At 40.6% G+C, this 576,716-nt stretch overlaps 1 protein-coding gene and 1 pseudogene across 1 annotated transcript; both read left to right on the forward strand.

Moving 5' to 3' along the window:
- The first annotated feature begins 105,754 nt into the window (after positions 1-105,754).
- Gpr158 (G protein-coupled receptor 158) lies at positions 105,755-461,821 on the forward strand. The gene is made up of 11 exons (XM_036187671.1): positions 105,755-107,602; positions 141,963-142,068; positions 286,825-286,927; positions 305,519-305,742; positions 335,574-335,642; positions 405,271-405,380; positions 433,788-434,026; positions 447,068-447,206; positions 452,748-452,853; positions 456,492-456,638; positions 457,424-461,821. The coding sequence occupies exons 1-11, from the start codon at positions 106,701-106,703 to the stop codon at positions 458,900-458,902; spliced, it is 3,624 nt and encodes a 1,207-aa protein (XP_036043564.1). The 5' UTR covers positions 105,755-106,700; the 3' UTR covers positions 458,903-461,821.
- On the forward strand, positions 377,387-377,613 carry LOC118583912 (annotated as a pseudogene).
- Positions 461,822-576,716: the final 114,895 nt, after the last annotated feature.

Consider the following 576,716-nt stretch of genomic DNA (forward strand, 5'->3'; position numbering starts at 1 on the left):
AGAAATAACTACCCCAAATTTTATGTTTGAAGTCAGTTCCTTTTTTTATACAGTTTTGCTTTGTTTATTTTTGAACTTCTTCAACTTTTATGTAAATGAAATCATACTGCATAATCTATTTATTTTGCTTGGACACTTAAAAATTATCACAGCCAGATGAATGAAGCTATGGCTCATTGACTTTTCTTAGTGTAAAATAAATTATTGTATCCAATGAATATATCATTTTGTAGAATTCTAATACTGTATAATATCTTGACATTACAGTAAGAATGTGTATATGAAATTATTTTACAATATCATGGCTACAGTGAATTTATAAGACTTTGAGAAGCAAATAAGATTTTTGTTTTGTTTTGTTTTTCAAGACAGGGTTTCTCTTTGTAGTCCTGGCTGTTCTGGAACTCACTCTATAGACTAGGCTGGCCTTTAATGCAGAGATCCACCTACCTCTGCCTCCCCAGTGCTGGGATTAAAGGCATGTGCCACCACCAATGGGCTGCAAGTAAGATTTGTGATTGTACATTTTAGAAATTATAAAATGATTCCATCAAAATAAATAGTATTGTATGATGTTTTACAGTTTAATAGTTACCCACTGAAAAATCATGGATGGTGTAGTGTTGCCCTACATCCTCTGACACAGTTATTTTATAATTCAGACTGCTTGTTGTCACCATAGCAAAAATAGCTTTTTATGTTGACATCAAACCCATGTAAAGTAATACTATTTTTGTTTCCATCTAGTGACATGAATAAAATCTACATATGCACTAATCATTTTGGGGGTCCCATATATACTCTAACTATTAAAATCATTAGCTTTATCTCTTTGATATTTTTATTTTAAAAACAGATTCCTTCAAAACAAACTTCTCACTTTAAAAAAAAAAAAGCAAAAAAGTAGCAAATGTAACAGAGACCCACCAAAGAGGGTTGCTTCCTGCAGAAGGTTGCTTTTGGTTGTTAGCTGCCTTTAATTTGTGAGTCTGGGGGCTGGAGAGATGGCTCAGCAGTCAAGAGCACTGGCTGCTCTTCCAGAGGACCCAGGCTTGATTGCCAGCACCCACATGGCATCTGTATGTCCAGTTCCAGGGGATGCAGTCCTCTCTTCCTGCTATTGCAGGTACCAGGCAGATGCATGAGGCACAGACATACATACAGGCAAAACACATAAAAATTATAAAATGAATGTTCTAGAGCACATGTTGACATACATGGAATCCAAAGTTTAAAGTTTAAGTGGAAGTTATATAAGCAAACAGGGCTGGCGGGAAAATGACCCAGAATGGGGTATGGAGTATTCAGTTTGAAGCAAAGGGTGTCTGAAGCTTTGAAGATAAAGCTAAAAAGCCAGGCAAGATCCATGGGTTTAAACATTTCTGAAAGCTATGTGATGTAACCGAAGGAGTTTAAGTTGAATACTGTAGTCCTTTTTCAAAAGTTATGTTAAAAGTTATTTTATGAGCACAAGTGTTTTTAGTGGGGAAAGACTGTGTAATTAAGTACTCCAGTACCTTCTTTTGACTAAAGATTCCTTCCCTGTCAAACCTTTGTGCAGTGGTAACAAGTGGGATAGTGGGCCTAACAGCCTTCCAACCACATTCATTCCTCTGTCCTTTCAAAGAAGTATTGGCAATGAATGAGACATCTCCCCATCCCCATTCCTCTGCCATTAATAGAGGCACCAACAGTGAGAAGAAAAGCAAGGGTCCGAGTAATAAGTCCCTTAATTCGGAGATGGACTTGCCTGTTATTGGTGAAATTATTAAGGCCACTCCACGTAGTTAAAAGGGAGGTTTATTTTGTGGGGTAACTTACAAATGAAGGGGTAGGTTGCAGGCAAAGGTATAGGGTAGTCCGGCGGTGTTCTCTGGAGAACTCTGCTCGGTCCACCTCTAGTGTCCCGCGTCCCGGAACCAAGAGACCACCTCCTCCTGCTCCTCGGTCTTCCGCTCCTTCCTCTGCCCCGCCTTGTGGGCGTGATCATTACTGAAGCCTCAATGGGGGTTGGAACTTCCAGGCCAATGCTGGGATGGCTACCCACTACAGCCTGTTCTAGAATTTTCTGGTTATAAAAGGGAAGAAAGATCTTGAACTCCAGGTTTGGATTTTAACTGTTCCTTTTCTTGAACACTTTCTAGCAATCTCTTTTTTTAAGTAGTTTTTTAAATTTGTACACAAATGTGTGTGTGTGTGTGTGTGTGTGTGTGTGTATGCCTGTGGACCCCCTGGAACTGAAGTATAGACAGTTGTAAGTCACCATGTGGGTGTTGGGAATTGACCCTGGATCCTTTGCAAAAGCAGTAAGTGCTTTCAACCACTGAGCCATCTCTCCGGTCCCACATTTTGGCAATCTTAAGGACTGCTTTCTTCTTTCATTTTATGGTAGTTGTTGGTTGGTTGGTTGGTTGGTTGATTTTGGCACCTAAAAAGTAGCAGTGAGAGCAAGTATTTATGGTTTCTGCAGCTTCCCTAACAAGTATACAAAGCCCAGAGGAAAGCACACATGATGGGGTTGGTTAGGCCGTATTTAAGTGCTTCATACCCCATAGAATATTCTCCTGGCCACAGAATTTGTTATAGTTTCTGCCTTTTATCTCTGGATTGCCTTACATATAATTTCTGAAGTATTCTTCAAGGTCAAGACCTTGCACCTCCCTCACCCCAACTCCACACAACAAAATTTGTATAATACTGTTAGTACAAATAGCATCCCCACAATTCCCCTGCAAATCTTCTGTGGGAGCAATTAGGGAAGTCCCACAGCTACATCTGGCTCTCCCATGAAACCACAGGTCATAGGGTGGAAGTCAGTCAAGAAATATTAGCAAGGAAAGAGTTGAGAGCATATACTGAAAACTTTTAATTGGAAAGTGAGAAAATAAACACAGATAAAAATGGCTGTGGTTTTAGAGGCAGCCAGAGGAGGACTGTTAGAGCCCATCTCCATCCTGCCTGCAGATGCCCCATCATGTCAAGGGCACATAAGCTTACAGAAAGTGAATGGGAGTGAGTTCTCAGACTAAGCATTTCATGAGAAAGGCGAGGCACAATACCACTAGGCCTGGGCCCACGTAAGGAAGAACACGCCGAGAAGCTGAAATCCCCATCAGGGTCCTGACACCAAGCAGCAGTTGGTGATGAGAAGCAGAGCCCCACACAGGCAGAGGCCCAAACCGAAGCCAAACCAGATTAGATTGTTTGGGAGCCAGAGGGCTGTTCGTAGCCCTGAAGACATTTCAAGTGGTGTGATTAGGCTAAGATTTCATGGCAGGCTGGGAATCTGGGAGACACAGGGGGCTCTTTCCAAAACATTCTTAGATGTTGGTCTCCAATGGTAAAGGAATTTTCATATGGCTTTGTCTCAATGGCTTTAAAAAAATTGTTTTGTTTTGTTTTGTTTTTTTGATACAGGTTTTCTTTGTATAGCCCTGGCTGTCCTAGAGCTCACTATGTAGACCAGGCTGGCCTCCTAAGTGCTGGGATTAAAGGTGTGTGCCACCACACCCAGCTAAACACCTCCATGATTTTTGAGTAAAGATCAAACTACATTTTTTCTGTTTTTGTTTTAGATTTTTTGTTTGTTTGTTCATGTGTGTACATATGTCTCCATGTGTGTATGCACATATGTGTGTGAGGACCTCAGGAGGCCAGAAGAGGGCATCTGATCCCCTACAGCTAGAGTTGTAGGCAGTTGGGAGCCATCCAATGTAAGTAGTGGTAATCAAACTTTCTTGGCAAATCTTTTTTTTTTTTTGAGACAGGGTTTCTCTGTGTAGCTTTGCATCTTTCCTGGAACTCACTCTGTAGACCAGGCTGGCCTCGAACTCACAGAGATCTGCCTGCCTGTCTCCCGAGTGCTGGGATTAAAGGCGTGTGCCACCACTGCCTGGCTTTGACAAATCATTTTTAACTGACTGGATTTAGAATCCCTTAAGAGATGGATGAAGCAAAGCTCTGGATGTGTGTGAAGGACTGAGTGAGAGCGGAATACTCACTCTGAAGACAGGAGGCACCATCTCATGGGCAGCCCCCCCCCCCAAACAGAATAAAAGGGGAAGCAGAGAGCCAGCATCCCTTTTTATCCTGCTTCCTGAAGTGCCATGGTGTGACCTGTTCTGCCACACTCTTCCCCACTGTGGTAGACTAAAGCCTCTGAAAAGGGGAGCCAAATAAGTAAATCCTCATTCAACTTTGTTTTCCTCAGGTACTTGGTTATAGCCATAAGAAAAGCAATGAATATATACTAACTAACAGGATAAATTATGAAATGTCTTCATGTCTCATCTCTAAGATGAGGATCATAAAGTCAAAAGGTTGCTGGGAGGGTTTAGTGTAAATCATTCGGAAAGTGCCCTGCAGAGAAAGCAGGTACTTTGTAGCTGAGCTGTTAGCTTGTTCTCCAAGGGATTCTCCAAGGTAGTTATTAGTCACTAGCAAGGAACTTAGCACTTTGTTAGGTGCTGGAAAAACTTGATAAAGTATATGTGGTTTCAGGAGATAACAATGGAACTGGATTTGGAAATCTGGGTAAGGATCCATAGGTCAAAACCAAATGACCAAAACAAATGGGAAAGAGAGAAAAGGCCATTCAAACACTGTATCAGAGAACAATAATTCTCTCAGCTAAGGGGTGGAAATAGGGAGTGAAGAGTACCTTGGAAAGATCAAGGAGGGAAACCATGGTACCCCAAGAACAATGTGATGGTAGTGACAGGAGCCAGCAGAGCTGTGCCAGATGAGCTGTGCCAAGGAGACAGTGAAACCCAGGATCAGATACCCGGAGTTGTGGGGAATGTCTTAAAATGACATAATGGTGTCAAAAATAACAAAAGGATTTCTATTAAAGCCAACCCTCCCTATGACATCCTGTAAAGTGTTACAATCTGTGTGGGGGCAGAACTACCCCATCAGTGAGGATTTGCTGGAGCAAAGCCCAAGAGGAGCCCTGAAAAGAATCAATCACCGTATCATAGCTGCCCCCTCAATGCATTCTGATTTGGGAAGCTAAGCTGGAGACCAAGCAGAGATTTTTCAGACTCACAGTAAAGGGAGAGAAAATGAAAGAAAAGAAAGCTTTGAAGTCTAGGGCCCCGAGGAAGAGAGTGCCCGGAAAGCTCCCAGCTTTCAGTTGAAGCCTCAAAGTAGGTTGAACTAATCACAGCCCTTAAAACGTTCATAGAAATTTCAGAGTCAATTTTAGTTACTTTGTATTTTTAAAAAAGCCAGTAATTTTTTTTAATTGTGTGTAACAAACTAATTTGAGGAAAATTGATGTCTTGTCGTGATTGCCGTTGCCAATAACACAGGAGGCAGTTCCACTTGGACAGATAATCCCAGAAGGTAGTTCTACAGTGTCATAATTTTTCTCTTGACACTGTAACTGCAGGCTCTCTGCTACTTCTATAAAATGCCTGAGGTCATCGACTTCAGCAAGAGGAACGGTCTCTTGGCTTTTGGTTTTGGCCTGTTCATACTATGATCAGTTGGTCCCATCTCTTGTATTACACTGTGGTGAGAGGGTGGTGGGAGAGACAGCTCACCTCATGGCTAAAAGCAAAGCAGCAGGAATGGACTGGAGTTCTGCAGCTCCCTCTGAGAGGATGACCCCAAAGACCTGAAACTGACTATTCTCTCCATCGAAAAATGTTGCTGTCCAGCCACACTGTGGGCTGGGGATGAAGCCTTTCACACATTGTTGGTTAGGCTAATCTCTAGATGTTTCGTGGTTTCCAGTGCTGCTGTAAGTGGTCTTTTGGCTACAAGTAGTTATGTAATTGAGTATAAGTGGCGAAGACAAAGGCATAGTTTATTATAATTTGATATCAAACACCGTTGTTAAGCTTTCGTACCTTTCGTTTTTGTTTTTTAGATAGATAGATAAGCATGTCAGCTTCAAATCTCTTCTCTTTTTTTCCTCCAAACTGTTGGCTAGAACCTCGGCACTATGTGAAACGCTGGTATTGGGTGCCCTTGTTTGTGATCTGAGTTGGATCCCTGAGAACCACTGGAACACACACACACACACACACACACACACACACAAGTGAAATAAACATTTTTAAAAATGAAAGCTATAGGTTTCTAGGCTCCTTTTTCTGAGTTTCATATTCCTTTACAAACCATCTTTAAAAAAAAAAAAAACCAACAACTACTACCTATATGTAATCAGTATCAGCTAAATAGCTAGCCTCTTCCCATATCTGTAAGTGTAGGAGAAATGCCGTAAAACTTACAATTAGGGTTTAAAAAGTAAGAAGAGGGCTGGGACTGTAGCTCAGTTAGGAGAGCTCTTGCCTAGCAAGTATGAGGCCCTGGGTTCAATCCCCAGTATCATGTAAACTGGGTGTGGTGGTACACACCTGTAATCCTCCCACTCCAGAGGCAGAGGCGGGAAGTTCAGAAGCATAAGGCCATCTTTGGCCACAGAGAGAGTTCAGTGGTAACCTGGGTGGGCTACATGAGACCCTATCTCAACAAAAACAGAATAAAATCACAAGAGATTAAACATTTAAAAATTTTAAATTTATTAAATGGAAATAGTGATAAACATGTCTTTGAAATTAGACTGATGGGCTGTTCTGTTAGCTTATTGATGCGCTGACTTCCTGTGAGCCACAGGGTCAGCATGGTCAGGCTCCTGCCATGTGCTACAGAATAAGAAAGAGGTGGCAAAGATTCTTGAACTCTCTCATTTTTACTCTCTTCTCAAGTAAAACAGGAAATACAACAGTCATTTAGTGTAGAACTGAACTGGTAAAAATTTCAAATTACCAGAAGATATAAATGTAGCCTACGTTTGAGAAAGGTTGAAATGCATTTTACAGTGTGTGTGGTGGCATCATTAAAGTTAACATCTTTGTTGAAGTATCATCTTTGTACTGGTCAACTATGGCAAAAAAAAAAAAAATTAATTCAGTTCAAATTTCTTACTATTTACTGATAACATATTCTTACTCATATCTAATATAGACAGACTCAGAAAATGAGATATTTTATTTATGCATGGAATGTACAAGCTTCTATACTAACAATGCTGAAAAGTAAACAGAAGTATAAAACTGAACGTACCAGTAAGTCTTGAACAAAGGACAAATGATTTCAGGGACTCATTGGTTTTCTGATTTCGGAAGTAACTCTCCTCCCTTTTCCTTTACTAAGAGAAAATGGATGTTTCAGTATTTGAGATCAAACTCAAAGTGAAAGTTTATATTCCCACAAAACTGTGCTGGGTCCTTTCTTGAATGTGGGGGAGAGAGATCGCCATGCCCCTGAAGCAAGCAAGGCTAGAAGGTATTGGTGAAATTATTAAGGCCACTCCACATAGTTAAGAGGGAGGTTTATTTAGTGGTGTAACTTACAAATGAAGGGATAGGTAGGTTGCAGGGTCTGGGAAAGGTATGGAGCAGTCCAGCAGTGTTCTCTGGAGAACTCTGCTCCGTCTACCTTCAATGTCCAGGATCCAGGCACCAAGAGATCCCTCTCCTTTGGATCCTGGGTCTTCAGGTCCTCTCTCAGCCCCGCCTTGTAGGCGTGACCATTACCGAAACCTCAATGGGGGTTGGAACTTCCAGGCCAAGGCTGGGATGGCGGCTACCCACTACAAGAAGGGTTGGAGGAAAGCTTGTTTTCCTTAGCTCGCCATGAACCTGTGTCTCCCCCTGATCTTTGAAATGATTTTGCAGTCCACTGTTAGGATATTCAATGGTGTAGACAGACACATCTGCACCTGCAACATGCATAATCTACATATTAGAAAATAATAGTATGTTTTACTTTAAAAATGTAAAAAAAAAAAAAATATATGTTGTGTGGCAGAATTCTAATATAAGCCCCAAAGGAACAGAACAGAAAGCGAGTTGGCCATTAATTTGAAAGCAGTGTTCTGTAGAATGCCCAGGTGGGGTGTGCGGGGGCATGGACTAGAAATCCGTCTTACTGGGTAACATCCTGGTCAGTGAGAAAGGACTGCCCAAGTCTAACAGCTTGATAAGGAAAAGCAAATCTAACTCAAGACACGGAAGGTGACCAGTCTCATTTGGGCTTGGCCAAAGTTTCCTTCTTCACGTCTTCTTTTATACTTTTCATCTGTATTTTAAATGTATGATTATTTTGCCTGTACATGTCTGTGTACCACATACAATTAGTGCCCACAGGGGCCAGAAGAAGGCATCAGAACCTCTGGAACTGGACTTATAGACTCTTGTTAGCCATCATGTGAGTGCTAGGACCTGAACTCTGGTCCTTGGGAAGATCAGCAGTGCTCTTAACCATTGAGCCATCTCTCTAGCCCGCTTTATGTTTTCTTGTACAAGCATTAAATATCTTTGTCTAGTATGGTAAGACACAGTGTTGATTGAACATATTCTGAATCCACAGAAATTCTCACTTGGTGAGTGCATATATACCAGTCATGGTGTTATACAAAAGAATGGAAAAGATAGAAGCTAATTTTCAGTGAGACACCAACTTCCTTTTAAAAATTCTTACCGTAAATTGACAAATTAAAATTGTGTATAATTACATATATTGACAGATTATAAATATAATTGTCTTTAAAAGGTACAAAGTGATAACATAATATATGTGTATAATTTAGGATTAATTAAATCGACATGATTAATGCATACATCACTTCAAACACTTAACTTGTGTGTGTGTAGTAAAAACATTTAAAATGTATTCTTTTAGTTATTTGAAACATGTCATGCATAATTACTAACTGTAGTCACTGTGCCATGTAATAGACACACAAACAAATCCTTATTTCTCCCATCTAACTGAATCTTAGTTTCTTTGACCAATGCCCCCACCCATCCTCAGTCCAGCCTCTCTGAACCTAAACCTGGATCTTGACTTTTTCCCCCCACTTCGCCTGGGTTGGGTAGCCAGCAAGTCCCAGTGATTCCCCTGTCTTTACTTCCCCCATAGGACTGGAGTTGAAGGCACATCCCAGCTTTTTTACATGGGTCCTGGAGATTTGAACTTAGTGCCCTTATGCACTGAATCGTTTCCCAGCCCAGGACTATTTTTCCGATTGCAGATGTAAGGCATGTTCTTTCTTCAGAGGCTGAGGATAAACAACTGCTGTAGACTGAATGTTGCTTTCCCATTTGCAAGGATCTAATTTCCTTGCTTCCCCATGAGGTAGCTGATTCTTTATCTACACTTTAGGCATTCAGAAGAGAGGTTCTGAGGATGTGGAGATGCCTTGGCTATTGAGTCAAGGACCAGAACTCACACCTGAATCTTTCCATTTCAAACTCATTGGGTTTTCTAAAATAGTTTGCCACAGTGCTTTGGTTCTCTGCTTTTTCAAATCCCCAGAGTGGCAACCCTCACAAGTCATTCTGTTCACGTCTTCTTGTGACCTTTCTATTTAAATATGAATGTTCATGGATATTTTAACTCCATTTTTTCTTGGCTGCTAAAGTTAGATAGGGCACAGAAATGCATTCTATTTACCTTAGATGCCAGTCTCCAAAAACCATAATGCTGACTTTGAGCCCACTTGCCATAGTCCATCTCCCTTCCAGGCCAAGGCATGCACCTCCAGGGCCAGCAGGCTCTCCTTAGACATGTGCTGGCAAGTGTGTTTATACTGCTCCCATGTGGTATAAGCCTCTCCACAGGTGTGAAGCTTCACACTAAACTCAGGGAGCCATCTGCAAACAAATAAACCATGGCAACCACAAAACAAATGGAGAGAGCGTGAAGCGGCTGTGTTGGGGGTGGAAGGGCAGGATGTCCTGAATGATGACCAGAGACTCTGTAGCAACACTGGTGATCAGAAACAGCTGACGGAAAAAGACACCAGGCTAGCTTGTTCATGCCTCTTCACTGCTCTAATGGCCTCCTTTCACTTTCCTTTAACAGGCTGTTCCTGGAGCGCCACCAACCGTTTACCTTAGAGGAACTTAAGCTGAGCAGGAAGCCAGCTCCTGAGCAGTGGCTGCTTCTCACTCACACAGAGGCTGCAGGGAGGATGTGTGCTATTCCTACCTTCATCCCCATCATCATCGCTGTATATTCCTGGCACCATCTTTAGTCTCCTTCAAGATGTACATGTACTGTCCTCTCTTCACAAACGAGGAGTCTAAGGCTCACCGGGTAAGCGAGCTGGTTTACGTCACCCATGAGTGAGAAAAAGAGTCAGAATTTGAATCCAGGTCTGCTGGAAATCAGAGCCTGTGCTCTGCCCCAGGGGTTCCCAGGTCAATGGGAAGGTGAAGACGCGCACAGGGACAGTTCCCCTGAAGGCTCAGCTGTACAGATTGCTAAAATCAGGGGCTGGTGGCAAGTTTTGGGTTGGGTGTACTGGTGAATTCATATTTGGGGGCTAACTAGGGATTTCAGAGGGGTTCTAGGAGATGGACATCACCAGGTTTAGTGAAGAGGATATGAAGTGTGAGTCTCCATCTGGGAAAAGGAAGCTGGTGTCAGAGCCCTGCAAACAGGTGAGAAGATAAGGAGGTTTGTTTAGGGTTGTGGTTTAGAGGGAGAGAAGTCTGGAAGGCCAGAGATTACTTTAGGGGAAGGACTGGAATGCTGGGAATTCTAATAAAAGCAAGAGTTAAGAACTGTCCGATTTGCTGAAATGTTAGTGTCATGGAATTTGGGGCCGTGGTGGCAGTAGGGTGAAGGTATGGAAGTATTTAATTTTGTGTGCACTAACGGCATGGCACTGACCTCTATGATCTTAAAACTCACCTCTAGGATGGACTTTCAGTGAGCAGGCACCTGAAGCTGTGGCAGTTGCCACAAAAGGCCCAGTTATGGGAGGAATCCAGGAGGAATCAAAACACCACACCGCTCAGCTGAAGATAGGCAGCCCCATCTGGGCAGGGCTAGTATCACATGCTCCAGAGCAAATTCACTACCAAGGCCAGCCAAGGGCGGGAAGGTATACTTTACTTGGAAATGAATTCTACCTAAAGACACAGATACTATAACTAATAGCATTTGACTAAAACAGAAACCAAAAGCAGATGAGTGGCCGGGTTAAAGCTCAGTTGGTAGAATTCTTGCCTATCACCCACAAGGTCCTAGGTTCGATCCCCAGTACTCCATCAAATTGGGCATGGTGGGGCATGCTTCTAATTCCAGCATTTGGGAAGTGGAATTAGGAAGATCAGAAATTCAAGGTCATCTTCAGATACATAGGGAAGTTTTAGTCCAACCTGAGCTACATGAGACCCTGTCTCAAAAGTAAGAAAAATTTACAAAGATGAAAAAAAGAAGTTAAAACAAAAATGACAGGTATGATACAATATGTAAATCTTAGATTTATTCATCAAGAGCAAATGAACATTTTGTGCAGTCATACACATCCACAAAATACACACCAAACTCAGAATGGATGCCTGGAGAGAGGTAGAGCAGAAGTTAGAGAAAGCAAGAGAAAACAGAGAGTCAAGGCTTGCACAGCTCAGAGCTGTGTTCTGTCAGGAACTAAGAAGATAATCAGATTCCCCCAGCAACACACACACAGATCCTAAGTTTTTAATTATTTTTCATGAGCTTGGAAAGATTAAGAATACCAAGTTTAACCTAGAAGTTTAACTATGGAAACACAATACAGTGAGTAAATAAATGAGTTGCATGATGGTTCTGGACTCCTAGACTCTGGAAGAGTCAGATCAGGGTGCTAATGTGCTTCTCAAACCGATGATTCCCTGTGTGAGCTAGCAACATGGCATTAACTGGTACCAGTCAAACACACACGGGAGAGGACTGCCCCAGAGACGCTGGCAGAAGCCAGACCTGTGCCCCTTCCTTCTTCCCTCTTGGTATGGAATACCACCTACACCTTCACGTGGCCCTACTCCTTGGTGATGGACACGAGCATTTATTTCAGACCATTGGAAACCCCACAGTGCAAACCTTACATGTGTGCACGAACATATTGCACACATATACATCACAGACATGTGAAGCTGGGGTGTAGCTTGGTGATAAACTGCTCTCCTCAGTTTAACTCATATCACCTCAAAGTAAACAGACAGACACATACTTACCCTGCTGGGGAAGTGTCTGTCTCTTTTCCTGTCCTACGTCAGAGCAGAAGTCTCTCTTCCATTATCTTTGCCTCAGTAATGTCAGGTCCAAGGAATGGAGTCAAGGGCTTGAGAGGAAGGATTTTTTTTGTTTGTTTGGTTTGGTTTTTGGTTTTTTCGAGACAGAGTTTCTCTATGTAACAATCCTGGCTGTGCTGGAACTCAGCACAGTAGAACAGGCTGTCCTCGAACTCACAGAGATCCTCTTGCCTCTGCCTTCTGAGTGCTGGGATTAAAGGCATGCACCACCATGCCTAGCTGGAAGCTTTTCTTGGTGCCATTCCAGGCGGGAGCAGTTTGCACCCAGGACCAATTGGTCATCTATTTCCTTTCCGGTTTGAGAAAGTCTAGTGGCTCTTGCTGCCTTTCGAACCTGTCTGTATCATATAATTTAAAATAGGTCACCTTTCACCTAATCCCGTTGATTTATGGTACAGAAGGCAGCCAGCAGGAAAGGCAGCCATGGAAGGCAGAGTGGCGCCGTCCTAGTGACAGCTTGAGACTCACAGGCAAAGCAACTGTTTGGAGAAGCCATGGCCACGCCCCTCTCCACAGGCCCATGCTTCCGATTCTGTTTTCCTCTGCATAACTTAACTTTTCGACAGCTGACTGATGTCACTTTTGTCGCTGATTTTCTTAGTAGAGTTTTGTACTAGTCATGAGAGACCTGTATATACAGTACAAAGAAGGTTTTCACAGTGAAAATAGTCAAAGTGCTCACACCTTTTGACCCCTTCATGAGGGAGGAGAGGTGTCTATTTCCTTCATTACTGTATCTGCAAGTATCTGCTTGTGCCTAGACCTGGCAAGGTGATTGTGCTAAGAAGCACATGCTACATGACACTGTATTTTAGTGGGAATGAGAGGATATACTAGCTAATGTTAACCTAAGGACAGACAAAAAAAAAAAAAAAAAAAAATCAATCCCAGATGGGACCTGTTACACCATTTTGCCTAAGCAGCTTTCTGTGAATTTGGTAAGGCGGGGCATGATAAAACCCCTCTTATCAATACCTGGTATTCCCAGACAAGTGGGTGTGGAACAGAGGCAAGCCTTTGATCTGCCTTGGCTGCTCCACTTGTGGAGGTGGGGCTCCTGGGAAGCCTTTGGAGCAGACCTGCCTCTACAAGGAAGCCAAGGTAACAGGATGCTGGGAGGTTCAATCCAACCTGATACCAGAAAGAACTCCTGGGTGACTCAGAGTCTAAAAATGTGTTGTGCAAACAGACTGGGTGCCAGGCTCCAGGGTAATTTGGCTGGGCGGGAACGGGCTCCAGATGAGGGAATCAAGTCTCCAGTCTCATAATACAGGCTCCAACAAAGAGCCAAAGAATACCTCGACTGTTGCACATTCTCAAACAGATCATGGGCAGAAAGACAATTCCCATTTTCAGCAAGGAAAGTCCAGAGAGAGAACATAATTCATGGAAGCCTCATACTTACCCCCAACTGGAAATGTACCTTAGCTACGTCCTCAGTCTCCAGGACCAATGTACTCTTGGTGCATCAATGCAGAGCCATTTTCCAGAAGGAACGGTCCCAGTGTCGGTCACCTTACATCATAAAGCTTCAACCACGGTTGGATTAGAACAGAATAGTAGACAGCTCACTCTGGGCATAGGACAGGTAGACCCCACCACAGCCATGCACCTGGAAAGGTAAGGGCCATCCCTCCTATTTCTTTAGATAGTGAGGATCCTTCCTGTTTCTTTTTTCTCTTTTCTGTCTTGTTTTGTATTTCTCTCTCTCCCTCTCCTCCCCTCCCTCTCCCCTCTCCCTCCCTCTCCCCCTTTTCCTCCTATACTTCACTATGAAGCACAGACTTGAACTCAAACCCTCCTACCTCAGCCTCCGGAGTGCTGAGATTACAAGTTTTATCCCCTCCCTCATCCCTCAGGAGTCTTTCGATGAGATGAGAAAACCTAGAAGTCCCCAGTGTAGCTGGCTGTCAGGTGTTAACTCTTTGATCACAACAGCGTCAGCGCCATGGCAATGGGTCTCCATGAGAAGAACCCGGGCATCAGACGCGCGTGGCAAGGTCTCAGTCTCTGAGATGGGTGCTTGCTTCACGTACAAGGTAGGTTACCAGACACATCCAGGTGAGAGAGAAAGAACTTATTTCAGGGTCAGTACTTAGCTCAGCTTTGAGACTCCTCAAGCCGTGCTCAGTGCTGTCACCCTCCTAGTGATGGTGTTGAGGCAGTGGTCCTCCCTTTACTTCCTCCCTATGTAGGCTCTAGAAGGAGGTGGAGCGGGATACCCGCTGGCAAGGAAGAACCTTCCTCTGTGCCCCCGTCCCACCCTCCATTTTCAATATCTGGCCTAGTCTGCCTCTCTCACTTGCAGCCTCACAGAGGGGAGAAGGAGAGGAAAGAAGGGGAGAGTTTTCCTTTGGTTAGGGTGACCAGAACAACTAGGACCTACATCATCACACCCTGCTGCCCGACAGACAGACAGACAGACAGACACACACACACACACACAGACACAGACACATACACTCACACACATACATTACATACACTATAGACACACACACATACACTCACACACATACATTGCATACACTATAGACATACACACACACATACATTACATACACTATAGACATACACACACACATACATTACATACACTATAGACACACACACACACACACACATACATTACATACACTATAGACACACACACACACACACACACACACACACACACACACACACGGCAAAAGCAGTAATAATCAGTAAGTTTATTGTCAGAATTCCAACAACCAGCTGCTTCTCTTCTGGCCCACAGTTTCTCTTTTCCATCTGATGTACCAATATAGACCTTATAATCTAACCTCTGTCCCCAGGCAAAGTGAGATTGTTGAGATGCATACAATCACTGAGTTATAAGCTCCACCTACTCACGGCTATGGTCTTAGTTCCTGATGCACAGTGGGTAATACTTACTAATAAATACTTACTGGGATGACAGATGCAAAACTGTGGATTTACCAAGAACCCCACCGCCTGACCATCTCTCTGAGAGCGTTTGTGCAAAGGAAAACCAACAATACCCACTTCAAGCAACAAGTAGTAACAGTAAAGTGTCCACAAAGTCACTGCTAGTTAGCTGTTGCCTATGAGTCATTTCACACAGTTAAGAAAAGAGTTTTGGCATTTCCATCAGCTTGATGGCCTTGTGTTTCCTGTGTATAGAGACCTCCCTGGTTCCCACCGGTCGACATCATTCTGAGAGCCTGTTCACAAATAACCACAATCCTACCCACAGAATCAGTCTTCCTTGAGCAAACGGATCTCCTTGTTCTTCCTCACATTTGCACTAATGTGCCCTCTAAAAAGTTGTATACACACATATGACATACATGTATGTCAAGGGGTAAGAGAGGAGCAGACAGACTGAGAGAGAATGATTCAGGGAGAATGTAGGTCCCGGACAGCCACTCCCCATCTGGGAAGTTTCTACCTAGCCTCTAGCATTTCCCTTTTGCTTCTGAGTGACGGTCTGCCTTCCTGAGGCAGGAGCCTGTCTGTGGGCCCAGCGTGAGGGAAACTTTGGCCAAGCTCTGGGCCAATTGCCCATCTGGAGCTGGCTGTCTGGCAGCCGGCGACACGGCAGGTCTGGCCTTATGCATTAATAACCACTGACATTGTGTGAGGAGGGCCATGTTTAGACAGCACACACCTTGTCAAGCCAAGCTCAGGGCTAGACAGGGAATACAGGCAGGTAGTGACTCACTTGTAGGGAGAGAGCCTGGCCATCCAGGCTGCCAGAGAGTGACGCACGGAGGAAGTCCCCCTGTCTCTCCCCAGTCACCCGCTTTCTACGTCATCTATCCTGTCTGCCCTTCAGTTCCCTCTCCCTTATTCCCACTGCACCATGTGTTCCAGGTACATGGGATGACCTACCTCTCTCCAGATGTCACTTGCTTTTTGCTCTGGCCTTTCACATGTTGTCCCCTATGCTTATCTTGATGTCCCCTCTGTTCTATTTTCATGCTCCCAACTCCAGAGTTTCCTCCTCTGTGAAACTTTCCCTGCTCTCCTTTGCCCCCTGGGAAGCCCTTCATGAGAACTGCACTCAAAAGGCAGCTTTGCATCACAGTGGCTCTCAAGAGTCCCCAGTAGATTTGGAGCCCTCAAATGAGGGAAGGGCAGTTTGCTCATCTTTCTATCCCCTTTGCCCACTGAGGGACTGACATGTAACTGACACAGGATGGGAGAAGAAGCAGAGCTATGGGACTATGGGCAGCGCTGGGTGAGCAGAACAGGCTCAGACCACTTTTTAGACCCTCAGAGTCTGAAAGGACCTATGCTGGGCATGTGCTCAGGAATGGTCCTGTTGGCTTCTGTGCACTGCAATTGTTGTTTGGAGGAGTCTCAGCCTTGGGAGAGTGGTGGATCCCCTTGTTCATAGCACTTGGGCATGTCAGCTAGAATGTCCCTAGATATCTGGATTAAAAAGCTGTTTGTGTTAGAAACACTTTGAAAACAAAACAAAACAAACCCACAACAAAACCAATCTAGTACTTGTTTGCAGCTAACCTTGTATTTCAGCTTGTATGCTGGATACTGAGGAGGGTGAAAGTTCAGGATGGCCACGTGGTTTGGGCAGGTGGGGAGGGTGAAGAGGAGGTGGAGGATGGCTAGCAGATTCTTGTCTTTCATGCAGGAGGTGGTGGGCAGGGTGGGGGCTGTAGAGGAGGCTGCCATTTGAGAGAAATGGAAAATGACTGTCTGAACAGCTCATCCCCACCACATTTCCAGCACTTACCACTATTAGAGGAAGAGAAGGCTGGAATAGAGCGAGCATGGGGCTGGAATGAGGAGTGGGCTACCCAACAACTTCAAGCTCAGAGGAACTTTTCTCTCATGGAGGTCTATCATGGGTTTTGAAAGTATGATGTACTTGGATTGTACATTAGGTTCTCCATGGCAAAAATTCCACTTCTTTAATAAGTTTAATTGATGTGTTGCTCATGTTTTGTGCAACTGAAAGTCATGCAATGGCAGTAGGAGCCCCTGCATCTCAGAATTAACCTGGCCTTGGGTTATCCTATCAGGTCTGCATCTAAAAACGACCGCGCGCGCGCGCACACACACACATACACACACACACACACACACACACATTAAAAAAAACCTATCATTTATATTTTCTAATAAGAGTATTGATGGTTGTGGTGATATTTTGTGTGTGCTCTAACAAATAAAGTTTGCCTGAAGATCAGAAGGCAAAGCCAGTCACTAGTCAGTCATAGAAGCCAGGCAGTGATGGCACACAACTTTAATCCCAGCATTTGGGATCTCATGCCTTTGCTCCCAGTACTTGGAAGGCACATGCCTTTAATTCCAGCACTAGGGAGGTTGAGACAGGAAGTGATATGGCTGGGTGGAGAAAGGAACCTAAGCCAGGAGAAGAAAGGAGCTCAATCCTTTTGGCTGAGGAGCTGGTGAAGTGAGAGGTGGCTGTGGCTTGTTCCTTTGTCTCTCTGATCTTAGTCATGGAAAGGGGGTTGATAGCTAGGCCTGCCCCTTATCCCAACAGTCATCATTTGAAGTTGGCATCATAAATGTTCAGTGATGGTCTAGCCTATGGAACTGTTGGTGTGGAGCACCGTTAGAAGATGGGGCCTAGTGACAGGAAGTGAGATTATTTGCTGTGGGAAGTTCTGTATGTTACATGTGGTGTGTTTCTCTGATTGGGTAATAAATAAAACATTGATTGGCTAGTAGCCAGGCAGGAAGTATAGGCGGGACAAAGAGAAGAGAATTGGGGCAAGTGGAAGGCAGAGGTGGAGAGACCTGCCAGCCGCTGCCATGACAAGCGAGATGTAAGGTACCCATAAGCCACAAGCCATGTGGCAAAGTATAGATTAATAGAAATGGGCTGAATATAAGAGTAAGAGCTAGACAATGGTAGGCCTGAGCTAATGGCCAAGCAGTTTAAATAATATAAGCGTCTGTCTGTTTATTTTGTAAGTGGACTGTCAGACTAACAGGACTTGGCGGGGACTGGAGAGAAGGTCTCCAGCTACAGCTATTGGTAAAGAGACTGAAAGGAATGGTAGGAGCCCACTTCTTCTCTTTGCTTCTCAGCAACCACAATGAGCATCATCCTCCACCACTCACATGCTAAGGAACCCCCTCACCACAGGCCCTAAAGCAAAGAGCCAGCTGACCATGCACACAAACCTCCAAAGCTATGAGTCAAAATAACCCTTGTTTCTTTGAAAGTGATTATCTCAAGTGCTTTATTACAGTAATGGGAAAACTAGGAGCATAATATGTGCCCCACATCACTCCCCTGTGACTCAGAGGGAGTTTGAGTCCATGGGAAAGGACTATTGAACTTATCCACGTCAAACTTGATCCTCCATAGTGACCTACAGACAACGTGTGACCCATCTACATGGGGATGAATTCATATTCTCCTTGACTCCCCTTCCCCGAAGTCATAAATGGAGGTTCACAGACCCTTGAGAATTCAAACATCACTGTGTCCAGTACAGTACAGGAATGCCTCTGAGATATTACCAGGAATAAAGACATCACTGTTGGACACTCCAAACACCAAAAAGTCCTTTAAAACTATAATCGAACTCGAAATAAGATGATATTGTGAAGATTTTTTTTGCATTATTTTTCTGCTTCAGATGCATATATATATATACATATATACATATTATATACATACACATTTATATATATATATATATATATATATATATATATATATATGTATGTGTGTGTGATACTTTAGGGAAGGGGATTCATGATCTTTCTGAGATTACTTACAAAATCCTGTTTGTAAGATGGGGAGACAGCTTAATTAATAGAGTCTGCTGTGTAAATATCTGAGTTCTGATTTCTAGAACTTCATGTTAAAAGCTGGGCATGATGGTACATGGTAAATGCATATAACCCTAGCACCTAGCACTGGGTGCAGGGAGACCTGTTGACACTGAAACCAGATTTGACCAGGCAGCCTAGTAAAACTGATAAAGTTCCAGAAAAGAGAGAGAGAGAGAGAGAGAGAGAGAGAGAGAGAGAGAGAGAGAGAGAGATGGAAAGTGATGGAATAAAGATATCTAACATCTACCTCTGGCCTCCACACACATACATTCATGTGTGCCTATATACACATGTGAACATACCTACACTAACTAGTACCCCACACAGTCTACAGTCCCTATTATCATGTATGTGCAGTGAGTGGTTGTTTGTGCCATGCCCTGAAGCATCGCCCCTAGTGAGGCATGGCCACCAGGGACCCTTAAGACCTGGGATGCCTGTATGCGGTCCCTTTCTTTGCTACCTCGTGGTCTTGGATGCTAGCATGGATCAAGGCAGAGCTCTCCAGAGAACTGCATTGGACTGTGCCTCACCCCTCCAGGATTCTGTGACCAACTCCTTTATTCTGGTTGTGAGTTAACCCAGAATTAATTCCTTTGACCATCAAATAGACTCCGTGGATTTATACCATTATGTATGTGTGCATAGGCACCCCTCCCCGATTTGTTGTTGTTTGTTTGTTTCTGAGACTTAAGGGTGGGGGTCCTCCAAGAATTCCAACCTGTGGTGCCTTGACTTCTCTGAAGAGCTGTGCTGAGCTGAGGGTGTCTGGTTTCAATAGAACAGACCAGCAGAATCCTATTGAAAAGGAGGCAAACTTGCCTCTCTGTCCTCAGCTTGTCCAGAAGTCTCTGTTCCCAAGCTCAGTCAGTGCATAATGCGTCTCCTGTGCAACCACATAGAAACATGTCACTGTCCCTTTGTCTGGGCTATTGCTTTTCTTTCCCGGATGCGTCAGCCTATGTCTGTCTCAACTTCTCTATGATGCCCCCGCCCCACTGTGGCAAAAGCTTGAGGGATAATGGTGGAATTTGGAGAGCAGAGTGTGTCACTCTGGTTTGCAGACAAAGGGTCACAGAGCTCATGCATGACTAAAATATCATCTGCATGTCCGCTCAGGAAGAGGAAATGACTGGACCCATCACTCAAAGATGTCTTCTCTCCCTTGCAGTGAGTGCTTTGGAACGTACTGACAAAGGGACACTTTCCCCTTTTGTTTTGGGTAACAAGCAGTGACATCATCTCTGTGCTGGTTTACCTGGAGATACCGAAGTATAATTGCCACCTGGGAGTGAGGAGGCATTTGAAGTATCCTAATCAGGCATCCACATTCCAAGAGTGGCTAGTTAGCAATTGAAATGCCCTAATTAGGGAGCAACTCTATAGAGAGTGTTGCTTAGCACCTCAAATATTATTACTAAAATGTACACCACAAAGGGTTTATTCATCAGCATAAGGCATGCCAGAAGTGAAACTTTCCTTCTGGCCATGGGTGATATTCAGGGGGTGCAGTTAGCTGGAAGGATTTGTTTCCCTGCTGTCCTTGCTTGACCGGAGGTTTTATGATTAAGACAATGGATGCCTCCCTCCATGGATAGATCAGAGGTCCAGAGCACATGTCTCAGGGGATCCTGCACCCCCACTCATATTTTCCAAAGACTCTGCAGTCATGGCTTTAGATACAGTGATTTCTTTTTTCCACTGCAGCTTAAGTTTTTAATGCAAGGTGCTTATCAAGTGTCCCAGAACAAAGCTGGACTAAACCCCAACCAGAGAAAGGACAGTTCCTGGTCTGTCTCTAAAGCTTGCTCAGCTGGCTACTGAGATGCAGAGGGAAAAGTGGTGGGAAGGAGAGACCCTCACTTATTACTAATTGCCAAATGTACTTCCGTCATCCATTCAAATGGGCAGCATTGGGCGTAAAGAAATTCAGGATGAGGGTTGGGGATTTAGCTCAGTGGTAGAGCGCTTTCCTAGTAAGTGCAAGGCCCTGGGTTCGGTCCTCAGCTCTGAAAAAAAAAAAAAAAAAGAAATTTAAAAGAAAGAAAGAAAGAGAGAAATTTAGGATGAACTAATACCTTTGCATGTAAATACTCAATGTCCTATTCTATTTAGAATCCATCAGGAGTTTTCATAGCTATGGAGTGGAAGTTTTAATTTGGAAGATTTACATCCCATGGCCAGAGCCACCTGAGCCCATCAGTGGCTTCTCTCTAACAATCTGTGTTTGGTTATGCTGCACATGCACAGTCCCACATGAAATAAGAAATCATTCTTATTTCTTCCTTTAAGTCTTCACATATACTGGTTTGGTTTTGTTGTTGTTTGTTTGTTTTTTGTTTTTGTTGTTGTTTTGTTTTTTGGCTAGAGGCATTCTCCCAAACAGTTCTGCTACTTGATATCATTTCCAAACCTTCTTACCTCCATTTTTCTCATCTATAAAATAGGAGAAAATTAATGCATACAGAATTCCCTTTAAATTAATGATACCTTTTTCTGTTCTTATTTATTTATCTATTATCTATCTATCTATCTATCTATCTATCTATCTATCTATTATTTATTGACAGGGTCTTATGTAGCCCAGGCTGGCCTTGAGCTCATCTGTAACCCAGATGACCTTGTACTTCTCTGAGCTTCCAGCCTCTTATCTCTTCAGTGTTGGCCTGCTAAGATTACAGTCCTGTAGCACCAATTCCTGTTTATGTGGTGATGGGGATCAAACCCATAGCTTTGTCTCTGCTAGGCAAGTACTCTCCCAATCAAGCTACATCCATAACCTTGGATTACTAAGATTCTATGTAAGGACATGCACCTGCACATGAAAAATTCAATAATTGTTTTCAAGGTTTTTACTCTTGTTAAATCCAATTTGACCATGAAAACTCATCTTATAAACCTTCCTTTTACCCTCTCACCTCCCAAATCAAAGTAAGTCTCTTATCCTTGCTGTATATTCTCAGAAAGCTGGGACAACTTATATGGAAACACCATCCTTTATTGTCAATTACTTTATATGTGTTAACCTCTACCTAACCCATTGGCTCTTTAAGGGCAGAATTATGCCTTGTCTCCAGTTCCTAATACTCATTACATATTAGATATTTAGTAAGTATTTAATGTGTGAGTAAACAAGTACGTGAACAAATTTGGGGGTCATGAGGGTTGCCATGCAATAGTCAGATGATAGTGAAAGGCAAGAGGAGAGAACTGATGTGATCTGGGAATTAAAGCTAGTTCAGCAGATGTTAATATTATAGCGAACAGCCTCATTCACTGATGAAAAGGTACCCATCTCCAACACTCCTCGACAATTCTACAGGAGAAATAACATCCTATGAAATACCCTCTCAAGTGAACATTTGGATTCTGTTGCATATTGATTCTATATTTTAATATCTGTACCCTCTTCTTCTAAGCACACATTTTAGTTTTTTAGTTGTTTTATGTTTCTCCTGATCAGTTTTGTAGAAACTCTTATCTTCCATGTAGCTAATATCCAACACAGTTTTATTGATAAGATGATGTATTCAGTGAGACTTCTGCTTGACTATTGGGAAAGCAGATAGAGTGGTGGTAAATTATTCATACCAAATTGTCGGATTTTAGGTCTACTTGCTAAAAGCACATGGATGCCTGGGGTGGATGATTTGGCTTAAAATCAGAATATCTTTAAGTCCCAAATGGCTTTAAGACTAAAAATGAGGTAAGTGCTGAATTAAGTTTGAAGTTCTCAGTATCATTAAATGATGAACAGTTCAAAAGTTCTCAAGAGAATAGCCAAACTCAAAATAAGTCCATGCCCAAACTGCTTTTTCCCCCCAAATGCAGTGGTCAATTAACCATTGGTAAGAGGTGATTCTCAAGCTACAACTGGGTACAAGCTATTTAACCAGGAAGTGACCATGCTGCTTCTGAGGTCAGTCTCTTTACTCAGTGAGGGGCACAGCAGGGGCATTGCATGACACAGAAAGGCTTAGAAATTTTTAAGACATTTTTTCATACGATGTATTTTGTTCATACTCTTTCTCCTCTTCCAATCCCTCTCTGCTCCTCCCTAGCTCTTTATTCACCCAACTTTGTGTTCTCTTTCTCTCAAAACAAAAACAGAAACCATGAAAATCAAAACAAAAAACCAGTAAGAAAAAAATACCAAACCAAACCAAAAAGGTCCCCCATCCCACCCCAGCACACAATTCCAGGAGATCCAGCACCCTCTATTGGCTTGCCCTGGAGTGTGGTTGATATACCTACAGACACACTCCACTGGAGAACACTGATGTTCTGTTTCCCAGCAGGTAAGTATCAATTGCAAATAACTTCTTGGTTAAGGGTGGGACTTTGTGTCCACTTTCTCTTCTCTGGTTTGAACCTGTGTGGGTCTTGTGCATGCTGACACAGTCTCTGTGAGTTCAGTGTGCATGAGTCCTGTTGTATTTGGAAAACGATGTTTACTTGGAGTCACCCACCATTGTTGACCCCTACAATCTTTGTACTTCCTCTTCTGCATAGCTCCCTGACCCTTGGGGAGCAGGTGGCATCCCATTTAGGATTGAGTGCTCCAAGATCTCTCACTCTCTGCACATTGTCCAGTTATGGGTCTCTGTGTTAACTCCCATTTTTTTTTTCCCCCGCAAGACGCTCTCAGAGACTTTGGTTCTATAACTATATAATAAGTAGATTTAACTCATTCATCAAGAGCATTTTTCTTATTTTTGTGACCAAAATCAGATAATGGTCTCCTGGGATTAGGCATGTAGCAACTTTGGTCCTAAGCTTCTTTGGAAAGGCAAGAAGGCTCTTATCACACAAGGAGAGAACTGGGTTCTTCTCATATTTATTTCTCAGATACTTTTTCTTTATGTACGGGTTTTCTTCTCCATCAACTGGAGCAAGAGAGAATAAGTGTCCAAGACAGGGTAGAAAGCGTTCCTTCAGATCACTGAAGCTTCTTTTTGGCACAAGTAGAATGTATAACAAGATAGGTTGCCAAATTGTGACACGTGAGGAAAGTAGATACCCACTGCCTCCCTGTCTCGTTTACAGGAGGAAAGCATTTGCTCTATCTCAGCTCCACTGGAAGCCTTGGAGACAAAGTCTACTGACATTCAGCCCTAAGAATTTTCTTGGCTTTTTACAAAAGTTTAGTGTGCTGTTGCTCTTCAGGATAAATGTGAAAGAGAGTCACACTAAGATCATATTAAGAAATTAATGAGTAACCAAGAAGCAGTATAGACATTGTATCAGTGGTTCTCAACCTCTGGGTCAAGACCCCACAGGGGTCCCGTATCAGCCATCCTGCATATCAGATATTCACACTATGATTCATAACAGTAGCAGAATTACAATTATGAAGTAGCAATGAAATAGTTTTGTGGTTGGGGGTCACCACAGCATGAGGAACCATATTAAAGGGTGGCAGCATTAGGAAGGTTGAGAACCACTGCATAATATGGTATTTTGTGATCTGAAACTGCTATCATACAGTAGCAGTGCTTAAGACAGGCTCATGATAACCTCCATTAGTGTTTTTAAATTATTTCATGCTGTACAAAGTTGGTAAGACAATATTCACAGTCTTGCTCTACTGAGATTCCTTTTTTTTCCCTCTTCTACAGTGCCATGTCAACAACAGAGGAAATAAAATAATGCAAAACATCTCAACAGCTGGAGGGTGGCTTCGACCTGACAAAGATCCTCCACCCACAGCTACACATCATCATAATTTCTTCACGACAAAATTCCAAAGAGCCACAAGGAAATGTCAGAGAGACAAAGTTTTGAACCTTGGTTTTTAAGAATTGCACAAACAAACAAATAAACTATTGTCTAACTTTTTCTTTTTTGATATTGGATAGATTTAGAATTTCACTTCCTGCTTAAAAGGTATGTATGTAACATTGATTTAAAAAAAAAAAAAAAGAGGCCATGAATTTGAGAGAGAAAGGGGGAGCAGTGTGCACGGGAATGGGGGAAGGGAAGGGAGAGAATGGTATATTTAAATTTCAAAGAAAATTAAAAAAAAAAAAAATCTTCCCAGCTGGAGCAATAACTCAGCAGGTAAACACCAAGAGCTGAGCAAGCCTGATGGCCTGAGTCTGATCCACAGAACCCACTGGAGAAAGTTTTAGGTAGTACACACCTAAAACTTCTTATGCAGAAGTGGGAGGCAGAGAGGAGATTCAGCAGATGCTGGAGATGCAGCTAGCCTGGAGTCTGGAGTTTAGCAGAAACCTGAGGGAGACCTTCCCACAACGAAGTGGGGAGGGAGAAAGAACTCCAGAAAGACCTCTGACTTCCACCAATGTTGCATTGACAATGTACACACTTTCATCTACTGTGAACTAATTTTTTTTTTCTTTTAAAGAAGTTTATTTATAAAAAAAAAAAAATGAGGGTTACAGGAGGAGGAAAAAGAAGTCAACAGTCAAAATAGGACTGAAAGTTTGCCTAAAAATCCTATAATGCTTTTTGATGGATAAATATTATTCTTTGTACATATAACAAATTCCCTGAAATTAATGGTCAAGACTCTACCAATTTCTTAGATTATGTAATCCCAAATGATAAAATACTGGGAACTATGAGAAAGTCAAATATCTGAATTACTTATAGCATATCCTAAATATTGAAATTAAAATATCCTTGAGTTTTAAGTCATATTGTTAATAGTGAAATGTCTTTAGGAAGAAATACATCAGATTGCCTTTAAGCAGAGACACATCCAAACAAGCCAGCACTGTCTGGCTATTGTTCTATTGGGCATGGGCCATCTGCTCTGCCCATTTAGGAGCAAGGACAAGTGGCCACACAGGCCATCATCTTCCTCCCAGTTTGCATTTTGGTTTTCAAAGAGATCTTCAGTTAAACACAACACAAGAACCTCACGCCACTACTGAGAAACAGTGGTGATTTTCTGGCCCCTCCCACCAACTCCCACAATGGCTCTAGTAGAACTCTCTGTGTTTTACATTTTTTTCTTAACTATGTTTATCTATATTGATGTGGTGTCTTAATGTCTAAAGTAGATACCTAATCATTTCTTCCCATGGAATAACTTCACTCCTAAAACCAGTAACATTTGTGAAGCTAAGGAGAGCAGACAGCCAAAATACCTCTCTGTAATTATAGAAACCATAATGGCCTACTGAGTTACTTATGTGGTTACATGTTTAAACAGGGTTTGGGAGGGATGGGAAAGAGAAAGCTGGCATGAAGAAGAAAACTGAATCTTTGACAATGGTCTGAAGACTTCCACCAGACATATAACTCCTATGAAATTACCTACCAGGGCAACAGTAGTTTGTATATTCACATTTATTTTCTGTCCTTAAACATCAGAGTTCTCTTTCAGTAAGGGAGTTGCTGGTAAGAAAGCAGGTAGGTTCCTAGCACATATGCCACTTGGCATTTAACCCTGGCTCCAGAGTATGGAGCACCCCTTTCTGGCCTTCTTGTGCACCTGCACCCACATTTGCGTGCTCTCACATGAAATAAATACAAAAGGAAAACCTAGTGAATATGAGAGGAAAACATGAGACACTGTCAGCTACGAGGTGGTGATGGTGGATGGGTTCAAAAAGCATGTGAGATGGCTTGGTGGTTAAAAGCATCTCTGTTCTGGCAGAGGACCCAAGTTCAGATCCCAGTGCCTGTGCCAGGTAGCTCACAATGGCCTTTAACTCCATCTCCAGGGGGACCCAATGCCTCTGGCTTGGGTATTCACATTCATATAGCCTCCCCCCCCCACATGCACATACAGGTAATTAAAAAAAATAATACAGCCAGGTGGTGGTGATGGTTCATGCCTTTAATCCCAGCACTCAGGAGGCAGAGCTAGGTGGATCACTGTGAGTTCAAGGCCACCCTGGTCTACAGAATGAGATGCAGGACAGGGACCAAAACTACATAGAGAAACCCAGTCTTGAAAAAAGCAAAAAACAAAAAACCAAACCAAAACAACACCCCCAACCCCCAAATACAAGTAAATATATTTTTGTAAGATGAATTGCTAAACTGTCTTATTAATAAGAAGCCCAGAGCCAGATATTGGGGTGAAAACCGAGAGATCAGAGGAATAGGACAAGCCACAGACACCTCAGTCTCCAAAGAGACCTACTTCCTGTATATCTATGCCTATATATCTTTCTGTCCCTGCCATCACACTTCACTTCCTCTTTCTTCCCAGCTCTATCACTTCCTGTCTGTCTGTACAGACCTTCAGACCTCTATGGTTAACTAGTGCTGGGATTAAACGTGTCAGCCAACATGCCTGGCTCTGTTCCCCACTCTGGCCTTGAACTCACAGAGATCTGGATGGATCTCTGCTTTCTGAATGCTAGGATTAAAGGCGTGTGCTACCACTGCCTGACATCTATGTTTACTACAGTGGCTGACTTTTTCCTCTGATCTTTAGATAAGCTTTATTGGAGGTACACAGATATACTATCACCACATATTTTTTAAAAAGATTTTTACTATAAACAAAAGTTTAGTCTTATTTATGCAATCCTGAGAAGGTATCTGGGAAAGTAGTAAAGCTATGCATAAAGACATGATTCACTGCTGTTAAAAAGTGTGTGTGTGTGTGTGTGTGTGTGTGTGTGTTTAAATAATCATGTATAGATGATTATACATGATTATTTAATGTAACAGGAATCTTAAAGGTTCTTATTAATAAGATCAAACCTGAGGCCAGTTATTGGGGTGAATGCTGGAAGATCAGAGAAGCAGAACAAGCCACAGCTATCTCACCTTGCTAGTTCCTCAGGTGATCCTGTTTCCTCAGGCTGGAAGCTTCTAAGTCCTCCTCCACATGAATCTCAGCTGAACTGTGCTGCTCCAAAGCCTGAATGCTAAACCAGCCAAATGCTTAACTAATTTAGTTCCTGGTCCTCAGGCCTTATATACCTTTCTCTTTCTGCTATCTCCCTGGGATTAAAGGCTGGATTTCTGGGATTAAAGGCGTGGGTCACCATGACTAGCTGTTTCTAAAGTGGCCTTGAACTCAGAGATCCGGCTAGCTCTGCCTCCCAAGTGCTGGGATTAAAGGCGTGTACCACCACCGCCCAACTTCTGCTATGGCTTACTCTTCCCATTTTCTAGCCACCATTTGTGGCTCTGTATCTAGTGGCTATCTGTTCTCTGCCCCTCGATATGTTTATTTCGGGGAACACACAATATTTTGGGGAACACAATACCACCACAATTTAAAGTCATATATCTAACTTTATGATTATATATTGATCAGATTTAAAATAAAAATTATTTAAAAAAACCATTCTCACTATATAGGCCAAGATGGTCTTAAACTCATCGCCCTCTTACCGTAAGCACATGAGTGTTGGGAACAGAGGTACAAGTCACTGCGCCTAACTCAAAATTAGATTTGTAGTGACTCTTTGTCTGGTAACAAAAGCACTGGAAGTGACGACTTTAAGTTCAAGGTATCTTCTTCCCCCACCCCCATTTTAATGAATGAATGAAGGGATTGAAAGTGTAAGGACACCGAGGTGCTGAGGAGGGGCAGGGGAGACCAGAAGAATGTTTTCAATGTCCAATATTTCTCCCACAGCCCAGAGGTGAGATTCTGAGAGGACACACAGCAGATCTAAGATGTGAAGACAAGAATGAGTACACATCACAGTAAAGAATACTTTCAAGAGTAGAACTTTCTTACACAAACCTACCAGAAATAAGCTCACCTGAAAGATGATTTTTCCAGGACATTGTGTAGAGAATTTGTATATCAGGCAGGCAGATGGACTCTAAGATTTCCTCTACCCAAAATGTTGGGTCATTCTATTATTTTAAACATAAGCAATATATATGCTATGTTGAATTTACCTCTGATTTCTTCATTCCTTTAAACACTTGGGCCAGAGAGTAATGACAGGGTCCCAAGGGCACTGATCTCACCTTCTTGGAAAGATGTTCCAGTCTGGGGTGAGTTCCATAGGCTGCCGTTAGATGTTAAAGCTATTCGGTTCCCTGCTACACGGTGCCACTTTACAATTCTCACCCTTATTTCATTTCTCTGCCTTTCCTTCCTTTCTTTGTTTTTATTTTTGAAGACAGAATATGCATTGTATGAAGCCCAGGCTAGCCTCAAACTCATAATCCTTTTGTTTCAACCTCTTCTGGTTTACAATTCTGATCATGTCTGATATCATTACAAATATTGCTTTTCTACTTAATTATGATAAATCCCCCATTACAAAGCCTTACTATGTTCCAGGAACTGAGCTATGCTCATTAAAATATAAATTCTTTGATGTGCCACACCAGGGCAATTTTTATTATCTCTAATAATAGTCTATAACCATGCTATCCTGAACAAGCCTGACCTCATCTAATAATAACACTGTGTATTAATTTGTAAACAAGAAAACTGAGATTTTATAGAAAGTAAATATTGTTGGTCTTCTCTATCTGTGGATTCTGTATTTGTAGACTTAACCAGCTGCATATCAAAAAGTGACTGTACTGAATGTGCATAGATCTCTTGTTTTTTGTCAACAACTATTTCCATAGCATTTATATTGTAAGGGTGTTACAACTAATCAAGAGATGATGTATGTATATGCAAATATTATATCATTTTATGTCAGGAATTTGAGCATCTGGGGATTTCAGTATCTGAAGAAGAGAGCATGGAGAAACCAGTCCCTATGGATACCGAGGGATAGTCTGCGTTATAAAGCCTGCAGAAACTGCTCTGGCATATGTCCCACATCTGTCTGACTCATCCATCTAAGATTCCTTCTGTTGCTTTAACTTCATCTTCTGCTCTTCTGAAAAAGAAGGCCTTTCATCCTGTTGAGAGGGAATAGCTATTAATAAATGTCCGTGGTAGCTCCCTTCCATTTTCTGCTGCAGATGTGGCTAGCCATGGTCCTACTTTGGGACTCAGACATGGCCTGGTGCTTTTCTTGTGGTTGTTTTGCATGGTAGAGACCATCAGTATTCTGCCCAGTATCCTCCTAAGGCAGCACTGTACCCATCTTGTATTGGTAGCAATTCACAGTGCAACCTTTGTGGAATATCCTCCTTTGCTCTGCCACAGCCAAGATCCTTGAGTAGCTTAGCTATCTGCCAGCCCACTCTCCACTACTGTGGCTAAAGCCACATGGAACCAAGTCACAAGACAAGACTTAATCCTGGTGTAGATTGTGAGTGATGAGAATGTCCACTGGGCTCTGGATCAAAGCTAGTCTGTAGTGGACTTTGTATTCTTTTTGTTGTTTTTGAGACAGAGTCTCATCATGCAGCCCTGGTGGTCTGGAACTCACTATATAGGCCATGGTTATATAGACATCATAGACTATTCTCATAGACATCCACCTGCCTCTGCTTCCTGAGCTGGGATTAAAAATGTGTGTTATCATGGCCAATAGCTTCCTCCAGCTCCAGATTTCTCTTTCCTCTTGTTTTCCTATCCCAAGAGCACAGGCTAATAAGTCATTTGTAGAAGAATGACCACTTTTGGCTCCTTTCTCAGAAAATCTGAGTTAAGCCAGTTGGGTTCAATTGAGAGTTGTTTGTACAGAGCAATACTTAACTCTAGGCTCACCATTTCTGTGTCCCTAACTCTGAAATTCTGGACAGAAACAACAGAAGAGAGGAAATGTTCCTTTTGGTTCATGGCTTCATACAGATGTGGTAGCAGGAAGGGCTGTGTCTGTGGAGATGGGAGCCAGGGGTAGCCATTCACATGATGATGAGTCAGTAAACTGAGAATCCATCATAGTCTGGAACCAGGAACAGGTACCACCTTCAGAGGCAGACCTGCTCCTCATGCTCCTTCTGCTAGGCAGGTCCCAGAGCTTTCAAAATCACACAAGTTGACCATGCCTTCAAAACATGAGCCCAGGGGACCAAGAGATGTCTCAGCAGTTAAAAGTGTGTGTAGCTCTTTCAGAGGACTTGAAGTCAAGTTCCTATATCACCCATGTTCAGTAGCTCACAAACCCCTTAATTCCAACTCCAGAGAATCCAACGCTTCTGGCCTCTATAGGTGCCTATACACACACACACAAACACATACACACACACACACACACACACACACACACACACACACACACACATACACACAGCCCATTAAATAAGCCCTTAAAAACATGAGCTTGGGGATGGCGTATTTCAGATTTAAGCCATAACCTTCACACTCAAAGAATGCGTTAAATTTTTTCTACTTAATTTTATATGTATGAGTGCTTGTATGTTTGAATAAAACTTTATTTTATAGTATGATGTATATGCATTCGTGTGTGTGCCTAGTAAGAACAATCAATCAGACACCCTGGAAATGGGGTTACCAATGGTTGCCAGCCACCATGTGATTACTGGGAATATCTTGAAACCCTGGTCCTCTGCAAGAGCAACAAGCACTCTAAACTGTCCCGAATTCAATGCTTTTTAAAAGCTTTGTACAGTTTTCTTGTGGAGCTTACTTATAGCAGTTTTATTTGTCTGGCTTTTGTTGTTTTATCCCTGGGATTAGAGGAAGAGGTGATTTTAAATACTTGTTACAGTCCAGCAGTGTATTCTAAAAGGCCACCCATCTTTAACTACTAACATAGCAGTAGTGCTTCCTATCGGGTCTGCGTTTCTGGTCAGACACTCACAGACCCTCAGGTGTCCTCACAGAGAACCTGCTTGTAGTGGGTAGCCATCCCAGCATTGGCCTGGAAGTTCCAACCCCCACTGAGGCTTCGGTTCTTCCACTCTCTTGGTTCTTCCCGATCCTTCGTCTTCCGCATCCTCCTCTGCCCCGCCTTGTGGGCGTGACCATTACCGAAGCCTCAGTGGGGGTTGGAACTTCCAGGCCAATGCTGGGATGGCTATCCACTACACCTGCTATAGGACCTCCTATGTGCCATGCAGTGGTCACTATAGCCGTGGCCCAGTGGCCAGCTGTGTCTCTCCCTCTCACGCTATCGGAAATGTCCTCTTTCTTCCCTAAGGGACAAGCAGAATCACATATTCATTCTTCTCTTTGCCTGGGCTACATGCTGGTCCCTAAATCAGGCTGCAAAGGAGACTGGTGATAGCCTGGAGTCCCCTGACTGTACCATTCTGTTCTACCAGAAGCAACAACACAGCCAGTCTCTGAGAGCTAAAGAAATAAAGAATAACAGGAAAAGCTTGTTCCAGATGGACCAGCCTTACAGTTGGCAAGAAAAGTTCCTCCAAAATGCCAATGGTTAAGGGAAAGTATCTGTTTGAGAGAAATGATCAAAAGCCTTAGGAGTTTCATTTCTACCAGTTAATTATTTTCGGTCTAGGCAGGCTGACAAGAAGCACAGAAGGTGAGGTTGGAGAGCCTCACAGCAACAGTTACCAGGTCAAAGAGTGGAGATTCTTCCTGTGGCTTCTGTGGTCTGATTCATGGTCCCCATGCCCCTCCCAGCACTGGCTAAAGCTGGAAAGCAAGGGAAGGCCTTTGGAGAAGGGCTTCAACATTCATCCAAGGGGGGAGACCTTGGTGAGCTTCCAAGCCTCTTGACACTTAGTGAAGATGGAAATCTTGCTTCTGTGCCTGCTTTTTCCTGGGCTCAGGTGTTTTTAATTTTGTTTTTTATACTGTGGTCACTTTATTTCTTCAGGTTTACAAGCCTGTTGATGGAGAATGTCTGCCTCTATTCTCCACATTATTTCAGACCCTGACAATCCACTTCCTCCCTTCCATTAGAGCCTCTCTGTAGGTGACTTAGGAATGACTGATAAGGCATTGACTCAATGTGGAGGCTCCTGGCACCCCTATCAAAATTCTAGATGCTCATTTGCATGTCTGCAGGAAGTCTCGACCATTCTACTTAAATTGTAAGAAAGCCTTCTAAGGCACCATGTCCTCAGACATCACATCCTACCTAGATCCCAGTCTACTGGTTAGTGTAGGACTTAGAAAGAACAGACCAAAGAAGAAAGGCTCCTCCGTGTTTTCTTTCAAACACTCACACATGCTTGCCACGGGCCTTCATCTGGGTAGCGATTCCTTACAAATACCACTTTGCATGCACCTCCCTGTATATATATATAAAACACACCCATTCGCTGACTCAAGAAAATGCCCAAATGAATTTTATGCAGTAAAGAACAGTGTTTAGGACTTAATTAAGATTATTTGGGTCATTTATAATCACTGTGAATTGAACTGAGCAGAATAAAAATAAAACTTGCCAAAATGCTAACTCTTTCTCTCTGCCTGGCCAAGCCATCCAAGCAAAGGTTTCAATGTTCATTCCCGAATCATCCTGTCATCCAAAGGGCTTGTATTCAGTAGGCAGTGTACTCAGGGATGCTGACACCTGCTTCCCCATGCCCAGCCACCCTGAGTTTGTAGAGTGGAACATGGTGCCTGGCTGGGCACTGTGCAGAGAAGCAGGTGGACTGAGGGCTCATTAGCCTCCCCCCACACCATGTCCCGGCAGAGAGCTTCTTACTAAGCATCCTTTCTTCTCAGTGGTTACAATCTCTTTGTGAGTCATTCACAAAAAGGAAAAAAACCTCTTTTTTTTTTTTTCCAGGAATAATGGTTTATTCCACTTTTTGATTACAAAATGAGTATCTATTTTTAACACAAAATAATTAAGGAAGGTGAGGTAAGTTCAGCATTTAGGGATATAGGGGCATTTCTCTCAGGTTTTGGGCCTTTACTTTTTTATTTTTTAAAGATTATTTTATTTTACATGTATGGGAGTTTTGCCTACAAGCATGTGTGTGGACTCCCTGTGTGCCTGGTCTCCAAGGAGGCCAGAAGGCTGGCTCAGTGATCTACCATGTGGGTGCTAGGAATTGAACCTGGGTCCTTTGGAAGAACAGCCAGTGCTCCTTTTCATGGGTGAGCCATATCTCCAATCCCATGGAGCTTTACATTGCTGTTATTATTATTATTATAATTATTAAAATAATGAAAGGCAGCCAGCTATAGTGGTGTAGAGGCAGGAGGATGTTGAGTTTGAGGTCAGGTTGGACTACACAGTGAGATCCTGTTTCAAAAAACAAAAAGGGTTGAGTTCACTTTGTTCATTTTTCTTTTAGCATTAATTTAAAAAATTAATTATTATTGTGTGTATGTGTGTGTGTAGATGCACAGTGTCATGGTATGCATCTGGAGAAAAGAGGACAATTTTTGGGAGGCGGTTCTCGCCTCCTGTTGGATTTGGGGATTGATCTCAGATCATTAGGTTTGTGTGGCAAATGCTTTCCCTTGCTGAACCATCTCCCTGGCTCAGCGAGTCATTCAAATCATGATTAAAGAGTGATGATAAAGGATTCATCATAGCACATTCTGTAGCATCATCATAGCTTATTTACGGTTTCCTTGGTACAGAGCATCTGGTCTCCCTTCAGTAGTTAATAGTACCAAGCGAACTCTTTTACATATACCTCCAGGGCATTTTAATAGGCGATAGCCCAAGAAATGTCTCCTTTACACTAATTGAGGGGACAGGCTACGTATAGCAGATACAGTTTTGAAAGGCAGAGGAGTGTTTGCTTCATTAGCTTGCTTAACCGCTGAGGGTGTCCAGAGCCAGACAGCAGATGAAGCAGATGGTGCTGGCCCATCCTCCTCAAGTTGTCAATCAGGTGAGCTAAGAGTGTGGGGAAAGCTGACATGTTTCCAGATACTTTGATTTGCCAGCTTCCTGACTTCCCTTTATGCTGTCCCAAATGCAAGACTGGCCTTACTGTGTGGACAGCCTCGGTGTTCCTCACTGTCTAATGTGAACATACAGAGCAGCGGCCTTCAATGACTGTTGAAGAGAAGAATCAGTCTAGGAATTAAGCGGTCTCCAAGGACAGACGAAGCAAAAACTGTCCCAAGGAATTTCCACCACTCTGCAGGCAATCCCTACTGCCGTGTTTTTTGGAAGTTCAGGTCCCTGCCTCCCTCTAGCGGTTGACCTGCACACTGGACAAGCAGAATGATTTTGCCCTACACAGACCAGAAGCCAAGATTGGTGTCCTTAAATGCCCTTTGGAGATAATGGGAGCTGTGTTTCTGAAAGAGCCCTCCTCACTCCACAGAAGTTTCTGTCTTTAGCAGGCCATCTGTGTCCACGGCTGCCACAAGGCATCAGGCAGTATTTTCTCCTTCAGGGCAGCACCCCAACCTCTTTCTTTTAATGAATTTAATAACCCACAGTAGGTGTGTAGGTGTGTGTGTGTGTGTGTCTGTCTGTCTGTCTGTCTGTGTGTTTTACATTTTCTTTTCACTAGGCTTTGAAACTAGTTATGTTCAGATTGACTATGGGCAACATGTGTTGCTAATATGGGCCAAACACAGAATAAACCAGCCATGGAGTTAACAATGTTCACATAAACTATTAGGAAGCATGCACAACACACACACACACACACACACACACACACACACACACACACACACCAAATTGCTTTTGCTTTTCACGAATTTAAAAACACCAGGAACACAGTGAAAACCCAAAGAGATTATCGGCACAACCAGCAAACCACTTACTTGGGGCTATGTCTAAAGTCTCTGTGAGATTTTCTCCTCACAGTTTAGCCAATTGTCTCAGTTAGCCATACCCCCATTTTATAATATATTGCATAAATCTTTCATTGATTTCTTTATGTGCTTGACGCGTCTATAGCTAGGTGAAACAATTTGGTTCTTGGTGGAGTACCTATCTATCTCTTTCCTCCTTCCCTCCCTCCTTCCCTCCCTTCCTTCTTTCTCCCCTCCTGACTATTCCTTCCTAGCTCCCTCCTTCCTATCTTTCACAAACAGCTGGAAACATTGGTGCAGATTTTCCTATCTCTACCCTTAGAGGACTCAATCCACTGACAGGTAAAGTGTGATTCACACATGTAAAGCAGCTGCTTCTCAGGGGCATGACCCCAGGAAGACTGTCACCTGCCACCTGCCACCACCGTGTTTGGCTCCATGTTTCGAGAAAGTGCCACCTATAAAGCAGGGAACATTTCCGTGTGTGACTCCTGGCTCAGCTGTCCAGTGAATGCTCCATTGCTCTTCCTTCCCTCCAGGCCATCCCTGCCTCAGTCTGTACTTGGCTGAGAACCAGCCACCTTCCAGGACTTCTGTGCAGCTGCAATGTGTGGGGGACACATGTCTCCATCTCACCAGAATCTCACCAATGAGGCTGTGCATTTGAGCTCTGCCCTGTATTTCAACTGACATCACAGTGTACATGGAAGACTGACCTGTGTGAATGGAGTTAGTGCTTCAGCCCGGAAACCATTTTCCATTTTGTGTGTGTGTGTGTGTGTGTGTGTGTGTGTATGTGTGTGTGTGTGTGAGCTTTAGCTCTCAATACTTGTTTGAAGGAGACAGCTATTTATGGACTTGTGAACAAAGTGCCAGAGGAAAGGAATTTCAAGGCTGTTCTTAGCAAAGCCAGTGGGTTTTATTTCTAGAGCAAAACTGTGCATTAACTGGTCACCTCCTCACACACAGCAGCGGTTCCTCCTGAGGCCGTGGAAAGATGGGTAGTTAGGGGCCTGAGGGCTCTGCTTGGGAGGCAGTGAGGAAGTCATTTCCTCAGTGTGCCAGCTCCTGCTCTGGTTCATGGTGAGCACCACAGGAGAGGAGAAGGGAAGGAGACCTTGAGACAGACCTTCAGGGCAGAGTGTGGCCCACTCATCCACACTAGGTGATCTGCATCTCATTTAAAGTAGTTTTCAGTCCTGGGGGAAGAATGTGTGGCTATTATAATTATTGAAATACAACAGGTAACCACTATGTTGGCATGCTCTATGCAAAATAAAACTATAGTCCATTTTGAAATAACAATAAATTGATGGGTAGAAGTTCAGTCAGAGTTCAGAACTTCCCCTTTCCTCTTGAGGTGCAGACATTGAACACCGAGGCCATCAGGCCACAGGGTGTTTAATCCTACTACTGTTCCCATCTTAGTCTTTGGACATTCCTTAAGCCTGGGTTAGGGAAAGGAAAAAAGCCTGTCTCTGCTTTAAGCCCCAGGTTACCTTTTGAAAGTTTGAAGGCCTAACCTGCTCTTAGGCCAGGGTGGTACCCCAGTTCCCCAATACTTACATGAGATGTTAATAAATGATGCTCTCGAAGGTTTTGTTCTCAGATGAATGAGCTCAGCATTTTAGGTGAGAACAAAGCAAGGCCTGTTCTCCCAGCAGCCTCGGCTGACCCTGCTGCTGTCTTGCCCCATCACTGGTGATGGAAGGATCCAGAGCATCCTTCTGCCCCCTGGCACTTGGCCTTGTTGGCAGTAAAGATGCTGGTCTGTTGCTGGGGAGTATGATTCTTCTCACTGAATGACTGGATGACAGGGTTAAACAAGGACAGCATTAATTCTGGACTGCCCACCCGCCACCTCCTGTAGCAAATGGTCTTATTAATAAAATTAAACCTGAGTCCAGTTATTGGGGTAAATGCTGGAAGATCAGAGAAGCAGAACAAGCCACAGCTACCTCACCTTGCTAGTTCCTCAGCTGATCCTGTTACCTCAGAGTGGAAGCCTCTGAGTCCTTATCCAAAATGAATCTCAGCTGAACTGCTGCTCCAAAGCCTGAAAGCTTAACCAGCTAAAAGCTTCTAGTTTCTGGTCTTCACGCCTTATATACCTTTCTGTTTTCTACCATCACTCCCTGGGATTAAAGGCTGGATTTCTGGGATTAAAGGTGTGAGTCACCAGGCTTGGCTATATCCTTGAACAGATGGATTTCTGCCTCTGGAATGCTAGGATTAAAGGTGTGTGCTACCACTGCCTATCTTCTATGTTTAATATTGTGGCTGTTCTGTTTCTGACCCCAGATAAGTTTATTAGGGTGCACAATATTTTGGGGAACACTATATCACCACAACCTCTCATCTCCCAGGCTGCCCGGCTTGTGCTCTGCTCCTGGTATGGCAGAGTGGGCAGGAGGGCTCTGTCTTGGATGCTGCATTTCAGAAGGCCTTGCCTTTGCTTACCTCCAGTGGGTAACCTTTTCAAGAGAGCAATGCCTCACTGCTCATCTCCTGCCCATGCCAGTGGTTCCTAGAATGTGGTTTCCTAAGCACCATCACGTGACCCAGGAATCTGTTAGAAATGCAAATCCTTGGATTCCAATCCAGAAACCCAAAACTCTGAGGTAGGGGCCCAGCCACCGAGTGTCTGCAGCTGCTGGGGATTCTGACCTTTGACCAAGTGTAAGAGGGTTGTTCCAATTGGACCACATCTCTGCGGAGCCTATGAAGTGCTATCTCCTACCTCCCAGGCTTACACAGTTCTCTCTATCCTGCGGCTGAGACAGACACACCTTCAGCAGGAAGACTGATGGCTACAGGAGAGTTTGAGTGGTGATTCACAATCATATCTTGGTTACTTACCCTCTTTCTTCTTCTTTTTTTTCAGTGCTGGATATTGAACTCAATGCCTGGTGTATATTGGTAAGGACTCTACCACTAGGCTGTACTCCCTCCTTCAAAACATTCATTTCTAAGTAGGAGGACTGTCATTTTTAAATAGTTTGTTAACTTGACTTAACTTTTATATATTTATGGTATGGCACGCATGCCTCCATGTTTACTCCTACCCTAGTGTCTGCTTCTGGAAGTTTGTAATATTTCATTTACTGGTTCCATATTTGCATATTAATATTATCATTACATATTAATTTATTTCTGCCTATCAATAAAATTGATGCACCGAAGTACAAATCTATTTAGTCTTAACAATAAAAACAATAAAAACCTGGAGTCAGATGAAAGCTGAAAGATCAGAGAAGCAGAGCAGCAGCTATTAGAGACTTCTTACCTCTGAATCCTCAGACCAAAAAGGGGGATCCTGTCTCTATGATCCTCAGACTGAATGGGCCAGACTCTGTCTCCACACGCTTTATATTCCTGTCTCCACCTCCCTAGTGCTGGGATTAAAGGTGTGTGCCACCACCAACTGGCTGTTTCTCTTTTAGACTGGTTCAATCTTATGTAGCTCAGGGTGATCTTAAACTCCTGATCTTCCTGCTTCCTCCTCCCAAGTGCGGGGATTAGAGGTATGTGCCACCACTGCCTGGCCTCTAGGGTTAACTAGTGGCTAGCTCTTCCCTCTGATCTCCAGGCAAGCTTTATTTGTCAGAACACAAACAAATATCACACAACAATGCACTGTTATTATTCTACCCTTCTTCACTTCTTTTAAAATTATTTTCCATTTCTCTCTCTCTCTCTCTCTCTCTCTCTCTCTCTCTCTCTCTCTGTGTGTGTGTGTGTGTGTGTGTGTGTGTGTGACAGTGTGCATGTAGCGGTCTGAGGACAACTCACAGGTCTGTCTGTCTGTCTTTCCATCATGCAGGTCCCAGGGATTAAACATTAAACTCGGGTGGTCAGCCTTAGCAGCAAGCACCTTTATCTGATGAGCCAACTTTCTACTGGCAGGTGAAGTCTGTTTAGGTGTTTTTGAGATAAGGCCCTGCTACTTAACTTCTGCACTGGCTGGCTTGATGCTCACTACATAGCCCAGTCTGCCCTACAGACTTAATCCTGCTGCTCCAGCCTCCCAAGTGCTGGGGCCATAGTCTTGTGCTACTACCTCTGGCTTTCCTGTCTGGATCATGGTTGCTTTTACTTCCTTTGACAGATTCAGAGTGGTTAGTTAGTTAGGTTCAGAGAGGTTAGTTAGGTCTTTTTCTTCTTCATTCTTGTTTTCTTTCTCAGGATAATAGAGAAACGCTGGTGCTGAACTATAATAAGAAGGAAAGTGAGTTGTCTAGCCCCAGCTTTTTTTTTTTTTTTTTTTTGGCTTTCTTTTTAAAAATTTAATTCATTAGTTACATCTATTCCTGTTAATATGATATTTAAATATACATAGTTAATATTAACCCAGCTGCTTTTTAAAAACATATTCTATATTTTGTCATTAGACACATATACTAATATCCTTGATGATGACGCTTGCTTATTGGTAACTAACATTTATCTCCGTTTCAAGCTCTTTCTCCCCCTGGAGGAGGGTGGGGCGCTTCAAGCCTCATTCTCTGGCCTCCCCCACCAGAGCTCATGGGGACCAAGGCAGTTATCACATGCCCCCCATCAGATATGTGTCACATCTCTGCATCCAATCTCCCGAATCTCCTCTGGAGCCAAGAACAAAATGATGTTCCATTAATTCATTCTGCACAGCCATGGCAGTTACACACTGACCTCTGCCCAAATCTGAAAAGTCTGTCCACACTTAGCAGGAGAGTTCTATTCTTGCCAAGTCAGTGCATTTCTCTAGCCGCCATTTTTTTTTTTTTTTTCTCATTAAACAACAGCCTCCCTGTCATCCCTTCACTGTTGATTGAAGAATTGTATTTAGGGGGTTTCCTGCAGCTGGAGAAATGTTGGAAGTCAGAGGGCAAGGGGAGCATTCTTCCTGAAGCAGAGGTGGTCTCTGGTGCACCTGAACTGTTGAACAAGAACGTCTGCAGGGTCAGCTGCTTGTTATGCCCCCTTCAGGGCCTGCTCTGGGGCTGGCAGGATGCCTAGTGACTTCTGTGATGATTTCCAAGTTGCAATACCTTTGCTGCCATCGCTCTGACCTTTTCTTGGTCCAGAGACTGTCTGGTCAGCTGTCCAGGTGGATTGCACTCGGTCCTGTGGGGCTGAGGACATACTGCTCAGCTGTGAGATGGTATCAAAACACATGTTCTAGGGCCCCATCTGAGACCGAAGTGGTGTAGCTGTGAGCAAGGGAGTACTTCACAGGACTGAAGGAGAGCATGGGATGGGTGGGAGCCAATCAGCTTTCCCTGAAAACACAGATGTAACTTTCAGAACACATTAGGCATGCTCAGGAACTTGCAGATTGAGAACGGCTTCATTGCTAAGATGAGCATGTCTTATCTCCAGCTCACTCTGCGGTTTCTGTTCAGAAGCGAGGTACAGCTAGACCTAAGGAAAAGCAGGCTATCTTAGAGCCTGTGAGGTATGCTAAGTAAGTAAGTAGCATCGGGAAAGAATAGTCTCTATGCCCAAGAGAACTCAATGTTCCTCTTTCTAGGACTTGAAACAGCCAGGCAAGCAGGGATGGGGCTGGTTGCTGAGCATGCCTTTCCCAGGATGGCAAAGGTGACCTCATTTTCCCATGATTTTGTTTTTATAAAAAAGCAGTTCATCAAATACCTCATTAAATGCAATTTTACTTTGAGATTTTCCCAGGAAATTGCATATGCTTAAATAAAAAAAAAAAATCCTACCTCTTTTAACATTCATGTATTCATTCATCCAGTTCATTCAAAAAGAAGTTAAATGTTAGTGACTCTTAGTTCCAGATACTGTTCTAGGCAATAAAGTTTCAAAAGCTAGGTGAGGTGGTACACATGCCTAAGCATAGGTAGTGAGGGTGGGGATGCTGAGGCAGGACAGGCATGAACTTAAGGTCAGCCCTAGCTACAGCATGAGACATTGTCTTAGAAAAACAAAAAAAGAGCTGATAGATAGATAGCCTTGGACCTTAGGAAGTCCATGGTCTAGTCAGGTCAGCCAATCCATATACTCCTAATTAGAATTGGATGACATTCATAGACTGCTAGAAGGGTTTTCAGGAATATATATATATATATATATATATATATATATATATATATATATATATATATGTATCAGAATTAGGATTATATATAATTATATATATCTCCTAATTCTGATTGATAAAATAGTATTTCAGAGGACACTTATTCTAGAAAATCCCAGTCCCAAAGTCTGAGACCAACTCAAAGATGCCAAAGAGACCAAAGAAATGGGCAGATCTATGATTATACAGTATGCAACACTCCAGACTTAGTCACAGAAGCATGGTTTTGGGAAAACGAAGACAAGCTGGTTTGGATTAAGGGGGCCAGATAGAGTGATTAGTATATAAATGGCGTTAGGCAATCTAGAATATATCCAGTTTATCTCAAGCTCTTGTAAGACTCCAGGCACATTCCAGGCACCCTGATGGTGCCAGGGTCCAGGCAGAAGTTTAGCAGTTTCATTTGTTTACAATGTGGTGGGAAATGACTCTGGGGAAAGCTGATCAGGTTTACTCAAAGGCAGTCATGACAGTGACCACTTCAGAAGCCTATAGGCAGGTTCGGTGGAATCCTTCCAAAGCTTAAATTGATTCCTCAAAGGTGGATAGGGATAGTCAGCCAGAGACTGTAAGCAAGGACAGTGTATGAGTTAAGGTTTGCTGCTGTGATAGAATGCCCAACAAAAACAATTTAAAGAGAGGAACCATTTATATTGCCTCTGGTTCCAGTCTATTGTGATGAGGAAGGTACAGAACAAAGTGCGCACGTGCACCTCCCCCCCCCCCCCACACAGAGAGAGATTGGTGTGCTTTTCTAGTCTTATAGCACTCATACTGACCATCAAGATTGACATAGCAGGCATTATGGGGAGGAAGGTCAGTTTATAAGTAATACAGAGGTTAGAGACTGAGAAGGTTCATTTATTTCATAAGACAAGATCATCCAGCACAAGAGAATGGGTAAAAAACAGCGGCCTGGGGGGTTGGGGATTTAGCTCAGTGGTAGAGTGCTTGCTTAGCAAGCACAAGGCCCTGGGTTCGATCCTCAGCTCCACAAAACAAAACAAACTCATGGAAAGCCTGCTCTCTATTCTGAGAAGCAACTGTCACCGAGGTACTTTACACTGTTAGGGGCAAGGCCAGGGTGTCAGCTTTGGGAGAAGTGGGTGGGGGTGAGTCACTGGAGACAGTATTAAAGGCAGGGAAACCAGACGCTGTAGATTAGCAGGAAATGGACAGACAAGGAAGGTCACATCTGACAAATGCTTCAGTTATCACCTATTAGAAGTGGGCATCGATTGAATGTCAGGACAAGGGATCATGTACCCCATGGCCGGTCACACCTCAACAGTAAGTATGTAACATGTGCATTAGAATCAGCTATCTGCAGAAGGTCTCACTGCTCCGAATCCCTCTGCATGCCTGGACCATGTGCGTGGACTTCTGTATATTTCTTCATCTCTCCCCCACTCCAGAGCTCCAACATAAAAAGAAAAAATGACTAAGAAGCAAAGACCTTTAAAATCTGCTCTTTTAGCTGAAAATATTGTTTAGCTTGTTGACCTGAGATCTGTTCCGATGTGATTGGATTATGTCAGTGTATGGAGAACATTTTTCACCTTCTGGGGCTTTTTCCACAGATAGCCCTGTTTAATGTCTTTTTAAGGATAACAGATGGGAATGGAGAGGTGTGCTGTCCTTAGCAAGTTGACTAGAGCTATCATAACACCACTGAGCAAAAATAGCAACCACATAAAAGGACTCTGCTGTGTCCTCCCTAGCAGCAAGGATCTCAGCACACTCTGGCTCCAGGTGCCCCTCGGAGGGTCAACACACTCAGAAAGGAGTGGAGAACTGCATTAGCTGTGGATTGGCTAATTAATCCACCAGATGTTACTTGAGCACCACTTTCTATGAGTAATTCAAGACAGTCTGCATTCTCTGGAAGCTCATATTTTAATTGGGAGAGGAAGGGGGGAAGGGGGAGGGGGGGGGGGAGGGGGAGGGAGACCAAGAGGCAAAAGGAGAGAAGAGGAGGGAGAGGGAGGGAGAGAGGAAGAAGGGGAGGGGGAGAGGGAGGAAGAGGGGAAGGAAGAAGGGAATGGGGGAGAGAGAGGGAGGGAGGAAAAAAGGGGAGGGGAGAGAGGGGGAGGGGAAGGGGCAGGGATTGGGGAGGGGTGAAAAGGAGCAGAAGGAGGTAGGAGGGAATTTCAGACAGAAGGAAGAAACTAGCAGAAGAGGGAGCAGCTGTCAGGTTGCCTGGAGGGGATATGGCCACAGCAGGATTTTCTTGCCTGTTGTATTTAGTACCCTGGGCTGTCCTGTGGTGTGTGAAATGCGGAGTGGGTTGTATTTCAGTCTCTGCTTGTTGTATTCAACAATACTATTTTCTGTAACAATAGCAAAATTCAAAGAACAAGAATAATGACCAGGAAAATGAAACAGTGGAGTTTTAAAAGAATTTTGTTTACATTTTCAGGTGCTTCAAGTGTTTTGAATAAGCCTAAAATAGATACTGTAGTCATAAAGGGGGAAAAGGGGAGCTACTCCATAGATTTCCTATCTGCTTAGCAAGGTAGACTTCAATGCACTGGCTACAGCCTATATAATAATATCTTGGAGAAATAACTCAAGTAATTATTATTAAACTAGTATTTATGAAATGAAGACATCTAAAAGTGTATAATTTAGCCAGGTGTGGTGGCACACACCTTTAATCCCAGCATAAGGGAGGCAGAGGAGGGCAGATCTCTGAGTTCGAGGCCAGCCTGGTCTACAGAGAGAGTTCCAGCATAGCCAGTGATACATAGAGAAAACCTACCTCAAAAAACCAAACCAAATGAAACCAACCAACCAAACAAACAAACAAAAGATAAAAACATAAAAGTTAAATAAAATGAAATCATACTACTAATATTTTTCTGAATTCTTTTTAAGAATTAGTTTTTTATTTATGTATATGAGTATTTTGCCTGCATATATGCCTGTGAAACACATGTGTGCTAAGTGCCCTCAGAGGTCAGAAAAAGGCATCAGATTCCCTGAAACTGAAACTGAAGTTTTTTCCAGATGATTGTGATCTGCCATGTGGGTGCTAGGATTGAACATGAGTCCTTGGGGAGAGTAGCAAGTTTTCTTAACCATGGAGTCATCTCTCTAGGCCTTGAACTAAATCTTTAGTATCAAAACAACTAGTAATTAAAATGAATAAGCTTAAGTTAAAATATATTAAAGTGCAGTAAAACACTCCATGTATAAACTGGTTTATATCTAACAAAAAACTATATCTCACCTTGTAATTACCCCCTTTCTGCTATAGATTCTAAATATCAATAAGAAAACAAAAACATCAAGCAGTCACAGCAAATGGCAGTACCAACACTCAAGTTTGTAGGACAATCCTCAGGCTATTGTTTATTCAAAACTTTCTGTTTAAATGCAAGACACCAGGAGTTGCAGGCATGGGTCTCACTTAAATCCAGCTCCAAAGATGATGGACTGGGATAACTGACTTCAGCAACCACATCTGAATCTGAGTGGTCTGTGTATGTGGCCAATGAGCATCTCTCCAAATTAAATTCCATGCAGAATCTAATGTGTATCCAAGGAGAAGTAACAAAATTATAATAATTTAATATGTGTCATTAATAGCCCACTGGGGCAGTGGTTCTAGCCTTAAGCTTGGCTGAACACTTTTCAGTGTGGCGACTGTTTCTCATATCATGACAGTAAAGTGTAAATTTGTGTTGGTCAGATTTCTGTTTAAAAGATTTTAATTTTTTTTTACACCTATGTCATGTGTCTGTGTGAGTGTATGACACATGTGTGGATGCCTTTGGAGGCCATAGGAGGGCATCAGACTCCCTGGAGCTGGAGACTCAGGGGGGTTTGAGTTGCCCAACAGTGGGTGCTGTGAAGTAGACTTGGGTCCTCTGAAAGAGCATGTGCTATCAACCCCGGAGTCTCCAGTGCTGCTCAGATTCCTCACTGCTTTGAAATTCTTCAAAGACAGCATTCTCATTGTCACCCACACTCTGGCTCTTAGGGCTCCTTCCATCCTTAATGACACTGGATTTTTCCCTAAGCTTCTCCTTGTCCTGTACCAGGTGCTTGGGATTCTCAGCTCTCTCTCGGATGGTAGGGAAAGGTTTGGGAGAGTGTCTCTGTGTTTTGTCTCAGTTTGTTTTTTGAGACAGGTTTTCTCTGTGTAGTTTTGGAGCCTGTCCTGGATCTCACTCTGTAGGTCAGGCTGACCTTGAACTCACAGAGATCCGACTGGCTCTGCCTCGGGATGGCTGGGATTAAAGGTGTGTGCCACCGCGGCCCGGCCATCTCTCATGGTAATTTTTACTTCAGTCTGAACTAGCATCTCAGAGTCTAACCTAGGAGTGGAGTCATCCACTCACTCATTCAACTTGTGGCGCAATCCCATAATACGGGAGAATGAAACACGGCAGGATTGTATCCGAAGTTACCACACAGTCTTGTGGGAGAAACCGACGTGAGAGGTAATTGACACACAGGAGATGACAGCTGTTCTCGGAGACCGGTAGATGAGCTGATCAGGAGATAGACTCGGGGGAAACCAGGGTTCCTTACTGATGGCTGGACTCAGAGTCTGTGCGTTGTAACCACACACACAGTCAGCACTGCTGCGGCAGTGGGCTCTGCCAGAGTCATTCTAAACATACTCATCTCCGCTGGGGTGGGAGACAATAAAGAGGAAAGTGGCGGGGGGGGGGGGTGGTGGGGGTGAGTCTCCCTGTGGCTCTCGAGAGGAAAGGCAGAGTCATTTTTTCCTTAAGAAACGCCCGACCTGCCTGGTGCGCTGACTCTTCTTCCCAGCTGCCCTATTTACCGACAGGGGCTTTGATAGGAAATGCTCCATGTAGCGCTTTTGACTGACTTCCTGTTAATTAACACACTACTTCCTCTCTGCCTAGACATTGGCAAGAATTTCCATGCTGAGTTGTACCTGAATTCCTGCCAATCTGTCTATCTTGCGCTGTTGTGCATAATGCGCCTTGTCTGAGAAGGTGCATGGTCAGAGCAACTGGCTTTGGGACAGGCTTAGAGTTGATTTTCTAAGCTGTGGCTTGTGAATGGTGGCTGTTAGGCAGCCAACACACACTGCAGTAGAGTCAGGCTGGGAGCTAGGTGGAGTGAGCACCCATGTTTTATGCATCTGGGAGCTGTTTTCTCTGGGGGAGGGGGAGGAAAGACGAACAGAAAAGGGATTTGAATTAGACGAGTCTGAAGAAGCTGGGTGCCCAGTCATTTCAGGTCAGTGTGAACAGACTCAGAGGAGCAGGGCCAAGACTGGACAGGTCCCACTAATTAGCATCTGAAAACCGGGGCAGGGAATGGAACTGAAGGCGGCTGCCCATGGCTTCAGCAGAGGGAAAAGAGAAGGGGAACTAGCAGACACACACACATTTCCTTCTGCACTCGCTGTCATGAACTCAAGGGAGCCATCTCCTGAATGGTGCAGTGGGTCATGTCACTGGCTAGCTATGTGATGTGGAGAAAATCCACCCTTCCCGGATTGGTCTCCTCATGTGAAGACTGGCTTTTACAGTCTTCGAATTTTATTTTAAATGCATTATTTGTGTGTATGTGTGCAAATGTGCAGCTGTATGAGCAGGTCATAGGATAACTTTTCAGGAGTCTAAGCCACTGTGGGTTCTAAGGGTCAAACTCAGGGTCTCAGGCTTGCACAGTAAGTGCTTTAACTCATGGAGCCAACTCGAAGGTCCGAGGTTGACCTTTTAAATTTGTAAGAGGTCCTTTTCTCGTGCTGAAGATCTAGCATTCAAGTTCAGTCCTGGCCAGGGGTGGAGGTGAGGAGAGGATATACAAAAGGCTAGCTAGCTGGCGTATCGACGAAGTCTGTCGCTTGTATGCATTCAAAGGAGCTGGAGAGCCTGGGGTCTAAACATGCCACACCTTTCTTTCATGAAAGACCCATTTTCACATTAAAATAACAACATATTGAAGGTTTAAAGAGAATAAGATATAGCCCTTGCTCTCAATGATAAATTGAGATAAATGGAAAATAACCTAAAATGTAAAAGCAGCCTGGGTACCTTCCCAGGAAATCATGACTCACATGTTTTAGTCAGCTGAGTTTGGGAGAACAGTTCTTAGAATCTAGAGGGGTCTGATTATGGTGTGTTGATCCTTTGGTCTAGAAGCATCCACCACCAACTCACTCAGAGATCTTCTGGGGGGAAGCAGAAGAGGATATTCTTTGAGAGCTGGAGCTAATGAGGTCAAGGACATAGGGCTGTGTCTAGGCACAAAGATCAAGAACCTGTTGTCAGATGTCTACTGTGTTCTCTCTGCTGGGATCATCTGTGGGATGAAAGGAACTAGAGTGTCAGATAAGTGCCCTCCCCACTGTGGCCCACAGCCTCTCAGGAGCAGCTTTCCTATCCCATCCCCTCAGCCTAGCTCAGGAAGGACCCTAACAGAAACTAGGAAGTGCAGCCTGGTCTCATGTCAGCCCACAAGTCAGAGCCTGGATGGCTTCTCATCTCTGCAGAGACTGAAGTAGGATAGTGTAATCACGTCCCTTGGGGACAACTTGCTTTTGCCCTCCCCCCACAGTCCTTCTAGGTCTGCTTATCATGACTGATTGGGTATTCCAAACCTGTTTCCCATCTTCAGCATGTGGGTCAGTCTTTCCTGGACTGTGATTCTAATGCTGAAAACAATGACTCTCTCAGCCCAGCTGGTAACATTGGGTATCATCAGCTGGAGCTAGGATGGCCCTCCATCCTGGGATATGGGGGAATCGACAGTTCTCAGAGAAGGGAGTGTGGACCAAGAGCTTTCTCTCAGGAGTGGGTTTTGTTCCTTTCATTACCAGAGCACTTCTCATTCTATGAATGATTTGCAGATGGTCTGTCTTGCTACATTATGATAGTATCTCCCTAAAGACAAGAACTGGGCTCCAGAGTCATTTCTGCATCCCCAAGGCCTAATGAGATATGAGTGCCCCTAGGCAGCAAGGGTGGGACCCACAGTGGATCATGTGCTAGCCATGTAGCACTTTTGGCCACTCCCCTGAAAGGATGAGTGACATTCCGGTTGGGCAGAGGGAATATGCATAAGGCGTGTGGACTCTTTATTGACTGGTTCCATGATGCACTAAAAAATGACCTATATCAAAAAAGATTATGTCAGCTTCCATCCAGTTCTCACCATGAAATCCGTAAACGCCTACTGGACAGGGCAACACATGGGTATTCCTCCCTCGGAGTCCCTCCGACTTCAGGACTCACTTCCCCACAGTATGTCTATGTTTACTCTGTTCATGCCTTGTCCATGGTTTCTTGTTCTTCTTGAGCATGAGATAACAAACTCAATGACCTTGGAAGTCATTGGCTTGGGGTGACTCTGGTGGCCAATGATTTTTTGAGTACCCCAAGCCTCTAGTTAGGTTCATCAAGAGTCAAGAAAGTCTCCATTGCCCTTAAAGAATGTATATCACTAGGGCTGGGCCAGGAATGTGTGTTTGATATTCAGTGAATGTTTGTAGATGGAGGTAGTGAAAGAAGGATCCTGTCTGGGTTATCTGCAATGCAGAGAAAGTAGAGGATGAGGAAGACAGTGGGACACAGAACACAATTTCATTTGTAACACATTGTCTTTCTTACGCCCTACAGAAGACTCAACCCTGCTGGTTTCACAGCCAAATGTTGCATTTATTATATATTAATTTTCTTCACACACATTTCCTGCTAATTAACACAGTTCTTTCTCAGCAGATGAGCTGGCTGGACCTGCTGAATCAGTGTATCTGCCAAACTGTCCATCTTGTGCCTGCTTTGCATAACGTCTTCTGTGTGACTGTTTCCTAAGAAATGACACTTGGCTTCTGCTTTGACAGGAACATCTCTACCTTTGCTGATCTTTCCACGTCATAGAGTTTATTCTGTGCCCATGGCAAAATTGTTTCCCAGCCAGTTGGCACTCTGTGAGGAGAGTTATCTGTCTCATTCAGGGATGGCAGCCGCTAACCATTTCACAGCCATTCTCCACCGAGTTTATTGGGGTCTGTTTACAGAAAGCCAACTTGTCTTCCTAATAGTTTATAAACTGACCATAGGCTGAGGTTGCGAGTCCACTTCCTCTCTCACATCTTGGAGAACTAGTCTTTCAGTTTCTCTTCCTTAAAAGCCACCTATTAGCTAAATACTTAAGCATGATGCTCCAACTAACATGCATAAGCGTAACATTTTCTCCTTCTCTCTCTCCTCTTCTCCCTCTCCCTGTCTCTGTTTCTCTCCTCTCGTCTGGAAGAGGCAAGTGACTTAGCAGATTATAATCCCCAAATTCCTCTTCTTAAAACAACAACAACAACAACAACAACAACAACAATATTAGGGCTGGAGAGATGGCTCAGCTGTTAAGAGTACTGACTGCTCTTCCAGAGGACCTAGGCTAGATCCCTTGCCCCCACATGGTGGCTTACAGCAATCTATAAATCCAGTACTAGAGGATCTGATGTCCTTTTATGGCCTTCTCAGGCACTACCTACACATAGTACACAGACATACAAGAGGATGAGGCAGGAAGACTTGTGTAGGCACTTTTCTATCCTGAAGCCACTCTCAAATAAACACAGTAAGGCTTATATTAATTATTAACACTAGGCTAATAGCTCAGGCATGTTACTAGCTAGCTCTTATATTTCAATTAACCAATATTTCTTATCTATGCTTTGCCATGTGGCTTGATACCTTTTATCAGTATGGCATGCCCATCTTGTTTTTCCCTATGTCTGCTGGTGACTCCAGACTCTGCCCTTCTTCCTCCCAGCATTCCCCTAGTCTGGCTCTCTTGATTAATCTTATTCTGTTCAGCTATTGGCCAGCCAGCTTCTCTATTAAAACAATCACAGTGATATATTCACACAGTGTAAAAGAATATTCCACAGTAGACCTGACTTTGAGGCCAGCCAAGTCTACCCTGTAAGAACCTGTCTTAGGGAAAAAAAATCAAATAATACTTAAGTTATATCTCTTCTCATTTATTTTGAAGCAAAGTATTAATATTTGACATGCTCTTCATCTTCCTGGAGTGTGTCCTGCTGCTTTGGGCACTTAAGGAAGATGATGTCATTGTTGGTACTGAAGGTTACCCTGGATTATGGGGGACTCAGCCTGTGGCTCCTCTACATGTATTTGGCTCCAATTATAAATGCATTTGTTAAATTTCATTTTGATAAACAGAGCTTTTCAAATTTATAACCGAACTCTGGGAATTATAAAACACTAGTGTATTTTTATAGGTGTGTTGCAGATGGAGAAATTATCAGTTTTCATAATGGTTAGCTGTAAAGATCTGTGTGAACATGTGTTTTCAATAAGACAAAAAAATTTAAATCATCCATTCATAACATATTGCTAAGTTTCCTGCCCCTATTAACTACAAGAAAAAAAAATAGATAAAGTTGGATTGAAAATGACTTTGTGTGTTCATTTACCTCTGTTGGCTACTGAAACAACGTCAACACTTGGAGATGCACTTGATGGTTCAGGCTAAAGCCCCAGATGAACCCAGGGGACAGCTTGGAAAAAGGCACCTGGCTTATGATGTATGTCAAAAACATGACAGAAAAAAGAAGGTTAGAATGTCCTATCTGCCAACAAACTAGATATTGCCAAGCCTGGAGGCAGTTGACTGACAGCCTGTTTAAACTGAAGCTGCTTATATAATAATAGTATAATTTCTTGATAATGCTAATACATGCAAATTCATGGACAATATATTCCTATAGATGCTGTGGACTTGAATATGAAGAGAGCAGGGTGAGATGGCATCTGAAGCTTGACTGTGCATGATGCTTGTGTATAATTTTTGTTTTGTGGTGTGGATGTGGAATTTTCCCTGTTGTGTTTTCAGTTGTATTAACTGCTGATGTGTGTACATTTATGGGTGTGTGGGAGGTGGGGTGATGATGGGTGTCTTCTTCATTTGCTCTCCACTTTATTGAGGCAGAGTCTTTCACTGAACTTGGACTTGGCCAATTCCAGCTTACATATACATATGTATACACACACACGTGTACAATAACAATTGGTGAAAAAAGAGACTATGAATTTAAAGAAGAGCAGGGAGGGGTGTATGGAAAAGTTTGGAGGAAGGAAGGAGAAGGAAGAAATGGCATTAGATTATAACCCCAAAAGAAAAAAAGAAAGAAAGAAATGAGCCCAGTCTCAAGCAATCAAGCAAGCAAACAGACTAACTAACAAGTAAACAAACAGACTGAGCAAGCCATGAAGAGCAAGACAGTAAGCAGTATTCCTTCATGGCCTCTGTATCTGTTCTTGTCCCCAGGTTCCCACCTTGATTTCTTGTCTGGATTCCCTGATGATAGACTATAACCTGCAACCAGATGTAGCCAGAAGTTTTCCAGGTCCCACCTGGCTCATAGCTGCTCAGACCCAAATAAACACACAGACGCTTATATTAATTAAAACTGTTTGGCCTAATGGCTCAGGCTTTGGTACCTTTTCCCAGTTCTGCCTTCACATCTTGCTTCTCATCTTGCTGCTAGTAGAAGGGCCTGGGGGAGCTGGGACCTGGATCTTATTCTTTATTTGGTTTCTATTTTCATCTCTAACCAGACTACAGCCTACATGAAGCCATGTAAAGAATCAAGGTAGAGCAGAGAGACCTGTCACTCCACTACCAAGTCTCATGGCAAATGAGTATATTTTCTCTTGTGTATTCTCTCTCCCTGTCCCAGAGCTGAGGATCGAATTCATAGCATTGTGCATGCTCAGCTCATCCTCAGGACTATACCCTGACTCACAGGGGAATTCCAAACCCCCTTTGCACACCAGAATCTTTATCAGTTCCTTGTGTGAAAGAAGGCAAATTCTCTTGTGTGGCTTCCCTGTTAGCCTCCTGTGACAGTTCTTTGCTGACCATGGTCCAGTAGCCCAGTAGGGCATCCTGGTGTGGCATCCTGGTGTGGCATCCCAGTATGGTGCAAGGCCCTCCGCAGTCTGACTCTCCCTGCCCCACCAGTTCCTTGTTTGATCCTCACTACAAGCAACCAACATTCACCAGGTAAACAAAAACCTGACTGAAACAAATTAATAGAGGAAACATCTATCTTGCTAATGGTCTCCAAGCCGAGTCGTGCCAAAGAAGCAGATTACAGGGGAATAGAGGGAGAGGCCAAGGGAAGATGCACACCTCTAGGAACTTCCTTCAACTAGGCCTGTCATATTAAGAATCCACCAAAGGATTCATCTCACTAGCAGGTCAGAACTTTTAAGGTCCAATCACCAAGCTGGGGTCCGGTCCAAGCCCCCAGTGCATGATCCTGTTCCTGAGCACTTGGGTCCACACAACCGCCACCTTAGTGTTCCTATATTTCCAAAGAAATCAGGAATCAGAAACTGGTGAAGAAAACGGATTTGTTTACGGCTTGACTGGGGAGAGAATGACTCCTGGTTTTCCTCCGCCCTCCGTCATGCTGTTACAGTTTTCTAGGACAGATGGAACAAAGGGAATCTGTGGATGAGATACTTTCAGAACTGCGATGGATTCTCCTGCAGGGCAGGATGCAGCCTTTCCCTCCTCTAGCCCGGGGTTGTGAGGAAATGTTAATTCTTAGGGACTACTGTTTTAGGGTCTTTGATTCACCTGTGAGGGACATTCAGATCCAAACCTGAAAACTATGGCACTTAAACATGCCATGCTGCTCACATGCCTCCGTCTTCGCTCAAGCTTCAGCCATGTGCTCTTTCTGCTGTCCGTCTGCTATGGCCTGGATCAAGCCTTTCCTACTTGATCTCCCTTTCTCCCACTCAATCTCCTATTCACAGTGCTGTGTAAGGACAGCTAACATTTTCTCACACATACTTTTATAGATGGCAGATTCACCCTGGATCAATTGCACAGATAGGGCCCTAATACTGGACTCCATTTTGGCCATTTACAGGGTGACTTTTGTGAGCTGTTTGCTACCAGTCTTTCTTAGTTTTTATGTGGGATGAATTTAATAATAGGCTTATATAGAAGATACAGGAAGTAATATATGTAGTAACAGACAATAAAATGCACAATAATGATAACTGATATGCTTGATTCATAGCAGCTTCCACTTTAACTAACACAATGCTCATGGCACTCTTGGCAGGGTCTGTTCCAAGGACTTTACATATTTAATTCATTTAATCCTCCATATGACCCCAACAGGTAGTAACTGTTATTATTCCTTTTATAGGTTAACAGTCTGAGGGAGAGAGGTTAAGTGATTCCCCACCCCTCCCCAACATTATAGTTCAGAAGATGAAGATGAGATTGGAATCTTGGCACTTTGGCATCAGCCCATGTCTTTCAAATGATAATGTTCCCTAATTATGACTCAACATCAATATGGGTAAAACCCACGACTCAGTCCCAGCCAAGGGTCCTGGGGCCAATCCAGAGTACTGTGCTAGGTGAACCTCAAAAGGTTCAAGCTGGCTTTGGGTTTGCTTCTAATCCCCTCAGCCCACATGTGGGACAGGACAAAAAGAAAGGAAGCCTCTTGCCATCTCCACAAAGATTCCAGTTTGGCTTTTCTCCAAAAGCCAGATGTCAAAACCGCCCATGGAGAGGTAGCTCCTATTACCCTGACCCAAACTGCTGAAGGTGTATCTTTGCCAAGAGGTAGAGTTAACTGTGAAAACAAACAGGGCATGCTTCTCAGCCTCTATGCCTAACAAGCTTCTCAGGAGTCCAGGTGGGCTGCAAGGACAACAGGTTTCCTGTGTAGGGGTGAGTAGAGGTGAATTGCAAAACATCTCACTCATGTTTCTGGACCTTGGAGGCAGGTGACATCCAGCACAGCAGGAAATTAGACCACTAGGGGGTGCCTGGACACTTCAGTTTCCAGGCAGGAGCTCTCAGGACCTGAGCCTCACCACTGTCCTGTGCTCTGTGTCTTTCCCAGAGACTAGCAAGCTAAGAGCCCTAAGAACTTGCTGCTCCCTCTTCTAGCAGCTCACCTTGTAGTGCCTCCTACACAGCTTTGAGTAGGGGACAGGTGTGTGGAGGAAGGTCATCCTTCTTAGGAGCCCATGTGGTTGGAGTTACTTGTATGTATGTGTGCATGCCTGCATGCGTGCGTGCTTATTGCTGTACTAGGGATTGAACCCAGGGCCTCAGGCATGCTAGACAAGCACTCTACCATGGAGCTACATCCCCAGTCTTCTTTTTCTTTTCTTTCTTAATTAAAAAAAACCAAAAAACAAAAAACAAAACAGAAAATTTTTTTTTTAACTTTTTATATTTTGAGACAAGGCTGCATAGTTTGGCCTTGAACTCTCTTTGTGACTTATGCTGGCTTTGAACTTGTAATCCTCCTGCTTCAGCCTCCTGAGTAGCTGGATTGAGGCATCTTAAACTTTTCTCATGCAACCCCCTTACCATCTAAAAAAATCTTTATGTGACCTCAGGCCTCTAGGTATACAAAACACACATTAAAAACAAAACATTTACTGATAAAGAATAATCATAAGGAATTCTTTGCTGAGCAGATAATTCTAGCATTGATTAGAGATGAAAGCAAATTTGCATACTAATGACATGGATGTGCTTGTTTACTTTTACAGAGAGAATTAAACTGGGTAACTCTTTGGTGCCGCTGAACAGAGATCATCTTAACATGATTGACAGGAAGGCTGTAAAATCACTGGCTTGAGAACCACTTGGAGTAGGTTTGCAGTACAGGGTGGCAGAATCTGTCTGGGGATATTTTCAAAATTGTTGGAAATTCTTCCCTAACCCTAATACAAAGTTTACTTAAAGATTTAAATAAATAAAGAGAAAGAGAGAGAGAGAGAGAGAGAGAGAGAGAGAAGGAAGGAAAGAAGAAAGAAAGATAGAGAGAAAGGAACTGAAACCAGCAATTCAAACTGTAGTTTTTAAAATCAGAGATACTCCTATGCTACTTCCATGCAGAAGAACAATGGGAGGAAAACATGAAGAGTCTTTGCTTCCTCTAATGAAAGCATTATGTTTCTATAGCAGCACAAAACCTCTGTACGGTGAAATCATTGCAGTCCATCATAAACAGGGTCTGGAACCAGAGCCAGGGTGTTTTAGCAGCATTTGCTGGTGTTGCATGGGGTAACGTCATGCACAAGGTGAACAAGTGTGCTGAGAACCAAGGCTGCATGCAATAAAGTCCCAGGATGCAGCTTGGGTGAGCACTTTGAGAAACACATGGAAATCATTACACTTTTGATTTTCAACTAATTTTACATCGTGGTGTGTTCAGAAACATTTTCCTGTGGCCAAGTTCTTCTCAACCCTGACAGTGTAAGAGGCTGGGCCTGGGATTGCAGGCCTACACCACCTAGCCCCGGGTATAATGTCATTGCAGACTAGACCTCTTGTTGGCTAACTTTTCCTTATTTCTGTCATCTATTAGCCCATATGCTCTGCTTTTCTATCAAACAGGATATAAAACAAACAAACAAACAAACAAACAAACAAACAAACAAAAAAACTTGAAAAGCAGCCCCAAGAGGACATTGGGGGAAGAGAGAGCCCAGAATTAGGGTGAGGCAGAGGCAGCCCTGTCTGTGCCAGCCTGACTGTGAAAGCCTACATTCAGGTACTCTGCCTCCTACCATTCCCTGGTCTGAACTGCCATCAGGCAGTACCCTGTAGTGATGAAAAATGGCTTCTTGCTGCTGCTGAATTTCAACTCCTTACTCATTCCCCTCCATTTCATTCTCCTAATCGTGTATCTTCTTGCTCATTCTGATTAAGACACTGATTGCTATGTAATAATAAGACTTCCTCATTAGGAGCCTTCAGAATCAAAGCAGCTAACATTCATTCAGAACTTTCTGTGTATCCAGGGCTCTTTCAAATGCTCTGCCAGTGTTGGCTCATTCAATCCCCTTGACTGTGTAATGAAGAAAGTACCTCTTTGCAAAATAGATATGGTAACTAAGGCTCAGAGGGGTTCAATATGTGATTTCATGTGATGTGCACTCAGCACACTGGCCACAGGAGACTCTGCTCTTGCAAGTGTCTGTTTATATTTAAATATAAATAGACAATTGCCTTTTTGACCAGAGGTTTGTATTACTGGCTTGTGATAATCTGAAAGATGAGATTCACTCATGTCTTATTCTGATCTGGTTCTGGCTAGGTGACTATGAATTTTGGGGAGAGAAACAGCATCTTGCTCACTCTGTATTTCTACAGCTCTAGGTTCAGGCTGAGTATGTACTCACTAGATATTAGTTCATTGTGTTAGACTCCTGGCATCTCCGCCAGCCATCCTTCACCATAGGGTATGGGAAAGTTCCTGTTCTAGAACAGGCAGATAGCCATGACCTGTCCATCAATAGCCCGCAGGTGGCCATGACTTGTTCATCATTGGCCTGGAGATGGCCATGACCTATATCCATCACTGGCCTGCAAGTGGTCATGACCTGTCTATTACTGACTTCCAGGTGGCCACAACCTGTCCATTGTTGGCCTACACATGGCCATAACTTGTCTATCGCTGGCCTGCAGATGGCCATGACTTGTTCATTATTGGCCTTCAGATAGCCATGACCTGTCCATCACTGGTTTGCAGGTCATCGTGTCCTGTCCATCACTGGCCTGCTTTCCTCCAAGCCTCCTCATTCTTTGATTCAGCTTCTGGGGGTTGGTTCTGCCAGTCATGACAGACATATGTGTTTTAAAGTTATACCTTTTAGATTCATGTGAACAGGAAGGACTAGAGAAAGAGACCTTTTATTTCTAATTACTTGCCTTCAAGAATAAACAGAACACTATTAGTCTATATTAATTCATTTAACATATCATTTTACATGTTTTTCTCCACCACATGCTTTCCCTGCCCTCAATATCCTTTTTAAAAAGCACAATTAGTTAATTTGTAGTGAATATATGTACACATATATGATTGGCTATGTACATGTGTAAAGATTAGAAGGTTGAGTGCTTTTCTTTACCACTCTTTGCCGATTCCTTTGAGGCAGGGTCTCTCCATGAACCTTGGGAGTGTTTTCTCAGTTAAGCTGGAAGTTGGCCAGTCTTAGAGACCATGTGTTTCTGTTCTTTGCTAAGCTGTTGTCACAGGTGTGTACAGGATGCCTGGATGGCTACATGGGTGCTGGGATATGAATTGTAGTCTTTAGTCTTTATGATTGCACAGAAATCTCTCTTAACTACTGAGCCAGCTGTCCAGCACCTACCTCTACTCCCCTGTCTAATATCCTCTACAGGTATTGCAAATAGATTATTTCATACAATAAATCTAATTGTGGTTTCCCCTCCCCCAACTCTTCACAGATCCTCCTCTCCTCTCCACTCATCCAAATCTACAATCCTTTCTTGTTCTTTCTCAGCAGAAAACAAATAGACATCTTAAAACAACATCAACAAAAACAAAAACCCAAGCAAACATGAATAAGATAAAACAAACAAATGAACAGAAAAACAAAGAGCTAAAAGGGAAAAAATTTCACAAGAAACACATATAGACACAGAGACATGCATTGGCATATACAGAAATACTCTAAAAACACAAAATTGGAAACCATAATATATAAACAAAAGACTTGTAGGGTAAGAAAAGAAAATAGAAAAAGAAATGCCCAGACAAAGCATTATGTGACAAAAAAACCCAAACAAACCCTTCCAAAAACAACATTGAGTTTATTTTGTGCTTTGCATGGGGCCTGGCCTTAAGAGTAGTTTGTCTACCTAGTGAGACTCCATTAGAGGAAATGAATTTTTCATTTGCTAGTGGTTATCATTTGGAGATAGTTTCTGGTCATCCACTGATTTTTAACTCTGATAGACACAATTCTTATCTGAATAGGAACTTAAAGATTGAGAACCACCCACCAAATTCTGGAGTGACAGGAACCTGAAAGATGCAGTGACCTTTTTGGGACAAGTGGACATCGTGGAGAACCTAGATTCCTCGTGTAGGATAGACTGTGCTTGAGAAACAAAGTCTAACTGTACCTGGAACAATCAGGAACAAGATTGACAGCAAGAAATGACCCCAACAGTCAGGCTGAACCAGAGCCAGACTTGCTTTGTCAGTGAGGTGAGCTTACCCGCTGTGTGCAGGAATTCTGTCTATGCCTGTTATAGATTCATGAGATCGTCCATCTCCTTCTACCAGTATGTTTCAGTACATTGAAAATAAAAGGCCCCACAGATGCAGAGACCCATAGCCAAACTTTAAGCAGAGCTCAGGAAACCTTGTGGAAGAGGGAGAGAAGGATTGTAGGAGCCAGAGGGCTGGAGGACACTGGGAGAACACAGCCCACAGAATCAACTAAGCAGTGCTCATAGGGGTTCACAGAGACTGAAAAGCAGTCACAGAGCCTGCATGGGTCTGCACCAGGTACTCTGCAAATATGTTGTGGTTGTTTAGCTTAGTGTTCTTGTGGGACTCCTAACAGTGGGAGTTGGGGTGTCTTAGACTCCTTTGCCTGTTCATGGGACCCCTTTCCTCCTGGGTTGCCTTGTTCAACCTAGATATGAGGGTTTGTGCCTAGTCTTATTGCACCTTTTATGCCATGTACTGTTCACTTCCCTGAGAGGCCTGCTCTTTTCTGGAGGGAAATGGAGGAACAGTGGATCTGGAGGAGAGGGGAGGGCATAGTGGTGGTGGGGACATGGAGTAGGAGGAGTGGAGGAGAGGAGGCTGTGTTGGGATGTATTGTATGAGAGAAGAATTAATAAAATAAATATGTACTTTAAAAAGCTTAAAAAAAAAAGAAAGAAAAAAGCTTCCACATCACTGTCTGTGACCATAGCTGATTAATCCCAAGAATCTCTGAGTCTTTATTTTGTGATCTGATATCATTCAAACTCCCAAACTTAAATAATGACTTTGCCAGATCTCTTCTGTAGAAACAATGGGTTTAGAGTCTTTTCTGTGATAAGTGGATTTGGGACGATCTGGGTATTATGGGTAAAGTTGCTTATATATTTTAAATGAGCCTTATTTTTTCTACTTGTGTAGCTGTTGCTTTAAAAAGGTCCTCCAGACTTTGTGTGATGCTTTCCTTGCCAAATAAACAAGTCCTCCCTCTCTGTATAAGCCTCTGTTCAAGTCACCCAGGATAGCTGCTGTTAGCACAGAATCTCTCCCAGAGTACGCCAGGAGTTCAATTCTTTCTTAATAAGCCCAGTCAGTATCTAGAAATAGTTGATGCCACTTCGTTATGCAGGAATTTTCTACTCAGCAAAGATACTTTCCTTCTATGGGGGAAACAGGCACTGACCAGCTTTCTTTACCATACTTACATAACCATTCTTAGTGTGCCTCTGCTCTGGGGCCTCAGGATGAGGGAATTTTCCGCTCTCTCTACTATGGGCTTTCCTCAGGCAGGCTTGGAAAACCTGTCTCTGGCCATGCACTCCCTCTCTGTGTCTTTCAAGCTTCATCTGTGTTGCTTCTCAAACTCCACTGGCTGAATTGGATGTGGAGCACATGAATGCTGAGAGATGGCTCAATGCACGGAAGCGTTTAATAAATATTGCTCCAGAAAGGATTGCTTCTCTGAGCACATGACAGTGATGGACTTCTCGGAAGGCTTCTTGATGTCCATGAATAATCAAAATGCGTTGAGCATATTTTTATCTCAGCTCCTAGTAATATTGACAAAAGAGCTATTTTTAGTTTGTTAAAAACTTTCCATCAGGAAAGGTAGCTTTTGAGGAGGAAGAGAACTAATCAAAATAAAGGATTTTGATAAATTCTTTTATTTTCTCTTTGAGAGACTTGGAAAATGATGGAAAGGGAGTGGAGAGGACCACTCATCCAGAATTGGTTTAAGAAATTTGCTGGCTTCTATTTCAGGAAGGTTTGCATTGACACTACTAACAGAGACAAATGAAGGAAGAGGAAATACAGCTTGTTAGCTGCATTTCTTCTGAAGTCTGATGGATAATGTCTGCATGTATTTGGGATGGTCAAGGGCAGAAAACAGTGTCACAGGATGGAGAGACTCTCACATCAGTGGGGAGTGCAGCTGATAATGGAAGCCATTTTCTATTATTGTATTATGTATCTTTGAGATACTTCTGACATAGATGTCTAGAATGTTCTTCCTCTGACCCTCTCACACAGCCAACTCTTCATTGGCATGGTTTTACCCCAGGACCAGGTTCCCGTAGGCCATCATGCTCTGTTTATGACCAAGAATGTGCTAGAAACAGGCACCACAGGTAATGGCAGAACTTTCCTCTTCCTTTGAGGGATGATGATTTACTTTATTCTGGATAGCTCATATTACACTTAAATGTTTCCACTCAATTTGTCAAAAGCCAAATTCTCCTCTTTTTTCAGAATAAGCTATGTAGACCAGCCTTGATCCTCAGCCTTGATCTCAAAGAGATTTGCCTGACTCTTTTCCTCTAGAGTGCTGGGATTAAATGTGCAAGTCACCATACTGGGCTCCCTTTTCCAGATTCTAAAGGTAAAAATCTCTGTCTCATCAGCCAGATGGGGAAGGTCATCTCCTCTCTCAGAGGGCCACACCCAGTCTGCACTGTTCCTCCAAGCCTCAGTCAGTCCCATTTATTGAGAATGAAGTGAGACAGGAAAGTCTCAAAATGAATTCTAAGCTGGCTCATTTATTATTTTGCTTTGCACTTTTGAAAACTAGTATTGCCGGGCGGTGGTGGCAGCAGCACACGACTTTAACCCCAGCACTTGGGAGGCAGAGGCAGGTGGATCTCTGTGAGTTCGAGGCCAGCCTGGTCTACAAAGTGAGCTACAGGATAGACACCAAAACTACACAGAGAAACCCTGCTTTGAAAAAACAAAACAAAACAACAACAACTGTTATTTATTTTTCTGACTGTAGAAGTGCTAGTTCTGATGCTAAAATTTCAGGAAAAACATATTTAAAAAATTAAAATCCCACAAAATAAAAATGCTATCGGAGTTTGGTGTCTTTCCTTCCATATTGTATTTTCTGGAGAAAAATGTAAGTATTTGGCAAATACGTATGTGTGCAGTAGCTAGTTTATTGCTGCAATGAACCAAAGGGCTGGGGGGGGACAATGAGAAAGGGGGCGCTGTCTATTTTAGCTTACTGTCCCAGAGATTTCAGACAATGCCTGGCCCGGTGCACTCAGGGAGTGTTATGGTAGCAGAGTAAGTGTGTGTGTGTGTGTGTGTGTGTGTGTGTGTGTGTGTGTGTGTGTTTATGTGTTTCTTTTCCTCACTGCAGAGAGGAAGCAGAGTAGAAAAGACAGAGCTACACCAAGGACATCTCCAGTGACCCACATTCCTTCAGTACCCCAATAATACCACCAGGATATGAATCCCCAGGATTTTTTTAATTAAAAAAATTTGCTTATTATGTATACAGTATATATATATATACATATATATATATATATATATATATATATATATATATGACAAATACTATAGAATTGTATTACATGAAATATGTAGAATACACAAATTCATAGAGACAGAAAGATTAGATGATATCTCAAGATGGAGAAGAAAGGAATATAGAGCAATGATTTCCTACGAATCTCTGTTTTGTGTGATGAAAAAAAACCCCACAAATGGACAGTAGTATCAGGACATAATATCATGAATATAAGAAATCAATACAATTAATGAATATCATAAATATAGTTATTGAATGAATACTGTATAATATAATAAAAAATTCTTAGTTAAATCAGATTACTCACTATAGAAATATGCTGAATTTTTAAATAAACATTCAGTACAAAAAATTTGTTTATTATGTATACAGTATTCTGCATATATGTGTCCCTGCAGGCCAGAAGAGGGCACCAGATCTCATTACAGATGGTTATGAGTCACCATGTGGTTGCTGGGAATTAAACTCAGAACCTTTGTAAGCCTCTGAGCCATCTCTCCAGCCCCTGCCCCCACTACCCTTTTTAAAAAACACAATTTATCCAAAAAAGTAGTTTCTGGGCCTGGTGAAGCCATGCCCTATCTCCCTGTACTCTCCACTACATGAATCCCCAGGCTTTAACCCACTCACTAGGTCAGAGCCCTCCTGATCTAAGTGTCCAGAAATGCCATCATAGACACAGCTCTTGTTAAGTCTTCTGTGAATTTCTCAGTGTAAGCAAAGTGGCAAAATTCAGAATTAACTGTCATCTCCCCTCTCATAGACACACACATATATAAATTCTCTCACAAGATCAGAATCATACTCTACATTCAATTTTGCATTCTGTTTATTTCCTCTTAGCATGTGAGGGTGGCCATTTCCTAATGTCTGCAGATTCTGTTCATTCAATCATTTTAGTAGTTGCTGCCACTATAAAACAATGGTCCCTGGCATCTACATAAATCTTGTATCCTGTTTCATTTTTCAGAATAAATTTGCAGGCAGCTAAGTCAATGGCCTGAGTGGCAGGAGACATTCTGAGTGCATGCATGTGTGTATATGTGTCTGTGAATATATATGAATATATGCAAGAATACACACACACACACACACACACACACACACACACACACACACCATCCTCAGTAGATGTGAGACTCAGTCCCAACACAACTTCAACTTTTGTTGAAGGATGTATTTGCATGTAAACATATCTATTCATATGGCTAAGATAAGATAGATGTAAGGGATGGTATCTGATTTTAACTTGTGTATTTTGTAGGTGGTGGAGTTCTTTTGCACAGATAAATGGAGAGCCCAAATAATTAGCTGTGGGTCTGTATTGGATTCAGGTCCCCTGTGGATTTGCGAGGCTGTTAGAGGTTTGAATTTGTTTCCCCCTTCACATTCCTTCTTATCACTTTAACAGAAACAAAACCAGGTTTGTGCATTTAGTACCAGGTGTCCTGTGTGCACTGAAATGAAATGTAAATCAGAGGATGACAGTGACAGGGCTGAGATAATCAGACCACCTAGACAGAGCACAATAGCAGCAGCAGAGGAGGCAGGGGAGGGACTGAAGCTGGCATAGCAAACATTGGTATTGTTGGAGAATCTGAGACTAAATAAAAGTGTGAGAAGGAAATTAATCACACTTCTATTCATTGTATCTCTATTGCCCCATTCCAACCAACCCAGACCAGTTGCAGGGTGGAAGCTTCTGTGATACATAATCACCTGGGAAGTTAGCACTTAGCAGCAAAGATCTTGGCTTTGTACCAGCTCTGGGCTTGAGCCTGGAATTTATACTTACTTCAAGTGATCTTAGCAAAACTCATGTTTCTTAGCTTCAGTGCAGAGATAATACTGACTTCTCTGATTAGCACAAGGAAGCAGGAACAGTGTCTGGAACACAATGACAGTTGTAACTGTGGTCTTCCAGGAGCAGGGTATCCTCAGCAGTCTCCTGTGGTCACCAGCACTGAGTCTCATCTCAGTGTCAGTCATAGACAGTAAAGGGATGGTAAAAACAAATCCAAATCCTTCTTATTAATACAAATTCAGCTCTATGGCCTGTGAACTGGCTAACACATTACCTGCCCGCATCATAGATCAAGTAATAATTTTCTGAACCCAGATAGGAATGGAAATGACCTAATTAGAGAGAATATAATAAAAAAGACCAGTCAGATTTTTATCAGTGTTTTACTCATCTCTCGCTCACGTCGCTCTCCAGATGTATCTCAGAGAAGGCAGTAATGATTAGGAGTGTGTATCAAGAGGGGAGACATTTCCAAAGGCTGTATTTCTTGTCAGCAACACTGTGACTCTCCTGACTTTGGTTTCTAGAATAATTCTATTTTTATGCATTTTGCGTTGGTTTAATAGTCTAGAGCACATTTTAATAATATGGGTCATGCACACATATATATGACTTAGAGATGCCAATTTGAACCTATTTGAAGGATGAGATGTTTCCTCTTATAGCTGTTCTCAGGTCTCCTTCTTCTTGCTGCTAATAGACAAAAGTGATCTGAGTATTTGACATATTATTATTAGTTAAGGGATTAATCCAAAACAATTTAAGAATAGAGAGGGGAAAAAAGGGACATTTTGGACACATGCAGTCCAAATGCTTTGCATTGGCAAAGTCACTGTTGACATTAAAAGCAGCCATCTCCACATCTTTTGCAGCTATTCTTTGTTTTGAAGACTAGTTCTCACTACATAGTCCAGGGCTCCTTGAACTTGCAACCCTCCTGCCTCAGCCTCCTGTATGCTGGGATTCCCGATGTGCACCACTAAGCCTAGTTTAACTATTCCTCCTCACCTCCTTCCTTAATTAGTACTGTCCTTTCATGAGAGGTTGCTCCTAGTCCGAGACACCTGAGATGGGTTTCCGGGATGCTCCAGGATAAGGTGGACCTCCCCTTTCTAGTCTGCCAGCTGAAGTGGGAACTTAGAGCTGCACTGGCACAGGCTGGCTCCCAGGCAGCCCTTCGGCGCTCCCTCCCCTTCATGGTTTGGTGGGCAAAGGATCTGGTTGCCATGACAACCTCAGCAGCCATTTCAGGCTAGAGGGAGCATTCCCTAAGGCTCCTCTCCATCTGTGTGTCCTTGGCGATCTCTCCTGCTTTGGTGAAGGAGGTGGGGAACCACTTCCTCCAGGGATCTCCCCCAGCTCAGCGATGGTAGAAATGGGCAGGGGAACGGCGTTACCATGGCAGCATCTCCTCTAGTTCTTCCATTCAAAGAAAGCCCGGCTCAAGGGATCTGCCTGGTGCTCCCAAAGGCAAGTCAGCAAGGAACTGCATTATCATAATGGTTTCCACAGGATCCTTCCAGGAGAGGAGTTGTTGGCATTGTGGGGTGGCAGCTGGAGGCTGGGCAGGAAGGTTGGCTAGAGAGGTTCGAGTGTCCAGGGATCTTATTTCCATGGTCAATCCCCAATGGAAGGGACCAGGAAGGTTTCTCTCAGCAGCTCAAATGCCACGGTTTAGGCCTGCTCTTGCTCCCCTATGCTCCCTTTGTCCTTTGCTGCTACTGCCACATCCCCCTGTTGCCAGGATCACAACAATGAAGCCTTTCCTCCTCTCAAGACTTGATATAGGCTAGGATGCTGTCTTCCTGGGCTTGGAGCCTTTCATGGATTGAATCTTGTTCCAATCTATTCTTACCAGCTGAGAGACCATGAGTGAGTCATGTACTCTTTCTCTTACCCATTTTCTTATCTACAGGAGAAAAAAGAAATGTCCCCATTGCCAAATTGTGCTAAGATCATGAGATAGTGTATAAAAAAGTACTTTGTCAGGACTCAGACATTTAGGGGAACCTTGGTTATTTTGGCAACTTTCATTCCCAAGGACACTCTTAATTGAGTGACTCAGTTGGTTAGTCATTCACTGGATGAATATGCAGCTCATTATAATAATTTCTCCTTTATGGTAGCTTCTCCATCTAGGTGCATTCCTTGCCCCATCTGGGCAGTGGAATACTAATCCTTCCAAGTATGATTCTGAGGATTAAATAAAGTACTGAATATAAGTGTTCTTTGCATGCCCAGACAGAAAATCCTTGTGCATTTAATGGTCATTATTGTGATTGATTGTCTACTGTGTATTCTTGTAGAGTTTTCCTCTCAAGGCTTGAGTATGTTGACAGCTTTGGTTCTAGTCTATCAACTCATGTTTTCAGTACTTTTTTCCCCTCCAGTGCTGGTGATTGAACCTAGGATCTCATGCAATCTAGGCAAACAGTCTGTCATTGAGCTGTATTCCTGTGATAACTCATCTCAGCTGTCAACCTGATGAGATCCAGAATCACCCAGGAGGCCTGACTGGGCATGCGTACGATTCACTCATGGTGAGTGACACCATTCCCTAGTTGAGATACTGGGGAAAATGGAGAGAGCAAGCTGAACACAAGCACTCCTGCTTCCTGACTGCAGATGCCACATGGTAGCTGCATTAAGCTTCTGTGGCTGTGACTCCCCTGCTACGATGGACTGTGATCTTAACTGTGAGCCAGCATAAACCACTTCCTTCCTTCTATTCTTTGCTTCCATTGTATTTTATCCCAGCAACAAGAAGTAATAAGACAACACTGAGCCTTCTTTTTACTATTATTTTGAGCCAAGATCTCCCAAAGTTGCCCAGTCTGGCCTTAGCCTGCGCTCCTTCTGACTCAGCCTTCTGAGTAGCTAGGATCACAGACCTGCATCACCATGCCTGACTCTTTCATACATTTGTTTGTTTTTGAGACAGAGTCTCTCTATTATGAAGGCCTGGCTATCCTGGAACTCACTATATAAACCAGGCTGACTTTGAACTCACTGAGATCCCCTTGTCTCTGCCTCCCAAGTGCTGGGACTAAAGGTGTGCACTATTATGCCTGGCCTCTTTCATACTTTTAAAGGCTGAAAATTTACAAAAATATGGGCAGGATCATAAAATCTCTGCAGCTAGTGGCTATGACCTATAGCAAGAGCTTGACTTGGGTAGAAATACCCAAACCTTCCTCAACCTTCTTTACTCAGTGGTGGGCTGGCAAATTTGGCCTGGGGTTTTGGAGCAGGGCCAAACAGTTTGAAGAAAACCTCTCTTCCCACCCTCATCTTTCCTTCTTTATGTCTTTCCATCTATTCCTACCAAGGGTCACTATCCCTTTGCTGGCATCCTGGGGACTCTCATCCAAGCCTGCCCTGCCTCTGGTGATGCCACCAGCTCTCAGACCTTTGCCATGTCCTCTCTTCCTCCAAGTTCACCTGACCCGTCAGATGCGAGTTCTTTCAAGTCCAACTCAGCGTTCAGCAGCCTAATCAATAATTTATAGATAAGACATTAAAAAGTAATGAACACTTAAAACACCGCCCCACCCAGAAAATATTTTTGCAGTTCAACCAAGGCTTTCAAAGGCTTCACTCCCAATCCCTGGTGAACGCTTTTATAACTACATCAGCCTGCGGTGACTGACTCCTCTCCCTGAACTACTGCTAAACTTACAGCATTTCAGATTTAATAGTACTTTAATTATTTCATGTGCTAGTCTGTTCTCCCCAGTGAGAGTGTACATTTTTTGAGGGCAGGAAATTTTTTTGAATAGCAGTAGAATTCAGCATAAATGGAACACTCAGTAAATTTTTTTTTTTACAATTGATTAATTATGGGCAGAAGTTTATCAACCAAGAAAATGTCTTTTTAATGTATGGAGTTAGATTTGCAAAGCGGATTCCACTCGCTTCTGACCACAAAGACCCTTGTGATTCTGTGTTTATACACTTCTCCTGAGCAACCCATGTAAACCTGAGTAGGGTGACTATTCCATTTATTACCTTGGCATTTTGAGTGAGAGAGCTTGAAGAGAATTCTTAGGCTAGCTCTGTATAAATATACACCCAAAGAGGCAGTCATGGACTTGTAAATATACTGTATTCAAAATGTCTAATTATTTCTGATAAACCATTGGATAGCTTAGTTCCAGGAAGTTCAAGCTTAAAATAGATCCTATGAAAGGAAGCGATGCGTAATGGAATTGCATTTTCCCTATTGATTAGATATTTTTAAGATGTGCCTTTTGCTCAAAACCAAAGGACAGAAAATATGAAATACATCCTCCAAAATAGTTAAGTCAGAAAGAAAGGGAAAAAAAACCCTCACCAGAAGATAAAGAAAAATAAATAAATGCTTGACTTAGCTAGGCTACCTCAGTCTGTAAGGAATTTCGTTTTCACTGTTGGCAATGGAGAAGATAAACTTCAGACACAGAGTCTCTCTAGTAAAAGGCTACAGGTCTCCAGCTTCTTCAGGTATAAATGAAGGAAATGTTAATTTCTCACAGCTTGCAATCATCAGAACGTGTAAGGGAGAGCTATTCTTAGCAGTGACATTCAATGCATCAAATTACATTTTGTGAAAATTAAGTTAACATGCCTTTTAGAAGGCAGGATATTGGACTGGGGATGTAGCTCAGGGCTAGAGTGCTCACCTTGCACAAGGCCCTAGGTTCAAATTGTACCAGAAGAAAGGACAGGGGCAGACCATTAGCTCACAAGATCCAGATGAACGTACTCTGCAATGCCAAGAAGCTGAGCTTTCCCCATGGGACTGTTTGAGGAGTTGGAATGTGCTCAGTCCCACCTTAAGGCAGGCAGACAGACTCCAGTGCAATTTTCCCTTCAGGAATTCAGTATAGAGAACACAGGCCATCAGATGAGAAGGTGGGAGACAAGAGACATGGTCCCATTGCCTTGGTCCTGCTATGTAGGAGGTGTGGGAATAGGACATATCACAGGCACTCTCATACTTACCCCACATCCCCGTTTAAGACTGAAGCATCTGAGTTCCAGTTTCTGGGATTGTGGGCACTGACTGTTGAAGGTTCACTGTGAGGTCCTTTCTAGACCACTCCCAGCAGCCAGAACTAACTGACCTAAGCTGCTCTGATCAGAGTAACCTTCACTAATTTAAAAGTAGAGTGTGGAGTTGCCCCAGTTGGTACTCTGAAGGACCATCCTGGCTCTAGAGGTCCTGTGTGATGAAGGTTGATGCTACCATTCAGGTGACGACACTGCAGCTTGATGCTTCCCTTCTCCTCCGTCTCCTCTCCCCATGATCTTTAGTCCCGGTAGTACCCTCCTGTGGTAGTTTGAATGTAATCTACCCCCATAAGCTTATGGGGAGTGGCTCTATTAGGAGGTGTGGCCTTGTTGGAGGAAGTGTGTTACTGTGGGGGTGGGCTTTGAGGGCTCCTATGTTCAAAATACGCCCAGTGTCATACCACTTCCTGTTGCCTGCTGGTCTAGATAGAGCTCAGTCTCCACTCTCAGCTCCTTCTCCAGCACCATGTCTGCCTGCATGTTGCCATGTCCTGCTATGATGATAATGGACTAAACTTCTGAAACTGTAAGCTGCCGCCACAATGAAATGTTTTCTTTATAAGAGTTGCCATGGTCATGGTGCCTCTTCACAGCAATAGAAACCTTAAGACAGCTCCTCACCTCAGACTCCCTCATACAAGTCTCATATCAAAGTCTTTTTCTTTTTTTTTTCTCCCTGGGACAACTAAACTACAACAGCATCTTTTAAATTTTGAGTTAAGACTGAGATTCTTCTACCTGGGAAGTTTACCTTAGATTGTAGAGAACTGGAGTCACACAATGGAACAGGGCAATACTAACTGACTTTATAGAAAAGGAACTGAGACCACCAGAGATTAGAGGGCTAAAGGCAGGTGGAGATGCTTCAGCATGGGCAGGGCAGATGCCAGGAAGGTGAAGCCCAAAGCATGTACTCCTGGACACTTCCATGAGGAGAGGCAGGTATCAAGGGAACATGTGCCAAGGGACTTGCCTGCTTCCGTGAGTCAAGGGATGGGAAGGAGCAACTAGTCCCTCCTGAGCTGTTGTGTGTCCTGGTTCCATGGCTGGTGATCTTCCTCCAGCATTTTCCCTTTCACATGAACTATGTTACAAAATAGATACTGTCTTGGGGATGAATGAGGAGCTAAAGAACCCTCCAGGCTTCTATAGCTCAGGCTGTTTTGTAACAGCAATCTTACAGGAAGGGCCACTGCTAGGGTTAACAGCAGTGAAGTCCTCCCAAACACAGGCAGTCCTTCGTTAGTGAGTATCCAGAACTTCAATGACCCCACCGTTATTATACAGCAGTCTCAACCTCTGGTCATGACTGTTCTGGGGGCTCAAATAACCCTTTTATGGGGGTTGTCTAAGACCATTGGAAAATGTAGATATTTACGATTCATAACAGTAGCAAAATTACAGTGATGAAGTGGAAACAAAGGTGATTTGATGGTTGGAGGTCACCACACATGAAGAACTGTATTAAAGGGCCACAGCCTTATGAAGGTTGAGAATCACTGGTTTAATAGGTCATACTTATAAAATGCTTTACAGACAGTGAATTGTTTTCCCCAGACATCAATCACCATATCATTGCTTTCTTTTACTGAAAGAGTCCGAATCTATCAATTTCAGAGTCTGTGATGCACATTGCAGCCTTCCATATATCACAGAAGCTCCCCACCCAGGCTCCATAACACAACATTCAAGGGCAATATTAGCTCCTAACATCCTCGACCTCCAGCTAAAAGGGAATGTATATGTCTCAGTACCCTAAACTGGTCAGCTAACCCCACCCATGTCACCATAGTGACTGTCTTGAAGATTACTTTATTTTTAAACATGTGATAGTCAGCTCCAAGTATCACCTTCCTCTTAGACTAGTTCCAGGAGGGTCAAGTAGAGGGAAAGTCTTCATGGTTGCAGGGAGGAAAGTTTTCTCTTCTCTTAAATGGAATCACGAAGAGATAGAAGGTGCACATTTACTCATCTTGTCTGAAAGGATCCCCTTCCCCCTGAGGTGTGTGTGTGTGTGTGTGTGTGTGTGTATGTGATGTTTGTGTGCATGTGGCTGTTCATGTATTTGTACGCATGTGCATGTGGAAGCCAGAGGTTGACATTGGCTGTCTTCCTCTGTTGCTCTCCACTGTGTTTTTTGAGACAGGGTCTCCTGCTGAACCTGGAACTCATCAACTTGGTTAGACTGGCTACACAATGAGAGACAAGATCCACCTTACTCTGATGCTCCATTACTGGGGCCACAGATGTGTGTCCATGCACTTGGCTTTTACACAGGTACTGGGGATCTGAACTCAGGTCCTCATGCCTGCAGAGCAGCCATGTTACCATCTTAGAGTCATCTCCCTAGTTGTAGTCTTAAAGGGGCCTAGCAGAGGATGACTTTATTTTTTCTTGCTGTGTTAGGGATGAAACCCAGACCCCATTTATATGGTGTGTAAGAGGTCTACTCTTCAGCTATACAGGAGCTCCTCACGGCCTGAGGCTGAAGCTAACACATAGCCTGTGATGGCTACTATAGATCGATGACCTGCCAGGATCTAGAGTCACCCAGGAGCCAAGCCTCCAGTGGGTAAGGTATTGTTTAAATTAGAACATGCTGTGAGGAGTCTTCTTGATTAGGTTAATTGAGGTGGAAAGACTCAGTCTAAATGTGGCTTGGACTCTTCCTTGGGCTGGGATCCTGGACTGTAAAAATGGAGAAAATGAGCTGAACTCAGGAATTCATCTCTTTGACTCTACCCCATTCTTCTGTACACAGTGTGAAAAGCTTCCTCAAGCCCTGCTGCCAGGCTGTGCCCATCATGATGGACTATAGTCTTGAACTGTGGGCACCAAAGACCCTTCCTTTCTTCCTCAAGTTGCTTTGGTCAGAGTACTTATCAAGCAAAAGGAAAATTAATTACTACCTAGAGCAGTATGTAGTTTTTTGTTTTTGTTTTTGTTTTTAATTCTTTGTGGGCCCACCACCTAGCTCCCAAATAAATACATGGAGACCTTTTCTTCCTTATCAATGTGCAGCCTTAACTTGGTTTGTTTCTAGCCAGTTTTTCTAACTTAAATTATTATTTCTCTTTAACTATCTTTTGCCTCTGAGCTTTTTGCCTTTATTTATTCTCTCTCTATTTCTTCCCTTCTTACTGTGTCTGGCTGTGTGGCTGCATGGCCGGCCCCTGGCCTCCTTTCCTCTCTTCCCTCCTCCCCCTCTTTTCTTGAGCCTAGATTTCTCCTCCCATTTACTCCCTCTGCTTGGCAGCCCCACCTATTCTTTCTCTTGCCTGGTCATTCAGCTCTTTATTAGACCAATCAGGTATTTTAGGCAGACAAAATAATACAGCTTTACAGAAGTAAACAAATGCAACATAAAAGAATGTAACACATCTTATCATCACTAAACAAATATCCCACAGCATTAACGAATGTAACACATCTTCAACTGATATTCCACAACAGCAGAGGTTCTCCACCTTCCTAATGCTGCAACCCTTTAATACCGTTCTTCATATTGTGGTGACACCCAATCATATGTTGTTGCTACTTCATAACTGTAGTTTTGCTACTGTTATGAATTGTAATGTAGACATCTGATATACAGGATATCTTGTATGTGACCCCTGTGGGGTTGTAACCCATGGGTTGAGAACCACCGACCTAGAAGAAGGCAGAGCAGAGGTGATTTCTGCAAGGCCGATTAGACAGCATTTGATTTACACCCTCTAGGGACACTTTTCACTGACACACACTATGCATTCTCTTTGTTTCGTGGCAGGGCTTGAACATGCTTCTCATGACAGTTGTTTCCTGCATGTGGGTTCCTTTCCTGTGTAGTCCTAGTTACAATCTAGGAAGAGAAGTTTCCAAGTAGAAAATAAAACTTGTGAGAATGAAACCCAAAAGCCCAGCTCAAAGAACAGCCACAGGAGGGTTTGATGCAGCACTTCTGGCTTGTGTTGCAGGACACGTGTGTTGGCCTTTGTGCGCACTAAGCTTCTCTGTGTGGGTTCATAGTATTTGTGAGCTGGAAGGGCAAAGGCAATACAGCAAATATGTGACATGCATGGCACCTGATGAAACGTTTGCATCCCAGTGATGCTTAGAAACTAGAGGGGATCCACGTAAATTCAGCTCCCATTGCTGTCTGAAGCACATCCTCCCCATCGGACAATATGACACTGTTAATTTTAGGACGAGAAAGCAAACTCTCGTGGCTAGATTTTTTTCCTTGTTAAATCTCTAGCAATGGGCACAGTTTCCAGCTCAGAAAGAAAGCACCAAAATATTCGTTGAACAGACTTTAGGTTTGCAACTACAAAATGCTGGTGGTGACTAGAATCTCACAATTCTGTTTTTTTTTTCAGAGCTGTATTTTATACTCCATCCTTTCTCTCTCCTGCTAGATCTCTTCTACCACCTACTTTTTAGCCTGTCTCTCTCTGGGCTTTATGATTCTATCTCCAAAATCTCAAATCTGCTCCCTTTATGACACCTCTGCCATCTGACTCTTTCTCTGATTTTTCTGTTTCTATCTTGTTCCTCTAGAACTGTGAAAATCTGTCTTCATTAACAAATGGAATGGTTTCTAAAAGCAAATAAATAATACAGCATGAGTGCTTGGATCCTGCTGTATTTCTTGTTTCTAAACATTACCTAACATTAGCAAGTCCTCAAAACAGTTTTGGTGAATGAATGATTACGTGCAAGAATGAGTCACTATGTATGCTTGGGAAGTGACCTCATCCTTAGGACCTTTCCTCTCCTTTCTTCTCCCCTTCTCCCCTCTCCACCCCTCTTTTCTCCCTTTCCCCCTCTCCCTTCCTCTCCCTTTCCTTTCCTCTCTCCCTTTATAAGCATGTGCACGGGTGCGCGCGCTTGTGCGCGCGCACACACACACACACACACACACACACACACACACACACACGCATGCACCCCTCTATTTCTTTATCTCTCCTCATGTGATATACTTAGCCTGAGAAGTATGGAAACTTATCCTTTGAGGTGGTCCATATTTCTGTCTGTAAGGATGGTTTTGTAGCTGTAAAGTTGTTTATTTGCTTTTATGCTATTTGAGAGACTGTGGATTATGTTCATTTATATCTTACATTATATGCATTTACATTAGGCTCACTTTTTATTCTATCTACAAGTTGTTTCTTTCTAAAAGCTGAAGTGTGGTAAACTTTTGGAGAGCTTGGTAAAGCAGGCTTTTCTAGAATGATGGAGGGATGTGAGTGGGATGAGGCGATGGTGATGGGATCCTGGAGGGTGTTCTGAATAGGGTTGCTGGGACTTGGGTGACTGCCAATAGTCGCTGTGCCAAAAGAAAAAAGGAAATGACACTTCTCTAAGCTACTCATAAAGTTAGTCATAATAAATGTACAGTTAGGCAATAATCATCTCTTCTGGTATGACCTTATCTTGGCAAATAATTGCCACTTCTAAGCAAGATGATAAAGGGTCTTTCATTTCTATCAGACTAAACAGCAGAATAACAAGGTTACAGGCAATGTTCCTTGCTCAAGACATTTTGAATGGAGAATGTGTATTTCCTTAAGAGAGTAAACAATGATTGGATGGCTGGCAACGTGTTCTGAGTCTGGTCTTTTTGTCCACTGGCCAGCCGACATTCAGGAGAACTTTCATGGAGAATCCCTATTTTGTGAGAATCTTCTTCAAGTCTATGGCTACCTCCTATTGGGCTGACATCCCTGAGTAACCTGATTGGTTAAGACTTTCTCCAATTTGACCAACAGCATCTATTTGACTTCGTTAAAATGTAAACTGGATTTGTCTGATGGTTTGAACAATGTTGGAGTTTGTCTTTGATCTGATGTCCACCAAAGAATTTATGCTGGGTGCCTGGGTAGAATCATCTGCATCCTGACAGCACTATTTTATATGTATCTGTTGTTCCATTCTGTATCTTATGATATTAACTAGGGCTTTCCATAGAACTAGACCCAACTGGGGATTTACTTATTTATTGAGAGGAATTGTTTCCAGTACTTAAAGAGGGTGAGAAAGCCCATTGTACAGCCATCTGCAAGCTGAGGATTCAGGAAGACTCTCTGTACAACCCAATCTAAGCCCAAGGTCTGAGAACTAGGAAGGATTGACGGTGGGAAGGATCCAGTCTGAGGTCAAAAGGAGATGAAATTTGATGTATCAGGGCAACTGGTTGGAGCTGAAGGAAAGAGGACTGTACTCTTCCTTTCTCTACTCTTCCTTTGTTTATGCTCTGAGCAGATTAGGTGGTGGCCACCTACATGGGATGGGGGGGGTAGGGGGAAGAAGACCTGCTCAGTCTACTAGATTCAAATGGTAGTCTCTTCTGGAAACACTCCGTAGACATGTCTGGGAATAACATTTCATCTGTGTCTAGTTAAGCTGGCACAGAAAATAAACCATCATACTTAACTAATTGATTATAGACTTTTAAAGGGCAATACTTGTCTGATTTATCACTGTGTCCTCTACAGAATATTGTTCCAGGGTTTTTATATACCAAAACTGGGAGTAATGACAACAATAGTTATGAATCATTATCTCATGTACTGTCACCATGTGTCAGGCCTTGATTTATTTGCCTTGACTTAATTCCTTCAATCTTTTGAAATACTTACCTATCTAACAGGTGAATAGAGCTGTTCATTAGCTTACCAATAGTTATACAGAAAATATTTGAGCGAGCTGCTAACTCAAGAACCTCCTATGATCTCAACCTCTGTAATTACAAGTGATGAAATATATTATTGTGAAATATTATTTTAACCAGGCAAAGATGTGTTATATTTGTTTATGCTATGGAATATTACTTTAACTGTGTAAAGGTATGTTACATTTGTTTATGCTGCATTTGTTTAATTATGAAAAGATGTGTTGTTTTTTCACCTTGCCTGCCTAAGGTACCTGATTAGTCTAATAAAAAACTGAATGGCCAATAGCTAGGCAGGAGAGGGATAGGCTGGGCTGGCAGGCAGAGAGAATAAATAGGAGGAATCTAGGCTTTAGAGGAATGAGAGAAGGAGAGAAGAGAATGAGGGAGAGAGAGAAGGAGACACCCTGGGCCGGCCAGCTAGGTAGCTGCCAGCAAGCTAGACAGAGTTGGATATACAGAGGAAAGAAAGGTAAAAAGTCCCAAGGCAAAACATAGATAAAGAGAAACAGATTAAAATAAGAGCTAAACTAAGGCTGAGCATTCATAACTAATATTAAGTCTCCATGTCATGATTTGGGAGCTGGTTGGAGGCTCAAAAGAAAAAGCCTACTGTGATATATGTTGCAGGCTCCTGGGTTATAAAGGTTGTTTACCTCCAAGGTACCTTAATCTAGAGAACCCATATTGTTTTTCACCAATTGCAACCATCACTTACACTAGAAAATTTCCAGGATCTCTTATTAGAATGACTTTTGCATTCATTTAAATGTGAGTATTGTGGTGGTTTGAATAAAAATGGTCTCCATAGGCCCATGGATAGTGGCACTATTAGGAAATGTGGCTTTGTTGGAGTGGGTGCAGCCTTGCTGGAGAAAGTGGTCACTGGGGGTGGGCTTTGAGGTTTCAGATGCTCAAGCCATTCCCAGTGTGGTAGTCTTCCTTCCTGTTGCCTGCTGATCAGGATATAGAACACTCAGATCCTTCTCCAGCACCATATCTGCCTACAAGCCACCATGCTCCCTGCCATGATGACAATGGACTAACCCTATGAAACTGTAAGCCAGCCCGAGCTAAATATTTTTCATTAAAAGAGTTGCCATGGTCATTGTATCTCTTCACAGTAGTAGAAACGCAAACTAAGACAAATATTAAAATGGCCATTCATTCATTTAACAAATATTGAAGGCAAAGTATGTGCCAGGTACTGGGTTATATGAGGATATGAAAATAAATACAAGAAATAGGATCTGAACTCTGATGTAGCTTATCTTTAGGTGGGTATGTCAGACATTGATAAAATAAATGTATTAATGAGCATGTGAATTACAGCAAACTGTGTTGTTTCCAAGGAAGGGAAAACTAGTGGCAGAGAACATGCACTAGACGAGTCAGTTTAGGGGAGGTATTATTTAGATGTCTTCTGAGGAGAATTTAGTGCTGCCTCAGGGAAGGAGGTAGGCTTGGAGGGGAGAATTGTTTAGGTATAAGGAAGAACATGTGCCATATCTTGGGCCATGAGGCACAGTAAACCTACACTAATGATTTTGGTTAACAACGTGAGTGAGCTCATTATAAAGCAAAAGCCAAACTTACTCATGCATAGACATGCATACCTATAATCCTACTAGTCAGCAGACCCAAGGAAGGAATACTGTAATTTCAAGGTCAGCGTAGACTACATAGGGAAACTTCCATTTTAAAAAAAAGAAACCAAATTAAACAAAATATCTGCCATCTATACAAATATGTAATTCATACAAAAGTTATGTTTTCTATGTATGTATGAGAACTAAAATCATATGTCATATTATTCTATGGTGATTTGAATGAGAATGGTCCACATAGGTTCATATATTTGAATACTTGGTTTCCAGTTAATGGAACTATTTGGGAAGGATTAAGATGTATGGCCTTATTGGAGGAGGTGTATCACTGGGGGGCTGGATTTGAATTTTCAAAAGACTTGAGCTTTTCCCAGTGATCTCTCTGCCTTGTAACTTGTGCACCAAGACATTATCTGTCAGTTGTTCTTGCCACCATGCATTTCTCAGCCCTCATAGACTCTAACTCTTTGAAACCATAAGCTCAATTAAATAACCTTTTTATAAGTTGCTTTGGTCATGGTGCTCTGTCTCAGCAACAGAAAAGTAGCTATGACACTTCCTTTTTTGATAATGTTGGGGATGGAACCCAGGGCCTTGTACAAGCACTCAGCCATTGAGTTACAACACCAGTCCTTATGGAAATATTTAAAAAATTTTAATATAACATGAGTGCTCTACATATACATATTTTTGACTTTTAATAGTATATTTTATTGCATACATACATTTATATAATAATATCTTTAATATTTCATGTTAGATAATTTTCTATTTTTAACTATTTTAGGTAATACTAAAATAAGTATCTTTGTAGAAAATTATTTTTTACATATTCTTTCTTTATATTTAATTTTGTAAGCTTTTGCTACACACTGTCCTGTCTTACCTTTCACATCTCTGACCCCTCATGTAGTATCTGCTTGTGTTCCACCCCACCCCCTTTTTACAGGTTTTTACTATGTAGCCCAAGATGAACTTGAATTATGGATCTTTCTGCCTTGCTTCATGAGTGCCCGGATTATAGATGTATAATCTTTTGATTTTTGTCTTTATTAATACAAAACATAGATGTATTTATTCTTGTTTGATTTTGCACTCTCAGTAACAGCTCTGATTTTCTGTTAATCCTTTCCTAGACATAGTCCCAGAGCTCTCTTTAGCCTAGTCTCTGAGATACCTTGCTTTTGTTGTTCTTGGTCTGTGAGGACAGGATCTACCGCGTCTGGTGATCTGGGAGCCCTTTAAGGAATGACAAATGTCAGCCCTTCATGGTTCCATTTTAGAAGTTTACTTTCTATTTTCCTGTCCAGCACTGCCCAGGATGCTGGAAGACCGGCACTGGTTCAGGGGACAACCCCTCAGTCCTGAGCAGAGACAGGAGGACCTTGGAGTCGAGGAGAACAAATCCATATTCTATCTCAGTATACAGCCCAGGTCCTGCCTGGCTTGGCTGGAGTTCTGTTGTGAGTTGCCCCCCCCCCCCCCCAATAACCTGTGGTCTAGCTCTTCTAGTGATTTTCTTCTTGTATTAGCTTTCAAATGCATGCACAGAGACTCTTTAGTTGTAATTCCCCAGATTCATTCTTTTCTTAATTTTCACATTGTGCTTTGCTTCCAAGGTCATCCATTACCAATGCACTCCCTCCTACCCTCCACCTCCCCTATCCCTTTCACCCTCATTCTGTTGCTGTTGGTCAGAGGCATGAGCGAGCAACAACTCACATCATCCCTGGTCCCTCATGCCATCCCTGGCCTCTGATGCATCACTTTAATGACACTGTTGACACCTACGCAGCTCCCCTGAAATTCCTCCATTAGTCATTCCTTCGGTCAGGGCTCCTAAGGTCCTTTTAAAATTCATAAACGCTCTGTGGGAAGGTGGTGCATCCAGCCACTTTTTAGCTATTAGTTTGCTTAATCAACTAGGTTCAGAGAACAGGGCTGTGAAGCAATTAATAAAGTGGTTAGAGAAATAGAAAGCCATGCACTGGAAGATGTTTCAGCAAGGACTGAGCAGCCTCAGAATGGGAGAGGCTATCCAGTGATGAGAGGCTGGAAGTCAGCTCCCTGAGGAGATGGGAGGAAGCATGGACTGACACCATTGGGCTGCCCTGCCTTTTCCCTTTACAGATTTAAATTGAAGGGGATCGTCAACTGTGTGACTTTTGAGGAGTAAATGAGAAAATCCTTAACTTTTCAGTGACTGGGCTAGGGAGATGGCTTAGTGGGTGCTTGCTGTTCCAATATGAGTTCAGATCCCCAGCATATGCATACCAGGTATAGTGGTATGTGTATGGAGACAGTGAGCAGCTCTCTGACTAGCGAGTCTAGCTGAAATGGCAAGCCCAAGCCCCAAGTTCAGTGATAGAGACTTTGTTCAAAAATAAGGTGGAGAGTGATAGATGAAAATACCTGATGTCAATCTTTGTCTGGCTTTTGCACATGCCTGGCAAGATACATCCATAGCACAGACACAGATGCAGAAACACACACATGCAGATGCACATCCATCCATGCACGTGGCTCATGAATGCAGGTGTGTATACCTACACACACACACACACACACACACACACACACACACACACACACTTTACATTATCAACAACATAAATAGAAATTGTTAAGGAAAAAAAAAAAAGAATTGCTATGGACCCTTGAGGGAGGCACCAATGAAGATTCTTTTCAAGGTTGAATACCAAAATTTGCGTTTTCACTTAGGAGCCAAAAGGGGAAAAATCTTCTTGTGTTTATGTTTTAGGGCTTCTACTGCTGTGATAAAACACCATAAACACAAGCAACTTGGTGGGGAGAGGGTTTAGTCCAGCTTATATCCCTCAGGTCTCAGTCTGTCATTCAAGGAAATCAGGGCAGTAACTCAAGGCAGGAACCTGGAGGCAGGAAGTGAAGCAGGAGCCATGGAGGAGTGCCACTGCTGGCCTTGTCTTCTAGTCTGCTCTGTTTGTTTTCTTATACATCCCAGGACTACCTAAACAGGGGTGGTACTGCCCACAAAGGGCTGGGCCTGACCACATCAATCATCAGTCAAGAAAATGCCCTATGGACTTGCCTACAGGCCCATCCTCAGGAGGTATTTTCTCTTTTAAGATTTGTTCTTTCCAGGTGACCCTTACCCCCCTACCTACTTGGGTCAAGTTGACATAAAACTAGTCAGCACAGTCCATCACTGAGGGAAGTCAGGGCAGGGCAGGAACAAAAGGCAGGAACCTGGAAGCAGGAAATGATGCAGAGGTCCCGGAGGAGTACTGTGTTACTGCCCTGCTCCTCATGCCCTGATAAGTCTGCTTTTTTATAGTACCCAGGACCACTACCACAGGGATGACACTGCTTACACAGAGCTGAACCCCCCCAATATCAACCCAGAAAATGTACCGCAGGCTTGCCCACAGGCCAATCTAGTGGGAACATTTTCTTACACGAGGTTCCCCTTTCCAAAATGACTCTAGCTGTGTCAACCCAACATAAAACTAGCCAGTACAGTCTGTGAAGTTCATATACAGTCATATGACAAAATGTCAGGTGAGAAAATTATATTTATCCATTCTTAGTTTAAAATAAAACAATGAAATGTGAAAATTTAGAGTTAGGTGTGATGGGAGCCAGGTCAGGAGTATTGACTTAATCCTGTCTACAGAAAGGAATTTCTGGAGAAATGATACAAAATGGTCTTCAGTTTACAAGTGTGGCAGTCCCTAATCTCTCCTTAATTGGAGTTTAAGTAGCTTTCCATAAGTGTGTTATTCACAGTCAACTGTGGTCAAGAATATCCTGTGGAAAATTCCAGAAGGAAACAATACACAGAGTAAAAGGCCTGCCACTCTTGAGACCTATTTGAACACAAATGTTCAATTCACCCTGGTAGTCAGTCTGATGGCTTTGATGGCTAAGTGACTTACTGGGTACAAAGTGTGGGTGAGTCGTATCCTGAGTGGGATGGAGCCAGGAGGTTGGAGACCTCATTGTTCTCTTCTGACTGCTTCCTGGACTTCAGTGGAGACGGCTGATGCTAACCCAGTGTGATGACACATGCCTGTGTTATTCACTCTCCTCCTCACATCAGTGAGCTATTGTATTGCCCCTCATCATCACAGGAAGAGGACGAGTACAGTCAGACTCTAATCAAGGCTGACAACAGTGGCGCACATCTGTAAGCTCTGAACGCTGGGGGTTGACATAGGAGGATTGCCACTGGCTCAGTGTCAGCCTGGGCGGCGTGGTGAAACTGTGCCTAAAACAACAAAAAACAAAACAACAAACAAGCAATGACACCTTAATAGGGCACAGTGCTGTAATTGTTAGATTTTATTATGGTGTTATCATTACCTACTGTGCCTAATTTATAACAAACTTTGTAACTGGGTTGAACGTATAGGAAAAATCACAGTGCAGGGTTGAGTATGAACTGTGGCTCAGGCATCCATTGTGGGTCTCCATGAATAAGGGAGACTGCTGTATTGCTTAGAGAATGAATAGGCACAGCAAACACACTGGGAGTGGACAAAGTTTTGTCCGAGAGCCCAGCTGACCATGTTCCCCCAGCCTGTACGGGGGAACTCAGTGAGGGCAGCAGTGGAGGGCACTGTGCTGTGTGCTACATGGGAATGCGTTTGAGTTCTGCTGTTCTTGTGACTTGGTAGGTGGGACTGTTAGGAAGTGGAGCCTAGGGGGAGGTCTTTATAACACAGGGAATGCACTTGAAGGAGGTTATGGGACCTCAGGCCCACCCTACTCCATTGCATACCCCTGTCACAATGTGCTACCACAGTCCTACAGCATTGGGGCCAACCAGTCATCTGTCAAAACCTCCAAAACTGAGGGCCAAATAAATGCCATTTCTTAGGAAGTTGATTACATCAAGTATTTGTTATATTGACGGGACACTGACTAACAAACAAGAGGTGGCTGAGTGTGAAAGACACTGTGTGGCTAGAGTGAATAACACTCGGTGAACAACTTACTGGATGCTGGGAGGTACAAAGAAAGAATCAAAATGACTCATGGTGCTCGGAAGCTTTTTAATAAAGGATAAAGCTGTTTAGCTGTTTGCCTGAATTGGAAACAGGGACAGAAGGTTGAAAATGGAAGGATAGTGAATTTTGTTTCTCTTCTTTTTTTCTTTTTTTGGAGCTGAGGATCGAACCTAGGGCCTTGCACTTGCTAGGCAAGCACTCTACTACTGAACTAAATCCCCAACCCCGAATTTTGTTTCTTAAGTAAAGGTTGAAGTGTGTTTATTTTATGCCATATCATCCAACATAATCTTCACAGCTCCTGAAGTAGGCCTTGCCAGAATCCCTATGCTACAAAGGAGGACAGAAGATGAGGCACAGAGAGATGAAGTCCTTGCTCACTTTCTGCTTTCCTCATCTTTCTGCTTTCCTCGCTGACATAATTCAACCTGCTGAGATCCTGCTAACTGGGACTGTCTCCTTGCGGCCATGGGTCTGGCAGACGCAAATCCAACTTCATTTCATGTTTACATTTTATTTTCCTTCTGTCTTGGTCGGAGCGCTTTCCCTCTGCTTGAATTCCTGGCCTCTTTCTGAATGATATCATATTCATGGCTGCACCTATCACATCCATTTGTCTTAGCTAGGGTTTCTATTGCTGTGAAGAGACACCATGATCATGGAAACTCATAAAGGAAAAACATTCAATTGGGTGGTTTACATTTTCAGAGGTTTGGTCCTTTATCATTATGGTGGGACATGGTGGCATGCAGGCAGACATGGTGCTGGAAAGGTAGCTTAGAGTTCTACATCTTAATCTGAAGGCAACAGGAAGAGAACTGAGACACTGGGTGTGACTTGAGCATATATGAGACCTTAAAGCCTTCCCTCACAGTGACACATTTCCTCCAATAAGGCCATACTTACATCATCAACACCACACCTCCTAATGGCATCACTCCCCATGAGCTTATGGGGGCCATTATATTCAAGATACCACCCTGTCCATTGTTGAGTCTAAAGCAGTGATGGTGGTCCTTGAGAGTCAGTTTCTTGAACCTTTGACAGGACCTCTTCAGCTGCCTGCCCAACATGCCCAATTATGTAGTCACTGCTGCCCAAGCACTCAGGCCCTTCTTGAGGATTTGTAATGAGCCAGTGGTATCAGTGTGAGGTGGACATATGTTTTCTTTATGCAGAAAAAGGTAGTTTGGTGTAGAATATCCACAATACAAATTTTTCAGGTTGAGGCAGCCTCTGTTGTCTAGTGACTGACAGAATCTGTCTGCCTGAGGATCTGACTGTCTTATAACTTGCTTTGTCTAATAGATTCTAAACTGAATTAGCCTTGTGTGTGTGTGTGCATGTGTGTGCATGTGTGTTTGTGTGTGTGTATGTATGTGTGCATGTGTGTTTGTGTGTGTGTGAGTATGTGTAGAGTGTGTGTGTTTGTGTGTGTGTGAGTATGTGTATGTGTGTGTTTGTGAGTGTGTGTGTGTGTGTGTGTGTGTGTGTGTGTGTGTGTGTGTGTTTGGGGCTCAAACCTAGGGTGTTGTTCACGTCAGGGAGGTGCTCCACCACCAAGCTGAAGTAGTCCCAGCCTTTACTAGCCACATTTCATGCTCACATTGCCATGCTTGACTAGTGGCCATCCTAATGGATAATTCTGGTACAGAGCATTTTGATCATTGCAGAATGTTTTTACCTGTAGGATAACCCAGCTGCACACCTGAAACTAAATGTCTAAGTGAAACTTCACATTTCCCGGATTTCACAGTAGCATATAACATCACTGTTATGGATTGAATTCTGTCCTCTGAAAATTCCTGTATTGAAGCCCTAATTTTTAGTGTGATTACATTTAGAGATAGGTACTTGAAGCTAAAAATATTTAAACTATAACTTAAAAGAGATCCTTGAGGTGGGGCCCTCATCTAATAGGACTGGTTTCCTCTGATGGAGAGAAAGGGTACCATACATTTCTCTGCTTGCTTTCCTTCCCTTCCACATCCAGAGTACAGGCCACAGAGAACAGGACAAGGCCTGCCAGTCACCATCATCAGTAGTCACTCAAAGTGATCCATTGGTCTTGGAACTTTGGCCTCCAAAACCATGAGAAAATGCACTTCTGATGTTTAATCTCATCTGTGGGATTTGGTTAAGGCAATCCAAGATGACTAATATGACTGTCTCTAGGAAGCCCAGCCCTAAGACTCAAGTGTAATCTAGGGTGGCTCACTCCCACCCACGCTTTCCTACCCAAACCTAATGTTTCTTCTTTTAAAAACTATAGTCTGGTGATCAGATGGCCAAACACCCTAACAGTTGTGGTGGAACTCTCATCCAATAACTGATGGAAGTGGATGCAGAGATCCTTAGCCGGACCCCAGGTGGAGTACCAGGAATTCAATTGTCGAGAAAGAGGAGGGACTGTAAGAGTGTGAATTGTTGAGACCAAGATTGGAAAAGCACAGGGACAAATAGCCAAACTAATGGAAACACGTGAATTATGAACCAAAAGCTGTGGAGCCCCCAACTGGATCAGGCCCTCTGGATGAATGAGACAATTGAATAGCTTGAACTGTTTGGGAGGCACCCAGGCAGTAGGACCCGGACCTTTCCTTAGTGCATGAGCTGGCTGTTTGGAACCTTGGGCTTACACAGGGACACTTTGCTCAGCCTGGAAGAAGGGGACTGGACCTGCCTGTGCTGAATCCACCAGGTTTAAATGAATCCCCAGGGGAGTCTTGGCCCTGGAGGAGATGGGAATGGAGGGGAGGGGCTGGGGGAAGGTAGGGGTGGGGGCGGGAGGGGGAGGACTGGGGAACCCATGGCTGATGTGTAAAATTAAAACACAAATATAATAAATAAAAAAAGGAGAAAAAAACCCAAAAAAACTATAGTTTGAACTTGGATTTCTTTGGTTTGCTGGAATCCACTCGTATCTGAGATACTGAGATACCTGGTGCATTTCCTCTACTGCTTACTACTCCCAGTTTGTAAATTAGCTGCACTTTCAGATTGCCCTCATTTATGTTGCTGTATTAATTACACTTCTGTTGTTGGGATACGATACCAAGACCAAAGGCAATTTAAGGAAGAAAGGGTCGGCTTTGGCTCAAGTTTCCAGAGGGACAGAGTCTGTAGCGGCAGGGGAGGCGCATCATGTGACAGGAGCAGGCAGCTAGCTGGTTAAGTTTTCATCCACACGGAGAAAGCAGAGGAAGAGCAAACAAGGAGTGAGGTGAGGCTCAACCCCCAGTGACATAAGGTTCCACCTCCTGATGGTCCAGAACCTCTCTGAACACTAGGGCCACCAACTGGGACCAAGTGTTCACACATGAGCCTGTGAGGACATTTGCCATTCAAACCACAACGGTAATCTTGTTCAAGACTTCTGGATTAACTCCTGCACCAAGCCTGTACTTCCTAGGCCTGAATATCCGGCCTGGCCGCCATGAACACTTGCAACTCAAACCACTCCCTCCAAACAAACTGATGCCCTGACTTTTCCAGTACTTGGTTGTGGAACTTGCTCTTTGTGCAGTTATCTTGTCCCAGAACATCATGCAGTCTCCCGTGCACTGTGGTCCATTCCCCGTCACCCATCAGGTCCACACAGCCTCACCCAGCTCCCTCTCTTTTCTACACTTTACTCAGCAATGGCAATACCATAACAGTGGAAATTAGAATAGAAACAACGCTGTGCTGGGTCTGTTACTATGATACAGAAACTGAACTAAGCACTTTAATTATCTGACCCCCCCCCAACCCCCACCAAAATCCCATGTGATCAATAGCACTGCCAACATCCACCTTTTAATGGGGAAATGGACGCTCCGGTTGTTCAGGTCAAGGCAAATCCTGACTTACTCACTGCTTGCCATATTCTGTCCTCAGCCCTCACTTGGAGTTTGGTGCCCGAATGTTTCAAGTGTGGGTTCTGTTTCACCCAGTGGTCTGGAAGCTTCTTGAAGCTAACTCTCACGCTTTCCTTCATTTGGGTGTCTGAAACCATGCCGGTTCTTCCCAAAGACCTGCTTCTCTCCCTCACCCTTAAACGGCATCAGTTCCCAAATCTTAATCTCAGTCCCTCTGCTCTTATTGCTTTTCCACTTCGTGTTGGCATCTCACGGCACCCCGGGTCCATTACCTAGTGTCTGAGTGCCAAGGACATCAGCTCTCAAAGCACTTCCAACCTTCCAAGCAAGCAGGCCAAACAGCTTCTGGTAGCAGAAAACACCAGCATGTAGGGAAATGTTGCCAGTGTTCAAGGATGATGAACTTTCCCTGGTGATCTCTGACAGAATTTGTGTAGCTCAAACATTAAAAGGTCTTATTATTAAAAGAAAAACCTGGAGCCTGATATTGTGGTAAATGCTGAAAGATCAGAGAGACAAAGGAACAAGCCACAGCCACTACCTCTTACCTCCTCAACTTGAAAACGCCTCTATTTCATGTCTCCTCATGCCTTATATACCTTTCTCTGCCCAGCCATCACTTCCTGGGATTAAAGGCATGTGTGCTTCCCAAGTCCTGGGATTAAAGGTGTGTGCCACCACTGCCTGGCTCTGTTTCTTTCCTAGACTGAGTCAATCTCATGTAGTCCAAGGTGGCTTTGAACTCACAGAGATCCAGATGAATCTCTGCCTCCCAAGTGCTAGGATTAAAGGTGTGTGTCACCACTGCCTAGCCTCTATGTTTAATCTAGTGGCTTGTTCTGTTCTCTGATCTTCAGGCAAAGTTTATTAGGGTACACAATGTATCACCACAAATTAGGGTTCCAAAGAGGTGGGTGAAGTACATGGGATATGAAATTGGGAGAGGTGCTCACATGCATGGTGGGTGTGTTAGGCACTTTGCTTGCTTGTGTAACAGAATGCCCGACAGAAGCTTCTTGAGAAGGAAGGATTCCTTTTAGTTCACGGTTTCAGGGGCTTCCAGTCCACTGTGGTGGGGAAGGCATGGCTATCCATCTGTGTAGGAACCTGGGATGGATAGCCACATTATGAGAGCTGACTACGAAGCAGAGAGCAGGCTAGAACTGAAGTAGACATAACCGTCGAGGCCTGATCCCAGAGACACACTGTGTACAGCTAGGACCCTCATATCAAAGGTACCACAGCCTCCCAAAATGCCACCACCGGCTGAGTACCGTGTGTGCAAACATACCAATCTGTGGGGGCCCTTCACATTCAAACCATTGGATCTGCATTTGCATTACTCTGAGAGCCAGTTCAGGCCATGATCTATGAAGTGGCCTCAGGGATAATTTAGAGATCCATCAATAATGCCAGAGCCCTTGACGTTGGCTGCCGTACATTGTGCCTTCATGCTGTACAGGCCTTTTATTAAATAGTATGTTTCTAACTCTTCCTCCCCAGCGCCTATACGACACTGATCACCCCAAGAAATGGGGGGGAGGTTTGGGTGTGGATTCTCTCTATTCTTGATGGATGTCCAGCAGCAGACGGTAAGAAGGCTCGCATTCCATCTGTTCCCTCTGTGCTCCACCCTTCAGAAGAAGAGACACTGTTCATAAAAGATGTAGGGACAGAAGAGTCAGACTCAGGAGGCAGAACCTGGGGACCAAAGCATTGGAAGGGTCTCCACGTGTGGCCTTGGGCGCACCGCCTAGGCCTCTCTTGGGAACTTGATAGCGCTTACCTAGATCTCTTGCTCTAAACCTCTGGGAGCCAGTTAATTTCTCTAAGCCTTTTGGATGACTCTACACTAGATGCTGATCAGGCGGGGAATCAGGCGGTGCTAGGAAGGACTTCTAAAGGCTGGTTAGACTCAAAAGCTGGAAGTGTAGGTCACTAGTCTTGTTCAGGTGCACAACAGATCTTGGAGAGTTTGTTTCTCTTAAAACCATTAAACGCAGGAAACTTTGTTAGTCAGGAGGTTACCTTTAGAAGTTACTAAGCAACAGGTTCCCAAATGTAGGACTTAAAGAACAATGTGTAGGGCTAGCTCAAGACTCTGCACATAGTGTCAAGACAACAGCCATGGTCCACTCTAGATGGGCCAGCTCATAGTCCTCCAAAAGATGGAAGAGACTGTCAGTCAGATTAAAGCAACTTTAAGGCTTCTTCTGCATGAGAATGCTTGGTAAAAGTTATCCTTTCCTCTAGTAAACTTCTCAAAGTTAGGGCTTCCCATGCCCTTCTCCATACCCTTACATCCTATACATCGATTTATAACAGACTGAATTCGGGATAAAATAGGCTTCCGAGAAAAGCATGCTCCTTTCCTAGAAGTGCCTGTCGTGGAGGAGACACAAAGGAGGGGACAGCATAAAGAAGAAAGGCATAAACCCCATGCCTTCGAGACTCAAGGACAGTCACTGCTTTGCTGGGGGCACTTTTTCTAAAGAGCAGACTCTTGCTTCCATGCATCCTCTAATTAAACTCTTGGTTACTTGTTTGACTGTCTGGTTCCACCTGGACTCTTCTCAGGAGTGCAAGACCAGAGACCTGTATTGGGGTCAAGACCAGAGCAAACTGGAGACCAAGAGTTGTTTTCCAATATTTATTTATTTAGAGATATGTTCTCACTATGTAGCCTGAGATGGCCTTGAACTCCCTTTTTTCCTGTTTATGTATGAAGCTTTCACTGTATTAGGTTTCCACACCACCCATCAAATGGTCCTTAATTTTCGCTGTCTCTCTCCATATTCCCCCCCTCCCCAATTGATCCTTCCATTCCAGTCCCCCACCATCCATCCATAGCTATCTATTCTATTGCCATTTTCCAGGGAGATCTATCTGTCCACCCTTAGTACCATACTCTATATCTAGCCTCTGTGGTTCTATGGATTATATCTTTTTGTTGTTGTTGTTTTGAGAGAGGGTTTCTCTGTGTAGCTTTGTGCCTTTCCTGGTACTCGCTTTGTAGAACAGGCTGGCCTCAACTCACAGAGATCCGCCTTCCTCAGCCTCCCAAGTGCTGGGATTAAAGGCATGCGCCGCCACCACCTGGCTCTATGGATTATATCTTGATTAACAGCTAATATCCACATTAAGTGAATATATACCATAGTTGTCTTTCTGTATCTGTGTTACCTCACACAGGATGATTTTTGTTTCCTAGTGGAACCTCTCTTTTAATAGTACTAACACTGTTCATGATGGTTCTTCCTTCATGACATATCCCTGCTCCAAAGATCTATCTCCTATAAGAGAATGTGAATTTCACATGGGGATTCTGTAGCATCCCAGACATTCAAAGTGTACCAAAGCAGGTGCTCAGCTTTAGCTGACTCCGTCAAGGAGAATGTCTGTTTTGGAACTGGGTCTGAACTACACAGAGGTATACCCCAAGCCTGTGTCAAACAATTTCCAGGAATGTGATGCTGACATTGTTCTATGTCCTCAACCTCACTTGATCTTGTCAGTCTTCCCACAGCTTTGGGCTAGCACTAGGCATTTTGCTGTGGTTTGAATTTGTATTCCTTTGAGTGCTAACATAGCCTAATTCCCTCTTATTATGAGATTTTTTTTGGGGGGGGAGGAGGATGCATGTTCAAAACTTTTGCCCCTTTTTCTTGTTGGATTGTCTGCTTTATTATTTAATATTTTTCCTTTATGTACTCAGGTGCAAGTATTGTATATGACTTGCTTGGTCACAATCAGTGGTAAACAAAGTCCTTGATAAACAATGTTGAATTTATCCATATTTTCTCTCATGGTTAGTGTTCTTGTGTCCCGCTTCAAATTTGTTTTCTAGTCCATAGTCTTGAAGATTTCAGAAGATTTTTACTGTTTTTATTTAGACAAATGATCTGGAGTTGATGGTATGAGCTGCTGTCCAGACCAATTTTTTTTCTAAAGCCTTCCAAGTTCAGTTCCTATGAAATACAAGCTGAGACAGCGAGATTCTTTGTAGGAAAATGCTCTGGCAGGGACTTAGAACTGGAGATGCAGGATTGAATGGGGGAGACCACTTATTTATTTATATCAGTATAAATATACACCGAATTTTGTGTTCTTCCTTATGTCTGATGATGAACTTATATATATATATATATATATAAACTTAAGTAAGTGGCTTATAGATTACTTTGGATTTTATGCAAGCATAATTATGTTGTCATTAAATAGTGGCAGCATTATGGCTTCTTCTCAATTGCTGATATATTATAACGTTTTCTTTACTTTAGGAACTCTGATACAATGATGGATAAATTACCAAGCTGAGTTGCTTTGTTAGGTAATTATAGTATAGTTTATCTAGCCACCATCTGAGTTAAGGACAACTAAATTGGTCTAGTCTCTTTCTCATAAACAACACTGCAAAGAATATCTCTTTTCATGACTGCTTTTGTGCACCTTGGCCATGCATTCTTTTGAATGTGAACTTGGAGATTTTTGGGGAATAATCCAGTCACTTACATACATGTAAAGTAAATAAAGCACTTAAGAACAAGCATAGATAGCTGTCAGACCGAAATACGTTTTCTTTGTAAGTCTCTTTAGAGTTATGATGGAGCCAAACTCTATAGTGTTGAAATGTAAATCTAGGAAAAGGGGCTCCAGGGGTCTTACTGTGTTTTGAAATCCGCTCTGCAGCCTCAGAAGGCCCTGGTCTGCTGGAACTCTGTTCCACCTGTTTTCTTTTGAAATTGAAAGCAGAGAAGGGGAGGATGGAGGATTTTGAGAGGAATAAATGGAAAAGAGAGTGCAGATGAAGGCTAAGGGACCTATTTCCTCCACTTGGCTACTTCCAGGTTGTAATTTTTGGTCTCAGGGCAGGTGCATGGCAGCTGGGAACCATCCGTAGAGCCTTCTGGGCTCCTTTTCATAAATCTACTCCTAGGCAGACTGATAATTCCCCTAGAAAAGAGTTCCTATGGTCTGGTAAGTAACAGTCCTGCTTATTTGTGCTCTCCTAGGAGGAAGCACGGTCTCAGAGAGGAATATGTAGGCAGGTAAGGTCTTTGCGGAATTGTCAGTTAAAAATCACAGGGTGTTCAATTAGATTTGAATTGGAATCATCTATATAAGCAATACGTTTTTTTAGTACTATTTCATGATAAGTATTGCATTTAAAAGTTAGCTTTTTTTGGTCTTTGGCTAAATCTCAAAAGCTTAAAAGCTTAAATTGCAGACACATCGCAGTTTAGCTTTGTAAGGACTATGGTTCCCATGGAGTATCCCACTGGGTGTGAATCTGCACCAGGGACAGTGCTTGCTTTATGATAAATCATGGAGACAGGTCCTGAAGACTATGTTCCCAAGCCTTATCACTATGTGAGGCTCCAGCACCTGAGATCAATTATGCGCTTTCCAGAACAGTTGAGACTTAATCTCTTATTCGATTGAGATGAACTAGTAAAATAAATTTAATTTGGCTTCTAGAGCATTTTCACATTCTTTGTTGAGTGTAGCCAGAAGGTTTCTCTAGTCCCTCCAGGCCCCTGCAGTCCCACAGTCCACTTATAAAATTATCACTCAGAGGCTTAATATTACTTATCACTGCTTGGCCATTTGCTCAGGCTTATTACTGACTAGCTCTCGTATATCTTAAATTAACCCATTTCTATTAATCTATGTTTTGCCACACCGGTTGTGGTGGCAGCTGGTGTCTCCCTGCCCTGCCTTTCTTTTTCCTGTCTCATTCTTTAAATTTCCTGCCTAGCTATAACCTGACTTGCCATAGGCCAGAGCAGCTTCTTTATTAACCAACCATGGCAACACATATTCACAGCATACAGAAAAACATCCCACAGAAGTTGAGGTTCTTATTCATGACAATTCAAAACCAAAACCCAAACCTATAATCCAGCATTTGGGAGTTTCACCAATATGAGTCTAGGTTGGGCTATGTAGTGAGGCCTTGACTTACAAACAAAAAAATAAGTGGGGGTTTAGAATTTCAAATTTTGGGTCGCTAGGGGCACAGCTCTCCCTTCCTAGGAGTCAGATCATTAAAAAAAAAGTTTTGTTTTGATGGCAGGAGGCAAGCTCACAATGTATGATGGTCACATGGTACTAGCTGTATCTGAGTACGTCCTGTGGGCCTCTGCTGGCCCCAAGAGGCCTCTGAGATTCCCAGTGCTTGGCATGAGAGATAATGCAGCTCAGATGCACAAGGTGTGCTCTTGGCTGGCTCACCCTAATGAGTCACATGCTGCCCTCTGGCAGGTCACCTCAGAGCTGTGACAGAAATGGGAAGAACCAGTCAGTCTGGATGATGAGGAGTGGGGCCACAACTAACACCTGTTCATTCAGCCCCATTTGAATATGTGTGAAAACAGCTCCCAAGTCACATCGAGAGTCTATTACTTTAGAGCTTACGTTACAGCTTGCATGTAGCTTTCCAGAGCCTGATGAGTCTAGCTGGACCACAGGTAGGCAGTAGCACATAATGTGCAGTGGCTGAGTCCTTTTCCTAGCTGTTTCCTCCAGGCTTGAGTGCTAGGGCTGTCCTTTAATGCCCCATCACTCCTATAAGCAAGAAACTGCCCCACCAAGCCAAGCCAAACCAAACCAGACAGACAACGGAAAGCTGTCAGGAAGAAGATCTTGACAGTTGAGGCTAGATCACCTCCCCAGGGCTGCCTCCCTACCTATCTCTTTGCGTTTTCCTTTGAGTTTTGTCTGGCAGTTGTTTATATTTGTGCCAGGGAGGAAAGAGCATGAGAGGTCCTTCTCTCAGGAAGAAAGGAATCCATGACCCACAGTTTCATTTCAGTTGCTTAGATGAAGAGTTTAAAGAATGGAAAAAAAAAAATTCTAAAAGAGGCACGCAGGAGGTGTAGCACTTAGTAGGTGTACTACATACAGATATGTGTGTGCATTTTCAGTAGGTATATGACACAGGCAAGTATATACATTTGTCAGTGGGTATACTACACACAGGCAGGCATGTGCACTTTTATTCATTTATTCATTTCTATTTTTATATATGTCTTCTTCACTTTTAATATCCAAAGTCCTCCTTTTTAGCACTGTGGCCCAGTGGTCTGCCTGATTGTGGTTCTAAGTCCACCTTCACACAAGGAGGAAGTAGATGCAAAGACTGGGAAACTCACCTTCGTCCCTAAACACTGTAATACAGACTAACAGACTGGACATGAAAACAACTTAATCAGAATTTGCAGGGAGCTCCATGGTGACTTTCGGTTTTTCAGAAATTCAGAAGTCACCTGGTGATGTCTCTAAGGATTTCTTGGCTCTAAAAAAAACCATTTTAATTTACATATAATTGCCTCACATAATAACCTCTTTTTTCTTTATTATTATCACACACATATATGTATTCACAAGTATGTAAATATAACCATCAGAGTCCATTTTTGTTGTTTACACATATGTAAGTGGTTCCGGGGTGACCACTTTGCATTGGATAATCAGTCAGGGGCTCTTCCTCTCTCTCCTAGCAGCCATTAGTTACCTGTAGTCCTTCCTCTAGGGCTGGGACCCTGTGAAGTTCCCCCTTTTCACTTATCATGTGCACCAATATTTCTATTGCTCAGATCTTGTTTTTTTGTTTTCCCCCAAGAATGACTCTTTCTGTGACTTCCAGCTCTATTTTAGAGACTAACTTATTGGCGATCGAGGAATTGCTGTATGAAGTCTATCTTCCTATGTTTAAGGAATCATCTACTTCTGACTTTTAAACTTTTAGTCTGTATGCAATAATCAGGGTAGAAAAAGCTTCATAATGAGGCAATGATCTGGAATCATCTTTATTTTCATGGTTTGCTTTCTAGCCTGCCTGAGTGTCTAACTGTGCATCCTTTCCTGAGACAACTGCTGACTTGCACAGTTTCTTTCTTCTTATTTTGAAGCACTGGGGGGTCAAACCTGGGGCCTGGCCTGTGCTGAGGCACACCTCCAGCTCCATAGTGCCTGGGTGTTTCAGAGAAGAGTCCTGCTGGGTGGGTTTCTCTTATTATTAGGAGGAGGGCTGACCAGATAACTTCCACTTCCAAGAGATCACTGAAGCCAGCATCCCAGGGACGTCTATCCTCTTTCAGGAGCTTTGAAACTAGTGACTGTGGGAAGTGAGCCTTTCTGAGTTCACACCTTAAGTCCTTGTTAGCAAAGCACAGATCAGTGGCTGTGACCAAAGCGGGGAGCAAGCTTAGAAACTTCATTATTTCCTAGGTCCACACCCTCCTTAGGGAAACTATAAATACCTATTGTCAAATAGGTGAACCCTTACTCTTTCACTGTTTTTACCCAGTTGTCAGATGCTGTAACCATTTTGGTATATTTTGCTGTATAAATCGGATTACATTTGTGGTCTTCTCTCATTTCCCATCACTATTTATTCGTGCTGAAAAACCGAGGACCATTTCTTCAGGGACCACGCTGCTCTGTCATTGATCAGAACTGGCTTTCTGGAGAATTCTGCAGGGCCTCTGTGATCTCACTGTGTGCCCCATGCCGGGAGCTTAGCCGTCCTCAGTGGGGACACAGCCTCTCATTTCCTCGGCCTTCTGTTCACCACTTGAGCATCAGATAGAGGACGGTATTGCTCCACTGGGAAAGTGGGTCAGCCAGACGGTCCAGAGGGAGCCATGTGGAAGCCCAGAAATAGTGCTTTGGAGATAGACTACCCAAGATTAGACAGACGCAGGCCAGAGAGAGAAGAAGGACCGCAGTGTGGGAAAGCAAATTCAAGCTTTGAACAACTATTGGAGGCTCAGCAAAGTTTTAGGCACATTGAGGTCGATTGATAGCTGTTATTGATGAAAAGATCTAGTTTAAAGAGGACACAGAAGCAAAATCTTTCATGATCTCAAGACTTCCCCAGAGCCTTGGGAGAGCACAGAACCTCCACATATATATTGCTGGGCTGCTAGGCCAAGCTCTGTGGAAAGACTGATTTAGGAAGAGAAAAAGACCCTGGTATCTGCTGGGACATTTGCAAAGCTAGTCCATCAGTCAGATCTGGAAACCTCGTGAAATGCAAGAGATGAAGACTTGTCACATAGCCTATGCAGATTATTTGTCAGGGGTCAAGAACATCAAGAAAACAAAACTGGCAGACATTTCTTCCCTTCTCAATTCATGATCTGATTTGTCTATTTATTTGTTTTAAATGGACACCCGTAAGCCCACCACCAGGCACTGGATATTTTTATCCAGCTACATGTTCATTTCCTCACCTTACCAAGGGGTTCAGCACCTTCCTGATCCCAAGGGCATGACTCCCCTGCTTCTGTTTTGTCTGCCTAGGTCACAGTTTAACAGTTCCTTGCCGATAAGCGGTTGTGTTGCTTCGAGTTTTTGTTACTAGGGTTGATGCCAATGACACTCCCGCACGCCTCAAAAGGAATGCGTGAGTTGCTTGTGTATACATGTCAAGAATGGAAGTGGCCAGCAATGGTGGAGGCTTGATGTTATATGATAATGCTAAATTGCTTTCCAAAGTAACCATGCCAACGTGAGGGAAACTTTGGGGATACACATCTTTTCCATTCTGTCCACAGCTGGTGCTGGTAACTTGGCAATACTCAAGCTTTCAGACTTGCCAATCCCATAGAGTTAACTTGTACCTCACTGTGTTTATAACTTGTGTTTCCATTCAGTAATGAGGCTGAACATTCTGTCACTTGCTTATTGCTTACTGTTATGCTTCTGCTTAAAATCTATGTTTTCTGTTCATTTTTTCAATTGATATAGGAATACTTTTATATAAATATTTGAAAAACCATTCAATTAGGACTCTCTTTCAAGATAGAACTGCAGAAATTGTTTCTCATATTAATATAATTCCTGTATTAAGACAACCTTATTTGTCTCTGATATACAGAGGGTATTGATGAGTAACATTCATGACCAGAAAATTACAGTCCTGATGTGCAATTTGTAACCATATTGCCTTCTTCAATCCATCATGCTGCCTCCTGAAAAAAAAAAATCCTGCCTTACTGAGCCCTAGCCTTCTTCTCCATTTTCAGTTTAGTAGCAGCCCTCGATGACTGCCAGTCCTCTCTAAATCCTCTGGTGACTTCTGCAAGTCATCAAAACACTGGGTCCTCGACACCTTTTTCCATGCCTCATTACCTGGTCTCCATTCACACAGTCATTCGACTGTTCCTGGACAGACTAAGCCTCATCTCTTTTTATGGCCTGGATGGTAGTGTTTTCTTCTATGATATTTTTTTCCTTCTGCATCTTCCTTATGTACCGCTCTTCCACATCTGGGTCATATGGTCGTTTTCATCTCACATTCTGAGCTATGGCTGTTTTTTAGATAAGTTGTGTCTCTTTACATTCATCCATCTGATATATATTCTCCACTTCTCTAGCAGCCTTTGTTATCACCTGCCTTCTTTATTGCAAGTGTAAAATGAAATCTCCCTGTGGTTTTTATTTCCATTTCCCTGGTGGCTAATGAGGCAGAGTATCTTTTCATGTACATGGTCATTCACTCACCTCTCACACATGGAGAAGTGTTTGAGAGCTGATGATGTTAAAATGTTTCAATGGAGAGGAAGCATGTGTTACAGATGTTTTCTCAGTAGACAGGATTACCTACTGAGAATGAAGACAGGTCAGTTTTGTTAGTGTAAACCTAGTTAGATCTGGAGACTCCCTGAGATGTAATGGAGACGTGGTAGGGTGAAAAAAAAATCTCTCAAAAGGACTGCTAGACAAGGGAGACTGGGCTTGGGAGACAAGTTTTTGGTGTGTTAGACAAGTTTTCTGTTGCTATAACTGAATACTGAAGACAGGGGTAATTTATCAAGGATAAAGGTTTATTCTACTGGTGGTGGTGAAGACTGGGAGTTCAAGACTGGGTGGCCATGTCAAGCGAGGTCCACATCACAGGTAGGATTCCGAAGTCCTACGACGTTGCAGGATGTTAACTGAAGACACAGCGAGGATGTCAACACGAGTCTCTCCTCCGTGTCTTACAAAGACATCGATTGTCTAAGAAGGCCTCACTCCCCATGACCCCATCTGATTCTATCGACCTCCAAAAGCTAAGTTCTGCAAACACCATTTATTTGAGACCATAGAACCATCTCTCTTCACCCACAAATTCTCCATTTACAAATTGTTTATTGATTTTGTAAATTGTATTTTAATTTTCTGGAGCCATTCTTCTTTCATGGTGAGAAAAGGGTCAGTCGTTGGCTTGGATTTTTACAAGCTTTTCTTCTTTTCTTTCCTTTCCCTCCTTCCTTCCTTCCTTCCTTCCTTCCTTCCTCCTTCCTTCCTTCCTTCTTCCTTCCTTCCTTCCTTCTTCCTTCCTTCCTTCCTTCTTCCTTCCTTCTTCCTTCCTTCCTTCTTCCTTCCTTCCCTTCCTTCCTCCTTCCCTTCCTTCCCTTCCTTCCTTCCTTCTTCCTTCCCTTCCTTCCTTCTTCCTTCCTTCCTTCCTTCCTCCTTCCTTCCTTCCTTCCCTTCCTTCCTCCTTCCTTCCTTCCTTCCTTCCTTCCTTCTTCCTTCCTTCCTTCTTCCTTCCTTCCTTCCTTCCTCCTTCCTTCCTTCCTTCCTTCCCTTCCTTCCTTCCTTCCTTCCTCCTTCCTTCCTTCCTTCCTTCCTTCCTTCCTTCCTTCCTTCTTCCTTCCTTCCTCCCTCCCTCCCTCCCTCCCTCCCTCCCTCCTCCTTCCTTCCTTCCTCCTTCCTTCCTTCCTTCCTCCTTCCTCCCTCCTCCCTCCCTCCCTCCCTCCCTCCCTCCTTCCTTCCTTCCTTCCTTCCTTCCTTCCTTCCTTCCTTCCTTTCTTTTTGGACTATGGTACTTGCCATGTCCTACACTGTTTAGTGTCAGGTCATTGTCTTTCTGTGTCCCCGAAAGATGTCCCCCAGATTTACCCATGTTACCTCCTAAGCGTCTGCTCTTCATGAATGAAGAATTGTCATTGTATTAACATGATACACATTTATCATGTAGGCAGTTCTTAACCATTATTATTTAAAAAATGAAATATTACCCCACAAGCTCACATATTGATTCCAGCTGATAGGTTTGGGTGGAAGTGATGGAGTCTTAAGTGTTCTGACCCAATCAGTAGATTAATACCCTTAATGAAATTATAAAATGTGATGACATTGTTGGAACAAGGTGAAAAGTTAGAAGTAGGGGTTAGCTGGAGGAAATTGGATACCTCAGGGCATGAAGGATGTAATTGTCTCCTGCTTCTTAGTGTCTGTCCCCGCCTCCTGGTATGGGGTCAGTAATGTCTCTCACATGCCTCTCTTACTGTGGTGATACTACAGGCTCAGAAACATGGAGTCAAATCACCACAAATTGAAATCTCTCAAGCCATGGGTCAAGTTGAATTTTTCCTACATTATTTCTATCATGTATGTTGTCCCAGCATCAGAAAAGATAATGAACACATCAACTTTTCTGTGTTTAAAACAGAATACCAAGTTCCACCTGCCCATGATGTAACTGATCATGCTCCTGCTCAAGGTAATACGCTGATGGAAACAACACTGAGATCTGATTGCAGATGGAAACCTTTGGACGAGCTGTTTCCCTCAAGAGCTGAGGTAAACAAAATTGAGCAAAGAAAAAAATAATTTACTTTCATATCTCCTTATCCACAAACTCCTCCCACCATTTACAGATGATTTGTTTTGTGAATTTTATTTTAATTTCTTTTAATTTCGATGTCTTTGTAAGACACGGAGGAGAGACTCGTGTTAACATCCTCACTGTGTTTTCAGTTAACATCCTGCAACATCGTAGGACTTCGGAATCCTACCTGTGATCTGGATCTCACAAGACACCCAGTCTTGAACTCCCAGTCTTCACCACCACCAGTAGAATAAACCTTTATCCTTGATAAATTACCCCATCTTCAGTATTGAGTTATTTCCTAATGAGAAAAGGAGTCAGTAATTGGCTTGGATTTTTACAAGTTGGCTTTTTGTTTTTGACCATGGTACTTGCCCTTTCCTGTGCTGTTGAGTATGGGTCCATGTCATGGATCATGCAGGTAAAAACTGGGTAAATACTTTGCTTTAGTATGTTCAAGATTCTCCTACCCAAATACACCTATCCCATGGTGGTTTCTTCCCCAGTGTTTGGGAAGGTCTTTAGGGACCTTCAGGGTTACAGACCTGTTAAAGGCAGTATAGGGGGTAAGAGGAATGGTTGGTTTGGATGGAAGGACTGGAGTGTCTCTGCAGTTAGCACTATACTTGGGAGTGTTTGTTCTTTTTAATTTTTCTTTCTTTCTTTTTTTTTTTTTTTAATAACACACTTCAGTGGGAATGTGAGAGGATCCCAAGGCTTGCCCTTCACAGAGAAAAACAGAGGAGACAACACAGGGAAGAGGTGTTAGGAGGGAGGCTGACCGGGAGGCAGAGATTTAAGGGTAAACTGGAGGCAGCCGAGAACAAACTGCTAAGTGGCAAACATAAGCATCTCCAGTAGGCTTTCTAACTTGGAAATAGACAGACGAGATGATTTTCCTGGACTCCCAGCATCTTTTGAGCTACTTTGGCTTTCTCCTCTTCCCATGTGAAAATGCACAGAAGGCTGTAGCCTACCTACCAGTTACTCTTCCCTGTCAGCTTGAGCACATTAAGAAATGCCTAAGGGATCTGTTAAGTACACTTCTGGACTTCTCTGAGGGTATTTCCAGGGGGCAGTAGATCATTAGGAGTATGATCTATTGCCTGTTGTAAGCCCTTCATAATATCCTATCATTCTTGAGAAGGTGTAAAAGGCTAGAGATGAGGCCCAATTAGGGAAAGTAACCATGTCATGGGGGCGACATCTTGCCCTGGCTCTCTTCTATATGCCCATCTCTCTGCTTCCTGGCGGCCATGACGTGGACTGTTCTGTCCCACCATGCCTTCCCTGTTGTGATGGACTGACCCTTTTGAAACTGTGAGCTAAAATAGAGCCCTCCTCCTTTAAGTCGTTTACATTGAGCATTTTGTCAGAGTGTCCAGCAAAGTAAGCAACATAGAACACAAAGGTTATAATGGTGACAGGTGTGGTGGTTCCCAGAATGTGGCCCCTGGACCAGCAGTACCAGAACAACTTACTGAAGTGTTTGGAGTATTGGTTCTCAGGCTCCATTCCAGCCCCATCCTAAACAGACATCTGGGGAGTGAGATCACTGGTCTGTGCTTTTAGAAGCGATTCAGGTGAGCCCAGGGCTTATTAACAATTGAGGACTACTGGTCTAGTGATTAAAAGCCTGACATTTGGAGCCAGATGGCTATATTACTTAGGGCAATTCATTTTGCTGTTGTTGTTATTATTTTCTGCTTGTAGGATGTAACAGCACCGAATTCATATTTTTGTAATGAAGATTAAATGGGCTAAATTATGTAAAATCCTTAGAACAATGCTTGGCCACTGTAAACACCCCACAATGACTACAATGATGGCAATCATGGTTCTCAGTTCATCACGAGGCTTTGTGTTTCCCAGATCTTTCCTCCTGTATTTTACAATGTTTTTCCATGGCTCAAGGCAGTATCAGCAGGCACTCAATGGTGCATTTGCATTAGAACCACTTACATTATTAAAATACAGGTTCTCAAGTCCTGCCCAGACCCACAAGATAAGAATTCTCTAGTGACACTTTTCATGTGGAACTTTCAAAACCACAAGTCTTAAATGACAAAGACTGTAATCATCATTTTGCAAATGAGCAAATGAGACCCAAGTATAGCATGTGATTAAGGAAATAGGGACTCTCAGCAAGATGGGCAGAGGCAGCCCATCTCTCAGTTTGGGTTATATTGAGAGACTGCTGTGTCTTCTATAGTTTTATCTGAAAATTTTATTGGGGTCATGCTACTTGATTTACCAAGACTCGTAAATCTAGGATTATTAAAAACAATGAATTCCTGGAAAATATATCTCGCCAGATTATTTGTCACTCAGCTGCAACTGTTCAGCTGTGGAGATGCATCTTCTACATCACTCCTTCTTTAGATGAGGAAACGCTCTCAGGTTGAGGACATTGTGAGTCACATGATTAGCTAAAGGAAAGGCCTTTAGAACTGGGTCTCCCAGCTGTCAACCTAATGTCCTTTCATTATATCTGACTTCCTAATTCTTGCTTTTAGGGGTGACTTAGCCCAATATTCAAACATTAAAAGTACATCCACCTCAACTGCTCCCATAAAATGGGATGTCAGTCCATTTTAGCTTCCTTCCATTCCTTTTACCAAAAGATACACCAAGTTTACTCCGCCTTTTACGGATTTCCATTTTAGTATTTTTATTGCTCTCTCTCTCTGTGTGAGTGTGTGCACGTGTGCACATACACATGTGTACACATCACATGTCTGCAGGAGCTCAGGAATGTCAGAAGCAGGTGTTGGATCCTATGGAGCTGGAGTTAAAGGTGGTGGTGAGCTGCTTGTCATGGGTGCTGGGAACCAAACTCTGGTCCTCTGGAAAGTGGCAAGGGTTCTTAATCTTTAGGTTCTTCTTGCTTTTAAAACTAGTGATGAATTATGAACTGACAATGAATAACTTGTAACTCCATTACATATTGCTGTGTTCTGAATGAAAACTTGTTCTCAATTTGACTGGCTTTTCAGGTTGTGATGAAAATGACTTGGGCCTTTTTACTCTGTGCCTCCAAGTTTGGTATCCATTGTTCAATAACAGTCAAACTTCCACACAGTGTTAATGAGCATTTAGACAACTTAATTCTTAATTTTGAGGCATGCACAGGGATGTTTCCCTACAAATCTATACCTGCAAGTAATATTTATGTAACTGGGGAGGGGAGACATCCCTATCACACTCAATTATTTTCTTCATTATCCTAGAAAGTGATTTTCCTTTTGTCTCTATTGTTGAGAGTTTTTGCATTATGCATGAACTTCAGCCAATTGCAGGGCTCGTCTTCCATCCCTCAGCCTTGTTAAGGAGAGAATATTTGTAGTTATAGTGCCTTCATACCCTACACTCTAGTGAGGTAAGGTTTTCCTCCTCTTATTTTCTTTACTACTGTAACGATATATATATAGTTTATATATATAACTATATATATGTATATATATAGTTTTATATGGTTTACTACTATTACTATATATATGTATATATGTATTGTTTTATATAGTTTACTACTGTAACTATATATGTATATATAGTTTTGTATAGTTTACTACTATTACTATATATGTATATGTATATATTGTTTTATATAGTTTACTACTGTAACTATTTATATATGTATTTATATATAGTTATATATATATATATACATACACACACATATATCTATATCTATATCTATATCTATATCTATATCTATATATATATATATATATATATATATATATAGAGAGAGAGAGAGAGAGAGAGAGAAAGTCCCTCCTTATTCTTTCAGTGTCACCTCAATTGTCTCCTCTTGCTCCTTATTTCTGTTTACCTCTTCCTACAAGAAGCTACCCATCTCTAGGCCGTCTGCTCCTTATGACTTCACAGTGTGTATTTCTTCACGGTCCTCATCACAGTATGTAATTGCCTTGTTTATTTGCCTCTTTGCACCCACTTGAGCATGACAGCCAGGAAAGCAGATGTTGCACCTGTTTTCATTCAGTACCAGGCTTGGTAGTTAGTAGAGGTTCACTAAACATTCACTGGACTAAACTCATTTTGTACCTTTTGTGAGTTTGTAGGGGTTTTGTCTTCTGCTTTGAGTGTTGTTATAAATCTTGGTTCCTAATGAGAGCTTTAGGAGGATTATTGACTCCACTACTGGGTACTAAAACACAGGATTGTCCTTCTGTTCAGTCACCTTGACCAGATATACTGATCATGAGAGCATGTGGGTCTGGGTGTCTTATCTTGTGGGGATACAGTGTTCTGAACCACAACGTACTGTTTTCTAGATCTGTGGTTTATGGTAGTTTCTAGTGATAGGCGACTTATTGAGGCTAATATGAAACACCAGGTTCTATGAATATAAAATACACATGATATTAGAAGACTTACTGAAAATGTTAGAGGGATTGTTAGTAATTTTATATTGTTTACTTATTGAAATGATTAAAATAATAATTTCACTATACTGGACAAAATCAAATATACTGTTGACAATAATTTTACATTTTCTCCTAAGCTTTGTTTTCTTGCAACGCTGGTATCAAATATAGAGTCTTGGGCATGTGAGGCAAGGACTCAACCACTCAGCTACATCCCCAGGCATTGGGTTTTTGAGATAAGGATTTTGTTATAGCACAGACTGGTCTGAAACATGTGATACTCCTGCTTGATGTCACACATGCTAGGATTATTTACAGGCATGTCCCTCCATGCATAGCTAAATGGTTTTATTATTATTTATAAATTTCTTTTAGATTTATTTATTTTATGTTCGTAAGTGTTTTGCCTGCATGTATGAATGTGAAGCATGTATATGCCTGGTGCTGGCAGAGCCCAGAAGAGGCTGCCAGATCCCCTAGAAGTAGAGTTACAGATGATTGTGAGCCACCATGTAGGTGCTGGGAAATGGACTTGCAGCACCCAGTGCTCCTAACTGCAGAGCCATCTCTTCAGCCCCACATACATTTTTTAAAAATAGTGCCAGGGACAGAACTTAGGTCTTTTGATTATTCTGGGCCATTGAATTAATTGTGTAAAGGAACAACTAATGAAAAGATAGCTTCCTTTTAAATTATATACAGGAGAAATATAAAGAATTTTAAACACATTTTACAGGTTTTTTAAAATACTCAATGAGGAAATTACACTTTAGTTTTTAGTTGAATAGATGCAAAATCAGAGTATACCATGATAAATTCAACAGAAACTCCATCTGTAATTATTGCCACATGTGCTGTAACAGACTATTAAATTGGAATTACTTATACTTAGCATAGGAGCATATGTTGCAAAGCAAAATTTAAGCAAAAATTAGATATTATGCTGGCTAGTTTTATGTCTACTTGACACAAGCTAGAGTCATTGGAGAAGAGAGCGCGTCAAATGAGAAAATACTTCCTTAAGACTGGGCTGTAGGCAGGCCTGTAGGGCATATTCTTAATTAGTGATCAATGGGGGAGGGCCCAGACCATTGTGTTTGGGGCCACACCTGCGCTGATGGTCCAAGATTCCATAAGGAAAGCACATTGAGCAAGCTACAGAAAACAAGCCAGTAAGCATCACCCTTCCATGGCCTCCACATTCCTGCTTTGTTTGAGTTCCTGTCCTGGCTACCTTTGATGATGGACTATGATGTGGAAGTGTAAGCCAAATAAACCGACTTGCTTTTGGTCATGGTGCTTCATCAAAGCAATAGTACTCTTAAGTAGGACAGATATGAACACAGAAACTACATATAAGTAAATACAAGTTGAATAACTATTCTTTTCATAGCTACAAAAATTCACTTGGAAACCATGTACAACAATTGATAAAACTGGCTGCTAAATCCTATTCCCAAAGCCTTCATCCCTAGCTCACTGAGCAGAGCTCTTCTCCTGAGAAAGGAATGATTAGATTCATCACCCTCTTGTTCACTCATTAATTACCAAGTATATACTGAGAACTTACCATGTTCTAGCTTAGATTTTCAAAGTCCCACCATGATTGTGGTGGAGAAGATTTCTGGTGCTTTGTCTCTCACATCCCAGTACTTAGCTATTGCTATTACTCAATGTGGATGGTGCTCTGAAGATTCCTTCATTGGAAGCCTTGTCTGCACTGTGAAGGTATTGATTGATATGGTAAAACATTAAGAGGCAGGATCTAGTAGAAGGCCATTGGTTTATGGGAGACTTTGCTGTCACTAATGGATTAATGCTGCATACTGAGGGTTGGCAGAGTTTGGGGGGGCAAGATTGTCATAAAAAAGCAAGTTTGATCCTTCCCATGATGCTTGCTTCTTGTGTCAAATGAGTTCTTTCTCCCTCTTCAATGTGCTCCTGAGCATCATATTATCTTCCATGTTCTGATGTATCTAGAAGGCCAAATCAGGGACTACCTGATCTTGGACACCCAGTGTGCAAAACCAGGATCCAAATGAACATTTTTCTTTATATATCAGTATATTATGATAGAAACAGAACAGACTAAGGTATTTTCTCATTAGAACAAAATGACATAGCACAGTACATCTAAGCAGTACTATCTTGGACTGCCATGAGTGACATTTTTTTTTTTTTTCTGAGTTGGGGGACTAAAATGAACCTGGGATTTTTTTTATGTGTGTCTTGAGGAATTTGAAAGTGTGGACATAAATAAAACAGGTCTCTGCACCATTTGTCTATTGTCAGAGTGTAGGAGACAAGCTCAAATGCCCTGGGAAGCTTCAAGTAATACAGTCATGTGGCTTAGGGGCCCTCCTAATTACTTAAGGAGCTGGCACACCTATTCAGCTCTTCTATGAAGTCTGAGTTGTTATTCATCAACTCCAGCAACTCACTACAGTGACTTTGTATCCCACACAACACAGATTCACTCACTCTTTCTTGTCCTCATTCTCTCAGTTACAACACGCACTTCTTGATCATGGCCCTTCTCTACACATCTTTATTTTCACAGGATCCCTTCTGTTCTGGCCCCGAAGAAGAGGTTTCTTAAACATGACATTTATTTTTCCTTGAAGCTCAGCCAGTAGATGTCTCCGTTACTCTCTCACAGCCAAGACCTTCCTCAGCAAGCCAGGTTTAATCATTTCCTTAACCGACAACAAGGAAGGGAATTTGATAATTTGTCTTAAAAAAAAAATGAGCAGATGCTGAGAAGGACCCGTTTCCATCCTACATTCCGTCGTCTTCCCCCCCCCCCCCCCCCCACCCCGAGTTTCAGTCAGAAATGAAAACTACTCCCTTCTCCCTCTTTTCCAGGCAAAAGAAAGGGCTGGTTTAACTAAGCAAGCAAGATGCCAACAGCCTCCTCCTTCTCAGTACGTCCAAGTTTCCTTCGCTCTCAGCCGCCAAAAGCGCCGCTTCTCCCCTCCTTCCCGCCCACTCCTCGCCACCCCTGCAGGTTTCCGAGTCATCAGGGAACACGAGTGGGAGAAAGCACCCGCGCCGCCGCCTCCTCCTCCGCCTCCTCAGTGCGCCTCGGGTTCAGCACTGGACAGCTCCCGCCCCAGCCAACAAATGGCAGTCACCTGATTGACAGAGGCGCCGACCAAACAGGGCACAAGACGACTTGAAGCCGCCCTCCAAGGGTTTGGTTGCGGCCAAGCTGTCTCTTTAAACTGGTTTCAGCGGAGAGCAGGGAGAGGCAGCGGTGTGGTTTGTGGCCAAACCAAAAGGCTCCAGTTAACCAGCTGCCTGGCTGTCTGGACTCCAGAGACACGAACGTCTTCAAAGGAAACCCTGGCTCCTTGGGACTCGCCGCAGCGCTCGCGGCGTGGGTCTGTGTGCGCGCTTCCATCTCGGGGCGAAGGGGTCCAGGAGGGGCCAGAGCCGGGAGGCGGGAACGACCTGCCAAGGGTGAGATGATGGAGCAGCGTCTTCGGCGGCCGCGGTGGCAGCATCAGCATCAGCAGCATCAGCAGCAGCTCTTGAACACACCTCAATGAGAGCGGCGGTGGAAGCGGCTGAACAGAAAGACGTAAGCGGGCTAACTATAGCTGCCGGGGATGTAACCTGTTTGGCTGAAGGCTGCGAGGTGCGTAATCCCGACCCGACTCATTGTGGAGCGGGCGCAGCCAGCATTGCCACAGGTGATTCGGTCTGTTACGGCAGCTGAGCCAGCTGGGCCAATTTCAAAACATTCTTATTTTAAAGTCCATCTGGACTGAGCGCCACCTGGAGAAGGAGGAAGACACCCCCACCCCAGTAAAAGTCTTACTGGTGATAAATTGAGGACCACAATTTACAAAGTGACTCCTCCGGTTACCTCCTCTCTTCTGTGCTAGACAGATGGGAGCCATGGCTTACTCTTTACTTCTTTGCCTCCTGCTCGCTCATCTGGGATTGGGAGCGGTTGGCTCCAGCCTAGATCCTCTGGGACGGCCAGATTCCCCTAGAGAGAGGACCCTGAGGGGGAAGCAGCATGGCCAGCAGCTGGCGCGAGCCTCTGCCCCGGACCCCTCTACTCCCTGGAGCCGCTCCACCGATGGCACCATCTTGGCACAGAAACTAGCCGAGGAGGTGCCCATGGACGTGGCCTCTTACCTCTACACCGGGGACTTCCACCAGCTGAAGCGAGCCAACTGCTCCGGCCGCTATGAGTTGGCGGGCCTGCCGGGGAAGTCACCGGCCCTAGCCAGCTCCCATCCCTCCTTGCATGGGGCGCTGGACACTCTGACACATGCCACGAACTTCCTCAACATGATGCTGCAAAGCAATAAGTCTCGGGAGCAGTCCGTGCAGGACGACCTGCAGTGGTACCAGGCTCTGGTGCGGAGTCTCTTGGAAGGTGAGCCCAGCATCTCCCGGGCGGCCATCACCTTCAGCACCGAGTCACTGTCCACGCCTGCCCAGCAGGTCTTCCTCCAGGCCACCCGCGAGGAGAGTCGCATCCTGCTCCAGGACCTGTCCTCCTCCGCCCACCACCTGGCTAACGCCACCGTGGAGACCGAGTGGTTCCACGGGCTTCGGCGAAAGTGGAGGCCCCACTTGCACCGCCGTGGCTCCAGTCAGGGACCACGGGGCCTGGGCCACAGCTGGAGGCGTAGGGATGGGCTCAGTGGGGACAGGAGCCACGTCAAATGGTCTCCACCTTATCTGGAGTGTGAGAACGGGAGTTACAAGCCTGGGTGGCTGGTCACTCTCTCTGCTGCCTTCTATGGGCTTCAGCCTAACCTGGTCCCGGAATTCAGGTAGGGAGAGGGGGAAAGGGCACAAGCAGAGTCTTCCTTTGGATTTGCAGGTGGGCACTCTGGGAAAGCACACTTGTCCGTGATACTTAACTCTCCAGCCTTGGAACATAGCCTCGGGCTAAAGGATGCCCAGGCAGGCTCATGTGGGGAGGGGGTGGAAAGTGCCCGGGTCTGTCTGCTTCAGGCACTCATGGGAAGCTTTTCCCTGGTGTGCAGGAAAGGTAACACTTGGCCTCAATCCTCCCATAGCACAAGGGTGGTGTCCCTGAACTTTGGGGGTGCTTGGGATGCGCCTGTCAGGCAGAGTGGAGAACATCAGATGAGAGGGATTTGAAAAAAAAAAAAAAAGGCGAGCCGCAGGGAGTGAGAATTCCTTGAATCCGCCACTTCGGGGTAGCCTCAGCCCACTTCCTGTGAGTGTAGTCTGGAGCGCAAGCCTGCTGTTAGTCAGCTACCAGAGCGTGTAATTAAACCTGTGCCATCCCCTGGGCAGTTCTGGCCACTCAGCACTGAGTCACTCCGGCAGCAGAGCCATCTCTCCAGGATCCAGACTTGGCAGTTTGGTCGGAGTGCTCCCATTGGCTTCCTCCTCTCCTAGTCATAGGCTTTCCTTCCCTGGTGTCTTCCTCCTCCTGTTCCCTGCTAGGCACATCTGAAGGTTTTCTGCTGGAGTTGGGGAGAGGGGAATCTGTTCTACCCAAACAGAAAACTAGGAAGAAACTTCAGCATCTCTCCCTGTGGCATTGGAGGAAAGCTAGCATTTGCAAATTAACACCGCTGTCCCTCAGCCTCGGTAGTGAGGAACTTCTAGAAGCAGCTTTTTAGGAATGAATGCAAGGAAGGAACAGAAAGGAGAGAGGAGAAACTCCCTCCATAATGGTCCTGGAGAGAACTGCAGGTGGATGGCATCTGCCACAGGGCCTCTGATGGGAAACTCTGGCAAGAAGGGAGGGGTTGGAGTTGCTTTTATTTATTTTTCATTTAACCTTCTGGGGACTTGGAAAAATTGAGAAAACGTGTGTGTGTGTGTGTGTGTGTGTGTGTGTGTGTGTGTGTGTTTTATTTACTTTTGCTCTAGTACTTCAAGGACAGGATGCTGACATGCTAAAACACACCAGGCAAAGCAAGGCATGGGCAATCAGTGAGTGCCAGAAGCTTGCCTTACTGCCCTTGCCCTTTACTGTAGAACTGCCTCAGATGTGTTGTTTAACCTCTTTGGGCCTCAGGTACTTATCTACCAAGTGAGAGAATTGAAATGGATTGCCTCGAGGGAATTATACAGCAGTGAACTTCTATAGCCTCTACTGCCAGCAACACTTGAGAGGGCGTAAAAGAAGAACTCCCTTTCTTCTTTGACGCTACACAACTCCCCCTCTCCCCACCTCCCGTCCCCCCCATGTGTGTCTATGGTTTTTTAAAAGGTCTTATCTTTAACTGCAGAAACTTTCCTACTTTCAGGATAACCTCATTTCCTCCTGATTCTCTCAGGATCCTCTTAGTAAGAGCTCAGACCAGCTTTGAATCCTTGCCACACCAATTTCCCAGAAGAAGAGAGCTTAGCAGATGCCACTTACAGCCAACAAAGCACCTTTGGATGATCCTTTTCAGAGAGTCTCAGGACCAGCCTCTCTGTCCCTTCTTTTCCCTCTCTCTTCTCCCCCATCCCCTCTCCCCCCTCCCCTTCTGCTATTCTCTCTCTCCTCTCCCCCATTCCCTCTCTCCTCTCCCCTTCCCCTATTCCCTCTCTCTCACTTTTTTTCTTGATGTTAGGGTCTGTGTTAATGGCTGGCTGTGCCTATCTCGGTAACTTTTCATAGCAGTCTTCTGCTATGTGTTATTATTGTTTTGTCTACTTTTTAGTAAAGGAATCTGAAACACAGAGGGGTTAAATTTCATGGCTGATTGCATAGATATTAAACAGAAGAGTCAGGTTGAAAGCCCACTTTTGCTTTTAACCAGTATGCTAAGCCCTATTTCATGAAGATGGCTTAAACCAGGCAGCTAATGCATATGAATGAGAATATTTCCAGGTGTGGGACCAGGAGGAAGACCATTTGGTTTTAGAACTGTTTCTCTCTTTCCCCCTTTCTTTTTCTCTTCCTCTCCTCCTCTCTGTCTCCCTTTGTCTGTCTGTCTGTCTGTGTCTTTTTATTTATCTCTCTCTCTGTTTCTCTCTCTCTCTCTCTCTCTCTCTCTCTCTCTCTCACACACACACACACACACACACACACACACACACACACACACACACACGTTGCGGATGTAACCTGGGGCATAGCAATGCTAGCCAAGGGTTCTACTACTGACTCACACCACCAGCCCCTAGAATCTTCCCCCCCTATGATCAGAAAAATCTATGTTGTCTCAATGTATCCAGTGCCTTCAGCCAGCCAAGGGGAAAGGCTGAAGATGCAAAAGGGTCCAAGCTTGGGAGAACTACACATTCCTTAAATGCTTTCATAGCTGCCAGTGGTGTTCTTCAGCAAAGGTACAGAGACAGTCCTTGTGTGTCTGGCTGCCTACAGAAGCTGGCCTGTCCCAGTAGATCCATAAAGAGCAGAATCTGCTCTTGTGAGCCCCATTTACTCCATAGGTGTACTACTCCACCCTCCACCTGTATTGACGATGTAAGGAAATGTTCTCTCCAGGAACTAGAAGAACTATTCCAAGGATCAGGTGGTTCTACCTGTTGTTTTCCAAGGATGCAGAACTAGACAAGAGAAGCTACTTATTCAAAAGTCATACACACAGTTTGTAACAACTATAGAACTGGGCCATAGGCTTTCTTTACACAGTTTAGAAATATGCATTAGATATACCTACAGCATGTTTCTGCAGCTCCATGCATTGAAGATGAAGTAGAATAGGAACCCGTTTTGCTAAATAAATGCATAAACATCTTTATGTTGTTGGCTGGAACTGTTGAGTACTCAGGACTGGTACAAGATATTTAAATCATTGTCATATCACAAGTGCAAGTGAGTTCCTTTGAGATCTGTATTTGTTGTAGTTGTTTTGTACTGAATGTTAAACCCAGGGACTTTCATGGACCAAGTAAAGTGCTCTACCACCGAGGTACATCTCTATCCAGGGAATTTCCCTTCTTGATGAGATGGAAGGAATTCAGGACTAATTTGTTTTTTTTTCCTATTTTTTCAGTTGTGGAAATTGAGACACAAAGAACTAAAGAAATTTCTTAGAAGTGACATAACTCTTCTGTGGCAGTTCAGAATCGATGGGACCCTTATTTGTTGAGCACTTACTATAGGTTGGTTGCTATATCTGAACAACTGCACTTGCTTCTTACAACTCTTCAGTACTTACAATGTTAAAAACCTTGAGTAACTTATTCAAGCTATGAGCTTCTCATTAAGGAGCTCAAATCTGATTTCTACCACCCACCCACGATGCCTGTTCAGTCTCTGAGTTAACATACCATGCTTTCAACCTTTTCATTCTCCATTGTTGATTATTTTACTGTTTGTTTAAAAGATAGTATTTACTGGAGTTAATATATTTGCCACGAATAAGTGATATACATTTATTCTTGTTAGCTAGTAATGCAATGAAGTATATTGTGTTATATAATAATAAATATAATAAAGTTAGCACTTGGCTTCAGTTCCCACTTTTGTCTCTAGTCAGGCTACATTACGTGTCTAGGAACTAGTTTCTTCATAATTAAAATGTAAAATGGACCCTAATGATCTTCGCGATGATCTACTTCTCTATATCTGTGATAGTAGTTCCTAAGTGGCTTATGCAAACAATGGACAAGTAACTTTGGAAGCTGGATAATATAGACAAATTCAGAACTTGGGAAAGTGATATTGCCATATCATGGTTGTTTACTCACATTAACACACATAGAAAATCCAATCCATGTGTGTGTACAATGTTAAGAGTTTAAACTAATGGAAAAGAATAAGACCAAGTGTGATTTGAGTTTCCTGGTCTTGAAGGAACTCTGAAATATATTGGAACCCAGTTTCAAGTTGTTCCACAGCTTTCTAACCCTAAAGTCTCCCTCTGTCTCACATGGACATTCTGAGGATTACCAATGTTTTCCTGTTTTGGGGCTCCACACCTCCTCTCTAAAGAGCTATAGTTTCCATTTACCACTGTAGTTGTCTGTAAACTATTTAGGGGAAGCAGTTCTCGTGGTCCCAGAGAATCTTGCTATCTTCTGGAAAATGGGTTTGGATGCAGAAGTGGGACACACGGCTAAATAAATGGCAAGAAGTGAAGGCTCTGAAAATTGCCTGCACTCTAGAAAGGGAGCTAAGGTCCTTCAGAATGGGTTTTTACAGCCTTAACTTCCGCATGAGCCAAGTGTTATTTTTACCTTCAGAAAGGTTCTGAGGGCTAGACAGTGTCTAGGTTGAAAGGCTCTCCTTTTCGGTCTTGAGTGTGATCAAATGTGACACGCACTACATCTTATGATTATATTTTAATGTCCCAGCATGCCATGAGGTATGCTGTTGATGGGATTTTGTGCTTAGCTGGTCAGCAGCAGCAGGGCCCGATCTGTTTTCTCTCTTTAGTTCTAGCTTGGGGTGTGAAGGATATTCAAGCTGATATACAGCACACTGGAATGCTGGAACCTCTGGCAGATGGAGGGTTGCTAGGCACAAATAGGAAGCTTACTGGAGTCATGCTTCGGAGAGTCCGAAGCCAGTAGTTCTTCAGCTTTCCCTCAGCATGGGAATGGTACATGCAGCAGGGAAGCTTGTTGTGTGGGTCTTTTAGCCTTATCTGCCCTTTAGATTTTAGTAATAGTTCTTTTCTATGTGCAATTGCTGCTTCAGCGGGGCACTTGTTCATTTAACTGGAGTTTATTCCTATAGGAAAAACTTTGATCTATAGAAGCATTTAGGTGGATGGCTGTTCCATGAACTATATGTTCAAGTTAGAAGAAGATTAATGACTTAGGCTAGAAGTCTTTAACAGCTCTTCTCACCTCACTTCCTAAAATGTCAAGTCCAGTGCAGGGATGCTGATAGGATTGCTTATTTATACCTTGGACTATTACAGTGCCTGAAAGTCATCACAGAATTTCTCTAGTTTATTACGTAGAGTTTATGGAAAATGCACACTGGCTGATATAGAATCTAACCCCAATATTAGAAAATTTAACCTATCTTCTTTTGTTCAAGAGGGGCAGTCTCTCTCTCTCTCTCTCTCTCTCTCTCTCTCTCTCTCTCTTCCTTCTCAACATACATTATCATTAAATGATATGCCTATTTCAAAATAAACTAAGCCAGTTGATTCTTTTTTTTTTTTTTTTTTTTTTGAGCTGAGAATCGAACCCAGGGCCTTGTGCTTGCTAGGCAAGTGCTCTACCACTGAGCTAAATCCCCAACCCCACCAGTTGATTCTTACTCATTGCAGTGCCTGTTATAATTTGCCCCACCTAAAAATATAACTAAAGCAAGGCAGTGTATTTTTAATGTTTTTCCAATTATCAAAACATACAGTACCCAAAACTTAAAAAAGACTGTAGTTTCATAAGTTTAACCTTCTTTTTTCCCACCATTTATACTTCATGTGCATGTTGCATCATTATGGAAAGACTTACATACAGTAACATGACACATGACTCTTGGAGAGGAAAAGATGTATCAATAAATGTATTCTATAATTTCTAAGAGGTTTCATTCTGACTTTAATGTTTCTCAAACCAAAATGAATTTTACAATTAGGGGCCTATCATTTTCAATTGATATTCATTTTTGTTTGTCTGTACAAAGTAAAAGAAACTTCATCTTAGAATCAATGGCATCTTACCTTTGATGAACTTGGATACTGTAAAAGGGGAAAATACATTCTAAGTTCTCTCAAAAGACAAAGTTATGTCATCATTGGTAGAAAACTATGCATGTATGCAACATGAAATGCCTATCTTCCTCAGCACTGTATGCAGACTAGAATGCCATACATCTTCATCATAATTTTGTTTAAAATGATGAGCCAGGGGATAGAGAGATGGCTCAGAATTAGAGCATATACTGCTCTTGCAGAGGAACTGGATCTGCTTTCTCAGCACAATGTCTGGTAATTCCAGCTGCAGGGGATCCAACACCCTCTTCTGACCTCTGTGGGCACTGCACTCCTGTCAACATATATACACAATTAAAAACCAACAATGATGAACTGCACTAAAATGCGTAACCACATTTTCTTTCTCACATATATGAAGTGTGTTACAGACTGGTCCAGAAACCACAGAAGCTTTCAGAAGAGAAAAAAAAAATGACCACTAGGAGACTAAGTGGGAGAGAACAGGAATATCTCATTTTTTCTAAAGAGCTTCTTCTTCTTCTTCTTCTTCTTCTTCTTCTTCTTCTTCTTCTTCTTCTTCTTCTTCTTCTTTTTGGTGTGTGTGTGTGTGTGTGTGTGTGTGTGTGTGTGTGTGTGTGTGTGAGAGAGAGAGAGAGAGAGAGAGAGAGAGAGAGAGAGAGAGAGTGTTTTGGTCAATGGGAGTAAAACAGAATTCCTGTAGAAATGATATTTTCCCTTTATTTTTGCTTCTCAGTTGCCTGGGATAAAATGAAGAGTTTAGCTTTTCAAATGTTTGATGCCTCAGCCTGCAGTGTAGATTAGGATTTCTTATTCCTGGCACCACTGAAGTTTGGGGCCATATAATTCTTTGCTATATGGCTTGTTTTTAAGGATTTTTAAGTCTTTAGCATTACTTCTGGTCTCTATGCATTAGACTGAGGGGCAGACATGCTAGGTTGAGAAAGCACCTGTTTTAAAGCCACTGGTATAGAGAAATGAGTATGACATATGACATCCCACATTATCCTGAGGCTATACTTTTTTTTAAAAAAGGAGTCTTCTTATATGTATACACACACAAACACAGGAATACAAGTATGTGCGCATGGTTATATATGTGCAGAGATAAGTAGATTTCTTTACTTACTCAATTAAAATATAAGATTATAGGAGAACATGACTTGAAATTTGATGATCAGTTAAGTAGCAATTTAGACTTCTATAACTCCAGGGCTCAGACAATCTCAAAGATTTCTGGCAGATTCTGTTGATAAGCATTGCTTTTCTACTTAGATGTTTTATATTCAGCATTTCCCATTGAAAGATGTGTTTTGAAAGGGTAGTATGTGTGTGTAAGAGTATGTGGGTGAATAGAGAACTGGGGCATGGGGGGAGAAGATGAGGGAGACGAAACCACTGGAGATGAATAAGCAGATGAAAAATGATCAGCATGAACCATGCTGGGGTATTGTTTGAGAAGTTTCATATGTGGATGAAACTGAGCTATTCTTCCCTAGAAGGCAGTGGAGGAACCAAGTTCCTGGAGATTTCATCATTATAAAGATAAGTTGCCCATGCTTTCATTTCAGAACTTCATTTCAGGAAGTTAGAGCTATTATTAGGCTAACTCAGAGCTTATCTCATTAAAGGAACATTAATATCTTAAAATAGTTAAAAAATATTCTAGGCAAGAGCTACCACTCAGTGGTAGAGCTACTGCCTTGTATGTTCAAGGACCTGAGTTTGACCTCCAGCACTGTAATGTATATACTCCTGTAATTGTTTGTCTCCTAAGGGAACTGCTCAGACAGCCTGCATCCTAGAAGTATGAGGATGCTTTGTAGCTCTGTATCCAGTGCTTCCTGCAGATGCTTTGCATATTTCAGAGACACAGCATGCAATAGTGTCTAGGTAGAAGGATTGGGAATAATAAACCTAGGTTTGAATCCAAGAGTTTTCAGTGTACTTCTTTGTGACCTTGGGCAGGTTATACAATTCCTCTGTGGTTCAGTTCCCTTATGTAAAAGGTTTAAGAGGTAGGATAACCCTGTTGTTGCAAAGAATGAATAATCTCTCTCTCTCTCTCTCTCTCTCTCTCTCATCTAGGAGTTTCTGTTTGTATTACTATTCATTTTTAAGATAATATTTTAGATAGTATTTCATGCCCTTGCTAGAGCTGTAGGGAATATATAATGGCAAACAAAATCCTTATCTCACTGACTTTTTGGGGGAATGAGGGTACATAGTTAGCAAACTAACAAAATAATAACTGGATAAAAACAAGTGCCAGAAGGAAACAGTCCTCTGATGCAGAGTCTCAGGTACATTATACACTATACCACTGGCTCCCTGATCCAAAGGAAATGAATAGGGGAATGTGGTTAAGAATGTCTGGAAGGTGGAGTGGGATCCATGAAAAAAAGGCTGGGAAAAATTCTTTTTAAGAGATGAGCTTACTTGAGAAAGGGAGGATGGGAAGGAGAAGTGACCATGCTGCCCAAGAGAAGGAACACCAACACTTAGTGTTGTTTGCCCAAGACTGACTCTGATTATCTAGAGAGTTTTGATATCTTCTGTCCTAATATAAGAGAGTCCAGTCTAAGAAGCAGTCCTGAATAAAGGCCACCCTCTTTATACGTGAACAGCACAGCTAATATGATAACAACAAGGAATGAAGAACTTTTGTCTTAATCAACCTTTTATAGGAATCTCATAAGGAAGAAAATTATTTTTCCTGCCTTATTACCTCAGAATAACATACAAAGCCACAGTGAGATCTTATTACTCTATGCTCATATGTTGCTTCCAAAATATTGCATGTGTATAGGAGGGTGGGGATCAGGGGGCCTTGCTTTTAATGCCTCACTGCTTCTAGAGTGTGGTCTTAGATCTGGTCACCACTTCTCTCTCTCTGTCTCTCTGTCTCTCTGTCTCTGTCTCTCTCTCTCTCTCTCTCTCTCTCTCTCTCTCTCTCTCTCTCTCTCTCTCTCTCTCTCATCTTGCATTGTTTTGAGTCAGAGACATTGATGGACCACAAAGGAAAAAATAGGGAACATAGTAAAATCAAAGCTGGGCCTTCAGCTAGCTGAGCTTGTAGTCCAAAGCATAGTGAGATTGATTACAATGTTTTTTCCTAGAAGTCCATTAAATCTGAACAGCTTGAATATACAGTATATAAGCAGAATGAGTACATAGTTATACATGATTTCAAAGCACATTATTAACTTGGTTGTAATTGGGTGAAAGTTTGATTTGTAAAGACGAGTTTTTAATAGCCTTTCTCAGAAAAACATTCACACAAGGAGCCAGTCTTGGAACATGCAGTTCCAGAGGGAAGAGAATCAACAGCAAAGGCCTTCAGATAGGTCAAAGCAGAAAGCACTCAGAGATTTGGAGGAACACGGTGTTGCTGGAATGTAGACAAGTGGATAATGTAGCACAAGATGGTGGTTAGATACATAGAAGTTGTTTCATGAAGGAGCACAGTTGTAGCAGTGATACACAGATACATAAAGTTTTGTAGAAGTCATGGCTCATAGAAAGCAGTAGAAAAATCCTGAATTGTTAAGCATGCAGGCCTTTTCTCTTCAAGGGAAGAAAACAACTGATTCCTAGTTACTTGAAGGCTGGAGTGAATATGACCTAACAAGCTGGTGATCTTTTGCTATTCTATGGAGCCAGTTTCCACCCAAATCTCCCCAAATGCTGAGCACTGCTTAGGCCCTAATCCTGAGCTTTGTCTTTCAGTGACTAGAACCCATCCTTATGAAAGAGGCCCCATGTACTTTGCATCCCACACCAATAGCATCCAGCCTTATGCTTATAACAAATCCTTCCTCTCTACCACTTATCCTGAGCCCTGTGTATTGGACAACAGAACTCATTCTTATTGTAAAGGTCACAGGTGCTTTGCTTTAGAGATGCACTTTGCAAGGGACTTTTGATGTAGCCACTGAAGCTTTGTCACGATAATTGTCACATGGAGACTTTCCCCCAAATTTTTACTGTATCTAAACATGTAAGAAACATAAATGGTGAGGTCAGACTCTGGAAGTTTTTGACCCAGTGCCTGCTAAAGTGGTACTGACCCAAGTTTCATTCTTCACCTTACAGGGATCATTTCCCTGCTGACCGTGACACTTGTAGGGATCCCAACAATGAAAGACATAAGGTGTTTCTGTTTTCTCTATTTTTGAACGTGGGAATTAGACAATTTGAGATGTAGAGAAAGTAGGAGTTAAAAAGCCAGAATCACTTTTAAAACCTTGGTACCTTTGTTGCTTACAGGCTCAAGCCTATAAGATACAACACTTCTTTTCAGATACAGAACCAGAGGATACAAGAAGGGGTCCAGTAAGGTGTGATAATGTCATACAGGCCCCTGACTGCCTTCCAGCTGACCCATCTAGTCAGTGGTTTGACTTTTGAGGGGGCATCTAAGATGCTGATGTCAGAGGCTGCTTGAAGAACAGCTGATGAGAGGCAGAGAGCCCTGAAGCAAGACCAGGAGCCTTTGAAACATGGATTGGGAGGTAGAGTTAGAAAAAGATGTAGAGGTGGACATATTTATTGTGATTGATACCAGTGAAATCGGGCTTCCTTCCTGGGGCTCTTAGTTTCATGAATAATAGAATTTAATTTAGATGGACTCAAATGGAAGCTCAAGAACAATTTTATTTGAGCTTAAAAGAAAACCCCCAGATCAGGCAAGGTGTAAATCTCAGCATCTGCCTGGAGAAAGAGAATAGAAGAGAATAGAAGGGAATGAAAAACAGCAACAGTAGCCTACTGTTGGAATTGCCACATGGCAACAGGCAGCCACATGGTGGGGAGGAGGCCTTAGAGAAAAAATAGGGAAGCCCAAAGTATCATATTAAAGTGTCTGGACGGTATGTGAAACAAAAAGACATGGCAAAGAAAAGACAATGGTTGTAACTTTTTGAGTTAGAACTCAGAAACATGGGCACACCCAACAAACATCATGGCAACCTCATGGTGACTTGTAGAGATTGTATTGGAGACTGGTAGTTTGGGGAAGGAAAAGTATAGTTTAAAGGAATAAATATTCCACCCATCTCTTTAATGTGGCCTCAAGTGAACACATCTTCCCAGGGATGTTCCTTCCTGAGGGGTGGTTTTTAGACAGGTCGCTGGCTGTTCAATTGGAATGTTAGGCCTCCATCCAGGCCAGAAATTCTATTCTTTTGACCAGGAGTTTTCCCTTAATGGGATTTAATTGCTATTTGAACATGACTATTAATAATAGGAAATTGAAATGATAGGTTTTAGGAGTAAACCCTCATTATTATTATTTTTTCATTGTGACAAATTGGGTTAGCTTCTCTGTACTTCCTCCTTTCTTTCTCCATTGTTTTATTAACTATATTTTTAAAATATTTTCAGCAGTTTACTTTGGATTTTGAATCTATACATTTTAGTATCTTCTGCTGTTTTTTTCTTTCTTTGGCCTCCTACTCTTATTTATTCGGATATACTTAACATGGTTCTTTTATAAACATTTTCCAACTTTAATTTTGACAATCTTATCCATATATACAATGTATTGTGATTATATTGGCACCCATTACATTTCCTCCCCCACTTACTGACCTCCTCCTTCTTCTTCCCAGGAAGATTTGTCCTGCTTTCATGTCTTTGTGTGTGTGTGTGTGTGTGTGTGTGTGTGTGTGTGTGTGTGTGTGTGTGTGTATAGATCTTGTGCAGATAACTAGCCAAAGCTGTTGTGTGTTCAAGACAGTAATGACCATGTCATATCCAGAGGGTAGCACATTGCATCCTCTGCTCATCTTCCAGCTCTTACAGTCTCTCTGCCCCATATTCCACCATGCTTCCTGCGCCTTGGGGAAAGGGCATAGATGTCCTGTTTAGGGCTGAGTTCTGAACAGTCACTTATCAACAACACTTCAACCAGTTGTGAATGTCTGCACTAACCATTATCTACCACAAAAATACCTTCAGTGATCAAGGCTGAGAACACTCACCAGCATTGTATTTTACAGTAAAAAATTGTGTGCTTCATTTTATGACCTCTAAGAACTGAAACTTGAGCCATTTAAAGAATATCCTAAAGTTCTAGTGGGTCATCATTTTCTGAGATATCCACTAAAAACTATGCTACATTTATTTTGTATAAATTTGCACTTTGAAACAAACCATGTAGCCAAGGCTAGCCTTCACCCTAGGATCTTTTCCTGCCTCAGCCTCCAGAGGGCTGGGGTTATTGGCCCATGCCACTAAACCCAGGGATTGCTTCAGTTGCCTTCTTTTTTCACAGTAAAGATACAAAAATATATTATGTGATGCTAACTGAATCTAGCCTCTTAAATCCTTGTTTCGTTATAGGAAACTCATATTTGTATTGATGACAGTCTTGCTTTAGGACTCCTGCAGAGTGAATTATGAGAATCCGCTCAAAACATTGACCTTTTGGTTTCCCACCAATAACTATCTTACAGAAATATCTGTATTTCTTCCCCTACCATGAAAGCACCTTTTCCAATACTGCCCTCCAAGGAAACATGTGTAGAAGGCAAATTTCTGATCTTTCTATGTCTGAAACCATCTTTGTCTTCACGAATGTTTGATTAACAGAATACAGAAATAAAGGTTCAAAGTCACTTTGCTTTCCAAATTTTAAAGGCATTGTTATGAAACTTTTGGTATTCACTGGTCCCACTGAAGGCTTTGGCACTAAGCCAACAGATAATACTTTATATAACTAGTAAGTGTGTATAAACACACACACACACACACACACATAAACACACACACACACACACAGACATCTCTTCCTTTCCTCACGGAAACTTCTAAGATCTCCTCCTTTCCTTGGGGTCATAATTTGAGTGCTGATGCCCTCAGATGGGTTTTTCTCATGCCTTGGCTTCACCACTTAGTGGCCCCTTTAGATTTGGATGTAGAAGCACAGCTTACAGTGTTGTCTGTCACCAGTTTTCTCTTTCTGTAACTCCTGTCCCTTGTGCATTTGGCCTCCTGGGCACATTTCTGTATTTCCTTTATTATTTTCATTCACTTATTTTTAAAACTAGCTTATAAGTGACACGTTTCCTCAGTAGTTTCATAACAATTGGGTTATTGGTTCCTCCCACCCGCCCCTCTTGCTTCACTCCCCATTTTCCCCCCATCCTTCCTTCTTCCACTTTCGAACCTCACGTGTCCTGTTGTTTCCTGGCCTTGCTTTTGTCTCTTGTACACTTTCTAGTTTTCTGATGTCGACCCCTTCTCTACCTTTCTGTCTGCACATACTGCACAATGAGAAGTCCGGGTTATTACAGTTAATATAACAAGAGCTAGCCATAGAGCAGTAGCCTACAAAATCGGAGAAAATGATTTTTCAGGCAAAGGGTTACTGTCTAGAATATACAAAGAAGTGCAAGAATTAAGCATCACTCCCCAACTCCCAATCAACAAATGGGTCAACGTACTAAACAGATCATTCTCAAAGGAAGAAATACCAAAGGCCAATAAGTATTTTAAAAACTATTCCATATCCCTAGTCAGCTGAGGAATGTGAATTAAAACTATGTTGAGAGTCCCTGTCACCCCAGTCAGAATGGTTCTTATCAAGAAAGCAAAAGACAGGGGAGGAGGAAATGGGGAAGGAAGAAGCTCATACTCTGTTGATAAGAGGCAAACTTGGGCAAGCACGGTAGAAATCAGCATGTGAGCTTCTCAGCAAACTTAAATTCCATCTACTGTCTGAGCGCTGTGCTTTAAAACACATTTGTTTACATCGTGTGTGTGTGTGTGTGTGTGTGTGTGTGTGTGTGTGTGTGTGTGTGTGTATGCACACGTAGAGGTCAGAGGATAGTTTGCAGGAATCCAGTCTCTCCTTCCACCACGTGGGACCTGGGCTTTGATCTCAGATCATCACGTTTGGCAGTCGGTAGTTTTGCCAGCTGAGCCATTTCTCCAGCCCAATATCTGTATTTCTTAATTATGCTCTCAATTCTATTTCATTTTCTTCACCTTTTGTGAGATTTCATTTTTGTTGAATTACGCTATCTTCATTTTCATATCATTTTTAGTGGTCATGAATACTTTCTTCTGCCTGAATATTTCTTTTTCCCCACTGCATATTCATGCTCATCAGCCCCCTTGAAGCTGGTAATTAAGATGTCTATAAATTCTTCATTCCCCAAATGATCATTGTTCCTCCCAGCTTCACATGTTTGGCTTGTTATGGTCCAGTCTTCCTCTTCGTGTTTCTGGTTTTCCTGGAAGAGAGTCCTTTGCTGGTCATTAAGTGCTTGACTGATCTTGATCAACTTGGATGGCATGGATTCTTGTGGCAGATGGGTAACTGAGTTTCTTGGTGTGCTGCCCTTGAATGTCAGACTTCATTCACTTTAGGGATTTTGAAGAGGAAGTTGGCAATTTCTCCCTGTTTAGACCTTTATCCCGGGAGAACTAAAAGTTACTGTGGGGCTTCAGCTCCTTGAAAGCATTTCTTTCAAATCTGTATGGAAATTCTTTGCTTTTAATTTGGAAGTAAATATATTGGTGCACAGACACAGAGAGGATTGTCTGTCATTGTTCAAATGCCTTTTAATTTATGATCTTATTTGTGCCTTACTTCCACTCCCCTTTTGACACTTGGTGATTTTTGAGCTTACACTCCTTCTGCAAGGTTGTTTGGATTAGGAGTTCCCACCTGTGTTCTGGCCATCCTGAACTTAACTGCCTCCATTTTTGATGCATCATTAGCATAGTCCTGGAGAAACCTGTCAGTTCTGGGCTCTAATGTTTTCACCCACTGTGTTTATTCCATCTTGTACTTAATTATTGTCATTGCAGTTAGATGGAGGAGTAGAGAAACACATGCTCAACTCATCATTTCTAACAAGAACTCAAGCTTGGGTCTTTTGACCAGCATGCTACCAGTATGAAATCACATTCTGCCCTTTCATATATAGTGTTGAGAAAGCCCTTCTTTGTGTCCTAAATTTCTTAACTGCTGTTTAGGAAGAAAAATGTCCATCACTCTTTTTACAATACAAGTCGGGAAGGATAGTAGCAAATGCAGTTTCAGTGACGATGTCCTTAACGATGTCTTGCATAGTAGAGTGTAACACATACTAAGCACATTCAAATAATAACTGAACATTCAGGGCTTGAAAACAAACAACAGACATTGAGTTTACATTTGGGCATCTAACCAAAACTTCTCATTTTAAAATCTAGTGGGAAATAATTGTTGTTGGCCTTACTTTCTGTTACTACTTATGGACTCAGAAGAGTTTATTCACACAAGCTACCTCTCTTACTGTGAAAAGTTACCCTGTAAAACTGACTACATATATAATATGGATATGTAAAGAAATGCTACTTGGAATTTAAAATCTGTACATGTTATCAGCTGTGTAATTTGACTTTAAGACCTATATGACTAAATGAGAGAAAGAATAAATAAGAAAGCAAAATACCTAAATATGTCTTCACTTAGATATTGCTAATATTCACAAAAATGGCAAGTTTAACTAAATCACTATGGCATTTCAAGTTGTGAGATAGATGTTATGTATTTTAAGATAGATTACTGTGTTTGCATTTGTTTTTGCTGACAGACTATGTCTTGGTCCTTGTTTTTTCCTCTTCCTAACTAAAAAAGTAACTTTGGAATATTATGTAACTTTTCTGGACCTTATTTTCTTCATCCATGAAATGAAAAGTGTCTTCTCTCACAGGACTGCTTGAATGGAACAAGTTAGTAGGAGTGAATTCTCCACACCCAGTAATAAGTGGCCACAGCCATAGAGATGCTATAAAGAATACTGGAGGTGTGTTTGTTAAACCATAGCTCAGAGTTATTTCAGTGAAAATAACCACAAAATGAAGCATTAGTCAGCTCCCTCTGGAAAGGCAGCAGACTCAAAATATCTTTTCAGCAGACAATCATCTATTATCAGACAGTAAAGCAGAGCAATTTTAAAAGATGCACCACGTTTAGCTTTGAGAGTGTCACCCACAGACATCCCCCAATGCAGACTATATTTGTGGATGTAGGCTTGATGTCTGCTTATACCTGAGCTGACTTCATCTTATATTTATTGGCTCTCATTAAAATTAAACAAGTTATCTTTCTTTTCTATGTAAAATGGACAGAGCTTCCCAAGGAAGCCTTGACCTGATTGTCAAATAGACTTTCCAGAACACTAAGCTAGGCAGATGGGGGATGCGTGTGCTATGGGAAATGTTGGCAAGATGCTCCGGACATGGCTGCTGCAAAAGTGATGTGGGGGAGGAGAACATTTTCTTGCTTCAAGAAGGAGTGCTGTGTAATTCTTCTAAAGATTGAGGAGGAAACAGAGTCTTTCACATTGTGTCACCACAACAGTATCAAGTCATGATTGAAACTATGGGCAGATTTAAGCTAACTTCTGACTTGGGGAAGATATTGTAATTATTATTATATAATGTCCTAGAGAAAATGACTTTAAAATAGCTCTTAAATTTGGTCTCTTAAATAAACAGATGTGATATGCTTAGGTAATTATTTGTTCACTGTTGTAGAGATGGAGGAGGCAGAGATGAACTTATGGTCTTATTGATGCACAATGGACAAGAAGACAATGACCATTTACCTTGGCATTGCATTCAGCTATCACTGGACCCAACTGTGCATAGTTGTCAGAAGGTCCACAGTCATATTAATGTTTTTATTAACAGAGCATTGTTTGTTCACACAGGTCCAGTTGAGAACTTAGATGAGGCTTAGCATCACAGTGACAAAGTGATTTCTACTGTGTCACTGTTTCCTTCAGTCTCCATTGTTTTATGAGAGCATACTGAGAGTACTTCTACTCAGGTTGCTGAGTCCAGTCCCTTGCTCCCTTGTCATGACATTCACCAAATAGGCTTGGTGAATAGATGGAGGAGATTCACTCTGGGACCCAAACAGATTCTTACAAATTCAAGGTCTTAAGAGATGATAAGGATGACAACAAATGATGTGATGACTAAAAGAAAGAGTTTGGAACATCATAAATCTTCTACTCTAGAGAGCATATAATGAGTGAAATAAGTATTGTCTAGTGTAAGTTGAAACCAATTTTTGCTGTAAAAATATGTGGTTACTTAGAAATTGTAGAAAAGAATGTTCTACCAAAGGAACAAATATTCTAATCACCCTCAGTCTTAATGGTAAGAGATAATCACTGATACATTTGGCATGCATCTTTTACTGCAAAATATATAGACTATAATATTCTAGTTTTCTGGAAATGCATATCAAATGTCCTGTACAGTGCTTGGAATTGTGTTTCTAACTCTTCAGATCTCATGCAGCACTATTGGTTTTTTTGTTTGTTTGTTTGCTTTGTTTTTTGTTTTTAAAGACAGGGTCTCTCTGTGTAGCTTTGCACCTTTTCCTAGAACTCATTTGGTAGCCCAGGCTGGCCTCAAACTCACAGAGATCCACCTGGCTCTGCCTCCCAGTGCTGGGATTAAAGGCGTGCACCACCACTGCCCGGCTGCAGCACTATTGTTAATGGCTGCATATTTGAAAATGGATCCTAAGTTTACTAAGAACACAGACTTGATTTCTTGTGGTTACACAACTTATTTGCCAGAAGTCCAAACAATTAACAGACAATTTGTAAAGGTCCTATGCAAATCCTATCCAGACTTTACTTGCAGGGGAATAAGTCAGTTTGTTACTGTTTTATTAGTGCTGAAGATAACAGGAGGCTCCTGCAACAGAAAGAGGACTGGTCAAGCCAAGCTTCCCAGTTCTCATTCCTGAAGAGGTTTCGGGATAATGTGGAAGGGCCCGTGATTAACACCTCCCCATGTAGCGGGTTGCATTGTATGAGGTAATTCTGAACCTAGGGATTTTTATAAGAAGCAGAAGAGAGCTTACTCTTTGACTGGCAGGAGTTGTTATCTTATCTCGCAAGGTTGCTTACTGTAGAGCACACCCTAGAAACGGCCTAAGTGGAGAAGTCAGGATTTTGCATTCGGGGCATGTCCAGCAAGATCCTGGCTTCTCCCAGCACATCCCTTTTGCTATATAAATATTTGATTGGTACATCCAGACAGATTTTTTTATTGATGCTCTACTATTATCTTTGGGACATTTCGTTTTATGATGCTGAATTGCATGATAGAGGTTGTATTGCTACTAGCTTGACTTTATATAATTCTGTTTAAAGAATCAGAGGAACAGGGATGGAGTGGGAAAGCAGTGAAAGAGATACCATGATAGAGGGAGACACCCTGGGGATAGAGAGAAACCCAGTGCTAGGGAAGTTGCCAAGAATCCCCAAGGATAACTCCAGCTTGGACTATTAGAAATAGTGGAGAGGGTGCCTGAACTGAACTGGCTTACCCCAGTGATCAGATCAGTGAATACCCTAACTGTCATCACAGAGCTTTTCTTCAGTGACTGATGGAAGCAGATGCAAAGATCCACAGCCAAACACCAGGCAGAGCTCTTGGAGTCCAGTCAAAGAGAGAGAAGAGGGATTCTATGAGCAAGTACATGAAGACCATGATGGGGAAACCTGCAGAGATGACCAAACCAAATCATGAAAGTTGGATCAATGGCTGTGGAGCCTTCATGGGACTGGGCTAGGCCCTCTGCAATGGGAGACAGCTGTGTAGCTTGATCTGCTTGGGGGGCCCCCTGGCGGTAGGATCAGAACCCATCCCTGTTACATGAGAGGGCTTTTTGGAGTCAATTTCTATGATGGGACACCTAGTGCAGTCTTGAGGCAGGGGGAAAGGCTTGGACTTGCCTCTACTGGATGAGCCTTCCCATGGGAGGCTTGCCTTCTTGTGGGTGGGGGGAGTGGTGGGTGGGTTAGGAGCGGGAGGCTTTGGGAGCAGGAGGAGGGAAAGGGGGAATATTTGATCTGAGTGTAAAATGAATAAAAAATATTCTTAATAAAAGAGAGTATCTCAAAAAAAAAAAGAATCAAAGGTGCAGCTGGCAGAAAACGCAGGTTTTGGTTCTGAGAGAAGCAGTATTTCCATCTGCAGGACTTTGGCAGACTCAAATGGTTGTATAAGAACACACTTTTCTGGTCCTGGTGTCTGAAAATTGTTAGCTGCCCCGTGTGTGCGCAAGCGGGCGTGTGTGTATTTGCATGTCGGGGCCAGAGTCTAAGTTGGATGTCTTCCTCTGTCACTCTCCACCTTAGCCTTTTGAAACAAGGGTTCTCAATGAACTTGGAGCTCTTGGCCAGGGAGCGCCAGGGAGCCTCTCATCTTCACCTCTCCAGCACTGGCATTAAAGTGGGGTGCATTACCGCACCTGGCTCTTTACACAAGGCCTGGAAATCCAAAGGCAGGTTCTCATGCTTGCATGGCCAACACTTTGCTAACTGAATTATCTTCCCAGACTCCAAGTTAGCTACACTTGACGTTATCTTACTTAGCACTTTTAAGCTATGACTAAGACAAATATGTATTGCTGGTGTTATTAAATATGGAATTGGTAATAAAACTTTGAAAACTAGAAAGGACTCTGTAATTAGGAGAATTAATTCTATTTTGTGCATGTGACAGGGCTTTGCCATGTAGCTTTGGTTTGTCTGTAATTCACAGTGTGATCCAGGCTGGCATGACTTTGTGGTATGCTTCTGTATTAGGTCCCAGGTGTTAGGATTACAGGCAGGCATTACCAACCCTAGCTAGAAATTTAAAATATAAGCTATAGTTCCTAGTGTAGCCAGTTCAACAGAGCACTGTTTACAGACCATATTTACTTTATTAGCTACAGAGTCTGTTTTTTTTTTTTTTTTTTTTTGGCCAGGCCTTAGTAACCATTATTGCTTTAATTGATTTTTCATTTTCTTGTATGCTAAGTTAGTAATGACATTCAATTGTGCGTCTCTGGTGATTGTTCTGAAGTTATTTTTTCCTAATTTTGTTTTAATATTAGCAGATACTTTTACTAGAAATGGAAAATCTTGAAAAAGAAAAATTCTGACTCTTAATGACTGCATTAAGAGTCATTAAGAGGAGGGAAGGCAGGGAAGAGGACCTTCTGAAGTCAGTTGGCAGCTGGAGAAGGAACAACTATATCAGGGATGCTTCTATGAAAGAATGAGCAAATTGCTTTCTGTGTACCCTGCGCTTTCTGCATGAACACAGGATGGTTTTTACCATCTACCTCATCAGCAACACCAGTATCTTCAGGAGCGGCTTATTTGTTCTGCATGAAACACTCTCACCCCCTCTGTCCTCTACCTACCTATGTATGTATGTATATCATCTGTCTATCTATCTATCTATCTATCTATCTATCTATCTATCTATCTATCTATCTATCTATCCTCTACAATCTATCCTCTCTCTGTGTATGAGCTAGTGAGCTAGAAGCAAAAACTAAAAGACAGTGGCACTTTAGAGCTGTATAGAATGTTCCTGGCAGTAAGAGCACTCAGCACGGGGTGGCCTCTACAAGCTGGATCATTAGGTAGACCCCAAACCTACTTTCACCTTCAATCCCACCAAAGCCTGTCAATTTTGTACTGCTTGGTGAATGTAGCATAAGAGGACAGGTCACTTATTATTTTCTTTGGGCATCTCTTTCCTTCATTGGTAATGTATAAATTCTGTAGAATATCATTTTCTAATCATCTTTAATCTTCCTTTGGCTTACTTTATTACTCTTAGGTCTACACATGATTCTTTCCTCTTATAGACAAGCCCTTAAAAATGGCCCTCTGCTTCCTGCATGGGCCACACCTATATACTCCAGCCCTGGGACAACGCCTCATCTGAGGACTGAAGGAGAGCACAAAGAGGCAGTGCTGCTCAGCAGTGGCTGTCAGAATGCCATACTCCTCCAGCGATATACCAATTACCTGCCCCTACTGTGCAGATAACACTACTGCTAGAGTAGTGAGTGCTCAGTGAATTTTGCCTGGTTAAAATTTATTTTGACTTTTGGTTCTTTCTTCCTACTGTACTGTGTGATCTGGTAAAGAACAGTTCCCCATTCTGTGCCTCTATACCACCATCTAGTATACCCCAAGTCATCCCTACCATGAGCCTAGAAAGTCAGGTAATTGAATGAATATTCTGGCAGGCTTACAACGATGTGATCTCTCTTGAGCTAAAGTGGAGTAGCCAGGATACAAGGTTAAGTTAGATGTACAGGTTTTTATTTTGTTTTGTTTTGTTTTTTGGTTTCTTTTGAGACAGAGTTTCTGTGTATAGTTTTGGTGCCTGTCCTGAATCTCACTCTGTAGACCAGGCTGGCCTTGAACTCACGGAGATCAGCCTGATTAAAGGCATTGCCACTACCACCTGGCCAGATGTGCAGTTTTGAGTACCTTATCTAACAATTTCAGAAGTCACTAACTTCAAGGACTCTACTTTTTTTTTTTAATCTGAAAATGGAGTATATAGTGCCTCTCAGGTTGATTCTGTAAGGTTTTCTATACTGAAAACTATTATAGATGTGTTGCTTTATTGCTAACACTACTTTCGTTTTTTAACCTTTTGTTTTCAAGCCATGTTTGGTGTCTCAGCCCCTGGCTTTGTCCACACCATAGCTTATTCCCAAATGACCCAGATACCCAGATCCCTGATGTCATCAGCTCTGCGGTCACACTTGGTAGAAACATGCTAGATGTTTTCTCTGGCACTACAACCTCATGGTTTTGCCCTTTTCCCAATTACAGGCTTGAGCTCTATGATGGTAGAGCCACTGAGTGTTTTTGTGAGCAACTTCTACTTTGGATCAGAGGCTCTGGGCAAGGAATGTGTCCAAAGATGAATTTAGGTAAAATTTAAAGTAACTGAAACATGAATCTAGACTCTCCTATAGTTACATGGTAGGAAAAAAAGGACATTTCCCTTCCATTTCAAACAAATCCTTTCTGTGTCTCTCTTATCATTTGCAACCAACCTGGGAATTATATTATTCACATGCTATTTGCTCATTTTTCCAACTAAATGGGATAAATATCATTATTTCTTAATTTTTATTGACATAGTTTGCCAAATAGTTATCTTTAGATTAATTAGTTGAGGTAGGGTCATTTTACATAGTCAGGCTGGCCTCAAACTTATGGTCTCCTTCCTCAGCCTTCAAAATGCTTGGATTACATGCCTGTGTTACCATGCCTAGCCTCAGGTTCTCCAAAGCATTCATTTCTCTGCTGCTGTACAGAGGTATGTATTATATGTCCCTGCATGCATTTGAAAGAAAAAGTCAAGAGCAGGGTTTTGGGCTCATGCAAATTGTACCAACTATCATAAGAATGGTCTCTAGAAGGCTGTATTATGTCTACAGATACACACTAGGATTCTGTAGCTTCATAGTACTGCCAACTCTTGGCATTGCATAGCTTTCTACTCTTTCCCAGTCCAGTGGATGTGAAATCATGTCTTGTGATTTTAATGAGCATGTCTCTGATTGGTAATGCTGTTGGAATTGCTTTAGATGCTCACAAGTCGGTTGGGCTTGCTTCTATATAATCTTCTGCCATTTTCTCTATTTTGGATCTTCTGTTTTTGTGGTGCTGCAGCAGTTCTTGCTGCCTTCAAGATATCATTTCCCTGTTGCTTTTAGAAATTGCAAGAGCATCCAATCTGACACATTTTAGTTAGCTTTACCCATAATATCATCCCATGAACATGATTACAAAGATACTCTGGTGGTATATAATATAATTTTCACCTGTAGTTTTATAATTGGGGGGCTTTGTTTATGAAGCCTTTCAATATATCATCACAAATTATTCTCCTATGTATCACCCACTAATTTTATAGTTTTACATTTCATAGCCAAATCTTTAACAGCTTAAGTTTACTTCTGCACAATAGTATTGGGTGGGAGACAATATGCACCATTATTTTCCCCACTTAGAGGACCATGTTCTCAATATTGTTATCTCTCATCACATACATGTGTGTAATATTCATGTTTGTCTCTAAGCTCACTTCTGTTCTCAGCAGCTTCACATATCTACCATGGTTTTGTGGGTAATCTTAATATTTGTTTGGACACATTATCCTCTTTTTCATAGATTTTATTATTCCATTTGAACTTAAGTAAGCTATTAAGTCTTTTAAAAATCCATCTAGGACTTTGATGGTTGTACATTAAATTTATAGCTCAATTCAATGAGAATTGCCTTTTTTTTCCTTCTGAGACAGTGTTTCTCTGTGTAGCCTTCGCTGTCCTGGAACTCATTTTGTAGAACAGGTTGGCCTTGAATTCAGAGATCTGCCTTCCTCTGCCTCCTGAGTGCTGGATTAAAGGCGTGTACTAGCACACCCAGCTGAGAATTGATGCCCCACCCCCTTTTCACAATACGCTTTCATCTTTCAGAGCATGGGATATCTATTTGTTTGGGTTATCTATTTTGTCCTTTGTCGAAATTTCAGAATTTTTCCTTGGGGTTTTGTGTGTTCTTGACTAAACTATTTATGAATTATATTCCTATTTTAAATGTCATCTTTTTACTTACATTTTTCAATGGGAGCTTTTTGGTATAGAGAAGTGCTAGTGATTTTCACTCTTTTATCTGGTACCTGCAAACTTGGCTGGGCATTCTTCTTCTCCTTCTCCTCCTCCTCCTTCTCCTCCTCCTCCTCCTCCTTCTTCTAGTTATTAATTTACTTGCTAGGCACATGATGGCATATACAGAAATGAGAACTTAGTCCCCTCTGTTCTTTCTCCCCCATTTCTTTCTGCTTTTGTGCTTATAGAATTAGCCGGGACTCATTCCTAGGCTACATAAGCATCATAGATACAGTAAGCCTCCTGTTTGAGAGGAAGCATATTAAAGAACGTTTCTCCTTCAAGTTCAATTTTACCAGGGGCAAGGATTATCAAGCTTAGTTTTTTTCTATTTTCTACTTTCCCAATTAAAAAGTTTGGGTGTTGAACTTTGTAAATGCCCCCCCCCCTCACACACACACAGATTGAACATTTTTCCTAAAGTTGGGGTGGTAGCAAGGCTTTTCAAGGGAACTTTGTCACTCCAAATAGCATGACTGCTTTAACATGCACACTTACATACATGTGTCATTGTAAATAAACACAAAACAATATGATACCCTTTGGATTTTCCAAACATCCTTAGGGTTCTTAAGGGGAGCATCTTTTCAGGTTGTTGGTCAAGGGAGTCCAAGAGACTCCCCAAACAATATAGGCTATACTGCCATTGTCCTTGTTTGCCTCAGTTGAATTTGAAGACCCTACTGCTGAAGACGCCACACACTTTGGACAGAGGATTTGGAGGAATTGCTCTGGGTCTGACCTAGGGCCTTCCTATTTGAGGACTAACTTTCATAGTACGAGAAAGTATTATGCAAGCTGCCAAGGAAAAAAAAAGCAATCAATAACCCTGTTCAGCTCTAATGCCCCCAAATCACAACAATGACCAGGACAGTGAGATAATCTGAAAGGTGTGATAGTGACATTTATATCTTGAGGACAATCAACAACTAATTAGACTTAATACCTGCTCAATGGTAGGGAACTCATGCCTGGTACTGTAAACCCAGCCAACTCTGAGGCTCAGGACCACAGAGAACCTACTGTGGCTGCTTCCCTAACAGTAAGTTTCTAACCGCATTCTAAGTATTTATCCTTATATTCACAGGTAAATGTAGCTCTCACTTCCTCAGCAGAAGCTCAGAGAAACTTCTTTTTGCAGCAGGGACCATCATAGAAGGCTACAACTCCTTAAAAGGCAGAGGAAAACTGACCATGAGGTACCCAGCCACAGTTGATACATCATAGCATTCCTCCTCCACCTGAGGCTTAGGGAACATCACAGAAGACAGAATAGAAAAGCTGAAGAGCCAAAGGGCCAGAATGTCTTCTGTGAGACTGTATCCTCTGTAGTGACAGAGAAGTTTCGCCCATGAAACCTCAAGAATGTGGTTGACCAGAAAAATGACAGCACCAATTGTCATACCAACATGGATGGCAGAATCTCACAAGGCCCCACCCCTAGATGAAACCACATGCATCAATGACTGCTGAGAGAGGGAGAATCAGTTTTCTACAGGGATAAGACCCCAAGAGGTTATCCAATCCCAAGCAGTTAGCCCTGTGCACAAATACATATGAACAACTCTAAATGAACTCAATAGTTATATCTATAAATTTATATGCATGTTTATATGTGTGTAATTATAATTCAAGAAAAAAACAAACCATATTAAAAACTTAGGTTTGATGTTAAATTTTCTACACATAATTCTTACTTGGAAAACAAAATTTAGTCACTTGGACAAAGAGATATAGTATGACAGTGGTATTAGATATGGTATGATAATTCAGTGGATTCCATTTCGTTATTGTAATTTTAGGATTAATTTCTCAGCCCCCATTTTTCTTAAATAGAGAATCTAATTACTAGAATCAAGACTTGAGAATAATTTCTTTTCTTTAGAATGGCATAGTGCAGTGATTTTCATCCTGTGGGTTGCGACCCCTTTGGGTCACATATCAGATGTTCTGCATATTGGATTTTATAAACAGTAGAAAAAATTACAGTTATGAAGTAGCAAAAAAGTAATTTTATGATTGTGGTCACCACAACATGAGGAACTGTCCTAAAGGGTCACAACACTAGGAAGGCTGAGACACACTAGTGTCGTGTTTGAGGCATGCCAGGAGCTCTTCATTCTCTTAAACAGTTTGGTCAAGATGGGACCATGAAACAGAACAAGAGAAGGACAATACCAGAGGCCTCAGTGAAGATGGTAATAGCTTGGTTACTTTTTCTTGTTTTAAATTACTGTTTGATTCTTGTGACACCCACAATATATTTATAGTGTAAACATCTATTCAATATTGAACTAGAATATCCAAATATTTCTCACAAATTGGAACTTCTAACCACAAAATTTGCAATACTTACCTTGCACAAAACTATTACATGGGGTTTATACAGTGAGTTTATAACAGGTAGTGATTTTCTCATTTTGATGCACATTCATATTCATATTGTTCAATGAGCTGCTCCATGTTATGCCTGCTCTCTGCTCAGTTCCTCTTTTCCCGTTTTCTGTCTAAATGATGGAGACATTGTCCTTCTTCACATGTGTCTAAGTTCATGATGTTTTGCTCTAGGATGGACCCAAGAGAGCATGAATGGAACCCTCTGAAACCATGAACTAAATAAAAGTTACATCCTTTAAAAATAAAGTCAAATAGAATCTTTGTGCTCAATTCTCCTAGTCAATTTTCCTATTCTCTTGGGGAAAAATTTGGTATTTCATATTTTCTATCAGTTTATCTATGTCCTACACATTTTTAAGTTTGTTAGATTATAATCAATCATATTACATTTTTACATATACCTTTGTATCTTTTCACTTTATGTATTATTTATTTCTAATTTTTTTGACTTCTTAATAATTTCTCTTTCATCTTTTCAACAAATGGTTTTTACAATTAACTAAAAATTATTTTGAAATAATTTTAAAGATCAGAGGTTTAGCCAAGATAGTACTCCCAATTTCCATGCATTTTATTCTGTTTCACAGAATAACACATTTTGTGTAATCACTAGGCAATGACCAGTGTAAGGAGCTAGTAAGTAGCTAAAGTACAGATTTCATTCAGATTTTTTAGTTTTTCATTACTGAGGCCATTTATCATTTATCACATGTCACAGACTGCACTGTCTCCCCAAATATGTATGTTAATGTTCTAACTCCCAGCATCTAAGGATTGCGAATGCCAGTGTGAAATTGCATGCAGCATCTTTAAAGAGGATATTAAGTCAAAATGAAGTCATTAGAGTAGGCTAGCTAATTCAATAGATTTGGTGTTCCTATGAGACAGAAGCACAGAGGGAAGTCCTCAAAAGTCCCACAATGATCACCTAAAAGCCAAGGAGGGAGGCCTCAGAAGAAACCAACACTGGCTGACACCTTTTTGTTACATTTCTACTCTAGAGAATTATGAAAAAATCAAGCTCTTTTAAAAGTTGCCTAGCCTGAGGTACTTAGTAAAACAGCCTTAGAAGGTGAACACACCATATTGCATTTGTTTAGCACATTCCTCTGTCTTTAATGTGTAGCAGGCTTTCTTTTGGGCTACCAACAAACTCCCAAATAAATACACAGAGACTAAATATTAGTTATGAATGCTCAGCCTTAGCTTATGCTCATTTCTGGATAGTTTTTTTTCCTTTAACTTAAATTAATCTGTTTCTCTTCATCTTTGTTTTGCCTGAGGGCTTTTTGCCTTCTGTATGTCCTACTCTGTCTAGCTGGCTGGCAGCTGCCTGGTTGCCTGGTGCTGGAGGTCTCCCTCTCTTTCCCCCTTGCTGTCTCTCTTCTCAAACCTAGATTGTTCCTCCTACTTATTCTCTTTATTTGCCAGCCCTGCCTGTCCCTCTACTGCCTAGCTATTGGCTATTTAGCTTTTTATTAGACCAACCAGGTGCCTTAGTCAGGCAAAGCAACACATGTTTACATAATTAAGCAAAGGCAGCATAAACAAATATAACACATCTTTGTCTAATGAAAGTAATAGCCCACAACATGAGTGTCTCAGTTTTTCCTTGTCTTTCAAATATACTCTAGTGATGCAATGCATTAGAACTCAATTTAAAGGGAGATGAAGTTCATTCCTCTTCCTGGAAGAACAAATGTATACCAAAGCATTCTAGATATTATGTTAAATCCACTACAGTAATGAATGTCTTAGGCAAGATATTTTGAGGTTATTTGAATATCCTGTTTTTCCTTGATGATTTTTTCCACTAATGTTCAACAGGTCTTAGTTGCAATAATTTTGCAATAATTACTATTATGTTGTTTTTTCTCTTTTTTCCTTCCTTCCTTCCTTCCTTCCTTCCTCCTTTCTTCCTTCCTTCCTTCCTTCCTTTCTTTCTTTTCTTTCTTTCTTTCTTTCTTTCTTTCTTTCTTTCTTTCTCTTTCTTTCTTTCTCCTGTCCTGGGCATCTCACCCAGGTGTGCATTCTAAGCAACCACACTGTACCACTCAGCTATTTTCTCACCCTCAATATAATGTTCTAATGGTGAATTTTCTATTTTCCCTCATTTCTTGTATATTTGTCAACTGAAATTCTTCTTTAAGAAAGCATACTTTGTGCCTTATTTATTTTATCTTGTATTTAGGAGTATGGACCTATAAATATTTATCCTTTTGTGTTAGAATCCAGTATGACCATTGTTTAGCTTCAGCCTTTTATTTACTTACTAATTTTTAGATAAGGTTTCACTGTATAGTCCAGGCTGGTCTGGAACTCAAGATTCCCCCACCTCAGCCTCCTAAATGTTGAAACAATGAACACGCACTGAAACTTCCTGCTGGTTGCTCATCTCCTTAATGAAAAATATGCTCACTCCTTCTCAGGAAGACATCTGTCCACTCCAGGCTCTTAGGTCCAGGTGAGGGTGGGGTTCCATGTGTGTGGTTCCTTGAAACATAGTCTAGAGACCTATAAGGAAGTTTGTATTCCTTCCCCAGCTGCCTACCAACAAACCCTGAGGTAAAAGGCTAGGAGTTCAGAGGCCACATGACAAGATAGGAGCAGGGGTCCCTTATCTGTGGCAATTTTGAAATCCACTTGAGCACATGCTACCAGGTCATTCCTTAGGACCCAGTTTTTCTCCCTCATAATACCTCCTCAAAGGTTTTAGCTTTCCCCTCTGGGCTCTTGTTCACATCCTCTGAATTATCCTTCCTTCCCCAAGGAAGTAAATCTGTGTAGCTGTCTTAGCCTGCTTGCTGACCTCAAGAGACTGGGAGCTATACTCTAAAATGTTATGTGTTTCCCTGTCAATCAAGATGCTGAGGCTCCTATTTATGTCAAAACCTGACAGCTGTGTGTGTTTTTAAAACTGATAATAGGTTTTTAAAATTTTTCTAAGTTATTTTATTTTTTGACATTAAAATTACATCATTTTCCCCTTCTTTCTTCCCCACAAACCTCTTATGCATTCCCTTGCTCTTTCTCAAATTCATGACCTCTTTGAAAATTGTTGTTACACATATACATATATAAATCTATTAAATATATTCTTAAATATATAATACCACCTGCTCCATCTGTACAGTGTTTCCTATACATATATGATCTCAGGACTGACCATTTGATATTGGATAGCCAATAGCAGGACTCTTCCCCGGGGAAGACCATTTCTCCTGCTCTTAGCGTTCCCATTTGCTGATAGTTCTCTATCAAGGGTTTAGACCCACTGAGATTTCCCCTTCTCTGTTAGCTTGTCCATTGGCACCATTGTTCAGGTATGGTTTCAGCAGCCATGTTGGTAGACCTCATGGGTATAGTCTTGATGACATTTCTAGAAGCTATCATTCCCTCTGGCTCTTACAGTCTTAACAATCCCTCTTCCTCAATGATCCCTGAGCCTTGGATGTTGGAGTTGTGTTGTGGATGTATCAGTTTGGACTTGGAATCACACAATTTCTTGTTCTTTGCATTTTAATCAGTTGTGGTTTTCTGTGATGGTCTTTGTAGCAAAGAGAAATTTCTTTGTTGAGGGCTCCTGTGGTTATTCTATGAATCTTACTGCATTGCATTCTACCAGAAAGAAACTATACTTACAGATTTCATTGACATAGCATTTTACTTTTGTTTTAGAAACCCTGGGTCTTGGGGCTGAGACTAGAGCTCAGTGGGTAGAGTGTTTGCCTAGTATACATAAAGTCCTGGTTTTGACCCTTAGCATCTTACAAAACTGGATATACTGGCCATGCTGCTAATCTTAACACTTAAAGGTAGAGACAAAAACCAACCAAACAAACAAAAAACTAGAACTCCAAGGTCATCCTCAGCTACATAGGGAGTTTGAGACCAGTCTCAGCAATAGAAGACTCAGTCTCAAAAAGAAGTGGACAAATAAACAGCCTGACAACAATAATAAACATAATGAAATAACCCTGGGCCCCATTGGCACTATGCAATAAACCTTAAGACTGCTGGGATTCCTTTTGTTCAGTTGCTGCCCAGAAGCACATCATTTGACCAGTGGAAGCCCTTTGGACAGAAATGTTCAAGAAGCATTGTCTTAGATCTATTGTTAGGCCTTGAAGATTGTCATTGCTCCATTCTGTGGTGGTTTTTTGGTTCTGACCCTAATGTATATTATGAGAATCTTTTGCTAGGAGACACTAAGGATAGGAAACAGTTTTATTTATAAACACCACAGATCAGGCTTTTAATATTTCTTTTAAATGTTGCTAAAATTATGAAGCTATTCCATAACAGCATTATTTACATGCCTAATGCCTACTTGTAGATGAATAAATAAAAGGAGGAATATCAACTTTCAGGAAAGGAAATCCTGATACATGGGATAACATAGATGAATTGAAGCATTACACTAAGCAGCATGAGCCACCACTAAAAATACAGATGCCATTTGAAATGCAAGAGGAAAGAGACAAAAATTAGGAAGGTGATTCTGCTCTAGGAGCTGGGCAGGAAGGGGCATGGTGAATTGCAGTGAGTGTAGTCATCATTCTGCAAAAGCAAGAGGCCTGTAGTTTGGTTGTACAACATAGCAGTGTGAAAATGCTTAATATAACTGAATTGGATATTTAGAAGTTGTTAAGTTGATAAATTTTGTGACATGTATGCTTTAACAACACAACCATAAAGAGATTAAAAAACGAGCAAAAAGTAGCTCTTTGGCATCTAGAAGGAATCAGACAGTTTTTCCTCCACATTTGCCTTAGAGTAATGATCAGAATATATTGGATGAAAAAAAATCTATTTTCAATAACAAAAAATTATATACTATTAAAACAAAGTGTGCTGAAATACAGAGTTGATGAAAGCAGGGGCTGGTAGATCAAATGATCAGTTGCATCAGGTCATCCCCTTCCACCAACAGTTAACCAGGACAGACTCTGAGTCTGTGGGCTCCTGCCATAACAAAATAGGGGGCACTAGTTTTGGACCCAGAAATAATCACAGTGATAGTTAAAGCTGGAACCTGTTGGCAACTCTTGAAAGACAATAATGGTTGTTTATTCCTTTAATCCCAGTACTTCGGAGACAAAAACAGGTGAATCTCTGAGTTCGAGGCCAGCCTGATCTACAGAGTGAGTTCCAGGACAGTCAGGGCTACACAGAGAAACCCTGTCTGAAAACAAAACAAAACAAAAGGACAATGAGGGAGAGGGAAGTACTATTGCTGGTAGAACAAAAGGGACATTGTCACACAATAGGTAGGAAGTGTGACAACGTTGGCCTATTAATGACCTGTGAAAATATGAACGGATCTTTCAGCGGGCCCCACCAAGGTATGCCGCTAAGCAAACACGCTATGCACAAGAGTTTGTGCAGGAGGTTTATTAGGGGAAGGGGAGGAGAAAGCGAGAGAGTGAAAGACTGTGTCAGAGTGGAGGCATGAGAAACAGAGGTAGGCGGACAGAGAGACAAGAGGAAGAAGAGAAAACAAGAGAGGAAAGAGGCAAGAGAGGCAAGAGAGCGGGCTGTGCTCTGGCAGGCACTTTCAAAGGGTGCGCATGTCACAGCGGATGGTGGAAGGCACCTGGAGACAGGTAATGACGTAACTGTTTCGGTGGCAGAGTCAGGCTGCACTAACAGTGCTGGTTAATTTTGGTCAGCTTGAAGCAAAGTAGAGTCACCTGGGAAAAGGGGACCTCAGCTGAGGGAAGGCCTCCTCCAGCTGCCTGCAGGCAAGTCTGCAGGGCACTTTCTTGATTGATGATTGATGTGGGAAAGCCCAGCTCATGGCACTAGGTGTCACCCCTGGGCAGGTGGTCCTGGGTTATAAAAGAAAGCAGGCTGAGCAAGTTAAAGGGAACAAGCCAGTAAGTAGTCTTCCTCCATTGTCTCCACTTCAGTTTCTGCCTCAGCTTCCCTTGGTGATGGATGTAAAGTATAAGATAAATGAACCTTTCCTTCCCCCAACTTGCTTTTTGGTCATGCTGTTTATCACAGCACCAGGAAAACAAATTCAAACGCTAAGTTATTGCTGTAGCCAGTTGGGAGACAGAATTAGCCTCTGGTAATACTCTGCGTGTCCGTGGTGTGCATCTATCAAAAAAATTATAATACATCTGTCAGGACAAAGGTCAAACTGTTATGAATGTGTAAGCTCTGAACTTTATAAACTTCACGCTGGGACCACTACCTGGAACAAGGCCAGACAGAACCAAACAGCTATTATTAAAACAGCTGTTTCTTGGGTTAAAGATGAAGATCTGAAACCAGTTAGTGATGAAACCAGTTAGTGGCAATGGGACAGAAATGTCAAAATACAAAAAATTAAAAAAAAAAAAAAAAAAGTGTGAAGCCAACTTAGAGCCCTTGTCAGTGGCAAAAAATTAGAACTGTCAAGGATGAAAGGAATTTGGGGCTTGTTCTACCCCAACAAGTAGGGGAACACACATTGGTCTGTGGAGCACTAAGGGGCTTAGGAGTATAGCATTTGTTGTTTTCCAATCTCTGGAGCTCACCAATAGGCTTTGTCTGGCCCTCATTTTCCAGCCCTGAGACGTTTAAACCACAGACATTTCCTGGCGGCCTGTGGAGCTTCCTGGATGTGGAAGGAAAGGAACAGCACTTCTGCCCCAGAGACGTTGCCCCAGGGACTCAGGGTGTGGGCGTCCAGGGGATGCGAGCTGGCCTCTGAATGGGGGATCTTACACTTTTGGGTCTCTGCTTTCTTTCAAACTGTCTGCTATTCCCCAGTAAAAGAGCTGTTCCCCTAACCGAGTCCCCTTAAACGCCACCTCCCTCTCCGGAAGTCTGCAGCACCTTTCCCCAGGGCTCAGTGGGTCTCCAGGCACCAAGGAGGCCCTAATGAAGATGAGTCAGCGCTGATCTCCCATCTGGTGAACGCATGGCTCATTTACCTCTGGTGGTTTGGAGCAAACATTAAGTGCTTTGTGGCTGGGTTGAAAGTCCGGCGGCGACTTTTTGATTTCTATATACGAACTTGAAATTATGGGAGAGCGTTCTCAACCAGTAAGCTACTTATTTCTGAAGCCAATTTTCTTCGAGGAAAAGCTGCAAAATAATGGCAGCCTCCTGCAGTTCCCGCTGGTGACCACAGTGCTGAGGGAGCAAGACATTTGACCTGTCTTGCCACTAAGCCCTTGTTGGTGTTGCCAATAGCTGGAAAACAACAACAACAACAAAACAAAACAAAAATCAAAGAAACCCTGAACTCATTATTTCTAGCAGTTTTGACTCAAGTAAAAATAGGCTTTTGGTTAATTTATGCTTTATAATGAGGCATTCAAGGGAGAATACTAAAATGTAGTAGTCAATAATAATAGTCCAGTGGGAAACTTCATGATGCTGGTGATGAAAGGTGTGGATATGAGGGGCTGTAATTATTCCAGTGATAAATTTTATCCTGGTCTCCTCTCATCCCTTTGGCCTGTTCCCCTCCACCATAACATTTCTTCCTTTGTAATGTTTCCTGTCATAGTTTGCCTTCTATTGCCATGGTAAACACCACGAACAAAAACAATTTGGGGAGGGACGAGTTAATCTGGCTTCTATGTCCCAGGTCACAGTCCATCATTGAGGGAAGCCAAGGCAAGAACCTGTAGGCAGCAACTGAAACAGGGACCATGGAGGAATACTACTTACTGGCTTGCTTGTCATGGTTTACTCAGCTTGCTTTCTTGTACAGCTGAGGACCATCTGCTCAGGAATGGTACCACTACATTGGGCTTGGCCTTCCCCCATCAATCATCAATCAAGAAAATGCCCCACAGTCTAGCCAACCACACAATCTGAGTCAATCTGATAGAAGCGTTTTCTCAGTTGAGGTTCCCTCTTCCCAGATGACCCTGGCCTCTGTCAAGTTGACAAAACAAAACAAAAACCAAAAAACAAACCAGCACATATTGTAGAATTTATTATAACTATCATCCATTATCTGTCATGTGTACTATGTCAGAAAATAGATGGATATGTTTGTGTCTACCCACGATGTCAGAATTTATTGAATAATACATTTATAACGTTGGCGATGTTGGCAGTAGTTTGCCAGCTCTTGATAGCTGGTCAAAGCAAGCACAGGTTCTTTTATCCTAATCTTAGCTACTAATACTAACTGATATCATATATTTTACATTACATTGTAAATACCCACCTATCTACCATCTGTGCATTTATGTAACTTACAGAAGATCAGTGGCAAAAGAAGCTTTTTCTTCTCTGACCTCCCTATGTCCCCCACCTCTCTGACCTCCCACCACAGTATGAGAATTACAGCTGTGAAAGAAATGAGATTAATATTTGACCACACTCACTTTTAAAGAAGATATTTTTGGGTGGGTGTCATTTTAGAGTCAAATTTTCTGCTATTTTCACAACCATATTGTCTGGTACTACACTAAGTGTCCCAAGATGGTGAAAGTACCAAATCCTTACCTTTGCAAGCTGAACAAAATAAGTATATGCTGGTTTGTCCTCCTATGTTTCTTCACTGAGTAAGCCTGAGTTAAATCTTAGTGGGTAGCATGAACAACTTAGGACATTCTTTCCATCTGTCTGATTTCCAGGGCAGAACACGCTTTGAAAATTTAAAGACGAAAGATTAATTTTTTCTTTTTATCTTTTTCATTTTAGGGGTGTGATGAAAGTTGATATAAATCTTCAGAAAGTGGACATTGACCAATGTTCAAGTGATGGCTGGTTTTCAGGAACTCACAAATGCCATCTTAACAACTCAGAGGTAAGAATACCAGGATTAGAACCTCTGAAATTGGAAGTAAAGGCTTGGATGGTTCTGACACATGTTTTATTTGTGTGGGGGGAATGACCATGTGAATCCTAATGAGAAAATAGAATCTGTACAGATTTCAGTTCTGTCAAATGAACAGAAAGAGGGGAGAAAAGAACATTTTTGCAGAGTAAGTAACTATTTGGGGGAAATCTCTAGACAAGGAGAAAAGCAAGGTGTGGCTGAAATTTGACTTTAATTAAAGGTTGATTTCATTCTTCAAAATGAGCTAGAAATGTGCAACAATCATGAAATGAGAAAACAGTCGGGGGCGGGGGGACAGAGCAAGTGTCTTTTAATGCACTGTGATGCTGACAGTCACATTTGTGGGATCCCTTCAGACATGTTGCCATCTGCTAAAATGTAGTAGAGTAGGTATGGCAAGGACATTTGGAAAACAAGGAGAGAATTCTATGTAGGGACCTGGAAAGGGATTGGTTACAGCTGTGCGTATTTTCCTCCTTCCCACTCCCACCCATGCTTACTTGATTGATTTATCTGCTGATAAAGAATCAAGATCATACTTCTGTAAAAGACTCGTCTTTTTTGTTCAGGAAACATTGACAATAGCAATGACCCTTGTCACTTGCCTTTTGCAGTTTCAAAGGAGAAATGTGATGACATACTAATGAATATCTTCTCACTAAGCTGTCTCTAAGGCCCAGAAATGCTGTGGAAAAAAATGCACAGAATCCCAGTTTTCTGATTGTTAACACTTGGAATAGCCCAATGTTGACTCCAAAAATTTGTTAGGAAAGTTGACTCAGTTTATTTTAAATAGCAGTGTGTTTTACAAAGTCATAACCAACATCTTTAATTTGAACTCTTTCCAGTTGTGAATGGCAGTTGTGCACAGTGTGTATATATGGTTTCAAAGCAAGGCCATTTAAGCCAGGAGGATGTTTGCCATTAACTTCTTTATGACAATGAGTGTATATGTGGTATATGTATGAACATATATGGGTATAATCCCCTGGCATGTGCATCATGTGCACACCCAACAAACCATGCTACTACACATCACTCAGATACCACCAAGATCATCATACTCCCAGTAATCTGCCAAAGTCCCACACTCCCCTACACATCACACATAGCTTTATCCACGCCCATTCTCTTTATCACAGTATCCCTCAATTCTCCCTCCCCCAGTACCCAGCACCTCAGTACTCTTCCATGTCCCTCTAAATCCAGTGGATCTCAACATTCCTAATGCTGCAACCCTTTAATACAGTTCCTTATGCTGTGGTGACCCCCAACCATCAACTTACTTTCATTGCTACTTCATAAATGTAATTTTGCTACTGTTATGAATCATAACATAAATATCTGATACACAGGGTGGCCTTAGGCGACCTCCATGAAAGAGTTGTTTGACCCCCAAAAAGGTCACAACCCACAGGTTGAGAACTGCTGCTCTAAGTCTGTTCTACCTCCATCATGTTCCTCTAATGCCATTTTGCCTCTTTGGTTCCTCACACGTTTTCAAATCTCTTTCATGTCTATATACCCCCACATAGCCAAGCCACTATAGCTTATCTTTTTACCTCCACTTCTACCTGACTGGGTCTTCATATGTACCATTCCTTTTCCTTCTGCCTCTATTTGGTCTTCCTATGGTTTTGAATGTTTCTGAGGCTTTACTTCCCTCTGGATGATGCTGGCAATTTCAAACATTTCACTTTCAATTGATGATTGGTGATTGTCCTTAACTTGGTTATTATGTTCATGGCAATTGTGTATGGCCATTTTGCATTGTCTTTAGCTAGCATGGATCCCCCCTCCCCTCTGGATGTCCCACTGTGGTTACTGGTCTAGGAAAATTTCTAGGCAGCCTTGCTTTGGAGCGGGTACTGGATTCAATGCACAGTCTATCTAGAACAGAAAGACGGACCGTTTTTAGCTTGTAATAATCTTTGAGCCACTTTTCTTTCCTCATGGAATTCATTTTTTAACTAGATGATTATATTACCAATAACTACTTTTAGAAGACTGATTTATTTTCATTGCATCAGCAATATCAATTTTCTGAGACTTGCATATTTTTAGAGCTTTCAGATAAATTATTTCAAGAAACAATACTGTTTTCTATTCCAATGAACAAAGATTAAGTTGAAATATGTGACTTTTAGGATTATGTATATTTATCATGTATTTATATATTTATTAGTACAAATATTTTTCTTATGGAAAAATTTGAAAAGTATATTCTTTAGAACAATTGACAGTTCAATGACTTATTTGAAAATGTTGTAGCAAGAAGCTCAATGCTCCAAAAGTAATATCAAGAAGATGAATTGAGGGACCGAAGAGAGGGCTTGGTGGTTAAAGTCTGGCTGCTGAGCAGAGGACCTGGGTTCAGTTTCCAGCCTTCACATGGCCATTCACAACCACCTCTACTCAAGTTACAGGAGATCTAGGGCCCTCTTCTGGTCTCTGCCAGTTCCAGGTACATATGTGGTGCACATACATACATGCAGACAAAACACTCAAACCCATAACATAAGCTTTTTTTCTGAAAAGAAAGGAAAAAGTAAAACAATGCATATTTAGCTCCCTTCCAGTTCTGTGGCTTTAAAAAAAAATATTTATTTAAAAAATTTTTTTCATTTTACATACCAACCATAGATCCCCTCCCACCCCTTATCCCACTCCCCCCTCACCTTCCTCCCTCCAACCCACCTCCCATCAACTCCTCCAGAAGGGTAAGGCCTCCTATGGGGAGTCAGCAAAGCCTGGTCCATTCAGTTGAGGCGGGACCAAGCTCCTCCCCCACTGCATCAGGTATGAGCAAGTTGTCCTACCATAGGGAATGGGCTCCAAAAAGCCAGCTCATGCACCAGGGATGGATCCTGATCCCACTGCCAGGGGCCCCTCAAATAGACTGAGCTACACAACTTTCTCCCACATGCAGAGGGCCTAGTTTGGTCCCATGTAGGGTCCACAGCTGTCAGTCTAGAGTTCATGTGTACCCATGAGCTTGGTTCAGTTATCTCTGTAGATCTCCCCACCGGACATTCCCCCCCCCCCCCCCCCTACCCCCCCCCCGTGCTTATATAATTCTTCCTCCCTCTCTTTTACTGGACTCCTGGAGCTCAGCTTGGTGCTTGGCTATGGATCTCTGACACCCAATTTCTCAATGGAGACTGTGAAAGCAAAAAGGTCCTAGACAGACATTAATGCAGACACTAAAAGCCCAGACTACTATACCCAGCAAAATTTTCAGTCAACATAGATAGTGTAGCCAAGATATTCCATGACAAAACCAAATTTAAACAATACTTATCCACAAATCCAGCCTTACAGAAAACACTAGAAGGAAAACTCCAATGCAAGAAAGCTAGATGCACCCACAAAAACATAGGCAATAGATAATTCCACAACAGCAAATCCCAAAGAGGGGAAATACACACATACTACTACCCCCTAAAAATAACAGGAATTAATATTCACTAGTCAATATTATCTCTTAATATCAATGGACTCAATTCACCTATAAAAAGACACAGGCTAATAGAATGGATATAAAAACAGGATCCATCCTTCTGCTGCATATAAGAAACATACCTCAACTTCAAAGACAGACACTACCTTTGAGTAAAGGGTTGAGAAAAGACTTTCCAATCAAATGGACTTGAGAAGCAAGCTGGTAGCTATCCTAATATCTAACAAAATAGACTTTAAACTAAAATCAATAGAAAGAGATGGAGAAGTTCTGTGGCTTTTACAGGTATTAAAGCTGAAAGTAAGGGCTTTTGGTTCTGAGCGGGGATTAGGAGGTTCTTGGTGGTGTAGTATATGTTATACGAGGGCTATTGTGGAACTGTTCACACTTCTCAAATCTCTCTGGTGGTGTTAGGCTCTTCAAGAAGCTGTAGTCAGTGTACATCATACCTGAAGCCTAAGCACCAGGAACCCCTTTTCCATCCTTCTCTGTGCTGGTGGGAATTGGAGAGTCTAAGCACCAAGAACCCCTGTTCTGTCTTTTTCTGTGATGGTGTGAATTAGAGAATCTAAACAGTAGGAACTCCCTTTTAGTCCTTCTCTGTGAAGATTTGAATTGGAGATTACAACCTAGGTTTTCTTGAAGAGTTCACTATTTGGGAAAACAAAGAAAAATCTCCTGCTTGGAGTGGTTTTCATCCGCTCCATTTTTATTTTGTCCTGATCTTGTGGTTCTAACTGCAAGGCTCTCTGTGTGAACTTGTATATTTTAGAAAAAACTTAATATGATTCACATTTTTGGATATAGGGTTTTATCTTTATGAATATCAATATCATTAGAAACCAAGACACTGCAGCTTGGAGTAGGTTCTGTATTTTGCAAATGTTTAATATTCTCCTCTTGTCAATAGTAGAGGGACGTCTATATGTCCAAGTGTTAAGCAAGACCAACTTCACTTTGTAATTTTTCTGGAGTGTTGACTTTTCTATCAGTCAAGTTCTGTCAGTCGAGTGGGGCTGATGTTGGAAGTGGAAAACTGATGTGGGTCAATGACAAAAGCCCCAGAAACACCACGAGGGGAAAGAATTTCCCACTGAGTTCATGTAGCTAGGTCTAGGAAGCTATGGCACCCCCTCCAGGAACAGTGAAGCGTGATCTGAGGCCACCTCTCTGAATGGGCTGCAGGCTGATTATTCTTAACTGAGCTGTATCATTGCAGAGTTTAATTGACCGTGTTTTCAGTACACATTTCTTAGCTTGTTTTCCTACTAATGTTTTGAGTAAACACAGAATTCTTTCTTACAGTTTATTAGAAATACAAAATGAATTGATTTTTATCTTAAAAGTCTACTTTTGCTTATTTCTACTATAAGAATAATTTAAAAAAATTGAAATAGGAAACACCAAGACAGTAGCTTTAAGCTATTTGTTTATAGGCCACTAGTAAACATTAAGTGCCTCCTTTTAAATATACAGTGTATACAAATCTTTTATTGTATTTATATACCTTCTTGTAAATCAGAAAACGTAATCAGGTTAGCATGAGGATGAAATAACTTAATGAAAATGATATTTTGTAAAAGTAAGTAATCATATCTTTAATGAGAGCATTGCAGTTAACACACACTTTAGTAAATTTTTTCATTGACAATGTTACAACCAATTCTTTGTCATCATTGTTAAAATAATTTATTCCTTAGAAATGCAGCGATCCAATGCAGCTGTAGGTGCAGCTGGTTTTATACTTAGTTTTAACATCTATCACAGGTGATAAACATACTTTGTAAGGATCTATCAATCCAAACAGAATGAATCCACTGTTGACTCTTTTTGCTAAATCATGATGTCCATTTTTTCAGTTCTATGTAGTAGGAATCTTAAAAGTTCTTATTAATGAAACCAAACCCGAGGCCAGTTATTGGGGTGATTGCTGGAAGATCAGAGAAGCAGAACAAGCCACAACTATCTCACCTCACCGGTTCCTCAGCTGGTCTTGTTTCCTCAGACTGCAAGCTTCTGAGTCCTCCTCCACATGAATCTCAGCTGAACTGTGTTGCTCCAAAGCCTGAATGCTTAACCAACCAAATGCTTAACTAACTACATGCTTTTTTTTCTTTAGTTCCTGGTCCTCACGCCTTATATACCTTTTTCTTTCTGCCCCCACTCCCTAGGATTAAAGGCGTGGGTCACCATGCTTAGCTGTTTCTAAAGTGGCCTTGAACTCAGAGATCTGGCTAGCTCTGCCTCCCAAGTGCTGGGATTAAAGGTGTATACCACCACCACCCAACTTCTGTTATGGCTTAGTCTTCCCATTTTCTAGCCACCATTTCTGGTTCTGTTCTAGTGGCTGTCTGTTCTCTGACCCCAGATATGTTTATTTCGGGGAACACACAATATTTCAGGGAACACAATACCCACCACATTCTATCTACCAGTTTTTTAAAGGTTATGTGAAAATATAGCTAGCAAGTTTTCATCTTAGCTGGTATTAGTTGGTCCCTATAAGTTAATCGGAAACTGGTCATTTTAGTATTTTAAAGGAATATATATATTTAAAATCAGCTTATTCTCTTCTTGTGAGATTGATTGGGAACTTTTATCTTCAAGTTTAAATTGCAGGGCTCTCTGAATATTTGTGGATTTTGGCAACAAAACTCACACACACTGGAAACATTTTCAAATATTCATTTTCTGTATTCTCACTTTGAGATACTTTCTCAGGATTGCTAAAATATCACTTTGGGAGATGGAAAGATATCTTAGCAGTTACAGCGTTTGGAGTTTGACTGGAGTTTGGTTCCCAGAACCCATATTGTGAGTCTTGTAGCTGCCTGTAAGCCCAGCTACAGGGGATTTTGTACCTTCTTGTGTATTCAGTAGAAACCTACAGTCATGTGTGCCCATACTCTTACACAGAATACACACACACACACACACACACACACACACACACACACACACACACACAGATCAGCACCTCTTCGTCTCTCCTTAATGGAATGTCTTAGATAGGAGTCTGTCTGTAACTCCACATAATTTTAGTTAGAAAATATGCTTTAAGAGGTAAGAATGGGTATCACTTAGTATATGAAAAGAGGAGTTCAGTGCAAAACTGTAAAGAAAGCCGTGCTTGCCTCTTCTCTTTGGAAAATGCTTGCATTCAGAACATAGCTTCATCCTCTGAGCATTTAACAGCGTCTACAGTGCTTTTGAGAGATCTTTAGTTTAATTTCCGACTCAGTGAAGAAGTTGGAAGCAGCTACTTATTGGTTCTCATCTTGTGTACCCTGTTGTATCAGGGCACTATTTTCATTGGAATTTTTAGAAAAAATTGTTGTATTTCTACAATTGTGATGTCTGTTGTGAGAAGCACTAGCCATATATGGCTACTAGTTTTAATTTATAATAAATAAAATTAAGTAAAAATGAAAATTTCAGGTTAAATGGCCTCCATAACCCGATCCAAGCATTTCATAGCTGCTTGTAACCAATGGCTACCATAGAGGACAGGGAGGTGGCCAGACAGTTCTAGAAGATGATCTAGCTCTTAGTACAGATGGGACACATAAGTTTTGAAGGCTTTCAAATCTCTGAGTTTCTATGAACAGCCCAATCAGTAACATTACCTTCAAATTCAGTGAGGGACATTGAGGACATTGGAGTAGGTTCTGTATTTTGCTAATGTTTAATATTCTCCTCTTGTAAATAGTAGAGGGACTTCTGTATGTCCAATTCTTAAGCAAGACCAACTTCACTTCATAATTTTTCTGGAGTGTTGACCTGTGGCTCCTGGAACAAGTTCTATCAGTTGAGCAGGGCTGATGTTGGCTTCTGAAATCTTCTCCTGACCTACTGTATTAACTCAGTGGAGTGAGGGCAGAATCAGCCATGGTATCTTGTGCTGTGATCTTGGAAGTCAGAAATTTAGGGCAAAACCTTGTCCCAGAGAAAAAGAAATGAAGCAAGACCCTTGCACACTGGTTTTTTATTTTTATTTTTTTTTTAAGATTTATTGGTTTATGTTATAAATATGAGTGCTCTATCTGCATGTATGCCTGAATGCCAGAAGAAGGCATTAGATCCAACTGTAGATGGTTGTGAGCCACCACCATGTGGTTGGTGGGCATTGAACTCAGGACCTCTGGAAGAGCAGCCAGTGCTCTTAATCTCTGAGCCGTCTCTCCAGCTCTGCACACTGCTTTTTACATGCCATTATATCATGTTAGAAATGAAAAAAAAAATCTTCCAGCAAATGGAGAGCAGCAGACTGGCCATCACCCAGACATTTAAATGCCCGTCACACTGCACCATGGCTTTTCACTCCTTACCAGCATAAACTGTGGCTGTTTAAAGGGAAGCAACACCTCCTTATCAGAATGAACAGCAGTGAAGTGGTGTGTCAAGGTACCTCATAGGGTGCCAGGTGCAGACAGAAATCTACAGCCAGCCCTCTGTCGATGTTCCTCCTTCATCTGCAGGCATTGCTTTTGCTTTCTTCCATGGGAACTGTCCAAATTAAAAATGGAAACCTTTCCCTCAGCTATTTGGAGACTATTTTCAGCTACTGTTAAGTTGTCTTTCCATTAGGCTGAATATCCTGTGGTTCAGTAAAACAGCCTTGCTTTACCAAGCCCAACTAAGTGGGTTTCCTGACTTGTTCTCAGAGTTGTGAATAATTAACTTGTTTGAATTTCTTATATAATTTTTTTTTCTCTAAAATTTGTAGATGCTGATTGATTTTTTTGGGGGGTGGTGGTGTTTATCATGTTCTTGAGAGTTCCTAAACTAATTTTGATTCGTACAAATTGGATGAGATAAAACTTTGCTCTCAAATCCATGCTCCTAGCGACTGATGCAAGGGTACTCAATGCCCTTTGCCATCTTGTGGTTGGGAGAGTGTGAATCTTTTGTGGGAAGCTAAGAGATACTGAGGCTTTGTGGTTGTCTAGACATCTCCTCTACAGAACACTACATATTTTTCTTTCTGGAAAGTTGCAAGTTGTGGGTTGTGCTCTATCTAAGTGGTAGAGTACTGTTTCTAATACTACCGCACACAAGCCACTTCTGACTTGAATTCTCCCCCTATTTAATTAGCTATACTAGTCTTTTCTGTTTGAGGTTTGCTGAACACAGTCTCACTAATTGTAAATTTAATAATTAACAATATATACATTTGATTGTTACTTTTTCTGATAGACAAATTCAAATGCATCTTGCAAGATGTGTGTGTGTGTGTGTGTGTGTGTGTGTGTGTGTGTGTGTGTGTGTGTGTTTGAGACAGATTTGCTATGTAGCCCTAGCTAGCTTAGTACTCGGGCTGGTTCCAGGGTCGCAACAGTTACTCCACCTCATTTTCTAAGTGCTAGTATTACAGGTATGTGTTCCAAGTGTATTCCTACTCTTTAAAATAATGTGAATAATAAAGGAAATCATAATTTAAACAAGTCATTACATTCTCCAGAGATCCAGAAAATTTGAAAATGTAATCAACCATGACATTTTTAGGTGCTAAGTGACTAACATACAAAATATTAAATAATCATCTCTATCATAAAAGATAAATCTTCACACAGTTCCTAAAGGTGAAAGAATTTTGCCTACTAGATTAGCAAACAGTAGTTTCTTCACTCAAGAAGCTAAGGTTGGGGGACTGTGAATTGAAGACCAATCTGGACACACCTTGTCTCACCAAACCAAACCAAACCAAATCAAATTACTATACTGTGTGCAGAGTATTCTACCATGAAGAGTTGGTAGAAATGCAGTTGCTATTGAACTTTCTGGTAAGATGGTAAAATCACTATAATTAAAAACACACACTTGTTGGTTAAACAGTTTTTTTCTTTTGTTTGCCAAAGAAAATCTTCCGAATCTGCTCCACACATCTGTGTGCCACAGCTTTCATTACGGTAGCGTGCCCTGAAAATTTAGAAACAAATGAACAATACAGAATTGGCTAAATAAATTATGATGTATTAGAATAGTTCAGTGATAATGAAAGCTAGTTTTCCAATATGATTCAGCAATTCACGAGGATTCAGTGATACAGAGAACTACTGTATGAGGAAGTCTTTCTGAAACGAATTTAGTAGCTGAGGAGGGGCTTGGTAAGATGCCAGCTGCCAACCCTTTTTTTAAAACCCTGAATAGTGAAGCCTGTAACTTTGGAAATGAGTGTAGGGTGATTTGTACAAGCCAACTCCCAGTGTCTTAAAATGTAGGCAACAGCCTCCATATGTGAAAAAAAAAATGGCAACAGCAAGTTTCTGAACGTGTAAAGACCAAAGATTAATTGAAAACCAAACATGTCATGAATCCCATGTGTTTCAGACAATGCTTTCCCTGCTATATCCATGGCTTCACTGCAGCCTTGCTTCTGAACACACAGTGTGCACACTTCGCACCACACGTTATACCACCCCCGTCCTCTCCAAGAGTAACAAGTGCTCTCAACTTCCAAGCCCCCCTCTATCCCCAAGGTTTACACTCTTATAGACACTTTATAATTATGGAAAACATATTTTTATTGTCTTCTCACTGTCATTCTTCAACATGTAAGTATCAAATATGTATATCTTTGAATTATATTGTATTAGAATGTTTGGTTTTAAAAATTGTTGAGTTGCTGATTTGAATTTCATAAAAAATGATGAAATGAATTTTTGCTTTGGATTAGGACAAGAACTTCTTGATTCCTACCATTTGTAAAATGGCTCTATCATGTAGGCTACTGTTTTATCCTATTGACAGTGTCCTTTGCCTTACAGAAGCTTTTCAGTTTCAGAAGGTCCCATTTGTTAGTTGTCGATCTCAGTGTCTGTGCTCCTGGTGTTATATTCAGGAAGTCATCTCCTGTGCCAATGCATTCAAAGATGCTTCCTTCTTTCTCTTCTATCAGGTTCGGTGTAACTGGGTTTATGTTGAGGTCTTTGATCCACTTGGACTTGAGTTTCTGCAGGGTAATAGATATGGATCTGTTTGTATTCTTCTACATGCCAACATCCAGTTATGCCAGCACCATTTGTTGAAGATGCTTTCTTTTTTCCATTGTATAATTTTGGTTGTGGTTTTGTGCTACATATTTATTTAGTCAGAGGCATTCTTAGCATTGATAATTACGAAATAAAAATATCAATTTTTAATAACTTGAAGATGCTGTATCAAATATCTAGCAATATTTAATTCTTTATGTAAAAGCAAATAAGCACACATATCTTATTAACATGGAAATTACCTACATCTTTAGAAATGGTAAAATTATCTCTAAACCCAAGAATTTTTTTAAAAGTAAAGTTAAATAACTTATTACTAACAATTACTTTCAGAGTTATTGTTCATTGCTTTTTATTTCTGGACTCTCTGAAATGTTACAAAAATAAAACTTTCACAAAACCTTATTCATGAGTGGTACGCATAAAGGTACATGTGCCCCAATGCTGGGAATCAACCCTGGATCCTTGTCAGGTAGCCATGTATTCTGCCATTGAGCTATTAGTCTCTAGCCTCCCATTCCCATTTTTTAAAGGCAAAGACTCATGTAGCCTAGGCTGGTCTTGAACTTGTGATCATTCTGAGTCAGCTTCCAAGTATGGGATTATAGATATGTGCCACCACTTTCTCCTGGGCATCCTGACTATTGGTTTAGTACTTAGGTTTTCTTTGCTTAAGCACAGTCTATGAGATCTCAAAAGCAATTTGTCCCAGTCATATAAAGTTTGTTTCTGAATTTCCATGTAAGAAAACATTTAACAATAATAAAGTCATAGTCAGGAAATATATAGTCACCTTCAGTGATGGCTACAACAGTTATTTCTATTTAACACAAAAGGAAACCAAGAACTACAGCTTGACAAAGATAAAAATACCTGGTGTGGTGGTTTGGGAATCTAATCTATAAGAAGGTGGTAGAAATGATGGATGGTTACTTAAAGACTCTCTGACCAGTAGGGGGCCATAGGAGGTCATCTCTATGATCCTCTTACTGGGAGTGCAGCCAAGACACATGATGGAGTCACTCCTGTGGGAAATTAGGCAGAGACCAGTCCAGATGTACTGATGTAACTCATGGGTAGCCAGGACAAGTTTCCAAGAGGTATGGTGAGCTTATGTTCAGAGTTTTCCTAGGACCAGTGAGTGATCCTATTTTGTAGGCAGGTAAGTTGTGGCAGCAAGAGTTATTTCTTTCCCCCAGAGACTTATTTTTTGTAATTCTTTGAGAATTTCATACATGTATACAATGAAATATGATCTTGTCTACTCTCCATCTCTCCCCTCCCAATCCCCCCTTTGCTTTTCCCAACTTCATATCATTGTCATCATTGTCCCCCTCCTGCCCTGTTTCTTCATCATATTTCTTCTCTTCTTCCTTCTCTTCATTTTTGATAACCTAAGTCCAATAAGTGCTGCTCATGTGTGTGTAGGTGTGGGGCCACCCAATGGAGCATGGTAACCTTACCAGTGCCACACCCTGGTAATGGTAGAAAAGAATGATTTTCTCACCTTCAGTGACTATCAATTGCCAATAGATCCTCAGTAAGGGATGGGGCCTGGAGAATATCTCCTAATATTTGCTGGAAGTTTGATTGGCTTTGTCTTGTGCAGGTAACCACAACTACTCTGAGTTTTTTGAGTGCAACAGCTATGTCATGTCTAATGACAGCATTTTACTGCAACTCTTCCCATCCTTCAGCTTTATATTTTTCTGCTTCCTCTTATGTTAATGATCTCTGAGCCTTGGTGGTAGTAGTGGGGATGATAAAAATGTCTCATTTAGGGCTAAGTGCTCATAGTTCCTTATCAGCGTCTAAATTGACTGGCAGCAGGAGTTTCTCTTGGTTTAATGTATGATTGTGACTTTGAACAGTGGTAATGTCCAATTTGAAACAGAACCCAAGGGGCATGATTTGTGTTCTTGGATAGGGATTGGTGAAAGCTTTGAATACTTGTCTGAGCATCACCTAAGAGATTGGTATTGAGGGAAGGAACTCATTCTGCTCCAAGAATTAGAATAAAGGAATAGAATATAAGTACATATGAGAGGTTCAGCTCATCATGAGCACTGAAGCCAAGGTGAATATTTATGAAAATATATAAGTAAATGTTGGACTCTATTGTTGAAAATAAAATACTAAGATGCGGCTAAGCATCTCTGTGGCTTAGAAATCTGGATGAAGATCTACAGTTTATGCAGCAAGGCAAGTATAGGCTGGGTGAGAGTATTAAATTACACACATCAATGGACATGGATTTAAAGTACCAGACTCTCTCAGTCTTTTCCATTTGTTGAGAAAGCATCTGAGGAAATTGGAAGTTAGTGAACAGATTCAGAATATGTAACTAAATTTATAGTGGAGCCAATTGGGAGGGGTAAACCTACCTATTAAACCTTGGCTTTTGTCATTTTCTGTAGCATAAAAATTGCTAGTTGTCGAAATCTAGATATGAGAAGCAATCAGAGTGTACAGCAAGTGCCTGAGGGTGACTTCTGGGGTTAAATATAACTCTGCATCATTAGCTTATGTGGGAAAAAATCCCATTATGACAGCAAATCAGATCTAATGGGGCACTCCCTCCACTACAGTTATATAAAACACGGTGGAAACTTGTCAAAGCTTTCAGTGAGGAACCAGGCTACTGAAGTTCAGCAGCCCCCTTTGGAGCACAGGGGAAAACCATGTTGCTTAGCTACTGCCTTTGGCTGATTCAGACAGCTTTAACTGTCTGTATTATATAAGAGTTAGACTTCATTCCTTGACCTGCCTCCTTTCCCTAATACCAAGACATACTTACTACCCTCTTCATCTCATTACAATGGTTACTGTTATTTCTGATGTCTTACCAGGTGGTCCATATGTGTGCATCCAGTACAGGTTGAGATTTCTCATTGTTTTTCCCTCCCCACAGATTAGTAGTGGGTGGTAGATGATAGCAATGGAACCTAGCATGTTGACATATGCCTTTGTCCTCAAAGCAATGTGTGCAAGTACCTACCCTTTTTTGTCATGTGAAGTCATTGCACTTTCCCACTTTTGTTTAGAGTATTCATAGTTTGGGTGGCTACTGTCTACAAACTTTACAAGACTACAGTAAACTGTATTACACTCATTATGTATGTAGTTTGGTACTTCACAAGATAAACCCTTATGTAGGTGTGTAGTGAGTTTGACAAGTCAGTAAATTTAAATGATGAGGCTGGACTGAAAGGTCTTTGAAAATAGAAGGATCAGGAGAGAAAAAAAAGCAACTGTTAGTAGAGGAAATTTACAGCTATTGCTCATGCAGCAGGAAATTAGGTGAGGAAAGAAATATTGTACATTCAGAGTCTCTTTCAGCAGGATAAACGTGGTCAGAGACTCCTCGGTCTGAGTGAGACTCTGCAAAGGGCTTTTGATTCATGCTTTGCCTCCTGGATGGAACACTCTGCACTGTTCTAAACACATGGCTAGCCACTTCATTTCTGTAGTTCTTTGGGAAAGAGAGCTGTCCTCAGCCACGTTCTTATCTCATCGTCATTATTGAAATGAGCTGAAGCCATGGCCTGATCTTGATTATGTAATTATTTTAAGAGATCCCTCTGCTGGCTTGCTGCTACAATCTCTGCTTTATGCATAAGAAAGCCGTTTTTCTCAGCTGGTACTTACCCAGTGGAAGGCCAAGGAGTCAGTTTCATATTTATTCATGTTTGTAATGGTTATTTATGTCGCAGGCTTAACTTTCTAGTTCTATTGAAGCCCGGTTCTGAGACTTAATGTAAACTGACTTACTTATAGGACTCCTGGAAGACCTTAGACCTAGTCAAGGGGATCCATGAAGTTAAAAACATTTTCAGGATAATTCAAAGCTATTGGTTGACTTTTGAACTGTCCTCTGGGTACACAGAGATTCAGGAAGGTGTGGTGCAGAGGCAGGTTGAACAGATAAAAGGAGATGAGAATCCTGTTGTTTTGGAATAAGGCAGATAACAAAGAGATTTTCAAGAATGTAAAATAATATTTTTCTAGATATTTTTGAAAATATAATTGTTTTTATAATTACATTACTTAACACACAATGAATGTATTCATTGTTTTTAAATAAATTAATACATATTTTGTAAATTTCTCAGTGCTACTATTTAAGATGTTAAATATCTGTACTGATTAATTTCTTGTCAACTTGATATAAATTAAGGTCATCTGGGAAGAGGGAACCTCAATTGAGAAAAGGCCTCCATCAGATTGGCCTGAAGGCAATTCTATTGGGGTATTTTCTTGATTAATGATTGATGAGGAAGAGCTCAGCCCATTGTGGGTGGTGCCACCCCTGGTCTGGTGGTTCTGGGTTGTATAAGAAAGCAGATTGAAGCCAGATGGTGGTTCATGCCTTTAATCCCATACCTCAGGAGGTAGAGGCAGGTGGAAGTCTGTGAGTTCAAGACCAGCCTGGTCTACAAAGCAAGTTCCAGGATAGCCAAGGCTGTTACACACAGAAACTCTGTCTCAACAAACAAACAAACAAACAAACAAAAAACCCAAACAAAACAACAGCAACAGCAACAGCAACAAAGCAAGCAGACTGAGCAAACCACAGGGAGCAAGCCAGTAAGCAGCACTTCTCCATGGTTTCTACTGAAGTTCTTGCCTCTAAGTTCCTGCTTTGGTTTCCCTGGATAATGGACTGTCTCATAAGATGAGAAAAATCCTTTCCTCCTCAAGTTACCATTGGTCTTGGTTTTTCATGACAACAGATAGCAAACACAGGCTGCTATGTTCTTGCCACATTGGTGCATGTGTTGAACCTAAGGGTGGGCCAGGGAGTAGGGCAGCTGGCGATAAAGTAGTCCATTTTTTTTCCTTGTGCAGAGATGGTTAGATTTTGAGTTATGAAAGTGTTTGTAATGTGACCTCTGCTCACTGCAGTAGCCTTTCCCCTTTCTTCGATACTATATTGACTTTACCTCTGCCATCTCATGAATCTTTTCTTCCTTTACTACAAATGGACTTTATCAACCTGTTTCCCCCCTCATACATGTGATGACTTTTAAGTATTATGTTTATTAGAGCAGTGGTTCTGAACCTTCCAAACATTTTGACCTCTAACCATAATACTATTTTTTGTTGCTATTTCATAGCTGTAGTTCTGCTATTGTTATGAACTGTAATGTAAATACATGATATGTGGGATGGTTTTAGGTGGTCCCTGTGAAAGCGTTGTTTGACTGCAAAAGGGATCACGACTCACAGGTTGAGAACTGCTGATTTAGAGTGACACAATGTGCTTTTTAAAAGAAATATTTCTTCTATTTTTTGAGGTTATAATACAACTGCATCATTCTCCCTTCCCTTTCCTCCATCTAAGCCTTCCCATATGGGAAAGAAAATCCCTTGTTTTCTTTCAAATTCATGGCCTCTTTTTTCATAAATTGTTACATACATATGTACATACACATATATATTCCTAAGTACACAAATATAACCTGCTCAGTCTGTACAATGTTACTGGAATGTATGTTTTTAGGGTTGACCATTTGGTATTGGACTAATTGGTGTGCTTTCTGTGAAAGACTACTTTTTCCTGCTTTCAACATGCCTTCATTGTTTGTAGTTCTCTGTGTAGGGTTGAGGCCTCCTGTTGTGAGATATTTGATTACACTGTGTAAAGATATGTCACTTTGATTGATTTAATAAAGAAATGAATGACCAATAGCTAGGCAGGATTTCCAGGCACAGAGGATGCTGGGAAGAAGGGCAGAGTTGCAAGGAGACACCATGAGATGCAGAGCAAGCAGGATGGGTAGTATATAGATGAGGTAAATGAGCCTCAGGGCAGCACATAGATGAATAGAATAGAAATGTGAATAGAATAGAAATGGCTTAATTGAAGTTATAAGAGCTAGTTAAAAAACAAGCCTAAGCTATGGGCTGAGCTTTCATAATTAATAAGAAGTCTCTGTGTGGTTATTTGGGAATGGGCAGGTGGGATGGAAAAGTCTGTCTACAGTCTCCTGCTCCTTCCCCCACCCCCATTAGCATATTTATTGTTGTTGTACTTCTTTAGCTCATGTGTTTGGCAATCATCTTGGTGTGACTTTGTGGGTGAAGCTTCTGATATTCCTAGAATACACAGCCTCACAGCAAACTCTCTGATCCTCTAGCTCATACAATCTTTCAGTCCCCTTTTCTACAATGATCCCTGAGCCTGGGGTGCAGGAGTTGTTTTGGGATTGGAGTCTACAACTCTGCCTTTTGACTGGTTATGGGTTTCTGCAATGGTCTCTGTCTATTGCAAAGAGAAATTTCCTTGATGAGAAATAAGAACTACACTTATTTGTTGGCATAAGAGAAGGTGTTTAGACTGTAGTTAGGATTTATGGTAGTTTAATAAAGTGGTGGTTGTAGGTTCTCCTCCAAGATCCACAACTTCACTAAGCCATGGGTATTTGGCTAGGTTTCCAAAGCATAACTTTCCCCTTGTTAAATGACCTTAAATCCAATCAGAGAGCTGTTGATTACCACTAAGGTATGTGTGTCTCTACTGCACTCTTAGGGTTATTTGCCATGCTGCTCATTGATGTGGTTGTAAAGGACTGTTGGTTGCTTTCCTCCTTTGGAACCTTATGTGGCACCTATTGGTACCATGAAAGCTAGTCTTCAGGGAGAAGGCTTTCAGGTCAGTCCCAGCTCAGGGGGCTCTGGGCTCTATATCTGAAGCAATAGGGACTTACTTTCCACCTCCGGGAGGGGTTGCAGCCAAGGGCAGTAGCAATAGTCTGCGATGTTTTGTCTTGGAAAACCCTGACCAACAATTCAAATAAGGCCTCTCATGCCTGGTGTTGGGATTTTTGTTAGATGGTCTTTGGCTCTTGGGAGGAAGCATTGTCAAACCAGATGGGAAAATTTCATTTAAACCATATATGTGTGTTTATACACCAACATAATGTGCAGTATAGGTATTTTTAGGTAGATACTAGATGCTTCCTTATGACTTTTTCAGACATTATTACTTTTATTTTACTCCTTATCTATTTATCTCTCAACTCCCTAATGGAGTTTCTGTATTTTTCTGTTTCCTCCTCAGACCACCCACACCTTGCTATTCTCCTCTCCATTGCTCCTCCACTCCTGCCACAGTCCCTTTTTACTTTTCTGTTTTCCGTAGTTACTCTAGGATATGTACTCACATATGAAGATTTGGGCTAGAAGCCTCAGATGAGAGAGAACATATGACATTTGTCTCTCTTATAGTTCTTCATGAAGCAATGTGGGAGGCCATCTCCCATCTTTTAAAAGGGTTCCTATGAGAAGGAGAGAGGGATAAGAAACTTTTAGATAGAAAGACAGCAAAGAAGAGAAAGACAGAAACACAAGATAGTTTCAGGAGGACCTGGATCAAAACCCAATGGCCCATTCTGTCTCTTCAAACGGGCTTTTATAACAATGCCAAGGGGCGGGGCAAAAGACCTCCCCCTTGCTAGATCAAAGCACACCACACAGCCAAGTGTAGAAACTTCCAAACACCTGGTAACCATGCCCATGTTCAAATCATTCCCTTATGCAGCCTTGCTGGTTAGGGCAAGCTCAGATTCTTGGACCCTGAGTAAGTTCTCACTAGGACACCTCTGTGGGTTTCTACAAAGCAGTTACTACAGTCAAGAAAGGAATTTGTCTATCATGTAACATGTCTATTCCTTTTTTTTTTCTTTTGAGCAGAGCACCTGAAGTCTATGCTCTCAGCCTGCCTGGGCTCTGGTAGTTTTTTTTTTTTTTTCATTTACTCTCATTCTTCTCTAATTCCTCATCACCTGCACTGCCGAGTTTAGGAAATTTTTGTATAAAGATTATATCATTAAAAAAAAGAAGTTTGGGGATTTAGCTCAGTGGTAGAGTGCTTGCCTAGCAAGTGCAAGGCCCTGGGTTTGGTCCTCAGCTCTGGCAAAAAATAAAAAAAAAAAAGATTATATCATATTGATTTTTTCCTTGCAACCATATGGCTTATTACAGTTTAAAGTGCTTGCTTATATTCAGACAGCCCATATTTCTTAACCTCTCTGAAGTTCACTTTCCTGTAAGTGTGGATAATTCTGTTATCCATGCTTTGCATTGAATGTTTCCTACACATGTTAGTTCTTTTCCATAGTGCATAGTAAGCTTGAAAATACCCTTTACTTGTAATTGTTGATATGTGTTGGTCTTCTGTGATGGACTTTAAGTTTCACAAGGTCCTACTACATTGGTATTTTCCATAGCTGTATTTCAAGTACCCTAACAATGTATATAATTAGGATGCACAACATGCTTTTCTAAATTTATACTTTATCCCATTCTGTAATAAATGGCCACTTGTTTCCCACAACTCTCCCATATGATTTCATGGTTCTGTGCATTTATTTGCTCCATGCACACTGCTTCCCACTTTAACTACCTGATGGATTCCAGTTTAGTCTTTGAGTTCTAGGATGATGCCTGTTGGATTTCATAGAATGTTTTCCCTACTTTGGTGTGGCACTAGCTTATGTTATTAACAAATATGTTTATTTAATTGTTATTAATTATAGTAACTATGTTTATTATAGTCTTTTTCATTTTTTCATCAAGATGTGTATAGGCATACATAGAGATGTACAGACACATGTCCTGCATTATAATGCATAGAAAACATATCATTATTTCAGGAATTGATTACATTATGTTTCAGTTTAGAATTTTGTTCAGTTGTAGGTGTAAGCAAACCTTTAGCCCAGGCTGTGACCTAGTCATAGTGCTCATGAGTAAGACTGACCTTATGGTTTAAATTTATGTATAATATCAGGGCTGGAGAGATGGATCAAAGATTAAGAGTTCTTGGTTTCATTAAGAGGATCAGAGTTTGGTTCCCAGCACCATTGTCGGGCGGGTCACAGTCACCTGTAACTCCAGCCACAGGGGATCTGACTCCATTTCCTGACCTTCATGGTTGCCCACATGCATGTGCACATACACTCAAAAATAAAAATTTATGTGCAAGACCAGAATCATATAATCAAACATCTTTTCTTCCTGCTGGTTTCATCATTATCTCACACTCATAAGAAAGATTTAGATGAGTTAAATTTTAGTTTGTAAGGTGCTCTCATCCTTGTTCAAGACTGGAAAATTCCATCTGGAGCCTGGTTCCTTACAAGATTCTTCCTACTATCTGGATATTTAGTTTCTAGAACTACTTTATTTTGCTTTATGTTTTACTTTATTTAAGATACAAAGCAGTTGTAATTAAAAAATGAATAGTTTAATTAAAATTAATGACTATAATCCTTTTAGTGAGCATCTATTGTCATACCTGCTATAATCAACTGCTATTATTTGTATCATCAAATGAAACATTTGTATATACCATGAAGACTTAGTTATGCACTTCAGTTTCTCTTTTTTTTTTTTGTTAGTGAGAGATGTGTTTTTTAAAGACTACAAAGACTTTAGAGTAGGTGGCTTTACAAATTGAGTAGTGATTATTCTCAGTTCTCCATTGTTGAATGTTTCTGTCACTTTTGTAGATTTGAAAGAATGAACCAACACATGATAATTTTAAAAATGACATCTTGTTCTTTGGCATATAAATAGTGAGCTTTACAAAAACTGTTCAGCTAAATCCACATAAATCTTCCTCCACAATCAAACAACCAAATTAAAAATTAGGTTACATTCTTTTTTTTTTTTTTGTAGTTCACATAAAGTGTAATTGGATAAACGCTATCTTTAATTTCCAGTGCTCACCATTCCTTTCCCTCCTCCTGACTTACTTCATTTCTCACTTACTATTTTGACTTTTTCTCCTTTTTTTTTGTCTTTCATTTTTTTCTACCCTGTCTCCCAGAAAGAGACAACTAGACATTCTATGTTCCAGTAAATAGCACAATTTGAACACAATTTTAGGACTTTCAAGCATTCTTAACGCATGTGCATGTGTGCTAAGTGTGTGTGTGTGTGTGTGTGTGTGTGTGTGTGTGTGTGTGTGTGTGTATGCCTGTGGAGTTTTGGATGCTGTCTTTCTCTATTGCTTTCTACGTATTGAGACAGAGTCTGTCACTGAACCTGGATCTTCCTGATTTCTCTGGACTGATTAGTTAGGGAGCCCCTAAGATTTACCTGTCTCTGTTCCTGTAGTATTGGGCTTAAAAATGTGTTCATGTTTCATGGCATTGTAGAAAACACTTTACCCATCATATATCTTTTTAGCATGGTTACAGACTTCTAAGAGCAAACTATATTTTTCATATGTCAATGTTTTAAAAGCAACACTTAATGAAGAAATTAATATATTTCATGTATCACCAGTCACAATAATTCTATATATATGTTTGAAGAGACATGGGTGGTCAAGGAACATTAATAGTGTAGCTTTAATTATTTCTTGGTGTAGTTTCTTGAAATTTTTGAGTTATTTATGATAGTTAAGTAACTACTCAGATTCATGAGCTTTCAAAAAGCTGGGGATTTTACTTTCTAGCTCATCTAATTCTGCTTTTAAGAAAGCACACACAGGGCTGGAGAGAAGACTCCGTGGTTAAGAACACATGCTGCTCTTGCAGAGGACCAGAATTTAGATCTCAGTAAGATCAGGCAGCTCACAACTACCTATAATTTCAGCTTAAGGGGACCCAGCTTCAGGTCTCTGTAGGTACTACATATACACTCACACAATAACACATGCATACAAATAATTAAAAGTAAAAGTAAGTCTTAAAAAAGCAAGCATGTAAGATCTCAGTCAGTTAAATCAATCCAAGCTGGTTTAGAAAAGAGGGTTTCTTTTCATGGAAGTCACAGCATGGCCATTGCAGAGACTCATCCTTAGTCCTAGAAATGTGCCTGAGAACATAGTCATGTTCATGTTTCTTCTTCTGAAATCTTGAGACTAAAATCTATCCTGTTCAGTTGCCTGACACATTGACTGGAAAGCATATTATAAGCACTGGGAATAGATTTTGGACATGTTTTTCTAGTACAACTAAATGTTTAAAATACACTTTTTAACCATGGATTCATTTGTCACTCTACCCCCACTTTTAGAAAAACCATTTATCAATAATAATATTCACAAGCATGTATTGAGGTCTGTTTATTTTTAACTAGTATTGTGTTGACTAGCTGTGATTATACCCTTTATTTTTTATAGTAGTTTGTGACTATTTCCTCTTCAATTTCCCTCTACAGTTTCTATATGCGCTTAGGAGCTAAAACAATGTCTGTTGTTTCCTCTTGTTGTTGGTCATAGTCATGGCCTTCCCTTAGGATGTGGTTATGTTGGTGCACTTTAGACCATAATTGATGGAAGTTCCCTGGGCCTCATAGGAGAGGGATTGTGGAGAGTTAGCTTCCACTGATTTTTGTGCATAAGAACACTACTGACCTGGAATGCAAGCAGCCACCATTGAGCATCTCTGATCAACTCAATTCTTGGGATCTTCTGTCTCCATGAGGATGGTGAGTCTTCATTTCATGACCACTCGAAAATATAACCTTGGGAAACTTTGACTTTTAGGCTGTCCATTGCTGTGTGTCTGGGTTGGTTTTGTATGTATAATTTCTCAGGCCCTATTTCCTTCTTGACTTTTAAAAAAATAACTATTTTTTAAAGAAATGTTTTTAACACACCTGAATCCAATTAGTGCTACCCATATGTGCATAGATGTGGGATCATATACTGGGAGACTCTACCAGTGTCCTCACATCTAAAGAAAAGCAACTCTTCCTCATACAGCAACCATCAACTGCCAGTGACAATTTAGCTAAAGGTGGTGCCTTTGTAGGCTCCTTCTGCTCTATCCTGGAATGCTTAACTGGCTTGATCTTGTATAAGTTTTATGCAGGCTACCATAGCTGTTATGAGTTCATGTGTACACCAGTCATGTCAGGTCCAAGGACAGCATTTTAGAGCATTTCCCCTATCATCTGGCTCCTACATTATTCCTTCCCCTCTTTCCAGTATTGCCTGAGCCTTGCAGGACAGCTGGGCAATAATAATGTAGATGTCTCTGCTGTGGCTGAGCATTCATAGTTGCTTATTCTGAGCACTTTGGACAGTAATGAGTCTGCATTAACCATTGCCTACCACAATACGAAGCATCCCTGACCTCCTCCTTTTCTTATTAAAAATGGATGTTGAGGATCTTTTGTAGACTAGACACATCCCAGGGATTGCATACATGCTAGTGTCCACTTCTGGCATGGGGGTATCCTTGAGCTTAGACTATTAAGTAAATAAGTAGTAGCATATTCTATTCACTTTTATTCACTATAAAATACCTATGACAATGAATTTGCGAGAAGAAAAGGTTTATCTGTGCATTGCTTGGAGGTTCCAGTCACAGCTGAATGCACTCACTGGTTTTTGCCTCTGGTAAGTGGCAGGGGGGGGGGGAGAGCACACAGAAAACAAACCATTCACATCATAGTTAGGAAGCAAAAAGGAGGTGGAGAAGAGGTCAGCCCCACTGTCCCCTAGAAGAATGCATCCCAGTGAGATAATGACTTCTCCTGGAGGAGCCACCATCTTCCAGAGCTGTCCTGGTGACCAAACCAATGACACATGTGCCTTTGGAGGCCACTCAAGGTCCAAACAGTCACACTAAGATTATTATTAATTTTATGGATCAGACAATTTAGAAGCACGAGAGATCATCCTTGTTTTTTTTTCCTGTTTTTGTTTGTTTGTTTGTTGTTTGTTTTTTTTTTTAAGTGAGAAAAACCTCCTGGAGTGGAAAGGCCTCTGAGAGAGGACCACCATCGCACACTATTTTTTTTTAAAGATTTATTTATTCATTATGTATACAGAAGAGGGCACCAGATCTTATACAGATGGTTGTGAGCCACCATGTGGTTGCTGGGAATTGAACTCAGGATCTCTGGAAGAGCAGTTGGTACCCTTAACCTCTGAGCCACCTCTCCAGCCCCTCATCCTTGCTTTTTAGATAGACTGGGAAACTAACACTTGTATATGCTAGGCAAACATTCTGCCTCTGAGCCATACCACGGGTCTTACTCACTGATCTCATACCATCAGTATTTTCCTTTGATTTAATAAATCCTTAGGTGAAACTCACTACAAGGAAGTACCTTTTCAGATACTAATTATTAGAATTAGATGCACAATCTGTTGCTTATGTGTTACATAATATAAATTTCTTCTGAAGGGTTGAAAAGCAGAAGGGCAAATTGAAATCATTTGAGAAGACAGGTCTTAGTATGATAACTATGATCATGTGGTCTGTAGGCAGGTACCTGGATTCAAAGCCTGCTTTTACCATTCATTCATTTCATGTCTCAGTCACTGTTCTTATGCTGTGAGGAGATGTCATGACCAAGGCAACTCTTAGAAAGCATTTAAATAGAAGCTTGCTTACAGTTTCAGAGGATTAGTCCATTATCACCATGGTGGAGAGCAGACAGTCATGGTGCTAATGCAATAGCTCAGAGCTTTATATTCTAATCCATAGGTATCAGATAGAGAGAGGGCCTGGTGCGGGCTTCTGAAACCTCGGAGCCCATTCCCAGTCATGTATCTCTCCAACAAGGCCATGCCTCCTAATCCTTCCCAAATAGATCCGCCAACTGGGGACTAAGCATTCAAACATATGAGCCCATAGGGGCCATTCCCATTCAAACCACTATACTGTGTAACTACAGGAAAGCCATTTAATATTTCTTGTTTGGTCCATTCTCTCTTGTTAATAAAAGGCAACAGTGTTTGTTTCTACTTTCTACTTTCTCTTCTATCAGGTTCAGAGTAACTGGATTTGTCTTTGATCCACTTGGACTTAAGTTTTGTGCATGGTGACAGGTATGGATCTATTTGCAGCCTTCTGCACGTTGACATCCATTTATGCCAGCACCATTTGTTGAAGATGCTTTCTTTTTTCCACAGTACAGTTTTGGTTTCTTTGTCAAAACTTATATGTTTATCATTGTGGGGGTTAATGTCCGGGTCTTCAATTCAATTTCATTGGTCCACATGTTGGTTTTTATGCCAGTACCAAGCTGTTTTTAGTATGGTAGCTCTATAGTAGAGCTTAAGGTTGGGGATTGTGATACCTCCAGAGGTTGTTTTATTGTACAGGATTCTTTTGGCTATCCTGTTTTTTTTTTTTCCATATGAAGTTGAGTATTATTCATTCCAGGTCTGTGAAGAATTGTGTTGGTTATTTGATGGGGATTGCATTGAATCTGTAGATTGCTTTTGGTAAAATTGCCGTTTTTACTATGTTAATCCTGCCTATCCATGAGCATGGGAGATCTTTCCATTTTCTGACATCTTCAATTTCTTTTTTCAGGGACTTAAAGTTCTTGTCATATAGGTCCTTCACATGCTTAGTTAGAGTAACCACAAGGTATTTTATATCATTTGTGGCTATTGTAAAGGGTGATGTATGTCTGATTTCCTTCTCAGCCTGTTTGTCTATTGTATATAGGAGGGCTGCTGATATTTTTGAGTTGATCTTGTATCCTGCTATGTTGCTGGTTTTTATTAGCTGTATCAGTTCCTTGGTTGAATTTTTGGGGTCACTCATGTATACTATCATGTCATCTGCAAATAGGGAAAGCTTGACTTCTTCTTTTCCAATTTGTATCCCCTTAATCTCCTTTTGTTGTCTTATAGCTCTGGCTAGGACTTCAAGTACTATATTGAATAAGTATGGGGAGAGGGGACACCCTTGCCTTGTTCCTGATTTTAGTGGTATTGCTTTGAGTTTCTCTCCATTTAATTTGATGTTGGCTGTTGGCTTGCTGTAAATTGCCTTTATTATGTTTAGATATGTTCCCTGTATTCCTGATCGCTCAAGACCTTTATCATGAAGGGGTGTTGGGTTTTGTCAAATGACTTTTCTGCATCTAGTGAGATGATCATGTGGGTTTTTTCTTTGAGTTTGTTTATATGGTGTATTACATTGTCGGACTTTTGTATGTTGAACCACCCTTGCATCCCTGTGATGAAGCCTACTTGATCATGGTGGATAATTGTTTTGATGTGTTCTTGGAGTCTGTTTGCCAGTATTTTATTGAGTATTTTTGCATCAATGTTCATGAGGGAGATCGGTCTGTAGTTCTCTTTCTTTGTTGCATCTTTGTTTGGTTTAGCCTCATAGAAGAAGTTTGGTAATATTCCTACTGCTTCTATTGTGTGGAACAATTTAAAGAGTATTGGTAATAAGTCTTCTTTGAAGATCTGGTAGAATTCTGCAGTGAAACCATCAGGTCCAGGGCTTTTTTTGGTTGGGAAACTTTTAATGACTGATTCTATTTCCTTAGGGGTTATTGGACTATCTAAATGGTTTATCTGGTCTTGATTTAACTTAGGTATATGGTAGCTATCCAGAAAATTATCCATTTCTTTTAGATTTTCCAGTTTTGTGGAGTGGAAGTTTTTGAAGTATGACCTGATGACTCTCTGGATTTCCTCATTGTCTGTTGTTATGTCCCCCCTTTCATTTCTGATTTTGTTAATTTGGATGCCCTCTCTGTCTTTTGGTTAGTTTGGATAAGGACTTGTCTATCTTGTTGGTTTTCTCAAAGAATCAACTCTTTGTTTCATTAATTTTTTGTATTGTTCTCTTTATTTCTATTTTATTGATTTCAGCTCTCAATATGATAATTTCCTGGCATCTGTTCTTCCTGGAAGACTTAGCTTCTTCCTGTTCAAGAGCTTTCAGGTGTGCTGTTAAGTCACTAGTGTGAGATTTCTCCAACTTCTTTATGTGGGCATTTAGTGCTATGAATTTTCCTCTTAGTACTGCTTTCATAGTTTCCCATAAGTTTGGGTATGTGGTGTATTCATTTTCATTGATCTCTAGGAAGTCTTTAATTTCTGTCTTTATTTCTTCCTTAACCCATTGGTGATTCAGTTGAGCATTATTCAGTTTCCATGAGATTGTAGGTTTTTTTGTAGTTTTTGTTGTTGTTGAAATCTAACTTTAAACCATGGTGGTCTGATAGAACATAGGAGGTTATTCCAATTGTTTTGTATCTGTTGAGATTTGCTTTGTGGCCAAGTATGTGGTTGATTTTAGAGAATGTTCCATGGGGTGCTGAGAAGAAGGTATATTCTTTTCTGTTCAGGTAGAATGTTCTGTAGATATTGATTAATTCCATTTGAGTCATAACATCACTTAAGTCCATTATTTCTCTGTTAAGTTTCAATTTGGCAGATCTGTCCAGAGGTGAAATTGGGGTGTTGAAGTCTCCCACTGTTAATGTGTTGGGTTTTATATGTGATTTAAGCTTTAGTAATATTTCTTTTACATATGTGGGTGCCCTTGTGTTTGGGGCATGTATGTTCAGAATTGAAACTTCATCTTGGTGGATCTTTCCTGTGATGAGTATGTAATGTCCTTCATGATCTCTTTTGATTGATTTTAGTTTGAAGTCTATTTTGCTAGATATTAGGATGGCTACACCAGGTTGCTTCTTAAGACAATTTGATTGGAAAGTCTTTTCCCAGCCTTTTATTCTTAGGTAGTGTCTATCTTTGAATTTGAGGTGTGTTTCTTGTATGCAGCAGAAAGATGGGTCCTGTTTTCATATCCATTCTGTTAGTCTGTGTCTTTTTATGGGTGAATTAAGTCCATTGATATTAAGGGATATTAATGACCAGTGATTGTTCATTCCTGTTATTATTTTTATTTTTTGGTGGTAGTGTGTGTGTACTTCTCTTCTTTGGGGTTTACTGCTGTGGTGTTATCTACTGCCTGTGTTTTCGAGGGTGTATCTGACTTCCTTAGGTTGGAATTTTCCTTCTAGTGCTTTCTGTAGGGCTGGGTTTGTGGATAAGTATTGTTTAAATCTGGCTTTGTCTTGGAATGACTTGTTCATTCCATCTATGATGATTGAAAGTTTTGCTGGGTATATTAGTCTAGGCTGGCATCCATGGTCTCTTAGTGTCTGCATTATATCTGTTCAGCTCCTTCTGGCTTTCAAAGTCTCCATTGAGAAATTGGGTGTTATTCTCATGGTTTTGCCTTTATTCTCATGGGTTTGGCCTTTTTCCTTTGCTGCTCTTAATATTCTTTCTTTATTCTGTACATTTAGTTGTTTAATTATTATGTGGCTAGGGGATTTTTTGGGGGGTCTAGTCTGTTTGGTGTTCTATAGGCTTCTTGTATCTTCACAGGCATTTCCTTCTTTAAGTTGGGAAAGTTTTCTTCTATGATCTTGTTAAATACATTTTCTGTGCCTTTGAGTTGGTATTCTTCTCCTTCCTCTATCTCTATTATTCGTAGGTTTGGTCTTTTCATAGTGTCCCAAATTTCTCGGACATTTTGGGTCATGTCTTTGTTGGCTTTAGTGTTTTCTTTGATTAATGAATCTATTTCTTCTACCGTATCTTCAACACCAGAGATGCTCTCTTCCATCTCTTGCATTCTGTTGATTATACTTGCATCTGAAGTTCTTGTTTATTTACTCAGATTTTCTATTTCTAGCATTCCCTCTGCTTGTATCTTCTTCATTTTTTCTGTTTCCCTTTTCAGGTCTTGGACTATTTCCTTCATCTGTTTCATTGCTTTTTCATGATTTTCTTTCAGGGACTTATTGTTTTCTTCTGCTTTATTTGTCCTTTCCTCTAGTTTTTTTTTATAGTGTTCTTCCCATTTTTTGTTTGTCTGTTCCTCCACTTTATTTTTGATTTCATCTTTATAAGGCTCTAGCCTCTTCATGATGCTATTTATAATGTTGTTTTCTTCTGTTTCTTCCATTCTTTGATATTCAGGTCTAGCTGTTGGAGGAGGGCTAGGTTCTGGTTATGCTATATTGCTCTTTATTTTGTTGTATGTACTTCTGCCTTGACGTCTGCCTATCTCCTCATGGATTCATTCTTGGTCTTATCAGCGTACTTGGTCCAGACAGAGCTGACAGATTTAGGGAGCCTCTCTCTGGCCCAGATGGGAGTTCTGTTCCAGATGGGAGTGCTGGCCGGATGGGAGCTGGGGGCTGGTCTCTGAGTCTCAGGAAGTTGTTGGGGTTTCCATATTTTGTCCAGATGGGAGTACCTCTTGTCCAGATGGGAGTTCTGGGGCAGGATGGAAGCTGGGGGCTGGTCTTTGAGTCTTAGGAAGTGTCTGGGATCTCCTTATCTTGTCCAGATGGGAGTTCAAGCAGGATTGGAGCTGGGGGCTGGTCTCTGAGTCTCAAGAAGTGGCTGGGGTCTTAGGCAGATGGATGTGGGGGCAGGGTGTGGAGATTGCAGGGCCTGCCTGCAGTCTTGGTAAAGGGGGACCTTCCTACAAGGCCTGCTGAATGGCCAGAAACTGGGGCCAAGTTGGACAGGTCTTCCTGGGATGGCTGGTGTCCAGGGATGGGACCTAGAGGCAGGGAGCCTCTCTGACTATCACCCCAGGCACTCTCCTCTGGTCCAGATGGGAGTTCCAGGGCAGGATGGAAGCTGGTGGCTGGTTTCTAAGTCCTGGAAGTGGCTAGGGTCTCTGGCAGATGGGTGTGGAGGTTGTAGGGTCCACCGGGGAGGGTCTTGGAGAGGGGGAACCTTCTCAGTGGGGTTGGGGGGGTCCTGCCCTATGGCCAGAACCTGGAGCCAAGTTGGGCAGGTTTTCCCCAGAATGGTTGGTGCCCAGGGCTGGGACCTAGGTGCGGGCCTCTCTGGGTGTGACCCCAGGCACTCAGCATATACTTTCTAATGGATTCTTTGTGATATGTGAGTTTTAATTTCAAATACATTTCTCAGAATTTAGCAACATGAATTAATCAGTCATTAACTATCTACTAATTGGTAGTAGAATTACCATTCAGAAGACATTTCTTAAAATTCTTTACCTCTTAGCCAAGATTTACTTACAAGGAGATACTGTCAGATTTGGGTGAGCTTTCTAAATGTTTAATTCACCTGTCATTGCTTGATGAGAGTTTGAATCATTAGGCATCTTTCTTTATGATGGATTCCTTTTGTTAGTTGGAGGGTGGGCAAAATAAAACTTCTGAAAAAATTGAGTTCTGACACTTATGGTGTTGAGGGCGTGTCTGGAGTTTCTGTTTCTCTTTTGCTCCGTATCAATTTCTGCTTTTTATACTGCAAAAAGTAACAACCCTTTTGAGATTTTTAGTATCTTGTTATGAGGTTTGCTAGAGTTCAGTAAACTTTGGATATGGCACAAATGAAATAGTAGATATTAAGTTAGTTGCTAGATGATTCACATATGATCTCCTCCTATACCTAGAACCATGGGGCCAGGCATTCCAATGGCATTGTGTTTATGCATCTTATACCTAAATAAATAGTTGACCATCTCTTTTAGCATGTACTTAACAAATAGTGTTTGAGAGGTAAATGTATGACTAGAATGGATGAAATGTTTATCTAAATAAAACATGGCAAGTTTATGAGAAAAAATGAAAACTTTAAGGACTTTTCAATCACCAGATGGATGTGTGGAACTGGAGAGAATTTCTCCCCAAAGGAGGCAGCAGCTGTTAATAGCATAAAACAGCCTACATTATACTTAGGGTGGTTAACCCACAGATGCATGAATATTGGCAGCAGACCTGAGAATTCTCATTTCATTAAATAGCATCAGAGACTAGATAGAAGGCACCAGATGCTGACCAAAATAAAATGTCAAAACCTGGACAGTAGGAAAGCTGTCCTAAAATTTCCCCCAAATATATGACCACTAATGAGAACAATAGATGTATAAGATAGGTGTCTGAAACAGAAATGTAGGAATGAATTTAAGTAAACAGTGAGTGCATCTGTCCTGCAGAGGTTGTAAGTGAGATCTGTCTGTGGATCCTTGCCTCTCTTTAGTGCATGGACAGTGAATGAAACGTGGGGAGATTAGTGCTAAGGAGGGAATCAGCTTTCATCAGAGCTGTCAGGGAGACCCTGAGACTGACCTGTAGGTACATCTTTGCCCAAACCTCCTTTATCAGATCATGTTTTTCTTTATTTGACTCAACAACATTTTAGACTTATTGTGGATTTTCTCATACTTAAAACCAGGAAATTCATGCAGGAAAATATTCTGTTTTCTTTTAACCCAATAGTTCTTTGCATGAACTTTATCTTTCTCTCTTTTAAACATCCTTGTTGGTGACATTTGAATTAGGGGGTCTTAGTACTCTATACAGAGAATCTCATGGAAGATATGCTGTGTGCTTATTCTGAAGGCCCCACCTAGTAGATTAATTGAGTTGGTCTGCATGTTTTCCTTATCCTATTTCCCACAGATTAGGTTTCTATCTAACTTCTTGATTACTGGATGCCCAGTTTCTTGTTGCATCCAAGAGTATGACTGGAATTCACAGGCCTGGAACATGGCTGGTCCCAGTCTGTAGTTTGCAAAGTGGAGGTTAAGATGGAAGAAAGACAAGAAACACTGGGTTTTTGCTGATGCTGGCTCTTCCTTGTGAGTCTTGTCATCATGGTCCTTCATGCTGTCTGTACCAAGTTGATCCAGTTTAGCTAATGCCCCTCCTCAGTCTTCTCAAGCTCTTTCCACGGTTAACTTTTCATGAAATCCACGTCTTTTCCCTTAGTTTTGTTAGTACTTATTGTGTTTACCCTGCCTAGAGTGTTACTTCACACTTATTAAATCCCAATTCACAACTTGTCACCTCAGTAATCAATAAGAACAAGCAATATTCTCCTCTAAAATGGTGGACATGGGCTCTATAAGAAAGGTAGCTGAACATGAGCCTGGAAGCAACTTGATTTCCTCTTTTAGGTGTATCCTGCTTCCAAATTATTGTGTATTTCAAAGAAGATCTCAAGTGACTCTTTTGACGACTTCCAAATTGCCTATGGCTCATGTGAAGCTCATAGCAAAGAGACAAAGTTAGTTGAATTCTGTGACCCCATGTCCCTCTCTACTTGTCTTCTATTAATTCCTCCAAATTAGCTCATATGTTGCCTGATCAGGGAAAACCCTCTTTGATTTTAAAGAGTGGTCCTGTTCTTATAAATTACTATTATAGTAAGTGAATTTCCATAGCATAATTGTATTTAATTTGACAATCCCTCTTTTATATCACGTTCTTCTACCTGGACTCTGCTGCTTTTCATGAATAGGTTTCTGGAGCCAGCTACAGACATAGTGTATGATACAAGATGGGCAGTCGGTAAACTGGTTGTTTAGTGGAAGTCTGAAATTATATATCCTTCACCTTCAGTAAGATTACGTTGCTTAAGGGTTTACCTTGTATGTTCTTCCTTCCAGTAGCAGAGAGGATTTTATTTATCAAGTATAACAGTCATATTTCCTTTTTCTATGTTGCTCTCTCCAAGTAGGGTTGGAAGAAATGTCATAAGACATTAGAGAACATTTGATGGTCAGAAAAAATGTATATACTTTGGGGGAAACTAATTTTTCTGTCCCAACTCCCAACGACATTAGCCTTGCTCTATCAGCACTTAGAAGAGAAATCATCCTTTCTGTATTCATAGTCAGAGCTACTCCATAGTTTCATTACCTGGGTTTGACAAATGGAAGTAAATAGCACCCTTGTCTGGCTCCTAATTCAAAGGTTCTGGTGGATTCTCTGTTGTTTGTACTTTATCCCTCACACATGTGGTAGTTATTTCTTCCTCATGTAGATTCCTCAGTGATTTTCTGGGAATCTGAACCAGTTTCCAACTAACACTAGAGTCCTGCCATGGCAGGAAGTATTGAGTGTCCTAGGTGTGTGGAACTTACTAGCTGAGTGAAATTCATGTTCCAGAAGGTGCTAGCCAGCAAGATTGGCAGATCATATGACGTCCGGAGGAGCTGAGGAGCATCCACTGTTGAGTATTCCTGTATGTTCTGTCTTCATCATCTCCTAGAGTCCAAAGTGAAGAACTGAGAGCTCCGAGTCCCTATTCAGCATCTCATGTTCAGCCTAGTTCTCAACTCTGAGACAGTGAGACATGCTTAAGGACTGGGATGCCATAGAAAAATGTTGGAGAGTCATGGATAAAAATGACCACAGTAGAAGAGTCAGCACCATTGGTTTCCTACCGCTTCATACTCTGGATGTCTTTTATTCTTGAAGTGAATTTCTTGCCATTTCTTCTTCTATAATTCCTGGTTTATTTAACCAGAGAAACATGGTTCTTTTGGGGCTTTCTCTGGGAACTTGATGGTGTAAAGTTCCATTAATGGTGTAAAGCTATAAAACAGCAGTATATATTTATAGCTCAGCAAAGCTATAAAACAACATTCTATTTAATAGTGCCCTGACACTGTCATAGTCACTATTGCAGAGTTCTTCTTAGTCCCAAGTTAGACTTTTAGGTTTGTCAATTACACATAGAGAATATAGTAATGTCCTTAAAAGCTCCTTTGTGTACTGAAGTACTTAAAAGGAACCCCAGTTGAATTATATTAAGTGAAGGAGGAGCCTCAAGGGGGAAATCAGTGTACTGAAAGAGGGGTCAGTGCACTGGAAGAGAGAGTCAGTACAGTGAAAGAGGGGTCAGTGCACTGGAAGAGGGAGTCAGTACAGTGAAAGAGAGAGGGTCAGAGCACTGGGAGAGGCAGTCAGTGTACTAGAAGAACAAAGTCAGTGCACTAGAAGAGGAAGTCAGTACAGTGAGAGAGGGTGTCTGTGCACTGGAAGAGGGAGTCAGTGCACTGGAAGAGAGAGTCAGTACAGTGAAAGAGGGGTCAGTGCACTGGAAGAGGGAGTCAGTACAGTGAAAGAGAGGGTCAGAGCACTGGGAGAGGCAGTCAGTGTACTAGAAGAACAAAGTCAGTGCACTAGAAGAGGAAGTCAGTACAGTGAAAGAGGGTGTCTGTGCACTGGAAGAGAGAGTCAGTGCATTGATTAACAAATAACAGTCCCCCACATTAAAGGGATTATCATAGGTCAGGTCTTTGAGGGGGGCCCTGAGTCAGGCTATGTCTTCTGATGAGTGAACCTTAAGAGTTAGTCATAGAATCACAGGATATGACTATTTCTTTCTATTAGCATCTAAAGTGCAGTGTTCACTGAAGAGGCAGATTAATTAAAACCCCTCATAAATAGCAACTTAGGAACATTGATGTATTTTTGGACTACAGCCCACTCTTGAAAGTATATTCTGGCTTCTTCTTTGTACATGTGTGTTGGAGGTATAAGACTGATTCTCAACCTCTGTTTGTGACTTTGAAAATATCCAAAGTTGTGGGATATTTCTTTTCTTTTGCTTTATTAAATTTTAAAAATGTGCTTACTAACCCCCTTCCATCAGCATTTTATGGAATAGAATAGGTGTAGTTTGATAATAGTCAATGCAGAGTTCTCTCTCTGACTATCTCTCTGAAATATTGTAATATTTCCAACATAATCAGCAGGCATTACTTTTATAATTTTGTGGAGAACACTGTCCTTCAAGATCATGACACTTTTAAGAAAGAAAGATAATGATTATTTTTCATTTCATAAGAGCCCAACAAAAATAATCCATTATTGTCTCGGCTTATGCTTTTATTCTTACTTTTTACCTCATTTAATTTTGAAAATTATTTTTATAAATAGCCAATTAGAACTTCAGACAGAGGCATTACCAACTAAAGAAATAACCATTAAAGTTTTCATATTTACTGTTAGTTCATTTCAACAAACATGTTAAATACTATAAGTGAATGTTATGGGGTCCAAAAAGCCAAAAGCAAGGAACCTGCCTTTAGGTTTGGCATTTTCTTATGGGTGAAGCTAAAGAGTGTGTGTAAACAATGCTTGGGCAATCATTAGTCAATAAAGAAACTCCTAAATTTTGGGAGACCAGGCTTTCACAACAACTAATATTGACTCCTCAAGAAATGTAAGATTGTTTTCATAAGCTAATTGTCTGCTCTATGCTATGAATTGATGAATGGGTATTTTTGGATGTGGCACTTTAAGAAATATATAACTTTTTTTTTTTGCTTTTCATTACACTTGAATTGCAGATGCTTGGTACTAAGCATTAAGGAGTGGTCTCTGAGGTCTTTTTAATAACTTGTAATGAATTTTATTCTTAGATAAAATTTGATTTCTTCTTTAGGATGGAGGATTATTCTTTGAGCCAGTCACTTATTAGTGCTAATACTGAATGGTTTTGTGTTGCTGCTTTAGAAATCTATGAGATCACACACAAGTTTATAGAAGCTTTAAATGGAATTCTGCAGCTGAGATTCATCTTCAAATTGAAGGAGAATGGAAAGAAGCTGAGTGTTGGAGCAATGCTACCTAGAATCTTCTGTACAGGTGGAATATAACATAGAAACTATGTTTGTTTTCAGAAGCATACTGTGGATAAGATATTGGTAAAACATGAGAAAGCATCTCAGTGAATGATGTTTTATAAACACCTGAGCCACAAGGAACCATACAGTTATCTGATAGTTTTTTGGAATGTTCCTGCAATTAATGACATAGAAGGTAGCTCTGACTTGTTGATGGTATAACTATTTGAAAAAGGTTTCCCTTTGAAAAAAATTATGAAATTTGCTGATTTTTTTCCAGCAGCAAGTAAATACTTTTTGTCAATTTAGTAGCTATGAAACTTATATATCAGAGTGATAAATTATAGGAGCCATAGAAAAGGCTAGGTATTTATAAACTGGATTGTTTAACTTCTCCCATTTGAAAGGATAATGTGTATATGAATTGAAGAGGTTTGACTACTGTGGTGGTTTGAAAGAAAATGGCCCCCATAGGTAGTGGCACTATTAGGAGGTGTGGCTTTGTTGAGTAGGTATAGTCTTGTTGGAGGAATTATGTTACTGTAGAGGTGGATTTTGAGGTCTCATATATGCTCACTCATGCACAGCGAGACAGTTCACTTTCTGTTGCCTTTGGATCAAGATATAAGGACCCTCAACTCCAGCACCATGTCTGCCTACATGCTGCCTTACTTCCCTCCATGATGATAATGGACTAATCTCTGAACTGTAAGTGAACCACCACAACTAAATGCTTTCCTCTATCACAGTTGCTCCAGTCATGGTTTCTCTTAACAGCACTAGAAACCCTAACTAAGACAGAATTTGGTACCAAGAGTGGGGTATTGCTGTGATAGTTTTTTTTTTTTTTTGAAGGAATATGGACTGTGGGACTGTGTATTAAGAAAGCAGTAGAATGATTTAAGTGCTGCTTAATGGGCAATACAAGTAGGAACATGGAAGACAGTGGGGCTAAGAGTGATTTGAACTATGGAGGGCTAGATCAAGAGGTTTCGGAGGAGAAGAATGTTAGCATGTGGCCTAGAGACTGGTCTTGTGATGTTTTGGTGAAGAATGCGACTGCTTTTTGTTCTTATCTGAAGAGTCCGCCTGAGGCTAAAGTGAAGAGTTTCAGATTAATTCCATTGGCAGAAGAAATCTCATAACAGCCTAGTATAAACTCTGTCATGTGGTTATTAGTGGTAACTCTAATGAAGATTTATAACGAAAAGGAGCAAGCTGAGCAAGGAGATAAACGGATTAAGGTATGGAATAAAGGGAATGGTGACCTCAGCAAGATCCCAACCAGCTAAATTTCCAACTTGTGGAAATAAAGAAAAGCTTAGAGCTGGGTGTGGTGGTACATGCCTTTAGCCCAAGCACTTGGAAGACAGAGGCTGGTGGGTCTCTGAGTTTGAGACCAGCCTGGTCTACAGAGCAACTTCCAGAACAGCCAAGCTTAGGCAGTGAAGGTAACTATCAAAATCAGAAAGCTGGTGAAGATATAATTGAAAGATCTCTGAGTTCAAGGCCAGCCTGGTATACAGATCCAGTTTCAGAACAGCCAGGCTCAGGCAGTGAAGGAAACCATCAAAATCAGAAAGCTGGCGAAGACGTAATTGAATAGGAGGCCATGTTCCAGTCCTAGTAAGCAGAAGAACTTGGCAGCTTCGGCCATGTGGTTCTGGAGTTAAGGATAGAGGAAAGAGGCTATTCAGTTTGCCTCCACAACTAAGGAAAGCTGCTGACCTGGACATGTATCAGGGGTGTCCCTGAAAGGAAACCTAGAGAGGCCATTGAATAAAGCCTGGATTGCTTTGGAGACCTCAATATGTTGGAGATGCCAGAGCCATGGGATACCTGCTGAGGAAAGCTGCTAACAGAGAGTGGAACTATTCCAAGAGAAAGGACTGTGTTGCAGTAAACAAAGCTGAGAGGAGTTGTAGGTCTGGAGAGTGTTTTGACATCAGATGTGGAGATGCAGAGTTTGATGTTTGCCCACTGGTTTTCAGTCTTGCTTTGGTCTAGTATTTCCTTGCTATGGTTTGGAATGGTAATGTATATCCTGTGCCATTATATGTTAGAAGTATGTGATCTGCTTTTTGATTTTGATTGTATAGGTGATTACAGTTAACAGATTACATGAATCTCAGAATAGATTTTAGACTTTTAAATAATGTTGAGACTGTTATAGACTATGGGGACTTTTGAAGTTGGACTGAATTAATTTTTGCATTATGATATGGCTACAAGCCTTTGGGGGCTAGAGAGTGGAATGTGATGGTTTGCAAAAAGTGGTCCCCAAAGGAAATGGTACTTTTAGGAGGTATGGCCTTGTTGGAGTAGGTGTGGTCTTGTTGGAGGAATTGTGTCACTGTGGAGGTGGCCTTTGAGGTCCCATATATGCTCAAGCCATGCTTATTTTTATTGCCTTTGGATCAAGATGTAAGGACTCTCAGCTCCAGCACCATGTCTGCCTACATGCTGCCTTGTTTCCCTCTGAACTATAATGGACTAAACCTCTGAACTATAAGCAAACTGCCATAATTAAATGCTTTCCTTTATAAGAGTTGCCATGGTCATGGTGTCTCTTATAGTCTCTTATAAGCAATTCTAATGAAGACAACTACTATTTGGTACTCACTTGTCATTGAGGAGAACTCTTGTGGGCTAGGATCTAAGAACAACATGGGGAGATTTTATACAAGTTTATTCAGTTACCTGCATTTGGAATTTTGGCACTTTGTTTTGGTATTTATATAAAATACTAGCCATGAATTTCAGGGCTGTCCATGTAAGTTGGGTTTTTGAACTAGTTAGTTTTTTGAATAGTTAGTTCCTATTGAAACATCTATTAACTCTATGGACTGCTATATGACCCAGCTCTCAGTAGACAGCTGAAGATCTCTAACTCCACCTACCACAAAGACTCATACACTTCCATGTTTACTGTTGCACCATTCACAATGATTAAGAGATGTCCATCAACAGATGAATGGATATAGAAAATGTGGTAAATATGCACAATGGCATTTTAATAAAGAATCATGACATATGGAGGAAAACTGGTGATCATATCTTAATCAAGAAAGACAAATGTTGAATGTTGTCTTTCATATGTGGAATCTAGATTTAATTTTTATTTATTTATTTTTTTTTTGGTGTGTGATGAAAATAGAAAGGAGCCTGTGGGAAAGGAAGAGTATACCTTAAGTGAGTGTGGAGGAGTGGGTCCTAGAACACATGTGACTTAAAAGCAGAAGGGAGAACTACCTGAGGAGAAAATAGGGACCAGCAACAGGGAAATGGAGGGTGGAGGAGGAGGTAGGGTTAGGAAGGAACAAGAATAAAGTTTAATGACATGAATGAATGACAATGACTTCTGATTTTGAATGCTAACTTAAAATTAGTAAAGATATATAGATAGATGGATGGATGGATAGATGGATGGATGGATGGATGGATGGATGGATGGATGGATGGATGGATGGATGGATAGTTCAACTGACTGACAAAGAAAATGTTCTACCTATTCTGGGCTGTGCAGGGAGACTATTTCAGAAAGCAATTGAACAACAACAAAAATCCAATGTTTTTTTTTTCCTTAGGATAAGATAGGGGAAAGTAATTTACAAACCTTGTAAATACTCTAAAATGGGCTTCTAAATAAATATGAAGTCTAACATAGACTGTCCTCAAGGCAAAGCCTCTTGCTGCCCATGAGAAGCATCAGTTCTGTTAGTTCAGGGCATGAAAAATTGTGGTTTAACTATTTTAAAGAATGATAAAGATTTAAATGTTTCCAGAGTCATCATTCCAGAAAGTCCCCAAAAGTTCATGAATGAGGGAATCATTAAGTTTTGAGGTAATTAACTTAGAAGTGAAACAAATTCTTGCAACAATGTTTTTACAGCAATCAATTTGGTATGAGCAAATGAGGAAAAGTTAGACCTAGATCAAGCATCCATTGCTATTTTTGTTGGAGAGTAGGGACTGTATGTTTGATTGGAGCCTGAACTTGTGTTTTGGAAAAGAATCTTAGACTAATGTGTTTACTTACTGATCATTTCGAGAAATGTTAGCAAATTAATTTGCCCCACTGAAATTAAAGTAGAAAATCTTTGGTGTAGTCCTTTTGGATCTGATAACTTCCTAGAAATTCTTGCTGCAGGTTTTTAATGACATTAGATATTCTACGACTCTGGACTCCCTGCTATTTCTGGATGCTATTTTCCCCATTCATTTCAGTTATGTTAATGATTCACATCTCCTTTCTGCTCCTTTCTTTCCCTTCCCCACTGTCTCTCTATGCAAAGAGCTCTTTTACCGAGACAACAACACTGACCTCTCCAAAGCCTTCAGTGGGCAGTGGCATCTGAGTTTTTATTTTTCCCTTACATTCTCTTCAGCTTTCAGTAACTATTCAACTTTGTCCATCAAATCATGAGGCACTTTGCTGGATAACAGGGTCAGAATGGGTTTTCTTGGTTTTTAAAGGCAATATATTATTAGTTTTCTTATGTTGTACCATGAAATATCACAGTTAACTGTCAAAACAATAATAATTTATTACATTATAGTTCCTTAAATCAGAAGCCCAGGGAGAGGTGGCCCAACTGGTCATTTGTCTCAGGAAATCTTAAGGTTTCAGCAAGGGCTGTTGGCTGTATCAAGGTTGGGTCCCTTTCCAAGGCTGTACAGGTCAGAGCAGAAATCACTGTCATGAGGTTGAGGAATAAAACTCCTGGTTTGCTGCCTGTCAGCCAGGCCCTGCTGTTTATTTCTCTCACAACCTAGAGCCTTGTCTCTCTAATGCTAGCAGGAGATCCCTTTTCTCATTTGAATGACTTTTCAGTACCATCTTAAAACACATCCAGAGTAATCTCCCGTGTCACTTAAACTCAACCCATTAGAGATTACAGTTATAAATTTCCTTCATCTTTACTGTGTGTGGTAGTTTGAAAGAAAATGGCCCCCAAGCCGGGTGGTGGTGGCTCATGCCTTTAATCCCAGCACTGGGGAGGCAGAGGCAGGTGGATCTCTGTGATCTTCTATTCACAGCAATAGAAACTCTAACTAAGATAATGTTACACGAGAGTAAAATCTATCACAGCCACTGTCCTGTCATGTTTAAGGGAACCCCTGAAAAGAGATAGAGAGAAATCTTGAGGAGAAACTTAGAGTTCTGCCCTTTACATGCAATGTCTTTATGGGTACGTTTCTCTATTGGCTCAGAGTTGAGATGCAGGTGCATCAGTGGGCAGTGACTCAGTTTTGTGGCTCCGTAGATGCGGTAGAACTGTGGCTGCCATCTGCCTTCATTACCCTGTACTGCTCACCATACCTTAGTAATTACTTTATGCTTAAAAGAAAGAAGTCTCTTTTTGACAGTAAAATAAACACTCAGAGGTTTCTTTAATTACTATCAAAACCTGAAAATATTTAGACAAAGAAGCATACATTGATTTAAAGGTAACTTCCAAGAATCTGGGATTCTGTATAACTTAACATGTTTCCCTATGGGAGAATCTGATCTTTAGAAACAGTGCGCCTCAGCTGTTGGTCCTCCTTGGTTGTTCTGTCTCATGTCCCCATTAAACATGGAGATACTCTCGGCAAGCCCAGGGATACAACCAAGCTCGAGCAAAGTGACTGTATCAGTAACTTCAAAATTGAAATCCAAAATAGCCTTCTATCACAAGAAACAGAGCAGTCGGAAGTTGGCAAGGCAAGTTTGGATAGAGAGAGCTAACCCTGCTTGCTGCCCCCCCCCCCCCCATGGAAGAAGCATCGTATAAGGCACCACTTGGTGTCTTGGTGGCCCAGCCTACCTGCTAGGACTGCTGAAAAGCATTCATTATACGTGTTGAATAGCACTGAGTCCTGTGTGAGTCAATGGTGGGATGGAGCTGCCAGCTGAAGCTCTTGGGCTGCTTTGAAGTGAGGGTGGCGGTAACTCTGTTCCATCTCATAGTCACCCAAATAAGCCAACGTCATCTGGTGCCTTTTCCCTCCGAACTTAACCCAAAACAATTTCTCACAGTTTGCAGACATTTTGGACAGCTGCTGATGCTCCTATTTTGCCTGTTTTGCTTATTAAATATAAATGATTCCATATGTATGTCATTAATTTGTGCCGGCATGTATTTTGAATGGCTACGGTTTACAAGTTGCATCTGTCCATTTTTGCAAGGGCATAGCTGCTTTTGTGACAGATCTTTAAAAGTGATTATGCTTTCACTCATTGATATTTGATGTGTGCATGTGCATGTGCCACGGTGTATACATGGGGGTCACAGCAACTCGTGGGAATTTGTTCTCTCCTTCCATCATGTGGAACCTCAGGATCAAACTCTGATGTCAGAATTGGTAGGTTCCTTTCTTTGATGAGTCATAACTCTGGCCTCTACATGACTAGTCTTACTTTTCAGTTTCTTGGCTTTAGTTGAAGCTTCTGAATTCTTTCATGAGAGTTAAAGAATGCAAAGATGAAAAATTACCCCACACCCTTGCCCTGTCCCTCTCCCCCACACCCTTGCACTGTCCCTCTCCCCCCCCCCCCCCCCCACACCCTTGCACCTGTCCCTCTCCTCCACACCCTTGCACCTGTCCCTCTCCTCCCCCCACACCCTTGCCCTGTCCCTCTCCCCCCACACCCTTGCCCTGTCCCTCTCCTCCCCCCACACCCTTGCCCTGTCCCTCTCCTCCCCCCACACCCTTGCACTGTCCCTCTCCTCCCCCCACACCCTTGCACCTGTCCCTCTCCTCCCCCCACACCCTTGCACCTGTCCCTCTCCTCCCCCACACCCTTGCCCTGTCCCTCTCCTCCCCCACACCCTTGCCCTGTCCCTCTCCTCCCCCCACACCCTTGCACTGTCCCTCTCCTCCCCCCACACCCTTGCACCTGTCCCTCTCCTCCCCCCACACCCTTGCACCTGTCCCTCTCCCCCACACCCTTGCACCTGTCCCTCTCCTCCCCCCACACCCTTGCCCTGTCCCTCTCCCCCCACACCCTTGCACTTGTCCCTCTCCTCCCCCCACACCCTTGCCCTGTCCCTCTTCCCCCACACCCTTGCATCTGTCCCTCTCCCCCCATACCCTTGCCCTGTCCCTCTCCCCCCACACCCTTGCCCTGGACCCCCATTTCTATAGCCTTCAATCTGTCTCTCCCATCTCGATACCTTTCCACCTATCCATCTCTTGATTCTTCAGGATCAGAAAGTCCCATTGAAGTAGCAATCTAATCTTCCCAGCTGATTCCAAGGGTGTACACTGAAGAAATAAAAATTGTATACAAGTCTAAAACTAAACTTCTGAGGTAGTTTAGTTACCAGAGTATGTTATGCCCAGAGCCCAATGGAAGGGCTTAGGCTATTTAAGATAAAAGATGTTAAGCAGAGGAACAAGCATCAGATGCTGCTGGTTGAGGGTGCTGCACCATCCATACAATGAAGCATGTAGTCACTTGTTCATGCATTTGACATGCACTCAATATAGACCTCAGCTGCATCATCTGCACTGCAGCAATTCCTGTGGCTACTCGAGGTTAACTGCAAGAATGCTACAGTGCAGCCAATGCCAGTGAGCCAGAGCCCTCATAGCCTGCAAGTCTGTCTGCTGAAAGGTCTCCTTTCTTTCTCTCCAAACACACACACACACACACACACACACACACACACACACACACACACACACACACAGTCTCATAATGTACCTAACAGTGGAAATAAGAAACACACATAATAGTAAAATGAAAACTTGTATAAATACCATTTAGCTTCTAACAGATGTCTCCAGACTCTGGTAGAGTTCTCTGCAACACTGTGGTCCTGCTCCTCCCCCACAACAGAACTGAACTTTGTGAAAGAGCTCTTTTGCATTTAAATACTATTTTTTTTTTTGCCTTTCATTATAGTTTCATTATACAAAATACTGAGGTTTTGTTTTGATTAAAAAAAGATTTTATTTTATGCTTGTATTTTGCCTATAGTTGTGAGCTATCATTTGGATGCTGAGAACTGAATTGGGTCCTCTGAAAGAGCAGTAAGTTGTCTCAATCACTGAACAATCTTTATAGTCTCAGAAAAATATTTTTAAAAATATTATAATACTTGTTTTCAGTCATACTATATAAGAGGAGATTATGCCAACCCTTATTGTGCCAAAGTGCTCAAAGCACGATTTCCTGTTTGACTTTATAGAGTCCCAGTTTTGTCCTGAGTTAGCCAACCTAACCACAGCTAGTGCTTAAATGGTTTCAAAGCCTGCTGTAACCCAGCCTCCTGGAAACTAGACATCCTAGTGTGCAGGCCATACACAGGATGCATTAGATGGGAACATCAGAGCCTTATAACCTTCTCAGCTCCCACAGCATCCTTGGACAGCCAGGGTTAGGACCGACTGTTGCTTAAGTTCTAGCTGCCCACTTTGACTCAAGTCTTTTCTGCCCACTTGCTTTTTCTTTTTCCTCAAAGAGTTCACTTGTGAGACTGTGTGTCTACACTCACAGAAAACACCGAGTTGCTTCTACTCTGGACCTCTTCTTCCAACTAAGGAGCTTTCTGTGAGGCAGGCTGCTACAACTGTAACAAACAGAATGGGACATACTCAGCCCTGTTGTGTTTTCCTTTACAGCATTCTATTTTGAAAACTGTTTTCACACTCTGTAGATACAATTTCATTTCCTCTACCGAGAAAATTTTAGTGCAAATCTCTTAATTTGCTAATTAATTCTGATAGACTACTTTCATAGTCTCAGGAAATCAGTATGTGATATGCTTAGATTAGGAATAGCTTAGCATGGAAAATGATCTAATTTCAGTGGAATAAATTCAAGCCGATTAACATGGCAGAATCAGTTGTCTTTTTGAATAATGCAGACTTGTTCATAAAAGCACTCTTTTATTTGTGAAATGATCCATGCTTTTAGCCACTGTTATTTCAGCAGCCCTTCCCTTTTTGGAGCTAATTGAAAAGGAAAACAGAAATGATAGCATGGCCAGGCCAGATGTACTGAGACAGAAAGGCCCCACCACACACTTTGTTCCGGGTCTAAGTATGTTAATTGGTCATAACATGCTATTTAAACGCTGCTTTATAACTGCCTTTAATGTATGCTCAGAGCATCTAAAATATGTAACATAATTATAGGTTTGTATTTTTTCTCTCCTGAGTGAAATAGTGACTTATTCCTTGTAAATAGAACAACTTAATTTCAATTTGCAGAGCTTTCTTGTGTGTCTTTTAGGGAGTGGGGCTAACAGGGATCTTCCTATAATATTAGCAAATGATTAGTTCAACATGCTAATTTTAGTGTTTCGAAGATAAATGATATTTCAAAAAGTAGACAAATGACTTGTCTGAGGATGTGCAGACATATGCTAAAATAGGGAAAGTTGAGCCTGGAATGCTCTGGAGAGCAGCCACAGTCCTTGGGCAACAATTGGACAAGTTGGTCTTTAGGAGCTCATTATTGCCCTCCATAATAATGGATAATTATCATTATTTTCCTCAAGAGAACATTGTGTAGAATAAGTAATTAATGACTTCAATGCACTTTCGAAGACATTCTAAGTAACTTCTTAGTTTTTTTCAGCTTTTGTTTCAGAAGCGAAGAAATATGGATTAAATAAATAAGAAAGCTCTTATTCCAAAATTTTGTGATATAAATTTTCTGACATTTTTTATTAAAAGGATTAGTTTCTTTGTAAGACAGTACTATAATTTTATTTCACATTCAGGGATATTGATTCTCATGATTTAAAAAATTCTGTTTTTTGGTAAGTATGGATAATTAGAAGTGGCCATAGATCCAATATATAGCTCAGTCAATTTTATGTAAGTTTAGCCTTTTGATTAATGCCATTTATTGTCTGTGAAGATCTTTTTACCTCATTGGACACACTGTGGGCTTGTTGTCAAGAAAGTCATTTCAAATGGATGTTTGTCACCTGTCAACATTTCTGCCTCTTATAAAGTGTGTGAACTAATTTTCAAAGACATCTCTGTCCCAGTGAATCATATTTGCTGTTTATGACCTTGTCTTCTCTTTTCTCCATTGAGTCTTGGCTGCCTCTTTCCAACCAATAAAGTATAACTAGACTGGTCTGGCACATCTTCCATAGCTTGGATCTAAGAAACCCCACAATTTCCTCTCTAATTTCTTAGAATGCTTCCTTTTAGGGAAGACAGTTTTTCTGTAAGAACTTCACTCAACCTGTGGTTCCTGGGTTGCACGGGTGCTCAAACAAGACATTTGGAGAAGGTATGTGGTAAGGGGGAGGGGTCTTCTACACCATTGGTTCTGGTTATTCTAGGTGAAATGCCAGGCACATAAGTATCATTCTGAGTGTCCAGAAGAGTCACACCCTCAATAGTCTAGGCCCGGTTGTCATCTGTCTGTATGAATTAACCCCGGAGAGCTGCCCAGCTGGATCCAGTCCACATGGAGCTAGCTATAGGAGCAAGAGTGAGGGGCAGTGAAGACTGACACTGTTTGCTGTTCTGTTATCACAGTGTTCATTAGCTTTCATGACCTTTGTATCTAGTAAGATGTGGATTCTGCACATGCTGAGATGATGCTCTAGACCTTAGCACAGTGGTACCTGGAAGGAGCCTTTTCAGTCTGTGGTGCTCTCTGTGCTCATGTTTGCTTGATGGTAAAATCAAGATGGTGAACTGATTTTAATGTTTCATGAAGATTGGTCAAAATGGTATGTTGATGTGAGATAAGTCTGTACAGCTGGCATGTTTCTTTGCTTTTGGGGTAGGGAGCACTTAGCTTTGGCTAATCATAGGAATCACACAGCCAGACACTGGGTAAGGAGACTTTCAGTTGGCTATTAGGAAGAAGGAATAGGTTGTAGAACTGGATTCCAATGAGTGCAATCCCAAAGACAAGTTTTGATGGAAGAACTAGTAATGTGGAGACCTAAAAAGGAAACTTCCTACTTTGGTCATACTCGGAAATGTTCTGAATTTTTCCTTATTGTCATTCAACAACATCATTTCCATTTTAGTGTCTGAGCAGTATTTTCAAAATGAAAATCTGTTTGTACCCCCTACTCAAACATCTCGGTGGCCCCACACCACTGATGGAATTCAGATCCTGAGTGGATTTTGATTAATCCAGTGGATCAGGTTACTTACCGGGCAGCCTTCAGCCTTGATCCTGCTCCATCTACAGCTCCCTCTCCTTAAGCAGGAATCTTGTTCATTAAGTTTATTTGTGAGAGAATTTCATAATTGGGTTTCTTTCTTCCAGAATTATCATCTATAATTTGCATGTTAAGTGAAAATATTTAGTTGAGAGTCATCTTTTATTTCATTATAATAAAATCTTGTTAGTAGTTTTTAGCTTTTTTTTTTTTATGTCTAGTGTCTTGGTAACCACCATTATATAGAAGATGGAATGAATGTCCTTCTGGGGCCTTTACTGCAAAGGACCCAGATGAGATTCTTTTTGATGGAATTAAAATAAATGAAGAGAGGCTATTTCACACAAGTAGATTGTTGTTTTGATTGCTATTTTATATTCTAACCTTCTTGAGCACCACATTTCTTTTTCATTTCTACACAGAAGTAAAAGACAAGCATAGTGCATAACCTGGCAGATAGACTATACATGTAGTAACTGTTTCCAATGAATATGTATTGAGTGAGTGGATGATGATACTTTGCTAGTGCTATGAGCTGTTCCTAACCTTGTAAATAGTTGGTTATAATGACCATGGGAATGATTCTTGAAAGGGTTCTAACTGATGAATTCCTACCCTTTGAAAATGTTAGTGAAACAGAAAATTATACCAAGAGTTGACAAATGGAATTGCAGGAATTGAAAATCTTCAGCTAAATAAAGGAGATAATGAGTAGAATGAAGAGATAGACCATTGAATGAGAGAAAATCCTGGCTAACTTCTCATCTCACAAGGACTAATATCTAAAATTTATAAAGGCATCAAAAGTTCAACATCCAGAAAATCATTCAGGGCGGGGGAGATGGCTCAGTGGGTAAGAACACTTGCTGCACAAGAGTGAGGACCTGAGTTTGGATTGCTGTCACTCTGAAAAAACTGGAGGTGAGCATGCTTGCCCGTAATCCCACCACTGGGGTAGCGGAGGCAGTTGTGGAGACAGAAGGGTTTCTGGGGATTACTGGCTGCTAGTTGAGCAGAAAACTATGGTAAAAGACCCTGTCTCAAGAGATTCAAATAGAGAGTGTTAGAAGAGGACACTTAACATTCTCCTTTGGCCTCTGCACACATGCATAGGTGAATACACTTGTACAAACACATGTACACACACATACACACACACACATACACACACACGATCCAATCAGTTGGTGAACAAATAAATTAACTACAATTTCCAAAAGCAATACTAATGGTGAGAGATAGAGATAGGTGTATAAAGAGCATGGTATGCATGTAGAGATGAGAGGGCCGTTTTCAGGAGTCAATTCTCTCCTTCCACCATGTGAGGCAAAATAGAACTCAGGTTGTTGGGCATGTGTGGCCCCACAAAGAGCTTTATCTGCTGACCCACCTCCCTGTGTCAGCCCAATGTTTTGACCACTTTTGATGTGGAAGAGAGTTCTGCTAGTTCAAGGGCAAAGGCTTTTACAGAAATCTAGGCACCTGATGTTTGCTGTTGGCCTTGAAGAGCCACAGACTCTTTATGGAGAGTAAAATAATGCACCACAGGTGTGCTCCACTGTAGCTCCCAAAAGACAAAAATCACCTGCCTGTTACTGCTCTTCAGAGAGTAGGGTAGAATTCTATTTGAAGTATGAGCCTTTTGTGCAAGTTTATTCTGCTTAAGAACCCAGAAGCCCCCTTGTGTTACTGAAGACTAGATGGTCGTGTGTCTTTTCTAAGTGGCTCGATTCCTATTTGCAGAGGGAAGCTTAGAGTTGGGTTTGAAAGCAGGACTGGCACAACTGATATGTTTTGTAGAACAGGGTAAAAGGCATTTGGAATTCCTGGAAAGCATGCTTGAAATACCTGAGAAGAGGAAGTCGGACAAAAGGAAAGGAGTTGGGACCTATAGACATCTGCTCTGAATGCATCATGTCTGGATGCCCCAAAGACACTCCAAAGCCAGCCCACTCTGAATGCCTCACACACACTGCCAGTCAGCTCAGTCTGTCCCTCCACACTCTGTGTCTTAGAGCGCATGACACGATTTACCCACTCACATAAGCCAGAAACGTACAAGTCCTCTTGGCTAGCTCCTTCTTTGCCACTGCTTTATCCAAGTCCTATTGTTTTAGGTCATAAATATTTATGTCTGCTCCTCTTAATATCTGTGGAGCAGCACTTTTGCCCAAACAAATCCAAATTTAGCATTACCAATCGAGCTCTTCACACGCACCCTTAGCTTTCCTCTTTTCATTGTGGTTGAGAGAAGTGAGAAGATCCTGACTGTCCCTGCACTTTCACCCCCGTTGTCTCCCACACTTACCCTCTGCACACTAGCGTGGCTGTCTTTTAGTTCCTTTGCTACACTGTACCCTCCTTTTCAGGACAGCAGTGTGCCCAGTTAACCGTCTAGATGTGTCTATTGCTATGCAGTTCAGCGAGCTGCTCCCACAGCACTTTTGTAGAGACGTGTGTGGGGCCTTTCACTAGGTTTGGCTTTGCTGCTACCTGTTTGCATGGTGTCCTATTCAGTTTTGTCATGTTGGTTGTAATAATCTCTAACCATGCCTTTGTATGGTAATGTTACATTGTGTCAATCTTTTCTGTTAGACTTCATGGGACACATGTCTGTTTGAACCCCAATGTTATCTTTAGCTCTCACTACAATGCTTACCATGATAGCTACTTAAATATTGAATAGATGCAGCCCTGAACATTACAGGAAGTAATTCTCTTTAGATATTGCCTCCTTTTCAGAGCCTGCTCTGCTTCAAGTTGTGTTCCTGGTGTGGTAATGGATACACTTGATTCCACCACGTTGATCATGTATTCCGTAAGAGGTGATGATGGTAAGGGTTTTGGCTTTAATATTTTTTACTGTTGGGGAATGTCACACAAGCATATAATGTGTTTTAATCAAATCTACCCCCATTCCCTCCCCTCCATCTTCCCCTTTACTTCCCCATCACTATTACCTCCTAATTTCACCTATACTATATAAAAACCCCACTGAGTGCTGCTTACATACATGGGTATAGGACATCTACTGGAGCATCCATAGCCTTTCTGGAGCTATATCCCTGAATAATATATCCCCTTTGCCCAAATGCATCAGTTTTCAAGAGCTCTTCAGTTAGGAGTAGGACTTTATGATCTCTTCCCACATCCATGCTCAGGTTTTGTCTGGCTTGATTTTGAGCAGTTCTTGTGCATGTTAATAAGAAACATGATATTAGAGTAGCATCATGCATTTCTTTGTGGTTAGACATGCCCAGGGATGGCACTGATTGGTTCTTTGGTGCTGGTGCATGCCTCCTGCATCATTATTAACTACCTCACATTCTCCTCACTATCCGACTGTTTAGGACATTCTGTTGCAAGTGGGAAGCTGATGCTCAGAGGTCTTAGCTATACTATATAAAGTAAACAAGCCCATTGGTATAATTTAGTAATGCCATTTAAAAATCATTTAAGCTTTGGGTTATTTAATTCTTACAGATTTCTTAAGTAAACATTTTTAGGCGCATACTGTTCGTTATTTGCTGTTTAATGAGAAGAATCTCCTATTATTTGGATAATAGAGATTGCACACAGCACTCAGCTGTTCAGCAGGTGATCTATGTACTTCTCATATTTTTCATCTCTTGTTATCCACCCTTTAGCCTTCTTTACTCTCTCCCTATCCCTTTTCTTCTTTACCCTAACTCAAGACCATGTCTCTTATTTACATGCTTTCATGCTAAAGTCAACCCATAAATACAGGCATAAAGACAAAAATGTCAGCTTTCTATTTTGAGCAGGAAATTACCTTCTCGGAATATTTATAAAAATGGATGACTTCCCTCAGGAGATTCATTCATCAGGACAGCAGTTAGTCCTCCTGTGCAAAATGAAATGGAAATAGAAGCAGTCAAAATACAGCATGATAAACACAGCAATCAGAGACCGAGGAGGGAGGGGAAGCCTAATTTGAAGAGAAAATGTTGGCTGCTTGTGAGGCAAAGAAATAGAAACAGCAAATGTTCCTTCAAATTACAGCACGAGAGAAATGTTCTCCAGGGATGTGCTGGCCTTGAACAGTTGATCCAGGACTTCTCTGAACCAAGGCTTACTACCTAGAATTGTATGTGAGGCCTGTGCCTGAGTCAGTGTCTCAATTTCATGGGATTTTGGATCATAAGAGCTGGAGGGTACCCCAAGGCAAGAAAAGTTATTTCTCATCCCAAATCACATAATGGGCTCATGCCATAACTGAGACTGTAACAGACATTTTTATCACAAACCACATTTGTAGCTTTCAGTAAGGACATTGGTTCTTATGAATAGGCACCCATGTAACACCCACACCTAAACCCAAGCCTCTTGGGTTTGCTCCATGAGATGTAGTCAGTTCCAAACACCCTTTTAGTCACACCCCTGTTCTGGCAACCTCACCATCAACACCAACACGTGTTAAAGCATAGCACAGTAGATTAGACATCCTGACTAGGGCAGTGTTATGCTCTGAACATGAAATGTCTCTGGTAGGCTCCTAGGTTTAATGCTTGGTCACTATCTGTTGGCATTATTTTGTGAGATTCTAGAAACTTTAGAATAGGACTGGAAAGAACATATCTCAATATAATAAAGGCTTACTTGAAATAATCCAGTTATAATCAGGAAGGAGACAGGGCTGGCTACCATTGCCACTCCTTAAAGTGCTAACTAGAACAATGAGACCAAAGAAGGAAATTAAAATATACAAATAGGAAAAGGAAAAGTCAAATTGCCCTTGTTTGCAGATAACATAATATTATACATAAGAGACCTCACCAGAAAGCTTCTGGAAATGATTAACCCTTTTAGCAACGTGACAAGATACAAAATCAATTTATAAAAATCAGCAGTCTACCTATATGTCGATAACAAGCATGCTAAGGAAGAGATCACAGAAATATCCCCATTCACATTTGCCTCAAAAAGAAAACTATCTGATAATAAACTTAAACATGTTTTTGAGGTGAAAGACATATGAGGTAATTTATATCCACCATAAATATGTGAACAAGTATTGACAGACAGGGCTGCTATAGATTATAATTTATGAAGGAAAAAAAATGTTTCTTAATTCATTCCTCTCTTCGGCACCTTAATTATTCTTTGAAGAAAGTGCTGTTTGCTCAATAGAGTTTCTCTCTGCAGTATGGTTTGGGAAAGACTGTTTGTCAGTGTTTATAGTTATGGCTGTAATTGCCCTTTGCCATTGAGGTTTTTTACTTTCTACCTGGCCCATTTATTTTGACATCGAAGTCAATGTTTTTATTAAAGTTATTTACACATTACTCACAGTTGTTTGGATTCTATTGAACGCTGCAAATACATTTTCTTTGGAAATAGTAATTCTCCCTCTTACCTACAGAAAACACATAAAGCATCTATTTGATTAAAATCATTTATTACTTCAAGTGATCAAATCACATTCTATGTAACATATAGAGGATGAAGTAGGCTTTATTGTAAAGCAACCTAGTCATCATCTTTTATGATAGTTATGAAGCCAGGTGGCGGTGGTACAGGCCTTTAATCCCAGCACTTGGGAAGCAGAGCCAGGAGGATCTCTGTGAGTTCGAGGCCAGCCTGGTCTACAGAGTGAGATCCAGGACAGGTTCCAAAAGTACACAGAGAAACCCTGTCTTGAAAAACAAAACAAAAACAAGCAAAAACAAAAACTGGAAGAGATAGTTGTTAGATGAAAAGAACACAAAAAAGCTATAGAGAAAAGATGCTTAAGCAGATTATCATGTCTCCCCTCCCCCAACCCTCCTTCATGGGTTCACTGGGTAGTTGATGCTGCCTTTGCCAAACAGCACACTCTTCAGCATTAAGACATGCAGGCTCTCGGGAAAATTGGTGACAGCCGGAAAAAAAAAAAAAAAAAGAGCAGATTGAAAGGGAGAGATGAATGGGATTTTGAGCTCAGGAAGTGATGTGACATTTGAGACAACTAAAAATTCATTAATGCAATGTATGAAAAACTAACTTTGTTTAACTGCTACTGGCCATCCAGGTTGCATAACTATTAAGTAGGTGTGAAGTACTTTATCATACCAGATTGCTATATTATCATGAGTTAACTAAACCCCAAGTTGTGGATATAAAATCTTCTTCATTTTCCATATTTTAATCTCTGCCTGTTTTTTGTTTTTATTTGTTTTTGTTTTTGTACTTGTAGCTATGTTGTCCAGAAATAAGAATGAACTGTTGGGCAAGACTACTTCTAGAATGACAAAAAATTATCCTTGTCTGAAAAAGTGACTGGGGCCATTTGAATTCCATAGACAGCATTCTTTAGCACTATAGGAAACTGCACAAATCATTTAGAGTTGCCTTTCCAGAGCACAGTTCAGGTCTCCCTTCATCAAGATCATCTGGGATGCTCATAAAAATAAAGATTTTTAAAGTGCCTCCTAAATGTTCTGAATTTTGACAATAAAATCTCAGGTAATTCTAACACATCCTAAATATTGGGAACATTGTTTTAGTAAGTAGTTATCATTTTTCTTCTATAAACTTCGTTCACTGAATGCTTGGACCCTTTGTTTGCTATTTAGCTCTTCATCAATAGCTACAATCACAGAAGAGACAAATGACTTTCATATTAACAACTGTTTCAACATCCTTTTCTACAGACTGCCAGGAAGAGATATTGGGAAGGCATTGAGAGGGGAAATTGACAAGTGGACACTTAAATTTGCGTGTTTCTGTGCCTGGTTCTATTGCCCCAACTCAGATGCAACACCAAAGAGCCATTCTTATGGCGGATCTCCTTTGTCCTCTCTGCCACAGACAAAGCACTTATCATAGATTTATTTTATTTAATTTTTCTTTATGTGTGCATGATCAGATAGGTGCAGGTATCCATGCACACTTGTTCACATGGGTGTGGAGGACAGAAGTCAGTCTTGTTCTCCAGGAACTACCCATCCTGTTTTAAGAGGCAGTCTCTCTCACTGGGCCTAGATTTTATGGAGTAGTCAAGGCTGGCTGACCACCATCCAGCTCCAGGCTGGATCTACCTGGCTGTGCCTTTCCAGTGTTGTGATTACAAGTGAATGCCACAAACTCAGGTCCTCATGTTCTCAATATAAGTAGTTGGCCAACTAAGCTCACTCTCCAGTCTTCATATAGACTTTTTAAAAGTACATGCAACTTGTACCCAGAAGGAAATTCAAAGGGTTTTGCCCCGTTATCTTATTTCACATGTCAAGAAAGTGATGCAGAGACAGGTTTTGTGATTTGTTCAAGATCACACCTCTAATTGTTGGCAGAGCTGGGGTGGTGACACCCTATTTGATCCCCACATCATTTACTGGGATAGAACACACTTTCCTGAAAATCCATGTAACCATTTACTTGAAGCACAGTGTTTTATAGCTGTGATATCACCTCTGTTGTTTTTCTTAAGAGTCTCACTGCTTCCCAGGTCTGTTTCTACTAATTGTTCTGTTGTAGGAAAACAGCTGAAGAACACATTTCCTCTAGAGTGAGCATTTGTGCAAATTTTGCTTTGCAGAGGGATTGATCCCTGCTGCTTGGGGTTGGATCTGGTGACACTTCACTTTAGGAATCAGGGCATGGTGCATTTAATTAGCATTCACTGTAATAGCACTGATCCATGTGAATTCTGTTGATTAAATGTGGATGGTAGTGTCACTGTACCCTGAGCAGCATCTTCCCACACTGTTACAGTGCCTAGGCTTCTTTTTTTCTCTCATGCTCAGCTTTGATATAGAGAAACAAAACCTGCTTTCTGTTTCTTCCTTTGGAGTGTTTACACTCATGGCTACAGATGTGCTCATGGCATCCTGTAGAATGGGTACGAGAGTGAAATCTTTTGCCTCCCTTCTTTCCCCTAGTCTTCAATTGAGGAGCTACTGAGATCTGAATTTAGGATTTGTGCAGTCTAATGTGGTGAAAAAGATCACACTGCTCCAGGACAAAAGCCAGACTGAGCTAAGAAATAGCAACTCAGACAGCTCAGTTGAAATCCTTACCTTTGGAGCTTATCAGAATGAAGGAGCTGCCATGTTCTATGTGTAAAAACAATAATCCTAGAAAACAAACTGCTGAGTCAAGGGATTATTCTTCAATCAGGAAAAACTTGTTGCCTATGTTGTTGGTTGTTTTACTCTTTTTATTCCTTTAAGGGGGCCCACCACCCAGCTCCCAACTAAATACACATAGTGACTTATTAGTACTTATGAATGCATGGCCTTAGCTTGGCTTATTTTTAGCCAGCTTTTCGTAAGTTATCTTGTCTACTTTTTGTCTCTGGGCTTTTACCTTTCTCTTATTTCCATATGTCTGACTTTCACTCTTACTCTGGGGCTGGCTGTGTGGCTGGGTGGCTGGGTGGATGTGTGGCTGGGTGGCTGGCCTCTAGTATCCTTTTCCTTCCTCTCATTCCTTGATCTTTCTTCCAGGTTTCTCCTATTTATTCTCTTTGCCTGCTAGCCTCACCTATCCTTTTCCTGCCTCACTCTTGGTGGTTCAGCTCTTTATCAGACCAATCAGGTGTCTTAGACAGGCAAAGTATTACAGCTTCACAGAGTTAAACAAATGCAACATAAAAGAATGCAGCACATCTTTGCATAATTAAACAAATATTCCACAGCATAAACAAATGCAACACATTTTAAATTAATATTCCATGACATGCCTATAACCAACTTAAGCAAGAAACTCACCTGAATCAATTCCAGAAGTTTTGAATTGAGAGAAGGCAGGCAGAATGAACAGGGAACAGATGTGTCATGAACAGCAAGGAGCAACAAAACAGTGGAAATTTAGCCAGAGAACTTTTTCATGATTAGAGAATCTTAAAAGCATTTACTTTTAAATTTAATCTTATTTGAGCCACAACAACAACAAAATGTACAAAGCAAAGGAGTTGTTTAGGTGGAGTTGCAATAGCACTGTTAGCTCCTCCAAGGGAAACTATCAGTACACAGATGTGTGATCCTGTAGAATGATAGATATAATATCTTGAGTACAATTAAACACAATTTTCATTGAATACTGAGTATGAAATAAAAACAAATATAAAAAAATGTAGACTCCCCTCTATAGAAAGAAAAACCTAAAGAAAATCTGACCCCAGAACAAGTAGTTGAAATTAAGTTTAAGGGTGAGCCTGGAAGGTTGGTTCAGTGAATAAAAGCTCTTGCTGGGTAAGGATGATGACCTGAGTTTGCCTCCCACCATCCATGGCAAATCCTGGGTATGGGAGCACATGAGCCTACATCCTCCGTGTTGTGGAGAGGTTCCATGAAAGATTCTCAAAGACAGACAGTGATAGAGAACACCCAATGTCCTCCTCTATCTCTATATGAGCACTGCACACATGGATATACACCCCCCCCAAACATATGTGCACCCCCACACAGCGGGGAGGAAGAAATCATGCTTGTGTGTTTGGGCTGTTGTAGAAGGATAGCAGGATGCTTCTCTTGGGTATTAATAGATTTCTAGTGCAAAGCTATATGAAGACCAGACCTAAGGCTATCCAAAATGGCTAAACTTAAGCTTTTAAAGAGACAGTACTCTTCAGAGAAAATGGAATAGAAAAAGTTCATTAGGGTTTATGGGTCCAGAGAGATAAGAGCCTGCCATGGCAGGAGGTGGTAGCCCTGTAAGCTGAAGCAGAAGCTGAAGGCTCACATCTGAACTGCAGACATTAAGCAGAGAGGGTGACACAAAATGTCACTGAGTCTTTAAACTTTGCAAGCTTGCCTCCTGTGATTTACATCCTCCATCAAGGCCATGCCTCCTGAATCTTCCAAACAGACCATCCATTGGGGACCAAGTGTTGAAATGCCTCAGATTATGGAATACATTTCTCCTTCAAACCACCATAGTGCCTTTGGTTGGGGGGAGCCAGTCAAGTGTTTCCATAGAATTTGCAATTGTAAGCCTCAGGCCTGTGGTACCCACATCTAGAGTGTGAATTTAAATGGAATGACTAGAAGAAGAAATCTAAACTGAGACATGATTTCAAAGTAAATCTTGTTTAGAGACTCTTTTGTGGTACCCAACCAAGACAACAGCTCATTTTCTCTGAAAATCCACCTACAACTCAAGATGTTAGATCCCCAGAAACTGGCTTCAGTCAAACAGTATCTGATAAAATATAAGAAGCATGTTAGGTAATTGCAAAGCTAGTTAATGAGAATAAAATTAACTGTTTTAGATGTTCAGATACCAGTTGACACAATCATCCGCCAAACTCTATATGATGCTTAATAGATAATATATAAAACTGAGAAGGGAAAAGGTAGCAATAAGTGAGGGACCACCAAATGTGCATACAGGCTTAATGCAAATTTGTATCAAGAAATACAAGAATAACAAATTTAAAAAATCAGATATAGCTGTAGATTTAGATAATGAATTTGATGATTGTCTCAAGGAAATCATGTGGAGTACAAAGCAGGAAAGCAAAAGGGAAATCTGACAGTCTGAGGAACAAGTATAATTAAACCAAGTATTAACATACAGTTAGTATGTCCAGAACAGAACAAAGATGACATAGTTGAAGGAATAATGCTCCATGGGGCTGGGAGTACTATAGTTAATGAAATCCCTGCTGTTTAAGCATGAGGATCTGAGTTCAATCCCTAGAACCCATACAAAAAGTCAAGCAAAGTATTGTGCCCTTGTAAACCCAGCATTGGTGAGGCAGAGACAGGAGGATCTCTGAAGCTTACTAGTCAGCCACTTGGTATACTCAGGGAGCTTTGGGCAAAGTAAGAGACCCTGCCTCAAACACCAAGGCAGACATCACTGAGTAATAACACCTCAAGGTGACTTTATACTACATGTATAAACACACACACACACACACACACACACACACACACACACACACACACACCCCAAACACAAGGACACCAAGTTCATAAAAGAAACACTACTACAGCTAAAAATCACCCATTGGCCCTTACACAGTGATAGCTGGTGACGTTAGTATCCCAACTCTTGCCAATTGACAAGTCATCCAGCCAAAAACTAAACAGAGAAATACTGGAGTTAAATAACACTATAAAGCAAATGGACCTAACAGAGATCTACAGAATATTTAGCTCAAACACAAAAGAGAATACTCTCTTCTCAGCAGCTCATGTAATTTCCTCCAAAATTGACCACAGACTTATAAAAAAAGCAAATCTCAACAGATATAGTAACACCCTGTATTCTATATGAACACAGCTTTTTAGCATTGAATGAAAATGAAAAACAAAACATATAGAACACAATGAAGGTCATCCATAGATAGGAGTTCATAGCACTAAGTGCCCACATCACATATTTGGAGCAATTTCATATTAGTAACTCAGTAACATACCTGAAAACTCTAGAACAACAAGAAGAAATAACACTCAGAAAGAATAGATGGCAAGAAATAATCAAAATCAGGTCCAAATTAATAAAATAGAAACAGCAATAACAAACCTGGTGTAGAATATTATTTGAAGGTGTGTTACTTTTGTTTAAGTTTGTGAAGCTGTTACTGTGCCTGTCTAAAACATCTGATGGTTTAATAAAGAGCTGAATGGTCAATAGTGAGGGAGGAGAAAGAATAGGTGGGGCTGGCAGGCACAAAGAATAAATAGAAGGAGAAATCTGATAGGAAAAGAAGGAAGAGCAAGAGGAGGATGCTAGGGACCAGCCACCCAGCCATATAGCCAGCCACAGAGTAAGAATGAAAGTAAGATATACAGAAATAAGTAAAGGAAAAAGCCCAGAGGCAAAAGGTCGATGAGATCATTTAAAGTGAAGAAAAGCTGGCAAGAAACAAGCCAGGCTATGGTCAGGCATTTATAATTAAGAATAATTATATTCGATGTGTGATTTATTTGGGAGCTGGGTGGAGGGCTCCCAAAAGACCCAAAGAGCAAAGAGTAAAAACAAAAAACAAAAACACATAAAGAATGCTTGTTTCTTGTTCTCCCAACATGTAATCTTCCTCTTCTGTTCTGTTCTCTAGCTGAATAGGTTTTCACTTGTGTCCTAAGCATGAGTGTTTTTACTGGATTTTATTCTTTAGAGGAAAAAGTGAACATGGGTTCAGGTATATTTTCATAACATTTCCTATGTTCAACTACCTCTGTATGCTTCTCAACATGTCTCCCTCCTATTTTTATGTCTTCTTTAAAAATTTCTGGTAACCTGCTAAGTCCAATTAGTGCTGCCCATTTGTACATTGGTGTGGGGTCATCAACTGGAGCATGGGAAACCTACCAGAGGGCATACCTTCAAAGAAGAATGATTTGCTTTCCTCAGCAGCCATCAACTGCAGTAGCTACCAAAATAAGGGGTGAGCTTGGAGAGTACCTTCCCATCTATGCTAAACTATTGGCTGACTTGATTTTATGTAGGTCTTGCCCAGGTCCCCATAATTGCTGCTGCAAGTTCATCAGTGCAATAGTCATGCCATGTCTCAAAAGATTTCTTTCTATATTTGTACATGGAGGACATTGCCTCAGGATAGTTATCACTTTCTATTTGTATGTGATCAATGGGTCAAGATTGTGTAGAAGTACTTTTAAGCACTATGAAGAAACATTACACATTTGATTCTCCAAGTTTTGTATACTTTACTAATTTGTGAAGAATTTGAGTTCCATTCTTTTTGGTGCCTAGCAGTGTCTGTCTCAAGTAAGCAGATTCTTGCCTCTTATCTTTCTTGTAGGAACCTATGTTCCTTTTATTTGTGTCAGTGATTGTTGCTATCAGGCCACTAATGAATTTTTAAAAAGCAGAAGATTTTTAGATAACTCCACATTTCTACATTATTTGCCTTGTATGAAGGGGGAGGGATTTGCACTGCAGCTTTAAACAGAACTTGTCAGCCTATGTCTTTTAGGTTTTCTTTTATTAAATTATCTCTTTGGCCAGGTGGTGGTGGCGCACGCCTGTAAACCCAGCACTTGGGAGGCAGAGGCAGGCAGATCTCTGTGAGTTCGAGGCCAGCCTGGTCTCCAAAGCGAGTTCCAGGAAAGGCGCAAAAGCTACACAGAGAAACCCTGTCTCGAAAAACAAAAAAAAAAAAAAAAAAACCCCCCAAAAAAACCAAAAAAACAAACAAACAAAAAAAAAAACAACTCTTTGACAGTTTCACATGTGTATAATGCATTCTGACTGCTCTTCCACTCATCCCTATCAGATCCACTTCTCCCTACCAGAAACAGTACTTTTGGTTGGTTTTGTGACCCACACAGGCCATCTGTGTGACCATTGGATTGGAACTATTCATTGGAACATGATGAGGTCAGTAGGTACACAACTGAAGACAATGACTATGTGGTTTTTAAATTTTATGTTTGTGTATTTATGTGTTGTCTTAGTTAGGGTTTCTGTTGCTGCTATGAAACACCATGATCCAAAGGCAAGTCAGGGAGGATAGGGTTTATTGGCCTTACACTTCCATATTGTATTCCATCACTGAAGAAAGACAGGACAGCAACTCAAACTGGGTAGGAACTTGGAGGCAGGAACTGATGCAGAAACCACGGAGAGGTGCTGCTTACTGGCTTGTTCCTGTCTCCAAGATCTTGCTCTGTTTTTGGTCCAGTCCTTTGATGATGAACAGTGCTGTGGAAGTGTAAGCCAAAGAAACCCTTTCCTCCCCAAGTTACCTTTGGTCATGGCGTTTCTTTTCTTTCTTTTTTTTTTTTCATTTTTCTTTATTAAGAAATTTTCTACTCACTTCACATATTATCCACAGATCCCCCTCCTCTCTCCTCCCACCCCCAGCCCTATTTCCCAAGCCACCCCACATCCCCACATCCCCCCAAATCGAGGTCTCCCATGGGGATTCAGCAGAGGCCAGCACACTGAGTCTAGGCAGGTCCAAGCCCCTTCCAACTGCACCAAGGCTGTGCAAGGTGTCACACCACAGGCACCAGATTCCAGAAGCCTGTCCATAGACCAGGGACAGATCACGATCCCCCTGCCTGGGTGCCCCCCCAAACAGTTCGAGCCAAATAACCGTCTTCCATATCCAGAGGGCCTAGTCCAGTTCCATGGGGGCTCCACAACCACCAGTCCACAGTTCATGGGCTTCCACTAGTGTGGCCAGTCATCTCTGCATGTTCGCCCATCATGATCTCGATGTCCCTCACCTGCAGTATCTCTCCTCTCTTTCATCAATTGGATTCCTGGAGCTCAGCCTGGTGCCTGGCCATGGATCTCTGTATCTGGCTCCATCAGTCACTGGACAAAGGCTCTAATGACAGCTAGGTTATTTGCTTGTCTGGTTACCAGAGTAGACTGGTCCAGGCACCCTCCAGACCACTGCGAGCAGACCAAGGTGGGGTCAACCTTGTGGATTCCCGAGAGCCTCCCCAGCACCCTGCCTCTTCCTATTCCCATGATGTCCTCATATATCATGGTATCTTTCTCCCTGACCTCCCACTCTGTCCCTGTTCCAGCTTGAACCTCCCATTTCCCTATGTTCTCATCCCCCACTCCTTGCCCTCTGCCACCCCCCCCCCCCAGTCCACTCATGTAGATCTCATCCACTTCTCCTTCACAGGGTCATCCATGTGTCCCTCCTAGGGTCTTTCCCTGTTAGCTATCCTCTCTGGAGTTGTGGGTTGCAGTCTGGCCATCCCTTCCCTCACATTTAGTATCTACTTATGAGTGAGTACATACTATGTTTGAAATATATAAAGAATTCAAAAAACTAGACATCAAAATACTGAACAATCCAATTAAAAAATGGGCTACGGAGCTTAACATAGAATTCTCAACAGAAGAATCTCAAAAGGCTGAAAGGCATTTAAGGAATTGCTCAATGTCCTTAGTCATCAGCGAAATGCAAATCAAAACAACTCTGAGATACCATCTTACACCTGTCAGAATGGCTAAGATCAAAAACACTGAAGACAGTTTATGTTGGAGAGGATGTGGAGCAAGGGGAATACTCCTCCACTGATGGTGGGAATGCAAACTTGTACAGCCACTCTGGAAATCAGTATGCCGGTTTCTCAGAAAATTGGGAGTAATTATTCCTCAAGACCCAGCTGTAGCACTCTTGGGCATATACCCAAGGAATGCTCAATCTTACCACAGGACACATGCTCAACTGTGTTCATATCAGCATTATTGTAATAGCAAGAACCTGGAAACAACCTAGATGCCCCTCAACTGAAGAATGGATAAAGAAAATATGGCACATATACACAATGGAGTACTACTCAGCAGTAAAAAACAATGATACCATGAAATTTGCAGGCAAATGGATGGAGCTAGAGAATATCATCTTGAGTGAGGTAACCCAGACTCAGAAGGTCATGGTGTTTCATCAATATTGTTTCAGCAATAACCCTAATAATAGTAACCCTAACTAAGACATGTATGTATTTATTTGTTTGTTTTTTTATTAACAATAAATTATATAGTGTGTCTGTGTGTGTGTGTGTGTGTGTGTGTGTGTGTGTGTGTGTGTGTACAAATGCATTGACACAGGCATGGAGGTTAGAGGACAACTTTAAGGAATCATTTCTCTTCTACCATATATGTTCTGCAGGTTGAACTCAGATCTTCAGGCTTGGTGACAAGTACCCATATCACTGAATAGTCTCACCATCCCTCCTTTATGATTTACAAAATGAAAATACTAATTTTTAAACTTTTAAAAAAGATTATAATATAATAATTACATAAGTTCTCCATTCTCTTTCCTCCCTTCAAACACTCATGTGCCCTCTCTTGCTCTCTTTCAGATCCATGGCCTCTTCTTCTTTAGTTGTTGTTGTAGGTGTATGCTCCTTCATATTTTAATTGTAGAATTATGAAAGTGTGAGCCATATATACGTGGCTTATATTCTCAAAACTTGAATGATTTACAGTGTTCTGACTTACAAACTAGTCTAAACTAGGGCTCAGAGTAGCTGGGACAGAGCTGTCATTGTAATGGTTTTTAGTTTGCGGAATCTGTCTTTCCACCATGGGTGCAGGTTAGAATGGGGAAAGTAATAGCTAAAATGTACACACTGCAAACATTATGCCAAACTCCGTACCCAGCATGTTCTTAATCTCAATGTAATCCATAATCCTCACAAATTTCATGCTTCTCTTAAGGAAAAGGAGGCACAAGGAGAAGAAATCACTTGCCTATGGTAACATACTTCGTAAATGGTAGATTTTTGAGTTTCTGAGTTGAGTGTTTTACCCACTGTTTTATTGCTTTTCAAATAAAACGATAAAAGGATGATGAATGAGGGTAATTTAGAATTCTGAAGAGCTCATAGTTCACTTTTTCATTTTACAAATGAGAACAAATGAGCTGAATGACTTATCCAGGGATAACCACATAGCTGTGGCTCATTCAATGTAGAAGGAAGAACTTCAATTTCCCTTCCTATTTTTACTTAATAATAGCATTTGATTACAGATGAGAGTAGAGTGTTAGTGTTCCAGGACGAGAGATTAATTTTTAAACCATCTCTTATTTGTGCTGGGGTTTATTTATAGGTTCCGTTTATATGATGGGAATGAGGGCAATTTTCAGATTGCTATTTAATTATATCACAGCCATTTGTACATGCCCTCCACAGAACATGTCCACAGTTAAAATGTGCACCTTTGCTCAGGCATGGGAATTGTGGGAATTTCTTACCAAAAGTCTCTTCCCCTCTAGCTGTGCCATTTATTTATCTATTTTAAAAAGAATTTATTAACATTAGTCTTGGTTGTAGCAATGTTTTAACAGCATTTTTAACAGTTGTCAAGTCCTGCCCAGTATTACAACTCTCTCTCTCATCTGTCTCAGACAAGGCATTATAAAAAGTTAAATAATCATCTAGAGAAAGAGACTTGGCATAGCAGACTGAGGTTTGGTAATGGAAAAAAATTAACAACTTTCTAGATTTTCTCCACAGTCCCAACTACTTCAGTGACCTAGATGTTCTCCCATTGAGATTTCTCTTGTTCAACTTCCATTTACTTCTCCCTCAACCAACTCCTGTGTAAAATCATCTATAATTATTTTCTTTCCCATGTCCTTTTCTCTATATTTCAAAAATGAGTTCTTGAAGAGTTTGTTTCAGTATGTTCTGATTGTATTCACCCCCTTTGCAAGCTCTCCCCAATATATCCTTCCCCTACTCACCTAACTTTGTGTCCCATGCTAGCTAGTTTCATGTCAACTTGGCAATAGCTAGAGTCATATGGAAAGAAGGAACCTTAATTGAGAAAATGCCTCTATTGGATTGGCTCACAGGCAGGTCTGTGATACACTTTCTTGATTGATAAGTGATATGGGAGGTCCCAGCTCACTATGTTCAATGCCACTCCTGAACTGGTGGTGCTGGATGCTATAAGAAAATAGGTCATGCAAACTACAAAGAGTAAGCTAGTTAGCAATGTTCCTCCATGGTGTCTGCTTCAGTTCCTGCCTCCAGGTTCCTGTTTTGAGTTCCTGTCCTGACTTCTTTGATGATAAACATAATATAGAAGTGTAAGCAAAATAAATCCTTACCCTTCCAAGGACTTTTTGGTCATGTGTTTTTATCATAGCAATAGAAACTGTAACAAAGACAACCTTTCTTTTTCTTTCTTTTCTTTTCTTCCTTCCTTCCTTCCTTCCTCCCTCCCTCCCTCCCTCCCTCCCTCCCTTCCTTCCTTTTTTTTTTTTTTTTATATCCATTGGGTCCAACTTGTGCTGCCCATATTCTTAGATGTGTGACCTTCTCCTGGAGTGTGGTCAATCTACCAGGGGCTATCATCTTAAAGAAAACTAACTCCCTTTCTCAGCAGCTATCAATTGCCACTCAGTTAGAGGTAGGACTTTGTTCCCATATCCCCTGTCCATTCTGGAGTTTGTCTGGCTTGAGCTTAAAACAAGAGTTGTCTTATAATAGGCAACAATTACCCTACACCTAGACAACATAGGCAAACAAAAAGTCCAGTGGTAGGAATGGGTTATTTTTTTTGGAGTTGCTTGCTAGTGAGGTCCCAAAGTCCCTCCAAATTGCATGATATTGCCAATGATACTTTGTTACCATCCAGAATTTTGTGGTAAGATATGATTATTGAAAATATCATATGCTTGAATCCTAGAACCCAGAGAAATAAAACTGGTACTCATCTGGAAGCTCGCTCCCTGCTGGCCAGCTTTCATAGTGCTAGAAGGTGCTGTGTGTGCTACTGGAGGAGAAAGTAATCATTAGTCTTACTCAGCTGTGAACAGGCAAGCTACAATAACTACTGGCTTAGCAAGATATGCCTACTGATATTATAGTGGCATGAATACAATGGGAATAACCAACCACTTCATGATTGGATTTAAGGCTTATTCCACAAGACTGAAACCTATACCTGGCACCATTATTAGCCCAAAAACCCATGGATGGACAAGTCATAGGCCCTAGGGTAGAACCTACTACTATTATTCTGATAAATGGCCAAAGTATTAGATTGACTACTAATGACTTTTCCATAGATCAATGTATCTCTTAACCCTCACGCTTCTGTTTGTAGCAGATGGATATTGACATAGAAACTCACAACTGGTCAAGGCATAGATAATTTATAGACTGCAGAATGTTTAGCCTTAAATAGGACAGCTGTATTACAGTCCTTGTCTCAGGGATCATCTCAGAAGAAGGGGCAGAAGAGCCAGAGTCAGTGGATGATGACAAGGGAACAATATTTTCTATACACAATAGGACAGCTACACATAGGAACTTCCAGTGGTTATGACAGCATACTTAGGAACTGTGAAAGGCTAGTCCATCTGTTTATTAACTATTTTATTTGGTTTTAGCAGTTATTGTCCCACTTTGATTTTTCAGTAACTACTGACCAATTCTTATCAGTTTCCTTTAAATACTGAATCTCAAGTCTATAGTTTATTAATCATCAGAAATCCATTCTTAACTCTTGCCTTCTACTTAATACAGTGCTGATGGGAAACCATATTCCCTTTAAAAGTCAGAGTCCCAATCTCATGTCCTTTATTTCTCTTTTGTCTTTACTTTTATGATTGTGGCACACATTGGGGCTAGTGAGGCAGGAATTAGAAATCTTGAATTATTTGTCATGGTTTGACTTTCAGGAAATGGTTTACTGCTGTTGGCCCTGTTTTCTCATCTATCCAGAACAACGTATGAGAACTGAATAGGTAGTCTATCAGCCTGCAAGTATTTGTTAAACTGATGTTGTATGCCACACCTAAAGCTGGACACTGGAGAAAATAAAGTTGAACAGGACATAGCTGCTTCTTCCCAGTGCATCCATCTTCTCATGTGGAGGTTGGTATGTCAGAAGTTGTGACATGTGAAGAAATTTATGAATACAAGACAGTGAATACAAGACAGGTATGTTTGACAAAGTGAACATATTCCTACAGTGTGGATTTAAAATGCAAACAGGGATCCACAATGTCTGTGAGAAGAAAACACCCAGAGGAAGAGAAAGCATCTGAATATTCCCTGTGTGCATCAGATGCATCAGGACCCACAAATAGGAGGGCTCTCCATTATTCTTAAGAAGCTATGTATCAACGGATTATGACATTATAGTTGGAACTTTGAAAAACCATCTAGTTATCTACTTTGTGACTATTAACCTTAAATTTACAAATATGGGTACTTGTAATATCCATGGATATGGATACAATGACAAACTAAGACTGCAATTAATTTTAAGAAATTGGATATGAGGGTTCAGTGGTTAAGGTTACTGGTTGCTCTTCCAGAAGACATGGGTTTGATTCCCAGTACCCATGTGATAATTAAAAAACATCTTTAACTCCAGTTCCAAGGGGGACCTAATACCCTCTTCTGGCCTCCAAGGGCACCAGGCATTTCTATGAGACACAAACATACATGCAGGTAAAACACCTATGCACATGAAATAAAAGGTTAAAAAAAGAAATTGATTACCTTCACTTTTCATTAACATGGGCAGTGTTATCTTACACTTTTATTAAGTTACTTGTTAATACAGTCCACATGCAAGTGATAAACCATAAGAAATCACAAGATATAATCAAGACATTGCATATCTTGGGATGTTATGGTTAAATAACTGAAGGTAGGACTGGATGATATAATACTATACCCTGCAGAAAGAAAAAGAAGATAAACACATGCTCAGTTTCAATGTGAATCTTTATATGGCACTCATCAACGACATTTCATAGCATGGACTTTGAGAAAAATTCAATATATTTTTGAGTTTCTCACATCATTGAATTATTGCTACCACTTTCCTCCATAATGCCATTTGTATTAGTCTGGAAATGCCTAAGGACAAAAGAGATCAATACTCAGATAAAGTGATGATCAGAAAATATAGCTTTTTTTTTTTTACTAGCAATAAAGATATGCTAATCAGGTAGCAAATGACCAGAGAAGTGAGATAATGACTTGTCTAGCTAAAGGCTCCATGCATGCAGTTATCTGTGTCATTATATATCCTCCTATTGGAATCTGGCTATCATGAATAATTTTTGTATATTGTAGTCTTAGATAGTTACATGCTACAATTACTTTTTGAAATGTTTAAATAGAACTCCATCCTAATTGAATCAAATGTACTTTATTTCATTGGCTACATAAGGACCCCAAAGTACTAAATATGCATTAAAAATAAAATTCAAGCTGGACATGGTAACACATGCCTGTAATCTTACCTGGTGGAGGCAGGTGAATCAGGTTCAAAGTTATGCTCAGCTAAATAGTGAGTTTGAGGCTAGCCTGTCTCAAAAACAAACAGAATGCATAAAATAGAATTCTACTGCAATCAACTTTAACAAAACTATTTGAAAATTCATCAGAAATAATTACCAATAAATGGACTCTTTTTGTTATTTTTAAGACTCATCAGCTGTGTAGTTTAGTGTGGCCCAGGACTTGCTATGTAGTCCAAGCTGCCTAGAACTTTCAGTCTCTTGCCTCAGCCTCCTGAGGGTTGAGATTATAGGTGTTCACACCATACCCAGGTAAAAAAATATGTGTATAATACTACCTCCTTCCTGCAGCTGTATTTTTTAACATGGTTGCAATTTTAGTACATAACAATTGAAATATGTACAATATGTATATAATTTTTGTATTTTGTGTTGCTTTCTCTGCTCATATTGTGGGATAAAAGGAGACTTAAGTTAGCTTGTCAATAGGCCAAGAATAAATTCAGGAAAAGGAGAGTAACAGGAAATGTGCAAAGTAACATAAAAATTAGACCATGAGATTCTAATTATCTAGCAAAAACTGCTGTTTGAGAAGGCACACAAAGTTGAAAATATGACTAATTTCTGGTTATAACATCTAGTAGATTACAATAGTCCAGTTGTTTATGAGGAGTGACAATCTTAATCCTGAGACCATTGAGGCATTACTTTTGTTTTACTTAAGAATGTGCCTGGGTTTCTGGTATCCAGTATCCATGAGTTTCATGGGGTTATATAATTTCTCAAAAAAAACCCACATTATTTTTTGACAAACACACACACACACACACACACACACACACACACACACACACACTGTATCTTTATCATATCCTTCTAAGCTGCAATACACCTACCGCTAGGGGCCTCTCACTCTCATCTTCTCTTCTTTAGAAAGAAAACATATAACCCACCGAGTTCCATTAGTGCTCAACCTATCAGTGTCCATACCCCCAGAGAAAAATGACTCTTCCTTCTAGGCAACCATCATTTACCAATAATAACTCCTCAGCTTGGAGTGGAGCCTTGTGAGCTTCTCCCAAAACCATGCTGGAATAATTGACTGACTTGATCTTGAACATGTCTCATGCAGGTAACTTTAACTACTGTGATTTAAGAGTGAAATGGTCAGGCCGGGCGCACACCTTTAATTCCAGCACTGGGGAAGCAGAGCCAGGTGGATCTCTGTGAGTTCGAGGCCAGCCTGGACTACCAAGTGAGTTCCAGGAAAAAGCTACATAGAGAAACCCTGTCTCGAAACTCTCCCCCCCATCCCCCCCCCAAAAAAAAGAGTGAAATGGTCATGTCACGTCAAGACTACTCTTACAGTGCTTTCCCTCATCCTCTAGCTCTTACTATGTTTGAGGACTGGGCCTCAAATCCAAGCAGAAAACAGTTGGTTACTCCCATAGTGGTCATGCCACTGTTGTGACCAAGGGCACATCTTGCCTATTATGCAAGTCATATGATGCAAGATCCACTGCTGGGTAAATTAATTAATGATTGTTTTCCTCCAGCAGTCCACATATCACCTTTTAGAACCACAAAAGTTAGCCACCAGGGAGGAAATTTCCTGTCCAGTTACAGCTTGATTTCTCTATTTTGGATACCAAAATGTGTTGTGTCTTCCACAATAGGATCTTGCTGTCTAGTTATGATGGACACCCAAGAGCAATGGGAATAGCCTATATTCTTTTGAGAACCTCTGAGGGTCTCTTTAATCAATAACTCATAGGGTGATTATCTGACATCTGGCACTGAGATTTTTTTGATTAATTATTCTTTTTTCATACAATGTGTCCCAAACACAGCCTCCACTTCTTTCCCTCCTCCCAGTCCCTGCCCAACCCCCCCCCCCAACCTACTGTACCTCTATTTCTCTTCAGAAAAGAGCAGGCCTTGCAGGGATATCAACCAAACTTGGCATAACAAGATGCAATAAGATTAAACATGTATGTCTGAATGAGGCAACCCAGTAGGAGGTTTCAGATCCCAAGAGCAGGCAAGAGAGTCAGAGACACCCCCACTCCCACTCCCATTGTTAGGAATCCCACAAAAACCCCAAGCTGAAGAACCACAGCATGTATGCAGAGGGCCTGGGACAGACCCATGCAGGCTCCGTGGCTGCCGCTTTAGTTTCTGTGAGCACCTATGAGCCCTGGTTAGTTAATTCTGTGGCCATTTTCTTGTGGTGTCCTTGACCCCTCTGAGTCCTACAATCCTTCCTCACCCTCTTTGGAAGAATTCTCCAAGCTTCACTATCATTTGGCTGTGGATCTCTGTGTGTCTGTATCTGCTCCCAAAGCTGCTGGAGGAAGCTTCTCTTATGATTGGGCTAGGCACCATTCTTATTAGTATAGCTGAATGTCATTAGGAATCTGGAATCATTTCATTGACTTTTTTTTTGTCAGTCCTGTTTGGTTCTACTCTAGGTCTCTGTGCCATCCAGCTTCCAGATCCTAGCCTTCCAGGCAGTGTCAGGCTTGGGCTCCCTCTCATGGTGCAGGCCTCAGGTTAGACTAGTCACTGTTGGCCACCCCCACAAGCTCTGAGCCTCTATTGCCCCAGCACATCTAGTGGGCAGGGCAGGTTGTGGGTCAGAGATTTTGTGGCACTGAGATTTTCATTTATTAATCCATGACTTTTGGGAACAGCATTGACTACCCATTCAGGACATCTTTGTTCAAACTTTTTTTGTGGTTAAATTATGTATTTTAATTGGTTTACAAAGTAGTGAGTTTCCAGTATATATATATATGTATATATAGACACATATATATATCTTCTGGAAACTCACTACATATATATATATATATATATATATAATAGTGTTGGTTAAAGCATCTTCTCTAGTTCCTCTCCTCTGTTTCCCTGTTCTCATCCCTTCTTTAAGCCTTTAGCCTCCAGTATTCCACCTGCCTACTTTCATATCATGTGTGTCCTATTACCTTCCCCTATCATGACCCCTTTCTAGCATCCTGATCTCTACACATACTCCACATTAAGAATGAAGGTTGCCAGGCGGTGGCGGAGCATTCCTTTAATCCCAGCACAGTTTGGGAGACAGAGCCAGGCGGATCTCTGTGAGTTTAAGCCAACCTGGTCTACAGAGTGAGATCCAGGACAGGCACCAAAACTATACAGAGAAACCCTGTCTCGAAACCCCCTTTCCCCCCAAAATAGAATGAAGGTCTAAAACTTCAAAGCTGGGTTCTACATATGAGGAAGAGGATGCAGCATTTGTCTTTCTGAGCCTGGGTTACCTCACTTAGTATAATGTTTTACAGTTCCATCTATTTTATTACAAATTTTATAATTTTACTGATTTTTACACCTGAATAATATTCTCTTGTGTATATATATCACACGTTCATTATGCATTCATTTGTTGATGAACATCTAGGCCGATTTCATCTTCTTACTATTATTAATATAGAATACCAGTGGAGATGGATCAGCAAATATCTCTGTAGTTGGACAGAGATTACTCTGGGTGTATACCCAGAAGGGATACAGCTGGATCTTAAGGGTTTTTTCCTTTGCTTTTCTGAAACCTCCATAAATGCGTACATAGAAGCGGTTTCCACCAACAGGATTTGTTGCCCTTCCCCACGTCCGTGCCGACATTTGTTGTCATTTTAGTCATGTGTTTTCTTGATGACAGCTCTTCTGACTGGGAATTTCAAGTTGGCTTTCATTTGAATTTCTTTGACAGATAATGATGTCAAACACCTTAAAAGTGTTTATCAGCCATTTGTCTTTCTTTTTTGATAACTGTTAGGTTTCATAGTCCCTTTTTTGATTGGGTTATTTCTTGATTGCTTCCTTGAGTTCTTTGTATATTCTAGACACTAACTGTTGAATGTGTGACAGAAAAAAAGGTTCTCCCATTCTTTGGGCTGACTTCCCATTTTGTAAACAGTTTTCTTCGCTCTACAAAATCATTTACATATTATGAGCCCCTATTTGTCAATGATTGGTCAATTTATTTCTTGATCAGTCAGAATCCTAATCAGAAGGCTCTCACCTATGCCTATATTTTAAGGTATACTTCCTACTTTTCCCCACCCAGCAGTTTCAGAGTTACAGATCTTATTCTGTGTCCTTAATCCATTTAGAATTTGTTTGTTTGTTTGTTTAGTGAAAGATAAGAGATAAGGATCTAGTTTCACTCGTTGACATGTAGATATCCAGTTTTCCCAGCACTATTTGTTGAAGACACTGCAGAGCCCAACAAGAAATATCTGCAAGAATGGAGACTATATAGCAATAAGAAATACAAAGAATACTTATGGTGTGGAATTGCTAGCACGCTAGTGCTGAGTTGAAATCTGAAGTTCTCAGAACTGGCTTTAGGATGCTCCATAGGTGCTAAGTGGTGCTGGGAAGGTAGGAGATACTGATTTGTGCAGCCTCTGTGTTCTGTGTGGTTCTGGTATATGGGAAGGGAAGGCTGCAAGTCCTTTCCTCGAAGTTTCTCAGACTCCTGCACTCTGTGACGGCCTCTGTCCTGACTCTGGTGTAAGGAGCCGCACTTGCCTTACAGCTTCTCCTGTTCCTGCCCGTCCTAGGCAGCTTGACTGGAATTCCAGGAGACTTGCAGTTGCCCCAGACTCTCAACTCTCTGGTTTCCTTTCCTGCAGAGAGCTCCCCTGGCTTAATAACTTCTCTTACAGACCATGTCTTTTGTAGGATAAGAGCAGTTTACTCAGGCTATGTTCTGTTTTTATACTTCCCATGCTTGCAAATACTGTATGCAAAACTTAACATTGTAAGGGAAACACTGAGATTAATAACCCCTTCTCTAAAAATGAATTTAGAAAGTCTTCCTAGAATAGCTGATGGCTCCGTTTGTCTTTAATGGATCACTCAAGGTTACTGTGAATCGATACATGTTTTCCCCCTTTACACACCTTCCTATGACCAGCAGATCATTTAAAACATGACATTGGAAGACTTAAGATTCTCAGTGGAACTGTCCTGAATCTCCTTTCTCAACCATTACATTATTAGTTCCAGAAAACAAACTTGTTGAGAGAAGAAGTAAAGAGTTTGAGGCTAGAAAATAGAGCTTAAATTACTATTGTGAGATGAGTATAAAATTTTAGAGTAATCAGTAAAAGGGTAGATAACTCAAATTACACAAACTTGAGCCAAGCAGCCACAGAAAGCATTGCTTCTGTACCTGCCTTCCACAGCTATCTGTATATGTATGGATGCACACACATAACACATGCACAGAAATGGATTCCCTAGACAAAACTCATCATTTTTTAAATTATGCTGGATTATTTTATCCAAGAATTTCTGTATTATCTGTGACACTATTATATATTTGTCCAGCATTATGAGGTTCATGAAAAAATTAAATAATGAGTGATGATTAAAAGTCATAAGAATTGTAATTCAGCTGGTGAAGTTGGTCACAATGAGTTGGATGTGAATATTTCCCAAGGAATGGATGAGAGAGTATATCAATTACAAAGACTGCAGCAAAAGTATATTTTGCTATTTTTTTGAAAAATTTCTCCCACCCTTATTAACCAGGGATACAAGTTTACTGATTTCTAAAACACATTTGAGATTTTACATCTTTTTCCTTTGTGGATTAACTATAGAAAGAAATAGCCTTTGTGCACTACTATAGTCTTAATGGATTAATAATTCTTTTTTTCTAATAGACAACAGAAGTTACACTTGTAAATATCCTTTTTGTTTCTGTATGAGGGGAACATAATATGGCTGCCATGCAGTGTCCGTGGAGAATGCCCCTGTGGATTGTCCCATGACCTTGACTCCGGAATGGAGACTTTAAAGAAAGTTCCCTAACTCTATAACTTCTTTGGGTTAAAATTATGTAGATTAATTTACAAATTAATTTCCTTTATCTTGCCGTTTTTTTTTGTGCCAGCTATGTTTCTATTGCTACTTTATAGTCAATTGACTAATAAAAGATGAATGAGATTGCAATTATTTACACTAGGGGAAGAAATGCTGATTAAAGTAATTACACAAGTATGTTTAAATGGGTGAGAGTAGGAAGAAACTCAGAGCCAAATTATTGAACAGAATTTTAATCAATATTAAAATCATATCTTAATTTTAATGCTTTTAAAAATAAAAGGGATAGAATTTTTTTAATCAACTTAGTTTGCACAGCAAGACACTTTTAGTTTATAAAGTCATGTTCGTTTCAATTGCATGAGTCATTCTTGTGACTCACTGGGCTGACTTTGAGAATGAGAAGTCCTTTAAGACTTTCTGGGAATAAGGCTGCTGACCATCGTTGTTTGCACTCTGTGATCAGTAGAGAAAGCAGATCACAGAGATAAAATAGAGGTATGGGAAGCAAGCCTATGGTTTGGATGCCTTCATTTCCATCTGCTGAAGGGTAAGTATTTCTGGGTTGCAGCTGGTATGGCAGTAGTGGTTCTTACAGTCACTAAGAACTTCCTGCTTTTCTTCATAAGAACACAGAAACAGAGTGCCCTATAGGCACTGACATTTTCTTTGCTGTTTAAAATACAGGGTTAATTGAGCAAGTAAATCTGGAGTTACCTATTTTTTCTTTCTGATTACTGACACTGATTTCATCATTAAGTTATCTCTTAGTTCTAAAAATATCTTATACCCATCTTTTATTAGATTATATATGATATATAAATGTATTATACACATTATATATCTTTTATGATATTCAGAATTACATCCAGAGTTTAAACTGTCTTGTGACTTTTGTAGTCTCCTGTAGTAGTCTCCTAACTGACCTCTCTACTTATTGATGATTTCTCTATGGCTCCCTCAACATTGTTAAAATAATTTTCATCTTTACATGAAAACTCAGAAAGCCCAGTGTAGCTGAAACAATTCTGGATAATAAAAGAATGTTGGAGGTATATTACCTTAGATTTCTCTCTCTCTCTCTCTCTCTCTCTCTCTCTCTCTCTCTCTCTCTCTCTCTCCCTCTCTCTCTCTCTCTTTTCAAGACAGTTTCTTTGTGTAGCTTTGTGCCTTTCCTGGAACTCACTTTGCAGACCAGGCTGGCTTCAAACTCACAGATATCCACCTGCCTCTGCCTCCTGAGTGCTGGGATTAAAGGCATATGCCACCACCTCCTGCCTTACCTTAGATTTCAAACTGTACTTCAGGACTATAGTAACAAAACAGCATGACATTGGCATAGAAATAGATACCTTGGTCAATAGAATCAAATTGAAGACCCATACATACTTATAGACACCTGATTTTTGACAAAGAAGCCAAAAATATATCCTGGATAAAAGATAGCATTTCAACAAAAGGCGCCAGTCAAACTGGATGGCTGCATGTAGAAGAATGCAAATAGATCCATACTTAACTCCCCACATAAAACTCAACTCCAAATGGTTCAAAGATCTCGCTATAAGATCAGATACCCTGAATCTGATAAAAGAAAAAGTGGTGAGAGGATTGAGTTCATTAGCACAGGGAAAGACTTTTTAAACAGAACACCAATAGCACAGGCACCAAGAACAACAATTAAAAAAATGGGACCTAATGAAACTGAAAAGCTTCTGTATGGGGAAAAACACCATCATTTGGACAAAGCATCAAGATACAGAGTGGGAATTTTTTTTTAACCAATTGCTCATCTAATAGAGGGTAAGGATCTAAAATATGTAAAGAACTAAAAAAAAATGGACACCAAGAAAACATCTCAATTAAAAATGGGTATAGAACCAGACAAGAGATCTTAAAAGATGAAACACAAATAGCTGAGGAATACTTAAAGAGTTCAATATCTTTAGTCATCAGGGAAATGCAAATAAAAACTGTATTGAGATTTCATCTTACACTTGTCAAAATGGTCAAGATTAATTAAACAGATGAAAGCACATGCTGCCCCTCATGTGAGAGTGTGGAGAGAAGGGAACACTTATTTAGTGCTGTTAGAGGGAAAACTTTTACAACCACTATGAAAAGTAGTGTGGTGGTTTGTCAAGAAACTGGGACTATATCAACATCAAGATCCAGCTATACTACTACTCTTGGGCATATATACAAAGGACTCTACATCCTACTACAGAGGTACTTGCTCATCCATATTCTTTGCTGCTGTATTCATAACAGCCAGAAATTGGAAACAGCCTAGATGTTCATCAACTGGCAAATGAATAATGAAAATGTGGTACATTTACATAATAAAATATTGTCAGCTGTTAAAAAATTATGAACTTTTTGGCATATTCCCAAGAGTGGTTGTTTCCAGTTTCTGGCTATTACAAATAAAGCTTCTATGAACATAATTGCACAAGTGTCCTTGTGCTGTGATTGAGCATCCTTTGGGTATATGCCCAAGAGTGGTATAGCTGGATCTTAAGGTAGATCAATTCCCAATTTTCTAAGAAACAGCCATATTGCTTTCTAAAGTGTCTATGCAAACTTGCACTCCCACCTGCAATGGAGGAGTGTTCCATATCCTCACCAGCATGAGCTGTCACTTTTTTTTTTATTGAACTTAGCCATTCTGACAGGTATGAGATAGAGTCTCAAAGTAGTTTTGATTTACATTTCCATAATGGCTAAGTATGTTGGACATTTAATTAAGTTTTTCTCAGCCATTTGAGATTCCTCTATTGAGAATTCTCTGTTAGGATTTGTACCCCATTTTATAATTGGATTATTTGTTTTTTGGGGAGGATCTACTTTCTTTAATTCTTTATATGTTTAGGATATTAGTACTTTATTGGATATGGAATTGGTAAAAATCTTTTCCCATTCTGTAGGCTGCTGCTTTATCTGATTAATTGTGTCCTTTTGCTTTCAGTTTCATAAGGTTCTATTTATTAATTGTTGATCTTAGTGCCTGTGCTATCAGTGTCCTGTTCAGAAAATTGTCTCTGTTGCCAGTGTGTTCAAGGCTATTTCCCACTTTCTCTTCTATCAGGTTCAGTGTATCTGATTTATATTGAAGTCTTTGCTCCACAAAACTTGAGTTTTGTGCAGGGTGATAGGTATATATCTGTTTGCATTCTTCTGCATGCAGCCATCCAGTTTGACTAGCGCCGTTTGTTGAAGATGCTGTTTTCCCCAGTGTGTATTTCTGGCTTCTTTATAAAAATCAGGTATCCAGAGGTGTGTGGATTTATATCTGTGTCTTCAGTCTAATTCCATTGATCAAGACATCTGCTTTTATGCCAATACCATATTTTGGGAGGAGGTGGTGGTGGTTGGTTCCCTCCTTTTTTAATTTTTAATTTTTTTTATTAATTAATTAGCTTTTCTCCAGCTTGATCACATTTTATCCTCCTTCACTCCTCTCCTCCCAGTCCCCTCCCAACTCATTCCTCTTTTCTGTTCAGAAAAGGGCAGGTATCCCATGTGCATCAGCCAGCCACGGCATATCAAGTTGCAGTAAGACTAAGCACCTCCCTTCCTTTTAAGGCTGGTTGAGGCAACTCAGTAGGAGGAAAGGGTCCCAAAAGGAGGTAACAGAGTCAGAGACAGCTCCTGATCTCACTGTTAAGAGTCCTACAAGAAGACCAAGCTACACAACTGTAGCATATAAGCAGAGGGTGCAGGTCAGTTCCATGTAAGCTCTCTGGTTGGTGGTTCAGTCTCTATGAACCCCTATGAGCCCAAGTTAGTTGATTGTGTGGATTTTCTTGTGGTGTCCTTGGACCTTCTGGCTCCTATAATCCTTCTTCTCTTTCTTCCACAGGATTACCCAAAGTCCACCTAATGTTTGGCTGTGGGTTTCTGCATCTGTTTCCACCAGTTGCTGGGTGAAGCCTCTCTGATGACAATTGGGCTGGGCAATGATCTATGACTATAGCAGAATGTCATTGGAATAATTTCATTGACTTTACTTTTTGCCAGTCATGTTTGGTTCTATCCCAGGTCTCTAGGTTGTCCAGATATTTTTTATTACTATAGTTCTGTAGTATAACGTGAAATCAGGGATGGTGATACCTCCACCAGTTCTTTTATTGTTCAAAATTGTTATAGCTACCCTGGGTTTTTTGGCTTCCTCTGGCAGGAGATGAGAGCAGATGCAGAGACCCACAGCCAGACATTGTGCAAACAGTGTCTAAATCAGAGGTAGTCATGGAGAACCTCCCTTCAGAGCTTGGGAAGTCTTATGGAAGAGGGGAAGAAGAATTCTGGGAGTCAGAGGGGATGGAGAATACCATGAGAACATGACCCACTGAATAAATTAAGTAGGGCACATATGGGCTCACAGAGACTGAAGCAGCAAGCATCATGTCTGCTCTAGGTCCTTGACATATATGTTGTGGCTCTTAGCTTGGTGCTTTTTGTGGGACTCCTAATTGTGAGAGTGGGTGTGTCTTTGATTCTTTTGCCTGTTCTTGGGACTCTTCCTCATGTTAGGTTGTCTTGTCTGGCTTCTGTGTAAGGCTCTTGCCTTGCCTTATTGTAATTTGTTTTGTTATGTGTGGTCTTTTGGAGTTCTCTTTTTGGATGGGAATGGAGGGAGAGTGGATCTGGGGAAGAGGGGAGGTGGTGGGAAGCTTGGGGGAGTGGAGGGAGAGCTGTGCTCAGGATATATTGTATAAGAGAAGAATCTATCTTCAATAAAAATATAAAAAATTATGAAATTTTCAGGTGACAATGGATAGAGCTAGAAAAAATATTATCTTGGGTGGTATAACCCAGATCATAAAAGACAGATGTTGTATTCTCTTATGTGTAGATGCTACCTTTTAAGTCTTCAATATTTACACTATAGTCCATATAAGCATAGAGGTTAGGTATCAAGTAAGGGACCGAGGAAGGGGAGGATCTCTCAAGGAATGGGAAATAGAAAATATAGTTCCAGAGAGACAGGGGGAGGGGGATGGAAGAGATGGGTAAGGAAAGACCTATGGGAAGGGACAACAAACACCAAGGGCCATTTGAGGGGTCATGTGGAAATCTACTATTGTAGAAGTTTCCTAAAATATATGCATATATGAAAGAAATCTAAATAGAGTCACCAAATAGTGGAGGAGATAATGTTCTAACTAAAAATTTTTAATACTGTGGTGGTATGAATGAGAATGCCCTCATAGGCTCATACATTTAAATACTGGGTCCCCAGTTAGTGGAACTCTTTGGGAAGGATTGAAGAGATGTGGCCTTGTTGGAGGAGGTGTGTCAAGAGGGGTGGGCTTTGAAGTTTCAAAGAGCCCATGCCAGGTTCAGTGTCTCTCTTTTTCTCTGCCTGCTGCCTCTGGATCAGGATGTAAATAGCTACTGCTCTAGCTATTCTATTTCTTGCCATGATGATCATGAACTAAACCTCTGAGACTGTAAGCAAAACGCCACTTAAATGCTTTCTTTTTTAAGTGTTGCCTTGGTCATAGGGTCTTTTCATAGTTATAGAACAGTAGCTAAGGCAACCACCCAGTGAAACGTCCTGTGCCAAGAATGGGTTATGTCTAACTGAATCATTGATCAAAGGAACCCCATGAAAACACTGAAATATCACACGCTATTGCCAAGACTATTGATTGTTCTCTACAAACTGATGGCAAAGTCTTATTGCTGAAGACAACATCTAAATATGTTATTGAACATGGAGAAGTTGAGATGACTAGTGATTATGGTATTAGAAGTTATTCTGCATGCTACCAGAGGAGAAAGGTAACTACCAACCCAGCTCTAAACCCTGTGATCTACAGTGGTGAACTGCCTGCAAGGTAGGCTGGTACAATGCTGGTACACATGTTGTAGGGGTAACCAATCACTCTCTGATTGGATTTAAGGCCTGTTCCATGAGGTGGAACCCATACCTGCCTGGGTGGCCAAGAACCTGAGACTAAGTAGGTCATGAGGGAAAACCAAATACAATTGTTCTGCTAATGGAACTGAGCAATAAAATGACTCCTAATGACATATTATTATACTCACAGATCAGTGTCTCATTCAGCTATCATTAGATAAGCTTCCTCTTGCAGTAGATGAGAACTAACATCAAATGGACAATATGCAGAGAGTGAGAGACTTTGGGAACACTCAGTCCTAAATGGCATGTATTCATTAAACACTCCCCTTGGGGCTCAGTGAGCTGTAGCTAGAGTTTTTCTCTCTGGGTGTCACCAAGCCCCAGTAGTCCTGTAGCCCACTTATAAAATAAACATACAGATGCTTATATTATTTAAACTGCTTGGCCACTAGCTCAGGCCTACCATTGACTAGCTCTTACTCTTAGACTCAGCACATTTCTGTTAATCTATATGTCACCATGTGTTCTGTGGCTTTACCTGCTGCCCTTACATGATGCTCCCTGGACAGTAGGCTGGCGTCTCCTCCTCTCTGCCTTCCTGTTCTCTCAAGTCTCCTTTCTGCTAGTCCCGCCTATACTTCCTGCCTGGCTACTGGCCAATCAGTGTTTTATTTATCAATCAATCATCCACAGCAGTGAGCTATGTGAAAAAGGAGGTGGAAAGATTGTAAGAGGTAGAAGAAATGGATGACACCAAGGAAACAGTCTTTTCCAGTCACAGCAGGACTGATGGCAACGTGCTCAGGACCTTCATGGGTTCAAGACAGAATGGGTCTCAGTGCTGAGAGACGGAAGTGGACACAATCTCCCACCCCTAACTATAAGTCTGTCTGCAATTGACACCTGCTTGCAATGGGAAAATTAGTTTTCTCCAATGGAATCTCACTAGGTATATTAACCACACTTAATGGTAGACCCTACAGCCATCAGTAAATGGTGAAACAAGCTCAATGGTACTTTTGTAGACTTTTTGGGTCATACTGCTTTGTCTGGGCATTTTTTGGTGGGGTGTCTCACTGGTCTTTTGCTTGTATATTATGGTTTCCCAATAGGATTTTTTTAGTGTGTGTGTTCCTTGTGTTTTTTTTTCTCTTTTTTTTGTTTGTTTTCTAATCAGAAAGAGAGAAAGAAAACACATGGAGTTGGATGAATAGTATGGGAAAGATCTGGGAGGAGTTGGTAGAGGGCAAAGTATGATCAAAATAAATTTTCTGAAAATTTTTTCTTAATAAAAATGAGTAAAAATAAAAAAAAAAAGACAAAATCAGATGCTCTTTTTCTCCTGTCCAGGACAGAGCAAAAAATGGAGTTTTTTCTCCTTTACTTTTAAAATAAAAGCTTAATAAACTCTGTGGGATATTTTGCTGTTGGAAAGTGTCAAACTCTACAACAGAGATGTTTCCCTTCCCACCACATTATTCTCCCAAAACTTTATTAAGCTTTCTTGTTCACATCTCTGCTTCAATATCATGTCTACAAAGAAACTTGCTTTGAAAAATGACTTAGGTCAGGGATCATGGAGGCAGAGACTCCCATATGTGCTTTTAGAGAATATTTCTTGGAGAAATTTTGAGAGAATGCTGCCAGAAGAGAAATGCAACATTTCAGGGCCAGGGAGAAAAGCTCAGCAGGATGCTTGCTCTTAGTTTCCAGGCCCTCTGTGAACCCCACTAGTCATTCATGGGCTGTCCCCAGGAGGGTGATGATGGGGAAGGTATCTGGGTAAGGCCATTTCTGCTCAGTTGAGGGAACTCTTCAGAGAAAAGTCAGCTTTGAACCCATAGAGGCCAATCCAAATGGAGTACTATCAGCCTCTGCTACAAGTATCTTCCCCATTGAGGAGTCCTGCTTAACTTTCCACTGTGACATGTAAGATCTCGTGTTAGTTGTCTGTCATCTGTCTGCCAATCCCCACCCCCCTCCTTTCCACCCTCACCCCTCTCTCCCTCCCTATCTATCATCTGTCTCTGTCTGTCATCATCTTTTCATCCATGAATAGTTCCTTTTCAAGGTTAAAGTGAAATCTTCATAAGGAGAGAGATTTGTCTTCTGCTACGATGTTCTAAATGGTGTGATAAATACTTGATATTGAAAGTATCAAATAAGAAAGATTCAGACTGAAAGCTATTTTGTGCTTACAACACGCCAGGTGCTGAGAACTCTAAATAATCTCACCAAGTAGTACTTCATCTAACTGTCAGAACAGTGTACAGGAAATGCATCATTATTATCTCTGCTTAGCAGATGAGGAAATTGAGGTGTGTGCTAAGTTACTTGCCCATGGTTACATATAAGGAAGAAGTGTGGGTCTGGGATTTAGCTCAGGCTGGGTCCACAATACCCACATGGAAGCAACTGTGTTAGATTCTTCAAATATTTCATACATAGTTCCATATTTCATTTTTAAGATTTATTTTAAATTATGTGTCTGTGTGTATTAGTCAAGGTTCTTCAGAAGAACAGAACTTATAGAATGAATCTCTTTCATGTTCCCCCCTCTCAACATTTTATATCTATATCTATATAGTTAGTTAGTTAGTTCATTCCAGATGTAGTCAAGTTGATAACCAAGAATAGCCATCACAATGTGTATGCCTAAATGCATGTGAACTTGAGTGCATGCCCGAGAAGGTCAGAGACATCAGATTTCTCTGGAACTAGAGTTACAGGTGATTGTGAGCCAATTGATGTGGGTTTGGGGGTCAAATTCTGGGCCTCTGCTGGCACCTGTGATCATGGTCTGTATTTTAATTAGCTTTCCATGACTTAGTCATTTGTTGTCACATGGAAGAATTCCATTCCATATAAATTTAACCAAAATTTGAAAGCCTAGATTCTGCTCTACACCTGACATCCCTATCTTTGTAGACTGGAGCAGTTTTCTCACTCTTTGGGAGCCTTCTATTCTTTGAATTTTAAAGCGAGGGGTTTGGACTAGGCAACTAAATTTATAAGCCTGAAATATAGTAATGTATGTTACTAATCTTAAAATGGGATTATATGAAAGAATCAAAATGTAAATCAATAAGTGGAGTGAATGTGCAAATATCCCAGCTTGCAAGAAGTTGTTTGTAAAGCAAAACATCCAGAAAAACAGACATTTCTGCTACATTGCTCTCAACAAGCTGCACCTGTGTTCCAGCCCTCACTCCAGAAACAAAATATGCTCCATTTGCTTCATTTTATCTTTTTCCCTCCTTCCCTTCCATGTCTGTCTGTGTGTGTGTGTGTGTGTGTGTGTGTGTGTGTGTGTGTGTGTGTGTTGACTCTCATGCGAAGTAAGAAGAACACCTCAGGTGTTGCCTTGCTTGACACAAGGCCTTTCTTGTTATGGTTCATGACTGCATGTACACCAGCCTGACTGGGCTGTATGTTTCTTTGTATTTCCCTGTCTGTACCACCCATCACACCATAGGATTATGGGGATTATATATATATAATATTATATATATATATGGCTTTACATGGATTCAGGGGATCAGAACTCAGGGTCTCATGCTTGCACAGTGAATGCTTTTCACACCAAGCCATCTTCCCAGTCTTCTCTTGGTCTTTTAACCCGCAGTTCCTCTATCTGCCTAGCTTGGCAAGGCTCAGAAGGAGAATAAAGTTTCTTGGTTGAATTTAATTTAATCAGCAGGCCACACAGGTGTAAGGTGCAGTTGTTTAAATGCTATAATCTCTTGAAAGAATTCTAGATTTTGGGGTGAGCTATTTTGAAACCCCTTGGGTGAACTAAGATATCACTGCAGAAGCTGAATTCACCCCAGGCTTTGTACAATGTATTGATTTACCCCGAGACAGTTTGCAAGCACTCTGGAGTTGAGAGTATATGCCAACCACTGATTGGCTGAGGAGCTAAGCAAGGTGCTGAATGTTCAGCTTCAGATTTCGTATGTCAGTGTGGGCTACGATGAGGGTTCTTCTACAGATGACAGTGGAAGAGAAGGACACTGAACAGAAGCAAGTTAATAGTAACAGCTTACATCATGTCCTGGCATGTTTATGGGTTATTTGTGCCTGAAAACCTCCCTAGAGTTTCAATTATTTTCTTTAATTTAGCTGTGATTATTTTCCCTAACTTGTTTATTACTAAATATTTTTTTTTTTTTAAAAAAAGTCATAAGCTTCTGGCCTTAAATAAGATTACTCAACCGAGTAGAAAATTTTCAGAGCAATTTTTAAATGGATATCTTCAGAAATATTTAAAATCCTTTCACTAGTCTATAAACAATAGAATTTGTGATTATACTGGCAAAATATGTTTTAGGAAGTTTGCTGTATTAAATGAGAATAATTATAACGTAACATGCCAGTGTCTATTTTAAGTATAAAGTGGTGTTCTTAGTTTTCTTAAGGGTACAGTGTGAGCTGGATCTCCCACACACCCTAGGCTCTACTTTTAGCTTTCCATTAATTTTTTTTAACTTTTTCCTTTATCAATTCATCTTGGATCCTGGCTGTCAATGTGAAAGATCTGTTGCCCACATCTCTGGATGAATCATATCTTCAGCACACTGGTCCTTGGGTTCACAGAGGTTTTGTTTCTTTTCAAATTTCTCAGTTCTAGGTCTTCTGCTTCCTTGCTTGGGCATTTGGACTTAGAAGAAAGCCTTAGTTCTTCTGTTTCCCTGTCACACCCTGTGATAAAGTGCATGGTCAGTGAGCCCTGCATCTTCCATTGCTCTCATCTTTTTACCCTCAGTGTCCATTCGTTGTGTGGCCCCTTTACTTGGGTTTCCACATCACTGTGGGTTCAGACAGTACTTGTTTATTTTTCAGATTGGCTTGTCAAAAACAACTGGATGCTGTGCTCACCGTCAGTTAAGAGGCTTCTTTGAAATTTTCTTTTTTGTAAAAGAGCTATATTCTTTGCTTAGACTAGATTGAATAGATTTCCAGCACGATTTTTAAATGTATTGTTGTATATGTTCAATGTGGGCAACATGATGTTTTGGTGTCTGTTTACATAGCAGAGTGACCACTAGAGTCAAGTACATTCATACCTCCATCATTTTAGTAGCTTTCTGTGTGTGTTTAGTATACTGCAAATCTATTCTCCAGAAAATCTTCAGGATTCAGTACTGTATTGTTACCCATTGTCATTATGCTGTACGTTAGAGCTCCAGATTCTTTCATCCAACCACTGTATCTTTGTGCTGGTATCGCTTTATTCTTGTTGTCCTCTCCTTTTACTAAGACCTTTCTATTCTAGAGTCTGTGCATTTAAATTTTCTTTCTAAGATTCTACATCTAAGTAAGAAAATGCAATATTTACTTTGTCTAGTTTCTTTCACTCAAATTGTCTTCTAAATTTATCCACGTTGATACACATGGTTGAATCTTCTTTAAAAAAAAACATTAAAGCTGAATACTGTTGCACTGTGTGTAGATCTCATTTTCTCCACTATTCATCCACCAGCAAAGGCTCTTTCCATATCTTGGCTGCTGTTTCTCTTGTTGCACTGAGTACAGGAGTGCAGGTATCTTTGTATTAGTGTTTCTCTTTGTGCTACATCATTGACTTTTCCATCAGTACATAGTAGAGGCATTCTAGTTTTATTTATTTATTTATTTTTACTGTTTTTTTTCATGGAGCAGGATTTTTCAGGTGGCTTTGAATTCTGTAATCCTGCTCCCTCAGCCTCCCGAATGCTGGTATGACAAGTGTGCACTACTAATGCTAGGCACTAGAAGTGGTCTGCATCAGTGATCTGTTCCTTGTCAAACTATCCTCATTGTAGTGGCTTAAGACAACACAGATATATTATCTTATAAGATTATATATCTTCTATACCTGTGTGTCAGATGGGCTGACACGAGGTGTCTGCAGAGCCATCTCCCTTCCTGGGAGTTTCAGGTGAGAATCTGTTTCCTTCTCTTTACAGAAATTCACTCACCTTCTTCCATCTTCAAATCAGAAAGTTGCATCCTCTTGATTATTACCCCACAGTCACAATGCTCATTTTCTGCCTTTTCCTTTCACATTCAAGACCATTTGGGACTGCTGTATGCCCACCTGCTCATCCAGGGTAATACCTCTCTTTTGTTTTGAGTTAAGCAGCCTTAGTTGAATTCCACTGGCAATCTTAATCTTCTTTTCTGTATAAGTTACCGTAGCTTCTGGGGATCAGGATATGAGCTGTTGGGGGCTGGGATGGGGCATTGTGTTGCTTTATACATGTTCTTAAATAAAGTTTCCTTCCTTTATTTGAATATGAGTCGGCTAAGAAGATATTGTTTGGAAATAACCCGTAATTTTAATTTATTAACCCATCAGTATTTATATGTAAAGCACCCCTTTAGCATTAGTGAGAGTAAACTCCTCCCCCCAAAATTGTTTTAATCGCCAGGCAATCTCCTTTGTTGAAAAGAAATAGAGATGCTATTGGATTAGAGGCAGAAGTGAAACTAAAGGGATGGATTTCACTTTGTCTAACATGTCTGGATCTTTTAGGACAAAGCAAGAGCACCCCACCTCACTCACTGGGGGTTTCTGGAGAAATTGAGACCAATACTGTAGCTTGCTGGTTCTGAGTTCTCTCACTCAGCTTTAGTCTCTAAGCCATTTGTCACCATTAACTCAAGTACCATATGGTCACTGTGTAAGGTTATTCTGGCTGTGTTTAAACCTTTCAGCATTTATCATGAGGATTTGGAAAAAAAAAGGCATATGTATCAATGAATGGGGAAGTCAGCAAGGGGAGGCACTGTGAGAGACAGTGTCCCTCAGTAAAGCGTTTCAATGAATTTAAACCGTCACATGTCTTAGTCTCCCCATCTTAAAGTAAGGTGGTGTGATTAGATGTCTTCTCGAGAGCCTGACTTCTGGTTTTAAAAGTATGTTCCTCTAAGCTTTTCTCAACCTTGGGTACTCACTCATCAAGGATGAAGTTGAAGTGTCAGCATCTGGACCTGACCTCCAGGGATGCTGCTTTAACTGGTCAAATTTCCCATGATTGATTTCATGTGTGTGTGTGTGTGTGTGTGTGTGTGTGTGTGTGTGTGTGTGTGTGTGTTTTCCCCAAGGTAAATATTTTCAGGACAAAAGCAATAGAGCAAACTAAAGTCAAGTACCAGAACGAATGAAACATTTGTAAAGGAACACTTGCTTGTTTTGACTCAGTTCTGACTTGTGTTGTATGTCATGTCATGTGTGCTGGATGTTATGAGGGACCAGTGAGGGACAGTCCCAGGGAAAAGGGGTTTACTACTGTGTGTTGAAAATCAATAGCTCTATCGCAGATTTTTAAGTGGGATTCTAGAATACATGTAACAATCCACTTTACTGCAGTCAGTTTCTGCCATCACCATATGTATTCAAGGGCAACTGTTGTTGACGAAGACCCAGATTTAAGCAATCAGCCTGTTCAAGTTGTCTAGGATTGGACTCCTTTGTAAAAAAAATGATTTATCATTATCATCATTATTATTTTATAGCCCAATCACGGTTTTTCCTTCCTCCTCTCCTTCCAGTCCCTACCCCTACCTCCCCTCTTTCCTCCTCCCTCATTCACTCCTCTTCCCTTCCTATTCAGAAAAGAGCAGGCCTCCGGTGGATATCATCAAAACATGCCATTTCAAATTGTGGTAGGATTACCTACCACTCCCCATGTTAAGGATGGATAAAGCAACCCAGTAAGAGAAAAAGAGTCCCAAAATCCAGCAAAAGAGTCAGAGACAGCCCCTGCTCTCACTTTAAGGAGTCCCTCAAGAAGACAAAGCTATACAACTGGAATGTACAAGCAAGGGGCCTAGTTCAGTCCCACACGGGCTCCCTGGTTGTTGGTTCTTTGAACCCCCATGAGCCCAGGTTTGCTGTGGATATCTCTCTGTATAAATAAAACGCTGATTGGCCGGTAGCCAGGCAGGAAGTATAAGTGGGACAAGCAGAGAAGAGAACTCTGGGAACAGGAAGGCTGAGAGGAGAAGCTACCAGCCACCGCCATGAGTACCAACATGTAAGACACTGGTAAGCCACAAGCCATGTGTCAGGGTATAGATTTATAGAAATGGGTTAATTTAAGATATAAGAACAGCTAGCTAGAAGCCTGAGCCATTAGGCCAAACAGTTTAAATAATATAAACACCTGTGTGTTTATTTTATAAGTGGGCTGCAGGACTGCCGGGGCTTGGCAGGAGCTGGAGAGAAAATCTCCAACTACACAGGTTAGTTGATTCTATGGGTTTTTGTGTGGTGTTCTTGACCCGTCTGGCTTCTACAATCCTTCCTCCACCTCTTCTGTAGGATTACTTGAGCTCCTCCTGTTGTTTGACTGTGGGATGCATCTGTTTCCATCAGTTGCTGTATGAAGCCTCTCTGATGAGAATTGGGCTAGGCACCAATAGTATAGTAGACTATCATTAGGCATCATTACATTGACTTTTTTTCCAGCCATGTTTGGTTCTATCTTAGGACTCTGGGCTTTGGCTCCTGACATTCCTGGCAGTGTCAGCAGTGGGCTCCCTCTTGGGGCATGGGTCTCAGGCTGGACCAGTCCTTGGTTGGCCACTCCCATAATTCCTGTGGTACCTTTTCTCTAGCACATCATGTAGGAGGACAAATTGTAGGTTGAAGATTATGTAGCTGAGTAGGTGTCCTAATCCCTTCTTTGGAAGTTTTGCTTGGTTGCAGAAGATGGCCAGTTCAGAGTATGTATACCCTATTGTTAGGAGTGTTAGCTGGGGTTATCCTTGTAGATTTCTGGAAGTATCCATTGCACTAGGTTTCTCCCTAACCCCAAAATGCCCTTTTCTAGTCATCTCTTCTAGTACTGTTCCCCACACCACCCCCACCCCTGCCTATCCACCCACCTACCCCCAGCTGATCACCCTCTTACCATCCCCACCAGTCCCCAGTCCACCCACAAAATCTATTCTATTTGCCCTTTCCAGGGAGATCCAGGTGTCCTCACTTGAGTGCCCTCCCACCCTGTTACTTAGCTTCTCTGAGTCTGTGGATTGTAGCATGGTTATCCTTTACTTTAAAGCTAGTATCCACTTATAAGTGAGTGCATACCATGTTTGTCTTTCTAGGTCTGGGTTACTTCACTTAGGATGCGTTTTTCTAATTTCATTTGTCTGAAAATTTCATGATGTCATTGTTTTAAACAGATGAGTAACACTCCATTGTGTTTATCCATTTTTTTTTTTTTTTTGATTGAGAGACATCTAGGTTGTTTCTAGTTTTGGGCTATTACAAATAAAACTGCTATGAACATAACTGAGCAAGTATCCTTGTGCTATGATGGAGCATCCTTTGGGTATATGCCCAAGAGTAGTATAGCTGGATATTGAGGTAGATCAAGTCTCAATTTTCTGAAAAACCACCATATTGATTTCCAAAATGGCTGTACAAGTTTGCACTCCCACCAGCAATGAAGGAGTGTTCCCCTTGCTTTACATCCTCACTAAATGAGCTGTGACACTTTAAAGAATTTTTTTGGTGTTTGTTTGTGATTGTTTCCCAGACCTTGTGCCAGGGAAACTCTGATTTGGTGTCTGTCAGGACAGATTTCATTGCTCTAGAGTTTCATATATGTGATGCCATCCAGAGGTCCTCACAGAGTGCTACCCATAATTTATGTGTTTATTGCATCTAGAAACAGTTGCTTTTTTAATATATATTTTTATATTAAAATTTTTTCATGCAATGTATTTGATCATGATTTTTCCTTTTCCAATTCCTTCCATCAATCTTCCCACTCAATTTTATGATTTTATATCTCTCTTTCAAAAAGGAAAGAGAAAACCACAAAAATGAAAATTAAAACAAACAAGTAAAGACCAATAAGATAAAAACCAAACCAAATAAACCAACTGAACAAATGACAAATAAAACCAACAAAACAAAACCCCCAAATGTACGTGCATGCCATGTGTGAACACACATGCGCGGGCTCACACACAACGCACCAAAAAACTATGGAATTGGCCAACTATGTACATCTGACAAAAAACATTGCTTAGTTTTTAGTGCAGGTTGAAAAATACTCCATTGTGGAGCCCAAGATACTCCTAATCTATTTGACTTTTACTCACCCTCTAAACTCTCTCCCTGGGTATCTTATTAGGGACTTGGCTTTCCTAGGTGGTGCTCAAATGTATTTTATGCTTGGACAGTGTTCAAAAACTTATTTTTTGTTATCAACATACAGGTAGCAAGTGTTTAGAGAACTGTGAGCCACATGTTGTCTCTGTCCCATAGTCTTTAAAGAACTACTTAAATATGTAAAAACAGTTATTAGTTTGATAGCCATACAGAAGCAAGGGGGACATGGCCCACAGGCTGCATTTTACTAGTTCCTGCTCTGATTCAGTACCAGCAGTAGGCCTTTATGTGTATATGTGTGTATGTCTATCCTTTTCATTGCATGACACAAGTCATTGTAATGGCCATAGCCATATGTGGTATTTTAAGACAGGGTTTGAAATGAATTTTACACATGATTTGTCGACCTTGTGAAGAGGAAACAGCAGCCAGATGACAGCAAAGTATATTCATAGTGAAGAAGTGTCTAGATTACTATAATTCATTTCCTTGGTTTCTTATCTAGTAAGTGAGCAAAATGCAGCAAATATACCATGTGACTTTGATATGTCCTTTATGGTGCCTTATGTCAATACAGCTAAAATGCATTTGAAGACAACTAAAGATTCTTTTAAATTTTTTTCAAATGTTAACCATGTATATATGCATATGTATACAAGTGCCTGTGGAGACCCCAGATGTCAGTTCCCTTTCAGCTAGAGTTACAAGTGGTTGTGAGCTGCCTAATATGAATACTGGGAACCAAACTCAGGCACCTACAAGAGCAATCAATACCAACTCCCAACAACTTAGCCATCTTTTCAGCCTCCTAAAAATTCTTAATTGGTAAATGGTTATAGAAATTAAGCCAAAGCATTAGTTCTGCAAATGACAGTTCATAATATATTGTTAATTGTTATATTGTCCAATAAGTAAACACTAGCTACCTACAGCTATATCCATAAAAATACAATTAAATTTTAATGAGAATTTTTGTCTTCCCATTCCAAATGCTCAGTAGTAACAATGATTGGCAGCTATAGTGTTGCATGGCACAGATGTAGAAGATTTCTACTAGAAAATTCCATGGTTAGGCCCAGTAGAGGGAGATTTCTTGCACCATGGCTTTGAATTGCCCTTAATCTTTCATTATCCAACCTCCTCCTGTGATTTTAAGATTGTACAGATGGAGAATGTCACTGTTATTTTATAGATAAGACAAAGCTGAGAAGGTAAATAATACGGGAAAATGACTAAGTGAGCTTCCCAAAGGATCTTGAATTATAGTGCCCAAGCTGGAGAAGTTAATAGATGTTAAATGGAAATTGGCTTTCTCAGCTAATGAATGTGGTTTAACTAATCCTGTTTTTGTGAGTCACAGTGCAGCCCAGCATGGTAGAAAAAAAACCCTAAATAAGTCTGTATTAGCCCAGGGAGATGGATTAGATTCAGCAAGATTAAAAAAAAAAAATCTAATGACAAAAGGAAATCATCATCTTGTGGGTCTCCATAGTGCTCTCATAAACACACAGAAGAGCTGGCCCAGGAATCTTCACACTTTCAGGGTTTTGGGGTCTTCACCATTAGATAATCCGTGAAGTTAGTAATGTCATTCCTAACAAGAAGCTACTGGGGTGTATCTGCAGTGCCTATGTAAGAAGAAGAGTATTGGTGAAATTATTAAGGCCACTCCACGTAGTTAAAAGGGAAGTTTATTTTGTGGGGTAACTTACAAATGAAGGGGTAGGTCGCAGAGTCTGGCAAAGGTATAGGGTAGTCCGGTGGCGTTCACTGGAGAACTCGGCTCGGTCCACCTCTCGCGTCCCGCGTCCCGGAACCAAGAGCGTGAGTCCTTTCCCATCCTTCGTCTTCCGCTTCCTCCTCTGCCCCGCCTTGTGGGTGTGACCATTACTGAAGCCTCAGTGGGGGTTGGAACTTCCAGGCCAATGCTGGGATGCCTATCCACTACAGAAGAGTATACTATTAAGTCAGTTGTGAGAGCTGTATTGAAACTCTAAGCAGATTCACATTAATAGAGTATACTCTGTAAATATGAAACTTACAAGTTTTCATTATGAGTGTAGTCAGATATTTCCAAATCCACTATATAGTCAAATGATCTGCAGTCTGAAATACCTGGCTTTGGATCTCAAATTCATACTTTTACTAAAGCTATACCACAGATCAACCTCTTCTCAACCAAATATGAGTTTCCTCAACTTTAATATTAGATGCTTTTATTATTGCATGAATATCTCTTGCAAACTCGGGTAGAATATCAATTAGAGACCAAAAAGGACCAGAGACCAAACCTACAGGTCCAACTTGCTGAACCAGTGAGTTTCTTACAGGAACACTGATAACCTCCAAATGGCTATATCACACACCGTGGGTGATGACCTTCTGAAAGCTGCATAGGTGGAATCTTTCCTCCAGCTAACCTTCTGCCTGCATACACTAGCACTTTCCTAAACCATGTATAGCAGGGGAAAATGTTCAGCTGGCTTGGGGACAAGAGGGAAGGAGTAGGTGTCATCTCAGGCGAAGGTCTGATAATCTTCCCAGCACTCCTTCAATGAGGAAAACTCAACAAGCCTGGTATAACCGAAGGTCTGTGTGAGATTAAGATAGTAATGTTCATATTTTGCTTGAAGGACAGTAGTGCTCAACCAGAGTATTTAAACTCAGTATTACTAAAGGGTTACATGAGGTATAAATGCTTCTTCTACACAACCCAGGAGGGCCAAATGGGAAGTTGCAGTGACAAAAGGCATTTCAGCCCTTGACTAACACGCAAGCTCTACCATGCCTATCTTAAGCTGCAGGCTCTCAGTGCTGTACTTCTCTTACTGTAAGGGTAGGGTGAGGATGGAACTCACCCAGAGCACTGTGCTATGGAGGAGGTGGGAGGCTTATTGTGGCATACAGAACACTGCACATGTCTGCGAACCCTTGCCAAGGTTTGACTACTTCCTCAGCTGGATGATTATGCACAGGGGAGAATTAATGGACAGCTAAACTAGCAAGGCTTTAAGACGTCATAGAATTAACTCAGAAATACAGTTGGTGGGTGGTCTGGTCTCCTCGCATTGCTCATCTGTTGGAGGTGGAAGTGGAGGTAAAATACTCATGGAGAAGAGGTACTTTGGCTTTCGAATCTTTATTCTTTGATGTCATGGCACAGTCTCAAAATAACTGAAGATAAATTACCAGTGACTTACAAAATGGCATCAAAACTTAGTGTGCTTTCAAAGCTCATCATCTCAGGTGTCTCCTTGGCTTTCTCTTTCCTCTCAGCTTTTATACTCAGGCTTGAGTGGGATGTCTTCATCAAGCCCTTCCCCTTGTGACTTAGGGAGCTGTGCACTGAAGAGGAGGTAGAAAGATTCTAAGAGCTAGAGGGGATGGATGACTTCAAGGAAACATGTCCTCTAGATACAACAGGACTGACGCACAAATGTGCTCACAGTGACCATGGCAGCATGCACAGGGCCTGCACAAGTTTAAGGTAGACGGAGTCCTAGTGCTGAGAGGGGAAGTGGACATGAGCGCTCACCCCCTAACCACACATATATCTACAATTGACATCTGCTTGCAAAGGGAAAATTGGTGTTCTTCAGTGGGATCTCATTAGATATATGAACCATACTTAAGGATATAGATCCCATGCTCAGTAGTAGATGTCCAACACAATATGAAATCAATGGTATTTGTGCTAATTTTTTTGTGTCATAAAGCTTTGTCTGGGCATGTTTTGTCTTACTGGTCTTTTGCTTGTACATTATGGTTTCCAATTTTGTGTTCTATGAGTAGTGTGTCTGTGTGTTTCTTATGTTTTTTCTTTTTTAATTTTATTTTTCCTTGTAAGTTTTCCAACGAGAGAGAAAAAGAAAGGGGATGAAGTTGAATGGGGGGGATACAGAGAGGGTCAGAGATGAGTTAGGAAAGGTGAAACTATCATCAGAATGTAGTATATGAAATTTATTTTTCATAAAAATATATTAAAAGCCTGTGAACAAAAGACACATGGGTTCTTGTTATTATGATACCTAGCATCATGCCTCCCATCCTATCCATTTTCCTTCTCTTCTCTCTCCTCCCTAGTAACTTGCAAAAATAGTGTAGATTTTCTTTTACCTGCCCCCTTTCCTTATTTACTCAACTGTTGACCTGAGTCACAAAGCCATCGCCAATTCATGGGATATGGTCTAGAACTTACATTTCTGCCATATAATATTGTTGCCCATCTTTGAAACTACCAGGCACATCTAGCTTGTAGGCTAAAGGCTGTGTACACCCTGGGTAGCTGTGAATGCAGCTCAACACCAAATTGTAAAATCACTGGTGAAAAACTGTAAAAACATTTTGAGGATTTTTTGCACTTGTGCTTAAATTGTGTGGTTCTGGAGTTTGACCTCTGTGGATGATCATGTTGGGTTGCAATATGGAAAAGCTGCACATGTCTGCCCTTCACACTGATCTCAGCTCTTCTGCCTGCCCCTCCTGTTCATCTCATGGCAGCTCCTCCATAGCTTGCACCATACAGGTTGTTAGGGTTTCTAAGGCTATGGTTTCTTCAACCAGTTTTGTTTCATATGGTCATGTTCATCGGGGGCATCTCATTCACTCAGATGTTTTTTGGACACCATCTATGTGTAAGTATCTTTTGGAGATCTATATCTAACTTAATCTTGGTTTATTCTCACTAGTTATGACTTAGATTTCCCACTGTATGTTGAGCAGCTGTGGCATTGATCAATTCATTTTCCACTCAAATAGTAAAACTGGGGCTTCTCCTGACCACCTTCTTCAAGTATCTTTCCTGACAGTGCAGCAATATTTCTTGCTGAAAAATCATCTCATTAATCATGGTAATAAGCTCACCCTCAGCTACCTTTCCTGGGGTCCTGGACTTGGCTATCTATCCACAGAGCCCTGGTTCCTCAGAGAGTTCAAGAAACTGAGCTGTGTATGCTCATTGCTGCTAGGGTAGAGTCAGTGCTCAGTTCTCAGGACATCTGTGTATTTCACAGCCCCTTTCTCAAATCTGCCTCTATGTGCATGCATGCATATACAGCTGAAGGCCACATTGTCACCTCTTGTTCCAATGTTACACATAGGATTCACTCTCATCTTCTCACTTTCCACACATCTAGGATAACGAGGAAGCTTGCGATCTGCAAGTTCAAGTGTGCAAAAATTTGAAATCTATTTCACTGGTGTGGGAACCTACTAAGTTCCCTTCCGTGTTTCCTGCTAGCTTTCTGGGACCTCATTCCCCTTGTATTTCAGAGATGTATCCACATTCCTATCCATCTTCACCCCTTTCCTTTCCCCTCCTCCCCCTCCCCTCTCCTTATTCTTCCCCTTCTTGTCTTGCTGTTTGTCTTATGATGACCTTCAACTTGTAGTCTTCCTGTCTCAGCCTTTCAATTGCTAGATTACAGTACATGGCACCACCATGCCTACTGATACTTTCTTTCTTTGGATAACTAAAACATTAGTGGTTCAATAGAAAAATTATTACACAAATGATACCCTGTGAAGAAAAATGTCATGGTTGCCATGTTTTCCTATCTAAATTCCACTCATTCCTGGTGGTAACCAATCTCAGTTGTGTATGAAGTTTATCTTAATCTGCTATTCTTTTGCCCGAGAATGAGTAAATTCATACTCACATAAATACATACAACACTTAATTTAAAGACTGTTTTTAGAGAGGTTTTAGACTAGCAGTAAAATCAAGGGGGAAGCATAGAGATATCCATTCATATCCTTGTCCCTACGCAAGTGTAGCCTGCCGCATTGTTAGCAGCCTCCACTGGGATGGTGGTACATTCTACAACCATATAAACACTTAATTTTCATATAAAATCTGTAGTTTAAATTAGATTTCATCAATTCTACAAGTTTGTATACATTATAATGTCTATAATATCTATTATTCCATCATTTAGAGTAGTTTTACCTGTCTGAACAATCCCAAGTGTCCTACTCAGTAGGACACTTCCTCCCAATCTCTGGCAACAATTTGATTTTGTATTGCTTTCAAAGTCTTTCCTTTTCCAAAGGGCTGTGTAGTTGGTATAGATTTATAACTAGATCCTTTCTTGTTATTAATGCAGTTGGTATTCTTTTCAAATTTAATTGTTTATCAAAGGTACATAAGAAAGCAATTGGCATTTGAGTTTTAATCCTGTATTCTACAGTCTTGATGTAATTGCTTATCAGTGGCCAAGAGTTTTTCTTGCTTCTTTCAGATTATCTGTATAAATGATTGTTATCTATGAGCAAAGCTTTATTTCTTCACTTCCCAATCAGTGTGCTTTTTATTTCCTATTTTTAGCTTGCTGTACTGGCTGGAACTCCAGGTGTGTTATTGACAAAGATGGTGAGAGGCATGCTAGCCTTCTTCCTGATCTTAGCAAAAGAGCTTCTGCTTTGCACTATTGAATATCACATTCCATAGAAGCTTTGGAGTGTTGTTTTTGAGAAAGGTTCTCAACATGTAGCACAGTTTGGTTGAGAATTCATTTTGTTGCCCTGGCTGGTCTTGAATTCTTCAAACACTTGACTTTAGCCTTCCAAGGGCTAGAATTACATGTGGCCACTACCATGCCTTGCTAATGTAAAATGTTTTTATTGTTACATACATTTTTTGGTATAGGTAGGTTTTAAATAGGATTAAATTTGTTTTGTTTATTTTTGAGATTGTAATTTAATTACATCTTTCCCTTCCCTTTTCTCCCTCCAAACCTTTCTATTTATCTGTCCATGCTAATATTTTAAATTAACTTGGGTTAAAAATTTTATCTCCATGGTGTGGAACTTTTCTGTGTCAAAATAAGAGACGTCTTCCTATTTACTCTCTGGGGGTAAAGATGAAAGAAAACACTCTTGCTTTGAAGGAAAAATGGAAGGATGAGAGTTTGATTTTCTTGGCTTCAAATAGTTGTTAAACACAGAAATAAAATATTGTTAAAGGTGTTTTATACCTTGAAATTGCGTCCCAGTGCCATTTTTCTGCCTGCTTCAGGTGTGGTTATAAGATTTTCTAGTGTAGGCCTTGCATTTTTATACTTATTTGAGGTATTTTATTTTCCATTTTTCTGTGTAAATATCATTATTAGGTATAATCTACAAGTTATTGTTATACAGAAGCCATTGATTTCTGTGATGGTTTTCTAAATTCTTTTATTGCTTTGTTTTGGCATTTATACTGTGGTTGGTTGCCCCCAGAAACTCTGCAAATAAAAATTGTTTACTTCCTTTCCTACTGAAATGTTCTCATTGACTTTGGGTTCACCACCTCACATAGACTACTAGACGTTTTTAAATAACCAAAGATATTTTGTTTATGTGAGTTATGGCTGTCAATAATTACACTGTTATAAATTAAGATCAGAAAATTAGAAATATTTGTCATTTAATGTTTTGACAATAGTGGCATACATTTCATGTTAGCATAGAATTTTTAAGTGAAAAGTAGCCATAAATGGTTTATGTTTACAGATAACATAAAGTGCTATTGAGAAGTAAAGTGATATTCTTGTCCATTTTTATAAATCTCTCTTTTTTATAAATCAGGCTTAGTGTAAGACTTGAATGTGCTTCTGCATTTAATGTATTGCAGAATTTATTTTGGTTGAACTATGGAAGATTATGTTGGTTCAAACAGATATATGTGGGCAGAAAACTAAATAAAACATTTTTCAGGGAATGTCAATATTCTTGTATTCTAAACATGAGGTGATATTTAGCTGCTTAAAGTTTTATTTTTATCTTTTAAAATTTATGTGTACATGTGACTTCAGAGGCCAGAAAAAGGTGTAGGATCTCCTGGAACTGGAGGTTCAGGGACAGTGCTGGGAACTGAACTGGGGTCCTCTGGAAGAGCACCAGATGTGCTTAACTGCTGAGCCATGTTACAGGCCTATACATTCTTAAATATTATCTATAATATTTAGTCTGAAACCACTTCAATGTATATTCCTGCACTGTTACACATATATTTCAGGTTGAAAGGCCTTTAATGTATTCATAATTTTCTTATATCTGATATTAAAAATATTGCTTTTATTGAGTTCTTTATCTATTCCAAATGATTACACATTTACTTACAAATGTAAAAATCACATTTGTCAACATCACCATTGATCTCATCAGAAATATACTTAATTTGGGGAAGCTGTCAAGCTCAAGGTAATATATATAGGTTTTCTTAAACTTGAACTTTGTTATTGACAGACAATCTTGGCAGTTGTTTTCTCTGAAGTGTTTACTTCGTTCATTTTCAAGAAAATGCCTGCCAGATAATCAGTCTGAATAGCCATAATTTGTCTGTCAATTTTTCTTTCATGGAAATTATAATCCACAAGTAAGTGCTAAATGAGCATACAACTGAAACTATTGTACAAGCGACCTTCCTTGAAGTAAACATTAAGTTTGGTATACAGCCTGAGCTATGCATATTAACTCCTTCCTTGAACCAAGTGCGAAATCTACTCAAGGTATGTATCTGGTGGTACCAATTTACATAAAAAGGACACTCAGAGTTGAGGCTTTTCATATGTGACCAACTTTTATTTGCTTTATCAAGGCCATTCCTAAGTTAACTTTAATTCCTTTCTTCCAATGACTGACAGTGATGAACAGAGCCTCTATTTGTCAAGTTCAGTGTCAGTGCCTTGGTTCATGTGAAGATGCCAGTAATTTTAATTCAGGCATTTTTTTAATATCGTTAGTACCAGTTTTGGTTCATTTGACTGGTGTTTCACTGTCCATTCTGCTATTGATGAATATTTACTTTATATTTAGTCGTTATTATGCATAAAACTGCTCTTAATATTCAATACAAGTCTTAATATTTACATAGAAATATGATTCAGCTTCTTTTTAATAAACACTGAAGAGTAGGGTGTATGGGTGTTAGTATAGGATTACTTTTAGATTTTTAAGAAATTGTCAAAGTATTTTTCAAAAGTGTTTGTACCATGTGATACTCTTAATAGTGCTATGTATAGAGAGGGTTATTTTGTATAAAAAAAATCAATCAGGTTCTCACAGAATGATGGAATGAATGTATTCAAAACTTTTAGAAACTAGGTTTCTACTCTCTAAACTAGGTTTATTTTACCCTCAGAATAATAATAGTTGTTGTTTTAACATATCAAACTGTATAACAAAGCTACCAGTTAATTAAAAGTATATATTTCAATCAACTTGGAGGCGTTTGGGCTACATCAGACTCTAGCCTGAGGCGTTTGGGCTACATTGGACTCTAGCCTGAGGGGTTCGGGCTACATCGGACTCTAGCCTCTCTGGCAGTAAAGATGAAAGAAAATACTGTAGCTTTGGAGGACGGGAGTTTGATTTTCTTGGTTTCAAATAATTGTTAAACAAAGAAATCAAATATTGGGTTCCTCATTTTCAAACAGAGTCTAAGATGTTTTATAACTTGAAATTGTATTCCAGTAAATTACCAGTTCTATAAAATGAATGAGTTAGCAGGAAGTGCATTCTAGGTCTGACACATGTACTGTCAACCTTGATCCCAGGGAAAACTGCTGAAATCTGTGTGTTGTCAACATAAACTAAACTCCTTAGCAACAGAAAGTCTAGTCTGCAGTGTGAAATTCTAAGCATTGACTCTATTACATTAGATTGAGAGATTGAGATAAAGTTGCAAACAATGTCCTTTTAGAATTACAATTAGTCTTTTTACATATAAAAAAAAATTCCAAATACAGAAGAAAACTCTAGGCTAAACAAAGTTAAATTGACTTTTTTTTTTTCACCTTTTAGAGCTTTATTGGAAGAGAGAGGGAGAAAGGAGAGAGAGAGAGAGAGAGAGAGAGAGAGAGAGAGAGAGAGAGAGAGAAGAGAGGGCCAGAGAAACAGAGAGACTGCACAGAGGGAAGAGAGTGGAAAGAGAAAAGGGGAAATTGACTTCTTTTACTTGGAAATTTTGAAATGTAAAAATAGAAAGTTGTGTGTGATTCCATAAGCATGTGATTAATTGTTTCTCAAATTTAGTTATCCAAGTCAATTTTTAAAGAGTGGTTTGAATATGAAATACCTCCCATGAGCTCATGTGCTGGAATGTTTGGTCCCTGAGTGGGATCAAGTGGAACCTTTAGGAGATGGATGAAGCCTTGGAAGGTAGAGTGGGGTGCCAGGGGCCAGCCTAGTGATGCAGCTCCACCCCACTTCCAGTTATTTCTTTACTTGCTGACCGCCAATTCACTGGCCAGCTGCCTCTTGCTTCTGTGCCTAGTCTTCCCCACTGTGTATCACAGGTGTGGCTGGTGCCCACAGAGGCTATAAGAAGGCATCAGATCCCGGGAAACTGGAGTTACAGACTGTTGTGAACTGCACTGTGGGTACTGGGAATCAAACCTTGCTTGATCCCATGGGAAAGTAGCCAGAGCTCTTAACTGATGACCCGTATTTCCATGCCCCATAGTTCTGCTTTCAATATTTGGAAGAACCTTTATACTCTTTTTCACTTTTACTATTTATTCTATATTAAATTTGTATGTAAAATGAATAAGGGTTCTCTTTTCTTCCTATATTCACCATCATTGATTATCTTTCTATGTTTTCAAAGTTGTAGTCTTAACAGGTATGAGGTAGTATCTCATTGTGCCTTTAATGTTTGTTCTCCTGATAATTAGTGATGTTAAGAACTTTTCCATATGCTTGCTAATAATTTCTATGTCTTCCTTTAAGAAATTGTCTATTGGTGTGGAGGCAGGGAATGTCTAGGAGCAGTTGGAGGAGGAGAAACCATCATCACGATATAGTATATGAGAAAACTTATTTTCAATAAAAAAAAGAAACGTCTACTGAAGGCCATTGCCAGTGGGTTTTTCTTTCTTTCTTTTTTTTTTTTTCATGTTCTTGCTCTTGACTTGTTTGAATTCCTTATATACTTGGGGTATTAATCTTTTGGCAGGTTTACTGCTTCCAAGCGTTTCCCTTCATCTCATAAGTTCTTCACACTGTGTTGTGTTCTTCCTACACTCTGCATGATTTCATTTATATGTGGAATCCTTAATAAGTGGAACTCAGAGTAGCAAGGAGCATAAAAGCAGAGTTGCCAGGAGTCAGAGATGGGAGAGGAATATTGGCTGAAACATAAATGATTTCAGTTACATGGAATGAATAATCTACAGAGCTCTAGCGTATAGTATGACTAGGCTTAAAGTATTACGTACCTGAAAATTACTAAGAAATCTTAAATTTTTCATCACTAAAGTTATGTGAGGCCATGTATATGTTAGCTAATTAATTAATTCTGTATTATATATACATTATAAATATGCCCAATTTTTGTCAGTTATACCTTAATGAAATTGGAACAAATTCTATGGAATGAAGAAAAGCTCAGTACCATGTGCATCATTCTGTCTCTGAACCTGCACAGTTTTAAAGGCTGGTCTTCTGAAGCCTTGATTTTGAGTCACCTAGACACCCTATTTCCATAGATTTCTCCAGCTTTGTTTATGCCCTTAACTTTTTGCTAGCATCGTACCTTACAAAGGCTGACATGCTGCTGTGCTAAGCACTGTTGCCGTCAGCAGTGCACCAGAGAGTGAAATATCTCACAAGGGAACTATTGAATCTAGTGGCGCATGCTGGACTGTCTCTGCTCTTGGTGTCTTAAAATGACTTTCCCTTCTCAGTCCCCAAATGAGGGAAAAAATGTCTTCTCTCTGGGGATAGACTTGATTCTGAGGAGTTTGTGAGTTTTAGAAATGGAAGCAGGTCACGGGGTCTCTAACCTGATTCAAGTTGCCACATAGGCTCTTATGGATGTCAGTGTTGATGGACAGCTAATTGTCTGTGTTGTTTACTTTTAACAATCGGGCTTAAGGGGAAACCCAAAAGATGACAAAGTTAGGAAAGGTTAGAAGAGAGACCAAGAGAGAATCAATGTCAAAGGATGTCCAGCTCTTCAGTCATGACTACAGTGTCTGGAATCTTTTCAGAATTTTAAATTTTTAGAAGTCTGTGTACATTATTAAAAAGAAATCTAGTAAGTATTTGTGCCAACTGTACTCCTCTAACTTAACAGAAAATTTTGTTGCTAGAGAAGCCATTTTCAAAAACTTTGGACACAGATGAAAAGAATGACAGAATTAACAGTGTATCTATCCTATTTAAAAAAATGCTGCTGCAGACAGCTTGTTCTCATGATTTGGTGAGTGCATTGGGTCTGAGAGTTAGTTTACTTGGGACAAGTAATTGTCTTGCTAATAAAGAAAGCAAAATATGTACAGTCAAGGACTGATGTTAGATACCAGATTGTTTGGATGTAAGATGTCCCCCAGGGGATCCTACATTGGACAACTTGCCACCAGCTAGTGGTGCCTTATTGGGAGGCTATAGAATTTTAGGAGGTGAGGTCACCAGCTGAAGGATGTTGGGTCACTAAGGTCTGGCCTTGTGTGTCAGAAGCTACCCTGCTTCCATCCTGAGCTGTCTTTTTCCTGATCTGCTGAGACATGACTAGTTGTGTCCCACGCATCTGCCACCATGGAGGGAGTGGCAATGGTCATGCCTTCCCCATCCCTTAAAATTTGAGCCTGGACAGGGCTCTACTTCCTAAAGTTCCTTCTTTCAAATACTTTCAGTGACTAGGAAAGGAATTGATTGGCAGAGACACCAGGGCATCCTCCAGTTTGTGATCCAAGGATGTGCCTGTGTCAGGACCTGAAACTAGCTGAGGAAGAAGTCCTCACTAAATACATGTCATACTAGAGAGAGAGGACCTCACTAAATATACATTGTACTATAAAATATTTGTGTGTGATAGTTATTTTGTTAGAGTAGTTCCTTAGTTTCTAGAAACCCTGCAGAATGTACCGATAGCATAAAATAATTGTTAATGATTTAGAAGTTCAGTGTGTTGAGCAGACCAACAAAAACTATTTATTTTTGTCCACAAAAAAATGAAATAATGAAGGTGCCACATGGAATTTGTAAGGCACACCTATGGCATTTTATCCCCTCATGTAGTAGTACCTCATGTAGTGCTGCTTTGCATCTAGGTTCTCAAGCCTCTAGAATAGACTAGGAGTGATCTGCCTTGTCATCTGATTGGCATGCTCACATGTTTGTTTTGCTTTGCTGTACATAATATACATACTAAGATGCATCGTAACTCCATTGCTCAGTCTACCATACAACTATTTAGTGGTTCTCGGATTATGGGCTTTAGATTTTAAAACCTAGCCTGGAATCCTTTCTCTCTTGAGGCACAATCCCAAAAGACAAGCTGCTGTCTGTCATGCAGGATTGGACTCCACTGTTGTGATGAATATGATTGTTTAATGCCTCTCCTTCACCATTTTCTTCCATCTAAGCTATTCTCTTACTTCTCTTTTCTGTTCCTGACAGTTTACATTTTTATAATTGTCCCAGCAAAAATGACTCACATTGATTGAAGCTAAAGTGTTTTTGTTTTTTGTTTGTTTGTTTGTTTTTGGTTTTTTAACAGAGGTGAAGTTATACCCACTGAAATATATCTTGAGGAAACTCAGGTTTAGGGGAAGCATTTCAGAGCAGAGAAAATGGGTTCTGATGAAGTTAAGAAATGGTGGAACTGGCAAATTTTGTGGAATAGACAGGGTTTCTATATGACAGAGCTCAGGGACTTTCTTTTAGCCTGAGATTGAGTTAGAATGGAATCTAGAAAGAATTCATAGAACATTAGAGCTGAAATTTGACTGACTTTAAAACAAAACCCTCAGAATCATCGATGTTATGTAACACGCTGTTTATGCCTTTAAACTTCAGGAGCCCTTTTTATCCTGGCCAAACTATCCTTCTACTTTTCTGTCTGTTGTTGCTTTTCTCTCCTCCCCTCCTCTGGTTCTTGGTATTTTAATTTAATTTGCAGGTGCTTAGGTAATTTAGGTCTTGACATAATGGTTTATAAGACAAGTTACTCCCACCCATGCCCACTTCCTGTTTACACAGTAACACAATATGACACCATAGTTACAGAATAAAGGATTGATTGAATCAGTAAATGGTAAAGAAAGGACAAGTTGGGAAAGAAGCCTTCAGTGTCTGTACTGCTAAGAGAAGAGCACTCTAGTCCCTAGCAGTGGGTCCCAGCTGAACTGAAGACCCCTCTTCAGCTTGCTGCTGAGGGTCTGTCTGCATTGCTGGCAAGAGGCAAAGAGGTGCTTCAAGCATCCTCTGTAAGATGGTGCAGGTCTTTTTCTCCTTGAAAGGGTTTCTAAGGTTGGTATGCTGGTCAGCAGAGGATCACTCCTGGTGCACTCCTCACAGTAGAGTAAGAAGAGCGCCAGAGCTGCCTTTGAGACTTCTATTGTTTTGATGGAGGCCTCCAGTTGCAACTGCTGCCCAGTGCCCTGCCTGGGCTGTGTGGTTGCTGCTCACTGTTTTGCTGGACACCGTCCATGATTTATTCTTTTCTGAATTCTGTACTGTTCATCTACCTTCTCAACTTCCCTTCTCTTTATTATTGTCCCCCAAAATAATGACGGATATTTATTCAAATTAGAATTTTTTTATGCCCCACTCCTAAGAAAAAGGAAACCTTGAAGCAGAGTTATATACTGGGCTTATAAAGCATACAAGAAGAGTGTGATGTCCACTTAATGATTCATGGAATTGATTTATTCAGATAGCCTAGGGAGCCTTTTCTAAGCACATTTCTGGGTTCCTGTCCCTAAAGTCAGAGATCTAGGACAACGCCCATTTCTTACTTTTATTGTAAAGAAATTGAGGCCTAGAGACAACATAGCCCAAAAGTCATCTGTGTTTAGTAAATGTTTATTGCAATGATTTAAGGACCTATACAGGTACTGTGTTTGGATTACATGGGACACAGAACTTATTAATTGTTGGCCTGGGGAAACTTAGTCATGCCTTCTGATTCTTATCCCATTGTTTTCCTTTTACAGCACACCACCTCTCTTCTCAGTTGGTTCTATATGAAGCCTGCTAGACTTCAATATTTTAAGGCTTTTACGTTATTTTTATTATTTTGTGTTAAATTCCAATATTTAGAACTTTTCCTTTAATTTTAAAGATGATACTAATCCTCAAGATGATTTCTCACTAGGGACGGACAGTTATTCTCCATATTAGATTAGCATGCATTTGCTTCAATTTCCCTAGAATGAGCATTGGATGAAAGATATCTTCAGCAGCAGGAGAAAGGGGGTGAACTGAGTTATTAATGTTTGCCTCACATTGAGCAGTCTTCAGAGAACTGAGCAAGTTTAGACAAACATTCTAGAACTGAACATTACTTTCTTAAGAGCCACATGGTCACAGCGTCTTAAAGAGAGGAGAGTAAAAAGAACGGCAGACTGGTCTTGATTTTTGCTTGTTGTTTATTTTCTGTTTCACTTTTAACTTCTACTTTATCTGTTCTTTGAAAACTTCACACATTCATACAATATATTTTGATCATACCCATTTCTCACTCACCCCCTCCAACTTCTCCCAGAACTACCCCCCCCCCACTGTATCCACTTTCCCACCTCATATCTTCCCCCCCTCCCCTTTACAAACCATTGAGTCTAGTTAGTGCTGCCCAAACGTGCACGAGAGTATCCATTGGAGCATGGTCACCCCTAGAGAAAATGGACCCTCACAACCCCAGCAGCCATCAACTGTCGAAAGTCTTGTGAGCATTTGCCGCATCCACACTGGAATGTTGATTGATTGGCTTGATCTTGTATAGATCCTGTGTGGGCAGCCACAGCTGCTGTGAGTTTATGAGCCGGGCAGCCTTTGCCCTGATGTGTCCAGAGGACAGTTTCTCCCTAATCTTCTCTGACCCCTGCCTCTTACGAAGACTGCTCTATGATGCTCCCTGAATCTTGGGTGGACGGGTGTGTTATAGTTGTCCTATTTATAGCCAGGCCCTCCAGAGACACCTGTTTGCTGAACTTTGACTAACTGTGGATCTTTATGTTGGCCACTTTTCTTGCAATAACAAGCTTTTCTGAGGAGTGAAAAGTGCACAAATCAGTCAGTGTAAGCATGAATATTAGGAAGAAGTTTGGTGTTACGATCATTTAGCAAAATAACAGTAGTAAGTTCTCCCCCAGAACATGTAACCTCCCTAGCCATGGGTTTTTGGCCAGGCTTATAGTACCAGGTATGAGTCCTCTGCTGTGGAACAGGCCTTAAATCCAATCAGAAAGCTGTTGATTACTCCATAACATTCATGGCTACTACTGCATGAATGGGCATATTGTGCCAGGTTAATTGTTACTGTAGTCTCTGGGTTCACATCTAGTTAAGGCACTGTCTACTTCTGTGAAGGCTAGCACATAGGGAAGAAGCTTCTAGGTTAGTTTGTGTGAAAAGTCACAGAAAAATCCTGCTTTATCTTTTAAAAATTTAAACTTAGATTTAGAACAATACATAACATTTCAATTTCTTCTAATTTCCATAACAACAACAAAATATGCTATTGTCCATGAGGTTCCAGGGACCTGTGTCCAAACAGAATGTAGGCCTGCAGAAGACATTAGATTTGTCTGCCTGTTGCCCATTAGCTAAGTCTTTAAGGTTCTCTTCAGGTAGAATGGTTTAAATGCCCATGTTTTGGCATACAGTCTATCTCATTATTTTAGGTATATTTAATGTATAGATACACACCCACACTTATGCTGCTTATACCCATCAATCTACTAATGTTGAGGATTTTCATTCAATCAGCAGCATGACATTCAGTGCAGGTGACATTAGAACTCATTTTGAGTTGTTGCCACCACTTGTCCACTGCAAACAGTAGACAGGGACCAAATGACTCAACATGGATTGTCATTCAAGAGGAAAATTGTCATTACTTACTATATTTTAAACATCCACCAAATGGGAAGAGAACTAGACATATAAACAGAAGTTACACATCAGAATTCTTTCTTTGCAGAGGGCAGAGCTGCTGTTCTTTTTTCCCTCCTACTCTCAATGATTGCAATCCTCCAAAGGTCAGTGGATGGCCTGAAGCATTGATGGAGCACATAGGCCTGGCCAGAGCCTCTTCTTTCCTCTCACTTGGGTTTATTTCAAGTCCTGGGCCAAAAGCTCATGGCCCATAGGCAGTCTCCTCCCTCCACTCTTGACAGAGTTCCTCCAGATATTGCAGTATTCTTAAGCTGATAGACTTTATAGACAAATGTACTATAGATCCTTTAGAGGAAATGCATTAGTTCTATTTGTAAAAACATTAAATGGGTTAGGAGAGATGGTTCAGCAGTTAAGGGAACAAGTTACTCTTACAGAAGACCTGAGTTCAATTCCCAGAACCCACATGGTGACTTACAACCATTTGTAACTCCAGTTCCAGGGGATCCAACCCTCTTTTGACTTCTGTGGGCACTGCAAGCATGTGGTACACAGGCATACATGCTGACCAAACACCCATACACATAAAATGAAAACTTAAAAAAACATTAAAAGAAGTGCAGTTTCCAATGAAAAGTGAGAGGGATAGTTTAATTTACAAATGCTAGGATAGACAGAAGGTAACCCATATAACACGGCAGGAAGTTAAGGCAGAATTGTCTTAAGGATTTTAAAGTCACTTTGCAGCTAGCAAAACATTTTTATAACTTTAAATACAGAATACATCATGAGTGGAATTTGGAACAATTATTAGAATAAGAATGCAAAGAATGCACTGTCAGCCTGTTCTATTATTGTCATTTCTACAGAGAATGTAATTATCCAGTATGTCCTACTAGAAACATATCCCACCCCTTTGCTTAGTCGTTTGTTACTGTGAAGCCTCAGTGCCCCTGAGAACTGGTTTGACATCAAGAGCTCTGAAAAGTCAGGAAGTGCTGTAACTGTCCAGTTTCAGTTTCTAATAGGCACTCATTTTCCGTCACATGGTACAATCAGAGCTGGAAGCTATGATGTCTGAAGGAACTGAGGTGTGAGTGGGAAAACCTTGAGATTCCATTTATGGTTTTGACTGAAAAGCTGGGTCATGTGGTATATTCACTTCTATGTGAATGTGTTTTTTTATAAAGGAATATACATTATTGTTTCCTTTATTTCCTCATAAAATTCTTCTAAGAATAAATGCACAAAAGAAAGTAAAGACAAATATAAACTCAGACTTTGACTTAACTCACTGCATCCATCTTCTTTATATTTTCATCACAAACTGCCCCTCCCCCGTTCCTTTTTAAAAAAAACTCATAGTTCTTTAAAAAGTATCTCCATTGCAAATGTACCATCCTGGGAATGGGGAGTAACCAATATAGAGTTAAGGAAATGTTAAGACAGAAGAATCTCCTGGTAAACAACTGGCTAGATGGAAAAGGTCAGTGGATATCTTTTATTTATTTTTTTTTAAAGTAGTTTCTCTCCACATCTTACGTCTGGAGTGAAAAGTGCATAAATCTCTAGAATAATGACAGGACCTTAGGTATTACAAATAATTTACTTGTTCATAATGCAGATGTCATCTCATTATATAATGTTTCTAGAATCCCAACTGTAAGTGGAGTTTTCCCATCCTGACTGCCTACTCCCTGTCCTGGCAGCAGCTTCTAAATTATCACATAGAGACTTAATATTATTTATAAATGCTTGGCCAATAGCTCAGGTTTGTTACTAGCTAACTCTTACATTTAAATTAACCCATATTTTTATTTATTATTTGCCACATGGCTAATGGCTTGTTACCTCATTTTCTACACAGCCTGATTATTGGGCGGCTGGCTGGTGTCTCTCTTGCCTCCAACCTCCTTCTTCCTATCATTTTCAGTTTAGCTTTTCCTGTCTAACTTCCTGCCCAGCCACCAGCCTGTCAGCTTTTTATTAACCAATGAAAGTAATACATATTCACAGTATACAGAAGATTATTCCACAACATTTCCCCCTTATGTCTAATTAAAAAGTAAGGTTTTAACTTTATCTTAGTAAGATTTTATACAACAAAATAGTTATCAATAATTACAGTTACAATATCCAGTCCATTTGTATTTGAGAAAATTAGAGAAAATACTCTATCCTATCTTGGTGAGTCTAAAGTTTTACATCTAAGTTATCTTTTATAAGAATTATTCCACAATACCCAACACAAACTCAAAAGTTATTATTAAAGGGAAGAGAACAAAATGACTATTCCACTTGAAATTTTTTTTACTGGCATTTGGATTTTTTAACTGGCATGTATACTTGATTTACTAATGGTTTAAACTTGGTCAGATGCCAAGGATACAACTATATTCTTACTGTTAATATTTTATTACTCATTAATAGCTTTTTGCATAGGAATAGGAATTTCTAAGGCTATAAGGGAGGGCTGTTATATAGTTATAAAAAATGGAATACTGTTCTTATAAATAACTTGTTGACTTAAATTCTACCTATAACTCTGATCTAAAGTATCTCAGCATAGTTACTGCAATTCTCCATGATTTGCATATTAGTTTTTAAAAGTTACTATCCTAATTTATGGGCCAGTGGAATTTTCCTAAATGCTGAAGTTTACCCTCATTATTTCATTTACTAAGACCTTTCTCCAAATAACTCCTTCCTTTTCCTGGCAAGGGAGCTGCAGAGACAGAAGTAATAACCATTCCAATACAAGCCTCCATTTTCCTCTGGAACTTTATAGAACAATGTTATTGTTTTGTTATGGCTTACAGTAATTTAGTACCTTGGCTGTATCATGCTACTTTCTCCAAGACTAAGCCTTGGCATTATAAATTCCTAGTAAGATGTGATAGGAGTTACTTTGTTATGCCAAACATCATTTTTAATGGGGTTTAAAACTTTACTGTTCCAAATACAACTTGATCAACTGTGGCCATAGGAAACTTAAGAAATACTCCATGGTCCTTTTCCATCCCTGATAAAAGGAGATCTAATAATAAACAGTGATGCCTTTGAACCACAGTAATGACCAGCATGGCAAAATGGCCCTAAAGGTATAAGAGTGGCATTCATATCTGGGTGGTAACAAACAGTTATCAAATTGGATTTAAGGCCTACTCAACTGAAGATAAATCATGCTTAGTACTAGAAGCCTGGCTAATTGCCCAGGGCTAGTGAGGTCATTGATCTTAGAGAACCTACTGTTGCCACTTTACTGGATCAACATAATTCCTAACTGCATTCTAAAACTTATCCTTTTACTGATAGATAAATGTAGCTCTTACCCCATGTCACACAAGCTTCTTTTTGCAGTAAACAGAGACCATCCCAGAAAACCAACTGGTCATAATACAAATATCAACTGATTATGGAGAGCCTGTCCCCAACAGGCACATCTACAAAGCAATTCCTGCACCTAAGACTCATGGAACATCATGGAAGAGGGGGTGGTAAGGGTGTAAGAGTCAGAGGACCAGGAAGTCTGCTATGAGATTGTGTCTCCTAGAAGTGACAGGGAAGCTGTACCCATGATACTGCAACAGTATGGCTGCCTAAACATGACTTGAACAATGCCAATGCCAATAGACATGCTGACTCATAAGGGGAAACTCTCATAGGCTCCTACCACTAGACAAAGAACTATGGGCAACTAATGACTACCAAGATGGGGAGGAATAATCTCTTCCAAAGATGAGCTGCTAATTGATTATCCTATACCAAGTGGTCAGCCCTGAATACAAACCACATTAAATGTACTCAGTAAGTTGTATTTATATATTTATGAGTATATATTTGTAAAAATAATAATTAGAGAAATAGAGGCCATGAATTTGAGAGAGAATAAGGGAGGAACACAGGAGGGGTTGTACATAGAAGGGGTTAGAGGGAAGAAAGGGAGGGAGAAATGAAGTAATTAGATTTTAATTAAAATTTAAAAATGGGTGAAAGAGATGTGTAAAATATTGAAAAAAGGCTAACAAGCATTTTTAAAACTTAGAATGAATCCTCATATTTAGTTTATTAACCATTAAGAAATAATACACAAGAAAAAGTCAAACCAATATCTCATTTGAAGTTTTACATTATTTAATTTTAAATAATTCTTAGGATTCATAGATTCATAGGATTAGGACCAAAAAGAATATTTAAAAATTAAAAACTATGAATGGCACCAAAGAACCATTTATCTGTGCTTCCTTTATTGTGACTCTGCTGGCTGCTTTGAATGGGCTTTTGGTTGTCCCTCTGTCCTCCTCCCCTGCTAACAGAATTTCAGTTCTATTCTGGTGTCTACCTCTTCCACAGTGTCTTTGGTTGGTGAGACTCAGATAGATTTTACATAATTTAATGCACTCTCCTGTTCCCCTTTCCTGTAATTGGTGTAGGAAAGGCATGTTACATAATTGTAACTAATGAGACATGAAGGAAGAGTCTGCCTTAGAACTTCAGAGAATCATTTGCTCAACAATGGAAAAGGCCTTCCTTCATGCTTGTGAACACAGCCACAAGGATAAGACATGTGTAACATGTTGACAGACATCTTGTGATTGCTGTGGTAATTGTCAAGCCAAATTTGATCCATGAAGGTAGGTAGGGAAGCAGTAAAAGGAACCAACACTGAGGATGAGCCATGGTGCTAGATTAACCAATGTTAGGTTGCCAACCTTTTGGATTATTTTGAAGACAATATATTCTTTATTTGTATAATTCAGTTGAGCTGGGATTTTAAAATTTCCTTTATTAGCACAAATTTATTGTACAAAATAAAGGGTCTCATTGTGGCACTTTCATACATGCATGCAATATATTTTATACACCTAAAGCATTCTCAATGGTATTATATACTACGTATTTTTTGTGGTTTTATATATTATATTGATGATCATGCAAATGGAAAAGTTAGAAATTTTCAAGTGTGCAGGGGTTTGTTAGGCACAAATTTTTATATGCAGTACTTTCTAAAGATAGGTAGCATTTGATGAGCCTTTCAAATAGAAATAGAAGTATTTCTTCTAGTCCTTACCAACATTTTGATATTTCGACAAAGAAGCAAAAACTATACAATGGAAAAAAGAAAGCATCTTCAGCAAATGGTGCTGGCATAAATGGATGCCAACATGTAGAAGACTGCAAATAGATCCATATCTGTCACCATGCACAAAACTTAAGCCCAAGTGGATCAAAGACCTCAACATAAATCCAGTTACTCTGAACCTGATAGAAAAGAAAGTAGAAAGTAGTCTTGAATGCATTGGCCCCGGAGATCACTTCCTAAATATAACACCAGTAGCACAGACACTGAGAGAAACAATTAATAAATGGAACCTCTTGAAACTTGAGAAGCTTTTGTAGGGCAAAGGACATGGTCAACAAGACAAAACGACAGCCTATAGAATGGGAAAAGATCTTCACCAACCCTACATCTGACAGAGGGATGATATCCAGAATATATAAAGAACTCAAGAAATTGGATATCAAAGTAACCAACAGTCCAATTTAAAAAATGGGATATAGAACTAAACAGAGAAATCTCAACAGAGGAAGCTCAAATGGCTGAAAGACATTTAAGGAATTGCTCAACATCCTTAGTCATGAGGGAAGTGCAAATCAAAATGACTCTGAGATACCATCTTACACCCACTCTTAGTCAGAATGGCTAAGATCAAAAACACTGAAGACAGCTTATATTGAAGAGGATGTGGAACAAGGGGAACACTCCTCAACTGTTGGTGGGAAAGTAAGCTTGTACAGCCACTTTGGAAATCAATATTGCGCTTTCTTAGAAAATTGGGAATCAATCTCCCTCAAGACCCAGCTATACTACTCTTGGGGATATACCCAAGGAATGCTCAGTCTTACCACAAGGACACATGCTCAACTATGTTCATAGCAACATTATTTGTAATAGCCAGAACCTGGAAACAACCTAAATACCCTTCAACTGAAGAATGGATAAACAAAATATATTTTCTTGTTGTTACTGATTTATAGGGATATATTCTGCACATATGTCCCCTGTTAAATGTAGATACTGAACTGTATTCTCACTATGGTTATTATATCTTGTTCATAAATGTATGTGTGTTGTGACTGAGGTAGACTTTTCTTTTACTGTTTGACCCACATGCAGTTGATTTATTTGCAGATAGGAAACATGGTAAATTATGTTTATTTCTCCATATATTCAGCTGATTACACTATCTCATACAGCTTTGGGATAAATCTGATTTATCTCTCAATCTCTGTTCAATATTATCCATTTGCTTACTTTCAATCTTTGTGCCAATACATCAGAGCTTCAATAATGGTTTGTATTGACACTCCAACTTTCTCTCAATTGTTTTAATTATTCCTCACATTTCTATAAATTATAAAATGAGATTTTTAAGTTGACCAAGTTAGAATAAAAGGACCCTGCAAGGCTTTCACATTTACTTTGATGTTCTTTACTTTCTATCCGTGACATGTTGTGATTTTCTGTTAGGGTCCGGCACCAACTTTGTTATATTCATTTCCAGTTCTTAAGTGTCCAGTTTTTTTTTTTATTGTTATCCCCCTGTTTTTTTGGTATAGTACAGTGAACTTGAGTTTTAATTCTAATTAGTTTGTGATTTTTTTTTTCAGAATGTCTAGGAATACAATTTTGTCACCTTGGATAACAACACATTCATGTCCTTTTTCCACTTCTCATACATCTAATTTATTTTTCTTCCTGAAAATTCTGGCTAGGAATTTCAGGCAATGTTAAATAGATTTGTTGCAGATGCTGTGTTCTGTTTTGGGGGGACATTTTTGTATTTCCTTGCTAGACATTATGCTTGCTGAAGTTTTTGTAGATAATTTTTGTCATATTAAGAGAGTTTCTTGGCCCACCTGCCGCCACTTAGTGGTGCAGGCAACTGGAAGATGGCCAGAGGCCCACTCTCTGAATCAAGGGCAGGCAGGGCCATTAAGATAAGCAACCATGTGGTAGACTGAGGGGAGAGAAAGAGAAGCAGAGCCATTTGTGTGCTCTGAAGAGAGACAGAGCTGAAGATGCAAGGGTGGTGACACACAGTCTGAGGTGAGAGGCCTGTGCTACCACCTGAGGCCATGGAGATGTCTGGGCCCATAGCCCTTCCTCAGTGTTGACATCTATGGTCCATGTCATCACTAAAAACCATGCTCATAGTGGTGGTCTGGGCTGCCCCCTGAAGCCATATTGATGCCTGAGGGCCAGGCTGAGCTGCTCCCACCCCTCACTTGGGGAGCTGCCCCTGGTGGTGTGGGTGAAGAAGAACTGATGGACTGACCAATTCAGCTACCACCCAGGCCCAGACCCAGGGCTTTGAGTTAGCCCACCACAACATCTACCTCATCTATAAGCTACTAGAGTGCATGAAGGTACCAGTCATGCAGAACTATAGCTGAAGGATTTCCGTGTCTCAGAACAACAGCGGGATATCTGAGAAGAGTTTCAGTGAGGGCCCAGTATTGTTGGTGTACCAGAAGCCAGAGGCCTTGGACCAGACCAACAACTCACTACAATGAACATTTGCAAGTAAAGCTGTTGGGGCAAAAGGGTAGACTGTGTGACACACCACAGCTTCCAGTGTGACTATGATCAATGAGTACATGATGGAGAGGCAGAAAAGATGCAAGAGCAGAGTGATCCATTCCTGATGGATCTGGACACTCAACAGCTGTGATGGGAGCGACATAAGGCAGAGGTTGAAAGAGGAGCAGGTCATGCCCAGAGCGGTTGGCAAGATATCTTATTTATTTATTTTTTAATTTTTATTTTCTTAAAAGAAAGAGAAGTTATGAGGGTAGATGGCAGATATAGAAGAACTGGGAAATGAAATGCTTATTCTGAGTTTGGTGCACTGCCTCTGTGGTTGTACACCTTTTCTATTGTGTTCTGCCAATGTGGAGAACTACATTGAATAGTTAATATAAAATGTAACCTCGTGCTTTTGGAATAAACCCAACCTTATCATAAAGGATTATCATTTTATATATAACTGGCTTCACCTTGCTTCACACGTGCAGTTCAGAAATCAGAATTGCCTTTGGGAGAAGTTATATTTAGATTCCAGTCTCTGACATGGTGCTGGCCTCAGCAGGGCCCCCAGCCTTTTCCTCTGTTGCTAGTGAGATCGATATCCACATCAGGGCACCCATCCTGTGTGGACACTGTGATTGTGAAAAAGCCTTGGAGGGGAACTTGCGCCAACAGAGTGCTCTCCTCCAGATTTTCTCTCAGAATTAGCTGGTCAGACCCTGGTTGTTTAGAATGATCTCCAAAGCTTTCCAAAGATTAAGACTTACTGTTTGTTTGATTTTTTTGATAGGGATATTAGCACTGAACACATGAGAGTATGGATTTGAAACAGATATCGTTTAATGGTCAGAAATAAGAGTCCCCCATATTGTGAAAAGCTCATAAGCAGGGTTCATCCATTTCAAGAGGACACCAGGAGACAAGCATTCATGCACATGCTAAACAAAAGCATTGAAGTAATAACAGTCCTTTATGTAACTTTGTCTAGAATGTCCAGGGAATTCAATACGATTCAAATTTTTTTTAGAGAACAAGGAGCTAGTGTGCAATCCCCTAGAAAAGCACATCAACTCTGTTGCCTGTTCAGAACCCACAGACAACTCATCTTTTCTGTTTAGTTTTAAGTACTTTGAATAAAATTAAACAAGCCAGAAACCTTACCAGGGTTCACCAATCTGCTTATTCTCCATCCTTCAGTTCAGTCCAAAATTAGAAGCAAGAGTCATGGTTTCTTTCACCTCTGAAAATTCCTGAATACCAATGCTATGTGTATCAATATGGTAAACTACACTAAATAGTCGAACAGTGTCCAGTGAACTTATCCTCCTCCCCCCCCCCCTACAATGCTTCCCCTCCCCCTACAATGCTCCCCCCCCCCCCAAGGCTCATGTTTGGACACTTGTTTCCAACTGATAGTACTATTTTGGGAGGCTGTGGGGCCCCTTGAATGTGGGGTGTGCTTTGGAAGATGATAGCTGAGTTCCTATTCCCAACTCTCTGCTCCCTGTGTGATGATGCCTCTTCCTCATAGAACTGAGCTGGTCAACCATGTCTCCACCATGATGCCTGAGGACCCTCAGGCATCATGACCAGAGTAACACTTTCCTCCACAATGTTGTCTCTGCCAGCACTCTGTCGGTGATGTAAAGCCATTCACTTACATTTGGAAATGTTCAGTATTAGGTGGTGGTTCAAAGAAATAATAATATCTCCTCTCTCTCTCTCTCTCTCTCTCTCTCTCTCTCTCTCTCTCTCTCTCTCTCTCTCTGCTCTAGGATATAGCCCCTGCCCACCACAGGTCTTTTTTTTTTAAGTTTTGAGGCAGAGTCTCACGAAATTGTCCATGTTGGCCTTGAACTCTCTCTAGAGCATAGGCAGAGCTTAAACTCATGATTCTCCTGTCTCAGCTCCCAAGTAGCTGGAATTACCAGCCTGTGCCACCTGGCCCAGTTTGTAATATTCATTTCTAATACCTAAGTATGTTAAAGGGGGATACAGAGATGTTTTACATTCATGTCATTATGACAAAAGTCTAAACTTTGTTTTCTTAGACTAGGATACAGGCTTGCAAGTCATTTGATGGAAAACTCATTTTGCTTAGATCACAGACTTTATTTAATGCTTCATTTGACTTGATGCTTTGTTTAGCAGAAAGCTGGGAACACCCTTATGCTCAGCACTCTTGCTGTTTGTCTGACACTGGCAGTAAGAACATCACATAGCCAGAGGCCTGAGCTTCTGTGAAGCTATTAGAACAAGTGCATGCAAAATCATGAGTTATGTGGAGTAACAGCACAATCTTGCTTTTCCTTCTGTGATCCTGTGTGTGCCCATGGAGATCAGAGGTCAACATCTGTGTCTTCCTTAGTTTTTCTCCATCATATTTTTTTAAGGCAGGGTTGCTCACTGAATTTGAAGCATATAGATTTAGTTAGGCAGGCTGGTCAGTGAGCTCCAGGCATCTACCTCCCTTTGTCTTCCCAGTGCTGGGATTACAGATGCAGACTGCTGTACCTTGCCTTTATATGAGCGGTGGGGATATAAACTCAGGTCCTCATGCTTGGGTGGCAAGTACTTTGTAGACTGAGCCATCTTCCCATCCCCTATTGGTACATTACAGTTTACATCCAACACAGCCTGGAAAGAGAAGAGTACCAACTGTTATTCCTATATAACCATAATAATGAAAAAAACACATGTTTTCAGAGAGTGAGAATAAATGTCTGAAAGCCAGAAAGAGTTACACTCCACTCGCCCCACAGTGAACACCCTGAATTACGTGTTTCTCTCAGGATAGTAAGATGAAGGTGCTGTTTCTTTGTAGTGATTTTCTGTGTCTTTCAAACATTTTACAACAAAGATAAATTACTTTCCCTTTAAAAACGGCAGCATAGTTCTTCTGGTAAGAGCTGTAATGATGGTCAGAAAAACTCATGTATGGATAACTATGGAAACATCACTGGAAAGGAGGCTCCAAAGCAAGAAGACTACAGAGCTGAATAAGCCAGAGTCAGAAACCATTTGGACAGCAACTATGGGTATCATGGCTAGCTAACATCTAGGCTTTAAAGGTCAGCATTCTTCAGGATTTAAATGAGCAGAAACAGCATATGCATTTCAGGATTTAATGACAGAAGCAAAAAGGAAGACATCAGGATTTTTAAAGTAATTTTACATGCTATTTTAATGGGCTATTACCCAAGGAATACAATCAATTTCTGTGAGACAGATGTATGCACTGGGTTTTACAAACAAATAGAGACACGATGCATTTTTATCTCCCAAGAATAGGGAAGGGAAAAATAACCCAAGAACAGTAATTACCAAGAGCTTTCAATTAACTCAGAGCTGGTTGTGAAGAAAAGCAGAACAGGGTGAATAGGTGAGCCACAAGAAAAAAACTTTCATAGTCTTAGATTGTTATCTGCTATTGTTTTTTTTTTCTTTCTTTCTTCTTTTTTTTTTTTTAAGAATACTTGTTAAGTGTAGAAAAAGGATTGGAACAGGCGTTTAAGGTGGAGTTGAGTGAAAATCCAAAGTAAAGGTTGTTATTATTAGTGTTATAAGAAATTGAAATGTGCTGGTTAGCGTTGGCCTGCATGTCAGTGAAAGAATTCACCTTAATGAGATTTCCTCAACTTCCAGCTAGGAGAACTAACACAAAACAACAGGTGACACAAGAGATCCTGTTGAGGAAGTGAGACATGGACAGTATCCATTTGGCTCAGGAGTTCGTCAGGCATCGTGGTGTTTGTGTGGGTGTGCCTGAGCGGGACTCTCACAGGTGTGTGTGGTGTCCATAGCCTGCACTGAGCATAAGGCTCCAATGAAAATGAGGAAACTTGCTGAATGTGGCTAAACTTCAGGCCTGGCTCTGTGCTACCCCTCCAAGCCATTCCCAAGTGAAACCATCATGCACATCCAATGTAACAAGAGCTGTCTTCACTGAGTTGCCCTAAGAAACAGCCACCTGTGAGGCCCTCTCAAAGCTCTGTTTCTGTGGATGCTCTCAGGATGATTACCTGGAACAAAAAATCCCATGGAAAGGCAAAACCACCAATGGCCTTCCACTTTCACTTCAGTTTTGGTGCACATAAAATCACCTGACAGTACGTGGTACTCCCTTCCCACTCAAAAGACCAAAGCATCTGGGAAATATTCCTAGCTCCTCAAAATTGCAAGTGTCAGTTTTAATCAGTTGCCTCCTTTTTTATATATCTGAAACACTCTGTGATTTTAAAGGTGTTTTTAAGTCTTTGGAATGAAGTGGGCAACAAATCCCAGGTTTGGCCCATACTTAAGCCCATGCTAACTTGACTGTTTCTAGGCCTTTTCCAAGGTATTCTTCATAAGCTTTCCATAGTTCAAGAGATGAAAACATAGTGACACTTAGCATTGACCGTCTTAGCCACCTTGTTTTGTGTCCTTTGTGGCTGTTTTTCAGGACCTGGGAATGTGCTTGCTTCTAAGATGCTAGTTAACAAAACCCGGAAATGTTTTCCCTTGAGCTATCTACATAATCTTCTAGAATTATGTTCTCAGATTTCTTGTATTCTGTGATGGATAAAGTCTCTAAAATTTCATATAAAAATGAAAAAGATCTTGTCAGTGTTGTATAGTGTGAAACTTGAACGTACAATTTTTAGTCACTAGCAAAAGATCTATTCTCTGTTCCTTGATCTCCTTCAGTGTCTGGACACAGGGCGGAAGCTCCTGAGCAGGGAGTGAAGAACACAGAGGTGCAGTCAGGGCTTCCCTGGCTCACACAGGAGCATGAAGCATGGGCAAGCCTGGACTACACTAGCAAAACAAACAAAAACAAGACACAAATCAACCACCAGAGAAAAAGACTATCTAAATTTTTGAAGAGAAATATTCCTGGGGTATAGCTGATGGCACAGGCCATATCTGTTGTTTGTCTTGTCATTTTGAGAAAGAGTCATAAAGGATATAGTTCAGGACAGCCTGAGTCTCATGATCCTCCTGCCTGGGCTTTCTGAATGATGAGATTATAAACACATGACATCACATCCAGGCCACTTCTTTTAATAACTATTTTATTTACATATTATATTTTTATTTACATATTATATTTTTATGCTACTTTGATGAATTCTCACCCACCATTCCAACCTTCCCAGAAGAATTATAGCATTTGGAAACTGACAGTGATGATGTTAGTGATTATACAGTCAACTCTCATTTTGCAGAACAGCTGAAGAGTGCCTTGCTTGGTCACCTGACTACAGCTTCTAGTTTGTTAGTGGAAGTGACAGTGTGAGACGCTTAGTCCCTGGCCCACTCTACCATGTGCCACCACCATCACTGTTAGCACAACCAGCATTCCTGTGACCACTGCAGGGATAAAGCCTTTAGTGAAAGTGCTGTAAGGGAATTTTAGTAGCTGCTGTCATATGTGCATGCCTTCTCGCCTCTACTCTTCGTGACTGTCTTTTAGGATCTGGGAATACGCTATGCTGTAACAGGCTAGTTAATGCAGTTCTCTAAATTATTTTCCCCTGATAAATGACATATGACAACAATATGACCCACCCTTCATACATCCCAGCTTTTGGAGACTAAAACCGTCATGAGCCAGTTCCTAAAGTTCATAGGTCAGAGGCATTTCTTGGCAGGTCTTCTACCTTTTCAATATTCTGTATGTCTAGAAAACAAATGCACGTAGAAATGGTCAGTAAAGGCTATGTATATGTTTGCTGTGAATATTGCCCAGAAATGGTACTTTAAGAAGAAAAGCAGACATTGTATATTTTTCATAAGATGGAAGAAACATCACCTTATAATCTCATCAATAAGTATTATGATTTTATGTACTCTGGTTATAATATTGACAACACTAAGAAGTGACAAAATGTACATTGGTGTTAAAAGCTGCTGAGATGGGATGGGGATAATGGGATTGGCCTTACCTAGCATTTCACATTGCTGAGGAAATGAAAATGGATCATTATTTTCTTTAGTGGAGCTAAAGGCAGATGGTTACTGGGAAACACAGTGAGAATATAGTTTCTCCCCAAATTCCCCCAGAAGAACAGTTGAAGTTATTGGAACTGGGAAGCTGTTGTGTGTGGTGTGAAAAGTGGGAGCTTTGATAATATGCTCTCCTACCCAAATGAAAATTGTTTTGAAGAGTCATTAAGTAGGTAGGTAGCAGTTTACTTTATAAAATATTGAAGTTTATTTTGGATTCTAGAGAAAATCCGCAGCATAAACTCTGATGTTTACTATTGTTTCATCACTTACAAGCTGACTCTAATGCCTCTGAAGAAGTATTCATTTTTCCTTTAGTTACATCAGTCAGTTATCCAGAGTCTGACATAAACTGACCTAGATTTATTATCTTAGCCTTCTGAATGTCAGAATTCTGAAATTAGTCTCATTTGAGAGAAGTCAAAAGGATTCAGGGTTAGCAACCACTATGGGGGTATCAAGAGGAATCTCTTCTCTGGTCTTTGCAGTTTCTAGAGACTGCCTATACTCTATGGTTCCAGGACTTTAGGATGTCACTCTGACTTCCATTTTTGATGTTTCTTCTTCTTTATCCCTGGCATCCTCTTGGGAAAGGGTCCCTATGACTCATAATGAAGCCACCTAGATTCTGAGTTAAACATCCTATGTCAAGATCCTTTTCTTTCTCATATCTGCAAAGTTCCTTTTATATGTAAGACAACAATATTCCTATAACAAAGGGGTTAGGATTTATTTAGACAGCTTTAGGGTAGATGTCACTCAGCATGTAGAAAGAAGAACTCCAGGATCCAACAAAGCCATAGTGGTAATGTTTTTTGATGAGACTGAAGGAAAGCTGACTTAGCCAACTTCTTCCAGAAATTCTATTAATATGATAGTGTAAGCAGATTTTTCTGTCCCACCAGCCAATTCCCAAATAACCACACAAAGACTTAATTTTAAATGCTTGGCCAATAGCTTGGGCTTGTCTTAGCTAGCTCTTATGACTTAACTTAACCCAATTTAATCACTCTATGTGCTATCCCAAGGCTTGTTTACCTCATCTACGTACTTCCCATTCTGCTTGTTCTGTGTCTCATAGCATCTCTTCCAACTCTGCCCTCCTTCTTACCAGTATTCTCTCTGTCCTGAAAAATTCTGCCTAGCTATCAGCCAGTCAGCTCTTTATTAACCAATGAGAGTAATACATATTTACAGTTAACAACAGGATTATTCCACAGCATGATAGTGTAATATTGTACAAATGCGGTTAACCTACTTTGTCAAATCTTTATTGCAAAGATTCTTTCACAAAGATGATACCATGGCAATAAAAGTTGGATATAATAGAAGTTGGGCTGTAGAGTGGTAGTGGCTAAATTTCCACTTTTAACTAGTGAAATGTACAGATACATAGCATATGGAAAGGTGAATGAGAATAAGTTGCTTTTTCTTTTTTCAAGACAGGGTTTCATTGTGTAGTTTTGGTGCCTGTCCTGGATCTCGCTTTGTAGACTAGGCTGGCCTTGAACTCACAGAGATCTGCCTGGCTCTGCCTCCCAAGTGCTGGGATTAAAGGTGTGCACCACCACCACCTGGCTAATAAGTTGCATTTTAATTGGACCAACTCTAACTAACCAAGACTAGTGGGACACAGAGGGATGATGTTTGTCATTTCTGATTATGTACCATGAATTTTCAGATATCTAGTTTTTCATAAATTATAGTATTTCAAATAAAATGGACCAAATGAATGTGTTATAAAATAGGTTATAGTTTTTTTTTTTTAGATACAGTTACAGTCACAAGAAGATCTCAGTCAGACCTGAAGAAAAGAGAAGAAAAGCTAAATATAAGGGGATGAGGAAGACCTGATGCAGGTACTGGGCACGGGTTATGAAAAGAGGATAGGAAGCTAATTGTTTTCTAATTCTACTTGTAATGGTTTTGTTTGTTTGTTTTTGTGGTGGATAAGTGCAAAACATATATTTGATACTAAAAAGTATAAAATTCAATGTGAAGCTCCATAGCTTCCATTCCAAATACCTGTTCTAACCCTATAGAAGTTCATTGAGTTGTATAGATTTTGAGTCTTGTTAATCTTGGTGTATGATGTTTTTAATTTATTTGCAATAGTTTTATGACTAAGTTTATAAAATTAAAAGAAAGCAGAATCTCTTGGAGAGTGGATTAAAATGACCCTTAAATGACCCTTGGGCTTCTTTCCCTCACCATGGTTAATATTTTTAACTAGATAAGTTGATGTTCTTATGAATTGCTGCTACCTTTTCTTTTTTCTCTCAAACATGTCCCTTTACATATAAACCCAGTATTTAAGGTTGTATTTGCAGAACAATGCCACAGCTTGCTGGCCTTGGCCCCACTGGCTAAATCCATATACTAATTTTAAAAAGATTAGGCCAGATTCTGAAGTGGGGATTGTGAGAAAGGTAAAGAAATAGAATCTCTCTTCCTGTTCAGTCTCCAGGGAGGGGTTGGTTAGGAGGGAGGGCATTCTCTTATTTCTTTACTGTTTTCTGACATTCAGTTGCCTTGGAGACAGGACTATTGTTTCAGGATAGGCCTGAATGTCAGAGAGTCAGTTGCCAGTGTGTGGCCATTCTTACCCTTGCTAGGATCCATCTGCTCTTCTTTCCTTAACATCCTGTACTAAGCAGGAGTATATGCTTGTGTGTACTTGTTATATTGTGCTGTGGCATCTTTATTTCCTGGAATTGACTTTACTATTGGTTGACTCATTCATTTACAGTCTACAAATAATTTGGTTGTCAGTCATTCCCATCTTATTTGACTATATATAAATGAGAATTGTAATGAGACAGTTGGTGAAGCTTCTAAATTAAGGGATTTAACATATGAGGAGGAAAAGGAAGAACAAAATATTCCTAATCTGTCTTCCAAAACCATGTGATCAACCAGCCTACCAGAAAACAGAAGACTGAGAAAAGCAAACACAAAGGAAAAATAAATAAAGACTTTGTTAAAAGCAAGTTGTTAATCTGACATCACTTTGAAATAACTTAGATTATCTGGTCAAAAATACTAAGACAAATTTAATTAGCTGATTCTAAAACAATGTGGGATGTAAGATCCCGAGGGATGGGATACCCAAATGTAGAATAGCCACTACAATATTCTGTAATAACTTTTACCATTTTATAGTAAGAAAAATCACACCCCAATGCAGGAATTTATCCTTATAGTAAGATGTACAATATACAAAGCAGTGATTGAAGGGAACTGTGCAATGTCTGTGTGTGATGAGGACCCAAGGGAGCAGGTCCCTGATCACTTGGGAAACATCATGGTGTTCCTCTCATTTCAGTCAGTTGGGATTTTCTCTCTCCCTATGCTGGTCCTTTATGCTGGAGCATAACATTGTAGGGTTTCGTTCCTGTAAACTGTGCCTCTGTCTGACTCAGAAACCACAGGGTTTGTAGCACAAGGGTTTGATAGCAATGCAGCCAAAATGCTAAATAAAGATAGTCAGCCCTCGCCAAGGAAGATTGTGACCCTTTTCTGTGATGCTGGAGCTTGAGTGCAGGACTTCCTGCAGGTTAGGGCTAGTGTGTGCCTCTGAACTACAGTCCTTGCCTCATGCATCTGTTCTCACTCTAAATCTCTCCCTCTGAAAAGGGGATATTCTAGGATTCTGTTTATAACTTAGTTTTCTTTGTTCCACATACGACATCTAACATTCAAAATGAAAATGTGACATTCTTTAAGAATCTACCACTGAGACAGACGGAGTCAGGAGAAGCCAGTCTGTATGCTAGCTCCTGCAGAAGGCAGTGGGGAATAGGACATGTAAACAGCTTCATTTCCAAGATGGCTTATCCTGGGGAGCTGGTGGAGGGTGTCAGTCCCTGCCCAGAGTCTATGCTAAAATGTTGAAGTTGGGCAGTCCTAGACAAGATAAAAATGTGAAAGGATCTCAGACCTTCTTACTGGATCGAAGGGAATCCTGTAAAACAAGAGCCTGGTACATCAGTGCTGACCACCACCAAAACACACATAGAGTGGGTACATAGCCACTGCTCACAACTACCTACATATCTCACCATGTTGGCTCAACCCTAGTCCACCGTAGATGTAGGATGGCTGAATCTGCACAGATTTCCTTGATATCCATGCCTGACTAGTCATTCAGTATTGAAAATATTACAACAGTGGTATCCACAGGATAAAGTTAAGAGAATATATTTAGTTAATGAACAATTAATATTGCTAGGAGTATGACTACACATGCTTATAATCCTAGAATCATGAGTCTGAGGCAGGAGGACCATAAGGTAAAGCCAACCTAGAATGCATAGTGACTATCCTAACAAACACAAAATCAGCTAATACTGCCAGTATATTGCAAGCTCAGTAATGTGCCGTGACTCATTAGAATATGTAACAAATTTCTTACATGAAAAGAATCTTTGGTGTAGCAATTAAAAATAAGTAGAGAAAGGAATTCATATTTCTTGCTATTGTTTCTTGTTCTAAAATATATTTAAAGTTCTGCAACATTTCTTTCAGCTTCTAAGAATTTTTATATAATTTTTTTGGTATGTATACATTATATATGATGACCTTGATAAAGGCATTTTTAACAAATGTGCCATGTTCTGTAACCATATTTACACCGCTCCCCCTTTCCTCCTCTACTCTTTCCTCTGTTTCCCTAGACAATTACCACTTCTACTTTCAGGGCATACATGCAAGTGTTTTTGTGTATCTTTGTAAAATATTGGATCCCAAAGAGAGAAAATGTGATTGTTTCACTTAATATGGTGATTTCCAGTTGCCTTGATTATGATTTCATTCTTCTTCGTGGCTGAATAACATTCCATTTATTTATCTATCTATCTATCTATCTGTCTGTCTGTCTGTCTGTCTGTCTTCCTTCCTTCCTTCCTTCCTTTCTTTCTTTCTTTCTTTCTTCATTCCTTTCTCTATTCATCTGTCAACACATACCCAAAGATGATTCTATAAGTTATTATTGCAACCCATACTGCACAAATATTTATGTACATATAAATATCTCTAGTATGTTGGCTTACAGTTCACTAGGCATGTACCTAGGAGTGGTATACCTAGTCTACATTTATTTTTGTTTTGAGGAAACTCTGTGTTGATTTCCATGGGGGCTGCACCAGATTATTAACCATCATCTGTGTATAAAGTTCCTCTTCTTGATCTCCTCCCTGGCATTGATTGTCACGAGTGTTCTCAACAGTCATTCTGACTGGAGTGAGGTGGAACCTCAAAGCCATTGTTGTAAGACACACTAAAAATGTCTTCAGGGCCATGTTTCTTTGTTTCAAATAGAGCTTTCTGGATTTTTCTTAACATATAAAAATTATTATTTTTACTTGGAAAAATATTTTGTGTGTGTGTGTTTGGCAGGGTCACCTGGATCCTAGGCTGGCTTCAAATTTTTTTCGAGACAGAGTTTCTCTGTGCAGTTTTGGTGCCTATCCTGGATCTCGCTCTGTAGCCCAGACTGGCCTTGAACTCATGGAAATTCACCAGGCTGTGCCTCCTGAGTGCTGGGATTAAAGGCATGCACCACCACTGCCCGACTTTCCCAAATTCTTTGTGTGTGTGTGTGTGTGTGTGTGTGTGTGTGTGTGTGTGTGTGTGTGTTTTGAGACAGGGTTTCTCTGTAGCTTTGGAGGCTGTCCTGGAACTCGCCTTGTAGACCAGGCTGGCCTCAAACTCACAGAGATCCACCTGCCTCTGCCTCCCGAGTGCTGGGATTACAGGTGTGTGCCACCGCCGCCTGGCCCCAAATTCTTAATAAACAAAGTGAACTTGAATTTCCTAGTCCTCTGTCTTACTCCACAAATCCCTGGGATTTCAGGGATACACCACCATGCCTGGTCTGCGTGGCACTGAGGCTGAAATAACTAACCTGTGCTTTCTAGACAGTAGCCCAAGGCATTGTGTGTGTGTGTGTGTATCTGTGTGTGTGTGTCTGTGTGTATCTGTGCATGTATGCATGTGATCTTGTCTCTTCTTATTTATTCAATGGATGTAATTAACAGGAAGAGTTTTTTAAAAACTGAAAATAGATATTCTTTCATACAATATATTTTGATTATGGTTTCCCTTCCTCCAACTTCTCCCAGATCCTCCCTACTTCTCCACCCACCTGTATCCACACCCTTTCTTTCTCTTTCTTATTAGATCTAGCAACTCAATGAGATCTAACCCAATCCTAGTACTGGAAGCTTCATTTATAAAAAGAGATTTCCAGTTGGGACTCTGTCTACCGTATTTGGTGATTCCATTTAGATCACCTTCATGTACACACACACACACACACACACACACACACACACACACACACACACACACACTAGAATGCTTCTATTGTATAAGTTTTCCATGCTTCCACTCAAATGCCCCATAAACTTAGTTGTCTATCTTTGTATGCCCTCTTATCCCCCTCTCCCTTCCTCCTATTCACTTATCCATCTGTTCCAGTGCCCCCCAATCCATCCATAACTATCTATTCTATTTCCCTTTCTTATGGAGGTCCATCTGCTCCCCCCTCAAGTTCCTTACTCTATACCTAACCTTTGTGGTTCTATGGATTGTAGCTTGGTTATCTTGACTTAACAGCTAATATCCACATATAAAAGAATATATACAAAATTTGTCTTTCTGAGTCTGAGTTAACTCACTCAGAATGATCTTTTTCTAGTTCCATCTATTTACCTGTAAATTTCATAATTTCATTTTTTTTTAAATGGCTGAGTAATATTTCAGTATGTAAATGCATCATGTTTTCTTTATCCATTTTTTCTGCTGAGGGACATCTAGGTAGATTATAGTTTCTGGATATTATGAATAGGGCAGTGATAAATATAATTGAGCAAGTGTCTTTATGGCAAGATGAAACATCTTTTAGGTATATGCCCAGGAGTCCTATTCCTGGATCTTTGGGTAGATTAATTCCCATCTTCTGAGGAACTATCACAATGATTTCCATTGTGGCTGTACAAGTTTACAGTTCTATTAGCAAAGGATGATTGGTCTCCTTACTCTTCTGGCTTTTAGAGTCTTCATGGAGAAGTCGGGTGTTACCCAAATAGATATGCCTTTACATGTTACTCGGTTTTTCCCCCTTACAGCTTTTAATATTATCTTGTTGTTATTGCTGTTGTTCTGTACATATTGTGTTCTGACTATTATATGCTGAAGGGAATTTATTTTCTGGTTTATTCTATTTGGTGTTCTGGATTCTTTTTGTTAAGGAACCCCCTCCACTAGTTTAGGGAGAATTTTTTTTTTTTTCTTTTCTGGGATTTTATTGAAAATATTTTCTGTGCCTTTGACCTGGGTTTCTTCTCCTTCCTCTATATTACTATTATTCATAGATTTGGTCTTCTCATTGTGTCTCAGATTTTCTGGATGTTTTGTGCCTGGAGTTTTTCAGGTTTTAATGTTCTCTTTAACTGAGGTATCAATTTCTTTTATTGTGTCTTCAATGCCTGAGATTCTCCATCTCTTCTATTCTGTTGGTGAGGTTTACCTTTGAAGTTCCTGTTTGAGTTCCAAAATTTTCCATTTCTCAATTTCCCTCAGTTTGGGCTTTCTTGATTGATTCTATTTTCACTTTCAGGTCTTGTTCTGTCTTATTCACTTCCTTCAAGTGCTTGTGTTTTCATAGATTTCTTTAAGGGATCTATTCATTTCCCCTTTAAGACCAGTATTATGTCACAGTCTTTGTCTTCTGCTTCAGCTGTATTGGCATCTCAGGGTGTACTACGGTAGGGGCTGGGCTCTATTGGAGACATATTATCCTGGTTGTTATTGATTGCATTTTTTTTCCTGGTGCCTAGACATCTGGGTTTGGCAAGATTGTAATTCTAGTGCTGATATCTAGTCTTGTGTTTGTTGGGTCAGTGTTTAGTTCCTTGGTTTCTCTAGTTCTTAGAAGAGTGTGGTGGCTGTGTGTAACCTGGTAGAGAATTCTCTGGGGTTCTGCTAGGTGTGCACTGAGGGAGCTGATACAATTGTTTCTAGATATGGGAATTGATACTTAGGAATGGAAATGGGTTAGGATGTGGGAATAAGAGGAGCTGGGCATAGGAGAGAGAAAAGCAGAGTGTTCCACCAGGATCTGTTTAGTCCCCTGAGAATGGGGGCAGAGAGTGAGAAGAGACCACCCAGGTACTCTGCTACAGAGCTGGACATGAGACTGGAGGATTAACAAAGAGAAGAGGAGGGAGAATGAAGATCTGACGCTAGCCTACCTGCTTCTCTGGCCTACTTGCTTCCAGCTGATGGGTTCCTAGGAAATGCCTGCTGCTGGACTTGGGGGATGGGATAATGGGATGAGTTGGGGGGAAGGAATTTTGGAGGGGAAGATCTATGTGATCCACTGCAGGTGGTGGCAAGGCAGGAGAAGAGTCTGCAACTGGTGGTATGCTACAATGCTGGGCATGGGACTAGGGGAAATGGATTTAGGGGAGAAGAGGAAAAGGCAGAGATCTCCTAGCCTACTTGCTTCCCTGGCCCTCTGGGTTCCCAGGGAATGCCCGCTGGAGTTGGGGGCTGGGTAATGAGTGTGTTTTCCTTATACTTTCCTGTAGCACTTTCAACATTTCAGGCTTTACATTAATTTTTCTTATCAACTCTGGATTGATTATTTTGTGCACGGTGAAAGTTATGGATATATTTCATCAGAGGGGAAGGCAAGATAGTTCCTGGGGCATAGTATAGATATTCTCATTGGCTAGTGGGCATTATGTGTAGTTTTACAGAGTTTACAAGGCAGGCAAGTTCTAAATTAAACATCTAAAACTGTGGTTATATGCTGTAACTGGGTCAGCTCACAGCCACGCGCAACAGGCCGAGCTGGGTTTGCTTTCCTCCCTCCTTGTGAACAATGCCTAAGAAGGAACAGCCTATAGGGGATTAATCTGAGTAGTATTGAGGTTTTAAGACAGTGTTTAGATTGAGGGTATTTCTCAGTAGTAAATAATTTGCCTAGAACTCATAAGACCCTCTGTTCAACCCTCAGCACCAAATACACACATACACATACATGTACACATGCACATATACCACACATACACACAGACATATATCACAATATAACACATATACGTGTACACACACATACATATACATGGATACTCACTGTACATATAACACATGCATACACATATGTGCACACACACTGCACACGTATACACACCACACACACATGCATATAACACACACATACATATACAATACATATACCATGTACCTGCACACATGTGGGCATACATATATACATACTATACACACATACACCATACATGCACACATACGTACATATAATGCACACATACACACATGTACATACCTGCCCACACACATATACACAGATTTCCCCACAATACACTCATGCACACATACACATATGTGCACACACATACACATATGTGCACACACACACACTGGCATGCTTGCAAGAATATTGATTATTTTAACTCATAAATATAGGAGGACTCATTTGTTTAGGTCTTAGTTTTCTAACAATGATTTATGGTTTTAAAAGTCCAAGTTTTGAAATTATTCTGTTGAATTTGTTTCTAAGTTTTCACTCTTTTTGCTGGTATTTTAGTGGATTTTTTTCCCTTATCATTTTGTATCCTTGATGAGTTTACTAGTTCAAATAGGCTTTTACTGACTTTATTGGAGTTTATCATTTATGGGACAGATATATAAAATATATTTGGGGTTATAACCTTTTCAATTATGTCCTCTCTTCCTTCCTGTTTCTCTGGTTCTCTCCTGCTTTGCCCCTGCTGTCTGCTTCCTCTTCTTTTCCCCTCTCTTCTCCTTCTAAATTTTCAAAATAAAAATGGATAGCACTTTGGTAGAGCTCACACACATGTGAATGCCTGGCAGTCCCATCTTCATAGGGGGCTTTAAAGCTGCTCCCTCTCAGAAATGGTTGCTCACTCCATGATGTTCACACCACTATTGCACCAATAGGTGTGTCTTGACAGGCCACTCATCACTGTAGCTCACAGGGTTCACACCTGGGTGTGACTGATGATGACTTTGCTCCTCCAGTAGTTTGCATAGACGCGTCCACTACTACAAAAGCTGGCCAGTGTGGATGAAGCTTCAGGTCAGCACCAGCTTAACTTACCCATGGACTGTTGCTCAAGTACATGGTATCTACAGTAAGAGGCTCTTACTGTCAAGTTCTGGCATTGACATTAGCCTATTTGGGGGATCTATGGGACCTCACTGGCCTACAGTTCCTAAAGAAGCAATAGCAAACCCAAGACAGATTAATATCCAGCACTGAGATGGGCATTGAACTTGAAATCTCACCTAGCCTCTGGGCTATTGGCAGTTGTTAGCCGCTGGGAGAGTCAGTTTTCTCTGAGAATATAGCCCCTGGACAGCACAAGTTGGTCTTGATGGGTTAAAAATAAAAACTAGAGTTTAAATTCAGGTGGGTAGGGAAGTGGGTGGTGGATCTTGGAAGAGCTGGAGAAAGGGGGCTGGGTGGATATGATTAAAATACATTGTGTAAAAGTTTTAAACAACTAACCCTGTTTTAAAAAGTCATTCCCTCTCTGTATTTGTGCCACTGACCCCATGTTCCTTGAGGAGACTTTTTTTTTCCCTCTGATTTTGTAGACTGACTGGTACTTTCAAGAGTTTCTTAGAGTTCTGAATACCTTACCTTTATGAATTTCGTGGGTATTTTATTGGATCACATTTTCTGTTTGCCGTTTACAAATTGCCCTTCATGTGTCTGTGATCTGCTCACTTACAGCTTTGAGGAACACGAAAGAGACATAGCTACTTCCCCTAAAATTTCTATTTCCATACAAATGTTTGCTTTGTTGCTCAAAGATTTAGTGTAGCCCATGAGGGGAAGCATCCTCAAGAGCTCACACTGGAGGGGCAAGTCCTGGACTTTGGATATGCTAGCTATAGAACTTATTTAGAAGAACCTGCTTTAATGCTCAGTAGGGAAGCCAATCACAAATGTTTCAACTCTGTGTGCAATTGTCATTTTGAAAGCCTTTTGTATGTTAAATATATTTTTTACTGTCTTAAGAAAACATTTTGTATGGATGGTGAGCTCAGGACAAAAGCATCTTGAAGCTCTTTGTAGAATCCCAAAATGAATTGTCTTTAAAATATACTTTTCATATTCTTTTTTATCTGAGAATGAAAGTAATTATGCCAATTAAGATGATTTTCTATGAAAATGGTAAATAATATTTTATTTTCTGCCCACAATAAAAGAAAATCAACTGCCATTTGGAAATACAGCATTTGGTTTTAATGTAGCATTTAGTAGGCAGTACAGTTTTTGCCTTTTGGTTTAGCCCTCTGCCCTTTATCCTTGAGCTGATTTGCTAATTACATTGAAAAACTCTCCAAAGTCTCACTGGGGATATGCAAATGTATCTTCACTTTCTTAATACTTGAGAGGCAGCCAAGAATTTAGTGCATGCAAATCCATTCTGAGCTTGATGTGATGTTTGTAGAATGGCTTTTATTATCCAGAAGCTGTGGCCTTCTATTTTAGTACATGGATCTCTTCTCTGTCACCCAAATTAGAATAGATGTTATGTTGTGATTCTTTCCACTGAGTTTTAAGAAGCAGAATTGATATCACAGGTAAAAGAAGAAAGGAACTAAAAATATTTTGGGGGCGTGGGAGGCTGCAGTATAATGTTATGTTTTCCAATGAGTTGTAAAACATTGCCTAAAGGCACATAGCCGTAGGGATGGAGTGCAGTGAATTGTTACAAAGACACGACACTCCTATGTAGATGCTGCCATGCTCAAGGAATAAGGAAAGAATTTCCAGAACTTTAAAAAGCTTTGTGTACCCTGCCCACCCACCAATTCTTCAGTATTTTTTCAATTAAGAAAATATTCTGATTTTTAACAGTGTATAGTACAATTTTTCCATTTTAGTTTTTATTATAAATAAAATAATTCAGAATATATGATGAAATTTATTCTGCATTATTTGTGTGATTGGGAGACACATCCATGTTGCTGCTTGTAATACTAGATTATTTTCATTGTATATACCTCTATTATATGGACCTAGCATAATTTATTTACCCATTGTAATATAGATGAACATTTCATTTTATTATAGTTTGGATTTAGTGCTAATAGTATAGTTATTTGTATTTATATTGGATACATACAGACATTTTTTGGTTGAATATGTACATATGTACTTCTGTTTGAAATAATTGGATAGTAGAATATGTTATCTTTTTTCTGTATGTTAAGCTTTTTGCAATAGTGGGAACTGAACTAGGGGGTTCTCCATCAGTGGGCTATGTTCTTAGCCTGATTGAGTTTTTGTTTTGAGATGACTTTTTTCCAAGTTGTCCAGGCTGACTGAAACTCACACTGTAGCCCAAGAAGTTCTTGAATTTGTGGTCTTTTTGCTTCAGCTTTCTGAGGAGATAGGATTATAGGCCTGGAATAGCAGGCTCAATGTCATATGTTATTTTTGTATTTAAAAGATATGTCGAAGTCATTTCCAGTTGACATCCATTTACATATCTGTGAGTTCATTATTAAGGCTTTACAAAATTCTATATTCTCACTTGCATTTAGATTGACAGTTAAGTTTTACTGATTTTGTTGGATATATCAGTTATCTTAGCTTTTGAGTTTTAATTGAAAATTATATATTAATAGTTTGTAACATGTTGCTTTGATAGAGTGACCAAATCAAGCTAATTAAAATAACCATTTCATCACTCACTTTTTTTTGTGCATTGAGAGCATATAAAACCTTTCAACCATTTTCAAGTTTATGTTACCTTGTTGTTAGCTGAATATGTTAATAGTCTGCTAAGTTAAAGATGTGAATTTATTCCTCCTAACTGAAAAATTGTGCCTTTGGATAAACATTTTCCCAAATAATCCCATTTCCTCTGCCTAGGCCCTTTTAACTGTCTTGTCTTCTTTTATATTTTTGGTTGTGAGCTTTTAATGGCTGAGCCATCTATCCAGCCCTATTCTCTTCTTTTATAAATTTGACCTTTTAAATTGTGTATTTGTTACTTAAAAGCGACTGGGTATGATAGTACATGAATGAAATCATGGTCATTGGGAGTGGAGACAGAAGGATCAGGAGTTCAAGGTCATGGCCAGCTGCATAGTGATCTCTAGGCTAGTCTGGGCCACATGAGACCCTGTTTTAAAAACAAAAATAATTACTTTTCTCTGATGTCTAATGAGATTGAAAATGCTACATGTATTTATTAACCACTCATGTGTTCTATTTAAGGCTTTTGCTCAATTTTACAGTAAGGTGTTTTTATTTTCTTTATTCATACTTAAGAGTTCTTGGATAATCTACATATGAAGTCTTTTACATTGTATGTATTAAGGTACCTTTCCTTATTCTGATATTTGACTGTTTTCTTTATGACTTTTGTTAATCAAGTCATGTTTAATTTTAATGTCTTTTATATTTAATAACATCCTGTACATCATGAATATGTTCTTTTACATGCTAGGTGCTTGAATGCTTTAATCATATATGTATATGTATATGTATGTATGTATGTATGTATGTATGTTTGTATGTATCTCTCTCCCTCTCCCTCCTCCCCCCTCTCTCTCTCTCTATATATACATACATATATATATATATATATATATATATATATATATATATATATTAGCTGCTATCTAGCTTAACAAACAAGACTGTTAAATACAGGGGATCTTCCAAGGAAGGAGAATTATAGTAGAGTGTCATAATGAGATTAAGGCAAAACTGGAACAGGAGGATTAAATAGGAAGGGCAGTGTAAAGGAGGGAACATGGGAGGGATGGTTAACACCAAAGCCCTTTTGAAAAGCCATATGGAATCCTATGACTTTAAAAGCTTCCTAAGATAGGTACGTATTTGAAAGGAAATTAAAAGAGGTCATCATATAATGGGGCAAACAATGACCCAATTAGACATCTATGCAACCAAACCAAATAAAACCTTCAGTGTCAGGGATGGTTCCATCTGTTGAGTCATTGGCCAAAGGGGCCCCATAGACCACCAGCTATACATCACAGGCTATTGCCAAAGATAATGGCTAACCCTGATACCTGACTGCAAGACACTCCTGCTGAAGGCACCACCTAGTAAAATTAACAAACATAGAGACATCAACCTGGTGCCCAACTTGAATCTTCACCCCTACTGACTAGTGTTCATGGTGCTAGAAGGTACTTTACATGCCATCCAACTGCAAACCCTGAAACTTACAACAGTAACCTGCCTACAAAATACATTGATGCAACAGTGGCACAAATGTTATGGGAGAAATCAACCACTTTCTGCTTGGATATGAGGCCCACTCTGTGAGATAGGGTCCATACCTCACATTGTTACAGTGGCCAATAACTTGTGACTAGATAGGTAAGAGGCTTAGAGGAAAATAATCAAACATTGTTATTCTGTTAAAGGAACATAGCAATAAAGTGATTCCTAGTAACATATTGATGTACCCATAGAGCAGGGCATTTCCCAACCATAATCAGAGAAGCCACTTCTTGTAGTAGATAAGAGTTAACACAGAGACCCACAACCAAACAATGTGCAGAAGTGAGAGACCTTGGAGCACTAAGCCCGAAATGAGATGTCTTTATCAAACCCCTCTCCTCAAGGCTCAGAGATACATATTGGAAAGAAGACAAAAAGATTCGTCAAAGTCAAGGGTGGTATGTGGCTCCAAGGAAACAGCATTTTAGACAGAAGAGGATATATATATATATGACAGCGTACACAAGACCTGCATGAGTTCAAACCAGACAAAATCCCAGCACTGAGAAGAGGAAATAAACACAAAATTCCATTGCAAACCGAGAAGCTCTTTGCAACTGATACCTTTTGGGGAAAAAAAAACAGATTACTCCAATGAAGTGTCACTAGGTATATTAACCATACTTAAGGGTAGACCCAAGAACAGTTGGCCAACACAAAACACACTCCATGTTCTTTGTTTGGTGTGTGTGTGTGTGTGTGTGTGTGTGTGTGTGTGTGTGTGTATTATTTTGGTATTTTTTTATTGTTTTCTTTTTAATTTGTTTGAGTTGATTTTTTAATTTGCTATTTGAGAGAGGAGAGAGAGAAAGAACATGAAGTTGAATGGATGAGGAAGGTCTGGGAGGAGTTAGGTGAAGATAAAGAATATAATCAAAATATATTGTATAGGGAACAAAAGAAATCCACTGTGTACCCCTACCTGTTCTTACACTAACCCAACAAAAAGTAGCCAGAAGTCTGAATTTTATATTGTTTATTTATGTTGTTATTTTACATATTTATAAGTTTTTAATCATACTTTATAAGCTTATAATTTTGTTGGGTTTAATAAAATGGAAATCATATATATTCTTTTACAATTTTCAGCTTTCTTTTTCTTTTTCATTTTATGCCTGTGCACATTTCACCAACATAGATGTCTATGTTCTACATGTGTGCCTGGTATCGATGGAGATCAGAAGAGGGTGTTGAGTACACTGGATCTGGAGATAGAGATGGTTGTGAGCCACCATTTGTGTGTTGGGAACTGAACATAGGTCCTCTCTAAGAGCAGCCAGGGCTTTTTTCCACTGAATCATTTCTCCATCCCCAACTTGCATGTTTCTTAATATTGTCTTAGATTGATCTAAATTGATTTATGATATAGATTATTTACTTTCCATGATTTTTAGTCTTATGTTTATTATTATATTGTAATTTCATATACCTTTCATTCTACAAATATTCTGAATATTTTAGTCAACAAATATGTTTCTGAAAGCAATTGCTTGGTTGTAAGATATACTCATCCTAAACTGTTCATACAATTACTAAATCATTTACAGTATGTGTTCCAGAAACTCTCTATTATTTTAACCTTTATAACAACAACCCTTATGTAGTCTGTGAAATTGAGAGTAATTACAAAGGAAAATGTATAGGAAATGCTTAAAGGGATGCAAACTTGAAAAACCATGAATAAAGCAGTTGTGCTAATGGCACAGAGTGGTTACAGAGGTTTCTGAGCATTATAGCAGGAACGGCAAAGATAAGTGTCAACTTCCCACTGTGTAGGATAGAAAGTTAGAGGTAAAAGGAAGAGAAGTTTTTAATCCAGGCCTTTGCAGTTTGAAACTACTCAGCTGGTCTTTACACTTACTCAAAAAATAGAAGATAATACATAAACCAAGAGTAGAATGAAAAAAAAAATATAGACCAGGGCTCTGGAATCTCCAGTTAGCTAGAAAGAGCATCACTTCAGGACTGAAGGAGGACCAAAGGAAGGGAGAAGGGAATTGAAAATCTGATGGGAGGAAGCCATGGGAAGAGTCTGATGAGGAAAACTGCCAGCTGTGCTGCCTCTGCCAGAGGTTAAGAAAGCCTCCCCTGAGGGTGTCTGCCATTTTGACACTGTGGCTTAGGCAGTGTCTGTTCACTGGAGGGTGGGTGATGATGGCAGTGCTGCTGTGCACTGAGGAGGGAGTGGGCATAGGCAAATACAGATGCAGAGAGCTAAACCTGTGGAGAAATCAGGTGATCAGTAGAAAGGAACTTGGGACTGACAGAAGGTTTGCTCATGAACTATTACCCTAGGGGAACAGACTATCCAGTGTAAGGATGAGACACAGTGAGTTTGTGGGGTAGTGGAGAGAAGTATTTCAATTTTAAAAGTAACAGGCATTAAGAATTCATGTTTAGCAAGTATCTGGGGCTGTTGGTGCCCATGGATTTGGAAAGTTGGATTCCCTCACTCTGAGATGCCATTCTTTTCCCTAGTTGGATCAAACCCTGTGAACATTCTGTTGCATGTGCATATTTGTGATGTGATGTGATGTGATGTGATGTGATGTGATGTGATGTGATATGTGTGTGTGTGTGTGTGTGTTCTATGCTATAGTTTATTTTTAAGTTGAAATAGTCCATAATTGAAAACATTTTCATCTCTGCCCCCTGTCCTAGTCATTTATGGTTTTAAAATGAGTTTAGGCAGCTACTGCATGATAGTGAAAAGTATTGCACAGGGCTGTCTTCCAAGCCAAATAACTGGTTCTTTAGGAGTTTAGCTGTGCTCACTTGCATATGATCATCCAAGTTGGGCTTGTTGACTGTTTACACCCCCTCACAGAAAGGTAGGTAGGGTTATGGCAGCCTCACATGAGTAGACAGTCACTCCATCCAATCTGTTGGATGCAATTCTGCCCCAGTTGTACATGGCCTGGAGGAAAGCCTAGGGAAGACTGGGGGGGGCAGGGCTCTGTCTATGGAGGGGGACAGCTATGGAAAAACCATCTTCTCTGCTGGTAAAGACTTTTTGGTGCTGCCTTTTATTCAGGGAGCTGCCACACTCCAGTAAGTAACCCCTTACTGATGCTCTATAAGGAAGTCTTGTAAACTCATTGACTCCCCAAAGTGAACTTTGGTGGAATCATACCTTGGTTTGTCTTTGGGACCATGGGAGGAGGGGTGGATTTTGCTTATGTCTTCCCCAGGAGGGAATTTTAGCAACAGGCATAGTCCTCTTTCTCACCAGTGACATGCTGCATTGTCTGCTGTTCACAGGTTCTTGCTTCCCTGGATGATGATGTGAAGGCATATATGGTGGTGTGTGCCCTACCATTGCCCAGTGGCCTTTCAGACTCCCTCTGTGGCTGAGTCTCCCTTTACCTTTATGCAAACAGCTAACTATTGGAGGAAAGAAGCCACTGGGCTCTCATCATAACTTGACCTGTTTTAGTAACACGTTCTCGCAAATCCATTTTCAAATAGGCAGATTCACCGTTTTACAGTTTTTCTACAAAGACAAACTTGAAAGCAAGGAGGCAAGCAAAGCCGCCTATTCAAAGCCAGGAGAGTAGGTTACTGCTATATAAGCTTTCCCTTTCTTCTAGCATCTGTGGTCCCACCATCTGCTCTGGGATAGGGCTTAGTAAATTCAGCACAGCAGGAGACTTTCTGGAAGGGAGGGGATCAGTCTTCTCTCAAAGCAGCGAACTCAGTATTTGCCATTCAAGAGTGGGGGGAAAGGTACAACATTGGCTACCATGGAAACCCTGCTGCTTCCATCTCTGCAGCAGCTTTCACGGCTGCTCTGGCTCCCACTGCTATATAAGCTTCCTTTGCTGCACCAGCATCCATTGCTGCGTTAGGCTCGATTGCTAGGTCAGTGCTCACTGCTGTGTGTGTGTCCGTTGCTGAGTTTGTTTGACTAGTTTGGGATTCTGGATGTGTGAACAGGCCTTGAGGTGTATCAGAGACAAAAAGGGTCTTTTGTTGTGTGGTATGATAAATGTGTGTGTGTGTGTGTGTGTGTGTGTGTGTGTGTGTGTGTTACATATATGTATGTGTGCAATGTATGTTTGTGTGATATATATCACAGTATATGTGGGCATGCATGCATAAGGCAGAGGAGGACTTTGGATGCCCTGCTCTGTCACTCTCTGCTTTATCTCTTTGAGGAAGGGTGTCTCATTGAACTTAGAGCTAGCATGCACATCAGCAAGCTCCAACAATCCTGTCTTTGCCCCACCCCCATCTCCATCGCTGGGCTTAGAGGTGCCATAGCCCCACCTGGCTGATGCATGGATGCTGGAGACCTAATTCAGAGCTTACCCACCAAACCATCCTCCCAAACCCAGGCTTCTATGTTCAGAAAATCTAGACAGAGAACAAACACTTTCCTTGTATGGCTTTGACCAAGGGAAAATTTATTTCTGAAGATCCAAGTTGAGGAATTCTGCACTAGGAACGAACGGATCGATTTAGAATCGAATACTGTCTGAAACCAAGAAAAACAGAAAAATAAAGCTTTGGAACAATCAAAACAGATGTTAGAGCTACCATGTGCTAGTGCCAGCTGTTCCTTTATGGAATACAGCTCACCGCCAGCTGCACTTCCTGCCGAGCAGTCCTTGCTCTCTGTGGAGAAGGGCCCTGGACAAGGTCCAGCCTTGCCACATGCTGACTGTGTTGCTTTGGGAACTTTAGTATTCTGCACTTTGGTCTTATTTTCAAAGTAGAGATAGTAGTGGGCCCTCTGTGGGTGTGAGCTGGGACTTGTGCTGCACTTAGAACAGTGTTTGGTGTACAGTAAACACATAGGGGATGTTAACTATTTGTTCTTTTAGTACATACATTATTATTCATCTCCATTTCTCTTTGTATGTGTGGTAAACCAGCTCCCATTTATACCGGGAATTATAACCATAACACAGGAGGAGAGCATGTATAGAGGTAAAGTCCTTTCAAGATTAATGTATAATAGCTGGTAGCTCAGAACTGTAAGAGCTAAGGACTCCAAAAACACAAGTGTCTGTGCTCCGTAGTGTTGGAGAAAATGGCCAGATGGCTGCAGGAGCTCTGGGGCTTATTAAAGTATGTCAGCATAATTCACTTCTACTGCTCTGTGATTTGGAATCCTGAAGAGACATGTGTACATTCAAGTCAGAGAAGACAGGCAATGGGTTACATTTTTTTTTGCCAGATTTGAGGACCGAACCCAGGGCCTTGTGCTTGCTAGGCAAGCGCTCTACCACTGAGCTAAATCCCCAACCCTGGGTTACACTTTTAAAATGCCAAAGCAAAAAAAAAAAAAAAAGTAATAAATAAGTAAAAGGCATCCAATGTCCATTTTACGAAGGACTGGGAGTTACTTAAACTTTATTTTGTTCCATTTTTTTTTGCTTCCTCTTTGCACTCCAGATTAGTTTTTCTTCAGAATTGCTAGTAAATGTGAGTCTTACCCACAAGTGTTATTTCTGTTAAATGCTAAATAAGGCTTGTATATACCTCAGTCTAACTTTCACATTAGACATCTCTGCGCTTAGTATTCGGCTACACAGAAACAGTCATGTCTGTTAGGCTGGCCATGTTTGTGCTGCGGTTCTGTTGACCAGGAGTTGACAGCCTGACTTGTGAGGTGAATATTACATGTCAGCCACTTACAGTATGACCTAGAAGGTACTCATCCTGGAGAATGCGAGACCACTTTGTTCTAAACCATTTAAAACATGTTTAAATTCATTAAATATAACCATCTTATCCTAGAGTGAGTGAATGGTTCAGCAGATGTGTTCACAGAACATCATCTAACTATTCTCTAGATAGTTTTCATCTTGCAAGTTGAATCTCTATGCCTCCAAACAACTCCATGTTGCCTGTCTTCCCACTGGGTGCTGGCAGTCACTAGTCTGCTTTCCATTCCTGTGAGTTGAGTTTACTTCTATAACATATGTGAGTGAAATCATGTTGCATTTATCATTTTGTCTCTAGATTATTTCAGTTAATGTCCTCAAGTTTCAGCCACGTTGGGACAAATGATAGCATTTCCTTCCTTTCTCGTCTGAATATCGTCTGTTATTTATACATGACACTTTTCTTTAGCTATTTATCCATTGATGGACATTCGGGTGAATTTCATTCTGGCTAACATGAGTAATGCCACTGTGAACATGGGTTTGCAAATGCTTCATTGATATACTGCTTTCACTTCCCTTGTGTACACATGCAGAAGTAGGATTTCAAGATACCACAATTCAGCTTTTCATTCTTAAAGGAAACTTCATTTGTTTTCCATTGTAGCAGCCCTGGTTAATCTTCCCACTAAGAGCACACAAGTTTCTAGTTTTCTCTCATTCATAAATGTTTCCCACTATCTGACAGTGACTTTAATGTTGGATATGAAGTGTTACTTCACTGTTGGTTTGATTATGTCTCTCTTATGATTAGGGATGTTGAACATCATTTCATCTGCTTGTTTGCTGTTTGCATAACTTCAGAGAAATGCCTGTTTAAGGATTTTTGCCTATTTTTGGCTGGATGGCTTGTGGCCTTCTTTTTGCTGCGGTGGGTGCTGATTTTAAAAAAATCTAGTTGATTAAATAAATACTGCCAAATAAAAAAGCCCTTGGACAACAATAACAACCAAAAAGCACTCTAATTTTGTTTCAGAAAACATAGCATCATGAATCCTTACTACCTCAAACTTTTTATTCTGCTCTCACTTACATATATTGTATGGTAGCTTCATTGCATAACAAAGCATACATGGTTGGCAAATATTTTCTTCTCTTCTGTAGATTACCTTTCCATTTTGTGATTGCTTTCTCTGCCACGCAGTTGATTGAAGCCTGCCAGAACCCCACTGTCTATTTTTAACCAGGTGGGGCTTTGAGGGTCGTACTCAAGAAAAACCTCCAAATCCAATGTCACAAAGATTTTTCTATATTTTTTTCTTCTAGAAGTTTTGTGGTTATAGGCTATATGTTTTTATCTTAATCATTTTGAACCAAGTTTTGTAATAATATCATAGATAAATGCTTGATTAATTTAATTTCTTTGCTTGTAGATGCCCAGTTTTTCCAGGACCATTTGTTAAAGAGATTGATCTACCATCATTGCCCATGTCAAAGATGACATCATGTGTATGGGTTTGTTTCCAGCTTTCACTGCATCCCATCAGACTCTGAGTGTGCCTTCCTGCTGTGTTCTAGCTGTCACTGCATAGCTGGGGTCTGTGTTTGGAAATCAAGACAGCACAGCCCAGTGTTGTAGTAGCTTTTTGAGAAAGTAGAGATCTCACATGTTTTGGAGTTTTTCATAATCTGCTGAAAACACTTTTGGGAATTTTTATATGGGTGGCATTGAATCTTTTCATCAGTTTAGATGACATAAATATTTTAATAATATTAAACTGCTTAAACAGATTGTCTAGTGAATAACAGATATCAACATATTCTTTTTTTATTTTTTGAGATTATAATCACAAATTTCTCCCTTCCCTGTTCTCCCTCCAAACTCTTCTATATATCTTTCTCTGTTCCCCTTCAAATTCATGACCTCTTTTTCATTAACTGTTATTATGTATATATGAATATATTTATATATATATATAAATATAACCTGTTCAGTCTGTGTAATGGTACTTATCTGTATCTTTTCAGAGCTGACCATTTAATTTGATCAATGTTTATAGTTTTAATGATTCAACTTTCCACCTACTTGTTACTTTTATTTGTAATTATTTTGCTCTTTTGGTGTTATTATAAGGAGATAACTTGATTTTTTTTCTATTTCATATTGTTTATATAAAGCAGCCAAATTTGTTTCTTAATGATTAAGAGAATTCTCCACTGATGGCATATGGTTCTGGGAACATTTTTTATTGAGAGATTTTTGATTATTGATTCAATCTCCTTACAAGTTATAAATCTATTCAGATTTTTAATTTATTCACAAATAAATCTTGAAATATAGGAAGGTTTTCATTCCACAGAAAATTTTTGGTAACTGTGTGTATTCATCTGTTTTAGATCACTCTTATCAAGGGTTAGTGTGGGGTGCTCCATAATAAATCCCTGCACTGCTGCAATTGAACTCAGGGTCTCATGTATGCAATGCAAGTATCATATCATCAGAGCTACATCCTCAGCCCACCTATAGCAAAGCTTAACAGACAGCTTAGCGAGTGTCATCAAGGAGTGAGTGCATCCTCACTCACCAAATGACTGTCACTCTTAAATGGAAGCTCAATGTCTGTCGAAGGATGCTCACAGAACACCTGCCTCGTGTATGACATGCTGCTTTCCTGCATCCACTCTTTTTTTTTTTTTTTTTTTTTTCCCGGAGCTGAGGACCAAACCCAGGGCCTTGTGCTTGCTAGGCAAGCGCTCTACCACTGAGCTAAATCCCAAACCTGCATCCACTCTTTTTGACATTCTGAAGATGTACTATGAAGGTTTAGACTTTAATATCTCAAATAAACACCACCGATATCTAAAGTGAATATCTTACATGAGTATTGGAATATAATTTGGAAGGTTTTATCCTGTGTTAAGTTAGCATCTGTGTTTATAGTCTACATTCCCAAGGAGAAAAAAAAAAGTCAAAAAAGGCATCTTCTCAGCTCCTAAAGGAGGAGCATCAGTTGCACATTCTCTAGGTTACACGAAACGTTCAGAACCAAATTTACCATGTGATTTCCTAATCTTGAAAATGTATGACTTTTTTAGTTGGGAGATGAACAAAGAACTGGCGGTGGTAGATAAAATAGGCAAATGATGCAAGTTGGCTGCAAAGTCACAATCCTTACTAGAAGAGTAAATGAAGGCCACTTATACTCCAAGGTGATGCTGTGTGACTGTAGCATATCCAGTTCCTGCAGGCTCCGCCATATTGGAGGGGGAACCAGAATAAGAGAATAGGATACTTATGGATTCAACTAAAAGTTGCTTCTCTCCGTTGAGCTTAAAGTAAGAGCAGAATAAAAAGTTTGAAGTAATTACAGATTCATGTTTCTGTTTTCTATAACGAAATTAGGGTACATTTTTGTTGTTATTGTTGTCCAAGGGCTTTTCTATTTGGCAGTATTTATTTAATCAACTACATTGAAAAAAATTCCAATGTTATGCTAGCTCTGAAGTTAGCTAAGTAGTCAAGAAATACTTTTATTGCAATAAACTTTCAAATTTGCCCTAAGCATTAATAATTCTCCATGGAGTTGGTGTTCTACTGTTAAATAATAACATCAAGAAATTAGTACTATCTTAATAAATACCATTAACCTTCAAATTCCAGTAGAGAAAATATTGTTCTCCAGTAGAGAACGTTGTCTTAGTCTTGTTAGAAGTTTCTGGGGGGTGGAGAACATGGAGTACTGAGGCAGGAAAGGGGTAGACACACAGTTAGCCAGCCAGCTAGAGCGACCCTGGTGGTTAGTGAGTGAACAACAGTCCAAGGGATTGGTGGCTCACATTTTTAGCCTTATTTCCTTCCTTGCCTGTGAGTACTCCATTAGTGATTCAGGCTTACTCGAACTTACTTACTGCTTTACCTGTCATCTTTGTGCAATTCACTTCCAAATTACTTGGGCTAGACACCTTTCCTAAATACCATGCTGTTTGTGTTTTTTTTTTCCTGTTCAAGAATTTGTGATCTAGAATTAAATTTCAAATAAGTACTTCCACAGTTAGCACCACTAAACTGAAGTGATCTTTTCCACAGCCCACTCTGCCTTTACTGGGTCAGTTGATGACTTATTACTATTATTATTATTATTATTATTATTATTATTATTATTATATTGGTAATGGCATCCAACTCATGGCCTTGTGGGTGCTAAGTGGGTGGTCTAACATATCTGCCTTCTTTTTACTTTTTACTTTGAGACAGAGTTTCATTAATTTGCCCAGACTAGCTTTAAACTTGATTTATAGTTCAGGCGAGCCTTGACCTTGCCATCTTCTTGCCTCAGTCTTTCATATAGCAGAGTTCACAGGTGTGTGGAATGAGGCCCAGCTGGAACTCCATTCTTAATGTTTCCCTTGATATTTTTACTTCTCAAAATGTTTGTCAATCCCATTTTTTCCTCTTCCTCTTACTTAGTTGATTGGAATATTTTGGTAGCTCCACCTCCTTCAAACTGCATGAACATCTCACTGAATGAATGTTCTCACAAATTAAAATAAGAATACGGGTGGGAGAGTTCAGAGAATGAGTTTAAGTCCATATGGTTAGGATATAATCAAGTCAGAATTCAAATCTCCACTTATGACTGACCATGTACAATATAATGTTGCCATAATTCTGTTAAGTCTCCAAAGTAAATGTTGTACTTGTTCTTTTATTTATATAGTTCAGAAATATGGTTTGGCCTATTCTGTAGTTGCCTGGAATGTGATTGGATCATTGCAAATAGTGTGTAATTTGTCCACCAGGTCCTGTAGGAGGTCTCTGTGTGCACAGCAGTTATTTTGTAAATACTGGTTAACTCAATTGAATTGCCTGGCGCTCACCTGACACGCTGTTATTTTCCATGAGCCAAGAACCTATGTTCTTGCAGTACTTGTGGCTGAGCCTTGGCTCTTTCGCATGCTTGGCAAGTGCTGTACCACTGAGCTACATCCCCAGGCCTTTGTATCTTTTATTTGATGCAAGGCATTGCCAACTTAACTACAGTGACCCTGAACTCACTGTGTAGCCCAGACAGGTCTTCAGTTTGTGAGCCTCCTGAATCAGCCTATTCCACAGACACAATTGCATGTAAGTGTGTATTCCAAGGAAAAAAAGAGGGGTGGAGGACCTCAAAGGATAAAACCAAGCAATGTGTGAAAAGGGGGCATTCATGAAGGAACGTGTTTGTGGAGGCCATTTCAAGATGTTTCTGCTCTACCTCTGACTTAGAAAATCAAAAATACATAAATGCATTTCATTTCCTGATGTTTCACAGTACAACGAATGGGTCTTGATGCTCATACATTTTAAGCTTAGACTATAGAATTATTATTTAAACATTTAGTATTTTCTCTTAAAAATTTCTGCATTAGAAATCCATCTTGTCACATTTACTTCTTAGAAGTTTTAACTTTGCACAGCTGGTCACAGGCCTTCTTTTTTATGAATATGGAGAATATTGATCTACAAAACGGATTTTAGATACCAAACTTTTGGGATCATTAATTTGTCTAGATTCTTCTCCTTTATATTTATATCTTAAAATTTACTGCATTCTCCTTCAACAATCTGTGTTAGTTTGATTCAAGGATGAAATCTAATGAATATTTAAGTCAGAAAAGTGAATTCTGTGCCTCACCTTTTCTGAACCTGTGACCTCACCTCCCCACATTTGCTCTGACAGGAACAGCTGCTGTGCAATGACTTATAAAATATTCACGTGGGTTTTGAAATAGTTCTTGAAGCAGTAGGATTCTCTGAGAGGTTTAGAAAGAAACTATGTCTCAGAATGCTTGAGACAACTGAATGCTTGAAAGATTGGCTACCACAGTAGCCTAACAGTTTATGCTTAGAAAGGGAACTTTGTTATTTAAAAAAAAAGGAGGGGGGGCGTGGGGGGGGTTGGAGGTTTGGTGGGGAGGCTGCTGGCAAACAAACCTAAAACAGAAGTTCAAAAATGAAACACTTTATTTCTCGAAAAAGTGCTGGTTCTGATAACACTTGCAACAATAACTATTTGTGAGTCTTGCTGTTGTGAGCAACACTATGATCAATTATATTGCTGTCTTTTTGTCTCTGTAGTGTATGCCAATCAAAGGCCTAGGATTCGTGCTTGGAGCCTATCAGTGCATTTGCAAAGCAGGATTCTATCATCCCCGTGTCTTCTCTGTGAACAACTTTCAGAGTAAGTGTTCTTTGCCTCTGTGCATGCATGTACACACACATGTAACACATCTGCTGACCATCATTCAGACTCCTGTTTAACCTTGTTGAAGTTACAAGATCAAATGCACATCGGCTTGGCCTTCTTGAATCACTTAGAGGATTTTTATTTGGGTTTGGCATTTTCAGTGCTTAGGTGGCTGTACATGAAGACATGTGCTCAGGGAAGATTTTAGTTTTCAAAACATTTAAAAGCCTGAAGGTTTAATTTTTGAGAATTGTTACTAGAAAGTTTCTAAAGCTTATTCTGCCCATTTATTTTATTTGTGAATTTATCATATGTTACTTTTCAATAGTGCATGGACAGTTATCAGCTAGCTACTTAACAACACACAGTTGTTATCATTTAATTTCCATGGCTCAGGTTGCCTGTTATGGATTAGTGGGATCCTTCACTCAGTCTCTCACCAAATTAAAGATGTTGCAGGTGTGACTTCTGAGGCTGAAGGTAATCCATGAAGGCTTTCAGATTGTCTGAGGGATTCAGATCTTCACAATCAGAGCTCCTAATTTTGTGGCTGAATGTTTGCATGGAGTTATTCTCAGTTCTAAAAGTTCTATCAAGGTCTGTCGTTTTCTGCTCACACATTGCTGCTCACACATTCCCACTTACTCCCTTACAGCCACCAGAGGACCCTCCCATCCTGCTCTTCCAACCTCCTGTAACAGAATGTAATTGTGGGAGTGACTCTCTCTCACTTGGCTGTGCAATGTCCACAGTCAAAGGAGAGAAGGAACCCTTATATTGGTAGGCCTATTCATATCAAAAGTGGGGTGATTATACAGGATTTATACACTAGCAACAAAACTTCATCATCTGTTTACTTTATGCCTACTCCAGAGAGTATTAGTGTTGTAATTTAAACACTGAGTTTTATTCTGTCTGTAATATAGAAAATTCCATAGAGCCATATTGGCTTTTGGCCAGCTATTGGACATACTACCTGATGAAAAGGAATATCGTTGGTAAAAATGTGGGGATTTCATGGGAAATTGGATTTAGAGGCTGCTAAAAATTAGGCATATGTCTCTTTCATACAGTTATCCATTAATCTTTGGCACTCTGTTACTGCTATCTGTGGTAATTTGCATCTCTAGTAGGCAATATTAAAGGGTACATTTGAGACTCTACCCTGGCAGTTTTCCTCCATGAATTTAGACATTTACAGGTTTATTAATAGACTGTTTTCTTCCTCTTAGAAAACCTCCTTCTTTAGTCTGGAATCCATTTACATTTTACTTCTCAAGTTCCCCTGTCATGTTTAACTCTTGTTCTGAGTAATAGGTGTAGGCAGAATTTTGGACGGTTCTGTCTCCCACATATACATACAATATAAGTCCTGTGTTTATGTGCAGTGGGGTCTGTAAGCACAGTGAAAGAGTCAGTCACCTTGCTGAAAAACTACCTATGTTGCATTGTGACACAAGATAGAACCCATTGTAGAAGAGAGGAAGGGAAGGAGGGTGCATAAACACATATACTAAGACACACACACACACACACACACACACACACACACACACACACAGATAGATAGACAGATAGATACATGATGGATGGATGGATGGATGGATGGATGGATGGATGGATGGATAGATAGATAGAAAGATACAGACAGACAGACAGACAGAGAGACACACAGAGAGAGACTTGTACTGATTTGAAGAGATAAGCTATCTTGCTCTGAGAATGTAGGCTGGGACTTCAGGCAGACTTCACTGACATCCTTCAAGAAGACAAGGATTTCAATTGAGTTTCACAACCTGAGCTGTTAGAGGACTTGAGCTCCCAGTGAGAGTGTGACCTAACCAGACGTCTTGCTTCCTGTTTGACCAGATCTGCAGCTGGAAACCCAGGTACACTCTGCTCAGATTCTAATTGCCAGAAACAAGGAAATAACAAACATTTCAAGCTCTTGGGTTTTTAAAAGTTCCTTTGAGGCCATAGAAAGCATACAACCACACTGATAATGTTTTCAGGAAGTTGATGCTTTTCTGGTGTGTGTGTGTGTGTGTGTGTGTGTGTGTGTGTGTGTGTGTGTCCAGCCACCACAATGCCAGAACTACCGTGGCATTCTTCATAGATCTGGTCCAGACATAATTCATGATTCAGCACTGAAGGGGAAAGAAGTATGTTTAGCTTGTGTCATGTGAAGGTATTTGGTATTTTGTGTCTGGTTTACCCACATTTGTTCTCAGCTCCCACTGTGTGACTGAAATAAAACATCTAAATATTGTGGGACCAGAAAATGACTGTGCCACTTGCTTATAACACTGCCAGGAGAAACTGGCTAACCTTTAACAACTTAGCTTTATTTAATTTGCACACTCCTACTTTTCCCCTCATTTGAAAAGCTGGGTTTTTGCTTGTTTTAAATTTTAGAGTGGACCCACTCTCTAAGAACAAGTTGATTTTATTTTTTTATGTCTACCTCCCATGTTATATACACTGTTTCAGAGAGAGGAGGCCATGGTTTTGGGAAAGATCTATAGTTGAGTATAGCTTTGACCTCAGCATATACTTAACTGTGATTGACTTTGCTTAGTGACAGAGCAGGAAGCCAGTTATTGTAGTTGGAGTTTTCCTGCCTGGCCCACAGTCAGGACAAATCTCTCTCACCCGCCAGGCCCATAAACGCTCAGAACCAACCAAGTAAACACACAGAAACTTACATTGTTTAGAAACTGTATGGCCGTGACAGGCTTCTTGTTATCTACTTCTTTTATCTTAAATTAACCCATTTCTATTAATCTATACTTTGCCACATGGCTCGTGGCTTACCAGTACCTTACATCTTGTCATGGTGGTGGCTTGCAGTGTCTTTCTCCACCCAGCCTTCCACCTCCCAGAATTCTCTTCTCTCTTGTCCCGCCTATACTTCCTGCCTGGCCACTGGCCAATCAGAACTTTATTTACACAGAGCACTATCCACAGCAAGTTATTGTTATAATTTGAAGCCCATAAAATCCATTTAAACCAAATATATCTTTCCTGATGGCTTGTCAGGTTGCATGAAAATTGAACATTTAATCACTTACTTTCCTAAAGAAAAAGTCTAGCACTCTGGCCAGGAAAATGAGTATCATCATCCAAGATCTACGCAGGTTTTCATTATACTTCTTATTAAGTATTAGAAATACCACATGAGTGCACATTGTAATATGTTAATTTTAGTCATTAATTATTTAATCATAGTAATTCAGAAAATTATAGGAGAAGTTACTTTCATACTTTTAAAATTGTATTATCTAAAATCAGCACACACAATAATGGGTTTCTTTATAGCCCTTTCATAAACATTCTGTGTTCATTACCCTTTTGCTCCCTCTCCGCCCCCACTGATCCCCTTGCTCCCTCTTTGCTTTAATGTTATGTGCAATATATATGTATGTAAAATCTAGATTCTGCATAAGACAAAAATGTGACATTTGTCTTTTCCTCTATTACCCACCCCCGCTTCTCCCTCTTCTTATTAGTTCCCCTTCATCCCCTCAAATAATAGATTTTCTACTTTCATGTCATATAGATGCATATATATATGTGTGTCCCTCATTCTGCATCTGAAAATATGGTATTTGTCTTTCTGAATGTGGCTTGATTTTTTCTATTTTCTCCTGAAGTGATATTCATTTGGTAAGGAATGACCTTGTGTAATCTTTAGGCCAAATATGAAGAAGATATTGAACATGTAAAGTCTTTAGCCAAGTCCATGGCATATAATAAGTAGTCCATAGACATAGTTGGATGAATTATATATGTATTACACACACACACACACACACACAAAATAATAATAATAATAATAATAATAATACTGGTGATGCATATGGTGAGACAATCCTTAAGGTCTATTGGCACTATATTTTAAATTTTGTGTTATGCTGGGATAACTAGTGACTTAGGATAGAGCTTTTGAGAATGAATTTTATCAGAAGGAGGACATGGCCATCCAGTCTGTAGCAACGGTGGGCACAAAAGGAGGACAATAAGAAGGAACATGCAGGAGAACAGAGGCATCAAAGGGAGACTGGCCAGCTGCCTGACAGAGAGAACAAGCCCCAGAAAGCAGAAAGACCGCACTGCAAAGATAACATTTCCAGGCTTTAGCCTAGAAAAGGATTCCACAGTCCCATATGCAGTCTCTTTGCTCTCTGGAGAGGAGATCTATCCTGTGGTCCTGATCTTTTGGAGAAAATGCAAATGTAAGTGTTAAAAACCCTTTTGAAATGTGGAGCGACATAAGATCCTTTATTTAGACCTAAGTGCACAGTAGACAGGGGCTTATAAAGACCAACCATGGTATGTCTAAATGATGTGATTTGAAATTAAGCTGACAGCCCTGAGACTTGGGTCCAGGCATCTCTTTGGAAATTGGTAGTCATGTGCGCTAATAGGAGCTGACATCTTGAGATAGCATGGTTTCAGAAAAACTAAGTCCTGATGATGTACAGCTGTCTCCTCAAATCCAGGCTGTTCACTTCCAGGTTGATGAAATGCAAACTCATGATGTTCTCACACCCTATACCCCCAAATTCATCTATATTAGTATGGATTGCATCTCCATATTAATATATTCTGTGTTCTGTATGGATTGCTACCAGCTTCTCAGTTATATTTCTTGCCTTTCAGATTGACTTCAAAGACAGCCCAAGTTGCCAATGACCCATAACTAAGATGGCAATCTGTCATTTACCCCCCTCCAGGGCTATGGTACAGCAGACAGACAAGAATGGAACTAGAGCCTTTAAAATGAGTTTTTCAGGAAGAAAAAAAGGAAGTTCTTTGCAAAAGGCAAAATGCAGGAATGCTGAGTGCTAAGACAAAGGGCAGCTCCAAGCTGAGTGAGGACAGGCTGATGAGGGACAGTAGCCACACTTAGCTGTGGGTATAAGGATAAGCTTTAGAATGTAGTACAGGATTATGCTGATGGAGTACTGTGGTGGTAATAGGATCTTTGCTATGACTATATGGTCAATGTCTTCACTAACCCAGGTAAGGGGCTAGATTTCCAGTACCAGGCACAATTTCCCTCCTGTTTAGTGTCTTTACATCCAAGTAGACAGCTCTTGGTTGTCACCAACATGTAAGTGGAATTTATTGAACTTTGATGCACATCTTGCCGTGGTGTTAATTTTTGTGCAGCTGGGTAGAACTGTTTAATTGCTCTTTTCCCTTGGTGCCTTACATAGTATTTTCTGGGATTGTAGAGACTAGACCACAGGAAACAGGCTCAGGTCAGATCTAGCTCCACCAGTGGGGCCAGTTTTACCTGAGATGGCTGCTTACTTTTTGGCTCTATGGCTGTGCTATCAAGTGCTTGGGTACATTTTCATCCATGCAGGGCTGCTGGGGTCACTAACCTGAGATGTGAGCTTCTACCTGTAGTGTCAGATAACAATTAAGCACACAGCCTTTGGAATAGGTCCTAGGTTTGAGTCCCACCTCAATGATTTACTTGAACTGTGACCTTGGCCAAATTATTTAAGTTTGTTTATATTATATTATATTATTATATTACATTTTATTTTATTATATTTATTATATTATATATGGAAAATGGGATATCACTTGCTTTATGGAATTTTTATAAGGATAAAAATGAGATGATAAATATCAACATTCTAACCATAGTGGTTAGCACCCAGAATTCTTGAAAACATGTGTGTCAATGTTATTGGAAGCTTGCATTCTCTCTCTTTCTTCTCCTCTTCCATTGGTATTTGCCCCCTTGAGTGGGTATCAGTAATACCTCCCAGCACGGGAGCAGATTTCCTGGTCTCGGAGGTTTTCAAGTTGCCCTGTCCTGTGACTCTGTGTTCTGAGGTATAACGTTCCAATCTACAAACATCTTTCTACTTGATCATGGCCTGAAATTATGTGTTGCTATGTCATTCTACCAACTCATCTATTTTGTTGTTTATGTCATTTTACTTTAGTAAACTGTGATGTAGAGATTCACATACATTAACAGTTGTTTCATAAGTAAATATAACTACCAGTAAGTTACACAGCAGCTCCTTGTGTTAGACAGAATATCTGTAAGTTTGTTTACAAATATTTAGTGACCCTTCTCATTGCATCTTGTAATTATTTTTTATTTTTGTTTTCTATTTTCCTGTTTGTTTTCTCTTTTTGTGTAAAGATGCATTACTTATCTAATAAAAACTACAAGGCTCTAAAAAGGAGATATAGCCTTCAGAATCTTAAAAATAGTAATGAGGCAGCAGCAAGCAGCCATATACTGAGGGGCTGTCTATAAATAAAATTTGGGGATCCAAAAAGAGCTAGGGGCCAAAGAGGTCAAAGAAGCACTAACAATTGTCCCAGACCAGAGAAGGTGGCAGTGGAATCCATCACACCCTGGATTTCATCTTGGATGGAGAAAAGTGGCTGCAGAGAGTATTGTTGTGACATATGGTATGATTTTGATTTGGGCTGCACCAAAATAATTACAGTGGATCTGTATTAATTCTCTTAATTTTGAAATTGTACCCTGCTTTATACAAGGAGGTGCCTCTCATTAGTACACACAAACTGAAATGTTTGTGTGTGAAGACACAGTGTATCCAGCCTACACCCAAAGTATCATACAAATAATACTTTAAACTTTTGTTTAAAGAATATGAGAATATTAGCATGTAAATAACCATGACTCCAGGTTAAAAAAAATATGAAATTGTGGTTGATATATTGTGCACCTCAATAAACTTATCAGGGGGTCAGGGAACAGAACAGCCACTATATTAAACATAGAGGTTAGGCAGTAGTGGCACACGCTTTTAATCCTAGTGTTCCAGAGGCACTATGATTAAACTGATCTCTGTGAGTTCAAGGCCACACTGGGAACAGAGCCAGGCATGGTGGCACACACCTTTAATCCCAGGACTTGAGATCTCATGTCTTACTAGGGAAAGACACTCGCCTTTAATCCCAGAAAGTGATAGCAGGAAGCAGAAAGTTGTATAAGCCATGAGGACCAGGAAATAGAGCCCTTTTAAGCTTTCAGGTTTTTAGCAGCAGTTTAGCTGAGATCCATTCGGATGAGGACTCAGAAGCTTCCAGTTTGAGGAAACAGGACTGGATGAGGAGTTGTCGAGGTGAGATTAACTGTGGCTTGTTCTGCTTCTCTGATTTTTCAGAATTCATCCCACCACCTGGCTCCTGAGCTTTTTTTTTTTTTTTTTTAATTAATAAGACCATTTAAGATTCGTGCTACATGAAATTACTTTGTACTCTCTTGTAACTTTTTGTAAAGTTAAATGATAACACAATAAAAAATTAACAAAAATCTGAGATTCAGAACATTACCAGTCCAGAGGATGGAAATTTTTCAAGGATTTTTAACAGTGGTAGATTTACTAGTTCTCTGTGATTTGGAACAAAATTTTACTTGATAAAGTCAGCTTATTGTGTATAAAAAGACATAGTGTGTGTGCATGTGTGAGATATGGTGTATGTGCATGCATGGTGTGTGTGTGGTGATGTGTGGTGGTGTATAGGCATGTGTAGTGTGTCTGTGTGTGTGTGTGTGTGTGTGTGTGGTATGTGATGTGTGTGTGTGTATGTGGGGTATGGTGTATATGATGTGTGTATGGTGTAGTGTATATATATGTAGTGTGTGATTTATGTGTGATGTGTATTTATATATGTATGTGTGCATTCACATGTGCTTGTGCATGGAAATGTGGAAGACAGAAGATGAAGAGGGTGTCTCTCCTCCGGTGCTGTCCACCTTATGTTTTGGGACAGGGCCTCTTACTGAGCCAGGAACATTGAATAATAAGTCCCTGGGATTGCCAGGTCTCACCCTACCCCTCAACTTCCCAGCACTGGGGTTACAGGCATATAACACTATGTCTTCATATGAAGATATGAACTTAGGGCTTTATGTTTGCCCAGTGAGCTCATTACCAGACCCAAGAAGACATAGTATTAAAACATTTTTATCACAAAAATGTGGCATACTTATTGAGGAAACCTTGGAATGTATATAAAATTAAAATTTAAAAAGGACCTTCTGAAGTTTATAGTTTGATAAATTCTTCCCATTTTATAATTTCTAAATTGTGTCTATTTCTATGGTTTTCCTGGTATTGTAAGCATTAACATAATAGAAGAAAATAAAATAGACTTGGATTGCCTTAAATCAGCAAAAGCAGACTTTTTGGTCTGAGAGATAGGAGCCTTCAGTTCCTGGCTCAGTAACTGAGGATCCAGGAGAATGTATTGTGGAGTTTGAGAATGGCTTTCATAGTCAAGACTGGGAGGGTATGGTTTGACAGGCCCAGAAACTGCTTTTAAGGATAAACTGTTTTAAAAGTGCAGGGTGGGAGGAAGTGGCTGTTTCTGTACTCTGGGCTGCAAGGTAATAGTTTGGTCCAATTGTCTGCTTTGCAACTCCTGGGCTCCAGGTTGTGCAATGGGATTGGCTGCTTTCTAGAGCTCCATGGTGGGTGCAGTTTTCTTAAAGCCTGTTTTATGGCCATGGGTTTGGGATTCCCTTTAGGTATCACATCCAATGTCAATGTCACTTTGAATAGGATGTTAATAACCATGGTAGGTCATACTATCTTATGTTGATTGAAGAAATGTGTTATGCTTTGCTTATTAGTCTAGAGTTTACATGTTTTTTAGTCTGTATCAGTATGATGTATATATGAAATATATAGATGTATGTATAAATTTCAAGCAGTTTAATGTTCTTCTCTTGTCGAGGCAACAAAATTAAAATTAGCAAATAAGTTACACATTGTTCACACACTGACAGTTTGCTTTGACAGGCTTGTTTAGAGGTGAATATTTAATATTCTTCAAATATCCTATAAATCTAGTGATAACTTTCTTCCAAAATCCAATCCTATATTTTTTCCAAGGCTCAGTCTTTGCCATTTTTCTTTAGAACATATCCATTTTATCTGAAATTTTCAAGCCTCATATTCAAGGGCACCTAAGCATCAGCACAGCACATTGACATTCTCTCTGCGGAGGATTTACAAATCTGAGATTTACAAATCAAACATCAGTGGCATGGTTTGCACATATTTGCCTACAAAGTGCCAAAGTCATCTGCAATCACACATTCTTAATGCATTTTTATAGTTTGTGTCTAGCATCTAGAAAAACATCATCTGTATAAATTCTTAGCTGGTTTGAGAGCATGAAGAATGGAACATTGGGTGATTAGCTAAGTCACTCTTTTCAGAGAGCACTTTCATCATTAGTAAGCATTTCCGGAGTATTTAGTGTGTGTAAACATTATCTTCAGTGCTGAGTGTAGTAGGATGCACAAATTCTGGCCTCTGTTCTCACAGAATGGAGAACATTAAGTGACCATGAACTTAAGTACCATCCAACAGTCTAACAGTGAGCCCACTATTATTTGTTGGTAGCCATATGACTTAAATAAACTGTTTACTCCTTAGTCCTAGATAGAGAACCTAGCACAAATTGATCAGTTTTAGAGGACTATGTGATTTGATTAACTGTCCTTTATGTCCTGCAGAAAGCATTGAGTATTTAAAGCATTGTCTTAGATACTTTTAAAAGATTTAGTTTTCTTTATTTTTTAATTTATGTTCCTTAATCTTGTGATTTTTATGTGCATATGCAAATATCTTTTTAATGAACTCATATTGATTATGTAGATTTGTGTATTTCTCTGTGACATTTCTATATACATGTCCATTATTTGTCTCTGTGTCTGGCTTATCCCTTTGATCAACCGTCTTCATCCCAGTTTCTTTCTCCTACTTCATTTCATCACTTTTCATTATCTCCATGTATGAAGGAGAACATGTAACAGGTGTCTTGCTGAGTCTGGCTTATGATGACCTTCATTCCCATCTATTTTTTGAGAATGACGTATTTCATCTTTATGGATGAATAATACTCAACTATGTGTAAAGGCCACATTTTCTTTACCCATTCTGCTGATAGAGACCTAGCCTGATTGCCTAGATTTTAATAGCACCACAACAAATGTGAATGTGTTGGTTGGTATTTCCATTGTATTTTGACTTCATTGTTGCTGGAAATATACTAGGAGTTAACCTAAAGATTTTTGATAAACAAATGATGTTAAGAAAATTGTGAAAGAGGATCTTGTATGACATCACTTTATTTGCCTTCTTTGACCTTGTTCTGAGATTTTTTTTAGCACAAAAGAATAAAGCATGGTTGTTTATTTTCTAATAAATTTTCTTTTATCCATTAGTACTGAAATAGTGATATGATCAATGCAAATTATTATTTTTCAAATTATTATTATAGAGTAGCTTAGAGTTTCACTGCTAGTCTTGTATTTAGTTACTGTCATTTCTATATTTATAAATCCTTTATTGTTTTAGTTTTATCTGGGGAAGAAAATGGAACATATGTGGTACTTTGATCAGCTCAGGAAGTATAATATCTCACCTTCCAGGAATTGAGGTATAATCTGTTAAACAAAGTATGAATAGAAGACAATCTCTCCCACTCTCAGTATTTCCAAGTTGCCTGAAGTTCTTTGTCTGGGTTGTGATCTGTGAAATTTCCCCTTTCCATGTTAGCATGTCCAATGGTTGTCTTTATTTAGACAGTCATGTTGATGTGACTTTGTGAATGCAGCTTCAGTAACATTTCTAGGAGACTCAGCATCACAGCACACTTCCTGTTCTTCCAGTACCTACAATCTTTCTGCCCCATCTTCTGCTGTGATTCATGGGCCTCCAATGCAGGAGCTGTCTTACAGATGCATCAGTTGGATCTGGGCACTCCATAGTTATGTGTTCTCTGAAGCTTGATCAGTTATAGTTTTCTGCAATGGGTCTCAGTGTATTGCAAATAGATGCTTCTTTGATGAGGAGTGAGACCCACACTCATCTGTGGATATAATAATCAATATTTAAAATGTAGTTAGGATTTATGATGGTTTTTAGTAAAGGTATAGTTGTAGGTTCTTCAAGATCCATGACTTCACTAGCCCCAAATGCTTAGCAGTATTTATAGCACCAAGAATGATCTCCCTCTTGTCAGGGCAGACTTTGAGTCTTATTAGAGAGTTGTTGGTTAACACCAGGTTATGCATATGCCACTACTGCATCCTTAGAGCTATTATGACATGTTGGTCATCATTGTGGTTCATAGGCATCACAGCTGGGTAGAACTGCTGGCTGCTTCCCTTCTTGGTAGCTTGAATGACACTTTCTGGTACTATGAAAGCTAGTCCTCAGAGAAGAGACTTCCAGCTCAGATCCTTGGGGTACAGTTCTTAAACAGTATAATTGCACAGTCTTCTGCACACCTCTATTATTATTGTGTCCTCTCCACATGTTTTTATGGTATTCTTTTGCAGAAAATCACAACACCTACGTGAAACTATTATGGTAGGTCATACTATCTTATGTTGATTCTTCCTTCAAGTAGACCAATAAGCCATACTGCATAATGTTGCTGCCTTAATTGTTCCTGAATTCTGCCTTAAAACTGTCTCTATACCATTTAAATAAATTTAAGGATAGCAACCATATAATTATTTCAGTTGACACTGAAAATGTATTTAAAAATTTCAACATGCCTTCATGATAAAAGCGTTGGAGACTTTAGGAACAGATGGATACACCTCAAAATAACAAAGTCTCTATACAACAAGCCTACAGTCAATACTGTAATAAATTAAGACAAACTAAGAGCATTTCCTCTAAAATGAAGAACTATACAGGGATGCCTACTCTCCCCTATCTTATTCAATATGGTTCTTGAAGTCTTAGCTGCATCAACTAGATAACAGAAAGACATAAATGGAATAAAAACAGGAAAGGAAGAAATCAAACTATCTCTATTTACAGACAATAATTATTTACTTGAAAGATACTACTTGAGTCTACTGGAGAACTCTTGGACATAATAAACACTTACAATAAAGTAGTAGGGTCTAAGATAAATGCAAAAATAGTAGCCATCAATTATATCAGCATTGTACTCTTAAGAGAAAGAGATTTGGAAAAAATACCTCACGCAAAATAGCTACAAAAATTAAGCATTTAGGAATATATCTAATGGAAGAAGTGAAAGACTCCCATAGTGAAAAGTTCAAGATATTGACAAAGGAAATCACAGACAATATTAGACCTTCCATGCTCCTGGATTGGCAGAATGAATATTATGAAAATGGCTACAATACCAAGATTAACTTAAAGATTTAATGACATCCATACCTTTTAAAATAAAATTATGATGTCATATTTTACAGGTTTATGAAAAGCAATACAAGAATTCACATGGTACCACAAAATACCATGGATGGACAAAGCAATCCTAAAGAGAACAATGCTGGTGGTATCACAATACCTGATCTTAAATTATTTCACAAGGCTATAGGGATAGAGAAGCCTGGTACTGGTATGAGAATAGACAGGTAGACTGATGAAGTAGAATAGAGACCCAGAAATAAAGCAACAAAAGCTATGCCTACCTGCTGGAGGCCTTGCTCCAGATGGATTCATGAACCTGGGGTGGATGTGTGGAGTTGATGCCATGAAAAAAATGTGACCACCTGCTGTGATTCAAACAAGTGGCCCCAGATAGCTTTAGCCATCTTTATTTATACAGTTTCAATGGCTTGCATGAACAATTTTACAACCAGCTTTTACTTCCAAAGTTTCTAAAAATGGTTACAATAATTAACAGTACATCTCCCAACTCTCCTACCAGTAGCCATTACCTTTTTTTATCTATATCTCTATCGTCAAAAGCATAAGCAGTTTTGCAAGCTACAAAGGAAATTTTCTGACTAGACACACCTACAGGTGGAACAATGTGCTCAGTTGGCAGCACATACTGTTACAGACTCATGCAAAGTGAAAGACAAATTTGTCTCTTGTAGTTACTATTTATATTTGGTAGGGTCTGGGTTCTCACAATCAATTCACCAGCCAAAGCTGGATCAATCCATTCTACATTTTGTACTACTCTATCTCCTCTGGGGGCATACCAGGTTTTCCTATTTAACCTATAGGCAGTTTAACTTGGAATACTCTTAATAATTGTCACTGCTCATCCCTTGCCCTTCATTCCATCTCCTTTAACTTCTTAGGGTATTGGTACAGTTATTAGAAATGAAGGAACTGTGGTTTTCTATGATTCTGTTTTATTCTCTATTGCTTGAATATTCTTATTAACTCCTAATGTCATCTATTTAATAGCATTTCTTTAAAACTCTTGTGGTTAAAAATCATTCTTCCCAGAAGAGTTCTGCAAATAAGTAGTAGTAAACTTCATGACCTACTGTGACTTGTTGAGGCCAGCAATGTGGCTAGCATAAAGAGAGCATGTAGAACATATGCTCCCAGGGTCATGCCCAGAATCACGCAGCAAACTGTCCACGGGTCCTTGCCAAGTGGGTCAGGGCCTCCAGGGTCTTGCCACAAAGAGAGCCATGTGTGCTATTCTCGGGCCTTGTTTTCCAAAGAAGTCGCATGGCTCCTGCCACACACCTAGGTTTTGCCAAAAGGGACAAAAATATACACTGGAAAAAGATAGCCTGTTCAACAAATGGTGCTGGTAGAACGGGATTTCTACCTGCAGGAGAATGAAATGAGATTCTGATCTTCTGCCTTGTATAAAAATCAATTCCAGGCTGGGCGGTGGCTGCGCATGCCTGTAATCCCAGCACTTGGGAGGCAGAGGCAGGCACATCTCTGCGAGTTCGAGGCCAGCCTGGGCTACAGAGCTAGTCCAGGACAGGCTCCAAAGCTACAGAGAAACCCTGTCTCGAAAAACAAAAACAAAAACAAAAAAATCAATTCCAAATAGATCAAAGACTCTACTTAAAAACCTGTAACACTGAAACTTTGAGAAGAAAACAAAAGATGTACACTTTGAGATATTGGGGTAGGCAAGAACTTTTTTAATAGAGCACCAATAGCAAAGGAACTAACCATCAGTATAAGACATGGGCCTACATGAAAATAGAATAGTTCTCTACAGCAAATGAAACACTCATCAGAGCACACAGACAGCCTGGGGAATGGGAGAAAAACTTTACCAGCTACACTTTAGCTAAGGGGCTAATATCCAGTATTAACAAAGAATTGTAAAAATTAAACACCAAAAGAAAAAAATGCCAACCAGCAAAAGGGCAAATGAACTGAATTGACAATTTCAAATAAGAAATACAAGTAGCCAGTAACTATTTTTAAAAGAGTTCAATATTCTTAGCCATCAGGAAAATGTGAATTAACACTTTGAGATACCACCTCACCTTGGTCAGAATGACTATTATCAAGAAATCTGATAATAAATGTTGGAAAGGGTATGGAAAGAAAGAAACCCTTATTTACTGTTGGTGGTGGTACAAATTAATATAGTCATTATGGAAATCAGTTTGGGAATTTCTCAAAAACGAAAAGTAGAGCTACCATATGACCTAGCTATTTCACTATTGGGTATATAGCTAGAGAACTTCAAACTCTACAATAGACATATTTGCACTACCATATTTATTGATGCTCTATTTACTATAGAAATGAATTAGCATCAACCTAGTTGTTCATTGATAGATACTTATACACACACACACACACACACACACACACACACACACACACACACAAATTTAATTATCCTTTTTATTCTGAAGCACCACAACTTTAGAATGACTGTTCTAATTGCATAAAAGTGCTAGGCTTTAAGTAGTGTTAATTTCAGTGTGTACTTTTTTATTTCTACATTTTGAGTAATAAAGTTTATATATGTAAAAAAAAAAAAACTTGTCCTCAAATTCCAACACATATGAGCTTGGCTGAGACATAAAATTCTCTATAAAACTGGCTTATATATTTACTTTTTTCTTTACTTCAAAATGTCTTAACTTTTAGTAAATATATCTGCAAAATATGAAAATCTTTAGTTCACATTGAGCTCCCTCTCTGTTAGAAGAGATGTAATCTGTTTCCAGAGTGGATTTCTTCAACTTTGTTCTTGGTTGTGCTCTACCCTGATTTTGCAATTCTTCTTTGTTGTAAATCTTTTTTCTCCTTTTGTTGAAAATGGATTTTTCCCCTCACATAATGTATCCTGATTTTTATTTCTCTTCCCTCTACACCTCCTATTTCTTTCTTATCTCCCCTGCCATCTCGATCCATTCCCTTTCGGTCCTATTAGAAAACAAACAGGCATCTAAGGGATCATAATACAATATAATACAATGCAATATAATAAAATATAGTACATTTAGTATAGTATAGTATAGTATAGTATAGTATAGTATAGTATAGTATAATATGATAGAACAAAACCTAACACATCTAATAGGACAAAACAAACAGAAGGAAAGGAGACCAAGTAAAAGCACAAGAAACAGATACAGATGCAGAGACCCACTTGTTCGAATTCCACAGTTAGGAATACCATAAAAACACTGAACTAGAAGCCATAATACATGCCAAAAGACCAATAGGATATAATATATCTATTATATTATCCTGTTATATTTATAATAAATTAAAAAAATATAAAATTGAAAAAAAAAAGCTCTGTCTTGTCATTATGAGACAAGGAACCTCCAAAGATGCTGTTGAGTTCATTTTCTGTTGGCCATCTACTCTGGGCATGCAGCCCATTCTTAAGAGTACTTTGTTTCACCTGTGAGACTCCCTTGGCAAAAACCCAATTTTCTTTTGCAAGTGACTTCATTTGTAGATAGCTTCTGAGATAGTGGTGGGCTCATGTGTCTACTGCTCCCAGCTCTAGGACTCCATCTGGCGCAGACCTGTGCAGGCCCTGTGCATGCTGCCTCATCTCTGTGAGTTCACATGTGCTTTGATCCTGTTGATTTACAGGGCCTTCTTTCCTTGGTGTCTTCCCCTCTGGCTCTTACATTCTTTCTGCATGCTTACACTCTCAAATTCTTTCTCATTTTTCTTGGAGATGTCCCAGTTTAGAGATGAGTATTCCAAGGTCTCTCATTCCCTTCATATTGTCTGGCTGTGTGTCTCTGTATTTGTTTCCACCTGCTACAGGAGGAAGGTTCTCTGATGATGGTTGAGCTGAGCAAGTCACTGATTGGCTTCCTTGGCCAGCATCTGTAAGGCTTTGGTCTTCTGGAGGGAGACCTAAACTTCCTAAACTTCTAGAGGCTCCTTTGCTGACTCTAATTATTAAAAAAAATTTGATGATGTCGAAGAGAATACAACACAGAATCCAAGTCCATTTCATACCATTTTTATTTTTCTATTGACCATTAGCTGTTCTTACTTGCTTTGTACAGCAGACTTCTACTGAAATAATAGTCTCTCTTATTATGTGTTTAGTCTGTAAGCCTTGGTAGCCTATTTTCAATCTACACTAGTTTGAAAGGTGTCATCTTGAAGGTTACTCAAGTTTAAAATCTTTATTTTTGATAGTCTTTCCTAGGTCATCATACTTCAACAAATAATGACTTTTTTTTTTTTTTTAGTAGATTCTAGTTTTCTGTTGTGACACTCTAAATGCTTCACTTGCCAAGGGTTTTCCTCTCTCTTCAAACGTCTCAATCCACTCCCAGAGCTTCCTGAAGCTTTTTCTATAACACTGTAATAGTTTAATTGTCAACTTGACACAGTCTAGAATCACTCAGAAGAGAGTCCCAATGAGGGATTGTCTAGATCAGGTTGGTCAATGGGCATGTTTGTATGAGATTATCTTGATTGCCTTGATTGATGTGTGAGGCCCAAGCCTGAAAGTAGGTGGGACCATCCCCTGATTTTGGGCTCTTGACTGTAGAGGAATAGAGAAAACTAGCTGAGCAGTAAAAATCATTTCTCACCGTGGAGGTGATGTGACTAGCTGCTTCAAGTTCTTGCCACCTTGACTTCCCCACAATAATGGAATGTAACCTGGAACTGCGAGCTAAAATGAGTCCTTTCTCCTCTAAGTTACTTTTTAAAATTATTTTATCACAGTTATAGGAAAGAAAGTAGGACAAACACTAATAGGCTCTTATACTTCAGAACTGCATTAGTTCTTAGATTTTGTGTATCCTGGACAATGAGTTGAACCTTAAATTTAGTCATCTAAAATGGAACTCACCATTCCTACCCTGGCCTGTATACCTTCTTTCTAATTCCCATGTTTTAGCACTTCTCATGTATGGAGAAGATTAAAAACAAACTGGTCACTGTGTTTTACATAAATCATTTAACTTAATCCCTAAAGGTATTCATATTTCATTAATAAGTAACTAAGACCAGAATTGGCCAACCAAGTGTCTAATGATTTTGCCTAAGAATAGGAAACCGGTCTACTTAAACTGGATGCTAAATCCATATGTTTTTATACTATGTTGGCAGATTAGTGGCTATTATTATTATTTATTATTATTTTTGTGCATATGTGTATGCATATGAATGTACCACGGGGAACACATGATGGTCAGAGGACGGACAACTTCTAGGAGTCAGTTCTCTTCTTCCGCTGTGGAATTGAACTCATGGCACCAGGCTCTCTTGGCAGACACTTTACCCACTGAGCCAACTCGAAGCTCCCAGAGTGATCACTATTAAATAGCAACAGAATCATCAAAGAATATTTATTTATTTATTTATATTTGCTGCATTTACTGAGGACAGAAAATGGACAAGTAGATTTTGAAAAGACTGTCAACCTTTTACAAGAGATGAGATACCTCAAATGTTTCTATTGAATTTGGTTACTAAAAACTAACAACAATAAAAACCCTTTTCCTCATTCCTAATTTAACCAATGTCATGTTACCTAATAAACTGGTTATTCACTTTTGTCCATACTATTGAGTTCATAATAAGAATACTTGTTTTCAGTGTCTATTGCTACAGTCAACAATTGGTACTCTTGGAGTACTGGGCTTCAGTGCTGACTTAAGTTTGATAAAAAAAGGCAGACAATTCTAAAAATTAATCAGATGATCAATAGGAACAGTAACCAAGAAGCACAGAGATGTCTAATGGTGTGTCAAGTGGGGACTAAATGATAGGTTGTATGGATTGATTCTAAAGAATGCAGCATCGTTAGAGGATTGAACACTGAACAACTGTTATTTCAGTACCATTTTACGTAATTTAGACTGAATGAACTTGGTAGATAAAATCCCTGCTGAATTAAGGAGTGATGATAGTCTCATTTTAGACTCTGCCTCATCTAGGTCAAGAAGTTCCAGAAACGATGAGTACATTTACTTGGTACATTAAACACATCCACTTTCCACCCCTTCTTCTTGTTGTTTCTTTAACAAGGGTGTCTAGAGTATGACTCTGCTTTACAAAGTGACAACAGCCTTGAGTGGAAGCTAGTGATGTCAAAGACTTAGCAGACTGTTCCCTGACCCCAAGGCATTTTGTTTCCATTTTTGTTATTTTTCTCAATTGCTCTGAATGACAAGTTTAAGATCAAAGGAATCAAGAATTTTGAATCCAAAAGCAAAGTACTTCTAGCTCTTGGCAGAGGATTCGATGAAAGGTCTCTAATCAGGAGAAAAGGGAATGAAGAGGGTCTATCTCTCTTCTGGCTCACTTACCTTGGAGGTACAAATGACAGTGTGGTTTTATTTGGAACTTTCAGGAAGGGGTCCAGATCACCATTTTTCAGGAAGCACAAAAGATGCATCAGAAGAAGCCCATGTCTGCCTGCCCTGCAGAGAAGGCTGCCCCTTCTGTGCTGATGACCGCCCATGCTTCGTCCAGGAGGATAAGTACCTGCGACTGGCTATCATCTCCTTCCAAGCCCTATGTTTGCTGCTGGACTTCGTCAGCATGCTGGTGGTCTACCGCTTCCGCAAAGCAAAGGTAAACCCAGGTATCCTGGTCCTGGCCTTTCTTTATACTAAGAATAATTGCTTCTCTTTCTAGGGAGATGGAATTTCCAAATCCCTGTTAGTGTTCTAGCAAGCAGACATTTTGTTCTGTTATCATGTGATTGGGTGAGAGCCATATCCATTAGCTTCCCAAGGAAAGCAGGGTTGCTGTGGATATCACTCTGTACAAATAAAATGCTGTTTGGCCAGTGGCCAGGCAGAAAGTATAGGCGGGACAAGAGAGAAGAGAATTCTGGGAAGTAGAAGGCTGGGAGGAGACACCGCCAGCCGCTGCCATGAAAAGCAACATGTAAAGACACTGGTAAGCCACAAGCCATGTGGCAAAGTATAGACTAGCAGAAATGGGTTAATTTAAGATAGAAAAGGTAGATAACAAGCAGCCTGCCACGGCCACACAGTTTGTAAGCGATATAAGTTTCTGTGTGCTTTCTTGGTTGGGTCTGAGCGACTGTGGGACTGGCGGGTAAGAGAGATTTGTCCTGACTGGGCCAGGTAGGAAAACTCTAACTACACAGGGTTAATGATATTTTGTGTTAGTATTTCCTTATAGAGAAGGTGCTTTCTGTTTACCTGGGAGCTCTAATGCTCCACTGCCCGGAAGGACTGTCCTTAGTGTCATCTCTTTGGTCACCAGAGGACCTTCTGCTCCTCCGTCCAGTGTAGGGTTTATTCTTCATCTCTAGAAGGCCCTGTTTGTTTTTGTTTTGCTTTATTTCTTTTAGTCATATGCAAAGGTGTAAAGAATTCACCTATTTATTTTTAGCATATTATGCTCTGGAAAATAACTGTTCATGACCTTGCATGTGGTCTTGTATGACTGTCCAGGAAAAAATAGAAATGCTAAAACACCCAGGGTAGAGTTTTCTCCAGTGGTCAGAAATGAGTCATGTGAATCAAGTGTTGTGTTAGAATGTTTGATTCTGTTGCTTTACAGTGAGTTCTTTGTGGTACTAGAAAAGACAGTAAGTTTCCACTATTCTTGAATTCAAATGACCTCTTCATTGTGACAAAACTGTTTAGATTGTTGTAGATTACAGAAATTTTTGAAAATATGTGTCCCCACTAGGTTTAAAAAGAAAAAAAGCCTTTTTGGATAATATCTGCTACAAAGCCACTAGCTAATATTTTTAAGACACAATTAAGATTCTAATAAACTGTATCCACTATGCTAATGCTATAGATGTTATTAGTTACTTTTAATAGCAGGCAACACAGTTAAAATCAAGCTTTGAGTCATTAGGAAAATGCAAACATGCAATTTGCTTCCATTTCACTAGCACTCATATTTCTCTTGAAGAAAAACTATGTTGATTTTATGTATAACAAAATAGTAGATTAGTACATTGCCAGATAACATTTTTTAAAAAGCAAGTCAGTAGCAGAGCCAGAATTGAAAAGTCTATTTAATAAACTGCTCTGAAATCTCTCTGATATAATAAATTCATGAGATAGTAGATACCATAGTTCTTTATGAATTTTAATCATTAATGATTGCTGTGTTAAATAAGTCAGTGATAAATGTGGGTAGAATGCATCATTGGGTACTGAGAAGCTTCATATAGATACTTCTGGCTCAACCAATGTCTTAATCTATATTAATGTTATGTCACACAGTTATTAACCTTTCAGATCTCCCCAGACCTTCAGAGAAAATGGGCAGCAACTGACCAGAAACTTTTTTTTACAGGGCTGCAATGAGAATACATGTCTTTACATATAATTCTGATAAAAATTTCTTAGATATTTAGTTTGAAGATGATTACCTTTTGAAATCAGTTGTCCTAGAATGAGACATAATGAAAATGGGCTGAAGTTAGTCAGACCAAGGAACACCGATCTGGCATATTAAAGAAAGGAAACATTTGCTGATGTTTCCTCTAGTGATTTCTCTTGCCAAACTGGGTTAAGTATAAGAGTAATAATACATTTCCAGTATAGAGACTCCATATGTCTAGCATGTGGACTTTGGAATTTCTACTTAAACTTTTTTTGTGTGTCTTGACAATGTTTCTTTACATAGTAAGGAAACCCTAAGAGACAACACTAACACTTTATCTAGATATTTCTCATTGTATTTTCTACTCCTAATAATTAAGAGGACAAAAAGAGAAAAAATCCAGTTATAATATACATGTAGCATGACTATTGTCAATCATATCATTTAGATTTAAATCCCATCTCAGTCTCCCTTGAGCTAGTTTCCTGCTATTTGAAGTAGGGCTGATACATCAAACCCCAAACACTGATCCAAAGTGTAAGGTAGACCTAAATGGAAGAGCCATAACTAAGAGTCTTTTCTTAGATAGATTCATAGGTGCAGATCTTCAAGGCTTTGGGTTACTCATTTTTTTTTAAAGATAAAGTATAAAACCCACAAATAATAGAACAAAATGATAAATTGTACTTTATGAAAATTGCAACTTTAGACCATGAAAATACACTATTGAGAAAGTCAAAAGACAACCCATAGAAGAGTAGAAAACATTTATAAGACATATTACAAGAGAGAGCAAGAGAGAGAGAGCAGTGTCTAAAATATATAAATAATTTTCATAAAAATATCTGAATAGACATTTCTTCAAAAATGTATGATAATCCAATGAACACATGAGAAGATGCTCAACAATATTAGTTATTAGAAAAATGAAAATTAAGTCTATAATACCAACTAATGTAGCTAAAATATTTTTAAAATTCTATTAAAAAGTGATTAGAATTAGAGAAATTGAAAAATCTCCCATTTATTTATACTGTAGATGCAAAACAGTGTGATCAGATTGAGAAACATCTTGGTAATTCCTACAAAATTTAAAATATTGTACAATATGACTCAAGTATTGTATTCCTAATACATATCTACATAAAAATGTAAATAAATGTTCATGAAAGTGTCATCCACAAGAGCTAAATGGTGAAAGCATCCCAGATGCCCACCATTTAATACAAACGAATAATTAAGATGTGATATTTCCATATACTAGAATACCATTTGTCAATGAAAAGGATTATGTATCAATACATGGTATAAACTTGAAGATGCTAAGTAGGAAAACAACTGTAAAATACAATATGTTGTATGATTCTATTCATTGGAAATGCTCCGAATAAGCAAATTCATTGATCCCAGAAGTAGATTAGTGGTTACCAGGGACTACCAGAAGAGAAGAATGGGGAGTAACCACTAATGAGATAAGGGTATACAGGGTGTACAGTGTGATACAGGATTCCATAATTTTAAAGGCATTTATATATCACCCATCTCCAGAACCAGTGATGAGAGGTTCATCAATTCGAGTAGAATTAGCTTTAACTAGGCACTGGTCTTTTGTTATCTGTGGGTCCACATATGACATTTAAATAGTTGAAAAGAGTTGGAAGGTGCAGTCCTGGCTTTGAAGTGCACACTTGAGCTGCATGCTCATTCACATGCTAGTTGACTCCAAAGCATTACTATTCATCTACTTCTACATGGCCTTTGTCTGAAAAGAGATAGCAAATGTACTATTAAACTAAACTAAGAGTTACTTACCCTATTTTTAGCAGTGTCTTTTCTAGGAAGGTTTAATTTTCCTTCAAAATGAGAGCTATGGAGCTCTCTCCTGGCTGTCAATTGTTAGGCCATTGAGGATATTTAGAAACCAGATTCATGCTGTTGAGAAACAGGTGAAAAGTTCATAATATATGAATAAATGTATTTGTTATTTTCCTGGTTTTCATTTGGAAGGAGAAACATTTTTTCAGAACTGGAATCATGTCATATACAAGAATACCCAGACTTGGAGAGTTTGTTAGTTGCTCAAGTTAGTACTGCTGGGTTGGGAAATCTATATCTTTGTACTTTATTTTGTTCCAGCCAATGGCATAAGCACTTTCAGGAGATGAATAGAATATAGCCTCATTAAAATTAGAATAAAAATATTAGTGAAAGTAAATGGTGAGGTTAAGATAGGAATTGATTCTTTGAGGTCAGGGTTATGGCTTCAAGCGGCTGCTGTAAAGTCAGAGACAACAGGGAATTTTCCAGAAGCAGCACTACAGAATGAAAATGATACAGCCTGCCCCAAAATACAAACCAGCTAAAAGAAACTCAAATGTCCTGTTGCTGAGCCTTGAATGAAGTGTGTTCTGTGGATCCTCACACAAAGAGGTTGTAAAATATGAAGATTGGCTACATCCTTCCATAATCTCTTCTACCCTTTTCTGCTCCTTTGCCTTGATTATGTTGAGGTGTGAGGTCTTGAGCACAGCTCAGACGAACAGACTCTAAGAGTGCTCCACAGTGATCTAATGCATTGCTTTTCAATTCTTGGTTTGTGTTAAACGTGTTCTCACTGTGATAAAACACCTGAGAGAACATTTTAAGGGAGAACATTTAAGACTTGGGTTCATAGTTTCAGATGATGTAGTCTATCATAATGGGAAAAAGACCATGGTGGTGGTATATGTTCACATGGTGGCAGACCTGAAAGCAGAGAGTTATACCAGAACTAATGTCAGCATGACCTTCACATGCCTGCCCCAATGACTTTCTTCTATAACCTTCTACTACTAAAGGACTCACGGCCTTAGAGTAGTCCTTCAGTCTGAGCACTGGGTGACTTAAATGTAAGCCTATGGGGTGACACTTCATTTTCAAACCCTAACAGTAATGAATGGTGAGGGGTCTACCGAGAGACACATACCTTAAGAGAAACACACTGTTTTACCTATAGGATCTACAATGAGGGAGGGATGGGCATGTCTGGTTACAGAGGTACCTCAGTTTGTTCCCTTACCTCTGTTGTCAGCTCAAGAATCTTAGACTTCCATAGTTTACACCAAAATTCGTGATATAACATGTCAATTGCCAGTTGTGTGCATTTGCAATATTTCCTTTAGGGTCACTAGCCATGGAACATACTGGAACTTGAGCCTCTTTTATTTAAAGTGGACCACTTTTGTGAATTAACAGAAATAACCACACTGACAAGTCAAAATACAGGAAAATGTTAGCTATATCAAACCCGGCACAGGCCAAATCACTGTAATGACCAGATTTCTGCTCTCAACTGAAGCAATAAGTATTCACAGTAAAAGACCTAAGGGCTTCAGAGACTAGACAGGTCAGGTAATTCAGTCTGGTTCTGAGTACATTCATTTGAACAAGGTTACCCTAGACCAAATTCAAAAGAAGAGCTCTCTGCAATTCTCTAACAATCAGGAATCAACAACTATTCTAACACCTTATTCTTTTAAATGATGTAACTGAGATTCCAGTCTGTTCCTGGGCTTACAGGATAGGATCCAAAAGAATTAATGAACTCCTACTTTCCAGAAACATGTGGGAAACAATGCACACATCTGTGTCTATATCTTTGCCCAAAGATTCAATAAGCCAGTAAAACATGATTTTTAAACCTGTGAATTTCTCTAAAGCAATGGCAATATTACAAAAATATCTTAATTTGAAATATTATTGAATTGTTTCTTCTTCATTTTTACCAAACATTGTGACAAGTAATATATATTCCTATTAGATATTCCACACAGAGTGTGGTTGGTTACAGCTTAGCAATGTCAAGTGTTGGGTAGGATTTACTTCTGAGTGGAGATGTCAGAGGAAGAAGATACATTGGAGAGAACCATGGCTTAGACTTACTCTGCGCATTTCAGCATAGTCTGGTTTTAGTACAACAGAGAAAGAAATAGGAAAGTTGACAAAATGAGTGGACTGTGGTTGATATTTCCCCCTTTCTGTAGAAGTTCTTTCTTAACTGAGAAATTAATTGACATGGGAATGAATAATGATGCTACTTTTTGGTTTGGAAACTGAAGTGTTTAACGTAACATGTTAACTGATTTTTGATGTTCCATCATCTATGTTTGTAAAATATGGAGAGACAGAGGTATCACTTTCTGCTGCTGTGAAATGATTGAAGCTTTATCATTCTAACCACTCTCAGCAATTTGGTATCATGAAATATCTTCATATTATAGGACAACTGTCACCACCATCCACCACTATACTCAGAAATCATGGCTTCCATCCCTGCTTACAGTGTGTATCCCTCTGGCGGGGGGACCTTAGTCTCACAGCCCAAATGCAGAGGTTCCCATGGATGCATTTGTAACTAACCTTTCCTTAAAGCTGTGTTTACTACTGACCAGGGTCTCTAAGTATGCACAACGAACAAATAATTAAAAGAGAAGTTAGAAAAATCTTTTGAAACATACAAAACAATAAAGGATTAGTAACTTCAATCTAAAAACATCCCCCAAATAAATCAAACCAAAACACCTTTTAGGCTCAAGAAAAAAAAAAAAAAAAAAGAAAAACACAAGAAAGTGTAAAGAATATGTAAAAAATAAAATACAAAAAAATCTTATTTTCATGAGTAGTTACAAAATTCACTGAAAATTAAATTTTTATGAACACAATTCTCTGAGTTGGTGATGGTATTAGGAGATAGGATTTCCTTCATTGGTGATAGTTGTATAAATTGTAGGATTTTTAGCTAAAATTTGGTAGGGCTTAAAAATTCATAGTATTGGGTTGGGGATTTAGCTCAGTGGTAGAGCACTTGTCTAGCAAGCGCAAGGCCCTGGGTTCGAACCTTAGCTAAAAAAAAGAAAGAAAAAAATTCATAGTATTTTCAGTAAACTACTAGAAATGTCCCCTAAAAATCATATATTTGCACAAATTCACACACACACACACACACACACACACAAATTCACATTCACACACACACACACACACACACACACACACACACACATCAATGTTTTTGATCCATACCCTCTAATCCTGTCAAAAGGACTAACTGTGGGTGACATGGTTCTACTGCAGCATTGAATTACCACCTTCTCACACTGGCGGTCACTGTCAGCCTCTTCCACTTCCTAGACACCATGCTTCAGCACAGCCTGATGTTTAGCTTTATCCCTTTCCCTCTTTTCTGTCACAATCCCTCACTGCTGCCTTCCCTTTCCTTATTTCCACTCATATTTATCCTCTGACCATCTACTGAGGGCTTAGATTCCCTGTACTCAGAATACAGTAACGCACAGGGCAAATGAGAGCTTTACACTTAAGGAGTTTATGTGGGGCTGGCAAGAAGTGTAATGCAGAAAACCAAATCAGGATGTGATAAAAATGAAATAATTTGATAGCGAGTGACTTGGAATTCTTACAACCAGTTTAAGTGAGGTATTGTCCTCAATTTGTTTAAATAAAGCTAAGCATGAGCAGCTAAGAAGCTGGTCCAAGCTTGCAGAAGCTGGGATTTGTTCTCACCCACTTGAATTACAGCCCACTCTGTCTCGACATGTATGCTCTCACTCATATGTTAACAAAGAGACTTGATTAAATTAAAATAATTAAATAAACATAACCAGCCCTGGCCCCATTTAACAGTCTGAATACATGACTTCCATCTGTCCCAGAAAAGCTTACCTATCATGCGTAAGTTTATGTCCAGTTCCTACTATGTACATACTAATGAGCTAAGCAGATCAAGTCTTTCCTTGGTAAGAGCCATGTTCCTTGGCTCAGCTCATTCATGTTGCATGCTCTATGTTTTAATCAAAGAGAAAAAAGGGAAAATAGCTTGTGCATTTGTGTATGTGTGTGTCAAGGTGGTGGTGAGGTAAACATTATGAGAAGAGTAGAGCAAAGTAGCTTATCCAAAAGGATCTTTAAAAATATTATTTAAATAACCTCATACTCCATCTGGTGGCTGCAATACTAATTATGAATTATGAAAAGCAAGTAAAGTGATTATAACATATTTGTATATGCCTTAAGAGATATATAAAATTCTTAGTGATTACCAAAGCTCCATTGTCAGGTTCTCTTGAGGCATTTGTACTAACTAATGTTTATTTATAAAGCCAGTTGCTTATTAAGTATGCTAAAAATAGCTTTTTAAAATTTAATGCACTAATATACCAAACTGCTTATTAGTTGAAATATATTGTGAGAGATAAATCACTTGTGTTATTTACAAATTCCTAGGGGCTTCTTCTTTTCTGAGGCTTATCAAACATTTTGTAAATAAAAGACTGTAGAATTATAAAGCAATACATGTGGATATTCAGAAATTAAAATTAGTTATGTATCCATGAATATCTAGATAAGTTTACAAAAATGATTTGGATACTGGTTTGCTCATAAGATAGTCACAATCAAATAGAGAAATGAATATAAGGAAATAAATAAATATGCACACACTTAATATGGTGTGTGTGTGTGTGTGTGTGTGTGTGTGTGTGTGTGTGTGTGTGAATATTCTGTAAAGTTTGTTGAAGTCTTGGAAAGGCATTAGAGAAAGTGATTAAGTTCATAGACTAGTTGCTTTTTCCTGGCCTTTCAAATAATAACTCATTTTTTAAAGTTTTTTTACTTTTAATTATGTATATGCATGTGTATCTGAGTGAGAATATATGCATATAAGTGAAGTTGCCTGAGGAAGCCAGAAGAGGGCATCAGATCCATTAAAACTGGAGTTATAGGCAGTTGTGAACTGCTCAGTGTGGACTCTGGGAACTGAACTTGGGTTTCTGAGGGAGCAGTAAGTGATCTTCACTGCAGAGCCATCTTTCCAGCTTGTCGCACAATAAATCTTTAATTTGCCACACTCTTTTTCTTTAAATCTCAATTTCTTCCTCTATAACATAGAGATAACAATATTTTAACTTTCTGTAGCTGCATGGAAGATAAAAATATAGCAGATGTCCTTAAAACTTATAATTAATGGCTAAAAGAAAGTGCTCAGAAAATGTTAATAGGGTATGTTCAGGATGTGTTATAGCATAAAAATATAATTGGTTAAGTCTACTCTGGGTGGGTAAATGGATTTCTGTGATTAGACCAAAAGGAGGTCAGTGAGACCATCCACCTGGAAGATACTTAAAAACAAGTACATATTAAGAAATTAAAAGATTTCAAAGCATTTTTTTTTTCGAGACAGGGTTTCTCTGTGTAGCTTTTCGCCTTTTCCTGTAACTCACTCTGTAGCCCAGGCTGGCCTCGAACTCACAGGGATCCACTGCCTCTGCCTCCCGAGTGCTGGGATTAAAGGTGTGCGCCACCACCTCCCACATTGGGAATTTAGCTCAGTGGTAGAGGGCTTTGCCTAGCAAGCACAAGGCTTTGGGTTTGACCCTCAGCTCCGGAAAATAAAAATTAAGAAGAAAAAAAAAAAGATTTCAGCATGAACCCAGAAAAAGTTGGTGCGGTATCTCGCACTTTATCACAAAGGTAGTTGAGATAACTTTTTGAGCTGGCTGGAGTCACTACACATCAGGACACAGCAGTGCAGAAATAGTCTTACAAGTCACGTGCTCACTCACTGGTTCCTGAGAAAGCATTGAAGTTCCAGGATGGGCAGCAGTGAACACACAGAGGAAAAAAGAGGGAAAATAGGTGGATATGATGTGAGATGAGTGGTCCATGAAAAGAAAGCCACACATGTGACGGTGATGAAGCACAGAGAAGCCCGGAGTGTCCTGTGAGCTGCAGGGCAGAGGACAGAAGCCCGGAGGGAGAGAGAAGAAGGTGAGTGTAGGGAGGTAGTTGGGAGTGCAGTGTCATTGTGAACAACCTATTTACCTGAGGTCCAGTTCAAAGGCAATGAAGTGTTTGGGGCAGGAGGGCAGATGATTCCATTTACTGAGATCCTATTTATTCATGGTCCTTTATTATTGTTATTAAACTAGTGTCTATGTGGTAGATTAGTGGGGGACTAGTGTAAAATGGGGAAAGTGTTAAGTTCACCGAATACTATAAACAAGAGACCACAGTGGCACTGTGGATGGGGGAGATTGGGTATATTTGAGATTCATTTGGAGAAAGGATTCTCAGAAGTTGCTGAAGATTTTGATATGAGATGAAAGGAAATAGAAAAGTCAAGTGTGATTCCCTTGGCTTTATAGTTTGTGGAATTGGACAAAGTACTGACCATTAAAATTAGGAAACCAAAGGCTCACAGAGAAAAAAAAAACTCAGAAGTTCTATTTTAGACATGCTCAGTTGATCTAGATTTGACAAGCTCTGCAAACAAAATACAGTATTCCCACTTAAATTTGAATTTCAGATCTGACCTAACCTACTTCTAAGAAATCAAAGTGGAACTGTCAGGTAGGTTAAGTAGGGGATCTGGAGACAGAGCCATAACTCAGGAGTCGTGAGCACAAAGGCAGGGGAAACTGGACTGTAAAAAGATGGGGTGAGACTATGGATGGGGTGTGGAGAGGACAGAAGGGGTGCACAGGGCTGGAGTCCTCACTGTTTGGGGTGAAGTAGAAGAGTGAGGAGCAGCCAAAGAGAGGAAAGGAAGCCCAGACTGCTGCCATGTTCCAGAATCCAGGAGCCAGCGCTGGTTGAAAGAGAGAGGGACAGCAAGCCGTGGGGACTCGGCGAGGCACAGACTGCGATGTGGCAAGTGCAGAGCTCACTGGCAAGGATGTGGCAGTGCAGAGCTCACTGGAGACCTCATCAGTGAATGGTAAAATAATGGTTGAGGAAGCACGTGCGTGTCTAAAACCTCTATTTCCACAAAGGATACAATGCACCGAGTAGACAGCAATACTTCAAAACGTGAATACCTGAGAATTCAGGACGTGTATCTAGATTAAGACATCTGCAACAGCCTTTGGAGTAGAGAGGAGAAAAGAGAAGGAAGGGGTGGTGGAAGACAGAGCTGGAAGTCAAGTGGAATAGGGGGATTTGATGGAGACGAGGCATGAAGAGAGATTAAGATTGAAACAGGGCCGGGCTGGGGCAGTGAACAGCAGTGGAGAGGGCAGGGAATCAAAAAGCACAAGGTAGCTGGTAGCTGTCCCCTCTCCACAGTGTTCTAATTCCCATAGTATCACAGGGTCTTAATCTTAAAACCAAGTTGGATATTTTCAGCGTTTCTTATACCATTTATGGAAGCTGACTGAATTCAATATAAAAATCCTATTGGAATTTTCGAGAGTGATTGAATTTTATCAGTAAAAACACTATCATCTATTTAAGCCTAAAATAATAAATCACAGCTTTTCATCTTTGCCATAAATTCCAGAGAGAAATGCATCTACTAGTTCAGGCATCCTCACCACTGTTGCTAGTGGTCTAATCTGGAGTTGTCCTTGTGGATTCCTGGGAATTTTCCTAACACCAGGTTTCTCCCTTACCCCATAATGTCTCCCTGTATCAAGATATCTGTTTCATTGTTCTCCCACTCCATCCCTCCCGCAGCTCAGCCTTCCCAGTTCATCATGTTCTCATCCCCCATCCTCTACCCTCTGTTCCTCCCCCCCCAACCACACACATCCCCAGTTTACTAATGGAGATTTCCTCTGTTTCCCCATACCAAGGTGATCCATACATCTCTCTTAGGGTCCTCCTTATTTCCTAGCTTCTCTGGAGCTATGGGTTGTAGTCTGATTATCCTTTGACCTACCCTGGTAATCAGATTGGTGAATACCCTAATTGTCATCATAGAGCCTTCCATCCAGTAACTGATGGAAGCAGATGCAGAGCCACAACCATGCACCCAGCCAAGATCTGAAAGTCCAGTTGAAGAAAGGGAAGAGGGATTACATGAGCAAAGGGGGGGGGGTGTCAAGATCATGATGGAGAAATCTACAGAGACAACTGAACTAAGCTCATAGAAACTCTTGAACTTTAGACCGACAGCCATGGAACCTGCATGGGACTGGACTATACCCTCTGCATATGGGAGACAGTTGTGTAGCTGGGTCTATTTGAGGGGTCCCTGACAGTGTGATCAGGATCTCTCTGGCACATGAGCTGGCTTTCTGGATCCCATTACCTATAGTCGGACACCTTGCTTACCCCTAGTAAAGCTGGGAGGGGCTTGGTCCTGCCTCAATTGAATGTAACAGGCTTATTTGTGACCCCCCCCCATGTGAGAACTTACCCTGTTGGAAGAGGGGATAAGAGGTGGGGGGAAGGAGGAGGAATGAGAGGAGAATCTATGGTTGGTATGTAAAATGAATTAGAAATTTAAAAAAAGAAATGCATTTACTACATTTGATAATTATTGACCATTGATCATCATAGATGTGATGATTATTTGAGGAGTTATTGATAAAGTTTCCAGGCAATTGCCAAGCAGTTATAGAAACAGAAGCCTGAGTGCCATTGTGTAAGAGGTGAGTTGAAGGCAGGAAGGCAAAGGTGGAGACAGAAAACATTCTTTCAAGAAGCCTGCCATCTGCTGAGGTAAGCAGACATGTGACCACTTGGCTGAAGGGGAGAGAGCCTGAGGGTTGGGAGACTTTCATTTAATTCTAAAGATAGCAACATATTGATAAATTTTTAAAAGGTGGGATAAGCATGTGAAAAATACAGGGCAATAATGGACTACAACACAGAATAGGGAAGAATGCAGCAGAAGAGAACTGTTCTGAATGTAGGGTGTCCATCAGAGATAGGGGAAGGGCTGCATTTTATCTGTGGGGCTGATGCATCAGAAATGAAAAAGTTGTGGTTGAGACATGAAGTTGAAGAAATTCTGGCTGGGGGATCCAGCATGTGGTCATTTACTTCACTAGAATGGAGAGCCTTGAGATTATTTAAATTTGTTATAGGTACTGGTAGAGAAGGAAAGGGCAAGCCCACATATACTTTCAGGGACTCTCCTGAGAATGGCTGGCTGTCATGCTGGGGGCCTTTAATCCCAGCACTCCCAGGCAAAGGCAGAGGCAGGAAGCTCTGAGTTCAAAGCCAGCTTGGTCTACATTAGCAAATTCCAGACCAGCCAAAGCTAACAAAATGAGACTGTCTTTGAAAATGGTTCTGCTGAGCATAAGACAGAAAGATGAAAAGAGAGGAAATACTCCCAGGCACTTGTGTTAAGTGGGTATTGTCTAAGGAATTTGTAAATATTTGTAGATAGCTTTTTACTTTGTGTCCATTTATCCTTTTCATTAAGGCAGATTTATAACAGGATCCCTTCGAGCTTCTCGGGGCATTTACAGCATTAATCTGTGTGACCATTAATTAACTTTAGAGAATTCCGCAGGGGAGAAAGAAATGACAGTAGTTAGCATCTTCAGTTACAAATGGGGAAACTGATGCTTAGAGATACTCTAGAGTGACTTTACAATCCTCAGTTCACTGATCATTAAATGACAGTGTCCTCCAAATACAACGGAGGCAGCAGATTTTCGGTACTATCAGTGGGCATGGTAAAGTTGCATGGCATCTTGAGCCTGTCATAGGATCTTGAGATACGTACTTTGGCCCACTTAGTTAAAGATGAAGCCTGGGGGTTAGTCCGTATGTCTGAATGTCTAGTGTAGCAGAAAACAGTAACTTATGACCTACTGCCCATTATGTAGAATACCCAAATAACTATATCATGGTGTGAAATTTAAATCTCAGCATTCATAAAATGTGATTGGAACACAGCCTTGATTCTCTGCATGTTGTCCCTGACTGGCTCCAGAACTGAGGAGTTGCAATACAAGCAGCATGGCTTGGAAAGCCTAAAATCCTCATGTCTGCCCTTTACATGATAAGTCTCCTTCCTCCCAGAACAAAGCTCCTGGGCAGTCAGTCTGCTTAGTATCCTCAGCTCTCAGCCTCTGGTTCCCAGCTTTTCCCTGGGATGCTCACTGTGTTTCTGATCTTTAGTGCTGCTTTCTGACTCCTCCTCCATCTGTTTCTTAAACCACAGATCAGCAGCCATCCCTTCAGGAGTCCCAGAGCTCCTTTACATCAATTTCTTCCCACATGTATGTTGGGGCCTAAAGTGTTTTTATTCCCTTAGCGGGCTCACTCCATCCAGTTAAGACCACAGGCCCTGTGGTTGCAGCAGGGCAGCGGCAGCCAGTTCTGTGCTTTTCCTGTCAGCTGAGGATTTTCAGAGTTGAGCTGATGAAACCAGGCCCCTCTCTCTACATCTTATCTTTTCTTCTGCATCCATAGGTCAGTCAAACTCTTCTCTGTGTTCCAGCAATTCACGATCTGGTTCCCTGAGGGCAAATGGGACCTCTGGTGTACAGTTTTCTGGGAACCAGCATTAAGAAGTGATAGATTTCTCTGGGGGATCTAAACTTTGCCTCCAGGCTGTCTCTTGTGAGAGAAAGAGATGATGGAGCACTGGCTGAGCTCCTGAGCCTGTGTCAACATCTTCAGAATGAACCCTCTATGCAGCCCTGAAATAGGGGGTTTGCTTGTTTATATGAAGGCTGTGTCAACCCAGCTTTGAGCTAGGTTCCATCGCAATAGCCAGGAAAAGAGAAAAGAAGGCCTCTCCAGCCACCCCTTGCTTAGCTGACAGGGAACTAATTTTACAGAAGTGGAGCATAGCATCTCATCTCCCCTCAGTGATCCATAATGGCATGCAACCAGTGGTGCCTGAGACATTTGCCATGGCAATTCTGGCTTATTAAAGAAAGATTGAGCTCAGGAGAAGAAAATTCTCATTGCCTTTTTAAAAGAATTGTGATTTGCACAAGTCTCTGAAATTTATATTACGTTTATAATGCTAATCAGCAAGGTCATAATTCTTATTTGCAGAGATAGGACTTCCCAGTTTATTTTATCCTTTCTCTAACAACTATTCTTAGATTGAAGAACAATACTGTTTTATGTCATTCTGAGGGTTGTTAAAGGTGATATGAATGTTCCACTTCAGAGTACACACTACAGATGGGATTGCTTCTGACATTTCAGTAGTGCAGTCAAGCTTTAGTTCCCAGACCCACATTTAAAATAGGCTCAAGGTCTCGTTTATAAAATGTTTGGCCTCTTTTTTTCCTTTAATAAAAAATAAAGATAAGGAAGCAAGATACATAGTAAGAGCAGAAAAGCTTTGAATACATTTAGAAAGAAAGCACATAACCTTTGCTGACCTGTGGCAATAGAACTTTAGTGTAATCATTGTGGAAGCTTCCATCACCTGCAGACATTGCCTATTTACCTGTGTCTCTGAGCTTACAGACTATTTCTAGGCATACAGTTTTCTCACTCACCTCTACTTTCTTAACTCACTGTACACAAATGCTTTGCTAAAGCTAGGATGCCCTGCTCTGGCTCCCAGCACTCCCAAACCAGATTCAGGTGACAGTTAGTGTCTCAGCAGCATCAAGGCTGCCTGAATCCTACTGTGCCATTTTCTGCTTCAGAATTCATTGTACAGCACCCATCTTCCTGGCATCTAGGTCCCAATTGGCCTGTTTAGACACTTATTTGGTCCTCACCATTCACAGGAGACTATGAGTTCCTGTGTTCTTAGGTTTGGAAGGAACCTTCTGATTTCAGGATGAGCAGACCTATTCTCAAACCTCAGGAATGAGTTTCTCAAATAAGGTCTCTCTCCATGTGTAGAATTTTTGATTCTCTTAGGTGTTTGTGATATACTTCTAAGATTGGGGAACATTAACTTATAGTTTGAAGTTTTCCTTTTCTATGTCTAGAGGTAAAACTGAAAATCAGTATGTTTGATTGGATAAAGCCTGCCAGTGTTGTGCCTGTAGGTCATAGATGCACCACAGCTTTTAGTTACCACCATCAATTGCTTTCTTAGACAGAGAGAAATAATACCAAAGGGTGTTGTGTTCTCCAAGGACTATGGGCTGTGGGAGCTATGGGGCTTGAGTGGAGAGATTCACTCCGTGAATTTATTAAATCACTGAACTAGTTACCCCAGCCCATGAAATAGCTGAAGAAAATTTACATGGAAGAAAGTCTCAGATATAACAGTTCTGGTTGTTAGCAGCAGGAAGCGATTGGGAAGGTCAGGGAAAGCTGCTTCAAGGAGAAAGGAGTTCTGGGGTTGTTTTTTTCATGGATACAAATAAGCAAATGGAGGAGTGCTTTCCTGAAAGCAAATGAACAGTTAGGCACACACACAAAAATGAGCCAGTAATGCAGAAGGCAAGCAGTAGTGGCTCACCAGTAAGATAAATAAGGAAAATAAGCAAGAAGACGCGACCACAAAAGATACAACAAAACAGATAGTGGATGAGGCTGGCATTTAAGTCTAGAGGCAGCAAGAGTTCATTGGAACCCAGTACCCTCTGTTCTATTTTCTCTGTCTGGGAAAATCCAAGCATTTCCTCTGTTCTCCACATCCACAGTCTTTATTGCTCAGTGGGTAACTCTGCTTATGTATTGATGCATCAGTAAGTTTGAAAGCAACTTCTGGATCTTCCTCTGCCCAAATTCATCTGCTTGCACTCTTTGAAGTCTAAGTAATGGCCTGCCATGCGTCAGAGAGTCAGTTGGAAGCACAGCATCATCCATGACACATCAACCTTTTGCCCTCATTCCTCACCACCAGTGTACCAGGGAGTCCTACCAGTCTTATACCCTCAGCCTGATTCCCCTTTCTTGACTCCACTGCTGCCTTCCTAGTCCAGGATTTCACTGTCCCTTGCCTTCATTGTTACAGCTCCTCCCGGCATGCATCCGCGTCCCCTTCAATGTCTCCTGTAGGCTGCAGCCAGAAAGCACTCTCCTGAACTGAGTCTCATCACTTCACATTAGTCCCTTTTCCCCCACAACTCTGATGACTGTTCATTGCTGTGTGGTAGTGGCACACCACATTGACTTTGTTCCTCTTTCTTTCTTTTATTTTCTCTACCCACACTGCTGTATTTAACAAGCTCTGAGATTGTTCCTCTCTTTGGAATATTACCACAGTTCTTTCACTGACCCACCAAGCCAGGTCTTTTTCCTTCTTCAGATTTCTGGTCTTAAATCATCCAAAACGTTCAATGATGCACATTCTGAGCCTCAACCCTGGCAAAGTTTCTTTCCTGTGTCTCCCTGCAACCTGGGTCAGTTTTCCTGTAGAGCTTGTTAATAGAGCCCCACACTGTTTCCATGTGCGTAAGACGATCTCTCTTGGAAAGAGCCATCCTGTGTATTGTAATGTCTCTGACCTCCACCTATTAGAATACACTCACTAGATGCAAACTGTCCGATTAGAATGTCATCTGGTGATGGGAAAATCAGCTCTGGTAGTTAAGATATCTGGAGCAACTGCTTCTCTCAGTCTAGATAACCTTCCCCTTAAAATGAGCTCCCTCTCTCTCGCTCTCTCTCTCGCTCTCTCGCTCTCTCTCTCTCTCTCCCTCTCGCTCTCTCTCTCGCTCTCTTTCATATACTAGGTATGTTCAATGTAATAATGGATAAAAAACCCACCAGTGTATAAAAACGTTAACAATTGATTTGATTCTAATCTCCCATGTTCACTTTTACATCCAAGGGAAAATTGGAACTTTCATAATATCATTGAGTTTCAAAGTAGTACAATTTTAAGACAGAGTTCACTAGAGGACATTATGACAGATGTTTCTGGTTGACTATGGAAAAGCTCCAGGCCATTATCCTTCTAAGGAAAGCACACTGCTGCTTTGGGTCTAAGTGAGAGTTCTCAAACCACTCATATGACAAGTTAGTTACTAATGACTTGGAGGAAGACTGTCCCTACACCACAGATAAAGATTAAGCTTGAAGTGGAAAAGGAGAACAAAGCCCTGTTTAGACTTATCAGGAGTGCATCCATTATTTCAGGTGACTAGTAAAAAAAAATGTGAACATGAGCATTAATAATAAATGAGAAAACAAAGACAGGTGGTGGTGGTACATGCCTATAATCTAAGCACTTGGAAGAGGCAGGGTGATAAGGAATCCAAGGCCCTCTTCTACTACATAGTGAGTTCAAGGCCATCTTGGGCTATGTGAGACACTGGATGTGGGGGAGGGAGGGTAGGAATGTATGATGGATGTACAGAGAAAGTAACTTGATACTAAGTGGGAACATCAGGAATGTCTTCTCAGAAAAGGTGATGTTGGAATCCTTGGAAAGATGTGGAGGAGGTTTCTAGATAAGGGAACTACATCTGTAAAGGTCTTGGTTAAAAAGAACACAGTTTATTCAGAGTGGCTTGGCTGTGAGGCGCGCGGTGCATCAACTGTAGTGTTTGATAAAGGGGGAAAGTTCTAAGTGCTAGCTTATGGGATTTGGATCTATATATAGCACACCACTGCTGTGATTTGTGAAGATGTATGAAAGGAAATGATATGGTGCAATTGTAGTTTGCAAAAGTCTCTCTAGCAAAATGTGGAAGGTAGCTTAGAAAGTGTGAAACTGGAAATACAGAGCCCAGTTCTGGATCTGTTCTAATGCTTGGAAGAGAAGCAGTGAAAACGTGACTGGAGACAGCAACCCTAGGAGGAGAAGAACGAGAATGATGCCCAAACAGCAGAGCGGGTGGAAACGGCTCGGTGCTAGCAACCACGGTGAGAAAGTCAAAAGAGACCAGGACTACGCTGACATTTCGAACTTCACTTTTTACCTGGGGTTTGAAGCCAGTAATGGAGAAGAGCAATTAGAAGGAACGAGTTTTGATATACAAAGTTGAGTTTGGTTTACACGAGCTAAGGTTCCGTCATTTGTAATACTAGTTGAACAAATCGTGACTGGTATACAGGAGAGGTCCAAAATAGAGACAGATTTGAGGTGATCCAAGGGGGTGGGCCTTCATGCTAGGCAATGAAAGAGGCACCCAAGAGAAGGAATATGGAGAAAATAGGTGAACTCCTGCTGTGTGTCACCAAGAGAAGGTTGAAAAACATCACTTAAAAATCACTTAAAGAATTTGTATTTTAAGATTTAGAAATCTGCTCAGTTCACTCTCATGACCATTTGCCCTGATTAATTTACTCTGATGTATCGGAACTAATCTTCAGTGCCTTGAGATAAATAGCTCTATTATTTGCAGCTTTGTGTAAGTCAGTAAGTCATAAACTCTTGTCAATTTTGTGAGCTTGAGAACAGCCCCCACAGTGTGTGCTTTCATATCATAGAACAGTGATTGAAAAACAGGAAGCTTTGAGTTAGATAGGTTCTGAATTGATTTAGTATTAATGAATCCATTCTGTTTTAATGACTATTTTTTAATATTACCTTGAGATCATATTTTATCCATGGCTTCCAATATGTATCTATTTCAGATTTCAGAAGTTCTTATATTTTATCTGACATATAGTTCATCCATGTTAATGACTAGATGTGTAATTTTGCCTGTTTTAATCAGTTATACTAAAAGCATTTTACTTAATAATTTCATGGGTGACATGCGTAAATCAATTCTAACCTGTTTGCTAGCTTTGTTGGCTTACTATAAAAACGTGTCTGCCAGAACCAGTTGCTGTGGACACTAGGTAATAACAACTGATTATGATGTAAATTGATTGGAATATTTAACAGCCAATATAGACAACATTTATTTTCCTCCAACAACCATGAAACAAATCATCAATGTCTAGAGATGTTTTAGATCAATAGATGAGAAATGCAAGACCAATCCAGGGGATCTGCTGCTTGTTTTAGAGATGGTCTTAGGGTTTTGCTGTTCTCCATATCTTTATGTCGCCATTTAAGCTTAAAACAACATTTGAAAGAGAGTCACTTACAAACTGAAAGGCCACAAAGTCCTGTTTGAAATGTAAACAGTTAAAATGTAATAGGGAAAAAAATCACATCAGATTGAATTCAAGAAGTTACTGATTAGAAAAAAGAAGGTTTATACCTAAGCAGGACAGGGTAGAATTTAACCATAGGTTTATAAACACTATTTCTAAGCAATAATATGCTGGAAGAAACAGACATACAGCTTGGCTTTATGCAGTTGGAGTACATTTTATTCTTCTTAAGAATTAGCCTTAAATTTTCACTAGCTTTTAAAATATTAGTATGGAGTTTTCATTTCCTAGTATTTTTTTCTGGTGATTGATATTATCAGCCTTTAAATTTTTTTCAATCTATTGGATTGGAAGAAAAACACAATTGGCTCATCCCATTTGTGTATTCTTCATCCATAGCTTAAGACGTGTACATGTAAAATATTTTAAAATATGGTATCTGTACTGAATGCATAGACTTTGTTCTGGTCGTCAATTATGTAATTAGTTGTGTAATTGTTCTTCTTGAGGAAGACATGAACAAATATCTACTCATGTCAGGGCACTGAAAAAAGACCAAAGAAGTGATTTAACCTAAGTTTAGTTTGGTAAACCAATGAATGAGTTCACTAGGATTATTTACAGGATCATTTGTGAGTGGCTACTAGCTGCATATCTTCACTGCTTCTGATGCTGCGATGCAACACCATGACCAGAAGCAACATTAGAGAAAGAGTTCATTTCGTCTTAGGGTCTAGGGGGATAAGAGTCTGCCATGGAGATCCAGAGGCACAGCAGCAGGTGCAAGCATGGAGGCAGGAAGAAGATGAGAAATCACATCTTTAATCACAAACAGAAAGCGGCGAGAGTGGTCTGGAAGTGGCATGAGGCTTCAAACTCTCAAAGTCTGCCCCCAGTGATGTCCTTCCTTCAGGAAGGTCACACCTCCTAACACCTCACAAAGAGTACTACCTAATGGTGGCAACTACACGTTCAAGTGTCTGAGCCTGTAAGGAAATCCTCGTTCACAGCACCTCACTGGGACACAGCAGCTCACAGGCAGCTGTAGCACTAAAAACACCAGCTCTTCTAGTTTCCTTTCTGTTGCTATGACGACATGATGAAAAGCCACTCAGGGAGGAAAGGGCTCATTTTACAGGTTATAGCCCACTGTTGAGAGAAGTCAGAGAAGAAACTCCATCAGGGCAGTAACTTGAAGCAGAGACTGTGGAGGAAGGCTGTTTACTGGCTTGTTCCCTGGATCACGACTTAATTAGCTTTTTGTTCAGCCCAGGTCCAACTGCCTAGAGAACGTGCCTCCCATAGTAGGCTAGGCCTCCTTAAATCAATTATCAGTCTCTTTCATAGACTTGAACATAGATAGGACAATCGGATTGAGATAATTCCTCACTTGGGGATCTCTTTTCCCAGGTGACTCTGGGTCTCTGTAAAGTTGACAGTAAAAGCTAGCCAGCAGTCAACCCCAGCAGGAGCGAGGGCCCAGGAAAGCTAGAAGCCTTGAAGTTCCCTGCTCAATGTTCAGGGAGCTCCACTAAAGAGATTCTCCTTGGTTACTGCTTGTATAGCCTTGGAAAGAGGGCCTTGTAAGCCTTGTAACTTTCTGAATTTCCTGAGCCTGGTAAGTTTCATGATCTTGATCCTTTTATATTTTTCACTGTGAGACTCCCTCACGGGGTAATGTTTCCAGTTCAGAGGCAATGGCTACATTGCCTAAGCAGTGCACTTTACTTTAAGCCAAACAACATGAAGGGTGCACTTTACACTAAATTTTACAGTGGGTGCTGTGAGCAGTACAGATTATTTCATATGCAAAGGAGGATGTGCATAAGTTTTATGCAAAAGTTACATCCTTTTCTATGAAGGACTTGGCCATCAGGGACTTTAGTGCCTGTGGTGGACCTTGGAACTAGTTCCCCACAGATGCTGAGACAACTGTTGTTTCATTTTAATTTACATTTCCCAGTTGCTTATGGAGAGCCACACTTTCATTTCTGTTTCTGCTTTTGAATTGGCAGTTCACAGCAGGGCCTCGGTTTCTTATTTCACGTGTCTTTGTATTTCAGAGTGAGGTCAGGAAAGGAGGCCTTCAGGAGCACCTCTCAGATGATATTTTAAATGGCAGCTTTACAAAATTGGATTTTGAAAGTCCAAGGGCAAAGTTGAGCAACATTACTGTGTAGCCTAGGTATGAGTTCTGTCAATCTCTTGGCCAAACATTTTAACCTCCCTAAACCTCAGGCTCTGTATCTTCAGAGCAGGGATGATGATAGTAACCACATTTGCCGGGAGGGTTGAATGCTGGTGTGAGAGTTAATAGAGTGAAGACTTGGAGTAATGATGGCTTCTACAAGAGCCCAGCTGTCCTCATCATTATAGGTATCTCCATGCTCCTTGTCGCCATCCTCATTAACACATTCTGTTAAAGTGAAAATGTGTTTTCAGTGGGGAAAAAACTTGTTGAAGGAGTGAGCTAGCAATGATTGAGTTACTTCTCTGTACCCTGGTTCTGATTTTTCCTATCCTTTCTCTGAAGTCAGCTTTTCACTGCTGGAATTTATGCATTTATATACTTTTTTTTTGGCCTTCAAAAGATAAGGAAGAAAGAAATCAAGAATACTTGCAGGAAATGGAGTGCACACTTAGAGTGGAGGAGTGTTGCTTCTCCAGACCCGCCAATGACACTTCCTCAATGGAGAAAGCTTGTTTTCAAAGGCAACTTTCTCATTGAATGGACTCTTGCTTTGAAGAAAGAAGAGACTAGGAAGCATGCCTGCTCACTTAGCTTGCTCTCAGCAAAGGCTTCAGTCTTGCTGTGGCACTGAGGTGCTGCAGTGGCTTTCTGCATTTTATTTTAAGATATTTAATTATCAAGTAACAGTTATGTATATCCAAGGCACATGAAGCAATGACTTGGCACACACTATTCAGCATGGATCACCATCACACAAATCCACTTCCAACCCTACCCATGCTGCACATCAGGTTTCTAGAAACTCGCTCTTCTCATCTGTCAGTCTGATCAACATCTCTTCATTTCTTCTTTTCTCTGACCACTAGCAGTCACTGTCCTATCCTTATCTGTCGTCTTGTCTATCAGTGGATACTTAGACAATTCGGAATCTTGGCTATTGACTCTTCAACATGACAATTTCTTTTTCTTTGGATATACTTAGAAGGGGGGTTTCTGGGCTGTAAGATAATTCTCTTTTTAATTTTTTGGTGGAACCACTGTACTGGTTGCCATCATGGTTTCAGAAACATGCATTTCCACCAACACTGTGACAGGGCTCACAGGGGCTCCTTCTCTTCACACCTTCTTGTTATATCTTATCTTTCTGGCAGCAGCTATTCTAACAGATATAAGAAAATATTATGTTGGGTTTTCTCTTGTATTTTTTTTTTTTACATCTTTCTGATGATTACTGATGTTGTGAGGACTTTTTCAAATAACAGTTGGCTATTTATCTTATTTTGAAAAGTATACATTCATACCTTTTGGCATTTTAAATCGTGTTATTTATTATTGAATTATGTGATTTCCTTATATATTTTGATCAGTAACTTCCTATGAGACATGTTGTTCAGATATTTTTCCCATTCTACAGGATAGATATTTTTCATTTGTTGACTGCTTCATCTGTTCATTTAACAATTCTCTACTGTCAAATCTCTCTATCATCAAATTTTACATATATTCATTTACTTCACTCATGACTTTTTGATAGTCTGATCCTTAATGCATAAAACAGTATATCTTAGGGCAAGCAATCCATCACAGAGAAGAAAGAAACCAATTAAAATATCCATCAGTTAGTATGACCTTTTTGAATTTTGTATGTAAGGGTTAGCACTTATTATCAACTTAAAACTTATGAATTAATTATTTGAAATCTTTCCTGAGCCACATTCAAGATGTAAGATATAAAAATCTGAAAATATCAAGATAATTACTTAACCACAAACATTTAGATTGCTAATAAGCACAAAGATGACAGGAGAATTCAATGAAAAAAAGAGGTTAGAATTGACAAGGAAAATGTAAACAAGACAAACTAATTAGTTAATTAGTCATTTAGCCAATTATTATTCCATTGTACTTTTCATTTTGTCTTTTGGCAAACATCTTTAAGTTTCTGTGTTTAAACCCATCTAGAGGGAAAAAGTGGTCTACTGGGGGCGGAGGAATGAGAAAAGGGAGGTTGAGGGTTGAGGAGAATATGTTTAACATACAATACACATTTGTATTAAACCTTGACAAACAAATTCTATAATACTCATTTGGTTCTTAATGCTCAGAAGTATCAGGCAAGTCAGAATCCAGCTTGCTCCACACCATCTAGAAATTTGAAAACCATTTTAGAGACTGAGTTTTGAATTTCTGTCTCCATCATTTTTGCATCTGAAGTACTTTGGGCTCCCCATGCCTTCACCACACTTTCGCAGCTTACCAATCAGCTGCAGAATTACAATTACTGTTTGTAGGTTTCTCAAAGTGCTCTGTTCGTCTTGCAGGTAAAGAGCTTCTATTACATCTCATTAGACCATTTCTTGGTTTTCTCGTTAAAATGCTCATCGTATTTCTATGATTTTATTTGTAAAGTTCTTGTCAGAATAAACAAGTGTGCTTACACGTATAAAATAAGAAGCATACCTCCCAATGTCAAGAAAATAAGAAGCAGATCTTCATTTGACTGCTCTAGTCACTGCACAGTTTCGTGAGCTACAGAAGAAACTGTGTGAAACAAACTTAGCAGTTCTGAGAAGTTCTACCCCAAGTCTCAAATTTATTTCCTGCTGAGGAGGTCTGCTGTCCAGCCAACGGCTGAGGATGTGTGGACATTAGCATTTGAAAACAGTGCCTTGAAGATTGTAGTTCTGTGCAAACCTAATTCAAAACCAAAACACTTGAGAGATTAGATGAAATTGGCTTGCTCAGAGTGGTACTGTCCTAGACTAAATAGAAATCAATGTTTAATTATTACTTAGATCTCTTGCTACTTAGTGATCAAGTGAAAATGAGTAATAATTTGTGAAATCTCTTGAATTTTCTAATATAAAATACATTTATGTTTTTAAAAGATGGATATCAAACTGAACTGTGGTTGTTTGAAAGCAAATGGCCCCCAAAGGGAGTGCCACTATTAGGCATTTTTGGAATAGGTGTGGTCTCGTTGGAGGAAGTGTGTTAATGTGGAGACAGGCTTTGAGGGCTCAAGTCACACCCAATGAGTCTGTTGACTTCCTGCTGCTTTCTGGTCAAGATGTAACCAGCACCATGTCTACCTGCACACTGCCATGCTTCCTGTCATGTTGATAATGGACTGAAGCTCTGAAACTGTAAGCCATCACCACAATTAAATGTTTTCTTTGTAAGAGTTGCTGTGGTCATGATTTATTTTCACAGCAATAAAAAACCCTAAATAAGATGTGAATGATTTCAGAGTTCATTTCAATAGAGCAAAGAATAATATTTTTGAAAAGCATCAGTGTCTTAATATCAAATCTTTCATATTTTAATTCTGTTCTTTCCACTTTGTTTCCAAACTATGTTGTATCATTATGTCAAGTGCTTGTCAAGAGTCAGTGAAAGGAAGCCTGTCCTCTGTAAGATGAATTACTAAACAGTCTTATTAATAAAAACCCAGAGCCAGATATTGGGGTTAAAACTGAGAGATCAGAGGAATGGGGAAAGCCACAGCCAACCTTACCTCAACACCACCTCAGTATCCAAAGAGACTTACTTCCTGTATACCCATGCCTATGTGCCTTTCTGTCCCTGCAATCTCATTTTCTCTCTCTACCCAGGTATATCACTTCCTCTTCCTGCCCAGCTCTGTCACTTCCTGTCTGTCTGTACAGACCTCCAGACCTTTATGGTTAACTAGTGTTGGAATTCAAGGTGTGTGCCATCACACCTGTCTCTGTTCCCAGTGTGGCCTTGAACTCACAGAGATTTGGATGGATCTCTGCCCAAATGCTAGGGTTAAAGGTGTGCACTACCATTGCCTGACTTCTATGTTTACTATAGTGACTGGCTTTTCCCTCTGATAAGCTTTATTAGGGTGCACAATACATTGGGGAACACAATATATCACAATCTGTAAATTTCTCTATGGAAACAGAAGAGTTAAAAGAAAAGGTCAACCCCATGAATCTCTTCTGCTAGTGCAACTAAGTCACTCTGTAAATGAGAGATTTGTGAACTCTTGATTTCTCACTGATCCTGTGCTGATTCATCCTTTTGAAAATAGAATCCTATTGCTATCTCAGAGTTTGCACATAGATTCTGAAATTGAGCTGTTTAAAATGTTTCCTTTTCCTTTTCAGAGGTTTCTTTTGTAATGTAAGGAAATTTTAAATACTCCAAGGTTGAAGACATTGGCAATGATCAAAAATAGCTGCATTGTGTTAGCAAGATGTGTTATTTCCCTAGAGGTGAAAAACTGTTTAAAATATAAACATGAAGTAGAGCTAGTCACAGAGTCAGGGAAATAATAACAAGGCATTTTAATTGTTTTCAAAAACTTAGCCTTCAGCATTCTTGTCCTCTTATTATTCTAGTGGCTTAGGCTTCTTTGGGGCTGTTGCATGGGGGCAAATCTGCCTCTAGAGGCTGCAGTTGTGTATTGAGTCATGCACTTCTGCACTTTGCAAACTAGGGTGATGGGAGGTAGAAGCTGGCTTTGACACAATTTAATAAAATTAGTAAAATGTTATTAGCATTTTATTTGAGCTACAGGTTTGATTTGGTCATGTAATTTGTCATGTCTGTGGGGAAGGAATACATGGCAAGAATGGAAGAAGATGAATATCCCCTCTCTAGTCAAGGCTTTGCAATCATATTTATTAGTTAGAAGAAAGGTTTTGTTTAGACTCTTTGCATATTATAACTCAAAATCATATATAATTTTATAATGGCTGAGTTAATAGGTTTTAGATTTTCTTCAGTTAATTACTAAAAAGCTTATAATTCAGCAATATCTAATTATATTTCCTTCAATAAAAGTGATATTTCTATATTAGTTCTCTTATACCCAAATATACTCTCTTCGTTAGAAGAAACCATTGCTGTCAAGTTAGGATAAATCCTCTGGACCAAGGGTGCCCCAGCCTCTGATATTTTGATGTGGTGTTTATCTACAATGTGATGGACTGCATTCACAGCTACCCTGAGCTATGCACAGCCTGGACCTTTGTTTATATAGATACACATGTGTGCTAGCTAAGTGTTTTATATAAACAGCATCATGCCATATACTGTTGGCTGTATTTCAAGGAAGTACCTCCCTCCCCTGAATTTCCCATTTCACAACTCCAATTAAAATGATCTCTATTTTACTATTTCTATCTCAAGCAGAACTGTTTAGGAGGTGAATTTTCATCTCAGCCTCTGTGAATCTGATGATTATCTCCTTTATCTGTCTTCATTTCTTAGTTCCCTCTCTCCCATCACTGAGCACCTCTTCTTGCTTCACATCTATTACCGTAGTCCATGGATCACTCATAGTAATTGTATATGAATCTTTGGTACCAATTATGAGGCAAAGATTTTCGTCCAAGTTAAAATTTCTAGTACTACCACAGCAGCAGGGGATGGTGTTCTAGTTTAGAAGCTAGAATTTTGGGCTTCCTTGCTCAGCCAGGATGGAAGCTAGCAAGAGGTATATATATCTCTAATGTCAAGGTAGTTGTGAGAATACACGTAAACATACATAACTGCTACTGCTGTAGTGTAGTAATGGCTGAAACACAGACATAGTCTCCTGCGCCTAAAATAATCAGAAGACATTGAAGAAGGGAAGATGCCACCATATCACATCATCATCACACACAGAGGACTTCTGGGTCCCCATCTCTGGGCTCTTTGCCCCTCTGGGGTAATTTTGGATTTTTACTTCTTATTATAGTTTATGTATTGTTTTAAAATTATGTGTATGTCTATGCAAATGAGTGCAGATGCTCCCAGAGTTAAGAAGGAAGGGGGTGATGGGTTCCTTGGACCTAGGATTACAGATGGTTGTGAGCTGCTTGGCATAGTCACTGGGAACCAAACTTAGGTCCACTGTAAGAACAGTATGTGCTCTTAACCACTGAGCCATCTCTTCAGTATTTTCTGTAGTTTTTCAGTCCCAAACATGAAACACTTTTTGTTGCTATCACTATATACCTAGAGTTTTCAAATTTGTCAGCTGGGTACTGCTTTATGACTTAAAAACTAGATATACAATTATGTGCAAAGTCCAATGCTAGTCATTTTAACTACTTCCTGTTTAATAGCATACTGGGTTTAATAAGGTATGTCTTAAGGTTTCTATTTTGTCACGAGATCCCATGATCATGACAACTCTTATAAGGATTTTGAGGTGGTTACTTACAGTTCAGAGGTTCAGTACATTATCATCATGGCAGGGAGCATGGCAGCATGCAGGCAGATGTGGTGCTGGCTACATCTTGATCAGAAGGCAACAGGAAGTACACTGTGGCACTGGTGGTATCTTGAACATAGGAAATCTGAAAACCCATCCTCAGTGACACACTTCCTCCAACAAGGCCATACCTACTCCAACAAACCACACCTCCTAATAGTGCCACTGCCTATGAGCTTATGGGGGCCAATTATACTCAAACTACCACAAGGTGTTAAAATACTCATTTTTATGGGGTAAGGCCACTGAAGTAGCTTCTTTCATTGCCTGCTTAAGTAGTTATTTCAGAATTCACAGTGGGACAGAATTAACTGCAAAAACTTTCCTTTTGTACTCTCCAGCTCCCTTCTCTGTTCCTTTGTCAACATTGCATAGATTATTTTATAAGTTTTGCATAATGGTTTGGAGTCTGAGTCTTAGTGTCATGTTAAAAAATTAGAATACAGCTATTAAAAATCCGTAAGTTGATTTTGCTTTGTCAAATGTAATTTACCACTTTAGAAATTCTACCAGCCTAAACTCAAATACTGATGTTAGAAATTGTCTTTTTACCACATCAAAACATCTACTAGGTAAAACAATTATCAATATCAAAATGCATCTAGAGGCAGTAGATAGGAGGTACAATTACTTGCCTGGCATATGTAGGCCAGGGGCTCCATCCTCAGCACCACAGCAAAAAAAAAAAAAAGGGGGGGGGGGAAGAAGTTACACAAATGATTGACACAGTATACTATTCTCAAACTCATGGCTATGAGTTCCTTTGAAGGATTACATAAAACAACTATGTTTGTTTAATATCCTGCAAGGTTTTGAAAGAGTAACTAAAATTTTCTTTTTCTGACTATCCAGTTATCATATCATTTTCAAAAAAATAGAACGCACTGTCTTAGTTTGGATTTCTGGTATCCTTTGGTTGTTGCAGAATTAATTTTCTTACTTCACATAACTTTCCTGTTAAGACAACTATATGTTGGCAATTTGTATGCACATTTTATATTGCATTTAATGAAAATGTAGGGATTCTACAGTGACTAATTTTTTGTTTGATTTGGTAATTAATATACATACCCTATCTTGAAACTTTAGCTCATTGAAGCCAAATTTATTGTTAAAAGCTAGGATTGTTCTTTTTTCTTTCTTGACTCAACACTGTCTTGCTTTAAGAATTTTCTGTTTTGCACATTATAAAAAAAGTCATAAGATTGTTAGATACATTCATGCTTAGAAACTAAATACTAGGAAGTCTATTTGAAGAAAATTCTGTAGGATAAATAACACTTAAGGTGAGAAACGTTTTTTGTTTGTTTGTTTTTTTCGAGACAGGGTTTCTCTGTGTAGTTTTGGTGCCTCTCCTGGAACTTGCTTTGAAGACCAGGCTGGCCTCGAACTCACAGAGATCTGCCTGCCTCTGCCTCCTGAGTGCTGGGATTAAGGCATGCGCCACCACCGCCCAGCTGAGAAACCTTTTATATCTAGTGTGATTCATATTGTTTACACAATGAAGTTGTGTTGTGGGTATCATATTACATTGTTGAGAGGCCAGGCCCTTCTACAGCTCCCACACCAAGACTTTGTCCTAACCCTCCACAGTGATCCAGCAGGTGTCCACAAAATGCTTTCAGGCACTGGTGGCTTATGTCTCAGAAACAGAAAAAAGATCTCTGTTGGTCACAATTTCTCAGATTGTAGGAATCTTCAAGGTAATGACCTCGGCTTCTCAGAAGTCACTGGCGACATTTTTAGGCCTGTTATCACTTCATAATCAGGCTTCCCTCGTCTGTCAACTCTTTGCCCACCTGAACACTAGCTAGATTTAATTTATTTACTTAACTTCCCCCAGAAGAATGCTGTTCGCAGGGCTGAAGCATTTTTACAGTAGCATAAATCCTCCCTGCCTGGAAATTAAGTTAACAATGACATTCTTGATTTGTCTTTTAGAGCATCAGGGCATCTGGCCTCATCCTGTTGGAAACAATACTCTTTGGGTCTCTGCTCCTATACTTTCCGGTAAGTGACATCCTGCTATTTTAAAAGTAGTCACCTGTTTCGTTTTGATTTTCCATATTGTATACGTACTGTATATTACCAAAGAGTTGGTAGATGTGTAAATCTGACTCCTATCTTAGATATCTATGTATCATTTCTAAATCTTGTGGGTTTTTTCTTGTAAATTAGTTGTATTTTTCTTCATAGTTTTGTGAAAAGGGTCAAATATTTAGGTAAGGTAGCACATGAAGGCCATATTTAGTATATATGTTTAACATATACGGAAGCATTACTTTCATATTTAGTATATATGTTTAACATATACAGAAGCATTACTTTCATTCTTCCTTCTCCCTTATATAAGTCAGAACCACTAACAACAAGGTAATGCTAGAAATTTCCTTATGAGAAAATACAAAGAAAAATAAATTAAATGAAATAAATGTATGTGTATGTGTAATGCTCTTACATAGTTATTATGTAAGTAGCAGACTCATATTACCATTGTGGCACTGAGTTTGTAATGATAAACACCAATTACTAATTCAATTCAACAATTGGCATTCTGAAGTTATCATGTGATAAGCCTGAAGGTAATTTCTGGGAATACTCTTGATTTTTTTTTTTTTTTCTGTAAAGAGGCTTATGATTTACAGGAAGAAATGAGCCAGCACAGATCCCTGTGATACAGTATGACAAAGACTCAGAGTAATGACAGCAGCATGCCATGGAGGTACTTAGGAAAGGCTTGCATCCCAGTCAAATCTAGGAAATACAGTAATCAATTAAGCTTCCAAGATCTGAAGTGAGATGGTGTCAGGGGAAAAGGGAGGCTTGGCCCCACATCATGTTCTTTTCTTCCTTTTTTTTTTTTTTTCTGCTCCCACTCAAATTTCTCTATTCTTCCTCTCTCTCACCTCAATAACCAAGTGCCTCAGGATTCCATCCTCAGAATTTTTCTTAGTGGATTCTATAACTGACTATCTAATCTAGCAACACCATTTGAAATAGTGTTGTGTATATGCTAATGGCCGCTCCATTTGTATCTCCAGACATGACCTTTCTCCTGAACTCCAAACTCATATTCAGTTGCCTACTTTCACCTCTGTTGGGGTCACAAGAAAACTTGATAGCTGCAGATCTGATGCTCCCTAAAAATCAGTCTCCTTCATCTCTATCCAAGGCTACTGGATCCTTCTAGTTAGCAAGGTCAAAACACTGCAGTGACTCTTGACTCCTCTTCTGCTCTCCCATTAGCCAGGCAACCTTTGAAAATACAGCTGGAATGCAACCAAGCTCCACCATGCTCCCTGCCACCACCATGGTCTTAACCAAGATCTATCATTCCTGGATTACTATGACAGTCTGTCAGAGGCCTCTCTTAGCTTCTGCCTCTTACAACCTATTTTCAGAACATTAGCCACTTTTAACATTAAAGTTAGACTGGCTGGGTTACTCTTTTCAAAACTTGTAAAATGTTCCCCAGTAAAAGCAAAATCCTTACAATAAATTAGAAAGCCAAGTGTAATATGGGTTATCTCCTCTCCGTTACTTTTCTGTTCCTGTCCTCTCAGTCAATTTAGAACAAGTATTCTTGATCTATTTAGGTCTTGAATTACATTTTCTATTTTCTTCAAAATCCAAATGTATCCAGATATAATCAGTGCTGTGAATGAATATGTCCCCCAGATTCATGCATGAGAAGCAACCCACCTGCAACTGTGTTGGGAGGCATAACTTTCTGGAAGGGCTAGATGGAGGAAATTCTGTTCCATTTGTCTTCCTGTCTTCTACTGCTGGGTTTTCTATTGCTGTGGGTTTTTTTTTTGTTTTGTTTTGTTTTGTGTTTTTGTTTGTTTGTTTGTTTGTTTGTTTTAAAAAAAAAAAAAGACCAAAAAAGCAACTTGGGGAAGAAAGCCTTTAATTCACTTTTACTTCTGCACCACAGTCTATCATGGAAGGATATCAGGGCAGGAACTCAAGGCAGGAACCAATGCAAAAGCCAAGGAGAAATGCTGCATGCTGGCTTGTTCTTAATGACTTCTCAGTCTGCTTCCTTATAGTCCAGGACCATCTGTCCAGGGGTAGCACAACCCATAATGAGCTAGACACTCTCACAAAAATCAGTACTCAGGAAAATGCCCGACAGACTTGTCTACAAATCAGTCAGTGAGGGCATTTTCTCAATTGAGGTTCCTACTTCCCAAATGACTCTAGCTTGTGTTAAGTTGACATGACACTAGCTAACACATCTACTGTATTTTATTTATAAGACATCTAGTCTCAGATATTTTGTCATAGTATCTTAAAGGAACTGAGAAAATCAGATTTTATGTCCCCATAGAAAACATCTACATTAACATTTCTAACTCACATAGTAGTATGTATTGCAATTAATAAATAAACAACATAGAGTTTATAGGCTGGATATTTCTCATTTGTAATATTCTGCCTCTGTAAGTGGTATGCCAAGCACCCTAATATTTAATCTTCCCATAGAACTACCAGGCAGGTATTTGAATTACCTAACAAGGCAATGGAAGATTTAAAATGACCTGACTAATCTGAAGAATTATCTTAATAATGTGAATATATTTTGCATTATCTGTTTGGTATTTTTTTTGCATCAACCTCTGCTGGGTTTAAACCAATTAGCTACCCAGCTATTAATAGGCTTTTAAAAATATTAGCTCTAATCTGTTGTTGTACTGGTGTCACATCAGTCTTTGTCGAGGAAAAGTTAAAACCCTTGTCCTGGCTTATGATGTGTCTTTCACCTGCCTCTTCTGTCTCACCATACATTATTTCCTCCTCACTTTCTGGTCCCCAGCTAGATGACCTTCTTTCTGTTCTCAAATAAATGCAATCCCTCCCTTCTGCTCCCAGCCTCTGTCCTGTTGCAATGGCTTACACAGGCTATACTTGGCAGTAGTAAAAATCATGGCCCTTTTATTATTTGTTTTTAGTGTCTACAGATAGGGAAAAAATCTTTGAAATGTCATTCTATGGTATGAGCAAAATTTTGGCTCATTTTTGTTGTGAGGTGCATGCTTATTTAAGTGATATTTCTGAGCATCACCTACAATCTATAGAAGAATTGTAAAGCCTGTAACAGAGAAGAGCTGTTATAGAAAAGTAGAACATTTGAAATAACAATATCTGGTTGTTAAATATTGAACACAGTGATTTGGGATCCTTTAACTGAGTAGAACACATTCTGAAAATCATTTGATGGCCTTATACCCATGGTGACATTAGATACAGCGAAAAAGGAGAGACACTTGATAGTTAAAAAACGTAAAGGCAACACTTCTCCATAATCTTCCATATAAAGGAAAACTAACCGTGCAAACTCTGCACCAGCGTCACCAGTGTGGCTCCCCCTGCTGGCTTCATCCTTAGCTGCCTCTTTCGCCTTCTATAACCTTAGTTCATTTTGTAACTCCTTGAGATCCCTGTTTCTCAATCCTTAAGTTAGTGTCTGTTCTAGTTTTCTCTCTGTTACTGTGATAAAACATTGACCAAAACCATGTCGGGAAAGAAATTGTTTGGTTTACAGGTTACAGTCTGTCATCAAGGGAAGCCAAGGCAGGAACTCCAGGCAGCAACCTAGCAGTAGGAACTAAGGCAGAGTCCATGGAGGAATGATGCTTACAAGGCTTGCTTCTTCTGGTCTGTGTTGTTACCTTTCTTCTACAGCTCCGACCCACCTGCCTAGGAAGGGTGCCACCCATAGTAAGCTGGGCCCTCTTATATCAATTAGCAATCAAGAAAATGCCCCCATAGACATGCCCTCAAGCCACTCTGAGGAGGCAATTTTCAACCAAGGCTGGCTCTTTCCAGGTGTGGCAAGTTGATAACTGAAGCTAACTATGATGGTGTCCACATTCTGAAGACAGAAGTGAACACATTATTTAAAATGGATTAAACTAAGAAGTATAGTGTACGATTCTGGAGACACTGGAGATTAAAACGCATTGTTGATAGAGTCTAGAAAGGAGAAGCCTTTTACTTCACATAATAGATCAGGAAGTGCTATTTTGGTGACTGATATGAAGTCCTTCATGGAAGTAGGTGCATGCCTGGATGTGCATGTATGAACCAATCTTGAAAAAGAATGATCTAGTCGATGGTGCAGGGTGACCTGGGTTGCTTAGAATTTGTAGATAAGAAGTTTGTAACTTTCAAATAGTTTTGTTTGTTCTGAATTCAATGTTAAAATAATCAGATAAACCAAATACAAATAGAAAGTCCATTATCTGAAAGGGGACTCAAAGTGCTTCTGATAGGAGAGCATTTTGAAATATAATCATAGACTATAGCAATTGGACATCGCTAATCTGAAATAAGTATCCTACAAGGCTCTAAATTCAGAAACCAAGTTTGGATGGGGGATATTCAGCCTGTATAGTCAAAAGGTCCACTTGGTATAAATGTGACCAAAACCTTTCCAGCTTTGAAATACCTTGCCTACTTTCTGAGCTCCTTCTATGGAGAAGAACTTCTCATGAAATTTGCTGGGAATTACAGCTTTTTAAAGTACGCTTGAATAAAATAAATAGGTTCTAGGGCTGGGTTCTTCCATAAAAGCAGACTGGGCTGTTCCCTGCTTCCCTGTGTTATGTAGTGAACTTTATATTCTCTTTATGCTGCATATTGTCATCCAGATTTGCAAAAATTAAGGTTATTTTTGCCATTTCTAAGCAATCTTGCACTACAGACGATTTCATAACAATGCTTACATTGGAGAGTCCAAATTAGACATTATCATCATTGTGCAGACGAGGACAAACCGAAATCTGACTAAAGTTAGCATTGTTATAATTGGTAGCACAAGCTGCAGCTTTTGAAGCCTTTTCTTACAGATTCTCAAAAGTCTCATGGTTTGAGGCCCATACATTATGAGCAAATGATTTATCACCCATGTTCACCTACATACTTTTTGTATAGCTATAAAAGAAATGAAATGGACTTTCAGAGGAGAAAAACAAACCTTAAAGTATATGCTTCTTGTCAAATTGCATCAAACGGCATTTTCAATTTATAAAACTTATTATTGACACTGTAAGTCTAAAAGTTTGTTTCCTTTGACAAACACATCCATTTCAGTTGATTGTGCTGTCTTATCCTGTGGGTTCCTTAACTGGTTTGTGATGTGCCCGTCAATAAAGGGCACCAATACATGAGTCAATATGATACATGTTTTAAGCTCCCCAGCCCAATATAAAAGAATAGCCGGGCGGTGGTGGTGCATGCCTTTAATCCCAGTACACGGGGAGGCAGAGCAAGGCAGATCTCTGTGAGTTTGAGGCCAGCCTGGGCTACCAGGCTACCAAGTGAATTCCAGGAAAGGCACAAAGCTACACAGAGAAACCCTGTCTCAAAAAACCAAAAAAAAAAAAAAAAAGATTAGTAAAATGCTTGAGGTTGAAGAGAGATAAGTTATAATGTAGCATTTGCCTCAACTCTTTATTTTGCAAATGAAACAGGAGAGGCTGGGAGATGTTTGTATGCCTAAAACTTTTCCCAGCTACTTAATGACAAAGCTAAGAGGAGAACTGGTCTTTCAGCTTCCATACCTGTCTCTTCACTATCCTGAAACAACATCTATAGGGAGCCAGGGAGAGCTAAGCATTCTCGTTGCCCAATCAGTAAATCTTCCCTACTTCATCTGGTGGAAATGGAAAATACAAAGGATGAAAGGGGACATTGGGTTTTGGTAGTTAAAGGTTTGGTTTGAGACCCATGTAAAATCCCTTGTAAGTAGGAATGGACCATTGCCACCTCTTGCACAACTCCAGGGACAGATGTGACTCGGATGAGGAGGGAATGAGGAAAAGACAAACACAGACATGCACAGGAAGCAACATGTGCAGAAGCAGGGTTCAGGTGGACTGGGCTGTCTGCTGGAGACACTGCAGCACCCCAGAAACTTAGTGTTTATTGCAGAGTTGAACATAGAGCTGGGCTTATAGCATACTACTGAGCAAGAAGGCAGGGCTTAAAGTCTACAGCTGGATCAGGGAGACAGCTTTAGCTAATATCTGTAGGAGCACTCTCTATAGGGGAGCTGTCTTTAGGGCATAAACATCTTGGGGGAGAAAGTTCTGGTGGACATTTTCTGCACACAATGTTCTTTCAAACTTGGTCCCCAAGGAGGAAGTTTTTGGCATATCTCCAAGCCTGAGGTCACCCAGCCCTTGACATTGTCTTGCCTATGTCAATAACACATAGCCACTTACTTGGGGATTCCTTTACTCTATAGGAACCATTTAGTTGAATCATCTGGAATTTCTAATTCTCAACTGCTTTATCCCAAAAGTGGCAGTTTGTAGTTCAGCCTAATGTCGGTCAGGCTGTTTTGAATGGCATAGAAAGAACCTAAACCAGTTAAGAGATCATCTCTACTGTGATCAGCACAAACCTAAGTTGGCTTGTTTTGGAACTTCAAGAAAGCTACCCCGAGCATGTGACAGTCACATGCAGAGGAAAGCAAAAGGACTTTGCTCCCAGCACTTTACAGGAAGGAAAACAAAGGAGACAAAAATCCATCCTTTTTATGATTCCATTATCTGTTCAGCAGAATGTTCCAGAATAATTTTAGCCTTTTCTCCCCTTAGTCCTGGTACCAGCCTCTTCTGCAAGGCTCTGTGGTTGTGGTTCCCATTAGGGGAGAATGGTAGCAACCCATTTCTGAGACATTCACTTTCACTGTGATGTGTACAGGATAGGAGATTCTAATTTTATGTATGGGCTAGTGATTTTTTAATGTTCGTTTTATTTATTCTTTGAGTATTTCCTATGCGAATAAGTGTATTTTGATAATCTTCACCCTTACTTGAGATACTTTCCTTTGGGCTAGTGTTTTTAAGCTGATCCAGAACCCATCTCATGTGAGGCTTTCCAACCCACTTGGTTTGATATCTGTTGTGGTTGGTTTTAATTTCAACTTGCCACAAATTAGGATCACTTGAGTAGGCAGCCTCACCTGGAAAGTTGTCCTGACTGTTTGATTGACTGTGGGGAGGCGTCTTCTGCTAGTAAAGGCTATGTCAGAAGGAAGATGCTCTCTCTTCACCCCTTGGCCTTCCATCTTGCCCCCCAATTGGTTTGCTCTACTGCTGCTGCTCCCCTCACGGATAGCAGAAAATATCCGTGTTCCTAAACTTGCATTATGGATATAGGATCAGTGGCTCTCCAGGAAAATTTCCAGGCTTCTGGTGCCAGATTTGGGATCATGAAGACATCCTGCCTTGTGAACTGAGTATCTATAGATAGTCACCCCTAGTGACAGTTAGTTAACATGGATCTTCTTCAACAGCTGAGACACCTGAGTAACACTGGTTCTTAGCTTCTTGGTGTCATTTAGTTCTTGTTACTATTTTAGAGCTGACTTAAAAAGTTCTGATATATATTTATCCCATTGGATATGTTCTTCAAAAGAACCTATATTATATATATGTTATATTTATTATATTATTTGGGTTTATTACATAATATATAATATTTGCCAGAGAAAATAAGAGAAAGCAATTGGGGGAAAAGCAGGGAATAGTTATCAAATGGCAAAGTAGCTTGAAAGCATGGAGTCTCTGCTTCTCAAAGCTTAGACTAACTCAGAAGCCTTGGTTGAAGTACTAATCATGAAGCATTATCTGAGGTCTGGACCTCCTCCTTCAAGGTGGTTTGAGCAATCTCATGGGAAAACATTCTATTCTCCTCCACAGGCTGGTTATAAGGTCAGAAAAAAATGCTTACAGGTGTCCCCAAACTGTGGTTCCATTTATCCACTTGGCTTGTGCCCACATTGCTGTACAACACGTTTAAAGTTCAGTCATGGGAGTAGTTACCACCATGCAAGGGCACAGAGCTACCTAGGGTGTGCATCCTGTAATAACTGGCTAACAGATTGGGACATGGCTAGGCTAGATATTATCCAACCATCATCTTTTTAGCTGAAAGGTTTAGTAGACTGAAAGCACCTTGACCAACTGAAATTTGAAACCTTTAGCGTTTGGTGAAAAACAGTAGTATTGTGATCTTTGATAGGGCAAACATGAATTTGACTAAATTACCTGTGATAAACAGTGTTTTGGTTTGGTGAAATATAGTAATTATCACAAGCTAGAACAAAACAAGAAAATAAAAAGAGGGTTTTAATAACCAATTCTCATTGCCTGAAGTGCAGCACAGAAAATAAATTCCTTCTAATGAACAAGCTCAAAGAAAAGAGGAAAAATAGATAAAATTGTTCCAGAAAAGCAAGAGTAGAGTGAAAAAAAAGAAAATAAAGCCAGAACACTTACAGTTATAGAAAGGAAAACCCAGCTGAATAAACTACACTGAGAGTGCCATAGAGGCTGCGGGTGAGGACTGAGAGCCAGAGCAGAAAACAGGACAGCTGTGCAAACCGGGGGCACCACAGACCCAGAGGGAGAGCAGAAAACAGGACAGCCCTGCAAACCGGGGGCACCACAGACCCAGAGGGAGAGCAGAAGAAAACAGAGGACAGCCGTGCAAACTGGGAGCACCACAGAAATATGAGACCGAGTGCTCATGAACTTTTCAGACTACAAAGCAGTTTTGAAAGTGAGTGCACCGCTTGCACCTCACCAGAGATGCTCACTTAACCCCCACCCTCAGCAATCCGTCTCATTTTCCGTTGTTATTAAGGAGTCAGAGCCATCTCAGTGGATGTGAAGTGTGGTTTTTATTTTCTAAAAGTCCTTCAAAGCACATCCAGAACCTTTCTTTCCTTCTTTGTTTGTTTCTTCCTTCCTTCCTTTCTGTTTTATTTTGTTTGGTTTTTTGAGACAGGCTTTCTCTGAGTAGCTGTCCTGGAATCCATTCTGTAGCCCAGGCTGGCCTCAAACTCACAAAGATTTGCCTGCCTCTTCCTCCCAAGTGCTGGGGTTAAAGGTGTGCCTACCACTGCCTAGCTCCATTTCAAGGCCCCATTGTCATTCTAGTCTGAATGACCATCAAGATGAATTTGATTGTTGCAGTAGGCATCTGACGAGTCTCACTGTTTCTACTCTTGGCCTCTCAAAACCTCTTCTAAACAGGGAAGCTGGAATCGGTTAAAACCCAAGTCAGGTAGTCTTACTGCTGCCCAAACACTATCACAGCCACCTCTCCACTTTATTCAGACCACCAGTGCCCTGTTTTCAAGCAGGCCAGGCGACAACACCCCAGCCCTTGCATTGCTATCCTCTTAGCCTGGAACTTGTTGCTTCCACCCAAGTGACCTCGTCTTCCTATCCATCGTGTCCTGTCTGAAACATCACACAAAGCCTTACAGAACCCAGCTCCTCATCTTTTCTATCCCGTCTTCTTCCTTCTGCCACAATACTGACCTCCTTGCTGTTCTTGGAGCAGGCCTGGTTTGCTCCACCCTTGAACCATGGTGTGAGGTGTGGACTGTCTCCTGGAGTGCCCTCCGCTGATGGGTCTCCGGAGGAACTCCTTGAATTTTCAAAATATTTCTTTTGTTGTTGTTGTTTTGTTTTGGAGCTCAGGACCAAGCTCTCTACCACTGAGCTAAATCCCCAAATCCTCGAAATATTTATAAATGGAGTTAAATAATCAATTATTTTGGAACAAACAAGAAGAGATTAATTAGGGAAGGAGGATAAACCACCACAATGCAGAGGAGAATCTGGGATTGGATCATATGCAGATAGAAACAGCGACAGTGTAAGTCAGATCTTACAGTCACAGTGTGCTTAGGCATTGCACTAAGAACATCTTGAAGGCTGCCAAGATTGCCTTCATGGAAACAAGTCAGGGGATGTTTGCTGTGAGAGAATTCGACAGTCAGATGGTTCCAAATGAAGAAACAGGGTCTGAAGCATTGTTTCATTTCTGGCCTAGCTTGGCATTTTAGCTCTTAGTGAAAAATAGTAAGAGAACAAAGTACCTGTTTCCAACGGGCTTACTACAGTCTGTGGGTTAAGACTGTTGCTCTTGGGTGAGACATGCAAGGGCACTTTTCTGTTGCCTCTCTCCTTCTGTCTCCCTCCCTTCCTCTCTTCTCTCCTCCCTCCTTCCCTCTTTCTTGTGTTCTCTCTCTCTCTCTCTCTCTCTCTCTCTCTCTCTCTCTCTCTCTTTTTGCTTATAAACTGTATGGCCGAGGCAGGCTTCTTGTTATCTACTTCTTCTATCTTAAATTAACCCATTTCTGTTAGTCTATACTTTGCCACATGGCTTGTGGCTTACCGGTGTCTTTACATGTTGCTTCTCATGGCGGCGGCTGGCGGTGTCTGTCTCTCTGCCTTCCACTTCCCAGAATTCTCTTCTCTCTTGTCCCGCCTATACTTCCTGCCTGGCCACTGGCCAAACAGCATTTTTATTTATTTTAACCAATCAGAGCAACACAATTAACATACAGAACATCCCACAGCATAAGAGGGATTATGGCTTTAATCATATGTTAGAACTTCATGAAATGAACTGGGTTTTCTGGGCCTCAGTTCGCTTTAACAAATTTAAATGACCAGTGTTAGGAGGCAAAGAGAGCAGAACCCTAGTGATTAGCTGTCATGCTGTGATATGGGCAGCTCGTGGACATGGCTGATGCCAGATTCAGCCAACAGTGTACCAGAGTAATTTACCACATATGTTGAATTCATGTTGTATAATTTGAACAGAATGTATTTGTGGTATGGTATTGAAGACCCATTGTGTGACTACTTTTGACCAGAAATGGGTGAAAATGTCTTTAAAAGGCCAAATAGTAAATACTTTAGGCTTTGAGGATCAAATCACACACACACACACACACACACACACACACACACACACACACTGTTCTCTCTCTTTCTGACAAAAGTGCATCTTAATTTTTCCTGTGCTAACCCGAATTGTATAAGTCATTTTCCATTATTAACATCTAATAAGTTATTTTTAGTTAATGTAAAGCTTAATTAAATTAGATTTTAGTTTTAGCTATCCTCTGTTAGTATCTCTGATTTTAGAGAATTTTAACCATCTCAAGGAAACAGGCTCTGAGCAGTCAGATACAGCAGTGTCCAGGTTCCTCTCTAGGGACCTAATACAGAAAGGATGACAAGCATCATGAAATACTTTCTGATGTTCGGGGAATAATTAAGAAAGTAACTGCAGACAAAAGCAGCATTGGCCCCAAGAAATGGTTTCTTCTTCAGTATCATTGAGGTTAAAAAGAAAAAAAATAAGCAAAACCATTGTAGATAGATATGTATGTGTGTAATCTCTCGAACCTTTAGTGGTCCACGTTCACATTTATTTTCAAAGGCATCACCAGGCTTTGGGACTTCGATGGTCTGAATGTGTCTATCTCTTTAACCTGTTAGGGTGGAGAGACTTTGTAAAAGTGATTAGGTCATGAGACAGTGTTTTCATGAATGTGCCCAGTACCTTACAAAATCATCCCAGAACAGACTTACCCCTTTTGTCTGTCTGCACTTCAGCAGGTCCACACCAGACACCAGTTCTGCCAGTGCCTTGATCTTGGAGCTGTGAGAAATAAACATTTTTTTTTTTGTCTATTGAATTGTGATTCTTTAGTTTAACAGCTATCAATATTTGGCATTTTTGTTATAGCAGATTAGACTAAAACATACAAATTTGACCAATTCAAATGCAAACTCATCTATGTACCCACCCTAATCCAAATCTTTCAACTGGTTGGTCACACTTGTATTTCTGTAGCCAGTATCTGCCTCTCATCATGCTTTCCAAAATGTGGAGAAGTGTGTTGGTGGTGGTTTTGGTGTTGTTGTTGGTGGTGCTGCTGCTACTGCTGCTGCTGCTGGATGGTCTTGTCCACTTCATAGGTCCTAGTATGACCACAGACAGCTCCCCACAAAAGGACATGAAAAGATTGAATTGCTTATATAGACTTCTCTCTGAACAATGGTATATCTGCCTTTGGTACAGCACAACATCTCATCAGATATGATAAAATAAAAGATGATCAGTGAAAATGTCAAATAAGTTTGCTTCTACTTGGGAAATCATAGTCAATATTAACACAACAAAAGGCTCTGACTCATTAACTCTCCACCTCCCCATCTACATACAATATTATTATATATAACCTTTTCCACATAGATCCACTTACAACTAATGCTATAATAGAAATCCTATAATGCTTGCATTAAAATGTATGCTAGAAGTCACAGAATATTGCAGATATGCTAGCCCATGTGTATAGAGTAAGTTTATGTGTGTGTGTTGGGGTATGAGGAGGGGTGTGTGTGTGTGTGTGTGTGTGTGTGTGTGTGTGTGTGTGTGTGTTGGGGTGTGTGTATATGGGTTGGGGTGTGTATAGGGAGATGACTTCCTGACGTATATGTTTGCTGGAGTGTAGGGAGATGACCTCCTGAGGTAGATAATAAAGAAAGAGGAGAAGAACACATGCAAAATTCAGGAAGGTGGTTGCTGCTGAAAGAGAAGGGGATAATATGACACCCAAAGGAGACAAGAGGGAAATCTTTACCTAATAGTAATATCCTTAAGCTGAGGAATAGATAAGTAGAGCATAATTTTATTGTATCACAATGAATATTTTTGCCTTCATCTCTCAATTCATTTGGAGTTTGAAATGAGTTAGATGCTTTAATGATGATGAAGTCTAGAAGAACAGGATCCAGAGAAAGGAATGAGATGAGCTGGCGGAGAAGTCATCTGATGAATTGAAAGTACATACTGGGATTCAAAAAGAGGGAGTAGTCAGTTCTTGATGTTACTGGCTCATCTCTCAAGATGAAGCAAGAGAATTGTCATTGCATTCCAGTGTTAAGATGATAAGATGGTCCTGATGGGAGTAGAGCCAAATGACCTGAATGATTGACAGGAGTGACCAGAAATGATGATGGGAAGAAAGACAGCAGGTAGAAACAGCCCTTTCCAGAAAAGTTACAGAGAACTGGGGCAATAAGAGGATAACTAGAGGATAAGTTATCTGTCCATCTTTTTTTTTTTTTTTTTTTTTTTTTTTTTTTTTGGTTTTTCGAGACAGGGTTTCTCTGTGTAGCTTTTGGAGCCTATCCTGGAACTCACTCTGTAGACCAGGCTGGCCTTGAACTCACAGAGATCCGCCTGTCTCTGTATCCTGGGTGCTGGGAATAAAGGAATGCACCACAACTGCTCAGCCTGTGCATCAGTTCTTACAACCCACCCAGACAAGGCCATCAAGGCCCATGGCTGCCTTAGAAGCCTTCACTGTAACATTGACTCAGTTACTCTGGGTATTAATGCATAAAGCAAACACTGAATCATTAGCTAGATAGTCTGAATTGTGTGGACCAAAATCCTCAGCATGAAAGTTGAATTAATCAGTGACATAAGTTCACACAGAATTTTAATAAAACCTTTTTGGCTGCTGTAAAAAGCAGTGGTGGCTCTTGATGAGATACTAGGAAGTATTAGCATTCTTTCCCTATTTCTTCACTTGGTAACCTTTGGCCTCCTCATCCCACCTACTTCTCCTACACTGTTTAAATGAGATATTGACTGTAGAAGCTGGAAGCTGAGTACAGAAAACCCTCCTGATTTAGGTCCCGTGCAAATGGCATCATTTTCACCCTGGCAGTCTTGACTTCAGGGAAGTAGAACATTTATCTTCAGGTGTTGTCTTGGTTCTTCCTTATAGAAAGCAGATTTTATTTCTGCTCCTTTCTGTTCGAGAGAAATGAACCCATGATTTAGTTCTACATAAAGTCTTATGGTGACTCTGTAAAAGCATTAAACAGTGGAGTTCCCCACGTGGAGATGAGGAGGAAGGAGAAGACTAGAGGAGCGTGTGCTGCTCTCCCCATTAGCACTGTCACAGACTTAGAAGGAAAGCACAGCAGCACAGCTTTTGTTCTGCTACAGCATCAGCTGAGCCTGTGTGATCCCATGATCCTGATCGCTTTCCTCCCTCACATTACCTACATAATGGCAATGCCCACTGACGTTTATCAGATATCTTTCTTGTTGTATCCCACATTCTATGTCTGAATTGCTTTATATGTGCTGTATTATTTCTTACTTAGCTGCATTCCCTGATGGCAGCATAGTGTCTGGCATACATTAATAATTCAAGATAGAGGCTAGAGAGATGACTCAGTGGTTAAGAGTACTGGATGCTCTTCCAGAGGACCCAGGTTCATTTCCCAGCACCCACATGGAAGCGTATGACCATTTCCAGTTCCAGTTCCAGAGGATCCAATGCCCTCTTTTAGTCTCAGTGGGCACTAGAAACACGAATGGTGCATAGACACACATGTAGGCAAATCACCCATACATATTAAGCAAATAAATAGAAAAATAATAAATAAATAAGGATATATGTCTCTGAGTACTTGTAGAAAAGAATTTGAATTGCCAGCCATACGGACTGTTGCAGGACAAGAGGTGTCAGAATTGGCTGCCAAAGGCTTTGACAGAATCATATGACCAAATATATGTGAGTAAACTGGAGTGCTGCTTAAGAATTTTCTGGATTCCCACATTACACTGAACCTAATAGAAGAGAAATTAGGATGTAGTCTTGAACACATTGGCATGGGAGACTACTTCTTAAATATAATACCACTTGCACAGACACTGAGAGCAATAATTAATAAGTGGGACCTTCCAAAACTGAGAAGCTTTTGTAAGACAAAGGACATGGTCAATAAAACAAAACAACAACCTACAGAATGGGAAAAGATCTTCACCAACTCCACATCTGACAGAGGGGTGATCTCCAAAATATATAGAGAACTCAAGAAACTAAACATCAAAATATCAAACAATCCAATTAAAAAATGGGCTACAGATCTAAACAGAGCATTCTCAACAGAAGAATATCAAATGGCAGAAATACATTTAAGAAATTACTCAACATCCTTAATTATCAGAGAAATGGAAATCAAAATAACTCTGAGATACCATCTTACATCTGTCAGAATGGCTAAGATCAAAGACACCAATGACAGATTGTGTTGGAGAGGATATGGAGCAAGGGCAATACTCCTCCACTGTTGGTGGGAGTATAAACTTGTACCCCCACTTTGGAAATCAGTATGGTGGTTTCTCAGAAAATTGGAAATTAATCTACCTCAAGACCCAGTGATACTACTCTTGGGCATATACCCAATGAATGCTCAATAATACCGCAAGGACACTTGCTCAATTATGTTCACAGAAGCATTATTTGTAGTAGCTAGAACTCGAAACAACCTAGATGCCCCTCAATGGAAGAATGGATAAAGAAAATATGGTACATATACACAATGGAGTACTACTCAGCAGTAAAAAACAATGACATCATGAAATTTGCAGGTAAATGGATGGGACTATAAAATATCATCCTGAGTGAGATAACCCAGACTCAGAAAGACAAATACCAAATACTCACTCATAAGTGGATACTAGATGTAAAGCAAAGGATAACTAGACTACAACCTACAGTTCCAGAGAAGCTAAGTTACAAGGAAGTCCCTAAGAGAGACATATGGATTACCCTGGGAAGGGGAAATACTTGAGATCTCCTGAGTAAACTGGGATTAGGGGATGGGGGAATGAGAACATAAGGGAGTGGGATGGTCTAACTGGAACAGAGATGGAGTGGGAGAGCAATGAAAGAAATACCTCGATAGAGGGAGACATCATAGGGATAGGAAGAAACCTGGTGTGAGGGAAATTACCAGGAATCCACAAGGATGACCCCAGCTTAGACTACAGCAACAGTGGAGAGGGTGCTGGAGCCGGCCTACCCTGGTAATCAGATTGGTGAATACACTAACTGTCATCATAGTGCCTTCATCCAATAACTGATGGAAACAGACAGAGAGCCACAGCCAAGCACCAGGCCAAGCTCCAGAAGTCCAGTCGAAGAGAGGGGAGAGGGATTCTATGAGCAAGGGGCATTAAGATCATGATGGGAAAACTTACAGATACAACTGAACCAATCTAGTGGGAACTCATGAGCTTTGGACTAGGCCCTCAGCATAAATGAGACAGTTGTGTAGCTGGGTCTGTTTGAGGGACCCCTGGCAGTGGGAATAGGATCTATCCCTGGTGCATGAGCTGGCTTTTTGGAGCCTATTACCTGTGGTGGGACACCTTGCACAGCCTAGATGCAGGGGGAGGGGCTTGGACCTGCCTCAACTTATTGTACCAGACTTTGCTGACTCCCTATGGGAGGTCTTACCTTTTTGGAGGAGAGGATGGAGTGGGGGGACTGAGGGGAAGCTGGGGGGGCAGGAGGAGGGATGAAAGGGGGATCTGTGTTTGGTATATAAAATGAATAAAAGATTTCTTAAGTTAAAAAAAGAATGTTCTGGAGATGCATGACTGAAATGTGTTAAAGCAGTTGCTTTCTGAGAGTTTTAATACTTTAGCTAGTGAATTCCTGGTATTACTTCTGATCAATATTGGGCTTTAGAGGGTAAGGGTATGGACTTTGGTATCTATATGCCACTCCCACATATTCATGACCTGTAAAATGGAATGATAAACATACTATGTGATATTGAATGATTATATGCATGCACAATGTATGTAATTAGAGCACTGCCTGCCACATTTTCAAGGTGGTTTAATTAAACAGTGTCCTAGGGTAGCAACTCTCCATCTTTAGCCAGCATCTCTAGGATATGTGAACACCGATGACTGGCCTTACCCCTCACCTTCAGCTTCAGTAGGTCTACAACAGACCTACCATGGAATTTGTATTGCTAAGAAGCTCCAAGAAGATGCCAAGGAACCCTTTGTTCAAACCATAAGGTACATCATCCTTTCTCTGAAAGAACACCACAAAACTGTCATGGCTTTTATTTCAAGAAGTCTCCTGTATGCTTCCTCAGTTGAACTAAACAACTGGTCACAAAATAAGGTAATTAAAAAGAATATCACTATGATTATTTACGAGCTCAAAATACAGGTCATAAAATAACTGCTGGGAAGCAGTGTTGGGATGGAATACATGCCATGACACAGAAGAGCGGAAGCTCTAAAATGCCAGCCATATTTCCTCTACTAAGGAAAAGCATGGGCACAAACAGCCTAAAGGAGATTGTATTTCACAATGACAGAAGGAAGATTAAATGACTTCCATTCCCCAAGACGCCCACACTCCCACTATTACTCTGGTGTGTTTCATTTTGCTTTATTTAGTTTCTTTGTATGTAGGTTATTGTGGTTATTTTGAGACAGCCTCTCACTCTATAGCCCAGGCTAGCCTGAATATTGCAAACTTAACAGCGATCTTTTTGTTTCTGCCTCCCGGGTAGTGCTGTGTTTGTAGGCGTGAGCCACCCAGTCCAGCTGGACGTTGACTCTATGCAATGAAGAGGGAGTGGGAAGGGTGAAGCGGGAGAGATTAGCAAACTTCCTTTTATCTAACCTCATCACTGAGAATGAAGTCTCTCCTGGTTTTGAGAGAGGCTTGGAAATAGTCATTCCTCCAGAGGACAACGCATGGATCTGGAAAGCTGGGGTAAAAGAGGACCCCAACTCTTTGTCCTGGGCATTTCATTTTCTACTTGTCTTCTCGAATCTTGTGGGTTCCTGCTGTTGACAGGAAAGCACAACTCTCAACTTGGAAGAGATAAGAGATAGTTTTCTGGAGCCAAGTGAGATTGACCATGGACTGGGAACACAGATTCCGGCCACCCTAGTTCTGTGTTACAACACAGTAGCAGTTGCATGAAATTTTACAGTAACAGGACGAAGAAAACCAGAGCTCAAGACACCTTTCAAATACATTGGTGGGAACAGCAGACAGGTGGGTTACAGAAGAACAGAAAGCTCAGTGAGAAGCCTCAGGTGTTCTCGGACACTCTTGGCCTTACGGTTTACAGAAGCTAGGGGTCTGTTTGATGTTCAGGGGGATCTACCTCCTAGTCTCAAAGGTGTCAGCTCCCATACGGCAGTGAGCAGTCAATGACTATTTAAAGGCTAAGATAGTCCGGGATAATTTGTCATTTGGCCCTGGACCTGCAACATTCCAGCCTCTCCACAGTCATTGGGTTTCTCACCATCCTGTGGTCAAGCAGGTGTGTCTTCTGTACAGGATACCCGTTTGCACTACAGTGCACGTGTGTAATCTTTGGAGGGAGGGAAGACAACATGAGAGCAGTCCTGTCTCCGACTCTGCTCAGACATTACTTCTGGGAAGAAAACAGAAGTTGCCGAGGAGCTCGTTATGCAACTGCCAACACAGACCTGGTTTTGTGGCAAATTGCCTGTCATTATTAATTGTAGCCTTCACATAGCTCCTCTCTCTTGTTTCTCCCATTTGCTTGGAAAGAAAGGAATTATGTAACCGACGTGATCCAGGCAAAAGAGAAAGCGCTTATTTAACCCACAGGACTATTAGGTAACTACTGAAGAGGAATTCACCTCAGGTGAAATTTTTCTTGGTCCCCCCCACTCAATTCCTTTTAGGGTGCACTAATTTCAAAACCTTTTGGAAGTTATTTTAAGGTCTGGTGTAGGCACACTAAGTATAGCATGCTGAAGCTGGTGGGATAAATGGGGAAAACCCATTGTTTTACTTAGAGCTCATTCCCTTCGACATAGATTATGTTTTTTTTTTTTTTTTCAAAAAGGTAATAGTTAGGAAAATTGTCTACTTTAATGTATAACAAAATGCCTAGAAGAAAGGAATAGAACTAAAACTTGTGTTCTGCCTGAAATACTAATCAGAAGAAAAATTAGGAAGTAAAAATGTTTTCTTCCAAATGATTTTTTTTGCTAATGTGAAATAAGGTAAGTACTGACTAAAACCTCTAGAAACTGGAGCTATCTGGAGCCATTTCAGGAAGTTTCCTTCAGTAGTTTCCCCAGGAAACTGTGGTTCCCTCCTGTGGGTGGGACTGGGCTGGCGGCACTCAGCGAGTGGTCCTTTTCACTGTTTGCATGCCTCTTTCATCCCCATTCAATCTACACCCCAGTGTCTCTTCAGTACACCCGTAGAAGGTGTCAGTAATGTGCACTGCATAGAGGCCTTGTAGGAATTTAAAAGTATTGAGAAGGCTTGTTGTCCTGGGAAACATGCCCAGGTTGTCTCATAAACACAGAGTGCTGAGTGAAGCCACAAGACTTCCAGGAAGGCAAGTCTCGCATATTGATGGCTCTTGCCCCTACTTCGCAACCCTAGGCACACCCTCTCCTCTTCACCCACATAATGACACCTCATATGTGAGGTCAGGTTCCTAGGGAAGACTTCCGTGAACTGCTGCTCTATGTTCAGTCCTTTCTCTTCCATCACATTCAAGGCTATCTCAGACCTTTCCACAGCAAAGTTCTTAGTTTAAAATGATTCACTATGTTTCAAATTTTCATTTACTTATTCTTCGTGTATGGGTGTTTTACCTACACGTATGTCTGCACAGCATGTGCTTGCCGAAGCTAGAAGAAGGAAGTGGTACCCATAGCACTAAAGTTACAGGTGACTGAGCTGCCCTGTGGGTGCTGGGGACCACACCTGGTCCTCTGGGAGAGCAGTCAGTGCTCCTGACCACTGAGCCATCCCTCGAGCCCCTATTTACCACTTAAAAATGAGGTTTCATTTGGATATGGTAGCTGGTGCCTGTAATCTGAGCATTTGTAAGCCTGAAACAGGAGAATTGCCACAAATTTGAGGCTAACCTTGGCTACAGACTGATCTCTAGGTCAAGCTAGATTACTTAGTGACACCTTGAATAAAAAAATAATAACAACAAAACTAGCAGACATTATTTTAAACATGTATTTAATTAAGACCTATTTAAGAATAAATTTTATTATTTATAAATCTCATAGACTAAAATTGTGAACCACCTATAAGTCAACATATATGTTCACCCCAAGCTGAACACATTGCCACTCAAAAGCACATATCCACTATGATTCCATTTGTCAGCAGCCCTAGGAAAGGTGAGCCCACTATAAAGTGCTGGAAGCCGTGGTTGTTGGAGCCTGAGCCATTGTAGCAGATTTGTGGAGTGCAGGTGAGTGAAGAGAGGGAGGAGCTTGTATTGTTTAGAGATGTATGTAATCTCTAATGCTGCTACAGAGGCACATGAGAAGCAGGGCAGGTGCAGGGAGGTTGATACGCACACTGAATATTGTTTATCAGATAAGAAAATCGCTAAGCATTTACACAGGCAACACTTCTGATCTTGCTACCCTGGGAATTATAGTAAGCTATCATTCTTTTCCGGTATTTTAATGTTTTCCTTAATGATGTGTGCTGTCCTATCACTTAGAGAAATTGCCCAATGGTGAATTGTATGTTGTCAGTAAATTTTCTATTAAATCTTCCCACAGCTTGGGTTTCCATTTATTAGAGAAAACAGAAGTCTTAAAAATTATCATCAGCGTGCATCATAAAATTACTAATATGCATTTTATTAAACAAGTTTCTTTTCTTCACCAGCCAGGGGATTTTGTCTGCTCCATTAGCTTCCACCGTTTTTCTCTGAGAAAGCTTTCTCTGTCCAGCATTACTGGCATTCTGGACTGCCTCATTCTGTTGGAGGTCTGCCTAGTGTACTGAGGATGTTTAGCATATTGGTCTCAACCAAACTGCATGCTGGTAGCATCCTGATCCTATTTATGACAGCTGACAGTGTCTCTGGGAACTTCCAAATGTTCCTTGAGGGATGAAAATCACTTGTGATTGAGAACCCACTGGTTAAAGATAATACAATACTGTATTGCCCTGAAAATATCAGCACAGTTACACTTGCCACCCCCTTAGCCATCGAACTTTCTTTGCATTATCAAGCTCTGCTTCCTAGTGAGTTCAGTTTAGTGAAGTGGATTTTGGGAAGCTTTGAAATGAAATGCAGGAGATTCTCATCTTAGTGTATGCAAAGAAAGGCAAAAGCAAATATAGCCAAAAGAGCAAAGAAATATTACCTGCTGCAGGTGAGGAGAGTCCAAGGGTTATATCCACAGTAATGGCCTTGGGAAAAGGAAACATACAGGGTTTGTTTGTAGAGCCTGTATGTATTCGTCGGAGAAAATATCTTAGAGTACATTCCTGAGCATGTTCAGTTAAAGATCAAGGTTCTAGATGGAAAACTAGCAGACACACTATTAGGCAAGCTTAGCTCAAGGGCACATTTCCAAGGTTAAGACAGCAAAAGGGTATACTTTCGAATGTACTCAGCTTGCGTCATAAAGATGCCAGGTGGGAACACGTCTGGGCATGTCCATTTTCTCCAAAAGTTTTACCTGAAAGAAAAGATTGCTTAGAAGATGCCATTAATATAAGAGTTCCCCCTAAAGGTACCTCCTTCACTTAGAAGCTAACAAACTAACACCCTTAGCTATCAAAAGTCTATAAACCACTCAATCATTTCTGAACATCAACTATGAAAAGACTGTTTTTGGAATGCCACCATCTTATAACATGAGATATGGAAAGACACTTTGTAGGTGTGGACCTCTTTACAATATTGGGCTAGGCCTTAGTGACACAAGACTGCTGGATATCATTCTAAACAAATGAACAGCCTTAATTTACTTCTGTAGCTAACAAGTGCTTAACAAGGTAAGTTCAAGTTAGTATTCAAGTTAGTTCAAAATGGTCAAGTTAGTGGAAACTATTGGTGCTTTCCCAGTTAGCTAGAAACAGATGCTTGGATGAGGAAGGAAGCCTCTGAAAGGCAGGGAAGGACTGTTGACAGTGGAAGCAGCTGTCCTCACTCTCATCTTGTACCAAAGGTTAAGTTCCAAGAGACACAGGAGCTTACACTGAAGAAACAATTAACTGGCATTCAGCGTTCACTCTACCGAGGGCACTGTCTTAAAAAGAGCAGAGCTCTGGTCCTCATGGAATTGAAGTCTAGAAGCGATTATGCACTATTTACAGCTGAAAAATATCACTAGATGAGAAATGGTCACTGCAGCCGTAGGCAGTTTTTCGCCAGCTACCTGTTGGGTAGAACAGACAGCGGTAATGGGCATCTAAGAGTGAGAACTTTGTAGACTGGACAAGAGCAGTAGGCTTTGGAAAGATGAAGTCTGAGTTTGGAGTAGAGATAGACACAGGAGGTGAGGAAATCCATCTTCATTAGGGATAATAAGAATCATTAATGAGGCAATGACTGTAAGTGTATGTGGTACATATTAAGTAGACCCAAGAAGTAAGGCCATAGGAGAGACGCATGGGTCTTTAAGGTCCTGAACATTAGACTAAGGAATTTTGCTGGTGTGATGGAAGCTAATGTTTTCCAAACTGAATAATTCTATGAAAAAGGTGATTCCAGAAGATCTTCATTTAAATTTTTCTATGACTAAATACATGAGGAGTATTACACACTCAGTACAAATGGAGATTTAAACATATATTGGAACATAAAAGCCATGATTAACCTTGTTTAAACAGCATTTCCAAATGTATTTGCACCCAAAGTAGATGTTGGGGAGCATTTTAAGAAATAAGGAAACATAGCTCTCACCAACACTCAGAGAAATTTGCCACTAATAATAAGAAATATTAGCCTTGTTTTTAAAAAAAAAAACCAGGAAGTATTATCAAGAGCTAACATGATTCACTATCAGTAAGTAAGCATACATGCTCACCTGATGTGTCTAAAATATTCAAGAGCTAAGTTCTTTAAGGAGATCTTTTCCATCTATTCTGCCATTTCAGTTTTTCATCCATTCATAAAATATCTGTTAAGCAAACAATACATGTGGTGTGCTGCACACAGTAAATACCAAAGCAGAGCATTGAGAAATGACAGCTGCCCTCAGAAAGGTCAGAACCAAAACCAGAATCAGAATCAGGACCAGAATCAGAAGAGATGACCTCAGGAAGGTCAGAACCAGAATCAGAACCAGAATCAGAAGAGATGACCTCGGGAAGATCAGAACCAGAATCAGAATCAGAAAGGATGATCTCAGGAAGGTCAGAACCAGAATCAGAACCAGAATCAGAATCAGAATCAGAAAGGATGACCTCAGGAAGGTCAGAATCAGAATCAGAATCAGAAGGAATGACCTCAAGAAGGTCAGAAGCAGAAGCAGAAGGGATGAAAAATATAGAATTACATTCTTTAAAGTACCTGAAAAATTAAGAAAAAAAGATACCTTTCTACCTTTAGCTGAACAATTACAGTGAAAGAGACTTTTTCATTTCCTCTGAAATATATCATCAAGAAAGAATCATTTTAACCTAGATGTGGTTGTACAATTCGTAATTCCAGCACTTGAAAGGCTGAAGCAGGAGGACTGCAATGAGTTTGAGACTGTCTGGAATATATAGTGAATTCCAGGCCAGCCTGGAGAGAGAGGGGGAGGAGAGATAGAGAAAGGGAGAGAGACAGAGAAGAGAGAGAGAGACAGAGAGAGAGAGACAGAGAGAACCATTTTAATTTTAATGGTATCCTTAAACTTCTCACAATCATTTGACTTTATCGCACTTTAATCATGGATTTATTTGAATCTAGACTGGTGGTTCTCAACCTATGGGTCAAGACCCCTTTGTGGGGTTGAACAACCCTTTCACAGGGGTTGCATATCAGATATCCTGCATATCAGGTATTTACATTGTGATTTACAGCAGTAGCAAAACTACAATTATGAAGTAGCAATGAAAATAATTTAATGATTGGAGGAGTCACCACCATGAGGAACTGTATTAAATGGTCCCAGCAGCCAGGCATTGGTGGAGCACACCTTTAATCTCAGCACTCAGGAGGCAGAGGCAGGCAGATCTTTGAGTTCGAGGCCATTCTGGTCTACCAAGTAACTTTCAGGACAGCCAGAGCTACACAGAGAAACCCTGTCTCAAAAAAACCAAAAAAGGGGGGGGTCAGGGAGTCCCAGTATTAGGAATGTTCAGAAACACAGTTCTAGAATTTTTTTTAAATTTTAAATTATTTATTTTAATTACACTCATGATATTAATTACATTTGTGGTATTCATTGATTACATTCACAGTATTCAGTCAATAATTATATTTATGATATTCATTAATTGCATTAATTGTATTGATTTATTACATTCATGATATTATGTCCTGATACTACTGTCCATTTGTGGGACTTTTCCATCACACAAAACAGAGATTCTGTACTTAGGAAATCATTGCTCTATATTCCTTTCTTCTTCATCTTGAGATAACATCTAATCTTTCTGTCTCTATAAATTTGTATATTCTATAGTAATACAATTCTATAGTATTTGTCCTTTTTTGAATGTAAAAGCATTTTACGTACAACTTCAGGGGAAATAATACACAGCTTAAGTAAAACATAGCTCTCTGAACAGATGAAAATGGGTTTTTTCTTTATCCCAGAATCTAATCAATATTTATGTATAAATTCAGCTATCATTTGGCTTAAAAGGACTTATTGGGAAATGCTATCATTTTTACTATTTTCTACAGAGAAATTATTTTACTATTTAAAATAACCCTGGACTTTTGAATTATAACCTGTTTTTATGTTCAAGGTTCTAGAAAATTTTAACGTTTTGGAAATAGCATTTGAAAATATTGAGACTCCTGATTACCCAGCCCCAAGTGGTCATCTCTAATACAAACATTGTGAACAACACTAAATGGACTCAGTGGGTTGTATATATTTAGTGATTTGAAAGAAAATGGCCCCCAAAGGTAATGGCACTGTTAGGTGTGGCTTTGTTGGAGTAGGTGTGGTCTTGTTGAGGAAGTGTGTCATGTGGAGGTGGACTTTGAGATTTAATATAAGCTCAAGCCACACCCAGTGTTGAAGTGGGACACCAATTCAATGGGCCAGATGAAATTTATTAGGGAAATGAAATCAATGATATACATTCATGACACAGAACAAAGTAGACACCGCTGCTGACCCAGCTGTCCATGTCCTGCCGTTCAGAGGGTGACAGGAACCAACCACAAGCCACACTTCTCTGCTACTTGCTCCTGCTTCAACCACTCAATATAGAGCATGGGACCCCACTGCTCTGTTCTTATTCAGTCACATAGTCAGAGAAGACCACGCCCCATAAGGCTAGTCACCCCAATACCATTGGCTGGTTGGATCAAATTCCCACAACACAGTGTCTCAGTTCACTTCCTATTGTCTGCAAAATGCAGAACCCTCAGCTCCTTTAGTACAGGGTCTGCCTGCATGCTGCCATGTCCTGCCATGATGATAATGGGCTAAACTTCTGACCTGTGAGCCAGCCCCAATTAAATGTTTTCCTTTATAAGAGTTGTTGTGGTCATGGTGTCTCTTCACAGCAATAGAAACCCTAAGACAATATACATAAGTATATATACATATAACTATTATTATCTATAATATTAAAGAAGAGGTTATGAATTTGAGATCTGGGCACAGGAAGAGTTGGAGTGCAGAGAAGGCAGAGTGGAAATGATGTAAATATAGTATCCTTTCATAAAATCCTAAAGAAAATATGAAAAAATATAATTTGGATAATGAAAAGGAAGTAAGGCATAGAGACTGAAAGATTGAGTGAACTTTTATTTGGTTTCCTTTTTATTTTTACTTGACATAAAGAAATGGATATACATCATAATGTATAGCTTAAGTTTCACAACCTGAGACACCAATATAACAAATTCCCCTTAACTCCCTTGCAATTTACACACACAGTTGTAGCCACTGTCTTTTATGTAAAATCAATCTACATCTCTCTCTCTCTCTCTCTCTCTCTCTCTCTCTCTCTCTCTCTCTCTCTCTCTCTCTGTGTGTGTGTGTGTGTGTGTGTATGTGTGTATGTGTGTGTGTGCATGTTGAGTATATAAATGCAAGAAATAGTTACTTTTCTTTAAAGCAACTCTAGAAGGTACTCTCATGGCTGAATGCAGGTCTTTCTGTAATGCTGTGGTTCTCAAACTCTGCCACACATTGCAAACACCAGACATTACAATCATCCTGTATCTGCGAACATTTCTGGTGCCTCGGTCTCCACCCCTTCCCCAAAGAGCTTGTGACTGTGGTGGTATTGTGTTCTCCAAAATATTGTGCACCATAATAAACTTATCTGGGGTCAGAGAACAGAACAGCCACTAGATATAGAGGCCAGAAAATGGTGGTGCGCACACATTTAATCCTAGCATTCAGGAGGCAGGGATAGGTCTGGATCTGTGTGAGTTCAAAGCCACACTGGAAACAGCCAGGCATAGTGACATAAACCTTTAATCCCAGGAAGTGATGGCAGGAAGCAGGAAGGTATATAAGGCATGAGGACCAGGAACTAGAAGCTTTTGACCTAGTTAAGCTCTTAGGCTGAGATCCATTTGGATGAGGACTCAGAGACTTCTAGTCTGAGGAAACAGGATCAGCTGAGGAATTGGCGAGGTGAGGAATGGCTTGTTCTGCTTCTCTGATCTTCCAGCATTCACCCCAATATCTGGCCCTGTGTTTGTTTTTATTAATAAGACCATTTAAGATTCATGCTACATGTTACTGTAACTGGTCTGAATAGAACCTGAGAATCAGCTTGTTCAAACCTCCTTAGATGATTCTCATGTGCACCCAGGGTCGACAATTTATTCTGTAATGTGTGGAAGATAAAGCCATGCATGTTTACATAATATTGGTGCTAGTTTGAGGCCAAGCTGTCTGACTAGTATGTGTAAACCTGGCTTCCTATGTCTAGATTTGGGTTGTAGTTTGGCAGTAGAAGTAGATACTGCATATGACTAATATTACTCCCACAGTTTGCCCCCTGAGCAGCAAACTGCTTTGGGTTCAGGACTGTGTGGGAGGTGAATGGGGTCACCTTACTTTAAACAGCTTCTGCTCAGCGGATGTTGGTGTGTGATGCAGTAGGTGCTGCCTGGAACTGTCAGGTTCCCTGGGAAAGCATTATATTAAGGCACTGAGACTTCAGAGACCGGCATTATTTGTTTGAGGGCTTTAGGATGCCTGGCAGTCACAAGGCCTGCTCCTGGCCCTGGCATCTGGGCCTCCTGCAGAGACTTCAGATTTAGAAACACACACAGTTGAATTCCTATGTTAACAAGAAAGGAAGGAACGTCTGAGTTCTATGAGGCTATTTTCCTTGTAGATTGAATATTTACTTAATAGCAAAGTGGCAGAAGTTGATATCTTTTCTTTTCACAAAGTTCTCTAATTTTAGTTAAAATTTGGAAGAATTTTATTTCAGAGATGATATATTATAATTTCAAGTCTGGATTTAGGAAGAAGTTCAAGAAAGGAGAGTTTACCTTCTCTGAAATGCCACGGGCTTACTGTTCCATACCCAGGGTGCTGCTCAGCTGTGCTGAGATTCACAGTGAATGCTCAGCTCACATTCAGAGGAGCTCCCAGAGACAGCATAGGTTTCCCACAGTGACCTCGTACACCTCACTGTCCTAGAGCCCTGGCTGCTCTTTGCCCTTCTTGTTCTTCTTACTTATATGCCTTCCTTTTCATCACCTGTGTAGTCTGAATGGCTTACCCTTTGGATTTTTTTTTTTTTTTGATACGGCAGTTAAAGACAGATTTTCATGCAGCTTATAGTGTAGTATGGGAGACAGAACATAACTAATGAACACTGGGAACTGTCAGGTAATGATGGCTGCTATGGAGGATATCCAACAGGGAAGAGATGGTGAGTTGAAGGTAGCATGGGAAGATGATTCTGAAATCATGAGATGCTGGATGGACAGAGGAGCCGCTCATGAGAACTCCCACAGCAACAATGTATAAGGAATACTTTCCAAGATGGCAGTCAACTTAGCCATGTTTATGGATGCTAATTGGGGGAAATAAAGCCCAGCAGGCTAGGAGGGTGATGAGTAGCAGGATTAAGAGTAAAGCAGAAGGACTCAGTTACAGAGGGCTTTGGAGGCCATAACAGAGTTCAGAGTTTGCTATAATTTCAAAGGAAAGCCTTTGAGCCCAGTAGATTTAAATTTCCTTTTCTGAATTTGATTTCAGCATGGGATTAACCAGATTTCATTTTTTTAAAAATAAGCAGAATGAATTAATTCTTCTTAGACCCAATATTGGTCAATTTCTTTTCAGTTACACATTAACTTGATGACTAGTCCCATGTCTTCAAAGGAAGAAATGAATTCTTGCCCTTAGCCCTGATAATAATTGAGCTTGTCGTCTGTGACAGTCATTGTTTTTATTTAATTTGGTTTGCCAAGAGCTGAGGACCTCTGTGAAAACCTGAATTTTACCAATTAGAATTTCTGTGTACGATGGATAAATATGGAAGGAAGCATTGGTGTGAGGCCCGTGTTCACTTTAGGAATGACATTTGCTTTTACATTAATGAGCTTCTCTGACTTTTTCAAAGCACCTGGGAATGCTGCCTGCTTTTTTGGTAGAAAAAAAAAAAAAAAAAAAAAAAAAAAACAGGAAAGGCTAAAGTCGCCACTGGATCACCTTTAAGTCCTGAAGGAAAGGCCAATAAGGCCTTTATTAGGTTGCTATATAATGCAACATGGCTTTAGAATGTGATATATGTAACCTGCATACAGTGATTTGACATGACCAATATTAACTAAGTAAACATATTGTATTCATTTGGAATTGAACCATGAAGGCTGGTAGGTGTTCTATACCCTTTGCTAACCAATAACAGTGGCTGAGTTTATATTGGAGGAAATGCATGAACTTAAACCTTGGGAAGGTACTTTCACTGTGAAATGACTGCTCATGAACAAGGCTCACAGCCACAAAACTATTGCACATGGCAGCTTGTTGGCATATCAGTTAAACTGCTGCAAGGTATAAGAATGGGGAGAAACAGATTGCTGTGTGCAATCAAATTAATTTAGGAATCATTTGGACGTTTTATTCCTCTACAAATAGTTTGCTTGGAGGTCTCCAGCTGTGTTTGGCATCGAGCACACCACACTGAAGAAAACTGTTCTGGAGCATTGAAAGTTATGCAGTGCCCATTGACATCTGCCTGTCTAGTGTATGGCTGGATGGATGCTTTATGGAGATCATTTCTAGTAGGAAGTGGAAGCCAGAAGGGGATACTGAAAAGAGCAAGGTCAAAGACCAGCTAAGGGTATGGTGGGCAGAAGAAATCCCCCAGGTCTTACATAAACAGAGATCTAGAGACTGCTCTGGGTAGAGAATTGCTGGGAACAGTGGAGAGCAGTTCAGCACAATAAGACTCTTCAGGGTGGGCACCACAGTCTCCACAGAGGGCACACACACTTCTTGCTTCTCCACCTTTAGTCACAGCATAGCACCATTGCCTTTAGACGGATCTTTTTGTTGGTGGTGTTTTTTTTGAGACGAGGTTTCTCTGTTTAAGGAGGTTTTGGCTGTCCTTGAACTCACAGAGATCCATCCGCCTCTGCCTCCTGAGTGCTGGGATTAAAAGCATGCAGTGCTACCCTCTGGTGAGGGATCCTTCTTAACCACCTCACAAAATCTCTCTTCCATTATTTGCTGTAATCAGATCTTGTCCTTTTTATCCTTGTGATCATTTGAGATTATATTATATGTCTTTGTGTGCAGTCTGCCAGTTGTCTTTCCCTCACCGAGCTAACCATCATCCTGCTGTCTGCTTACAAAAGAGTAGCCATGCACAGACTGTTGAGTGAAAATACAGAGCCTGGAACGTCACCTGGGAGCTGCCGAGGACTGGGTGGTGCCCCGTGACCTTGGAAATGACTCACTGGCCAGTTCAAGCAGCTGGGAATGTTACATCTGAAAAGCCTTTGAAACCTTCCTCAGAGCCTGTGGGCTAGACAGGAGAATGTTGTCATTCCCACTTCAGTGGCTGCCCACAGGATCTGCCCGGCATTAGAAACTAAGCCAAGCATGCTGGCACATGCCTATGATCCTAGCATTTGGGAGGCTGGGGCAGTGGGATTCCAGGAAGAACTTGCTGGGTAGGGAGAGGCCCAGTCTCAAGGGGGTGGGGGAGACCCATTTGCCTTGTTCATGAACAGCAGGGCCACAGTGTGAGCCCTACTCCCTACCTCTAGCTTCCTCTTCCTCATCTCCTGTCGGTGTTCCCTTGCTAGTTGACTCTCCCTAGCATGCAAAAGCACCGGGGACTGTGCCTCGGTTCTATAGGGCTCTTGCCTCTGGAGAAACCTGCTACTTTCTTCACAGAACACACACTGTGGCCTAGAAGCGCTCTCTCTCTCTCTCTTCCTCTCTCTCTCTCCCCCCCCCCTCTCTCTCTCTCTCTCTCTCTCTCTCTCTCTCTCTCTCTCTCTCTCTCTCTCAGACAGCCTAGCACAGGGATAGTCCCACACCACAAATGTCTGAGTCCGATACTATTTTAGGCTACCTCTGAGACAGCGATAGGCTTGTATAGCCTCATGCCACTCACAGTTTCCAAGACTGACAACAGATCAGATTCAAGTGATGCAGCCAGGATGTTTCTATGAGTGCCCCTCCCCAGAGTCTTAGCTCAGCACTTAGGACATATCAGTGCTTTTGGAAGATTATCATGGATAAGATGCATGAGGTAACCAGAAGCTATAACTGAAGCCCTGAAGGATGCTGTAATCAGAACCATGATTATAGAGCTGTCCCACAACCGGTGCTGTGGGTAAGGGACAAGGGGGCATCTCACTGCTATCTGGTAAGTCTCCATTCACTGATCATAAACAGACTCAGGTCCCCAACAATCAGTGATCTCACCGAGAAGCTCAGGCTACCTGGAACTCATGATCCTGCCTCAGCCTCCCCAGTGCTAGGATTACAGGTGTGTGCCACCATGCCTGGTTTAGATAGTTACTATTTATTTTCCTTGGTTTTGAGTTTTCATCTTTTGACCACACAAGTTCTGCCTGCAACCACGAAAGTGGGAATCCTATATGGGTGGTATGTTTTATGCACTGGGAAATTATCCTTCAAAAGTACAGCGTGCAAACTTAATGACCGAGAAGTGGCAGATTCCAAGATCAGGCAAAGCCACCCCTGCCACCAGGGATGGACTGTGACTCAATTTTAAGCAAGACAAGGCTCTCAGGTGCGTGCACATCTTTTCCCAGCACGTGCACCCTTCGCATGCAAAGATGCTGTGGTATTTGTAAGCTCCTTCCTGTAGGTACTTATATGACCTGTTAGTGTTTTGTCACTATTATGACACATAGTAAGACCATTAACTTATCAAGCGAAATTTCACTTTGCAAGTTCCAGTCCATAATCAATCATCCCTGTATCCCTGGGAGAACACAAGGTAAATCTAAACCACTTGCTGCCTAAGCCAGGACACAAGGAAGAGAAGACAGTCAGAGGCCTGGCAGTTCTCTTTTAACACACCCCTCCAGTAACCTGAGGACTTCTTGCAAAGCCCTACCTTCCTGAAGGTTCTACTGCCTCTCCAGAGCAATACCTTGTTCACGTTATGTTGAATTGTAATGTTCCTCACAGGTTCTCGATTTGAATGTTTGGTCTAGCAGGTGGAAACTTGAGGAGGTGGGTCCCAACTACATGAAGCAGGTCATGGGAAGGAGGTCCTCGGGGGTACCTGTTCTTGACTTCTTCCTACCTCTTTCTCTGCTTCACATCCACATGAGGTGAGGGAATTTCTCTGCTACCCAGACCTGCCATACTGGTATTCTGCCCAAATCCAATCAACCGTGAACTCAACGAACTCTTCCTAAGTGCAAGCCAAACTAAATCTTTTTAAAAGATGATTTATGTCAGAGACTTTGGTCACACCTTTAAAAACAAATTAATCTTCAAAGCCTCTGAAATATAGGCTTTTGGAGGGAATTTAGCATCCAAACTATAACATATGGCAAAATGATAAACATGGGCTGTAATTCAACCAGTTCATTCACAGACAAGGTCACCTGGTCAGAATTGCTGAGTAATTCCTCAGTGAACTCCCCAACCTCCTCCTCCTCCTCCTCCTCCTCTTTCTCTCTCTCTCTCTCTCTCTCTCAATTCCTTTTTTAAACTTAGCTATAGCTACTGTTAACTATGAAGTTACTGCTCTGTTTTTATTTATGTTTATGTCCATAGTGTGTATGCATGTATGAGTGTCTAGGGTGATTTTAAAGTTCTTAGTCTGAACTCATAACCTTACAGTTGCAGATAAAATCTAAAAAAATATGAAATCAAAATCTGATTATTTATGTCAGCATTAGTAAAAACATCTCAAACTTCATCATGGGTGCTTCTCTTCATCATGGGATCTGTCGACAAGACTCTGCGTTGTTATGAGGAGGAAAACCAGCAGATGACAGAAGTGCAGTCAGCTCGGGCGAAGGAGGTTCTCTCTCCTCACTGTTTCACATTCTTTACCATCTCAGGATTAGCAGAGTTCCTCTGGGTGTTTCTAACCCTGCTCTGGTTCCTCGGAACACACCTGATCCGCCATGTACTCAAACATGGAGAGAGTCTAGCCTCAGGTTGCGTCCACCAAACAGCTCATGACATAACAAAGACAAATTTTCCAACCTGCCTCTTGGTCGCATCCCCAGTGGGGCCTTCTGGTCACTCCTCAAGACTCACACTGTTCCTTACTTTTGTGGTTTCTTTGGTCATGTTTATGGCTTATATTTAATGCCATTTCATTTCTCCTTTATCTGAGTTCAGTTCTATGAGCTCAGAATACATTTTGTTATTGTTGTTCTTTGAGACAGGATTTCTCTATGTAACAGCTCTAGCTGTTCTGGAACTTGCTCTATAGACCAGGCTGGCCTCGAACTCACAGAGATCTGCCTCTGCCTCCCCAGTGCTGGGATTTAAGGCATGCTCCATCACCACCAAGCCAGAATACATTTTTATTTCCTATTGTACTGTTCTTGTCTAGCACAATGCCTGTCACATGAATTCAAATGTGTGTTGACTAAACGGGTGAGTCAATGACAGAATAAATGAACCACTCAGGCAGAATGGCTGACCAAGTACCTCTTCCTTCTCCTGAAATTCATTAGGTCTCCGACCTAACTTCCTTTGCTCCTTGTTAGCTGCAAAGGATCTACTGCTTTCACCCACAGTCAAAGCACAGGTCCTAATTCATCAGTATTACCTGTTACTGTCTAGCTTCGGCCAGGTTCCACATGGTGACACATTTGTAATTTAACTTCTGAGACATGTCCATAGATATCTTGTTGCTTACAGACTGAAGTTTAACCAAGGTAAGCCTCCAATATGCTACCTATCATCTAGAGCCACTGAGAGCCCCTGAGAGGGGCCTTCATTGCAAATCATCATCACTGAGGACCTTGCTTCTCATGAAGGAGGATGCCTTTGCTTGACTGACTCATACCATTTGTCATAGATACACTCTAACTCAGATAGACATGTTTTTATCCTTCATTGTGAAATTTTTTTAAATACTCTGACATGCCCTCAATTGCATACCCTAGCATTCAATCTGGCTTATCCACAAGCTGTGTGATTGGAGACAGGTGTGTGTAAGGTTGACCACATGCTGTCTCAGGTGTTACTATCCAGAACCCAATGTCACCCCTACAGTTTACTGGCTGTACAATCTTAGGAAAATGGCTCTTCTTTATATGCCTCAGTTTCTCTATCTGTTAAATGATAGTATGTACCCATTAGAGTTACAATCAAGATTAAATAAGAACATATTTTTTTTTACATCTTTTCATACTTGTCCCATCAATGTTGGCTCATGTTTTCTAAGATTTCAGTCCATCACTTTGAAGAAAACAAGACATCTCACATCATAAAAGCCCACGCAGGGTGGGATGGGGTGGGAAGAGTGGAGAGGAAGAGGGAGAGAATAATAGTGAGAGATTGAGATGCTTCTCTCTGCAAATGACATCCCAGACACATCCAGCTGTACGCTTTTACTATTCTCCTGCAGGGGCTTTAATCTAAACAAGTCAACAACTAAGAGTAAACATCGCATGTGTAAACTTTAAGGCAATTCCTAACACACAGATGTTCTCTAAACATTCTCTCTTATATTGATGGTGACAGAGACAATTCTATTCCATCCATATATTTTCTATAAAGTAAAGGAACAATATGAGGTTAGTTCTGAGGGTCTGTTCCCATTTAGCCAGGCTGGAGAGGGCACTGATTTGTTCTACGTTCAGAATTCTAAGCCTACAGAATAAATATTATCCTGAATGGAAACAAATTCTTAACAGACTCTAAATAAACAAGGCACTTTATATTCTGGGATTATGCTCTAAATATAACCATTTCCTTCCAGAAGTCCTCTACTCTCCTCCCCCCTCCTCTCCTTTCCTTCCCTCCCCTTCCCTCCCCTTCTCTCCCCTTCCCTCCACTCCTCCCCTCTTTGCCTCCCCAGTTCCAAGCTTAGATGCTTCCCTCTGTGTCTCTGACTTCTGATTCTCCAGGTCCTTAGGCATCTCTCACAGCTGGACTTCTTTAATACATTTTAATCTGTTCACACCACCATTACCAGGCCACAGGTTCAAAGGTTTCAATGTAGTTACACTATTTTGTTGCCCAAAACTTCCCAGGACTTCACAGAACTGTGGAATAAAAGGTTGTTGTCCTTGTTGTGGTGTGCACGACCCACAACAGCTTGACCCCTTCTTTAGCTCTGACCTCTCTTCTCATTTTCAGCACTGTGCATCAGTGAGTAGGTGATACTTGTGTTCTCCTAACCTCGGGGTGCAGTCCCAGCCTCAGGCTGATGGTTCCCTCTTCAGCTGAACCCTTATGTAATTTAAGGCTTACATTAAGCTGCATCTCTGGGGACTTCCTCTGTCCCACTTCCTTCCCTGTTCACATTTCTCAACCAAAACCCCTTGGCCAATATTTTGAAGTGATTCTAGCTGAATGTTCTCTCTCCTTTAGAGTCTACATTCCTCTATCACAAAAGCAGATGTGATTGTCTCCATGTTTCACAGTATTTAAAACATTTATTAAAATGCTGAGCTAAGTTGTATCTCTTTAAGAATCTAATGCCAGGTTCTCCATGTACCACAAGCTGTTGTTTAAAGTGCTGGAACCCCACCACAGCTAGTCACAGGACACCACAGCCAATCACAGGACACCACAGCCAATCACGGGACACCACAGCCAATCACAGAACACCACAGCTAGTCACAGGACACCACAGCCAATCACAGGACACCACAGCCAATCACAGGACACCACAGCCAATCACAGGACACCACAGCCAATCACAGGACACCACAGCCAATCACAGGACACCACAGCCAATCACAGGACACCACAGCCAATCACAGAACACCATAACTAGTCACAGGACACCACAGCCAATCACAGGACACCACAGCCAATCACAGAACACCACAGCCAATCACAGGACACCACAGCCAATCACAGGGCACCACAGCCAATCACAGGACAACACAGCCAATCACAGGACACCACAGCCAATCACAGAGCACCATAACTAGTCACAGGACACCACAGCCAATCACAGGACACCACAGCCAATCACAGGACACCACAGCCAATCACAGGACACCACAGCCAATCACAGGACACCACAGCCAATCACAGGACACCACAGCCAATCACAGGACACCACAGCCAATCACAGGACACCACAGCCAATCACAGAACACCACAGCCAATCACAGGACACCACAGCCAATCACAGGGCACCACAGCCAATCACAGGACAACACAGCCAATCACAGGACACCACAGCCAATCACAGAGCACCATAACTAGTCACAGGACACCACAGCCAATCACAGGACACCACAGCCAATCACAGGACACCACAGCCAATCACAGGACACCACAGCCAATCACAGGACACCATAGCCAATCACAGGACACAACAGCCAATCACAGGACACCACAGCCAATCACAGGACACCACAGCCAGTCAAAGGACACCACAGCCAATCACAGGACACCACAGCCAATCACAGGACACCACAGCCAGTCACAGGACACCACAGCCAATCACAGGACACCACAGCCAATCACAGGACACCACAGCCAATCACAGAGCACCACAACTAGTCACAGGACACCACAGCCAATCACAGGACACCATAGCCAATCACAGGACACCACAGCCAATCACAGGACACCACAGCCAATCACAGGACACCACAGCCAGTCAAAGGACACCACACCCAATCACAGGACACCACAGCCAATCACAGGACACCACAGCCAATCACAGGACACCACAGCCAATCACAGGACACCACAGCCAATCACAGGACACCACAGCCAGTCATAGGACCGTTCATTTCATGACATATATTTCTGAAAATAAGCACTGAAGAGAAGCCACAGAAAATGTCTACAGCAATAAGAGCATTAACTTAATTACACTTTCCATCAGATCATCATCAAGAGTGACTTTCCATGAAGATTCATTAACAGCCATGGAGCTCATGGGACCTATCCTTTAGAAAGTAGGTCGTGACTTCAGCTGATCTCTCTTCCTGAAGGGTAGATTTTCGTCAATCAGTGATCTATCCAAATAGCAAGAGAGCTAAATAAACACATGCACATGTGAGGAAAGAAGGAGGCAATGTTTGAACATCCTCTGTTATTTCTGAAGCATTCAAAGCCAATAGGCTATATATAAGTTAAATCTGTTTCAAAGTACTGTTCACTGAAGTTTTAAAATATAGACAGAATGATATCCCCAAGAATATACTAAATAACAATGGAAGAGCCACACTAATGACTGATCTTGTTTTTATACTGTGAAATGCGTAAAGTAGGATTTTGAAAAACTTATGTAAATGTCTTCTAAAATGTATGCTCATTCCTAAAACACACATACACACACATGCACACATACATATATGTATACACACACACACACACACACACACACAAACACACACACACAATTTTAAAGGAGTTTGTGGAGAAAACTATAGAAAAACAAAGTAGCAAAGATAGTTTCTAAATTAAAACGTAGCAATTTAATATAGAAATTAAAAAGAGAAGAAAATTTAATAGCAAAAAATTGTTAACAAGTAGGTAGTCTCCTGGATATACCTTGTATGGTTTTGTAGTTTCATAGCACGGCCAGTATCATAAAGCAGACTTGGAGCTTGCGGACATAACATCGTCACGTGATTTAGAGCCTGCCTGAGACAAAAGCCACCTGTTTAGCATAGGTGTGCTCCATGCTGAGTACCAGAGTCTCAGGAGACAGCTCTGCTGAGTTTTCAGACTTTGCAATGGCTTTCTAGAGTATTTTCTGAAACAGTCTTCAGTGAGGGCTGACAACACCCCACTAGAATCCACCTACCAAACTCTAGCCAGCACTGCACAAGCATTCATTGTGAGCATGGAGCACTCTCGTGTGCCTTTTTCAGACATTTAGAAATAGCTGCGAGTGTCTGGGACTGTGATTTCCTGCAGCTTAGCTCTTGATGCGTGTCTGTTGAGAAATGTGCTTGCAGCAATCTTCAGCATACATATACATGACAAAAGAAAAAGATTGCATCGTATAAGAGATAGTCCTTCAGAACTCTAAGGATATTACAACAATTATCTGACATGATGATCACTTAGATTATTTTAAGGTAAAGCTGTTGAATCATCAGTATTTTTCTGTTTATAGCAAAGAGGGAAAGGGACAACTCCAAAATTTCTTTGACTTGAAAACATTTTCAAATATTTATAATTTTAGAAGTCTAAGATTCTTGTCTGCATATTATTACCAAGTGCAATTGGTTTGCATGCTTAATAAGGAAGAAATAAGTAAATATAAATTGTATCCCGTGGGATGTGACTAAAATTTCTGATGCAAAGTTCTCTTTAAGTGAGTCTCCGTTGACAGTTGTGTAGCTTGGTCTGTTTAAGGGGCCCCAGAATCAGGCTCTATCCCTGGTGCATGAGCCGGCTTTCTGGAGCCCACTACTTATGGTGGGACACCTTACTCACCCTTGATGCAGGGGAGAGGGGCTTGGTCCTGCCTCAACTGAATGTACCAGGCTCTGCTGACTCCCCATGGGAAGCCTTACCCTTTTGGAAGAGGGGATGGGGTTGTGTGTTGCGGGAAAGGCTGGGGGGGGGACAGGAAGAGGGATGAGAGGGGAATCTGTGGTTGGTATGTAAAACAAATAAAAAAAATTCTTAATTAAAAGAAAGAAATAAAACATGAGTCTCTCTTATTGCAGAAACTTTGTATGGTCAGCTTTCAAAATAATAGCAAACATCTAGCCATTGTCACCTGAATTCTCCTGTCAGGCAAGTAGGGTTAGGTGACACATTTGTGACTATTTGAGCTTTCAACTTCATCACAGTGTTCAGAATTAGATGTGGGGAAGAGTCTTATTAGTTAATGTCTGAATCCTGATAGTGATAAACAAAAAGAATTTGGTTTGGACTAACAACTCAAACATGCTTATGAATGATCCAAAGGAGAATAAAAGATGTACATCTTATATAGTAGTGTATTAGTCCCACTGCTTCTATTATGTAGTAAATCCTTGCGTGTTACTTATTTTAGCATACTACATAAACTGACAAAAAGATGACAGTAATATTGTTTGGTAACTTGGACCAATAAAATGTGAGTATTTGGTTGACACCATCAATTAAGTTTAGCAAAAAAATGGTGTCTTGCTGATGCTGTGAAGGCAATAGAAGAAAACATCCTACAAATAACAACTCATGAGAAATACTGCTGGAATACATTCACCGAGCCACTGTACCCTGCATAGACAAACAGCAGTGTAAGACACTAGTCCTTCCTGGTTACTGAAATTTGAGGCACCCTGGGTGAAAGGAAACAGATGGCCAGAGACCAACTTCCTTGACATTTTCCTTTGATCCTTAGAAATAATCCCTGCACTATCTCCACAGTGCTCAGTTTAATAACCAGTGGTTAGTGGGGGAAGTGGTGAAATCAGAAGATTTGAGGTTTAGTCCTGGTTTGGCTAATCATACATCTTGTGCATGGATTCTCAATCATATATCTTAGTACATGGAGTCTCCATCATATACCTTTTACATGGAGTCTCTGTCATATATCCTGTACATAGAGTCTCCATCATATATATTATACATAGAGTCTCAACCACAACAGAGCTGTGACCCTCTTCTTTGTAACCCTGTTCACAATTACACTAGCTTCCATGCAGTTTTCTTTTGTTTTAGGCATGAGGTAAGGTTAACCTGTCCTGATGAAAACTGAATGTTTTGTGTAATTTACTATAAAAACAGACCTGTGAGTTGTAGCAGGCTAATGAGCAACTTATTACTTAAATACGAGGTTTATTTTTAAGACAGGTTCTTGCCATACTGCCAAGCTGCTCTCAAACACTCAGGCTCAAACAATCCTCTTGCCTCGGTCTGCAGAGTGCTTGAAACTCAGTTATATACTGCCACACTTAGTTCCTACATAAAAATCTAAAACTCACAGAGTCAGGCTATGTATTATTGAAAAATGCATACAAATGGAACAAATGTAGAAAACGCACTGACTAGCATACACCAAATTCATGTGAAGAAGGGAGAAGACGATGAAGGAAAAACTAGGAAGCTTCCACTTGATATACATAAAGTTTTAAATTTTATTTGCAAATGATAAAAATTAAGGTATATTTATAAACTTATGGAGTGTGCACATGCAAAAGTTTATTATTTTCAGTCAATGTCTATCTATTTTTAGACCTCAAAAAACAAAAGCAATAAAAAATAAGTGGCAATAAAGCATAGTATGGGGAGTTGAGCTTGACCTGGAGCCGGCCAAGCGGCCAAGCACCAGAATAGATGATTAAGGCAAGGAGCCAAAAACCAGAGCCAGGGCCTTAAGTGCTTAGTGTGATCAGGAGGCTAATCTGAGGTGAGTACCAGGAAAGCACTGGCATTCCACAGTTCCCTCGTGGGTGGTACAAGGCGGCGCTGAGGTCAGATGGATAAGCATAAGCACTGGGGATTGACTCACCACATAGTTAAGACTGCACAAAATGCTGACCCTCGAAGTCTTTTTAGTTTGGTTTGGTTTTGGTTTTGGTTTTGACTTTTGGTTTTTTCGAGACAGGATTTCTCTGTGTAGTCTTGGTACTTTGTCCTGGAGCTTGCTCTGTAGACCAGGCTCGCCTGGAACTCACAGAGATCCTCCTGGCTCTATCTACCTCCAGAGTGCTGGGATTAAAGGTGTGCGCCACCACTGCCCAGGGACCTTCAAAGCTTTAAGGGCACAGAGCGGATAGAAGGACTAGACATGAGACAGTGATGGCTACTGAACTGACAATGAGGAAAGTCTTCAATATCTTCTGAGTAGGAAACCTCAAGATGGAGATACACCAAGAGCACAGATAGGGATAAAAGCACAATCTGCCAGGGGGCAATAAACTTGGAGGGCAGTGTCCACAATGCATCAGGGCTAGGCTAGGCACCAGGTACGGTAGAGTATGTCACCCCACCAGCCCTGCCTGTGGTTACACCTGAAGAACTTTACCGAGGTTGTCGTCAGGAGCCGGATTCCTTGGATTCTTGGTTTGTTTGCTTTTGGAAATCATATAAGTAATATTCAACTTTATTTTACATCTGGAGGCTTATGATTTCAGTACTTCTGGTGATAAATGAAAAGAGCTGAACAGAAGAGCAGCAAAGAAATACTGTCAACCCTGTCGACCCAGAAAACATCCATAGAATATATCCCTGCAATCAGAAATGCACAACGGCATTAGCTAACAGCACTTCTGTTCAAGATTGTGCTAGAGGGTCTAGCCAGAACAGGCAGACAAAAAACAAACAAACAAACAAAAAAACCCAAGAAGAAAAAAAAAAGCAGTTCTTTTTTCTTTTTTAGAAAGCTAGAAGTAAAACTGTTTTACTCATAGATAAGATAATGTTACATATTGAGACTCCTAAGAAGGAAACTGTGAAGGAAAAAAAAAAACCACCATGAGAAATAACAAGCATGCTCAGCAAGTGTGCAAGATATGTGGTCAGTGTATAAATCACATTTATTTCCATGAACCAGCTGTGGTGGATTGAAGGAAAATGGCCCCCCAAAGAGACTGGTGCTATTAAAATGTGTGGTCTTGTTGGAGGAAGTGTGTCACTGTGGAGGTGGACTTTGAGGTCTCATATGTGCTCCAGATACTGCACAGTGTCTTAGACCACTTCCTGTTGCCTGCAAGATGTAGGACTCTCTGCTACTTCTCCAGCACCATGTCTGCCTGCATATCGCTATGTCCCACCATGATGATAATGGACTGTACTTTTGAACAGTAAGCGAGCCACCCCAATTAAATGTTTTTCCTTTGTAAGAGTTGCCATGATCATGGTGTATCTTCACAGCAATAGAAACCCTAACTAAGACACTAGTTATGGATAGTCCACAAATGAAATCAATAAAATGTTTTCATTTAAAATATTAAACTATTTACAAACAAATTAAGCCCCCCCCCACAAAAAAAACCCTCCACAGTTTAAAAATACACACTGTAAACCATTGAAGGACACCACAGGGCTGTACTAATGTAGTCCATGCTTGTAGAACTTAGGTTTTAATGTCTAGGCTGATCTACAGACTTAGTGCAAGCATATGGAAAGCTCAGTGTTCCTTTTGCTAATATTCACAAGCTCACCCTACAATTTATGTGAACATTCAAGAGGCCCAGTATCTAAACTACTTTGAAAAAGAATAAATTTGGAAGATTTACATTAGCTGCCATTAACCTTGCTACAAAAGTATACGACCCAAAAGAGTGATAGACCATAAGTCAACTGAATAAAATTGAAGAGCCTCAAGAGAAATTCTGACATTTATGATCAATGCATAAGCATATGCGGATAGTTTAATGGAGAAAGAATAGTATATTGACTAAATGGTGCTGGAAGGTTGAAACAACCATGTCCAGAATAATTAAGTTGGACACTTTGTGCACACTGTATAAACACTCTGAAGTAAATGGAAGAATTAAAAGTTGTATAACTCACCATTTCTGTGAGAACCAGGAAGTATGCTGATATAGAGGACATTCACTACCATGAGTTCTGGTGCATTGCCAAAACCTCATATGTGTAGTCTTCTGGCCAAAAGCCTGCAGGTTCACATTGCTGGTGCATTTGTTATGGCCCTGGGAGTTGCCGCTTCCTATTGAGTGTGGCTGAACCCAGAAAGAAGGTGTATGCAGATTTCTATAGGTATTATGACTCCATGAGGGACTTTGAAGAGATGAGGAAGGCTGGTATGAAGTCACAGAGTGGGAAGTGACTTCAGAATGTACAGAATTATTTGAATTGCACTCATTAGAAGTTCATTGCTGACCTGTGTTCCTGAACTAAGAAACATGAATATGTGCGCTAAGGAGAAGTTTACCTCAATAAACAATTGACTATCATATGGACAAAAAAAAAGTTGTATAACTCTTAGGAGGAAATGTAGATATTAATCTTTTTAAGTATGAGTTTGGAAATGATTTCCTTTTTTAATGCAAACCAGAAGTAATAAAAGATAAAATAAACAGGTTGGACTTCATCAAAATGAGAAGAAGAAAAGGAGGAGGAGGAAGAAGAAGAAGAAAAGAAGAAACATGTTGCAAATTATACCATTAAGAAAGTGAAAAGAATTGGGCACATGCCTTTATCCCAGCACTCAGGAGGCAGAAGCAGGTGGATCTCTGTGAGTTTGAGGCCAGCCTGGTCTACAAAGTGAGTTCCAGGATATCCAGGGCTGTTACACAGAGAAACCCATGTTGAAAAACCAAACGAAGAAGAAGAGGAGGTAAAGGAGGTGGGGAGAGGAGGAAGAAAATGAAAAGAGCTGCTGGAGAGATGGCTCAGCAATCAGGAACACTTGCTGCTTCTTCAGAGGACCAGAGTTCAAGTCTTAGTACCCATACTACATGGCTCACAACTGCCTGTTACTCCAGTTTTAGAGTATCTGTCATCCTCTTCTAGACTCTGTTGGTAGCTACATGAACATCACACAAACGCACTCTCTCTCTCTCTCTCTCTCTCTCTCTCTCTCTCTCTCTCTCTCACACACACACACACACACACACACACACACAAGCGTGTGCACACATACACCTTTAACAAATGACAGTGAAAAGAAATAATGTATATGAGAATGTGTACATACCATGTCTGATAAGGAGTGTATATCTAGAATGTATGATGAACATTCACATCCCAGTAAGAAGAGAAACAACCCACTTTAGAAAAGCAAATATATACAGATATATACCACACAATAAACACAGTTAACTGGTAAGCATATGAAAGGATGCTCAGCATTCTTACTCACTAGGGAAATGTTGACCAAACCCACAAAGTTAGTCTATTTAATATCCGTGAAGATGACTATCATAAAAAATGAGCAATAGCAGATTTTGATAAGGAGATAGAAAAATTGGAGAAGTTGCACATTGCTGATGGAAATGTACAGCAGTACAGTACTCCCTAAAACTGCTGGTGATTTCTCAAATTGATAATGTCAAACATAGAGTTACCATATGGCTCAGCAATTGCACTCCTAGGTATAGAACCAAGAAAATGTAAACACATGTTCTCATATAATAAACCTTGAAAGCATTATGCTAAATTAGAGAAAACAATTGCAAGACTGTGACTTGCATTATTCCATTAGATGAATTCTTTCTAATTGATTTATAGAGATAAAAATTACATTAGTGTTTGCCTATGGCAATGGAATGACTGCTCCTCTTTCTGGAGTGTCTTCTGGAGATATTAAAACCTAAAAGTGACTGTGGTGCTGGCTGTGTAACTATGGCATATAGTAGAATATTGAATTGTATTCTTTAAATGAAAATGTGTCATGGCATGCAAATTACATTGTAGCAAAGCCATTTACAAGGTCGTGTAATAATTATGATTCCGGTAGTAGTTGCTTATATTGAATTAACCTTCCAACAGATAATGGTCACAGAAACTGAAAAACATATAAAGCCACAACTAAAACAAACTAGCAAAACAAAACTGGAAACTGACAAAGAGCCAGAAAGTGAAAGGAATTTAATCTCTAAATAAAGGGACAGGAGATATGGGGTCTACAGGGATTCAGTTGATTTATAGAAACAGTTTTTATTTATACAATTCCAATGGTTTGCATGAACATTTTACAGTCAGATCTGTTTCCTTAAGTTTCTAAAAATGGTTACAGTAATTACCAGTTTGTTCCTTTGTTTCTTTCCCCTTCCACCCCCCAACCTTCCCACTGGTAACCCTTACCTATTTGATCCATAGCCTCTAATGTTAGAAGGGTAAATAGTGTTGTAAGCAAGGAGGTTTTCTAACCAGGCACTACAGGTAGGACAGTGTGCCCTGTTAGCATTTAAAAAGCATCAGTCTGTTTGTCTTGAGGTATCAGAACCCAGAGTTGAGCTCTGCTAGGGAAGCTGGAAATGAAGGGAGTGAATTGTGGGAGAGAGAGAGCGAGATCCAGGGGAGAGTATATAGCCATCTGTGCCCAAACACAAGTCAGCTATGCAGTAATTTGCACAGTGGTGAAACTGATGAGAACAGCCACAGAGATGTGAAGAGAATATGCCATCCAAAGGCTCAGGAAAGAGTATTCCAAGAAAATCAGAATGAAAAGGGACTCCCTCCCTACAGATGGGGTTCTAACCTCATTGTAGATGTGCTGGGCCCACTGGACTGCAGAGAAATTTGCCAGGTTTCTCAAGCAGGGCTGGTCCTCAGTGGCCAAGCAGGCAGGAAACACGAGACAAAACCTGCAGCCCAGGTGAGGAAGGTTGATAAACTGGAGGCAGTGGAAACCCACTTAAGAAGCAGGGAACACTTGGCAGGCCCCCAGACTGATGAAAGGTAAGCCACAATTATAATACTAGAGATGCAGCTCAGAGATGAAGACACAAGTAGGAAGAAAGAAATAATTGGGAAACTGATTTAAAAAAAAAAAAAAAAAAACTAGCATGAGGGCCAAAGTGACAGCTGTAAGTTCAGTGCGTGTCATACAGGCATGAGGACCTGAGTTTGATTCCCTAGAACCCACATGGGCATGGGGGCAAATGCTTGTAATCCCAGGGTTGGGAGACAGAGAGAGGTACATCCTTGGGCATTATTGGCTAGCCATCCTAGCCTACTTGGTAAGCTACAGGCCAATGAGAGACCCTGTCTCAACAAACAAAGTGGAAACTGGACAGTGGCTTAGGAATGACAGCTAAGGTTGTCCTCTGACTTCTACACATAGGTTCACACATATGCATGCACACACACACATGGACATTCACACAAACGTATGTGATTCTAGTACAGACCCATACGACTTCAAGAAGTACTAGTGAGGTGGCTGGATGAGATAAGACCTTATCGCATAAGAGACCCAAGTGGTGGAAGGAGAGAACAGTTACTTCCAAGTTGTTCCTTGATCTCCTTCCACATGTAATTTTGAAAAATCATTCTGGTATATGCCTTTAATCTCAGCACTCAGGAGACATGAAGATAGCGGAAGTTAGTGATTTCGAGAGCAGCCTGGTCTACATAGCAAGTTCCAGGCCAGCTAGGGCTACAGAGTGAGACCCTGTCTCAAGAAGATTTTTTTATAGCAAAAAATACTTATATAAAATAGGGGTATTTTATGTAATGACAAAACAGATCACCTAGGAAGCCATGAAAATGCTAAGCATGTGCCCATAACAACGGACTTCAAATGAATAAGATTTAAAAGATAGTAGTATAAAGCTAAAAGAATAGATTAAATATGCATCAGATTAGAGATATTTTACAGCCCTCTATAATAAATAATACAAACACACCAAGAAAATAAACAGTGATGTAGAAGATTTGAAAAAGCTTGGCTCAGCTATAAATTATAGCCCATTATACCTAACATCAGAAGAATGCATATTCTTTTTAAGTATCCATGTAATGTTTACAAAGGCAGCAATCAATCTGTATACCATAAAGTTGAATACCAATAATTTCAGGTACCAATTATAATAAGTACATTCTATTAGTTCAATTAGAACTTAATCAGTAGTCAATAGTATGTTTGGTAGAAAAGCCTCATGTGATTGGAAATTAAACAATTTGTAACATAAAAGTGTTATTGAACTTGGTGAGGTCACAACCTTGTACCCCAAGTCAGGTCCAGCCACCTGTCCTCAATAAGCCAACTGAAAGAGCCAAATAAAAGCAGGAAGCAGGAAAAGGCGTTTTATTCAATGTGGCCACATTGGAAAGAAAGCCAAAGAGATCCATGCCAACTCCTCAAGCCTTCTTCAGGGTCATGAAGTGAGATGAAATATAAACAGAGGACTAAGGATGTGTGCACATCTAAGCATCAGCTCAGGATGTGGTTCTGCCCATCATTAACCCCTCATTGTCTGGTTTTCAGTCTCATCCTGTAGAACTGCATGAAAACTCTTGCCTGGAGACAAGTCTCCGCTCTGGCTGGTTCTTTTTCTTTCTCTCATCATGGTAAAGGCCCATTTCTTTGGTGTCCATTTTTTTAATAGTCAGATAGTCAGATTGAGAGACACAAAGTATTTCTTTAAAGTATCTTAATTTGTGCCAGGACAGTTACAAAATCATAATAGAAGTAAAGACTATGTCAAATAATAAAGAAAATGCAAGGTTTTTAAATTTGTGAGATATGATCAAAGCAGTGTTTTTAGGGGACTGTGTAGAGCTAAATGCTAATGTTAAAAATATGAACTATGATTTTAACTTACAAATTGAGAAAAAGAACAAATTAAACTCAAAATAATTCAAGGAGAAAAGTAAAGATAAGAACATCTTGGAAGTCTACAACTAATAGACGAAACTAAAACCAGGGTGTTTTATCTAACCTGCAGAGTTCATAAATCAAGGAAAAGGGAACATACCAATTGCCAATATTGGGAACAAGTCCTGCAGAGACTGCAAAATGATGAGGCAGCGCGGTAATAAAAACCTCATGCCAGTAAGCCACACAGTGGATATTCAACGAATAAGCTCACCAAACCCAACAGAAGATGAGCTAGAAAATATGAACTCACATCCCATAAATGACATTTATAATTTTAAAACTTCCCAGGAAGAAAACTGTGTTCGATGATTTTGATCACAATGTTACATGCTTAAAGAACAAGGCATTCTTCCATAACTCTTAAAAGCCAGCACAAGGGTAAGCCTTCCCAGCTCTTACCACCACAGCCTGTGAAAGCCGACCTGCATGTGAATGACCTCACCCAGTAAGATCCTAGTGAAGAGAAATTCGGGTTCCCCCCAAAATATTAGCAGATTAAATCTAGAAATACATTAAAGAGATTACACATTGGAGCCATGTTTAAGGTTAATGGCATGTCTTTGAACTACTAATGTGCTTGCCACAATGACAGGATAAGGGAGAAAATTCATATGATACCGCCAATCAGTTCAGAAAAGCATTTGATTGCAAGCAACTTGCATCTATGATTAAAATTAAACTTTCAGTAAAATGACTAAGAGGACCCTTTCTCAGGTGATAGAGTACATCTAGTCATTGAAAGTTTAATTTTAATTAATAGTAAATTAAATTAAATTAATGCTTGGAAATAAATTTATCAAAATTTATGGAAAACATCTATGCTGAAGATATTGCCCATTAAAGAAAATCTAGACAGAGAAGCACATGATAAACTGAATTAATGACTGTAAGTGTTGCTGTAGAACCACTGCCTCTGTGAACCAGAGTCCCGCTGACTCAAGTCGCAGTGCTTGGCAAGCTGACTCAAAGTCATAAGGAGGAGCACAGGGTCCTGATGCTCTAAATCAATACTCAACGAGAATGAAAGCTAGAGAGCTGTACTATCAGATTCTGGAGTTACTCTAAAGCTTAGGACTTCATATGGTGTTAATTGTTCCAAGAGGGGATAAATAGATCGATGGGGCAAAAGAAAGCAACCAGAAGTAGATCCACTCATATCAATTGATTTTTTTTTTCTTTAAAGAAAGATTTCAAGGCATTTCAACGGAGAGAAAACTCCCTATTAATAAATGCCCTTGAAATACCTGGCTAAATGTAGTGGAGGTGGAAAAAGTGACCATCTTGAATCAGGAAAAGGACACATAAATCACTGATCACAAAAGACAAAAATGGATAAATTGGGATTTATGAAAACTAAAGACCCTTGCTGGTCAGAAGCCCTCATTTCAGAAGCCTTCCCTTGCAGAGAGGAAAGGTGGCCTGGATGCAGTCATGGCTCCTCAGGTGTCACCTTATCTTCTCAATGGTTCTTTTAGTAAAGGCTAGAAGTAGAAAATAAAAGCACAGTAGAAGAGTCACTTATACAAAAGCATTAGCTGTAACTGTAAACTATAGTTTCACAATAACTTCCTTGTGAAAATGGAGGGTGCAGTCCCAGGATGCCTGAGACAGCCCACAGGAGAAATTCATTCTTTCAGGGGATTTACTCATTCCTGGCCATTGGCATGATGCTCTCTGAATAGCATCCCCCTGGTTTGTACCCTGGGCCTGCAGCGGGCCACATTTCCCTCTCTCACCAAGGCACACTGATCTATAACCCACATGTATCTTTACTCACTGTTTTCTCACTTTTCCATGATTTTGAGTTAGAAAGGACAAAACCTACCGGCCCTTCTTATCTAACTCCTTTGTAAGACTGCATCACCCACTTGTCGTTCCAGTGGCAACTCCCCAGGGTCAGAGTTCCTGAATGAAACTCTAATGGAAAAATAATATATATGAACCGCTTTGCAACATGCCCAGGGCCCTCTAAATGTGCAGGAGTGTTGTAATGTGAAGCTGGTTACAGCACCAAGAGGGTAGTCATTCCAGCTCAAGGATGGATGCTCTGTTTTACTTTAGTTCTGGGAAGTTCAAGAGCAGCTCCACGTGATATGTAGTGCTACAGTAATTACCAACAGAACAGCCACAGGACTGCACACCTGACTGAACACTGAGAAGGCAGGAGTTCAGGCTGACAGCCCTCTGAAGGACTCAGATTACCTTTGCCCTGTCCATCTGTAGCAAGCACATGACATTGCTAGTGAGACTGCACCAGGGACTGAAGAATAATAGTTTTCAGAATCAAGAAAATGTATCCACATAAGTAAGCACATGCCAGAGAAAAGTCATGTCTAAGGCATTACTTACATTAATTTCTGATACTGATAACACTCTTGGTAGGAAACATATTTTTAGTCAAGACAGGAAACAGACCAAGGATTTGTCTGTAGCCTGTCTCTGACTCCCCCTTTGCAATTCATTTTAGCTTTAGCACCAAGACCTTTCCAACGTGGTGTCAGCTGTCTCTAGTGTCCAGGAGTCTGCCTCCTGGACAGTAGTAAGTTAGGCCCTAAATGTCTTCCCTTCTAGTTCACTTGAGAGTTCAACTGCTCTGTACTCATTCCTTCAAGAACTTATTCTGTCCTGAGTGGCTTCTGACTATTTGTCATTACATTAATCCTTTCAGATGAGTTTCTTTTGGAGACATTTTGAATATATGAAAAAGAAATCTAGTTGTAGACTTTAAGTATTATGGTAAACAACAGCAAAACACTTTTGAGTAATTTGTCCTTTTATTTGAACCTTTAAAATTACACTACTTATATAGCAGACCCAAACATGCTGGCCTTATGTAAAAATTCAAAGGAATGCAGTGGCAGAGTACTTGCTGAGACTCTTGTCTAAGACCTCTTCCTTTTCTTTATGACTTGGGAATGCTCATGTGCCTGCATATATTAGAGCACTTGGTTGGATTTGATGATAACTAAAGGTGAAACACTTTCATATGTCCGTCAATCTATCCATTCATTCAATAAGCATAAATTGAACATACTACCCAGCAGCGTATTTAATGCAATGCAGTATGTTTCTTAATAAATGTGTTTCATAGTAAAGACTGTAGTGGCACAGAGGATCAAGTGGAGAAATATGGCAGCAGGTACCAGGCATGGAGGAAGAAATAGTTGCGCGTTCACATCTCAGACCACAAGCAGGAATCAGAGAAAGCTGACTTGAAATGGCACAAGTCTTTTAGCTCTCGAAACCTACTCCCAGTGGCATACTTCCTCCAGCAAGGCCACACCTCCTAAACCTCCCCAAAGAGTGTCACCAACTGGGGACCAGGTATTCGAATATCTGAACCTATAGGGACCATTCTTTCTCAGATAGGCAAAGAGTTCTGGAAACCAATTATGTTTTCATTTGGAACTATAAAAAGCAGTATGGTTAGAACATGGATGTGTGTTACTTGGTGCTAGAAGAGAGAACTAATAAAGCATAGTAAGGACTTATAAGAAGACCAACTTGTTGGCTATTATAAGCAATGTAAACTTAATTGAATAAAATGTATCTAATCAGGAGTAAATATTATGATATTTTTATTTTGTGTTAAAAAATACTCTTAAATATGGAGAGTACACTGGTAGGCTCATGTGGCTAACAGATATTAATGACCTACTATGTTCCAGGTCCTGTGAATCAGACAGAAAAATAAACCTCCAGCCCCATGCAGGATAGGTTTAATTTGTACCCCCAAGAAACACCAGATAAGAGAAGTACAAAGTTCAAAAGATTATTACTAAAGCAATACACTACAGTAAATTCCATATAGATCATGAAACTAGTGTTTCCTGGGAAAGATTTAGAAACCTCTCTGACCCCTGAGATATTTTACCTCATCTTGAAGGATAAATAGAGTGGGCTTCCAAGTCTGATGGAACAGCAAAGCTTTATCAAAAAAGAAAACCTGGCAAGTCTAAAGATAGTATGACAGGGTTGGGCTTGGGTGCCGCAGGGCAGGGTTCGTTGTGGCAGGGCAGGGGCTTATGTGCAGCAAGGGGGGCTTGGGTATAGCAGGGTGAGGTTTGGATGCATCAAGGATGGTTGGGTACAGTAGGTGGGGTTGGGTGTAGTAGGTGGGGTCAGATTCAGTAGGTGGGATTGGTACAGTAGGTGGGGTTGGGTACAGCAGGTGGGATTGGGTACAGTAGGTGGAGTTGGGTGCAGGAAGTGGGGTTGAGTGTGGCAGGGGCTGAGTCTGAGGGTCAGAATCTGAATGGTTGGTTCACACTGAACCACATGGGATTCATTTACCACCTGAGCTGAAAGCACCAGAGGAGGATGGGATATCTGGGTAGTCATTTATTCTCAAATGGTTGCAGAAAAGGGAAATTTATGCTGGCCTTGAAATTTTTCTGTAATCTTTAGATTGTTTTGAAGTATAAATGGGAGAAATCCATCTTCTAAGCATAGGAAGCCTGAGAGGAATAGATGTTTGGTAATGAATTGATGGGGGAGAAGAAAATGTGAATTTGTGCTGGGGTTCAGCGGATGCCATAGAACACACACAATGTAAGCTCCGTGCCAGTGTGAGGGGGTTCAGCGTCTTCTGTCTGGCTTGGCGCTCTAGGGGGAGGACTCCTGCCTTATTTTTCTCAATGCTGAAACCAAACACCTGGCAGAGCAACTTAAAGAAGAAAGAAAGGGTTTGTTTGGGGTTGGAATTTAGGGTTCTATAGTCCAGGACAACTTGCAGCTGTGGAGACTGGTGGCTAGATACTTGGGTCGTGATCGTGAAGCAGAGAGCCCAAGCTGCAAGCAGGCCCAGGCCAGGACTCTCATGACCCACCCCTCCTGACCTCTATCTGTCCTGAAGGCCCCGTGTCCTAAAAGTTACATAACTGCCCACACAGCACCACCAGCTGGGAACCAAGTGGCCAAATACAGGAGTCTGTGGGGACATTTCACCACAGTCAATGGACAGAAGTGGGATGATACCTGAAGCAGAAATGGGATACCTGAGGCCAGAGAGGCTTTGGGACTCTCAACCATGGACTCAGATAAAGCAGAGAAGGAAGGAAATCCATCAGGGAACAGACACAGCTAGTGTGCAAAGACAAAGAAATCTATCAAGGGGCTGAATATCTTGATTTAATTAAGCATGGGGCAGTTGAAATTAAGGCATGAAGAAAAGCAGGGGTGGAGTGTGACCTGCTGTGTGTGAGAAAGAGATTTCAATGACAGGACTTTTCCGGTAGTGTTAGGATCTGAGGCGTGGCAGAGCGGTCACATCTAAACCTGAGGAAGAGGGTAAAGTAGGGTAAGGTGTGGAGGAACCATCAAGCGAGGGTGCATGGCAGAGGAAAGAGCAGGAGCTGAAGGAGGGAGGTGTGGAAGGGCAGGCCCTTGGGCCTGCGATGACAGCGATGTGGAAGGACTGGGCTTTTGATGAAACTCAATATAGAGAGGAAGAACATTTCTCTAAATGTGTCTAATTACCTGGCTCATCTGGTCTTGAAACCCTTAAACTGAAGGACACCTGCTATGCTGGTCAGTTTCTGTTGCCAACTTGACGCAGTGGTAGAATCACCTGGGCAGAGGGGACCTTCACTGAGGAATTTTCCAGGTCAGATTGGCCTGTGACCAGGTCTGTGAGAGAATGTCTTGATTGATGTGGGAGGACCCAGGCCACTGTGAGCACCACCGTCCATACACAGACGGCCCTGTGCTGTCTAAGAAAGCTTGATGAGGGAGCCAGAAGCAGCGTTCCTGCCTCCAGTTTGCTGCCTTGAGTTCCTGTCCTGACTTCCCTCAACGATGGACTGTAAACTGGAAGTATAAGATGAAATAAACCCCTTCCTCTGCCCAGTTGCTCTGTGTTCATGGTGCTTATCACAGCAACAGAAATCCAACTGGAATATCTACTGATTTGACTCTTGACAATAAGCCAACTCTACTTTTTTGTGACCAGACAATCTCTATTACAAAAACAAAACAAACAAACAAACAAAAAAACAAAACAAAACAAAAAAGGTAATTTAGGAAAGTTCCACCTCTGAATGGGCTAAGGTGTCCTAGTGGTCAAATCATTTACCCTAAGAATCTCAAGTAAGGAAATAAGAAAGCCAGGTGTATAATGAAACAGTAAAAGCATGTATGTGTTGGTCTCTATTAGTACAGTGCTCATCTGTTAAAAAAAGAACCCTTCTCCAAAAAACAGCAGGAGGATTAGAAATCTACTGAGAACACCCATTTGTCGCTGTCTCCTGAGGAATTCTGCAGAATTCTATGGTGAGCCCCTTTGATTCGAAGCTGAGTAATAAGGGCATGCCATCTCAGATGGGATGAGAAGTGAGTCAGGCTGAGGTGATGGGCAGAGAACACCCTGTCAGAGGATTTTTGATGTTATTTATGTTACTTACTGTTAGAGTGAAATTGTAAGGATATGCAGAATCACCCATTGTTCCCTTTGAATGAGAATATAAAGGATTTATCCCAGTAGAGACTAAGAGATACATACAGGGATGAGGGGATAATTATATTACTTTAGCTCTTATAGCCATTTCTTCCATGAGAGAAGACCACTAGTTCTGGTTCTGAATGGGGGAGGAGAGGGCAGAATAAATATGAAAGGTTATATATTTAGTAAGCTGCCGAGCAGGTCATTGTGTCTCCAAATCCTCCAGTCTCTTTGGTGTCCCACCTGATCTCCTGAGAAGCTGAACCCACTGCATAGATAGCAAAACCCACTGCAGGCATTCAAGCATTTGCCTGTAAAGTGCATATCCTTCTGCCACCTCTCTGGCTTGCTTGCACTACCCAGTGCAGTACTAGTGCTGTGTGAGTTCCTGTGATGCCCAACTCCAGGTTGCTTGCACTACCCAGTTCAATACTAGTGCTGTTTGAGTTCCTGTGATGCCCAACTCCAGGTTGCTTGTACTACCCAGTTCAATACTAGATGAGAGGAGCAGTCACATGTTCAGTGCAGATGTTTCCTGGTTTTTATTTTGTGATAACAGGACAGAAAGGTGGGGCCCCAAGCATCCAAGGAGAGACTTGACCACCACGGAGTTTCATCCTGGGCCCAGGCACAGTTATCTTTTACAGAATGTCCAATCAGCAATTGACTATGCAGGGTCACCCACATCTTCTTATTTCTTTCCAGAGCTTTGATTACTATGTTTGCAGTGATCATATCCCATAGAGGGAGACTTGAGCTAAAGGGCCCTTCTGAGCCTCATTTGTGAGTGTGGTTTGCATGGTTGCAATTTTAGGCTTCAGTTTAAACTGTGATCTATGGGGCCTATTATTTTATGGTTTGCAATTTTTTTTCAGTCAATTAGGGAGGAGAATCACTGATAAGAGTCTTCGGACTGTGAACAAGAAGATTTTTGTTTGTTTGTTTTTCCTCCTATAAATGGGTTATTTGAGGCTCAGTGAAAAAGAAGAGAAGCTATATATTAAACTAAGCATTTGGGCCACTGCTGGGGACAAGCCTTTCTAGGGATCAGGGAGGGTTCCTCAATTGACCACAGGCTTTGTATTGGTGAAATTATTAAGGCCACTCCACGTAGTTAAAAGGGAGGTTTATTTTGTGGGGTAACTTACAATTGAAGGGGTAGGTTGTAGGGTCTGGCAAAGGTATAGGGTAGTCCAGCAGTGTTCTCTGGAGAACTCTGTTCAGTCTACCTCCAGCGTCCAGGGTCCCGAAACCAAGAAAGAGACCTCCTCCCGATCCTTGGTCTTCTGCTTCCTCCTCTGTCCTGACTTGTGGGCGTGACCATTACCGAAGCCTCAATGGGGGTTGGAACTTCCAGGCCAATGCTGGGATGGCTTCCCACTACAGCTTTGTGTATTCCATTCAGGATTTTAAAACAACTTCTGCTATTTTGTGTAATGCTTTTATTTTATATTGTGTCTGTTCATCAATTCCTCCCTTCTCACCTGGTACAGGTTGGCTCTTTTTCTATGATTTTGGTTCCCCTTTTGTATATTGAAGTCTGAGGTTCTTAACATGTGCTGGTTTCTCTTACATCATTTTCTCTAATCCCAGCACCAACGTCTCTTGGTAGGTATTAAATGTGGTACATCTCTATGTTGCTCTCTGATCCCAAGTCCTTAAAAAATACCATCTGTAAGTCACTTTAAGAGTCAGATATTTATAGAGACTATAATGAAGCAATGAAGTAATTGGAAATCCATTCATGTATTTGTGTGTGTGTGTGTGTGTGTGTGTGTGTGTGTGTGTGTGTGCATGTACACATATGTACCATAGAGTAGCTAAAGGTAAACATCAGATGTTTTCTTCTGTGGCTTTCCATCTTATTCTTTGGCACATAGTCTCTCATAAAACCTGGAACTTGCTGATGTTGCTAGACTGGCTGCAGCCAGAAAGCCTCAGGGATCAGCCTCCTCTGACTCCCCAGCACGGAGGTAACAGATGTGCACCTACCACTCCTAGCTTCTAATCGGTGTTGGGGATTAAACTCAGATCCTGACAGTTATAGGCACTTTCCTAGCCAAGCCATCTCCACAGCCCCTTTTCATACATTTGAAAACTCCTTTATTTAAAGGAGACACATCCTCATGGAGGTGGGAGGGAGTACCAAAGCATACAATTTTAGGACTAGAAATCCATTTCTCCCTCCTCGACTCTTCAATGCTCCAATCACATACTGCAAAACAGCCTTAATAGTTCATTGACTATGCATCCAAATGTTCCTCTTAACAGACTACAGACAGTCAGGCTATTCTCTGAAACATGTTATCATTTGACAGTTTCTTTTCAGGGTGTTTTCACAGGAACAGACCAGTCTGATCTTCTTAATTATTTTAAGTCCCATGATTTTCTATTGTGTGGCAGTAATAAAGATGACTTGACTCTGCCCTCCATCTGTGAAGAATACTTTCTCTTGAAAACACTGTTCCCGTGAATATTCTTGGACAGACATCTTTGCATATTTTATAATGAATTTGTATGTAGGGCAGTTTTACAGAAATAGAATCCCTACTGCATTTTGTACTTCTTTCTCCTCACTCTTCCCAGGCCTTCTGAGCCTTGGCTCTACACAGTCTGCTAGATTGGCTTCTGGTCTATGAAATAGCCCCTGCTGTCCCTAACCCCAATGAACTTCAAATGACCCATGGATCCTCAAGAAATAAAGGAGGAGAGGTTGACTTCATCAGTCAGGCCCTATTGAATCCAAAGTTTCCTGGACTTCCTAGTGTTTTACAACCAATGTAGGGGCTGGGAAGATGGCACGATGACTAAGAGCTCTTACTGTTCTTGTAGAGGACCCGCCTATAGTTTCCAGCACCCACATGTGGCTCACAACTGTCTGTAACTTCAGTTCTTGGGGATCTGATGCCCTCTTCTGGCTTCCATGGGCTCTTGCATACACATGGTGCACACAAACTCATGCAAGCATATATCCATCCATACAGACAAAAAGCAAGCAAACCAAACAAGAACAACCATTGTAGATGGAGCTGAGGTCCAGAGTTGAAGATCACTGAGATGGTTCCTGGATTCTCAGTCTTCAGACAACTGTGGGTACATCTCTCCAACTCTAAAGTTCTGGATCTGAAGTAGTGGTCATTTTTACAGTTTCTTTTCATGAGTTATTTCAGTTTGTTTTTAACACTCACTCACCCAATTTATTAACTGCATTCTTTATCATCATATTTTTCATTTGATCTTCTTGAAAAAATATTTTTCCACATAAATAATGTTATGATTTTCAACTCATTTGTTAGGTACTTTGAACCTTTGTTACGTCATCAGGCATTCTAAAACACCCAGCTTCCATTGAAGGCCACCTCATTTTGTGTTCTGTCTTTCCTCAGTAATGAGAGACTAAAATGGTGCTGAAGTGCCAGTGAGTTTAAGACACAGCTCTGCCATCTTCTAGCTGCATGACTCTGTGGACATAAATCCCCTCTGCATTCCCATAAGTAAAGTGAGAACAACCTCCCTATCAGTTATCTGTCCATTACTACATCACAGTACCTGAAACAATCAACTTGTAAACATGAGAGGTTTATTTGATCTGATAGTTCAGGCACTTTCAGTCCATGGTTGGGTGGCTCTGGAAATTTTGGACATGTGATGGGGCAGCATATTAACAGCATAGACTTTCAGCAAAGCAAAGGCACCCACTTCGTGGCCTGGACTTGAAAGACAAAGGAAGAAGTGCACCTGGAGTCCCACTGTTCCTTCCTGGCTCTTAGAGACCTTCCACTAGCTCCACCTCTTGGTGTTCCTTCCACCTCCCAATAGCACCAAGCTGGGGGCTAACCCTGTAATACATGGGTCCCTGGAGAAACGTCCAAATCCAAGCTATAGCATTCTGACATTGGCCTCTACAGGCCCATGCTCATCTTGTAACATCAAATGCATTTAGAGTCAGCATTCCTTCTTAAGGGCGCTACTGTTTCTCAAAAGTGCAAGTTCAAAGTCTTCTCTGTGATTCTAGACAAACTCAGCTGTGGATCCTTAAAAGAACAAGTTATATACTTTCTACTTACTATGGAGTAAACAGTCTTATTTCAAAAGAAATGAGTAGGCAAATAAAAACCTTGAAGACAATGGGGCAAACATTACACCTTCCCACCCCCATGTCTGACACCAAGGGCGTACCAGTTTCCAGTCAGTTAAATGCATCAGTATTGAGAAAACATAACTTCTACAACAGATTTCCAAAGGTACAACTTCCATTTTGCTGGCATTTTGAAGTAAGATGACAAACTAAGAGGGTCTACCTGCGGAGGAACTGAGAGCAGCCACCAACCAAAGCCAGGATGGAGATCCTCCTTGACCCAGGCAACTGAACCCCAGTAACAACCCTATGTGTATAGAAGTTATCATCTCCCCCTTGAGCCTTCAGATGGAATCTAGTCATGAGCAGGGTGTGAATGCACACATGTAAAGGACTCTGAAGCTGGCAGGATCTGGATTCTGACTGGTTGAAGATAAGACTAAGCTAAGTGAGTGATGTTTAAGCTGATGAGCTTATAGTAACCAATCATACACAGATAAGTAACAAACCTGCCTAGGCTCCCTGCCTTTATCCATCATATTGATTGCTCTTCTTCTTTAAAGATTCATGGTCTGTTTGCCTTCTCTACTTCTTTCCCTTTACCTACTTACTCTACTCTACAAGATTCAGTGTCATCTCTGTTGGTATTTGAAGATACATACCATTGAGAAGACTCAGTTGTTATTTGCAATGTGGCAAATATCAAGAATGATTCCTGCTGGGTGGTGGTGGCACACACCTTTAATCCCAGCATTGGGGAGGCAGAGACAGGCAGATCTCTGTGAGTTTGAGGCCACCTGGTCTACAAAGCAAATTCCAGGACACTGGCTGTTACACATAGAAACCCTGTTGTGTGTGTGTGTGTGTGAGTGTGAGAGAGAGAGAGAGAGAGAGAGAGAGAGAGAGAGAGAGAGAGAGAGAGGATGTACGTTGGTTATAGAGCTGGTGCTCCTCAGTCCCTCTGAGTTATTAAATGCTTCTGTAGCACTACACCTTCATTGAGCTGCTGAGGAAACCAGGCGAGCTGAGGAGCTTTGCTTCACCAGTGATGGAGCCTGGACTGGCCTTGCCCACTTTGTTTTATCAACCAAAGCACGCTGCAGTCCCCATCTTCTAACTTGTGTATTTGCACAACTTAAAAATAGTTCTTGTTCTGTTCAACCTATTCTGATTCCTGGTGGTAGCTAATTTGTTGAGTGCATTGTATTTGTATTTAGTTCTAAACCAGGTGTATCACTGTGGCAGCAATCCAAACAACTCTCTTACAGATGTCTGCATTCAGGACAGAGCAGTGCACAGTCGGCCTCCAGGTTTGCAATGGCCTTCCAGCAGAGTGAAGTGGGCAATCTTGTGCTGTGTTAGTCCATGATAAAGGCAACAAATCCCAAACCAGTAAAGCTCTGATAGTGTTCTGAGCTCATTTGTTCCCAAACTGTATGTTTCCCAAGAGAGATATTTTTACCTCCCTGACAAGTATTTTAGCTCACAGATAAACCGCATTTTTGAGTCATTTTAAGAGAGGCTTCAAAACTTTACAATTATGTTTCGATTAGTGTGAGAACTGAATCAAAAGAGGGGTAACTACATTTGGTAAAGGAAGCAAGCACTCAATGGCAAAGCACCTTTCAGTCTCATCTGCTGAAACCCACTTTGCTTTTTAATGAGACCTTTCCAGGTCTCTCAGGGACAGGAATGTTCCAAAAGGATTGTTCCCAATCCTCTTCATGGCAGAGATACAAGACACTTACAAGGACATTGCTTCTCTCCCAGAATGCACCCTTTCCTGAATGTAATTTAATGTTCTCTGGCAGAATATAGTTGTGGTGAGTCTAAAGTAGTTATTGACAGGTACTCAAAGCACCCATACTGGTTGTACAGTACACGGGCTACACAATCACACTGGGAAGCCCCCAACCAAAGCAAACCCATTCCCAGGAATTATCTTATTGACTCTATTTCTGTCCTTTTAAAGGACTCAGTTACTTTATCTACTTCAGCCTTGATATGTGGGGACTGACAAAATCATTTCATTCTTAAAGTTTGAGGTCTTACACTTTTTCAGCATTATCCTGATATAAATACATTATTTACCATCCACTGAGCACTGACAATCAATGTTGGTTAGTTATTTTAGATTAACTTTTTCTCTGATTATATTTACCTTGTAAACTGCTGATGTGTGGATGCATAACTAACAATATGACCACTGTATCACTGCCAACACTAAACCTTGTAAGATATGTATAGACATACATTTACACATGCAATTGTGTATTTATATTGTCATAAAGTAGTGCTTTCTTACCAAAAAATTTTCATACAATATATTCCTTTAAAATTTTTATTCTTGAGATTATAATTATAACACTTCTCCGTTTCCTTCTTTCTCTCTGTCCAAATCGTCCCATAATCTCCTCTCTAGTCACCTTCAAATTCATGACCTCTTTTTTCATTAATTGTTATTGCATTTATATATGTATATACATATATATTCTTAAGTAAAACATGATCAGTTTGTATAATGTTACTTACATGTGTGTGACCAGGGCTGATCATTTGGCATTGGATAACCAACTGGTCTACTCTTTGCCAGGGATAACCCTTTCCTTCCAAACTTTCTTCAGTTGCCTATGGTTCTTTGTGTAGGTCTAAGGCCTCACAGACTTGTCCTCATATACTTTAATATGTCCATTTGTGTCTTCCGTGTTCAGCTCTTATTTGGGAGGTCATGCTGATGAGACTTGGGTATAGCTTATGGCATTACTAGGAGACACAATGTCACAGCAAACTTCCTGGTCCTCTGGCTCTTACAGTCTTGCTGCTCTCTCTTCCACAGTATTCCCTGAGCCTTCAGTGTTGGAGTGTTTTGAGATGTATCCACTGGGACTGAGTTCCACAGCTCTGCATTTTGATTTGTTGTGGTTTTCTGTAGGGGTCTCTTCTTCCTAAAAAGTTTCTCAATGAAGGGTGAAGACTACACCTAAACCTACCTACCTACCTACCTACCTACCTCTCTCTCTCTCTCTCTCTCAATGTATTTTAGTAAGAAAAGAAAATACTACTTACTTTATAACATCCAGAGGGAACCTAGGAAGCAGAGACAAAGGCACAGGTTTTTATGAACTTTTTCTTGGTAACTAAGAAATGCATAATCTTAGGGTGAAATTCTTAAGAAGAATAAATAATAAAATATATTCTCTATGTTCCATTTATGCTTGTTCCCCTTTTGCTTTGTTTTCTGGAATAAAATAAGGGTGCTATGTTTAGGATAATAGTCAAATATGCTTTCATTTCTGTATACAGATACAGATCTGTAGACACGCACATGCACATATATTCTAAGCATGTCTAGTAACACATCAGGTAGTTCATGCATGTTGTTACTGGATATTTTTTTTTCCACTAAATGCATCTCCAGAAAACTTTTCTGTACTCATCCATTTTGTGAGAATGTGATCAGGAAGGATGAGGTAACCATCCTTCATAAACTGTGCACCAGAATTTACTTTTGATCAAAACATTTCTTTTGAACTTGGAATCTGAGTCTCTGAATTCTCAAGACAGTCACTCTTAGTGATGTGTTTGTGTGTTTGTTCTGTTTGTTAGGTTGGGCTGTTCCCATGAAGAACCTCTCCCTGTAGGGAAACTGAGTCCAGAAAGAGGCCTGTCTTTCCCACTATGCACCCCAGCACATGGCTCCCCTCACTTTGCCATGCTCTTTCCAAGCTGAGGGTCCACATCTGTCTCTGGGCACCCTGGTCCTTGAATAGCCTGGGAGAGGAGAAGCTGATGAGGTTGAAAAGTCCTGGACAGAAGGTTCCCATGCTGACTGGGGTAAAAACTGTGACCAAGTTAGAAGATATTTATCTTGTGAAAACTTTTGGGTTCCAAGGTTAGACCCCACTGAAGGTTAGGCCCCATTTAGATGGTACTTCTTAATTAGACACACACTTCCAAGCAGCAAGTATAGTCACTACTAAGGCTTTGCGAGCCTGTCATCTTTTATCTTTAGTTTTTAATTTCTTTTCGTATTTTCAGGGATATTGGAGATTTTTAAAGGACTTACCAGGTGCATTGTATATACTGACCCAGTGACCTCCAAGTATTTTATAATTTTAAAGTTATCTGTACATTTTATATTTTAGATGATTCATTCCTTTTTGTAATTTTGTAGTAATAGGAGCCAAGTACAAAATAATAAGCTGTAGCCCATGGCTGTGTGGGCATATAATCATAATAATGATTCCTGTCACATGTATGGTCTTTGTGCAAATGTACAGTTGCATCAAGTAACTTATACTTTTATTTTTTGGAGTTTGAATGAAACTTTAAACAATTAATTTAAGGTTTATTACCATTATTATATCTCCTATTAACAAGTAATATTATTCTAAACCAAACTGTCCTCACAACCCCTGCTAACAGGAACCCCAAAGCATGTAATACTTCATTCACCCACAAAAATTGTTTAATTCACCTGATCTCTGAATTGAAGCAACTGACCCTCGTGTTAATTAGGAAAGTGGCACTGCTGTTTACCACTAGTGCTCAGGTCCCCAAAGTACCGGGCTAGACATGAGCATCACACCATGAGCATCACACCATGAGCATTACACCGTCACCTCCCTGAGCTCCAGGAGGGCTGTCTGACCATGCTGGCTTTTAACCAATGTACTTCTAAACATCTCTTTTGAAATGCACTAGGTGTTTTGTCTGCTGAGCCAACATGGATCTTGTTTCCACTTCTAAAGTTGTGACTATCCTTTGAAAATACATATTCAGTTCAAAAGCATTCTTCTATTTTGTGACTGTTTGAGAGGCCTAATGAATATTCTTTTTCTTTCTAGTTCTCTTTTTCATACTATTAGCTGTTTTCAGTATGTAAGGAAGATTGTAACCCAACAGACTTCAAGCCGTATACTTTAAAGTCATAACTTATTACATGCTGCCATCTCATCATGTAGGAGGTAGGAGGCAGGAGAAGGTCAAGTTCAGGCCATCCTCGGCTATGAAACAAGTTCAAGGCTGCACAGGAAGACCCTGTCTCAGATAACCAAGGGCTGAAGATACCTCAGTGGTAGAAGCCTTGTATGCTCAAGGTCCTGGGTTCAATCTCTAGCACTACACATACAAAATGTCTTAACTGAAGAAACAAGTAGATTTACTGGAACAGGAGGGCAAGACATAGAAGGTTTTTGCCACTATGTAGTGATTTGTAGAATAATGAAAATTTAAAAATTAGTGCCCAAAGTGTCCAGTCCCATCAGTAAGATTGGCTGATACGTTTTCTAAGTATCTAGATAAACGAGCCCATGGTTAGAAACCAACCTCTTCACAGAGGAGGGTCATCCTTTCACACTTAAGTCACTGTTTACAAGGATGGTAGAGGAAGCGAACCTCTCAACAGTGTGAGCTTCCCAGAGACTATGTGGAGGAAATCAGTAGGTTTGTGTGGCAACTTCTTCTGCTGTCCCTGAGTCTATCTCTTCTTTTCTCGTGCAAGCCCCTCAGCCTGGGATGTTTACTTTACGTCGTCCCTGATTCCTAGACTGTGTCCATTCATACAGAAATTAGGAGTATTCTTCAGTACTTGGATTATTCGATAGATGGAGTGGAACATTCCCATTATGTTCCCCACATAGTTGATGTATCTTTACAGCTCTCATTAGCCTCTGGTGTTAGGGAAAGAGTGGAGACAGTTTTCCTGTAGAGTAGTATTTTGGAATTCTGCCTTCAGCATGTATTCCAATAAAGGAAGTTTCTATGGATTCAGATTCTAAAAGTGATGATTTTGATAACATGGAGCAAATTAGTTATTGTGATCACTGACATGTAGTCTCTTTTCCCTTAAAATAAAGATGGTGACATGTACTTGGACCCAAAACATGGGTGATGAAGATCAATATTAGCATAGCACAGAGATCAATATGTGGCGTGTCTGAAGCATGATCCTAATTATTCTTATTAAATAAAAACCCAGAGTCAGATACTAGGGTGAAATCTGAAAGATCAGAGAGGCAGAGCAGTCAACTACAAGAGATTTCTTACCTCCATGAATCCTCAGACTACATGGGTCCAGGATCCAATCTCTACCCACCTTATATTCCTGTCTCCACCTCCCTAGTGCTGTGATTAAAGGCATGATGCCAAGTTCTGGGATCAAAACCCACCACTGCCAGGCTCTGTTTCTCTTTTAGACTGGATCAACCTCTCATAGTCCAGGGTGGCCTTGAACTCCTGATCCTCCTGCTTCCTCCTCCCAAGTGCTGGAATTAAAGGTGTGTGTCACCACTGCCTGGCCTTTATGGTTAGCTAGTGGCTAGCTCTGCCCTCTGATCTCCAGAAAAGCTTTATTTGTCCGGACACAAATAAAATATCACAGAACACATGTCTCAGTCCATTTTCTGCACTTGTAATAGAACATCATAGGGTGGCCAATTGTTAACAAAAGAGGCTTATTCTGCTCACAGATTTGCATGCTGGGAAGCACAAGCACCCATTGAGTGTAGGACCAGCATCCAGTGAGAGCAAATGGTAGGAGAACAACACAAAGCTCAGCTTAGTTTGGTGGGTGGTGGGAAGAACCATGTAACCAAACCAGAGAAAGGTGCTAAGCAAGGACGAGGAGAGCAGAGCAAGCACCAGCAAGACACAGAAAAAAACAGCTGAACTCACCCTTACCAAGAGCCCATTGCAGAAACATCCCCACTGTCGCCTTATGACCCTAACCCTTTCATGAGGGCAAGATTCTCGTAGCCTAGCAATTTCTTGAAGGCCCTACCTCTTAGTACTTTTACAGTGACAAGAACTTCAAAATGAATTTTGGAGGGGACATTGAAGCCACAGCAGTTCCATTACTATCATTATTTTTACCCCATGAACATGGCAGCTGTCAGTTTTTTGTTGTTATTGCTTGTTTTGTTTTTTGTTGGTGGTGGTGGTGGTGGTTTTTCGAGACAGGGTTTCTCTGTGTAGCTTTACGTCTTTCCTGAAACTCACTCTGTAGACCAGGCTGTCCTCGAATTCACAAAGATCCGCCTGCCTCTGCCTCTGCCTCCTGAGTGCTGGGATTAAAGGCATGTGCATCACCACCGCCCGGCAGAGCTGTCAGTTTTAAGTCACAGATTCATCATTCATTAGTCCTTCAGTTTAACAGGTTAATTTTCCTTTATTTTTTTTCCTACAAGGGTTTGTTATAGAATGCTATTAACTTATGGTTGGGCAAGGGCAATGTGTTTCATAGCCATTTTGTTAAATTATATGTTAGTATGTAAATTTTAACATGTCATAAGACAACAAAATTTTAGAGACCCATCTTGGGTGTGTTTTTCTTGTTATGTACCATACCAGTAAGCAAGACCTAAATCTGAGTGATCCTATAGGCAATTTATTCCCAACTTATCAAAGAACAAGCTTGTACTTCATCCCCATCACTTCTTCTTTTTCTCAGTTCCATTTGTGTGTATCTAAAAGTCCTATATCATGCGTAACACATATCATGTATAACAGATTGATCTGTTACCAATTATAGCCAAGCACTGTGCCAGGGAATTGCTTGCAATTGTTTTCATAATATTTTTATTGATTATTTGGGAATTTCACATCGTGAACCCTGAGCACATTCACTTCCCTGTACTCCCAGGTTAGTGCCCTCTGGTTGTAACACACACACACACACACACACACACACACACACACACACACACACACAGAAGAATAAGAAAAGAGAGAAAAAAAGCCCAATTTGTGTTGCCCATAGACTCACTGGAGCATGCTCAAAGCCTCGGTGGCCAGCCCCTTAAAGAAGATTGAGTCCTCCCCACACCCACCCCTGCCTGAAGCCCTCAGTTGTGGAGAACTATACTTCAGCACCCTTATCACAGTTCTTAAGAGTTCTCCTTGATGGTTTTCTGTCTAGGCTGTTACTTTGGGGCAGGGGTGGGGTAGAAGTTGTCACAGAGGCCTTCTATGCCCCTCTTTCTCAACTGGGAGTCTGAAATCATCAATAACACTGCAAAAGTAGCTTCCTTGCCCTTTACAGTCAGCAGGAGAACAGATCATGGACTTCGTCGCTAAATGCTCTTGTATATATTATGTCCCAGCAAGGAAGATATGTTACACAACTGAGTTACAGAAATAATTACTTCAAAATAGAGCTGTCGAGAGAATGAAGGAAGCTTAGCATTCAACAAGAGTAAATAATGTACAAATAAGACGGAACTCTGAAGATGTGTGGGAGGAGTGGGAAGTGTCAGGGATGCCAGCCTGAGCTTGTGACAGGGAAGTACCTAGGTTGAAGTCTCATAATTTACTCTGTTCTTATACATCATTTCCTTTAATTGGCTTCATTTCAAACACAACCATCCTTCTCTCAGGCACCCAGGCTTACACTCTTCATATGTCTTTAATATTTATTTTCCTTTGCCTCAAGGAATAATCAGATGTTTTCTTGAGACCGTTATTCTTTCCTTTGTTCTAACAAATGACTGAATTCTTGGTCTCTCTACACTGATTACATTAAGTGGTACCTTTTCCCCTTATAGCTTTGTTGGCTTTATTTCATTTGACACACTCCAATGGAGGCCTTTCTTGCATGCCAGGATTCAGTCTTGGTGTCACAGAAACAGACAAGATGAACATGGCTGCCACAGCGCCTGCCCCTGCTAGAGGAGAGATGTGATGAACAAGTAGACACCTTGAGGCATCACACAGGAAGTCCTCTTCCTCACAGAGGAAGGACTCTTCTGGCCAAAGCCAAACGGATAGACAGAAATAATCCTGGTACAGGTGAAGCATGAGACTGTGCAAGGAACATCCATTGAAAGAGGCCACATGTGCAAGGGTCTGCAGGCTTTGGTGGGAACAAGATAATGGCACAGCAGAGATGAATGGGATTCTGAGGGGCTGAGCCTTGCCAACCATTTGAAAGAATTTTCATTTTCTCCTAAGAGTCTGAGAGCCATTGAAGTCCTAAGCAGGATGGCGATGTGAGCAGAAACATTCCTACAGTTGTTTGGGACCTGCACTGAAAGCCATGGAATTAAACAAGGAAAAAGAGGCAATCTGTCTGCAGGATGAAGCACTCCAGCTTGTTTCCCCCTTCCAATCAATCTTCCTGCCTTCGGTTCTTCCTGTTCTGTCGTCCAACCAATCCCATGACAGCCTGTTGCTAGATGAGTTCCTTAACAAATATTCAGATCTCTGCAGGAAGAATCTTGACGGAGTACTCATGGAATAATTACAGATTCCTCCCCCTGTTATTCAAACCATCCAGTGTTCTGGGCACACCCTACTCCTGTCTCAGAGCTGGGTCATGTGTGCTTCTCTTTATTTATCCTTCCTCACTGTAGCCAGACACACTAGACATTTCCACACCACCTTCCATCTTGCGTCCCTCCAGCTGTGACTTCAACTGCACATTTACAGCTACTCCTCCTGAGGTCCTTGCTCTGATGCTCACACTCCCAGTTGAAATAAATTCAATTTTGCTGAAATTATTTGCCTTTCTTCCAAATCCTCCTTATGCTTTAGGTCATAGGTTAACGACATCAGTCCCTTCCTGCTAGGAGAGTAGAGAGGCTAGTGGGCATAGCTCTCATAAGCTTGAGCTCTGAACAGAATACCTGTGTTCAGACCCTGTCACCAACATCTCCAACTACCAGACCCTGGGCACGTTACTTCGGTTCTCAGTGCCTCTCTTCTCTTCTATAAAGGTCCGTAGGTAAAAAGTGTTGTGGGGACTAAATGAACCTAAGTACATAAAACACGCTCAATTAGGTGTCTAGAATATAATAACTCCTGTATAATATTTCATATGAACATGTCATTACTTTTATAATATTTTTAACATCTGTTCTGTGCATTTGTAACTTCTTTGAAGATCAAATACACAGCTAATTTGTGTTTAGGGCTTCTAAATTCCATTCTGAATAAATAAATATTGAATATGTCAATTAAAATAGCAATGATCAGCGAGTCCTAGGGGTTTTCAAATAGTTTATTTTCAAAATAACATTTAAAAAAATCTAAATGATTGTTAAGAAAATAATGTGATTTTTTTTCTACTTATAAAGTAAATGAACATATAGAGACCCGTGCCCTTCTATAATTCTACTTTTGGTTTAGAGATTAAAATATAAGATATGAAAAAGCTATATAGCCAAAAGAAAAGATAGAAACTCAAAAGAAAGAATGACTGGAAGGGTAGAAAATCATCCATGAAAACAGTGGGGTGTAATTATAATGCAATGAAAACTGTAACTTTCACAACAAAGAATAAAATAACTTTCCTACAAAAAATTAGCCAATATTTACCAGGTATTCTTTGCACTTGGCGCTATTTAACTACTTATCCTTCTGCCTATTCCTTGCAGAACTTACTGTACAATGGGAAGCTATCTGCAACTCAGAACTGAGTGCCCCCAGCATTCCACACTGACAGAATAATATAATCTCAAAATCCATTTCTAATAGTTGAGATCCATGTGCTGTCATTTTTCTACTCTGGTGTCTCTAGTGTCTAACTTGCATTTCATTTTGCCGTGAGAAGAAGCAAGGTGCTCCCCAAATCCCTTAGTCATGTATCAAGATGGGCGCCCTAAGTTCTCTCTTCCTCATTTAGCATCAAATCCTTCCTGAACAATGACACTGGCTTTATAGAACTGTTAATTACCACTGCTTTCCTATGCAAAGAAAATATTTCTACAATTAATGAGATAGAATTTATTGCACAAATTTACAAAATTTTAAGTGGTTTTGTGTTTATATACTTTTTCTGAGCTCAAATTTTGTTCTTATAAATCTTAAAGGTAGGGCTTTATGTGTATATTCACTTTCTCACACACACACACACACACACACACACACACACACACACATACACACACACAGTGAGTTAGAAAATTAATAATACATGTTTTGTAAGTGAAAAAAATTAAGTCGAAAGTTATTACTTGACTTCCAGAAGACACAACGTGGTGATGTCTTGAGCCTACTTTTATCTTGAAAAATGTCTCCTGGAGACTTTTGTCTTATTATTTTCCAATTTCCTAAAATATTCATTCTGTTTCTCAAATAGTTGAGAAATGGGAAAGAGTTATATAATTAACGTCATTTTAGAGAACAGAGGAGAGGGACTGTGTTTGTACAGTGGTTGAGAGCAATGTTAGCTGCCCACATTATACACACATCTAGTTTTAAAAGCCAAAGGTGACACTCAGGCTTTTGGCCACCTGTGGTGGTATTGTGTTCCCCAAAATATTGTGTACCCTAATAAATTTATCTGGGGTCAGAGAACAGACAATCACTAGATACAGAGCCAAAAATGTTGGCTAGAAAATAGGTTAGAGCAAGCCATAGCAGAAGCTGGGTGGTGGTGGTGCACGCCTTTAATCCCAGCACTTGGGAGGCAGACCTAGGCAGATCTCTTGTGTGTTCAAGGATACAGCCAGCATGGAGACACGTGCCTTTAATCCCAGAAAGTGAGCCTTTAATCCCAGGGAGTGAAGGCAGAAAGAGAAAGATATATAAGGTGTGAAGGCCAGAAACTAGAAGCATTTGGCTGGTTAAGCTTTTAGGCTTTGGAGCAGCACAGTTCAGCTGAGATTCATTCAGATGAGGACTCAGAAGCTTCCACTCTGAGGAAACAAGACCAGCTGAGGAACTGGTGAAGTGAGGAAGCTGTGGCTTGTTCCATCTCTCTGATCTTCCAGCATTCACCCCAATACCTGGCCTCAGGTTTGATTTTATTAATAAGAACTTTTAAGATTCCTGCCACAGCCACCACCAGAGTTTGTTATGACGGCCTTTACTTCAGCAAAATAAGCTCATACCTGTTGATCTAACAGGTAATTGTGAGCCTCCCCTTGCAACATTGTTCATCCGTTAGCACTATCCAAGGCTCCCTGGCAGAGTCAGACCAATTTTTCTATGAGTACTTGCTGAAATTTGCTCAGCAGTGTATGAAAGGCAGTGGAGTGTCTTGTACATGTGTTTGTCCGTCCCATAGAACTGGTCACTTTTCTGTGGCCCCACTGAAGCTGCTCACATGCATAATGTAGCTCCTGTATTTCATTAGTACAATCTTTGGCATGCATGTCTCTCTCCTGCTTCTTTTTTGGCCTCAACAGCCTGTAGGAGAACATCTGGAATATTTCATTTCTGTTTATTGAAACTCTGAAGTGAGATGCAAGGACTCAGTGAAGTCATTGACTCACATGAAGTAGGAAAACCAGAGTGGTGGGTGGATTGTTAAGAGGTACGGTGTGGAAAACCTTGTCAGGGCTGCCTTACACGGGGGAAGGGCCTTACTAGAAGCATAGGAGAGTGAGAAAGGCAGAGGAAAGCAATCTGCAAGGTTATGTTAAAAGGAAAGAGATATATATATGTTTGCATACTACAGCCTTGGATGCAGGTGATCAGAACTCCTTGAAATTGGTTTTCAAGAATTTAGGTTTCATTGAAACAACAGAGAAATGCCATAGTTCTTCATTCTCAGCAATGAATTAAAAGAGCATTTAAAAGAACTATTTCAGTGAATGTATGCTTATGTCAAAATTAATACCTATTAAGCACCCAGTTGAAAGAAATTGCTGTGGGGCAGCAATTGATGCTGACGGTTCCTCTCTGTCTCATCCCACAGGTTGTAATTCTGTACTTTGAGCCAAGTACATTCCGTTGTATTCTCCTAAGATGGGTCCGTCTTCTCGGGTTTGCTACTGTCTATGGTACTGTGACTCTCAAGCTTCACAGGTATGTTATGCTCCATCAGTCTTTATTCCCACAGAGGGACCAACTTGTTCAGTTTAGCAACTAATTATAAACTGAGCTGGCCATTATTCATGAATGTAAATAGCAAGATGATTTACACACACGTGTTTCCCACATCCTGGTTAGTTCTTTTCTCCACTTGACAACAGCTAGTGTGATCTGGGAAGGGAAACCTCCACTGAAGAATTGCCTCCATTAGACTAGCCCATAAGCAAGTCTGTGGGGGCACTGATTAATGATCATGTGGGAGGGCCAGGACCATTGTGGGTGGCGGGTGCCACTCCTGAGCAGGTGGTGCTGAGTTCTAGAAGAAAGAAGACTGAGCAAGCCAATAAGCAGCATTCCTCCACAGCCTCTGCATCAGTTCCTTTCTCCAGGTTCTTGACCTGTTTGAGTCCCTGCCCTGCCTTCCCTCTGTGATGAACTGTTTGCTGGAAGTGTCAGATGAGATAAACTCTTTCCCTCACAAGATGTTTTTGGGTTTGTCATGGGTTTATCACAGCAATGGGAACCCAACTTTGACACCCTCTAGAGGTGTTTGTTACATTCTTTGGTTCAAACAAGGTGCTTTGAGAAATTGTGTTTCTATTATAGGATGGAGTTACTCTGAACAAAATAAAAACCATGACATTGTTCGATGTTAACAGTGTTTAATATCTAAAACAGGGTAGAGAGACAATCCAGCTGAAGTAATGCTTAGCGTCATTCTGTATGAAGTCAGCAATTCACTCATTGTCCAAAACTGCTGTCTTCCCCTACACTTTCCATGCCCCAGGATAACCCAGTTGACATTCCAAGATAAAGTTATTTTTTTAATGGTTTTGCATAACAAATTTGGAGACTCTTCCCTGGAAAAGACTAATTCTCCAGATCTAATAATTTCTTAGTTACCTGTAGTTATTTGTCTAGGGTTGGGATTTTTTTCCTTCCATGTTAGTATGTCTATTGATGTCATCCTTGTTCAAGTCAAAATTACACACATATAAGTAACATTATACAGACTAAATGGGTTGTATTTATCTATTTGGGAGTATATTATATGTATATATGTAATATATAGCAACAATTAAAGAAAAAGAGGCCATGGTTTGAGAGAGAGCAAGGGGGTTTAAGAGGGGTTTGAGGGAGGAAAATGATATATTTTTATTATTTAGAAGAATAAAAAAAGTATTTAAAAGTTATTTACCCATTTCTTCAGGCTTTATCAACCTTGAAAAATGGAGGATACTGTAAGTTCCCTTACATTTAGTTCAAGGTCACCTAAATATGAAAATAAGACAATTAAATAAACTTCCTGCCCATGGTGCTAGGGGTGGCTGGAAATCCTAGGCTGTCCCTTCCCTCTTATCTGCAAGTTTAAAAGAAGCCTTGGTGAAGTTGGGCCAATGAGAAAAGGAGGGGAAATGTCTGCAGGAAGATGCTGAAGCCCCTGGTACTGATGAGTGTGAGGCAGTTCTGATGACGGCAGAACATCCTGCTCTGTACCCATCTGGCTAGAAGTATTTCTTAGTCAAGGTGTTCCGCCATGGCTCATGCAAGGCTTACTTTCAATGCAATGATATGTGTTATGTTTCTTTAACTTCTTTCATTACAATCTTTTTTAAAATATGATAATGACTTTATCTCCCACACAAGACCATCCCTCCCTCCTACCTTCCTCTCTTCCTCTTTCCCTCCATCTTTCTCTTCCTTCCTTCCTTTCTGAGACTTAATTGCTGAGAGTGATCCAGATAATCCATGACTCTCAGGATTCCTTTTGTATATATTCAGTGAAGTTAGCAACATTATGGTACTGGGTTTTAGGAAAGCAAATAGAAATGTGAATTTAGCTTCAAATGCTAAGAAACCACAGGCCTTTTTGTCTTACAAAAGAAAAGAAGAAGACAGTCTGCATGGCATTCCTGGCTCTCCCTTTACCTTGTCTACACACTGTGTCCTACTGTAGTGCCATCTGGGTTTCCATTCCATATAGAATTTCTATTTGTCAACTGGTGCTCACCCAAAGGACGCAAGACATTGGTGGCAATCTACAATAGGTGGTAAGCATTCTAGATTCCTGAAAGAATTGCCTACCTGTGACTTGATCAAGACCTCACTTGCTTCTAGACTACTGCTGTTATATATGTTATAATCTTATCACTGCTTTATCATTTTTTTAATTTAGTGGTAGTCTTCATTGTAATTTATCTTCTTCTTGAAGTGAGTGAAAGTCTAGCCATTGAATCCCAGGCAGTCCTGTGACCTACATGTTAGAAGTGCTTAGTACATTAGTAGATGAAAGAAAAAATGAATGGATGAATGAATGAATGCAAAAAAAATCAGTTACAGATCTCTAAACTGTATAGTTCCATTCATATTCCCTGCTCACCATACAATACCTCAGGGTGACCCAAGTACTTGGAACACATAGCATTGTGGCCTGCAGAAAGATATTTAAAGCAGTTTGAGGACATTGTTCAATAGCACCAAATAATAAAATGAGAAGATTATTCCCATTCAGGTTCCCTTTCAATCCTCCAGATTATTTCTAGGAGAAGGATTAGTTTGGAGTATCTCAGTTTTTCTTAGCACCCATCACACTGACACTCGTATTTGTCTGGAAGAGCACAGACCAACCTTCTGGCTTGGAGCTGTTCACTCAAGTGCCATGTCCTTAAGAGTCATCATTCTGTTCTGCTGTATTTACTTCTGTAGCCTCTGATAATTTATGGAAACTATTATCTAGGTTTTTCCTTTATAGTAACACTATGAAGTTCCCTTTAAAATACTTTAAAAGCAACACATGGGAACTGATTTAAAGAGGATTTTAACTGATTCTGATACAGCAGCAACCTTGAGGGCATATGAAATAATTGGAATTTTGGAAACTGGTTTCTTTAATCATCTTTTGCTTATTTTAAAGACTGGGATGGAAGCTGTTTCCTCCATAAGTCTCTAGAAATCACTGCAATAAAGGAGAATTACTTTGCTGAAGGCTTAAAACTGGTAGACACTTTTTCTAAGTTAATGAGTAAAATTACTCTAATCCTGTATGAATTTCATAGCCTTACTCTTGTATTCGTTTTTTTTTCCTTTATTGCCTTAATGTAACCAACTATAGTATTGTTCATCCATAAACTGAGCTATTAGCATTCCTAGAAAAATGTGAGCACTCTAAGAGTATGACTGATTGTTCCAGGTCTGTGCTCCTGCTCGACAAAACACCATGACCTGGGGCTAGAGAGATGGCTCAATGGTTAAGAGCACCAACTGCTCTTCCAGAGGATCTGGGTTCAATTCCCAGCACCCACATGACAGCTCACAACTGTCTGTAACTATATTTCCTGGAGATCTGACACTGTTAAACCAATGCACATAAAATAAAGTTAAATACATTATTTTAAATAAGCCACCATGACCCAAAACAACTTGGTGGAGATGGGGGTCATTTTCTTACCCTTCTTCCTCATCACTGTTTATCCATAAAGAAGATGAGGCAAGGCAAGAATTCAAGCAAGAGCAGAGGCAGAAACCACAGAGGAATGTTGCTAACTGGCTTGCTTCTCCAGACCACACCCAGCTATTTATTTTATGCAATCTAGGCCCACCTGTCCATGCTTGGTGCTGTCCACAGTGGGCTGGGTTCTCTCACATCAATCATGAATCAAAACAATTTCCCTATAGACATACCCATAGGGCAATCTGATGGATTCGATTCCTCAACTGAGGTTCCTTCTTCTCCAATATCTCTAGTTTGTGTCAACAGGACAAAACTTAACAAGCACAGCTCCCATCTTCAGTGATGTACAATATCTGTTGGGTGGTGGGTGCATTGAATTTGATGCACTGTATTTGCTGGTGGTAGACTCACTGTATTTGACATACTGTTATTTGTTGGATGGTGGTTTTGGTGTAATGTATTTGATGTACTGTATTTGCTGACGAGTGGGTAGTTTTAGTGATTGGAGCCTCAGTAGACACTTTCTGACTGGATTTGAGTCAAGAAAGGACCTCTTTTATAATGATACAATGGCGAAGAGTGACATAAATCTTGATAATTCTGAATTTGAATTTTAGCTTTCCCATTATCTACTTACAAAATCAAAACCTGTAGCTGGAATTTCCTTTGGGCCACCAACTAGCTTCCCAAATAAAGACATGGATACTTACTAATTATGAATGCTCAGCCTTAGCTTAGACTTGTCCCACTAACTCTTAATTTAACCTGTTTCTATTCATGTATGTTTTGCTTCAGGGCTTTTTTACCTTTCTTTCATTCTCTATGTCCTACTTTCCTTCTTCTTCTGTGTCTGTCTGTCTTCCCCTTGTGTCCCCCATCATCTCCTTTTCTTTCTCCCTCCTCAGCCTAAATTCCTCCTTGTACTTACTCTCCCTGCCTGTAAGTCCCACCAGTACCTCCTCCCTTGCTATTGACCATTCATCTTTTTATTAGATCAGTCAGGTGCCTTAGGCAGGCAAGGTAAAACAGCAACACATCTTTACATAATTAAATAAATATTCCACAAAAAAACAAAATAATCTAAAAATTAGTTTTATCATCTACAAATTGTTATCTCACCTGTGAGATTATAAGGATGGTATAGAATTTGAATATTTCAGGTTGGGGTTATTAGTTGTAAGCCACAGAAACTGGGTGTGGGAAAATTAAACTGAAGGGTAGATCATTGGAACAATATGAGAAAGAACATAGAATTAAAGGGAAATGCAGAAAGCCAGGCCCCAGGAGGACCCTGTCCAGTATTTTAAAAGTCAAAATAGTCTGTGCTGGGGCTCAGCATATCCTGAATGTTATAGCCTCATTCTCATGGCAACTTCATTTTCATATCTAAGTTATCTTTTTTTTAATACATGGAAAATAAAATAATGCTTCTGAAAGCAGAACATTCTAGGAAATTGTGAGTATGGTTATATGAAATGACTTTGTAGACGTTGGAACATATGGTAAGCAAGAGAGACCCACAGCTGCTTCTCAGCCTTTTCCCTCAAGAGTTCAGCATTTCCTTCTCCATTGCCTGCTCTCTTGCTGACTGATGTCATGTCTATAGAGTCTCTAGAGCACCAACTATTTGGAAAAAAAAATGATGGGAAAGAAACAAAACCTCACTGGCTCTGCTCTAGAAATACTACCTTTAGTCTGGGTTGGCTCTCAGGATCCTTTTGTGTACATAGGGTAAACTACTACATGGAACTGGATTTTAGGAGGATTCATTTAAATCTGAATTTAGCCTCTAACACTGAAAAAATCATAAGGCCTACTTATTTTATGAAAGAAAATGAGTAGACCAATTGGCATGCTCTTCCTGGTTCTCCCTTTGCCATGTCAGTACACTACGTCCTTGGGATTTGAAAGCTCATGCACATTTATCAGACCTCTCTTTTCTCTAGTGGCCTTTCCCCATGGATAAGCATCACACAGCCAAAGACACCATAACAATCCAGAATAGAATTGTAAGATCCATGATATTCTTAACCCTGTAGCACAGGATTGGGTAGTAGTGGGGTAGAGCTACAGTGGGCTTTTCTGAGAGGAGGGTGGAGCCACATAGATTTGAATTAACCACATCTACAGGAATACAAAGTAGACAGCCATCTATCTACTCACCAGTCATTTTTCCATCTATTTATTTGTGGAGCTGGGAATTGAACACAAGGCCTCACACATCCTCCTCACAGACTCTACCACTTTGGCTATACTCCCAACCCCAGACCAGATTTTTAACTGTCTTTATCATTTGCTTAAGTTCTCTACTAACCATTCTTGGCAGGCCATCCATGCAGAGCAACTTATTTGAACCAGAAGCACTTTATTCTTTAGAAAATCAGGAAGAGAGTACGGGGCAGGGGCAGTTTTAGCCAGCTCAGAAGAACTGAAGTAGCTGAAAAAGTCTTCATTTATTTAAAAAAAAAAAAAAAAAAGGTTCCTTCATCGACCACAGACACACTTGTCTTAGTCCATGAATGATGTGGGCTGGATCAAAAGCGCAGCTAGCAGCTCCATGGACTGTGGTTTTGTTGTTGTTGCTTATGAAATGTGGGTAATCTGGGCACTCAGGAGGCTGAAGCAGGAGGATTATGAGTTTGAGGTCAGCCTGCAGAATAGGATTGAGGCTTTCCTGGATAACAGGATAAGAGTCTTAAGGCAATTAAGCAAACAAACAGAAAATCAGGAAGGCACTATCACTAGGCTTAGAAAGGCCAGGTGTGTCTTCAGGAAGTAAAACAAGAGATGCTCTTACCTCACAAGGATACAGATTTTAAAACAATGCTAAAAGAAATTTTCATTCCCTATAATAAATGTTTCTGAAAATGCATTAGCTTTTTGCTAATAGAAAATACCAAAAGGGCCTTTTTGTGCCGTTTAAAATAAAAATTTGAGCAAGCCGTGGAAAGCCCTCCCCTGAATATGGCCTGGGATTTGTCCCTTCATGCATTATTCAGCACTCAGCTCTCTGTAAAACCCAGAGCAGTTTTCTGCACTGTACTCATTAGCACCAAATATTTACAGTTTGGGGAAGGTTTATTTTTTAGGTTTTAGTTCGTCTCCTAGTGAAATTTAAGAAGTGAGTGGGTGGTATTTATTCCTATTTCTCTATGTATTCTTTGAATAATAAATTACAGTTATGTATCTTAAATTATTAAAGAAATAGAAAAGCAAGCTTGTGGATGTCTACAGGGGCAGCACTTGAATGTGATGAAGGTTGACTTGTAACAATTATTGTTAGCAGAGAGCTTTAAACACATATCTGAAGAACGGTTATGTCACTTTATTGATAAAGGTATACCCATCATCCTTAAAAAGCCATTGAGCAGGGTGCTGTTGTTCAATCCTCATTCATACAAAGAAATACCAACCTTCATTCCTGGGTAGCTGTGCAAGTATCTGAGACTCTCCACAGGTTTCTCTGCAAGTCTTCCTATGTTTGTTCTTTATACTTAAGGTCTGCATAGTTGGTTATTATAACAAAGAATTAAAGTTAGGCTAACTTTATAAAGAAAGAGAGTTTGTCTCACAGTTTTGAAGCCTGAACATCCAAATAGCATAATGGTATCTCTGGCCATTAATAATATCATGTTTCATTTAGAAGCAAAAGACTGGGGGGGGGGGTGCTTCTAGAGGCCAGGCATATCTGTTTTCAAGAAGGAACTTAGGAGATGCCCATAGTGGTCCAGATCATTGACCCCAGCAGGCTTAAGTTGGAAATTGGTGAGTCCAAGCAAGACCTTGTTGAAGAGGAGGAAGAGCAAGAAGAGAAAGAGGAAGCAGCTAACTCAGACATCCCAAGATAATTGAATTAATCTATCAATCCAGAAGCAGTGACCCCAATAAGCTGAAGGCTCACACACTAGCCCCCCAACTTTAAAGTTCTGCCCTTAAGACATGGCCTGTGGCCAATCTTCTAGCACTTGAACCTTTGGGAAATATCCTCTGTCATATCTAAGCCACATCAAGGTGCCAAATTATGACCAAGATGTTTACACATGAGGCATTTCTAAACAGATCTAGCTGAGTGACCACCTCAGCCAAAATTATATACCATTGACAGTATCCTTTGGATACAGAGCTGTGGTTACTGCATCTTGACTAGGGAAAGTGAGAATTTACTTTGTGGATCCTAGGAATGATGTTGTTCCCAACCTGTTTCTGCAGAGCCCCCATGACTTTACATCTTTACTGGTCAGTACTCCTGATACAGAACACCCTCAAGTGGAGTAGTGCTCAGGGTGGTGTTTCTTGAAGGTTACATTGATCATCAGAGAAAAAGATTGGTTCTCTGTTTCTAAGGAAGGTCTCTTCCCTGTCAGTGGTGAATGTGGACAGGAAGTGGAACAACCTCCAAAGCCTAAGAAAATTGTTAGGGGTGAACAGAAAGTTACCCAAGCCTTTCATCACCCTTTGCTTTCCATATACTGGGAGAGTAACTAGATGCCTTCTAGCAAAGTGGCAGTATAGAACTCTAAATATGGCTTCTTAGAAAACTGGAAAAGTAGATTTTAAAGGATGTGAGTCTCTCTTTTCCTGTTTTATATCTCATTCCCTGATAGCCTGGGTTCTCTCTAGACCAGTGGTTCTCTAATGCTGTGACCCTTTAATACAGTTCCTCATGTTGTGGTGAGCCCCAACCATCAAATCGTTTCTGTTGCTGCTTCATAACCATAATTTGTTGCTGTCTTTAATCGTAATGTAAATATCTGTGTTTTCTGATGGTCTTAGGCAATACCCATGAAAGAGTCATTAGACCCCATAAGGGTTGCAACTCACAGGTTGAGAAACACTACTCTAGACCAAGTAGTAAAGGTACTTAATATTTTAAATGGCATTTAATGAATCGGGAAGGCTTCAAAGTCAGTTGGCTCTTAACAAATAGCAATTTGCTTCATAAGTTCACTAGTTGAAAGCATTGGTGTGGAGCACACCAGAGACCCATGCTAGTTTACGGACCACTCAGATTCAGGCCAATCCTCAGAAATTCTGTGTGGCTATACCCCAGAGCTCTGCATACCTTATATTTTGCAACTCCCTGCCCCAAGACTTCAAATCACCTAACAGAAGGGAGGGAGTCCTTTGTGAACCCAAGAGCTGGACAGCACATTCCTTCTCTCTCCTCCAGGCTCTCATTCCCCCCTTTCTTGGCATATTTGCAGTCTATCTGGAACTACCCTAAAACCACATCCCTGTGACCTTGCACACAGTGATCTGTTATGAATGCCACCCCTCAAGGAGCCATGAAAACAATTCTATTGGTGAAATTATTAAGGCCACTCCACGGAGTTAAAAGGGAGGTTTATTTTGTGGGGTAAGTTACAAATGAAGGGATAAGTAACAGGGTCTGGCAAAGGTATGGCGCAGTCCAGCGGTGTTCTCTGGAGAACTCTGCTTGGTCTACCTCCAGCGTCCAGGGTCCCAGAGCCAAGAGAGCCAGCACATCTGGATCTCGGGTCTTCAGGGTCCTCTCTCAGCCCTGCCTTGTAGGTGTGACCATTACCAAAGCCTCAATGGGGGTTGGAATGGCTACCCACTACATCTCCCCCTTTTGTCTAAATAAGAAGATTCTAATCTAATACAAGACTATATACAAAGGAATGGTAATCAAATATTGTCCAGGAGTAATGAGGGATAATGACCTAGATAAGATGGAACTACAATCAATGCTAACAATATCAAGCAAGAAACACATACTAAAATCCAGAGAAGTCTAGAACATGGGTAAATGGCATGTTACAAAGATCATTCCAAAGGTGTCCTAGCCTAAAGAACCTGAATCTAATACTTAATATGTTCTACCTAAGATATTATATATATATGTGTGTGTGTGTGTGTGTGTGTGTGTGTGTGTGTGTGTGTGTATACATATATATACTAAGTTGTAACTATAACTGCTATTCTTCAGTCTCATCAAAGACCAGAGAAGGAATATAATGGTACCTGAGAAATGGAAGATGGATGCAAGCACCTTTCAGGAGTCTTGCAAGAGTAGACAGAGACAGCTGGCAGCCTGGACAGTCACCTAATGTTTCTCAGCATCGTTGGTGTGTTCAAATTGGCTAGAGGCCTAGAGTATCTGACAGACCATTTTCAGAAGCAGGAATTCTGAAAGACCATCTTACCCTGTCTTGGCAGAGTCCAGAAGTCACTTTTCTTTGTGTCCTGCTTGTCCAGAAGGACAGCATTCGTACTGTCAGCAGTTGAGGCAAGGGCAGTTCTTTGCCCAGTAGGCCATTTTGTGCCAAGAAGACAAACTTCCAAATGGAATTGTCTTAGAAGCCCAATGTTCTCTCAGGATCAAATTGGTGCTGCCAGGAGCAATTGTGTCTCACATCAACAGAATTCTAAGTTATTTAAATGCCATATTCTCTAGGTCTATGAAGTTTTTGAAGATTACCTGTCCATCCGACCTATGTATCTGTAAATCTGGATAACCTAACTAACATAACTATAGTGATGACAATCATAGGTGACTATAAATCTATAAGTCTTATCTACCAAAATAACCTAAGGACTAAGGCTTCATGTAAACAAGGTAAACAGTCTATAAGCAAATGTACAGTAAAGGATGACTTCAAAATTGTGACAATACACAAGATATTTATAACAGAGGTAGGAATGTATAGTGCAATGTCACACCTACATTCTCCTAAGCTTCAAAGAGCTACTCCTTAATTGTAAACTGTCTAACAAGCTGGAAGATATTCATCTCTGCTCATTCCTGCCATTCTGCCTCCTCTGGGTACTATTTAGACCCTGGTCTGTCAAACACACTGAAGGTCTCCAGCAGAATGGCCAAGGCTGTTGATTGTGTTGATGTATACAGGTCATTTGCAGAAACTATAAAGGGACTCTATCTTGAAATGCTCTGTTTATAAATTAGTATGTTCAGCTATGTCTTCTCCTATGAAGTACAAGACTTGGGCGATGCATGCATATTGATAAAAAGATGCCTTTTATTAACTAAAGTATATAGTCAGAATCCTGAACATCTATAACTACTTTTGAATAAAAATTGAAATAAAAGTGAAATTTCTCTTCATTATTCCTTCTTTCAGATATACATTAGGTGGGACAGGTATGCAGGTTACCCTGAAAGCCAATGAGGCTTTACAGCCTTGCTTATTTTATCTGGTCCAGTTGTTCCGTTTACTTTTTTTGTGTGACAATCAACTTTAAAATGTACTTTATAAAATTTGCACCCATGGCTTTTCCATTTTGAGTTCAATTTTTAAAATATTTTATATATGCTCTCATTTCTAATGATAGCATCAATATTTTATGTCTGAGTTTCAGCAAAGACCCTTGTTTTCAAATACAGTTTCATGGCTATGTGCCTTGTTTAAAATATGAATTTTCATTGCTTGCTTTTCAACTCTCTGCATGTCTGTATGTATACATGTGTTCCAATCACTTTTAAAACAACAAATAAAACCCATCTGGTAATTCAGAATTAGTATTCTCATACTATAGCTTCCAAATATGATTATTATCATAATATTCTTTATCCACATTCCTCTGTCCACATATTAGATGTCCTTGAGTAGAAATAATCTCTCTTCTGTATGTAAAGTAAATAAGAAAGTGAGTATGAAGCAAGATTAATTTGTTCCATGCAGCAAAAATAGAAGAAGCCGGGCTTCTTCAAAAGCCAAGGTGAGTCACTCTGCTCCTGCAAGCCGTCGTCTGCTTTCACTGATGTTCACGGCTGTCACCTGTGCTGCTGCCTGTGCTCAGGGCCAGAGCCTCAGCATCTTTGTCAAGAGATGCACTTGTGATCATCCTGCTGCAGCAGTGGCTCACCTGACTTCTGGCCACTCTCCTCCCTGTCACTCGCAACTGGCACATGTCAAACCCAAGTAATAGAATTGTACCCCCAGAAACTTAATACTAAAGTACCACTATTCTGGATACTCCTGGAAAGTCAAAAAGTGAGAGTGACTGGAGAGAAACCAGAAAGTCTCAACAAGATCTGTAATCAGGAAAAGCATTTAATTAATGATCAAAAGAGCTTCCTGGGGAAAAGAAATCCAAAGCCTCGATAGCTTTGATGATGAATTACACCACAGATTTCACACCAGTTCTTCACAGACCACTCTAAAAATAGAAGAGCAGCAATATTCCCAACTCATGCTAAGAGACTAGTATTGCTTTAATTACAAAATCATAACTGTATCATGAGAACGGAAGGATACCAACCAAAATCACTTATGGAGAAAATCTTTTTTTTTTTTTTTTCATTTATTGAGACAGGGTTTCTCTGTGTAGCTTTGTGCTTTTCCTGGAACTCACTTGGTAGCCCAGGCTGGCCTCGAACTCACAGAGATCCACCTGGCTCTGCCTCCCGAGTGCTGGGATTAAAGGCGTGCGCCACCACCGGCAGGCGAAAAAGAAAATCTTAACCAAGTATTTTCAACAGAACTTAGCTTCTAAAAAAAAAGACTAGAGGCCATGACTTGGAATCTAACCCAGCAACTCAAGAATGTGTCAATATAGAAAGACATCAATCAGAGTTAAAAGAGTATGTTAATATAATATGGAATAAAACATATTTATCTCAACAAATGCAGAAAAAAAACATTTGACAAAATCCAACATCCTATCATGATAAAAGGCCTTCAACAAAGTAGGAATGGAAGAAAACTCACAATATGATGGTGTCATCTACAAAATGCTACAGTTGACACAATGCTTAACGGTGGAAGGCTGAGAGTTACCTCTTAAGGTTAGGAGCAAGACAAAGGTGGAAGCATTCACCACTTGAATTCAATGTTCTTTTAAAAGCCTTTTCTTGGACAGTTAGACCACAGAAAGAAATAGTTTCACAGATGGAAGGAAGAAGTAAAACTGTCTCTATTACAGAGAGCATAGTTCTCTGTAGGTCAACATCTTAAAGACTGCTGGGAGAGACTCAGAACTAATAAATGAGTCTCCCATATTACAATATCCAAAGCTCAATATCCAAAATCAATTCCATTTCTATGCATGAGCAAATGAAACCTCAAAGTAAGAAGAAAATTCACATTAGTTTAAAATAAGTTTGCAGAAATATGTCTGAGAAACACTGCAAGGCAAGTGGTGGAAACTATAAAGCACTGTTGAAAAAAATTGAGACCCAAATAGATGGAGAGATGTCCATATTAGCTCTTTAGAAGACTTAGCACTGTTGAGGTGGCAATACGTCCCTCACTAAACAATCTCTGTCAAAGATTCAAGGCCTCATTTTTTTTTTTCAGAATTTAACTAATCCTACACTCTCCATAGAAATGGAAAAGTCCCAGAGTGCACAAACCAATCCTGAAAAAGAACAAAGTTAGAGGAGTCATAATTCTTGATGTCAATGCTCACCCCAAAGGAGCTGGAAAGATAGCTCAGAGGTTCAGAACACTGGCTACTCTTCCCAGAGGTCCTGGATTCAGTTCCCAGCACTCACATGGCAGTTCACAACCATATGTAACTCTGGTCTCAGAGATCTTCTGCCTCATGCTCTCTTCAAAGACACATAAGACAAAACAGCCAAACACATAGTTTTCTTTAATTAACAGGGAAAAAAATATTTTAAAGATTTTACTTCAAGGCAACAGCAAGCAATGAAATATAGTGTTAGAATAAGAAAATGTAGACCAACTAAATCCATGAATTAATTATTAACCAACATTTGATAAATAGGGTAAGATAATGTAATGGAGAAAGACAGTCTATCAAATAATGCTACTGGAAAATTGCAGAAAATTGAACACACCTGTGATGTTGACTTTAGATTTTAGAAAGTAAAATAACTTAGTTTTTTTTCTAAAAAGTTCTTAATACATATGACAAAATATAGCTTGATTGTTCTCACTTTTACCACATCCTTTAGTGTAGTCACGGAGATCTTGTCTCAGTGGGGCAGAAAGATAACCTCAGTAAAAGAGTGAGGCTATACTTCTACTTGACACCATGTGTAAGAATTAATCCCAAATGGATCAAATACCCAAATGTAAGAACTAGCCATACAAAACTCTTGGAAAGACATACAGGCATAGTTATTCATATCCTCGGGTTGATAGTGAAAGCATAAGCAATAAGAAAAATATTGAACTTCAAATTTGTGGATTTTGGGAAGCTAGGTAGATGACTCAGTAGGTAAAGTGCTTGTTACACAAACACAAAGACCCTTGCTTGGATCCCTAGTACCCAGTAAAAAGACAGGCATGGCTGTGTGCATCTGTAACCCCATTGCAAGGAGGTGGGAACAGGCAGAGTCCCAGAGCTGGTTGTCTGAAATAGCTCGCTGTAGGTTCAGTGAAGAGACCCTTTCTCAGCAAATAAGATTAGCAGTGATTGAAGACATTCCACTGTCAAGCTCTGGCCCCAGTGAGTGTGTATATATGTGCATACACACATTAACATATCACACACACACACACACTTTTTTGTACATCAGGAGATACTATAAAGAAAGTAAAAAGTAAACCTAAGAATGTGAGAAAATATTTGAACTAATGTTTCTAATAAACACCTGGAATCCAGAAGACTTAAGGAATTATTATAACTCAACAATTAAAGTACAATCTAATTTTTAAGATGAGAATTAAACATATGATTTTCCAAAGTTAACATGTAAATGACCTTTATTAATGGAAAAATGTTCAAAAAAAGTAGTAATTAATTAGAAAAAACGTAGCCTAGTGTGCTGATTTTGACTGGAAAGGGTTTTTGCTACAACATGTAATTGCCAAGAAAGCAGCTATCCACTGAGACAAGATCCCCGTGACTACACTAAAGGATGTGGTAAAAAGTGAGAACAATCAAGCTATATTTTGTCATATGTATTAAGAACTTTTTAGAAAAAAAACTAAGTTATTTTACTTTCTAAAATCTAAAGTCAACATCACAGGTGTGTTCAAAATTTAATGTCAAAATTAAACACACATCCCAAATCTAAAGTAAAAGTTAAATGTATGTCCAAAGGTTTAACCATAAGAATAGTCATTGAAATATCAAAGAAACAGTTGGATTGAGTAGTGTGTGCTACCAGCAATCATGAAGGTTTATGGCAGTGCTCAGAGCATTTCAAAGGAAGGAAGCAAGAGAGACATTAAATGATCTTATAAAGTATGTTTGTGCCGGGCAGTGCTAGCACATGCCTTTAATCCCAGGACTCGAGAGGCAGAGGCAGGTGGATCTCTGTGAGTTTGAGACCAGCCTTGTCTACAAAGCAAGTTCCAGGACAGTCTTCAAAGCTACAGGGAGAAACCCTGTCTTGAAAAACAAAAGTATGTATGCATAGAAAATACACTAAAATTTACCCAAACTCTGAAAGTGTTTATATATGACTAGAGCAAGTGTAGATGGCTTTCATTTCTTTCTTTGTATTTGTTCATGCTTTTCTAGCTTTTTTCGCTGTGTATTATATCTTCATTAGAGGAATCAACTTGCATGTCAATAGATGAGTATTTCCTACAATGAATTTGCTACACAGAATTGTAAATCAAGTGTCAACACAAAGTGTGGACAAGTCAGTATCCAAAAGGCAGCCACAGTGGCACTTTAGAACTAATTTCTAAAACCACCACAGAAAGATCTTCTGTGTCAGGATCAAAAACCCTCTGGCCAGCTGAAAGCATTATGAAATCCAAAGGTTGTTATGTACTCTAGGTACATAACATACATTGGTCCCCCATTACTTCTGAGGTTGCATGCCCTTCCCGCTAGTTTATGGATCCTGTGTATTTTACTGTGGATAGACTAAGGTGAATGCAAAGGTTAACTTCAGTTAAAAAATATTGTTTGTTAAAGCACCTTCAATATGGGATTAATTACAGATAAAAGGTGTTAGTGCACAAATGCCCTTTGCTAACATGAGCACCTATATTAAATGGCAGGCTTATTCTTGCAGAGTTGTGTCATCATTCTGCGGTCCCCTGCTAGACCAACAGTTTTCTTTTTCTGTTCAGCTCTGTTATAGAGACCGAAAAAGTAGAGGAAATTAAGTCTGATACACTCGATCGAAACAGTGTTTAGAAAGAAAAATAAATGTGTGCTGTTATTTTTTTTTTGCCACACTTTAGTCTGAGTAGCCTTGATTGAAAATGTTTTGCCTTACAATATTCATCCATGTGAGAAGATCCATGTAAATACTGACAGCTCAAACACCTTCTCTTGTTAAATACCATCCTGAGAACTTATGAGACAAAACACCTGCCCCGGGACCAATACCAAACCACACTGTAGCTGGTACTCAGTCACCAGCCTCAACAAGCGGCAGAAGACCCCACAGGTAATCCACTGCTCGGGCTCTAAAGTAGCTCATTCAATGCCTGCTTGACTGGGCTCTAGCCTATGAAACATTTTCTCCGCCTCAGTTCTCTCCCTAGGGATGTTGGCCAACCACTTTGCTGCTAAAGGTTCTCTGGAACATTTTTATGTTTGTCATCCCAGCTTGTAATTTTTTTTTGTTGTTGTTTTTTCGAGACAGGGTTTCTCTGTGCAGCTTTGCGCCTTTTCCTGGAACTCACTTGGTAGCCCAGGCTGGCCTTGAACTCACAGAGATCTGCCTGGCTCTGCCTCCCTAGTGCTGGGATTAAAGGCATCCACCACCACCGCCCGGCTCCAGCTTATAAATTTTTGACAATGTTCTTGCTCTAATGAACTCCACTGCTTTTGGCTAGTCTAAGGAATTCCCCTCTTAGTGCTGTCTACAATTATTGATGTTCCCCCTTTGAGAATGTAATAAAATTGTTCATTTAAATGGCTCAATTAAGCAGCCATCTGTAGTGAATGTGTTTTTATAGTTTATGTAAATCATGTTGTATAATAACATGGTATATTAAGTAGTTTTGCTGATTAATCAGTGCTAAATAATTGACCTATAATAACAGAACCCATTTTAAGAGATATTTGGCAGAAAATGGTCCAGTTGAAAATTACTGTAGATATAAGGAAAGGAAGGAATGTCAAAGTCCTACACATGATCTGAATTCCTTGGTCTTCAGGAGGACTGATAATCCTAACTGTGTTTGAAGTATGTTTTTGCCAGTAAGCTGGAGGCAGGAGACAGGTAGGAGGGACCCATGATATCTGCATTTCAGTGTGTTCTCACTAAGCTTTTGTGATAGACCTTAAAACCAAAATGTCTTACAGCAGACCTGGTTTATTTATAATATTGTTAAAATGTCTTCCTTGAAATAGATTCAAGGGAGCCATTTTAAAAACAGGCATGTATGCCAAATTAAAGAAAGGCCTGGTCTTACCCCAGTTAACCTAATTATTATTTTTATTTGATGGATTTAAACAAGGCATATGATCATATTTCCTCCATCGTTTCTTATGGATCTATGATTCCACGATGGATTTCTGTGGATGAAGAACAGTTTATACCATCTTGACATGGTCACATCACTGGCAGATTAGTGCAGAGCCCAGTTTTGGAGCCTAAGGAATCTCACTGGCAGCCTCAGGAGGGAGAAGAAGCATAGGGTGGCAGTTGGTGGATATGCTAGGATTCCAAGAGGAAGGGCCCCAGTGTTCACGAACACACACAACAACCTGCTTTTCTGAAAGAATGAGAAGCATTGTATTTTTCACTAAAGTTACAGTCATATAACATACAGTTTATAGCTTTTAGTATTCTCTTGCACCCATTTTTATTCATGTAAGGTCAGGGACTGTGTCTCCACTTTGAATCACAATTCTGAGACTGATTTGCCTCATTTTTTTCCTCCTTTTCTTGTCTTATTAAAGGTTTGTCAATTTTGTTGATTAAAAAAAATTCAATTTATTGAGGATTTCTGCTGTTTTATGTTCTCCTTTTATTTATTTCCACTCTAGTTATTTCTTTCCTTCAGCTGCTTTGAATCAGTTTGGTCTTTGCTTCTTTACAGTTGAAGTTTAGATTATTAATGTCTTGGCTCTTTTATTATACAATAATCATTTGCAGCTATAAATCCCTCCACAGTCATGGAATTTGCTACAACTCTCAAGCTTTGATGTGTTGAATTTTTGTCCATTCATCACAAATTCCTTTCTAATGGTCCTTGTTTATTCCTGCCTTCACCCATTGGCTAAGAGGTTTTTGTTTTTGTTTTTGTTTTTGTTTTTTTAATTTCCATCTTTTGGCAATTTTACAGATTCCCCTTACTTGATTAACTTTTAATTAAATCCACTGGATCTGAGATGATAGTTTGTATGATTTCAATGGTGTTAACTTGACTGGGATTTCTTTGGTCTGTCCTGGGAGGTTGTCCACGAACTCTGGGGAGTGTTCTGCTGTTCAGGGTATTCTGTGCATGCTGACAAGACATGTCTAGACTTTGGAAGCTTTAATTGGGTACTGATTTTGTGTTGGCTGCATTTGTAAGTATCCTGGGGTATATGGCAAAGGGTTGGACACACCTCATTGGTTTGTAATGTTCAGTCTGTTTTCTTGTTAGTGTCCGTGTATTATTTTTACTCTTCATTTATGTTAGAATTTGCTTCATATAGTATGAGGCTCTGCTATATGATGGATATGCATTTACCTATTGATCAAGTGTGTGTGTGTGTGTGTGTGTGTGTGTGTGTGTGTGTGTGTGTGTTGTGTAATGTATGTGCATGTGCTCACCTTGTATGTGCAGATGTACTCACCATGCAGGCACATGTGGAAGTCTGAGGTTGATCTCAGACTGATTTCTTCAGTTGCTTCTTCACCTTACCTTTGGAAATAGGGCCCTTGCTCAAACTAGTGCTTTCTGTTTCAGCTAGACTGGCCAGAAAGCCCTAGGTGCCTCTGCCTCCCCAGAACTGGTGTTACAGGTGCACGCTGTTAACACTGGCTCTTTCTTAGGTGCCAGGGATCCAAAATCAGATCCCTACACTGCTGCAACCAGTACTTTTCCACTGAGCATCTTCTCAGCCCCCCTGCACATTTGCCCTTGTTCATCCTGATGGATTAGCAGTTTTTCAGTATTATAGTGGCATTCTTCATCTCTTAACAAATCCTGTCTTACAGTGTCTTTGTTCTAATACTATTCTAGCCAGCCTCACTCCTGCTTGGTTGTTTTTCTTTCACTTTTTAAATTTCAACCTCTTTGTTTCTCTGGACCCAAAGTGAGATCCTTATAGATAACAGGATAATTTCAAAAAACTTAGTTCTATCATTTCCACACTCTGCTTGAAGAATTCAGCCAATTTGCATGTAACATAGCAACATGCAAGGTAGCACTTCTTCTGTTTGGCAATTTGTTTTTACATCAAATGCCATTTGTTTTGTGCTTTCTTCCTCCGCGTCTTCCTACATTTGTAAGCAATCAATACTTTCTACTGTGCCATTCTAGTCTCATCTTACTGTACATGCTTTAAATGTCCTCTCAGTGACTTCTCTGGAGATTATAATTATATCCTAAATTCATAGTAATTTATTTCAGATTAATCCAACTTGATTTGGGTAATATAAAAAACCTACTTATGTATATTTGTGTCATCTTTGGCATTGTTCATGTTGAAAATGATGTCTTATATCATATGCCCATCAACATAGATTTATATTTGCTTTGCATAGTGTCTGAAATCACATAGGTAAAAAAGAGTCACAAGCTAAAATGCATTAATACCATGTATATTTACTGACTTAGTAACTTTTACCAGACATATCATATCTCCATGTGCTTTTGAGTTTCTATATTGTGTCCTTTTGTTTCTGTGTAAAGCCTTCCTTCAGCATCTCACAGAGGGCATGCTCAATAGAAACAAATGAGTGTAATTTTTTTTTTTTTATTTATCTAAGACTGCTCTAATTTTACCTTCATTCTAAGGGAGAATTTTACCAGCCATGGGTTCTTGGTTAACCAAGTGTTTTTGCCTTCCCTATTTTTCTCTTTAGACAATTTGAATATGTCATTCTGCTGTGCCCGATCCTTCATGTTTCTGATTAGAAGTCTGCTTTTCCTCATAATGAGGATCCACTGTACATGACAAGATGTTTTGTGTTCAGAGATGCCACGTCATGTGCTGTATAAAATCCTTACAGTTCTGAACAGGCTACCAATTTCCCTTTGGTAGAATACTAAAACCTACTAATAAGAGAGTAAATGTTTGTCATTATTATGCCACTTACTAGTTGTTAATCTGGATGAATAACTCCTCTTCCTGGGCCTCCACATCCTCTCTGCACAGGTATAGGATCAAACTAGGATCCTCCAACTCTAACCATCCAGGAGGATGTGTGAGAGGTCTGTGTGTCTCCTCTCTTTGTTCCTTCTTTCCCTTCGTCACGGTTCCTCCTTATCCTACATAGCTGAGATAAGGTGAGAAGAAAGGAAGATGATGTGAGAGGTTCAAGTTTAAGACCACCCAGAGACTGACAAAGTGATGAGAGCCCAGCTGTGACTGTTCTTTCTTATAGTAGCAATAATTCAAAGTCTTGGGAAGTTGCATGTTTGGCAAGGCTAAAACTTATTTTCATCCAGACAGTGTCAATCCCTTTTATCCTTCTCTAATTCTGATCTAAAAATCCATTTAGTGAACAAATCAGAAGCTTCCAGTTCTGAAAATGAAGTTTTGAAAAATTGATGAAAATTAAATGAACATGGGGATTTGTCACCACTGAAGCAGAGTGACAGGTAGCGACTCAGTCCCTTTTATATGCTTCGTTTCTCAGGAGACTAGTAGAAATTAAAGGCAGAGGCAAACCTTCATGGTGCTGGGTCACTCTGGTTACATGGATGGAATAGAAACCTGGCTGGCTTCAGGATGAATAGGTTTATTCCTTTTTGCAAATGAAAGAGATGTTGCAAAATCACAAAGACACGTACATTTTGTAAGAATAGCAACTTTCTTTTACTGGAGGCATTAAATTTTGGCCACATCATAATAAAAGGTAAAGATCTGTTTTCCAGGCCTGAGAAATCTATTTGGAAAATCACCTTCCCCCTTCTAACACCTGCTGAAAACAAATGCCCAGATAGATGATCCCTACATGGATGTAGGAAGGAGAAAATGGAGAGACAGCTGCTGGGTGAGGAGAAGCCACTGTTCAGAGATCTTTTACCATAAGAGAGAGGAGTTAGGTAAAGAGCCACAAAATGATTGTAAAAAGGAGACCATGACCAGAAAAAAGATATAGAAAGACCGTGTAGCCTCAGTGTATGCTGTGGATTATAGACTGTCAAGACCGTAAGAAGACAAGTTAGAACATTACTATGGGAGCAAATTAATGGACAAGAGTTATACAGTGGCAGTGAAGATGGAGAAAAGCAGGATGATTTGAAAGACAGAGAAGACACAGAAACCAAGCCCTTCATGATTCAATTGATTACTGGAGTGCAGATGAAGGAAAAACACCAAAGTTCATTCCTAGGTCTCTGCATTGTACAATTAGGTCACAGTATCCATGGAGATGGGTAACATACAGCCAAGTGGACTGGAGGGCAGAGTAAAGGAGGGTTTTAATTGGGGATGTGCTTGTCTGTGATAGGCCATTGAGTGCACCCATCTTGGGCTCAGGAGAGGGTTCCAAGCTGAATATGTAGATGTGGGACTGGCTGGTGGCTGACAAGTGAAACAGGAGTGGGTGCAATTGCCTGGGTATGCTCTGTAGAAAAAAGAATGTCAGGAGTGACATTTGGACGGTCCTTGAAAAACACTGCCACATGCAAGGAAGGCTGAGGAAGGAGATGGCTCCAAGACTGAAAAGGAACTGACAGGGAGGAAAATCATGGTCTGATGACACAGTGGGGACCCATGCCTCATGCATGTCAAGAGCTGGAAGCCCACATGGTAAGGAGAGAAAAGTATCAACTAAATCCTAGAAGGATGTGATAGGAACCTAAATATAAAGTCTGACAAAGTAGTTGTGTGAGCTCAAACTAGAAATGTGGAGAGTGGGAAAGTTGGGACAGGTACCCTCTGTCTTCAAAATTACAAGTTTTTTTCACGCACGTGTGAGGCAGTGGTAATGAAAAACAAAAGTGTGCTTTATGTATTCCTTTTTCATTCTAAATTCTTATTCCTTTACAAATGGAATTTGCAACTCTCCCCCACCCCAGAAGAGAGTTGTATAAACATTTGCCCACTCCCATAAAATTTCAACTATGTGACTGCTTAAACAATGACAACACCAGTTGACATGCCACCGTGGATGTGGGGAAATGTCCTGAGGTCCCACCCCTAGATACAGACAGAAAAGCTACCGACAATTTAAAACTACTAAGAGAGGGAGAATTAGTCTTTCCCAGGGACGAGCCCCCTAAATGATTATCCTGTTCAGTACTAAAACATGCATGCACAGAAGCAACAATATATACATATAAGCAACACTGAAAGGACTCACCCAGGTGCATTTGTACACTTATTTACACACACACACACACACACACACACACACACACACATTTATACATATATATGTATATATATAGTCAAATAAAAAGAGGCTATAAATTTGAGAGGGAACAGGGGAGGGAGAACAATAGAGGAGAGGGAGGGAAAAGAAGGAAGGAAAGCTGTAATTTTATTTTAATTAAAAAATTTAAAGTAGCTGGGCATGATGACACACATCTTGAATCCTAGTACTTCGGAGGCAGAGGTAGGTGGATCTCTATGAATTCAAGGCCAGCCTGGTATGCAAAGCAAGTTCCAGAACAGCCAGAACTGTTTCACCAAGAAACTCTAGCTCAAAAACGAGACAAAATTAAAGTAAAATGTAAAGATCATAGAAATGTCATTTACATTAGAAACTTTGTATATATGTGTGTGTGTGTGTGTGTGTGTGTGTGTGTGTGTGTGTGCGCGCGTGCATTTGTGTCTATGTGTGTATATATATGTGTATGTGTTGTGTGTATGTGTGTGTGTATATGTATGTGTGCACATGTCTGTATGTGTATAGGTGTATGTGTATGTGTGTATGAATGTGTTTCATAGCTGTTTTATACAAATGCATGTCTAGGAAATCATGTTTAGAATTTAGTTTCTAGGGGCCAACTAGTACAAACTGACAAGAGCTCCGTTTTTAAAAGATAGACCAGGGTTTCCCCACTTTGTTTATGGCATGTCTAGAAATGCATCTTACACCATTTAACAAACCCACATTCCAAATGGTTTAGACTTTGTTTTTACGGTATTTTATTTGAAAGTTGTAAAACCAGTGCTGGGAGAGTTGTGGGCTTTGTTTTGCTATTTGTTTTCTCCTCGCTAGAAAAGAGATTTTGGGATTTATAGCAATCTTGAGTTATCAGGTTGTACAATGAGTACCCAAGGGTCATCTGGAAAACATAAGCATTTCTGGTAATTTAGAAATGGGATTTCTTTATTAAAAATATCCAAACTCACATCATATTGATTTCCTGTGCAATCAAAACTCATCTGATTCATCGGGCAGGGGAGATGGCTCTGTGGTAGAGTCCTTGATACATATGAGGACATGAATTGGGGTCCCCGGCACTGTATGAAAGTCAGGCATGTGTCTTTAACTCCAGTGTTGAAAGGCAGGGTGGAAGGGCAGAGGTAAGCAGACCCTGGAGGCTCACTGGTCAGTCAGTCTAGCCAACTAATTTTCTCTAGATTTAGTGAGAGAACCCTTTCTATAGCAGCAACAACAATAATAGAAAACAACACCCACCATCAAACTCTAGACTGTACACACACTTGCACGAGAGTACACACACACACACACACACACACACACACACACACACACACGTAGGGGGAGAGAAGAAGGGAGGAGATGAGATAAGATGAGATTAAGAAGTATTTTGAAAGAGACTATAAGGTACTTAATGAATTTACTGTTCACTCTCTGAACTTCAGAGTTTCTATGAACATTTGGTATCAGAAACAAAAAATCATTCTGTATTTCTTTGTCACAGAAATAAAGCATAGGTAACAAGCAATTTTCTCCAAAGCAGCAGTTTCATCTGATTTAAAATATAAAATAAACAACCCTGCAGGAACTTGAAAAGCACCCAGGAGTCCTGGGCAAGGTTTGGAAGCAAACACCCCCTCCTGCCAAGCAGTTCCATCAGCTCTACTCTCAAGATAACTCCCCTGTCTCTCCTCCTCACATCTTGTCACTTTCTATCATTTCTAGGTATGGATCTCCAGCAAGGGTTGGATCCAACACCATGCTTCCCACTAGATTAATAGACTTACCAGCTTCATGACTATATATTGTTTTATATAATAACAATTTCTTTATTCCCTCAGTTGATTTTACTTTTAATATAATAATTTTATTACTTTCTGGGACTTTCATACAATAGTAACAATTTCAGACTTATTTCTAGTTAGGATGGAAGCTTTAAAACAGAGAGTTAAACTTTTTCTATGCATGGCATCTTTCTTTATTTTTTAAAATATTTTTTATTTTATAATTAATTTAATTTTATATATCAGCCATGGATTCCCCATCCTCCCTCCTCCCACCCCCCAGCCTTCCCCTCCCAATCCATGCACCCCATTCCCACCTCCTCCAAGGCAAGGTCTCCCCCCTGGTAGATTAAGTTTAGGCAGGTCCAGTCCCCTCCTCCCTGCACCAAGGCTGAGCAAATTGTCTCAGCATAGGCCCTAGGTTCCAAAAAGCCAGCTCACGCACTAAGGTGAACCAATAGCTGAGGAGCCCGCATGGCCTCTTTCTATATGGGAAAATTTTATACATGCCTAGGTATTTAGGTATATATAGGTATATAAAATAGATACACTGATAATTTACTTATAATTAATAATAATGAAATTAAATTGAAAGGTATAGAGGCATGACTCAGCAGTAAGGGAAAAATCTTGTGTTCATGAGGCCCTGCATTCCATTCCTAGTATCAAACAAAAAAATATCATTTTATTTATGCCTGCATGCTCTATCTATCTATCTATCTATCTATCTATCTATCTATCATCTAACTATCTATCATCTATCTATCTACCTACCTACCTATCTGTGTATTTATCTGTCTGGCTATTTAGTGTATGCATATGTGTGTATGTTGCATGGGTATGTGCATGCCACAATGTTTATCTGGAAGTCAGAGGACAATTTTGTGGACTAGGTTCTCTCCTTTTACCATGTGGGTTCCAGGGACAGAACTTAGGTCATCAGGCTTGGTGGCAAGCATCCTTTCTTACTGACCCATTTCACTGGCCCCAAGAATCTTTAATTAGAACAATTATTTGGTATATGTATAATTTTACAATTTATTAAAGATGAAATCAGGGTTCAAGAGACTCCCCAAACAATGTAGGCTATTGCTGTTGCCAGAAATTGAAGGTAAGTCCCTATTGCTGAAGACACTGTACACTTCAGACAAGGACTTGAAGAATCAAGCTGGCAATGATCTGGAAGCCTCCTCCCTGAGCACTAGCACTCAAAGCTTCCAAAGGTGCTATGCAAGCTACCAAGGGAGAAAAGCAATCAACAGACCCACCCAACTATGAAGCCTACAGTCCATAACAATGGCCAGCTAATGAGATATCCCCAGGGGTGCAACAGAGGCACATTTATTTTGCAGCTCAGTAGCAGCTGCTTAATTGGATTTAAGTTGACAGTCATGCCTGGGACTGAAAACCCAGCCAACCACCTGTGGCCACTGTAGTCATGGATTCTAGAGGAGAACCTCCTACTGCCACTTTCCAGTCATTCCTAACCACATTCTAAAGGCCTATCTTCATATCCACAGATAAGTGCCTTCATCAAGGAAGCTTCTTTTTACAACAGGTGGAGGTTATTACAGAGCTCTACAGTTGGTCAAACTTCAGAGAATAACTGTGGGTGCCCAGCCATCATGAATACATCTATAACACAACCTTTACACCTAAGACTCTGGAAAAATTGCAGAAGATGGGGCAGAATGATGGTGAGAGCCAGGGAATAGGATGTCTGCTGCTCAGTAGTGTCTTCTAGACACGGCAGGAAAATGGAACCTGTGAAATCTCAACAACATGCTTACCTAAAGAAAGCCTGCATAATTATAACACCAGTTGATAGGCCAGTATGGGTGGGAAATTTCACAAGGCCCCAGCCCATATGATGAGCTACAGGCAGTGGCTGCTGAGAAAGGGAGACTCCATCTTTTTCAGAGATGAGCTACTGGATAGGTTATCCAAACTCAAGTGCTTAGCTATAAACGGATGTGCTAAATGGACTCAGGACAGTGTGTGTATGTGACATTAATAAAGAAAGAAGAAGCCGGGCGGTGGTGGCGCACACCTTTAATCCCAGCACTCGGGAGGCAGAGGCAGGTGGATCTCTATGAGTTCGAGGCCAGCCTGGGCTGCCAAATGAGTCCCAGGAAAGGCGCAAAGCTACACAGGGAAACCCTGTCTTGAAAAACCAAAATAAAATAAAATAAAAAATAAATAAAGAAGAAGAGATCATGAATTTGAGAGGAAATGGGAGAGATAGGAGGAATTGGAGATGGAGAGAGTGAGGGATGGAAATGATCTAAATACAATAGCATGCATGAACTTCTCAAAAAAGTAAAAATAAATGAAAAGATAAAGAAAATTCACATAATACTACAAATTAAATGAATATACTTGCATATTGTTTATGTGAAGAGTTAAATCTTGGTGATATATCTGATAATGTAGGAAATAGAGCATCTTCAGCATTTTTCCAGGTAGCTCGATATCTTGATTTTACAGTTGGTGGTGAAATGCAACTTTTCATAAATATGTATTAAAGTACAAAATAGCAGAGGTGTGTTTTAGGGCCATTTCAAAAATTCTGCCCCAACCCCAAGAAAAAAGTTACTTCATGAGTTTTCATGTAAAGTTCAAGTCAACAACTCAAAATAAAATCCATTTTTAAAATATTCTAAAAGAGCAACCCAAGGTTTACTAATGTTACAAATGCAGCAAAAAGACAGTAGAAAACTGTAATAGTTTTTGTTTTCCATATTTAGGTCATTGTTTCTATAGGAGCAGAAAACTTAAGTGCACAGTGAAAACACTGATGTTCACAGCATGCAGCAGCTTGGTCTGAGCCAATATGTCTCTAGCAACACTTGCTTGTGTCATGTGGTGTGACAGTATGCACAGTGCAATGTGGGCTATGTTCTGTGTTCAGAACTAGCACTGAGGCTACCTCAATGAGGCTGTGCAACATGGGCATCATGGCCAGAAATACCTCCAATTCAATACGCATTTGGCTTTTCATTGATTTTCTATTTTTGTATGTTCAGAAACTTTGTACCCTTAGGAAATTCTCACAATGCCTGCAGATGCAGGGTCCCATAGGGACTCCTGATCCCTGACTGGAAGCTGTATTCTAGAAGACAGAAATCATATCCTGTTCCCCACATAGCCTTGCATGAAGCCTCACACATGCTTGCTACTGTTTCTCCTTAAAGTTAGTTTTAGATGTTCAAATGAATTTGGAGTAATTTTGTCCTTTTCTGTCCTAGTTAAAATATGGAAACCAGCAAAGGAGTCAGGATTGCCATTTGAAAGACATAGTCATTTCCAGTTTAGAATCCACCTTGCTATAGCCAGAAGCAATTCTATATATTTAGTGACTGCAAGTTTCTTTTATTAAAAAAAGAGAATTAGAATAATATAATTTTTCAAAAATCTTCCATTCCATTCAAAAAGCTTCCAAAGAGTTCTTATTGAGCCTATTCACTAGCTAATTGGAATGGAAGGTTTTTAAATCTAAAATGGTTGGAATTCATAATTGGTCCACATATTGGTAAAGTTATTTGAAGACATGAAGAAATGCATAAATGCTAGAATTATGACACACAAATAGCCATTCATCAGTCTTATACATAAAATCCTGTCTTTTACTCTGAGTCTGATTGTTCTTCTGGCATAAGTCACTAGATGCCTTATCTCCTACACTGTCACAGTAGCTACACTGTGTTCGCAATATTGGTTTTTAAAATGAGAACAAGAACTTAGCTTTGGAAGTCACCTGAGTATAGAATCACTTTAGATTTATGTTTACTTACTGCTTCTGTATGTTACAGTTTCCTCACTTTCCCCCAAGAAAACATCTTATTTTAGCAGCTGTTAGATTCATTTCAGGCAAACTTTATAAAAATATTTATGGTTGTATGTCATAATCATATATAATTGTGTGACTATTTAATTCTATCCTATAGTGTAACAGTGGGCATTGCTTGGGGACAAATACAAAAGGCTCCTAGCAAGTTAGCAGATAAACTAGTTGGAAGCACAGCAGTGAGAGCTCAGTTACCAATTACAAGGCTTGGTAGTGCTCAGAAGGTTTTACCTAAAAATTAAAATGAAATGGGAATGTGTGAACACCTTAGAAGGAAAGGAATTAGGAGACCCACTGCTTAGCATTGAGAGTCTCCAATCACAGCTCTGTGGAATATTAGGATGAGAGTGGGGAGCTTAAAATAACCTGAGAATACCCTAGAGATTGAATTGAAGGGTGGATGGGTCTATACAGTAAAACTAGATTTTTACCTTCTTGCACTATTTAGAAGTAGAATTAAACTTAGGTCATAGAGTGCAGTAGTTCTCAACCTTAGCTATTTGAGCCATCTCTACAGAAAAGAAAACTTCCATTAAAAAAACTACATTTTTAAATAACTCATTCGAACTTTCTTCCTTAACAACATGATGTTACCTACTTAACCTAATGTTTAAGTTGCTCTTTTATAATTGTTTCATGATACAGCATTATTTGATAGTGTGATAAAATAACCGTAAGAAGAAGCTACATCAAATGAGATACAGAACAATAACAGTAGTAGTGTTCCATTATAGAAATAAACAACTGGCTCAGGAAGATTTGACTTAGAATAATATTGGAACAAAAGTGAATTTAATAAAATTATGAACAATAGCATTTGTGTGTTTCTTATCTTAAAACTGCACAGGTGATTTTTTATGGGCTTAAATTTCCTGAGATTTAAAATGACATATTTTAAAGATTTTCCTTCTGACCATTTGACTTATCTTCACATTTTAATCTTCTCCATTTCCAGGGTTTTGAAGGTGTTTCTTTCAAGAACAGCACAAAGAATTCCATACATGACTGGTGGTAGGGTCATGAGGATGCTGGCAGTAATACTCTTGGTAGTGTTTTGGTTTCTCATTGGCTGGACTTCTTCTATGTGCCAGAACTTGGAGAGGGATATTTTGCTTGTTGGCCAAGGGCAAACATCTGATCACCTCACCTTCAACATGTGCCTCGTTGACCGCTGGGATTACATGACAGCAGTTGGTATGTGGTCACCTCATGCTTTGCATGAGTGTCTTATCCTTTTCTCAACAGCATCAAAATTGGTCTAGTGAAAAGCCTTGTCAAGTCTGATCTTTAAGTTTAAAGGACTTTTTATGTGATTTTGGTAACAGCAACATTACAAAAATGATAATGATATATGGAATGCAAACAAAAACTTTCACTTTTTTCCCAAAGGCTCATTCCTTTATTGAAAAAAAAAAAGTGTAAGAAAAGCCAAGAACAAAGGTAACAACTATATACAGAGAAATTATCAATTAGTCTCTAGCTGATTAACAGTAGCTATCTTGATTTATATTCTGAGGTGGTAGGAGGTGAGAAGAATGTTGGTATTTTTTCTGTCCAAAGGTCTTATGATATTGATCTGACTTCACTCTTGGTGAATAGTTGACTGTCTAAAACCTATGATTAATTTATCTTCCCTATATTTATCTCTGGTGAAAATTCTCTGGGAGTCCAGGATCAAATGACAAAATCAAAAGATGGAGAGAAGCCTTTATTACTTTGGTGTTGTTTCCATTTGTGAGCCAAACAAACCAACCAACCAACCTTCTTTTAAGAGCATATGTAAAAAGTAAAATAGGAGTTTAATTCTCATTTTCTATCTCCTTGCCTTTTTGACTAGAAGCTAACAAGATATGTCCTTATTAGTTCACAATTCAAATAGAGAGTTCTCCTAGGCGAGGTATTTCAGGACATTTATAACCCTGATACTGTAATGATGAAGTCATGTGGCTGTGGACATGGCTGTAATGAGAATGTATTTTAAGCAATTTAACTTTCAGAAGATAAGCAAACAGCAAAGATAGAAAGAAATTCTGGGTTTGGCTCTAGTGTGGTTATGAGAAGAAAGACATTGCATAAATATCAAATTTATATTCAGCAGAACCCTTTAATGTTTTATTTGATACTTTTCAAGGTAACCAAAGCAGAAAAAGTCATTTTCTCATATTATTATGAAGAAAATCCCACTATGTTTATGTTTTATCAAAAGAAAATGATAATACTGAGCACACATGAGGATGCAAACACGGAGACAGCATGGTCAACTCATGTAGTGTTTCTGCTTCCTTTGCACACAACCTTCCTATGCAATCAAGACTTGTTAAAAATTTATTCTGTACTCTGCAGAAATAAATGGGGATGTATGATTGAGAATTGTAATTCATTTAGTAAACTTCCTTGGAAAGTAAGAATTACATGCTATCAGTAAGATTCACTTCAGTACTTCTAACTTCTCTGCTGCTGTGCTGAATACCTTTTGGGAGAGATGAAGTTTATAAAAGCCTATGCTACTGGTCAAGTGTTTACTCTTAGTTACTATAACAAAATAGGAATTATTAAATTATCAAAAAACAAAGTACAGTAAAAAGGTTCTTGGTACAATAATTTTTCAGTGTAGGAAGACAAATATTTTGGACAAGACCCCAAGAATCTTTATGTAGAAGCACATTGAGCCATGGGTAATGTTTGGGTTATTATAAAGATATGTGGGTAACATTTGATAGGAACAGCGACAGATGGAGGTGGGTGGGAATTATGTCAAACATGATGGAGATATCTAAGTAGAAAGAGTTGGAATATATTATGTTGGAACACATTATGAACGATGCTTGATGGTAAATTTATTGAAAATATCAGAAATTTAGAGAACCAGGAAAATGATATAATGATCCAATAAATTCAATTTTGATTGCTTTCATTATGTGCTTTTATAGAAAGTACAGTGTGCCAAATCCAGTGACTTGTGGGTTGGAACATTTCCAAGGGAGAGATTTAGAAGAGTGGTCCCAGTGTGTCATCCCTTGAGAACTTGTTAGAAATGTATAGTTTGGATTCACTCCAAACCTTCTCAGTCAGCACCCTGGTGCCTGTGACCTAGCACTACATGATTAATGTGATGGCAGATGAACCCTGGTTTTATGCTGCCATGTGTAACTTGGACCCTGAGGGCACAATCAGATGAGCTTGCTGCAGCCTAGTGGCAACAAACTCCAGCTATGCTCTGGCCATTCTGTGGTGCTCATCAGGACCTCAGACAACTAGAACCCTCTTCCTACTGGTCCTTTCCAGTTTGATTTCATTTCCTTCTGCCCCATGCCTCACTTTTCCATCCATAAACAGCAAACACCTAAGCATAACAAGTAGGTGACATCAGATAGAGGATTCTGGCCTACCCATCTGTAAATCTCCCAACTCCACACACATTTTGACCTTTTATTGCTCACACCACATTAGTGGACAGCCATCTTAACCTGTGTGCAGTTAGCCAACCCTTCACCCTGTTCTCCATGACCCTTCTCACTTTCTAAGATCTGTTGTCTGAAACTCCCCTGCATTCAAAATCTCATAGAAATCCACTCTGACCACATTTTTCCTAGCTCTTTTGTGACTCTCAAATATAGCTGTTTAATACAATAGACTCTTTTTATTTATTTTATTTTATTTTTGTTTTTTTGAGACAGGGTTTCTCTGTGTAGTTTTGGTACCTGTCCTGGATCTTGCACTGCAGACCAGGCTGTCCTCGAACTCACAGAGATCCGCCTGGCTCTGCCTCCCGAGTGCTGGGATTAAAGGTGTGCACCACCACTGCTGGATGACTGTTCTTATTGTACAATCATGCCAACACAAGAACATTTTGGCTAATAGTAGTCTCTCTATATAATGGTGGTCCCATAAAATTATCATGAAACTGAGCATCCTTATCACACAGTGATGGCATGGCCACTGTTATGTCCCCATATAATACCTCGGTCAGTGTGTTTTGTGGTGCTGCTACAAATGAACACAGTACTTGTTATGAAAGGACAGCAGCATAGTGCCTAACATCTGATATGACAGTAAGAGGCTGCATTACATACTTCCATACCGTGCTCCACCACCCATCATTGTTGTTAGAGCACTGGTTCTCAGTCTTCCTAATGCTGCGACCCCTTAATACAGTTCCTCATGTTGTGGTGACCTCACAACCATAACATTATTTTCCTTGCCGCTTTATGACTCTAATTTTGCTGCTGTTATGAATCGTAATATAAATATCTGATATGCAAGGTATCTTACATGTGACCCTCAAAGGGTTGTGACTCACAGTTGACACCCACTGTTTTAGAGGGTACCCCTGCCTAGAAAAGCTTTACTGTAAAATGTGATGCTGTGTTGGTAGGATAGCAGATCACGCTTCTCACATTTATTCACATACTTCACGCACACTGAATGGCTGACCTACACCATCTACACTGCTACAAGTGTACTTTGTGATGTACACACAATGACAAAACTGTTTTATGCATCATTTTCTGAGCACATCCTCATGATTAAGGAATATAAAACTGTTCAATTACTATGCTCTTCGTCCCCGGGGGTTGGGGGGAACCCTCATTAAGTAGCAGATATCCTCTTAGCAGAAGAAAATACACAAAGAGCCATTTCTACAGTAATTCTGGATAATTCTAGAGAAGAGAACATGTAAAACAAGGAGGTCTGAGCCCATTACCTGGCCCTGAGATAGGTCAGAGTGGGATTTTCTGAGAGCAGAATATAATTCCTCTAAGTTTCCATGCCTCTGAGGATTCTATTATAATATTCTGAAGTACTTAGGCTGTTATGATATTACTCACCACTTTAAACTTTCTGGCGTACATTTAAACACTCTCTGTACGTTATTAGAAGTGGAAGAGCATATCCTTCCATCTCCCCCTCACCTTTCCCTTCTCTGGTAGCTCCGTGATCCCCAGTGCCCACTGCTGTATGGCTGTGTGGTTCACACTGGTTCCCTGACACTCAGCAAGCCAGCTGCCGCTTACAGACTCTTGATAAATATTTGCTGGAAGAATGAAAAACAAGTCCACCTCTCTCTCTCCCATCGCACTTTCTGTGGCCAAGATTAGATTAGGAGGAAGGGATTTGCTAGAACTAGAAAATCCAGAAAGTACACAACTGTTCTCACTTCATTTTAAATATAAACATGCATGCTCAAATTTTAGAACACATTTTTGAGGCTTCTCAACTAATTTGGTACTCTCCAGCATTTTACTTTGGCTCATTTTTATTATACCTTTGTTCAGGGTCTCATGGAGAATAGGCTAGCCCCATACTTGCTAACTGAGGCTAGTTCTGGGCATCTCATCCTCCTCCCTCTGCCTTCCCGGGGTGGGATTACAGGAATGCCCCAGCACACCTGGCAGCCATGGCCATATTTATGAGACTCCGTCACATCTGACTTCTCCAGTAGTCCACATAAAAAGCGGGTGTAGATTTGGCATGGCAAATAAAAATTATAGTCTTAAAAAGCATTAAATGGTATAATTATAAATATTAAAGATGTAGAGAATTTATTTACTTTTGATGAAAATTTTGATTGTTTCTCTGTCCTTTAAGAGCTCTGAAGAGAGAGTTTGAAACTGGGAAGTATTCTCTAAAGATAATGAGAAAAATCCAACTAAATAAAAACCCAGTTAAACTCATTGAAGAAAATGTTTCTAGTCATGTGTTTCCTTCTGAATGTAACTGCCGCAGTGGGAAGTCAGCTGCCCATCATCATCAGCGCTTTTCACAATGGCGTTAAGGTTTGCCATACTGAGAAATCACAACTCCATTCCTTGAACTTCCTACCTAATTGGTAAAATTTAAGATGTGAAAAGAGTTGCTTCCCAGGTCTGAATTAAACTTTACCACATCTCACCAACCCGACAGTCTTTGTAGTTAGATTTAGCTGCTCCAGGCCAGGTCTTCACAGGAGCCTCTGTACTTGGAGCATGAAAATAGCCAAGATGGTCTGGTGATGAGCTTTCTTCTTTGGTGCAAACAAACTAACCAAAGGAAACCAGTTGATAGGTGGTATCATCACGGGCATTTATGCATTCTAGTCTATGATTATATACATACACCAGACTTCAGTGCAGACTTGGGCAAGCACTGAACCATTTCTTCAGTTTCTGCCAGAATTTAGGTTATGCAAGTCAAATGTGGTACAAAGTGACATAATTGAGAAATATTTTTCTGTCTTTCCTTATCTAGCACAAGAGCAGATAGGAAAAGCCTACACTGGCTTTACTTCCGCTTCTGTTCTCCTACATTGTCCCATCTGTCTGTATCACTAATGCACAAGTCCTTTTGGTAGTGGCCATATGAGATAATAACTATCCCAGACAAGGACCCGTTAGAGAGTAAGTCCACCAACACCTGGCATGTGTCCTGGCTCTGGAAAGGCTTTGGAGCCTGGCGTCCCTTGCTATGAATTTTAATTCACCACATTTAAAAGGCATCGGGGTACTGAGCTCACTCAATAAAGTGCTTGCTCTGCAAGCATGAGAATCTGAGTCCATGTTCCCGACACCCGTGTGACAATCGGGGTGTGGCTGTGCTTCTAATCCTGGTGCCATGCAGGGTGCTAATGACAGAAGGATCCCTGGTGCTTCTAGCTGAGTCGTGAACTCCACAGACAACGCGAGACCCCATCTTTAAAGATAAGGTAGGAAGTAATTAAAGAAGATGCCCAATGTTGGTTGGCCTCTACTTACTGCCACCAGACAGACAGACAGACAGACACACACACACACACACACACACACACACACACACAGATGCACAGATGGAAAGGATGAGGGTGTGAGTACATGAGAAGAGAGAGAGAGAGAGAGAGAGAGAGAATGAATTAGTTTACTATGTCATAAGCAAATAGGTGTAATATGCCTGAATTCACATTCCAGTGGGGAATTTTGAAGTATCACTCTTTCAATGAATTCTGACACTGATTAGCCTCCTTTCTGTCCAGAACACCACACAGTATCTTCTCATGACAGGAAAGATGATCTTTACTTTCCTCTCCTCCTTTGTGACATGCCCTTTTTGCTGTCCTCCTTCCTGGTATATTTTAAATTTGTGAAACAGACACTGTATTCTGTAATTTAATTAGTCCTCTGCAAATGTTTTAGAAGGGGTTGAGAAAAAATACAATAACTCATTAATTGAACTATAAAGGGAAATTCCAATGCAGCAATTGTTTCTGAGGATTTCAACAATTATCCCAGAAGCCTGGGTGTCATTCTGATAGGTGAGATGTTAAAGAAGTGCATTGAATGAGCATTGAAGAAAGTGGGTTAAGCTTCCTCTCCTCTGACTCAGAGCAATATTTTTGAATTAGGTTCTGTATATAAATTTTCTCTTATTCTAATACACCATATGCCTTAATCCATGCTTCATTGCATGTTTCAGTTTTTAAAATGTGGTTTCCATTTTCAGTCAAAGATAAAAGTTTGTCCTACTTTACACTCCACTAAAAACTATGGCTACCTTTTCAAGAGCTGCTCGTGTGTTTTCAGAACAACTGAAGCAGGGTTTTATTCTTATTTATCACCTCTTATGAAACCCATTCCACTTCTTTGAGCAGCAGTCAACTATACAGTATCAAGAACATAAAGTGAGACAAAGTATTGCTGCCTCAATTTTGGAGGTTAGAGAGGCTGAGTTATGGAAACTGGGAAGATAGTTCCGATGGTCTACATAAAAAAAGCCAGGTGTGGTGGCACGTGTTGTAATCCCAGTGCCAAGAAGACAGAGACAGGAGGATCCCTGGGGTCCACTGGCTAGCAGCCTAGCCTCCTTGGCAAGTTCCCTACCAGTGAGAGATAGGGTGCCTAAGGAAAGAGACCCAATGTTGTCATCTGGTCTTCTAACATACATGCATGCCAACATACATGAAACACACACACACACACACACACTGGTACCATAATGGAAGATACAGCCTTGGAACAGGACTTGAGGGACAGTTAAGATAGCAATGATGACCACCATTTCTTCTAAGTCATTTCAGCTCTTCTTAGATCTTTGTTGCAAAACAAACTACACAAGACAGTGTATTGCAACACAAAGGAAAAACAAAAGGTTAGCCAGATGTGGTGGTTCATAACTGCAATACAGAATTTGGAAGGCTGAGACAAGAGGACCGCAAATTCCAGGTCAGTTTGGATGACATAGTGAGTTAGCTTGAATATGTAGGGGACTAGGTTTCAACAAATGAAGGAGGAAGAAGGGGTGGTATGTTTTAGCTCCATGCTTTGGAAATTTGTGTCCAAGATCAGATGGCTCATTACTTTTGGGTTTGTAGAGAGAAAGTACATTATGATGGGAGCCCATGGTGGGAGAAGTTACTCACCTCATGCAGCTAGAAAGCAAAAGAAAGAGAGCAGGGTCCTTTTCTGGGGCTTATGCCTAATGAGTAGGCCCTTCCCCAAAACTGAGTTCTTATTTGTTTTTGATTGTTTGTTTGTTTTTCGGTTTTTTGAGACAGGGTTTCTCTGTGTAGTTTTGGTGCCTGTCCTGGATCTTGCTTTGTAGACTAGGCTGGCCTCAAATTCACAGAGATCTGACTGTCTCTGCCTCACAAGTGCTAGGATTAAAGGCCTGTGCCACCACCTCCTGGCTCAATCAAAACCCAGTTCTTTAAGATTCCATGAACTAAGGACAAAGATTTTAACACGAGTCCATACCAGAATAATAATGCTTAAGTATAGCACAGAATGCAAGAAATAGAACATTCTGGAAGACACAGTTCACTGTACTAATCCCAACCTTGTGCCTCAAAAGTCTCTCAACTCATTCTGTGTCATGATGTCTGATAGGTGTCCTAGGCTCAGGTGTCTCAGGATTCTCTTAAGGCTCTGCTGCCTCCTGTGAATCTCTGAAATTTGTAAAGGTATATGTCAAAAATAGGGGGAAATTCACTTTTAGTTTTTTCACTGGAAATACGAGATGTTTTGAAAAAAAAAATTGATCCAGGTTCTAGAGATATGAAAAGGGGAGCAATAAATAGAAGTCAAGGTGATTACATTTGACTATTCAGAGAGCTGCCTAGCAATGGGTGAGCAAGAGAACTAAACAGTCAGATCACCACATGATCTGTCAGTGTTCGTGTGCACAGTTATATGGCTTGTTAGTGTTGTTGTGGATAGCCATTGACCTGTTAGTGTTGTGTGGCTAGCTACATAGATTGTTTATGTTGGTGTGGATAGTTATATAGACTGTTAGTGTTGCTGTGGATAGCCATTGACCTGTTAGTGTTGTGTGGCTAGCTACATAGATTGTTTATGTTGGTGTTGATAGCCACAGACTGCTAACGTTGGTGTGGATAGTCATATAGACTGTTAGTGTTGGTGTGGATAGTCCTATTATTCCTTATCACTCCCATCAACTTTTTTGGACCCAAGCTTGAAAGTTCACATTCAGAAATTCTCCTCCAGACTTCTTTAGGAGCCACTCTTACACTAATAAAGCTTCCAAAAGCTTTATTATTATAAAGGTTAATGTATAACATTCATTTAGCACAATGCCTGGCATACTCAACAGGTGAAGGCTATGAAATCAGATCAATGGAGGGCACGAATGTCCTTCTGAATAGGACTCTGATCACCACAATCTGTTCAACTTTAATGAACATAATAACTTTTTTTTTTAATATACAAGTGATTGTTGCCTGGTAGATTCATTTTGAGAGCTCTTGACTATTCCTACATTAACAGCAGAGCCAAAGGAAACCTGGGTCTGGGATATAATCTGGAGAGTACTACCCAACTACCCTCGGGCTCACTGAGTGTACATGGATGAAATGGGATTATCGCAGGCAAATCCTACAGTTCTGCTGAGGCATGCAGTTCTTTGCTTCCAGAGTATGAAACATTCTAGTCTCTTTGGTCCATCTGTGAAATGTATTGCAATATTTACCTGCTTCTGGGTGCTTCTCTGAATAAAGCTTTATAAACTCAAGTTAGGACCCACCATGCACCACTTCCCTGCCACACAGCCATGCAGAAAGTCTCCCTTACTGCAAGGTCACATGCAGCCACTTCTGATTTTAAAAATGTGTCTGAGCAGCCACATTCATCTTTTAATCCAAGTAACCTCATATTTTAATCAAAAGAAGGGCAGACAAGCACCTTGTGCTTGTTTGAACCCCATAATTCTGGAATTTCAGATAATCTCAAGATTTTTTTTCCATCTCATTTACATGGTGTATATGTGGGAAGGGGAGTGTGTGTGTGTGTGTGTGTGTGTGTGTGTGTGTGTGTGTGTACGTACAGGTGTGTGTACATGTGTGTGCATGCTTGAAGAGGCCCAAGGTTGATGTCCAGAATCTCCCTTCAGTGTGCATCTATCTTAATCATTGACACAGGGTCTCTCAGTCAAACACAGAATCAGTTTGCTCCAGAGATGGGGATCTCTTGTCTCTGCCTTCATGTCCAGGCTAAAATTACAAGCTGACCTACACACACACACACACACACACACACACACACACACACACACACACCTACCAGACATTTAAATTGGTTTGGGGATCCAAACACCTACCTACTTTCTTGTGTGGCAAGTGCTTTAACCAATGAGGCATCTCCCCAGCCTTAATCTCAAAAATGGCTGATGCAATTTGATTTTATACTTAACAATGACTTCTGAGCTGTCCACTCTGGGGTTCTTCTTGGTAGAGTCATAACTGCTTTCTACTTTGATCATAAATTATTCTAAGTGAATCAGATTTCGAGAAAAGAGTATATTAAAAGAAACACCCAGGAAACAAAACCTGGACGTTTTATTAATTATGTATTTATTTCTCCTATTTGAAATGACTTGATGTAGCCAACAGAGGTAGCATTTGTTAACACAGAGGCCTCCCCAGCTTGGCGAAGAGGCGACACAGTTTGAGTGGTCTTTGTACTTTGAAGCTGTTATCCTTTCTGCACTGGTGGGGATCCTCGGATCACAGAGCTGGACATCTTTGGTGTCACAGAACTGATATGAATTCTTGTCTGTTTTCCCTAGCCTTTTGAAAAAGCAGCTTGGAATAATTTTCATTCTGATTTATTAATTTTTTAAGGACCATGGTACTTTAATATTGTTATCCCTTTTATACTGAAAATAAAACACCTCAGTTTTCTTTTAACCATATTTAGATGTTTAAATATAAAGCCAATTCCATTTTTAACCACACTCCTTCCTCCTGTAGAGATCATTTAACACAAGAAACTATTTTTGAAAGCAGAAGCCCAACACATATTTCAACTCCCACGTAATATCTGCAGAATTCAGTAACATCTGCATATTTTCTCTACTAATTGCAGTGTTAGTCTGAAGTTAATTATATGAAACTGATTTTTTTTTGTCTAAGCACAATTCTTATATATCACATTTAGTTTAATTGGTACTTTGAATAATAAATTGTTTTTAAGTGAGAGTGTATTGTTTGATACTGCTAATGAAATGATTTTAGTGTTTAGCTTAGCTATTATGCGAAATCTTATTTTGTCTTATGTTTTTAAATATAATTCTCCATGGTGGCATCCTAATTAAACTACCTTTAAGATCTCCAGTATGGTGATATATAAAAAACACCGCAGTGAGTGGTAGCCAATGCTACTTTATCAGGCAACTACGTGTGCATCCGTCAACTGCAGCACAGGATTTTCCATGTGCTACAGTTGTGCAGTAAGTATTTATGCTTCTCACACTCCTTTGTTCCCAACACAATAGTACACGTGTTGTATGTATTGATAAGGAGGGGTCACTATTGTTAATAAGGATGCCAATCTAGTTTCTGGATTATTTACAGGCCAGTTAAAGAAAAGGTGAGGCGAAATCAAATTCAACAGAGACTGCCTGAGCAACGAAAGAAGGTTCATGGATCAGGAAGCAACAGAAAGGAAGGGGGTTATGGGCTTCCCTAGAGGAACCAGAACAGAAGTTTTATGGGCAGACAAAGAGGAGAAAGTAGAAGAGGATGGAAAGGGGGAAGAGGAGGAAAAACAAACAAAAACAAAACCCTCTTCCATGGCTCTACCAGATGCCTGCCTTATTTGCAGAGTGTCCAGAGGGAGGCCCATGTCACCGTCCAATCACCTGGCTGGTCAGATGAAACTAGATTGTGAATGAATCGGTTGGTAGAGTGCCTCTAAGTTTCTGTTTGCTTCTGATAGGATGTGTAAGCAAACAGAACAAACAGTGCATCAGGGGTTCCAGTCTAGACCTCCTGTTTATTTCTTCAGCAGAAGCATCAGTGTTAGATGGAGTGGCAGGTAACAGAACATTACATCTCTAATGAAGCTGATAGCATTTATAGTCATGCGGTTCAACAAATACTACTGAATCTCATGTGTGTGGGCTCCTTGCTGCTGCTATCATTTGAAGGGGGAGTGGGAGGCGGGGTAAAGAACCAGCATAGGAAGACAAGGAGGGCCTTAGCTGTGCCTGGTGGTGTAGGCCTGAACATCCCTCCAGCTGCTTAGGCAGGAAGACCTTGGAATCTCCTTTTGGGGACAGGAATAATTTCTGACGTTTCAAGGACTTGAATAAATCTTTTAGTAGAGATGTGAATAGCTTAACCCAAAATCATTGGCAGAGATTTAGGTAAATTCTGGTTTTAATCAAAATGGCTTTTCAGAATAGCTTGCCTGCCATTGTTATGGTGAGTGAGTTCACAACAAGCAGGAAGTGATGGAGGCTCCCACAGTGAGCATTGAGAGCCTTGAATATAAGTGAATGCTTAATATGTAGACTGTAAGGGACTCATGGGGTGCTATGAAAGTTGGAAAAGGAAATAGCCTATGAAGATGGTCTTATTTCCGGTACTACACCTGGTAATGGCTGGGGATGGTGTTAACACATACAGCCAGCAGCCAGCAAGCTGAATAGTTCGGATTTACCTTAAATCTCACTGAGGGTTTGAAGTGAAGTTTATTTTCTTTCTTTGGCTTTTGTCCATGTCCGGGTTTTAAGCATAGCTCCTGGCAGATTGGTTTATTTAAAGGATTTCCAGTAATTGGAGCACTGTCTAATGTTTAAATTCTGCTAGAAATAAGCTGAAGTGTTGGCAGAGAGAACAGCTTGGCTTGTGGACAGACAATCAGTGCTCTGAATAGAGACCAGCATTTCAGGTGTAAGGTTACATCTGGGTGACCCAGCATGCAGGGTGTCTCCACATGAGAGTGATTGCTCTTAGCAGGTAGATGCTATTTTCCAGCAAGGTCATGCTACTAAGAGAGATGAAGTGGATTAGTCAAAGTGGCTTCGAATTGCAATGCTCAAACAGGCCGTGGTGTCCTCTGTCTGAAATCCCTGGATTTGGGCTGAAGGCAAGATCCTGTATCAAGACCAAACCAAACTAAACAAACAAATAAACAACAACAACAACGAAAAGGAGCAGTGATCAGTTTAAAAAACTGACAAATGAGAGTCTCAGTATTAAGAAAAAATTGAGTCAGAAACCATGTTCGGTGCTTTGTGTAGCCAGCTTATCTTGTTAGCAAGTAATCTCCCAAGTGTGTACTTTTGTGAGCCTCATTTTCCAGGTGAAGAAACTATCTTCAGCGCACGTAGCCTGAGGCTATGCTGCGTTAGGGAGAGCCGGCGACTTAGGCACTTTTAGCTGGTGCATTATGCCTGCCCTTCTGGGGAACAAAGATCCAACAAGGTGATTGCAGGTTTTATGAGTGTTGCCATACTCCACCCACAAAAGATAGGATTTCTGTCATGTGTGAAGAAACAATGTTTCATTTGTAAGCTATGCCTTGGAGTGTTTAACAACCTGTGCTCCCACAGTTCCGGCAGTGGCTATTTTTACTCTCTGAGTTGGTCTTGGCGCAGCAGGAACTTCCATTTCCAGAAGCTGTGTAGGCTTCTTGTCTTGGTACTTTGTGAGGACCCAGACTCTCTATGAACACCATACATTTGGATGGAGAATGGGGAAAAATCATTTCACAGTCATTGTAGAGGGAAAAGGCCACATATTAGCAAAACAATGAGAATATCAATTGTGTTATAAACAATGGCAACAGCAGAGGATACCTTTGAGAAACTAGGTTTGCTGAAGAAATTTTAAAAATTCAATATATGGCATCTGTATCTTGATGTGAATGGAACTTGGCAAGCGTCTAAGATTATGTTCCTAAGATGAAAAGCATGTTAAAGAAGTTTCATTTTCTATTTTTTAACCTATGAAACTAATGGGGAATTGTTTGTTTGTTCCTCTCACAGCTGAATTTGTATTCCTCTTGTGGGGTGTTTATCTCTGCTACGCGGTGAGAACCGTCCCTTCAGCCTTCCACGAGCCTCGCTACATGGCTGTCGCAGTTCACAATGAGCTCATTATCACGGCTATATTCCATACAATTAGGTAAGTGATCTATCTTAGTTAGGGTTTCTGTTGCTGCACCAAAATAGCATGACCAAAAAGAAAGTTGGGGAGGAAAGGGTTTATTTGGCTTACACTTCAGCATTGCTGTTCATCACTGAAGGAAGTCAGGACAGGAACTCAAACAGGGCCAGAACCTGGAGCCAGGATCTGATGCAGAGGCCGTGAAGGGGAGTTGTTTACTGGCTGGTTTCCCATGGTTTGCTCAGCCCCACTTCTTATGGAACCCACAACCGCCAGCCCAGGGATGGCACCACCCATCATGGGCTAGGCCCTCCTCCATTGATCACTAATTGAGAAAATGCCTTACAGCTGGATCTCATTAAGAATTTCTTCAATTGAGGCTCCTTCTTCTGATGACTCTAGCTTGTGTCAAGCTGACACACAAAACCAGCCAGTACATGATCCTGGGAGGTAGTAAAAACACTGTTGTGTTTTTGGGGTGTTTTTCAGTTTAATTTACATAGCTAAGCTGGAAGAGATGAGTAATTGAAACATTTAAGAAGGATAATGGTTTATGAATACCTAATTTGTTGCAGAAATAGCAGATGAATTTAGCTGCTCTTGGCCCTTCAGATGGGTTTTCTTTCTTCTGACTTCATTTATTTTGAGGATTAGCTCCATGTTATTATATTATGTAAACCTACTTACAAGCTATCATGGGATATTATTTATATGTGTTACTAAGATGTAAAACAACACACATATATGTAATGAAACAGCTGTAGGGAACTCATTCTTTTCATTCATATTTAATATGCTGGCCTAAACTTCCAAACTCTTAGCGCTCAGACTCTTGGTGTGTGGGGGCTCTACTGAATTCTCTTCACTGTGTTGACTGCATTCTTGTGTTCATGACTTCTGGCACCCTCTTGTTTTAAACATGATCTCTGAGCATATCTATCAACTAGCCATTGTTCTGTAATTGTCTCATGTATCTCTCCTGCAGATGAGGAGGAAGAGTAGCCAGATGAAACAATGTGCATCTGACTTTTGAGGCCTTTCTCATGCATCACAATACACAATGAAATGAAAATCTCGGGGGCCAGATAACAAAACAAACCCTAGCACTTTAATGAAAACAAAAGAATGTCATACAATTGCTTGAAACATACTGAGAGAACATTACATGTAGGACTGTAATTAGAAAAGTTGAATCTTTGCCCTGATGAGAGGGTTAGGGTTCATTCATACTTCCCCGGAGTTGGAGTGGAACACAAGGCTGGGAAATGTGTGGAAGTTTCTCTATGTGATTGTCTCTCTATTGTGGTTTGTTTCTGCTCTTTTGGGGGGACCCACCACCCAGCTCCCAAATAAATCACACACAGAAACTTATTCTTACTTATGAATACCCAGCCTTAGCTTGGCTTAGTTTCTAGACAGCTTCCCTTATCTTAAATTATCCTATCTACCTTTTGCATCTGGGCTTTTCCTGTTCTCTTCTGTAAATCTTACTCTTATTCTGTGGCTTGCTGTGTACCTGGGTGGCTGGTCCCTGGTGACCTCCTCCTTCTCTGGCTCCTACTTCCTTTCTCCTCCACCTCTTTCTATTTCCTTTTCCCAGATTTCTTCTATATATTCTCTCTGCCTGCCAGCTCCATCTATCCTGTCGCCTGCCTTGCTATTGGCCGTTCAGTTCTTCATTAGACTGGACAAGCAAAGTAACACAGGTTCAGAGTTAAACAAATACAACATAAACAAAAGTAACACACCTTAAAATAATATTCTGCAACATCTCTCAGAAAATATTAACTTTTACCTTTGGAAAGGGATGATGCCAGAGAGCAATTGGAACTCTAGGCAGATGCAGTGCTTAAACTTTTAAACAAAAAGGAGATTATCTAGTCCAGTAGCCCTGGAAACCCCATCGGGTCAGGAGTTGGGGAACTAGCCCAGCTTTGTCTTGCTGCAGCTCAAGAAATGGAGAAATAAAAGAAGAGAAGAAAATTAAAAAGCATTGGAAATCTGAGAAGAATAATAGAGTATGCCAAAAGTAAAATAAAAGTAAGCCAAGGGAGGAAGACTTCTTAAATTCACCCAGACTAGAGTACCCAGATCTGAGAAAGAATACCCTGGGTCCAGAATGTGAGAAAAGACAGAAGACCTTGTCATGTTCCCAATGGAGTAAAGCTAAAGATTACCTTCCAAGTGAAGTCACTTTTTATTAGCAGTCTCCAGAATGTCAAGAGTATAAGTTTTAAGATTTAACAAGCTTGCTTCTCTGTAACCAATTGCAAGTCAAATGTTCTGTTCACAAACCCCATGGCTAAAAGCCTATAAAGAACTCCCATGGGGGGTTTACCAGGCCGGCTATTATCACAATGGAACTAAGGAGTGAGAAAAATGTGTTGCCTTACAATAAGCTGCCAGCTTCCATAGAAACAAATTGTTAAAATTTAAAAAGTTCAAAGAAGTTGCATGAATGTACCTGTCTGCTTTAGAGATCCTCTGTTAGGTCCCATACTAAATATGATTTTTAGTGGATTTGGAAATTGAAACTAGCTTAGGTAGGTCCTTTCATCAACAGACAAATAAACTATTTCTTAGATAAAATTATAAAGGTATTTTAGTAATAAGGCAACATATAGTCACTATATAAAAATTATAAAACAGTTAAGAAAGAAGTAAGCCCCTCATTTATACTCCTAAAGATAAGCACTGTTAACAGCAGTATAACACTTTAGGTATTTTTATATATGTGTGTGTATTTGATACATTTTACATTTTGGAATCTGTATTGCCAGAAAGGACAAATGAGTGAAATTGTAGTTTCACACAGTGGGTCTATAGAACACTGATTTAGAGCATGTGGGGAGGAAAGGAATAGAAATAATATTTTAAAATCAAGTCTTTCCAAGGTCTTAATTACATATGGAATCAATAATTCTGATGCTTATAAAGCCCCAGGAAAAGAAGCAATAACAATAATTTTAAACCAACAAGATCCATTTTAGTCCTTGTTTTCTTGAATGAAATACTGTTGACTAAGATTCTGGTATCAGGAGAAACATGCTACCAGTATGACACACATATTCCTGCTTGTCTGCTTCAAGTGTGACATTTTATGTAGGGATATATAAGACATGTGTATGAAATTTTATCATACATATATTTACTTTCATTCTTACAAAACTGGGTGATTACACAAAAACAAACCAATATCAAAGAACTGAATCTGAAGGGGTGATGTGCAAAGACCTTTCTCCTAGCCTGTTCTAATCCTTCCGTTTCAGAGCTAGCACAGAGAAACCCTTCAGGAGTCTTCAAGGTTTTGTTTTGTTTTTTGTTTTTAAACACACAGTTTCTAATATTGCTATGCTCCTGAATTTGAGATCTATTTTTTGCAAAGCTGAAATACTGTTTTAAAAATTGAAGCTTCAAAACAACCACAAAAGCACTTTTCTTAAGATACTTCCAGCCAGAGCTACAACCTGGCAGTAATTTAAGGCTGATTAAATTGAAATTAATTAATATCAGTATTATTTCAAAGTAATTTTTTGCAAGGTCACCATTTTCACTTAAAGTGTGTGGAACCACTGCTTCTAGATATAGGAGGAAGCTTGCTATGCAAAGCATGCACTTGTGTTAGCTAGGAGATAGGATTTCCCCTACAAGAGGATGCTTACACACACAGGTCCATTTCCACTCACGTGCCTTTCTGTGCCAGTATTTTCAATGGCCACTAAATAACTGGGTTCATATCACTTTTCTAGGACATATCATTCATATGTATACATTTGTGTTGTGCATGAAAATGTGTGTGTCATACACACTTCAGAGACTGCTGCTTAGTATGGCAGTCCCATTACAATGATTAAAGAAAATTTCACATGATTTGAGGAAACAGATCATGTCAAAAGTACATGTTAAATACATTTAAGATCCTCTAATAAAGTACATGTTAAATACATTTAAGACCTAGGGAAGGTCACTTTTCTCCAAAGGCATTAGAGAAGGTAGCAGTCTAGAAGAGCCAACTGACATGTGAGCTGTCATCAGTGTTCTGCATGTCTACATATGTGATGAGTTTGGTTTTTCATATCTCTAGAAGCATAGGGAAATAGCCTTCGATTTTGGATGACCACAAGCTTCTATTTTAGCTTGATGTTCTAAAAGGAGGGAAGAGTAAAACAAGGAAGCAATACCCTTGGTGACAATTTTGCTTTAAATATTAGTAATATTAATTTACATAGCAAAATTGTAATGAATGTGGTACCTTGCAGATTTTATAATTAGTTTAGTCACATTTATCCACTATTATGTTTGCTTTGTAATTAGAATTGAACCCTTGGGAAGAGATGTCTCAGTAGTTAAGAGCGCTTGCTCTTCTTCCTGAGGAGCAGGGCTCTGTTCCCAACATCCACATTGAGTAGTTCACAAGTGGCCTATAATTCTAGCTCTAGGGGAATCCAGTGCACTCTTCTGATCTCCACACATTCTTGCAGACATATGCCCATACTCACAAACACACACACACACACACACACACACACACACACACACACTTAACAATAAAATAAATCTTAATAATATAAGATTTATTAGTATGTTAGCTTTTCAAATTTTATGTTATATGACATTGGAACAAAATTCTCATTCTTCAATTTTTAAAGCAGTAAAATTGCACATTGAGAATTGGGGAATATACAGTGTATGAGGAAAGTTAAAAGGGGATTACACTTACAATAAAACCTTTATATTAGAACAGCCCCTGGTTTGGGCATGGGATGAGTCTTCTTAGAGTTCTGTTTGTGCATGCACCTGTAGATTGACAGAAATTCTAGAGCAGATTTGAGTATTAAATCCTCCTCACCAGCTTAAACAAGAGCTTTATGAAAAACCTCAATTGGAGATTATTCTAAATATTATATTGTAAATTATTTAAGACAATTTAACAATTTTTGAATGCACTAATGTTTTATTTAAAAAGGTTCCTCTTTCTGGGTGTCCTTCTCAGAGGTGAAAATTGTTTATATAGCATGGAAGACCCCCAGCACCACCAAAAAAGAGAGAAAGTAAATGAGGGGGCATCTCAAAATTATTAGCATATCCACATATCTACCGCATTGTTTACTGTTTAAAGTTTTTGAGACTATTCACAAAGACAAGTAAATAACTACTCCTTCCCTCATTCACTTCAATTGATGTTTTTAAAATGAAGAACGTTACAAGAATTTATTCAGATATGATGTGCAGCCCAATTTTCCTGAACTACCATCTATAGCTTCCATTTTGAACTCGTGTGCATTCTTGGCTTTGTAGAATCAATGTATATATGTATATCATATCAACATATGTCAACATAAAAGTATTAACATAGTCTATATGTAAGTACAACCTTAAATAATAACTTTACAGTTCTGCCAACCTAAAAGTCATGTATGCCTTTATTTTTGCTGTGATGAAAATATATGCTATAGAAGCAGCCATTTGTTCTTCTAAGTACATTGAGAGGAAATTTCTGCTAGGTTTTGAAGCAGAAATCTCTACCTTGACTGCTAACATGGAGAACTCTCCTTTCAGATTTGTGCTTGCCTCGAGACTTCAGCCTGACTGGATGCTGATGCTCTATTTTGCACACACTCACTTGACTGTGACAGTCACCATCGGGCTGCTTTTGATTCCAAAGGTATTCCTCCAGTGTTGCATTTGTTCTTGCCAGGCAATTGTCTGAAGGCTCATAGAGTCTTTACTTCTCCTAAAATATCTGTCATTGTGGACAAAAGGAGTGTGGGGATTTGCTTGATGTTCCCAGAGTTGTCTCTAACGTTCCTCCTCAAGAAAAGTGGGTGTCTGTTTCTTTGAGAAATTATTAAACATCTTGAATAAAATGTAGGGACCTTAATTTATACCAGAACCCACTATCTCTTTTAGTCCCTTTCCAAATATTTTTATTTCTACTTCCCTCAATCACTATGACTTATTCAAAGTCACTCTTGCTGAAGCTGGCAGTAGCAGCAAGTTGTTTTACTTCTGGTTGTGAGCCTAGCCCTTAATGGCTGGGCAATCTCTCCTGCCAAGCAGGAATTTTTAAAGAGTTGTCCTGCTAAGAACTTCTCTGTATTCACCTCCAGAGGAATCTTATGTCAAAAATTTAGAAAATTTGTGTGTAAATAAAATTAGTGAGTGTGATATTTTGTATAGAGGAACCTCTATAGTGATATATTCTAGTTAAGATTTGCCTAGGCTTAAAAGGGGAAGTGAATAAAAGCATTCCAGGACTCAGCTGATGTGGACTTCACCTTTAACTAGCTGTGTACTGTAACATCTGCCAAGACTCTGATCTGAGTTTCAGTTTCCTTGGAAGTAAAATTCAGAATGTATAAGATGACACTGGAATTTGGGCTAAAAGGATAGTTACAGAAGTTACAGCATTGTAATTATTATCACAACTACTCTGTTGTGTACAGAGAAACAGGGTGTTACAGCAGCTAAACTCAGAGCTGTGGTTTCTTGTCTTTCACTCTTGGCTTCATCTCACTTCTCACACTGAACCTTTAGGTTCAACCTGATTGAAAAGACCAAACAATTACAAACAATAAATATTAGCTGTACTGCCTCTCTGAGTTATGTTAACTGACCACACTGCTTTCAGAGGTTACTTTGTTACTGTAGTTTATCCAAGTTCTTTAAAAATTTGTAATACAAATTATATATTTATTAGATTAATGGATACTTAGACTGTTCCCTCTATAAATTATTACTGAACTACAAAGAGAATTTAAATCTATATTCATGCAAAACCTTGTTCATGAATGTTCACAGCATCATTATTCATAACAATCTAGATGTTCATCAGCTGATAAATGTATAAGTAAAACATGGTATATCTTTATAATGGAATATTATTTGTCAACAAAAAAAACGAATTTAATGCAGGGTGGGGAAATCATCTGTCAGTAAAGCACTTGCCTTGCAACCATGAGAACTTAAGTTAAATCCCCAGAATCCATGTGTATACATATAAAGCCAGATTAGTGATATACAATTACAATCCCGGTGCTGAGGAGTCAGACACAGGTGGGTTCCTGGGACTTGCTAGCTGGACAGTCTAGCTAGCTAAAAGAGTTCTATGCAAGTGAGAAACCTAGTGTTAAAAAATAAGGTGAACAACATGGCTCTGGCCTCCACATGCACACACATGCATGTGTGAACACACACACACAAAGGCACATTCTCATTCACCCACATAGTACACCCCCTATATCTGGCACGTGTACTTAGGAGTGGGGTAAGGGGAAGGGAATGAGTAAGATAAATATTTAAACTAGCATTTTAGATAAAGCTCTAAGGAAATATGATGAAGCAGGAAGTGTGTAATATCTGACACTTTTATTTTTTATCTTTGTGGTGCTGGGGATCAAACCCACTATCTGGAACATGCCAACCAAACACATGTACTGTTTAGCTATTGCCCCACCTCCTGATTCTTTCTTAAACTCATGCTTGTGTCAAAGATTTTGGTTGAGAACAATTCTGTTCACTTAAGTGCCCTCCAGGTGGTATAACCTTGTGAGACATGGGATACTATCATATTTACCACTCATATCTTTAAGTCTATGGTACCTACAGGTCTCCCAGGAAAAGAGGAAAAGCAAGATTTAGTCACCATGGTTTTTCAATAAGTTCTATTTAAAAAACACAGATTGTTGTCAAGTGGAAGATTGCTGCTTCCCATGTCATTGTGTAGACATGGGTAATTGGTGTTCTAGTTTTATTCCTCTTTCTGTGGGAAAACAACTTGCGGAAAGAAGGGGTACATCTTGCTTACAATTACAAGTCATAGTCCACTGCAACCAAGGGGAAGCTGGAGCAAGAACTTAAGTGGGTAGTCACATTACATCCACAGCTAAGAGCAAAGTGGATGTCCTGATGCTGCTCAATCATTTCACCTAGCATTGTCTCATCTTATGTAGTTCAGGCCCGAGAGCCTAGGGAATGGTGACACTCGCAGTAGTAGAGGCCTTCCGACACCAATTAACAACCAAGACAGTCCAAACAGAGACGATGCCCAGGAACCAACCGGATAAAGACAAGTACTCAACAGAGACTCTTTTCTTGAGTGATTCTAACTTGTGGCAAGTTGACATTAAAAACTAACCAGCATAGCTGAGTAGGCTAGTTGTTGAATGAATACTGCCTTTAAAAACCTTTCTATCATAAAAGACACAATCTATTAAATTTTAAGTATAAATACACTCTGAAAATTAGACAAGATTAAAGTCCCAAGTGATACTGAATACACAGTTCATTGTGCACACACCCAAGTTCCGTTTTTGCTTACCTTTGCAACATTATTTTCACAGTTGGTAACAGTTGTCTGAGTCTGGTGGAGCTGTCTCTACATGATCTATTATTTTTAAAGAAATGTTTGAACTGTTGGTAATCTGGGGCAAGAGAATCCATGTTTTCTAAACTTTTATCTCAATTTTCATAAAACATTGTCTCTACATTGTTTAAGGCTTGACTGGATTGTTCTGACTCTCCTTCCTGCCTGCTATCATCACTCACCCAACTCGCTCTTCCTGACGTCAATACCTAAGGAAAATGCAGACATGTCACAAAACCAAACAATATCACATGAAAATAATCAAAATGGGATAAAGAGGGAGCTTGATTAAAAATGGTGTGCTTGAGGAGAAATCTCTAGTATCAGTTAAATGTTCCATTTTAATTTAAATACCATCTGAGTGAAGCAAGATGGTACTGTGCTCTGTAGGAGTCCCATGTCTTTTAAAGAGCTCACTGGTGACCCAGGTATGACTGGAATCACATAGCCTGTCTGCTGGGTTTTACCTAAAGCCACATGCAGTAGCTGGAAAGTCACATCCCTGTCTCTAGGGCTAATTATCTGAAGCAGAAAATATTGTATTATATAACATTATATCAAAACAACTTTCATCCATACACAAGTATATCAAATTGCTTCTCCTAGAGAGACTTTCTTAAGATTCTTCTACTTCTTTTCTTTTTCAAAAAGCAAATATATTATAGAAAATGAGCAAAAAATGAACACTGGAGTCCTAACAAAGAAACAAGGGTGGATAAGTTAGGGTGAGATAGTGAACGGAGTTGGTGTTGCCTCACAAATAGCTCTAGCACATTCCAGGGAATGCAAATCACAAACACAGCCACAAATCATTGGTAAGCGTTGAGTGGGTGACTCCATCCAGATGAAGAAATTAGGTTAGCGCCAAGCCCTTAGAAGACGTTGAGCTATCTAGCAATGGGTCGGCGGCTATGGCTCATGCTGAATATCTATTGCAGTTTTCACATTCAAGCAATAATCCCCGTGATGACATCGCGACAGAAGCCTATGAGGATGAGTTGGACATGGGTCGTTCTGGATCCTACCTGAACAGCAGTATCAATTCAGCCTGGAGTGAGCACAGCCTAGATCCAGAAGACATCCGGGTAAGGCCAAAGGGGCTTTTTATCTATGTCAGATTAATTCAGTCTATGCCAGTGATGCAGACAAGCATGTGTGGATTGAAGCATCTATGTGTACTCGTGTTTCTGTCTGTTTTAAAGAAAAAGAGAATGTATGTGTGGGACTGATGGCATCGTGAAGTAAGACCACAGTGCAGAGTCAAGCTAAAATTGTGCTGCACAAAACTGTCTCAGCTCTCACACTTGCATTGGTCACAGTTCCTAATCTTGACTGGCATGTTGGCATACCATGCTTTTAACAAGGTAAGATACACCTGTGAGCAGAGAGACTGGCTTGTTTTAATATAATGTGTGAAAATGGATCAGTCTCTGAAGGAAGTAGATGCTTTGGACTACTTTGCTGTTGCCAGTTCCATCTAGTGTCGGTCATGATGTATCAACAGCTACATTGCTTCCAACCCTCCCACCACCCCACCACCCCACCCCACCCCCCTACACACACAGAGTTACTACTGTTCAGCAGTTCTTAGGATGCTGGGTTTCGTTATAGTTCAGATCCAATCTTTGCCAAACATGTAGAAAATTCCAAGTCTTTGCTCCAGGAAGCAAAAGTAAAACCTATGAATTCGTGACTTAAAGTTCAAAATTTGTTTGAGAAAAAAAAATCCACAAAATTATTAGAAAGTTAAGAACAAGGAGAAATTGATGAATGCATTGGTTACAATTGTCTGAGAAAGCTCAATCTTGTTTTTATAAGCATCTGTAAATACTAAATCTGTGCCTTTTTAAATGTCATCTTGTCCCGGCAGGATGAGCTGAAAAAACTCTATGCACAGTTAGAAATATACAAGCGCAAGAAGATGATCACCAACAACCCCCACCTCCAGAAAAAGCGGTGCTCCAAGAAGGGCTTAGGGCGGTCCATCATGAGGCGCATCACCGAGATCCCAGAGACCGTCAGCAGGCAGTGTTCTAAGGAGGACAAGGAGGCCGCAGATCATGGTGCAGCCAAGGGGACAGGCCTTGTCCGGAAGAACCCCGCTGAGTCCTCAGGGAACACGGGGAGACCCAAAGACGAATCCCTGAAAAATCGAGTCTTCTCTCTCAAGAAATCCCACAGCACGTATGACCACGTAAGAGACCAAACAGAAGAGTCCAGCAGCCTACCCACAGAGAGCCAGGAGGAGGAGGAGGCCACAGAAAATTCGACCTTGGATTCTCTGTCAAGTAAAAAACTGACACAAAAGCTCAAAGACGACAGCGAGGCGGAGTCCACAGAGTCAGTGCCTTTGGTGTGCAAGTCAGTTAGTGCTCACAACCTCAGCTCAGAGAAGAAGCCTGGGCACCCGCGCACATCCATGTTACAGAAGTCACTCAGTGTCATTGCAAGTGCCAAGGAGAAGACGCTCGGGCTGGCTGGGAAAACCCAAACTTCGGGTATGGAAGACCGATCTAAGTCCCAGAAACCTCTGCCGAAAGATAGAGCGTCAAACAGGAAGTACTCGAATCCGGATCATACAGACACGAAAGATTCCCGCCTCCCAAACGCCAATCATTTGGAGGAGCTAAGAAAGCCCCAGAAATCCGGGATTATGAAACAGCAGAGGGTCAACCTCCCCACTGCCAATTCTGACCTGAGCCCCAGTACCAACCAGATAAAGGACAATTTTGACATTGGAGAAGTGTGCCCTTGGGAGGTTTATGACCTGACTCCTGGTCCTGTGCCTTCAGAACCAAAAGCTCAAAAACACGTATCAATTGCAGCTTCTGAAGTGGAGCAAAACCCAGCTTCTTCCTTGAAGGAGAAGTCCCATCAGAAGCCTAAGGCAGCTGAGGGTCTTCACCAACTCAATCACAAGAGTGTAGACAAAACAGAGGTGTGCCCCTGGGAGAGCCAAGGTCAGTCCCTTTTGGAAGATGAGAATCGTCTGATTTCTAAGACTCCCGTTCTCCCAGGGAGAGCCAGAGAGGAGAATGGGAGTCAGCTCTACACAACCAATATGTGTGCTGGGCAATATGAAGAACTGCCCCCCAAAGCTGTGGCATCAAAAGTAGAGAATGAAAATCTCAACCAAATGGGAGACCAGGAGAAACAGACATCTTCCTCTGTGGGTATCATTCCTGGCTCCTGTAACTCAAGTAATAACTCCCACCAACCATTAACATCACGAGCAGAAGTGTGTCCTTGGGAGTTTGAGACCCTAGATCAACCAAATGCTGAAAGAAATGTAGCTTTACCCGCCTCCTCTGCTTTAAGTGCAAACAAGATAGCAGGACCTCGGAAATAGGAGGTCTGGGACGCTTCCCAAGTGTAGCACCTTGGGAAGAAAAAGTGTCATCCCCAGTGTGATATAAAATAGATCTGAAAATCAAAACTTAGCAAGAAAGTTTTATCAGCCTGGGGAAATATGGCACATGGTGTGTGGTGAGGTGGAGAAATGGGCTGGAGAAGGCTGGAAGCAGCTGTGAGTCTCAAGGAGGAAGTCTGGCTCAGCCGTGCAAAGTCATCCCCCAAGCAACACTGGGGAAAGCTTGGCATTTCAACTTGTTTAAGGGACATTGCCCTGTCTGTCTTTACCCATGGGAATGGATGGTCCTAAGCAAGATTAACCAGGAGGCACAGAAGATGGATTTTAAGATAGAGAAAGCTTAGATATCTGTGACTGGAATTTGAAGTAGCCGATGGAAAAGACCTACTTTACCTATTTAACCTTGGTAGCACTGCTAACTTAATGCACCCCAATACCTTTTATATAAATGATTGCTCTCATTTTCTTAAAGTGTATGTTTCAGTACATTGTTGTGTCTCAGATTCAAGCATTCCAGATTGTATACTTTTTGCAAATAACTTTGATATTATGTGACACAACACATTTATGCAATCCACAGCTACTCAATTGTCATTGCAAACTACCCAATACCTGCTATCTATCAACTGTAGTTGATTCTTGGAGTACAGTAAGCTTTCTCTGGCTTAGGGAGCCGTAACTGTTATGATGTAAACTTTTAGTTTGCACTGTGGTTTATATAGTGTGAAGTTGGATTTGACTCTATTATTTCCCATCATAGTTTGTGTAATGTCTTAGTATTTTTAATATAAGTTGTGTTTCTTGTTCTATACTTCTTGTAGGGACTCTGAAGCTCTATTAGTCTTGGAAATCAAGTGGTCCTGCTTAGTCATATGTCTCAGTAAGTTAAGGATAACTTATTCATTGTTTGTTCCAAGTCAGGGCTAGACTATCCCAATACATTGTCCTTTTGAACTCTTTCAGTATTTCATATTGCCATTTCCTAAGGAAGAAGCCGAATGAGGAAACTGTGCTGTGTGTTATTACCAACAGAAGAGGAAAACTCTAGGAATGCTGTGAGAATGAGAGCATACTGCAGGTCCAGGAAATTGCCTTTCACAACAAAGACAGAAAGGTAGCTCCTAATAGCACTTTCAAGGGATTATTTTTATAAAGAGAAAAATTAATGATAGCATCAAGATCATTGTATGGATATATTTTTATTATGCATACTGAAAATATGATATTTTAAATTACCTTAAACTATTTATTCTCATAAGCTTTTATTCATTGCTTCACCTAGGTTTAGAATTTGCTGGGCTCAAATCCCAAAGAGATTTTATAACCTGATTTACTCAAAGCCCATAAGATGTTATGGGTTTTTCATCCTCCCCAGCACCAGAACTTAAAAGTCCTGTAAACTATCATTGCAAGGCGCCTAGCTCAAAATGCAAAGCATAAGATTTGTTTGAAACCCTCGAAGCATATCTTATAGAACTTGCTGCATTCCATGCTGGTCTCCTAGCATGAACATCCTGAGTTGCTGATTTAGCACTAAGGATGTTTTCTTGAAATGAGATTCCAAAGTTCCGTCACATTTTATGTAAAAATGAAACACTCAAAACTACAGCCCAGGCTTGCCTTTCTCCCATCATCACAAACACTGAACAACTGCTTATTTGGCCAAGACATTTCCAGCCAAAGGAACCATTCTTGCATTTGGTGAGCAACAAGGAGAATTTGCTAGGAGGATGGAAGATGGGGAGAAGGAATCAGAAGGTAGATACAAGACTTTTCTTATTTCTCAGTGGAAGATAGAAACAGAATTCTTTGTATCTACCATCAAACTTTTCTCAGTGTTTATTTTTTTTATTCAGGAATAAGCAAGCACTTGAAGAGTTGGCAGAGCCATGCGTAAATTGCCCTCACCCATTTGCTTGCTTCATGCATTACTCAGGTTGGTGGGGTAGGTTTGGAGAACTATAGACATTTTATTTTTAACTGCTCCCTTCAATAATTTCTGTCACCCTCTCCTTTCCCATCGAAACCTATCTGCTAGATGGCTTTAGCATGCTCTTCTGAGCAGCATCTGTGAGCTTGGTTTAGAGTTTCTAGACTCACTTACTTGTTATACTTGTGTCCGAGGTCTGTTAGCACTTAATTCACTTCTGAGAATTAAGCAGTCAACTGTCACTGATTTCTGTTGCACTTCAGGATTACCCTGCTTGACATGTGGCTAGCAGAAGATTTGCCGAATTTTACCTTGGTGACAGTCTGCCCTTCCCCTGTAGGTTATTCTCCACTATCACAAATCAGCGCAAATGTCTGGGGTCTTTTCTAGCATTTCATCGTCATGACTTATCACCAAAAGAAAGTGAACTCTGTTGTTCTGGAAGCTCCTTTCCCCAGGCTGAGAACAATAGAAAGTGCATACCGTGTGAAGGTCTCACACACGTTTGCTAGGCTGTCCTCTTCAGTGCATGTGCAGGCTGCATCCTGTCCTTGTTTTAAGCCAGGGTTTATAAATAAGTAGATTTATATCAGTCTTCATAGAAGTGTATATTTTATGCAAGAATTAAATGCTTTACAACATAAATTATGACCCCACCCCTCGTAAGTGTCGGTGGCAATACAGATTGAAACCCGACAGTTGTCTTGTATTTGCTTCCTAGGTTTCTGCATGCAAGTGGTGATAGGTAGGACTGACAACACACTGCCTTTGACTTCTAGCATTTAGCAGCCGAGAGTTGTAGAGTCAACGAAGCTGTAAGTCTCTTCACTTAACCTGTGGTTCTTCTACAACTACTATCTGAATCTACAGCATCCCACCATGAAATATTTGGTAAATTTATGTTGTGATGTGTTGCAGCATGTAAATAACAATCACTTCTCTGCAATAAAATATTTATATGAAAATGATTGTTGTGTTCACATATCAAAAGTTGATTATATTTATCCAACTTATTCAAAAGAATTACATATAGATCTGTGGCACTGGTTCCGTGTGTGTGTGTGTGTGTGTGTGTGTGTGTGTGTGTGTGTGTGTGTGTGTGTGTGTGTGTGTGTGTGTGTGTGTGTGTGTGTGTGTGATTTTCTTGTTGCCTATCTTTGGCAATAAGTAATTAGCCAAGTGTGATTACAGATTAAAAAGGTAATCATTAAAATGGATCAGTAAAATCCATAAGGCTAGTGGTTGTGATTTTTTAAAGTTTCTGTTATTCAGTTATACTTATTTATTTATTCAATACACATACCAGTCAGTCTGCTCAGCTGTGATGATATAAAGGGAAACAAGGTTTCTAAGAACATTCAGCTCCTAAGAATATCCAGTCATACACATACTATACCAATGGGCATCACTAAGATAAGGGGTCAGGGGAAAGTCAATTAGAGAATGCAAGTTCTCTGGGGCTAAATCCTAGGAAAACATCAGGCATAAAAGGGATAATGTAAAGCTGAACAGGTAACTAGGCATGATTTTGCAAGATGTGTTTCAGTTAAATACTGCTTTTTTTCCACTGTACTAGATGTTAGCAGAAACTTTAAGTTGGGTGTGGTCAAGTCTCAGAGTAAAGGAATTATTAAGAACATCTGAGAAATGCACTGCAGTGAATAAAGAGAAAACAGAGGCACCTGGACCATTTACAGGACTAGTGAGCGTCACGGTAAAGGGAGAGCCCGGGTAGGAGACAGGAAGGCTGTTACTGCATCAAAATCACATCTGCAAGTGATGTTACTGTTTTGTTGTCCTTTTGTAAAGAATCTAAACAAACAGTTATGGCAAGTATTGTATTTGTTGTCATTTGGGCTAACATCAGATGCTTTATACTCCCTCCATGGGAGAATCTATGGGGTCTGCTGTCAGTGCTGTGGGGATCTTGAAATATGAGGCTAGAAATGAACGCAGCAGCTATGAGCTCATGTCAGAACAGTCTGTTCCTTGCTGGAAGTTTGAAGCAACTCCAGAAAAAGAAGCAAGTGTCAAGAGGGCAGAGAAGGGAGCTGCACCCCCAGTTTAGCTCCATGCTTCTCTCCTGAGATGAGGATCAGCCATACCTCTGCCGATCTGATTACACTATGTGCATTCCATATGAGATGCCCACGACAAATAGGGACTGGGGAATCTGTGACTACAGCTCTTGATCACACCTATCAAGAGATAAACAAAACAGTCCAAAAATTAATGAGCAATGAAAATCAGTTCTATAGTACCTTCTCGTGGTAAAGGAGATGAATTCGTTATAGTTACTGATGAAATTGCCCAGTTGATATCTGTATTATTTTTTATATGTACATTCATAGTGTTGGTCCTGGTTTCTTGGTTCAAAGTTTAGAGCCTGTTAAAAATCCTTCAGTAAAATATTTCTATCAGAAATGTATTTCAACACACATGAAGCTCTGGAAGAGAGCATGCTGGTCAAGATGTTGAGTAGTATATAGCATTCTTTCCCCAAGAATGTTTGCAAAGACGGCATTAACATTGCTCCAATTTTGGCTATTTTTCTCCTTAAACATTTGTTTGTAGGAAAATACGAGTTCAGGGACACCGTGTGTTCAAATTCAGCGTTGACTGGGGAGAAAGCAGGTAATAGAATGTCTAAGTGGGTTTCTGACTTTTCTCTCTTATGTGGTGTGAAAGCCATAAAGTTCCAGAAATAAAACTGCCTAACCAAATGAAAACGGAAGACAAATATAGGATGAGGTCTGTGCTACTCAATAGTCACACTCTAGGGAGGAAAATAAACGAGGCACGAATAAAAAGTTCTTGACGGTCTGCGTAGAACATACTACTGTGTCAATTCAGTCAGCAACAGAAAGATAAACATAGTTTTGTTGTTGTTGCTGTTGTGGATAAAAAACATAAAATATACATTTGTCCCAAGACATACTAGGGACTTATTCTCCCGTGACATTCGTGATTTGTGCCTTTGACCCACTTCCAGTTCTCCCTTTTCTGTCCCAGTGTCTTTGCTTTAATGTGAGTGTGACCTTCAAACGACAAAATAAAATGGGAAGAGAAATCCAGTATTAAAAACCGTACCTGACCAGTACTGTGCAGGCGCATTTCCAGGAGACTAGAAGTACTTGCTTGCTCTCTCTGTTCAAGCAACAGCACACATGTTTCTGCCCGTATGGACCAGACAGGCTCCTGTCCTCTTTTTGGCTTGCCTCGAGAAGGCTTTTACCTCTCTAACTGCACTCACTTGCCACTGAGTTGCATACTGCTCTGAATCGTGGCTGAATTAAGGACTCTGGAGTGTGTTTCATTCATTGCTGAATCCCCATTTTACAGCAGTGTGCTTTTCCATGAATTCAGGAAATATTTCCCAAGTTAAAATATTTGACTTCCTTTTTGTTTTCTTTTTCTGCTCTCTTCCTTCGCACGGTCTGTCTGTCTCTGTCTCTCTCTGTCTGTCTCTCTCTCTCTACCTCTCTACCCCCTCCTTCTCTCTCTCAATAAATCTCTAAAAAGGTAAAAATAAAATAAAATATTTGACTTCTAATCATTGTTCAGGACACAGGTGAAAGGAAAGAGAGAACCTGAAGGAATGAAGTATACAGTGTTAACAGATCTTCTGTACACAATCTACCAGTTTCCAGGAAATCCTCAGATGATAACTAATCAAAAGATTGCTAACTCTCTGTGTTTATAATCACTGGTTTGCCAGAATATGGAAGAAGAAGGCTAAAGCTCAGGCCATGTTCTGTGTTTTTAGACTTATGAGGGATATTTTCACATACCATAAAAAGAAAAAAAAAACATACCAGGTTATAGGAACTAGCTCTTAGCTGTTGGGCTGCTTGAATACTGGAAAATTAAGCCTTGGCAAGCTCCATATAAAACTCTCATGCTAGGCAACAGGTTTTCTGAGAAACGAGATAGCTGAAATAAACATTACTGATATTTGACTGACTAGAGTTTTCATCCATGTGTCTAAGCTTTGCTATACAGAATTTTATATGGATGTAGTGATAACATGCATGCTATAACTATAAATAATATCTGTGTGAGCCAAAACACATAGGTTACACATAAACATATATACACACCCAACTTACTGAAGAAAAATAGATTGAAAGCATAAAAAATGTTCAGCATAGTGCAGATATTAAAAGATCAAGAGAAATATTTTTCTCCCTTTTAAGTCTTAAAGACTAACAGATCCAAGCCCATATGGTGAATGATTTGACTTGTGAATTTGACTGTGCTTTTTCCAGTACTTGTTACATACAGTAAGTTGAAGAACTTGGATCTATTTTTTGGGCCTTAGACAAAATTTAGTACAAGAAACATCTCAATAAATTGGGAGGAAGTCGAAGCTAATGGATGTCCCAGAAGGACACTATTTCTTGGTACATGAGGAAACTGAAAATAGTTGTTTTAGAACACCAAGTTAAGAGCTGGAAAGATGGCTCAGTGGTTGAGAGCCCTGGAAGTGCATGGATTCAGTTCCCAGCACTTACATGGCAGCTCACAATCATCCATAACTCTAGTTCCAAGGGAACCAATGCCCCCTTCTGGCTTCTTTGGATACTAGGCACAAATGTAGCACACTGACATACACGCAGTTAAATACTCATACTCATAAAAAAATCAATCAAACAAACAAAAAAGAACACCAAGTTAAGAAACTCAATTTCCAAACTCCTTAATAAAAATCAGCCTGGACTCATTTTCTGGAACACTGGGAAGCTTGGTAGGTTGCAACTCGGCCACACACAGGCTCTGTCATCCTTGCCTCTGATAGTGTCCTGTCCATGCAGTCATCTGTAGCCATGTGACACGCCCAAGGGCCCATGAAGCACAGAAAAGTTGAAGCAAGGTACACCTTTCCTCTTGCTTTGTGTGTCTACCTGCTGTCTTTCAATTTCTATAGCTTTTAATGATGAAGTCTGATTTTAAAGCAAACAGAAACTTGGAAAGCACTTTTTTGGGGAAGAGTGTGTAAGTTGGGATATATTTCATGGCTGGTTTTTCATGTGTACAAGCAGGGGTAAATACTGCTGAGATGGACAGGCACATGGTGGGAATCAGGAGACCTTGGTCCATCTTTGGTATGTTTGACTGCGGAAGAGTCCTTCAATGTACTGCTTGTGCTTGTCACCTGAAAAGGAGATGTGACTGGCAGAACCTGAGGCCTTCTCGTTCTACAATTAAGATCATCTCTGTGTTTATGTGTATACATGTATGCGCATACATGCATACCCATATGTGTATGTACCTGTGCACACAAGTGTGTACCTGTGTGTGTGTGTGTGAAATTACACGTCAGGCTATATGGCCTAGGAAATACTTACAATTTAAAGTCAGCTAACACACACACACACACACACACACACACACACACACACACACACACACACATAAATTGGAGTAAAATTTGATGAGCATTCTCTAGTCCCTATCAATTTCTTTCTATTTTATGACAAGAAATAGTAATGGAGTTCCCTGAAGTTTGGGGTAGGAAGAGAGTCATGAGAAATTTGCTTCAAGAAGCAGCATGAAGTTGAATCAGGCCAGAACAGGAAGCTGAGGAAGAGCAGGTTCTTTTCTTGACTCTGTCTGTTCAATCACACTTTCTACTGTAGCTCAGTCTATGCCAAAAATCGACAGTCTTCAGCTGGAACATTGAAAGCTGGGTGGAAAGACTGTTTAAGACCAAGTTTTAATGAAGTTGGTCAGAAATATTAACGCAACAAACAATACACAGCTAAATGCAAATACAGTTCTTCTGACATGGGACAGGAGAAAAACCAAATTAATTAAGGGACTATTAATCTCAATTCTTTGATTCTATTCTGATTCTTTAAACTTTTCTTAAAGTATGAATTTTATATCAAAATTTACAAGATATATATATATATATATATATATATATATATATATATATATATTAAACTTTGTTAAGATAATAATGGTCATATAGAGTACTAATTAATTCTAGAGAAAAGGCTTCGATTAGCTGCCTATACATGTCTTTGTGTTCGAGTCTCTTTTCAGTTTTCTGCAGGAAATCACAGCCAGGCCTAACTTCAACTGAAATCTCCAGGAAGAAGATGAGGCCCCACAACGACAATTCCACATGGAAAATAATATCACTAAGCTGACAAACATCATCTACAGATCAGCTTTGGACTACAAAGTGCTTAAAGCAATTCTGAGATGGCGAGCTGAGATGATCCAGTTTCAAAGACTACTTGAAAAAGGACTTGAGATAAACCCTGAACTTTGGCATTATGGATAACAAAGAATATAGTTACCTTTCCTAGAATTTGTCAATTAACCCAAAATTTTTCTTTTCAGAATAAAGATAACTTCGCCCATACCCAGCAGGAAGCAATTTTAAGAATTCGACACCCACATTCCCAAAGGGGTGGTGTGGGGTGGGTGGTTTTTTGGTCTTTTTATGGGTATTGGGTCTGGGATAGTTTTCATTGTTTAGGAGGGTTGGTTACAAGTTGTTGTTAAGAGTTAGGAAAAGGGCAAGGCAAAAGGTGGTTGTTAAAAAAAAAAAAGACAATTACTAGTTTTAAATACTTTACATTCAATTGGATTGTTTGATATTGTATACAAATTATTATTGAGATTGAGATTGTTAGAATATACCATACATGTATTTCTAATCTTGCTTGAGATATTGTATTTATACCATTCATTTAACAATGTAATACAATTTGCTAATCCTTGAATGTTAGTATTACCAACTATTAGGATATGTAGAAATGAAAATTAGTGGTTAGACATTACAATTGAACTTGTAGTCATATTAGGTGTGTTTTCAAAATCAAACAGATATATTTTAGATAGACAGGTCATCTTCAAACCCTTCAGAGATCTACAGAATATGGCATTTAAAATGTTTTAATAACTTAGGAATTTTTCTTTTTTTCTATGACTATGAGACATGATCGCTCCTGGCAGTACCAATCTACTTCAGAGAAAATATGGGCATTGAAGAAACTGCATATGGAGTTAACTTTCATTGTGGCAAAAGTTAGCCACTGGACAACAAAGTATCCTCTAATCAACTGCTGACAAACAGGACATTAAACCAAGGACTACCAATTCTTGCCAAAACAAGTGTGGTTGTTGCTTTAACAAAAGGCATCTTCTGAAGCCAGGACAATATGACACCATCCCTGAAGTGAGTGACCTTTGCAATCTGTAAAAGGTACCATGCCCTTTTCTTCGAAGGCAGCTGAACAGGGAGTGGCCCAATGGCTTCTGATGTGCAATGGAACAGCAGATGAAACAGTTATTCTTGAAGAATAATTAAGCTCACCCCTCTTAATAGTAGACTGGCGTTTAATAGAGGGATGTGGAGAAGAACAGGATGCTGAGATGAAGCCACATATACACAGCCAAGAAAAATGGACAGCTGAATTGAAAAAACATCAATAATTTCCAGAATTTAAAATCCTGAATCATGACATGACACTAATGGAATTCAGGTGTTTCTGGTACATGGACTGCTCTCACCAAATGTGAGGTCAAACTGTTGACCTTGTATACATCCTAGTTCACAAAAGAGTCTATCAGATATGCTAAGCCTATAGGCTAAAGATGATGCCCCAACACTGCGGAGAAACCTCAGGTGACTGTCCAGGCAGCTGGCTGTTTCTGTCAACTCACATTTTTTTTTTTTTTGGAAGCTGCTTGCATGCACTTCTTGTTTTTATTTTTTATTAGGTGGTATTATTTCCTTCTTGGGTCTCTGAGGGAGTTGAAGATCAGTTAGTTATAGTTATAATTATCTTTGTTAAGGATTTCAGAAAAACTCACTAAGAGCTGTAAGTGTATAAATTTGAAAGACGTTATAAGACAGTTCCGTTAGCTATATAAGTTAGGATAAAAAGTGAATCAGGTACATTCTGGACTTACCAAAATAGGATAGATAATGGAATTATTTTCTCTGAATTTGACAAATACAAATGGACTAGACATTGTACTTTTGTATATAGTTTTTCTTATATTAGTTATAACTTTTTCCTTTTTTTCTTTTTATTAAAATAGTAAAGGGGAAATATAGTGATATTTTATTTGTATTGAAATGTGATTTTATTTGTATGTCAATAAAGTTGCCTTGAGGTCAGAGCAAGCCAGAGCAGAAGCTGAGGAGTAGTGGGGCACGTCTTTAATCCCAGCACTTGGGAGGCAGAGCTAGAAGGATCTCTGTGTGTTCAAGGACACGGCCAGCATGGCAGACACACGCCTTTAATCTCAATACCAACCATAGAAGACCTGGAGGTCTGTACAAACAGGCAGTGACGAGGAGGTCACGTGGCTGGGTTTACAACCAATGAGAAAACAGAACAGAAAGTCTTTAAATAGACAGGACGCACAGAAATAGGTCTCTGGTGGAGAGGAAGAACAGCCAAAGCAGGAAGGGTAGGGTTTTCCACTCTTACTCTGACCTCGTGGTTTTTAATTCTGCAATCGGTTCTGTGTTTCTTATTTAACAAGCTGGTTACATCTATATACAGTTGCTTAGTTCTTTGTTCCATTTGCTTGGAATGCCTTTTCCATCATTTCCCCTAAAGTGGTGTGTAGTTGGGTTTTTTGTTTTTTTGTTTTTTCATTCTTTGAGGGCCTGCCACCCAGCTCTCAAATAAATACACAGAGACTTATTCTTATTTATGAATGTGCAGCCTTAACTTGGCTTGTTCCTAGACAGCTTTCTAACTTAAATTACCCCATTTCTCTTTATTTTGCCTCTGGGTTTTTTAACTTTCTTCATTCCACACATCTTTCTTTTCTTCTCATCCCATGGCTGGCTGTGTGGCTGTGTGGCTGTATGGCTGGGTATCTGGGTGCCTGTATGTCTGGGTGGCTGAGTGGCTGGATGACTGGGTGACTAGAAGGCTGTATGGCTGGGTAACTGGGTGGCTGGTCCCTGGCATCCTCCTCTCCTCCTTTCTCTCTTTTCTTCCTCCTTTGTTCCTCTTCTTTTTTTGAGCCTAGATTTCTCCTCTATTTATTTTCTCTGCCTGCCAGCCATGCCTATCCTTTTCTCCTGCCTTGCTATTGGCTGTTCAGCTATTCATTAGACCAATCAAGTGTTTTAGGCAGGCAAAGTAACACAGCTTTACAGAGTTAAACAAATGCAACCTAAAAAAAAAAATGCAATCCATCTTTGCATCATTAAACAAATGTTTCACAGCATAAACAAATATGATACATCTTCAAATAATATTCTACATTTCCCCCTTTTTGTGTAAATAAAAATGAAAGGTTTTAACTTTAACATAATAAAACTATATACAACAAAAACAATTATCAAGTAAGAATTACATTTATAGTTTCCAATCCAGTTGTATTTGGAAATTCAGAAAAAATACTTCATTATATATCTTACTTTAGTGATTCCAAAGTTTTATGCCTAATTCACTTTCTATCATAACTAAGGAAAACTATAACTCTATTTTTTAACTCCATCAAAGACACCAAAAGGATATAATATTACCTAACAGCAGAGACATCTGGCTGCCTAAACAGTCACCCAGAGTTCCTCTGTAATATTGTGGCATCCATCTTCAGCCTACAGGACTAGAATATCTGTCAGAATCTTCTGTGAAGCAGGATTCTCAAAGGACTGTACTGCCTTGTTTTGGCAAAGTTCAACAGTCTTTTTCCTTTGTCCTGCTTGTCCAGTCTGTATAGCATACTCTCAGTAGACAAGGCAAGAACAGTTTCTTGCCCAAAGGGCTAGCCTTGACACATTGAAAGCAAACTCCATATTTCTTCAATGTCCCTCATCCTTTTATGAAGTAAATTGGTGCTACCAGGAGCAAATGTGTCTCATAGTCATGAAAAACCTAATCTAATTTAATAATCTAATTAAACATCTTAAATACCATATTCTGTAGGTCTTTGAAAATGTTTGAAAATCATTTATCTGTCTAAAATATACCTGTTTAATCTTGGAAATTTATCTAATGTGACTACAAGTTCGATTATTAAAGATTAACTACTAACCTCATTTCTTACTTGTACATTGCATTTTTATAAACACAATATCCCAAACAAGAATAGAAACATATATACAGTATAACAAAATACCCCAAATTTGTATTAATATATCAAAATCCATGCCAATACAAAATATCTGAGATTAATAGTGGTTTTTATCCTACATTCCTATATTCCCCTAAATAATAATAAACATACATAACCCACAAAATAACCAACAACCATCCATACCACCTCTTAGGAATATGGGCATCATGTTCTCTAGACTGCTTCCTGTTGTCTGTGGGTGAAGGCATCTTTAGGGGTTCCCAAGAAAACTGAGAGAATAGCCAAGTCCTGGGAAGGCCAGCTGTAATCTTGGTTGATATAAGTTGATACATATCACCTGTCAAGATTCAGAAGATTCCCCCAATCAAACCTGATCCATATTAATTCTGAAGGAATCTACAGCCTCTTGTTTCCTATGGAAACAAAAGCATAACCTCTCCCCTCAAAGCACTTTTTACTTCCTTTTTAAAGTTAAGGCCATCCAAAAGTATATAGGCACTTTTATTTCAACAGTCCCTCTTAGCAGCTGTTGTTTGCTTATCAGCAATCAAAAAAATTCAAAATCAACAAAATACTATATAGGATCCAGACTCCCTGTGTATTTCCCATCTCTATGTGGCTTATTCTTTTTTATTATTTTACTTCTCTCCTTAAAGACTTCACTTTATTATTTTAAACTATTTTTCTGTGACTGTCTATCCCTTTCTCTTTTCTTTCTTTTTTTAAAAATAGAAAATCATTTATTTCATGTTTATGAATGCTCTATCTGCATGTATGCCTTTATGCCAGAAGGGGTCATCAAGTCCCACTCTAGATGGTTGCAAGCCACCATGTGGTTACTGAGAATTGAACTCAGGACCTCTGGAGGAGCAGCCAGTGCTCTTACCTGCTGAGCCATCTCTCCAGCCCCCCTCATTTCTTTCTTAAGTCTACACTCATTGTTAAACACACTGGAACCTGTTTAGAGTTTTTTGTTTTTTGTTTTTTGTTTTCCATGTGAACCTGCTTTACTGCATATCTCTAGCCTTTTTTGTCTGCTAAGTAGTGTGGCTAGGACCTCTTCCTCTGCTTTGGCAGCTGGCTCCACTTGCTTTGTGGGTCTTTGAGAGACAAGCCTAAAGTTCAAGGACCCAGTTTGGGGATAGGTGACTGAGAACTGCATTCAACCCTCCAGCACTGGAATGCCAGTGCCCTGCACTATGGCAGGCATTTTTACTTCATTTTTTTTGTTTCTACTTTATGTTGGAAAAAAGGCTGTTTAAGTGTTCTCTTGTATGACAGAGTTTCTAAAAGGAGCCATCTCTCTCTCTCTCTCTCTCTCTCTCTCTCTCTCTCTCTCTCTCCTGCTTTCTCAGACCCTATTTGGAAATTCAGAACCCAAGTTGGATGCCAAAATACAGTTGGTATTTCTTTTTGCTCTTTTGGGGCCTGCCACCCAGCCCTCAAATAAATACACATAGACTTATTCTCACTTATGAATGCACAGCCTTAGCGTGGCTTGTTTCTAGCCAGATTTTTAACTTAAACTACCCCATTTCTCCTTAAGTATCTTTTGCTTCTGGACTTTTTAACTTTATTTATTCTATATCTTTCTTTCCTTCTTAATCTGTGGCTGGTTGTGTGGCTAGATGACTGGCCTCTGGCATCCTCCTCTCCTCCTTTCTTGTTCCTCCCTCTTCTCTTTTTTTCCCTCTTCTCATTTTGATCCTAGATTTATCCTCCTATTTATTTTCTCTGCCTGCCAGCCCCACCTATCTCTCTCTCTCTGCTGCCTAGCTATTGGCTGTTCAGCTCTTTATTAGAACAATCAGGAATTTTAGACAGGCAAAGTAACACAGCTTTACAGAATTAAACAAATGTAACATAAAAGAATGCAACACATCTTTGCATCATTAAATCCTCCACATCATAAAGAAATGTGACATACCTTAAACTAATATTCCACAACAGTGGTGTCTATCTTTGATGGTGAAGTATGTTTCTTGGAGGAGACAAAAAGGTGGATCCTGTTTCCTAATCCAGTCTGCTAGTCTTTCTTTTACTGGGGATTTGAAACTGTTAATATTTAGCATTACTACTAAAAGATATTTATTAATTCCTGTCATTTTATTGAATTTTGCAGTGTTTTCTTAGACATCCTTTGATTAAGTGTCCTAGTATTGTTTCTTTTTCCCTTGTAACCTCTTGGGTATGTCTATTTTTCTCTTCAGTATGAAGTATTTCTTTAGTATCTTCTGAAGAGCTGTCTTAATGGTCATAAGTCTCTTTAATGCTTTTTTTTTAATCATGGAAAGGATTTATTTCTTCAATTTTAATAAACAGTGTTGCTAGTATTATAATGGCCAGGGATGACAGTTGTGGTCCTTTGGAACTTGGTGTACATTTTTCCAGTCCCTTCAGTCTTTGAAAACTTCTATTGAATAAACACGTGTTATCTAATAGGTCTACCTTTCTCTCTTCCAACTTTCAATATCCTTTCTTTATTCTGTGTTTCTAATGTTTTAAGTATACTATGTCATGGAGAGTTTGTTTCTGTTACCTTTCCTCTTTCCATGTAAGCATTTACAATATTCAGGAAAGACATGAAGTGTAATAGAGTTGAGATACTCTTTTGCTCTAGGAGACTGGTGTTGAGAACCACATTCTCTATCAACCAAATATTTCTCTGAGAGTCAACTCTTGCCTCGTGCCTGAGGCCATTTGGGCCAGATGCCTAGAGCTAGTTTCCTGAGGCTTCTTAGTTGTTCCTAAATTGGAGAAGCTGGTTCCCTTACCTAGTACCTGAGGCTGCATGGTCTAGGTAGCTAGAATGAGTTTATAGTTTGGCTTTCTATAAAAAGTAAATATTTGTTCTAGAGATCTAATATAAGAAGATTAAATTTAGAGTGAAAGTTTTGTTTTTTTCTTGAAATTTCTTCTTAGTTTCCACCAATGAAACTCTAGCTTCTGGACCATTTGTCATTGGACCAAAAGACACATGTGTCATCCATAACATTGGCATGATTTTTAGAGATTGAGTTATCAGAGTTGGATTAGATGAATTCTTCCAATAAACAATTGTGAAGGGCCAGAATTAATAAGCAAGTAGCTCAGCTTTTCCCTTATAGATTAATATCCATAGTCAACAGTAAGAACTGTGGAGACCCACAGAAGTGTCCTAGCGAGATCTGAGCTTGCTTTACCCAGCAGGGCTGCATAAGAAAATGTTGGACCACGGGTGTGGTTACCAGGTGTTTGGAAGGGTCTGCACATGGCTGTGTGGAATGCTTTGATCTAGCAAGGGGGAGGTCTTTTGCCTCTCCCCTTGGCATTGTTATATAAATTTTGAAGAGAAAGAAGGTCCTCCTGAAGCTATCCTGTGTTTCTGTCTGTCTCTTCTCCACTATCTTTCTATCTAAAAGTTCCTTATTCCTCTCTCCTCCTCATAGGAACCCTCTAAAAAGTGAGAGCTGGCCTCCCATGGATGGTGTCCTTAACGGGGACTTAGGTTCAGAAGCCCCCCCCCCCAAGTACAGCTAGAAGCAAGAAGATGAGGATGGCAGGGTAAATACGAGGTAAAAAATTGAATTTGACAAAAAAAAAATGGATGTACCAAGCTGAAACTTATATGCTGTCTCCAGTGGTCTTAAAAGGCAGTAAGTTTCCCTATCTCTCTCAGACAGTGGCTTCTATGCTACCATATGGAATGTGAGTTTCTTTGCTTCCCACTGGAGGAAGGAGGTCTGAGCTCACACAGCAAATGAGATAATTCAAGTGACATGAAATTCTAATTTCAGCTTTAAACAATAGCTGTTGTCACCATGGAAAAGCCATATGGTAAAACAAACAAACAAACAAACAAAACCAGAGGCTACTTAATGTCACACAATTTGGGGCTTTGAATTTTCTTTCCTGTGTTTGCATCTGACTGGATGGCAGGGACTGTGGGTTGGGCCCTGTTTTATTTTTCACTTCTTGATAATTTAATCTTAGAACTTTAGTTGTGCATAAAGTACTCTGAAACAAACACTATAATTTTTTTCTGCTGGGCATAGCCAGGTGACTAAGTTCTACCAAATATGATAGAAGAAAAATGCCTTTTATTGACTTCCAGGAAGAGTCCTTAAAGGTGGCCAAGCATACCTATTATTCTACCTTTTCTTGTAATTCCTAGAAACTAAGTTCTAATGAAGATGACAAAAGACATCTTTTGTCATCTGGTCCCTCATCACATTGCCATGAACATTTTGAATCCATGAGAGAAAAATAAAGTTGTACTTTCAAATGACAATGACTTTTCTTCAACTTTCTCCACTTTAAGCAAATCTTAATTTTAATGAATTCATCTGTATATCCAGTATTTACTGGGACCTTATCCACACATCATTCCTTCTGCATGCCTTGCATCTTATTTAATAAAAGAGATTTTTCATTTTAGTTTAGTTCTGACGGTGCATGTAAAGTAACACATTTCTGTTCTGTTGTGTTCAGTAAATCTATGGAGACTTTTCTTTTAGAACTATGTTTTCAGATGATCTGTTGAATAATGCATCTACCCAAAAATAACGCTAGCATTTAGTTCCCCCCACTTAGTGATTTAAGAGTGAAAGTGTTTAGAAGGCGAATATTAGATTCCTATTTTATATTTTATTAAAGTTTCTATGGTAGATCTGACAATATATACCATCGCTACTACTTAGGGACCCACCTCCTTGGAAATCCTGTTTTCTCCCTTTGTTGCATGACTCAGGCTGCCTCTGGTTCTGAAAATGCTTCTCAGCACATAAAAATATGCATGTGATTGTCTCTGAACAATTAAAGGTGATCAGTAGTGACTGTCTGTCTGAACAAAATAGTTCTGTTTCCTTTATCACAGGAATGTAGATCTGGGATAGATTGAGTGGTCACTGTTCCATGCCCACTGTACAGTGCATAAATGCAAAATGAATTTACTCATATTGCTCCTCTAGCATGAATCCCAGTCAAGAAATTGTAGTGGAGCTGAGCAGCATGGCCAACATGTGGCAGACAGAATGTAACCAAAGGAAAACTACTTTCATTGGAACCCATGGAGTGCATGAGTTATATTTACTATGCCATACCCTAAAGAAAACCAACTGGTACAGAAATTAGTACCAGAAAGTGGGATACTGCTAAAACAGCAGCCAAAATTGCAAACCGACTTGAGGACTAGGCTATAATGGTCAAGAAATTGGGACAGAAGCTGACGATTTTAAGTGACAAAACAGTGAAACTGTTGCCTGGAAAAAACAAAAAACAAACAAACAAACACAAACACTCGGTAGGTAGACAGTGCCTTTAATGAACTTGTGAATTGGATCACACTCACACTCTATTTGTTGGAATTATGACCTATAAGTAATTGGATGAATTTGACAAGCTTCTACAATAAAGGAACGAGCTCAGAAAAGAATTGGCTGCTTTGTAAGCCACTAGAGTGAGGACAAAGGACCGAGAAATTTTCAAATGCAAGGAGCTGTGAAGTGGAACTATTTCTCACCCCCAACAAGGTAAAGTAAAAAGGTTTAGGCCACAAAGCCAGTTCATGCTTATTTGATGTGCAAATATCTAAATTGAGTTGTTCCCAATAAATCCCTTCAAATAAATGAAAAGGATTATAGAAAAGTAAATAAGGGCATAGCCTTGTAGCAGTAGTCTAAGAAGATCAACATACCAGCCAATCTAGAGAACTGATGAGTGGTTACTTAGCCAGGGAAATAGCAGACAGTGAAAACTAGAAAAGCTAGATGAAGTTTTGGGGAAAAAAATACAGAATTAAAACTATTTTTTTCATAATGTATTAACCAGAATTTTAAGATAAGTGAAGGCATCACTAATTATACTGGAACAGCAACCACAAACCAGAGCTTCATGGAAATCTAGTTCATATAATTTCACCAAGTGAAAGACTGCAGTGGCTTGAAGTATTAAGTGACCTTTGGATACTGTAAATCATAATTCCATTCTACCCGCTGCTTTGATACTGAAGAATAAATATCTACCTCCCTAGAATTTATATTAATTTTGAAACCCATCTACAGATGTGGCCAAGGAGGATCACAGGAAGAGGACAGCCTAGAAAGCCAACGAGCAGAATGCATGTGAAATGGGATGCTGCCTCTAGTTTCCTGTCTCTCAGGCATGGGAAGATGATGCTCTTAATGGCTATTTCGTACCTCCCTGTGGCTGGTGAACCACACCTCACTGCCCCCCCCTCCTGAAATCCTCCTTCTTTTAGGGTGATCACCATTGTCCTAGTGCTTTTCTACTTTGTGTTTCTTTGGGAGTGTGGGGGCAGGAGGAGGCAATGATATGCTTTTTTACTTCAGAGAATTGCATAGTAAAACCTGGACCAGTAAAGGGACTACCATGACATACAGGCTTTGACCCTGAGTTTAACAAAGTGCCCACAGAATTCATAGTACCTTCTTGGGAGAAAGGTATTTGTTTTGTTTAATGAAGAGAGGTGGGAGGGGTGGCGGTGGTAAGTTTACTCTTTCTATAATCAACCTTTCCTTGTAGGATAATCATGGCTTGCTCATTGGTGTGTGACTTAAGACAGTTCTGGGGAGGAAAGCAGTCCTTTCTCTACTGGCTCCAGACTTGCTTAGGCCCCATGAGTTCTTTAAGTCTTCATATGGTTGTGGCATAGTTGTTCTGTCTCTTCCATAAGAATAGCAAGTTGTAAATTGAGACTTCTGCTTTGACCCAGATCTGAGGATAAAAAAGCACAGAAGCAAACCCAAGCAGAGCCCAGCAAACTCACAGCTGTTCCACCTCCAATGCTGAACATTAGCAAAAAATAAAATTGGATTTGGGGCACCACCGAGAGTTTAGGACTCTTTGCTTCTATAGCACAGCCTGGTAAAAGCTGACCACTGCTGGATTTGTGCCCAGTCTATTGGCAAAATGGGAGTTTTTGCTTTGCCATCTGCAGGGTGGGGATAGCAATGCCATACATAGAATGATTATTCAAAGATAATGTGCCTTTGAAAGAATTAGAAACCACCCTGTTAATGAGAAATCTACTCCTTGGATAACATAAATCGTAATTCCATTCTACCCCCTGCTTAATAACCAGAGGGTGCATTTCCAGGATAGATTTTGTGTTTGCTCTTGTTATGCATTCATTATGTCAGGTGCCATGGAGGTCAGAGACTCAAGATGTCAGAACCGCCTTCTGAGTGAGTCTCCTAAGGGAAGGCTTTGGGCTCAAAGAATGCTTAGATTTTATAGGGACACATTATGGAAACGTAAGTTACAAAATGAAGTCATTTGCTTCTCATGATGATGTTTATGTTGAAGTAATACTCAGATTGCTGGACATTGAATGGAAATTTCTGACTAGCTTTAACCAGCTTGCCTGGCATCTACCCTCTCTTAAAGCCAATGGCATTGTCTGAAGACAGCTATCTTAGTTTCTTTCCCCATTGTTTTGATAAAATACTCTGTCAAAAGCACTAAAGGGAAGGGAATTATATTGTTTCTCACAGTCCAGGGTGTAGTCTCTCATAATGGGAAGGTGTAGATAGCAGGATAGCTGTCTTGAGACAGCTGCTCCCATGCATCCATAGTCCAGAAGCAGAGAGCAGTGAGTTAATTCTGCTATTCAGTTCCCCCTTCTTGTTTACATGGTTCAGGATCCCAACTAGAGAATGGGTGACACCCACAGTGGTCGGGTTTTCCACCTCAATTAATGTAATAAGATGATTCTCCTCAGGCTCCTCTCCCAGCCTATTCTGTATCTTGTCATGTTGACAATTGGCATTAACCATCATAGTTGACAGTGACCATCATACACTGTAAATAACAGGAAAGGAGCAGTATTGGGTACAATTTTCTGTGCTCCGTGGGTTTTAAACCATCCATCCAAGATGATCACTGAACATTTAGGCTTTGTTATAGAGCAATGATTGGCATGGCCACTCGAGGGAGAAAATAAAATATCCATTCTCACACCTCATTAGTAGCTGGTGACATGTGCTGTGGTTGCTTCTAAGAGGAAAGTTCCAGAAGTTTGGGATTCGTCAAGAGTTGGTTCTCCAATTCCTCCTGACTTAATCCTTTTGTAACTTTCACAATGAGAATCTGAGATGAGCCAGGTTTGGTGGTTCACACCTGCAACCCTAGCCCTCAGAAGGTTGAGGCAGGAGGATAGTGAGTTCAAAGCCAGCCTGCCACTACATAGTGAGACCCTGTTCAAAATGAACAAAAAACATCTAAGCTGAGATCCAGAAGAAAACTGTGAAAAGCTTACTGTAATTACATAAGGGTATTTTCCCTAGGAATGGCTATTTAAGATTAATATCTGAATTTAGTAATCCCATGTTATCCAAGAGAGTTGCTATCCAATATTAAATTCAGGCAAGAAGATACAAAATTGACATTATAGTCCTGAGAACCCATTTCCCTGTAATTCTAAGTTCAGCTCTGTACTCACAACTAGCATTGCTTTCAAGCTTGGTAAGTTCAGCATGCTTCCCATGGCACTGTCTCTGACTTGAGAAAAGAGTTTTGGAGAACACAGCTTCTACCTCTAAAACCCTAAATACGCCTTCTGAATACAGGATCCAGGTGTGCCAAAAAGCGGAAACATGTCCATGAGTGAGGATTCTGATCCTCTAGAGATGGAATTTATAAGAGTTAAAAAGTCGATTGTGGTATTAATATTTTAACACCAACTTTCAATTCTTGCCTGGTCCCTTGTAAGCTTCTTCCAAATGATGAATCTGGCCCACAAAGAGCTAGAAACATTTGCTTTTCCCAGATCCTGTTATCTTTGAGTAATGCTTGACCTTTGGGGAGCATCTTAACTATAGAGGCTATAAAAATAACATGGCATTTACATAGCACCTTTCTCCCACTCTGTTTCATGGCTTATTGTTTCAGGAATTCTCAGGGGCATTTTATCTACCACATCTCCTCCTGAAGGCACATTCTAAGAACTAATCTTACTTATTCTCATTTTTTTGTTGTTGTTGTATCAAGAATTTAGAAGCTTGTTTCACTTAAATTCACTTAAAACAGAAAAATTCCAGTCCATTCAGTCCCTTGTAGCCATGCAGAATCTGACTTCAAGCATACTGGTTCCACTTTGCAGCACACTTTTTCCATTTTAAAAATTTCTCCCTTGAGCTTACCTGTGATATATTTTAGTTAAATCTTATTGATAGTATTGGTGTTAAAAATGCCCATAGTTTCCACATATGTGAAGTCCAATAGCCTCAGGCTCAGGAACATCCCCAAACTCATAAGCCAAAGACAGCCTGTAGTTTGGATTTGAAATGTCCCCAGAGGCGGAAGAGCATTTGGTTCCCAGCTGGTGGTGCTGATTCAGAAGGCCCGGAGCCCATAGAAGGTGTAGCCTTACTTACTGAACAAACTGTATAGCTGGGGTAGACCTTGACGTTTTATATACCAGCCATGTTCTTGTCCTCTCTCTGCATCCTGACTGATGACACACTGTGACCAGCCACCACATGCTCTTGCCATCATGCTTGAGTACCATGATGGGCTATTATCCTCTCAAAGCCACAAGACTGAAGAGAGCCCCCTCTGCCCTTAAAGTGCTTCTTATAAAGTATTTGGTCATAGCAACAAGGAAAGTAGAGAGTTCAGCACTTAATAGTTACTGGTCACCAGAATGGCTGTAGAATGTTGAAAGTGCAGAAGTGCCGGAAGACCTACGCTAAAAGGCAGAGCCTGGTAGAACCAGATGAGCTCCAAAGACGAGCCCCCAGTGACACACAGCGAAGTGGTAGGGAGGGAACAGGAGACGTGAGCAGTTGCAGGAAAGAAGGGAAGGCAGTTAGCAGGGGAAGAGGCTGAAGCTACTGACGGCACAGACAGGAACAGATCCACCGTAGTGGGTTTGCCAGGTGCACACCAAGTGTGCCCCACACTAAGTGACCCCTACAAATAGGGCCGACCAAGATCCCCGAGAATGCAGACAGAAAAAGGAGACAATGGTAGAGAAGGCTGCAAATGACTCAGTGATTAGGCAAAGCTTACATTGTGGCTACTGTAAAAAGTGCTTGCTCACTGAAATAATGATGTGTTCTCCTCTTTTCTGTTTACAATCCAGCAGAGGACAAATAGAATGAAAATATCACTCATGAAAATATATTCCTAAGATATTCACCTAGTTTGTAAAACTAATACTTTGTAAGTGGTTCTGGGCAGGGAGGTAATTAAAGCAGTTTCTATAAAATTCCATTTATAAAATGAAAATTAAAAGAAAATTAATCTCCCTAATGTTAACATACTGATTTAAATAGGAAGGGTAATAAGTTGTTAAAGAAACCACACACTTTGGTCACAGTGTATGGAAAGATTACAGTGGTACCAACTAGGAAGCTTCCTCCCTGCTGGTTAGATCTCATAGCATCATCGGGTGATACATAGGCAGCTGGGTTGTTTGCTTTGCTATCAACATTCCTTCCCAGCTGTGAACCTTGTGAAGTACAATAATTATAGTAATGACTGACCCATCCCAATATGCTCATTCATGCAACAGTGGCATGAATGTTGTGGAGATAATCAACAGCTTTAGAACTGGATGGAAGTCCTACTCCACAAGAGGGGACCCATGACTGGTACTGTAAACCTCACCAAGAGTCCATTGCTGGAGAGATCATAGACCTTACTACTTGTATTTGTACGTAGTTATCAGGATGCTTTCAAAATATGTATTTATGTATCCGTAGACTAATACAGCTTGAGGTCTTTATCAGAGAGATGGTGGTTAATACAGAGACTCAAAACTGGTCCAAGTACAGAAAATAAGTAACTGTAAAGGGCTCAGCCCCAAGTAAGATGTCTTTAAAAAACACCCAGTCCAATCAATGATCAGGAAATACCAGGAAAAAGTAAGGTAGAAAGGTTGTAAGAACTAGAAGTTGGGGAGGATTTCTGGAAAATAATGTCTTCTGGGTATGATGGGGCCATTGTACTCATGAACTGTGCAGCAGTTGTTACTAGCACAAGATGAACTCATTCTAGCATGAATGAACATTGAGATGCACAGGAAATGCTTTTCTATCCCCTTTTACTTCTCACAGTCTTCCTTGGTCTCCAGGAGACAGGGACAACTGAAATTTGCCATTCATTAGGGGAATATTTGTGTTTCATCTCTTTTCTGCAGACACCTTTCTGTTATAAACATTGGCTCTGTTTAGATACTTTGAAACTGTCTTTGATAAGATGAATGTATATATGTAATGTCATTTTTCATCCTTCTCCTCTTTCCCCCAGGCATTTGGATGCAAGGGGTCCTTAATGGGTTTTCATGGTGCTGGAGGAAGTCAGCGGTCTGTTTAACATCCTCTGGAGCTTCAGAGCCACTGTCCATCACAGGGCCTAGTTGGTTTGTTCAGGAGTGTATTTTGGTAGCTAATGAACCTCCATCTGCTGTTTTGTGATCTGAGCTGTTGCCATCTCTGGAGCCTGTTCTCCCAGGAACTTGGCCCATTTTAAATCCCTGGCACTGTGTTCCAGTGTTGTCCTTAGCAACTCCACGTCTCATCTCACCACACAGACACCGGGTATCTTGCATACCACGGGTGAGGGGCTCAGGGCCTTTCTGTGCTTCCTTACATGTGTGGTTTGCCCCACCATCTCACACCAGAGCTTCTAGTTGCTCACAGCCTCATTCTCCATCATTTTCCCTTTGAGGAAGTGTGCCATGCATGCAAATAGTCTCGGTCCTGTGTCCCCCTGGTTTTTGAAAGCCAAGTTAGACTAGGCAAAGGGTTGGTGTCCCTGATGTCTAACTTTGCTCTTCCTCTCTCTCATAATCTCCCCAGAGCAGGACAGACTCCAACACTTTCCATGATATACATCATCCTTTCTTCACACTCACTTTAAATAAAAACTATTTTTTTTTTTTTGGTATTTGAGGAATAAACTTTATGAACCAAGGCCTTCCAGCCTAAAGCAATTTAGAAAACCCTCCTTTTATATATAAAGTTAAGCATGCATTTTCTCTGAATCCCAGTGGGCAGTCCTCACCTAGACCCCCAGTTTGGCAAAAAGCTTTATCAGAGTAACCAGGGAAATGATAACTTTCAAAATAAGAAAAAAAAGATATATACTAATTTGAAAAACACCCAAACTCCATTACCTCAATATTGAAAGCATACCAGAGACATTCTAGCTAAGAACCCCCTCAGTAGACAGCCCTGACAGCACATGCCTCTAAGTCCAGCCATTTAGGAGGCGAGGCAAGAGAATCTTACATTCAAGACCTGCTTGGGTATCTTAGCAAGACTCTATATCAAAATAAAAATGTGGCACAGACCTGTGCTGCCACTAAAGGCCACAAGGAAGCCCCAGGTCTGGGCCACAACCTGTAGCCGTGTTGGTGTGGAGTTCCTTGGGCCACACCCTCTCCAGAGCCATGTTTATCTGAGCTGCCTGTGCTGCCACCTGAAACCATGGTGTCCTCTGGACCCAAGCTGCTGCTGAGGGCCATGTCTGTATCTGAGGTCCTTCTGCAGCTGGGGTCTGTCTTGATGTCTGTGGTCTGTGTTACCACAAGAGGCCAGAGGAACCATTTGGAGTGAAATCAGAGGACCACGCTAAGTCAGTCCCACCCTTCTCTGGCTCTGGGAAAGCTGGCCCAGCCCCTCCCTGGACACTGCAGTAAGAGAGCTTGCCCCAACCCTCACAAAAGAGCTGTTCCCTGCCGGAGAGATGGCCCCACCCCTCACCACAGGCATTGGAGAACTGGCCCTGATGGCTTCCCTCACCTGAGGGGGCAGCCCCAGTGGCCTGCACATACCAGCTCAGCTGCCACCCAGGCCCACATCCAGAACCTTGGATTAGCCCACCCTAACATCTACCCCATGTGTCCTGCTGGAGTGCATGAAGGGATTGGTCCTGTGGAATCACACTTGAAGGATCTCCATGACTCAGGGAGGCCACAGGCTGTCTGAGAGGAGTTTTGGTGAGGGCTCAGTGGTGATGGTGTACCAGAAACCAGAGGCCTTAAACCAGACCAATGACTCATTGCAATGAGCATTTGCCAGTAAGACTGATGAGACAAGGGGTCTACTGTGTGACACACTGCAGTTCCTAATACCACTAGGACCAATGAAGTGGTGCTAGAGAGGTGGGAAATATGGAGGAGCAAAGCATTTTGTTGTTGGTGGTTAGTTGGTTGGTTGGTTGGTTTTGATTTTTTAAATTTTCTTTTGTGGCGGGATGCTGCAAGGGTGAGGGGTTGATATGGGGGCGTAGGAGATGAGCAGGATTGGGATGCATGATGTGAAATTCCCAAAGAATCAATAAAGAAATTATGGTTTAAAATATGGCACAAAGAGGGATGAGGGTACTTCTCCATGGTGGAGTGCCTGCTTTGTACTCATGAAGCCCTCACCCTAGGTTCAGTTCCAGGCCTGAAAATAAAGGAAGTGGGCGAATCTGTGGGTTCAGGATTTCCAGCCAAGTATAGCAGTCGTTGTTTGAGTGTCAATGAGAGGAAAGAAACAGAGTGGAGCACTTGGCTGCCCTGTCTCCTAGGTCCTCTGCTCTCCTTGGACCCCACTAGATTTTGGTGGGGAGGGATGACTTTGGCATAGCCCAGGCCTTCTGATGATGCTTCCTGTGTTTTTTCCCCAGAGAAGGCATTGCTTCCTCGATGCTGATCCTCTGCATAGTTCCCTCTTCTAAATACATATAAAACTTTCCCCTGCCTCTTGGCATGTAAGTCCTTTGTTTGTAACCTTCTACAAAATAGTTGGGTTGTGTAGATAAAATAATGATATTCTCCCCAAAATGTTCACACCTTAGTCTTAAAGAAAAATCTGTGTTTATGTTGAGTTATATAATAAAGAACTATCAAGATTGCATAAGGAATTAAGGTTTCTAATTAGGTTTTGCTAAAATAGAATCATTAGCTCCAAGTCTTCATATTTAAGTATAGATTCTGGAATGCTGCAAACCAGGAAAGTGAGGGGACTATTTGGAAGCGCTAGGGAGGGGAATAGCTGGATAGAGGTAATATGAAGGAGAAATGGGAAAATGGGGCTTTAAGTAGGGAGAGGGAATGAGAACAATATTAAAAGAGGAATAGCTGGGTGGTGGTGGTGATGGCGGCAGCACATGCCTTTAATCCCAGCACTCGGGAGGAAGAGGCAGGGGGATCTTTGTGAGTTCGAGGCCAGCGAGATCCAGGAAAGGCACGAAGCTACACAGAGGAAACCCTGTCATAAAAAACCAAAAAAAAAAAAAAAAAAGAGGAATAAATAACACTAAGGATGTTTGGAAAAGGCATAGGGAATCATATTATATTTAACTAAAATTATACACTTATATATATATATGTATATATATATACATATATATATATATATATATATATATATATATAACACATACAGATATACTATGGAACATATATATATATATATATATATATATATATATATATAGCATTTACACCACTTGGTGTAATGTTTTCCAGGAGCTATAGACTGTTTAACAAAAACCCCAGGGCTGGGCATGAGAACCCTCCCCGTCAAGTTGTTACTGTAGGTAATGGAGCATTGAGGATGTGGGTAGGCTTCATGTGATCAGTCGGTGGCCCAAGACCAAGGACCATTTTTGTCATAGATCTTTAATACAGAGTTTGGCAGCCTCCTCATAGACTGGCTGCCCCATATTCCTTAAAATTAACCTCTTGCCTTCTGTATTAATCCATTTTCTCTTTTGTCATTTGTCTATTGGGTTTTGGGGAGTTGGTTTATTGAGATTGGATCTCCTACTGTAGTGTCGGCTGACCTGAAACTCAAGATGTAGCCCAGGCTGGCCTTGAATTTGTAGCAATTCTCCAGCTTCAGTATTCTGAGTACTGGAATTACATGCATGAGTCACTGTGCCTACCTATTTTATTGCTGTAACAAATACTTGAGACCAAATATAACCTGATTCTAAGTGCTGGATGACCAGGAAGTCTGCTGTGAGAGTGTGTCTTCTAGCTACAACAGGGAAGCCACTCCCATGAAATCTCCACAACTACAACATGACACCTGAAAAGACCAGGACAATTCCATTAACAGTTGATGTGCCAATGCAGATGGAGGAACTCTCACAGGGGTCTAGCTCCTTATAAAGAGCCACAAGCAAATAACAATTTCAGAGACAGGGCAAATTAGTCTTACCCAGGGATTAGCCCCTAAATGGCTATCCAATGCCAAACTGTTATTCCTAAACACATATACATATAGCAAACACATATGTCTTTGGAGATAAACCATGTGCAAACCATAACACCTCCTATATCTTATCTATATGTCTATTATCATCTATCTATGTGTCTTTTTGGTTATGTTTCTCTGAAGAACTTTGATAATGGTTTGGATCTAAAAGTGATCCTTGAGAAACAGAACATTGAGGATGAACTGACTCTAGGGATTCTAGGATTGGTGAAAGGGGTGGAGCTGAAAATCCAGACATAATGTTAGTTACAAAATATCACTACTGAATGCTACAAACAATTTCATGAAGTGAGGTTCTGTAATAATATGTCTCCATGAATACCTTACATTTTGTCAAACTATCACATCCAGTAAGGCTGGTTTTTCATTCATCACTGCTCTGGACAAAGCAAGGAAAGAAAAAAGTAAATTCAGAGATTCAAAATTTAAGATCCAGTTACTATATGAATGACCTGAAAAATGTATTTATCTGCCCTAAAAGAAGCCCTATATCTTGTATCCATGACATTGGTATCTGTGAAAACCAAACTTGGAGTCCAATCCAGTATTTCACAGAACTACAGTACACATTAATGCCCAGCTTTACAAGGTATCCAAGTAGCATTGACTGAGAAGGAGTGAGATTCTGAAAATCAGAATGAGAAATATGTAAGTAGATCCTGAGGAATCTGGGAACACTCAGCTTGCCTCCTAAGTTCTGTTCAGTCTTTAGCAATGGAAGCAGACACTCTTCCCCCACCTGAGGGATTCATCCTGCTTTGCCCAATGAAATGGCATCACCTGAGGAGACTGCCTCCTGGCTACCAGTCCTCATGTCCTCACCACCAGCCGTGAAGAGTTGTTGGTGTGAGTTCACACTGGATGGGGCGCTGGGTATGCATGTGCAGTGACACAAACCCCAGAAAACAAAAGGCACCTAGTCAAGGCAAACCAAGCTGGCACGTGCTACAGGCTTCCCTCCTCTTCCACAGTCAGTACCAGTGGAGCCCCCCGCCTGGCGGATGCTACCTTCCACATTCACAACAAGACCTCCTCTCTCCACTTCTCAGTTTGCTGACCCACAGGCTAGTTCTCTTCAGAAATGGTTGCCCAGATAGACCTGGAAGTATGTTTCCCTAATTTCCTAGGTAACTTTTAGTCCAGTCAAGCTGAGAATGAAGATTCCCTGTATGTTGCACTTGCGTGTATGTGTGTGTGTGTGTGTGTGTGTGTGTGTGTGTGTGTGTGTGTGTGAAAGAGAGAGAGAGAGAGAGAGAGAGAGAGAGAGAGAGAGAGAGAGAGTCGGGCTGGTTGGCTCATATTTATTGATCCATAAATATGAGTAATATCTATTACACATATGTATTATGTACATATAAACATAATACATATATAATTTTATTTGCATTTGTATTTGTCTAGGAAGCCCTGACTATGGTGGTATTGTGTTCCCCAAAATATTGTGCACCCTAATAAACTTATCTGGGGTCAGAGAACAAAACAGCCACTAGATACAGAGGCCAGAAAATGGTGGCACTCGTGCCTTTAATCCTAGCATTCTAAAGGCAGAAATCTGTCTGGATCTCTGTGAGTTCAAAGCCACATTGGAAACAGCCGGGCATGGTGACACACACCTTTAATCCCAGAAAGTGAGCCTTTAATCTCAGGAAGTGAGAGCAGAAAGCAGAAAGGTATATAAGGCGTGAAAACCAGGAACTAGGCTGGTTAAACATTCAGGCTTCAGAGAAGCAGTTCAGCTGAGACCCATTCAGATGAGGACAGAGAGGCTCCCAGTTTGAGAAAACAGGATCAGCTGAGGAATTGGCGTGGTGAAGAAGCTGTGTCTTATTTTGCTTCTCTGGTGTTCCAGCATTCACCCCAGTACCTGGCTCAGGTATGTTTTTATTAATAAGACCTGTTAAGATTCATGCTACACCTGACTTCACAAATCATAACTTCACTTTGTAGGCTTGCCATAAGAGTTAAATAAAATGAGTAGATCCTCTATACAGGTTTTCCATTCCTGTTCTCTCACCTTAGTGTTAACCAAGCATCAACAAGAGGAAACCAGGGCCATTTGGGATTCTTCCCTTCAAACAGCCCCAATGAGAAAATGGTGACTTCTGTACTGAAGTTCACACAGCTTTTGTAAAACCTGACCCATTATTTTCCCAGGACAAACATGGGTAAGGCATAGGTATGGAGCAGGTGAGTGAGGTAAACCAGCCAGTGGTGTGAAGGACAACTGTGAAACATACTCAACTCAGATCCTGGTACCTTAAAGAACTGTGAGAGACAGCAAGACACAAATTACAAGTAGGTGCATATGGAGGAGAAAATCAGCAGTTGGAGCTCTACAGTGGCCAGCTTCCCATAGACGACAGAAACCACACTAGTAACTTAAATTGAAAAATGTTATTGTAACAATTATTAACCAGTGGCATCTAATGAACTTCTGAGGGAAGAGAAGAGAGTCTTGATAAGAAACAATGCAGCTGCTTCTTTTGTTACTGAGAGAGAATGGCCAAGGGAAAGATGCATTCGGAAAGTCTCCACTGGCAGCCAAGAATGGACAAAGCTTTGTGGCCTGATACTCCACTTGTGAGCTACACATACATCCCTTTCCTATCAGTGCACATGGCAACCTGGAGCCCTCACCTGCCGTAGGAAATGTATATACCCCACTGCAAACGATGCAGTGGACTGTCCCTCCTGGACAACCCTACGGCAATGCCCTATAGGCTTGGGTATATGCACATTAAAGCTAACTGTATCCTCTGAGTGAACTTTTAGGGGGAAATCCTATTTACCCTTCTTCTGCCTATGCATATTTATGCATACATGTGATTTGAAGTCACATCTGTCATGAAAAATGATGTTTACAGAAAAGAAAAGTTTCCATAACCCAAGTCTCATCAATAAAAACAGAGAACTCCTCATACTGCTCCCATAACAATCAACTCCTTCTCTTCCTCTTGGACTCCACAGAAGGAAGCCCCAACCAAAAGTGATGCCCTTGAGAATTCCAATTTAAGGAACCCTCTACTCTCTTGCCATATATCTGATCTGTATTATCATTTTGCTTCTGAATAAAGTCCCTTGTCACATTGTAATCTGTGTATGCTTCTTCAGTTCTTGGAATAAGACTCCAAAAATCTGGAAACACCTGGCCCTTCAAGACAGATACCTCATCCCATTTGCAAGAAAGCCACTAATGCAAAGGTAACTCACCCACTGGCAGCCATGGCTATACAGTAAGAGCCAGAAGGATAAGGTACCAGGAAAGAAAAAGAAAGCCGTTTGCCTTGCAGGGTCTCCCTATGCTCTCACACACCTCAATACTGTGTCCCAGCTGAGGGGAAATGTTTCAGACCCATCTGCAGCAGCACCAGCGCAGAGGAAAGGATTTGGAGCTGAGACATTGGTAAATGCCACAGATACAAAAAAGATGAAAATAAAATTTGGGTAACTGTCATGCTTATGACTCCTACAGGGAATAGGGGCTGCCTGGTGGGATATTGTAGGTTTAATGCCTCTTGGAATGAGCTGGTTTGTAAGACTGTAACTACAAGCTCTCCTGAGCTGCCCCTATCTGCCATCTAAAAGAAATACAATGCTCTGCCACCCCATTTGTCTCAGTACATTGGACAAGGACCTAATGAGATGCCTGCAGCTTCATGCCTGTTACTACTAACTTTTCAGAGCATGGGCTGTAACTGACAAAGGGAGATTTGGAGTAAACCTTGGCTACAGAAGCATAGAAACACAATTTGAATATTTTAAATTTTAATTAACTGTTTGTATGAATCATATGACTGAATTTCCCAAATAATCCAGTCAACAGTCAAAGTGATTGCTGCAACTTGATTATATTTCCTGGCTTGCATTCATGTGATGGATACAGTTGAGAGACCTGTGAGATGCCAGGAAATCCTAGTAAATGAAATATTGAAGAGCAGAATTGTATCAACCGGTGTCTCAAAGGACTTAATTTGAGTGTAATACCTCCTTGTTTCTCTTTCAACTGCTGAAACATGGAGAGTCTACTGTTGGCTAATTGGAGCTGTACACAGAGATCCACCCACATGACCAGAATGAGCCTCTAAATTAGGCTCAATGCTGGACACAACTCATTTATCAACTCTGAGGTTGGAGTAGTCCTTTATTTATGGCCTGTAAGCTTATTTTCCTGAAGCAAAACATTAATCTACTGTATATACAACTCTGTGTGTGTGCATGTGTATTCATGTGCTGTTTGTGGGTGCATGTGTATATAGAAGTCCACGGATAACATTAGGTGTCTTCCTCTATTGCTTGTCGCCTTGTTCATTGAGGCAGGGTCTCTCAGGTAAAGCCAGATCTTGCTTACTCCAAGAACCCTCTGTGGCCACCTTCTGAGGACTGGAATTACAGGTGGCTCTCATGCCCATCCAATATTTACATGGGTTCTGGGGATCCAAACTCCAGTGCTCAAACTTATGTGACAAGCACTTTTACCATTGGGCCATCTTCCCAGCCCTAGTGTTCAAAGAAACCGGGCAGCCATGGTGCACACCTTTAATCCCAGCACTTGAGAGGCAGAAACAGGCAGATCTCTGTGAATTCGTCCAAGCCTGGTCTACAGAGCGAGTTTTAGGACAGCCAGCATCATTTCACAGAAAACCCTGTTTTGAAAAAGCAACAACAACAACAAAAGCCCCAAACAACAAAAAAAGGTGTTCAAAGGAGAAATAATCTATCAAGTACATACAAATATGTGAAGGTTACAAAGAACTAAGTAGGGAGCCTTTGGGATGTGGCTCAGATTTTAATTACAGGAGATACTTATAGAGAAGGACAATCTGAGTGCCCTTCTAAGCCTTGGGCAGGAGTCTTGAGGAAGAGAGACCAGCCTTTTGGACACCATGTCACACATTGGAATGAAGTGGTAGTTACTAGTAGAAGAAAGGTGAGATAGCATAAATCCTAGGTCCAGTTTCTAATTAGTTGTCTTCAACAGTTCTGCATCTTAAGACAAGGCACTAACTAAGCCTCAGTCCTATTATAGCAATGAGAATGATAAAGGATGCTCTGCATACCCCAAATGCAGCTAAGCAGCAATGTTCCATCCCTGTTTGTTATTAGGAAGATATACTTATGACTCAGCAAATGGTCAGAATTATGCTTTTCCTCGCTACACCTTATTATGGTCACCTTTGAAATGAGTTGGGTTTTAATGAGTCTGAAAGGAAAGCTGTCTTCAGTTGCATAGTTCACCTGCATGAAGACAACCGCAGAGGAAGCCATGCTGGGCTCCTACAGACAGGTTTGTTCTTCTTTATTTTAATCTGAAGAATGTAGTGATTCTTTTCAAGCCATAAGTAACCATGCCAAGTGGCCAGGTTGCTTTGGTAGATGAGAGCTGAGAGTCCAGAATGAGTTGAAGGCTCTATTTATAGTCTTTAGTCACAGGATACAAATCAGACCTTCCTGTGGGAATCATCTATTCTGAGTCACACAATGCCACTGGGCCAGGACAAAACAGCTCTCCAACCCAAAGCACTCATTACCTGGGAAACAAAGAAGCAGAAGCAGGGACAAAGACTGTGCAGAGCGAGCATCTGGGGCATTCTGTGGGGGGAGCACTTTCGACTCAGTCTGAACAAATGGGCCAAGAGGTGGATTCTGCAGATCAATGGGGAAAGAGAGGGAGTGTTCCTCAACAATTCAGTGTGACACAGAAATTAGAGATGACTCAAGTCCAAGGCAAGGACAAAAGCAGCTAGTCACTCTAGATATTATTCAACAACTAGTTTAAAAATATCCAGGCTTTCTGCACAATGTGAAATGCAAAATCTGTGTTTCTGTGGTCAAGGAGAAAATATAAAATGCTTGTTTACTCTGAGAATATGCAAGATGTCATCACAGGCAGATGATTAAGTACTGTCCCAGCACACAGGCTCATGGAGACACTGTATGACAGAAATCTCTTTAGTTTGGAAGTAAAGTGGCTAGAGTACACAGAACTGAGACAAATTGCTCAACCCGCTAATTAGTCACAAAACAGGAGATAGAATGCACAGAGCAGAAATACACAAAGGCTGTGAACAATTGGGGTCCCTATTTTCATCCAAATCAGGGGGAAGGGTAGATTCCAAGAACTGTAGAGCAACGCAAAGGACACTCAGCTTCATAGCTGGACGCCACAATAGAGAGTGTGGCCTCTGAGTTACTCATGTCCCAGATGAAACAGGATGTGCTGGAGTTGAGTGTTTGCCTGTTACCATCAGCTAGCTAATGGCAGAACAAGGCTACATCTCTAGACTCCTGATCTTTGCTCAGGAATCTCCTCTTCACTGGCATCGGAAGTCTTCATGGGCAAAATTCTAGACTTTATTCACTATTAAACAGAAGGCTTGGGAGCATTTCAAAAGAGAAAGCAATTATTAGCAGGCAGCTCGGGTTCAGTTAGAACAAACCATGCCAGGCTCATCTCATTTCTTGTCTTGATACATTTACAAACCATAGGTCACACTAATGCTATTGCAACATGCCAAAATGGCAGGACATCAGTAGAATGGAGGGGAACCTCTGTTTCCTTGGCCTAAGGTTGTAGGTAACAGATCTTGGTTTATATTTTTCTTCTTCTTGCTTTCTTGATTATTCTCAACCTAAGACATTCTTGAAAACTAAATACAGTTGGCATGCTTTAACTTACCCTAACCATAGATATCTGGTTTATATAACTAGAGACTTTGTTGGCAATTACTGAGTACTGGAGAAGACATATAAATGTACAATCATTAGTAGCACTACGCAGGGAGTTTTTGATTCCCTGGGTGGTTTCCCTGGAGCTACTTCAGAGGCACCACAAATTTGAAATGCTGAGAGTCCAGTGATGGAAGCTGGCATGGTTAGGTGATATGTGCAGAGATACATCTTAATTTATGAAATAACTAATTTAGTAAGTTTTTCTACTGATATCTGTCATTATGCAATGTTGAGGCTAGTTTAAAATTTTTACAACAGAGGAAAGAGTTTTCACCTAATAAACTCATCAAATCTCTACCTAGATGAACTTTCTAACAGCTTTGCCCACTCCTAGTAGGCTAGAGGTCAACATGAAGTTTCCAGCACTCCCAGATGAGTGAGGGTAACCAGGCATGCTAGCAGATTACATACTGTAGCCTAACTTCGAAAAACAGTGCCAGAGACCTCTGTGGTCTCCTCCATATGCATTGCAGCTAGATTTTATGACACGGTACACACTGACTAACACCCTTACTGTTCTCTAGGTGAACCCTGTGCTCTCTTCTTAGCTCTTTAGAGTTCAGATGATCTAGATGGCAACTACACTATTCACTAATAAAATAACCAAATATTCTGGTTTGATTTCCTTCCTAACAATTGATGCTATGTGAAGATTCTACAGCCATGAAAAGAATTGGATAGGTGAGACAGAGACTAGATGTAGCTTGGTGGAGACACAGACACAGAGGTTTAGTGCATCTTTGAGGCCTCTGTGCTAAATATTCTTGAAATTTTCTTGCCATTTTGTGATCCAGTCATTACAAAGTGGAGTCCAGGCACTCTGAAACTCAAATGCCCACTATTCAGTAACAATTGTGGGAATGAATGTTTGATTCTTGTTTGTTACCCTCTCAGTGCTTACCTGTGCAAGGTGACACGGGCCATATTGTGCTTGGTATGCTCAAGACTGAGATGAATAGCTCAAAGGAGCCAGGAGACTGTGGGAGCCTCTGGGTTCCACAGGTAACACTAAGTCACAGTCAGATGCAGAAATTATATTTGCATCACAATGTGAATGCTGAAATGAGAAAAATAACCCAAGAGAAAATGACCTATGTGCTTGTCTGGCAAGCATATTGCTCAATGTCAGAAACAGAGCCTAAACTAACTCATGAGGAGATGTTTCCTGACCTGTTTTGGGTGGGAATCTCCAGGATCCTTCCAGACAAAGGAACATCAAGGGAAACTCTCTTTTTGTGTAGATTTTGTAGAGGAATCCAAGTGTGCATGGTGGATCCTACTATCCATACATCAGTGTGGCTTCCTGAAGAGTCAGAATCTTCATGCCAGAGTTAATGTCAATCATTCAGAAACTATTAAACATTTTCAGCATCCTCCAGGCTTTCCAGATTCAAAACAACATGACTGAGTACAATTAGAAGACATTGCCTATATAACGAATGTCCTAGTCACTGCTGGAGAAATGCATATGAAAGATAAGTTGACACAAGCTATGGGGAAATTAGGCAAACAAGAACTTGGAAGAATAAGGCCCAGGCTCTCTCTGGTCTTAGCTGCAGTTTTTTTCTGAGTCTCACATTCTCCATGAATCCTCATTGGAGGGGAAGGATGCTTGAAGGTTGAAATGTTTGAACCAAAGCCTGAAGGGTGCCAAGAATTTAGCCACATGAACAGGTGTTTGGAAAGAGCCTGCAGCAGGTGCAAGTATCCCCAGGGAAGGCAGAGCCTGAGGTTTTGTCAAAGGAGCTTAAAGGAGGCTGGTATGGCTCTGAGTAAGAGGGACAGAAAGATAGAGGAGGCTGAAGGAGCCAGATTATGCACAGCCTTTGTGTTATAATAAAGTTTATTTCAAGCACTCTAGAAAACAATAAAGTATTCAACTAGCAGTTCAATTAGCAATCTGTTTTAAAGCCTTCTAAAGTCATATGGAGAATAGGTTGTAATAGTATGGTGAATACAATATATTGTAAGGCTACTACTCTGATAACAAGTGAAATTGTCTAAGCAAGAATGCTAATAGTTTCAGTGTGAAGGGGGATGGCTGAGATGTATTTGGAGGTAGAGCTGAGAGGATTTACAGCTAATGGAAGAAATGACACTGTGTGGAAAAGTGGTTTGAGAAATCTGGTGTCCACGCAGGTGTAAGATCCTATTGTTAATGTAGTAATGTCAGTCCAGAGTGACTCAGACCATGAAACCCCTCGGTAGACATTCTTGTTAAACCTAAACACAGAGGAAAGCCTCACATATTGACATTTACTCACCAGGAAGCTGAAGGGCCCTGGTGAGTCCTCTTGGGGGGGCAGCTCAGAAAACCATCAGCTGAAGTTCATCTATCATCACCAGATCAGAGACCTTCCTTTTGAGATGAAGTAATTCTCCTACACCAGAGCACCATCTTGAACTTGATAGTATTGTGCATGTCCATGACTGGTTTGTAAGAACGATACTCCTGCCATCTGTCTAGAGAGGTCAGTACAACATCCTTGATGGCCTTTCTAGCTTTACAGGGCATTGGGGACTGCAAAAGATGCATTCATAAAGTAAAAGTAGCCATGTGGATAAATTATTTCTTCATTGCTATAACCAAATACCCAACAGGAAGAAGTTAGGGAGTACAGTTCGTCAAAAAGAGAAGCATGGAGATGGAAGCAGCTCTCAGCTGTGCCAGCCCAAGCTTGTGACTGCTTGCTCACCACCCAATGGACAGGAAGCTGAGAAAGAACAAGGGTGGTACTCAGCTGGCTTTCTCTTTTCCCCTCTTCAATCAGTCTGGGATCCCATCCCATGGGATGGTGCCACCCCCATTCAGGGTGACTCTTCTTCAGTTTATTTCCTTGAATATGTCCTCACAGACACCACCAAAGTTGAGCCCCACTAATAACCTAAGCAGTTCTTAAAATTAATCACTACACCATGAAATTTTGCAAGCAAGCCCCAAACTGAACTTGTGACATTGTATAGAAAAATGTAATGGTTTATTGGCTGAATTTTTTTATGTTTTGGCTGTTAGTATGGGTGCTTTTTAGATATATCACTTTTCCATAAAGGGTTTAGGGCCACCCTAAGTCTGAAAGATGCTATATAAAACTCAGTTCTATTTCCAAGGCTGCCATAGAGCCAAAATAAGTCCTTAGCAGTCTGTACATTCATTTATACATACATACTGTACCTTCCATAACTGAAAAAGTTCACAGCACAGATTGAATGCAATATGCTTTCCCTGAAGATGTTATTTTGAAGAGCAGAAGTGCTATTACCTAAAATTAAAACAGATAAGAATATTAATTGCACAGTGATTTCATTGCTACCATGTTATCTCCACTGGTGATTCTCTTAGCCTTTCCAATTATAACCCCATCCAAATTAAGTATGTTAGTTTAATTAGAAAATATGTGGTCAAGTCCTTATTTGGGAAGGTTCTGTCCCCAAATCAGAATGTGACAGTTATTGTCTGGGGAAAGCATCTTTGCGGGTACTCTAAGGCTTCTTTCACTTGCTATTTTCTTCCTAGACAATGCAAAGCAGAAAACAGATGCTGGTATGTAGAGGGCAAGATTGTATTCCTTTCACTTTGCACAGTGATTTAATTTTGTCCAATTGAAAGAGATTATTTGAAATGATGTTTGTTAAAGCTAGCAATTACTGCAAACATTATAACCATTGTGGGTCCTTCTTGAAAGAAATTAAGTGGTGCAGACCAAAAGCAGTGGAAGTCTCATACCTTCCAGTCTGCCAAGATGGCTCATCAGGTAGAGAAACATGTGCCACTGATACCTGGGTTAGATCCCTAGGACACACATGGCGGAAAGAGAGAGTAGACTTGCACACACACACACACATACACACACAAACTGTTCACACTTTTCAAATAGTGTTGCCCTCAATAGGACAAAAAGACAAATCATCATCTAATAAAATATTCTACTGTATTCACAAAACAATTCATATAATTCATATTGTTCACAAAAGCACATAATTGGAAGATATATATATATATATATATATATATATATATATATATATATATATATGTATGTATATGTATATCTTAAAGATTATGGTTTAAAGACTACATTTTAGCACGAATAGTGTTAATTATATTATATTCAGTGATGCTTTAGGATTTATGATTATTTGAACATCTGAGTGTCTCATATAAAATCATTAACCAGTCTGAGAAATAGAACCAACAGAAGTAATACAGACCGAGGCATAAGTCATGTGGTTGACTTGATTGCTTTGTAATGGCTGGTGTTCTGTCTATGAGATGCTGCTGTTCCTACGTTCATGGTGAACCTAAGCCATTACAGAAGAGCCCAACCAGAAATTGAGAAATGAAAGCTGAGGACATGAGAGCAGGGTGTGAGAAGAAGGACAAGAAAGTACTAGTGCTATGGACTGGACTCTGGTCCTAATGGACAATAGTGAATCTATCTTGGCTTTGCAATGAATCTGACTGTTTTATACAGACATCTTGTAATAAAACTATGGAACCGAATGGCTAACAGCCCACTCCATAGACAGCTGGGCAGGAGCTTAGCTGAACTGGGAAGAACAAAAGAACTACAGAATGAAAAACTATATGGGAGAGAAAATAAGAATAGGGATATTGAGAAACTTTAGTGTAATAACCTTGATAGTTTGGAAGGTAGACATCACGATTGTTGAGGAACTTGAGGATTAGTTAGGAGGTAAAAAAGGCCCTCTCCATTCCAAGAGGATTATAAAATAGAAACTCCAAGCCCTTGGTGATGAGCTGCTTCAAGAGTTCTTCATTCCATCCTAAGATAGGCATGAGGGCGTGTTTTGGAAGATGAAAATACCAAGGTTGAGCATGAACTGCTATGGCTCATCCCACTTGGCTGACATGCCTCCACCTCATACTCACATGGAGATTCCTAGACAAGAAACTTTGGGAAAGCCAAGACAGTGTGTCTGTCATGGCTTCCTACCTTCACATCCGGTTGTAAATGGTCTATAACAGACGGTTGTGCCTCTAACACATGATCCTTTGGAATTCATCATCTGTCACATTCATCAGTTGGTGGCAATGACCCATTACTCTTTCTTGAAGTGATCTTATAAGTGGCCCTCTAGGATGAGCTGTCTCTCATTCCAGTGCCCACCCTCCACAAGGTTCCCTAAGTCTCTTACTAGAGTACAATTCTTCTTATAATATCAGATGTTAGACCAATGCCAGGCCTCAGACCTCTGTCTCCGTACACCTGCCTTGTTCCTGTCCAGTCTGGAGAAGTAAGCCTGGGATATACATGAAACCACCTAAGGGATTCCATGGTTTCACAACTTATTTCTGTGTGTTTTGGTTTTTTGTGTGCATGTGTTATCATGGAAGACTCATATGGATACAGTTTTTCTTACACCATACTTTGTTATTAAAAAAAGGGGGGGGGGTGAGGGTTGGCTGGTAGAAGCTTGCTATAAGGCAATAGAATTAAAGAAAGAAAGAAATGAGTGAATCAGGACAAAGGAAAATAAGTTCCTTAATGGGACAAGGGGGAACAAGTGTCCCCCCACTTGTTACCACTCAAATTGAGTTATGCAGAGCCTTGGCATCTGAAGACAGGTTGAGGAAGTTTTTCCTCGGACATTAGCTCCAGTAGCATGTGTGACCATGTAGGGATGAAAATAACTACTGGCTGAGATGGTCAGTGTTCATTGTCAACTTGACTAGGATCCAGAATCACCTGGGAGGCAAACCTCCAGACATCTAAGGGTATTATCTAGAGTTAGCTTAACCTCTCAGCATGCCTTTGAGAGACCACCCTAGTAGGGTTAATTGAGATGGGAAGACCCATGCACTGTGAGGGGCTCCATTCCCTGGGCCTGCATCCTGGAGGGTAAGACAGGAGAAGAAGGCAAGCTGAGCTGCAGCACTTGTTGCTGTCTTGCTTCTTGACTGTGAATGTGCTGTGATCAGCCACCTCAAGCTTCTGGTGCTGCCACATCCTCACTACGATGGACTGCACTCTTACACTGAGAGACAAATCAAAATTCTCCTTCTGAAACTGCTCTGAGCAGGGTATTTTACCACAGCAGCAGGAGGGCTGAGAACACCCCTGCTTTAAACATTTCTGTTGATGTCAGTGTCCTTCAGAACCCAGGTTAAAATAAGCCACCTTACAGGCCCACTTTTACACTGACTCACCAGCTCAGAGAAGTAGGTGTCCACGTTGTGTTTCTTGGTCACACAGGAACCTTTAAAGGTAACAGGAGGCTTTAAGATCACAATGTTCCAGCTGGTTAATAAGCTACATTGCTGGCACTGCAGATTGTGTTTAAGAATAGCTGGTGGCTTCTCCTGAGTCATAGACTCAACATTATGGAGGTTTAACGGATGTAATAAACTGGCCATGTTTGTGTTGCACTGTTGATGAGTTTTTTACTTAACTGTCCTCAATGGGGAATATTTTGGCAGTGTAGAGGGCAGAGCCTAGACTCAAGAGCTTGAGTCCCAGACTTTGTAGTCAAGATGGGGAGTCAACTTGACTTTATGTCTCCCGATTGATATTTCGTCTTTTTGTTTAATGCATTTCCATGTGTGCAGAGGCCAGGGAAGCATGCCAGGTGTTTCCTCCTATTATTCTCCACCCTATTTCTTTGAAACAGGCTCTCTCACTAAACCAGAAACCACCTCAGCAAGTTCCTAGAATCTACCTGTTTCATCTCCCCCATCCTGGGATTACAGGCATGAGTAGTTTTAAAGTGCGTGATAAGGATTTGAACTCAGGTCTTTCTGTTTGCACAGCAAGTGCTGTTACCCACAGAATCATCTCCTCTGCTTTCATCTGCCTGTATCTATCATATACCAAATAGTGTTTTATCGAGAGTCAAATTAATTGTAACAGCAGGTTTTTATCATTGCTGTTTAGACTCTGTCTTATGACTCTGTCATTTCTGGGTCTCTTAAGGGAAGGGCTCAGCAGGTCACTGAGTCCCTGGATTTCAGACTGAGATGGGGACAGAACTAGGCCAGCTTTTCAGATGAGAACGGAGCACTCAGAATGGGGAGGAGGAGGAGGAGAAAGGATGCAGGACAGGGCCCCTTCAGAACAAGAGTGCTGCAGTGGAAACAGTGAGGCAGGGGTACAATGGACAGAAGATGCTGGGGCTGAGAAAGAGCTTACAAAGACAGAGGTGCATGCTGGGAAAGGAGTGGAAACGATGAAGAGTAACAGAGAAGACAAAACACTGAAGTAGATAAGCTTCTGGCTAAAAAATGAGGCATAGTTTTTATGGTAAAGAAACTAAGAAGGTCATTAAAAAGGTATCCCCACAAAGCCGCAGACCAACACACAGGCCAAGACACAGCAATGGTTTCTCCCATGTCAAGGCTAGAGACTGAGAAGGACCTTCCTGACCCAGGGCAAGGGACGGACTGCTGTCTCTGTCTGGTTCTCTGAGCCCAAGCCTGTGGGGCTGAGTTGGCAGCTGAACGTGAGCAGCTAGAGAGACATCTTCAGAGTTAGACTTTCCAGTCAGACTCCCAACTCAGGGACCACAGTATAGTGGTAAGAACAGACAAGTCCTGATCCTTTACCTGACACTATAACTTAGTATTGCCTTTGCTGGAATCTTACATTTTCTTTTCCTGTCACTTTAGGTTAGTATTACCTTTACTCTTTGCAAGAATTTTACATAAGTAAAGTTACATAATGCTTTTAAAAATTTCATCTGATTCTGAGACTCAGTCAGTAGCCAGTGCATTATGTTCATGGCTGAGTAATAGTCCACTTTACTATTAAGGTGTTCATTTGTTTTTTTATTCTTTAATCACTCATTGGACAAGCTCTGAGGCCACATCTTGACTACACTTGCCCATGAACACCAAGGCCCAAGTAGCAATGAGCAGAGATCCCCAGATATGGACTGTATGTGCTGCTTGTCCGCTGCTGGACACCGTCACTGTTCCCACTGCTGAACTTCTGGGTTAAGGAGAACAATGTTCTCAACTAAGGCTTCTCCTGGTGTCTGAGCTGTGGCCGGTGTCAACTGTCTTCCTCCAACTCTGCAGATTGGGGCCACACCCCAGATATGTTGATTTAGGGCCACGCTGGGGAGTCAGGTCCTGGGCTGGAGACAGACATCAGTCAGGCAGCCAGTAAAGGTACAGGGATGGGGTCAGCCTTGATAATTTATTTAAGAAAATTTCTATTCAACCCAAGCTGTCAAGTTTATTCATAGGAAGTAATTAATACTCCATATAACACAATAGGCATTATAGTGAGTGACGCAGTCTTTGCTAGTCTTCATCACTTCAGTTTTAAACTGCTGTGCGCTATTCATTGAATCAACACACACTTCCATTTAGTGACATTTCATGTTTCATTGGTTTCTTGTGACTGCCACTCCCTTTTCCTTCCACGCAGCTTAATGCTGTTCACGCAAATGTGACTCTGCAGACAGGTACGCTCGGATTTCGTTTCTAGCTGACCACCCAGGCGTGGCCTGAAGTCTCTTTTCTAATGTGGCTGTGGAGCTTCAGATTTCCCTCCATGCCTTGGATCAGCTGCAATCTACAGTTGCAGATTTTCCCTTCCCTTACATTTTAGCGATTCGAAGTATTTTCTGATGTCAATTTCTGTGCCTCTTTAGCCCATGAATCCGCACTTCGAAGTGTGTTGTTTATGTCTGAGTATTTTGGATTTTCAAGAGGTACTTACTTCAGTTTCTGACTTCTGGTAGTCATCGGAGAGTATGCTTGCAATAGTTTGAATTCCCGGATTTACATTAGGGCTCTTTTTAAACCACTGAATGGGTGGCTTATCCTAGTCCATATTCTAGATGCACTTTCAGAACACTCGTTTCTGATTTTGTTCATTAGGTTTGGCTGAAATTTTGTCCTAGGCATCTGTCTGTTCATGTTCTCTCTTTAATAGCAGACTACCTTACCATTCACAACTACTGATGTATTTCTCTGCCCTCTTGGCTCTATTCACTTTCTCTGAATGCATTGGAAGCTCTACTTTCAGGCCCACAAACACTTGGAAAGGGGATATTCCTCAGACTCCTTTGGAGGCCAACATTTCACTTCCATTGGTAGTTTCGTCCCAGAGTCTATTTGACTGAAGCCGGCTTAGTCATCTTGCCTTTCAGATTATACATGTCTATATGGTAAATATTCCTGATCCTTTTCTTTTAGCCTTTCTGTGTCTTTACTTCAAGTTCATTTCCTATAGCCTGTACCTGAGTTTTGTCTCTTCCTATAGACTGACAATGTCTGCTTTCCAGTGAGCTCGTAGACCCATTTGAGCATCCCAACAATGCCTGCTCATGTGCCCCATCTGCATCACCCGTATCTTCTTCCTCTTGTCCTGAACTCTGGTATTATGCAGTTTTAGCATTTGTTTTCAGCCTGTGGATTAGCTTATTGAGTGTACTCTGGATTCATATTTTGGAATAACTGCCATAGGGCTTCCAATATGCATGTTTTATTAAATTCTAATTTCAAGTAATTGTAGGCTGCTCATTATGTAACACAACAGACTTACAGACAATTTCTGTTTCCTCTGACCTCTGTGCTTTGTCACACATTTTATTTTCATATGTTACAAAATTAATAATCCTGTATTCATATTTTGTGTTAATATTCAATATTTTTAAAGTACAAAAAAGATTAAACAGTAATAGCACATTTCTTTTAAAGGCAGGATCCCTTTAAACAGCCCAGGCTCATCTGAAATTCTTATGATCCTCCTGCCTCAGACTCCTTTGTACAGGGATTTCAGGCATTGGCCACCAAACACAACACTGTGTCTTTGATGATTTTTCCACTGGTTATGAAGTTGTTCTGTGAGAGTTGCGTTTTAGTTTCTTTGTGTACTTGGGTTTCGCCACAGTTAAAGGCAAGCCCATTGTCTGCTGGCTTGTGTGGAGATGGCTATTACCACCTTTGCCTGTTTGGTCCCCTTCATCCCCCACAATTGCTGATTTACTCCTCCTCAGGTTTTTTTTTTTTTTTTAAACAGTTTTACTGTAGCATGCAACTGTACAATCTTCAGTGGCTCTTCAATGTGCATGACGTTTGTGTAGCTCCATATACCTGTAGCTGCTAACAACTCTGGATATTCTCAGGTATAATATTTTAACTTGCTTTGTCCTCCTCTGTTTTACGATTCTGAAATCAAATGTTTTCACTACTTAATGTTGTCCCTCAGGGCACCGAGAAGCTTGCCCTTTTTGTTTTTCCTTTTTATTTTCTCCAGAGTTCTATCCAGGTAGATTCTAAAGCTTTGAGTTCAACTTCTCTGCCCTTTCCATGTGTAGTGATTATAGTCTTTGTATTGTGTTGAAATAACTTTATCTAAAATTTTGACTTTTCCATTACCTAAAAATTCAATAGATTCTTTTAAACTGTATTTTACATCTTACCTCATGATGCTTGTGTTTTGCTATAAATCCTTTAGTGAATTTATTATAAATATTTAATTTTTGTCTCTACTTTTGTCTTCACTCCTTTGGGGGCTCTACATGTTCTTCCCAAATGATGAACGTGCCGTGCTATTCCTTTATGAACTTGAGTTCCCAGAGGAAATGAAACCACACCTATTTTAAGGTTTCTACAAGGCTGATTTATTGATTGACATTCCTTTGATTTTGGAGAGCTAGAAGGTTGCAAGTTCCATGGAAAGTTATTCCGGGCTACCTTGAGACTCCTTCATAGCAGCACATTGCCCATCTGTGTCTGACCCAGCGTCTTTCTCAATATCATGTGGACTGTATTAACACAGCTCCAACTTCTCCCCACTCAAAACTGAAGGGTGTCATCAGAGAATGCCAAGACTTGTGGCAGAGAGACCCCAGCACTTCACTGCAACAATGTGTTTGACAGAAGCCTTGCTCTGTGACTCTTTGTGTCTGTTACCACAAACACTTTTCTCATCTGTTTCCATGTTGAAACACGTTTTTTGGTTGACCCAAGTCCGTGTTTTGGGGGCCCATGGTCACTCAAGCTCCAGAACAAGCTTTCTCTTTCTGCTTCCTGTGACACCTTCGTCTGCATCATAGCTATCCATTAGAAGCAGGGCTGTAATTAGGCTGATGCTTGCGTGCCAGGTTTTGTTGTCTTGAACGCACTGGGCTTTGTTCTCAAATTTGCTGAAATTATGTGAGAATCAACTGGAGCTTTGGGAGCTTGTTTTGAAACTAAGTCTGGGCATGTAGCACGTTGTCTCTGCTTTATTTATAGCTTTTGATGAATACTAAACTATAACCTTTCTGGGACTCTGCTCATACCATTCTTGCTGAGAGTTGACCACCTCCCAGCCCTGTGCACTGTGGCTGATATCCAGCACCCCTGAACCCATCTTCCACGAGCTTTATGGAATGTTACTCTCATGTGTACGATTTACCTACCATTCCACAATTCTAAGGTGACCTCCATCCACACACCTGTGAAGACCTGTTTTCCTACACACACATCTCCTCCTCTCTGGGACTCTTTGCTCCAGCCACCTCAAACCCTGCAGACTTTCAGATCTTTGTCATCTCCCCAAGACCAGTGGGTTCTTCTCAGCTTTCTCCTGTCTGACTGGCTGCCCATCGGAATCATAGAGCAGGGCTGACTGTAGGTCTCCCTTGCTGTGTTTCTTTTCTTTCAGGGAGTCGGTCTTATACTGTGTTTTATCTCAGGTCTGGAAACAGTTTTCTGTTTGTGGCAGGGCATCAGATCCTGTGCCTTCATCATGGTTTGAGTGAAGCACCCTTCAAAAACAACAAAAGAACTAAATCCCATACCTAATAACATAGCTGATGTGGTTTCTAATCACTTGTACCCTTTTCAGTTGAACCATAGTACTAAAGCTGATTTTTACCCTTCAACTTGGTATTTCTGCAAATACACTTTCCACTAGACATTCCCTTAAAATATAAGTAAAGGAATTAATTAAGTAACTTTAATGGAATTTAAAGATATTTCTATTGAAATTTTGCCTTTGGGTATTTTTTTAACTTGAGCATTTGCATGTTGTCATAAGGTATTATGCCCCTTAAGGACAGATTTAATTGTTCTATTTTCTAATGGAAAGAAGAGCACTGAGGCCCTGGTAGATGATTATAAGGAGCAGGCTCCTGCTTTATCTTTGCCTCTTTCCTTTCTATTTGATTAATCTTTAATGAGTATTTCAAGGTCCAACTCAAGTCCATTTCTCCTGGGAACCTTATCCAACAACTTCATCCTTATTTTAGTTATGATGAAGCTAAACAACTGCCAAGAAGAAGAACATAAAGTCAGAGCCTTGAGGAACAAGGAAATTATCTCTCAGCTAGAAGTTTCAGGAAGAAGCAGGGCAGTGCCTCCCAAGGTTTCTCTCATCCTTGGGTCAGGACCCCTTACACATCCTCTGAGTGAGCCAACCTGGATCCCCACCACTGTCTGTTCTAGGAGAAAGTTCAGTGGACAGATTGTGGATAGATTAGTCACAAACTCACCAGGTCATTGCTACGATAAGAGAGGCTGGAGTGTGCAGTCAGCCGGGCTGTGGGAGAATGGAGGATGGGATTTGATGGCAAGCTGGCATTCTCCTCATTCAAGCTTCCCTTCTCAGAACTCAACTCTGTTTTCAGATCTAGCAATTCAGTCAGCCTGGTTTTCAGACAAAAGAGAAGAGATGCTCAAAGTTTCATATGCTTATTTGACCGGACAAAGAGAAATATTATTTATCCTGTTTAAAAACTTATTTTACTAATAAGCTGGACTCTTATTTGGATGTTTTCATTGGCCCTGCCCATTGGTTATTTTCATGGGTTTTATAGTGAGACTTCCTCCAGTCCAGTTTCTCTTCGTGTTCACTTTACCACAGCTTTGGGCGCTCCACGATGGCCAGGTGTAAATCTAGGTTTGGCCATTTCCCAGCTTTGTGACTTTGGTGGATTATGTAACTCCTCTGGGCTTTGGCTTTCTGGAAGAGTAATGACACCTGCTTCTCAAACAGTAGCAAGGGTTAAACAGGCACCATTTGTAAACACTATTAAGTCTGAGAGCCAGGCTCTCGCCCGAGAAACTCTGAAAGCCCCCCCTTGTTTTCTCTCTCTCTTCCCTTCTCACTCTTTTCGATAGAATTTCAGCACTCAAAATGTGTTCCTAAAAGGCATGGATAAAGTTTGTTCTGTCCATCACAAAAGTACAGAATTCAACACTGGAACAACTGTTCCTCCAAGCACATGCCCAACATTCCGTTAAGAAACAATCACTGGCTACACTTAGAAAATTCAGCCATGACAGTCAGAAGAGAATATTGATATTTTCCCCTTTCTTTTCTTTTTTGTTTCTTTTTTTTTTTTAAAGTGGAAGAATATCCCTAGGAATCCAGAAACTAATGTACAATGATAAAGTCGCCTGTCTGGATATCTCGATATTAGTCTAAATGTCTAAATTCCCTCACAAATATCTATGTGATTTTGAGTAAAACTTCCAGTTATTAGGATCTTAAAAAAACTGATAATCGCAGCCTATGGGGATGCCTGTGCCTGATACCACACAAGTGTTGTTGTATTTAGTTTCCTAATTGAGGTTAGAAGAGTGTCAGCAGTCTGTCTAAGGTTTCTAAGAAATGAAGCAGTTTTGATCCCAACCTATTTTATATATGTCTTGCTCTTGACTAAATTTGGAGATAGACCAGGCCTATCATTCAGGCTGGATAGAGCTCTAAGAGTCAACGACTATGAATCTGGGTCAAGAGAAAGTCAAAACAAAGCCAATTACCTGGAAAATACCATACTGTTCTTTGAAATGACCATGTGTGTAGTGCAGCTGTGCTTCTTAACACTTTTGAAGATGTACAGATCTGAAATAACATACACATACATGTGCATACACATGCACACATACATACACACATACACACACATACACACACACACACACACACATACACACACACACACACACACACACACAAAGAGACAGACAGAGAACTGTTGTTCCCTTTGACTACACTCACAGACCAGGATACTTGGAAGCAAGAAGGGATTCCAAGGAAGGGCCATGATTGGGAATTCTAACAGAACTGCCCTTTTTAGCACTCTCCCGCCATCTAAGATAGCACCAGTAATACCTGTTTGTCAATGCGCCCTGTTGTGTTCTAGTCTATCATCTGCCTTTTCCTTGGAGAGGGGCCCATGTTTTTCAGTCTTCTCCAAGGCCAGCATTGTAGATTTCCTTGTTTATTATGTTTCCTCCACACCATACCTACCCACCATGGACTGCCTGGCATTGTCAGTGACTCCCACACTATAGCCCTACATTTTGTTTGAGCATGTGCTTGTGTTTTATCATATTCACACTGATCCCCAAGCATCACACATAACACCGACTCTTGCATCTGCACTCAGCTAAAACAGTCTCTTGTGCTATCGTTTACTTGACTTTCACATCCCCATGTACCAGAGAGTGTTCTGTGGCTTTACATACTTTTGGTCTGTTGATCCTAGTAAGAACTGGATGCACTAGATGTCACCTGATCTTGAGACTGTTTTGCTTCCTTTATGTCCATCCAGGACTTACTTGCCACCTTTCAATACCTGTTTCAAAGCTTCTAAGATTTGGGGACAGAAAAATGTCTCAGTGGGTAAAGGTGATTTCCACCAAGCATGACTTATGTTTAATACCTGGGACCCACAGAGTGCACAAAAAAAGAACCAGTGTCTGACTATTGTTCCCTGTCTCCATCTGTGTACTATGGTATGTGTACAAACACATACACACACACACACACACACACACACACACACACACACACACATGCACACACAAAATGTCATTTAAATTTTTTAAAAAGCTTCTAAGATTTTGCCTTTCACTTGACTTGCAATGCATTATATTTAGCAAATTACTGTAAACTCAATTGGTGAAAAACTAAATAGGTTTAATCCTACAGTAACAGCATAAGGAGAGAGAAAAAAAAACATGAAAGATAAAACAAGCTGACGTTGCTGTCTTTTTAGAATCCAAATAAAGAAAACAAGGACTTACCTGGAGCTTCAGCTCTAAAGCAATTCATTTGTTTGTGTAATTCTGCAGTTTATCTGATCTAGAACCATAGACAGACAAGGCATGTGTGGTAGGAATGAATCCGAGTGAGTGTGATTGTCTTGATGTCTGATACACAGGAGTCAGTGTGTGAGATTTTTAAATTTCACAATTAGCATGTGTCCCCCTCATAACTCTAAAGCTGTGTCTGCACCCTCTTTGATATCCTCAATGCCTAAGCCCGGGAAAGGAGAATATCAGTGTAGCTTGGTGGGTCAATACTGAGTACAGTATCCAAAGCCTAAACGTATGAACAGATAGAAATAAATAAAGATAAGCTTTAAGGAAAGTGGGAGCTATGACATCATGAATGCTAATGAAGCCATCATTTGGAGGGCTTGCTTCTCAGAGAAATTGCAGCTCTGAGCTGAGTCTCAGGAAGGTACTCACTGGCCATGGAGCACTTGAATAGACAGGAGCCATTTCTGCTTCCTATAATACCATGCTTGACATTTGAGCATGAGCTCCACCATTGAATGCTACTTCAATTTTCCCTTGTCAGGAAATTTACACAGTGCTTTCTCATTTATGAAATATATCCACTTTCAGTATCAAATATATTTCATGCACTTAGTCACATCTGTTACTTAAGGAAGAGGGCTCTGCTCATGGTCATCAGGAAACTCAATATTAAAATAATGCAGTCACTTAAACTCTTAGCAGTAAAAACATCATGGATGTGAGTGAAGCTAACAGAGAAATGCAGCCAGTGACAGCAGAGAATTATGAGTATGAAAGCCATACAGGCTACAGGAAGATGAACCAAGAACTTACAGAGTCTTAAAACATCACCCAGCACCTAGGTTCTCTCTGTGTTCCAGATTTACCTGTCTAATATGCAATTGCACAAAAGCTTTCAAGCAACAGACTGTTCACTGTTAAATAGAAAATATAACCCACCTGGTGGCTATAGCACACACCTTTAATCCCAGCACTAGGGAGGCAGAGTCAGGTGGATCTTTGTGAGTTCGAGGCCAGCCTGGTCTACAGAGAGAGATCCAGGACAGGCACCAAAACTACGCAGAGAAACTCTGTCTTGAAAAGCCAAAAAGAAAAAAAAGAAAAGTATAACCCAATCAGATTGGAGAGACTATTCATGAAGAAGCAGGTTGAAGATTTGACCAGATCCCTGACACTCAGAGAACGCAGAAATCAGAAATGTCGCTCCATGTTAGAAGGATTTAGAAATCCTTCATGTACCTTAAGACTTGAAATACCTTTCTCAGAGGAAGCTTAAAATAGAAAACACTGAGTGTCTTACTAATCACCTTCCTTAAATACAATGGTCAAAGTGTGAGGTCTTTCTTCTACCACCCATAGCCTCCAAAGGCCTGTGTATTCAAGGCTCCATCCCCAGCCCCTGGGTCTATCAGAAGGTGTTGATAGAAGTTTTCCATGTCCCACTGTAGGGCATTCTTGCTGAGCTCCTGGCCTGGTTCCAGAGAGCAGCACCTAGCCCTGCTCCTTCCTTTGTTTAACAATACCTTTTGTTTCTCTTATCTGCCTATGTGAATCTTGTCTGAGAGTCAAGGATCAGAGAGTCCCCCAAGGATCAAAGGACTATGCAAAATTTGGTCCAGGAAACCTAGAAAACCATGGTACCCGATAAATCAAGTAATTTGCACTTGGCATTTGGTCTCTGGGAGCTCCTTTTAGATTATTTTGAAGGTATGGAAATTAACTATCTAAACTGTAATAGAGAGTAAATAAATATGCCCTAGGCAAAGGGAAGATGCCTTAGTCCTTCGAGGCTGGACCCCCCTGCAGACATGAAAGGTTATATTCATGTTGATATATCTATATCTATATATCTATATCTATATATCTATATCTATATATCTATATCATATATATATTCAGTGTTGATTCCATGAATCCGTGTGAATCTACACACTGGTCATGCCAAACAGTTACATCCCACAGCTGCTCGGGCCCAAATAAACACACAGAGGCTTATATTAATTACAAACTGTTTGGTCTATGGCTCAGGCTTACTGCTAACTAGTTCTTTTATCCTAAATTAATCTGTTTCTATTAATATATGCATCACCACATGTCTTGTGGCATTACCAGTCTGCTGGCATCTTGTTCCTTGGCTGGCTGCATGACCTCTGCTCAACTCTGCCTTTCTTCTGCCTGTATCTCTCTTAGATTTCCCACCTGGCTATAACCTGTCTTGCCATAGGCCAGAGCAGCTTCTTTATTAACCAGTTGTAGCAACGCATATTCACAGCATCCAGAAAGACCGTCCCACAGTAAGAAGGTGGTAGAAATATGGATGGGGCTCAGTAGGGGTCCTTCTGGTCACAGAGCCATGCCCTCAAAAGGGCCTATGGGTCCCAGCTCTTTCATCTTCCCCCTTTTTTTTATGTTTTGGCCATCATAGGCCTAAAATGATGAGGCTAACCAGTCATGAACTGAAAGCAAAGTTGGGAGCTTAAATTGGCCTTTTCTCTTTACAGGTTGATTGTCCAAAGTGTTCTGCTATAGCAATGGGAAACTAACATATCCTGAAAGGAAGCCAGAGTCCTGTGGCCAGACTTAAATAAGCTGAGAAGTCAAAGTCCTTTGGGCTGGGGGCCTCTTGTTTTCAGTTTTACGTAGGGGCAAATTGTAGTATTCCTGGACGAATTGTGCTTTTCAATTTTACATAAATAACAGAGCCTTCTTTGGAGACTTGATGAAAAGCTAAGCTGTTGACAGGTCAAGATTACTTGCCCAGGGAAGGTGGAGATGTGTGATAAACACATGAAATCCTAGGCTTTTAAGGCAGTGCCATCTGATGATAGCACACTTTGGGAAATCAGAGGCTGTTAACAAGACTTGTCAAGCAAACAGACAGACATCCCATTTCCCCATCGAAGTGGCTGCATCTCATCTCCCTACCAAAGCCTATCATAGAACATGTGCAGATACCATGTGAGCGTCAGGGGGCCTAGAGCCAGCACATGTCATTTCAATACCAGAAGTGAAAGCCTTGTATGTTGGAACAACGAATTCTTCTCCCCGCTCTGATCCTGTAGGTAGGGTCTGTGAGTGTCTTGACTGAGTCTGGAATCAACCAAAACACAAGCTGCTAGTCTCACCTATGAGGGATCTTCTTGAAGGGGCTATTTGAAGTGGTGCCTTCTCACGGCAGATAGGCGGAGGTCTGAGGAGAAAGCATTGCTCTTTACTTCATTGCCTTCACCTCTAACTGATGAGTTCATCTACTCTGCTGCTGCTGCTGCTGCTGATGATGATGATGATGGTGATCTGAACCCTGCTTTTTCAAGGTTACAACACCAGACGAAGACCAATGGCCCTCTAAGAATCATCCAGGCCTTTAGCACCAGGTTTGGACTGCTAAGACATCTGGCTGTGTGGACTGAGCAACTACCAGCTTGTTGGCCTCTAGTGTGAGGACAGCCATTGTTGGACTGCCGAGATCACATTGTTTAAGCCAATCTAATAAACCCCCTTTGATACATATTCATTCTATCAGTTTTCTTCCTGTGGAGAACCCTGACTCATACAAGGTCCCCTAGCAAGCAACAGTCCTTGAAAAGGGGACCAGTCACAGCTCCTGCTCTGTTATCTGCCAGTCTATGTAATTCTCCAAACACACTGCAGGAACCAAGAGCATTCCACCTCATGAAAAAAGTCCATCTCCCAAGGCCTTAATTCTTCTGTTTGTTCTCAAGAGCAGCCTCGGACTAGGTCTCATAACCCTAAAGTTAAGCCCTTGAACATATAAAAACAAATTGGTTGCCTTCTTTACCTGCCAGAAGACGTTTGCAGACCAGAGACAGTATCTGACCTTCCATGGCTCTGACCTCATTCTCCTCTATTATTCCCACCTGACGTAAGAAGTTGACTGGGAAGGCTCTAATATTTTTCACTATGCTTGATTGTTTCCCTTCATCTTTGATTTCTCTTTTCCTCTAATTTTTGACCTCCATTTCCATGTTTTTCTGTATAACTGATTTTTTATTAATAAAGATTTCTCTTTTCCTCTAATTTTGACTTCTATTTCCATGTTTTCTGTATAACTGATTTTTTTCACTAATAAAGTCATCATCTTCTTCCATTATTTCAGTTCTAGTGATAAACAGCTTTTTTTTTTCTATCAGTGTGTTTTCAAAGCCTGAGAATCAGACTGCCTGCACCAGAATCACCTAGAAACCTTGAGAAAATGTGGATTTCTGGAACACATCTATCAGAACATCTGAAGGCAGTCCTTGACCTTAGTGTTTCTAACATCCTCCTTAGTGATGCTGTGGTTCTTTGAAGATGCTGTCCTGGACACTGACAACATGAGAGCAGCCATGTCAATAAGTGGGATTCATCCTTGTGTCCATCCCTAACATATATGAAGTGAGACACAATTAAAGAGCCCTAGTAGGTCAGCAGCCTAAGGACAGCAGCTGTGTGCTGTAATTGCTGCTTCTGTTTTCATGGACCACTTGGTCTTTGTTGTTTTTAAACCTCCCACCTGACATAGCTGCATATCTAAAAATAGATCCCACCTGCATGCAACATCGCTAAATGAGGCTGTTGCCTTCCTTCTGATGCTGTATTCCAGGGACATTGTACTAGAACATTTGTTGTCACCTGCCTTTATTGTGACAAGGGTTTCAGACAGCACTGTGACCTCCTTTTTGGTGAAGGAACTTATGTGGGGGCAAAACAGCCAAAATGTATTTGTAGCCACACTCCTTGCCATTATATGTAAATTAACTGAGGAATTTACAAATGTCAATATGTTGTAGTATATTTGATTTTCTGCTTTCTTGAAGTATTTAGTTTGATAACCTACGCAAAATAATTTTATAATTATTAATTATTACTGAATTTACACACAGACCCCCCTCAGCTTATTTGACCTCTGTATGTACCCTATGGCATGCCCTCCCCACAAAAACAACTAAAGGTGATAAGGTGTAGATTCTCAGGATCTACAGTATATTACTTTGTTAAGCCTTTGGAAGTAAGATCCAATTATATTTCCTAGGATAAAGTTCATGGAGTATGCTATTCAGTGGATACTTTTCCATAGCACTGCGTATTAGCTAATTTAATTCTTAGCACACTATTACTAGGTGCATGCTATTATGATATTCATTTCACACAGGGAGACTTCTAAACAGAAGTTAAAGTAATTTATCCAAGGCTGTGAAGTTATTTCCATATGACAACTTGCCTGAGTCATGGGGTGCCCAGATTAAAGAGTTTTGGGGTGTGTCTATGAGGGCATTCCTGAGGAAATTAGCATCCAAATTATTAGAAGTAGATGGGCTTCCCTGTGGCTTCCATCGCCTTATCCACCAAAGGCCTGAATAAAACAAAAGGTTGCAGGCAGGTTTCCTAACTGCTTCTCCCAGGCACCTGGGGCCTCATTTTCTTGCTTTTGTATCAGGATTAGCTTCTATGTTCTCAAGCTCCAGACCTGAACCAATCCAAGTCACTGGCTATCTATCCTATCACAGTGACAAGACACTTGATTTCCAGTGGTTGACACAGTGGCCCTCACATAAACTGAGGTCCAGGTCGGCATCCACCAAGTACTGCAGAAGTAATCTAAGGGGACAAAGGTTGATTTGGACTCATGGATTCGGAGAAATTTCAGTCCACAGTGGCAGGAAGACCTGGTTGTACAAAAGCTACACTGGCAATGATTGTTCACTTGGCCAGAGGTGGAAGCTGAAGGCAGACCAGGACCAGAAGTTCCTTGAAGCTCCAAATGCCCACAAGTCCTGACCTACTTCTGCTACATAGACACACTCCTAAGGATTCCACATCATCCTTCAAGACAGTATCCCAAACCAGGCAGCAAGTGCTTATGTGAGCCTGGGGGAGACATTCCAAACCGAAGCTGTGACATGGGGTCTCAAAATACTCTTCCCTGCTGTAATGTATTACTTCCTCCAATGATTCTTATATACACATTGATATTGAGTTTCATCCACCAGCTTACACTATTTTCTGAAAACCTTAAGGTCAAGCACTTATAAATATCCTTTTTTTACCTATTTCTGGATCAAATCTTAAGTCATTGGGTATGGTGGCAAGTGCCTTTATTTGCTGTGCCATCTTGTCAGTTGAGAATCTATGCTTTAAATAATTATGTTTGGTTGTCTGAAGCCATAGCTTGTGGGCATCCCTTAATAGATAATGATAGGAAATAAGCGATTTTCAGGGGACAGTGAGCTGGTCACCAACACCACCATGGAGGTTAAGGGAGAAATGTCTGTGTGCTGTCTCTGTTTGTCATCTCTGTCTGAGAGTAAGAAATTTGTGATAATGTTTCAAGTACCCACCGATCCTGCAGCCTTGCTGCTCTACATGGTTTGGATGCTGTGTAAGGCAAGTAGGAGACTCTAAGGACAGGGACTGATGGTGGTCCCTCATGGCTGCTTCAGAGGATAAAGGCTGACTACAGTCCATCCCAAGTGACTTAGGGAATAGAGGTTGACAAGATCCTCCATGGTTGGTTGAGTGGCCAGACAATGGAATGACTACAGTCCATCCCAGGTGACTTAAGGGATAGAGGTTGACAAGGTTCCACATGGTTGGTTCAGTGGACAGAGGCTGACAGGGTCCATCACAGATCATTTATACTCTGTGCTTTGTGATCAGTTTCAGGTTACAGGTCAGAGATCTGACACCTGAAAGTTGTCATCTGACCTCTACATATCTGCTGTGGCGTGTGTGTAAATATATATGTATGTGTTGTGCAGTATACAAATGTGTATGTGTGTGTGCAGAAATAAATGAATAAGTAATTAGAAAAATAAAAAAGAAATTGCCTTTTTTCAAGTTTGAAAATGAATGATCATCCATTAGAAGCTCAGAAGTGTAGTATAGAGTCTCAAAGGTCCCAGGCATTTTAGGTTAAATTGCTTCCTTGGAGCATAAAATAAAATTAAAACCAATTACTCAGTCTGAGCTCAGCTGCAATTGACTTCTCTTTCTGTTTCTCCTTAAGATGCTTTTATAATGAAACTACTTGATGGGAGACTTGAGTATATTTTCGGGAGGCACAAGTTGATCTCCCCTCTGCCTTGGGAAATGACTCAATAAAAGAGAACGTGGGATAGGAAAAAGTTAAATAGGAAACAGATTGAAAAAAATTGTTGTGATCGATGCCTCACTAGAAGCCTAAAAGAATTTTTGCAGACCAAATGCTTTTGAGAAACATTTACTACTGTGTGTAGTTCTCTGCAATTATATCATGGGACCCTTTCACTTGTACCTAATTCAAATTCATCATCAGGGGAGCACCGGCTTCCAGTCTTGCACTGTGCAGAGGACAGGACAGAGAGGATGCCTATGCCTCTCACAGAGAACAAATATCTTGCATCTACACTGCTCAGACGTTTAGGGAACAGGTAAGCTACCCTGGACCTCAGCTTTAGAATTTGCATTCCATGACATTTACTGAGAATTCCAGGCATGCTCTGAATTTCTGAACTTCCAAGTACTTTGTGTACCTTCTATTGCCCTGGTATTACCCCTAGCTACAGTTACCTGCCTATCAAAATCAAATATTGGTTCATGGCTTATAATTACAAGCATAAGCCTAAGGCAGCAGAGCTTAAAATTAAGTTGAAGCACATGAATTGCCAGTTTTAGAAACCAGAAGTTTTTTTTTTTTTTTTTTTTTTTTTTTTTTTAAATCAGGTCTTGTAGCTGGGGTGATAGCTCAGTGGAGTGCTATCCTTGTAGCCAGTCAGACTTGTCTATTTGGTAAGTTCCAAGCCAGGGAGAGACCCTGCCACACCAGAGAAGAAAGAAAACAGTAGACAGCACCTGAGCACTAAGGCCATCATCCTCTGGGCTCACATGTATGTATGCACAAGCATGCAAGTATAGCCACATAGGTATTGCACCCACACACATGCACAAAAACAAAAACAAAATGAAATAAAAGAGAAAAAAATCAACTCAAGCCAAGCAGTCATGAATTGTGTTGAACTTGAAATGCTGGTGAATGGCCCTGACTGGATCCAGTGCCCTGACTCCTACAGCCTGGGGGTCACACCTCATACACCGGTAATGATAACCTCATGCTCAAGTCGCCTCTAAGGCTGAACTGAATCACAGGAGAAAGCGCTGCAAAAAGAACATGAGCCCTGCCTTTTGAAACCTTTTATACAAGGTGTATTCACTTCCAAAAGAGATCTCTGTTTATGGAGGTCCAGACATTTGTGGATTTGGGGAAATTAGATATATGAACAGATGGACCTCAGCATCATCAAACTCAAGAGCTCCTCTAGATGACCTCTGTAGGAGCCTATGTGTTTATTCTCCACACAGGTTATTATCTGAAATCCTGCTGCAACAACTGTTGACATGACCTTGAAAAGACATTGACAAGTATACCCTCAATAACTGACAGTCATGCCTCAGAAATCTCCCTTCAGGGGATCAACTATACCAATACTGTCTATACCAGCTGCTCCATCTGTCTTAACAGTGATGAATCCTTGAGATGCGTGTCCATTCTGTTAAGCACAAAGGAAAAATTCCTAGAGAAACTTTGCGGGGAATCCCAAGAGTATTGGTGGATTACTTTGGTAGTATAATATGACTGCAAGCATTTTCCAGTAAGCTGGGAGAAAAATGGAAATATCATTCTGTGGGTGTAATTGGATTTGGGTATTTGTGTTTTCCCATACTGTTGCCTAAGAAACACTTAAATTCTGTTGTGTGGTTTTGTAGACATTCTGGAAAGTTTGAACTTAAAGGGGTGAAAGTCCTTTAGATCAGTGTCTTCTGTACTTTTGTATTGGAAGGTTTTTCCCATCTAGAGGATGGTGAGAAGTGCCCTTCCACAGGACCTGCTGAGAGACAGAGGTGAGTCCCTCTTTGATTCTTTTCCCTTCTAGTAGTTATTTCACTCAGTTACTCTGGCTATGAGTGATCTATGCTTGGTGAGAGACCAAGAGCACAAGACACAGCCTCTCACCAATAGTCCCTCACACCAGAGCTTCTGCAGTGAATCCCATGAACTTAGCATGCAACCCAGGAGCTCAGTGTCTTCCTGCATGTTTCCAATACAGTTAGCATGCAGCCCAGGAGCTCAGCGTCTTCCTGCATGATTCCTGTGCAGTTAGCATGCAACCCAGGAGCTCAGCATCTTCCTGCATGATTCCCATGAAGTTAGCATGCAATCTAGGAGCTTAGCGCCAGAAACTGGAGTTGGCTTTTTTTTTGGAATCGCTTCTTACCCTCAACCATCTGTTTGGAACAATCTCCATGCAAATACAGTCTCCTGATTCTGTCTTTTGAGGACCTTCAAATGAAGCACAGTCAATTAGATTTAGTGTCATTTTTAAAAACAATACTTTCATTTATTCTTTGAAAAATTCAAACATATAAAGTGTTTCTTGATCATATCTATTCCCACCCCTACCCCAGCTCTGCATACCCCCAACACACCTCCCTCACATCCTCTTCTGTTACATAGAGCACTGAGTCTAATTAGTTATGCCCATGTGTACATGGATATTGGACCAGCCACCGGGGCATGAGCAAACTAGCAATGGCTACACTTCCAAGAGTGATTCTTCATGCCTCATCAACCACCAACTTTCAGTAGCTTCACAGCTAGGGGTGGGGCCTCAGGAGTCCAACTCAGTCTACATTGAAATTTTAACTGGCTTGATCCTGTGCAGGTAACTGCACTATTTACTATTAGTAAACTAATGAGCGCAATAGCCAGGCTATAGCTAAAAGAGAGCACTCCTCCTACCTTCCAGCTCTTACATTCTTCCTACAACCTCTCTTCTGCAATGTTTCATGAGTCATATAGTAGAAGAGGTGATATAAATGTCCCAGCTATGCCTGAGTACCCACAGTTGGTTATTCTCAGCACTTGGACTAGTTATCAGTCTCTAGATTAATCACTGCCCTTTACACAAATGCACCTCCTCTTACCAAGGCTGAGATCTATGTGAATAAATCTATGTGAATAAGCAAAAATATAAACATTTAGCAAACCAACAATAGTAGGTTTCTGCCCTAGGTGTCATGACCTCCCCAGCTGTGGGCCATGTTTGCAGTAAAAGCATGAATTCCCTTCTGTGAGATGGGCCTCAAATCCAATTAGAAAGTGATTGGTTACCTCTATAACACTCATGACACTACTACACTAGTAGGCACATCTTTCCTGACAGACTGGAATTGTAACATACAGGGGCCAATGCTGGGTAAGACCATTGATGTGTTTTCTCACCCAGCAGACTGTATAGCAGCCTTTAGCTTTGTGACAGCTATGCAGCAGGGAAGGAGTTTCTGTTCAGTTCCAGCTTCATTTCTCTATTACCTATAACCAGTGTATGAGGTCTTCATACCACATGAGCAATGGCAAGAGCTTGTGTTCTGTTGGAAGCTTCTGAGGCTTCCTTGACCAGTAACTCATAGGGAAGTAACCTGTGCCCAGTACTGAGATTTTCATTTAATAAGCCACATATGCTTTGAGAAGCATCATTCACCCATATAGGATACCTCAGTTCAAACTCCCTTTTAAATTTATTTTTAAATTGGCTTACAAACTAGTAAATTTTCATAGGCTTCTTCATATACAATTAGTTTTGCTTAGCCCACTACCTTCCTTAATATTGGAGGTTGAAGGTAGTATTAGTTTTTATTAAGCTGGAATAAAGAGATCCATAAGTTTCATAATAAAAACCTTGTTGTTGGAGATCGTCTTGTGTTCCTGGCCACATACATTAGAAATTATGAAATCACCTCTCTCCCCATGGCAACACGTTCTGATTATTGAGAACAAGAAAGATGGAATAAGAGCTGGTAGGTCAGCAAATGTGCCCAGAATACACAGCTCTTGAAAGCATGGCAACTGATACTGAGAGCAAGCTTACAGATGGGTGCATCTTACATGGAGAGGCTATGATAAAAAATACATACAACTGATACCAAATTTACTGTGTTTAGAGGACATGAAATGAGATGATCCTGGGGGTGGGGGGGGGGAAGTTTCTCTAAGAATGCAAGAACTGACCATCTTGGATTACTTTAGGGTCATGCTCTAGCATTGGCAGGCCAACAATGAAGAAATAGCAAGTTCCTGATCACATCCTGCTATCTAAGGCTCAGCTTCCTATACCCCGATGTTGTGAGGATTTTCATCTCTTCCACTGACCCTTGACAAACTGATGGTAGCAAGCGGTCTCCAGGTGGAACCTGTATTCTGCACTGTCCTTGGGGGCTTTTCCTTGCTTGTGTACCAATCTACCGTTTTCCACTTGGGGACCCCAGTTAGAACTTGCTGCTTCATGCATTACTCCCCTTCCAACCCCAGATGCCACAGACACCCACAATCAGAGCTCTCAACTAGAGTACAGTGGCAGAGAGTATACCTTGATCTACACTGCTGATGGCTTCCTTTCTTTTCCTTTTTCCTTTCTTTCTTTCCTTCCTTCTTCCTTTTTACTTTTTGTCTGCCTATCTGTCCTTCTCTCCTTTCATCTTTCATGTGCATGTATGAGTATTGTGTGTGTGCATATGATGTCTCTGTGTTGTACAAATGTGTGTACACATTCATGTGAATGCAGTTGCACCATGTGCCATAGGACAACTTTGGGTCTTCATCATTTCCTGCTGTTTTTTAATCTCTCTCTCTACTCTCTATCTGTTCTCATATTCCACCACATTGAATCTCTCTCTCTCTCTCTCTCTCTCTCTCTCTCTCTCTCTCTCTCTCTCTCTCTCCTGTCTCTGTTTCTGTCTCTCTCTCTTGTGTGCGCGCGCGCGTGCGTGTGTGTGTGTGTGTGTGTGTGTGTGTGTGTGTGTGTGTGTGCGCGCGGCAATTGTTGCTATTCCTATTCTGTTACCTCTGCCTTTAGCAGCACTTGGATTACAAACCTGTGCTACTACACCAGTTTACATGGGTTCTGGAGATTCAAACCCAAGTCTTCATTTTTGTGCATGGAGCACTTTACCCCCTAACAGATCTTGCCAGCACAAGGTCCTGTTCTTGTACATTAAAATCCCAACCACAGCCAAGTGGCTACTTGCCTCATCTGGACATCAAAAAGCCTTCTTATGGTGAGTAAGAAAATGCAGAAAAGGCAATTTGGTTCTCTTGGCCATGGATTTCTGGCACACTTTTTGTGATGATTGTAAATAATGTACTTTAAGAGGCATTTTGAGATCAAATAGGTTTACCTTTGAAAGCATTTTCTTCTCTGCCAGGTTTGGGGCCAGTCTTTGGTGCAAGTTCTATGCTATTATGATACTGCAATCTACTGGTATAAAAATAACTTATGATGTCAAACCATCGGCCCAGGAGTGCTGCCCTCAAGAGAGGAGCAACCGAGAGCCCAGAGCCCGGGAGGCAGAGGGGACCAGGCCCAGAGCTCCGCAGAGTCAAAAATAGAGCGCTAATGGCCTGCAGTGACATGGGCAAGAGTTGGAAGCAGACGGCTATATTTATAAAGAAAAATGGCTGAGATATTCTGCTAAGTCCCCATTCTTTTCTTTTTTTCTCCCAGGTCTATTTCTGGCTCGTTTCCCCCGCAAGGCAGCCCCTCCAAATGAAGAGCCTTTTTCCTGACTGCCCTGACCTCCAGCAGAGCTCTGAGAGGCCAGCAGAGAAAGATTGCTGAGTCTAGAGTCCTAATTGAACCCCACCCCCGCCCCCGCCCCTCAAGGAAAGACCCACGGAGGGCGTGATCTCATCTGGTCTTTCTCAACTTTCGGTTTTGTTTCTATTTGGCAGAACTCTGTACAGCAGCGTCGCCTAGCGGCATTATCTTAGAACTGCAAGGGATCATAGGCTGTGACTCCAAAAGCCTGGGAAGAGCTCCCAGATTATCCCTTTCGTCTTGTTCTCTTAATCAACAGCTGCCAGAGTACTCGAGGTCATGGGGTGACATCATTTGAGTGTCCCATGACATAATCGAATGAAGAAAAAAACAGAAAAGGAAAGGACATGACTGTTCCTAGGTATGCGGAGGAAAAAGTTTATTGTAGATAAAAGGGAGAGTATAGCCAGAGGCAGAGACGTTTGGGAGAGTCCAGAGCAGACATGACCCTGAGTGGGGAGAGGAGAGAGGGGAGAGAAGAAAAGAGCAGACCAAGAGGCCAGGAAGGTAGTCCAAACTGGCCAAAAAGGACCTTAGCAGAATGGCTGAGTTATATTGGGAAGGGCAGCTGGGGTAAGGGCAGCCCAACACCTGGGCTGGAGAAGTTTAGGCTTAGGAGGAGGTATTCCAGCCATACCCTGTAACAGGTAGGGACTGAGGAATGGGGGGAGAACCTGATGGCCAGCAGGGGTCTGATGTGTTAAATGGGCATTTATCCTGGGTTTCAGGGCTAACAATAAAAAATATGCAGCAGGGGATTAAGTACTGTCCGTGATTTTGTAATTTCCATCCAGAAGTAGAAAAACTGAATGAACACAGTATTGCTAAGCTTTTAAAAATTAACCCCAGCTCCTTTTTTCACTTGTATTTTTGGGGGACAGTGTCTTGTTAAGTGGCTCAGGCTGGACTTGAACTTATGATCCTAAACCTCCTAGGCATCCAAGATTACAGACCTGCCCCACCAGACTCAGCTCAGGAAAGCTTTTTACAAAGTAAACTTTATCTGGAAAATATGCTAATGTGATGATTTTGTGTTCACAGTGCATGACTGAACTTACAAACACTTACTAATCATTATAATCTATCACTCTAAAGACCTCAGAGTCAACTCATCAATCAAGAAGATTTCCTCATTCTTCAACTAAATTTCCTATGAACAAATATGAGATTTCAGAAACAAATATTTGACTGTGAATCTGCCTGTTGTGGCCGAGAAGCTAAACACGCTCGAGTCTCCACATCCTGTTCTTACTCCAAATCTTCGTGCAGCCAGAAAAAGAGAAGCTTGTTTCTTGACCCAATACACACGTGGCAAGCCTGTCTCAGTCCTGCGCACTGCAACATCTGATGCATCTTTCCTGGAGATGCTTCCTCTGTTGGACACACAGAGACTGGTGTGCAATCCAGGTCTCCAAATGTGCACAGGAAAACAGAAAGTGCAAGGAATGGTTCCACCAATAGCAGAGCAAGCCAGGAGACACGACACAAAGTCTAAATCCACTGCTACAGCATCTCTGTCTCCCAGAAGAATAAATGTTCTACTACGCTTTGTGTCTGAAAATCAGAATACCTGACACTGAGCAATTCAGTTTTTTTTTTTAAAGAATTATTATTGTTTTAAATCATGTGCATATGTGCATCTGTGTGAATATGTGCCATTTGAGGCAGGAGAGTGGGGGGAGGGCTACTCACAGAGGCCAGAAGCATTGGTGGTTGCCCAAAGTTGGATTAGGTGGTATGAGCTACCTGGTACAGAAATCAAACTCACTTCCTCTGGAAGAGTAAAACAAGGTTTTAACCATATCAATGTTTCCACCCACAGCTAGGTCATTTATGATGAAAAGAAATCTGTTAGCTCATAGCTATAGAGGCTGGGGAGTCTAAGGTCAAGGAACCCAGCAAAGGCCTTGATACTGTGGTGGTTTGAATAGGGATGGCCCTTACAGACTCTTGTGTTTGAATGCTTGGCTTATAGAATGTGACACTATTAGGAGGTGTGGCCTTGTTGGAGGAAGGCTGTCACTGTGGAAGTGGCTTTGAGGTCTCATACATGTTCAAGCCACACCCAGTGTGGCAGTCTCTCCTGCTGTCTGCAGATCAGGATGTAGAACTATCAGCTCCTTCTCCAGCACTATGTCTGCCTTCATGCTGCCTTGCTTCTCACCATGATGACAATGGACTGAATTTCTGAAATTGTAAGCCACCCCCAATTAAATGCTTCTATTTATAAGAGTTGCCATGGTCATGATGTGTCTTCACAGCCATAAAACCCTGTGGTGGGTAGCCATTCCAGCTTTGATCTGGAAGTTCCAACCCCCATTGAGGCTTTAGTAACTGCCACGCCTACAAGGCAGGGCCGAGAGAGGACCCTAAAGACCTGAGATCTGGATGGGCCAGCTCTCTTGGTTCCTGGACTCTGGACGCTGAAGGTAGACTGAGCAGAGTTCTCCAGAGAACATCTCAGGACTGCACTACACCTTTCCCAGATCCTGTTACCTATCCCTTCACTTGTAAGTTACCCCACAAATTAAACATCCCTTTTAACTATGTGGAGTTACCTTAATAATTTCACCAATAAAACCCTAAGACAGATACTTTATCACATCATCATATGGCAGAAAGTAGAAGAAAGAGAGAAGGGAAGAGAAGGACAAAAACATAACTATTATATAAAGATCAGTCCCATCCATGAGCACAGGGCCCTTCTGGTCCAGTCACCTCATAAACACCTACATCTTGTCCTGTTACCATGACAATTAAATTTGAACATGTGATTTGGAGGAGACAGTTTTTCAAAGCAGCAATAAGGAAGAGAATGCCTCGTGTAGCCAGAAGTTTTCCTATGTCCCACCCAGTCCACAGCTGCTCAGACCCAAGTAAACACACAGAGGCTAATATTAATTAAAACTGCTTGGCCATTAGCTCAGGCTTACTACTGACTAGCTCTTACACTTAAACTCAGCCCATTTCTGTAAATCTATATGTCACCACGTGTTCTGTGGCTTTACCTGTGTGCCATTACATGCTGCTCCCTGGATGGTAGGCTGGCGACTCCTGACTCAGCCTTCCTCTTCCCAGAATTCTCCTTATCTGCTTATCCTGCCTATACTTCCTGCCTGGCTACTGGCCAATCAACATTTTATTAAACCAGTGTATAAAAGCATTATTCCACAGCAGCCTCTTAAAGGGAAGAGGGGAATATTTACAACTCATGTTCTCAACTCTTCCAGTTCAAATCAATATGCTGAACATTTTACTGATTAAAGAACCAAGAGAGAAGCTATGGAGGGGTTTCCAAACAAGGCCTCTCCTAGAGACTTCTGAAGTGATTCTAAAATATCCCAACCTGTCAAATTTTAATCCTATAATCCTAGCACTTGGGAGGCTAAGGTAGGAGATCATGAATTCTGAGCCAATTTAAGTTACATAGCAAATTATGGGCCAGCCTTAGGTATGTATCAAAATGCTGCCTCAAAAACAGTGTGTATGAGCACATGTATGTGCTTTGTATGTACATTTGTGTGTGTAACGGTGTATATAGGCCTTTCACGTCCATGAATCTGTGTGGTTGTGCATGTTAGGGTCTGTTCTCCTGTGTGTGTGTGTGTGTGTGTGTGTGTGTGTGTGTGTGTGTGTGTGTGTCTAGGTCCCAGGGATCTTCTGCCTCTCAGAACAGATATATTCATAGCATTTGAGACACTGAACTCAAGGTGTACAGTGTTCCAAATGTACATGGAAAGAGGAATTACAAAGAGAAAATGGTTTGGTTCTCATAGAGTGTAAATGCTGGACCAGGGTAGGAGCTGAAAAGATCTGAATGGCTCATTAGACTCACTGAGTGGTGCTTACCTGTCACACCCATCTGGATCGGTTGCCTCCAGATACGCTGGGTGACTGCTGTCTAAGGTAAGGTTCCCCTGAAACAGACAGATTTGGAGGTCAGGATTCATATGAATGGGAATTTGTTTGTCTTTGTTGTTGTTTTTCAAGACAGGGTTTCTCTGTGTAGCTTTGCGCCTTTCCTGGATCTCACTCTGTAGACCAGGCTGGCCTCAAACTCACAAAGATCCATCAGCCTCTGCCTCCCGAGTGCTGGGATTAAAGGCGTGGGCCACTACTGCCCAGCAGAAGTTTGTTTTTCTATAGAATGTACTTATAAGAAAACCTGTTGTGTTGGCTAGTTTAATACAGACTAGAGTCATTTGAGAGGCAGGAACCTCAATTGAGAAAATGTCTCCATAAGATCAGGCTTAGGCAAGCTTGCAGGGCATTTTCTTAATTAGTGATGGGGGAAGGCCCTGCCCATTGTAGGTGGTGCCACTTTGGACTGGTGGTCTTGGGTGCCATAAGAAAGCAGGTTGAGTAAGCCATGAAGAGCAAGCCAGTAAGCACCACCTCTCTGTGGCCTCCAGGTTCCTTCCCTGTTTGAGTTCCTGTCCTGACTTCCTTCAGTGATGAGCAGCAATGTTGAAATGTAAGGCAAACAAACCCTTTCCTCCCAAGTTGTTTTGGTCATGTTTTTTCATCACAGCAATAGTAATCCTAGCTCAGATACTGGGCAAGTGAGGCAGAGGGACAAGTATGAGAAGTAAGCTAAGCCAGGCTGAGCTCCTAAGTCCAGGTTCAGCTCCTGTGTCAAACTGTACCAAACATCTGCGTCCATGAGATGAGAAAGCTGGCATGTTTGAACACCTCCACCCAGGGTCACTGCCTAAGAGATGTCACCAGTACAGCAAAGCAAGCTCCAGCCTGAGCAGAAGCCAGCCTTGGCCTAGCGTCCGTGTCCACTGGGGCAGGCTAGCTGTTGGAAGGAGAAGTGTACTGGAGATTGAGCAAGCAGAGTGGAATGAGGCTCCAGGAATGCAGAACTGCCATGGTTGACTGACACTTGCCTCCAGACTGTGGAGGAGAAGGGTGCTGCCTCACAGGTTTACTCTCCAATTCCAAATGACAGTCTCTCCCTTACATATGTCCTGGGCTCTAGATTTAGGCAACCACACCTATGCTCGTTTTTTATCAAATTTAAATTAAGGTGATCTTGTCTCCTTACAGTTCAGACATTTGTTCTTTGCATATTTGTATCCTTTTACTCCATCCCAAGAGGAAAACTTAATGTTGGTTGCTGTGGTCTGCATGAGGGTTTCCCCATCGGTCTCTGTGTTAAAGTCTCGGTCCCCAGCATGAAGTAACTGGGAGGTGGTAGAATCCTAGGAAGCAAAACCTCCTGGAAGTTCCAATGGTCATTGGTGGGGTGCCCTCAGAAAGTGTTGTATGGAATCCTGGATTACCCTTTTCTTGCTGGCTCATTCGGCAAGCAATTGGCCCTGCCATGATATGCTTCTTCAGTCAGAGCCCCAAAGCAATGGAGACACTTGATCTTAGACCACACCTCCAATACCAAGATCCACAGTAAATCTTTCCTTCATAACTTGATTATCTCAAGCATTTTGTTATAGTGAAATGAAGCTGGCTGATCCATCTTCCTGTGCACTTATACTGTATAAAGTGGGATGGGAGGTGAGGAATGAGAATGACCTAGTCAACAAAGGCTGTATCAGACTTTCCCATACTGGAAGTCCTGAATTATGTGATCAAGGATGATAGTTGTTGAACTGAAAAAGCTGAAACATTTCATGTATCTTCTCCTTCTCTTAGAAGACACTTATCAATTCTAAGTTGTTCATCTTTGCCTTTGATAGACCATGAAGGAAGCCATTACCAAGATGAAGCCTATGCAAGGATGATACAGAACTTCCCTAAAAACCTTCTGTTGGTGTGTGCCAGGGCTTCGAGCCCTATGTAAATAGACTTCCATTTGTCAAATTCCTTTTTCTTCAGCCTCAGATTCAGAGCATGACTGTTTCTATAATATTTCACCCAACACTTTTCCTTTCCCAGCATGTTTATTTCTACTCTGGAGCTCCCCAACCCCCAAACATTCTCTGTCTCTGCTCTACTTCCACTTTCTCTGTGTGTAGAATTCTATTATTTTAGCCCCAGGGAAAAATATTCTCTCTAAGGAGGGTTAAGTTGAAGTAGCTATTCTTTCTGTTGGAAGGACCAGTTTTCTCCACATAGCTATTCCTACCACTCCTCTGCAGGGAGTGGAAAGTCACTTACATTTCAGTCTTATTCAGTAAATTCCACCCCAACTTCCATAAAGCAAGGGGCAGAAGTGAAGTGTTACCACAAGACATGATGTTCCTATGTGCCAGTTAGAAAATGAAGTTAGGAGAAAAGGAAACAAGTCAATTATGAGCTTGTACACTTGAGGATAAATAAAAACTGTCAGGAGAGGGTACAGTGACCCCAGGCCCTCTGAGCTGCTCTCTGAGTCCTACTCTTTCTCTTTCTCAGCTCACAGGAGACTTAGAGTCACCGCTCTCTGGGAACACGCAACTTTGAACTGCACAGGAGGATCTCTGCTCTTGGGTAGATGTTTGAAGAGTCTATGGTTTTTACTTTTTACTGAAATCTTATTCCCACACTTTGTAGTCAGTGCCTCAGGGATTTGTGAGTGGGAGGTAGTCAGTTGTTCCTATTGGTGAATAGACCAGCTCAGTGTTCAAGAGAAGACTCTACTCTAGCAAAGTGTGCCACTCCTGGAAACCCTGAATCTTGGTAAGTATGAGTGTTCAGATCCTAGTAGCCACTGAGTTCTTATAGAGAGGTTATCCCACCAGCAATGTTCTGTCCTCTTCTCCTAGCCCACTCTTCATCACATTCCTCTGCCAAGTCTTTAAATCATGTGAAATAGTTCATATCCAACTCAAATATTCACCCCTCCATAATTCCCCTATTGCAAACTTTTTCATCCTTGGACCCACAATCACTTAAAGGGATTTTCTACATTTTTTTCTGTTGTGTATCTATCTTGACTCAATATTATAATTCAGCCATGTAGGTACAAACCTTTTCTTGTCTTGTGTTCATCTGTACATTGAGCTGATAATAACAGTACATGTTCCACTGAGTTACTGTGAGGATGAGATGAATGTACATGGGACTGAATCAGAGTCATCAGATTGAGAACTGCCTATGATCATAAAGCACACTTCTAGGTGTGTCTGAGACAATTGGACCACACAGCTCTGATGTTGCAAATGGCTGCTCTATCGAGAGCTTCCAAGTTTGAATAGATTATAGTCACATACATTTGGACAAAACTCTAGAATAAAGCTAAGTTAGAGACTCAAGGATGTAGACAGAAGTTTCTGTCCCACCAGCAACTCCCAAATGCCTGACAGCTGCTTCTCAAATAATTGACTCAGAGGTTTGATATTACCTATAAATGCTCAGCTGGTAGCTCAGGCTTGTTACTAACTAGCTCTTATACTTGGTACTTTTTCTCAGTACAACATTCTTATCTTGTTTCCTGTATGTCTGGCTGGTGACTCTTGACTCCACCCTTCCTCTTCCCAGCATTCTTAGTTTGGTCACCCCATCTATACTTCCTACCTGGCTACTGGCCAGTCAGTGTTTTATTAAACTGATTTGAGTGACAAATCTTTACAGTGTACAAGATTATTCCACAGCACAAGAACAGCAAATTCTCAGAAGGGAGGAGACAGTAAATAGCCTTATTGGTTTTTGCTTCAGTCATGGTTTCTGTTGCAGTGGATATTTTTCAAATGATCTAAATTTGAAAATCTTAGAAATGACCAGAAGCTTCTACTCCCTGTAGCCAGGAAGACATAGGACTTCTTGAAATTTCCTTCAGAAAGGTGCACCATCATCAGCTTCCACCTCTGGTGGGTTCTGTGTGAATAGTCATCACTGGGTTCTGGTGATTTTTCTCCATATTATTCTGTTACATGTTGTCTGTCCCAAAGAAGGCAATAAACTTAGAGAAGAACATCAGCCTAACATTCTCTTTGGAGCCCTTTTCCCAGGCCTTCGAACTCAAGGTTATCGCTATAAACAGATCTTGTAAGATGGATTGCTAAATGGACTTATTAATAAAAAACCTGGATCCAGATATTGGGGTAAAAACTGAGAGATCAGGGAAGCAGAAAGAAGCCAGCCATGTTCTTACCGCTAGAAATCTTCAGCCAAAGAGAGACCTACCTACCCATGCCTATATGTCTTTCTATCCCTGCCCTATTACTTCCTCTCTCCACCTAGCTACATCACTTCCTGTCTGTCTGTGCAGACCTGCAGACCTCCATAGTTAACTAGCGTTGGAATTTAAAGGCATGTGACACCACACCTGGCTCTATTCCCAGTGTGGCCTTGAACTCACAGAGGTCTGGATGAATCTCTGCCTCTTGAATGCTAGGATTAAAGGCATGTGCTACCATTGCCTGACTTTTATGTTTAGCATAGTGGCTGGCTTTTTCCTCTGATACTCAGATAAGCTTTATTGGGGTACACAAAGAAAATGTTACCACAATGTCTCTCACTAATCTGAAGCAAGCATCCTCTCGTCTTCATGCTTAGAAACATTGTCTTCTGCAGACATGGAGGAATTTGAAGACACTGTTAGACTTGAATATCATTAAGCCTCCCTGACTCTCTGGAATTAATGCATCCTATTTTTAGTTTTCTGAGAAGCCACCACACTGTTTATCATAATGGTTCCCCATTCACATTCCCACCCACAGTGTCCAATCGTTCCCATTCTTCTAGGTCCTCATCAACACTTGTTATCTCTAGTCATTCTAATCATAGCTATTTTAATGGTGAGATAATAGCTCACAGTTTTGACTTGCATTCCCTTGATGATTAGTGATGAACATTTTGTCCCACACCTATTGACCATTCTTGTCTTACCTGGCAAAAATGCCTATTCAGGTTCTTCACTTATTTTGTTTTTTAAGTCAATTTTCTTATTTTTGTTATTTAGCTGTAGGAGTCTCATGTCTTTTTACTTTAATTTCTTTCATGGGATATGTGACAGGTTGAGAGAATTTCTTTAATGAAAAATAAAGTGAGTCACCAGAGAGAGTGACTCTATGTGGAGCGATTGGAGTGTTTATCTGAAAAAGGAGTATCTGAGGAGGGCTCTGAAAGAATGAATTGTCAGGTCCTAGAGTTCTATGGGAGAGAGACTTTGAGAGAACAATAGAAACAGCTTTTTGTGATCCTGAATTCAGATGACTTTAAGTGGTGAAGATAAGCAAGGGACTAACATGGTTCTCATACTGTAAGTAAGCAAGGAAGAGATGGAGGCAAAATCAGAGAGATGGCAGGGCAGGCTCATGATGCCTAGGACATGTTGGAAGGACTTAGATTTGACTCTGAGCAGAGGAACCACAGGACTGGAACAGCAGAACCATTCGGTGAGTTGATAGATCTTAATGTCTAAGAGAAATTATTTGAAAGCCACAAAGTACCCTGATTGCATCCCAAATATACCAAATGTCTACCCACTTCATAAACAATAAAAAATAAAATAAAGTCTCATGTCTAGGGAATAATGGAGATGCTTGGAGAGCTCATATCAGGGGTGAGGTGAAGATTTATTATAACATCAAAGTGGATCTAAAATCCATTGTTAAGCTAAAATCTGCATCAAAACTCTCATGCACCATGCTTGCCCTTCAGTAGGGCACAGGCTTTATTCCAGAACATATGGATGGACAGACATGGCCACCTGCTGGCTCTGCCTGACATTCAGCCTTCTTCCTCTGGGGCTTGACTTGTTTGGTTAGCCAGAGCCCATGGGGATGGTCACAGAGTCTGTGTCTCTCTGAGTCTATGTCTCTCTGTCTCTGTCTCTGTGTCTCTGTCTTCCTCTCTCTCCTTCCCTCTCTCTCTTCTCTTTCTCATAAATTCCCTCATTATTTTAGGGGAAAAAAACAACTTCTGAAGGATGTAAATGTTCTTCAAACTAGTAAAGAACACTTCATTTTAAAGAAGTATCCACATGAAAACAATTACCATCAGCTAAAAACAATTATTATCAGCTCTGAACACACAGATAGTTGCTTCTGATCCTGCAGGGCATGGGTCTGGGTCTGATAAGAGCTTACTAGGTTAAAATCAGGATGTGTCCAGGGCTGTAGTCCATGCTGGAGACAGGATAAATCTGTTTTCTTGCTTTTTCCAGAGGTTCCTACTTTTCTTGGCTATGGCCTCTTCCTCTATTTTCAAAGTCAGACACTGAATCTCTTTGGCAATGATCTAAGTCACCTCTCTCTCTCTCTCTCTCTCTCTCTCTCTCTCTCTCTCTCTCTCTCGCTGTAACTGCTTTATGGAAAAAGTATCTTGTAAAGACCTGTACTGTATTGGACATACCCCAGTAATCAGGAAAATATGCCCAGCTCCAAATCCTTAATCTTACATATTTCTCTAAATTATGACAGTGATGAGTTCTGGGAGTTGGGACATGGGCATCCTTGGAAGGGGACAATATTCTGCCTACCACTTAAACTAATTTTATAAAAGTGCAATATACTATGAAAAAGTTTTCAGGGCTGAAGAGATGTCTCAGTGGTTAAGAGCACTTAGTTGTAGATGAATTTCTAAATGATATTATTAAATAAAAAATCACAGAGCCAGGATTTTGGGTTAAAGACCAAGAGAAAGATCAGAGGAATAGAACAGACCAGGAGCTAACCTCATCTCACCAACTCTGTAGCTTCCAAAGAGAGTGACTTCCTATCTACCCAGGCTTACATGCTTTGCTGTTCTACCATCTGATTTGCTCTTTCTAGCTACATCACTTCCTCTTCCTGGCCAGCTTTATCACTTCCTGTCTGTACAGGCCTCTAGAACTCTATGGTTGGTACTGGGATTAAAGGCATGTGTCACCAAACTTGGCTCTGTTCCCTAGTGTGGCCTTGAACACACAGTGATCCTGCCTACCATTTCCTGACTTCTTTGTTTACTTAAAATGGTTTGTTATTTCCGCTGATCTCCAGGTAAACTTTATTTATTAAAGCACAAATTAAATCTCACCACATTTAAGCACAAATAAAATATCACCACACTTAGTGCTCTTGCAGAGGACCCAAGTTTGGATCTCAGCACCCATATCAGATGGCTCACAACTGCTTGCAACTCTATTTCCAAAGGATCCAATATGCCTGGCCTCCATAGGCACTTCCTCTTACATGATGTGCACAAACTCACATAGGCAAAATACTTACACACACACACACACACACACACACACACACACACACACACAAATATTTTTAAAATGTTTCAGTGTCACTCTAAATCGACATATTTCAGAAGTATTACAGGGAGACCCCTACAATTTCACTGTTGTATATCTCTTCCTGGAGAGAAATGAGCAAATGTCTATTCACCTCAGATAAGCAAACCAAAGCAACAATTCCACCACAGCCTGACTGGGTGAGCTAATGAGTATATTGGGCTTATTAGCAGAAGTATGAAGGAAGGGTTACTTACAGGAGTTCAGGGGACTCAAAAAGTCCCACCCCATCCCAGCTGACAACCTAATGGAGTCTTATCATTGAGTCCCATCATCAGTAAATATCTGCCTCTGATATATTCTAGTCTAGAACCTCCCAAGATCCCTTGCAGCTGAGGGGCATGAAGGATTAAAACCTGTAATACCAGGGAAGGGTCTTCTGATGCCCCTGTCCCTTATACACCCTTGTTGCTACTACCATAGACCTACCTGTAACTATGTTGGGGCATTCATTTCATTGTTATGACTAATGGGGCCAAAGTTATATATATTCCATGGTAGTGATAGGATGGTCATTATTTGTGCAGAGGAAAACTGTACTACAATACCAGCTACAGTATGCGCAGCAGCAGACACAGTTACAGAGGACTGAAAAGCTTAGATGAGGGGCCAGACTTCTGCGGGGCAACAAATATGGTATTCCAACCTATTCACTAAGGACTTCAACCCATGAGACTTGAACTCTTACTGGAGCAGTGCCAGAGGTGGCTTTGTGTCTTCCTGAATCAGGAACTCAACTGTTTCATGTGCTTCCTCTCCAACAAAGTATGTGGCATTAAAAAGTAAATAAATAAACAGGATGTCCTGATTTGAAATATCAACTAGTTTATTTAAATTAATATTTTCCTTTATCTCTGTACCCTATTGTCTCCTTCCACTACAATCAAAGACAAGTTGTATTTTAATCCACCTTTAACTTTGTAATTGTCATCACTTAAACCTGATGGAAATGAGAAAGAATCAGGATAAACGCAAATGTGCAAATGTGTGAGTAATAGTACATGCTCCTGCCATTTTGCCTTTTTGCTCCCTTCCTCCCTGAGGAGAGGAAGCCCTAGAGATGCATGACAAAGTCTCCCTGAACAGAATGGAAGGCCTTGTCAGTCCAGCCCCAGCTTAGCTCCCAGCCTGCAGCCAGCAGCAGCATCAACAGCCAGCAGACAGGCAGCTCAGTAAGGTCATTTTGAAACTTCCAGACATTCCAGGGCCCCATCCAACCATATGAAACAGAAGAGCTACTGGTGAGACACTGTTTATTGTTACTGACTCATGCCATTGAGCTGGCATGGGGTGTGCCATGCATCAGTGAAGCAAGTAAACCTGCATGAAGATGCTCGTGGAAATCAAACCTTTGATTAGCATGAAGAAGCGCTGTGGGCCGGCCTGATATTGGTGGACAGTACCTCCCATCCTGACTAATTTTCAGATCATCAAGAGAAAGGATTAGGAGCTGGAGAGATGGCTCAGAGGTTAAGAGCACTGACTGCTCTTCCAGAGGTTCTGAGTTCAATTCCCAGCAACCACATGGTGGCTCACAACCATCTGTAATGAGATCTGGTGCCCTCTTCTGGCCTGCAGTCATACATAATAAAATAAATAAATCTTTAAAAAAAAAAAAGAGAGAGAGAAAGGATTAGAAAGCCAACCTGTGTCCCAACCACAGACCTTTAAAGAAGGTAGTATGTGAGGTCACCTTGGCTTCCAGCCAGTGTGAGGTTGGCAGCAGGGACGGCCCTCATCTGCTGGCTCATATTTTAAAGTGACTTCTGACTGTGCTATGTGGGCATGCCACCACACCACAACGGACATTATCTGATGAATTTGGTATCTGGATGAGTTCTATTATTGGTTCTATGTTCCTTAGACTTCTCCAGGGAAAAGTTTACAGGTCCCTTTAAGAGAGGGTTAGTAATAAGTTGGTTAGTCACAATAATCGCACTTCCAATTTCTATGACCACGTCAGAGGAAATCAGGATCCTGAGGATCGGCAGAAGCCTGGGACTCTGAATCCCCAGAGAATGCTGGAGAAAGGCTAGCACCTCTGTTGAAGGAACAAGGATGATCAATGAGACAAGACTGGAGGGACTTTTGAAACAGCAAGCTGACACACAAATGTCAAAAATCCAAAGTGAGTCATGCCTACCACATTGACCAGGTGGCCTCTTAATTCTCCACAGACACCCATACCCCCCAGGAATGTGTACCTGAGCAGACAGAAACTCTCCTCTCATATAGTTAGGGCTACTATCCCAACAGTCAGCTAGCACTGGTTCCCACAGCCCTCCCAAACCTCTCACAGCACTGCTGGCTCCAACAGATCCAGGACTGAAACCTTTGCTGCAGAATCCATTGTTTAGCCTGAGATGCAAAGAGGAATCTGAAGGGATACTCCTGGGTTAAATTCTCCTAATTCAGGAATTCAACTCTTTTCTGCCTCTGATCTCAAAGTCCTTGTTGCTGAGCCCTGTCTGAACTGCCAGAGGTTGTACCTGCAGACTCAGGTAATCAGAGGCAGCTCCTGCTGTGTCTGTGGGAGGACAAAGCTGGGCCCTCTCAGTGAGGACCTAGAAAGGACCATATTTTACTAGACATAGACCCATCTTCCAAGGACAGCATCCGAATGGCCTGTTAGCCACATTAGATTCCAGAGATGAATAATAGTTTTGTACCACTGTAATGAAACAGCACCTGAAACAATCAGTTTATGAAGAGAAAAGATTCATTTGGGGTCATAGTTTGGGGAGGAGTTTTCAGTATATTGCCAACTTACCACATTGCTTTGGGCCTGTGACAGTGCAGTGGGGGCATATGACAGAGAAAGCTACTTGCCTCATGGCAGCCAGGAAGTGAAGAAGTTCAGGAGGAAAGAGCTGTGGTCCCGGTATCCTTCTCAAGAGCTCACCTTTAGTAACCTCTAGACTCTACCTCTTAAAGGTCCCACAGCCCTCCAGTAGCACTATCGGCTGGTGACCATAACCCATAGCATACAGGTTCTGTGGGGACACATAACCAAGCAAGAGAAAAAAGAGCTGGGGGTCTTGCAGCATCCAATATTGGCATTCAAAAACACTTGAACCTCTTTGTCCTCTCTGGGTCTGAAGATCCCTTGGATCGCTTACACCATAGCCCTGAACTAGACAGCTTGCCAGGATAATACAGCTCTGTATTGGATCTCAGCAAGCAACCAGGTAGTTCTTAGAGCAGAGATGGTGTGGGTTAACGTGACTGGCTCCAGCCTGTGGCTGACCAGCATGGGGCAGCATTTGAAGGAGATGTATAGTTGAAGAGTTTCTCTCCAGCTCCCGCCAACCCCCGGCAGTTCCGCGGCCCACTTATAAAATAAACACACAGATGCTTATATTGTTTAAACTGTTTGGCCTAGTGGCTCAGGGTTTTGTTATCTATTTTCTATATCTCAAATTAACCCATATCTATTAGTCTGTAAGTTGCCATGTGGCTCGTAGCTTACTGGTATCTTATGTCTCACTTGTCATGGCCGCAGCTGGCTACGTCTCTCAGCCTCAGCCTTCCACTTCCCAGAATTCTCCTCCCTCTTTGTCCTGCCTATACTTCCTGCCTGGCTACTGGCCGATCAGCATTTTATTTATCAGTCAATAATCCATAGCAGAGATGCCTGCCCCTTTCCACTCCCTCACCCCCACCCCCAAGCAAGGAAATGTGTGTGAAATAAAACATGCAAAACTACTGAAGTTTGGTGTAGTAGAGTGTACAACCTGGGGCTTGCACGCAAAGAGAAGCCTGTTCTGTCATGGGCTGTTTTCCCTTCAGAATTTGCCACCTTGTGCATTGGCTTTTCCTTTAGGTGACAATTGAGTTTTAGTCACTTTGGGGGAACTTTTAATTCTAATTATAGTGATTAGTTTGTGAATTTGAGATACTGAAATTGTAATTTATTTTTAAGTGATTTTAAAAAGACTCCATTCTAACAAGAAAGAAAACAAACTACAATTCTTTATGAAGTAAATGTGGGTTGTAATGACACTGACACAACAAATGACTATGCTGATGAAGGGGATGGGGGCGTTGAGAAGATGAGGAGCCTGGAGTAATGTTCAGTCACACTTTGGGAGATCCTGGAGGACAAATAACACCCTTCTTTCCAACCTGACATGTAGATCTCAGGATCCCTCCATCTCCAGATCTGAAGGCAATATCAGGATGCTGAGGGCTCCTAGGATGGGGCACATAATACAACAAACCGCCTAGTATTTGGTAACTAATGAGTGAGGGGCAAAATGTTGTAGGTGCTGCCACCAAATTCTGGTCCTTAGGTACCACCACGTTCAGCTTAAGAGATGTTAACCTAGCCTATTGATACTCTCCCAGCTTCTATCCAGACATTGATAGTATTGAACAGTGTATCTGAAATCCCTGCCATATAAAAAGCTTTGTCTCTGTTCCCTGCCCCCACCCCTTAAGCATCACATCACTTTTTGCCAGATGCCTCCTCTGTTGAAGTCTCTTACAGGAAGATCTGCACTTCCACCACCCCATCAGCCTATGCACATTAGCACACATGCTAACCTTGCCTTATTTGCCATCACCCTCCTTTTAAATGCTCCTTCTGGGGGTCAAAGTCAGTCTGAGACAAAGTTCCTGTATGCCAGAGCCACCTCTCTGAAGATCCTGTTATTGTTTTGATGCTTGCGGATATTCCCCTTTATAGTCCTCTGAAGGAGCAGCTGTTTACTCCATATTCCTCATGTGGACTTTATGGGAGAGGCAAGTGCTTTCTGTGACCCCCATGGATATCCTGAAATTCTGATTTTATTTCCCAAGTTCTTGGGTCCCCAGACTATCCTCCTTATGACACCCCCTACCAAGTTACTCTGATTTGGTACCCTGATGAATGTGTTTCCTCTGGCAGCAAGCTTTTCACTAATGCAGCTCAGTGCTTCATGAACTGGTGACTAAGAGTGCCTCTCCCAATACTCTACATTCCTCTCTCAGCTGTCCTTCCTTCTACCTCAACCTCTATCAGTCCCTGGCCCATGTCACTGTTCAGACAACCTTTCCTCCACTCTCTCTTCTTTTCTGACTTGCAGGGGTGCAGTCCCTTGGGACATAGAACCCTGAGGGTTGAAGGTGAGGCTGACAACTTGGGCAATGAATTGGCTGAGTGGAAGATTCTTGTTTCATCCAAACAGATGTGATGGCACATCAAGACTGGAGACATGCATCAGAGCCAATTGCTTTCAAGTTGTAGTTGGAAGTATGTAACAAGTGTGGCCCCAGGAGAGTATTTAGTGTAACAAGAACAGATGCCAAATGATGGATTGTACCCTGTTTGAAAAGAAAAATGTCACCAAAAATTAGTGGATAAATGGTAAGAAATAGTGATATCACAAGAGAAGGGTACTTTAGAAGAGTAAGGGCTTCCAGTGGGGACAGTTCAATAGTTATGGGAGCTATGAAGAATCACATACATTTTCAACTTAAAAGTAATAAGCATGAGCCATAAAATAACTCTCTTTGGTCATCCTTAACCAAGTGCCTCTTTCTGGTGATGTTTAGACTTGACTGTCAACTTGATGAGACTTAGAATCACCACTGAAACACATCTCTGAACACATCTGTGAGGGAGTTTCTAGCTAGTTAAGTTTCTATGAGTTAATTGAGATAGGAATAGCCACCCCAAATGTGAGCAGCAGCACTCCAGGAGATGGAGTTTTGGGCTTCAGAGAAAAGAGAAATTAAGCTGAGCGCCAGTCTTTGTCTTTCTTGTTCCTTACGGCAGATGCAGTGTAACCAGCTGCCTCACGCTCCAGGAGCCATGCCTTCTCTGACACAATGGACTGTACACTCAAATGGTAAACTTAATTTCATAAGCTTCTTTTGTGAGGTACTTTGTCATATCAATGAAAAAAATAACCAATATATGTGATGTGGCTACACAGCAGTAGGTGGCCCAAGAATGAAGAAGAACAGAGTAAAGAAGTTAAGGTGATGGTAGCCCCCTGCAGGTGTGTACGTCTTCCTAGCTTCAGTTTGGGGAATTTCTCATGAGTATCATGAGTAAATTACCCTAGTTAGTGATCCTGTTTTAAACAGCATCAGGTAGGTAGGTGCTAACTGGCTGAATTGGTTCCTTGTCTTAGTTAGGGTTTCTTTTGTTGTAAAGAGACACCATGACCACAGCAACTCATCTAAAGGAAATACATTTAATGGGGGTGGCTTGTATTTTCAGAGGTTTAGTCTGTTTTCATCATGGTGAGACATGGCAGCATGCAGGCAGACACGGTGCTGGAGAAGGAGCTAAGAGTCCTACATCTTGACCTGAAGACAACAGGAAGTGAACTGTGACACTGGGCATAACTTGAGCATAGGAGCTCAAAGCCTGCCCTCACAGTGATGTAACTCCTCCAACGAGGCCACATCTCCTAATAACGCTACTTCCTATGAGCTTATGGGGGCCAATTACATTCAAAACACCATGTTCCACTCCCTGGCCCCCATAAGCTTGTGACAATATCATAATGCAAAGTGCATTTAATCTAACTTCAAAATTCCCCATACTCTATCATAGTCTCAACAATGTTTAAAAGTCTAAAGTTCAAAGTCTCTTCTGAGATTCATGCAATCTCTTAACTGTAATCCCCTATTAAAAAAATTGAAAAATAGATAACATACTTCCAACATATAATAGCACAGGCTATATATTATCATTCTAAAATGTAGAGAAGGGAGAATAGTGATGAAATACTGGACAAAAGCAAGACTGAAAACCAGCTGGGCTAACTCCAGACTCTGCATCTCAATGTCTGATATCAAAACACTCCTCAGATCTCTAACTTCTTTCAGTTTTGTTGACTGTAACACATTTCTTTCTCTTGAGTTGGTACCACTCCCTGTTGGAAGCTCTCCTTGGTAGGTATCCCATGACTCTGGCATTTCCAATATCTTGGAGTCTTCAAGGCAATCCAGGCTTTACTTTCACAGCTTCAGAAAATAGCCTCTCTAGGCCTCCATTCAGGGACACCCTTGACATATGCCTGCCCTCAGTGGCTTTCTTTAATAACTCCTTGACTCTAAAGCCAGAACCATGTGACCAAAGCTGCCAAGTTCTGCTGCTTGCTGGGACTGGAACATACTCTTCTTGTTCAATTACATCTTCACCAATTTTCTGTTTTCCATGGTTTCCTTCACTGTCTTAGCTTGGCTGTCCTAGAACTTGCTCTGTAGACCAGGCTGGCCCTGAACTCAAAGATCTCTTAATTAAATTTTTACCAGCTTTCTGTTTTTTATGGTTACCTTCACTGTCTAACCTTAGCTATTCTGGAACTTTCTCTGTAGACCAAGCTGGTTTCAAACTCAGAGATCCACCAGCCTTTGCCTTCTGAGTGCTATAATTAAAGGTGTGCACCACCATACCCAGCTCTAAGCTTTTCTTTAATTCCTTTTCACAGGTTGGAAACTTAGCTTGGTGATATCTTTCCCTGAGGTCACCACTTCCTTTATTCTATTTCTTAATCCATTCATCTCCTTGAATACAGTACTTGGTTCCATTCCGTTTCCTAGTGTTCTTTTTCTCCTCAAATTGTACATTTTGTATTTTTTTTCCTTGCTCACCTTACTCCTTTTCAATATAAATCTTTATAACCATGAATATAAGTAACCACATGACAAAATCTATTCTAGGCTATTTTGAGATTTCCTCTGCCAATGGAGTTAATCCAAATCTCTTCACTTTAGTTTCAGGCAGATGCTTTGGGCAAGGGCAAAAAACAGCCACATTCTTTACCAAAATATCACAAGAACAATTTCTAGGCCACATATTAATTAATATTCTCCTCTGAAACCTCTTGAGCCAGGCTCTCACATTCAGCACCACTGTCTTCCATGCTCTTACTAGTGTGGCCCATTAAGCAGCACTTAAAGCATTCAACTGCTTTTCTAATCCACAGTCCCAAGGTCTATATTCCTTCAAACAAAAGCATAGTCGGACCTATCACAGCAATACCCAAGTTCCTGGTACCAACTTCTGTCTCAGTTAGGGTTTCTATTGCTGTGAAGAAGCACCATGACCACAGAAAGTCTTACAAAAGAAAACATTTAAATAGGACAGCTTACAGTTTCAGAGGTACAGTCCATTATTATGGTAGAAAAAGACAGCATACAGGCAGACATGGTGCTGAAGAAGAAGCTGAGAATTCTACATCTTGATATTCAGGCAACAGGAAATAAACTGAGATACTGGGCATGGCTTGAACATATATGAGATCTCAAACTCCCACAGTGACACACTTCCTCCAACATGGAAATACCTACTCCACCAAGCCACATTTCCTAATAGTGCCACTTCCTATGAGTTTATGGGAACCAATTACATTCAAACTACCTCAGTCCCCCACCCTAAACTGTACCTTGGGATATGACTGCATTAAAGATGTGTGAGGATGGACACTGACCCAATATGACTGATGTCCCATGAGAAAAGAAAGAAGAGACCATAGGGTGTGTGTGTGTGTGTACTTGAAAAAGTTTGTGTGAGGTCTTGGTGAGAATAATAGGTACCGGCAATCTATGAAGAGAAATCTCAGGAGACACAAAACCTGCCAATGTCTTTCTCGTAGTTTCGCAGCCTCCAGAGCTGTGAGATCATGAGTTTCTATTTTGTCTCTGTCTATAGTATTTAATTATCAGTTTTCATGAGTAGAGCATACAAATTCTGACAACCAGTGGAGTCTTCCTGACTGTTGAGTATAAGTGTGTTTGTTTTGGGTAAGATAGATATCTGTGTTATGGTTGCCCTCTCTACCACCAAAGGGGACAGGAATAGAAGACAGGTCAGGAAGACAACAGAGATATTTTATTATGTAAATGACTTGAAGGATGTATCATTGAAACTGTTCAAGAATTTTAGTGCCTTGGCATCATAAAGTGCTTCAAAATAAGAAACATAAACACAAAATTAGTTTAGTTCATTTTTAGTGACACACATCCTTCTGCTTCTTCAGCAACAGGGACAAAGAGCAGATAGCAAGAAGTGAACTTCTAGATGGAGGACTGGGGACATTGCAGAGAGACCATAAATGTACTTGAGCAGATGAATGTTTGAAAGATGGATACAGTTAAAGAAGGGTCAAGAAAAGAAAGGGGTAGAAGATATTTCCAGCCTCTGCTCCCCACTGCCTACCTCCTTCACATCTGTGCTTTCATCAAATGAAGCAAACAGCTTATGGAATTAGCCTTCCCAGTTTCATACCAACAGGTAAAGAGCCTAGGAGGCCACAGACCTATGTTTCTCAGATTCCATGTGCCTCTTTCCCACACCCCTCCGGCACCTGGAAATATCCAGTTGCCTACCCCATCAGTCTGAAGTCTACTTCCAGCTACTCTTCCGGACTCTGACTAGTGTGTAATACGAAACCGAGAACCAGGAATGAGAAGAGAAGGGGCTGGGTGGCTAAGGACACAGAGCTGGCCCTCCTTGCAGACTGGGATTCTGTTATTTAATGCCAGAAAACTGCTATTCTGAATTCAAACCTGACATTCCACGTTTGTAGCAAGCTGTGCCTGTCAAAGTAGGAGGGTGGCGTTTATTTCATGTGAGGCAGTGTGCTTGATTTATAGCATTCCATACCGGTTACTTGGTAATGTGAACTCCTGTATTAATCAGCTTTCTGACACTGTGGAAAAAAATACCCAAGACAAACAAATTTAGAAATGTTTATTTTGCCTCATAATTTCAGGGGATTTGGTCCATAGTCACTTGACTGGTTTGCTTTGGGCCCTTGGTAACAGGGCATGGTGTGGATGGGACCACATGATAAGAGGTCTGTTCACTTAGTGACAGCTAGGGAGCAAAGAGGAGACAGGAATGTGCTGGCCTTCCAATATCACCTTCAAGAACAGTCTCCCGCGGCTTAATTTCCTTCTACTCTGCCCCCATCCCTTAAAGGTTTCGGACCTCTAGCAGCATGGTAGGCCAGCAACCAAGCCTCTGTGGGACATTCGAGACTCAAAACATAACAGCCTTCACTGCTCATTCTCAGGAGCAGGCTGCCCTTTATCCAGGCCCCTCTCCTCAGCCCCTGCCTCTAAAGAAACCAAGACCTTCTTTCTGTGAATCTGAAGCTAGTTGTCTGTGTATGTGTTAATTTGGGGCCCTTTTGCTTATATTTGTCATTTTATCCTTGAAAGCATTTTTGCAAAGATATGCTCAATCCAGTGTCGATAACTAAGTTGAGATTGGCAACACTTGTGCTTGATTCACACGTGAAAAGAGGGAAATGACCTATGTCTTTCTGTTATTGATTCAACAGCTTGGCAGTTGTGTTCTTGTTTTCTATTTTTACACTATTTTATCAAGCCACATTGTCATTTGTTGTTTTTCTTCCAATCCCAGCTGCCACAAGAGCTTAGAAGCATCTGTATTAGCCTCCATTAGTCCAGCGGCCTCAGGACAGCCGGTGGTGTCTGTCATTTTCTGGGCTGTTATTGTTTGCAATTTTATGTGCAGAGAATAAGATTTTCCAGCAGGTGGCAGCAGACATCTTGTAAGAAAGAAAAAAAAACAAACAAACAAACGGATTTCCATCCATTAAGTAGACAGAGAAAGAGCAGGAGAGGAAAAAAACAAAAACAGAGAGAAAGCACAAGACAGTGGCGGACTCTACGAAACACTTCACTTCTCGGAGGGGACGTATGCCTCTTACAGGGTCTCTCTCTTGCCTCATGGGCTTGTTTGGGAGAAATTGTTTAGGCGAGGTGTTAACATCCATGGCACACGCATAAGAGCTGGGGGTGGAGGTGGGGTGGTGGAGTCTGGGGCACAGAGAGTCAGCCCTGAATCTAACATCCCTGGGAAGGCCTGGACTGGCTGCGAGACACTGGCCCCTTCAGACTCTCCTCTCTGACCTGCTTTCAAAGACACCCACTTCCCTGCTCCTCCGGGCTATTCTGTATGCACCATGCATCCCAGTCTGGCTCCAGACTCCAAAACTGGACTCTCCCCCCACCACCGCCACCCCCCCACACACACACCCCACTTCCCCAGGCAGCCAATTTAGCCGGCTTGTCCTCCTTGCCTTTCTGGGTTGGCGGTTGCCATGGCAACCCCCTAGGCTCTTCAGGCTTTCTTAGTGACTGACCAGGCCTGGAAAACCGTTTTGGAATCCACAGTGCCGTGTTTGTGGGAAATTTTAATGAAAGAGCAGCCTGACCTAGCTTCAGTGCCTCTCAGTGAAAATGGCAGAAGCGTGAGGTGCTGCTGAATTGGAAGGGGCAGCGGCTGCCGGAAAGATGGACGACTTGAGAGATGAGCGGGGAGGCAGAACAATGCCCCTGCCCTTTGTTATTGCCTCATCTTCAGGGAGAAGGGCTCCCTGTCACAACTAGAAGAGTGATTCGTCAACACGGTGTGGGCATTCCAGGCCACGCAGACTCAGGCAGTTCTGTTCCTAGGGTCTAATAAAGGTGTACACTTAAGCTTATTTTCATTCATGAAAAGAGGAAAGCAAAGCAAAGCAAAAAAAAAAAGGCAATTCTCTCTCACAAATAAATGCGGGGGAAATAGCTCTGACAATTTAGACGTGAAGTTCACCTTTGTTGTTCATTTTTTATTTTTCCAATTTCCACTGGTTCTGTGGCTGGCAGCCTCTAAGGCACCCTCCGTGAATCTTGCTCTGAGCATGCCTGCTCGGTGTGTCTCTTTCCCTTCAATTCAACCTGGACTCAGCAGCCTGCTTCTGATAACCAGAATGCAGCACAAATCATGGGATGTGACTTCTGGAAAGAGGCGGGGAAAAAAAAAAGTGAGTTTTGTCTTTGGTGCCTCTCTGTCGCTAAAATCCCGATTGTCACAGCATGAGGACAGGTAGGCAGCTTCGGTAACACCCACATGGCAAGAACTGAAAGAGGGCTCTGATTCCAGTTTTGCCTTTAGATGACCCAGTTTCTCTGCTGGTGGCTTCACTGCTCTCTAATGGGGGAACAAGAGCCAGAGGACCCAGCTGAGCTAGGGCTGGAGTCTTAATTCACAGAGACGGTCAGAAAATAGTCATCTCAAGCAAGTACATTTTGGGGGTCTAAGTTAAACAGAATTTGGTAACTAATAGAGCCATTTGGTTTTGTGCTCACCTCTGTGTTTGGACTCTTGGGAGTGCCTTCAGAATCTCTCTGGTTGTATTTAATTCCATACTTATCACTTGCATTTCTGAGAGACATAAGTCAGGTCACCAGCTCTCAAATTTTCAGTTTCCTCATCTATTAAGAACTTAAAGATTAAGTAAGTTGATACAGTTGCCCCTCAACATCTGTGAGAGACTCTCTCAAGATCCTCCTACACTATGCAAATGCCTGATGCTCAAGCACCTTGCATAAACGGCATCACATTTGCATATAAGATGTGCACTTTGCACATGTGCTTTAAATCACCTCCATGATTGCTTATAACCATCAGTATGATGAAAATGCTACATAAGTAGCTACCGGACAATATTGTTTAGGGAATAATGACAAGAAATCTGCACATGCTCACCACAGATGCAATTTTTGTTTAAATTTTCCATTCAGTATTTGAGTGGATCCATGAATGCAGAACACAGACACTGAGATCTGTCTTTATTTTAAAGGTCTTTGAACATAGAGAATAGAAAATACTTGATAAACTAGATATGTCACTATTGAACACAAATCATTCACATTTCCATGTACAGCTTTTTCGGTACATCTACACCAATCATCTCTCTCCAGTGACTGAGTTGCTGACCAAATCAGCAACCATTAGCCATTGCATATATATTCTAAAGAGGATCCATGCAGACACATGTACTGGTGCTTTTACAAAGATGTGATCCTTGAATCATCTTAACTCTGTAAAATCTGTGAAGGCTGTGTACTGAGAAGATCATCACTTGAGTAGTCAGGATGGCCTATAAGCACTAGGGAGAGGCTTCTGGAAAGCTGGTCATTCTTGGAATAGGCAAGATAACTATGTCTCTGATGAGCTTGGAGTGAATGAGGGGCCTATATAAAGTCATGAACATTGGCTGGTCCCTGCTGTTGGAATGTAGATTGCACCGTATACAGACAGCAGCACTGTGGGTTCAGCATTGTAATCCTCTTCAACCTCTGAGCAAAAGCAGGAAATTCTGGGGAAATCTCTAGGGAATTGAGAGGTGGTGGTACTTGCTGGGGAAGTTGGTGGTACCTTCTCCAGGATGTAGACATAGTCCAGACCAACATTAACATAAACATACTAGTATAAACAAATGTAAATTGAATAGCTCACTCTTTGTATGCATATGAGTGCATGAATAGTGCGTGTGTGCACGTGTGTGTGTGTGTGTGTGTGTGTGTGTGTGTGTGTGTGTGTGCACTCATAGGCTAGAAGAGAATGTCAGAAGCCCTGGAACTGGAGTTACATGCTGTTGTGGATGCTGGAAACCAAACCTCTAGAAGAGCAACAAGAAGTCTCAACCAATAAGCCATCTCCCCAGTCCCAAAATCTGTTTACTCTTTGTCTCTCAATGTTTGTGTCATAGCTAGGAAAACTCAGACACTTAATATTTTCCACATGAATAAAACTAAAAATACATGGAAGTCAAGTCACCCACCCAGTCACACACATAGACAGAGCTGGGACATGACTTCTGCCAGTCTGTGAGTGGAAGTTACATTCTTGTTAGCTACAGGAGACAAACAACTCGCTAGGGTATTTTCTTGGATCCAAGCTTGCATACTACTAAGCTGCCAAAACTTAACCTCAGACAAGGGAAGTATGTCACCACTCATTTTCTGATGCTTGTGTTTTAATCTACAGCTGTAAGGACTCTGGTTTGGGGCATCAAACAACACAAGCCATAGCTACTTTGTTCTTATAAGTTCCGACAGGCCTCAGTTGCTCCATGATCCCTTTGCTGCTTAAGAATCAATCAATAATCAACATCCCAGGTCTGTGTTCTAGAGACCCTATGAGACCTTCATTGCAATGCAGCCTCCACAGAGGCACTCAGTCTGGATCTGCTCCCTCTTCAGCAATCTGTGGGCAATGTCTGTGGGGGAAACCAGATTTCTAAGATGGTTGTTGTTTCTAAGATGTGTTGTCATCCTCACTTGGTTGGATGGAAGCAGTTGGATGAAATCAGAGTGGTATGCCATTGGCAGCCAGGGCTTAGGCTTTGTGTACTTTAATGGCTGCCTCCCTCACATCCAGATACATTGAGAGAAGGCTACGATTTCCTGGGATTCCATTTATATCCCAAGAACAGTCTCACAAGGCCTTTACCAAAGTTTTCTTCAGACAAGCTAGTCTTGTGCCTAATTAAAAGAAAACATTGTTGAAAGCCTTTTGTGGTATAGATCCTCTGAAGATCATGGGTGATTAGAATATTTTAAATCTACAACACATTTTTTGTTTGATTATTTATTTGCAACAATCTCGCTTTGTAACCCAGACTGGCCTGAAACTCATGATCCTCCTGCCTCAGTCTCTCAAGCACTAGGATTACAGTCCTGCCCATCCCCACCCTTAAACCTGAAATACTTTGAAAGGCAACAATTTGCTTGAAAGAGAAAAGAAAGTAATGAAAGAGATGACAAAGAAAGAGAAAATAAAAGGGAGAGGAAAGAGCTGTTAGTGAACCACTTAACATCACTGTGTGGATGTTGTTTCTTCACTGTCGCATGGGGACCAACATCATCACCATCACTTCATTACCAATATTGCCTGTATCCTCTGTGACTACATCCTCTGCATCAGACACCGAGTCCTGGGAACTACATACATCATCTTCAGCCACACACTCAGAGGCAACCCAGGGTAAGAGAGGCATCCCAGAACAGGTAGTAACCAGCTCACAGCACTTATTTAGATAGTCTCTGATGGGCCAGGCAAGTCCAGACAGAGTGCTTGTTGGATATGCACAGAATGTCATCTCATGCACACATTGCTTATGCATCTCCATCCAAGAAGGAATTTCAAACAGGAGTCTTCAGATGTCACTGAGTTGGGGGTGATCATCCTAACTCAACTGTTCTATCCTCAACTAACTCAACCCTCTCTCTGCTCCTGACCGTGTCTCCCCAACAGGCTGTTGTAGGAGTTGTAGGACTGCTCTCCCCAAATTGTCACTTTCTCCAGTATCCAAAATTAAAGCAGCAGGATTTCTGGCTGTTTTTCCTAAGCTTCCAACCCAAGGTTTTGAAAAAAGAAAGAAAAAAGAAAAGGCCTATAAAACATTTTCCTAATGAGGTAACTCGTTTATGCACTGGCAGCCACTAGTGGATCATTATGAATTCATTTACAAAATTAATCAATCAATTTAGTCATATAATCGGATCAAGTAGATCACAGGCCAGCCTGCTCTGGTTTGATTAATTAGATGACTTGAAAGATCAGACAATTAGATCACACTAATCGAATGCTTTTTACACTCATTTCCCAGATGGAAAATAAAAGCCCTTTGCAGCGCCGTGAGTTAGGCTGAGTGTGCCTGCGGTCTCGGGCTCTAGCCTGGCTCTGGTTTTAGAAGTTCACAATCTGAGATATAGGATTTGGTGAACAAATAATTACAAAATTGTTTAAAATGTCACAAGTTTGTCTGATGTTTCTTTATGGGGCTAATGTCAAATTGTTCACAGAACTGAATTCTAGAGGCAGTAGGGGGGACTTTTCCAGCTTCTTGAGGCTACCCAGCTACCCATATCCATCAGTTTACAGTCTCGCCACTACTCCCTGCTTCTGTCATCTGTCACATCTCCTCATGCTAGCACCTCTGTCCCCTCTCCCTCTTACAGGGACATTTGTGATCATGCTAGGCCTACCAGATGATTAGGACAGCACCCATCTCAAGTCCCTTATATTAACTCCCTCTGCAAAATCTCTTTTGCCATGTAAAAGAACCTTCCAAAGACTCCAGAATTAAGATATGAACATCTTTGGGGGGGGCATTATAACACCTCTCACATAACCAAGGTCGTAGTCAGTTTCAGAGACCATAGTAACACATATGGCCCCTTACAGATATTCCTATGTTCAGAGCACTGAAAGGCTCTCTAGCCACTCACTCAAAATTCTGCCACATCTCCTACAGCTCTTAGAATCAAAGTAAACCTCTGAAGTGTAGCTCAGCCTCCAGAAATTCCTGCTGCCATAGAAATAAATAACCTGAGAGGACCAATAACCTGGCTCATTAACAACCATCACCTATATAATTATATTATTAATTTAATTATAATTAATTATATGTGGAAAGATCAGATGACAATACTTAGAACTTGGGATCCCATGCCCAGTTTCTGACTTCAGAAAAAGATTTAAAAAATATCTTCTTCAATAAAATATGCTAGCTAAGGTCAGGGTCTAATTACTGATCAGCTATATCTAAGTGTATATGTATGTATGTGTGCATGTGTGCGTGTGTGTGTGTGTGTGTGTGTGTGTGTGTATGTGTGTGTAACACACATTATCTTTTAGTTTCTTGGTTATTTACTCCCACCTAAACAGAGCAGTTAATAGGCTCCTCTGCTGGGAACTGGGGCTGAAGTCTGTAGGAATGAGAGCAAGGGAGATTAATACATGGTATGTGTTAACAAGCAGAGGAGGGGCCAGTTAGAAGCTGTACCCTCTCTTTGTGATCACAGAGTACCACTGACCAGGTGGCCTGAGACCACAGAGGTTAACCACCTCATAACTTTGGAGGTGGGACTTGTGAGGTGAGGGATGTGGCAGGCGAGGCTCCTCTCTCTGTAGTTTATCTCCCTTTAGCATCACAGGGTCTTTTCTTGTGTCCACTTCTTCTCCACCTGCTGGAAGGACACCAACCCTCTTGGATCGGAGCCCACTCTAAGGACCTCATGTGTGCTAATTACTCCAAACACGGTCGTATCATGTGGTGCTGAGAATTAGCCTATGAATTTGAAGGTCAAAGTTCAACCTGTAATGGAGATTTGAGCAAAGCAAAGAGGAGCTGGCAGCCTGTGGAGAAGCAATAAACGCATGTATTCACAGTAGAGAAGGCTCCAGAGGGGGCTTTAACTGCACAGAAGAGTTTAATTTCCCTCTAGTTCTAAAGAAAGACGTGACACAACTGTAGTAAGGAGGCTCTCAGGTGCGTCCTGCGCACATCTGCATCACATCTGCATGACTCACCAGTAAACTTTAGTTTCCAGGTTTGGGGGATCCTCTCTCAGCTCCTTCACATCAAGTGTGGTGTCCAATACTTGGAGTACCAAGAACATGGCTATTTAAAACAGCCATTCAAAATGAAGGATATGTGCAATTTTCTCCCTCTCTGCCTCCTTGGCGAAAGAAAACTCTGACATATAGAGCATTGCCCTAAAACCTCTCAGCCCTGATTTCCTCATTTCTGTCTTTTAAAAAAGAACACATCATCCGGTATTATTCTAAGATGTATTATTTAGTGAGACTGGAAACTCAAATCTACTTATGAAGCTAGAGAAAATTACTTAATTTATGCTGCCCGGGGAAATATTAAATCTTAGTTATGGTTACATAATAGGTAAATATCAAATGAAGATGCATATCAATAAAGAAAAACTTTTTTTTTCAGAACAAGCAATTGATATGCAATCTTTATTTTATTATTTCAGCATTAATCACTTCCGTAAGGCAAATTGCTGCCTGTATTAGATTTCTGGAGATGTTAGACTACTCTTTGACACTGGATGGCATAAATAGCAAAAACACATTGTCTCGTGCTTCTGGGAACCGAAGTGTAGCAGGATTAGCTCCTTCTGAGGACACTGGGAAAGAAGTGACCCAGGCCTGTCTCCTGACTTCTGGTGATTCCACAGCTTCTGGCAGCTCCATTAGTCTCCCTGAGTTATTCAGCCTGTGCAGGTGGCTGGGTCCACAGGTTGCAACGTACAGTGGGTAAAGGGCCCACCTACTCTTGTGCTCTTACCATAAGTAATTCTAGCTGTAAGGACCCTGTCTTGATTTGTTTTCTATTGCTGTGATGAAACACCATGACCCAAAGCAACTTGAGAAGGAAAGAACTTATTGTTGCTGGAGTTCTCTCCAGTCCCACTCAGACCCAAATAAACACATAGACACTTACATTATTTAAACTGTTTGGCCTAATGGCTCAGGCTTGTTGCTATCTAGTTCTTATATCTTAAATCAAGCCATTTCTATTAATCTATAAGTTGCCACATGGCTTGTGTCTTACTGGTACTTTACATCTTGCTTCTCATGGCGGTGGCTGGCAGCGTCTCCTGACTCAGCCTTCCACTTCCCAGAATTCCCTTTTCTGTTTGTTCTGCCTATACTTCCAGCCTGGCTACTGGCCAATCAGTGTTTTATTTATCAACCAATCAGAGCAATACATCATTCACAGCATACAGAACATCCCACAGCAACTTACACCAATTCATGGTTTATAGTCCATCATGAAGGGGAGTCAGGGAAACAACCTAAGGCAGGAGCCTGGAGGCAGGAACTAAAGCAGAGGCTATGGAGGAGTGCTGCTTGCTAGCTTACTCTTCAAGGCTTGGTCATCTTTCTTTCTTATATGACCCAGGACTACCAGACCAGGGTAACACTACCTTTACAGGCTAGGCCCTACCACATCCTTCCTTAAACAAAAAATTACCCTACAGACTTGCCTATGGGCAGTCTGATGGAGACATTTCCCCACTTGAGGTTCCTCTTCCCTCATATGTGTCAAGTTGAGAAAAAAATTAACCAGGATTAGACCCTATTTCCAAATTAAGTCACTTCTGAAGCAGTTATGGTTGAGACCTCAATGTATGAATTTGGTAGGTGACATACATTCACCCATCACATTGCCAACTGGTAGATTTCTTAAATTAGCATAGATATTTAACTACCTTACCTTATCCACTTCAAAAGGGAAATTCAAGATTAATCAACTTGAATATTTACTTTCTTTGTTGACAATTAAATATCAAGCCAAGCATGGTAGCATATACCTTAAATTCCAGCACTTGGTAAACAGAGGCAGGTAGATCTCTGTGAATTCAAGGCTACCACAGACTACATAGTGAGTTCTAGAACAGCCAGAGTTACAGTGAGATCCTGTCTCCAAAACACACACACACACACACACACACACACACACACACACACACACAACATAAAAATTAAATCAAAAGCAATTTTTAAAAGAAAATTAAGACCCTTCTTTTGTACCTAACCTCTTTCCTTCTATGGATTTTAGGTTGGCTATTGTTTATTTAATGGCTAATATCCACATATAAGTGAGTCTATACCATGTTTATCTTTCTGGGTCTGAATTTTCTCACTTAGAATTATTTTTTCTAGTTCCATCCATTTGCCTTCAAATTTCACAATGTCATTTTTAACAGCTGAATAATACTCCATTGTGTACATGTACCACATTTTCTTTATTCTTTCTTCTGCTGAATGAATAGGTTGTTTCCAGTTTCTGGCTATGAATAGATCAGCAATGAACAAGGTTGAGCAAATGTCCTTGTAGCAGGATGAAGTATCCTTTGGGTATATGCCCAAGAGTAGTATAGCTGAATCATAAGATAGATTTCCAGTTTTCAGAGGAACCACCATCTTGATTTCCATAGTGACCATACAAGTTTGCATTCCCACCAGCAATGGATGAGTGTTCCCCTTATTCCACATCCTCACCAGAATGAGCTGTCACTTATGTTATTGACTTTAGCCATTCTGAGATGTGTAAGATGGAATCTCAAAAGTAGTTTTGGTTTGCACTTCCCTGATGGCTAAGAATGTTGAACACTTAAGTGTTCCTTAGTCATCTGAGTTTCCTCTACAGATCTCTTTGGGAGGGGGAACAGAATAGATTTTATGGGTGGACTGGGAGTCGGTGGGCACAGAAACAGGAGGATCATGTGGGAATGGGGGGAGAGATAGGGTTGAGGAAGGGAATGCAGGGAGAGACAGCTGGAATTGAGGGGCATTTGGGGGATGATATGGAAACCTAGTACAGTGGAAACTTTCTAAAATATATGAAGGTGATCCTAGTAAAGTCTCCAAATAAAGGGGGACATGAAGCCCCAACTGGCTACCTTTTGTCACCAAATGAGACTTCTAGTAGCAGGACTGGATTGCATTCAGTTGAGTTGTTGGCCAAACCAGGGTCCCCTGGTAATACCCAAATAACCCACCCAGCCTGATGCTAAGACAATGAGCTGTTCTCTGCAAATTGGCAGTGGGAGCCTCATTGCTGAAGACAACGTCACATAACTCATTAAACATGAAGAAGTCAAGTTGGTACTTACTCAGAGCTTCCCCTCCTACATTCTAGTCTCTTTGGTGTAGGAAGGTACTCTGCATACTACCAAAAGAGAAATGTAAACACCAACCCAGCCACAAAACCTTTGACTTATGATCTGTTGTGACTGCAAGATATGCTAGAGCAAGGATGGCATAGAACTTGTGTCCAATTTGACTTAAGGCCCACTCTATGAGACAGAACCAATACCCTACACTGCTTGACTGACCAAGAACCAGACACTAGATAGCCCAGAGACTAGGGTATAACTAAACACTACCAGTCTAAAAAAGGAGTATCAATAAAATGACTCCTAATGATATTCTTCTATACTCAAAGATTAATGCCTTATCCAACCTTCATCAAAGAAGCTTCCTTGTACAGTGGATGGGAACAGATACAGAGACCTACAGCCAAACATTATGCAGGGGGATGGAGGGAGAAAAAGAGGAAAGAAGAGAGAGAGAGAGAGAGAGAGAGAGAGAGAGAGAGAGAGAGAGTCAGTTGTTGGAACACACAACTCTAAGTGGGTTGTCTTCATCAAATCTCTCTCCTCAGAGCTCAGGGAACCCTGCAGAAAAGGAGACATAAATAGTGTAAGAACCAGGGGCATGGAGGAGAACAGGAGAACAAGACCCTCAGAATCAATGAAGCAAGGCACATATGAGCTCACAGAGACTGAAGCAGTGAGCACAGGGTCCACATGGGTCTACACCACATCCTATGCATATATATTAGAGTTATTAGCTTAGTGTTTTTATCGGACTCCTGAGTGTGTGAGTGAGTGAGTCTCTGATTCTTGTGTCTATGTTTTTCCTTCTGTTGGGTTGCCTTTTCCAGCCTCAACGTGATGGATTTTGCTTTATGATGCTTTTTTATTATCTCTTAGAAGCCCTTTTCTTTTCTAATGAGAGACAGAAGGAAAGGTGGGGAGGAACTGGGGAGAGTAGGGGGAGATGAAGCTGAAATCAAGATATATTGTAGGAGAAAAGAATATATTGTCAATAAAAATAAAAATAATTCAAATAAAAAAGAAGTCTCTTTGAACATGTATTATTTTTTAAATTTATGTGTGTGAGTGTTTTGCGTTTATGTGTGTCTTTGTATCATATGCATGGAGTGCCTGTGAGGGCTACGATAGGATATCAGATCCCTTGGAATTGGAGTTACAGATGGTTGTGAGTTACCAAGTGAGTGCTGGTAACTGAACCCAGGTCCTCTGCAAGAGCAGCCAGTGCTCCAGCCACTGAGCCATCTCTCTAACCTCCAAAAAGGGGAATCTTCGTATGCATAAAATCTGTAATCACAGCAGATCTTCTAGAGCATTGTTTGCTCCACCATCTTATGCATTCATTAGTTCCAAGCATTGCTGGTTTTCAAACTCCTTAAGAGAATAAGAAACCACAAAGTACAACTATCTCTCTGTATCCCCTGGTTCCTGGTCCAACCAGTCACAAGAAAAACGTATCCAGAAGAACAGATTGTACTGTGGGGCACATTCGTACAGGACATGGACAGTTCCTTTCTTGACAGCATTTCCTCTACAATACCATATAACAACTGTTTACACACTGAGTGGCTGATGCGGGGGTATAAGGAAGAGTCTGTTTACCCCAGATAAGTTTCCAAAGACCAAAGAAAAGAATTCCATCCAGATCTAACCCACTGAATGAGTCAATTTAGTATATGAATGTTAGAGTTACTTAAAGGAGCAAGGATGACCCCCAGGTCCCATGCCAGCATAGGTGATGATGACTCAGGAAAGCCACTTCACTGGCGTCTCAGCCTCTCCCATCAACCTTCTTTTTCTTATCCCCTGCAACTGGGAGGGAGGGAGTCAAGGGGAGTAGGGAGCTGAATTCAGTGAGAGTCCCACCTTTCTATAAAGTTATATTAATAGCTTCCCTATAATTACCATAGGTCCAGCTATCACTTTATCATTTCTGCTTATTTTGTTGGCATTTTTTTAGGGCCAAAGAATCATGCTTCCTTGTATTTGTGGGTCAGTCACACCCAGAGAAGATCATTTAGTACAACATAATGTTGGCCTCAGGCTGGCCTGGAACTCATAGAGATCCACCTGGCTCTACCTCTCAAGTGTTCGGATTAAAGGCGTGTGCCACCACTGCCCGTCTTACATAGTATAATTAATCTAGAGATGATTTAACATATACAGGAAAATATGCATAGATTATATGAAAATAGTACATCCTTTTTGTAAAGGACTTCAACATCTTCAGATATGGGTATCTGCAAGGTGGAGAGTGTATAGAACCAGTCTCCCAGGGACACTAAGGGATATCTATGTATTTTGGACCACCTGTGATGATTCAAGTGTTTATACAATAACCGAGAGAGAACCCTCTCTTTGGCATCCTCTATTGCAGATGCCAAAGAGAACCCTCAATTTAGATGTGAATGGAAACCCTGAGGGGAGATGGTCTCCCAATTCCAGTCTTCTGAGCATATATTTTATAGGAGAAATAAGTACATTTTTTCCTTTTTTGTCTTGTGGATTAACATTAAGGACTTCACAATTCAGAAACAGCCAAGTTTAAAAAGATGCCAACACACTTAACATTTGAAAACATCCCTTTAAGTCTAGTTTGGAGGTCTGCTCCTCTGAACATTTAGTATCTGATTTCTTAAGGGCATAACATTTTAAAACCAGATTTAGAACAAAGATCTCATTAAACATTATCTGGTTAACATTCTCAACTCAAATCAAATAAAGTGAAAAATGTCTGAGGATATAAAGATATTTTCTAGAACTGGGAGGACACCTTGTGGCCAATATTTTTAAGTGATTTTTTTTCCTGATTCAGTAAGTACAGTTACTGGTTACATGTTGGTAACTGGGCATATACAGGGATTATAAAGACACATAGAACATGTTCTTTGTTTAGAAGGAGCTACCAGAGCAAAAAGACAGAGAGCTAGTTAACACAATCAGATCTCCTTTTATTTATTTATTTATACTTAAGGTGTTGTAATGGAGGAAAGTGTAGTTGGAAAGGCTGGGGACATAGCTAAAGGGTAGAAAACACATTTAACATGCATAAAGCATAGAGTTCCATCCCATGCGCCGGTGGGGAAATGCAGACAGGTGGTGGGTACTGATAAAACAAACACTCCACATCCTTCAGGACCACATCCCAGTCTTCCTCAGGAGAGTGCTCACCTCACTCTTCAGACAGTTCAGGGTAGTTTGGATCCAAATCCCTCCCATCTTCTCATCTGACTTGAGAGGTGAATCTGAATAGGTCAAGACACTTTGGGGTGGAACTTTCTGTTATCTGTCAGATGAGAAACAATCTCCTTCTACAGGTTGGGTGTCAGCCTGGAGCCTCAGGCTGTCAGAATGGAGGGACAGTACATCTAAGAATGAGAATGCTGGGAGCAAGCTGACTGTGAATAACAGCTTAAGTCTCCTCACAGGATCCGAGCACCTGAACCCAGTCACACTACCACAGAACATTCAGTAGAAAGGGCTGATACTGCAGAAAAAGTGATGGGATTATTAAAAAATATGTAAGTAAGCAAAACAAAAACAATAGAATGAGAAACCATCAAGTAATGGGAAACTGTTTATAACTTTCATATGTAAATACATATACACACATACAAGTATATCAACATTTATACAAACAGGTAGTAAATGTATTTAAACATAGTTATAAAACTGACAAAATACGTTATAAAAAGTTTTCCACAAGAATGAGTGTCGGCCTGCCTTGTTCATAAAGCATCATAATGGACACACCAGTTCTCATTTGTTGGACACTTCGAGTGTGTCATCAGCAGCTCTTCCACAATCAATGCTGCAGTTCCCGCTCTCATGAAAAACTGTCATATTATTCCCTTAATATGATAGGTGTTTGACAATCCCAGTCTTTAATTCTCCAACTATATTTGAGCTGAAATGAAAATTATACATCCAGATGATTTTATTGCCAGATGCAAGGGCCACACTAGCGTTGACTCAAATAGGAACCTCAGAGTACAGGACCCCAGCTTATGAATGGCCAGAACTCATACATATCAAGCACTTTAAAAGTCACCATGTACTAACTTTTCACAATATACATTTACAATATTCAATCACTATTCCAAGACAGAATCTTCGAATTATTAAAATCAGAAAGACATTCCAGTGGGAGTCCTAATGAGGACACAGCCACTGAGCACTCAGAACTGGCTGATGAGAGTGTAAAGTGATGCCATATTTGTTTAGAGAGATGGGAGTTTCATACATATTTTGTTCTCACGATGGGTCCTAGTCATTCCATGCATATGAATTAACCCAACATATAAACCCACATTATCCCACAAAGACTTGTATGTGAAACAGATTTGTACATTAAGCCACATAATGAAATATGACTCCACAGCAAAAAGAATAAGACCTGACTTTCACACAGCAGGGGCGAACTTCTAAATTACTGTTCTCGGTGAAATAGCTCACCACAGAAGAGGCCACGCCATAGGATTTCATGATAGAAAGTTCCAGAAAATGAAAGTCCAGAGTGACAGAAAGTAGGTCACTGACTGTGAGGGCTTGTGGGGAGATTGACTGGAATGTAACATAAGGAAATTTTGGAATTCTTCTGTATCTTGATTATAATCATGTGTGAGCATGGTTGTGTGGCAGGGTAGTGAGTGTGAGGTGTGTGTGTGTGTGTGTGTGTGTGTGTGTGTGTGTGTGTGTGTGAACCCACTGGACTGTAACTGTGAAATGGAGACAGATAATTATATATTGTACCTCATTAAACCATAAAAACTCATATGCTGCCTATGAGATACATTTCAAGGATATATAATTCTGAAAGTAAAAGCATAAAAGAGATTTTCTGCAGAAACGGTTATGAAAAGAAAACAGATATAACAAAATATGGCCTTTAGAACAAGAAGTACTATTAAGATAGAAGATTCGGTATTCCAGGAAGGCATAATTGTAAATCAATATTATTATCTACTACCATATCCTCAAATAGAATTTAAAATGAAATATTCAAATTTATAATCATACCTAAGATTTTTCCCAGCACTTTACTCAGTAAGTGATTCAACAAGCACAAAACTGAGTGGTGCTATCAATGTTAGAGCAAAATTATTAAGATAAGTGATTTAAAGCGAAAGATAGAGCACGATACCAGATATTTCATTATTGCCGTCTGTACCCAGAACAGTTTCAAAATTGGCGCTTTGCTAAATGACAAGTTCCAGGATATTTTAATGAATTAAAACCATGAAATGTATGTTATCTGCCCACAGTTGAATTAAGCTTGAAATATATATATATATATATATATATATATATATATATATATATATATATATATATATATATTACAAAAAAATCACTAGGCTGTCTCCAAATGTTTAAACTTGATAAAATATTTATAATTAACTCATAAATCAAAGAAGAAATAATGATGACATTTAAGAATAATTTGGGGGGTATTTTGAGACAGGGTTTCACTATGTAGTCTTGTGTGGCCTGAAACTCTCTGTGTAGGCCAGGCTGGCCCTGAACCAAAATAACTAAAGCAATAGAACTAAATTCTAACAGTTCAAGTTTTAAAAAATGGAAATTTTAATGGGTGACACAGTTAAATTTATTTAAAGGGATTAAAATGTGTGTGTTATAAAGAAGATGGTGGTGTATGTCTTTAATCCCAGCACACAGGAGGCAGAGGCAGGTAGGTTTCTGTGAGCTTGAGGCCAGCCTGTTCTACAAAGCTGGTTCCAGAACAGCCAAGGCTACAAAAGAATCCCCTATAAGTGGATTTTTCTTTGGTTTGGCAGCTCACAAAAACGATACAGCGACTTTATAGCTTAGGCTTGTCCCACTAGCTCTTACAACTTAAATTAAGCCATTTTTATTCATGTATGTGTTGTCACATGACTCGTGGCCTTTACCTCTCCTTCTGCATGCCTTGCTTTCTCCCTCTGCAGCTGGCTGGCAACCCCACCTTTCTTCTTTCCAGAGCTCTGTCTGTCCAGAAGTCCCTGCTATACCTCCTGCCTAGCTAATGGCCATTCAGCTCTTATTAAACCAGTTACAGCGACACATCTTCATAGTGTAAAGGAATATTCCACAACAAGACCATGACTCAAAACTGCCCCCCCCAAAAAAAAGAGGAAGAAGAAAAATGAGATTAAATGATTTGGGGGATTCAATTTTTCTTCTAAACTTTATTTTTTTTAAATTGAAAATAAAAAAAGTCATACACCAAAATTAACCAAATTCAATGAACTTTTCACAGCTAGAACAGGCATTCTGTGCAACTGTGGGGCTTCACATAAGACTTTGCACTTTCACTGTCAAATGTATTTTTATGTGTTTGTCAACTAATTTAATCTTAGAAAGTAAAACAGCATCAGCAAATTAAAACCAAAAACCATCAAAGGCAGGAAAACCATAGAAAAGAAGAGTTAGTTATAAAGATAACAAGCATACAGAATCAAATATTGCTAGCACAGAAAGTCAATCTGTTGGGAAGACTAGTAAAATTGATAAATTCCTGGAAAATATTACTTTTTTATTAAGAAGTAATAAATTATTAACACCAGGAATAGAAAAATATAGCATTAAAGATTATAAACATATTAAGAATCTGAAAATAGCAAGCCATAAAGATATGCCAAGAGATCATAAACAAAAGTTAACACAGAATGAGTGTAAGAAAATTAGAAATTTGAGCACTAAGCATTGAATAATATCTAAGGGACTATTGTTGTAGTTGTCAGTAACTGCAAAGGTACCTACCAATGTGATGTCATGCAGTGTTTAGTACATGACCCAGTATCAGGAAGAGGATGAGGAAATGGCAGATCCATAGAGTAAGCAGGCTGAGCTCCTGTTACTGGTTGTAGGCGTGGGTAACAGGTACATGGGACTCAAAGAACTCCACCAGCATCAAATTTTTTTCATAATATAAAACCCTTAAAAGCAGCTTGAATGCCAGGTGGTGGTAGCACACACCTTTAATCCCAGCACTCAGGAGGCAGAGCCAGGCAGATCTCTGTGAGTTTGAGGCCAGCCTGGTATACAGAGTGAGATCCAGGACAGGCACCAAAATGACATAGAGAAGTCCTGTCTCGAAAACAAAACAAAACAAACAAACAAAAAAAGTAGCTTGAGCAACTTTATTATCATAAATTTGAAGATTCGGATAAAATAGACAATGTTATCACACAAAACTGACGTAAGAAACAGAAAATAGACAAGTTCTTAAATGTTAGGGAGGGCTCCCAAACAAACACCAGTTCTGACGCCCGTGTCCTCACTTCAGATTCTTCCAATCATTGATGACTGACCAGTATCACGCTGGCCTCAGAAAGAAGGAGAGCCATTCTCAGTTCATCAGAAGCTCAACAGTAAAAGCCAATGAAGATATTACAAGAAAGGCAAATGCTAGGCAAATACTTCATATATAGAGATGCAAAAATTAACAAGATTGTTAAAATTTATAGTTTACTACTAACACTAAAGTGAGGGGGAAGAAGAGGAAGGGAAGGGAAGGAAAAGGAAGGGAGGAGAGGGGAACAGAGGGGACGGGAAGGGAAGGGAGGGAAGGGGGGAAAGAGGAGGGCAGGGGAGGGAAGAGGTTGTGTTCATCTCAGGATTGTGAGGAGAACATTCACAGACTTCCTTAGGGTTATGTAGTCTGTCACAATGTCTGCTCTCACTCCATGATAGCTCCCCTTGTAATTGTCTCTCACATAATCACCCCTTCTTATCCCTTATTACTCTGCAATGAACTCATTTATCGTGTACACAACACTTTGTCCCATCTGACCACATTCAATGGAGAATACAAGGACCTGGGAGCCAAATAGAGGACAGAGTGGGATATTGGCAGCATCTTTTGGTGTTTCCTTCTGGTTGCAATGGAGTTTTCTTCTTCTTCCTATGCTCCTTTCTCTTTATGACCCCCTCTAGGGTATGCCCTTCTGTGCCTGGCATGAGCTCTTTATGGCTTTACTATTTGTTATTACTGTCTCCTGCTATGTCCATTCTAACCTAATTTAGGTGCCTTTCTTCAAAAGAGGATGGCCACGTTCATGTAGTGTTTTCTGGGTATCCTTGGTATCATGTAATAAGGGTTGGCATGTTTGCTATATCAGATTATGAAGGCAATGCCAGAACCTGAATATAATATATAGTTTCAGAATTTCATATGTGAATATAGTGTACTTGGTCAAATCCATCCCAATCCTATTCCTCCCATTCCCCCTACCACTTTGCCATCCCAACTTCATGTGTCTTTATAATCCACTGAATCTACTTTGTGCTGCCAGTGTGTACTGTGCACTGGAATACAGGTAGTCTACCAGGGACAACATTCCTACCACATTCTTCCCTAACAACTGCCAACAACTCCTTAGCAAGGAGTGAGACTTCATGAGGCACTCTCCATCCAGGAAGCCCTGAGTGAATGTGTGTTACAGACATGAGTGCAGTCATGCCAGACACTCCAAGGCCCTCAGACCCATGGCAAACTGGCAAAGCTGTCACAGGTATGGCCCAGGATCAACAAAAATAGCAAAGCTTTCATGGGAGTGTGTTTGTATGGGTGATTATAAACAATTGATCAGTGTACAAAGACTTGTAATTGAGCTTCCTCCCCCCAGATGTTTACAGCCTGAGACTACTCACAGAGGCCTCCTACCAAAACTAGCTAGCCCCTCTCCCTGAGCTGTTTCTAATAAAGGTACTGAGGTTTCAGGTGTTAGAACATTCCCATTTGATCCTGACTTTAATGTATGTATATCTGTGTGTCTGCCCTTTCCTTATCCTCTTGTCACCCTTAGTCAGGATCCCAGTGCCCAAGTTATGTGGGCCTTGGCAATGGATGAAACCATTTAACCCCAGGAAGTGATAGCAGAAAGCAGAAAGGCATGAGGACAAGGAACTAGAGCTGGTTAAGCTTTCAGGCTTTCGAGAAGCAGTTCAGCTGAGATTCATTCTGGATGAGGACTCAGAGCTTCCAGTCTGAAGAAACAGGATCAGCTGAGGAACTGGAGAGGTGAGGTGGCTGTAGCTTGTTCTGCTTTTCTGATCTTCCAGCATTCACCCCAATACCTGGCATCAGGATTGTTTTTATTCATAAGACCATTTAAGATTCCTGCTACATCTGGGAAAGGCTCTCTTCACTAGCTCTTTTCTTTTCCTATAGTCATCGAGGTTGGAGAGTAGCCATCTTGATTGATCACACCTATGTTAAACCTCAAGAAGGAGACCTCCCATGGACCACTGGAAAAGTCAAACATATAACAGACTTTAAATTCCTAATCAAACAAACAGATCAGTAGAAATTTTCTCCTTCCTTCCTTCCTTCCTTCCTTCCTTCCTTCCTTCCTTCCTTCCTTCCTTCTTTCCTGCTGTTTATCTTTGGTTCTGGCCTAGCTGCTGTTTCTGTCTTTTTGTTTGTTTGTTTGTTTTGTTTTGTTTTGTTTTGTTTTCGAGACAGGGTTTCTCTGTAGTTTTGGTGCCTGTCCTGGACTAGCTTTGTAGACCAGGCTGGCCTCGAACTCACAGAGATCCACCTGCCTCTGCCACCCAAGTGCTGGGATTACAGGCATGTGCCACCACCGCCTGGCTGTTTCTGTCTTCTTATACCCAAGGTAACAACTGTAGATCGCCCTGCTGTGTTACCTACTGTTACATCCCAGTCCCTCCATGTGTTTCTCCAAAGAGCATCACAGATCCAGACACATACCATACAGTCTCTCTCTCCTCCATGTGCTGCTGTGAAAGGATGATGCTCACTGCCCAGACAAAAAGCCAGACTCGCCCCTCCCCTTCCACCCAGGATTCTAGGTAGCTTGATTGTTAGTCATACATTAACTAATCCCCCACCCCACCCAACACCTCTGTGGCCTGTTTCACGTTGCCCAAACTCCCTCCCCCTACCTTTTTTACCACTATAGCTCCCTGGTGTAGGCTCTCCCTCCTCCCTTGGAGACCTTCTAGAGCAGGTCTATAACCTACTATTATGGTAGGATGGAAGCCTCTCTGCCTTGAGACACCCATTGTACTATCTTTGTTGTGAGTAAATCTCTTATCCTACAGGACAACTCAACTCAGTACCTTTCCCATGGTCATCTAACTCCATCTATCTGGATCCGCTAGATTATTCCCCAAGATGCAGAAGTCAGCAAGAGTAGAGATTCTAATCCCTTCTGCACCCATTCAGTCAGAGGTAGCCTGGTATGCTCAATATCTATCTCCTAAATAATTTGAGGGTCTCATTTTGAGGGCTTAGTATTAGGTGACTGATGAGAAATTCCAAGATTTGAAAGTCATGAAGGTTGGACCCCTCCATCATAATCAGCTTCAAATCCCCTTCTCTGTTTTTCTGATAACGTACTAACTTAAGGAAGGGTAATCATCTCTTCTTAGAAGGTCAAATACCATGTGAAAGGGGGGAGGAAGTGTCATAATTGTCCTTCCTTAAGATACAAAATACTGTCTGAGAGGGAGGAAGGAGAAGGTCGCAGAGCTTTTGAAAACCATTAAGAGAAGACTGTTCTCTCCTAGTAAAGAGTGGCTGCTTTTAGGAGTTTGGTTATTTTCTTTCTATAATCCATCTTAGTATACCCTGTTACGGATATTTGGTCTAAAGAATATAATTTAAGTTGTTTATCTGGTCCTCAGTGGAGACACAGCTTTCTGATATATAACAAAGACAAATCATTGTCCCTTCCCTAAAGAGATGATCGAAATAGGCTTATCAATCATCTGGATAAGAAACTGCTCCCAGAAAACTGTTTGTTTGAAAAACATTAAGGAAATAAAATAACGTCTACAGGTTGTATTCTTTACTATATTGCTCCATAGTGTGTACAATGGGATTTTTAAGATTGACCCTTTCCCCAAGAGACTCCATTTTACAAGCGCTTTTGACTCCATTTTTATGGAGAGTAGCTCTGCACCAGGGTGGACACATCAATTGCTGCATCTGTCTGGTACCCCACCCATGGCACAGACTTATTTCCAGCATAGCAAGGGTGCCATCCCATTAATTTATCAGAATAAATTGAGATTACAAAGAAACAACGGCTTATTGAAATCCTATCTGGAGAAGCAGGCCCAAGTACTTGCCGAGAGCACCAGAAAGAAAAGGTTTGTGGCTCTCTCCCTTGGATCCCTTAAACGGATAAACACCTAGCACTCCCATGGCAATGGTCCTCACTAACTTGTCATCTGACCGACCATTGTGTATGTCTGGGAACCAACAGGCAGAAAATCCCTGTCCAGGAGTTCATCTCAGCTAGGCCTCTGTTGTTGCCATGGCCTATTCAAACTGCCTGTCCTGTTCGCCCAACGGGACCTGCTGCCATTCATCTCTTCACTTCTCCACTTCTGAAACTCAAATCCAACCCTGTAGCCTAACTCCAGAGCCAGCAGCAGGTAGCTAAGTTTCTCCAGTAAGATCTCCATCTCGGTTTGGTTTCTTATCCTACCAGTATAGACCCTATTTGCATTTCTGTCCATTTCCTGCTTATCAGCTACTTTGCTGTTGCTGTGACAAAATGCCCATGATCAAGGCAACTTTGTAGAAGAAAGTGTTTATTTAGGCTTTTGGTTTCAGAGGGTTAAAGTCCATGATGGCAGAGAGAGGATATGGTGGCAGGAAGAGAAAACTGAGACTTATGCCTTGAACTGCAAACCCAAAGCAGAGGGAGTGAATTGGAAGTGATGACAGTCTTAAACTCTCAAAGTCTGCTTCTAGTGACAAACTTCCTCCAACAAGGCCACATCTTCTATGTCTTCCCAAATGGGACCAAGTATTCAAATGCTTTAGGCTGTGGGGAATATCTCATTCAAAACACCATGCCCTGCTTCTTGGGAACCTCTAAAACCTGAACTTGCTGAATCCTAATCCTTTACAGCCATTCTGTAAATTTCCTTCCTGTTAGAAAAGTAAAACAGAAACATTGTATACCATCACAATAAGTGCAAGGAAAGTAAAAAGTAGTTAATAAGATTTAGTAAACAATCACGGTAACCTCCTATTGCCCTCTGCTTCACTAGGTGAGCTTTCAACGGGATCCATGATGAAAACGTCCATTCCTATCTAGTAGAAGCAAAAAGGGGTGGGGGTAAACAACAAAACAAAAACTGGTCAGGATCTGCAGAGACCATTATGCAATCTTCCTTGGGGACCAGAAATGAGGGATTGTCACCGAGTCTGCTCGGCACTGTACTGGATACTCTAATCACAACTGGATGGAAAACAACAAAAAGATGTCAAAATTAGGGCTAGAGAGGTGAGTCATTGGAAAAGAGCCCAGTGATAGATTGCGGGCCCCTCTGCTCCTCAAGTTCACTGGCTTGTACCAACAAAAGTCCGGCCATCAGATGGGTGTGGTGGCACACGCCTTTGATCCTAGCATTAGAGAGGCAAGGCAGGGGGATCTCTCTTAGTTTGAGGCCAGCCTGATTTAAATTGTGAGTTCTAGGCCAGCCAAGGGTAGGTAGCAAGATAATGTCTAAAAAATAAATAAAATAAAATAAAATAAAAAATCCCAGTCTTCACTTGGTCTTCTGTGGGCATTTGTGTCTTCCATACATTTTGTATGACAAATTGTACCACCAAGGTTTTAAAACAGTGTCGAAAAATGGATCTGGTTCTCGTCTTCAAATTCTTTTTTCTAACATGTGGCCCAACCCATTTGTGGCCACTAGATGGCTCTCTACTCAAAAATTCTGGATTTGCTTCTTTTTCCTTCCACCAAGCAAACCGTTGCTTTGTACTCCAGCTCCCAAAATGTGTTCATAATACATGATTAATAACCGAACAGAACAATGTTTTAAGCAAAAAGAATACCTGTTACAACTGGAATTTTCTACTGCATCAGGCCGAGCGAGGGTCCCAACCATGAGTTCAATGAAAGAGTAGAATCTGCCATCTCTTCCCTCATCTTCCTAGAGCTTCCTCCCCACTCCTTGCTGGAGTTTGGTCCTAACATCTTCCATCATGTGTGCTAAAGGCATGTCGTCAGATGGAAGTTCTGGAAAGCAGATGAAATAAGTGAGGAGGGGACACTGGGAGGCTTGGGGGCTTCCAGGGTGATGTCCTTGAAGTGAGCAGTAAGATGCAGCGCATCCCTCTTTCTCCTTTTCACTTCCAAGTTGTCCAAGGTGAGCGGCTTGGTTTGGTTTACCATATTGTCCCACTATATTTTAACATGCTGCCTCTCCATAGGCCCCAAATGAGTAATGGTAGTCATTCATGCTTAAGAACTTCCAGACTTGGAGCCAAAATAAACCTTTTCTCTTTTCAAGTTGATTATTCGCAGATATTTTGCCATAGTAATGCAAAACCGAATAATCCCTCCTCCCCACCCCCTTCCTTCTCTCTCCCTCCTTCCCTCCCTCACCTCTCTTCCACTCTTTCTCCTTCTGTTTTTTCTTCCTTTCTTCTTTTCTTTCCTTCTCTTTGATATTGTTCCAGAACAAGTTACAGAACAAATGCAATAGCTCAGTTTTTTTTTTTTATTTTATTTCTTCAGTTTGTTGTTGTTGTTTACTTGTTTGTTTTAGGCGGTGTTGGGGATGAAACCCTCACCATTGAGCTACACCCGTTTTCTTTATCTATAGGAAGACAATTTTAGCTAGCTCAGTTTTTAGGTACACGATGAACAGGACATTTAGAGCCATACCTGAAATGTGCTGTGTGGTCAATAAATGTCAGTACCAATGGTTTCTGTCATCATGAACAGGAGCAAACATGACAGGAAGGAGATTCAGCAAGGGGATGCTTGATTTATGGTTGTTCTTTGTCTAGAAGCTTCCTCTTAAGATCTGTCTGGATTGAGAACTAGGTTCTTCCCATGGCTATATAGGCCTGTGTCCAGACTTTCTGCATTTGCATTGGTGCTTTCCACAGCCCACTGCAAATTCCCTTGTAACAAGCCAGGGGAGAGAGGTAGATGGAGGGTTTGCAAATTCCTTGGAAACCATTACACAAGTTCAGAATTGTCACACAGAGATCTATGCATATAGAATAGTGGGCTTTGAGCCCATCAACTTAAGACAATGGTCTTAAGCTTCTTCTTCCTCCTCTTCCTCTTCCTTCTTCCTTCTCTGCCTTCCCAAAGTCTCCAGGAACCCAGGGTGACCCTTTTCATTCCAGAACATACAGGTGTTTGCTGACTGCCTAGATTAATGAGCTACCTTAAAAAATTCTTGATGCCATATTTTTCTAGTTTTAGGTTTCCCTGTGTAGGATTTCTCAGGGAACTGGGGCCTCAGAAGCAACAAACTCCTGACTGTAAGTGTAATGTGCCCAGTCATCTCACATCCAGGCTGTCACAGTTGGAGCCACATAAGCACTACATTTTCTTAGCGATGACAGTCTATAGCCTTGACCTGTGAGCCACAAACCCTTCCCTTCTTGAGTTGTTTTTCTCAAGCATTTTGTCACAGCAGCAAGAAAAGTAACCAATACAACAGCCATTAACATTACCCATTTCCTGGTCATTTTATCTTCTTAGGAATTTTTTCATTTCACTTTGATTCTCTAGTATGTTGAAGCACAGTTATTCATAATAAGCCCTTACAATCATTTCTGCTTCTGTAATATCAGTAATGATGTACACTTTCATCCCTAATTCCAGTGTTATCCCTCTTTCTTTCTTTCTTTCTTCTTTCATTTATTCAATCTAATGGAACATTCATCCATTTTGTTGATCTTTTAAAAGAGCCAAGATTTAGTTCTATCAATTTTCCTAACTGTCTTAACAGACATTTCCAAAGATATATAGGGGCTGGAGAGATGGCTCAGTGGTTAAGAGTTTTTACTGCTCTTGCAAAGGACCTGGATTTGCTTCCTAGCACCCACATCAGATGGCTCACAACTGCTTGTACCTCCAGCTTTAGGGGACTCAAGACTCTCTTCTCACCTCCACAGACATTGTACTCATGTGTACATATCCACATACAGAAACAACACATATACAATAAATAAATATTTCTAAATGAGATATATAAAAGTAACATGATTAAAATTGTTACTAAAATATTGCTGCCATGGAATGCTGACAGTGCACAGTGTCATTAGTGGATTCCACCAGACATGTCAAGATAAGATACTTCCAAGTAGAAAGCAGAAAAGCACAGAATCATGTGGAACAATTCCTAGCTCTTTCAATAATGACAATATTATCCCTATATAAAGCCAGACAACAACATCATAAGAAAGGAAACTATGTACCAATATCCTCATGAATGACACATATATCCTCAGAAATATTAATAGACTAAATCCGCCACACATGCTAAGGAGAGGATGTTATTGACCCACAATGGAATATTATTTGCTATAAGTAGGAATTCAATACTGGAACATGCTGCAGTACAAAAGAAATAAAAAAAAAAGTATGCTATGTGATAGAAGCAAGAGACCAAAGATTATTGGATGGCTCCATTTACATAAAATATCCAGAAGAGGCAAATCAACAAAAATAGAAGACCACACTAGTTGTCAGTTCTAGGGAATGCAGTAAAAATATCAGTAGTTGATAAGAACTCAATACATACTAGCAAGGTTGAATAAATAACAAGAATTTTTAGAATGGTGAAACTAGGTTACTGTAATGATGAATACATGACATGTGTTTGTTATAACCTATAGAACTTTATATGACAAAAATAAACCCAATGTTTTCACATCAAAAGAAAAAAGTATTTAAATAAGGGGATCCTAGGATGGAGTATAGAATGTGACTGACGAATCTAATTCTATTACAAATATATGGAACAAATTTACTGAAAGTGATTGGGGAAAGGAAGTGACCAAAGTTATTTTGAAAATAATAGAGTGTATAATCCCTAATGCAAAAGTACATCAATCTTGTAGTCTCTTTGATAGGCTTCTTCACTTGTACTTGGAAGTACAACTTCAAAATTCTGAAGCCATTATGCATGTTTATTAAAAACAGAAATCATGAATGTGGTTGGTTAGTGACTGGGAAACAAACTTCTTTCTGTTCAAGAGGGAGTTCCAGAAGAAATCATATCAATTGAAAAGATCAATAGAAACATGTATTTAGCTTAACACCATTACAGATGGTTATATATAAAAACCTTTATTGATTCATGTTTGAATGTGGGTTAGTATACACCCATGCATTTCCTTGCATTGCTCTAGAACAACTTGAAGCAAAATCAACCAGTAACTGAGTACATCTCACACCCAGAGCTTGGCTTGCAATAACATTCTCCATGAAAATGTGCAAGAGCCTTTTATTGTAGAGCTGGAATGTAAATCTAGAGATGAACCTAGAGCAACAAGTAAGGAAGTACCCATGCCCCCAAACACAGTGGTGGGGATGTGTCAGAGGGACACAAGAGTCCACTTAAGGAGCTGTCCATGCAGAGAGCATGGACAGCGAAATAAAATACACAATGAATTACTGGCATGTAGCTCAAAATGAAAGTGAATATCCATGAGCCTCTGTCAATATAAATTAGGAGGAGGAGATAGAGAAATTTCTCATTCCAGATGACTTGTGTAGGTGTTAGTTTTTAAAAAGGTGCCTACACTATAATGATCAATAGCGAGCAAGAATGAGCACCTTCATGACGGAAAAACCTGACAGGTTCTACCTCATGTATTTGATCAATGTTAACATCATCAAAGATATGTTCATGAGATGACCCTCTGCCTTCACAGTCTTCCCCCATAAAGGCTACAACCTGTGGAATGACGAGAGAACACAAGGCAAACCGAAATTCAAAGACAATGGGTCTAAAACCTGGTCATTAACTATTCCTCCTGAGGTCAGGGTCATCTAATTAAAAAAAGTCTGGAAACACTGGAGGAATACAGTGGAATCAAGAGAAGCCTGAGAACTAACTAAATGTGATACTGGATACCAGGCAGGGTTTTGAGACAAAGAAAAGACAAGTAGACAAAAACAATGGGAATATGAATAAAGAATGGACCTCAGACAATGGCATCACAACATTGTCTCGTTAACTACGACAAATGTGCCATTGTAGGATGTTAATAACAAGAGGAGTTAGTGTGGGTCACATGGGAGATATGCACTAGCTTTAAAGTTCTTCCATAAACCTAAAACATTTCTAAAATTAAGAGGTTTTTTTTTTCCCAATAAGCATATGGAGTAGAAACAATGCCCATTAGCAATCATGCCAGACTGATTGATTTTCCACACGATTGACTTGATAGAAATGTGAATCAGTGGGGAAACTCCACTGGAGATTGCATGCATCACTAGCATTAGCAAAGGTGAATTATAATGTGGAGCTAACTGCACAACAGTCAAAACCTGAGCATTACCCAGAAATGAACGTGAGCATCCTAATTCACATGAAGATGGAGAGTTGGAAAGTTGAGATGGCATGGCCTCTGAAGTATCACCCTAGAAAAATATTTGCACAACTTGTGAGAAGAAACAAGGTGTTGGAAATGATGTCATAGGCAGCACCTTCAGACCCTGTGAGACTGTGACTGCCCCTGAGTTCCAGTTGTGACACAGCTGGAGAGTTGCTATTTAGTGTAGCTTGTAAGTGCAGATGGTATCAATAACTCCCCTGCAAGGTCAAAAGCAGGAGAAACATTTTCAAACATAAATTTGAATCTGTCTGCAAGGAGTCACTGGTGTGTTTCCTTTGTGGGTCTCTGTGAATTTCATTAATTTCACAGGCAATTTGACAATGTTTAATTTCTGCGATGAATTCAAACAGTACTTTCTTCCTGTACCTTTCTCCTTGGGAATAATGCAATGTTTTTCTCTTCTAATTTAAATGCTAATAACCTGGGCACTGTTGGAAATGTATAATAACCAATTTAACTTTGTATCATAACAAATAACTACTCAAAGTTTATCCACTGTGCAATATATCATATTCGGTACACCGGAAGCTAACCATCTTTGCCTCCCCATCTAATGCAGAGGTTCTCAACCTGGGGTCACATATTAGATATCCTACATATCAGATATTTGCATCATAATTCATAACAGTGGTAAAATAACATTTATGAAGTAGCAATGAAATAGTCTCATGGTTGGGGTTACCACATGAGGACCTGCATTAAAGAGTTGTAGCATTAGGAAGGTTGAGAACCACTGTTCTATTGTCTTGTAGAAGAACCTTCAGCAAAAAAGCCTTGCAGTTTTCTAGACCTGATTCAGAATTAATTTCAGATTGACAAGGAAGTAGTAATTCCAGTGTGTTCTCATTGAATGGGTCAGTGTAATGTTGAATTATTAGAACTTACTTAGTATCAAATTATTTCTGCTGTTCGGATATAGTTGGGCCTATAATTTGGGCCTATAATTTGTGAATATTGGGATTATAATTCTTCAAAGGATATTTTGGTCCCACTAAGCACAATTTGACAACTGAGTACACTGTGCTATCTAAATTTCAATTCAACTATCTGGATGCACAAGTGTTTCTTAAGTTTCTGTCAGAAGTCAGTCAGCATCAGCAATTCCGTGGTTTGTTACTAATATTGGAGCAAACATAATTTCTTTTTAACTCAGGAATTTTATTTATAGATCAAAAGTTAAAGGCAATTTTTCAAAATCAAAGTGGTGTTAGGAAATTATAGTTGAATTTTAGTGCAAAATTGTTATTTTTAACTTAGCTGAAGATCATGGTTGAATATGTGTTCTTCTGAAAATGATTGGTGACAGACTCAACAAAATATCTTCTTTGGAGGAATCCACTAGAATTATTAGCTGCTTGGTCAAATGTTTTAGCATATCTTAGTGTTGAAATGCCCAACCTAGTTTGGGTACTTTTAGACCTCAGAGATGTTTATAGAAAGAAAGTTGTCACAGGCACTGGGGAATTATGGGGAAGAAGTTGAAGTGGAGATGTCTGGCTTATTGCGAAGTAATGGAGGTCCAGAGAAAGCAACTTGCTTTCGGACACATTGTTTAATTTAAGAATTGATGGCTTGCACCAGATTTAAGACCTGAGGATAATACTGCATGCTTTAATCCCAAAGCTAAACTAGGCTCTTAGTTTACAGATGGTCTGTAGATGTGACTGATGAGTCATAAAGATGATTGGTGAAGTTTCAATTATAATACCCCAGTTCAGAGCTGATTAAACAAGGACCAGCCCAACTCGCCATTAATTACCTCTGCTGACTTCCACCCATCCTTTCTGACAATAGTCATCCAGTGAAGCTGGACACTCAGCATCTCATGCTGGAAAGTTGTGCCAACGGAGATGGTTGGCAGGGATGAGGGCAAACTTAGTCTGATTTTAGTTGCAATAACTGAAATCCACACTCTGAGCAACTTTTAACAAATGAGGGTTTATTTAGCTCACAGTTCTGAAGGTTTGAAAAGCACATCTATTTTGCCTCTATGGGGAGGCTTCTTGTTCTACTGCCAAAGGGTCAGAGAGAGCAAGTGAGCCAGAGAGAGCTTGCATTGGAAACATAACCATTCCTAGGATAACACACTATGCCACTCACCCATGAATCAGAATCCAGCACTCATAAGAACACAACACCTCAAGACAATCACCATCCAAAGGCTTTGGCTGAAAAGACCATCACCACAAGAGTTTAGAAGGGGGTCCACCCGAACTCTAGTAGGCAACAGCTGACTTAGAAACACACAGATCCAACCAGAGGGTGCTACTCTGCCCTCCCCTCTTATCCTACTATCAAGCTATGGAAATGACTGAAAATTTACAGGCAACAAAAGCAAAGATGGAATGAAAACAGGCAGACATAGTGGTATGAAGGGATCTATAAAACTTCCCTTGTTTTACTCTGAGAAACTGATGTTTCAGATTTAGAAGTACAGTACGGGTAATTATTCAGTCTTTTTTTTTTTTTTTTTTTTTGGAATGAAGCTAGTTCTGAGAAACTGAAGAGCTTTTGCTCTGAAAGTAATTTGCTGAATCAACTTGAATCAACTTGCGTGGCTCTGATTGCTCAGAGACCAAAGTGTGCAGAGAGATGGGGTAATTCCCTAAGGAGGGATGCTTGAATCCTAGGTACCAGAGAAAGGAAAAAGACCTGAAAGGAACTCTAGTAAGGAGGAAGATGGCATTGGCAAGGTTCAGAGAAAGGGGCAGGGAGAACAATGTCCAAAGCACCAAATTTTTCAATGTAGGCTTGTCACATACTCAGGGAATGATGAACATCCAATCTGGCCCCCATCTTCCTGCATCCTCCACCCCCTTTCTCCTCCTTCCCCATTCTTTCCTGTTTTCATTGCCAGTATTGAGCCTTCAATGTCAACTCAATCAGTTTTGTTTTGGATGAAATAAACAGCCCTGCTCTCATCTAGACCCACAAAATAAAACTTAGGTGGAAAAATAGGTTTCGAGTTTCAAATAAGTAATGTGAATGTGAACTTAAGCCCACGGTTCATGAAGAGGGTGGGTGGGACTGATGGAACAACTCTCTCGCAAGAAATTGCAAATGATTGTTTCCCCACTCCTGGGATTATTCTCTCTTTAGTGGCTAACGGTGCCAAAGCAGGTCACCTGTTCTGCACAATGGCCACTTCTGAGCTGGCATTCTATGGCTGGAGATGAGTGATGACTCACTGAACCTGCATCTGGGGAGAAGGAGAAGGTGGCATGGGGAATGAGATGTACTTTTTGGGTTTCAAGGGCAAATGCTAAGAGAAATATTAGCAGACTAGGGTGGAGAGGGGAGGGTGCTTCTTCCTCAGCCCCAGAATTGAGTGTACCCACACCTAGAACAGTCGTGACTGGTCTGTTCCTACTGGATTTTCATCTCAGTCACCAGGCCAGGAGTGGTTTTAGAGATCTTGACACTTGCTTCTTCTTTTTCTTCTTTTTTCTTTCTTCTTCTTCTTCTTCTTCTTCTTCTTCTTCTTCTTCTTCTTCTTCTTCTTCTTCTTCTCCTCCTCCTCCTCCTCCTCCTCCTCCTCTTCCTCCTCTTCCTCCTCCTCCTCCTTCTCTTCATCAGTCTGAACTGAGGCTTAGCTTAAAACTTTCATATTTAAAATTATGACACTAAGAATATAAATAAATAAATAAAATTATGACACTCAGTTAATTGAATAAAGTAAAAATTAACATTAATGAAGTGAATAACCCACAAAAGACTTCACTGGCTTAAGTCAAAATGAGACAAATATCACAGAATAGTGCTGTGGGATGTTCTGTATGTTAAATGTGTTGCTCTGATTGGTTAATAAATAAAACACTAATTGGCCAGTAGCCAGGCAGGAAGTATAGGCGGGACAAGAAGAGGAGAATTCTAAGAGTGGAAGGCTGAGGCAGAGAGACACTGCCAGCCGCCACCATGCCAAGGAAGATGTAAGGTACTGGTAAGCCAGGAGCTATGTGGCAAAGTATAGGTTAATAGAACTGGATTAATTTAAGATAAAAGCAGTAGATAACAAGAAGCCTGCCATGGCCATACAGTTTGTAAACAATGTAAGTCTCTGTGTGTTTACTTGGTAGGGTCAGAGCGGCTGCGAAACTGGCAGATGAGAGAGATTTGTCCTGACCGTGGGCCAGGCAGGACCAGAAAAACTACAGCTACAGAATAGTCAAGTCCTTAAATTAGAAGAATCTGTTTGTTTCTTAATATGAGAAGCGTATTGCAGATGGTAGTGACATAAATTATGTTAATAAATAATTCTTGTTGCAAGAAGTAGTAGCTCACGCCTGTAATCCCAACACACAGAAGGCTGAGGCAGACAGACAAGCATTAGTTTGAGCACAGCCTGGACTATAGAATTTACCTGAAACTAACAAAATGATGATGATAATAATAATCGTGCTTGTTGGCTAGAATACATTTAAGCCTAATTAGCTACCTGAGGCTTATGTCGACCTGGGGACAACTCAGCAAGCAGGTGGGTATGTGGTCAATAGGTGATTATCTTTAAAGCTATCCAAAAGAGCTTTAAATAAAAGTGATTGCCATGAACTGGGTATTTATTGAATATATCTATTTTGCAGCAGCTTGTATTGATAATGTGTGAGAAAATATAGCCATAGCAGTTGCCAGTTTACTCACCAATAAAGATCTGCTGAGGCCCCATATTTATCATTATGCAGGTGTGAGCAGCCATCAGAATAGATAACTATATTATGGATATATGCCATCCATTATAAGGAATTTTATACCATATTGCTGTGTATATTATAAATTAGGTCATGATATTATGGAGGCTGAGAAGAACCAAAATACTCTGTCAGCAATCCCGAGATCCTGAAGCACTGAACGTGCAGATAGAGTACACACCAGGCTGAGTCCGAGTCTGAAGGAGAAGACTGATGTCCCAGTGTCAATACAGTCAGATAGAGAGGGGAAAATAACTCTCCTTTGCTTAGTCTTTCATTTTATTTAGACCCAGGCACACTGGAGAGAGCCGTTATAGTCTATTGATTCAACCCATCCTCACAGACACAGCCATGTCTGGGCATTCAGATGTCCTGTTGTGCTGAAGCGTACTTCACATTAAAAGGGAAACTGCATGATACATGGTTCTAGGCTTAGAAAAGGTGTCTGGGCTGGGATTTAAAACTTGAAACCACGCATAGAGTGAAACTGCAGTCCCTGTGGCATGATGCAGATGGAGAAGCCATCTAAAGCCTGAGCCCTGGAGTGCTCCTTCCTGTAGGAAGAACAGAACCCAGAAAACAAGGTGGAAGACTGAAAAGAAATCACCCAAGCAGTCAGAGGATGAGACAATGCTGAGCTGCAGAAACCCGATGAAGAGTGATTCAAGGAGAGGGAGCATGCTGTGTCAAATGGTCCTGAGATGCCTAGGATGTGAGCACCAGAGTCCTTGAGATCTTGGCAGGAGAAACTTCGTGGAAGGCTATGATGGTTTCAATGAAACTGGTCCCTACAGGCTCATAGGAAGTAGAACTATTAGGTGTGGCCTTGTTGGAGTGGGTGTGGTCTTGTTGGAGTGGGTGTGGTCTTGTTGGAGTGGGTGTGGCCTTGTTGGGGGAAGTGTGTCACTTGGGGTGGACTTTGAAGTTTCAAATGCTCAAGGCAGGCCCAGTGGCTTTTGCTCTCTCTGCCTGCTGACTGCCAATCCAGATGTAGAACTCCCAGCTACCTCTCCAGCACCATGGCTGCATGTGCACATCTATGCTTCCTACCATGAGGATAATGGACTAAACATCTGAATACGTAAACCAGGTCCGTGCAGATGTAATTCTGTATAGTCTTATTAAATAAGAAACACAGAGCTAAATGCTGAGTTAAAATCCCAGAGATCAAGCAGCAGCCAAGAGCTAAGACTGCCTTTTTACCCCTCACTGTCACTGTCGTCCTTCCCCTCAGAAAGAGACCTACTTCCTGTGTGTCTGTCATTTTATTGACTTTCTGTTCTGCCTTCTCATTTGTTGTAAACCCAACCACACGATCTCCTTGTCACTGCCTGTCTATACAGACCTCCAGGTCTCTATGGTTGGTATTGAGATTAAAGGCTTGTGTCTCCAAGCTGGCTGTGTCCTTGAACACACAGACTCTGCCTGCCATGTGATCGGATTAAGGGCATGTGCTACCTCTGCTAGATTTCTGCTAAATGGCTTGCTCTTAGCTCTGACCCCCAGGCAATTTTATTAACATATAAATAAAATCACATTTCAGCCTAAATAAAATATCACCATAGGTCCATGTTAAATGTTTTCTTTTATAAGAGTTACATCGTGGTGTCTCTTCACAGCAGTGGAACTTTATCTAAGATAAAGGCTAAGTTGGCAATAATTGGTTTGTGTTCAAGGAAGCGTAAGAAGTGACCATGTTAGACAGCTTTGCATTACTATAACAAAATAACTGAGACAATTAACTTGTAAAGAGAAAACATCTGCTTGGCTTACAGTTGAGGACATTTAAAAATATGGTGCCTATATTGGCTGAATTATGTCGATGGCAGCAGATAGGAATGCTTCATGGACAACCTATGTCCAACAATGAATGTTCAACCGTAAATACCTGGAGATATCTGAACTGGTCTCCAGATCATAGGGAGGAAAAAGGGTTAAGAACAGGCAGAAAAAAAAATGGGTTTCCAGGAATTTTTTTCCATAAAGGGAAACAAATTTGATGGAACAATAGTGTAAGTGGGAAGGAAGAGGAGGAAACCCTTCAATTAATTTCTTGGAAGGAAAATCACCACTGAAGAAGTAAGATGAGATTTGGTGCACGGTAGAATGAGGGACCTCAGGGACCACTGTGAACAGTGTATCCATAGCTATAGCAACAAGAGTGCACAGTATGGGGCTGGAGAGATGGCTCAGAGGTTAAGAGCACTGACTACTCTTCCAGAGATCCTGAGTTCAATTCCCAGCAACCACATGGTGGCTCACAACCATCTGTAATGAGACCTGGTGCCCTCTTCTGGCCTGCAGCCATATATGCTGTATACATAGTAAATAAATAAATAAATAAATAAATAAATAAATAAATAAATAAATAAATAAATATTTTTAAAAAAGAGTACACAGTATAATGATGGACCTGAGGAACCACTGTGAACAGTGTGTCCATAGCCACAGCAACAAGTGTGCACAGTATAATGATGGACCTGAGGGACCACACTGTGTCCATAGCCACAGCAACAAGTGTGCACAGTATAATGATGGACCCGAGGGACCACTGTGAACAGTGTGTCCATAGTCACAAGGCAGAGGAGCAACAGGTTAGCCAGAGGCACCAGATTAGCAAATTTAAATGGAGGGAGGGGTGAAAGTTCTCATCATGTCTATCATCCAGGAAAGTAATAAGTGGGGATTGCTGTGAGTGAGGAGGGAGAGGAGGAGTCTGAGCAGAGGAGAATGTCTGAGAAAGAAGTGACCAGAGGGGTTGGG

The sequence above is a fragment of the Onychomys torridus genome, chromosome 5 (genome assembly GCF_903995425.1).
Source record: "Onychomys torridus chromosome 5, mOncTor1.1, whole genome shotgun sequence".
Classification (NCBI taxonomy): Eukaryota; Metazoa; Chordata; class Mammalia; order Rodentia; family Cricetidae; genus Onychomys; species Onychomys torridus.

What these genes read in the sequence shown, in the direction of transcription:
- Gpr158 (XM_036187671.1), top strand. Translation starts at nt 106,701, where the DNA reads ATGGGAGCCATGGCTTACTCTTTACTTCTTTGCCTCCTGCTCGCTCAT. An exon ending in ACCGCTTCCGCAAAGCAAAG is followed by an intron (nt 305,743 to 335,573) that starts GTAAACCCAGGT and finishes TTTGTCTTTTAG; the next exon opens with AGCATCAGGGCATCTGGCCT. An exon ending in TAGATCCAGAAGACATCCGG is followed by an intron (nt 456,639 to 457,423) that starts GTAAGGCCAAAG and finishes TTGTCCCGGCAG; the next exon opens with GATGAGCTGAAAAAACTCTA.